At 42.6% G+C, this 576716-nt stretch overlaps 2 protein-coding genes, 1 long non-coding RNA gene and 1 pseudogene across 7 annotated transcripts; 3 read left to right on the top strand and 1 right to left on the bottom strand.

Annotated features, from left to right (window-relative positions):
- The first annotated feature begins 266523 nt into the window (after positions 1-266523).
- EGFLAM (EGF like, fibronectin type III and laminin G domains) lies at positions 266524-404544 on the top strand. The gene is given in 25 exon segments (XM_030567711.1): positions 266524-266840; positions 295320-295429; positions 300685-300768; positions 302370-302396; positions 305873-305990; positions 306500-306635; positions 325414-325580; positions 342429-342544; positions 342817-343159; positions 358861-358961; positions 360395-360495; positions 361612-361756; positions 363848-364037; positions 370981-371106; positions 371718-371961; positions 375722-375833; positions 379196-379312; positions 382203-382383; positions 388874-388952; positions 391240-391383; positions 393184-393244; positions 393246-393268; positions 403012-403115; positions 403491-403508; positions 403511-404544. Coding segments are annotated over 25 exon segments (3081 nt in total). The 5' UTR covers positions 266524-266740; the 3' UTR covers positions 403645-404544.
- Positions 404545-410691: 6147 nt separating this feature from the next.
- Positions 410692-465518, top strand: LOC115653276. The gene is made up of 10 exons (XR_004000895.1): positions 410692-410822; positions 422584-422841; positions 428479-428610; positions 428710-428808; positions 429871-429972; positions 433265-433326; positions 442802-443011; positions 446168-446241; positions 460083-460157; positions 463890-465518. It is a non-coding gene; the product is annotated as an uncharacterized LOC115653276 (long non-coding RNA).
- On the bottom strand, positions 417254-512510 carry LIFR (LIF receptor subunit alpha). 5 transcript variants are annotated; one of them, XM_030566269.1, is made up of 22 exons: positions 512331-512510; positions 504439-504537; positions 476771-476825; positions 469080-469236; positions 466034-466172; positions 462181-462332; positions 460050-460213; positions 455555-455729; positions 454911-455180; positions 449639-449768; positions 446780-446943; positions 445008-445153; positions 440748-440910; positions 440582-440652; positions 439946-440159; positions 436918-437097; positions 433206-433307; positions 431292-431459; positions 429846-430007; positions 428692-428785; positions 427228-427306; positions 417254-425356 (listed from the first exon to the last, which is right to left on the bottom strand). In XM_030566269.1, the coding sequence occupies exons 4-22, from the start codon at positions 469159-469161 to the stop codon at positions 424718-424720; spliced, it is 3294 nt and encodes a 1097-aa protein (XP_030422129.1). In that variant the 5' UTR covers positions 469162-469236; positions 476771-476825; positions 504439-504537; positions 512331-512510; the 3' UTR covers positions 417254-424717. The 5 variants fall into 5 exon arrangements, with proteins under 5 accessions (XP_030422129.1, XP_030422133.1, XP_030422131.1 ...); XM_030566273.1 differs by having other exon boundaries at positions 466034-466157; positions 512331-512509; XM_030566271.1 differs by lacking the exon at positions 476771-476825.
- On the top strand, positions 484346-486518 carry LOC115654051 (annotated as a pseudogene).
- Positions 512511-576716: the final 64206 nt, after the last annotated feature.

The raw sequence follows: 576716 nt of genomic DNA, 5'->3' as shown, positions 1-576716 counted from the left end.
CTTTAGCTCACTGTCAGCAATTAGAAAATGAAGAACACCCATTAAGAAAACCCCAGTGCAATGGTAAATTTTCTGCACAACATTTTCTACCATCTCCATTCTCTCAATGGACATGATAAAAAAATCACTCTAAAATATCAGTTTCTAGTACATACAGGGACAGGTCCATTTTATGATGTCATTTTTATTTTCCCAATTTAAAAAAAAGGTGTTGCTTGATCTGCTGAGCCACATTCTGCCCATGCTACTCTGGCTACACTGCTATTGTCAGTGCGCTGGCTTGGACAGGGTTAGTGTGGGTATGTCTATGCAAGCTGGGAATCACATCTCCCAGCTCAAATGTAGAGTACCCTATATGATGCAAGTCTAGGAGGCAGAATCTGTCCTTTTATGCTTTGAATATATAGCATGAAGACGACCTACAGGTGTATTTTTAGGCTGGTGCACAGGGAATTTGTTTCAAATCCTGCTCAACTTAATACGAACTCACCTTGCATCTCTACAAAAACTCTCCCTTCTCCAGCTAACATGCACACATTGTTTTCAGGCATGTTCAAGACAGAGGCAGCTTTTCACCAGGGCCAGCATTAGATGCGCTGGGGCCCAGGGCAGAAACTAAGGAGTACCCCCCACTCGCCTCCCTTACCTGCTCACACATTGGATTTCTGCAACATTTCTGAAGCCAAAGTCCAAGTCCCGCCACGAGGGGCCCTCTGTGCAGTGGGGCCCTAGGTAATTGCTCTGCTTGCTAAGCAGTTTGTTAGGCTACCCAACATGAGGAGAAAAGTGGCCTCTGGCCTAACTCGCTAACACTGAGTTAAAAACGGAGAAGGCACCTGGGAAAACCTTTAATTGAACACAGCAAGCACAGTAGCAAATATTTAAGAATGTCAGGTTTTTAATGAATTACTGCTAAAATGATGACATCTTAAAAGGAAAATACAACAGTTATGAGATCAAAAGTCTCATCTGTGAAAACTGGTTTCACACACTTATAAGGGTTCTATAGATGACAGCTTCTGATTGCCTGGAAAAGGAAACAAAAGTTTCTCCTGCCAACAGTGGTTGCTGTCTTGATAATAAACTGTATCAAAATTGAAGCTGAAATTAGATCACCATTATATCTATGTCTGCTCTCCATGTATCTGCTGCAGCTTGTGCTGATTAGAAAATGGAAAACACAAGGGATAAATCTGTCTGCCTTTGGATTAAATCACATTTATTTCAGCTTTCCCAGGAGATTTAATGTTAACTCAGCCTGATCATTTGTAAGAAACTTTAAATATAACACACACAACATTTTGCTTGCTGCAGCCAAACACATAGAATCATAGAGATGTAGGGCTGGAAGGGACCTTAGAAGTCATCAAGTCCAGCCCACCTGTGCTCTGGCAGGACCAAGTAACCTTGACCATCCCTGACAGGTGTTTGTCCCACTTGTTTTTAAAAACAACTTTCAGTAATGGGGATTCCACAACCTCTCTAGGAAGCCTATTCCAGAGTTTAACTATCTTTATACTTTGAAAGATTTTCCTAATAACTAACCTAAATCTCCCTCGCTGGAGATTAAGTTAATTACTAATTGTCCTATTTTCAATGGACATGGAAACAATTGATCACTGTCCTTTTTATAACAACCATAACATATTTGAAGACTGTTATCAGTTCCCCTCCTCAACTTTCTTTTATCTAGATTAAACATGCCCAGTTTTTTTAACCTTTCCTCACAGGTCAGGTTTTCCAAACCTTTTATCGTTTTTATCCTCCTCTGGAGTCTGTCTAATTTGTCCACATCTTTCCTGAAGTGTGGTGCCCAGAATTGGACACAGTACTCCAGATGATACCTCACAAGAGCTGATTAGAGTGGAACAATTACCTCCCGTGTCTTATATATGACATTCCTGTTAATACACTCTGTGAAGAAACATACCCTCACACTGGGTGGGAAGAGGCTAACAAGCACCCCCAGAGCTTCATCACATTGTTGAATCAAATTCAATTCGTGATACATTATAACCCCAGATCTGCTTCAGCAGTGTACCATCTAGCCGATTATTCCTCATTTTGTAGCTCTGCATTTGATTTTTCCTTCCTAAATGAGGCAGTAGTAAAACGAAGCTTTCTGAGGTACTTTGCACTTGTCTTTATTGAATTTTATCTTGTTGCATTCACATGACCACGTCTCCAATTTGTCAAGGTGATTTTGAATTCTAATCTTGTCCTCCAAAGTGCTTGCAATCCCTCCCAACTAACAACATATCTCAAGTAGTCAAAAGAGCTAACACAACACGAAGAACCATTAGGAAAGGGATTGATAATAAGATAGAAAATATATAAATCCATGGTATGCCCACACCTTGAATATTGTGTGCAGTTCTGGCCTCCCCATCTAAAAAGATATATACTTGGAAAAAGTGGAGAGAAAGGCAACAAATTGATTAATGGTATGGAAAAGCTTCCATGCGAGGAGAGATTTAAAAGCCTGGGACTTTTCAGCTTGGAAAAGAGATGACTAAGAAAGTATATGATAGAGGTCTGTAAAATCATGACTGGTGTGGAGAAAGTGAATAAGGAAATGTTATTTACCCCTTCACATAACACAAGAACCAGGGGTCACCCAATTAAATGAATAGGCAGCAAGTTTAAAACAAAAACAAGAACTTCACACAACACAGATTCAACCCGTGGAACTTGTTGCCAGAAGATGTTGTGAAAGCCAAAATTATAACTGGGTTCAAAAAAGAATTAGGTAAGTTCATGGAGGACAGGCCCATTAATGGCCACTAGCCAAGATGGTCAGAGACATAACCCTATGACTGGGTTTCCCTAGCCTTTGACTACCAGAAGCTGGGAGTGGACAACAGGGGATGGATCACTTGATGACTGCCTGTTCTGTTCATTTCCCCTGAAGTAATTGGCATTGGCTACTGTAAGAAGACAGGATATTGGTCTAGATGGATCATTGGTCTGGCCCAGTATGGCCATTCATCTTGTAGTAATTTTATCTAGACTGCATTGCCCTAGTTTGCTTATGAGAATGTTATGTGGAACTATGTCAAAAGCTTTACTGAAATCAAGATCTATCACATGCACCACTTCCCCTCTATCTATTAGGCCCTCCTGACAAAGAAGGAATTTAGGTTGGTTTGACATGATTTGTTCATGAGAAATTCATGCTGGCTATTCCTTATAACCCTACCCTCCTAGGTTCTTACAAACTGTTTAATAATTAGTTCCAGTATCTTTCCAGGTATCATAGTTAGGCTCACTGGTCTATAACTCCTTAGGTCCTCTTAGTTTCCCTTTTTAAAGATAGGTACTATGTTTGCTCTTCTTCAGCCCTCTGGGATCTCACCTATCCTCCATGAGTTCTTGAAGATAATTACTAACTGGAGATTGCTTCAGTTGGTTCCTGAAATACCCTAGTATGAAATACATTAGGCCCTGCTGACTTGAATACATCTAACTTATCTAAATATTCTTCGACATGGCGGCATGGAATAATCGTAGAGGTAATGATCTATTTTAAAATGATGGTTAGTCTGTAATGGTGACCTAGAAGAGTTTCTTGTGGCCAAGTCTTGAGTTTCACTTGCAGCAGTTAACTACAACACTAATTTTTGTTATAAAATATGCCCGGAAGCTGTTTTCCTTGCACTGCTTTAGGTGTATGGGGCCCAGCCCTGCTTCTATTGGATTCAACGGCAAAACTCCCAAGGACTTCAGAAGAAAGACTAATATGCATATAGTGAGGGCATTGTTTGTACTGGGGTAAACACCGAGGACCTGTTTCTGACTGCAAGAGCTGAAACTAATTGGTGGGGTGCTGAGAAACTGTGCTTCAGTCCAGATTCCCTGGAGGAATTTTGCATGACTCAATTAAAGTATGGCTGGAAATCTGGCTTCTTTTGGTTGTATGGCATAGGTCATTGGAAAAACTTACAGTTCTTTATTGCCTTCCCTGTGCAATGTCCTGAGACGGCTGCTTTTGAATTCTGTGTCAACTGCTCCTCAACGCCTCTTGGCTGATTATTCTCGAACATCTTGAGACCTTTGTTGGTGTGAGCAGAAGTTCTCTTCCTTGGTTCACCTCTGATGGATCTCAAGCAGCTTGTGTCTTGTGATAATTCTATTAAATCTGCTGTCTCTGCTCTAAGGATTCTGTTCTCAGTCCCCTACTATACATACTTCATCCTAGGAAATTTCTCTGTCACCATGGCAAAATGTCATGCTTATTTTAAAATTAGGTCTCATATTTTTTCTCTCTCTGCAGTGTGTCAAGGACTAGAGAATCTAGAAACTTACTGTTTATTACATCTCAGAATGACAAACACCATGAGGGATCTACAGGGATCTGCAACCACCTTCTCAATCCTATCTTTTGGGAATTATTTCTTACACAGCTTTAGTTTAGGAGTGCAGCTGTTGGACCTAGGTTCAACATTTGAATCACATCTCTCTCTTGTGGTGAAATCTGCCTTCAGTCATCTTAGAAATATTGTCACTGTATGTCCTTGAGCTGCATCTCTGTCTTTGTCTCTTCTGGTTTATGTTATTGTAAAGCCCTTTGTGTTAGCTTCTAGTCTACAAAATTTAACATGTTTCATCTTGTACAAATTACTGCTCCTGTGGTTCCTCTGACACCTTGTGAGTTAACACAGTCGTAGTGCATTGCTTACGGTCAGTTTCAGTATTCTGTCTGAGGTGCTTCCACTGACTTTTTAAAGCCCTTTGGAATCTGGGTATGAACTCCTTCTCTCTCCCTCTGATCTGATCACACCTTCCAGCCTCACAAGTGCTAGCTGAGAGCACTGGTAACAGCCTGCTTGTTCTGCCAGTTCATAAATTTACACAGACTGGGCAGCTGCTGCTTCAGACATTTAGCAACTTCTCCCTGAAAGTCCCTGTCCAAAGATGCCAGAGATGCTGCTGCTCTTTCACTCTTTAAATCAATACTGTAGGCTTTGCTCACACTGTGCTCTCAATTGTCAGCTTGGCATTGCAGGCTGAGCTATCGTAGTGGATAATATTTTGTGAAACACTTTATTGGCCATGATCCTATGAGAGGCTGAGCTCCCATTGACTTCAGTTGGGATCGAGGAGACTTAGCACTTCACAGGATTAAGCTGTATGTAACTTGTAGCCCAAATCTGCTCCCATTCAAATCAGTAGCAAATTTCCCATTGACTTAAAGAGGAACAGGACTAACCTGCTGTACTGGAGCCAGCTCAAGATCCGTGACTGTGATGTTTTGAGAAACACCCCTAATTTATGGGAAAACATTTAATTATTGGGCAGAGGTGAAAAGATAACGAAGTCTAGAAACTCGATTTCTTGTTGGAAAAACAGCTTTCTTTTAAAGATAATATGTCTGTCTTTTTGTGTGAGGGACCGTGATTGGGTATACCTGCGCTGCATTGGACAGGAAAGGGTTAACCCCATATTGTGGGCTGTGGAAGCCACATCCCCTCACTCCTGCCAGGCATGTTCCAACTGGAACCACAGTATAAAAGGGAGCAGCTCAGCTCAGTCTGGGCTGACCGCTGAGGTGGGAGGATGTGTGTTGTGGACTCCCACCTGGGAGCAGCCAGAGACCCAGACAGCAGAGGCCAGGTGCGCCATGACCTGGAGAGTACCTGGCTGCTTGTGGAAGCTCATGAGGGGAAGGAGTGATTGTGAGTTTCACTGATCATTGAGCCCAGAGATCCAGAGGACCTCTGGACTACAGCACAGGAAGATAGGGTAGGAAGTAGGGCGGGGAACTAGACATTGTTTTGGTTGTGGAACTGGGAACCCAGTCAACATGTTTCAGATGAGTCCCTGCTGACCCAGGGGCAGATACACTCACTGGTGATAGGTCCCTGGGCTGGGACCCAGTGGAGTAGGGAGGACCCAGGTCCCCTAACCCAGCCAGCAACTCACTTCTTGGGGGCAGCTCATCCCCTTGGGCTGTTAGGCCACACCATTGGCTCAGGCTGTTAGGCCACACTTCCCTGCCTGTAAGGGCAATCCCATTGACTCGGGACACTGGGCCTTATTGCCTTTTATTGAAGGGCAGTCCTATTGACTCTGACCATTAGGTCATACCGGTTTAAGCATTGGCCTGCTAAACCCAGCATTGTGAGTTCAATCCTTGAGGGGGCCATTTGGGGATTGATCCTGCTTTGAGCAGGGGGTTGCACTAGATGATCTCCTGAGGTCCCTTCCAACCCTAATAATCTATGATTCTATACTGCCCTGAGGAAAAGCATGGTTATTTGGACTTGGGTGCAAGGCTATAATGTCCCCTCCCTCCCCCAAGGGGTGACGGAGTATACCTGCCCCGTGACAGGGACACACTGCTGAAAACATTTCAGTGCGGAGCTGGAGTCTGAATTCAGTCTTCTTGGTCATCTGCCAGTAAGAGCTATAGTTCTCATACTATCACTGGGACAATCTCAACTTTCTTTGGCCTAAGTTCATTAGTTTTCACAGACAATTTTGAGAATTATATTTCTGCTTATGAAATACAAAAACTGATGTGAATTGAACATCACAGTTGTATACAGGAACCCCTGCAAGAGTTGAATTTCCATTGACAATGTAAATTGTACATAATATTCTATATTTGAGTCCAATCAGCAGCTGAAACTGCTATGTTTGTGTGATATAGCCAAGTAAATGTGGCTATTGAGACTTTAATTTATTTGCATTTCCTTCTTGTGCTTCTGCACATGTCCAAGGAGGACAAAGGATATAAACAGCTTCTTCATTCAAAAGCAGTACATGGGATGCAGACCTGCAAATGGGATTCTGCCATGGGGCACAGAAGTATTCTGCTAATGCAATAGGATGGGCACAAGGGATCTGATCAGAGGGAAAAAGGCATATGGCTGACGATAATCCAGAAAGCATCTTTGTTTCCATCTACAATAAGAGCATGATGGTTCTAACAGCACCTTGCTCTTGAACTTAGCGGGAGTAAACAGCACCTGGAAGTGCACTGAGCCAATCTGACATGCAGTATTGTGCCTTGTGATGTCAGAATTATTATTATGTATTTTATTATTTGTGTTGTGGAAATGCCTAGGACTCCCAGTCATGGACCAGAACTCCATTGTGGCAGGCACTGTACAAATACAGAACAGAGAGCCATGTTTGGCAGTATATCTGGTTTTATGTTGTTGTGTGTATGACAGTGGATTTACCGGTGACCTGCCAAGACTTGGCCTTAACATTAAAATATAGATATTGGCACTTCATTTCATGTTTCTAAGAGGGAAAAAGAAAGCAGCACTGCCAATCCCAAGCATTCAAAAATTACAAGTCAGGTCCTCTAAAATCATGATATTGTCTTAAAATATGCTGTGATTTAAAAATAATAATAAATGTGGAGTTCTTTTTATTTTCCTTCTGGTTTTTGAGCATTTAGGGTGCACTTAGCTCACATTCTCAAGCTTTTCTCTGCAATCATGAGGGCTAGAAACTTCTTTTTTTAAACAATGAACACTGAAATTCTTATGTATTCACATGCCTCTGGGAATTGGGGATTTAAGATAAATATTAAAAATCGCAAGTCTGGCAGTCTTACACTATATCAATCAATCAATCATCTGTCAATATGATGACATTGGAAAAGAGGGCAAAAGAAATGAGAGTTAAAAAATGAAGCCCTGACTGAGGCACTATAGAGTTGCACACCTGCATGTTGTTCAATTCCATACGTTTTGAATTGTATCCTTCCTTGTGTCCTCTGCATACAGAATTTTTTAAAATCTATATGACCTTGCTATTTAAACTGCCCCTCTTCCAAATTTATCAGAAGTCTGTTTCTCATTGTGTTGTAGCAGATGCAAGCTTTGAATTGTTAGAGCTACATTTTCAGCCTGGACTTTAAAAAGGGCTTAAGTTTTGCAGACACAAGTAACTGTGGGCTTAATTTTGTACTCAAGTTTGTTTACACCATTTAGAGGTTTAAGTCCTTGATTTGCATCCACAACTTAGAGTGCTTAGATATTATCAAAATCGCGCCTTTGATTTGCATCCACAGAAGTGGATGTTAGTGTCTGAAAATTTGACCCCTAATTAAATTCAGAAATAATTTGAAGTATATGTATGTGGTTTTTAAAAATCTCTCTCTCAGTCTCTCTCAATAAGAAATGTATAATGTTGTTACTCATCTAACTGAAAAAATAGAACAGATGTTGCTCAAAGTTTCAGATCATAGAGTTCATGTTCTGACTGTGTTCAAGCATGGAAAGTCTCAGTCCAAAAGGAGAATTCCTGAGACATTTTTGAGTGAGTGAGTGTAGACGGGGTCCGCCGGGGCTCGACCATCCCTGAGGGGGAGGGGAGCCACACTGGCCTCGCTGTCTTCCCTGCAATTACAATCTGCCGTGGCCTTTCGGCAGGTCAGAGCAGTGGCAAAGTCAAAAGGAGCCCAGCCGTTGGTTTGGGCGGGCGCCAAACACAGTAACAAGTAGCTCTGGCCCTTTGGAGCGGGGCAGAGCAGTGGTAGAGTCAAAAGGGGCCCAGCCCTTGGTTCGGGCGGGGCACCAAACAGATATAAACAGCTCTGACCCTTTGGAGCGGGGCAGAGCAGTGGCAAAGCCAGAGAGGGCCCAGCCCTTGGTTCGGGTGGGGCATCAAACACAGTTATAAACAGCTCTGGCCCTTTGGAGCAGGGCAGAGCAGTGGCAAAGCCAGAGGAGGCCCAGCCCTTGGTTCGGGCGAGGCACCAAACACAGTTATAAACAGTTCTGGCCTCTTCGGCTGGGAAGAGTGGGGGGTTCTGCCACCCAGTTACGGGTAGCAGGGGAAACGCAGGCCCACCCACTCCTCTGCATTCCAGCCCGGGGCCCTGGTAGCGGCCGTCACCGCTACTGGTGGTCAGTGGGGATCCTGACCAAAACACACTGACATCGGCAAGGTTAGCTCTACAGCCTGACTGGAGTCAGGCTCCCCCAGGCTACTTCCTAGCTCCCCCTCTACTCCTACCTGGTCCGGGGCCTCTGTTCCAGGGACGTCCAGGACCATTGGTTGCTCCCAATCTGGGCTGGGCGTCAGGTCCGGTAGGGTTTCAGGGAATGCGGGCCAAGCCTGGTCTGGGGGCTCCTCGGGGCCGTAGTAGGGGTGAGGCAATTCTGGCGGCTTCTTGTCGTAGTAGGGGCGAGGCAGCTCTGGCGGCTCCTCGTCGTAGCGGCCTCGAGAATGCTCCGGCGGCTCCTCGTTGTAGTAGGGGCGAGGCAGCTCTGGCAGCTTCTGGTCTCGGCCTCTGGCTCAGGCAGTCTCCCAGTTATGGGCGTCAGCAGACACGTCTGCTCCTGCCGGTGGCAGACCTGCAACTGAGGGCTGGGGTCTGGCTTTTATTTTTCCGGGTCGCCGCCTGACCCTCTGAGGGGCGGGACTTCCGCTCAGCTCCCCCGTCCCCATGGATGACTGACGGGGCTTGACCCTCCCTGAGGGGGAGGGGAGCCACACCGCCTCACTACAGTGAGAATAGGGTTTTATAATGGTGATTACATTTTTTCAACCCTTACTATAGCTTTAATTGCCACTAATGCTATAGTTAAGGCTACATGATTTATTCTTTCATGGAAAAAAATGTGTTGCCATGACAGTTATTCCAAATCTCCTTAAATGCAGCCTCTGGTTACAAAGTGACAGCTTTGTTTTCAATAATGATTTCAGAAGAGGCTGATGTGCCCCAGAATGCTACAGTATTTGACTAGATGAGTGTTATTTGTACTTCTCCTTATATTTTATTGTTTTCTTGCTCTAGGTCTGTCAGCAAAATCTGCTTTTGTCGTTATTTTGTTGTTTTGTTAGCTGAAAGGAAAGACAAGACAAGGGGAGGGAGATGGGTAAAGGCCAGAGAACAGGTGAGCAGAGGGAGAGGAGGAAGACCAAACAGGCAGGTGTGGAGCAAGACTGAGTTGAAGGGACTTGAGGCAGGAAGCAGTATAGGGGAGGGGGTGTTGGAGCAAACAGCCAATCAGCACAGGGCAGAGAATGTCCAGTCAAAACTATAGAATATATTGTCAGTGTTCATCAGTCCCAGCTTACGCTGCTTCTGCAGTTTCTTTCCCAAAGGCCACGTGGCTGGGAGGAGAAGGGATACAGAATGGATTAGTGACTTAAGAGGTGGTGTCCTTTGCAGAGTTCAGGATCTGTGAGGGCGTTGTGGGGAGGGGTGTCCCTGTTTGGGCCAGCTACTTAAGCTGTTTCTGCTACCTGGCCTGTTGTTTTGTTTTTGGTTAAGGCAACCTCAAATCTCATAGCTCAGTACTTAGAAACTGGTAGATGGATTAGATACAATAATAGATATTAGTTGGGGACAGTCACTGCTTGGTGTCTTGAGGAGAAATTGAACTATGACTTCAGATAAAGCAGGGTCTGGAGCAGGTAATGGCCTGAGTGTAAGGTGGGTAAAGGGATTGTGCTACCCTTCTCTAACCAGTATCAGAGGGGGCACTAGTTATGGCCAAGGGGCACAGGGAGAGGAGAACGACCCAAATAATAGAAAACCTGGTTACTGCAACAGGAAGATCTTGAAACAAAGCATAGTGGGGTGGCAGATCTTGGCTGAGATTCCAAAAGTACATTTTCCTAAGCTCTGGCTTCAAATAAGCTGCTTTCACTATGGATTTATCTGAAGGTTGCTCCTGTGACACATTGCCAAGGATCTGCTTTCACAAGAATTGTCAGGGAACCTCACAGAGCTACAGTGTTGTGCTCAAACGACTGAGCCACATTTGTTTACTTCACATTGGGCCAACCACTTCAGTCTGCCCTCTAAGTGACCTTTTGTTTGTAGACTAATGGGAGAAGTTATGTAATAGCTGTAGCAAGCGATAAACAGAATCCCAACTTCAAACAATAGCAAAATCTTCCTGACCTTCCAGACTATATATTTTGTTGATTTATATATAAGCACAACCAACTGTTGTAATACTTGACCATGATATGGAAATCTGATGGATGGGGTGGGAATCTCTTATGTCAATGCTCTTAGCACTGCTCTTGCTGATGGCAGAGTTTCAATGAAACTACATTCTAAACCACGGGAAGCAAAGATTGCTCCTGTTTAAAAGTGCCAAAAGCATCCTAGCTTGCTAAATAATAGGGGTAGGGAGGACTTTCAGGGGAAAAAAATTCTTTTATAATAAATGGCTAAAGTATTACTTCTGGCTTATTGAGGAGGCCCAGATCTATGACCCCTTTGTCTCCAGTGGCTAAATTGCACCAATAGGATGTAAAAGATCTGGTATAGTTATTTGACCCAAATTGGAAGAAAGTGTAAAATATTAGTGTAGATGAAGGGCTGAATTTTACGGGGAATCAGCTTCGGCAATGCTAAACATCACGGGCCTGATTCTTATTTACACTAAGACCCCTTTACAGTACTCTAGCAGTGTAAAGCATTCTTAAAATAGGTGTATCTGTAACTTTACACCTACTTTACACTTTACAGAGTGGAGTAAAAGGACCTTCTTGTTAATGAGACTCAGGTCCAGTGATTTAATCCTGTTTTTGATTAACAAACTACCACAGCAATAATTTTAATTTATGGAAAAGTACATAATTAATGAAGATTAATGTGCATTCTGTTTAATCTTCTTACATTTATAACTGAAGAACAAAAACATACAACAAATTAAATGTAATCCCCGATATTTGTGTCACTTAATAAATCATAAATGAGCTGAAGGAGCATTAGGTATTATTCACATGCCTGCTCTGAGGTGCCCACAAAAAGTAAATCACTTAAAGAAAACAAACATTTAAAGCAGGTGTTGAAATAATTGGTGTCAACTAGCTAAATCAACTGGAATTTCAGATGCTTGTAATGAGCACTAAAATGATCTAAAACCACTTTCTTCCGTACAACAAGGTAATGAAAACAAACAAGCTGACTACAATACACCACACATTGTTTAGGTCATCTTGAAAACATATTAAATACATACGTGGCTCCTAATGATGGTCTACATGAGTTATTTTACTTGTGATTAATCAAAAGTGTCATCTGCTTAAGTTTTACCAGTATAACTATATAACCAGTATCAGAGGGGTATCCGTGTTAGTCTGGATCTATAAAAGCAGCAAAGAATCCTGTGGCACCTTATAGACTAACAGACGTATTGGAGCATGAGCTTTTGTGGGTGAATACATGCATGACATGCATCCGACGAAGTGATAGGGTATTCATGCTCCAATACGTCTGTTAGTCTATAAGGTGCCACAGGGCTCTTTGCTGCTTATATAACCAGTATACCCAATGACCTGAAGAAGAGCTCTGTGTAACCTCAAAAGTTAGGAGAGTGGCTTTTTTTTTTGTTGCCAAAATAGTTATACTGGTAAAAGCCCTAGTGTAGATTCAGTTATGCCTGAATGGTTTATTTCAGTTCCCAAACTGGAATAATCTATTGTGACATACTATACCTTGGAGGAGCATCTTGTAATCCCCATATTGCTCATCTGTGTATAACTGTGATATTGTGTATAAAGCATGCCATGTGAGGTATCTGGGAAAGGTTATGATCTGCTGAAAGACATTATTCTATCTATATGATGTATATCATCAATGCATATGAAATTATAATAATTGTGTTGTATGGTTTTCACTAAAATATGCTCTGGGTTTGGGGGGGAGCCCAGATACTAGCTCTACAGAGACAATAAGGGAGGTAACAAACATCCAGGTGGGTTCTGCTGAACAGACATCACCAGCCATTGTTCAGCAAGGGAGCTACAATGCAATGACTCACTTGCATAAAGCCACACCAGGGGAATTGCTCAACCTTGCCTGGGGACTCAGCAATGCCCACCAGACGTGCCTTGACTTGTGTTTTCCAATCACATTGGCTAAGGGTGTAAAACAGAACACGGGCCCCATGCTTCACCTTTCTCTTGCCCCCACCTATGCTGCAAGCAACAAGGGCACTCAAAACACTGAAGACTCCAACAGAGGAGACTGGCCCAGGTTTAAGGGACAAAACTGTATATTAAAGACTGAAATATCCACTGGGGTGAGAAAAACTGCTTAATCTAGATGTTGCTCAGTCTAATAGGGTTGAGAGTTTCGATTGTGTGCTTATATTTTATTTTATTTTGGTAACTAACTCTGACTTTTTGCCTATCACTTATAATCACATAAAATCTATCTTTTGTAGTCAATACATTTGTTTTACTGTTTATCTTTATCAGTGAGTTTGCCTGAAGTGTGTGGTAAATCTGCTCAGGTTTGCAAAGGCTGGTGTATGTCCACTTTCCATTGATCAAGTGGTGAACCAATTAATAAATTTGCACTGCTTGTCTTCAGTAGTTCAGGATAGTATATTCCTGAGGTACAGTGCTGGGAGTAATGGGGATTTGGCTAGTGCCTTTCTCTGTGTGATTCATGAGTGGCTCTGGGAGCATTCCTGCAATCTAGCTGGGTGTGGAGTTTCACATGTGGTTGTGCTGAGTGATAACGGTGCCTGGAGCGCTTTGCTGCTTGTCACTAGCAAAGCATTGTGAGAGACAATGCAGGCTAGAGAGTTAATGGGACACAGTGGTCCCGCAGTCCCAGGCAGCACCCCGGGTCTTCCGCCACAGCTATACTAGTATAAGACACGATTGGTGTGCTCATGGCACCCCACTGATGCTTTGACAATTCTTGGAGGCTTCCCATCCCAAGAGAAGCCAATCATCACACTAGGAGGGTCTCTGGATGCCTCCACTTGCCCACTAGCAACCCTGCCTCTATTGGGGGTTGAGGTGAGATGGACCCTTAACGCCCAATCAGCATCACTGTCAAGCACATTGGCAGGGTGGCCCCATAGGGTAGTGCCCAAACCCTGGTTTGCGTTTGCCCCTCATGGGGATTAGACACCATGCCCCCATCTCATAAGGAGATGCCTTTGGTCTGATGTCCTCTCTCTTTAAATGTTTGAGCACTTCCCGTCCCAGTGCAAAGTCCCCCTTTTGTGCTGGTTTCAGTTTTGCTACTAGAACAACAATGTCTCCACAGCCGACAACTGTGTTTCCATCACTCCCTCTGTTTCTGACTATTTCCTTCTCTGCTGGGTCCAAATATAATATGCAGGATGCCCACTATGTTACCTTTTTATTTATAGTTTTTTATTATTTTTTACAAATACAACAAATACCAGATTCATCATGATGCACAAAGTAAATAAAGAGGGTTAGGACAAAGGCGGGGGAGGGGAATGTTAATCATAGATCTTTAAAAAGTCAGCCCAAATTACTTTGAATTTTTCAGGCACTCCTTTTTTGTGGAGCGCAGTCATTCATTAGCTGTGAGGTCAGCCATAGTGGAGAGTGACTTTTCCTTTTTTGCAGGATTTTTTAGCTGCACATTGGAACCATGCTGCTTTATTATCAGGTAATCTCTGGGTATAAGGACTAGAACTAAGAATGAAACTTGAGGGGGAGGACTCCAGCTTAGCTTCCAATATGAAATTAGTCCTTTGACCCACCTCATACCAGAAATTTGTGATACAGGGACATTCCCAAAACATATGAGCTAATGTAGCATCAAAAGAGTTACATTTCCAACAGCGGTCAACGTTTATGGAACCCATTATCATGAGTCTATGTGGGGACCAGGATATTTGAAAAAGTTTCTTCTAGTGACTAAGTCATAGGTTCAGGTTTATAGTTGCTTTTTGAACATTAGATATTCATTGAACTGTATTCCATTGGGTTAGAGGTAGCTGTTTATCCAAATCTCCGTTCCAAGCAACTCTCAAATTATTAATCTCTAGTTGAGTTTTTTGGGCCAGAAAATCATAAAAGGATACCACTGGTGGAGTAAATCCAGGAAGTTTCCTTCAAAATAATAAAATTTCCAGAGGTTCTGGAGCTCCCAGTGCATCTGGTCCAAATACATTAATAACTGGAGATACTTCCATGCTCTGGAGCAGAGCAAACCAAATTGTTGCTGAAGATCTACAAATGGTTTAAATTTATCATTGTCATTTAGCTGCGACATAGTCATAATTCCTCTCTTCATCCAATCCCTCACATCAAGGTTTTGCCACCAATTTTAAGAATGGGATTGTTCCATAGGACTGCCTCTACATGGTAGAACAGATGGAAGCAGAACTTTCTAGCCCTGTTTGACCAAGCTTGCCTCAGAGCTGTTATTGTGGGAGTGCTGGAGCTATAATAATTTGGTCTCGCAATGCCTGAAAGGGGGTCAGTGTACACCAATTCTTGTTTAACTGTACCAAAGGTGGGATCTGTGAGGTCACATCTAACAGCCACATTGATGACTGGCTTAACAACAAAGAGATCTGATAGTTTTCTAAGTTGGGAAAATGAAATCCTTCCAGAGACAGGGGGAGCTGTAATTTGTTCAGAGAGTCTAGCTTTCTTACCTGGGCCCCAAAGGAGTCATCTGAAAATATTACTGAATTTCTTAAAATAAGTTTGAGGAATAGAAATAGGGAGATCTCTCAAACATACAAAATTCTAGGAAGGACATTCACTTTCAGTATATTAATTTTGCCCCATATGTTACCTTTTTGGATCTGGAGCCTAAATCAGCAAGTTTCTGTATCGGGTACCTGCCAACTAAATGACTCTCACATAGGTCCAATCTGTGACTTCCAGGAGGGGGAGAATTCCAGTCTTCCCGTTGCGCAAAACCCAACACCTAGATTTGATGGCGAGGAAAGTGAAAAAACCCAACCAGCCATGGCCTGTCTAGTGGTATGGGGAAAAATTCCTTTCTAGCCCCAAAGTGGTGACTAACCTCACTTGCAGAGACCTAGATAATGGAAACCAGCTAGCAGGAAGTGGCCCTGAGCACCTGGCTCTTATCATGGCTCCAAATCAAATGCCAAATCCCACCAGACCTCAAGCCTTCTCTGGAAATCCTGGGCACTGGAAATCTTGTGGGACCCAGCCCATCCTGTCCTTTTTTGCCCTCTTCCATAGTGGGATCCACCAAAACACACCCTTCATTAAGCTCAGGGCCCTCTGATGCTGGTATAATTTCATCCACACTAGTTGGTTTTTTCCACTTAAAGTGGCAAAACTTCTAGTGTTGACACACCCTCAGTTTCTCCATGGCAATGGCACCAGCATAAGCATTGCTATCTGTGGTAGTGCTTCTGCAGCTGCATCCTGAATTTACAATTAAGCGGGTGAGATAGTGATTAAAGATGTTAGAAAACCACTCTCTTCTAGAGGCAACCCATCCCCAAGCCTTTGTGTGGAAACCTCTCTAAGATTATTAGAGTCCTAAGAAGGAGGGGGTTTATCGTGTCCATTTTTTTTTAGGGTGGATGTATGGGATAATCTTTAGGCTGCCTGATGTTCTCTCTTCACTCTTTCTAACCTACTTAAAAGAGCCTCCAGTTAGGGAGATCCTACCATGTGCAGCCCCTCTGTTTTAAAATTATTCTCTAGCGGACTGTCATTTCTCAGACTTTACACCACGTTATTTATCATTTACAAATGCCCAAGAGCCATACCCAATAAAGAGGCACAGCAGTATCCTCGATCGTCCCTTGGTTATGGGGTAGGTGTACATGAATGCATAAAGCTCCTCACGCAGCAAGAATTAGAATTCACATTGCATTGGTGCAGCTTTGGATACTAGTGGAAGTTCCTGAGAGCCAATAGCTGCAGAGATTAATTTGGACTGGATAGGGCCAAAAGCAATTCAGATATAAGGGTTCCATTGTTTGCTCAACTTGCTTCATTGTGGAGTGCAGCCTGTGCTTAATTTTTAGTTAATATGGCATGCACAGATAATAAGCCAAGTTAAATGTCTGCAACCAGCTTCTACTGCAATTTGCTAGAAGATTCTTTCTGTGGTTTAAACTTTGGCATATGAAAAACTCCAGTTATGTGCCCTGAGGCAAAAGTCTAAGAATTATACCAATGCATTGATTGATCTGGCTCTAGATCATTTATCTACAGAAGTATATTTCATAATTTAGGCTCAAAAGAGGGCTACAGAGCTCACTTGTTTTGAGTAAAATTTATAATCATTAATTTCTCATTAATTGCAAATGTCTAGATTCTACAGCATATGGAAAAACTAATAAGGAACTGTATTTTACAGGAGTCAATAATATGCAAGATGATGCTTTATTCACTCAGAAGAGGAGGACAACGGAAACTATCTGGGGTAAATTCTCTGCTGATTTAAGGTCCTGTTGACTTTGGTGGAACAGGAGCAGGGGCTTACATTCTGTGCAACATCACTGATTTTAGTGCAGAATCTGGTCAGTAATGTCAGCTAGCTTGATCTCTGCAGCCATTACTACAGCAACATTCCCACTGTCTTCAAAGGTTATTTTGCATGAGTGAGGACTGCAAGATCAGACCCTTTGTATGCATCCATCATGCAGTGTTCTGAATTCTGCACAGTCTGTTGAGAGAAAGCTATAGTTTAAAGGAAGGAACAGTTAGGAGCACTTATTTTAAAAATTTCATTAGCAAACAAAACACCCACCCATATGCATGTGCTGGTTTAATGCCTGAACAAAGAGAATTTTTTCACTACATAAGAGGATTGCTAACAGACAGCAAATGAAAATCATAAACATAAAGGATCTGATCCTCATTTACACTCAGACCACTTTATATTGCTCTGGCAGTGTAAATGGGACTTAAAGGAAGAGTACTGCAGTACTGTACATCAGAGTAGTGTGAGAATCAGACCCACAGCAAGTAACACCGCTGGATTTAAAGCTGCTCAAGGATTTAGAATTTGCTTCACTTGATTAAAAAAAGAATCTAATGAAATTGTAGCAAAAGCTTTAAATTGTTGAATGGAATTTGGGGTTGGAGTTTGAAGTTTCTTTAGTAAAAAGAAGCTTCCAGGGATAGACAGCTTAAGTTCTATAGCTGCAAAAGTATATGGAATGTAACTCTTTGTGAAAAAGTCCTGTCTCCAATATTTCAGAGCTAGTCAAATTATTGGCAGCCAAAGTTGTGTGGGAGGTGAAATCTAGAGTGAGTGAAGAAATAGAAAGTCTGGGCCAGATTTTTATCTCTGTGACACCAGTGTAAATCCAGATAAGTTCCCCTGAAGCAGATGGAGTTGTTCCAGATTTACAACATGTAATCTAGCTCAGAATCTGATCCTCTGGTTTAGGCAACTAGGTATTCTCTGAGTTAAGAATCTGGAAAATTATACAAATTCCCATCAGAGAATGGAGGAGTTTTCTAGTAATTACCACACCAGCCAGATCAGGAGAGAAAGGAAGAAGACAGACAGAAGGGAGACACAGGAAAAGAATAATCAAAGAATTCTAAGGACTGAGCTAGAACAAAGCAAGTTATGATGCAGCCTACATTGGGACAAACACACTCCCAAAGAGTACAGCCTAGAAGGGCCAGTGAAGCAACATTATACACCAAACTGGTATAAGATCAATAAGTGTGCTGCTCATGTTTTTACTGAATGGGGTATAGTGTGTTTATGTGTCCGAATAAATAAAAAGATATGAGCCTCCATTGATGTAAATCAGCGTGGCTTCATTGACTTTAATGCCGTTTTGTTGATTTACACCAGCTGACGATCTTCCCCCAAATTTTTAAGTATGGATATAAGACAAAGATTATTTGTTCTTGAAAAAGATTAGAAACTCTTGTGATCATCTACAAATTAATAGGCTAATCTCTCTCTCTCTCTCCCCTTCGCTCCTTCCCTCCCTCCTTACAGAACATCTAACATAACATATCTAAGTTTGACATTGCTCCTTAAATAAAAAAAATATTTAATAGGATATGAATATATTGTGCTGTATGTATTAAAATATACTGCATGCAAGAGCTAAAAATAGATCATGAACCGTGAGTTATATTTTGGCTAACTACATAGTAATGTATGAACTATTTACATAGTATTTTATTTCACTTTGCAGGGCAGGATGTGAGTAAAACAATACGTCCAGTAAAGTACATGCTATTTGAATTCATAAAGCAATTCTTCCCATGTGTGTAAGCAGCCACCTCCCTCTTGCTCACTAACTGATATTCTGTATCAGGGGGTAGCCATGTTAGTCTGGATCTGTAAAAGCAGCAAAGAATCCTGTGGTACCTTATAGACTAACAGACATTTTGGAGCATGAGCTTTCGTGGGTGACCATGCATCCGACGAAGTGGGTATTCACCCACGAAAGCTCATGCTCCAAAACGTCTGTTAGTCTATAAGGTGCCACAGGATTCTTTGCTGCTCTAAGTGATGTTCGGTGTATCTTTCCGCTCTCCTCCAAACAAAGAAGAGGGATAAAATGAGAGTTGCCAAGAGCAGATGATCTGGGGCCGATCCTCTGGGACCCCTATCACCTACTACAGCATGAATTTCTTAGAAGCCAGGCCTTGCCTGTCTCGCCACAACTCTTCAAGGGGGTTTTGAAGCATGGAATCTATAAAGATGAATGTTGATGGAGCCAGTTTTAATTCCCATTGATACTTTCTCAGGGCAAGATGTTACACAAATAGTTCTCTCTTGACTCCACCATAGTTTACACTGACTACTTCCATCGCTCCCCCGCCAAAGAAAACACCCCCCCCAACCTAACTGCATGTTGCTCACATAGAGAAGCTGCTGGGGGTCAGAGAAAAAGGAGCATTATGGTACTTCCACCCTTCCCCTTTTGCCCATTTGAGCAGGTTTCCCTGCTCCTTTCTTTCCTTTTGCTGCTCACATTGAAGGGAGAGGATCTGAATACAAATTGTAAATCCTGTGGATGCAGATTAATTTTTCTTTGCTCAGGATTTACCTGGGACACAAGGACTGTGACGACTGATAAAGGGACTGAAAACATGTCCCCCTCTGTGTTCTGTAGTGAAACGTACATTTTCACAGCAGTAATTCCCAACGAATCACAATTCTACAATGGTAACATGCTAATTACTATTTTTTAACATTATGTTTTTAATTGAATTCACATATAGTAAAGATATACTAGAGATGGTCAAAAATAAAAAGGAAACAAATTTTACTTTAAAGTATTTTGGAAAATTTTCCTCATTTTTTGAAGTAAGCAATTTTGTTGAAATTTCAGAATTTGAAGGAATGTCACCCATCCCCAGCAAATACTTACCTCATTACCTGTGAATTCACCACTTGTAGATTCAGGATACTGTGTGTCTTTGCCCCTCCATTCCCATCCTACAGTAGGTGTAAAATAACCTCTTTTTAGTCACTACATCTCATTATTTACAAATTACATATGCTAGATCAGTTCAATATATCTTTTGTAAGAGAGGTTCTCCTTGGAAAGCAATATCCTCAGTATGCCTGAGATATAAACATTCAGCTGGGCAAAATTTCAAAGGGTTTCCAAAACTGAATCCATGAAAATTTTGAGTGTGACATTTTATACATGCAAACCCCCTACATTTCCATGTGTGAACCCATTTATATCTCAGCAAGACAATAACACACAATATTTAGAGTGATAAAATATTGCAGGTGTATGTTAGAGGCCATCTATTCCATTATAATGGTTGCTCCCAGGAAAAGACAGACATAAGAGTTGAAATCTGAAAATAATTTTCTCTCTTTTTTAGTGTTGTTGAGTTATATGTGTTAGAAAATCTTAGTACAGTTTAGTGTTGCATGTTTACGTGACATAATCAGGGGTGGCAGGTTTGTAGAAATTTTGGTGGTGCAAAGAACTCCCCCACCTACTCTGCCCCCACCTGTCTAAGGCTCTGGGAGAGAGTTTGAGTGGGGGGAGGAGGTTTGGGGTGCAGGTCCTGGGCTGTGGCAGGGGATTGGGGTGTGGGGGGATGAGGGCTCTGGCTGGGGCTGGGAATGAGGGGTTTGGGGTGTTGGAGAGGCTCAGGGCTAGGGCAGAGGGCTGGGGTGCAGGGGGTGAGAGCTCTGGCTAGGGGTGTTGGTTCTGGAGTGGGGCAGGGCTGGGGATGAGTTTGGGGTGCAGGCAGGCTGCCCTGGGGCTGGGGCCAGAGAGGAGGACTCCCGTCAGCCCTCTCTCCGCCAGCAGCAGGCCCCCCTTCTCCCCTCCGGCAGCACATTCACCCTGCACCACTGTCACTGCATATGCTCCTAGAGCCCCTCTCAGGTCCAGGAAGCCCCCTTGCCTCCCCTGTGGTGGGTGCTGGGGTGGGAGCTGCCATCACATGTGCAACTCCTCCCCTGCTGCTGCCCCTCACTGGGGGTAGGGAATGGGGCTGGCCCTTGCCCAGTGCAGGTCAGGAGTGGTGACTGTGGGTGGGGGGGCCCCAGTGATGGTGGAGGGTCCCACTGGAAAAAGGAAGGGTCTGAGGCAGAAGGGCAGGGTAAAGGCAGTCTGCCCTGGGATTGGTGGATGGGGGGCACTAGGACCCTGCGGCAGCAGTTGATGCCTGGAGCCAGCAGAGCAGAGTCAGCCTGGCACTACAGGGGAGAGGCAGAGAGGCTTAGGGACCCAGGGGAGGTGCGCGGGGGCAGCAAATGGGGGCTGGGAGACACTCAGGAGAGGTGTGTGGAGAGGTGTGGCAGGAAGGGCTGGAGGAGAGAGACCCAGCCCCAAACATTGTTGGAGCCGGGCCCCCAGGCCCTGAATATTGCTGGAGCCAGGGCACTAGGGGCCCATACAACTCACCGCCCTTGCATATAATGGCAACTTCATGTGTCACTGTTACAATGTTAAAATTATGGTTGGAAAGATCCTTCAATCCTGCTTTAAACCAGCTGAGGATCTGGTTTGACAATTTCTGTTTGCATTTTTGAGTTTATGTATTCACATGAAGGATCTGAGGATCAGGGGCGGCTCCAGGCACCAGCACGCCAAGCACATGCCTGGGGCGGCAAGCCACGGGGGCGCTCTGCCGGTTGCCGCGAGGGTGGCAGGCAGGCTGCCTTTGGTGGCATGCCTGTGGAGGGTCTGCTGGTCCCATGGCTTCGGTGGACCTCCCACAGGTGTGCCGCCAAATCCGCGGGACCGGGGACCTCCCGCAGGCAAGCCGCCGAAGGCAGCCTGTCTGCTGTGCTCGCGGCAGCAAAATACCTAGAGCTGCCCCTGCTGAGGATTATAGTGGATCACAAACTGAATATGAGTCAACAATATGATGAAGTTGCAAATAATGCTAATATCATTCTGGAATGTATTAACAGGAGTGTTGTATGTAAGACATGGAAGGTAATTGTCCCTCTCTATGTGGCACTGGTCAGGTCTCATCTGGAGTCCTGTGTCCATTTCTGGGCATGATGCTTTAGGAAAGGTGTGGACAAATTGGAGAGAGTCCAGAGGAGAGCAACAACAATGATAAAAAGTTTAGACGATCTGACCTATGAGGAAGGGTTAAAAAAACTGAGCATGTTTAGTCTTGAGAAAAGAAGACTGAAAGGGACCAGATAACAATCTTTAAGTATGTTAAGGGCTGTTATAAAGAGGATGAGGCTCAGTTGTTCTATATGTCCATTGAAGGTAGGACAAGTAGTGATGGGCTTAATCTCTAACATGGGATATTAGAGAAAATTTTCTAACTATAAAGGTAGTTATAACTATAAAGGTAGTTATAAAGGTAGTTAAACTCTGGACTAGGCTTCCAAGGTCTATTGTGGAATCCCCATCACTGGAGGTTTTTAAGAACAGATTGAACAAATACCTATTGGGGATGGTCTAGGTTTACTTGATACTGCCTAGGGGACTGGACTTGATGACGTCTCAAGATCCCTCCCAGCCCTACATTTCTATGATTCTAGGCAAAAACTATTTTTTTCCATGCAAAGGAACCCTATTGAAATGTTATTGTCCTCAAAACTCTTCCATCATAACTACTGCGTGTAGAAATCAGGCAGAAGATCTTAATGCAGGCGCTGTTTAAAAACACATAATAGAGATAACATTTTTCAATATCCGAGGCATTTCAAGAGATGGCAAAACAGCCAGCAGCAGCCTACACATATGACAGACTTGGAGCTAAGACCAGAGCCCTCATTACACACAGTTAGGAATTTTGTTGAGGAGTCAGACATCACTGGTGGAGGAATATTATTCACCTCTTGGAATAACTATAGGGTTGATAGAGTGTGTGGCCAAGGCCTATTAGCAGGGAAGACAAAGTAGAAGAGAGAGGAGTAATCTTTTTCTTTATATGAGGTAGGCAGGGCCAATGCAACCATTTAGTTGACCGCTAGGGAGCTAGGATTTGGGGGGCACCATCTTCTTCGGCAGCAACCGTGGCGGCCGGATCTTCAGCCTCCCTGGTCGCCGCCGGCATTTAGGTGGAGTGAACTGGGGCAGGGGAGCGCGGGGAGGGCCGCCTGCAGCAAGTAACGGGGGGGCGGCATGCAGGAGAACTCTCCGCCCCACTCACCCCTGCCCTGCCTCCTCCCCGAGCATGCCGTGGCTACTTCACTTCTCCTGCCTCCCAGGCTTGTGGTGCCAATCAGCCACTAGGAGAGCGCCTCAGGGTGGAGGGGGGGGAGCTGCTTCAGGGGGCACCTCAGGGTGGGGATGCGGGGCGGGGGCGCAAGGTGGAAGTTTCACCTAGGGTGCAAAACATCCTTGCACCAACCCTGGAGCTAGGTGACATTCAACCATGAATACTGGGGCAATTTCTCAGCTGGTGTAAATCTGTGCAGCTCCACTGATGTCATCTCCATTGAAGTCAATGGAACGAAGTCTATTTACGCCATCCGATAACTCCCTCACTGAAGAAATTCAATGCTAGGAGGGCTGTTTTCAAAGAGGTAAGAAAATGAACAGCAGGACAAAATAACAAATTTGAGCAGACAAAGATGTTTTGTATCCCTTAGTATTTAAGGCCTTTCAGTAGGTTATGGAGTCAGTTGATCAGATTAATTCTGTAAAAGAGAACTATTGAAATAGTGAGACTGAGAGCCATCTTTAAAGCCATTCTGAAAGGCCTGGGAACTAGATATGGACAAACTGGGTAAGACATTTTGTTGAAGGGCTTAAATGTGAATGCTTTTTGGTTACCTATGTGTAGAGACTGAGGGAGCTAAATGAGGAGATTTGGGGCCTCTGAAGGCTCCTCAGGGCAGGCAAGGTAGCAGTTGCCAACCTGTTTGGAATCAGATTATTTTATAAGTGAGAGTGAATATCACATTCTAATGAGGAGAAGAAGTCATTATTCTTCTTTTGGCATCTCAGCTCCCCTGCTTGTCAGGCGTTGAGTACCTTCATCTCCATGGTGTGTGTGTGTGTGTATGTGTGTGTGTGTGTGTGTAACTGCTGTCCTAACATATTTGGATGGATTTGGTGGGAGAAGTCTTACCTTGCACTTTCCCAAAGAAATGACCAGCTGGCCACCTCTAACATCTTTTCCAAATGTGAGGAAAATAGCATCTTTGGGAAAACAGATTTGGTATAAGCTTGAATGGCAGACGAAATTCAATGTTGATAAATGCAAAATAATGCACACTGGAAAACATAATCCCAACTATACATATAAAATGATGGGATCTAAATTAGCTGTTACCACTCAAGAAAGAGATCTTGGAGTCATTGTGGATAATTCTCTGAAAACATCCACTCAATGTGTAGCAGCTGTCAAAAAAGTAAACAGAATGTTGGGAATAATTAAGAAAGAGATAATTAATAAGACAGAAAATATCATATTGCCTCTATATAAATCCATGGTCCGCCCACATCTTGAATACTGCGTGCAGATGTGGTCGCCCCATCTCAAACAAGATATATTGGAATTGGAAAAGGTTCAGAAAAGGGCAACAAAAATGATTAGAGGTATGGAACGACTGCCATATGAGGGAAGATTAATAAGACTGGGACTTTTCATCTTGGAAAAGAGACAACTAAGGGAGGATATGATACAGGTCTATAAAATCATGACTGGTGTGAAGAAAATAAAGAAATGTTATCTACTCCTTCTCATAACACAAGAACTAGGGGACACCAAATGAAATTAATAGGCAGCAGGTTAAAAACAAACAAAAGGAAGTATTTTTTCACACAACGCACAGTCAACCTGCCAGAGATATTGTGAAGGCAAAGACAATAACAGGGTTCAATAAAGAACTAGATAAGTTCATGGAGGATAGGTCTATCAATGGTTATTAGCCAGGATGAGCAGGGATGTTGTCCCTAGCCTCTTTTTGCCAGAAGCTGGGAATGGGCGACAGGGGATGTCTTGATGATCACTTGATGATTACCTGTTCTGTTCATTCCTTTTGGGACACCTGGCTTTGGCCATTGTTGGAAGACAGGATACTGGGCTAGATGGACCTTTGGTCTGACCCACTATGGCTGTTCTTATGTTATGTTCTAATTATCTCTATTTTAAATGCAGTTTATACTGAAGTTGTGAGAAACTTTCTGCTTTTAGAAGGGAGAAGTCATTGTGTCCTTTTACCCAGTTGAGGCTCTGTGGTTAGTTCCCTGTTCTTTTGTTTGTGAAGGAAAAGATGTGACAGCAATCTCAAGAGATTTAAATTTATTTAAAGAACTGCTGAGAGTACATGAGAAGAGTGGAGGTTTGGCTGTTTCTGGTAGATAGTTAATTATTTTTATGGACTTTTAGAAGCATGTCACTGAATGCTGATGCTGTGTGGCATCCTTTGGCATTTATTTCAGAGGGGAAGGCTGAGGGCAACGTCTTCAAAACTGGCCTTATGTTTTTCTATTTTTGATATCTTGGGTTCATTGCAACAATGAATATTTTAAGGAAACTCTTGTCTTAAGTAGAATTTCCCAAATTGAGGCCTAAGCCAGGGCTTGCCCACTTCAACATGATTGGACCATGTTATCTATATCAGGGTATATTTCACATCTGATTTGACCAGATACTCCACAGGAGGTGCTGCAAAGATAAGTGAGAAACTTCAACCACAAAGGTGAATAGAAAGGAAGGAGGCCTTGCCTTTTGGGTCAGCAAGCCATCTCAGTAGGACTGATGTTCCAGAGTCCCTGAAACTGATCACGTCTGAGGAAGGAATTCATGACATCACACCAGCTATTTAGCCTTAACCAGTTCCTTTTATCTGAGAACACTTGCCTGCAACCATTGCTTGGTCCTTGACTGCAGCTACCCCTCCCATTATGTGTCAGTTCCAAGACTATGGGAGCTGAAGAGTTTGAACCACTTTTTATTTTAAGTATCTTATTTTTCCTTTTTCTGTTTTTCCTTTTTGTTTTTTTCAAGTGGGAGACACCCCAGTTTTCTATTATTTTAGGGTGTGAATATGTGGTGGGATGAATGAATATGTATAGGAATTCCTGCAAAGAGCACAGAGACAGGTGACAAAGAAAAATCCCTTAAATTTAAGTGGTCCTAAAGTCTGCCTTAAATTCACTGAATCTGTGTGTTCCTAATTTTGTGAAAGGGACCAAAGAAACTAAGCTGTCAGCTATATATAGTGCTAAGTGAGAGAGCTGCTAAACATCCTCTTAAAAAAGTGTCTTTTAGAAGTTGGTAATTAGTGCTGGGGTGTGGAGGGATGTGTGGGGAGGGGTCATGAAACAAATTAGCCACCACACAAATAGTAAAATTTAAGGAGGAAACCTCAATTGGCCTGAAGATTGGGCTCTAGACATAAACAGTAATTTAGTTTAAATACCAAAATATTCATTCAGTGGGTAAACATTCATTTCACTGCGGTGGGTAAAAGTCCTATAATTGTAGCTTATAATTAAACAATTGGCCGCCTCTATGAAGTCCTGTTTTAGGATTTATAAGGATTGACTCTGCTGTTTTAATTTGATCTGGCTAAACTGCAATTTCAACATTGCTACTAACTTGTTCATTTGATCAGATTTTCACCTCAATTTGATAACTGTATTATTCAATTCTTAGTTTAGTGATGTTTATACTAGTGTAGCCTTAGTGATATCTTGAGTCATGTTTCTTTCAATAAGCAACTGGATCAGAACTACTGAGAATCTTTGGTGGGTATTAGCCAGCCCACCTGAGAGCCTAACGAGCTCCCTCTAAATTAACCTTTTGGTTCTCATAAAAACCACCAAAAAAAGTGTGGGTCAGCGCATGACACTCTTGCTCATGTCAAGTAATACTTTAGTCTCATAGTCAATTAGTTAGATACCTGTGAAAATGAAGTGGTGGATCAAAATCTGTCCTGGATTACTATAGCCACAAAGTTATCTCTTTGGATCAAACTAGCTATTAGCAATGTAACTCAGAGCAAACTGGCATCAGTTTGGCCTTACTCCACAATATTAAGGCTAATGGATAAGGAAATAAGATCAATGGGAAGAACACAATTCAGACTTATTTTCATCAGTCTGAAGAGTGTAAGATTTAAAAAGACTGATTAAAAAAACCAGAAGACTGATGAAATAATGAGATTGATGGAAAAATAACCAACCCCTTTTTACATTTGAAGTGGAAGGGAAAAGGTTACAATGGTTACCATAGCCACTGTTCTGATAAAGTAAAAGGCTCTGAACTTGATTTAGGCTTAGACTCTGGGCTATTGCTATTGCTATTGCTCAGGCTGCTGCACTTTCTCACGCACTGCTCTGGCTCTGCAGCTCTAGCTTCTTGGCTCTGCTCTGAGCTGCTGCAGCTGCTGCACTCTCCACAGCTCTGCTCAGGCCACACCACCTCACGTGAAGGATGGTTCCTGGTCTCTCAGCTCCCTCATTGGCTTGTCCTACCTGTCAAACCAGCTAACTTGGATTGCTGGCCTCTCTTGGTTGTCCCTAGGGCCCTGTCAGTCTCAGGATCCTTACTCCTCTTTGGCCCTTCCCCTTTCTCCATGCCCCCTTACATCAGGAATGGGAGGTCTGACATGAGGTGATAGATGTCTAGGGGTGAAGTATCAAGGGTTGATTTCTTCAGTCTTGGCTGGACTATTACATATTTGAAGGAAGAAAGGAAGGTTCCTTCTCTAAATGATGCATTGCCTATTTTGGTCAGGAGTGGCACCAGTTGCTCATTCCTCTCCTTTACAAATCAGGAAGGGCATGGGTTGTGTTCACAAATCTTGGGTTGTGACTTCTGGATATGCACTAGATCTGACATAAGCTCATCTGCCATGCCTTAGATGTCTCTATTTAATATCCAGAGAGGAGTTGGACTCCTGTCAGACTGCATCAGACAGGACTCTCAGATTCCAGTTTATGCAGGACATGTCAGAGGCAGACTGGCATTTTTAGCCATCAATTTTATGACTGTCTCAGCTATGGATTTCTGGTCTTAGTTATTGTATTTTGTAAGTGATCTATATGATCTGGGATTAACTTTAATACCAGCTAGAGTAATTATCAAAGCATGTGGCATGCTGATGACACACTTACAGCTTCACATAAACTGGTAAACATTCTGTTAACCATAAGCCAAGAAGTTTAAATCCCAGGCCAGCTGGAAACATACTTTCTGGATCTCCTTCCTGACATGTTTGCTTTGTTTTTAAATTTGAAAAATGAGTGGCTGGGAAAATATGGAAGCAGAAGATTTCATTTGAAGTTTCAGACATTGCATGATCACATCTTATATGTCTTTCTCTTTTCTAACCACCTGGTCAGGAGAACTTCTCAGTGCCCTCAGCTGCCCAGTTCTGCTCTCACTGAACTCAGTTGCAATGCTTGTTGACTTCAATGAGAGCAAGGTCAAGCCCATGGAGTTCAATGGCAGTTGAGGATGCTCAGCACTTCACATTCATTTTTTATTAATGTTCTCTGAAGTGTATTAAAGGTTCATCCTGAAAATCCTTGATTCTGATGGGCTTGCTTGTCTGACTAAGGACTACTCTTGTGAGTAAGAGTTTACAGGAACTGGGCTAATTTGTGTCATTGTAAGCCTCACCCTGTGCTGGGAGCAATGCAGAGTCTTGTGGTCTCAGAGAAAGTTGCAGGATGGGGGCAATCCCAGCCTGAGCTTCCCAGTGCACACTGGGAGTGAACAGGCTGTTTCCTGCTATAGGGTGGTGACTCCCGCTCTGCCAGTTGCACCCAGCCCTCTCTGTGGGTGTGGAACAGGAGGCCTAGCTTAGAAAGAGGATCATTATGCTTCTTGGAGAGAAATGCTGCAGAGTGGAGCCAGATTTGCACACCATGTATACTGTGAATGTGAAAAATGAAAGGAATAGGGCAACAAACGATGAAACATAAAGCACATGCCAGAGAACACTCAAACATGAGCACATTTAGGAAAAAGGGTTAAGTCAGTAATGAATCACCAGAAGTAGTTCTCTGTTTAGGGCCTGAGCCGAAGTCAAAGTCAAAGGGAGAATTCTTGCAGCACAAGTGCAGCATTAGATGAATGTAAGTAGCCCCACACAGCCTTTCCTCCTTGTAGAGGACCTGCTGGGAGCAGGGGCTGGGCGCCTGGTCAGGGATGTGTTTCTGATGCAGAGAGGATTCTTGAGCTGTGGGGTAGTTCTCAGGCAGCCCTTGCAAAGCTGTTCTCAATGAGAACAGGGCCAAGCCCAGGGCTGTTTTAATTTATGTTTAGGGTCCTGAAGCAGGCCAGAATCAGGGTGTTGTAAAACTACAATTGTCCACTCTGGGCTACATCACCTATGCTGTGCTTTTTAGGAGGCTCAGCATAGAATCTAACCCTTTGGCTTTGGCCACATTCAACCCAAGGAAGTTTGCTGCCATGCACTGAATGTTAGGAGAATGGCAATATGGAAGAAATCATTGAGTATCAATAGCATATAAATGACCCTTAAACCTCTCAGGTCTAGTCAGTTTGCCTAGAGGAAAGAAGTACAGTACTCTCAAAGAATAGAATACGGAACACAGGACTGAATCCTGAAGAAAACTTAAGCCATTTTCAGGGGGAAAAGCCTTTTCCTCAGAACTTGGAGGTGGAGGGAAATTACTAGACTGATAGGGATTAGGGGAAAATGAAAGAAGAATAGGACCCTGAGACTCAAATGTTGAATAAGAATATCACAGGCAACAGTGCTGAATGAAGCATGCAGCAGTAGAAGAATTTGGAATGAGAAGCTTTGGGACTGAGCAACAACCATTAAAATCCATCAGTGGTGCCATTTCTATAACCGTCACTGCAACACTCTGATCGATGGGGATCGAGTAAAGCAATGTGGCTGGAGTTATATCAGGGATGAATCTGGCCCTTTCAGTCAAAAAGGAATAACTTGGCTCAAAACAGAAATGGAAGCAAAATAAGCTGCTGAAAGTTTCTGAGAAACTGTGGTTAGAAGGGCAGGTTTTCATGGGAACAATTAAAAAAGTATTTTAAGAATTGATTGAAAAAATGTTCCTGGGTGGCTAGTGAACCACCTAACAAAGATCGTTACACTTTAATATTTTGAAAGGTGAATTCTTTATGCATTGGTTTGGAAACAAACTGTGCTTTATCCCACTAAGTTGCAGATATTTTAGATGGTCATTAAATACCTTTTTATTATTTACTTTTTGATTGGAAAAAAAACTTGGATAGCAGATATTTTTCTGTTCAGGCAAAGAAATGGCCAGAGACTCTTCTGCTAGTGACTATATTTAAAGATTCTTTTTTCCTGAGGCGGTGGTGATGCTGTGGTGTTGGTCCTCAGGGTGAGGCAGAGGCCAGGGGCAAGAGCACAGCAGGGCGTGTGTGTGTGTATGTGTGTGTGTGTGTGTGTGTCGGTCCCTGGGGTGAGGCAGGGGATGGAGGAGAGCACAGCAGGGTGTGGGGGGGTTGGTCCCTGGGGTGGGGCAGGGGATGGAGGAGAGCACAGCACAGCGGGTGGGGGGGGTCGGTCCTTGGGGTGGTGCAGGGGCTGATGGCAAGTACAGCAGGATGAGGGGTTGGTCCCTGGGGTGAGGCAGGGGATGGAGGCAAGCACAGCAGGGCAAGAGTGGGACAGTTGGTCCTCAAGTGAGGCAGAAGCTGGGGGCAAGAGCACAGTGGGGAGGGGTTGGTTCCCAGCGTGAGGCAGAGGGCAGGGACAAGAGCGCAGCGGGGGTGGGAAAGGTGTTGGTCCCCGGAGCAAGGAAGGGGCCAGGGCCAAGAGCACAGCGAGGCGACAGGAGGAGGAAGGGTGTTGGTCCCTGGAGTGAGGCAGGGGCCAGGGAAAATATAGCAGGGCAAGGGGGGGGCAGACAGGAGCCCACCCTGGGGCAGCACAGACACAGTACCTACCTCTCTTTGCCAGAGTTGGGTGCCTGGGTGCCAGTTCTTTCTCTCTCCAGCTGAGCTACAGTTCCTCCAGGCAACAGCAGCTGCTTTTCCTGCCCTCCCGGTGGGGAGGCTGATTGCAGTTACTCCTGTAACCAGACTTTTAGTGTCCAGTCTGTAGTGCTGACAGGACACCACCAGGTCCACTCTTTGACCAGAAAGTCCGGTTGAAAACTGAACACCTGGCAACTATAATGGGCCCCTTGTGAGTGTGGGCCCAGCGCGATGGCACCATTAGTGCCATAGTAAACCAGGTACTGGTGGGGGAAGGATCTGTTTCTGCTAGTATAAAATATGCATCAATATTACATTCTGCACTCCCATTTCCACCTTCCTATGGCTGAATGCCGAATAGACTACTATTCCTGTATTTCCTATCAAAACACATTGTGTATTCACTTTCACTGAATTCTTAATTTATTTGTTTTGAAATAGTGGCAAAGCAGTTGAATATTTTACTAGGCTGTAATTTCCACCTAGCAGCAGTTAACTTAGACATGGGAACCTGATCTTACACTTGCTAAGAATACTAGCTCTGTGAGGAATTCCTAGCTGGCTATTGTCCTCATGCTCAGCTAGTCTCCTCATGGGATTTAAAGGTATAAATAGAGAGAGACAACAGACGACACTGGCAGATTTCTCTTTCTGCCCTTCCAAGCTTCCCAAATGAATGACTCTCCTCACTTTGTTGCTATAGAAAGATTTGGATCCCTGTTTGGCAGCTCAAAAGACTAGTAAAACATGTCTTTTGGAGGGATTCAAATGAAGCCTCATCCTCTACCTCTCTGTGTAAGAGAATGGAGAAGCCTAAAGATACTGTAGGTTATGCCCTCAATGTCTCAAGGATTGTTGTGCCATCTTCCATGCGATTTCAGTACTCTCCAACCCTGTCACTGTTCCCTCTTCCATCTTGGGTCAGAGATTCCTATATGAACTCCCACCTTGAGTGATTTAAGACATTTTAATTACTTATGTACAAAAATCTAAGTCTACAACGTGCTCTGGTAGCCAAGGACTTGAAACTTCTACTCGTGAGTCTTTATTGGACTTTAACTGAGAGGCAATACTTAAGTTAATACTACAGGAGTGAAATTCTGGCCCCATAGAAATCAATAGAAGATCTGCTATCCACTTCAGTGGGGCCAGGTTTTCACCCTTGGAGCTTTATATGAACTAAAGAACTTCACGGTTGTTTCTTCCTGCACTGAGGCAGAGAACAGAATGGACCTCAGTGGATATGCAGAGCAATCTTGACTTTCCAGTTCTGTCACCAGCTCTAATAATAGTTGTTTACATGGATGCTCAGAAGGAGGTGTACAGAAGGGAGGGAGAAGATAAAACCGTGACCAGTAACTTCAGATAGAACTCATCTAGTTATTCCTGTTTTCTCTTTTCTTCTCTCTTCTGCTGCTTATTTGTGTCCAAAATTAATAGTTATGATAGTGGAGGATGGTTGTGGAGGATTTGGAGGATTTCCTTTAAAAGCACAACAAAGCTACTTCTTGTGATTGAATGAATCTTCCTTACCACATACAAGTACAAAAGATTTAGGGTATCAGCACTTGGTTATCACATTTGGCATGGGTTTAGACCAGTGGTTTTCAATCTTTCTCATACTGCGACACTCTTTTCTATACCACCAAGGAGCCCCACCATGTACCCCATCTCCCAGTATAGGAAGGGCAGGGTGGTTGCACCCCCCAAGACCTTTTTGCAAAACCCAGGTTGAAACCCCTGGTTTAGATTGTTAGCCCTAAATACCATGCAAACAGCATTATTGTGTTTCAGTGATATGCACTGTATAAAAAACTAAGATAGAGAGATAAAGTCAGTATACAAATGAACGTGGTGTTTAGTTTAATATGGGCAAGCTACATGGATAGTCTTGAACAAAGCTGTGTAAAGAATAAAATAAATACATGTATAAATGATTACAGCCACCAGAGAAACTGAAGTGGAAAAATCATATTTCTATTGGGTTTGCAATATTGTTAGTGAAACATTCTGTGGATTCATGTAATCCAGTTTAAGTTTTTGTCACAAAACCAAATCTGAGGGTCTATTTGAACCTAAAAGCAATAGGAAAGATAGTTCAGCTGGCCACAGTCGTTATGGCAAATATAGAGCTGAATTTCCACCAATTTACGGAGCCCCACCATTCAGTTCACAGTGCTGGAAACAGCAATGTAGCAGACTAGTGGCCCACTAGCCCTTTGCTGTGCATGAGAGCAGCTTTATTTATATTTATACAAATTCAGTTGCCATAATAAAAAGCCGGAGAAGCCACAATCCTTGTTAATACAATCTGTCCTTTGCCAACTGCTGCACTTGTCTGATAGTTACAGCTCTTCCTTTCAGGACTTTTCCTCTTAACTGCAACTGTGTGAACAGAAAAGCTTTTTGAAGTGCTCTTATTTACAGTCCTGGAAAAGAGAGTGCGATCAACACACAAGGTCACCAAATGCCTAGGGAAAACAGTAAGGATTATTTCCAGAGGCAACATAGTGGCATAGCTTCTTGCTCACTCACAAATTGCATGTGACACTGTACTTTAAAATGCATTCTCTGACCTAGCTGGAGCTGGTTATTAATTTCAGATATCTGTTCTTTAATGGGGGTTAATTATTCACATACACTCTGTAGACTGTAAATTATTTGTATTGTGACAGCATCTGAAGATCTCACTCACTAGCTGCTTTGAAAGAATAGAGAATTGGACCCCTAAATGTGATAGTAAGTGTATCTATTCCATAAAAGTGGCACTGACCCCTGAAGAGTGTAGTTAAAGAGACTGGGAGGAATAAATATATGTCTTTCCCAGCTGTGACAGTCCCACTGAAGCAAACATAGACAAAAATTAAGGGCCCAGACATTGCAATCTTCACTCATGTGCGGATTTTTATGCAAAAAATAATTCCATTGACCTCAAGTGGAGATAATGCGAGTAAGGATAACTTGATTACTCATGAAAGGGTTGCAGAATCAGGCCCTAAGACAATGGTTCTCAACCAGGGGTATGTGTATACCTGGGGGTATACAGAGGTCATCCTGGGGATACATCAACTCATCTAGATATTTGCCTAGTTTTACAACAGGCTACATAAAAAACACTAGCGAACTCAGTACAACCTAAAATGTCATACAGTGACTTGTTTTATTCTGCTCTATATACTATACACTGAAATGTAAGTACAATATTTATATTCCAATTGATTTATTTTATAATTATAAGGTAACATGAGAAAGTAAGCAGTTTTTCAGTAATAGTGTGCTGTGACACTTTTGTATTTTTATGTCTGATATTGTAAGCAATGTGAGGTGAAACCTGGGATTACACAAGACAAATCAGACTCCTGAAAGGGGTACAGTAGTCTGGAAAGGTTGAGAGCCACTGCCCTAAAATATCTATCGGTATTTGCAGTTCCTCATCTAGTAACACTTTCTAAAGGCCTGCCACCAGTTTAGAGGAACACAAACACACACACACTCTCTCTCTCTCTCTCTCTCTCTCTCTGTTCTTAGCCTAAGATTTTAATAAAATAATTTCACAGGTCTAAAAACTAGGTCCCAGCTCCTCAGTTGGTGTAAATTGAAATCATTCCATTGACTTAAGAGAGCTATCCTGATTTACACCACCCGAGGATACAGCTCCACAATGATAGCTGCTCTATTAAAATGTACAATAGGTTGGATAAGTAGAATATAAACTGTGAGCATTATATAAGCAGACACACAATTGGTGGTTTATATTTTTAATGAAATATCCCGATATTTTTATGGATAAAACATTAAAATAACGTTATATCAGGGAAATACAATATACAGTTATTTGGATATTATGATATTGAGTCAAATTTGTCCTGAATGTACACCTGTTGACTTCAATGAGGTGATACTACAAATACATTTGACTATCAAAAATGCCATACATATTACTCACTGGCATTATTGGCTGGGAAAGATACATGGAAAATACATTATTATTATATGCAATGTTCCATAGTCTGTTTGACACCTGGCTGCTGCAGCATAATCTCTTTAGGGGGGAAACCTGCAGTTCCTGCTCCATGGCAGGTGAACTTGATGGTTAGGATTTCAGTCAGTTTGTTGTTTCATTTATTTGCTGCCTGTAGAACTCAGTGTGAACAATATTGTGACAAAAACAATCTGCTACGGCTCTCCGAAACAGTGGTACCTAAATGAGAAGAGCCTACGTCGGTTGTCTTGTGCTGAATGATCCTTCCCGGTTTGCTGTGTTCATTCCTGTGGCTTAGTATCATTTAGTTTTATTTTTGGTCTTTCTAGGAGGAGATGTGATGGTTATTTGCAGATCAGGCCCAATCCTGCTTCCACTGAAATCTGTGAGAATGTTGGCCCTGATCCAACAAAGCACTTAGGTTCTGATCCTGCTCCCATAAAATTTAATAGCAGAAGTCCCACTGACTTCAATAAGTGCAGGATTAGCACTTAAGCATTGGGAATACTCAGATGCTTAAAGTTGTGTATGTGCTTTAGTGCATTTCTCTTTTTGGGCCTTAGTGACCAATAAAAGCAGGATTGAGAGCCTTAATTTCTTTTGGGACGATTGTTAAATTTTGATAATCAAATACTTTTTTCTGTCAAGACTAAAAATTAGAATTATGTAAAACATTTTTGGTGAGATCAATGACTATGCAAAAGAAGCCTGGCAACACCAGGCTTGATGTAGTTTTGTTTGAAAGGTTCAGGTTTCTTTTGACCAAACCCAGGCCCAGTTTCAAGTGGACATGGGGTTACATACGGTTTGGCATCCAAAAAAGGTGTAACTTGCCATATTGTATAATCTGGATGCAAAAAGAAACGAGACAGTTCATTCTGAACATAGGGTTTATCTGAACCTGAAGCTCCAAGTGAAATTTAGGCACTATGAGCTGGGATGAATAGAAACTGTAGGAAATGTTTGCGCAGGCCCCCCTGGTACAGTACAACCACCTATTTTCCCATGGCTTCTCTAACAACATTTTGTTTCTCTTGTTTCAGTGACATCAAGCTAAGCAAGAAGACACATTAATTTGTCAGTGACATTTTCTGTTATTTTGACTCTCTTCTTTTTCTTCAGATTCCCTAGAATAGGCATGTGCTACTTTTGTTTGTCAGAGCAGAAGAGCCCAATCTTGCATTTCACACCACACTTGAAATAAGCACTAATAGGACTTAGGCACCTAAATACCTTTGAGGATCTGAGCCTGATCCTCAATAAGATAATCCAGATAAGAGTCTGACCCAGAGCCCACTAAAGTGAGTCTGACCCAAAGCCCACTAAAGTCAGTGGAAAGTCTCCCACTGACTCCGCTGAGCTTTGGATCAGGCTCCAGCTCAGCAATAAGTTCTGTACAGTTGGTGATGGCTTTCTGGACATTTGTTCAGAAAAAAGTGCAGTATATCAAAGCTAGGATCTGATGCTGGTTTATTCTATCACACCCTCATTAAAAGGCTCCTTTTTAATATTCCTACAGGGTGAAATCCTGACACCATTGAAATCAGTGGGGGTAGGTCTACACAGCCAGTGACGGCAAGCCTCCCCGCCCCGCTCAACAGACTTAGGCTAGCAGCGCTAGCACTAGTGCTCTAAAAATAGCTGTGTAGATGGCACTTTGAAGTTCTGGCTTGGGCTGGAGTTTGGGCTTTGAAGCCCCCCTCAATCTGCAGACTTCAGAGCCCCAGCTGCAGCCTGAGCCACAACTTCAAAGTGTTATCTACACAGCTATTTTTAGAGTACTAAACTGCTCTCTTTGTTCGGGTACGTCTACACTGAAATTGGAGATGTGACTGCAGCTCAGGCCAGCATACCTGTACTAGCTTTAATCTAGTTAGCATGGCTAAAGGTAGTAGTGAAGAGGCATTGGCATGGACTTCAGTGCAGACTGTACAATCCTGGGTCCTGAATATGCCTTTAAGTTCCAAGCCTGCACTGGGGTCCATGCTGTAGCACTATCCCTCTTATTTTGAGCTATGCTAGCTAGATTTAAGCTAGCATGGGTATGCCTATGAGTTGCAATCACACCTCCGATTCCAGTGTAGATATACCCTGAGAGTCTGGTGTTTACAAGCTCATGCATAAAAATACATGTGCAACCAAATGCCTAATATGCATACAGTATTTCCCTGACTATGCTTGCAAATTGGGAATTTGCATGTACAACTACCCAATATTTGCATGTAATTATAATAACTATTGTAAAAATGAAGCATATAATTTCACCCACATTTTTTCATGTGTCCCTTGCCTTCTGACTGAGCTGGTGAAAATCAAGCCTTTAAAATCTGAGGCTCTCCAAGGTGCAGTTCTAAAGAGAGCTCAGCATTTTTTGCTGTTTGTCAAACCTTTTTCAGCAATTGTTTTACTTTGTATTCTGCCCACAGAAGTGTGTACTTGTGAAAAAGGCCAGCACAAACAAATATGTTTAATTCCTCATAAAAGGCTTAACAAAAATAACCCCCCACTGTTTTCATTATTCAATACAATTAAAGGAAAAAAAGCTGCAGGGCTGATTCCATCTTGTGCTTGGATAAAGACAAATCTGCAAATATGTTTTCCCTTTTCTGCAAAAAAGACGGATTCCACCATCTGTAAGTGGAATTTGATGTGGCCTAGTTGCATAAAGTAAGTAATACACCTCAGTCATCTAGTAGGGGTGGCAGAGTGAAAAAATGGAGTTTTGATTCCACTGCATTGCGTTGTGACCTTGGGTAAGGTGATGAACTTGTCCCTGGTGTCAAAACTGGACTCAGCTGTCTCACATTGTAAGCTGTCTGTCTTTGCTACTGTTGGAATTTCTGTGTATTCAGGTAGCAGTGTCATATGAAGCATCCATTCAAATGCATGGGATGTCAGGACATGCTAGGCATATCTAGTTGCATTGTATGAATGCATTTATTTGGATCTACAGTACCTTACACTTCAATAGGCAGCGACACTGGTAACATTGTTAACATTTCTGTGGCTGTAATTACGTCTGAAATAAAGCGCCATTAAGATGAATGAAGGAAATTCACATCTGTCTTGGTGAAATTGTTTTATTTTGTTTGCATCTCCAGCATGAAAATAGTATATTATTGTCTTTGTAAATAGCAAATAGAATGGGCTAGAAGCTTCATTTAATTAAAAAAATTGGATTTTAGAGAGTTCATCAAAATCGCTCATAAAATCAGAAATTTGTGATTTGTGCTGTTACAGATTATACATAGGAACATAATAGCTCCATTCTGGGTTGGACTACGGTCAATCTTGCCCATTATTCGATCTCCAAGAGTGGCCTGTACCAGAGCTTCGGGGGGGTGTCCAGAACAGGGAAATTATGGAGAGATCCACCCATCTTCCATTCCTGACTTCTGGTAGTCATGGCTAAAAGCCATTGATGGACCTATCCTACATGAACTTATTCAGTTCTTTTTTGAACCCAGTTATATTTTTGGCCATCACATCATCTCATGGCAATGAGTTCTACATGTTAGTTGTGCATTGTGTGAAAAAGTACTTCCTCTTGTTTGTATTAATCCTGCTACTTATTAATTTCATTGGGTGACCTGGGTTTTGCACTATGTGAAAAGGTAAATAATGCATCTCCATTCACTTTTTCCAATTAGGGTGACCAGATGTCCCAGTTTTATAGGGACAGTCCTGATTTTTGGGTCTTTCTCTTATATAGATTTCTATTACCCCTTACCCTGTCCTGATTTTTCACATTTGCTGTCTGGTCACCCATTTCCAATCCGTTCATGATTTTGTAGACTTCTATAATGTTCCCCTTTAGTTGTCTCTTTTCTAAGATGAATAGCCCTAATCTTTTTAATCTCTCCTCACATGTAAACCATTCCATCCCCTGGATCATCTTTGTTACCCTTCTCTGAACATTTTTCACTTCCACTATATTCTTTCTGAGGTGGAGTGACCAGAACTGCGCAGAGTATTCAGTGTGTGGGTACACCATGAATTCATATAGTGACATTATCTTTTTTGTCTTATTTTCTATCCCTTTCCTTATATTTCCTAACATACTTTACCCTTTTTTACCACCACTTGTCTTTAACTTCTGGATTAATGCCCAGGACATGGAGGTAGGGGCTCTACGTTTAGATCAGGTGTTTGTCCAGTCAGTTACAAAGCACAACACTTTGAAAGTCAGCACTTTGATGCTGACAATGGAAGATGGTTAATGCTGAACTTTTACGGGTATTTCTATGGGAAATAACGATATTCTGCTTACATAGGAGGCATTGATTTCCTAGCAGTCATTCTCTCATATGCAACACACTTCCAGCAATAAACCAATATTTTCAAACATTTTTAGCAATTTTTCATTTAGCAAAATCAAACTATATAAAAAATCCCAACATATTAAACTTGATTGTTCAGAAGGGGGAACAAAGGGGAGGAGCTAGTTAGAAGGAAATGTGAGGCAAACTTGATAACAGAGGGATATATAGCTCCTCATTTTATCAAATCACCCCCCCCCATGTTCCTTTCCTTTGTCTTTCCTTGTCCTTTGAGGGATCACAAGGTGAAAGTGAACCTAAAGGGGTTTCTCATCATAGAGACAGAATCCGAAAAGATAAAACAGCATAGTACATAAATGAACTGTGCTAATAAATTGTTCAAGCCCCCGCAACATCCATAATCACCCAGCAGGACACACAGTGTCTTTCAACTGAACATGATACCCCCCTGATTTAAACCAACACTTTGCACTGCTTCACTATTCAGACTGGCCACAGTGCTACATGACAACTAACAGCTGAAAGAATAAATCAAGGATACTGGCCCTTAGAAGCACTTACTTGACCTTACTTGACGTGACCTGTAATATCTCACTGGCTGGGGAGGGGAGTAGCCTTTCTCTAGGGAAAGTAATCACATCCTCCCTAATTTTTCTTTTCTGAATATGTGTGAGTGAGTTTGGGGGAAGGGGGTTGTCAGAGAGGAAATATTTCCCCTCTATTTCCCCCCCAGAGATTATTCTCAGGAAACCACAATATAAATCTTTATTCTGCAGGGAAGTATTTGTCATGTGAAAAATGTTAATAGTAATCCAGTATCACACTGAATGGGAGGGCTTGGGGGGTGGACGCTCAATGGTTATTTTTTGGCCTGGCCACTGTTGCACAGGGGAGTGGTTGAGGGAGTTGTAAATTTTTATGACTACATTTCCAAATATTGTCAAAGGGGCCTAGAGTTGTGCTTTCAAATCCATTTGTGCATCTAACTCAAAATATAATCAGAATCTTACACTACATGCTAATGTGTCTAAGAAAATGGGTCACATTTTCAAAAAATGCACATGGCCAACTCTTCATGCACAAACACCTGTATGTACAGGCATTAGAATCCATCACCTGCATGCACAGGTATTAGGCCATGTTCACACTGCACTTTTGTTATTAAAACTTTTGTTGCTCAGGGGTATGGACCCCGACGTCCAAATGATAAATGTTTTAACGGCGAAAAGTGCCACTGTGAACAACGCTTTGTCAGTGGGAGACACTTTCCTGGCAACGAAGCTACCTCCCCTTTTTGGGGGTGGTTTTGTTTTGTCCCCAGGATCTAGTGTGGGGATCTAGCTTTCCTAAATTGAAACACCCTCAGGGTCCCAAACTTTGATTACTCACGCTGGTCCAAAGGGGGCAACAATCTGATACATCATCTGACAGTGCGTCCATAATTCCTATGAGTAAAATATGTAGTCACCGATCAGATCTTAGCAAAAACCAGAAAGGACTTGTGGTTTCAAGCTTCTGATTTTCTTTCAGGGGGATAGATTCAGAAAGGAACATGAGCATTGTGATGCTCAGAGTCACTATGCCCAATTTTTAGGCTCCTAGAAAATCATTGGGATTCACAAACTCCCTATACAATGAATGGAGAAAGATAGCTGCCTAAGACTGTCATTCAAAAAAACAGGGCTCTGAGTGGGCAGCCACTTAAAATAGCCCACGGGAGATGCTGAGGAGATGAGGAGTGCTGAGCCTTGCCCACTCAGGGGGGAGGGAGGCACCTATCTCTGCTTGGGATTCACAATCATGAATTTTTCCCTGGAGTCAGGCACCTGTGTCATTTCCTGCAAGAAACAACACTTGCAGTCATAGCAGGAAGAGCTCCTGAGAGCTGGCAATCAGGGCAAGAAACGCAGTAGTCTGTGATGTCTCAAAACACCCCAGGCCAGTAAAAACAGGCCATGGGACAATTGGCGGGTTTCTCCTTCCCTAGATGTCCTGCACAGGGGACCTCATGGTCCAAGTGGAGTATCTTCCGCATATTTACATGCAGCAGTTGGGCCTCAGTTTCCCAGTCTGTCTCGCTTGCTGTACATGATAAGCCTGTTCTCCCCGTAATTCGAAATGGGGCCATTGTTTCTCTTTCCGGGGGTGGAGGGCTATCACTTCCTCATTTACTACCACTAATTGATCATATACATGGGAGAAGGTGGGGGCCACCTACCCACACAAAACTGGTATCTTGAGCAAGGATATCTGCATAGTCTTTATAGGTCTCAGCTTTGTGCAGAGGACTTGGGTGGGATATGCTCTTTGGCATGATGGTCCCTCACCAGGGCTGTCGAGTTCACTCACCTCTAACCATGCAGGTTCCATAGAGAAGTGACTTAGATCCTGAGATTATGTTTTTCTTGTTCTGCCTGGACCTCACCAAATTGTTCCCAGTACCTGCTTAGTATAACTGAGTAGGCCAGCATGGCTGCTAAGCCCACCCACATACTTGTTGAATGTTCCCCCACTTTCAATCATACTTGTTGTGTGTGGGGTAGGACTTTATGTCCCCATGGACACACTGGAGGAATATTGTTCCCCCTGTGTCCTTCCCTGGGTCTGTGAGCTGCTGGTGGATAAGGGTCTGATTACATCCTGAGTCCACCAGCTCTATTACTTTCTTTCTCTCCACCCATACCGGGACTATTAGCTTGGCAGGACTTTTCTTCTGGGGCCTAGAATGGTGCATACGTGCCCGAAGTTGAATTCTATATAGGTGTTGTCTCTACAGAAGGGGCCCATCTGCTCACAAAGGAAGCACTTCCTGTTGGATATCTTAAATGTCAGGGTTTGGCTTGGCAAGCTGTTGCCATGTTGGTCTGACCTCTTTGTGGCTTCACAATGAGTTCTACTAGATGGTACCAAAGGCCCTTATGGGTGGCAGAGTGTTCTGACAAGCTACTGTCCTTCCTTGCTGCTCTGGTGTGGGGATCTAGCTTCTTTTCTTCAGTCTGTGGAGCCTGGCTGGGCTTTGTACCTCCCATCAATGGCTCTTGGCAAGTCTCTCTATCCTTCTGTGACCAGCCTCTGGACATTCTGGTGGCGACAGGGGGTGGTAGGCAGCTAGGTAGTTTTCTAGAATATTCACAGCATTCTTCAGGGTCTCAGGCCAATGCCCATCCTCCTGCTGGTAAAATCTGGACAAATTGTTCTATGAGTATGAGCTCTGCCACCTATACCCCCAAACAGGGCTCTGGTTTCAGCCACCACCAGCAATGATCTTTTAACTTCTGGGCCATCATCCACAGATGTCTCCCCCTGGGTGTTATGCCTCCTCCCAGGACCATCACAGGTGGGTCTCCTTGGTGATGTCTGAATACAGCATGCAAAACCCCATGCTCTAAAGTGTCCCTAGCCTCTGTTTGCCAGAAGCTTGGAATGGGCAGAAAGGGATGGATCACTTGATGATTATCACTTGATGATTACCTGTTCTGTTCATTCCCTTTGAAACATGTGGCATTGGCCACTGTTAGAAGACAGGATACTGGGATAGATGGACCTTTGGTCTGACCAGTATGGTCATTCTGATGTTCTTATGCAATTGAGGATCACCTCTTTTACCTTCACTTAGTCTCAGGCCAATGTTGAGTCGAGTTCCCAGTAGGCAGTTTGAGCCGGTCCTAATAAATGGGGCACCTAGCATAGCCCAGTGTTCCGGGGCCCATCCTGTGGTGGATGCCACCCACTCAAAAGTAGTGAGAATGTCTCAGGATTGTTATCTTGGCCCATCTTGGCCAGATTTACCAAGATGGGCGTCCTACGGGGCAAGCAGGGTTAGTGTTCGCTCTCCCTCTCCGTCCCGGTCACCCCTTGAGGCTGGAGCACAGTCAGCATTTATTCTGTTGCGGCTCCTGGCTAATTCCCTTACTAGCTGTTGCTGTTATTGCTGCTGGGTGGCCTGCTGCTGCTGATTTTCAGTGACCTATTTTAACAGCCACTCTAGATACACTTCTCTTAAGGATCTTTTTTAACTCCAGAACCTCTCTTTTCTCTTTCACAGCAGGGCTGACTGAATACCTATATTCTCTACCACTTGTAAAAGGGTCCCTTGATGTTTTTTGCCCAGATGGTTGGAGAATCTGACCAAATTTGGTTATTTATGCTGGGTGTCTTCAGTGCAGGCCCCAGCTTCCTACTTTCTTACTTTTCCTTTCAAGGAGCCCTGCCCTTTGCAGGCTGTCTTAAGTCTCTCTGGCTTACCCTGGGAGTTCACTGCACTCTCCATTAGGTCAGGGAGAAGATCTCCTGGCTGGGAGTTACCTCTGAGTCTCCAGGAGTCCCTCCAGTTGACTGTAGTTTCCTCCCTTTTAAAGTCATCCTCCCTACCATACATGTTTGACTGGTCTGGAGAGGTCGGGCTAACCCTACACCCAGGGCATCTCTGGCACCTTCCTCATTTGAATGGGGGGGTCTATACACCCTGTCACATAGGGATTTTGTGAATACCAGTGGTGCCTAAATCTGGCATTTAGGCAACTAAAGTAGTAGTTAGGCACCTCAATTCCTCTGTGAATTTTCAGTCTTTTTGCTTTTTTATTAACTTTTTAGTTACATGTATCTTAAGGAATTCAGATTATACCCAAGAATATCTTCTTGGTTCTGGAGTGTAGAGATGGACTAGAATCTTAGGTGGCATAAATTGGCATGGCTTCATGGACTTCACTGAAGCTATGCTGATTTATACCAGCTGAGAATTTGGCTCAGTGCCTGACCACAAGAAAAAAGTTATCTGTCTTCTCTCACTTTTCAGGAAGTGCCATCTTGTGATATATGTAGGCTTTCTTCTTTTGCGCTCTCTAAATTACACAGCCCTTCAAATAAGGAAATACTAGAAATCATGAATACTGGAAATCATTTACCAGCTACTTCTTCACTGGGGGCTACCTTATAAGGACTAGCTGGAAAGCTCTCGATCATGGCACAATGAATAAACAACACTGATAAATGGCTTGTTAAAGTTGAACAAAGGTTGCTCAGACATCCTGGGATTGTCTGGCAAAAAAATACTTTGATGTTTATGTCTAGTAGATTGGAGGGAATGATACAGTACAGTTATCTCCTAAAAATAGTATTATTCTATCCCTAATTATATAGCCATGTGTCAGTGACAGTATGAGTTATGGACATGGCAGATCTGCCTATGGGCTTCTTGTCTCCATGGCAAATCTGCCAAGGGGTTCATTTTTCTAACATGCATTCAAGTTTTCAGAAATTTGACAAAGTTTTTTATGTAGGAATCAGTTTTATGAATCGGCATCTGTTGTTTAATTGTTCAGATTCTGCCAGTGGTTGACATTCTTTCCTCCATTTTTATAGATAATGGTCTGATCCTGCACCCCTTCTTCATGTAAGTAGTCTTGACTCGTGTGATTAGGTCCATATGAGTAAGGGTTTGCAGGTTTGTGCCTCAGAATCTCTTGCTACCTATTAGGAAATCTACTTTGATACATTTAGTTTACATGGAACTTGCGCAGTAATGATATGTAGATGATTTTTCCATGGAGCCTCCCCAATGAATTGTTTATAGTGCTCTTGCAGAGTGTAAATCATAACTCATTTGCTAGGTGTTTTTTTTTCCAGATTGAGCAAAATTATATTATTTAAAAATATTTTGTGCAAATAAATAAGTTTTCTTGAAACTGCAGTTCAGTGTTTCAAGACTTTGAGAGGCTTATTTATTTATTTGTTTGTTTAGAGTGGTCCAGTATTAGTAATATTTACTATTTTTCATCATGTGCTCTGAATTTTATTTTATTCTATTTTTCCTGACAGCCTTGAAATAATTAACTGCCAAATTATATAAATTTTACCTCATTATACTATGGGTAATTTAGACTCTAATGTTCACTCAAAGAACAGAAAAATTACATCATCATAGGTAAATATTAGAGTTACAGTTCAGAGCAATCCTCATGTTTTTTAGTTTTTACTTTATCAGTAGTATGAGCAGACTATAGGATATGAATGCCTCAATTTTTCAAAAAATCAGTGTCTCCTTTAATTACTTATCCCAGCTTCAAGGAAAATACCATACCATGTTTTATTTGTAAGTCCAGATTACTTTAAAATACTTACTAATACAATGAAATAAGACACAGGTCCACAAAGAGTGATACATTTTAAAGCAGATAGATCTGACAATACATGTGTTAAATGTGTGTTTATTTTTACATTGAAGGCTGAGACAGTTTAGGTTTAATCTCACACTGTTCACAACATAAAATGTATCCTCTACTGCAAAGATAACTGTGCAGCTGAGTTTGCAGTGATGAAATAATAAAATTAACAGGAGAATTGACAGTTGGAGAAAGGACTGTGGAAAAAGAATGACAAGGTATAATTCTCCAGAATTATAAGCAATTAGTCAATAAATATAGCCATACAAAGGGACAAAATCTAGAGCGAGAGTTCCTTTGGGCTGCAGTGAAGTGATCTTGACCTGTCAGTGGAAAAGATCTGCAGGAGGGATGTATATGAGGCATGCAGGGGTCAAATGAAAGCCTAGAACATTGTATCTTGATGGCAAATGAAGGTGATATTAGATCTGATACTGTGAAGTGCTAAGCTCTATGCACTCACACTACAATCAAGGGGTGCAGAAGGTGCTAGGCACCTGATAAGATCTAGGCCCATCATTACATAATTCATTAAGGCTAGAATTTTCAAAGTCTCCTGACTTAGGGACAGATTTTTTAGGGTGTTCAGGCACCTGAAGCTGCAAATAGGCACCTAATGGATTTTCAAATGGGCCTAGTTGCCTAACTCCCATGGATTTCAGATACCTTCAAAAATTTAATCCTTAGGGTTCCAACTGCCACTGAATATCAATAGTAAATTTAAAATCCCAGCCTATGTATTCATTTCTAAACACTGTGTTGTATTCACATTTTACTATTAATATTTAAGATTCACTTTGTATGTACAAGGATTGTTCAGTGTTGAATCCTAGCTGAGCATTGGTCCCTGAACAGTCATGTGGTGCTTTGTGGGGCCAAATGGAAAATTAATTGTATATAATAAGCACCTTTTACCTCCAGTAGGGAGGGGTGGACTCATGGTAATATTTCCTTTCACTTTGCCTTAATTTTGAGTCCACAAATGTAGAGTAGGAAGGGTGGGGATGAAATTCCATTCACACCTGAATCTTTTTTTGATCTGGCCAACAGATTTCACCTTGTGACTGTCCACTCCTTTATGTTCTGAAATTAATTTAATGAGACTTTCCCCTCAGTAATGTCAGATCCAGCTAACAGAATGTAACTTTAGTATGGTGACAGAACAGCAAAGATTTTTACCTCATTGTGTGACTTTCTGCTCATCCACCTACACAAGGAAACAACTGTAAAAATGAGAGTCAGTAAAATTGCTCCTAATTTCTGCACTTGACATACTGTATGTATCCAGTATACCATGGAAGCTTTTACTGGCAGGCTTTCGGCAAGCCCAGTCCTGAGGTAACTGAAGTGGATGGGAGTTTGCCACTTCAGGCACGAAAAAACTTCCCAAATCTGTAAGTTGAGTGCAATAAAATACAGCTTTTGCTACTACAAAGAGAGGGCCTTCTCAGCCTCTCATTACTGCAAGGAGGGGGCCTTTTCCTCATTGAAGGATCAATGCGCATGTAAAAGTATGGAGTCAAATCCACTCACCCTGTTCACAGAGAGAAAGACAAACAGAATTTGGCCTATAAGAAAATATATATGAAAAATACACTTGCTGTATAATGGCATCTCTTCCAAATCTGTCACGATGATGCTGTGTCCAATTTTCTTTATTTTGTTCATGAATAGTTGTGCCATCAGACTCTAATCTGACATAGACTCATAGACTCTAGGACTGGAAGGGACCTCGAGAGGTCATCGAGTCCAGTCCCCTGCCCTCATGGCAGGACCAAATACTGTCTAGACTATCCCTGATAGACATTTATCTAACCTACTCTTAAATATCTCCAGAGATGGAGATTCCACAACTTCCCTAGGCAATCTATTCCAGTGTTTAACTACCCTGACAGTTAGGAACTTTTTCCTAATGTCCAACCTAAATCTCCCTTGCTGCAGTTTAAGCCCATTGCTTCTTGTTCTATCATTGGAGGCTAAGGTGAACAAGTTTTCTCCCTCCTCCTGATGACACCCTTTTAGATACCTGAAAACTGCTATCAGGTCCCCTCTCAGTCTTCTCTTTTCCAAACTAAACAAACCCAATTCCTTCAGCCTTCCTTCATAAGTCATGTTCTCAAGACCTTTCATCATTCTTGTTGCTCTTCTCTGGACCCTCTCCAATTTCTCCACATCTTTCTTGAAATGCGGTGCCCAGAACTGGACACAATACTCCAGTTGAGGCCTAACCAGCGCAGAGTAAAGCGGAAGAATGACTTCTCATGTCTTGTTTACAACACACCTGTTAATGCATCACAGAATCATGTTTGCTTTTTTTGCAACAGTATCACACTGTTGACTCATATTAAGCCTGTGGTCTACTATGACCCCTAGATCTCTTTCTGCCATACTCCTTCCTAGACAGTCTCTTCCCATTCTGTATGTGTGAAACTGATTGTTCCTTCCTAGGTGGAGCACTTTGCATTTATCTTTATTGAACTTCATCCTGTTTACCTCAGACCATTTCTCCAATTTGTCCAGATCATTTTGAATTTTGACCCCATCCTCCAAAGCAGTTGCAATCTCTCCCAGTTTGGTATAGTCCGCAAACTTAATAAGCGTACTTTCTATGCCAACATCTAAATCGTTGATGAAGATATTGAATAGAACCGGTCCCAAAACAGACCCCTGCGGAACCCCACTTGTTATACCTTTCCAGCAGGATTGGGAGCCATTAACTCTCTGAGTACGGTTATCCAGCCAATTATGCACCCACCTTATAGTAGCCCCATCTAAATTGTACTTTCCTAGTTTATCTATAAGAATATCATGCGAGACCGTATCAAATGCCTACTAGAGTCTAGGTATATCACATCCACCGCTTCTCCCTTATCCACAAGGCTCGTTATCCTATCAAAGAACGCTATCAGATTAGTTTGACATGATTTGTTCTTTACAAATCCATGCTGGCTATTCCCTATCACCTTACCACCTTCCAAGTGTCTGCAGATGATTTCTTTGATTACCTGCTCCATTATCTTCCCTGGCACAGAAGTTAAACTAACTGATCTGTAGTTTCCTGGGTTGTTTTTATTTCCCTTTTTATAGATGGGCACTATATTTGCCCCCTTCCAGTCTTCTGGAATCTCCCCCGTCTCCCATGATTCCCCAAAGATAATAGCTAGAGGCTCAGATACCTCTTCTATTAACTCCTTGAGTATTCTAGGATGCATTTCATCAGGCCCTGGTCACTTGCAGGCATCTAACTTTTCTAAGTGATTTTTTACTTGATCTTTCCTTATTTTCTCTTCTAAACCTACCCTTTTCCCGTAAGCATTCACTATACTAGACATTCCTTCAGACTTCTCAGTGAAGACTGAAACAAAGAAGTCATTAAGCACCTCTGCCATTTCCAAGTCTCCCATTACTGTTTCCCCCTCCTCATTGAGTAGTGGGCCTACCCTGTCCTTAGTCTTCCTCTTGCTTCTAATGTATTGATAAAATGTCTTCTTGTTTCCCTTTATTCCCATAGCTAGTTTGAGTTCATTCTGTGCCTTTGCTTTTCTAATCTTGCCTCTGCATTCCTGTGTTATTTGCCTATATTCATCCTTCGTGATCTGACCTAGTTTCCATTTTTTATATGACGCCTTTTTATTTTGTAGGTCACACAAGATCTCAAGGGTAAGCCAAGGTGGTCTTTTGCCACATTTTCTATCTTTCCTAACCATCGGAATAACTTGCTTTTGGGCCCTTAATAGTGTCCCTTTGAAAAACTGCCAACTTTCCTCAGTTGTTTTTCCCCTCAGTCTTAATTCCCATGGGACCTTACCTATCAGCTCTCTGAGCTTACCAAAATCCGCCTTCCTGAAATCCATTGTCTCTATTCTGCTGTACTCCCTTCTACCCTTCCTTAGAATTGCAAATTCTATGATTTCATGATCACTTTCACCCAAGCTTCCTTCTACTTTCAAAATCTCAACAAGTTCCTCCCTATTCGTTAAAATCAAGTCTAGAACAGCTTCCCCCCTAGTAGCTTTTTCAACTTTCTGAAATAAAAAGTTGTCTGCTATGCAGTCCAGGAACTTATTGGATAGTCTGTGCCCCGCGGTGTTATTTTCCCAACATATATCTGGATAGTTGACACCATCGGCTCAGGATTAAACATCTAATTAGAATGAGGACATGGGGCTCTATCATGCCTCATGGTCCATGATCCTGTATATGCAGTGTCTGCCATCCCCATTAGGAAAGAGAATCAGCTGCCACCGTCCCACTGGCTCCTCTTTCCCTGGACCCCACAATGGGCTATCCAGCGGCTTGGGGATCTATATGGGGGAAGTGATGGCACTGGACAGGCCAGCAAGGAGCAGGCCATCTTGAGGGCAGGACACAGATTGTCCTTTGTGGAGGTCACTATGGTAAATAAAATAGCCTAGGGCTCTACTACCTTGCCAGTGGGGCTGCTCCATGGTGGTGAAGAGGGGAAGCCATGATCTGGGGAGATATGGATAGCATTATTCCAGTGGAGTCATGCTGCCAGGGAATGAGGGGATGGGATGCCAAGGGTCCAGAGCCAGTGTAGTGACTCAGGGACTTCATGCAGATGATGCTGGCCTCTTGCAGTTCCTATGCATTCCATTGCATTAGTTTTGGAGCTGGACCTATGGCTCACTGTGTAGAGAGGGAACACACCCTGTCAGTTTTCCTCTCTCTTAGCCACCTTTCATGGGCTTTTCCATAGGAGGAAGTAATCTGGCACATTGCTCTTTTTTATGCAAGGTCTTCATTACAAAACCAAAGAGCATCAATACATGTATAGTATCAGAGGGGTAGCCGTGTTGGTCTGGATCTGTAAAAGCAGTAAAGAATCCTGTGGCACCTTATAGACTAACAGACGTTTTGGAGCATGAGCTTTCGTGGGTGAATGCCCACTTCATCAGATGCATGTAGTGGAAATCTCCAGGGGCAGGTATATGTATGCAGGCAAACTAGAGATAATGAGGTAGTTCAATCAGGGAGGATGAGGCCCTTTTCTAGCAGTTGAGGTGTGAAAACCAAGGGAGGAGAAACTGGTTCTCTAATTGGCAAGCCATTCCCAGTCTTTGTTTAATCCTGAGCTGATGGTGTCAAATTTGCAGATGAACTGAAGCTCAGCAGTTTCTCTCTGAAGTCTGGTCCTGAAGTTTTTTTGCTGCAGGATAGCCACCTTAAGGTCTGCTATAGTGTGGCCAGGGAGGTTGAAGTGTTCTCCTACAGGTTTTTGTATATTGCCATTCCTAATATCTGATTTGTGTCTGTTTATCCTTTTCCATAGCGACTGTCCAGTTTGGTCGATGTACATAGCAGAGGGGCATTGCTGGGATATGATGGCGTATATTAAATTGGTGGACGTGCAGGTGAATTAACCGGTGATGGTGTGGCTGATCTGGTTAGGTCTTGTGATGGTGTCGCTGGTGTAGATATGTGGGCAGAATTGGCATGGAGGTTTGTTGCATGGATTGGTTCCTGAGCTAGAGTTCCTATGGTGCGGTGTGCAGTTACTGGTGAGAATATGTTTCAGGTTGGCAGGTTTCCTGTGGGCGAGGACTGGCCTGCCACCCAAGGCCTGTGAAAGTGCGGGATCATTGTCCAGGATGGGTTGTAGATCCCTGATGATGAGTTGGAGAGGTTTTAGCGGGGGACTGTATGTGATGGCCAGTGGAGTCTTGTTGGTTTCTTTCTTGGGTTTGTCTTGCAGTAGGAGGTTTCTGAGTACACGCCTGGCTCTGTTGATCTGTTTCCTTATTTTCTCGTGCGGGTATTGTAGTTTTGAGAATGCTTGGTGGAGATTTTGTAGATGTTGGTCTCTATCTGAGGGGTTAGAGCAGATGCGGTTGTACCTCAGTGCTTGGCTGTAGACAATGGATCGTGTGATGTGCTCGGGATGGAAGCTGGAGGCATGAAGGTAGGCATAGCGGTTGGTAGGTTTTTGGTATAGGGTGGTGTTAATGTGACCATCACTTATTTGCACCGTGGTGTCTAGGAAGTGGACTTCCCATTTAGATTGGTCCAGGCTGAGGTTGATGGTGGGGTGGAAGCTGTTGAAATTGTGGTGGAATTTTCCCAGAGTCTCCTTCCCATGGGTCCAGATGATGAAGATGTCATCAATGTAGTGTAGGTAGAGAAGGGGCGTGAGTGGACGAGAGCTGAGGAAGCGTTGTTCCAGGTCGACCGTAAAAATATTGGCATATTGTGGGGCCATGCGGGTGCCTATAGCGGTGCCACTGATCTGGAGATATATATTGTCATCAAATTTGAAATAGTTGTGTGTGAGGATAAAGGCACAGAGCTCAGCAGCCAGTTGTGCTTTGGCATCATCAGGGAGACTGTTCCTGACAGCTTATATTCCATCTGTGTGTGGGATCTTCGTCTAGAGAGCCTCTACATCCATGGTGGCTAGGATGGTGTTTTCTGGAAGGTCACCAATGCATTGTAGTTTCCTCAGGAAATCAGTGGTGTCACGGAGCTAGCTGAGAGTGCTGGTGGCATAGGGTCTGAGTAGGGAGTCCACATATCCAGGCAGTTCTTCAGTGAGAATGCCAATGCCCGAGATGATGGAGCGTCCAGGATTTCCAGGTTTGTGGATCTTGGGTAGTAGATAGAATAACCCTGGTGGGGGCTCTAAGGGTATGTTGATTTGTTCTGGTGTTAGTCTAGGGAGTGTCCTGAGTAGATGTTGCAGTTTCTTAGTGTATTCCTCAGTGGGATCTGAGGGAAGTGGCCTATAGAGTTTATATACAATACATATATAGCAGTTATATTACTAAATAGAATACAGATAACATGATGGAGGAGGAGGAGAAGGGATATTTAACTGGAAATGCTAAAATTTTCCTCTCCTACACAAGCTGTTGCATGAAAAGAATGTCAGCAACCAAACCCCCAAATTCTAGCATTAGATTTACAGTAAATTAGACAAGTTGGATGGGGTCTAATCCCTAAAATCTTTACTCTGGCAAAAACCTGTGACTGTAGTATCAGTCTCAAAGCCAACTATCATGATAGCCTAATCTTGCAGCAAAATTCACTTTATTATAATATTATTTGTTAGACATGGTCTTTGTGTTCCCTCTTGAAATAGCAGTAGAGAGTTCCTGACTTAGAAACTTAACTTGTCAAATATAAATGCTGTCATTATAATCATTATTTCAACACAGAAAAGTGCTGGTAATGTTGTTAAATTAGATCATGTATTTTTCAGGGCAAGATTATATAAAATGATTAAAGAGAATCACAAATTTAACTTAATATAAAACAATATTTTATTGAAAATTTTGAAACATTTGGCTGGATATTTGTAGCAACATTTTGTATAAATTTGAAGATGTTAACCACTGGATATTCTGGGAATTTGTTTTGAGATGTTTCAACCCAGTAGAATTAAGAAGTGTGTGAGAATATATCAGACTCTAGGACCCTGTGCTGAGATGTCTGACTCCTCCTGGCAGCCAGCTCAGTTGGATTTCATTAGCTCCAACCCAGGAATATAAAAGTGATTGTGTGTCTCTCTGAGTCAAAGGAACTACTAGGGTTTGAGATGGAAGGTAGGGTGACTAGAACAGAATCCAGTATTCCAGATCAAAGTATAGCACTAAATTATATAATGGAATTAGAAAGTTTTCAGTATTTTTTTGTTCCACTCCTTAGGCAGCATAACATTTTGTTTGCTTCTTTGACTGCTGCTGCTCGTTGACCAGAGCTCTCCACAGTGAGCTCTTGGCAATGACTCTCAAGGCCTTTCCCTCAGTGGTTACAGTTACTTTAGAACCTAGCAATTGTGTAGGAGTTCTTCACATTTTTCCTTCAAATATGCAGTACATTGCATTTATTACCATTGAATTTCTTCTGCCATCATGTTGCCCTGTTACACAGCTTCATTAGTTCCCTCTTAAGTACTCCGCAGTATTTGGGCTTGTTGATGCAGGGGGTTTATAACCTAGATTGATTTGACATGCATTATTTAACTCGCAGTACAAGCCTCAGGAATAGCAGGATGCTGTGCCTTCTTTTGATTTGCTTCATTGTTAACTGATAGCAATAGCTTGGTGCCTATGATGGGGAGAATCCAATAGTCCTTCGCTTCACTGCTCAGCAGCGTGCATTCTGGGATATTTTTTTGGCTCTGAATTGTGGGTTGCATAACAGAAGCCAGGCAAATTCAATTTTTTTAAAATCCCATATTTCCATTGTCTCAAAGCCATGCTTCCTTTCTGGGTGAGCTAGCAACATTTTTGCGTTGCTGTTGCCAGCTTGGATCCAACAATGGCTGTGCTGCTGTACTGGCAACCATGGCAACAAAGGTTGCATGGCAGAATTTCAGCACTCAGTGCTGGATGAATTCGGGTTTAGATTTTGCCTGCTGAACCACCAACCAGGTGATGTGGCAGCAGTAGCTCTACCAGCAGACTCAGCAGCAGTAGAGGAAGCAAGATGGGGATGAGGAAGAAAAGGAGGACTCTAAGCAACTGATACAAGAGGAGCAGCCCTTGGAGCAGCTTCATGCCATGCAATGCTGTTTCTAGGCTCCAGAAACCAGTGTGGATTGGTGGGAAAAGATTGTTCTGCAGACTTGGGATGACCATCAGTGGTGAGGGAATTTCAGGATGGTGAAGGTAACCTTTTTTGTGATATGTGCTGAACTAGCAGGGAGGTTGCCATTGCCATCTGGAAAGCGGCCACACCTGAATGCTGCCACTCCAGTATGGCTTGGAGAGATTAACTAGGGCCATTGTCATGCAGGTATGTGATGCCATGGAAAAGGTGGTGTTGTACCAGGTTGTAAAGCATGATGATGCTCAGGAGATTATTGATGGCATTGGCTTTGCACGCATGGGGTTCCCAGACAGTACTGGTGCAACTGATGGGATCCATATGTCTATTATTTGCCCTTCCTCCCCCACCAGGGATGGTCTAGATAATGCTTAGTCCTGCCTTGAGTGCAGGGGACTGGGCTAGACAACCTCTCAAGGTCCCTTCCAGTCCTATGATTCTGTAATCAGAAAGGGGTATTTCTCAATGGTATTCCAAGGACTGGTTGGCCACCATGGTACACTTAGAGACATAAATGCTGGAAGGATCCATGATGGTCCAGAACTCAGCTCTGTTTACCTTAATGGAGAAAGGACTGTTTGTCCCCAGGATCTCTAGAGACATTAATGGTGTGGAGATTATTCCAACCACTGCCTCAGTATAAAAGGCAACAGCCCAGCTCAGTCTAGGCTGACCGCTGAGGAGGAAGGATGCTCGGTGGAGGCTCCAGCCCAGGAGCTTCTTCAGCCCCTGACTGCAGGAACCAGAGACCTTGAGGCCCAGAGAGGAGACCAGTTGCCTGCAGCCAGCGGACAGGAGTCAGAGCCCCAACAAGCTACCTGTACTAGGGGAGCTCAGAGACGCTGACAATCAGTGGACCCCAGCTTGAGAACTCACGGTAGGAAGTGGCGAAGGGAGGTGGGGTGAGTGGTATCTCCCACCTGAAAAGAGTCAGCACATTGCAGGAGGATCCCTGCTGACTGGATGGTGACCACTCACTGTTGACAGAGCCCTGGGCTGGGACCTGGTGGAGAGGGAGGGCCCGGGTCCCCCTATCTCAGCCGCCACCCAACCTTAGATGGTGGCCCACCTTCCTGCAGCCACTAGGCTGCAAAGCCCCAAACTCAAGGGCTGCTGTACTGACTCTGGCCACTAGGCCACACAGCCCTGAACTCAGGGGCAGCCATCTAGACTCTAGAAATTAGGCCACATGGCTCTTTGTCTAATGTGGCAAACTCAGGACAATTAGCTACCAGGAGAGGGGTAGTAATTAGTCCCAGAGGGGTTAAAAGGCCTCTCCCTATCCATTGAGGGGAGATAGCCATGGAGAAATAAGGTTCAGCTGGAACAGGGGTTACCAGTGAACTAATTAGCTTCAGCTGGCCCCAATTGCTGGGGACCTTTTTAAACCCTCCCTGGCAGGGAAGCGGGGGGGAGGGGGGGGAGTGAGAGAAGTAGAGTAGCTGCCAGCGAGTAGGTGCAGCAGGACTCTGAAACTCTTCCTGCAAGAAAGATTGCACTCTCCCCAGAAGGAGAGAAAAACAGAGCAAGGAACTGACTGAGAAAGGATCAGCCAGACCCTGCGTGTTCGGGAAGGACTTTTGCTTTGCCCAAGCCTGTGGCTCCAAGGCAACAAGGGATTGAGCCAGCAGAGGAGAAGCAGGTACTTTGCCACACTAAGTGAAGCCATCTTAACCCTGACCACTGAGCCGTGCTGCCTTCAGCCTAAGGATCATCTGATAGATGATAGTCGCAGTGATATCACTATCTCACCTCACCCTGAAATAGGACAGGGTGTGCATGCTCGGCGACATGTGGTGGAGAATGTGGTCAGCAACTGGGCCCCGCAGAAAGGCTCCACAGGAGGGAGAGCATTAAAAGTAACCCTTCTTTGCCCACCTATTCATTGCTTCACTCAGAATAGAGACTGAGAAGATACTGAAATTGCTGTTGGAAAGCCAGCAGCAACAGGCCACCCAACAGCAAGAACAGCTGTTGCAGCAAATTGCAAGTCAGCAGCAATAGCTGATGAGGGAATTGGTGGCACAACACCAAATCCAACAAGAGTGTTTGATTCAACAGCTAGCCACGCTGATGCATCCACCAAGGACACCAAGCCCCGGCCCATCCGGGCCAGACTCCAAGGCTCTTCCCATAGGGCTCCCACTGTGGTTGTCAAAAATGGGACTCAGTAAGGATCCAGAGGCGTTCTTGATAATGTTTGAATGGGTAACCACTGCTACCAGATAGCCATCACCGCATTGGGCCACACTGTTAGCTCCTTACCTGACTGGCCCAGCACAGGCAGCTTATCAGGGATTGGACCCTCATGATGCCCTGGAATATGGGAAAGCAACGGCTGCCATTCTGGATCAGACAGGGATCAACCCTGACATACTGCCGCCATTTTCACCATGATAAATACCCGCCCCAGGAACCCAGTCACGAGTGGTAGCGCAACGCCTACAGGATAGCGCCTGGCATTGGTTGGAGCCAGAGAAACAACTGTGGGCTCAAGTAGCAGAGGCCAAGGTCCTCAAACAGTTCACCCAGAACCTCCCGGGTGGGGGAAAGGAATTTGTGCAGTGGCACTGACCGGCAACACTGGAGGAAGCAGTTGGACTAATGGAGGACTACCTGGCAGTGGATGGGGCAGAGGCCCGAACCTGGAGTTCCAGGAGCCTGAGAAGGAAAGATGGGCCAGCAAGGGGGAACCCCCATAGGACAGAGCCAAGGGAACACCTTGGGTGGGATGGATTGTGAGCAGTGCAGTCTTGTTTATGGGTGGTGGAATTGTGATAATCCTTATTTTACCTTGTTCATGTGCCTAGAGACTTTTGGAGAACTTTATGAATTATTTAAAATCGATGTGTTTCCTGTGTGAAATGCATTGAAGATGCTTTATAAATGAATGCTTAAGTTTGTATTATTAAACAATGTATTATATAGCAAACAGCAATAAACATTCAAAGTGGCACAGTGCAGTGAAGGGCTGAATGCAACAAGGGGAAGTGGGATTCAAGTCACAGGTGAGTATCTGCCTTACCTCCACTTTCTTTTGTGCTTGTGCTTTCTGGTGTTGAGTGGTGAGGCTCGAAGTAATTAGAGGCATTAGATGGCTCAGAAGAGCTGGACTCTCAAGTGCAGCTGTTCTTGCTGCCCTGACCTTGGGTCTATGACACAGGAATGTTCACTGGAAGCACTGCTGTAGGGGTACTGCAGGGAGGAGCTGCTGGTGTTCCCACTATCATGTATTTTCCAGGGATCGCAGAACGTGACTGTGTCCTGGTTTACAGCACCTGTCAAGGCCGATTCCCCACTCTGGCCCTTCGAGTGGAGAAGGTGGAAGCCCGCAAGGGTTCTAAAAATTAATATTGGCCACTCCAGGCTTGTATTAAACTCCCATGTTTACAGCTTCTCTCTGACCTTGGATGGGTAGATGCTGCCACCACCCAAGTGCAGAACCCCATTGAGAGCCCAGGAAGGCGCACTTGGGAATTCCTTCCAACGGGGTATCCTCAAGCCCCTTCACACCCCCAGGGAAGAACTGAGAAAGAAAGAAAAAAAGGAAATCAGCTGTTGCTACCAGCAAATTGAACATGTGCACAAACCTCTTAAGACACAAAAAATACAGTTCTGTTCTTAAAAAAAGGTACATTTAATTCATAAAAAAAGACAAAGAAAATACATCTGTGAACTAGCAAATACATTGCTAGATTTTAAAAGAGCCGCTACAAGAATTAAGCACCAAGAATAGCTTTCTTGAGGTCCAGCTTAAAGGTTACCAGGAAAACAAAGCATTCGGGGTTAGCACAGAGGAATTCCCAAACCATAAAGAAATAAAAAGAGATAAACCTAACCGCATCTTCCTAGACATTTCCTCATCTACTTACATATCTGGGGTTTTACAAGAGTAGTTTCTAGGTCTGATACCAAGGATTTTTTGTACCTGACCCAAGCTTCTTACAGCATAGCTGTTGCCCTGTCTGCTGCTTCCCGGGAGAACAACAGGCAGACAAAAGGGGAACCTTTGTTCAAGTTTAAAAAGTTCTAGTCTTTCCATTGGCTCTTTTGGCCTGGTGTCCACTCACTTCCTTTTATCTATGCATAGCAGTGAGACTTTTTAACCCTTTACAGGTAGAGCAATTAGAAAACAGCTATTAAGAGGGATTTTATAGCTACTGGCTGGCTGGGTGTCCATAAAAGGAAGCGACCCCCTCCCCCTTAGTTTATCACAGCACCGCATTGCCTGCTGTCCTATTAGCAGCCTGGGTTGCAGCAGAGCATTCTGGCTTTGTATTGCCTCCTTGAGTTGCCTCTGCCTCAGTCTTTTTCTTGATGACTCTAAATAACTTTGTCCCACCTCCCATTTTTGCCACCTCACTGTTGTGTTCTTATTCCATACCCATCACCATAATTTCTGAGCACTTTCTAAGCATGCATCTTGCACGGTGCACCCAATTCTCCAGATTATTAATATGTGTGTTAGAGACAGGTGCTAGTACAGAACTTTGGGGCATCTTACTGCTATCCCTTTGCCAACCTGGAAGTTTATCATTTGTTCTCGCTCCTTGTTCTCTGGCTCTTAGACAGCTTCTAATCCATGTCAGAGCTTTACCTCTCACCTCATGACTAGTTAGTTTTCTAAGAAGGAAGAACGGCGGGAAGAACCCCAGGAGATTTTGTGCCCCACCATCTTGCTCTCTGGTGTTCCCCACTTCCCCCTTTTTGTCCTTGGAGATTTAGCCTGTGCAGGGGTAGGAGCTGATGGTACCAATGTTGGGAGAAGGTGGTTGCTTCTTCTGCCTTGCTGCTCTCAGTGTCAACCTGCCCCCCCTACCCTCTTTGCTACTCCCTTGCTGTGGTGCAGTGAAGAGCAGGCCGAGTGGTGAGTAGGGAGGTAGCAGACAGAGCAGTGACTGTCTGGGAGGAGGAATGCATGGCTGCTGTTAACGGTTGCTCTGTGTCTAGCAGAGAGGTCCCTAAAGGATAGAGATCACAAATACAGACAAAGGTTTTAATTGCTTTTGGCTCCACATATGGGACAGATCAGAAGGGCTGTGGGACATCACAGGGCAATTATGGTTGTTTGGCAGATCAGATTAAAGGAAGAGTTTGTTGCTGAGTTGAAAGTGATTTGTGGAAGGTCTTTTTTTTGTGGGGTGGGGATGGGAATGTCTCTTTTAAGTATCCAAACAATAACCATATTCCTATGCACGACTCTTCTTTTAAAGAATTGCTGAGTATAGTTCCAGTGGCAGCAGCCCGCAAGAGTACAGGCTTTGAATCCTCAGTGTCACACCATACTCTGAATCGGAGTAGTCAGAATCTGAGGCTGATTAACTGGCAGAGTTGGTGGGAAGCAGCAGGAATGAAAGGATAAAAGAGAAATCAAAGGAGCAAAATGAAGTGGAAGTGCCCCAGACGAAAAGAGAACTGGGGAAAGAGAAGCTATGAAAATGCTAGATGAATATGTTCTGGCCCTATCCTAGAACAGAAGGAAAAGTGGATGATAACAAGAGACTAGAGAAAAGTCATTGTGCTGCTGGAAAGAACACTTATAAACTGTGGTATACCAGCTTGTGCAAGGTGCTCACAATGCTGGCTGCCCTGGAAGACCCATAAATAGAGAATGCATCTGTGGAAGGCTTATGGCTAAGGTGCTTCAGGGAGTGAACTGATTCATCCTCTGGGCAGTCTCTGCTGATGGAGGACCAGGTGCCCTCTCTAAACACAATCCCCAATGGAAAGCAATCGCACAAAGGAATAGCTAGATCTCCATTGGGGCACAGTTCAGTGAGCCCCTCTGGACTTCCCCACACCATCAGGAACAAATTAAGCCCTGTAGGTGGAACTATGTCAAGGAAGATTTGCTGTATCCAAAAGATGTTACATGACAAGCTTAGCACATAATATGCTCCATGGCCAGCCTCAAACAGTGCCTCTATTGCATAATGCTGCATTTTGCCAAAATTAGATGATATGAACCATTGTTGTTGGTATCCTTTTGTCAGTGTACTTGCCCCAATTCAATAATGAAACCAAAGATTGTCAGACAATAAAAGCTGGAGAATTTAAAGAGTATTTCTGGCAGTTTCTGCAGTCACTTTGTGGGTGTTAGGGGAATAAATATTATGTTTGTCAAGGGGCTCTTCAAATTCCAATTGTTAACCAAGTGAGTATTCAAAAGATACAAAACTTGGATACGTTCATATGTCATTTTAAATACAGGTTCATAAATCTCTGCTCATCCATCTCCGCTCCTCATGCAGATTCCCATTTATGTAAGACCTGTTGGATTGGGTTGGGTTTTTTTAACTATAATTCTTCCCAGTTACATCTGATTTGTGTGTAAAACTGTTCAGGGAATGATTTCTAGTGAAAAAAACACTCCTCAGCTGGCTTATAGTTTATGGTACAAGTAATAATTTTCATGAAATCTGAACCAATACATTTATGATCTGAATGTTATGTGGATTTTCCAATTACTTATATTCTAGCTTTTCATGGTGATAACTAAGGCTACAATTTAGTCATGGGTATTTTTAGTAAAGGTCACGGACAGGTCACGGGCAATAACCAAAAAGTCAATGCCAGCGACCTATCCGTGACTTTTACTAAAAATGCCCCTAATTATATCTTAGGTGCTGAAGGGAGGTGTGCTCCTGCGGACGCTGCTGCTCCTGGCATGGGGGGGGGGCAGCTGGGGCCCCGCCACTGCCACTCCGGGGGGGACAGTCGGGGCCCTGCCACTGCCGCTCTGGGTGGGGGGCAGCCCATGGCCCTGCTGCCACCACTCTGGGTGGGGGGCAGCCCATGGCCCCGCCACTGCTGCTTCTTTGGGCAGGGGATGGCTTGGGGCCCCACTGCTACTGCTCTGGGTGAGGAGTGGCCCTGGGCCCTGCCCTGGGATGCTGCTGCTGCTCTCGGACCACTGCTCCAGGACAGCACCCAGGACCAGTTGCTTGGGGCCGCTGGAGCAGTGGCTGGTGTGGCTGGCCCCAGGGCTGCCCCAGCTGCTCAGCTGGCTTGGGGTCAGCCACACCAGCTGCTGCAGCAGTGAAATTCATGATGGTGCCGGAAAGTCACGGAATCTGTGACTTCCGTGACCTCCGTGAAAGACTTACAGCCTTAGTGATAACTTTCTAAAGATCCCTTCAGTGGATTAAAGTACAGCATAGTAACAGTTGCCATAAATATAAACTCCTCTGCTGGGATATTTTCTTAGCCTGGATTTTACTTTGGACTTTTTATTTTAAAAGACATGGATATACACGTTTGGAAACGTGTCAGTGTCTCTGAACTCCCATGGGTGTCGAGGCCCAGTTTGGCTAAGGTGGGGATTTTTGACTGCCTGACACCACACACAATCAATGCTTGCTGCCATCTTAAGTGATGCTTTGCTTCTCAACCATCAAAATACAGTCATTGGAGTAGTACTCATTTACACCAGATCTGAATCTGTCCCATTGTGGCTGAAGATGAACTCTGATCATGAGCCCATATTAATGATGGCAGTGCCAGAAATACTCCCTTTGGGTTAGCTCCGAAGCCTGTTGTAGTCAATGAATAGAATCTCATGGACTTCATCAGGCTGTGGATCAGGCTCTTTTTTCCTTGTCAGGCTTTTAGAGGCTGACATAAAAACATCAGTAATAACACCTTGACCTTTCATACACAGCCTGCCTGTCAATAGGTTGGGCATTTTGAAGGTGCTCCACATGACGATTAGTAAAAGCAGCAAAGAATCCTGTGGCACCTTATAGACTAACAGACTTTTGGAGCACGAGCTTTCTTGGGTGAATACCCACTTCATCAGGTGCATGTAGTGGAAATTTCCAGGGGCAGGTGTATATATGCAGGCAAGCTAGAGATAATGAGGTAGTTCAATCAGGGAGGATGAGGCCCTGTTCTAGCAGTTGAGATGTGAAAACCAAGGGAGGAGAAACTGGTTCTCTAATTGGCAAGCCATTCCCAGTCTTTGTTTAATCCTGAGCTGATGGTGTCAAATTTGCAGATGAACTGAAGCTCAGCAGTTTCTCTCTGAAGTCTGGTCCTGAAGTTTTTTTGCTGCAGGATGGCCACCTTAAGGTCTGCTATAGTGTGGCCAAGGAGGTTGAAGTGTTCTCCTACAGGTTTTTGTATATTGCCATTCCTAATATCCGATTTGTGTCCGTTTATCCTTTTCCGTAGCGACTGTCCAGTTTGGCCGATGCACATAGCAGAGGGGCATTGCTGGCATATGATGGTGTATATTACATTGGTGGACATGCAGGTGAATGAACCGGTGATGATGTGGCTGATCGGTTAGGTCCTGTGATGGTGTCGCTGGTGTAGATATGTGGGCAGAGTTGGCATGGAGGTTTGTTGCATGGATTGGTTCCTGAGCTAGAGTTCCTATGGTGCGGTGTGCAGTTACTGGTGAGAATATGTTTCAGGTTGGCAGGTTGCCTGTGGGCGAGGACTGATCTGCCACCCAAGGCCTGTGAAAGTGTGAGATCATTGTCCTGGATGAGTTGTAGATCTCTGATGATGCGTTGGAGAGGTTTTAGCTGGGGACTGTATGTGATGGCCAGTAGACTCCTGTTGGTTTCTTTCTTGGGTTTGTCTTGAAGTAGGAGGCTTCTGGGTACACGTCTGGCTCTGTTGATCTGTTTCCTTATTTCCTCGTGTGGGTATTGTAGTTTTGAGAATGCTTGGCGGAGACTTTGTAGGTGTTGGTCTCTGTCTGAGGGTTTAGAGCAGATGCGATTGTACCTCAGTGCTTGGCTGTAGACAATGGATCGTGTGATGTGCTCAGGATGGAAGCTGGAGGCATGAAGGTAGGCATAGCGGTCGGTAGGTTTTTGGTATAGAGTGGTGTTAATATGACCATCACTTATTTGCACGGTGGTGTCTAGGAAGTGGACCTCCCATGCAGATTGGTCCAGGCTGAGGTTGATGGTGGGGTGGAAGCTGTTGAAATTGTGGTGGAATTTTTCCAGAGTCTCCTTCCCATGGGTCCAGATGATGAAGATGTCATCAATGTAGTGTAGGTAGAGAAGGGGCGTGAGTGGACGAGAGCTGAGGAAGCGTTGTTCCAGGTCGGCCATAAAAATATTGGCATATTGTGGGGCCATGCTGGTGCCCATAGCGGTGCCACTGATCTGGAGATATATATTGTCATCAAATTTGAAATAGTTGTGTGTGAGGATAAAGGCACAGAGCTCAGCAGCCAGTTGTGCTTTGGCATCATCAGGGATACTGTTCCTGACAGCTTGTATTCCATCTGTGTGTGGGATGTTCTTGTAGAGAGCCTCTACATCCATGATGGCTAGGATGGTGTTTTCTGGAAGGTCACCAATGCATTGTAGTTTCCTCAGGAAATCAGTGGTGTCACGGAGCTAGCTGGGAGTGCTGGTTGCATAGGGTCTGAGTAGAGAGTCCACATATCCAGACAGTCCTTCAGTGAGAGTGCCAATGCCCGAGATGATGGGGGGTCCAGGATTTCCGGGTTTGTGGATCTTAGGTAGTAGATAGAATAACCCTGGTCGGGGCTCTAAGGGTATATTGATTTGTTCTGGTGTTAGTGTAGAGAGTATCCTGAGTAGATGTTGCAGTTTCTTAGTGTATTCCTCAGTGGGATCTGAGGGAAGTGGCCTGTAGAATTTGGTGTTGGAGAGTTGTCTGGCAGCCTCCTTTTGGTAGTCAGACCTGTTCATGATGACAACAGCACCTCCTTTATCAGCCTCTTTGATGATAATGTCTGGGTGGTTTCTTAGGCTGTGGATGGCATTGCGTTCTGCACGACTTAGGTTATGTGGCAAGCGATGTTGTTTTTCCACAATCTGCCTGTGCACGTCGGCGGAAGCATTCAATGTAGAGGTCCAGACTGTCATTTCGACCCTCAGGAGGAGTCCATGTGGAGTTCTTCTTCTTGTGCTGTTGGTGGGAGGGTACCTGTGTATCAGTGTGCTGTTGAGTGTTGTCCTGAAAGTATTCTTTGAGTCGGAGATGGCGAAAGTAGGCTTCCAGATCGCCGCAGAACTGTATCATGTTGGTGGGGGTGGCAGGGCAGAAAGAGAGTCCCCGAGATAGGACAGACTTTTCTTCTGGGCTGAGTGTGTAGTTGAATAGATTGACGATATTGCTGGGTGGGTTGGGGGTACCATGGTTGTGGCCCCATGAGGCAGGTAGGAGTTTAGACAGCTTACAGTCCTTTTTCCTTTGTAGAGAGGTGAAGTGAGTAATGTAGATCTCCTGTCTTATTTTAGTGAAGTCCGTTTGTATGGAAGTTTGGAGAGCTCTTTTTTGATGTTTTCCTGTTTGCTGTATAGGATGCTGATCAGGTAGTTCCTCAGTTTCTTTGATAGAGTATGGCATAATCTCTCGCTGTGGTCTGTGTAGTATGTAGATAGCAGTGGATTTTTTACCTTTAGTCCATTTCGTATGATGTCCATCCATTTGCATTTGGAAAGGAAGATGATATCTGTCTGTATTTGTGCAAGTTTCTTCATGAGGTTGATGGATTTCCACTCCATACGGCTAAATGCAGTGCCTTGCATGGTGTTAAGTATGACGATTAGGTGTCAGAACATATCCTTCTCTCCTTCTAGGTTTTGTGTGTGTCGATTTAAATTCTAAGACATGTCTGCATATTAAGTTTCAACTGTCTTCCTCGGGACGATTTAAAGTTTTAAGATGGTGCCAATATGTGGGGCAGCACAAAGTCACTCATATTATGGAACACTGGCAGTCTGATCTTTGAAATGTGATATATTTTTCACAAAATTAATCTTAATGACTTATTCCAGATGTTCCTGGAAAATGTAGAAATTAAGATTTCTATTTTTTTTATTATGTAATGATACTTGCAAAACAAGTCCAGAGGGTTATAAAGATGAGTAATGCAATCATTTCAAGAATATAAAATTACCTAATACTTTGAAATATAATTTCATAACAAAGAAAAGATAAAGGGCCCGACGATCCACTTCATGACACCAGTTTTACATCAGTGAAACTCTGTTGTCTCCAGTGGAGTTTCACCAGTTGAAAACTGGCAAAAAAGACTAGAGAACCAGTGACTATGAAGATCTCTATTTACAGAACAGTCCTATTTATCCACAGAACAGGTATAGCAGAGCCACTCTACCACCAATATGCCTTAACCCTAGCAAATCATCTTCATGGTTGGCAGTAGTTCATTCTTCATGTTCTTCACTTCCTGCCATTTCTGAGAGGCTGACAACAAACAGGTAGGCTCAAAATGAATGGTAGACAGAAAACTATCTTCAGTCTTAACCTCTAATAATGTCTAGATTAGCATCTTTCCCTAACGGAAAGACAGCGGGAAAGAGTATTTTTATACTGACAGTATATGTATCTTTACAGCCCCATTATTTCGTGTCTATGCAATGTGAAATATTTATGGATGCAGTTCTTCCCAATGCAGAGAACCAACACAAAATCTATGAACCATTTCAGCTCTATTGTCTTTGCTTTGGTGCTGTTCCTCTGAACAGGGGTAAATTTCATCCATTGCAAGTATTGAAGTTTCAGGGACCCTCCTTTGCAAAATATACAGAATGCAGATTGAAGCTGGTTTGGGCCCTCTCTGTTTCACCCATGCTCAGATTTCTGGGACCACATCATTCCAGTGCTTTGCTCTCTGCATTAGCTCTGCATAAAATACACACTCCATTTCGAGATCCCTGTCCCAATTTTCAAAGCCCTGCCTGAAATTGATCCGAGCTACGTGGGTCCCTCTCTCTCTGTCTATGCCCATGAACTTCCAAAACAGCAATGGTCCACAGGAATGATTAAAATATTGGAATATTTATACCACAGGGTATAAAATGTTCATGGGAGCTGGGCCAAGTATTTGAAACACAATACCAGCTGAAATAATAATGTATCACTACATACACAGGAATATGTGTTTGTGTGTACACATACATTCTTATTTTAGCTGATATCTATCTATCTATCTATCTATCTATCTATCTATCTATCTATCTATCTATCTATCTATCTATCTATCTATCTAATATGCTGACTAGGAAAAAAGAAAAAATATCATTGGTGGCACTCAGATGCTACATTGATGGGATGTGATATAGGAACTGAGATGGAGGAAATAAAGGTAATAAATAGAAGGCAATGTGGATTTGTTACAAATGAATCATGGCACATTGAGTTATTTCTTTGCTGCTTTCTTGCTGTTTAGTAAAGTAAGGAAATGCTGTGCTAATGCTAGATTTTATTTTATCTTTTAACTTTTTATTAAGGCAAACATTAACATATTAATTGTATATTACTTATTCAGGATCACATTAATATTCAAAGAGCCTTGCTAAAGATTCTGGGTGGGTGGCTTGGAAAACCTTCTCCTCTGAGCACACTAAAAAGGGTGACCATATTTTGAAATGCCTGTCCTCTTTTTGGTGCTTGTCTTGTGCACATATTTGGTGTGACTGCTCTTCCATTACAAGGACAGTCCATATTTTACCATGCCCAATTCCACAGGAGGAGAAGTCACATTTTTCCAATAATGTGATATACAAAGTCTTACTGCTAACAATAAAAAAGAAATTAATTTGTCATTCTTTTTAAAATGTCAATCATTTCCTGGAGCATAAAGTAAACAGGGGACTCTCTAAGAAGTCGGCGTTTTGTCATAAGATGAATCTCTTCAATAATTTCTTCCCAAAACCATCTAATTCCTGGACACAGCCACCACATGTGCATGTATGTTCCCCTTTCCCCATAAACCTCCAACAAAGTTCCTCCCTAGTAGCAAAATTATGATGAATCTTAACTGGAGTCAAAGGATAGCAGCCTTCAACTACCTGAAGGGGGGTTCCAAAGAGGGTGGAGCTAAGCTGTTCTCAGTGGTAGCAGATGACAGAACAAGAAGCAATTGTCTCAAGTTGCAGTGGAGGAGGTCTAGGTTGGATTTAAGAAACACTCTTTCACTAGGAGGATGATGAAGCACTGGAATGGGTTACCTAGGGAGGTGGTGGCATCTCCTTCCTTGAAGGTTTTTAAGGCCCGGCTTGACAAAACCTTGGCTGGGATGATTTAGTTGGTGTTGGTCCTGCTTTGAGCAGGGGATTGGACTAGATGACCTCCTGAGGTCCCTTCCAACTCCAATATTCTATGATTCTATGATTAGAAATGCCATATATACAGTAAATTATACAATTGTTCTTTATGAGCTAAACAAATTGAAGATGTGTATCCTATTTCCATACAGAGAGCCACATGCAGATCAGTTTTTTGTCCAGATCCCTCTCCCATCTTTTCATCTGGGGTTCTTCTGTTATCAACATCTTTTTCAGTCAAAATTGTATGTATCTTTGAAATTAAACCTTTTTGTTCCAGCTTGCTGGTTCAACTCATCATATGTCATTAAAGGTCTAGATAGAGCCATGTTTGACATGTAAATATTGGAAATAAGGGATATTGATATTATTTACATTATTACATCTCTCTTGGTATGACTTCAAGTCAGGACCCGGGAACAGCTGTCCCAAATTGAGTAATCTCAGCTCTTACCCATAATGTCACTTTGATATTTCCTAGGGATAAATTTCTGATTATTAATGAAATTATGAACTCCATAATGAGGGATCAATTTCTGCAAAGCCACCTTGAGCACACCTGTGTATGGGGTAGGAGGCATCTACTCATAACACTGGCAGTGGTGGTCAAACTTGCAGAAAAATTTGAGGAAGCAGATTTCCCCTGTAAGGGGGTGCGTCCACATAACAGGCTAGAGCAGGGAAAGAAGGTTGGAGAAGTGGCAGGAGTAAAGCTTGCAGAGAAGAAAAGGGAGGAGACAACTCCTTGGTGGAGTTGAGAAATTGCCTTCTATTAATGGTGAGAAACTGGGACATACAGAAAGAGACTGCCCTTATGTGGGCTGTTGGCTGACTGAATTTTGTGGTTGGACTGGGACCTTGAGGAAGTAGCAGATAAAAATGCCAATCATCTCAGTGAAGGTGGGGAACAGATGGGAGATTGGCATAGTGGACACTGCATCAGGGTGTTTGCTTGCCAGGAAAGATGTGGTAATGCCACACTGAATCCTGCCCGTGGAGGGGCTGAGTCTGGAGTGATTCCATGGGGAGTGAAAACTCTGCCCCATTGGCTGAGATACCCCTGGAGGTCTGGGGAAAGTTCAGATAAAATGGGTTGGGGTTGTGGATAGGTTGCCCTATCCCGCGGTGTTAGGGACAGACTGTAACCCTTTGCCCTGTAAGAAGAAAGTAGGTATCTGAGGTCCATGGCAGAAGGGAACTGAGCCACTGGGGAAGATTGAGAAAGGGATCAAAGTAGGGGAAGAGAAAAGCCAGAGAAAACAGGATACAAGCCAGGGGGTGAAAGGGAAATGAACATTCCCCAGGAGAAAATGGAGAAAAGGAAGAACTGACTGAGCAGGCATTTGGGGAAAAAGGAAGCCTGAGAGTATCTGAAGGAGAAGGGCTGTCCCCAAAATGCTTGCAGCCAGGGCCTTGAGATGAGGAACCCAGCAATACAATTATAGGGCTATAAGAATGAGAGATGATAGATAAAAGGGACAATGGGTGATAGGATATGCTATGCCCCAAAATAAAGAGGGCAAGGGTGCAGAAATCAGATCACTAGATTGCCTCTGTTGCAAAGACTTGTGAATGGAGACAGTTGTGGGAACAACTCCTGCCCACAAAGTGTGGGTGGAAGATGGACAAAGCCTGCAAGGAGATTCTGGATAACCATTTATAAGGCAGGGAAGGCGCAGGTCAAGAGAAATGAGATCACAGAAAGGAAAAACCTCACTGTTAGATTAAAAGGGGGATGGGAAGGTATTGAGATCACGTAGATTTGTCTGCCTTCCAAACCAGAGTTATTTAACCAAACTCTCTTCATCTGGAGCTTTCATCTTTTTGAGGTATGATGCTTTATTTATAAGGATCTCCCTCAGTATGGCCTTTCCAGCTCCCCAGAGAACACTTTTATTGATCCCTTCCTCAACACTTTCTTGTATATATTTCTGAAATTTTTCTTCCAGCTCTTGACCTCTAACAGGGTCAGAGAACAACTCCCAGGCTCTTTGTTTTTCCATTGACTCCCAATCTTTGAATCGAATACATGCAGACCAAGTTATCACTCCCAGATTAGCTTTTTTGACTAAACTAGCCAAGGTCCTAGTAACAAAACTCATATCAGTCCCTGAATAAGATCCATAAGTAGCAGAATAGTGTGTATAGTAAATTAAAATACTCCTGTGGTATATTCCCTGACCTGTGGATCCTGCTGGACATTCACCATATCCTCATTTTCTAAGTGATTCAACACATTTGCACTTGCTCCTCCTGAATGCCCGCTGTGTACATTTGATTGATCAAAAGCAGGATTAAGCACCTTGTTAAAATTCTCTGAAGAATAAAATTCCCTTCCTAATTTTTTTTAGGAATTAGGAAGTTTTATTTTTTTTTTAAAAAGACACTTGCCCTTGATGGGAAGTATATACTTTGGCGAGGGTGAGATGTTTAAACTCTACCTTTCAAGGACCCCTTAATTACAATATCTGCCCACTGTATGTGGGTTGTGCTGAAACAATAAAAGGGAACTATTTAGCAGCATACTGCCACCCCTCTACTGTTAGATTGTCATGGAGAGACTTGGCAGCTGTGTGCAAGAAGAACTCAGGTGTTTATCATAATTTTAATGTTAGATTTTATTAAGGAATTTTGTATAATTGCACATCAAGTTTTCATAGGGAAATTGCAGAAGTGTGGATTAGATGGAACTAGTGTAAAATGGACTCAATTCTCCCCATAAAACTGAATTTTAAAAAAAACAGCACAGAAAGTAATTGTTCACTTATTGTCAAATTAGGATGATGTAGGGGCACATTGTGAAGACAATGCTATTCACTGCTTTCATTACTGGCTTGACAGAAGTGGTGGAGAGTAGGCTAGTGGTATAAGAAGAGCTATAAATACTTTGGTGAGTATGGTTTAAAAATACTCTGACATGATGTTGACACATTGGAGAAATGGACTAAAGTCACTTGAACAAAAAAGTATGGTTCACATAGAAAGGAATAAATATAGAATGAGAGAATTCTGTGTGGATATAGACATCAGAGAAATATCTGGGGAGTATAGTAGATGGTAAACTGACTATGGAGTCACTCAACTATGCAGCACTGATTGAAAAAAATGCCACTATTGTATTTGGTTGTATTAGCAAGAGTATCACACGCATAGAGCAAGAATAATTATTCTGTTCTACTCAATGCACCATTAACTGTGCTTTATTCAGTTCTGGGCACCACATTTTAAAAAGACCAAGACAAGTTGGAGAGAGTTCAAAGGAGAGCAGCAAAAATGATACATGTTTTGGAAAATAAGACCTATGTGGAAAATGTTAAGAGAAGCGAGAATGTTTAATGTAGAGATGATTGATGGAGACATGGGAACTGACTACAATACATCCAACGGGTGTCATGATGAGAGCTGGTATCACTTGTTCACATTAGTCACTGAGGACAGAAGTAGTAATGGACAATGCAGCAAGGAAAATGTAAGTTAAGTATGAAAGGTTTATAAGAAGAACAATGCGATGGAGTAAGCTGCCAAGGGAGGCTGTGGGATTGCTTGCAGGGAAGGGATTCACAGCTAAAATAGACACCCATCTAGTAGAGATTTAAAAACATTCCTTCTAAGATACAGGTGGATTATTTTGATGATCAATTAATAATCCCACCCCCACCAATGTCTTCCATATGCAATCTGGGGTCTAGTGGTGGCCAGCAGCACTGCAGTCCATTTCTGTGGGGGAAAGGAAATTCTATGCAAAAAACATTAATTTCTGCAAAATTTTGCATTGCACAGTGGTGCAGAATTCCCCAGGGATAGGATTGAGACCTAGATTGTAACATGATTATTATCTATATAGAGCTTTTCATCTTTAAAGTACTTAACATTGACTAATTGATCCTTGCATCTACCCAGTACAGCAGGTAAGGATTCTTATCCCCAGTTTAAGGATGAGGAAACTGTGACAGAGTTTAAGTGTTTTAAGGGATTAGAACTCTCAAATTTCTGGCTCCTTTGCTGTGTTGAGATTATTAGATTACACCTCTCCTTCTAAGCCATGATCACGTCAAGAAAGTAAAATATTTAGTAGGAAAGGAGTTGGGGCCAAATCCTTACCTGTTGTCAGTCAGCGTAGCAATAGCAGAAGGCTGGTTTTTTTCACTAGCTTAGGACCTTGCCCTTTTTGTGGAGCATTACAATTCAAAAATGTGTTTTTTCTCTCTTTACAAAGCTAGAAATTATCCTGTAACAGCACATCCACAGCCCCATATTTCTGTCAGTTTTTCCATTTTTAACTGATCCATAACGTGTACTGTCAAGTGAAATCTAGCATTCAGCATTTGAGCCCAGGCAGAGGATTTTCTGAAGGAAATTTGAAATGAGCCGTTTGATTTTGGAGATAGAAAAATGCAAATAATAAGAAAACAGTGAAGGTTTTAAAAGTGCTCTTCATGGACATATATAACTTCAAAACATTGCATTTTAAAATGCAAATTGTAAGGTCAATAGTCACTAGGGTGGATTAGGTACTTTGGAAATATTAAAATAAAAAGCAAAGGCAGGAGTTAAAACAAAATATTGGAAGCTGTTCAAGTGCATGTGCAGACATATTTAAATTACCTCCAAAGTTTTGAGTGTTTTTTTGGCCTGCTGTCGTTATAGATCTGTGCCAGCACTGGTGCAGTCTAAACACCATAAATTGTGTTCTGTTCAGCCTTATTCAAGTCACTTTACTACAGCTTTACCCAGCGACATCTGCTTTGTTGTGTTTCTAACCTCCAGATTCTGGGATATGTTACTTTATTAATCAGTCATAGTGAGTGTCTGGATGCCAAGAGGAGATTGTCAATGCCTGATTTAACTGAAACTTGATGCCTGAGCCCCCTTTTCACACGGACAATTTACAAGGCACAAAGAATTGTGAGTATAACTGATGTCAGTTAGATATTTGGGTACTTGATGGTGCCTATCAGGTATTAGCTATGAAATGATATCAGCTGTACCTGCAGATATCTGCTGATGAAAATTTACACCAGCAGTTTTGTTACTGCAAATAGCGGGTGCAAAAAATCAGGCCATGTGTGTATGTTGGTGACCAAAAATGGCTCTACAATAATCCGTGTGTCAGTGAAAGAAATTCATACACTAAAGACCACGCTGAAATCAATTAGGGTTTGCAACAGAAGATAGTGAAGGAATGAAGACTGACATTTCAAGAAAAAGTGTAGCATGTTTGTGTTCTCCATTGAATAAGTACATTGTAGTGCCCCTTTAGACTTTTAGAACTGGTCCTTTGCAGATTGATATAGGAGGATGTGTAGGGTAAAGGCCTGGTCCTGCTCACTGGAGCCATGCTAGGGGTAGAGGACACATGACAGGATGGCTCAATTTGGCATAGAAAGTAACACACTGCGGGACCCACCTTATTGTTCCTAAAAAAAAAAGCATGTTAGCAGCAGCCTTAATTTGCATTGTATGTCACAGCATATGGTCTAGGGGGGCTGCTTGCCTGGTTACACCCCACAGACAGCAAACCATGCCCACTTCCAGCAGCGGTGCACTGATTGTGTGGCAGGTAGCCCCTCGCCCCCCGTGTAAATTTGAGTGCTAGGAAAGAACCCTACTCTGCTGCCAGAAAGGTGTGCTATGGGTATGGCTGTACTTTCAGCTGGAGGTATAAATTCCAACTCAAGGAGAGGTGCCCAAGCTAGCATGCTAAAAATAGGCCATAGCATATTGTTTCAGCTTTATCTTGTTCTTGTTTTCTACCACAAATTTGGTGTTCCTTTAAGAAGTTTTTGGGCCAGATGCTGACCCTGGCACTTTGGCTGCTTTGCCTTGCTCTGTTAGCCACACCATATCAGGCTTGTGGAAGAGGTGATGGCTGAGAGAAAGGACATCCATCTACTCCAGTGATCCACAGATATGGGAATAGCTCTATAAGGCCATGAGGTGTCAGGCATAAGTTTGGACAGCCCTCGGTCTGCTTACACCTATGAGGAGAATGGGCCTGGTCCCTGGTCAGCTCGGGATGGGGTGGGGGCATAAAGGTGTCTTAAAACCACCTTCTTCCTCCCTGCCCCAGCTCCTGAGCTTTGCTGAGTGCTGCTAATCTGTAGCCGAAGACCTCTGGCCCTTATGTGTAAGTAACAACACTCACCTGAAGAGTCATGAACAAGATTAATAGCGTATGGAATAGCGAGACTAGTTCTCCCATCCAAAACTCCGAATACTGCACTGGATGCTGGATTAGGAGGCTCTTTCTCATTCCAACATCATTTGTTCTGAGCTGTTCTACTGCACTGGATGGGAGAAATCTTATCTCAAACATTGACACACTCGCCACGCAGGCACACAAGAAATCTTTTGTAGTTGGCTTAAATCGAGCAGTTAGGAAAAGCTGCAGCTCATTCGTTGGAAATAAAGTTATCCCTATAAAAGTGAAATTCTAATAATAACCATTTGTAATGGGGGTGTATGTGTTATTTTTCATTGTAGTCACTGGTTAGCAAAAAAGACTTCTGCCTCCCAAGAAACATTTTATTCATTTTCTTGTTACATTTTTGTCAGCAGCCCAGTTCAGCATGGAGATTTTGTACGGATGGTAATTAGTTTCAGCTGGTACTTACTGGCAGGCATATCCCAAAATCAATAAAAAAAACATAAATATAATAGCATTTTTAAATGATGCAGTGTTCCCTTTTTAGAGAAAGAAAACAAACACCCTCCCTGACAACACTAAGATATCAGATCAGTAAGTGAAGTGCTATAAAGAAAAGCAACCGGAAAATATTGCAAAGATAGTGTTTCCAACCTCAGCTAGCAAACTGCTAAGGATTCTATCATTTGCATGAATACCTTTTGATGGGTTTAAAAAAATCCTTGCACAATGGGGACTGTATGTAGCTGACAGCTTAAAGCTTTTGCAATGGGAACTAAGAAAAGTTCTGAATGTTAATAGAAGCTTTTACTGAAAGTGGATTTAAGCTTCTGAATGCTAGAAGTGTTATTTCTGGTGTTAGGTTAAAAAGATCATAATATGGTATTCATTAAACTGTACAGCCAAAAATAACATCTGTCTCTCATGAATAAGGGATAAGATCTCATTTTATCTCTCTTTTTATTTGAAAACAGTATTTTTGCTTGAAAATTACAATTTTGTCCCATTTAGAGGAATAACATTAAACATTACAGTAATTCCATCACACCATTTTAGCAAAACTGCAATCCGTTTAATAAAAATACACAAATAATTGCAGCACTTGGTTACAATAACTTTGGAAACCCCAATCATATTTCTATCTGTCTGGGGCTACCTTAATTCTTTGTTTCTTTTTTCATTAGAGAACCCAGGCACTACCACACACACTCAGGAAAGCACTGGATTGCTTCATCTCTGGTATGTTTGGTTACTGTGAAAATGCAATACACTCACCAGGATATAAAGCTGATACTAATGTTCAGGATGCTACTGTGAAGTCCTGCTAGTGCAATGTGCTGATTGATTGCTTCTTGAGTGGGGCTGAGCTCCGACTGTTTCCACTGACTATTCACATGGGACTAGTGACATGAATAAAGCTCATTCATAGGTGTAAATGTTTGCATGTCCAACAGCCCCAATCCTGCCGTGTGATCAATGTGGGTGGATCCTTGCATGCCACTGCTTGGTAATGAAATAACTGAAGTCAATGGGGCTCTGCACAGCCACACAGGTCCACCCTTTTGGAATAGCTTGCAGGATCAGGGCCTTTCACTGTAAGCTCTTCAGGGCAGGGGCTGTGTTTCTCTTTGGGTATGTCTACACTGTAGATGGGAGTATGCTTCCTAGCATGTGTAGACAGACACATGCTAGTTCTGCTCAAGCACTAAAAAATAGCAGTGTGGCCGTGACAGCAAGGGCAGTGGCTTGGGCTAGCTGCCTGAGTACAAACCTGCCTGACCTCCTGGACTCATACTGGGGTGGCTACCTAGAGCAGCTGCCTGTGCTTCTGCAGCCACACTACTGTTTTTAGCATGCTAGCTTAAGCAGAGCAAGTACATCTACCTACCTGTGCTGGGAAGCACACTCTCAGCTGCTTGCATAGACATATCCTTTGTGTCTTTCATAGGGCCTAATACATTGTAGCTGCAAAATAAACGAGGAATAATAATAAAAATGATGAATACTAAGAATCATCATTTCCATTATAGGTCTGTAGTTTCAGACTTCGCGGCAGGATCATGAAAATGTACTCTTTGTGTTTCAGCTCACAACATGTCTTACAATTGATTTGTGGAAATTAGTTAGGCTGTTTAGTTATTTATTTGACTTTTATAGAAACTAGAAGTTACAGATTTCCAGGGCCACAAAATTCCTTTTAACTAAAGTTTGCAGACTGCATAGCAAGTCCATAATGTAGACCTGTGAATTTGGCTTTTCTGGAAAAAATAGGTTGTTGAGGAACATGTTATTTTGATTCAGATTTTTAGTTCACAAACATTTTTATGTACTTTTTTTTAGTAAAATAGACTGTGTTGGAAGCAGCTGTTGCAACCTGTCATATCAAAGTGTGTGTGTGTTGAGGGGAATATTTCTGTAGTTTCTGATGGTTCTGTAACAACCATACAGTCAATGAAGAATTTTGTATTTAAAAATGCATGGCCCCAATCCTGCAAGTGGAACATTAGGGCTTTCTGGGTGGGAGCACTCTTCATCCTCCGCTGCTCAGGATCAGGTCCTAATGTGTTCTGAAGGTTGCAATTTGTTATGGTCTATATGAGATCAACACCTCATTGAAATATTTCCCTTCTTTCCTCTTTTGTGCTCTTTGCCTTGCTCCATTTCTCTCTTTTATCATTCAGGAAAATGTAATCATAGAACTATAGGGTTAGAGGGGACTAGTCTCGGGTCATCCTAGTCTAACCCCCTGCCAAGATGCATGATTTGTTGTGTCTAAACCATCCAAGACAGATGGCTATACAGCCTCCTTTTGAAAACCTCCAGTGAAGGAACTTCCACACCCTCCCCAGGCAGGCTTGGTTGGAAAGAGAAGTTATTCACCTGCACCTGGGGGTTTAAGAGCCAACTGGGACATCTGTGTGCAGAGCACCATGGGCTAGAGCCCTCTGGAAAACTGACCACTGGGGACTCCCTCAGCACTAGAGCTGGGCAAATCATTTATTACTTTTTTTAGTGCAGTGGCTAAACTGAAAAAAATAATAATTTCACATTAAACTGAAATGACAGTTTTTCAATTTTCCGTGCCAAATCAAAACCAAATAAAGTAAAAAATGGCTACTCAGCATCTTGTGTGAAAAGTCTAGGCATTTTAATATTAAGATGCTATGGTGCCTTATTAATATTTTGACCAGCTAGTAGGTATTAAAACTACAAGTGCCTTGTCTGCACTAGGATTTTAACAGTGTTAGCTAACATTAAAATACACCTGTTAGGGGGCTTATTCCTTCACCCTCTCACTTCCCTGGTCCTTCTCGCATGAACAGAAGGCAACAATTCCCAGAATCAGAAGGTGCAAACAATTCGATGTTTATTGGGATGAACTTCCAGCAAACATGGTTCCAGTTTCCTTCCTCAGTGTCCCCCTTCCCAGCTCTGATGCCACAGAGCTTTGTCTGTGTCCCTGTTCCCATTTCGCTCCTTAGCAAACATGATTCCAACCCCCCCATACTTCCTGATTGACTGCAGACTATACAGTAAAACTTGAGTTCTGCTTAGCTATATCTTAACCAATCATTTTACTGAAATTTAACTAATCAATCCTAACATATCATAACATGATTATCTAACCAATTATATCCCGCCACCTTAATTGGTTTACACCCAACAAAATTAATTATACAGCAGACAGAAACAATCATAGAACCAGACAGAGATCATGCAAATAAATAACACTGGTCTACAATTTTTGAGAAGTCGTCTGCTTCAGAGATAAAATGTGATATTTATTATATATTTTGATGTGCTGAATTCAAATATGACAATTAAAACAACTGATTGGCTACTTTTTCTAAGATATTTAAGTTTTTACATTTTATGTCTATGTTTATTGTGTAGATAGTAGAGTTTTAATCATAAATTGTAAACCTAGGTCTTTTCATGTGTTTATGGTTGCTTTACATGATAATATTTCACCTGTCCTGTTTATGTAACACTTTAAAAATCAGCAAAAGGGTTATATAAATAAAATTTATTATGAAACAAAAGGCAAAAAACTATTATGTACATAGTTTAGTCCTATTCAGTGTCTACTCGGTGCTTCTTGGCTTGTCTCTTGTATTCATTAAATGGAGCATCTCTTGTCACTGTCCAGCAATAGTCTGCAAGCATTGATGGGCTCCATTTGCCATGATAGCCTGCCAGGAGATTCCACTGCTGTAGTCTGGAGCCCAACAGCTCTGCCTTTCTCTTGGGTAGTTCCAAATCCCTGACAAGGTCATTCAGTTCACATTGTGTTATGAGGTGTGGTTCAGAGGAGGAGGATGGGAGAAAATGTGGGTCCTGTGACATTGATGGTTCAGGACCAGAAGTTTCATCCTCTTCCTCTTCTTCGTCTGAACAAGTGAGAATGATTCTGGTGCATCAGGAACCGGCAGGCCTTCTCCGTGGGGTACTGGGCGTATAGCTGATGGAATGTTTGTATAATGCACAGTCCACTTTTTCTTCTTTGACACACCTTTCCCAACTGGAGGCACCATGCAGAAGTAACAATTGCTGGTATGATCTGTTGGCTCTCTCCAAATCATTGGCACTGCAAAAGGCATAGATTTCCCTTTCCTGTTCAACCACGGCTAAGATTTGTTGCACAAGTGTTGCAGCATATGTGTGGGGCCCACCTCTTGTCTTGATCTCCAATTTTGCAGCCAAAATAAAGGTGATAGGCTTTCTTAACCATAGTGGTTATACTGTGCTTTTGTGATGCAAAAGTCACTTCACCACAAACATAGCAGAAGTTATCTGCACTGTTCACACAAGTACGAGGCATCTCTGCTCACTTTGGCTAAACAGAAATATGTCCCTTTGCAAAATCAAACACTGACAAATAAGAGAGCACGACACTGTATGCTTTCTAGAGCTGATATAGGGCAATTTGTTCAGCAGAATGATGTAAGCTTCGTTATGATTGCATCATCCATGACTTATAGGAATAACATGATGCAATTCTTATCATGTATGATGCAATACCAGCTTCAGATTGCATCATTCATTGTTTTGCCTAAAAAGCAAGTACTGTCCAAACCCAGTCATAGATTTATTCATAGATCCAGTCAAAGATGTATTTTAGTCATTTCTGGTTTAAATTGAGATCCCTTCCCTTTATAACTCACTTATCCTCCTCCATTTCCAAGTCAAGGGTCGTATATACTGACCCAATAGCATATCTTGAAAACTAGAGCCAATCAACAATTTTAAGCATCATTTTCATTCTCAGTGACCCAGAATTAGTAAAGTTGGACTACATTTATTTCAGAAGCATTTTGGCTGTAGAGCAGTGTAATAGAAAAGTGGAAACTATAATGACAAAACGATATAGAAGTAAGGATTTCACACCTACATCTATAAAGACATAAGGGTTTCCCAGCTGTGTCTATTGATAAGTGAGTTCTTACCAAACAGAAAACTATCAAACTAAATTTTCTATTCCATTTTCTAGGCTCTTCCTTTTATCTGGAAATGATAGATTGGATCACCTTTTTAACAGCCCAAAACTGCCTTATTTCAGTGTGACCAGTGCGGATGTGACAGTTTGCTTCCCAGCTTACGGCTTCTCCTGCTATTTAGCCAAAGGCCTTAGTCTAAGAACAAGGCCTTAGGCCACATCTACACTACCCGCCGGATAGGTGGGTAGTAATCTATCTATTGGGGATTGATTTATTGTGTCTCATTTAGACACAATAAATCGATCCCCAAATCGATGCCTGTACTCCACTTCAGCAGGAGGAGTAAGCAGAGTTGACGGTGGAGCTCATCGTGAGGACAGCCAGGTAAGTCGAACTAAGATACTTCAACTTCAGCTACGTGAATAGCTCTTAATTCACAAATACTTTTAACTAAAACTTAAAAAAAATTAACATGAGGTAGGAAAAAGTGACACAGAAATAAAGATGTTTACAAGCAAGGAGGCTGAATCTACCTTTTTAACTTGTCCTGTATTCCCCAGGTATCATGGCACACAGTGTATCCCATCACAATCTCTTATATGGCCCACCCATTAGCATAGTATCTGAGTGCTCCCAACCTTTAATGTAGTTACCTCACAACACCCGGGTAAGGTAGGGCAGTGGTATTAGCCCCATTTTACAGATGAGGAGCTGAGGCACAAAGTGTGTCTCTACTCTGCAGTTGGGAGCAAGCCTCCCAGTTGGGATCGTGCTAAAAATAGCAGTGTGAACATTGCAGCTCAGACTCTTAAGCTGGCCCCTCCTTAGGCTTGAGACCCTGAGCTGCAGCATTCACACTGCTATTTTTGAGTCCATCAAACCAAGCTGGGAGGTTTGATCCCAGCTGCAATATAGACATACCCAAAGAGACTAAGTGACTTGTCCAACCTCACACAGGAAGTCTGTGACTAAATAGAGGCTAGAATCCATGTCTCCAAGTGCTAGGCAAACACCCTAATGACTAGACCATCCTTCCTCTTCTACAAGTGAGAGGCAATGAGATGAACTAAGGAACAAATGTTAAGCTTTGCTTTGAATTTTCTCCTACTTGTCAGAGATTGTAACTAGCTTTAATGTTAGCCAAGGATAACATTGGTGTTGGATATGTATGTTAGGATACTTTAATATTATACTTGATATCACTATGCTGAATTAGAGTCCATACAGCTGACTGAGTGCTGCGACTTTTGGTTTGTTAGGTTCTTCATTTCAAAACTGAATTAATAAAGATGGGTCCATTTCAGTAGCTGATGTAGAACTGAAGTTACATAGAAAAAGTTTAGGAGAGGTAATCACTGAAATACTGTTGATGAAATGGAATAGAAGGTGATGGAATAGAAGGATGGGGAATTAAAATAAGGAATTAAAAATACACCCTATAATTAAATAATCATGAGTCAGGCCCTGAAAAATCATGAAATTTGCTCAGATTATTTTTTTTAGTCTGCATTATTTTTATTTGTCTTCCATTTTTTTGACCTTTTAAAATTCATGTTTTCAAGCTTTTCTCTGCAACCATGAGGTCTAGAAACTTACTCTTAAAAACAATAAAAAGTTCAGATTCTCAGGAAATCCCACAACTCCTGGTACTGGGGCTTTAGGCAAAACACCACATTTCTCAGGACTGGAAGTAGTTAAGATGGCCAGGCAGGCTGCCAATGAGCTCCACAGGCTGTAGCTAGAGGAGGAGCCAGGGAGCAGGGAATTGATTGGAAGCAGGTTCATCTGGAGGAGCCTGTATAAACCAGGAAGCTGGGAACAGAAGGTGTGGTAGGGTTGGAATGACTAGGGACCAGCAATAGCCAATCAGGAATTAGCAGGCTGAAATAAAAGAAGCTGCTTGGTGGTAGCAAGGTAATTCCTGGCTAGAGCTAAAGGAGTGAAGAGAGATGCTCCGTAGCTTACAGCCAAAGGAACCAGTCTGGGCCAGGGCTCATTGCTGTACCCAGTCAGTGGTAGCAGTTCAGAAGGATCCTTATTAATTCAGTTTCAGAAAGAGCATTTAGCCCTAGAAGAGCATGAAACCATTTTGTTTATAATGGGCCCTGAAGGGCAAGGAACTTCTTCTGTTTAAGTTTGTTGTATCCCAGAAGGGTTTGGACTGTGTGATCCTGGCCAGAGGGCTGAGCCAGTAATGACCTGCAGAGGCAGGCTGAGAGCTGAAGAGATTGGTGCACTGTGCTTGGTCTCTGGGGGCGCTCAAGTTGGTGAGTGCAACCCACCACAATGGGAAATGAAATTTTGAGTTTTAAACCAAGTGCCTACAAAAGTACAAAGCCAGCATATGATTGCACTGGGACAATGGCATCAAAGCTACAATTCTGGTAAGAAGCTAAATCCCATAGGAAGCAATCTTACACTACATATCACTGCAGATGTCTATAACAAAAATAAAGCACTTTTATTACAATGTGTATTCAAACACAGACTTGTTCAGTAGGTTAAATAATTGAATTATTCATATTAAGTCAAGTACACTTAGTACTTACTGTAATGGATATGCAGAAATATGTAGTGGCAACAAGAAATGTTACACATGTAGTTGGACAAAATTCAAGGCTCTTTTAGTTTTGTTAAAATTAAAACATAAAGAGAAAATCTCCCAAAAAATCCTAAATCCTGTTGAACTTGTAACCCGACAGCTTCTTCTCAGAGCTTTATGTATGTTTGTATTGCCAGTGTATTATTAATTGCCTGATACAGTAAGTACAATAGGTGCAGTGTTCACTAGAAAGGCAAAGGACTGGTTGGTTGTTGGGAACTGGCAACTGATTCAGATACAATAAGGCGGTGTTGTTCTTACCTTTATTTGGGTGTGACAATAACATGAGAGGTGGCTCTGGCAGTATTTCTATCCTGACTGGAATCAGGAAGTAGAGAGAACCTTACAAGATACCTGATTTTGTGAGCTGCAATGATTCATCCCAAACTTTCAGGGGCTTATCTGACCCCAAGTTTTAATGTTTTCCCATCCTTACACCAATTGTGTGGATTGCAAAGCAAATGTCTTTTCTGGAATTAATGTTGTTGAGAAATAGCTGTAATTGAAGGGACAGATGACATGACCATCATCACTGTAGCATAACTTCAAGGGGATAGAAATGTTCTGGGACTGTGAGATTATAGTAGGTCCAAGTAAATTTTTTGCAGTTTTTGATTATTTTTTCCCTTGGAACACTGCAGAGAATGGACTGCATACAGCTTTCTGGCTCTCAAATTATAGTGTTGCTGGCAGAAAAATATTTAAATCTTAAAAATATGTTTACTCTATAGTGTCTGTATCTTTACAGAGCTTTATTTGATCTTGGCAGGGCAAGCCTCTTTTGAGAACAATTGAAAACATCTTTTTAAAGCTGTGGTTATATATCTAAACAGCTCATGAAAACTAAATAGCTGCAAGCCCAATTAAGACAGTCAGACGATTATTGCACATAAAATCTCAGAGTTAGTACTGGATCTAGATTACCTAGGTTGCTAATGTTTTACACCATTCTGATATGATGAACAAAATCCATGATGGCTGCTTATAAGGCAACAAAGTGTTATTGATGCAATGTGCTTGTAATAGTGTGAGGCGCTTTAAGGCATTTTTGTAGCTTGGCACAACTTTGTTAAAGTAGTAAAGCATTCTGGGACTTGTAAGATTGGCAGTAATGCATACTGGGAAAGGGGCAGGGGTATAAAAGAGCTCTCTTTTCTCTTCATCTGGTTGTGGAGATCTCTGTGGGTGGGTCTCTCTTGGATGGGAATGGGAAGGAACCTGGGATGTGACCAAAGCTATCAGAGAGAACCAAGGGATACTGGGGAAGGAGAATCCCTGATTCAGGAATTTTATTTTGAGGCTTTAGATGCTTTGTATGGGGAGTTCTTTCTGCATGAAGATCGTGACCCTGGACATTGAAGCATAGCTTGTGGAAACCTAGGGCCAGACTACTCTGAGTTGAATAACAGAGCTGGGGCTTTAGTAAATTTCAAATATATGTAGGAAATTCAAACTGGTTATTGAATACTTAGACTATCATAACCAATTATTAAAACATATTCTAATTCAGTCTGTGATGCAACAAAATACTTCTGGGTTAGCCATATATCCCTGTCAAACATCTGATTTTAATAGGAAAATTTTAACCTTAGCTGACACAAAATACTCCTTCAATACTGGCATGTCTAATGAGAACCATGGGAGATCCTGGCTTCAGAACCTTGCCCAAAGAATACAAAACAAAAGAAGTGATACTCTGCAGTCACCTGTTGGAGTCCCTCCCTTAGCATCCCGTCACTGAGTGGAGAGTAGGTCTCAAGACATCAAGTTGTTGCATGAGGAAAGCTTGAGAGAGTTGGTTTCACTTTCAATGGAAAAGAGAAAGGTTAAAACACCTCTGAAAAGTGACAGCATTCATCAATATTGGGCATCCTTATGCTGTGCTGGCTGGGCTCTCTGATGCCCAAACAGATGGGGTTCTACCCAGGCCTTTCTTGACTATACCACTTTGATAAAGATGAATTGTTGCATACTGATGGGACTCAGTGTCTCCCAGATTTGGTCGTCTTTCTGGAATATGAGGGTGACTAATCTGCCCAACTTCATGTAATTTAGGTGTTTCCTTTGGGCTCCTAACCAGTCACCAACCTGGCTTTCTGTTAATGCTGAAAACTCTTGATCTGGACATGGCAGCAAATGCAGCTAGACACAGGGATGGATTTTAATAAAGTTGTGGCTTGCCACTTAAATTTGACACAAGGGAGGGTTGCTCCCCATTCTCAGACTCATTCATACCAGGCATTTTAAGTGGCTCCAATGCAGGGGTTATAGGGCTCCCACCATATAACCCATAATTCTGGCTAGACGATCTTTAGCTTACCTCTAGGATTCAGCTTGCTCTTCTGAATCTTTTTGTCCCTCTTCCCCACCAGGCTTCAAAGTTTTCTCCAATCCCATAAGTACAAGGTCCATCAGCAAAATCCCAAGTCACTTACTTCAGGGACATGTCCTTTTAATCCCACTGGTTTGAATGAATCTCTAGCAAGTACCACCACTAACTAAGAAGTTCTACTGCTATTTAACCTAGTCATGCAAGATGCTGCAAGGAAGGTGAAAGTCCCACCAGACCTCTGTCAATGAGACCAAAAAAAAAAATCCTTGCTGACTTCCAAACAGGCAATCCCACAGCACCTATCCTACAGATGCAGGTGGGGACATGGGGCTGCTGAAACGGTACAAAAAGGTTTAAATAACGAAAGGGGAGAACTAGAGGCCAATCAACTCTCAGCCTCCAACTGGCCAATGGGTGGTCAGAGCCTCTAGAGGAGGTGGGGCCACTCCTGCATTCCTCCAGTAAGTGCTCCTCCACTTTCTTTTGGGACAATCCCAATCGCTGGCAGTTCCATCAAGTTTCCCACCTGTTGCAGCAGGTGGGTGGCATTTCTGAATGTCTAGATTGATGGAGAGAGAGAAAGAGAAAGACATGCACACACAGGAATTTGAATTCCTGTCGAAGTCAATTAAAAAAGCCTGTATGGTTGAATATATCAGTTGCTTTGTAATTTTTTTCTTAAGAAGATCCAAACCTTGATGAATTGTAAAGTTGCTTTTGAACTTCCAAAGCTCAGAATCCATTAGACATTATTTATAGAAAATGTCACTGTGGTCCTAGTAATAAAATATAGATAAATGCTCAGATAATAGTAAGAAGGTACCAAATGTGGCTTTATGAACTGAACAGGCTAAGAAGATCTTAGAAGCACAGTTCTGTATTTTTCCAGTAGAAGAAAACAATTGTACAACGCATAGTTGGTCACCTTCAAACAAATTCTATATAACTCTTTTTAAAATGCTTGTAAATGGTGAGTGTAATACAACAGTGGAGTACGTATTAAAATTGAATTGATTGCATCTCCAGTTGGTGACTTTATGCTATAATTTGTATAGTTTCTTCCTATGAGTGCATCTTAGACAAGGTTCACTGTGTTGTACTTTAATTGCATGGTAATACTACTTGGTCCTGTAGCAAAGTACTGTCCCTTTAAGGCCACAAAAGATAGTTTGAGAGGCCACTTACCCAATTTCATGTTCCAGAATAACCAAAATGGCTTTCGGGTGAGAGGACTATGGTTCTGATGAATAGTTGGTGTCTGGAAGGGGAAATTATAGGAAAAAATCCAGGCCATGTTTCCTGTTGCCCAGACTATAAAAGAAACATTGCAGAGTGGATGGGACAAGGCCCCTCTCCCTTCCAGCTGGCACAGAGAAGTGTTTGGGATAATTAGACCTCCCTGGGATGGGTCGAAGGAATTCCCAGATGACTGGGGGTGAGTGACTCAAAGGAGGCTCCCAGCCCTGTCAGGGAGAGCTTGCTGAGAGGAGAACTCTGCTGGGACATAGTTTCAGAAGGAGAGATGTGGAAGACCTGAACTGAAGGGGTGAGTTTGCAAGTCAGGGAGGCCAGGATTAAAGGTTCAGAGGCCCTGAATCTAAAGGTGGAAGAAAGGGGAGGCTCTCCTGGAGGCCTGGACTATATCAAATACATTAAACTGCAAAAGAGTGGAGGAAATATTATTTTTTAAAGACTTTTGGGTGAGGGTGGATTCATTCCAGGAACCTGAAGGGAAACTGAGGCAGGGGACTGCCCTGCATGCCACACCACAAGGAGGCATGTTTGGAGATTGCATCCCTTGTTGGGGGGCGCATATCTTTTTCCTTCCAGTTCTTAAACAGTCAAAATTCTACTTGAATTCAGTTATGTATGCTCATGGTTAACCATTAACAGTTTAAAGAGCATGTTCTGAGTGGCTGATGGAGGTTTACAATGGCCATCATTTGTAAGCACAACTTGGAGTTTGTAGCTCCTGGAACTCTGGACTGAGCCTCTAGGGGGTCCTATCCTATGGACCACAAGAATAATGGGTATCAGAGCCCTCTGATGCCATTTCCTAGCATGTTGGCATCAGGGTGGGGACAGAATGCACTAGAAACTCCTGCTGAAGCCAATATGGAGGCTTCTGCATAGGATGGTCTGGACAAGCAGTTTGCTGGCCCAGTGATGAGCCTGGGCTGCTCAGCCCGTCAGTGGGAGGGGCAGCCTGACTCAGAGACAAAGACAAGTATTAGTTTTCAGTTTTAAGCTTTGAGTTGGAGCATAGAGAGAAGCAGAACAGCTCAGGGAGTCTCTGAACTGCACACATATACACAAAGGGAGTCTTTGAACTGCAGTGGGACTAGAGCATGGGTCAGGCAGTTCCAGCTCTGTAGAGACATGCATCCAGAGTGGCAGAGATCCAACCCAGTGCCAGCTACTGAGACCTCCACAGGAGCCCAGACCAGGGAGCCAGGAGAAGATGCTGCCCTACCCAGGGGCAAAGATGCTCTAAAAGGATCTCCCTTTTCATTTTTTTCTGTTTAATGCTCGCCATTGTTCAGAGTGCTGCAGCACTTGGTTTTGGACTGATCTCCAGCATACCATCTGCCTGGGAATGTGCCAGGCAGGGTGCTTGAGGTTGCGAAGAGTTGAGTGGTGGGAAATTTTGCTGAAGTTTTAGCACTTATTAGGTAACCCAAGCCCTTTCCTTCCTCAGATCCTATTATCCGGCCCCCAATAAAATCCCTCTTTGTTATACTATTGTTTTTGGCTGTGTCACTCCTTTGCTGGGGTTTGCGTTGAAGCACGTTATTGTTTCTTGTGCACTGGAGTTTATATGCCTTGCCAGCAGCGATAACATTATTCCTTCCCCAAAGAGACAGCACCCTTTGTGTTTCTGGCACAATGAGGAGTCACTTTGGGTGGCACCATCTGGCATGGGGGGGACGGGAGACAGGACCTAACTCACCACATGAAAAAGCGACACCCAGTCATAAGCACCAGGGCCACACCTTGCCGGATCTACAATTATTTATGTTTACACTACATTAGTACCTAGAAGTTCTACTCAAAATAAGGGTCCATTGTGTGGGACATCATAAAACTCTTGTTTAGTTTTATTTTACCTCAGGATTCTGACTGATGGAAATAAATACCTCTTTTACAAGACTGTCCTTATTTCCATTGCCATTCTACTCCCATTAAAGTCTACACTTCTGAATAAATAAAGACCGCATTGCAGGATGAGCACCTAAATTGTACTATTAATAATTGATGTATATTTTTATGTTGATAGAGTTAGAGTGGAGAACTGAAATAGCTCTTACTCTCTCTTTGTTTGTGCACGTGTCACTTGCACGCTCAGTGTTTTGCCCTTTGTTCCTAATGCACCCAGATATGTATATACAATACACACCTTTACAGGGTTAAAACTCATCTGTGCTCAGTTTGTGCATACAAATGCAATTGGCAAATGAATCATTTGCACACACTAATGACGTGCATTAAACTACATCCACAAATCTGAATGTACACAAACAAAATTGCATTTTGAAAATCTGCCCCCCCATCACTCCTATTCTTTGGTGTGTGTCTACATTGGACTGATGTTGAAGTGAAACCTCAAGACTTGCAAATGCAAGCTGGATCAGAGAACTGAGAGTAGGCAGGTGGATGAAGAAAGTGGTTGGTGGAAACGTGACTACAAGAACAAGACCGAGGAAAAGACTGGTCAGTGAGGGAGAAATAGAACTGAGGGACAGGTCCTTTGATGGAAAAAATGAAGGAGAGGAAGGCAGTAACAGAGAATGGGAGAGCAAGGAAGAAGAGAAGAGTGGCTAGACCTACAAGAGATGAAGAAGAGACAATGGAGATAGCCAGAGTTCAGAGTCCTGGGAGGATAGAGGATGACTCACAGAAGATTGCAAATGACAGGGAGAAGACAAGGAAACTTGCAGCCAGAAAGAACAGAAGGGGCAAGTCATACACCAGGAAAAGGCAGGTCTATATGATGACTCCCTCCTAAGAAGAATAGATAGGTGTGGAAGAAAATGCAGTCTTCACTCTTAGGTTGTTTGCAACATGTCAGAGACAGTTTATTCTCAAGCAATTGCAAGGGGGAGAATGCGCACGGACAGGGATTCCCCCTTCCTAGGCAGGTCTTTGCCAGATAAACAATTAGGGCAAGCATTTATACCTTTTGTTGCACACAATAATGATCAACAGCCACATCTTGTTTATATATATTCCTTCCTGATATCTTACTTTTCTCAATAATTCCTGCTACAGCCTGCATTCTATTCTTATCTAACACAGGGTCAAACAGCATCTCCTACAGTTTTCCAACTCGCTTCCCGCTCGCCCAGGCCCTGCCTTAAAGTCTCGCATTATTAGAGTTAGCTTGACTCTTACTCTATTCTGTTGAAAACTAAGATGTCTGCATCCAAATTCCCTTTTTCCACTTCCACACTAGTCTGTCACCAGAGCTGATCTGGAGAACAGATGGGTGTGCTGTCTGCTGGGAACTAGGAAACAGGATGTGGACCTGAGGCTGAAGAGGATCCTAATGGGAGCATGAAAGAATCCACTCTTTGTTCTTCGTGTGGGAACAGATGATATTACTAGATTCTCACTGGGACACATCAAGGAAGACTGTGCCAGGCTGAGGAAGATACTTAACAAAATGGAGGCTTAGGTAGATTGAAAAAAAATCACCTGTTCTTAGAGGAGGAGGGCAAAGGCAAAAGAAGATTGTGGTGATCAAAGGTTGACTCAAGCAGTGGTGGTATAAGGAGGGCTTTGGGATGTTCTGCCACTGGCAGGCATTCATGGACCGAGGACTGTTTTAACGGGATGGACCCTATCTGAGTAGGGAGGGAAAGGAACGTCCAGCATGATCTATTTGGCACAACTCAATAAAAGAGCTTTAAACTAGGAATTTGGGGGAGATGGCTTGGGGATGCTCATGTAATCTCCATGCCTGATTCTAATAGTGAGTGGGAGGAAAATCCATGTAAAAGAGGGCACAGCAATGGAGAAAGAAACAACAGAGGGTAGGGAAGTGATGAGGGAAACTGCAGGCCCATTCATTTCACCTCAATTGTACTAAAGGTCTTAGAACAAATTTTGAAAGAGAGAGAAGTGGAGGACATATAGGTAAATGGTGACTGGGATAAAATATAACCTGGTTTTACAAAAGGTAGATAATGCCAGACCAACCTGATCTTTCTTTGACAAGGTAACAGAATGTACAAAGAAAATGCATTAGATCTCATCTACCTGGATTTCAGAAAAGCATTTGATACAGTTCCACATGGTAAATTTAGTAGATAAATTGGAGAAGATGGGGATTAATACGAGAACCAAAAGGTGGATAAGGAGTTAGTAAAAGGGCAGACTACACTAGGTCATGCTGCAAAGTGAATGGTCAGGCTGGAGGGAGGTTACTAATAGAGTTCCCCAAGGATTGGTCTTGGGACCAATTTAATATTTTCATTAATGACCTTGCTACAAAAAGTGGGTGTGTGCTCTTCAGACTTTTGGATGACACACAGTTGGGAGGTATTGGTAATTCAGAGGGGGATTGGAATATAAAGCAAAAAGACTTGAATGACCTTGAAAACTGGAGTAACAGGAATGAGATGAAGTTTAATAATGCAAGGTCATGCGCTGAGGAACTAACAAGAAGAATTTTTGCTATAGGCTAAGAACATATCAGTTGGAGGCAACAGAGGATGAGAGACACCTGGGTGCATTAGCCAAACACAGGATGACTACGAGCTGCTACTGTGATGTGGCCATAAAAAAAAGGCTAATGCAATCCTATGATGCATCCTGTGAGGTATTTCTCACTCTCTCTCTCACGCACACACAGAGTTATTACCATTATACAAGAGTTTTGCGTTTGAATTTAATAACAGTTTGAGATTGATCATATTTGACTAAATTTCACTTGAGCCTGTTATTTGTCAGAGATTAGTATAACACTATTATAGAATACTGACAGAATAGATACATTACCCCCTTGATGTAAGGTAGAGTTGGTCTCTTATCTTTCTCCTCTAACTGATGGGATGCTGACAGTGCACTCCCCACCTAAATCCCAAACCCTGTGTCTTTCTATAGGGTATGAGACAAAGAAACCCATTTTTAGAGGGCAAAATACTTTCCCATGATTAATTTCACTGTGTCCTGTTTTGACATCTTCATTTCATCTCATTACTTATGGAATTCTTTGTATGATATCTTTACGTTACATGATCACTAATGTAAGGGGAATTTTAATCTGGTCATTATTACTGTTCCATCTCTTACAGAACCCATTTGCACTAACAATAACATTCTCAATCATCTTCTTCATTACCAAAAACATCTGCTATAACTAGTATCCCTTATCAATCAACAAGTTTTGTTTATGCTTTTAATAGTTTGAGGGTTTTTTCCCTGCCTGGATAATTGGATTGCCACAGACCTGAGGATGCTGAGGATAACTAGATACAGCCCAACACTCAATCAGATGAATTCCTAAATACAGGTCACTTACAATTTAAAAATCAATGCTGTGGATCTGAGAATTCAAACACACTCTTTGCTAATACCATAATGACACTGGGAGAATAGTGAATACATGAATGAAACTTCTATACAAAGAAAAAAGAGGACTAAAAGTGTTAATATTTTCTAACAGGTACTAACACAAGGCAGTGGTGAGACCTCATCTAGAATACTGTGCGTAGTTCTGGTGTCCCATGGTTAAGAAAGATGAATTCAAACAGGAACAGGGTACTAGGATGATCTGAGGAATGGAGAACTGATCTTACGAGAGGAGACTTGAGGAGTTTGGCTTGAATAGCCTAACAAACTGAAGGATGGGGGCGGGGAGAATATGATTACTCTCTATAAATACATCAAAGGGATAAACACTAAGGAGGAAGAGGAGTTAGATAAGTTAAGGGCCAATGCTGTCACAAGAAAAAAATGGATATAAACTGGTCATCAATAATCTTAGTCTTGAAATTAGATAAAGGTTTCTAAACATCAAAGGAGTGAAGTTCTGGAACAGATTTCCAAGGGGAGTAGTGGAGGCAAAAAACCTAACTTGTTTTAAGACTGAACTTGATAAGTTTATGAAGGGGATGGTATGATGAGATTGGGTCATACACCATTGTAGGCATCCACGACTGCTATTAGCAAATATTTCCAATAACTGGTGATGGGACACTAGAGGGGAAGGACTCTGAGTTACTACGAAGAATTCTTTCCCAGAGATTATGGGTCTATTACAGGTGTAGCTGGGTGAAATTTTATGGCTTGCAATATATTGGAGGTCAGACTCAGTGATCAGGATGGTCCCTTGTGGCCTTAAAGTCTGAGTTGCTGACACTATGTGTACATATGCAGTAATTGCATGGGTAAATTAGGAATGCGCACAATTCTAAATCTGGGACTCTCTTTAAATAGCTTTGAAGTCTAATAGAGTATTTCTAAATTTGTCTGTTAAATATATACAGTTTCAGTGTATTTTTGAAAGGGAAGAATTTAAAGAATATTGGTTGTATACAATCAATATTTTATCTTTATAAATAGAGGTGGGCCCAAGGCACAACACACACATTTGGATTGAGATTTTGAACACCACAGCATTCCGGTCTAAAGTTCTTGTTCCATCTGCTGAAGGGTAGGGTTCCACTGTGAGATTTGGATGTAGATTCAGGTTCTGACACCTCCCCACATCAATCAAGATTTTGGTTCAGGTTGATCTTTACTTACAAATCACAAATAAATAAAAATATAATTTAGAATTGAACTTTTCCTTTTCTGTAGCTCGGCTGAAAGAATGTCTCTCTTACTGAGATATGCCCCAGTGCAGCAAGACATTTAGGCACACGTCTAACTTAGACCACATGAGTAGTTTCACTTCAGTGGAACTTCTAAAGTGCTTCAAGATTGGCATGTGCTGATTCAGGGTGATAGGCCTCAGTCCCGCTGATAGCTGCATGTGGGTTATATGAGTTTGCAAATGCAGTGCTCTTTTCAGGGTTGGGGCAATAGTAATTAATGCAGGACAGACCCAAAAGACAAAACAAACAACATATAGTGGCCAAGGAAAACTTCCCATTCCCTTTAATAAAAGAAGTTTGAGATCCCAGGAGGGAAACAGGCGGGTTGATTGAAAGGCTGTCTAGGAACTTTATTGAACAAGGCCATGAGACAGGAACTCAAAAGAACAAACCTTTATTATGTGAGGAAAAAATCCTCACATTCTTACATTGTTTCCTCAGACAAACTTTAGAGTAAGGAATGAGTGAGAAGTGAGACCTCGATCCTGCAGTAAGAATTGTGCAGTGAACCCCTGAGCTGTTCTCAGCCCCACTGATTGTCAGGGGTTCTACCAGGGGTCTGCCCATGCTGTCCTCAGTGCAGATGTAGGGCCTGAGCAAAGCCCTCTGGATTAGGCTTAACATATGCAGTGAGATGGGGAGTGTCACTGTTCCTCAGTGGGCTATGGCTGAGGATCCCAAATTCAGAACTAACTTCTGAGAGATAAGACAGACTCACCCCAGACTGATGGTTATTCTACAATGTTCATGTCAATTGTTTTGTTAGCATTTGACTGATCTGGTCTTCAAAATATTATCCTGAGCACACACTTTATTCAACCACTCAAAATTTAGCTGTTTTGTTTTTAGAAAAGGATTCTGTTAGCAGTAGGGGTGAAATCTTGGGTCCCAGTGAAGTCAAAGGAAAAATTCCCCTAAACTTCAACAGGGGCAGGATTTCACTCTGGGCTTTTGCCTCTTCCAGCATAAAATGCCAAATTATGGCATAAAGTTTGACATTGGTTTTGCTAAAGTTATTTTTTTAACCTGGTTTGAAAACATACCTCTTCCTCAGGGTGGCGTTTCCATTTAGGCAACCTAGACAGTCGCCTAGGACACCTGGATTTGGGGGGACAGCAATTCAGCGGCGGGGGTCCTTCCGTGCTCTGGGTCTTCGGCGACAATTCTGCGGCGGGTCCTTCACTCTCTCTTGGACCCACCGCCGAGGTGCCCCAAAGACCAGGAGCTCGGAAGGACCCTCCCCCGCCGCAGAATTGCCGCCAATGACCGGGAGTGCGGAAGGAGCCCTGCCTAGGGCGCCAAAAACCCTGGCGCCGCTCCTGCTTTTCCTGTGTGAAGTTATGAGTTTCTGGTTTTGTTTTCTAGGCCCTGAATAATTATCTTTATGTATTGTGAGGTTTTCTTCTGTGCATTTTTTTCTTATTTCTGATGCAAAAAGCTACATAAATATGAGTGGATAGGTTTGGACTGAATGATCTCATGCTAGAATTTGTATAGTGATTTGAACATGTAAAGACTACATTAGTGTATATTATATTCCCAATTGACATGGATCTTGGTTCAAGGAAACAGCAACTATAATTTGCTGCACATACTTGGAACAGTACAAGATGGTGCAACATCAAGACTTTGATGCATCTGCTGTATGTAATCTAGCAACTTTTTATAGGTTTATATAATAGAATCAGGAACCAGAGGTAGAAAAATGAAACTCTTAATGAAGTTAAAAGGAACTCCACATAGAGGGTTAGCAGTTTTGGGCCCTCACTGAGCATTAAATAGAAGTAATAAAAGCCCAGCTAAGGGCTGCCTGGGCTTGGACAAACAACCTTAAAACGCATACACACAAACAATGGCCCCAATCCTTTGGAATGGCTGAAGAATGCTTAGTGAAAGCCTGGAGGGGATGTGCATGCAAAGGTTCCTGGTATAAATTATAGCAGCTGGGGATCAGCTGGAAATAGGAATACCCTATCATTTGCCTACACCATTGACTAGAAAGGTGGAAGTGTAGGAGTTTCAATGGTACCCTGTGCCTTTTGAATGGAGGGAATCCTCTGGCTGGATCTCAGCATTCTTTCTTGGTGATGTTGAATATACTGTGTCTGTTCTTTGGAGCATGTAAGTTTCACCCTATTATAGACCAATCCACGGTATTTTGAGACTGCACATGCCTCATGATTGACAATTAGCTTCTTGATATTTGTGAACAAGAGAGTTTCAGAATTTACAGAACCATAAGTTCCCTCAGCAATATAGTCTATAGTGTCTCTAAGGGGAATGCAGGCAAATCCAATGGAAATCATCAGTATGATTTTTTTTTTAAATTATATTAGTTAAATTGTAAGAAATTGGCTGAAATATTGTTTAACATAAACAGTCTTTGCAGTTTATTCTTTCAATGAAACAAATTTTGTCCAACCATTCCATCTGTTACAGCAACATAATGTACATTAGATTGATCCTTTCTATTCACTCTGATTTAAATACATTTTACAAGCTCTTCAATCCATTCCTCTTGATACGTTCAATTGTGATACTTCTGGGAAAAGACATTTCTCTGTTTAAAAATATCCAAAATACATGTTATAACATAGGTCAGCATTATGTCTGCATAGCACATTGCTTCAATAAGACAGAAAACTTAGAAAAAGAAAGGACTCAATCATACAATAGAAAGGTTACAATCCTGCTCTGAAAGGGTCAAGGCTCAATTGGCTTTACATCCCTTTAATTGTTGACTCTGATTTTGAAGAGTGGTTGTATTGACTTTTGGCCTTGCATCTTGTTGATTGCAGCTCCAGTCTTGGTATTTAGACAGATATGAAAAGCAGCAGGATCTTGGGCAGACATTTAAGACAGCCAGAAGGATGCTGACATTCTTGGAAACTGATGCAATCAAATCATTAGGCTAGATTGCAAGACCCAAAAGACCTAGTGATCTCTTCCCTCAGATTGTACATGTAATTGTCAGAAGCATAGAAACCAAATCTACATGCCCTGATGAATTTTCAGTCATAGATAGACTCAAACATAAAGCACTTAAATATTGAATTTTGGTTTAGACTTCCTCCTTTTTCTTGCAACTTGAAGAAAAATAACCACGACTTCCATTTTCCACCTGTAGTCGATCATTCACTAATGGTTTCATATACTCATATAGTTCCTTAATGTGCAGCTTCCATAACAGAGCTTCAGAATGCAAACAACTATGTGCAAACAAAACTGCTAAAATGGATCAAATACAAAACTGTGTCCAACATTTTGAGAAGAGAAATTAATTAATCGTTATTTGTGTTAGTCAAGATTATACTGGTAGAAACATTAAGAGAGTTCCTGAAGAATTTGAAATCTAGATAGATAAGAGAGAAAAAGGGATAGGGAGAAAAGGATATAACACTCAGAGTTATGGTTTGCAAACATGTTCTGATGTATTTGTGTTTTTTAAAATATTGTTGGAGAGGATTTTGTTTTTAAGACATCTAGTAGATGGTTTCTCTTAAGGCTAGAAGGCTTAAGATCACAGTGCTTTAAAAGAAACATTGAAACACCATTTTTGTAATCACATTGCTTAAAAGTAAGACCTTACTAAAATTTGTAGACTTAAGGTCAACATTTACACTAGATTTCTCCCCCCCCCTCCATGTTTTGGCTCATTGCTTCATCATTCTCTTCTGTTCCTTGCTAACAGTTAACTGAACCCTGATATGTAACATTCTTCTAGTACAATGTGTCTTTCTCCTCTACACTACAACCAAAACCAGTTCTGTTTTAGAAATCCCTGTAGAGTATCTTGTGGTTCATTCGCTTTATTCATCAGGTATGCCCAATGCAACACAATATGTTAGAACATGGTGAAAATCCTCGTTTAAGTAAAGGTTTTTCTTGCAGACTCTGTATTTCTTAATCCATATACATTCTCCCTGCGGTTTGTTGCCATTTATTTACACTTAGAAATGGGAGGTTCTGCATTTAATATTCCAGTTGAATCATTTTTATCCTTGTTACAATAGACATCACATAGCTGTCACGGTAACAAAGTATGCCTCTTGTCTAATGTTCTGCTTTTATTAAAGCGGTGTGTGTCTGTGTTAAAGGGAAAGAGGTTCCTCTTGGGGAGACAGCTGCACATCTATACAATACTGGTCAGCTGTGCTAAGGGTAGAATTAAGGACAGAAACGAACATCCAGAACAATAATATAGGAATGGAAAGGAGCCATACAATGTTTTAAATGGGTGAAACAGCAAAGAGAAGGTGCTGTTTGAAGCTTGATTACATAGGACAAGTAATCTACTGTCTCATCTACTAATCCATGCCACGATGTAGTTTTTTTTTTTGTTTAAGGAAGCACAAAGAATAGGCTAAACTGTTCAAACCAGCTGGCTAAAGTTAGTGTCTTAAATAAAGGTAGCTGGATTTTTTTTCCCAATACTCAGAACCTGCAGCTGTCATTGGTACCAACTTCAGCAGGTGTAAATCACTTCTGTTTTATTGAAGTCCATTCCAATATATGGAGGTGAAGGGAAAGGAGCTTGTGCAGCCAAAATCACCCTTTTTGTATTGATGATCAAGCACAAATATTTTGGGGATTTGCAACCCTTAACCCCAGAAAATGTAATACCTCAGATGGGAAAATTACTGATCTGCCTCTTCCTTCCCCTGCTCCCCTACACATTGGGGAAAATCTTATATCAACAGTTCAAGGATTATTCTGGGAAGAGGTATTCTTTCTATTTGTCAGATAAATAAGAATAATGTGGCTAATCTTGAATGCCATTGATATCAATGCAGTTAAATCGGCCTACACCAATTGTGGCTTGGTCCTTTGTATCTCTCTTCCAAAATGCTAAATTGTTTCATGATCTGGAAAAATTCTCCCCACATAGGTCTATCATCATTTTCACAAGTTAAGGGCTTGATCCCACAGTCCTTGCTCAGATGTAGCGTCATTGCTGTCAATAGCACTTTTGCATCCTTCAATCCTTGCGCAATATAAAGAAGTGCTTATTTAAAAAAAATAGTGCCATGGTTCAGGGCACCAGTGAAGCCATTCACCAATGGTTTCATTGCTAGAAGTTTGTATGTTCATGCTCTTGGTTGAGGCAGTGTAATCTAACCTCATTTTGGCAGCATAGTTTTGGACATGAACTGTATAACGGTTTGTAAAGCACAATGAGCTAGGTATGTGCAGATGGCACTTCAAAGATGGGACACACATGTTGAGGATTGACCAGACAAAACTGTTGTACATTTCTAACCTTTATTTTAAAAGCATTTCTACGCTCAGACTTAATTCTGTGCAATAAAATGGCACCTGTTAAGAGTTCATGAAGTTCATGAAAGGATTACAATAAAGTAGCAGTAAATCAGGAAGCATTAGTGTCTCAAAACAAATATATATGATTGAAAACCATAATTTTTATCAGTCACAACCACACCTTGTCTTTTTGTTGCCAATATTTGCAATATGCAACTACAGTGAGTATACCTGCAGCCAGAATGTGGCTCTCTGCAGTGCCTGTAGAAATCATTTCCACCTAATATTCAAAGTCAGCCACATCTTTGGGGGAGAAACAACAGCATTTTATCCAGAATTTTGGAGACTTTAAAGCCTGACTCTAGTGGGACAGACTGTTTTAACAAATAATGCTCTTTTAAATCTTAGAGATGAACACTCTATAAATTATACAATATTATAAAGGAACAATATTGTGTTACTCAATTCAGACAATTGCAGAAATAAATTGCTCTTCAATAATCCCAAACTAGAAAATGCAGCTGTTCTGTTCATACATGACTGTTTGAAATATTCCTGGACTAGCAGGCTGTTACATAAGTTAAGTGTTTAATTAGCCATTAAATGTAATACATGATTGCTGTTAAACCAACTTTAACTTTCTAATGGGCACCACCAAATCCTTCACTGTTTAATTTTTCTCAGGAAATAATTGTTCTGGGATTTATTTCTTGCTGAAGTATTTTCTGAATAAAAATAGCCTCCCTACAAAATATCCACATTTTCCCTTGTTTGTTTTTAGGAAGTACCTGTGGGAACCATACAACCAGGGCTTCTCACTATGTGCTCCACTTTGTCCATTTTCCTTAGGGCTGTGGTTGGAAAACTTTTGGCTACTGGTACTTACCCAAAGGCTGAAGCCTGTTACATCCTTGACTTGCTACATTAATTACATCCTTTATTTAAAAAAAAAACCAAACTTAAATAGCCCATATATTACATCTCATAGAGGTGATACTAATGTACCTTGGCCCATTTCTGTGTAATCAGGGTCTGAATGAATTCTCCCCTGACATCTAGTGATGAGCTTGGGGAGGGGGCAAATGTCAGGAAGAGACCACATTTGCATAAACACACCTACTCTGCCTAGGTACTCAGCAGACAGAGCTGGTGTTGGGTTACAAATCACTTGAATGCAGGGATAATGAATGTTGTTATCTTCATTGTGTAACCCTTCTGCCCCTCTGAGTTGGCAGCAACAAGGGCCAGGTTCAGCATCCAGGGGTTCTGTTTCAATAACACAATGCAAAACTGGCTCGAGCCCCTACTCAGTGACCTGGGACAATTACATACCACTCCCCCCAGGTGCCTTTAGGAGGCAATACTTCCCCACTTGCAAGCACGGAGTCTGAGTGTAGCAAATTCCTTTTAATAAAGGAGGGAAACAATGCAGCATCACGCTGGAGAACACCACAAACAGGATTATAACACAAACCGTAAGCAAAAAACCCACCTCCAAGTATGTTTGGCAATGTCCTTTCCCCCTTAGGGTCTTAAGTCCTATCACCCCAAAGTCCAACAACCTGAAAGTCTCTGGTCAGTGCCACCCCAGAGTTCAAAAGTTTATCTGCAGAGTTCCCCCCCCCCCAGCCTGGGTGGAAATGGGGGGGGGCACACACAGGGTGTTAAGGGGCACCTTACGTGGGCCAGGGCCAACTGCTCTGCCTCTCCATGGAGTTCTGCTGCAGCCTTCACCATGACCAGCTCCACTACACCAGCTGTGCCGCTTCTCCAGCTGACTCGTGAGCCACTCCAGCCATCCCAGCAAACCGCTCCACTCCGCTCACTGTTCCGTGGGCTGCTCCTATATGCTGCAAACTGCTCCGCTCAGTGATAGATCTTCAGGCTCCCCCACTAGTTAACACAGCACTCAGTGATCTCGGCTCAGTAGTAGTTATTTCTTTTAGTGATTTCAGCACATAGTAGGGGAGCCCCGGCACTGGTGCACCATTGGCCCAAAGTGAATTCAGCTTAGCAGCCTCTAGATGGACTCCTAATGGAATCAAAATTAGCTCTACTCTTCAGCGGTGGAGAGAGGAGGATGTGCAATTTGTGTTCCAGGCCCTCAAAAGGGGGCCTATACCATCAGGTGTACACACCAGTTCCCACCCCTCTCATTTCAATGGGATTTGGCACCCATGTCCCTTGTCTAGCAAGTGCTACTTAATATTGATATTGAGACATCTCTGTCATAAAGCAGTCTCATAGTTCCACATTCACATAATCAAGATGACAACACTTTATTCCTCCTGCCCCAATAACAAATAAATTGGGGATCCCAGAGCTGTCAAAATAACCATCCTAGGCTGCCGTGGGCTATGCTAGGTGGGGTGGGTGTGCCAATGCAAATACCTGAAATTCCTTTCCACACTCCCCATAATTCACCACCAGATGTCAGGGTAGTGCTCATCCTGACTCTGCTTACAATTGTATGTGTAAAGGGCAGCAGAACTGTGCTTAGCATCATAGGCGCTGACTTCTAATGGCGCCGGTGGGTGCTCAACCCCAATCTGCCCCCAGTCCTGCCCCAACTCCATCCCAGCCCTGCCCCCATTCCAGCCCCTTCCCCAAAGTTCCTGCCCCAATTCCACCTCCTCCCTATCCCTATTTGACTCCTTCCCCAAATCCCTGGCCCCGCCTCTTCCCTGCCTCCTCCCCTGAGTGCACCACGTTCCTGCTCCTCCCGCCTCCCTCCTGGCGCTTGTTATAGCTGTTTGGTGGTGGCAAGCGCCAGGAGGGAGGGAGGAGCAGGGATACGGTGAGCTCAGAGGAGGAGGAGAGGTGGGGGGGTGGAGCTTGGCTGACAGTGGGTGCAGAGCACCCACTAATTTTTCCCCATGGGTGCTTGAGCCCCAGAGCACCCACAGAGTCAGTGCCTATGCTTAGCATACCCTGATTGAGGGGATCACCCTCAATTGAACTGCACTTGCTAAACGGGGTAGGGATGCCAACTCTCAGAGAAAGGACAGAAGGTAAGGACACATGTTCCCACCTGGAAGTGCAGGCTCTACTTAAGACCCTCCTTCTGTGCAATGTTTAATCAGCTCTGTCTTTGCACTCAGTTGAGTCTTTGTTTTAAGTAATCATTAGAGCTGTAATCAGTGATAACCAGGTCTAGCTGCTGAACATTTAATCTGGTGTAGGAAAGTGTTGCAGTGAGAGAGCCTGCACTAGCAATGAGGTTATCTGCTACCACTGAAATCACTCAGAGCTAGGCTAAATGGTGGAACCTCCGAATGTGACATTGCAGAGTAGCAGGTGGCAGCAGCGACGCAGCTGTAGTGGCAGAGTGAAGGAGAGCAGCAGTGGCCAGTGATGCCAGAGTGAATGACTGCAGCAGTGCATGGTGATGGCAGAGTGAATGGTGGCAATTGTGAATCAGTTGTAGAGAATTCAGCAGAAACTGAGGCATTCTTGATGCTTCCCTCCATGGGTGAGAGGTGAATCCATATCCTAGAATATCAGGATTGGAAGGGACCTCAGGAGGTCATCTAGTCCAATCCCTGCTCAAAGCAGGACCAGTCCCCAACTAAATTATCCCAGCCAGGGCTTTGTCAAGCCTGACTGTAAAAACCTCTAAGGAAGGAGATTCCACCACCTCTGTAGGTGGAACCCATTCCAGTGCTTCACCACCCTCCTAGTGAAATAGTTTTTCCTAATATCCAACCTAAACCTCCCCCCACTGCAACTTGAGACCATTACTCCTTGTTCTGTCATCTGCCACCACTGAGAACAGTCTAGATCCATCCTCTTTGGAACCCCCTTTCAGGTAGTTGAAAGAAGCTATCAAATCCCCCCCCCATTCTTCTCTTCTGCAGAGTAAATATGAACTCAGTCTTTGCTAACCAAAGGCAGCCAACTGTGAGTGGGGTGCCGTGGAGGGAGAGGGGAGTGATGTGCTAAAGGGAAATTAATTCATTGGACTTTCCCACCTCAAGGTAAGAAAGTGAGGCACAGGACACTGCCCAATGCACTGTGGGGTCAGGTTGACTTATGATCACATGTTTTTTCAAACTAATGCTTCGTTCCCTTTCCATAAAAGTTCTTTTGTTATGCACAGACTCAGTGCTTGTGAGAGGGAAGTATTGCCTTTTAGAGGAATCCAGAGGTGGTGTTTAGTTTTCCCAGATTACTGGCTGGGGGCTTGAGCTGGTTTTGTATTGTTAAGAGGAGCCCCTAGATATTGAACGCAGCTCTTGTTGCAGCTGACTCCACCTGGCAGACTCATTAATTGCTCTCTCTTTAAGTGGTCTTGGTGCCACTAGATGGGACAGAAGACCACATCCAGAAGGTATGTGGGTTACATATGCACAAGGTTGTCAGCCTGCTCTGCTATATATGCAGACCAGAGAACCCATTTTCAAACCTCCCTTCTCCCCAGTGAGCCATGCTGAAATTGTGGTGACTGAAATGCACGTACACACAGTTTGTGTTAGGTGCACTCAAGGAACCAATTGTGTGGGTGTACTTTTTTCATGTGGCTTAGAGTTTCATTTTTGTCTGCGTATCTGTGGTTGGAAAATATGTGTGCATACAGCAGCTCTGTAGTTCAGAACCCACTGCACAGAATCATGTTCTTCCAGACACAGGATGAAGGGTCAAAGAACCCCAGGCTTAGTAGACCAGACATCCCTCTTCTCCCCCACCTAGTGCTTGTGCTTGTGTGAGAACTCTAAGTTACTGTAAATCCCAGAGCTAAAGGCTTAGAGGCTAGAGCTCTCTGCTCCCTCTGTAGGGGGGAAAAAAGAGAAAAGCCAGCACTGGATATCAGCCTTGTGTAAGATACAGCCTAAAGTAGGTGGGCCACCCTGAGTGTACAGGTGTTGAATTCTGGTTTGAGAATGGGACTCAAGCTCAACAAGGAGAGGGCAGAAGGCTCTGTCCTAGAGACCAGGAGCTCTATATCAGGCAACAGGACTCTGCCCAAGAGTCCTGTTTTGCTCTGGGTTCCTCACCTTGACATTCTGGAAACTGGGTAGAGTGATTCTGTAGGGGTGGACCAGTGGTGCACAGAGCTGACTTCCCTGTGAGGACTGGACCACTAGAGGTGGCTCCACAGAGCTGACTTCACCTTGAGGACCCAATTGGACAGTGTCAGAGCTGATGTTATGACCTTGGACCAGGCAGCTGCACGTTGGAGCAGGACCTGGTGATGTGGCCCTCTCTGGACTGGAGCAGACAGGCGAAGGAGAGCTTACGTCTGGTGTCCTCAATTACCATTAACTCTAACTAGACATCTGAGTGTAGATTCAGGTAGGTGAATATTGTTGTGTGATTAAGAATTCTGGACTTCAACAAGCCAGACAGCTGATACTTTAAACTGTGGAGTTGGACATACTCCTGACACTCTGGTGTGTTTCTCCATTTTCGCTCTTCCCCCTTGTAGTTCCATGATCCCAAGTACTCTTGAGAGCTTGTGAGTGAAGAATAACCACCTGCAATGGTGACCAGGCTTTATTTTAATTTCCCAGAGCCAGAGGTAGGAGTCTGGCTGGGCTAGGATGTGGGGGAGGATTCAAGCCATCATTCTAGTTATTTTAGAAACCATATTGGAGTTCTGCAGTTGGCCAGCAGCACAATATAAAAATAAGTGGCACTGGCCAGGGAGTGAATGTGTTCAGGACAGTGAGGGAATGGTACTGTGGTTCTCTTGACAAAACTAATACATTGATTAGTTCTTCTGAGAATAGCATTGAGGAAATGAGGAGAAGGGGGAGGCTGTGAACTGGATAATATCTTTGGTGTACCCAGTTGTTCTTTGGAAGGAGCTTTTAGCTGGGATTTCTAAGGAAACTGTGACCTTGGCCACTGGAATCATCTGACTACTGTGTCCATCTCTCCTGGTCCCCTTTTAATACAGACATGATTGATAGTTTTCTTATCAAATTCTGGAACACTTTCTCCTCTCTATGAGCCTTGTAAAGCTGTGTGTCCCCCTGCATTCCACTCTGCTCTCATTTGCCTCTGTACAAACATATTGAACTCTTTCCCCTGATTAAGAACATCAGTCTTTTGTTTCCCATTTCTGGAGAGTGAATGGATTATCCCAGCCAAAAATATGACTTTACTATTATAGTCCGGTAATTCTACATGCAACGAATCAAGGTCATATGTCCTAGATGAACCCCAAAATTCTTAACCACTGCTGAAATGTTCACAAATCACAAACAAGCCACCCATTACGTGATTCAAAGAGGAGTCAATGTTTAGCAAGATTTCAGTGCTGCTAACAAAGCTAACAAAACAGCCCTGGTTAGTCACACAGTCCCTGGTTCCTGTGTCTGCCATCAATGTGGCATCTTTGCTCTAGTTAAGAGGAAAGGATGAATAATGTTTCTAAGGCCCCTGTCAAAGAAAAAATAACATGGGGTGGATAACGTAGCATCCTTATCTATGCAAGAATCAGCGCCTGAGCTAAAACTACTACTTTCAGTTTGTCAGGGGCTATCATCAGATTCAGGACCCTTCACAACTACTAGATGGCAGCATGTTGGTAGCAATGGTATTTGCTACAAGTCTTTGCATTTTCCTTATTCTGCATCCTCCTATTCTGCTCAAAGGCTTTAAGAAGACCTCTCTTTACCTGCTTAAAGCCCTGCACTAGAGCTGGCTGAAAGGTGTGGCGGGGTTTGGCAAAAAATGCAGATGCACCACTGAAATGTGTTAATTTATGTCAGTTTTGCCAACTTGTTTCAGCCAAAATAAAATTAATTTCAACATTTTCGAAACAATGCTTCAATTTCAGTTCAAAGTGATTTTTTTGTTTAGAAATTTCCTTACATTTTATTAACAATCCAAACATTTAAAAAATGCTCAAAATTGGAATTTTTTTTATTTTTACCTTTTGACTTATCAAAACTTCCATAACATTTTGGTTTTGGTTCAACCTGAAACAAATTTCCCTCCCTAGTTTTTTGGGAATCGCCAGCAAAACCTCAAGAAACTGCTTTATTAGCACAGCTCTACCCTGCACCACTTCCTTAAACCTAGACAACTCAACCATTCTCTGCCTTTTTTGGAGTATACAGTACAATCAATTTAGCAGGGTGCGGGGAGGGGACGAGGACCCCAAAACTATATCTACTGTGACAGACCCAGACCAGTGGGGTACAGGAGTCTGGTAGAGGGCAAATATACCGGTCACTGGATAAGTAGTTTTCTGTTCCCTGAGTGACCAGAGCAGGGGCTGCACTAGAACAATCAGGAACCTGCTAGAACCAATTAAGGCAGACAGGCTGATTAGAACACCTGTAGCCAATCAAGGCAGGCTAATCAGGACACCTGGTTTTTAAAAAGAGCTCACTTCAGTTTGTCGTGGGCGTGTGAGGAGCTGGGAACAAGAAGCTGAGAGTGAGAGGGTGTGCTTCTGGAGGACTAAGGAGTACAAGTGTTATCAGACACCAGGAGGAAGGTCCTGTGGTGAGGATAAAGAAGGTGTTTGGAGGAGGCCATGGGGAAGTAGCCTAGAGAGTTGTAGCTGTCATGCAGCTGTTACAGGAGGCACTATAGATAGCTGCAATCCATAGGGCCTTGGGCTGGAAGCCGGAGTAGAGGGTGGGCCTGGGTTCCCCCCAAACCTCCCAACTCCTGATCAGATACAGGAGGAGTTGACCCAGACTGTGGGTTCCACCAGAGGGGAAGATCACTGAGGTGAGCAAATCCACCAATAAGTGCAGGACCCACCAAGGTAGAGGAGGAACTTTGTCACACTACTGATTCTAGCAGTGCTAAAGTCTAGGATGCACCAATTATGCATGATGGTGTATAGTTTCACATTTGGTTCCTGTGAGCTGGTATGCTAATATGACATGGCCCCCTCTGGCCAGATGGCACATTGCACAGAGCTCGCTTGGTCTGGTGGGGCAGTCAGCCAGCTTCTTTGCCTGAGTCCCTAGGTAGCCTCATTTTGGGCTATAAATGGTGTTTGTTTCAGTCTCGCTGGGATGTATAGATTTTCCCTTTCAGCAGGGTTAGCTCAGGGTTAGTTCTTAAGTCTTAGGTATCAGTATGGGAACCCAGTGAAGTGGTTAGACCTGGATGCCAGCTCAGGGCCCTTAGACCAGGCCAGTGGAATCAAGCCTCAGAAACTTATCCTACTCTGTTCTGAGCCCCTTCCTACTTCCTCTGGTTCTGTAGGCTTCTCCAGCCTGTGGATCTGGTCATCTCTTCTCTGTCAATTTCACACCAGTTTGCTGGCAGGACTTTCCTTCCCCAGCCTGCTTGCTCGTCTGGCAGCCACCCAGCCCCTCTACTTCTTAGCTCTCTTTTTCTCCCAGCTGCTGTGAGGCTGCTAATCAGCACTGTCTGGTGGTTGCTGTATTAATGCCAAGGTGCCGGGCCAGCCTGGGGTCTCTATTCCCTATTTCAGTTCGCTATAAGGGTTTGTCGCTTGGGATATCAAACAAAACTCTTTCCAGAGGAAAGGGTAGGATTTTTGGCCACAGGTTCCTTGAGACAATGTTCAAAATAGCATAGTACTATTTACACTTTACAGATGGGAAAACTGAAACACAGAGGCTTGGTCAAAGTTACACGGCACGTCTGTGGCAATGCCAAAAATATCGCTCAGATCTTCTGATCCAAAGTCCTGTGACATAATCATAGGCTCTTCTTCTGAGCTTTTTCCAGGCGAAATATTTAGGCACACGCTTAACTTCAAACATCTGAATAGTCCTGTTGGGAGTATTCACATGCTTGCTTGCATTTAAGCACATATGCGTTTTTGCTGGATTAGGTCAAAGCACTGTGCACTTTGCAGGATGGAGCCCTGGGCTCAGACTCCTATTTCATACAGTTAGTCAATGACACTTCTAAGAACAAATCACTATAATTTTGTGTCCAGATCCAGATATAATAGACACTGATTTGTGGAGTTTTGGTAAGAAAGATCTATGATTCTGGTATTAATAAATATATTAGTCTCCTGAGAAGGTAATAACTTTCTGAACTCTGATACTAAATCAAACTTTTTCACTTTCAAGTTTATTTAAAATGAGGTAGTCTGGCAAATCCTGGGGTGTGGATATCCTTGAATAGCCTTCTTCAGTAGTCCAACCGTTCTTTAAAACAAGCAATGAAGAATGTCAGAGACCTTAATTTTGCTCACTCTGGGATGTCTTAAAGATAGCACTTTTGAGCTTCTGACTCAGCAGAGGACCTACTACTGTATAGTATCTTTAGAGTGCGGTTGACCTTTGGCTTCCCAAACAACTGTATACTTAGCCACAAATGGAACCTCTAGTGGCAGAGCATCTACATTGGAGAGGGGAAGGTGGATACAGGATGTCCTAAGAATTAGTTTGTGGGAAAACTCCAGGGCTCCTAGGTTAGCCTTTGTTTAAAACCAAGCCTGGAAAAAGACACCTTTCTTATTTCTGAGGAGGTGGGGAAATGAGGACACCCCTCCCCGCTAACCCTCCATGCTCAGAAAAAATACAAATGCATGGTCATATATTTAAAGGCATATGTTAATTATTAACTTACTCTACTTTCTATAGTAAAGTTTTTATTTCTATTGGGATGCTGGCTAGGAGAAATCATAACACAGATCAATTTGTTTTATTTATATGTCCTTCAAGTCATCACAAGGGGTCTGGTCCCTGAAGCTAGCTGACATGTCAAATTCACTCGAACATCCCACAGCATTCTAAGAAATGTTGTCACAAGGTTAACTTAAGTTTTATTGCTTCACAGTGAAACAAGAGAGACTGAAATTGCAGTGAAACAAGCTGATACTGGATAGGCCCAGACTTACAATTTACTTTACATCAGCTGACACAGCCAGTTAAAAATCAAGCTGCTCTGTAACGCCATCTCTCTTGAAATAAGGTCAAGTGGGAGTATAACCCAATTGTTCCTTGGGTTATAGTTTTAATGTGGATTTTAGTATGTATTTTAGTTTTTTGCTTAACTGGTAAGGACTATGATCCTTGTCATGAAGAATATATTCCATTGACACCCAAAGGGCTGCAAAGAGACCTATGCTTAATTGATGCAGCTGAGACAAGCTGGGGTTATGCCATTTCAGTTGACATGTATATTATACACAAAATGGATATGTGAATGTATTTTATGAATGATATTGTAAATGCAGCCACAATGTTTACATGGTTGTGTCTAACACTGAAGTCTACAGTACAGGTGTAGTATTAAGCTACACAAAGCAGAGATAATGTACTGGAGATCAGCTTGAACTCTATAAGCAATTTATATTTTATTATTTAGTCATATGTTATAGGGCTAGCTCAAGTGAATTGCCGTTTATCTGTAATATATGAGGGAAAAAAGCACAGTATATCAAATCAAAACATGTTTACATTCAATAGTATACAGCATGTGCCAGATTAAGTTGTTAAGTAATTATGTTTACTTCTGTGACTCTGAATTTTACAGTGTGGTTGCCCCTGACCCCAACATATTTTTTTTGACGTAAATTAGGCTGTTAAACTTAACCGATTGAAATTGGTAACTGACTGTTTCATACCAAGAAATTCTAGCAACATAACCTTCCTGTGGGAAGAACATACACTAGACAACAGAGGTTTAAGTAAGAGACACCTGAAATGAAAGTAGATTTCCATGAATAGCCCGTTCAACCAGAGATTGCAATAAAATGCCAGCTGGCTTAATGGAGCAGGTTAGCTACTGATGCCTGATTCAATTTGTTTTCTGTAGACAAGCATTCTTGATCAGAGGTCAAAGCAAGAAACCTAAATACTCTACCTAAATTGAATTTCTATTTCTTAATTGAATTATTTTTATTCTAGAAGTAGTATAACACTAAGAAAATAGATATCTGGATTTTAATGTGTACCATTAATATAAACCACATAAAATATCTGGAGGAATAACTTAAAACAAAGTTCCTTTGGTTTTGTGTGTGTTTAAGCTTAAATTCCTGAGTAGGGTAACATGTTCTCTACAAATATTTATTTTGAGTTGATTGAAGGGTGACTTTAATTCTAGCATTTCCTAACCTTTAGTGATTGACTTTCCAACCTAATATTTTTATTTGGGGGGGGATGTGTGGAATTTCCTAGCTTTTTAAAAAAAAACAAAAAACCTCCATCACGTGTCACCATATTGACACTCACATGGTTCATGAGCAGGTTTGGAACCTTTAGATCCAACACACAGACCTCTTTCCCTTGAGTTAATAGAGTAACTGATAGCAATAATAGGTCCTCTGTGTGGACCTGCACTAGAAGTGGATGGGACACTTTGCCATTGGGTTCCATAGATATTTGCTGACAGCAGAAGAATAAAACTGGAACTTTTTGTTCCATTTTAGGCTCTGGAAGGGAGTTTGCTCTATAGGGTACAGATTCTTCTGCCCATTTTACCCAAGAATGACCTCTTATGTCCTGTTTCTGTCCCAGTCCTGTCTTCCCCACCCCATGTTTCTCATCCCAGTCCCATTCTATTCACCTAGCCAGTCCCAATCTCCACTCCTCATACTTCTCATGACAGTCTCAGTCTCCTTCTCAATCAAATCCAAACTCTTCATCTCAGTCCCAGTGTCTCCCCACACGAACTTGTACTTCCAGTTTCCCTCTCCCCTCTGCCAGCCTCCAGTCCCAGTCTTCCCACTCCCAACTGCCCTCACCAGGTTTCTTGTCCCAATCATCTAATCCTTAGTTTCTGCAAGTCCAGCTCTTGTTCCCTCTGTATTTGAATCAGGCGCCTTCTTCCTCCGTGCTATGTGAGCCCAATTGGGGTGGAGGGAGTCGTTGGCAGCACAGAGGAAACAGCCTGGAGGATATCCAGTGCAGATGGCATCTTCAAGACATTTAGCTTTTGAAATTTGTTTCCCTCAGAGCATATGCAAATTGCTATTTTTCAGAGGCTTATAAATTGACCAAGTTTTGGTGCTTTTCATAGGGATGGCAAAAGTCACATCCCTGACACAAAGGTTGGCCATCCCTCCTCCTTCCCCTCCCAAGAAAATTTCAAGTTCATGCTCCAAAGTGTGAAGGAGCTACAGTTTTTCAAAGGAAAACTCACCAGAATTTTTTAACATGGAAAAACAATGTATTTCCTGCTAGCCTTGTTCTCAAATTGCTGAACCAATTTGGCAGAAGTTTTCCAGAAAAAATTAGCCTGAGGATCACTTGATGATTACCTGTTCTGTTCATTCCCTCTGAAGCACCTGGCTTTGGCCACTGTCGGAAGACAGGATACTGGGCTAGATGGACCATTGGTCTGACCCAGGATGGCCATTCTTATGTTCTTATGAGACAGACACCTGGCATAGAAAGCTTCAACCCAAATAGTTAAAGTTTGGGGAAATTATAAGCAACTAAAAACAGGGTCTTGTAATGTGAAGTGTCAGGCAATCTTAATAATATATGGTGCTATCAGCCCTAACTTATAATATTTCACACATGTAGGGTGGTATCTTAAACCCACGGAAGGCAATGGGAGGCTTTCTTTTGATTTCAGAGATGCTTGGCTAAGGCCCACATATAGCACCCTTCATCAGAGGGCAAGTATACCTATCTCCATTTTATACAGGAGACGAGAAGTTACACAGAGTTAGAGAGAAGTTGAGGCCAAAATTTAGGCAGTTGAGGCAGCACCTCTGAGTGTTTATGTATGTATTCCTATGGCTAGAGCAACACAACACCTGACTAGGATCTTCAAAGCACCCTAGGAGAGGTAGGTGCCCAAATCCCATTGCAAGACACTCCATGCCAATGGGAGAGACTTCACCAGACACAATGCAGCTGTGCTGCAGCAGCGCTATATGTGTAGATGAGCCCATAGATAAAGCAGTCTAGAAACATGCAGAAGCTATTTCTAAAGCCATGCAGCGCGTTTCTGTTGAGGGCAAGTAGTCTTGCAAGTTTCACACATTCACCGTCTGAGAGCGGAGCCGGTCAGAGTTTGGGCATGGGGGGGAAGTTGTAAATATGGGGACCGGAGACAGCCCTCTGGACTCAGTGACTGACCAACATAAGAATGTGTCTGATTTGAAGGCAACATCCCAATACCTGTATTGCTTTGGATACAGGCTGCAGAGTCCCATATCTTGCTGTAAAACTGTTAGCTTGAGGAGAGAGTTGGCTATTAGATCAAAGTGGCTGACAGCGGTGTTGGCTCTGAAGATATTTGGCTGTCAGTTGAGAAGATTCTGGAGTGCTCAGAGGGGACTAATAAGTGCCATTCTCCTCAGGCTCTAGAGAATTCATGTCTCTCACACATGCACACATTTTTGACCTCATTACAGAGACTGAGAAATCATCACTCAGATCAGAGGGTAATGTGTGTCTATGTGTGAATCAGAGTACAAAGTGTTTGTGTCTTGATTAAAATCTTGCACTGAAATATATGTAAAAGCAGCAAAGTGGGGGAATCAGTATAAAGAACACCAAAAGATGTATTGCCTAATAGTTTTGTTTAAGAACCGTTGTAGCTATGTTGGTCTCGGGATATAAGAGAGACAAGGTGGGTGAGGTAATATCTGTTATTGGACCAACTTCTGTTGATGAAAGACAAGTTTTCAAACTTATAAAGAGCTCTTCTTCAGGGCTGGGACAGGTACTCAGAGTGTTAAGCTAAATACAAGGGCGGAACGGGTTGGGAGTCAATATGTGTTTGCAAGAACCATTCACCTCTCCATATCCTGGAACCTACAGGGCTACAATAACACTGCAAACAACAGTGGGAGATATCTTTGCTGCTTTTACTGCTCCAGACTAACATGACTACCCCTCTGATACTGCAAACAATGGGAGATATCAAATTTTCCTTCTGAAATGGAAGTGCCACAACCTGAAGGAAAAGGAAGCCAAACTTAACAGTAACATCAGTCATATGTTGCTAACTTCTCACTTCATCTTGAATGGTCTCTTGCAATGTGTTAACTCCTTATCTGTTCCACCCTTGTATTCAGCTGAGTACCTTTCCCAGCCCTGAAGAGGAACTCTGTGTAACTCACAAGCATGTCTCTCTTTTACCAACAGATGTTGGTCCAATAAAAAGATATTACCTCACTCACCTTGTTTGTTTAAGTTAAAAAATATTACTAATAGTATTTGCAAATGCGTTTGTATTACATGTTTTGTTCACTAAGACACTGACTGGGAGCTATAACCACCTACATCCTGGGATTTGCACATTATAGCTCTGAGGTTTTAACTGCAATCCTTTCAGGAAAAAGGGTATGGAACTCTGGTCTGTGGCTCAGCAGAGAGCTAAGGAGAGGTGCAGGAAAAAGAGGACTGCAATAGTTTTACTTAATATCCTCTCAGGACACCTCTACATCATGATCAACTTATTTGGGCTATTTCAGACCAAAGGAGAGGGACTCTCAACTCTTTGCCAGCAGGCCCCATTTTTTTATTCTTAGGGCAGTTGGCCTCAAATGTAGCAACATCTGTGGGGAGAGGTAATCTCTCAGGTAGGAAGACCCTAGCCCCAGCTATGGTTTTAGGTGCCTACTTTGAGAAACTCATATTTGTCCCAAATAACTTGCCCAAGGTCACACCATGTGTGGAAGTTCTGAGAATAGAAACCCAAGTCTCCTGGCTTACTAGCCCTGTCCTCTCCACTACCTCTCACCACACCCACTGTTCTGAAATCTCTGTTATAACAGGCACAGACCTTTCATGGGTTTGCCAGGTATGTAGTAGTAATTTAAGTAAGACATTTTACATTTTTTTTAATTTAATTTTTAAAACTCAAGGAAAGGCATTAAAATTGATGCAGAAAAATTAGAATACTTAAAATCACTTGAGACCAAATCAGCCTTCGTATATAGGCATGGATTCTAGTGGCATGAGAACTACCGACTTCAGTTGAGAGCAACCAGAGGCAGAACTTGGATCATGATCTCCACTTGATTACCAGAAGCTCTGAAGCTGCCCAGTCATGTTAGTCTGCAGTACGGATCTATCCATGTTTAAGGGTTGTGCATTTTAAAAAAACTGAATATAGTTCTTGTGCATATATAGAGCAGCCAATCTTCAAATGTTAAGAACTTTTCAAAGTTTACATCAAACCAAACAAGCTGAATCAACTTCACAGACTGAGAAGCTGGGCCGTTGTACCTTAGCAAGTCTCTTCTTAACTGGGTAAAGTTCGACATTTTCCCTTCTCCCCTTTTAAGAACAATGAGACAAATTATTTTGAATACAGGAAACTTTAAATTAAGGTAAAGCTTCCATGGCTGAATATGTAATCCACAAAAAGAGAGAATCCATAGTATGTAATGAAAAATCTAACAACCATAACCACAGTAACACCAATTGGCAGTTGTATAATCACTGCATACTTCAACTATTCTGCATTTCATAATGTAACTATATATATGAGTTTTCTGTGTGGCATCTAACAAAATATAAATAATGTAGGAATCCCTGTTATCCTGGTGTGCTTCTTAGCAGTTTTACACAGTACTCTAAAGAGCACTAGTGTTAGTTTCAGTGCTGGTTTCATCCCTTCCATGTGGTTGGTAGCATTGATACTGAATACTGGAATGTCTGACATGTTTGAAATTACTGTAGCTTTGTGAATGACCTAATTAACACTTGCTGAGTTGCAGGACAGACTGACCCTGATCTGCTTATGTGTCATTCCATATACTCATAGTAAGTAGGGTTATTTAAGAACTTTACTCAGGATTGTGGCATATCAACAGTTACAGGCTGTGTCAGTTACAGTAGTGGTAAGCTTAAAGTACATTTTTCATATGTAGTCTAACATTCCAAGCATCAGCTCTCGTAAACGATAGCTGCATTTTCACGTGGTTAGAACATAGTGTGCCAAATAATCTCCTGGTGTAAGTGGCCATACTCCATTTTCACTAGCTAAGAAACCATCCCACTGTCCCATTAATACAGTAGTACGTGTGTGTGCCACTAATTTTGAATAAAATTAGAATCTCTCTAGTGTAGGGGTTTTGTGTCATGTGTTTTGAATTTCAAAGTGGTGCTGTGAAGCTGGGGTGTTTGCTTCCAGCTTTGTTAGACTCAGCCCAGAACAATGCCAAAGATGTGAAGTATTAGTGAATTAATCTGGTTTATGTTAGTGTTTCTTGTTACTTCATAACGCAAAGTCTTTACTGTAGAATAATTATGTAAAATTAATTGAATCCAGACCCTGCCTTACTTATTTGTGAAATGAGCAATTCTTGGGGGTGGTTCCTTATTTTACAGTTCAGTGGCAGTCTCCAGGGATAGATTGTGCCCAAATTTAGGGGACACAAATCCTTTCCAAAGGTGAGGAAGAGGCTTTGTCTGTCCGCCTTCTCCATGTTAGCCAGGGAGCTGACTAGCCAAGAAGAAGGAACATTAGAAGGTACTCTGGGGGGGAATGGGCTTCTCCCCGAGCTGTGCAATTCTGCACCATGCAAAGTAGAGGAGTGGTTAAATGCTAGAATCAGGCCAAATTCACAACCATGAAAAACACACACTATAGACCGTGAAATCTGGTCTCCCCCTGTGAAATCGGGTCTTTTGTGTGCTTTTACCCTATACTATACAGATTTCACAGGGGGACACCAGCATTTCTCAAATTGGAGGTCCTGACCCAAAGGGGAGTTGCAGGGGAGGGGTCACAAGGTTATTTTAGGGGGGGATTGCAGTATTGCCACCCTTATTTTTGTGCTGCCTTCAGAGCTGGGCGACCAGAAAGCTGCGGCTGTTGGCTGGGCACCCAGGTCTCAAGGCAGTGCTCCACCAACAGCAGTGTAGAAGGGTGGCAATACCATACCATGCCACCTTTACTTCTGTGCTGTTGCCTTCAGAGGTGGGTGATTGGAGAGTGGTGGCTGTTGACCAAGGGCCCAGCTCTAAGGCAGCAGCACAGAAGTAAGGGTGGCAATACCATACCAGGCCATCCTTACTTCTGCGCTGCTGCTGCTAGTGGCTCTCCCTTCAGAACTGGGTGCCTGGCCAGCAACTGCTGCTCTCCAGTGGCCCAACTCTGAAGGCAGCACTGCCACCAGCAGCAGCGCAGAAGTAAGGGTAGCAGTACAGCGACCCCCCTACAATAACCTTGTGACACCCCCTCCACAGCTTTTTAGGGCAGAACCCCTACAATTACAACACCATGAAATTTCAGATTTAAATATCTGAAACCATGACACTTTGTGATTTTAAAAATCCTATGACTGTGAAATTGACCAAAATGGACCATGAATTTGGTAGGGCCCTATTAATGATTCTATTTTGTTTTTCCTACCCCAATTATACAATAATTAGGACAGATGAACAATTGTGTGACCATAAAAATGCTGGAAAGGAAAATAGGATACAGACTGGGCAATCTGGGGGAAGCCTGGGGTGCAGTGAGGAATACATTGGATCTCTCCTCTGGTCCTATGACAAATCTCAGAAATTGACTATACAGCTATATTATCATTCCACAGAGCCCCTCGGACTGCAGTCCTGAGGCAGCCACTGTGCTGTGTGTGTGCAGGGCAAAGCACTGTTAGTGATGTAGAAGCACAGGGCCTCTGTTGAAATGATTCTGCTCTTCTGAAGACCTGTAATCTGCTAGGTTAGGGGGGTTGACCCCTGGCCTGGTCTGAAGGTGACGAATAGAGCTGGCTGGGAATTTTATGTTGGAGTGATTTTCAGATTGGAAAAAACACCCTTTTCACAAAATCTAAATCATGGGAAAATTTCAATTATATATATAAAGCTTCTGTTGTGACAATCAAAATGACGGCTGCCTGCAAGGTTCTTGTTAACTGCACTTTCTGCTGCTGTCAAGCTGAAAATGTCCATGTAAGTTCTTCCAAAGTGGATTTTTTCCCCCCAGAAATCCCTTCTTATGAAAATTTTTATGTTTTTGACATTTCATCCTGATTCCAGATGACACTTTTTCAAAATTATGAAATTTTTTCAGGAAGGGATTTCCATTTTCTGGCCAGCTCTACTGAAAAGCTCCACTCCCTTCCAAGCAACAGGAAGGAGATCCTTGTGGTGGTTTTTTTTCTGCCAAAACTCACTGCTGGGATTTTCTTGTGGAGGGGATGATCCAAGCCCTAACTTTATATTATGCTCCTGCTTTCTGTCTCATGCCATGTTTGCAATTATTCTGAGCACTTTCAATGTGTACTTCGGAATTTTCTGCCTAGCTAAAAACTCTGCTTAACAAAGTGAACAAAATACAGTTGGCCCCAAAGTGGGCATAGATCACATGGTGGCTAAAGTTCTATGTTTAGAATGGGCAATACCATGTATACCAAAACATTTCTATGATTTAACGAGGGGAGGTAAATGCCCATCTTTAAATGCTACTCATTGTATTCATTTTCCCTTCATGTGTTTTATTGCAGACCTGGATATTCTTTTGAACAATATCCTGAAAAGAGAAGGTGGAAATGAAGGTGTTTAAAAAAAATAAAGCTTAAATCAGTTATAAGAGAAAATCAATTCAATTGAACTGCCAGGTAGCACGAATTCTTGCACTTTCTGCTTCCTAAAACAGGCCACTGTCAGTATGTAGCCTCACATTCTTTTCTATATAAAAAAACTTCTACTGTCTCTGTCATTTAAGACCTGTCTTCTTGTCAACAAGAACAATTAGATTAAGTATATTTAATTACTCCCCTTAATTTTCAAACTATAATGGGTATGAAAATAACATACTGAAATGTTCTGCTCATAAAACTGGCTACCTAGCTCCCTCTTGAGTCAAAATCCAAGTGCTCAAATCAAAGGGAAATTATTTCCTTATTGTTTCATTTTGGAGGACATTTGTTTTCTTTCATCTTTTTTGTTAATTTCAGTGGAGTTATTTTTTATTTACTCTGGTATAAATGAGATCAGAACCTCTCTCCTTTCCCCTACATCTTTTAGATTCTCAAGTGATGCTTTCCTGTACATAGAATCTATCTTAATTTCTGCTCTCTCCTGTATCTGTCTCCTTTTAACACTTAAATATCTTGAAGTCCATACTCCATTTTTACCTCCCTTCCTCACTGACATCAGTGGAAGTTTGTTTGAAAAGCAACTGAATAAAATCAGAGTAAGGCCATCAAGTGTGTTGGTTCCTTATTTATCATGACCTTAGGAAAGTGCTTTGGACATTTTTCCAACCCTCATTTTTGCACTAAAATGTTCATATGTTAGTCTTTCAGCTTCATAGCTGATTGTCACTCACTGTGTATGAATACCTGAGGGCAAAAGGTAAGTGTTTATTTAGTGTACACCTGTTTAACTTCTCTGGAGACGGAATCATGCAGAAGAGCAACTTAGAAGCTAATAGTTGTAATAAGGGTCTGACACACAGAAGTGCAAATCAGGATGCAGTCCCCTTCTCCTCACTTATGAGGGGTTGGGGATTCGTCTGAACTGAGAGTTGAAAAATACCCTTGGGTCTAGGCCAGCCTGGGTGGTAATAGCCACTCAACCCCTCTGGCAACCTGAGTCATGGGTAAGGCTTGGACAGGGCTCTGGGACCCTTACTTCTCACCCCCATGATCTGACTGGGCCATTCATAGGCTACAAAGATACCTCATTGTATCCGAACCCCCGAAGGAGGGTAGCTTATTTGTTTCTTCCTGACATAAACTATCATTTTCACCTGTTTCCTTTGCCTCTACCTTCCCTTCCCTTAGGTTTGTCTTGTTTCTTACTGCTAGATTTCCTGCTTTTGGATTTTGGCACTTTGAAGGCATCTTTACACGTGGCAAATTGGTGGCTACTATTATGGTTTTTTTGTCTTCCTCAGCACACCCAAGGAGGGTTGGTTAAGGAGGGAGTGCTGTAGTACTGATGGCTATTTTGTCACAGCTGGACAGGTGGCGTCCAGCACTTGAGTGGGTGAAATTTTTTGGACAAATAGTTTATTTGCTGAAAAACACAGTTCTAGCCAACCTGAAACTATTCGTGAATTCAACCCGATTAGCTTTGGCTGGAAAACGTCTTTTGGAGGCTAGAAAACTATGTATATTCATCCATTCCTTTAGCCTAGTGGTTAGGTTACTTGCTTGGGATGTAAGAGGCCTAGGTTTGAATCCTCACTGTAGAGCAGTCATTTGAACTGATCTCTCGTGCTAGCTAGGTGAGTATTCTAACCACCATATTATAGGCTATTCTAATTCTGGCATAGGGGAAACTTTCTCAATTCCTCCTGTTGAAATGGTTCCATTTCGTATGGATACACAAATATTCACTAGGCCGGAGAGAGAGAGAACAATTCTTTAGCCTGGTGATTAAGGCATTCACTGGGAGGTAGGAGTTGTGGTTTCAGATCCCTCCTGAATCTGCCAGGGAGAAGATCTTGAATTCAAGTCACTGCTGTAGAGTGTGGATTCAAACCTCTCTCTCCTCTAGCCCAGGTAGATACCCTAACCATTGGGCTAAAGGCTACATGTATGCAATATTTGCTGGCCTGAACAAGATTTTGCTGACAAGTTCTGAACAGTTTTGGAACTGAACTGATTTTATTTATTTTGAATTTGATGACAGAACTGAAAACCCAGCTGTATCCAGCATAGGTTAACTGAGGTAGCAAGGGGAATACAGTTGCTGCTGCAATTGAAAGCACCAGCTGGATGGTATCTGTTTGGACCCTGACCATGCACTGCACAGTGTCTAGGGCAGAAAGTGGCACCCCTTGTTTAAATTTGTCTCACCATTTCTGGATCAAAATCTTTTAGAACTTGTGTTATGTGAAAACTAGCAATATTTTGACTTTTTGTTCTGATTTGGGACAAAACAAATGTTGAAATATGGGAATTTTCTGTGGGTCAGATATTCTGATTTTTTTTTCCCCACTCCACTCTAGCATCCTCTCATTCCCATGTGACTAGCACTTTTACACTAGTGGGAAGAATAAATGTTTCAGAATATTTTATTGTGATCTTGGAAGTTTTTGCCTTTTTTTCTTTTTTTTTTTTTAAGTTAAGCTGTTGCGGGTGGGGGAAAGAAAATCAAACTGTGTGCTTCATGGCACAACAGAAACAATTATCGAGTGGCCATTCCCTCCTGCCCCTTCATCAAACTACAGTAGGGATGTGTCACAGAGCCCCCATTGGAAGAGGGCTAACATCAATGCAGCTTCCTGCTAGCCTTCCAGAAGTGCTCATGAGTAACACTATATGCTGATTGTAAGCAAGGAGGGAGCAGGGAGTTGGAAGGCACCTGTGGGGAGATAGGGTCCTCACCAGGATTATAAGAATGGGCTCAATCCCAGACTGGCAAGTCATTTGTTTTTCCTTTTTTAGTTATGTTTACTTTTTTTTGTTACAAAAATTTTTCCCCAAGGAAAAGACCTTACCGACTGGCTTTATTTTCCTTTTCTGCTGAGCCTTTTGTCCAGTTAATGTCTGTTCCTATACATTCTAGCTCAGGGGTTCTCAAGCTGGGGGTCGGAACCCCTCAGGGGATCGCGAGGTTATTATATGGGGGCGTCACGAGCTGTTAGCCTCCACCCCAGACCCCGCTTTGCCTCCAGCCTTTATAATAGTGTTAAATATATAAACAAGTGTTTTTAATTTATAAGGGGGGGTCATACTCAGAGGCTTGCTATGTGAAAGGGTCACCAGTACAATAGTTTGAGAACCACTGTACATATTATATGGTTATGGTGCCATTTTATGTGTTGTGTTTTTTTAATAGGCTTAGGCATTTCACTTCTTTGGTCCTCTTCTCTCTCTGTGTTCTACTTCTGCATTGTAAAGCTAATGACAGTATTTTGTGAGATTATACCAGTATAGTTGTTATATATAGTTACTAGTTTTCCAGCATAGAAGTAAATAGAATGAAAACTAGTCCCAGTAGATGTGAAATTGGCATGACTTTCTTTGTCAAATTTAATTGTTTTTGAAGGCTGACACAATGTAGTCCACAGTGCGCTGAATTCTTCAGTACTGCTGTGGCATTTCAGTAGCCGGTAGAAAATAAAGCAGGCTGGGTCAGTACATTTTACATTCCCAGGAACTGAGTTCTGATGGTGTCCATACCACTAATTAGCTTTTTGCTGTATTACCATGCTGTCAAGCAATCATTTTTTTAAAATGTATTTGAATATCATGTTAAACTTATGTATTTAAATACTCAAAGTCAGGCTATTACAAACTTGTATGCCTTCACACTTCCTGTATATATTATGTCTATATTTAACATCAACAGGAATATATTAATGAACACAGTTTAAAAGTGAAAGAGGAATATAAAATGTGTCATATGTTGCAGTGTAGCTGAGAGAGTGTTAAAATGGGATGTCTAGCTTTCTGATTTCCTCTCTGAAGCATTTAGAACTGGAACTCTAATGTAACATTAACATCATGTATTGTATTTTAACTTCCACAGGCCAACTCCTGGGACTTTCAGGGCCTGGTTGCAGATCTTGATGTGAAAGATGCACATCTCTTACTATGTATACTTATATGTGTAGTGCCAATCATAACGGAGCCCTGATCTCATTTATATGGGACTACTAAGTGGTGTTGTGATATGTATAACAAGGATCAGCAAATGTATACATAAAACTGCAAACTGAACGCAGATCAAATTTTTATGTATTTCTTAAATTATCTGAGTTGGTAAAAGAGCTAGGAGTATGTTACCAACTAAAAGTAGTTTGAAGGTGATTTCCGTTCATGTTCTTTGCTATCATTTTTAATTGGGATGAACTTGCTTCTCGTTCGTCTTATTTCCGTGTCTGTCTAAGTCATGCCCACTGTTTTCAGTTTTTTTCAGTTCCTCCACAAATCTGTTTCCCATAATTTACTTTCACTAAATCTTTGCTGCCAATTTATTTTTTTTTCTTTTCCAAGCATTTACTTTCAGTGCCAGATGTCTAAAAATAAAAAGTTGCATTTAATTATCTCATTTAACTCAGAGCTGTTGTTTCTTTGTTTTCTGGAAACAATTTGCTATCCATGATGACAATGGAGGCACCTCATCCATTGGTCCTGAATACCGGAATGCCCCAGACTCCCAGAATGAACTGAAAATTACAGCTCCTCAGAAGATATCTTCACCCTTCCTTATCCTCAGTCTCCTCTTGGGTCCAACCTCATGAGAGTCATTGTGACATCAGAGGAGGAAACTACCTCAAAGAGATGGGAATGTTCCACTCCTCAGTCCATAGGCAGGAGCTTTTACCCACTAGAACTAATTGCTCCACGGGTCAAGCAGGAACTAGCCTTCTCCTTGGAGGAGTTGGAGGCTCCAGACATTGCTTCACCCCCCAGGCAGGTAGGTGAGTTGGGACAATGACTTGAAGATCTGGGGTCCTTTCTCCATCCACCTCATAGACTTTAGGGTCAGAAGGGACCAATATGATCATCTAGTCTGACCACAGAATACTACCCATCCACTTCTATAACAAACCCCTAACCTATGTCTGAGTTACTGAAGTCTTCAAATTGTGGTTTGAAGACGTCAAGCTGCAGGGAATCCACCAGCAAGTGACCCATGCCCCACGCTGCAGAGGAAGGCGAAAAACCTCCAGGGCCTCTGCTAATCTGCCCCGGAGGAAAATTCCTTCCCAACCCCAAATATAGCGATCAGCTAAACCCTGAGCATGTGGACAAGATTCACCAGCCAGCACTCAGGAAAGAATTCTCTGCAGTAACTCAGATCCCATCCCATCTAACATCCCATCACAGACCACTGGGCATACTTACCTGCTGATAATCAAAGATCAATTGCCAAAATTAAGCTATCCCATCACACCATCCCTTCCATAAACTTATCAAGCTTAGTCTTAAAGCCAGATATGTCTTTTGCCCCCACTACTGCCCTTGGAAGGCTGTTCCAGAACTTTACTCCTCTAATGGTTAGAAACTTTCTTCTAATTTCAAGTCTAAACTTCCTAGTATCCAGTTTATTCCCATTTGTTCTTGTGTCTACATTGGTACTAAGCTTAAATAATTCCTCTCCCTCCCTAATATTAATCCCTCTGATATATTTATAAAGAGCAAGCATATCCCCCCCTCAACCTTCTTTTGGTTAGGCTAAACAAGCCAAGCTCTTTGAGTCTCCTTTCACAAGACAGGGTTTCCATTCCTCGGATCATCCTAGTAGCCTGTCTCTGAACCTGTTCCAGTTTGAATAAATCCTTCTTAAACATGGGAGACCAGAACTGCACACAGTATTCCAGATGAGGTCTCACCAGTGCCTTATATAACGGTACTAACACCTCCTTATCTTTGCTGGAAATACCTCGCCTGATGCATCCTAAAACTGCCTTAGCTTTTTTAACAGCCATATCACATTGGCGGCTCATAGTCATCCTGTGATCAACCAATACTCCAAGGTCCTTCTCCTCCTCTGTTGCTTCCAACTGATGTGTCCCCAATTTATAACTAAAATTCTTATTATTAATCCCTAACTGCATGACCTTGCACTTTTCACTATTAAATTTCATCCTATTACTAGTACTCCAGTTTACAAGGTCATCCAGATCTTCCTGTATGACATTCCAGTCCTTCTCTGTGTTAGCAATACCTCCAAGCTTTGTGTCCTCCGCAAACTTTATTAGCACATTCCCGCTTTTTGTGCCAAGGTCAGTAATAAAAAGGTCAAATAAGGTTGGTCCCAAAACTGATCCTTGAGGAACTCCACTAGTAACTTGCTTCCAGCCTGACAGTTCACCCTTCAGTACGACCTGTTGGAATCTCCCCTTTAACCAGTTCCTTATCCACCTTTCAGTTTTCATATTGATCCCCATCTTTTCCAATTTAACTAATAATTCCCCATGTGGAACCGTGTCAAATGCCGTACTGAAATCGAGGTAAATTAGATCTACTGCATTTCCTTTGTCTAAATAATCTGTCACCTTCTCAAAAAAGGAGATCAGGTTGGTTTGGCATGATCTACCTTTTGTAAAACCATGTTGTAATTTGTCCCAATTACCATTGACCTCAATGTCCTTAACTATTTTCTCCTTCAAAATTTTTTCCAAGACCTTACATACTACAGATGTCAAACTAACAGGCCTATAGTTACTCGGATCACTTTTTTTCCCTTTCTTAAAGATAGGAACTATGTTAGCAATTCTCCAGTCGCACGGTACAACCCCTGAGTTTACTGATTCATTAAAAATTCTTGCTAATGGGCTTGCAATTTCATGTGCCAGTTCCTTTAATATTCTTGGAAGAAGATTATCTGGGCCCTCTGATTTTTGTCCCATTAAGCTGTTCAAGTTTGGCTTCTACCTCAGATATGGTAATATCTACCTCCATATCCTCATTCCCATTTGTCATCCTTCCATTATCCCTAAGCTCGTCATTAGCCTTATTAAAGACTGAGGCAAAGTATTTATTTAGATATTGGGCCATGCCTAGGTTATCCTTAACCTCCATTCCATCCTCAGTGTTTAGCGGTCCCACTTCTTCTTCCTTTGTTTTCTTCTTATTTATATGGTTATAGAACCTTTTACTATTGGTTTTAATTCCCTTTGCAAGGTCCAACTCTGCATGGCTTTTAGCCTTTCTCACTTCATCCCTACATGTTCTGACCTCACTAAGGTAGCGTTCCTTGCTAATCCCACCCTTCTTCCACTCCTTGTAGGCTTTCTGCTTTTTCTTAATCACCTTTCTGAGATGCTTGCTCATCCAGCTTGGTCTACAACTCCTGCCTATGGTTTTTTTCCTCTTTCTTGGGATGCAGGCTTCTGATAGTTTCTGCGGCTTCGACTTAAAGTAATTCCAGGCCTCCTCCTCATTTAGATCCACAAGTTCTTCAGTTCAATCCACTTCCCTAATTTCCTTAATTCTTTAAAGTTAGCCCTTGAGAAGTCAAAAACCCTAGTCCCAGATCTATTTTTGTTTATCCTTCCATCTAATTTGAACTGAATTAGCTTATGATCCCTCGAACCAAGGTTGTCCCCTACAACCATTTCTTCTATGAGGTCCTCACTACTCACCAAAACCAAATCTAAAATGGCATCACCTCTTGCTGGTTCTTCAACTACTTGGTGAAGAAATCCATCAGCTATCACATCCAGAAAAATCTGAGCCCTATTATTGTTACTAGCACTTGACCTCCAGTCTATATCTGGGAAGTTAAAGTCTCCCATGATCACACAATTCCCATTAGTGTTTACTTCATTAAAAACATTAAAGAGGGCTCTATCCATATCCAAATCAGATGCCGGTGGTCTGTAGCACACCCCAAGCACTATCTCAGGGGAGGCTCTAGTAGCTTTCTTTCCCAGTGCGATTTTTGCCCAGACATACTGTCTTACCCATTCCATCACTTCTTATTTCTTTACAGTTAACCTCATCATTGATATACAATGCTACTCCACCACCTTTGCCTTTATTTCTGTCTTTCCTAAACAGCACACAGTCTTCAATACCTGTACTCCAGTCATGACTACTATTCCACCATGTTTCTGTTATCCCTATAATATCCGGTTTCACTTCCTGCACCAGTAGCTCTAGTTCCTCCATTTTGTTACCTAGGCTTCTCGCATTAGTGTACAGACATCTTAATTTTTGCCATTTGGCTTCACTGACATTCTGTACCCAGTTAGGCACAGACATTCTACCACCAGCATCACCTGTTAGACTGGTATCTGCACTACCCTTCCTCATTATATCAATTCTTCTGTCCACGGCTGTTTCTCCTCTTTGTTTTCTTCCCTCTCAAGGTTAAATTCCGGCATGGAGATCACCTGGACATCTCCCAACCATCTCCCCCAAATTCCTAGTTTAAAGCTCTCTTAATCTTTTGGGCAAGCCTCCATCCTAGAAGTCTATTTCCCTCCTTACTCAGGTGAAGTCCATCCTGAGAGAACAGTCTTCTGTCCATAAATGCTTCCCAGTGGCCGTACATCCCAAAGCCCTCCTTATAGCACCACTGCCTGAGCCATCTGTTGATCACCATAATCTTGTCACACCTTTGTTGCCCTTCTCTAGGAACTGGCAGAATCCCACTGAAGATCACTTGAGCCTTGATTTCCTTAAGCGTCTTCCCCAGTCTGGCATAGTCTCCCTTGATACGTTCCATCGAGAATCTAGCTGTATCATTCGTTCCCACATGAAGGACAATCAACAGATTCTTTCCCGCTCCCGTTAGGATCCTTTTCAGCCTCAGGTCCACAGCCCGTATCTTAGCACCTGGCAGACAGCACACCCTTCTGTTCTCTGGATCAGCTCTAGTTACAGGCCTGTCTATTCTTCTCAGTAAGGAGTCCCCAATCACGTAGACCTGCCTTTTCCTGGTGACAGTGTGATTCTCCAGTCTATCCCCTGCACCCACTGGCTGCAAGTCCTCTCGATTCCTATTCACCTTTGCAATCCTCCTGGGGCTCATATTTGGTGTTGCCTCCATTGACTCCTCCCCTCTTCCTGTAGGACTAACAGCTCTTCTCTTTTTCCTTGCCCTCGCTCCTTCAGCGACCACCTGCTGTGCCCCTTCTTCATTTTCCAACTCTGCAAACCTGTTCCTGAGTTCTATTCCTCCTTCACTGGCCTGTCTTTTCCTCTGCCTGGTTCTCTTGATCACATGCTTCCACTGTCCACTTTCCTCACCCAGCAATCTCTCCTCAGAATTCTTTGGTCCTGCTTCCGTCTGCAAGTCTGAGCTTATCCCTTCAGCGTCCTCATGTCTTTGCTCCATCATCTGCTCGAAGTCCCTTCTAAACTCGACCAGAGTTTCCACCTGCATCTCTAGTCCTCGGATCTTTTCTTCCATCAGCTCTATCAGGCGGCACTTCATGCAGACAAAACTCTTTTCCGGTACCCTCTCCAGGATCATGTACATGCCGCAGCTTCCACATCCAGTCATCCTCATTGTGTCTTTCACTGCTGCCTCTGTATCAGTCATAGCCTTCCCATCTAAAACCTGGTAGTCCAAGAAACACAACACAACACAAACCCCCAACAGGCACCAGAACACTGGCAGACCACAAAGATTCCTCCTTTTAACTAGCCTGTCGGTTCCTCTGCCTAGGTCTTAGTCTCCCCCACAATCTCCCCCTGTAAACTCTCTGAAACTCCCGTTTACAGCTCTGTTTGCTGGCTGCTGTGCCGCTGCAGCTGTCTATGCCGCTGCGTGACTGGCTGGCACCTAGATATGACTAGGTAAGGGACTCTCACAAGCTCAACCATTTATATTGGCCCTAATGGGGTCCGTGAGATCCCTGCACATGATATCCTAATTCCATCCATACTTACCAGCTCCATCAGAGTATGAGGGAGAAGTAACCAAACCAGATCTGCAACTATCTATGAATGTTTAATCTGTTTACCAGGTAAGGCAATTGCCCCATCTTTGTCATCTCAACCACAGGCAATATCAGAAGCTACTGCAGAGAGCATCAAATTACCTCCAGACTCCACTACAGAATGTCCAGGATACCTTCCATCAACTTTTTGACATGTTACAACCTTCTGGTCCAAGTAGAGTGGCCCTCCCAATAAACGAGGCCATCATGGAACCAGCTAGAGTAGTCTGGTACACTCTGGCCCCCTGAACCCCCTACACTGAAAAGGGCTGAGAGGCACTATTTTGTACCAGCCAAAGGAGTGGAGTACCTCTTCCTCACCCAGCTCCCTGATGGTACAAGCAGCCACTGAGGATCCATCTACACTCCAGTACAACATGTGTGGATGGCCCATGTCAGCTGACCTGTGCTTGTGTGAGCTTGGGCTGTAAGGCTATAAAATTGCAGTGTAGACACTGAGGCTTGGACTGGAGTCTGGGCTCTGGGTCCCTGTGATGGGGAAGGATCCCAGAGCCCTGGCTCCAGCCCGAGCCCAAATGTCTACACAGCAATTTTATGACCCTGCAGCGGGAGCCCAAATCAGCTGACATGGGCCAGCCAAGGGTGTTGTATTGAAGTATAGACATACCCTGAAGGGTCTACATTACAGCATCCCAAGGCTACACAGGTGGAAAAGGGCTCTGAGTGACTTGACCTTCTAGGGGGGAAGGTGTTTTCTTTACAAGTCTTCAACTCTATATGGCTAATATAATGCCCCACCTGTATTGGCAGCTGTGAAGTCAAAAAGCAGTGGGAGCAAGTGAAAGCTGGTTGCTCTGGAGCAGCATCATGATGTTTAAAATGTTGTGGTTTTTTTATGGGAAACCTGAAACAGCTGGTGGGGCAGGGTATCTTGAACTCAAACTGCCCCGGAATCCTTGAAGTGGGGTGAGATTGAACCTGGGGTGACTTTAGAGGGAAAAAGTAACGCCCCCCCCAAACATTGGGGTGAGCAGGCAGCAGTCTTCCCACACACACAAGTACTGCTGCAAGCAGGCCAAACAGACATTAGCAGAAATAGCTAGTGGAGTCTGGCAGGAGGCTGCCCATCATTGTGAGAAGGAGAGAGAGAGTCCAGTAGTGAATAAGGCAGTGTCCAGCACCAGAAAAGAAGGGATATATCGTTGGGGAGTCAGTGGACAGGGACCTCAGTAGCTGAGTTGCATCATCAGAGGGATGCCAGGAACGGAGCTGAAGGGAGAAAGTCCAGTTCAGAAGGGACGGGAAAGATTGAGATAGTAGGGATAGCCAAGGGCACAAAAGAGGAAAGACAGTGGTATAAGGAGAAAAGAGGAAAAGTTAAAGGAAGACAAGTTGAACAAGAGGAAAAATAAAAAGTCAAATCTAAAAAACGATTAGAAAAACATTGTTGAAAAAATGAGAAGTAATGCAAGAATGAAATGTAAAAGAAATAAGCTGTAACAAAAGATAAACTGTAATTAATGGGAAACAGACTTAAGAAATAAAGAGGAAGTGAGCTGTAGTGAAAGAAAGAAAATAGTAAGGACTGTAAAAACAACATCCGGATAGCACTTTAAGGTATACAAGGTGAAATGACAGGAATAGAGAAATTATCAGAGACCAAAGGCACTGTAAGCCTGCAAGAAACGGAGGGATAATTGTTCAGTCAAGAAACCAACACATCACATCAAAGAGTACATGTTTTTTATTTAAGCTGGAACTCAAAACAGTAAACAAAGATTGCTCAAGCTATAACTAAACATCCTAAGAATTTTTCCTCCAAACTCTAGGCTTACAGAGGCTGAAAAGGGAACATATAATGTTGAGGTTCATATTTTAGTGCATTGGATTAACTAATTCCAAATTCTGTTCCATAAATATAAATTGTTACCTATAAAGTGAGTTTAATTAAGATAATAGTTAAAATAGAGTAAGTGAAAGTAATAGTTTACAATGCAACTCAACGTAGTAGTTCCTGCTGAAACAACCAACTCTGATTTACTTGTGTTTATTCCCCACTTAATTGATTTTGACTTTATTCCAACTGATTGAGATAAAACATAATTTGGCTTCTAGATTGCCTCTGCCTCTCCTTATTGTTCTGATTCATTACCCCCTCCATCAGGCTTATTACACTAACCACACAGCCTTGCTAGCAAAATAGGATATCAACAATTACTCAAAGATCTTATCTGCCTCAAGAGAAAGGGCCCAATTCCAGACCCTCATTGAGGAAGGCAAACTAGTGGCCAAAACATCCCGTCAAGCTATAATGGATGCGGCTGACACTGCAGTTAGAAGGATAGTGCAAGAACAGTCATAAGGCATGAGTCTTGGCAGCATTCTTCAGGGTTCCCCAGAGAAGTTCAAAATACTACATAGGACTTGCCTTTCGACGAGTCTAATTTTTGATGAGTCTCTACACTTGTTGCAAGACTCTAGAACAACCCTCAGCTCCCTGGGCGCTTATACGCTGGTTCCAAAGAGAAAATACCATTTTAAAAAAAAGCATACAAGCAAAGACCATCTCCCCAACCATTTTGCAATGAGTGCTCATTCCAACCACCACAGAAATGCCAGAGGGTGCAGGGGCCTAGTTATACAGCTGCTACTACCACAAGTGCAACTACTTAACCCTATCCACCATTCAGGGGTTGTTTCTGATGGGATGATTGAGAACAACCTACCACTATTGATGCCATTCACTACCACCTCTCTCCCACAGCCTTTTTGGTGGCTGCTCACCCTCTTTGCCCACAACTGGAGGGCAATCACAACAGATAAGTGGGTATTATCCACTACCGCTACTCCATAGAGTTTCTGAGAACTATTCTTGGCCTTTTGGCAATTAAACATTTTTATTGGCAAATCAAAATTCCATATAGTTACACTGGCATCAATAATTCCCTCCATATAGGAGGGGATGTGGTTTGTGGCTCTTGACTTGAAAGACACTAATTTTCATGTGGACATTCATTCATCTTACACAGAAGGTTCCTCAGGTTTCAGATAGGACAAGAACACTACCAGTTCAGAGAACTCCCATTTGGGCTAGCAACAGTAGACAGGGTCTTCATGGACGATCTTGTTCTCAGTGGTGGCAGTCCAAATGAATGGTCATGGCTACACAGTCTTTCTGTATCTGGGTGATTGCGTACTAATGGCTTGTTCCAGTCAGGAGGTCCAGTCAGAGACTCTGTTCTGGCTCCATCTCTTGGAAGCCTTGGAAATCTATGTCAACAAAGAGAAGTCCACTTTCTCCCATAAGGACAACAGACTTCATAGGAACAACTCTAGATCTGACCTCAGCATGGGCTTACCTCCCATTGGAAAGATTCCAGGCCACGAACAATTGGATATGACAACCGCTTTCAGATCATGTCTGTCAAGGTCTGCCTTTCCTTACTAGGCCACCTTACATCATGTACTTACGTAAAACCATTCATCGGGCTTCGCCTATGTTGCCTGACTTTAGTCCATTTACTCACCAGACAGACCATAAACACCAGAGCAATAATTCCCACCAAAGTCACAGATTCTCTTGCCTGGTGGACAAACTTGGAACATGCACATGTGGGAGTTCCTTTCATCACAACCACCATTGTCACAGACACATCCATGATTGGATAGGGATTTCATCTGGGCAACCACACCATGCAAGGCACTTGGTCTTCTCAGGAGGCCAGGATGCATGTCAGCCTACTAGAGTGGAGAGCAGTTTGTCTAGCCTGAAAAGCATTCCTTCCACTTACTTGATCCAACCATGTCCAGGTAATGTCAGACAACAGGACAACTGTCTTTCACATAAACAAAGTGCAGTGAATTCTCTTCCTCCGTGTTTAGAAGCAGTGAATTTATGGAATTGGTGTATTAGAAACCCCACAATTCTCTTAGCTACATACCTGCCATGTTCACAGAATTCTCTAGTGGACAATCTCAACAGGCACTTCTCCACAGTCCATGAGTGAGAGAGGCACAATTCCATCCTGAACAAGATCTTCATATCGTGGGGAACCCTATCCTGGGATCTGTTCACATTGCAAATGAACAAGAAGTTCACCCTCTGCTGCTCCACGGCAGCTCTGGACCCTGGCTCCAGGGCTGTTGCCTTTCTGTTATCTTGGACAGACCATCTCAGATATGCCTTTCTTCCCATCCCTCTGTTACCACAAGTTCTGCAGAAGATTCAATATGACAAAACTCAAGTCATTCTCACAGCATGAAATTGGCCTAGACAATTATGGTTGCTGGACCTTCTGCAAATGTCAGCCCATCCTCCCATCAGCATCTAACCCTTCCCAGATCTACTAACTCAAGAGAATGGCAAGATCAGACATCCCAACACAGTCTTCCTTCACCTGGTATTTGGATGAGCATCAAATCTAGAACATTCATGCTCAGTAGACATTCAGTCTACTCTCATTCATAAAAGGAAAGACTCACCAGAAAATGCCATCTGGTTAAATGGAGATGTTTCTCTTCCTAGATGCAATGTAATCAGTCATCTCCAGAAGTCCCTGCCATATTAGACTCTCTCCTGTCCCTGAAAACTTCAGGACTTTCCATTAATTTCCATCCTACCAGCAACTGATGCCTTCTACCTTCCAATAGAAGGACACTCCATTTTTACTCACCCAACAATTATTTTCTTGAAGGACCTTCCCACTGGTGGCGAAACCTGCCCTACAATGGGACATCAACCATATACTATCAGTACTTCCCAGATCACCATTTGAATCACTAGCCACATATTCTGTGGCCTCTCATTCCATGAAACTTGTCTGTGTAGTGTCATCATGTTGGCCAAAAGGCTGAACTAGGATCACTCATGGCTGATCTTCCTTGCACACTTTTTCATAAAGACAAGGTTTCCTTCACCTGAAATTTTGTCCTGAAGGCAATTTCTGAATTTCACATGAATCAACCTATCCACTTACCAGTATTCTTCCCAAAACCTCACACTTCCAATAAGGAGAAGAGACTTCTCTCTCTGGAGGTCAGACAAGCTCTGGTATTCTGCCTGCAGAGGATGAAATTGATGAGAATCACCAAGGTTATTCATCACTATAGCAGTATGGTCACAAGGACAGGCATTATTTGCTTAGAGACTAAGTGGATCTCTGGCTGCATCATTCTGTGTTACCAACTGGGATGTATTTCACCCCTCAATGAGGTGAAAGCAACCTCAACAGTAACTTTTCAAGCTACCTGGAGCTCCAGCCACACATTCACAAAACATTATGATTAGTTCAAGCTTCTTCTGCAGATGCAACTGCTGGGACTGCAGTATAACAAGCATCTATACCAACTGCATCCTCCCCCTCCCCTTGCTGTTGAAATACAGCTTATCAATAACTCATGTGTGGAATACATATAGGGACCAGCACTGAAACAAGAAAGGGAGGTTACTGACCTGTAAGTGGAGGTTCTTTGAGATATGTGGTCTCTATCTGTATTCTGTTACCTGCCCTCCTTCCTCTGGGCTTTGGATTCTTCCAATTTGCAGTAAGAGAAGAACTGGGGAGGTATTGGTCTGCACCGCGCCTTATGTCCCTCTATTTGGAACACAAGGAGAACAATGTGCAGGCTTGAACCAATGGACATTAGTTGCTGGATCTCTGCTCTCAGCTGTATGCTGCACATACATACCCTGTGTGGAATGCAGATAGGGGCCACACATCTGGGAGAACTTCCAATTACGGGTCAGTAACCTCCATATACCATGACATCATATTAAAAAAAAAAACCTGGGACTGTCCCAGGTAAAACCTCTGTGTGTATGTGTGTATATATGTGTGTACACACACACACACACACACACACACACACACACACACACACACACACACACACACACGAGTCCCTCTACCCAGGCATTGTTAGCCCTAGTTTGCCACTAGCATCGATTCCAAGCTTCCCCCAGCAGCTCCCACTCAGTTAGTCTCTGATATCCAACACAGCAAACCCAGATGCCACAGCTGGCAAGTGTTGTGCTGCTCTGTCCTTGAGGATAGGGTGTTTATGGCTCTATGCAAATTAATTCATTAAATAAAATGTCACACACATGAAGCTGCACAGAACTTGGCAGCTCTGCATGACTTCTCCTTTTCAAAGCTTTTCTGGCTGGCTTGTTCCTGCACAGCAAGAGACCCTTCCCCCTCTGCACTGGCCCCACTGCTATCACTGCTGTAAAATGTAGATCTTTCCCTGCAAAAAACTCCTCAGGGAATACTGGGGCCCATGAAAGTGTATTGAGTAACAACAAAAATGTTGCTTTACTAACAGTGTAAGTGGGAATAGCATTAAGTGGGGAAATGTGGAGTGAGGTCACAGGAACAGAACCATCTTAATGGTTTTTTCCTCTAAAAATGGCATTGAGAGGGACTAGATGGCCCACAGCACCTATTAACTAAGTAAACACTTCAAATTCAAACATAGCTGGTAAGGCCAGAACACCATTACATGGCACTCCCAGATGGCTGTCTGGTGATCTATGACAAATGAAACTGTTTTGGTTTAGTTCCTATTTGTAATGTCCAAGAGATATAGCCTTAAAATTTCTGACCTTGGATTTTAGAGCAACCAAAGGAGAGCATGCCTGCAGCTAATCCATCCCAATGTATTCTGGGACAGGCCTTTAGGAAGGGCTAGGCTATGTATCAATGTAGTGCAGATATGGTTAATAAAGCTTGCAGTTATCCACCATCCTATCAAATCTTAGAGCTTTGCTTAAAGACCTCTCAGTCACCTAGGATATTAACATCTACATTAAACAAAACTACCATATGGGCTCTGCTGGTATCACACTCAGAAACCAAGCAGGGCCAGTCTTAGTAAATATTCAGTGGGACACCCCAACAAAATGTGAGGGTGCTGCAGTAAGTTGCAAAGGTGACTCAGTAGATCGCTTAGATTGGTTTAATGAGAAGAGCCAGTTGAGAAGTTTGGATCTGGGACAAAATTTCAGAGGCATTTCAGATCTGTAGGTTTGGCCTGGGTCTCTCTTTAAGAGCTAGACTGTAGAGGCAGAAAACCAAGGTGACCTGTGTTGAAGTAACATTTAGAAGAAGGGCATGTCATTTTAGCTAAATGAACTGCCAACATCGTATAAAGGAAATGCCTGATTATGCTGGATAGATGAAGTTTAAGAACTGCATCCAGAAAAGTCTTGATCGACACTCCAGTATTCATGTTTGGATTGCCTGGCTGTTGCAATTAAAACCCATTTCTCTTTACCTATTTGTAAAGAAAAAAGATTAGCATAACCTATCATTCGGGGTCTTCTAATTTGTCTCTCCAAATAGCCTGTATTGAGGATCAAATTGTGCTGGGCACTCTGACATTTCCATAGTAACTAATGTACCACAGTGGAAGAATAGAAAAGGGACAGGATGTTAACAAATAAGTGGCATAAACAGAATCTGTGATGCTTCAAATTCTTAGTGGCATGAATTTGGGGTGATTTCATTGCTCACAAACCTTGGATTGGTGAATGGATTGTACAAGCCATCCAAATAAGTGGTAAAAACACTTTTTACCATCACATACCAGACGTGACTGTAATAAACATAATTGATCAAGCACCTTTTGGCCATCTTGCCTATATGCTGCTTGCTAATTAGTCTCTGCTGGGACTATTGCTAATATGCCAAGTTTCTAAACTGCTTAAAAAGCTGCCACATAGAAGAAAAAACAAACAACCCCCACAATCTGCCATGTTTTCCTTCTAAATCCAGGTCCAGTGACTGGATTGAGATCTGATATCTTGTTGCTCATTAGAGCTAGATGTGGGAATTTTATGCTATTAGAAATCCAAGATGTGGTATTAAAACTTCTGTTTCTAGACCTAGTAGATAATGAACTATTGGATCTTAAACCTCTGACATTGTTATGTATGACAAAGCAACTAAGTAATATCAAGAGGCTTCAAAAATGTATTATAAATTTCTTGTTACTCCTTTTAGTCCTGGCTGAATTCTTAAAAGCTCTCTAAGTTTGTTTGGGAAGACCCACACAGCTTTCGCCTGGCCCTTCCACCAGCGAATAACAAGATTATTCCAAACACCGACTGGTTTAAAAAAACCTTTGTAGCATAGGCGGCCATCATGTATTTTGTATCTACATCAACTGTATAAAACATTCATCATCTGGGACTATTGCAGTCACATGACTAAAACAGATATGCACTTTGACAATAGCAGGAAGGAAATGTGTCACCAAGGATATCATCATTGACCTCTAACGTGGTTAGCTGGTGTTAGCAGCAAAGAACTGATGCTTTGGCCTTTGTAGTTCCTCCTGTGGAGAGAACAAATGCCTACCAGCTGGCAAAAGCTGTACTAGAAAGCCCTCTTATAAAAATAATCGCTATGACTGAGCAATATTGCCCTCAGTCTGTAGCACCGTAATCTTGGAACTATTTCATGCTTTGGCTCTGGAAGCAATAACAGTCACATATTGTCCCTCAATTAATTACATGAATATTACAATATTAACATTTTTCTTTTGTAAAATCTATCAGAATTTTGACAGCCTGCATGTGCTTTGAAATTTAGAAAAGTGTGTTTGAAACCTCCTTTCTGTGTAAAAGTGGACAAAAGAGATGACATTTTTTCCCAGACAAAACAATTGTTTTCTCTTGAACTAAAAGAGGAAAAGCTTCAGTTCTCGCTTATCATCTTTTCACCCCTGTCATCTGATGCTAGAGACTAAAATGACAAGATGCTGCAAATGTTAACCTTCTAGGGTAACAGCCTTTAACTTCAATTTCTTTTCAGACAACTGTTCATTGTTGAGACCATTTCAAGGTTAATTTTTCAGCATGATCGATAGAGGAATATTGGGACTGAAAACAAACAAAGAACTGTAAGCAAGTTTGAAAATCTGAGGATTTTTTTCCAGTAAAGTTTTTACAATAAAGCAGCATCAATGAAATTATGTAAATCTTTTGTGGAAAATGTGCATCTGTTGAAAAGCAATGGAGCTGAGATAGGAAAACTCCTTTCCAATATTATACCAAAATACACGTGCTTTAGAGCTTTGTGCTAACTTTTTGTTTGGCTGTTAGCTATGCTCATAATCTATGCTACCCTGCTAGCTTTACTTATGTGAGTGGCCCTAAAGAAACCATTGAGACTTCTTGTGTGAAGAAGGCGATCAGAAAAATGGCAAAAACTAGTAAATGGTGTGCCCAGTTTGACAATATTTAAAATATATTTAGAGCTACATACACAAACAAAGATAGCTATAGAAAACTGATTTCACAGTCATAGCAGGTTGGTTAGTAGGTTTATCTTGCCTTTCAGCATTTTGAGCTGAAACGTGACACCTGAGAGGCCAAGTTCCTATGCATTAATGCAATACTAATTGGACTACAAACTCTCATGTAGGCCTTGCATGCCCAGCAAATGACACTCGGCTGATCAAGATGACATGTTATCTCCTGGTCTCAGATTCCATATGTTAAACTAATGGAAGCCCTCTTTGGTGATGTGCTGACCCCCAGCCTTTCAATTCTTGAATGGCACACCTTTTGCCTGAACCAAATTTACCTTTCATTGCTAACAAGGGAATGATTTATGAAAGGAAAAATGTTTCTCTTTATTTCTATTCATCACAGTTCTAAGAACTACTATATACTGAAAATTATGGAATTTAAAAGCACAACTTTCTTTTCTGTGACCTAGTGTCACACTGTGATTTGGATCCAAAGGTTGCATGCACTGCAATGAACCACTTTGGGGTTCACTTTGATGACCCCTTTGCTGTCCCCATTGCCGGCAGACAGAGGCAAAGGGGACACCATTGCTCCAGTTCAGGTAAGTGATGTGTTCTAGTTATAAGCCGATGGTTTTATACATGAATGAAAAATATCCACAGAAAAAATACAGAATTTCCCTAAAATCAGTGGTGGAAATCTCTTGACCTTTCCTATCACTGACTGTAACTCTGAACTTTCAATAATTTATATTTAATTTTTATAGGTAGGACATTTGAAAGTAATTATAATGACTTAACTATATTTTACATTGAATCAAGGGGTCAGAAACAATTTTATATTCCACTGCAGTTTTCCTTCAATACTGGTAGATGTCTGGATATCTGGAGGCTTGGGGAGTTCATCAACAAAAACAACTGAAGTTGAATAGCTTTCTCTTCCACTTGCATTTATTTACATTTTGGTAGTACCTATAAGTCCCATTCAAGATCAGAGCTCCATTGTGCGAGGTGCTGTACAAATATTTGGAAAAGGATTCAGTCTCAGCCCCAAAGAGTTAATCATCTAACAGGGTAATATCAAATTTGAGTCTCTCTGCTCCCAATTTTACTACAGAACTTTTTGGAGATCTTGTCTTATCTTCTCTTCTGTTCTTCCTGTCTCGTACCATGAGAACAAGAGGACAAACAACGAAATGGAAAGGTGGCAAATTTCAAACTGATAGAAGAAAATATTTGCTCACACATTGCAAATTTAAACTGTGGCTCGTTGCCACAGAATGTCATGGAAGCAAAGAATTTAAGATTCAAAGTGAGATGCAGGATGGAATGATTTAAATCAAGATTTTAAAATCAAGATATAATCACTGATTTTTTAAAATTGATTTAATCAGGTTGAGGCTCTATAAAACTAATTTGAACGTTTGTGCTATTGCAACTTTTGATTTAGAATGTATAATAAACTAAGAATAAATGCCAGGTGTTTTTTAATGGCATAACTAGTAGGCTGTCTGTCTTTAGTTTTACAGAACTGCTTTACAGAGAAAACAAAATATGGAAAACTAAGTCCCTGATCCTGCAGACACTTAAGCAAATATGCAACTTTACTCACTTAAAGTTGAGCATGTGCATAAGTATTTGCAGCATCAAGGATTAAAGCTATATTTTTATTAAAAACTTCCTTCTTAGTGGCATAAATTCTTTGTCAACCAAAACAAAGTTGTATCAGTGTTTATAATGAAAAGCTATTTAGACTGCCAATACATCAGAGTTACTTTTGGACATACTGGCCAAAATTTTGCAAAAAGGAGTCAAAGTTTGGCTTCTAATCCCAAAAGGTGAGATTTTTCAAAAGCACCTACATGATTTCTGTGCATAAGTTCCATTGACTTCAGACTACAAATTCTGATCATGTGTAGCCTGGTTGAAGCATTTCAACTTTCTTGTCTTGTGGAAGTTCAGTATATCAGGAAGTGGTATTGGCTGCATATATAGCATGGGCTGTTTGTTATCAGTTTTGTCCAAGTTTGTGGTGGTTTCACAGTAAGGATGTTACTGCCCCGAAAACTTGTCTTTTTTTTTTTCAGCAAAATAGATGAACAATTTGAACTGTGAAACTTCTTAGTTTTTATTTAAACCATGTAAAATCTGAAATTCTACTAACCATTAGGGAGCTAAATTCCTAAAGTGGATGTTTTGTATCATTTCTTTCAAACTAAAATGGGATGAAAATAACTAGCAACACATAAAAATCTGATTTAAATTTAAAAAATTGTTTTTTATTTTAATCATTATTTGTATCCACCTTGATTGGACATTTATGTATAAAAAGACTATCCAGGGAAATAATAGTTAATGCTAACAAAAATATTATTGGAAGGGAGATAAAAAATTGTTTCAGATTTTAAAACAATTTATTAACTATCAGGAATTAGGATGAGGTTTGGATAGGGGGCAGATTATCCTAGATCACCCCAGATCTTCCTACTCTGGGGTTTCTTGCACCTTGCTCTGAAGCCTTTGGTGCCAGCCACTGCCAGACAGGACATTGGACTAGATATCTGAGCCTGTATGGCAATTCCTATGTTGCAGGATAACTGGAAGTGTTTAGACTCTTTAACTTCAATGTGTCATTAACATTTTGGAAGGTGGGAATCTATATTAATTAAGTACTAACAAAAACTACCCGAGAATTTCGTGCTGACTGAATTTTCATTCCCCTCCCAATTGCTTATCTTTTACTTTCTTGGCTCTTGGATGTCATCCTTTCACTATTAGTCTACTCATCCTATGGCTTGTCTACACTACTTCATAACTTGATGTAACCTATGTCACTCCAGGGTGTGAAAAAGACAACCTCCCCCCCAAGCGATGTAAATTACATCGACTTAAGTGATGTCTACACCAGCTCTATGTTGGCGGGAGACACTCTCCTGTCAACATAGCTTCCATCTCTCGTGGGGGCGGAGTAATTATGGCAACAGGTGAGCATTCTCTTGTTGACATAGTGTGTCCTCACCAGACGCGCTACAGCAGTGTGACTGCCCCTGTGTAGCTATGCCACTGTAGCGTTGTAGTGGAGACTTGCTCTGAGAGACTTATGGCCTAGACAGAATTTCTAAATGTAAAAACAAGCAAAGCAGCAAACAAATCTTTAAAAATGAGAATCTGAAGCCTCTTTTATGTGTCATAAATATATTATACTTGCATCCCAGCTCACTGAAGTCAATGGCAAAACTTTCATGCACTTTGATGGGTCCAGGATTTTACCCATTTTACTTGGGCCCTTCAAATATTTGTAGCTGGAGATCACATCCTCCCTTGTGCACTGCCTAACCAAGTCTTGCTCATTTCCATTTCATGGATGGTAGGTTTGATGTGATTCTGTTTTTTTTATTTTTTTTTAAGAAAAACAAGATACGATGGTCATAAATATTACAGCAGCCTGATAGCACATACATGCAGAAATGAAGGTGAGATAATCAGATAATTCAAGGCTCCTTCCCCTCTTAACTGGTGAGATTAAAAAATAGTCTGAATTGCAGAAGTGGCTTGTCCAAGGCAGGAAATACTGGAAGTTTTTTTCAGTGATTTGCATAAGTCTCATTGTGGACCACATCCTTGTGTCATGCCAAGCACCTTCGAGTCCTACTGATGCCAGTGGGATGGAGGATGCTCACTGTCTCACAACAGATGCTCAGCTCCTTACAGAATCAGCCCCAGTGTGAGACAAACTTAATAAATAAATAAATCAATTCAGAAGAAGAAAAGGGACATGACCAGGAAATAACAGTAACAGTCTATCAAATTTGCCTTCCACGTTCAGATACGACTAGATCTCTGCTGCTTTGCATTTAATAGTCTCTTTTGAACGGCAAAACATCTCGGTGACCAGTATATTAGAGCGGACCTGCACAATTTTCTGCTGAATTTTTTTTAACTGCATAAAAGGCTTTATAGAAACTAGAGCAATGTAAGGTTACTTTAGTTCCCCATCTCTTGGTTTTTCTCTCCCCCTTTCACTGACAGGGCAATGATTCTGGTTTGAAACCTTCTTGTGCCACACAGGTGTTTGTCCAGAAATCTGCCATCAAGTATTATAGCTAGTGGAAATATATACAGATGGCCAAATTCTGCCCTTGAATGTCCTTGTGCTTCAGAGAGAATCCAAGGGCAGAATTTGGACATATGAATATATTTCCTCCAGCCATAATACCTGGCAACACATGCTGGAGGGCAGCCTACATGGCATGAAAAAGTGTGTGAGCATTTAGCCTCTGATTGAAGGGAAAAACTGAGAAACAGGGAATTAGTTGCCATACACTGAGCCAGTTTATACACAACCTTCTCTGTAGTTAAATAAAACAGTCAACAGAAAATTGTATTGGGCCAGTTATATTCTGCCATGTTGGTCATCTAGAATATTTGCTTTGGAGAGGGAAGCTATTAAACACAAAGTGTATCAATATACTGTATAGTTTTGGTGTTTGATTCCAGTGCGATTTCACTCTTAATTGAAGCTCCTCAGTATGCACTTAGTCTATACATTGTAGATCCCAACATCTAGTCCCAATAGATTTTAAAGATGAATTTTGAGGATTTATCAGCTATTTGCCCCAACTGAATTCAATGGGAGTAGAACTGAGTCGTATGCAATAAAGTTTAAGGAAATATTAATAACTATATTTAGGAAATATCCTTAATACACTTAAGTGTAAAAAAAGCAGCGAAATGCCAAAAAATCATTCAATATATATTTTTCTAAACAACATTTGTCTGGAAAATGTAAATAGTTCACACCCACTCTCATCAATAACTATCTTTTTCAGGGTTTAGCCAATCAAACCCATTCCCTTTCTGGGAAGGACTGAGCATGCTCCCTCTTCTCACAGTGACTTCGTGTAACCAGACTGTGCATTCCCGCAGCATGCATGAGCATGCTTCAGCACAGGGCTATGGGGGCTTGACACTCTAACTGTAATGGTTGCTCCAGGCTGGAGCTATTATTGATCATTTTAAATGCCTGAAGGAGATAATATAGATCAAGTTTAGTTCTGTTCCTTATCCCCTCAGCTACCTTCACTTAAAAGTCACAGGTGCTGATGTAACCCATTGGTGAATGTGTTAAGAGTCTACCTTTGTACCGATCCACAGACGATATGAGTTATTACAGCCCCCGACCACAGAGACTTGGATCTTTAGCTCACGCTGCAGCAGTTTATGCATTTAACTCCAGACATTGTTTCAGTCCCCAGTGTGTCCAACAAGCTGCCACACTGACTCCTCCTTACTTGTCCTTTTGTGCAGATATGCATTACTGTAGGGCTGAAAATTTGGCTATTTTCGAAGCTGCCGAAGTGATTCAGATGAACAATTCCCATTGAAATTAATGGGAGCTGTGTGTCTAAATTCTGTACTCTGCTTTTACAGTCTGTGTTTGCACAATTAAACTGGTTTCGGCTCTTCTGACTGCTTTACCCGTACCTTATTGAGTCATTATGCCTAAAACAGTTGAAAAGTGTGTTTTACCGACCCTGTATGGACCATCGAGACTTCATTTTATGGAGAATAAAAAAGGGGCTTGGCAATTAGGATGGGAGTATCTATTTTATTCATAGATTTCGTGAATCTTTGGGTGCTTTTCTGTAACCCCCACCCCCCCATACTGTAGAAGAAAGGGGTTCGAAGCACAAAGAGGGTGAATCCCTATTTTTCCATGTATTTATATAACTGGGATTTTCATCTAACAACTTGCTCTTGTCAGGGCACTGGCCCCAGAAGTAAATTCAGACCCAGATTTAAAATTTGAAGGAAGTTTAAAAACTCTCAAAGCTTTTATGGAACAGTATAATAAGACAAAGTATTCACATCTTTTCAACATTTCCAGTGAAAATAGTTGTTTTCAAAAACACACATCCTCCTTTTCTGTCTTAAATTCAAACCTTGTAGCAATAACAACTTCAGAGTGAAACTGACTTTGATTTTCATTGTCCAAGCTGAGAAAAATGCAAAAAAAAGAAGCTGAATGCATTACCAATGACATGTAAATTGACTACTGAGTCTCTTTCACTTTTAATAACCAAGGTCCTAGTCCAACAGTGTTCATGACTTGTCTGCAATGTTCTTCCCTGTCCTGTGTTTTTTCTGCCAACCTTTTCAGGATTTTTTCAATTCCTGACTATTGTTAAAGGGGGAATTGCCATGGTTAGCCAGTCATAAAAGAGAAAGTGCTACGGAAAACTGGGATGGAAATCATGAATGTGATTTGGTACTGAAGGTTCTTTGAACCCACTAGTGTGCCTGGCAGCCCATAAGATGATTCAGTGCTGAGGGAATTATAGCTGTATCAACAAGTGGACTTATCTGTGCTTAAGGCCTGAGATACTGAATATATATTATGAGGTATTTGCTTTTTATAGGTTTTTCTGTTGCTTTTTTATATATGTATAAAAAAGCCTTTTAATAAGAATATTATGTGTTGCTCTAGTTAATACTACAGTTGGCGTGTTTACTAGAGCAAAAGGTCAGGCAACTGCTGGAAGAGAATCACATAACAGTGGCGATTGCCCAGGGGCAGCAGGAGGTGAATGTAATTTATGTGGTGTGTTTAATACTACTCATGTATGTATGTAATGCATAGATACAATGCATCTTTAAAAGACATCCCATTGCATAGTCTTTATAGAAAATTCTGAGAGTGAACAGGCAAACAATTTAGCCTGTTTCCTGTCTCCATGGAAACAGTCTCCCTACCCTCAAATGGAAAATCTTGAAAATAAAACTTGCTGGAGTATACCAAATATAAGAGAGGAAGTTACTTGTGTGGAAAGTTTCAAGTGTCTCTGAGCCACGAGGCACCAAATTTCTACCCATGTATTTGTAAGTCAGGTATTTTAATCACCCAACCTATCTACTTGAACAGGCGTGGAATTCTGTTTCCTGGGAGCGCTGATGCCATGTTGGGCACAAAGAAATGCTGGCCATGGACTTGCAACGTGTTCATTGCTGACTCTGGCCTTTTAATATTTGTGGCCAGGCTGATGGGTCAGGTATCTCACTGAAACTGTACATGCCTGCTAAAAATATTCTGACTTAAGAAGATTGAAAATAAAGACACATGGAAATGTCACCAGGAATACAACGTGGCAGGACTTGGGATTCTCAATCTGCATCTGAAGGAAAAATGTTTACTCAAGAAGCATTAGTCATTGTATATCGCTTTCTAACATTGGCTATGGATTGCAAGCACAGCTAGCTTTTCCCTTGAAACAACCTCTCTGACTGTTGTAATATAGAGAGACAGTGTCAATGGTGGTGAGTGAGAGAGGGGACAAAACATCCAATATTTGGCAAAAAACACTGCAGAAAAATGACTTTTGCTCAAAGCCCCTCAACCTCATATCTAAAAAGTTGAAACCACTGGCTTAAAGTAAAAGCGCTGTAAAAATGTCTTTCCAGTTGAATGGTATTTGCTGGTTTTTGGTGAAAGTTATAGAGAGATCTTAGTTGCCATTAAATAGATGTAACACAGTTGTGTAATCCTGTAAAATGTCATCATCTGAACATTCTTATTTCTTTTTTTCTCATCAGATTTCATGAAAAAGGACATCCAACCGTGGTAGTCAGGAAGAGAGCTTCTGCCTAAATGAGACTTGTTCACAGTCCCACTAATCCTTTTTCCGCTCAGATGAGTGCATGGTATGTTGTAACAGACTTTTACCAATCAAATGGGCCTTCTCTTTGGAGGAAATCCCTGAGGAAGCTGTCAAATATGCCACTCAAAAGAATAGCTTAAAAATATGGAAAGGGTGTGTTTACGTCCTTTAAACTGAATGTTGACTAACATTAATTGTTATTAGCAATGTTTAATTTATAAATGTAATATAACAGTCTAAATTCCCAAGTAAGTAAAGATCACAGATACTTGGCATTTAGACAAGAGCGCTCTGTGCAGAGGGGAAAGTGGACCGGTTCACTTTATTTTTTCTAAATGACTAGATCTATTCATAAATTCTTTGCTCAGTTTCACAGAAATCAAAACTGCAACCTGAATTGAATTCTCTGTTCTGCAGTATGTGTCTTCAGTAAATGGTGGTGGTGGTGGTGGTATTTATGATGACTAAGTACTTACATTGTGACACAACCCTCGTTTTGTTTCCTATAATGGAGTGTTTAACCATTTGACCATCTCAACATCTTCATTTCCAGGGTGGAGTGTATATTGATTTATTTGTGTGTGTGTGTGTGGCTGGCCAGGTCTCTGTTCTATACATTAGGATGGATCAAAATACAGTTTTATATACTCTACCTTTTTACTTTATTAGCATCTTTTTATTGTAGAAAACTGGGGCCAACTCTCGCCATTTGCACCAAGCAGCTTTGGTATGAGCATCAATCAGGAGGCCGCCATTATCAGCAACCACTGATCCCAGGTATTTAAATTATTAGGTTCTTCTAAGCTCTCTGCCTATAATATCCTTTATGGTGGGTCCTCCTTTCTCAGTTGTTGTAGCTTCAGTCATACCAACATTCACTCTAAGCCCGCCTGCTCAAAACTGTTATTACTCTGCAAACCAGCTTTGAATAGTGGCCTCACAGTCTTCTGCCCTAGATCATCAGCATATTCCAAAGTGGCTCCCTTTGTATATTCTCACTTATCACATCCAAGACAAACACAAAAGGGCTCTGCACTGATGCAGGCCATTTATTGGAAAGTCTCTGCTATAGTCCCATTTGGTTTTGACTTAGGTAGCCACTCCATCATACATATCCTGAATAAGAGTGACATTATCCTTCCAGCACACCTCTCCCTTGCAAACTCCACCATACTAATTATCTTGATACAGAATCATAGCCCTTCTCCGAGTGCACAAAGACCATGCCTGCTTGCCATCTCTTTTCTCTGAAGATCTCCATGAGGATTCATAGAACAAATATAACATCAGTTGTGCTTCTTCACAGCATAATTCCATACTGACCCTCCCAAATTTCAACTCTTCCATGCAATAGTTTTTCAATAATTTTTGTCCCATATTTTCAAAGCATGTGATATCATCTCAATCGAGAGATAATTAGCACTCAGTGTAATATTTCCTTTATGCTTAAAATGGGCACCACAGAGATTTTACACCATTCACCCAGCATTTTCTCTTTCTTAAGACTATTATTAATCAGGTATGTAAAATACTTGATGCTTTCCCTTTCCAATGACTTCAGCGCATCCACCAGTATTTCAACTGGCATAGATGCTTTCTCTTCCTCCTGCATACAGGAGGAAGTGCTTGTACAACCTCTTCCTCCTGTATGCAATCTATCATACTTCAGTTTGGTGTACATATTCTAAGTTTCTTCCTTGGGTTATCAGTCGTCAGACTTTACTGAGGGCTTGTCTACACTGAAAGTCCTGCAACTGTGCATCTGTGCCGCTGTAGCTCTTACTGAAGATGCTACCTATGCAGACGGGAGAGGTTCTTCCATTGGTGTAGGTACTCCACCATCCGAGAGGTGGTAGCTATGTCAACAGGAGATGCCCTCCCATTGACATAGCGCTATCTACACCAGGAGTTAGGTCAGTATAACTGCTTTGCTCAAGAATGTGGATTTCTATACCCTGGAGCAACGTAGTTATGTGTCTTAAGCTCGTAGTGTAGACCAGAGCTGGCTGGCTGATTCACTATTCATATTTCTACCTAAGCAAACTCATTCTCATCATTTTCTCTCTTTCCTTAGTGAGTTTGTAGGTGGAATTTTCTCCCTCATATCCTCTTTGTCAGTTATAGTTCATCACAGACCAAATTTTTAGCTGTTGCAACACTTCTTTTGGCCTCTTTTTTGCCTTCATATATGCCAGCTTACCATTTGCTCAAGCTGCTGGCCTGGCATTATTTAAAAAGTTACTTTTTCTTCTCAACAGATTCTTTATATTGAGGATTCCAATGCCTTTCTTATCCTTTTTGGCACTGGTTTAATCTCTCCTAGGACTTCAAGTGCCATTTCCAGTAACATTAACTTTAGTTTGTACCAGTTATCCTCCACCCATCGCTGTGTGTAGTCAGGATATCTAGGTAGTTTACTTATTTACCTATATTTTCATAATATTGTTTGTTATAACTTCTAACACCATCCAAACAAACGTCCAAGTCGGAAATATCCATGTAGACAACGTATTCTGAAAACACACAGTATGATGTTTCTATGATTTATTTTTATGTTTTTCTATATTGTACAGAATTTGAGATCTCTTATAAACTAAATTAGGGTGGCCACATCCACCCTAATTGAATTGGCCTCATTAGCACTGACCCCCCCAGCCCACACACACACACTTGGTAAGGCAACTCACATCTTTTCATGTTCTGTATATTTATACCTGCCTACTGAATTTTTCACTCCATGAATCTGATGAAGTGGGTTATAGCCCACGGAAGCTTATTTATGCCCAAATAAATTTGTTAGTCTCTAAGGTGCCGCAAGGACTCCTCGTTGCTTTTGCTTATAAATTGTGCTGCTATAAAACAATATTGGTGGTAATTCAGTTAGTGTGTGCTCACATGTAACATTGCCCCGGTGATACAGAGATATACTTCCTTCAAAGAAAAAACACGTTTATCATTTGAACTGTAGTAAAATTTCCAGAGCTTGACAGGAGCATGTTTGAAAAATCTATCTGTTCAGGCTAAAATTTAAATATTTGGTTTTACACTATATTTAGGACTGACTGGCAGTTAGCCAAGCCAGTTCTTATTGCATATCTGAAACACTGGGTGGAAGGTCATATCACTGTTGTTCAAGAAAGTGAATGTTGTTGTAAAATGCTATGTTTCTATTTTTTGGCATGTCATCCCATTTTGGGTTGTTAGGGAATCTGCAGAATAACACAACTGTATAATTATTTTGTTTCTGCAAAAATATGAACTCTGCTGTATTTGTAAACAATAGCAGTTCTACTGTTTGGGATATTTTGTAATCCTCAGAAAATGAAACATACTGTATATTGTTGGGACAAGTTATAACTCTTTGCAGTATTTCTCTACCCTAGTATAGTCTAATCATAGAATATCAGGGTTGAAAAGGATCTCAGGAGGTCATCTAGTACAACCCCCTGCTCAAAGCAGGACCAATCCCCAACTAAATCATCCTAGCCAGGGCTTTGTTAAGCCTGACCCTAAAAACCTCTAAGGAAGGACATTCCACCACCTCCCTAGGTAACCCATTCCAGTGCTTCACCACTCCACTAGTGAAAAAGTTTTTCCTAATATCCAACCTAAACCTCCCCTACTGCAACTTGAGACCATTACTCCTTGTTCTGTCATCTGCTACCACTGAGAACAGTCTAGATCCATCCTCTTTGGAACCCCCTTTCAGGTAATTGAAAGCAGCTATCAAATCCCCCCTCATTCTTCTCTACTGCAGACTAAACAATCCCAGTTCCTTCAGCCTCTTCTCATAAGTCATGTACTCCAGCCCCCTAATCATTTTTGTTGCCCTCTGCTGGACTCTTTCCAATTTTTCCACATCCTTCTCATAGTGTGGGCCCAAAACTGGACACAGCACTCCAGATGAAGCCTCACCAATGTCGAATAGAGGGGAATTATCACGTCCCTCGATCTGCTGGCAATGCCCCTACTTATACAGCCCCAAATGCCGTTAGCCTTCTTGGCAACAAGGGCACACTGTTGACTCACAGCCAGCTTCTCGTCCACTGTAACCCCTAGGTCCTTTTCTGCAGAACTGCTGCCTAGCCATTCGGTCCCTAATCTGTAGGAGTACATGGGATTCTTCTGTCCTAAGTGCAGGACTCTGCGCTTGTCCTTGTTGAACCTCATCAGATTTCTTTTGGCCCAATCCTCCAATTTGTCTAGGTCTCTCTGTACCCTATCCCTACCCTCCAGTGTATCTACCACTGCTCCCAGTTTAATCTGCAAACTTGCTAAGGGTGCAATCCATGCCATCCTCCAGATCATTGATGAAGATATTGAACAAAACCAGCCCCAGGACCGACCCTTGGGGCACTCTGCTTGATACCGGCTGCCAGCTAGACATGGAGCCACTGATCACTACCCGTTGAGCCCGACGATCTAGCCAGCTTTCTATCCACATTATACTCCATTCATCCAGCCCCTACTACTTTAACTTGCTGGCAAGCATACTCTGGAAGACCATATTAAAAGCTTTGCTAAAGTCAAGGAATAACACATCCACTGCTTTCCCCTCATCCACAGAGCCAGTTACCTTGTCATAGAAGGCAATTAGGTTAGTCAGGCAAGGCTTACTTAATTAATGCCTTTCAAGTGCTTTGAGATCCTCAGATGGAAGTAGGTATAGAAATACAAAGCATTCCTATGATTATAGCCATGGCATTCAGATAACTAAGCAGGAAACAAAATGCCTTAAGCCCCAACTGGAGGGTTTCCTAAGATGTCCTCTGGCATAGAAGTCTCTGCTCCTTTTCTCGTTATCAGGAATCAGGGCCTGCAGCAGAGCCAGTCTTCAGGCAAGCTAAAGAGTGCTGCTGGCCTTTAGTAGGCTGCCTGATTGGCTATACAGCCTGATTGGTTGGGAGAGTCAGCAGCGGACTCTTAAGCCCAGCAACTAGAGCAGTTCAGTGGCTGCTCAAAGCATTCACCTATGGCTGCGACGACTCCTGTGCCTGGTTGTTCCCAGCCTTGGACCCAGCCATGCTCCTGCCGTGCCTCACTTCAAGTAAACTGGTCCTGATCCTCGGCTCCAATTCCTGACTTCTGACTGCAGCTCTGACCTTGGCTCTGGCACCTGATGTCTGATTCTGGCTCTGACTCTGGGCTCTGTTGCCTGTCTCCTGCTCTAACTACTGGGCAAAACTGTCCATGTCCTGGGCACTGATGGTTTGAGCAGCCCAACACAAGCAATAGGAGAACTAGAGCTGATACTGCGAGTGTGGAGTCTACAAAGACTAATAAATGGAGATACTGGGAGCCCTACAGACTTTGCACCCTGCAGGTGCAAAATGCAGTCCTGCAAGTTCAAGGTGTATTGCCTTCGGCTCCAACCCCTGCTCCCCACGAGCCCAAGATCATGACCAACTTTGTGGATTCCTAAATCAGTGTTGACTCCTATTTTTGCCATATCTGCAGTTGTACCCCACTGACCAAATGCAAATGGGACTGATTATCAGTCTGCTTACTGGGGAGGCCGTGGCTTGGATGTTTCCCCTCCTGGAATTATCAAATGTGCTTTTGTGACAATTTGAGGACTTTGCTCAAGCTATGCCAGTTATCTCTGATGACCCATGTCAGGAGTGTATGGCTAAAGCTGCACGTCATATGTTGCTGCAGGGACACTGACCAGTTGCTAAATGTGGAGTGGAGTTTTAGTAGTAAAGATCAAGTGTGAATGAGGCCTCCCAGCATCATTGTTTCTATCTCAGCCTAAACAACGATACTAAAGATGAACTGGTATGGGTGGAATCCCCCTCTGACCTGGATGCTTTAGTTGACCTATGCATCAAGAGATCAACTATTGAATGCCACCAACAAAAAAGATGGTTCTCCTGACTCCTGCCAGTCCTGCTGGCTCTGCCTGCCCTCCCATCACCAGTGCCTTCTCAATCCATGCAAACCTATCCAGTCCAGACCCGCCTCTCCAGTGTTCAGAAGAATCAATGCTGGGTATTGGCCATATGCATATAATGCAAGGAACCAGGACACTTTGCATCAAGCTGTCCTGCCAAGGTCCAATCTGTATCCTAGTTAAAAAAAGCCAAGCCCCAGTGGGGGTCTGGGCTGGGTTGGCACCCTTCTCCTCTCCCTAGCAACTCAACCCAACCCTCATCCACCAGTATCCTGGTGATGGCCAGTCAGTATCCAACACATCTCCAGCACCCTGCGATGCCTGACATCAGTGTAGAGACACTAGTAGACTCAGGTGCCTCAGACAATTTAATGCAGCTGGAGTTCACCTGATCACACAATATCCTTTCTCTCTTTCACACCCCACTCCCCTTAGCACAAGGATTCCCCTAACTTAGTGGAGTCCACAGAGAGGTCACTCCTTTCATTGGGACTGGTCACCCACCAGATGGGGACTGAGAGGAAAATACCCGTTAAGGTCACTGAGAAATTCCCCAGTTTGTATTAATTTGTGTATGTTGTCCTTGGCTGAGACTGTTGGGTTACTGTCATTATTATTATTTATTATTATTATTATTATTTGCAATAGTGCCAAGGGACTCCTATCATAGAGCAACAAATGCTTAGCAGAAAAAACACTAGACTAAAACAAGTAATCCCACTTCTCAACACTGTAGTGGTTGCACTAATAGCAACTTTTGTAGTTACGCTGTGTAATCTCAAGTTTTAACACACTCATAACTTTCTGAGATTTTTACCTTTTGGGCTGAGATTTTTCTTGCTTGGTTTCTTCAAGCAAGTGAATTTCTTTTATATCAGAAAGTTTAAAAAAGTACCTCTGGCCATTTTGGAGTTATGCAAGCATAGGTGGAAAAGTGCTTTCCTACTGTAAAAATAATTCAGAACACCTTTTCTCTGCTCCAATCCAGATGAATCTTAAAACTTCAAATGTGGCCTGCAAATAGGCCTTTTGGGCAGAATGTGCTATGTTGTGGTTTGGAAAAAACAACTGTTTTTCAAGTAATAAAATTATTTACATCTGAAAATATGGAGCTGAGTAGGCACTGTAGAAAATACTATGAAAAGTTCCTTACAGAGGGTGTCAGCAATTGGCATGAGTTTGGGACATGCATTCTGAACATAGACAGGTGGTGCCAGGCCACTGAGTAGAGCATCTTGCCTGACCTAGATGGAATATTTTAGCACGGTTGTGAAGGAAGTATATGTCTTCATTCTGATATGGCTACCACAATTCACCTGGAATGAAGAATTGTCTAAGGTGATGCCCAGTCCACATCCCTACTGCAAACAGCTGTAGCAAATATTACCAAAATTATCAGAAAATATATTTATCATGTTCAATGTGCCTTTTGTGTTGTGGTTGTATCAAGTTGTTTTCTGGACAAGAAATGAGTATCCTAGCTAGGTTTAAATGGAAGAACACCAAATACAGAAGCAGCCCAACTAGCTCATTTAGCTCATGTACATTCTAGTACCTGTTTCATCTTCCTAGTTCTTGAGCATCCGGTTGGTTTAAGGTGGCGATTGACTTTTCCCTGCTGTGGGGTGTGTGGTTTTTTTTTTGGTACTTGTGCCCAGGAGATGAGCTGCCCAGATCCCATTCCAATATTCTTTGCAGTAGTTGCCCACAAAGTGGTGAGGTGACATAGTGAGCTGTAGCTGCCCAGGAGTGGTCAGAGAAATGGGCATTATTGCTGGATGTCCCTCTTCAAAATCCTGAGGGGTGTGTATGTATAGCCCATTTAGCTTGGATATACTCTGAGGTTTGAGCATGGATTTCTACCACCTAAGCTAAAAGAATAAATCCTATAGTGGCAGCATTAGCAGCTTTATAAACCTCTGTAAATAAACCACCAGAAAGAACTATGTTATGCACAATAAACTCATGTAATGGCCAGAATTTGTGTGTGCCCAGATCATTGACTTGCACAGTTTTACTTTTAATTTTCATCTTCTCTGAGTGATCAAATCTTTGAAAATAGACATTGTTCTGTACATACAGGTCACTGTGTGCCTATAGGATTCTCTGAAAATATGAACAAATAATTTTATTAAAATGTAATACTAACCAAATAGTACAAAATAATCAAGACCATCTACTGCCTTAATTTTGAACAACCTGGAATTATCAAAATGCATTTAAGAATTATACTGTAGTTAAATTAAGAGCTTGTAAATAGAGATTAGTAAATAATAATAAATAAAAAATAATAAATTAAATTTTTCTCAAGTTCATTCAGAATCAAAATTCCAGTTCAACCATGTTTGCAACCCTTTTGTGTTTTCCTTCTGTGATCATTCAAACACTATTATTATGACAATTCATTCAAAGTGAGTGAAGTCTTTGCTTTGGCTACTCAAATATTTGCCAGAAGAAAATGTCAAGCTGCAATTTGTGCTGTGTTGTTTAGTCAGATAAGGTGACCAATTAGCTAATGGAAGAAAAATTGCACACCTTATGTAACTAAACAACAAACCACACATTTTGAATTATGTATATTCCCAAATGATCTGCAGTTCAAAAACTTTCACCGAAGAAATTCTGAAACAATTTCTCAGATTCTAAACTGGTAAACATTTAAACATTTAGGAGACAGGAATTTCAGAACATTCACAAACAGAGAGAGACAATATTCAATGACTGACTTAATCATTGTACATTTACAAATCATTTTCTCATGAATACTGTTGGATAACCTGGCACTGAAATAAGACCTTTAAATATGAGCATTTTGATCCAGTTCCCCTCCCGCCCCCATAAAAAAGACATGGGGTGCAAATAACTTCAAACTATATGGCAAGAACAAAAATATAAAACATCTATTTACCTTAGAAGCACTTTCATTTCAAAAGAGGCACAAGCCACGCCTAGCTGTAGCCATTTATATATTTTCATGTACGTGTATTTTAACACAAATGGTACAATAAAAATTGCAACCAAGTTGTGACTGTTTGTTTGTAAAGAGTGCTGGAAAATCACATTTGTGAATGGCTTATCTGTTTCAGAATGTTCGCGCTCTTGTTTATTTGCTTTTGGTGAACTTCTGTGTGAATGGGTTTTGTTAATGCAAATTGTTTGGGGATGGCTTCTTTGTACAGATGAGCAGCCAAGGTCAGTCATGCACAAAGGAGCGGTGTTGTTCTCCTTTTTTAAAATTTTCCCATCTTCCAATTGGGGAGCTGAAACAAATGCCATGTGACTTAGGTAACCAATCAGACATAATGAATAGTAGAAGTGAAAGGCATGGAAACAACACATAAGCTGACATCTTTTCCATGAAACTGTTCACAGAACATTTTGTGAACAGAGCCGAAAAGTTAGTGAATAGATTTGTAAAAAGCAAAGTCTGCATCCAAATAATTCATTAGGAGAACTAAGAGCAAAACACAGCAAGTTATATATTTGCCATGAGTAATTTGACCAGCTTTGTTGCAGATATGTGCCAGCCAGAAAGATTAATAGATTTAGAGGCCGCAAGGAACAGTTAAGATCAAAGACTATGGTCAGAGTAGACCATAGAAGTGGAAACACTCTGTCTAGATTCTGTTTTTCCTGAGACCAACCTGTTCCACACAGTCCTCTATGGTGCTTCCCAAGCAGACTTATACAGGAGCATTGTATAGTGAGGCATGGGAGGCTGGGGGCATGGGCTGTGCTTCTTAGGGTCTACATGGTGGTGTATTTTGAAAAATCCTCAAGCAGTCATTTGAATTTCCTTGCTCCAAAGCCTATTGAAATCCATGGAAAGAGTCTCTCACATTGGGCTTCAACAGCCTTCAGATCAGGCCGTAAATGATTAATTTTAATTAAGCAACAAAGAGTCCTGTGGCACCTTATAGACTAACAGAAGTATTGGAGCATAAACTTTCGTGGGTGAATACCCACTTCGTCGGACGCACATTAAATTAAATTTTATTACACATTAAAAAAAAAATTCCAAAGAGTCAGGCCTGGAAAAATGACAGAATCTGGTCCTATAACTGTCATTCTTTTTATAAACTAAGTTACATGGCTATATAGCCCCTAATTATCTTGTAATCTGCAGTGCATACAAAAGCTGTGTGAATATTAATATTTACATACCATTGGGACATGCAGTCTGATTCCTCTGTGCTGTACTTCTGTGAGTGCTTTTCCTTCCAAGAAATGCCTGCTGAAGTCAGGAACAAAAACTCAAATGAGGAAATAAAGATAAAGTTTAGCCTCTCACAACATCCAAATGCATTACTGAAATGCCAGAGCTGTGCATGATATAAACTAGAGAAAAAACTGATTTGGGGAAGAGGGGGGCAGAAGGGGCAATGTGTAATAAAGCTCTTGGATTCATATGTGCATATTACTGCACTTCAGTTGTGCATCTCATATGTTCAGGTTTCGTTCTCAAATCTTAAAATATATTTAAGCAGATGAACAGCTTCATTAGATCACAGTGTAATTATATTCTGCTGCCCCAGAATTTTTAAGGCTGCATGGGGAATCTGAGCCTGATAGCTGTCTGTCTGGAATTTAGGCTGGTTGTGTGAGGTTTGATAGAGCTCCTTCATTGATCACATGCATCAGTGGATTTTGTTCCCTGATCTCTGCTTGTTTTCTGTTATGCTTATCACCATGGCTCTTGCAACCCTGCTGTTCATCATCATGCAGCTCTGCTCACCCTCCACACCAAATTCATGCCTTTCCACCATATGGCTAATTTCATCCCTTGTTACACCTGGGATTAATTTGACTCAATAAGTTTCTTACTGGCCCCAGAGTTGGACCATTCATAGAATCATAGAAATGTAGGGTAGAAGCGACCGCAAGAGATCAGGCCCATCGAGAGTAATTTGGGGCTCCAGCACGTCATCTTCACTAGGGCCCCCCTGCTCCCACTTCACTTTACTTATACAGATGCTACAGATGTGTTTTAGGAGCCCCTGTTATGTTCTTCTGTACCAGATGTGGCTTGACTATAGAGCTGGCTTATACATACCAGATGTGTTCATCGTAAGATCCTTTAATGCTCTGCCAGGTATGACTGAGGTTTGTTTAAATAAGGTATTTTAACCACAGTGCCACCTAGTGGATGACTGGTATAATACAGTTTAACATCCCATTACTGCTCCCCCTTTCTGTTCTACTTTCCTGCCATTTACAATATCGCACTTTCCTTGAGGTCCAGTGCATAACAATCTGTTAAGCAGTTCTTAATTGAACTGACTTTCTGATTATGCAACCCCTACACGCAACAACTTGGTCATCTGGTGGTCCATTAGTTGCAACGAAAGGCTCTGGTCAGTCTGGAATCTTTGATTTGTTGTCTTGTTTTTCACTTGCCATCTGTAGAGATGCTCTGTTCTTTGAGGAATAAACTGTAGATGGTGATGGTTTCTGTTGAACTCTCCACTGTTGGTCTCGATCACATATGATCTGGATGCTGAATTCTTTTTCTTTATGAGAGTTGAGTTGTCCCTCCTTTTTCTCCATCCAATTTGACATGAACACAATCACCAGGTTCTAAAACTGGCAGTTCTCTGAGTGTTGTCTGTGGTAAAAGTGTTCATAGGCTCTTCTTGCCTTTTTATCCAATTTGGCTACTCTCTTCATGTTTGGCCACATTTGACAGAGATTCTTGTCCAAAGTAGGAACAGTAGTTCTGAGTTGTTTGCTAAACTATATCCAGCAGCTGCTGTTGATAGAGCCCTGCATGGATACAGAAATGTGGATCCGCATCTGCCAGGATTAACCCGCGATCCGCTAGCCACCTTTTACCTGAAACCGCACCCGCAGTAGAAAGATGTTTCACAAGAGCTAGTGACGGGAGCGGGGGAGGGAGTTACGAGTGGGGGTCTTGAAGGGAAGAGGCACTGTGGGGGTGAGGACTGGGTGTAAGGGACAGCACGGGGGGTGGGGTCTCGAGGAGAAGGGGTGGCATGGGAGGGCTTAGGCAAGGGGGTGTTGCATCGCATGCTGCTCCTGGGGGCTTGCGAACGATGGCATGCAGCAGCAGTGTGTGTTGGAGCGCAGAGGGGGAGCAGCAGTGTGAGTTGGAGCACAGGGGATGCCATGGCCCCACCCACTCCAATCCCTGTGGCCGGAGGCGGGCCCTGCTGCCCAGAAGCTGGCGGGCTGGGACCGTGCCTGGGAGCACGACCAGTGCTGCCAGGTCAAGTCATGGTGGGGATGCTAGTACTGCCCGAGGGGCCCAAGCTGCTGAACAGGAAGCAGCACAGCGAGAGGGTACTGGACAGCCCTGACTCCAGCCTGCTGCCCAGCCCTAGCCACTGGCTGGTAGCTGCCAGCCCCCGAGCGCACTGCACCCCCCGGGCTGCCTGAGCTGTATACCGCAGGCCAGGTACCACTGGTGAGCAGAGCCCTGCGCAGTTGTGTCTGCATCCAACCCACTATCTGCCAAAATGTTCCATGGATATGAAGCAGATATCCATGGATTTGCAGGGCTCTAGCTGATCTGTAACTCAGAAGAGCAAGGAATAATCTTCCTGTGGTTGGATTTTCTTGGCTGTCTGTACAGTTCTTTCAGACTCTCCATTTGTTTGTGGGTATTGTGGGCTGCTAGTAATACAATCAAAATAAAATTTAATTTGGAATATCTTAAATTCTTCTGCAATGAATTGTGACCCATTGTCTGTCACTAGTTGTTCTGGAATACCAGTCTGACTAACATGCACTCTGTATGCATAGTTTTTGTCTTTATAAGCTGTTTTTGTGGTGAACTGGTCCATGCAGTTCCGAATAACTCCATGGCTAGTCAGAGCTGTGTCAGGTGACTTCAGCTCTGGGAGGGGTTGATGGTGATTGCAAGTCCCTTCTAAGATGACTGTGAAGTCAGCTCCTGAGTTAATTTTAAAGTTGATAGTCTTGCCAGGAATATTCAATTTCAGTCTCCAAGTAACTTCTGTGTCATCATAAGTGGTAGATCCCAGAGACAATGGCTCTTAATTGTCTGTAATATGAGTCAACTCCCTGACTGCTTTGGTGCGGCAAATAGCTTCAAAATGTCCATATTTCATGCATGTTCATTCATGCAGAATGTTGGAAATTATTAAGAAAGGGATAGAAAATAAGGGAGAAAATATCATATTGCATCTATATAAATCCATGTCACACTCACATCTTGAATACTGCATGCAGACGTGGTTGCCCCATCTCAAAAAAGATATATTGGAATTGGAAAAGGTTCAGAAACAGGCAACAAAAATGATTAGGGGCATGGAACAGCTTCAATATGATGAGAGATTAAGAAGACTGGGACTTTTCAGCTTTTAAAAGAGACGACTAAGGGAGGATATGATAGAGATCTGTAAAATCATGATTGGTGTGGAGAAAATAAATAAGGAAGTGTTACTTACTTCTTCTCGTAACACAAGAACTAGGGGTCACCAAATGAAATTAATAGGCAGCAGGTTTAAAACAAACAAAAGAAAGTATTTCTTCACACAATGCATAGTCAACCTATGGAACTTTTTGCCAGATAATATTGTGAAGGCCAATATTGTAACAGGGTTCAAAAAAGAACTAGATAAGTTCATGGAGGATAGGTACATCAATGAATATTAGCCAGGATAGACAGGGATAGTGTCTCTAGCCTCTGTTTTCTAGAAGCTGGGAACGGGCGAAAGGGGATGGATCACTTGATGATTACCTGTTCTGTTCATTCCCTCTGGTGCACCTGACATTGGTCACTGTCGGAAGACAGAATATTGGGCTAGATGGACCTGTGGTCTGACCCAATATGGCTGTTCTTATGTATTAAACCATGCACCACTGGCTGGTCATGCTTCATTTCTTGGATTATGACTTTTTCAACACCTTGTGTGTGTAGACTGGAATTTGTCCCTCTTAGCCTGGAAATTCTCTGTCCTTGTCTCATGGATTTTTTGATAATGACTTTTACCACTCAAGTGTCTGATCATATCAAAGCTAGTTTCAAGTTTTCCTCTGCTTTTGTTCTGTTGTTTGACTAATTCTAACTGCTTTGCTATCTGTATAGCTGTGACTAGAGTAAGTCTCTTCAACTGTAGCTGGTGTGAAAGATTTTTATCTAGCGCTTTCATGTTTTGCATTCCTACAATCACAGTTTTCAGCCAATGTATGCAGAGCTCTTATAAAACATTCAACATTTTCCCTGGTTATTGAATTATCTGGTGAAAACAAGATCTGGATAGGAAATTATGTAGGAGCTGGCTACACCTAGGAATCTCCAGCTGGCTGGCTACACTGGCTTTCAAGCCCCTCTGTACTACCAGGGCAATGCAAAGAAGCAAGTCTAGGGAAAAGACTCTGACTCAGTCTCCATTAATATTACATATGTCATCACAAACAAAAGTGTAATGACATATGTAATATTAATGGACACACTTCAACTCCCAGCCAGCCTGTGATTATGGTAACAGAGTGTCTCAGGTTTACATCCAGCCCAAACATGTCTTGATGTGTGACATGTTGTCTCTTGGGATTGGATGCTGCACTTGTGGGGGAGTGGCCTTGATCTCCTAAGCTGTTTTCACTTCTAATGTCTATGATGTTGAGGTAGATAATATTGTTGATCATCCATGGAGGTTGATTGAAAATAACCTTGGTTTCAGTATTTGGGCCTAAATTGTACTCACATAAGAGTCAATGCACACACAAGCAGTGAATTATATCCTTGTGAGATCAGAACAGCTTATTATGCATGCAGTTGGGGTACTTTGGTTTATATTTCTCTCTTTTCAACCTGCAAATATGTGGTTTCCACATGTGAGGTCCCTGTTTTAGAAACAGATTTATATTTATTAATAATTTTAAATATTTGTTTATTGTACATATTTTTGTTATGATGACATTATATAAGCAGCTCAATGGGAGCTACCCCTTTAAGATTAAGGTGGGGGCACAGTGAGTGAGTGACTGCAGGGTTAATGTGTGCGGAAGGTGTGCTGAGCTGCAAGAGGAGGCTGGACTGTAGCCAGCTCTCTCTGAGGGGATGTGGGTGGGCAAGAAACTCTTAAAGAAAAAGTGTGAATTCCCAGAATAAACAAAGATCTTGATTAAAAAAAAAGCTGAGTCATATGACGGTGTAATATGCGCAGGCACATTTTTGCAGGGACACCTTATATTCAGAGGTTTGCAAATTTGGCCCTAAATTTCTTATCTAATAATGCTTAAAATGTTGGTTGTTAGGAAGTAGATTTCTAGTCCAAGCATTTAAGAGATCGAGAGAGAAACTATATTCCTCTGTGACTGGTTAGGGGCACTCTTTCCTTGTCTTTATCGGAGCTCATTAGAAGTTGCTAAAAGCTGTGACTAAGGGTATGTCTGTGCTTCAAAAATCCAGGGCAGGGAGTCTGAGACCTGGTCAACTGACTCCTGGGGCTCACATTACTAGGCTAAAAATAGCACTATAAATGTTTGGGCTCGGCGGGAACCCGGGCTCTGAGACCCATTTCCCTTGCCGGGTTTCAAAGCCCGGGCTCCAGCCTGAGCCTGAATGTTTATACTGCTGGTTTTAGCCCTGTAGTGTGAGCCAGAGTCAATTGACCTGGATGCTGACACATGCTGCCACAGGCCATTTTTTGCAGTGTCAATGTACCCTGAGCCACTCGTTGGTCATTCATATTGTTCAGAATCAGATCTCCTTATAGGGACTTTATGGGTGAAGTATCCAGGTATCATAGTGATGAGTGCTGTACAAGAACCAGATAAAAAAGGATATGAGATATGAATAATTCCGTTGGCTTCTATGTCTGACAAGCCTTGAGTTCCATGCTGAATCAGTTGCACTAATTTTTCCCCTTTTATTTAGGCTCTTTTTCTTTGCCATAAGGCTGGTGGGAATTATTTTTGTTAAGGATGGGGAGGGAAGTTTTGTTTCTCTGGTAAGCTCACCTTTCTCTAGGTACTGCTGAATTATGCCTGCCAGAGCTGGCTTTACCCCTTCAGTTCACAAATATGCTTCTGAAAAGTAAATCTGCAGAACTGCTGCTTAGCCAGTCGGTCCCTAGTCTGTACCGGTGCATGGAATTCTTCTGTCCTTAGTGCAGGACTCTGCACTTGTCCTTGCTGAACCTCATCAGATTTCTTTTGGCCCAATCCTCCAATTTGTCTAGGTCACTCTGGACCCTATCCCTACCCTCCAGTATATCTACCACTCCTCCCAGTTTAGTGTCATCCGCAAACTTGCTGAGGATGCAGTCCACACCATCATCCAGATCATTAATGAAGATGTTGAACAAAACCAGCCCCAGGACCGATGCCTGGGACACTCCGCTTGATACCGGCTGCCAACTAAACATTGTTGATCACTATCCATTGAGTCTGATGATCTAGCCAGCTTTCTATCCACCTTATAGTCCATTACTTCTTTAACTTGTGGGCAAAAATACTGTGGGAGATGGTATCAAAAGCTTTGCTAAAGTCAAGGTATATCTCATCCACTGCTTTCCGCATATCCACAGCACCAGTTATCTTATCATAGAAGGCAATCAGGTTGGTCAGGCATGACTTGTCCTTGGTGAATCCATGTTGACTGTTCCTGATCACTTTCCTCTCCTCCAAGTATTTCCAAATGGATTCCTTGAGGACCTGCTCCATGATCTTTCCAGGGACTGAGGTCAGGTTGATCGGTCTGTAGTTCCCTGGGTTTTCCTTCTTCCCTTTTCTTAAAGATGGGCACTATATTTGCCTTTTTCCAATCATCCAGTACCTCCCCTGATCACCCTGAGTTTTCAAAGATAATGGCCGGTGGCTCTGCAATCACATCAGCTAACTCTCTCAGCAGCGTTGCATTTGGCCTCATGGTCTTGTGCACGTCCAGCTTTTCCAAATAGTCCTTAACCTGTTCTTCCATCACTGGTAGCAAGAAATATGGTCAAAATGTGGATTTAATACTTATTATCTTCTTATAATTTACTATAAATAGAGTAGCTCCCAATTTATGGGGTGTTCCATACACCAAAAGACATAGTTTAAAGGAAGGTCCCTACACCCATTCCTTAATCAAGGGACTGATCCCCTATTGGTGTTATTTCATCTTATGAATGTGACTATAAATGTAAAGTTAAGTTCTTATACTGTAATTCTTTTGTGCATGCTTGCTTTACTTTTATCATATAATAAAATTTTGAATTTCACCACTTGTGTCACTCAAGGTTCTTAGACTGATTTAAGTAAATTACTTATAATCAAATCAAGGACCAAACCTTGATTATATTATTTTTAATTTTGCATCTAAATATATTAATGGAAATATCTAAAACAAAGGTAACGTGGGGAGGGTAGTGGAGTTGTCAGTAGTGACTGGGGAAGGGTGAGGAAAATTGGTTTTGGGGAGCTGTTTATGCTACACAGTGTGTTTGACAGGACAGAGGAAAATCACCAAGCTTTGGTATCTAACTCTACATTCAGACACACACCTGCCAATCATTCAAATTAGTCTCACCTCCCCATCACACAAAATTCCAAATGACAGCACATATTTCCAATTTCTAAAGTAAAAGATTGAACTTGTCATCAGAGTTCTTTGCAGAGGGGGCCCAATTTGGTGCATTGAGGTAGGCAGAGCAAATTCATGCTACAGTGAAAATAAAAATTGAATTCCAGCATGTTTCAAAATGCTCACTCAGGTTTGTCAGAATGTAGTTTTAAAGAGAGAAAAGTGCTGACTCATGGACATTAAAAAGCTGTTGGTAGCAATAAACTTCTGCACTTAACTGGGCCTACGGTAGCTCCACTGTCAGTCACAAGAAACTTTTTCACTTTCACCATACACTGCACAGGCCAGAGGACAAATGAACAAATGAAACCTGTAGTCTTTATAAAATGATAGGTACTGGGCTAGATGAACACGCAGAGACACAATATTTCTCAATGGTTTTAATGATGTCCACGTATACCACCTTTATTGTGTGTTTATCCAAGAAGATGGATTGTTTTGGATTTTAGAACAGTCTTTGCTCTTAGAATTCACATGCTACATCCTGTAAAGGGTTCAGTTGCAAAATGGCATTTTACAGCCAGGCTTGGGAGTCAAGAATGGTGTGAACCCTCTGATCTTCCCATAGAATCATAGAAGATTAGGGCTGGTAGAGACCTCAGGAGGTCATCTAGTCCAACCCCTGCTGAGAGCAGGACCAACCCCAGTGAAATCATCTCAGCCAGGGCTTTGCCAAGCTGGGCCTTAAAAACCTCTAAGGACGGAGATTCCATCAGCTCCCTAGGTAACCCATTCCAGTGCTTCACCATCCTCCTAGTGAAATAATGTTTCCTAATATCCAAGCTAGACCTTCCCCCACAGCAACTTGAGACCATTGCTCCTTGTTCAGCCATCTGCTACCACTGAGAACAGCCTAGCTCCATCCTCTTTGGAACCCTCCTTCAGGTATTTGAAGGCTGCTATTGAATCCCCCCTCAGAGACTTATTTAGTCTCTTCTGCAGACTAAATAAGTCCAGTTCCCTCAGCCTCTCCTCATCAGTCATGTGCCCCAGTCCCCATATCATTTCTGTTGCCCTGTGCTGGACTTTCTCCAATTTGTCCACATCCTTTCTGTAGTGGGGGCCCCAAAACTGGACACAATACTCCAGATGTGGCCTCACCAGTGCCAAATAGAGGGGAATAATCACTTTCCTCAATCTGCTGGCAATGCTCCTACTAATGCAGCCCAATATGCTGTTGACCTTCTTGGCAACAAGGGCACACTGTTGACTCATATCCAGCTTCTCGTCCACTGTAATCTCCAGGTCCTTTTCTGCAGAACTGCAACTTAACCAGTTGGTCCCCAGCCTGTAGCGGTACATGGGAGTCTTCCTTCCTAAGTGCAGGACTCTGCACTTGTCCTTGTTGAACCTCATCCAATTTCTTTTGGCCCAATCCTCCAATTTATCTTAAGTGATGGGACCTCAAGCCATCTCAGAGTGGCAGGAAGGGCAGTTGGTGGAGCGAAGCGATGAGCAAGCACCCAAACAGCAGAGCAAGCAAGGTGCTTTCTTGCCCCTGCCTCAACCAGGCTGGGAGGTGAACTCTGAAGATGCACCTCTGAACTCTGGGTCTGCACTGACCAAGGATGACACCTGTGAATGGGGTGTGGTGAAGGGAGGGGCACATTAAAGGACCTTTTGGTTGCTGGACTTAAGAACCTGAGGCAAAAGGACACTGTCCAACTAACTCTGGGGTGGATGTCTTGTTGATGGGTTTATGCTTATGAATCCTACTTGTGGCATTTCCCCAACTTAATGCTGGGTTACTTACCTCCTTTTATTAAAAGTTTCTTTTCTACACTGGGACTCTGTGCTTGTGAGAGGGGAAGTATTGCATCTTAGAGGCACCCGAGGGTGGTGTGTAATGGTTTATGTAAATAGTTACATATTATGTTAGAGAAGGCAAGGTTAGCGAAATATGCCTTTCACTTGGAGCAGAAAATGGTGAGGTTTGTGATGCTTCTTAGTTCCTGTGGGAGGTATTCCACAGTCTTGGACTGTCCACTGGAGAAAGTTTTCTCTTGTACAGATGAGTTTTAATCTTACTTGTTGAGAGTTCTGTTGTGCCAGAGGAGATCAACCTTGGCCTTCATCCCAGAGCTTTAGTCTCTTTTAGATATTCTGGACCCACGACAAGTAGCACTTGGAAGATAAGGACCAACACATGGAACTTGATTAAAAATTCTGTGGGAATCCAGTGTAGGGAGTGGACAGGCTAGTGCTCATGGTAGCCTGTGTTGTTTGGGAAATGCACTTCAGCATTGTGTAATAATTGGAGTCTCCTAAGCCACCAAAGTTTTCATGCCCAGGAATATCGTATTGCTGTAGTCCAGCTGAGAAGTGAGGAAAGCATGGATAATTGAGGCCAGATCTTCATTCAAAGGGGTGGGATTGAATCTCCTAACCAATGGAAGGAGTTTGAAAGCATTATTTGGAGATGCTACTATGTGAGAGCTCAGTGTCAGCCAGGAATCCAAGAGTACTCCTGGACTAGAGACTGAGTTGACTAATTATGTGTGTGTACCTTCAACCAAGGGAGACTGCGAATTCCTCAAAATACTTTCCTGTGCCGATGAGCATCACCTCTGTCTCTCAGGTTCAGCTTCAGCCAGCTGCTGTTCATCATGAGCTTATCTCATCCAAGCACTGGGCCATCTTGGTGATAGTGGTGTGGTTGCCTGTGCTGAAGGACAGGTAGAGCTGTGTGACATTGGCATATTGCTGACAGTTGAGTCCATGCAGTCTGTGATCAGTTCCGATAGTGACTGCACGTAGATGTTGAAAAGGACCGGAGAGAGAATTGATCCTTGTGGGTCTCCACAAATGAGGACACTAGTGGTGGAGGCAAGGCCATCCTTAGGCATATGCAGCTGCGAAGGGTACCTGAAAATTTGGGGCACCACTGAGTCTTAGTGTCCACCCTCCTGGCTCTTCCTATCCCTATTCTGATCCTTCCTGCAGGCTCCCACCACAGCTGGCTGCTGCAGTTTGGTGACTCTTACTCCAGTGGAGATCTAGTAACTTAAGGGTATGGCTACACTTACAGCTGTACAGCGCTGGGAGTTACAGCTGTCTCCGTACAGCTGTGTAGCGAAAGCGCTGCAGTGTGGCCACACTGACAGCTAACAGCGCTGCAATGTGGCCACATTTGCAGCATTTGCAGCACTGTTGGGAGTGGTGCATTGTGGGCAGCCATCCCAGCGTTCAAGTGGCTGTAATGTGCTTTTCAAAAGAGGGGGGTGAGGTGGAGTGTGACAGGGAGTGTGGGGGAGACAGAGAGATTGGAGTTTTGGAGCTGACACTGTTGTCAGCTCCCTGCCTTGCAAGTTCTAAGGACTGGAAGATACACAGCACCAACCTTCAATCATTTTAAAAGTTTCGACCCCTTCCCCCACCCCTCTCTTATTCACTAAATGCAGATTATGCACTCCTAAATAGCCTTCAGACCACATAAGCAGCTGCTCAACACGGACTCCCCCCTCCCCCTTCACCGTGTGGCTTCTCTCCTCAAGCAAACAGCTGTGAACATTCCAAAGCAATTCTCCTGCCTGCCTCTGCTGACTCGAGCAAACAGGAGCTGTGTTTGTTTTTTAGATAAGCAGCTCCGAGGTGCCCGGAGTTCAGCCAGTCTTCTGGTTTGTTGTGAACAGGCATTCTGGGATACCTCCTAATACCCTGGAGGCCAATTACAGCGCTTTTGGTGGCCACACTTGATGACCAGCGCTGCATCACCAGCACTGCAATCGTTATACCCCAAGCAGACCAAGTGTACAGCCAGCGCTGCAGCCAGGGAGTTGCAGTGCTGGATGTGCCTTGCAGGTGTGGACAGTTACTAAGTTGCAGCGCTGTAAACCCATCCCCAGTGCTGCAACTCTCCAGTGTAGCCATGGCCTAAGAGTGAAAAAAAGCCTTCCAGCCTGCCAGACCTATTAGTACAACATTGAAACTGTTGAAGAGCCATTCAAGTGGTAATGAAGTCATTTAACAGGTTTTTGCTAACATCCAGGTATATACTGTTAGTTTCTGAATTTACTGACAAAGGGTATGGCTACATTTGGAATTTTAAAGAGCTGCCCCAGCAGCGCTGCGGGAGCGCTGCCGCGGCAGCACTTTGAAGTGTGAGTGTAGTCGGAGCGGCAGCGCTGGGAGAGAGCTCTCCCAGCACTGCATGTAAACCACATCCTCTACGGGTGTAGCGTGCAGCGCTGGGAGCCGTGCTCCCAGCGCGGCCGCCCTGATTACACTGACGCTTTACAACGCTGTATCTTGCAGCGCTCAGGGGGGTGTTTTTTCACACCCCTGAGCGGGAAAGTTGCAGCGCTGTAAAGTGTGAGTGTAGCCATGGCCAAAATCAGTTGTGCATTACTGTAATACAGGGGTAGGCAACCTATGGCATGCATGCCGAAGGCGGCACATGAGCTGATTTTCAGTGACACTCACACTGCCCGGGTCCTGGCTCTGCATTTTCATTTAATTTCAAATGAAGCTTCTTAAACATTTTAAAACCTTATTTATTTTACATACAACAATAGTTTAGTTATATATTATAGACTTATAGAAAGAGACAGTCTAAAAACATTAAAATGTATTACTGGCACGCAAAACCTTAAATCAGAGTGAATAAATGAAGACTCGGCACACCACTTCTGAAAGGTTGCCGACCCCTGCTGTAATACTTGCTCAGAACATGTTAGTCTACACTACAGGACCTTAGTTTAAAATTTACTTTAAAAATATTTTATTATTGAGTTGGTGAAGATTACAAAATCACATCTCTAAAAAATCCTTGCATAGATTTTTGGAGGCACAATCGTCTTTAGCCTTAAATGCTTGGATCTTCAGATATACAGTTTTTAAATAAATCCTTCAAAAGACCACTCTTATCTAAAATACTCATTTTCATTTTAATTACTACAGTAAAAAACACTTGCTTCCAAAGTCTTCCTGTCCTTTCCGTCCATCTCCTTCTCCCTTCATGCTCCCCTACCCCGCACACCATTGTAGAGTGCCCCTAAAGGGACAACACCCCTTTCCTTCCAGATAGCTGGACAAAGAGTTTCCCTTTCTTTACTTCTGACTATCTGATGAACTAGTTTTAAGAGAACCCGCCAGCAAAATCAGTACCTTAGTAAGATATAAAATCCTTTGTTATGCCTAAAATCTTTGGAAACATATTTTTTTTAAGTTGGTGACATTTCATAGACATGTCTATTGTTGTGGAGATCACACGAAGTAAAATAGTGTTCCCTTTTTCTAAAAGCAGTGAACATTGTTATGAACACACTAAATCTCTGTGACTGATTAATTTAAAATAATGTCTTTGTTTCAGTGAGTTAAATATGTAGTAATCTGGAATCATTACCTAGGCTTAAGAGTACATTTAAAATATAAAATTGAATTAGAAATATTGATTAAGAAAATGTAAAACAGAGAAGAGCTGCATCATGAATTCCATAATATTTAATGTTGTATTCAGCAAGACAGCTGACTTGCCCTCACTACAAAGTTTTGCAAATAAATTTCCGACAAACTTCAGGGCATATCAAAAAACTTGTGATGGCATTTTTTATTCCCAAATTTAGTGCTTTTAATTAGGTACCTTCCACATGTCCAGTCTTCACCATCTGGCATGCAGTGGAAAACATGATCCATTTTCTTTAGAAAGAAATTGCAGAAGTGTTTTTTTTCAAATGTCATTTACTTCATTTGGGTTCAGGGATTTGGCTGGAAGAGGGTGAGCAGGGTGGGGAAGGGAAGAGAGGAGGGAGACTGTGTGGGGGTCAGGTCCTAGGAAGAGGGGGGGTGAGGCCTGGGGCAGAGCAGGGGTGGAGTATAGGCAGGGCCACAGGCAGAAGAGATGGGCTGAGAAGCCAGCCTTTCCAAGGAGCAGCTTCACCCACTGCCCATGACAACAGATTAGAGTGGGTTGGCTCCCACACACCCAGTGAGCACTGCAGTCTCCTTGGGCAGGGGCCGTATTCACAGAGCTGAATGCGCCGGTGCTGTGCATTCTGTGTGAGGGAGAAGGTATGGGGGTCTCTGCGGGAAACTTTGACTTTTCTTGGTATCATTTGCTGCCTCATCTTGCTGTCAGGTAGAGGGGCACTGCTTTAATAATACTTCGTAGAGCCCCATAAATCTTAAGGATGATCTGTGTGGAGGTGCAGCTTCCCATCAGTATTTATTGGTGTCTCCCTCCAGGAAGGACTAAAACCATTTTAGCACATCCCCTGGACTCCTGTCACCCCTGATCAACCAGGTTGAATGCTGCAGCGAGGTTCAGGAGGATGAGAATCAATGTTTGTCCTCTGTCCATTGATGGGAGGAGATCATCCATCAGTCCTACTAAAGCGGTTTCAGTTCCATGTCCTGCTCTGAATTCAGACTGTGCTACATCTAGAGTATTAGCTTCAGTTAGATGAGCTTGTAGTTGGCTTTTGGTTAATTTCTCTAATGAGCTTGCTTGGAAATGGGAGGTTTGACACAGAGTGGTAGTTATCTACAACCAATATATCCAGGTTGGGGTTTCTCCAGTGTTGGCTTGACTATGGCATGTTTGAAGGAAGATGGAAAGATTCAAGTCCAGGTGTGGATTCTGAAAATCGTTCCAAAGTTCCATGGGCTTCAGTTCCAGGGATATAGACTGACTCCATCTTCAGCTGTGTCCAAAATTTCCTTTCATTAAACTACGTGAAATGCGTTAGCAGTTTCCATATCACAAAAACTGGTAGCCTTGCCAGAGAGGTGAAAGACTGAATTCTGTGCAGACCAAATTTTCACCTTCCCCATAGAGCTGGTCCCTCAGAAATGGTCGAGATGTATTTGTCAGAGCAGTGTGAGAGAACTGCTGTAGAATCTGTTGGGTATCTGTACAACTTCATCTGTTGGGTATCTGCACAACTGGGCCGCCAATCTGGCTCTCACAAATATGTTTCCAAATGGAAGAAAAACATTTAAATGACATTTCACCCCATGCTTCTTTCAGCTGTTTTCATCAAATGAGCACTGGTGTAGGACAACATCTTGATCCAAACTTTCCTTCTTCCCACCCTACTCCTATTCAAGTCCAGATCCAAGCTAGAACATGGCTTTTCATTTCTGCAGCTCCATAGATGCATATTTCCAACTGGAAAAAACAGTTGGCTTGATTACACTAATGCAACATTTTTTGGCCCTGGGTTACTCTGCATCTCATGCTGAATGAATTCATTCAGGTTCACAGGAAGAAAGGGCTGACCAGGCAGCAAAAACCTTGGGAGTTTGATTACTGCAGCTCTTTGGAAAGGCCCACAGGTGGTTGCAGTTCCAGTTCCAGTTAGGTTGCCTTTTCTCATGATAAAAATCACTTACTAAAACTACAATTTGTATGGTACAGCAAATACCATCCTGTGGCCAGTATACTAAAAAAGACCATTTTAAAAAAACTTTGGGTATTATTATGGCAAATTCTGTTTTCAGCCTCTACAAAAAACTTTTCCACTTAATTGATTTGATTTTTTTTCACAAAGGAGATATTCCAGCATTTTTAAAAGTGATTTAATTTAGGTGGATGAAACTGTACACCACTAGCAGCAAAACTATTGGTCAAGATTTTCAAAACTAGGTGCTAAATGTCAGCACCTAAATCCCTTACTTAGGTGCCTAAATAAGTGGCCTGATTTTAAAAGTGCAGTGTCTGGTTGCTTGCATTGACATCACTGGGAACTGCTGGATGCACAGCACTATTGGAAATTTGATCACTTAGTTACTGACCTAAGTACTGAAGGAATCTAAGTGTCCAGTTTTGAAAATTTTGGCCTTTATACTGGCTGCAAACTAGAGATGAGCTTGACCTAAATCTCAATATTGAACACCCTGGCTGTTAGCAGTATTCAAAATCTCAACCTTGATTCTAATTTTGCAAATGTCCCCTGTCTTTATAGCATGCTAATCCAAAATTCCAGAGCTAAACAATTCTAAAATGTAGTTTTCAAAATCTGGGTCAGAATTCTGCGGCTTGAAACCCTCTGTATTTCCTTCCCTTGATAAATTATATTCCTTGAAACAAAACTCAGTTGACCTAATGCTGACTGTTTCTGTATGCGCTAGCTGTTTAGAAAGGCTAACACCCAAATGATTACATTATCCTTTGAAGTCAACACTCTCCTAAAGATAAATGGCTGATGTTAACACCTCAGTTGGTGCTATTGCTTTAGTCTGTCTGGTTGAGGTCTCCACAGGGCCAAAGTGCATTGTTTTATAGGTTGGAGGTTATCTTCACATCTACAAGGGCAGAACACTTCATTTCCTTTTTTTTCCACTCCCTCCCCTCCCCCCAAAGGTTTGGATTCAGGAAAATGTAGGAAAACATGTGGCAAGGCCGTGAATCTCCAGAATTTCCACACCTGACCTGTCTACATGGATTACAAGATTTTTGATTCATGCAACCAAAATGGATTCAGGTGATTTATCAGTGTCAGACAGAAAATCAAACATGAAGGACCTCAAGAGGTTGTAGATAATTTGCCAGAGTCTGAACAGTTTGTTTGCCTCTTGTTCTGTTTTTAAAAAATTGAACAGTTATGGCCAGGGTTTTCAAAAGCACTCAATGTAGCCCCGACTCTGCTCCCACAGCTCAGAGAGAGGCCAATGCTGAGTAGTTAAAGTGCCAGTGGCTTGGCTACGCTACAGTTCTTACTATTGCTACCATCAAGGGAATTGCATCAATGGTAGCATGCTGGGATTTTTTTTTAAGGGTTAGTGTAGGATATATTCACAGACAACACTCTATCAGTGATTCACTATAATAATAATTTGCTGGATTCACCTAGCTCTTTTCATTCAGATCTCAAAATGATTTATAAATATGCATTCAGCTTCGCAACACTTCTGTAATGTAGGCAAGTTTCACTATAGCCACATTATAGATGGAGCATCTGAAGCAGAGAGAGGGCAATAGAAGTGTCAATTGGGACCCAGACTTGAGGTACTCCAAATCAGTCTGAAAACACTGCCATTAAACCTGTTCCTGGTAGGTCTAATGAGTAGGTTGAAATAGCAAAGGCCACTCTGCTCTATCTAAAGTTCTACCCTCACTCTTGGTATAACCAGTGGTGTTGCCACAGTGGGTGATATTAAGAGAAAATGTAGATCAAGATTTTCAAAAGTGCCTAGTGAATGTGAATGCCTCCACTTTTGGATGGGTAACTTGGGACACCTTAAAGGAGTGTGATTTTCAGAGAGCACCCAACTTCAGCAAATCAGGCCTCTTTAAGGAATCTCAGTTTGAGCACCTACCTTCACTAGTCACTTCTGAAAATCTTGGCTCATGTAGATAACCTTGTTGGATCCCTCAGGCCTTATTTTTGACTCTCATGCCTCACTCGCAGAACAGAAAACGGTCCTGAAGGGATGAAACTTATAGAAAAGCAAGATATTTGCAAGTTCACAAACCTTTAAGGGCCACTCTCACAAGGCCTTTCCAGCAAGCCCAGAAGGAATTTGACCACCCACGAACAGATTTTGTTCTAAAAGGACTTACAGATCACAACTGATGTTTGTCTCATGGGAGATAAGAGACATGCTTCGCTGTGAAGCACACTGACTATCAGAGGATATGATTGATTTCCACTGTGCGTAAAAGACTAGCTCACAAACTTAATTATATCTTGCCGCAAGATGGAGACAAACTGCACATGCCAAGATGATCCACCAAAGTAACTTACATCTGAAGCACAAAGGAGGCCTGTGCACAACAAGTTCATCTTTTTGTAACACAGGAGGAGTTTAAGGAGGCTTTGTGGGAAACAACAACAAAAAGACACAAATAATTAGGATATGCCTGGAATTCACGGATGTAATTTTGGGCAATTATCTAGATCTCTGGCCAGTTAGTTACATCAAAAGAATATCAAAATCCTTGCCTGGAAACATCAACAGATGCAAAGAGGACTATCTGAAAATGGGCAATGCATCCTGTTTTGAAACAACAGGACAAGGTAATTCTCATTATTCATCTGGAAATGTTTGAGGGAGTTTAGCTTGTGCAAAGCCTTCTGTGGTTTCTTGGTATTGCCAGCAGCCACTCAATTTGTCCGTGACTGTAGTGCATTGTGTCCTTGGCAATGGATGGGAAAAAATTACTTGTGACTCTTGTTAAAGCTCTTATAAAATGCTTTGTTAGAGAGAAAGAGAATAAGACATCTTAAAAAATTGCAAAGTTGCTTTTTCTAGTTTTGCATGTATGGTCAAACAGGCTTGTTCTCCCTTTCTATCTCCAAGGCTAGTTGTCTCTTTGCAGGGAGACCACGGAGGGAATCACACTGATGGCAGAAAGAAAAACAACCCTGGAGTGTAACACCCCTCAGGCACTGGAGTGCAAGAAATCCAGATCTAAATCTGAATTTTTCAGCCCAAATTTTTGTTAATGTGTGTTTTTATACACTATGTAATTAACCTATTGAACTCATTTCCACAAAATATCATTGAGACAAAATGCTTAGCAAGATTTATAAAAAGGATTTTATGGATGTGTAGTTGCATTAGACAGGAATATAATTTCTAGAAGGGATATAAACCCTTATACTTCAGGGAAGAGCCCACCATTAACTGGGTAAGCAAGAAAGTTCCCCATAGGCAGGTTATTCTGTAATAGTCAATTAAGGAATTTCTTGCACCTTCCACTGAAGCACGTGGTGCTAGCTCTGTTGGAGACCGGATCCTGGATTGGATGATTTCCTGAACCAAACAGGTATAGCAATACTCATGATCCGGTGTAAGAAAAATATATCACTGAAAACATTTACCATGTGCTGCACTGCTGTGTTTATTCATAGGCCATGGCAGGTGTTACAGTATCTTTGTTTTAATAATTCCTTCACACAATGTCTGGCTAATTGAAACCAGGAAAGAAATTGAGAAATCTTTAATTTGACACCTTCAAACAATAACAATGTCACAGAAAATAGTTTTTGCTTTTAAATGTTTTGAATGTCACTTTAAGATTTAACTGAATTTAAAGGGACTTAAGCACGTGCTCAAAATTAAACATACACTGAAGTGCTGTGCTGAATGATGGCCTAAGTAACTTTAAATGACCAACAGGGTCTAATTTTGAACTATCTCAAATTAATTTACTCAATTACTTTGGCAAATCCAAAAAGTGCCCAAGCTAGAGTTTAGCTTTCTCTTGCCTCTGAATTGCCTTTACTTCTTATTTTCCTCTATAACTCAATCTACTCTTGAGGCAGCACTGTGAGTTTGTAAACAAACAAACAAACAACCCCTCCCCCCAAATAAGAAAAATGAACCCTAAAATAGTTTTCCTTCTCTATTGAATCATCTTCTTAGAAGAATGTAACAGTAGAAAGGAGACACGTATCAGGAGGTAGCCATGTTAGTCTGTATCCACAAAACAACTCGGAGTCCGGTGGCACCTTAAAGGCTAACAGATTTATTTGGGCATAAGCTTTCTTGGGTAAAAAAAACTCATTTCTTCAGGTGCACCATCTCCTTGTTGTTTTTGTAGAAAGGAGAGGCAAGGTGGGCGAGGTAACTTTTTTTTTTTGACCAATTTCTGTTGTGAAAGTGACAAGCTTTCTAGCTACACAGCGCTCTTTTTCAGAAAGTTTCTCTCTTTCATCAACATAAGTTGGTTCAATAAAAGATATTACCTCACCCACTTTGTCTCTCTAATATCCTGGGACCAACACCGCTACAACAGCACTGCTTATAGCAATAGGAAGGAGGCAGTTTTCTCTAGAAGATTTTTCTTTAATGGAAAATGGCATCTCTGACATGAATGACTGATTTCAGAAAATAAATTCTGCAGCTAAATTTGATGTCTCATACAAGCTTAGATATCTCTTCATGCATCTAAATGTCAATAACTCGCCTTTCAATTTAACTGTCAGAAACAGTGTTAGGATAATGGTTGATTTGGGATCATGCCAATTCTTCTCAGCTTTCTACTGTCCTGTTAGAATGGCCTGTGGCTTGGAATTCATTAAGGCTGCAGGTTTTCTGACTGGATTCAGTTGTTTTTGAGGAACGAAGCTCAAAGAACTCCCCCTGTCATAGTAGAAGGGAGCAGTGCCACCTCTGTGGTATCTTCTTCAAGATCTTGTGGAGACCCCTCTGTGAATGCAGGAACCTGTGCCTGGGGAGACAGTGACCAATGGCAGGTCTGGAAGAATGTACACACTGTAGGGTTTCCATTCAAAGTTAATTCTGATGGAGCCTTGTGTGCTATTTCGTCTTGCTAAAGGGATTCAGAGGGCAGTGACAGGCCTGGGAGGCCCTGGAGTCAGATGGGGCCTGGAAGAGGTAGGAGGAAGTTGGGGGCACAACCAGAATTTTTCTAACGTGGAGGCCCAGATTACCTGCCGGTTAGCAGAGGTCATTTAGGCATATGGGCCTAAAAGTCTCTATTTGTACATATAAATAAAATTAAAGTACAAAATCAAGGTGTCAGGGTGTGAGTGCAAGATTGCCAATCACATTCTCTACCATGATAGGCCAACCACTATGTACTTTCAGTAGTGCTAATCTAGTAAGTCAGCTTTCTCCCACAGTTGATCATGCATAGCTCTTTATTCACTGGAAAGCACCAGAGAGATCCTTCAGCATAACAGTTTAACTAGCAGCATAGCCATAATTCTCAGTAGATGGGAGATATTAGGGTAACTTGTGGCATTTCAGTGTGCCAGTGTTTTGAGCACATTTGGTGGCATTTCTTCTACTGGACTATTTGCCCATTTGAGGTGCCACCTGTCTACTTCAGGAGCAACCACAGTGAGATGTGCTATATCTGCCTATTACATCTCCAGTGAGACAAAATGATTGTCACCAACTTGTTCACCATAGTAGAATTAGTTAATACTTCATGTTCCTAACTCCCATGAAATGGACTTTTTGAAAAAGTCAATTTGCAAATTAGTAACAACACCCTATAAAATATACTCTGTAATGGCATAACTAAATTAGCTCCATTATTGATTCATAAAAAGAGTCAGCCAGATGCTTAGGCAACAAGTACCAAAGATTTCTATATCCCTCACATAAATCTGCAAAACAATTGGTCGATTCAATGATCACAAAGTTGAGATATGGTGAAGGATTTATTGTTGATAGAAGTCTTCTGTACAGTAGTTGCTGTGATGTCTCTCTGTCTGCTTGCTTTGGAGTCCCCATAGGAATGTTCAGTTCTTCATATATGCTATCTAACTGCTTTGGTAAAGAGGGAGCTAAACAATGTATCATGGTTATCTCATAAATTTTTTAGTATATGGATGATGGGCTATATTACTATGGTCACCACTTTTATAAGACTATGATAAATTTTGTATGAAGTATGCCTTGTGAAGTATCACTTGAAAACTCATAATCTGCTGAACATTATTGCCCTGGTGTTAAATGTGTGTCAATATTCTATGTAAAGTTATACATTTCTACTGAATAATGTTGCTGTAATATGTTCCAGAGTTAGAAAGGCAGGCTTAAACCAGTTTTTCAGAGACAAAGACACACTAGCCACCAGACAGGTGATAGAGGGTGATCACCTACTTACGCAGCCATTGTCCAGTGGGGGGGAAGGTATAAAAAAGAAATTTACATTTCATCTCAGGGATGATTTAAACCTCACATCCACAACAGACTGCGTGTCACCATGACTCAGCAAGGATGTTTCTAGCACAAGAAATTGAGTTATAAAGGGGGAGGAAAACAGTAGACTTTATCTCTCCTCCTCCCATCTCTCTGCTGAGGACATCGACTCTCAAAGAACTGAACTAAGGGGGAGTGGTCCCAGGCTGGAAGGAGACCCAGCCTGTGAAATTTACAACAGCATACGATGAGACAAAACCTTTGCTTTTAAGTTCCTTTAGCTTGTTAAGTTAGGTTTTAGCTTGTATATTACTCTTTTATTTAGTCGACATTTATGCATCAATACTTGTAATCACTTAAAATCTATCTTTCTGTAGTTAATAAACTTACTCTATTGTTTTATCTTAACCAATATGTTGGGTTTAAAGTGTGTGGGAAACTCCGTTTTGGATAAATTAGGTGGTGCATATATCATTTTCCTTTGATGAAATGATGGACTTTCTATGAGCTTGCATTGTTCAGTAGTTTTCTGGACAGTACAAGATGCACATTTCTGGGGGAATAAGGCTGGGACTTGAAAGCTTGCGGGTGTTACCCTGTGTGCAATTCATGAGCAACTGGTCAGAGTGCTTATGTGTTTAGCTGGGAATGAATGTACATGTTGAAGGCTGTGTGAGCAGGCCAAGGGTGGCTGTTTTGACAGCAAAGCAGTGTAAAAGGCACCCCAGGTTAGAGAGTTAAGAGGACACTGCTGTTCAATGGTCCAGACTGTAACCTGAGTAATGTCGCAATGGTAAACTTCATTCACCAACTGATTAGTAGCAAAAATGTCCAGATTTGCTTTCTGTAGTTCTTTGGGCAAGGGCAGCACAACACTTGAAATGCTTTCCATGTCAACTATGAAAATTAATCATGGTATAGAACATTTGTGCTTTTAGTGCAGCCTCCTTTAGTGGCATGCTTTGTATTTCCTCTAGGGCATCAATAGCAGCTGAAAATAGTTCCACAAATACGACGACACAGTCATGGCACTCCATCCACAAAGTTTCTCACACAGGCTTGAGTCTTGAATGCACTCCAGCTGGAGTTACCTTTCTGATTATCTTGAATAAATATCTGATCACTGAACAGACTGGGAAAGGGGGAGGGGGAACCCTTGCAAGTTTCCTGCATTGTGCCAATAGTGCTGCAGATAATTGGAAGTGTTGCTGCACTAATGATGGCCAGATTTAAGACATTGTAGCAATGCATGTATGTAGCTTTGACTTTTGCTTAAACACTATGGCACGCTTATCGTGCTAGCTCCAGAGAGGAATTCCAAATTGAGGCCATGTTTTGCCAGCTCCTGATGAGTTACAGAATCTAAGTCAGAGATGGTTAAATCCTCAACACTGATGTAAGTTAGAAAATCCTCAGCTATGGAATCCTCAGAAACATAGCATATTGTAAGGACCCACAGGGCTAGAAGGCAGGTCTGTGGAGTGGGGGATAGCTGACAGTCCCATATCACTAGCAGGAGGTCACACAGAGCTTCCTCCATGGAGCATGTGGGGATTAGGTGCCACAGAATATACTGCCCAAAGGGTCTGAGGCCTTTTGATTGGCCATGCTCACTATTTATTCCTGGAGGGTCCCCCTAAAAGTTGTCTGAGAGAGAGCTTTGTGTAGCTCAAAAAGCTTGTCTCTCTCACCAACAGAAGTTGATCCAATAAAAGACATTGCTCACCCAAATTGTCTCTCTAATATCATGGGACCAACACGGCTACAACAACATGAGATATATTGGTTGTTTAGTCAATGAGCCCTTCAAAGACCTTGGCTTGCAAAATGTGTGCAACAATTTGTTGTTGAATTTGATGGCCTATAATGGCTATTATTTCATTGTGAATCTTCCAGATAATTTATGATGCATTTCTGGTGATAGATTGAAAGTTTTGCTTGACGTTCTTATCCGTGGAGCCAAGTGAAGATATAATGCAGCTTGGACCAGTCCTTTGTTGACAGTCATCTGTTCTAGATGAAATGATCCATACTCTTAATGACCTCTGAGAGGCAGCTGTTGATGTCTGCAAAACTCAGGTGTCTTGATAATGTGGACAAGACATTCCTGATTTGCTGAAACTGTCTTTTGTCTGACACTTGAAAGATTTTGAACATTGGTATTCTCATCAATGAATACTTTAAGTAAGTCATCAACCTTCTCTATGGAGTTTTTATGATACTGAGCATTCTTGTGGTGGCTGAAGACTTCTTTGGTGTCTTTACAGTTTGTAGAGAGATGCATAACAAGCTGCCTGAGTTTCTGCTCTTGTTTTGTAACAGTGGCAGGAGTAAACACCACACAGAATTTACAAAAACCCAGCTATGTGGCACTGTACGCCTTCCAGGGATATTGCAATAGCCATTTGCACTGAAAAGTGTTTCTCTTTGCCTGCAGAGCACAGGAAATTTGTAAGTGGATAGTGATATCCACCACTCAGTATAATAATTCGGTCACTTTTACTGGAATTGACTACCACAAAATAAACCAATATCAATTTTTCATATATGGTTGTCGTTCTTTCATTATTTTCATGAGTGAAGAGTAGGGTTGATTTCCACTTGGCCCTTCACTTGATTCTGCTGTTTGTGGCACTGGAGATCTAGCCTGTTTCTGCAAAGATGCTGGAATTGGTGGGAGAAATATCTGTTGCTTTCTTCATATTAGTTTTTGGCTTCTAAACTCAGTTATGTAATTCCTTCTAGCCATGTGTTGTGTAAGTGTGGAAACAACATTTTCATAAGTTCCAACATTTCTGTGTTTCCACGATGTAGATAATTACCACATTTTGTCTGAAGTGTATGTGCATGGTTTTTATTGGTTGGAAGAGATGTTTGCTTCTCACTGCTTAATGTACATGTAAATGAGAATGTACAACTGTGAATTTGTAGTAGCATCTATGGCCAATGGGGGAGTTGGGACCCAAAGTCCCTCCACTTCATTGAGCCTCTGAAGGAAATACAGAAGCACAGGGCCTCTGTGTGGATGGATCTGGCCTACGGAAGGTCTGTCCTTTGTACAATGTCAGCTACCATAGATGCTGGAACTGGAACAAAGTCGAAGATTATATCCTAGACAAACACACTGTCAACCTGTTTATCATCATTCTGATCTCCATTTTGAATCATGGATCTATAGCTCTTGCATCTTTTAACTGAGAAACTTTCTTAATGCTCTCCTATGTGACCAAAATTAAACAGACTCCAAAAAAAATAATTCAATTACTATATTAAGCTAACATGCAGGGAGGGGTGGGAGGAAGCTCTCATTTTAATCCTTTTTCATATATAGATATTCCACCCACAATGAAACCTGGGTTTCACCAATGGAGTCCTTTGCAGTACATATGTAAGCAGTTAGAAAAGAATGCTGGACTTCATTTCTATCCTGAATAGCCAAGGAACAGAACAGAATCTGCTTCTTACACTACTTCCTATAAAATTTTAACATGAGATTCCAAAATAAAGATAATAAATGGTGATATTCAAAGTTCTTTTATCCCCAAAGAATGAGGTATGCTACTATGGCTCGATATCTCTTGCTCCCCGCCAAATCACAGGAACATTCAGCACACAAATAATTTTGAATGTACCTTTCCTCTCAAGCTACCTCTCCCTCCGGTCACACTGAGAGCTCCATATCATGAGGTCACCCCAAAACGCAGCATTGGGTGATGATACTGGAATTGAGCTGAAGGATTTCAACCTAGTGACAATACTCCTTTGTATAGAGAGACATTTTGCAACATGTTTTATGATAGTTTTATACCCCAAACTGTATAAAATACAATTAACCTTAGGATAAAGAAGATCCTAATAACCTAAAAGTAGGATTCTAAGTTGAAAGACAGAAACCAGGTTCACTCAGTTTCCATTTCTTTTGTCCTTTTTTATCCATGTTATTTTGAAGGTCCAAAGCTAGAGCTGGTTAAAAGTTTTCAAACAAAAATATTTGTCAGAAAGTGTCTTTTTTTCAATAAAAATGTTCTTGAAAACATTTGATATTTCCAACTTTCCTGAAAATGTATTGCCTACTAGTGATTGGATTTTTCATCATTTTTTTTTAATTACCAACTTCAATTGGTCATTTTAAGTGAGGAAGATGTGAGTTTAAAAATAGAAAATTAAGAACTAAAAATGTCTACTTTGATATAATTTTAAAAGAAAATTCTGACTTTTTAAAAACCAAAACAAAACACATCCATAAAAAGGTTTTTTTAACTGATAATTTTGAAATGCAGAAATTGGTCTCTTTTTTTAAAAAAAAGAATTATTGGAACAAAACTACAATTTTCACTAACAAATTAAAAAAAAAACATTTTACAAAGCTTTGACCAGCTCTGTCAAAAAGTAAATTAATCTAGGGCTTGATCCAGCTCCCTTTCAAACAAATAGATGATTCTTCCTTCACTTCAGTGGGAGCTGGATCAGAATGCAGTCAAATATACTTTTCATAATGTTTTGTAGTGGTGCAAAGCAGCTATAAATTCTCTGTATCCAGCCCCTCTGGATTTCTCTTACATAAGGGAATCCCAGTGGCTCTGTGCCACCTTGTGTCCAAGCCCTGATGTGGAGGATGTTTCCAGGAAAAAAGAGGTCAGGCTGGGGTGACCTAGTGGTCCCCCGGCTGTTGGAATGGTGCCTGGATCTGTGTGTAGCTGGATTGAGTGTAAGAGTACTTTGATTACTTTAATTTACACCAAACCAGCCTGGCACCTGGCAGTCCCCAGGATTAGGGGAATGCAAAGATTTGTGTAAATTCACTTTTGCTCTTCTACTCTTTGAGAATTCAGGCCACTGCCAATAACTTTAGCATGAGGAAGATTAGGCCAGGCATTCTCTGGAATGGAGCAAAAATGTTTAATTATTAAAAACTTTAGACTGTGAAACCGAAAGCAGAGGTGAGACTGTGGAATTTACATCTGTACATTCTGTATTGATAAGTGGAATTTTAAAGACTTCTGTGCATATTGACTTTAATGAGGGTTACCTGCTTCAAGTGCTTTGTGTCAGCGATGTGCTGGACAGAGCCCTCACTAACATTCCAACACCAAATCATAAAAAGAGTTGGAAGTGATTTTCTTGCTTCTGAGAGAGTCCACACATGCTCTGTCAAATTTCTTCTGAAGAGCAAATTTTGCCTTTGAAATTCACCAGACTACAGCAAATAGGAGGTAGTTACTAAATAGGTATCTGTTATGACCTGCCTAAAAATCTACAAGATGCTCAGGCCCCTTACAAATTCTACACCAACTAGGGCTATCGATTAATTGCAGTTAACTCAAGTGATTAACTAAAAAAAAATAAATTGTGATTTAAAAAATTAATCACGATTAATCAGTTTTAATCTCACTGTTACATTTCAATTGGTATTCTATTGTTTGTTAAATATTTTGGATGTTTTCTACATTTTCATACATATTGTATTGTGTGGTAATTGAAATCAAAATGTATATTATTTTTATTACAAATATTTGCAGTATAAAAATGATAAAAGATAATATTTTTAATTCACCTCAGACAACTACTGTAGTGCAATCTTTGTCGTTAATGTCAACTTTCAAATTTAGATTTTTTTTGTTACATAACTGCAGTCAGAAACAAAACAATGTACCACTTCAGAGCCTGAAAGTCCACTGAGTCCTACTTCTTGTTCAGCCAATCGCTAAGACAAACAAGTTTGTTAACAATTACAGGAGATAATACTGACCTCTTCCAATTTACAGTGTCACCGGAAAGTGAGAACAGGCATTTGCATGGCATTTTTGTAGTTGGCATTGCAAGGTATTTACGTGCCAGATACGCTAAACATTTGTATGCCGCTTCATGCTTCGGCACCAGTCCAGAGGACATGTTTTCATGCTGATGACGCTCAATATAAAAAAATATGTTAATTAAATGTGTGACTGAACTCCTTTGGGGAGAATTGTATGTCCCCCTGCTCTGTTTTACCTGCATTCTGCCATATATCTCATGTTCCAGTAGTCTCGGATGAAGACCCAGCACGTTGTTCATTTTAAGAACACTTTTTCACTACAGATTTCACAAAACGCAAAGAAGGTACCAGTGTGAGCTTTCTAAAGATAGCTATAGTGCTCGACCCAAGGTTTAAGAATCTGAAGTGCCTTCCAAAACCTGAGAGGGATGAGTTGCGGAGCATGCTTTCAGAAGTCTTAAAAGAGCAACACTCCGATGTGGAAACTACAGTACTCAAACCAGCGAAAAAGAAAATTAACCTTCTGCTAGTGGCATCTGGCATGCATCGGTCCACACTGCTTTGGATGGTTATCAAGCAGATCCCATTGTCAGCATGGATGCATGCCCTCTTGAATGGTGGTTGAAGCATGAAGGGACATATGAATCTTTAATGCATCTGGCATATAAATATCTTCTGACACTGGCTACAACAGTGCCATGCAAACGCCTGCAAATATAAACAAAGTTGTTTGTTTGAGTGATTGGCTAAGCAAGAACTATAGGACTTAGTGTAGTAGCAGGCTCTAAAATTTTACATTGTTTTACTTTTGAATGCAGTTTTTTTGTACATAATTCTACATTTGTAAGTTCAGTTTTCATGATAAAGAGATGAAGGGGCATACAAATGTTTAGCATATCTGGCACGTAAGTACTTTGCAATACCAGCTACAAAAGTACTTGTATTAGGTGAATTGAAAAATATTATTTCTTTTGTTTTATATGGGGAAAATATTTGTAATAAAAAATAAATATAAAGTGAGCACTGTACTCTTGGTATTCTGTGTTGTAATTGAAATCAATATATTTGAAAATGTAGAAAACATGCAAAATATTTAAATAAATGGTATTCTAGTATGGCTTAACAGTGTGATTAATCGCAATTAATCTTTTAAATCTCTTGACAGCCCTAACACCAACCCAATTTGAATGACACGAGCTGAACGTTATGCTATGCCTGTCTATAATAGTCACATAACATTTCCAGCAAGTACACGTAATAGAAGTTTGTTTGCCAGCTGGTTTTGCTTCTTTCCTTTGTAGTAGTTACAAGAAAGCATTTTTATTTAACTGTGAAAAAACATCTAAATGGATTCCCTCATCCCTCAGCCCTCCTCTGGTTGAGCTCTCACACAAGGTGTACATGTTACAAGGGAAGGAGGCCATTTTTGCCAGAGCCTTTTGTTAAAATATTGGCAGCACATCACTGCTTTGTGCATGTCTAATATTTAGAGAGATGGTATTTATGTCATATCATTATATATTCAGAACCATTTTCCAGTATAAGATATTTCAAAAGATATTTAACAAATCACACATAAAGATGCAATTCAGTTTGATGTCAGTGTTTCCTGTTCATTTTATGTGAAGCTGCTTGGTTTATTTAGGGAATAATTAAATGAAAACTCACCCTTGGAACATCTGTTTATACTGATAGATATCTCAGGGATTAAGGCATTGCTGTCACTTTTGACCTATACAGGGACTCTGCTGCCACCCACTGTGTGGGTTAAGGAGGAAAAGCTCAAATGTGAACTCTGCAGGCGTGCTTTGTATGCCTCATCCATACACATTTCAAATGAATCACCATGACAAATAACATGATTTACTCAATAGGCTAGACATGATTTATTCAATGGACCAATTATATGCCTAGTTTCCTTTTGTAAAATCCCCTTTAAATTTCTTTGAGTACAAAGACATTGCTGAAGTGAAACTCCTCATTTTTAAAAGAAACAATTTTCAATCAGCTGAACTAATTTTTGGTAAAGATCTGGGCAGACAGAGGCTAGATTCATGCTAAATTTCAGCTTAGGCTCCTAAATAACTTTGAAATTTTTGAAACTTTTATATCATATTTCACAGTATTAATTTTGCATTGCTCTATGGACAGTTGATGCATGTTGCAATGTGTTATGTCACTGTCTCACAGAATTTTTGGAGGGCATGTTGCTACTGTCTGAGTTCCTTTACTTGTGGCACTCAGTGGGTTAATAATAACAATATCAAGTACTATCATAACAAATAGCCAGAGAGTTGACTGATTAATATTAGGTAACATACTGTAATGTTCAGTTAAATAACCATTGAAACTCTAGCATCTCATCTAATGTCTGGTTTTATTTGAGCTGAAAGGCTGCAGTTGAACCAATGAATAGGACTCAAGTCTTTGCTATTTAATCTTAATAAGCTGCATGATCTGTGCACAATTTTATTCTACCAGGAACATTTCATTTCTTCCAGAGAATTTCACTACTTATTTTTGGCTAAAAACCAACCAAACAAAAAGAAGATTGGAAATCTGGCCTCAGGTTTCATGGAAAGTTCACAAGAATGTTTTGTTTTCCGTCTATATTCTATTGCTCTTTAAAAACAAAGTACCCTCTTTAGAAAGCTCTTTGCCATAAGGCCACCAGTTTTAAACATGCACCTCTCTATTACATGCAAGACACCTGCCTCCCAAGAGCAGCCTTCTAGAAGAAGCACTATGTTAGGCAGCGTGAAAGGACATACCAGAGTGCAATGATCTATGTTCATTCTCACTGAGAGATTCAATTGAGTATTTGTCCTTGAGTTCCAACAGAGGACAATACATTCTTCCCCAATTTTTTTTTTAAACAGAAGTTTAATTTTGTTAGGACAAAGAAAACCAGTACAACTACCTGTTTCTTGGGTACAGATGGAGTTGGGGTGTTTTTTTTCAACTTAGTCAGGCTTCCAAATATAACTTTATCCAGGGAATTTTGTTTTACAAAAAATCAAATGTAATTCAATTTAAAATCTCTGTGGACATTTAAAGAAATTAGTCTGCAAAAGCCATATACATTGTGGCATGACTAACACAGTCCCTTTGTGATAATAGGACACTGAACCTTTTCTGAACTCGAGTTCAGTAGTTCCAATCCTGCTTGGACTTGTAAAACTGAAAGTCATTACCATCTCATAGTTGTTCCCATAACCACCAACTCATTTGGTATTAATTAAGACCCTTGTTGGAGGATCAGAGCAGAAGGGCAAAGGACTGAATAGGCCATGGAGACTAAAATATTTGTTCATCCACAAAGGTGGCTTCTCCATACTGAGGTTTAAAGATATTTGTACAGTGGTGGTAGTCTTGCCCCTTCTCCTGTAATGCGGGTATATAGAGAACTGCAATATCCAGGGCTAGGGCCTTCCTCATGACATCTTCCATGAACAGTAAATTCACTTAAATTATTAGCTTAGTAGTTAGTCATTAAAGTTTATAGCACAGTACAGATTATTTCTCTCTCCCCGTTTTGGGAGCCCCTCTCTGCTTCTGATACTATTCCCAGAGTCCTGGGATTCAGGAATTGCGTCTCCTGCCCACAATCCTCCTCCATCAGTGATGAACACTGATGCTGGCTCTCCTGAGGGGTACTCTTATTCCAGAGGAGGAGCCTACATCACCGTCCCAGGAGCTATCTCACCTCCACCTATCTGGCAGGAATGCCCTGGTCAACATGGCAGGCACCACAGCTACTGATGGAGCAGTTCTCAGACTTGAATGAATCAGAGGAGATGATAGCTCTGGTGTCTCTGCACAGCCAGTTAAGCCCCACAGACAATCTAGGGGTTATGCTTGCCATTCTGCTGGGGACGGACCTCCCCCCAGGGACAGCTTTTACCGATTTCCTTGGAATCCCCTGCAACCAATTGATCCCTGTTTCTGGCCTTGTTAAAGTCAGAGGGGTCCTTATGGCAGGTATTTGGGCTCCTCTCCCTCTCGTTAGCCAGTTCTCTCAATGTAAGAGGAGAAGGAGGTGGAACTGGAACCATAGATGCGGACAGGTGCTTCTTCATCATTCCTACACGTGCGGTCACTCCTTTTCACCTTCTTCACCAGATGACCACTGCCAGTACCAGAAGCTGTTACAGAGAGTTGCCAGTGACCTACAGATCCCATGAGAAGAGATCCAGGACCCTCAACATCAGCTCCTGGACATCTTGCAGCTGCAGGGACCTAGTAAGGTGTCCCTATCCATCCATGAGGCCATATTAAAACTGGTGAGAGCAGCATGGCACACTGCTGCATCCTGTGCCCCTACACTGAAAATGGCCAAGAGATGGTATTTTGTTCCTTCCAAAGGGGCTAAATTCTTATTCTCCCATCCTGTTCCCACTCGCTGGTAGCATGGGTGGCTACTGAAAGGGCTCGGTCACACTGTCTGTGGCAAATTGCCGGCACTATTATGATGGGTCTCGCACTTTCTCTTCTTTGGGGAGATTCAGGGCCCCTAAATATTCCATTTCTTGCCCCTAAATTGGAATATTAATTGCCCCACTAATGTCCTAGAGGAGGGGAGTGGAGAGGGAGGGACCTGGGCCCACCCTCTACTCCAGGTCCCAGCCCAGGGGCCCTGAGGAGAGTGGTGAACCACTTGAACTGACAGTTCCTTCCCCTGGGCTACTTCCGTCTCCTGCCCTTCAACTTGTGGGGGGCTTCCTGCCCTTCCTCTGCACAAGCCAGGTGCCCCTTACATAGGGTCTAGGACTTCTTAGCCCACTGCAGCACTTCTCCAAACTGTCCTCTGCTCCAACACCAATCCTTTCTGCTCCTACTTCCACTCTGTCTGATTGAAGCATGGATTTTTATCATGTGACTGACTGCAGGTGCTCCAATTGGCTTCAGGTGCTCTAATTGGCGTCAGGTGCTCTAGTTAATCTATAGCAAACTTTCTTCCCCTTACATGGAATAAGGCTCCCTTCTAACCCTCTCCTGCTGCCCTCTGGCCATGCTGTATCACATGTCAAAGGGCCACTCCAGCAGATTAAAGTTCTAAGAGTCTGGACCTGCTGGGGAGGAAGGTCTTTTCCTCTATAGGCTGCAATTTTCTGTTGCTAGCTACCAAGTGTTGTTAGAGAAATTAAATTTTAATACCTATTCCAGGCATGTGGACTTCATGGACAAGTTTCCTGTGGAAGACTGGGTCCGATTTCATTCTCTTTTACTGAAAGGGAAGCCAGTGGCCTAGGTAGTCATCCAGGCTGCAGTGGATGCAGCAGACATGGCTTCCAGAAATTTGGGCTAGTCATGAGAAGGGATTCCTTGCTGCAATGGTCAGGGTTTCCTCGGGAGGTCCAAAACACTGTCTACTGGGACCTCCCTTTTGATGAGTCGAATCTCTTCCGTAAAAAAACAGATGAGTCCCTTCACTCACTGAAAGACTCAAGATTGACTCTGTATTCCCCGGGAATTTATACTCTGGCCCCCAGGAGGAAACACCAGAGAATTCTACAGACCAAGGCCACCCCCTCTTCCTCTGCCTTATTACCAGTGCACGGCTGAGCCTCTGTGCAAATACCAAAAGATTCAGAGGCCTCGCTTCTTAGCCTCCTCCACTACCACAGCCTCTACTCACTCTCAACCACCAACCAAGAGCTACATTTGGCATATTGATTGAGACCCCACATGCCCCCACTGATGCCAGCCACACCATCCCCTGTCATCTGTAATCTTCGCCCACAACTGAAACAAGACCACTACAGACAACTGGGATCTAGACATTATCCACCAGGGATTCTTCATATAGTTTCTCTTCTTCCCACTTCACAAGCCCCCTTCTCAGTCCCCTTTCGGGGACCACTCTCATGAGGTAGTTCTTTGAGGGGTAATAGAATGCATCCCACCTCACAGCCACAGGAGAGGGTTCTGTTCCCTCTATTTTCTAATCTCCAAAAAAGACAGACGGTGGAGACCCATCCTAGACCTTTGGCAACTTAATACCTCTATTTGAAAGCTGAAGTTCTGGATGATTACGCTGGCATCTGTAATCCCCTCCATTTCAGAAGGGATGTGGTTTGCGGCTTTCTGTATGGCGGACACATATTTCCATGTGGACATTCACGCGTCACACAAGATGTTTCTGCATTTTATGATAGGTCAGGAACACTTCAAGTTTCAAGTCGTTCCCTTTGAGCTGGCTATGGCACCTAGAGTATTTACAAAGGTTTTCTTTGTGGTAGCATCCCAGATGACATCCTGGGCTATGCAGTATTCTCATAGCTGGATAATTGAGTCCCGGTAGGCCGATCTCGTCAGGAGTTCAGGATGGCGACAGGTTTCTCATGTAACTTTTTACAGTCTGAGGCATTTGCATAAATGACGAAAAGTCTGTTTTGTTGCCCACAAGGCCAATAAACTTTACAGGGGCAAAGTTGGACTCATTCTCTGCAAAAGTGCTCCTCCCACTAGAAATGTTTCATGTAATAAGCAGCCTGATTTCACACAATACCAACTGACCATGAACTGCAGTGCACAAGTTAGGCCACGTGGTTGCATGCACACATGTCTCCCTCAGAGAACTGATGGGCAGGATCTCCTGGGGCTAATATGAGGTGGCGTGGAGTCCAGGAGAGCTGGCTGTATTTTAAAGATGCCTTATTGAGGGCACAGGACAAAACCATCCCGATGTGCAGAAAGAATAGCAAATATGGCAGGTGACCAGCTTGGCTGAACAGAGAAATCTTCAGTGAGCTTAAACAAAAAAAGGAAGCTTAAAAGAAATGGAAACTTGGACAGATGACTAGGGAGGAGTATAAAAATATTGCTTGAGCAAGCAGGGTTATAATCAGGAAGGCCAAAGCACAAGTTCATAGGGACAGATACAGTGCATCCAAGGCTGCTGAGGGAGTTCGCTGATATGATTGCAAGCCATTGGCCATTATCTCTGAAAACTCTTGGAGAATGGGTGGGGGTCCCAGCCGATTGGAAAAAGGCAACTATATTGCTCATCTTTAAAAAAGGGAACAAGGAAAACCTGGGAAACTACAGACTGGTCAGCCTCACCTCAGTCCCCAGAAAAATCATGGAGCAGGTCTTCAAGGTATCCATTTTGAAGCACTTGGAGGAGAGGAAGGTGATCAGGAACAGTCAACATGGATTCATCAAGGGCAAGTCATGCCTGACCAACCTGATTGCCTTCTATGATGATATCTCTGGATATTGGGAAAGCGATGGACTTGATATACCTGGACTTTAGCAAAGCTTTTGATACAGGCTCCTGTGATATTCTTGCCAGCAAGTTAAAGAAGTATGGATTGGATGAATGAACTATAAGGTGAATAGAAAGCAGGCTAGATCATTGGGCTCAACAGGTAGTGATCAATGGCTCAATGTCTAGTTGGCAGCCGGTATCAAGTGGAGTGCCCCAGGGTTGGTCCTGGGACTGGTTTTGTTCAACATCTTCATTAATGATCTGGGTGATGGGATAGATTGCACCTTCAACAAGTTTGCGACTGACAGTAAGCTGGGGGGAGAGGTAGATACCCTGGAGGTACGGATAGGGTCAAGAGTGACCTAGACAAATTGGAGGATTGGGCCAAAAGAAATTGGATGAGGATCAACAAGGAAGTGCAGAGTCCTATACTTAGGAGGGAAGAATTCCATGCACTGCTACAGGCTGGGGACTGAGTCGCTAAGCAGCAGTTCTGCAGAAAAGGACCTGGGGATTACAGTGGACAAGAAGCTGGATATGAGTCAACAGTGTGCCCTTGTTGTCAAGAAGGGCACACTGTTGGGCTGCATTAGTAGGAGCATTGCCAGCAGATCAAGGGAAGTGATTATTCCCCTCTATATTCGGCACAGGTGAGGCCACATCTGGAGTATTGCATCCAGTTTTGGGTCCCCCACTACAGAAATGATGTGGACAAATTGGGGAGAGTCCAGCAGAGGGCAATGAAAATGATTAGGGGACTGGGGCACAAGACTTCTGAGGAGAGGCTGAAGAGAGACTGGGCTTATTTCATCTACAGAAAAGAAGAGTGAGGGAGGATTTGATAGCGGCCTTCAACTAACTGAAGGGGGGTTCCAAAGAGGGTGGAGCTAGGCTGTTCTCAGTGATGGCTGATGACAGAACAAGGAGCAATGGTCTCAAGTTGCAGTGGGGGAGGTCTAGGTTGGATATTGGGGAAAACAATTTCACTAGGAGGGTGGTGAAACACTGGAACGGTTACCTAGGGAGGTGGTGGAATCTCCCTCCATAGAGGTTTTTAAGGCCTGGCTTGACAAAGCCCTGGCTGGGATGATTTAGTTGGGGTTGGTCCTGCTTTGAGCAGGGGGTTGGACTAGATGACCTCCTGAGGTCTCTTCCAACCCTAATCTTCTGATTCCTTTTGCCAGACTCCACTTGGGATGCCTTCAGGCTTGATTCCACTCAGTCAGTTGGTGAAGGAAGGACCACATCAACAACCCTGGGGTGGTTGTTCTTGCCAGAATTGTCAACTCCCTAATTTGATGGTCAAACCCAGAAAAGGTCATGGTGGGAGTTCCCTTCAGCTTTCCCACCCCCGGGGCCATCATTGTGATGAACGCCTCCCTTCTGGATTGGGGTACTCACCTGGACAACCACACTGATCAGGAGCAAATGTCACTGCTAGTGAAAGTACAGATTAGATTTCTCAGAAGTAAGTAACCATTGAACATTAACTCAGCCAGCACATTACAATACAGTCTGTAATGACGTGACCACATACTATTTCTCAAGTTCAATATTTTGGTGTTATACAAGCCTTTTGTTCAACAATAGATCCACGTGTGAAACATCTTATGACACTGTGTACTACTGACTTGTGTATGCCAAATAGGCTCTATAAAAGTCATTTATATGAAAAATGCCCAGAAATGCCTACTTATTGATATACTTCAGATGATTACCACAGACTAATACTGAAAAGCACATGCATAAATGTGGGTTTTCAGTCAAGTGACAACATTAATTATTTCACTGATCAGAGGGATCAATCCTTTGAGAGTCTCTTCATGTGACTGCTACTTACTTGTCTGATTCTCCTCTCACAACAGTTTTTCACTATTGTAACTGTTGGTCTCAGTTACTCCATAGACCTCCATTCTCTGGATTCAAACCAGTGTGAAAAGAGAATCAAAATCAATCAAGGTCCTGCAGCTGTATGCATGCTGTGAACCGTGAGCTTGGCAGGGGCAAGGCTGCCCAGAGGGAGACAAAAGAGGTGGTTTGTCCCAGGCCCCAGTTTGAGTGCCCCCAAACCAAGTGGCATTGTGACTTGGTACACTGGGTCACAATGCCACTCACTGAAATTTGGCCCAGTTGCCCTTCCAAATCTGAGTGGTATGATGCTAAATTAAAGGGAGAGTGGTTCTGTTGTGTGGACTATGCAAAAAAATTCTGGGGTCTCCTTTGAATATCAGTGACTGCAAGAACAGCCCCGAACCTAAGGACTAAGAGGTGAAGTCAGTAACACTGATGTATTTGAGAAGGAGAATTTTCAGGTGAGCCTGGGAAGAGATCAGGGCAAAGAGAAACACCTAGAAAGAGCTGTGAAAATGCTGAGGTGTAGAAAAGGGGAAGGAAAATAACAGAGTGGTTTGGAATATCCAGATGGAAGGTTAGAGGTGCAGATTTAGGGCATAGGAATGGAGAGAAGTGAGATTATCTAGTGGCAAATTTATTGGAAATATTTTAGGCAAATAGCAATGAGTTGCAAACTCAGTGGGACCTTTTTATCTAACATCACCAGTAGAGTTAACAATTTGTTGCAGTTCTGCTAACAGTGTCAGTTTATTGACTAATACTGATTGTCTAAAAAGCTGTATAAGCCTTTTAGGTATTCTGTTAGCCCAATGATTGAATATGATCCTGGTGACCATTTACAGATATATTTCCAGTTCATCTCCTTTTTGGCTTTGTGTCACAAGGCTCAGTCATTGCCCCTTTATTTGTTGTACAATATAGCTAATTTCTGTGTTCAGTCATAGCTTTGCTTCAAGCCCCCAACAAGGAGCAGTATATTGTTATGCTGCCCCTTGAGCAGACCCCAAGAGAGATTTTGACTTTCAGATGTTTCCCCGAGAAAGACTCCTGTATCAGGGAAAGGAAAAGATTCCACTGAAGTTCAGTAGGTTCCTTGCCATACTGATCTAATTTACCTGGGAAGCACTTGGATACTGTGGTGATGTACTCTGCAAAGACCCTAAAATAGATGTAAGCCTCAAACCCAGCTCCAGGGCCTCTGAGTCCTGGCTAATTTTCAGGCAGCTCCCTGAGCATTTTAATTTTATAAAGAAAGGTGTTCCTGCGACGAAATGTCACTGCAAAGCATGCTCGCAGAGCCTGTAGCTGAAATCCTCTCCCTCCTGCCCTCGGACAGCAGCAGGAAAGGCCAAGACAGGGAGTGAGAGGAGAGTTCTCCAGGCCTATGTCACGTTCTTGCTGCTTGCAATGCGAGAACCAGCTTCCCATGTCTTTCTATCTCAACCACCCCTGTCAAGGGGACCAGAGGACTTAAAATTTAAGTTCACAAAACCTGGTGGTTAAGGTTTTAGGTGTGCTCAAGCCGTGCACTTTGTTAATGTTAGAAAAACTGCTTGGCTTTTGTAGCCGTGGAGACTATTTCTGATGCTCTTATTTCCTCCTGACTGGCTTAGTGTAATTCTTTGCCGCGGTTTTGCCTGTATCAGATTGCAGCTGGTCTAAAATGCGGTAGTAGGAATTATCCTGAGGGCCCATGGCAAAGAATACATTGGTCTAACTTTAAATCTTTAAATTGTCAGCTTCGTCTCAGATCAGATTACAATGCCACAAGGATGTAGCAGAAATGACCTGGTAAATTGAAATAAATTAATATGGACACAAAGTGATTATCCTCTGAGATCAATGATGATGTTTAGTTAATGCCCCATTTGGAGTCCTTAGGTTTAAGAGCATACTTGCCACAGTAAAACAAGGGAGGAAGAGAGAGACTGAACAGGAAGCAACCTTTGGGACCTACACAAAGAGAGCCAAATTGTGGATGAAGGGGCACAAAAAGGCAACACAAAGTGGTTCACAAATGAGAGTGTCAAAGGAGCAGAGAGAGGTGTACATGCACACACAGGATGGCACAAAGCAGCAAAGGAAACATGTTCAGTAGCAAGAAAAAATTGGGATCCAAAAAAGAAAAGACAAAATGGGGGCTCTGCCTCACAATCTGTGTAGGTAAAGTCCTATGCAGTCTCTGGGAAGATGGGAAAGAGGAGAGAACTCCTCCTGGAGGTGAGAGCAAACAGGCTGCCATCCTTCCCCTGGATACAGCTGTGGGGGCCTCCCTGAAAGAAGACATTTGCAGTAGGGTAAGCCTGTTCTGGAGTTGTCATGGTATAAATCCCCACTCTGAACCTTCAAGTCCAAAAGATAGGGTACCAGCATGAATTCCTCTAAGCTTAATTACCAGCTTAGATCCTGTAGTGCTGCCACCAACCAGGACTTGGAGAGCCTGGTACATTCTGGTTCCCCCAAAACCTTCCCTGGGGACCCTAAGATCCAGACCCCCTGGATCTTACACAAGGAAAGTAAACCCTTTCCCCCACCTTTGCCTCTCCCAGGCTTTCCCTCCCTGGGTTACCCTGGAAGATCACTGTGATTCAACTCCTTGAATCTTAAAGCAAAGAGAAATGCACCTTCCCCCCTCCTCTTTTCCCCTCCCCAAGAGGTAATACAGATTCAAGCTCCGTGAATCTAAAACAGAGGAAATTCCACCTTTCCCCCTCCGTTCTCTCTCCCTGTCTCCCACCAGTTCCCTTGAGCCTCAACAAGGGGGAAAAAATCCATCAGGTCTTAAAAAAGAAAAGTTTTTAATAAAAGAAAGAAAAAAGTAAAAGTTGTCTCTGTAATTTAGATGGTAAATGTTATAGGGTCTTTCAGCTTATAGACACTAGAGAGAAGCCCTCCCCCCAGCACAAATACAAATTAAAATCCTTCCAGCAAAATACACATTTGCAAATAAAGAAAACAATCAAAAAGACTAAACCGCCTTCTACTGGTACTTGCTGTTTGAATAGAAAATTAGAGAGCCTGTAAGTATGTGTGGTCACTCTCAGAACCCAGAGAGAACAACAGACAAAACAAACAACACAAAACAAAGACTTGTCTCCCCCGAGATTTGAAAGTATCTTGTCTTCTGATTGGTCCTCTGGTCAGGTGGTCCAGGTTCACTGCTTGTAACCCTTTACAGGTAAAAGAGACATTAACTCTTAACTATCTGTTTATGACAGGAGTAGAAAAGTGTATAGGTTAGGGTAAGCATCCAAATAGCTGGATGTTTCTCTAGATCCCAAACCTCTGGCAGCTTTGAATAGGGTATTTGCAGAATGCACATGTAGATTAGGGGGCTTATGCTGCTAGCAGCCCCAGGTTTCCTGGCTCTTTGGGGAATTGTCCCTGGCAGCATTTTAAATTGTGTATAAAGCCATTTTGTAGCTTTTGTTTGACAATGGGACTCTCTTCCCCTGAACTTTCCAACTACTGCCGCCTTGGCTAATCTTTATATTGCCATGAAAACCTTTCCTCCTTTAGCACTCCTATGGCAATTGAAACATTTTTAAGTTTCTTTGCATTGATATTGGTATTTCTTTTGAAGTCTTTCTCATTGGAACTAATTTTCTGATTCATATGAATACCATTTCTAGAATCAGCATCACCTTTAAGCTTAGTGGAGAAAGTTTTGAGATGCCTGCGTCAAGAGGCACCAGACACATATAAAAAAGGTGGTGTGACAGGGTGTACCAACCCCACGCTGAGCCAACAGGACCTGACCAATAACAGTGGGCCCAGGAAACCATGCCCAGTTGGAGGAGACTGATAAAAGGAGGCAGCCCAGCACAGTCGGGGGTGGCAGAGGAGGAGGAAGGATGTGTGCTGCAGCCTTCTGCAGAGGAACCTGTGACTCTCCAGGCTGTTGAGACTGTGGACCTGGACTATGCTGCAGCTGACCATGGAGACCGACTGGGATGCTGAGCCGCAGCTGCTAAGTTGATGCCTGAGATGGGCCTTATGGTAGGAAGTGACTCAGGTGATATATTAAAAGCCAATGCTTGAACCCTTAACAGGGAATTCTTCGGCTTCCCAGGGTCCTTGTTTGGAACCCAATGATGTAGGGTGGGCCTGGGTTCCTTTTCTAGGCGTGGCTACTGAAAGGGCCTGGCTAGAAACTGTGGGTAGGTCTACACTAGAGGATTATTCCGATTTTACATAAACCGTTTTTTTAAAAGATTGTATAAAGTCGAGTGCATGTGGCCCCACTAAGCACATTAATTCGGTGGTGTGCATCCATGTACCGAGGCTAGTGTCGATTTTCGGAACGTTGCACTGTGGGTAGCTATCCTGTAGCTATCCCATAGTTCCCGCAGTCTCCCCCGCCCTGTCATAAACAGATAGCTAAGGGTTAATGTCTCTTTCACCTATAAAAGGGTTAACAAACAATGACCTGAAACACCTGACCAGAGGACCAATCAGGAGACAAAATACTTTCAAAACTGGGTGGAGGGAAGTTTGAGTGTGAGTTCTTTGTTCTTTGTCTTGGTTCGGTGGCCCTCTCGGCTCTGAGAGTGATCTCTCTATCTCCAGGCTTTCTAATCTTCTGTTTCCAAGTTGTAAGTACAAGGATAGTAAGACAATAGGTTTATATTGTTTTTTTGTATTTACATGTGTGTAGTTGCTGGAATGTTTTAAATTGTATTCTTTTTGGATAAGGCTGTTTATTCATTTTTTCTTTTAAGCAATTGACCCTGTATATTGTCACCTTGATACAGAGACCATTTTTATGTCTTTTTCTTTCTTTTTATATAAAGTTTTGCTTTTGAAGACCTGCTTGTTTTTGTTTTTTTTTCTTGTTGAGGCTCGAGGGAATTGAGTCTGTACTTAACAGGAATAGAGAAGGGGGGGAAGGGTGGAATCCCTTTGTTTAGATTCACGGAGCTTGAATCTGTATATCTCTCCAGGAACCCAGGGAGGGAACACCTGGAGGGGAGGAGGGGGAAGGGAAATGGTTTATTCCCCTTTGTTGTGAGACTCAAGAAATCTGAGTCTTGGGGTCCCCCAGGGAAGGTTTTGGGGAGACCACAGTGAGCCAGACACTGAAATTTTCTGGCTGGTGGCAGCAATATCAGATCCAAGCTGGTAATTAAGTTTGGAGGTTTCATGCTAGCTTCTCATGTTCTGAACTCTAAGGTTCAGATCTGAGTAGGAAAGTTATGACACCCCCATTGGAATTCTAGGTTGAGATTCCAATGCAAAAACAGTATTGTGGGTGATTCTGGGTAAATGTCGTCACTCAATCCTTCCTCTGTGACAGCAACGGCAGACAATCATTTCGCGCCCTTTTTCCCTGGATTGCCCTGGCAGATGCCATAGCATGGCAACCATGCAGCCCGTTTAGCCTTTTGTCACTGTCACCGTATGTGTACTGAATGTTACTGACAGACACGGTACTGCAGTGCTACACAGCAGCATTCATTTGTCTTTGCAAGGTAGCAGAGATGGTTACCAGCTATAGCACCGTCTGCAATTGGAAACTGGCGATGATGTTTGTCAGTCATTTGCACTGTTTGCAACTGGAAATTGGCGATGACGGTTATCAGTCCTTTTGTACCATCTGCTGCTGTCATAGGTGCTCCTTTCTGGCCTCACTGAGGTCAGTCGGTGGCGCATGGACAAAAATGGGAATGACTCCCCAGGTCATTCCCTTCTTTATGTTTTGTCTAAAAATAGAGTCAGTCCTGCCTAGAATATGGGGCAAGTGTACTAGAGAACCAGAGAGCACAGCCGCTCCGGGTCAAAGCCCCAGAGATCCCACAGAAATTATGATTCCATTCTAGGGGGTGCCCCTGCAACAACCCCACCCATTGCTTCCCCCTTCCCCAACCTTCCTGGGCTACCGTGGCAGTGTCCCTGCCATTTGTGTGATGAAGTAATAAAGAATGCAGGAATAACACTGACTTTTTAGTGAGATAAAATGAGGGGGAGGCAGTCTCCTGCTGCTATGTTAGTCCAGGCAGTGCAGATTCTTCATTAGACATTAAAGGGCGGGGCTGATGGAGCTCTGCCCCCAGTTGCTATGATGAGGATGGTTTTCAATCCTTTGGCACCGTCTGCCGGGAATGACCAGGAGTCATTCCCATTGTTGCCCAGGTGCCTCCGGCCAACCTCACCGAGGCCAGCCAGGAGCATTCACGGGATGATGAGGATGGTTTTCCACCATTTTGCTCCGTCTGCCATCAGGAAAGGAAGGGGAGGGGATGCTGCTGTTCAGTGCTGCAGCACTGCGTCTACCAGCAGCATGCAGTAGACATATGATGACATTGAAAAAAGGTGAGAAATCATTTTTTCCCCTTTTCTTTCACGGGGGGGAAGGGAGGTAAATTGACGAGATATACCCTGAACCACCCGGGACAATGTTTTTGACCCTTCAGGCACTGGGAGCTCAGCCAAGAATGCAAATACTTTTCGGAGACTGCGGGGACTGTGGGATAGCTGGAATCCTCAGTCCCCCCTCCCTTCCTCCAGGAGCGTCCATTTGATTCTTTGGCTTTCTGTTACGCTTGTCATGCAGCACTGTGTTGAGTCCCTGCTGTGGCCTCTGTCTGGAGATTTTTTCAAATGCTTTGGCATTTCGTCTCCTGGAACGGAGCTCTGATAGAACAGATTTGTCTCCCCATAAAGAGATCAGATCCAGTATCTCCCATACAGTCCATACTGATCAGCGCTCCACACTGGGCAAACAGGAAATGAAATTCAAAAGTTCGTGGGGCTTTTCCTGTCTACCTGGCCAGTGCATCCGAGCATGGCTTTCCAGAGCGGTCACAATGGTGCACTGTGGGATACCGCCTGCAGGCCAATATCGTCGAATTGCAGCCACACTAACCCTAATCCGACATGGCAATACCGATTTGAGCGTTACTCCCCTCGTTGGGGAGGAGTACAGAAATCGGTTTTAAGAGCCCTTTATATTGATATAAAGGGCTTCATTGTGTGGACAGGTGCAGGGTTAAATCGATTTAACGCTGCTAAATTCGGTATAAACGCATAGTGTGGACCAGGCCTGAGCATTTGCTCTGCCTCACCCCAGGGCTTGCAGACTGTTTACTCTGCACAGCCCAGAAGGTCAGAGGCCCCAATTTTTATTGTTTGCCCCAGCCTGGAGGCTTGAGAGGCTAGAGACTGAGCATTTGCTGTGCCCTGCCTCAGGGGCTATGGATTAGTTACTCGGCCTTACTAGGGGCTCTGAGTCCCCCCTTCGCAATTGTTTGACCCAACAGGGAATCCTGACAATCAGGTGGCAGTGTGTACCAACCCTGCAGTGGGGCCAATGGGGGTGGCCCTGCTCAACATGCTGGGCCCCTTGTGACAGAGGGAGGGGGCCATAAAAATAATTGGCTGCTGATTTCAGGCTCAGTCTTGCAAAGTGCTGAGTGCACCTGAAAAGTGCAGAGCACTCTCCACTCCCATTGACTCTCATCAGTGGACTTAAATGGGGGTTGAGGGTGCTTGGCACCTCAGTGGAGGAGTTCAGTATGGGGAAGGTCTCACTTTATCATCCAGGTTCTAGTTGGGCCCTACTAAATTCAAGGCCATGAAAACCATGTCATGGACCGGGCAATCTGATCTCCCCCTATGAAATATGGTCTTTTGTGTGCTTTTATCTTATACTATACAGATTTCACACATAAGGCCGTTTCTCAAATTGGGGGTCCTCGCCCAAAAGGGAGCTGAAGTGGGGTCACCAGGTTATTTTAGGGTGGTTGTGGTATTGCCACCCTTACTTCTGCACTGTCTTCAGAGCTGAGTGGCTGGAGAGTGGCTGCTGTTGGCCAGGCACCCAGATCTGAAGGCGGCATCCCACCAGCAGCACTGCAGAAGGGTGGCAATACCATACCATTGCACTCGTACTTCTGCGCTGCTACCTTCAGAGCTGGGTGGCCAGAGAGTGGCGGCTGCTGACCAAGGGCCCAACTCTGCAGGCAGCAGTGCAGAAGTAAGTGTGGCAATACCATACCAGGCCATCCTTACTTCTGCGCTGCTGCTGGCAGTGGCTCTGCCTTCAGAGCTTGGCTCCCAGCCAGCAGCCACCGCTCTCCAGCTGACTAGCTCTGAAGGCAGCACTGCTGCCAGCAGCAGCACAGAAGTAATGGTAGTAGTACCACAACCCGCCCTACAATAACCTTGTGACCTCCCCCACGACTCTTTTTGGGTCAGGATCCTATAATTGCAACATCATGAAATTTATGATTTAAATAGCTGAAATCATGAAATTTATGATTTTTTTAAATCCCATTACCAAGAAATTGACCAAAATGGACCTTTGGTAGGCCCTACCAATGAGAGTTCAGGATGCTGAGCGTGTCCAGAAATTGCCCAGCACCATAAAAGATTGAGCTCACAGAGCAATGAGGACTACCAATAGTCAAGACCAATACCTGGGCCCCCTTATTTATGGTGAGATAGCAAATAAGTGGTGAAATATCAGACTTTGTTTATTCAATGCAAAATAACCCCCAAAGCTTCTTATGATTAAGACTAAGGCATCAGGACATGTGTGTTTGAATTTCATGTGACTAAGCTCCTTTTACCTCTCCATAAGCTCAGAGCTGCCAAGTGTCCTGATCACACTCTGTTATCTGAACCAAACAATGTAGAAAAGTATATCATTGTGTGAATGACTTTTTCCAGGGCCACATTTCATTCTCATTCATTTTGGGATTGAATCCCTTTTTTATTCAGCTGATATTTAAACATTAACATTCATTGCAAGTGTCAGCTGAATTTTCACACCCAACTCCTTTGCTGCACTCTGCCTACTCTTCCCTCCCCAAGCCTGACCTGCCCACACCTCATCTTGCGTTATGAACACTTTTAATAGCGCTCACAATGCTGCTTGCCTGCTGTTTAGCATATTACAGCTGGCATGGTGCAAACTAGTGGGCAGAATGTAAAAAAAGCCCTAAGACTCATGAGACCCTGGATACATATAGTAGGGCTGCTTCTCTAGCAAGACAGAACTCCTGTGTTCTCATCCCAGTTTACTCATCGACTCACTGAATGACCTTAGGCATTGACTTCATCAGCTGGTGACTCAGCCATGTCAGCTCCATAATGGCAGAAGAAGGGCCTCAGTGTCAAGCAGATACCCCCACCTCCCCACCCCATTCCATTCAGCTTTTTTCAGTGCTTATTGAACTTGTCTGTGAGTTTGCTTTGAAGAAACAATGGCATCCATTGTGTATCAGACTAGAACAGAGGGACAAGGTTCATCAGAACAGAGAAATAACTTAAAACATAGGCAACTGACAAAAAAGCAGCTAAGATTCAATCCAGCTCTGACCAGACTAATCTAAAAGATGTTCCTCCAAATGTTACTGAGTGGTGCTCTAATATTAATTGAAACAAGAGGCAGCTAGTCAAATAGTCCTGTTTTGTACAGGATCTTATGTATGAACGAGCCACAAGATGTAATAAAGATGCTAGGACCTGTAGTGTCTTGACCCCTTGGATTCTGTAGTAAATATCTACCAACTCCATGGTGTAGTTTTAGCTTGAATAGTATTCACAGTTTTGGAGAAGCTCCCAGTTGGCACTTTATTGGTTGTGTTCCTTTTTTATTCTTCTAAATCTCTTGAAATCACAGGTTTATCAAACGTAATGTATTATATTCACAATGGGATTGATAAAATCAGCAAGTATTAATCAATCAGTATGTAAGTGGTAAAATGCTACATTAATCTTTAAACTCTTCCTGTGGTAATAGAACACCTCCTGGCCAGTGTTAATAAGATCTGCTTGTGAACAGAGCTGGGAGTACCAAGAAATGAATGGTAGAGTTGGTCTGAGGCTACAATATCTGACCAGCCTCAGCCAACCTAGCCATGCTCAGTTTTATTCCCCCCAAAATGAAGCTTGCTACCCACAATTATGTCAATGAGGGGCAATATTCTCAAGGAGAAGGCAGGTGGATTTTAATAAATCCACCATAATGTTAACCACGTTGCTGCTTCTTTGACCTTATACTGTTCTGTTTGAAATGAATGGCAAAACTCCCATTGACTTCAACTGGAGGTTGATTGGGCCCCTGGAAAGCAAACATTTACCACACATGTTGATTAAAATTTTCAAAGTTGAGTAGGGGATTTATCCATACAGTTGCCACTGAAATTAATGGAGTTGTGTGGTGAAATATATTACACACTATAATAACCTCAAGTCCCAGTTGGCTTTTCCCAGTTTTGCAAAAAGAGAAAGTCTTATCTGCTTAACTGCCCCCAGAACCCTGACTTGAATTAAAATGTTCGGTTTAATCAGTGGGCAATAGGAGACACGTACATTTTCACCTATACCTTTTAAGTTTGCAACCGGTGAGGCTGTGCCTGTCTTTGAAGCACTTGAATTTCCTCCTACCTGTGCAAGGTGCTCACCACAGGCTGCCTCCCAATTCTGAGCAGATGCAAGCAAGAAGCAAAGGGTAGGTGAGTCACCAATAAAGAGTAATAAATGTAACATTGGTTAGATAAATAAAAATCGTCTTAACAGCCACCTCATAATAAAACTTATTAGAAGTAAATCTATAAAATAGACTTTTCAAAGCTGAATGAGAGCTGAATCAGGAGCCAATGAAGTAGGGGACAACATCCTTCCTCTACTATAATAGAGTTTGTCTTTTTGTTTTCTTTTTAATTATGTCATAAGCAAGTCCAAAGGAGGCACATCCATTATGACTTGAAACAGGGAGAATGTCTGTCTATTTTACGTCTCTGGCACTGGATCCCTGGATACTTCTATGCCTGAAAATTGAAGAAGATAACCTCATGTTAGACCCCCAAAAGGAGTCTCTCTGGTACATTCTGTGGTACACTGAGGCATGAGCAAACCAAGGTTAACATTTTAGCTGCCATTGCCTGGGCTCCCCAAAATAGCTCCTCACCCAGAAACATCCAGCTTTCTTAGTACTAAAGGGAAATCTATCAGAAACAATAAGGTTGAGTGGTAGCTAGTGACAATTGGGTAAGATATCATTCATACAGAATGGTGCTTTGTTTACTGCTTTCCAGAGCATCATTATTAATGGTGAACTTGAGATATCCTTACTAGTTGCTGTGGCAGTGATTATGATGTCCGCTGAAGCACAAGGTCCCTCTAGAAATAAAAATCATATGTCCATCCAAATATTTTCAAAAGTAAAGAGCAAGAGTAGATAAACAAAGAAAATCTGTTACAGGATATGTGCCTGGATTTTTGTTATATATGCATGTGTATGTGCCTATCTGTGCACATTTGTACATTTAATGTGCACATGCAGTTACCATAATTAACCCTTTGCATGTAGAGTTATCTGATATGTGCCTGTAATAATTTGTTTGTGCAATCCACTACCTTTAAATATCAGACGTTATATGCAAAAATTGTAAGTTGCTAGTTTTCCATGAGAATTCTGCTTCTTTGAAACTCCATAGAGAATCCCAGGTCTTTGCAAGTGCACTAGGACTGACCAGGGCGCTTACAGTGTTAGAGAAAATACAAAGAACTATTTATTCACTTAGCAATCTGAGAGTTCTTGTCGCCCACAGTGTCAGGCAAAAACTCGACACCTCTACTTAACTCAGGTTTCCTCTGAGATAAAGCTGTTCACTGAAGAGATCTTTTAAAAGCACAATCTGTATTTGTAATGCATAGTATGGAAAGATAGGAGGCATGTATGATAATCACAACAGCAATTCATAAGAGATTTTAACACTTGTTCAGTGTCAGTGTGTTAACTGTACTACCCCATTGCTATTCTACAGAAGCATTTTGCAGATATGATCATTACCATGGGTGCATTTTTTGCAGTGGAAAAAACATCCAATCTAGTGGATATTTTGATGTGACTTGCCCAGGGCATCTTTTTCAATAAGGATAAAAGCAGTGCCTGGCTGATGAACCAATGGAGAATTCAGAAAGAGAAATCATTAATGCCCAGTACATTGCAGTTTTGTGGACCCAGTGTTCTAAGAATAAAAAGTCACCCACAGTGATGCATGTGCACTTTGCAGGGATTAACCTATTCGTTTATAAATACCATCTTCATGACATCTACTGGACTCATGTGATGATTAGTCTACTGTGCATCTGTTAAAACTAATGATTCAAAGAATTTCCAAAGTTCAAACAGTTTCCTCATTTCCAAACACTTATGACAAGAGCATTTCTGGGAACAGGATGGGAATTTCTGGATTAAATTATGGAGAAAATTGGATTAGAGGGAAGTCTTTTTTCCTTCCTCAGAAGTGGAAATTGAACGTCATGGTGTGTGTTAATTCAGAAATAGGTAGTTAAGTGACTTAATTTCTATTTATTTTCAAATACACAAAATGAACTAGATCCTTAAGGAGTTACATTGTTTTACACCAGCTAAGGATCTGGCCCATTACATCCAATTATGTCTCAAAGCATATGTATATATTTTAAAAAATGGGGCAAATCATTCCTGGAATTTTTTCCTCAATAGCTAGCCATGTCCAAACCATGTTGGGATCAAAGTCAACGCCTTGAACTGCACCCAGAAGCAAACAAGGAACAAGTTTAGTGGCTGTAATTAATTTAATATGGATCTCACTGTCTAATACCACCTATTAGGTCTAACCAGACAGATAGAAAAGATATTTTGGCTGCTGCTAACATCTGAAATGTTAGGAGCAGTCAGTAAAATTAAAAGACCCCAAAATAGCAAGTCTCTTGTAATGTGTGGACAAACCCTCTCAATAATGGGCCAAAAGGACCCCATGATCCCTTCATTTCCCCATCCCTCTAGCATCTCCTTTTGCCTTGTGTGAATTAAAGTTCAGACATCTTGCTCTCATCAACATCTGTCTTGGGCAAGCACTGGGAAAGCTGCACCATCTGTGTCTGATGGAAAATGACACAGCTGCATGTCATCAACATACTGATGGCTCACTAACCTTCTCCACTTCATAGTTTGGTCTCCTTTTGAGTATAATGGTATAAAGTATGTAACAAGTGAATTTATCTCATAGCTGGAGTAGAGAACTGGAAGTCCAGCTTCTTGAGTTTCTGTGCCTAGCTCTGCCACTAACTTGTTACACAAGTTGTCACTTAACCTCTCAGTGTCTCATTTAACTCATCTGTAAAAACCCAGGAGAAGGTTGTTCTTTTTTGGCATTTTTGGATTCAATTTCTGCCTCTTTAAAACCTTCCTATTTAAGCAGCATCTAGCAGAATATTTGTTTTTTAAGAATAAATTAATATAACAGAGATTAGCTGAAACTCTGTTCATAAGAAAGGCTGCTTCAATATACTGTCTTAGTAGGGGAGACCATAAGATTTAGACTTTAAGAGGCATATTACATTTGCTTACTGACTGAACTGACCCTTTGATCTTACAGTCCACAAAGATAATAAATGGATGCACATCTTACAATATTTTCTTCCTTAGAAATGTAAATCATAGTTAAGGGAAATCCTACAAACATTTATTACTGGATGTGATACTTACTACCGTGAGTTGTTCCATTGACTTCAAAGGATGACTCATAGTAGCAGGCACTATGCCTGTTAATAAGTACTTACAAGATCATGCCCTAATGGCATAAGTGCAGCAAAATCTGGAATGAATGATGTAGTAAGGTTGCCACCAAACTCTAGTGGTTTCTATACAGGAAATATCTCAATCTTGTGCCTTCTTGGCATATTTGAAGGGTGTGTAATTTCCAGCCATGGCAGCACTGTACCACTGGCTCAGCATCACCTCCTTCCAATGCTGCCCTTTCCACCATCACAACCTTACCCTAGTTCCTCCTTCAAGAGCAAATCTGGATTCAGACAAAGATCTTGTAAAGAAGTCTATGAAACTGTTGTTAACATATCTAGGGCAGGTTCAGAGAATGATACCAGACTAACAATAGGCAGATGGGGTCATGTTCTAATGTACTGTAACCTCCCAATCTGTTCAGCCCATCTCAGGTGTAGACAACCATCTCTGCCTGTGGCACACAATAGTTTAGTCTTCTATGGGCTCTAATTTTGGTTGTTGGGTTTAGTGTGTGGATACTGTGACAAAATTCCTCCTCTACCTTGGAGGGTCCTGCACTTATTGGCAGATTTGCTCACCTCAGATTCATACTGCAGGTCAGGAAACAGCCCAGAGACCTTCCCCTCTGGTAAAAGCCACAGTCCAGGTCAATTCCTCCTGTGTTTGAGCAGGAGTTGGGAGTTTTGGGGGTAACCCAGGCCCACCCTCTACTCTGGGTTCCAGCCTATGGCCCTGTGGACTGCAGCTGTCTAGAATGCCTCCTGGTACAGTTGCACAACAGCTACAACTCCCTGGACTACTTCCCCATGGCCTCCTCCCAACACCTTCTTTGTCCTCACCACCGGACTTTCCTCCTGATGTCTGATAACACTTGTACTTCTCAGTCCTCCAGCTGTATGCCTACTCGCTCTCAGCTTCGTGCAGGCTTCTTGCTCCCAGTTCCTCACACACACTTCCTCTCCTCTGGCCTGGCTGGAGTGAGCCCTTTTATAGCATCAGAGGGGCTTTAGAGTCAGATGCTTAACAGCCTCACTTGACTCTTAGCAGGTTAATTTGAGTCAGGTGTTCTCATTAGCCTGGAACAGCCCCTGCTCTGGTCACTCAGGGAACAGAAAACTGCTTATCGAGTGGCCAGTATATCTCCCTTCTACTACTCTACAGTTCCCCCCAGTTCCTGCTCCTCCTGAATATTTTCTTGCGTTTTTGGTTGCACTTTTCCCCTCACCTTTTTATCTACACTCTCCCAATCCGTGGCCCCACGAAGTCGCGGGATCTCCTTCTCAGCCTCCTCTTGGCCCTGGCCAAACTGACCATCTACAACACCAGGGAGAGGAGGTTGGCCGATGGGATTTCCTGCGACTGTAGGGCCTATTTCCGTTCCTCCGTCTGCTCACGCATCCGGGCAGAGTTCCTCTGGGCGGCGTCCACTGGCTCCCTTGACGCCTTCGACGGAGCAGTGGGCGTTGTCCGGGGTTCTCTGCTTGGTGTCCCCGTCAGGTTCCCTTTGCTTAGCCCTCTGACCTCACTCCTGATCCTGTTTTTTCATTAGTTGTCCCCCGTAATTACTTGGTGTCCCAGACTTGTGGGTCCTCCCCTTAGGCTGGGGGGAGGTCCCTTAGAAGTGGTTGGGCTTTGCCCGCCCACCCCCGCTGGATGCCAATAGGACTACTCTGCAGTTCCCAACTGCCCTGGGTCTACACCGTACTTAATGATGTTGCTGGCCTGTGATATACTGGAAGTCAGACTGGATGATCTGATCATTTCTTCTGCCCTTAAACTTTATGACTTTATATACACAGAACAGGTGGTTGCCCTGGGGGGCAGTATTGTCATGTGCATAATTACAGAATGTATAGCTGTCTGTCTATATCCTATTGCCGACAACAAGCCAGTAGTCACTGTTTATCAAGTGAGTGACTATTGGTTGGGAAGTTGGCTGGGTATAGATTTTCCCGTTCCCCCGTAATACATATATTTATTTAGCACTCCACACCAAAGCTCTGTACAACAGAATACAAACAACTGCAGTCTCATGAAAACCTAATATAATATCTTACACACATACACAGAAGAGAAGGCCAAATTTAAACAAAGGAATGAAAAAGTTTTGAAGGGAAGATGGCAAATATAGGGCCAACAATGATTGCTCTAAAATCACATTTAAGAAAAAAATCCACATATATGCTTTGTAAAAATGGGGATATCTATGGGAATTGAGGACGCACAGTATATTTCAGGACTGACCCAGCAAAGAATCTGAGGATTTAGCTCATACAAGAATCTGAGGATTTAGTTCATACAGTTGTAACAGAGAACAGTGACATTTAACACTCTGGTTTAATTTAAAAACTGATTCAAATGAACACTTGTAACTTTGACTGCTGGTACTCCTGAGGATACCATCTCCCATTAAATGTTCCTGCAGGTGACTTTTGCCTGCCTTACCCAGAAAATGTGCACAAAATCAAGGGTGAGCTGAAGGGAAAGTGTTTTGCAGAAGCACTAAACAGTGTGGCCCCTCTCAGAACTCTTTGGTCACATGGAAAACTCTAGTGCAGAGGCAACAGTCTGTGAAATTCATCAGGGGGGCCAGATGCTGCTGCTGAAAGCCAAGGAGAGCCAGGGAACAACATGCAAGTGGCAGAGAAAAGAAAATGCATAAATAAGTCAACACATCTAGTACTTAACCTGTCAACTGCATGTTTTACTTGTAGATACCCAAGGCTAGTGCAAAGCAAATCAAGCATTAAAATTCATACACCAGCAAAAAGTTAGGCAACGAAGAGACATTTTTAAGACTCACACATTCTTTTCTTCAAAGTAGGCCATCCTGGCTCCTGAACATGAGGCATCCAAATCAGTTTCCTAAGATAATCCATTACAAATTATGACCAGCTTCCAAAAGCATGGTTGGAAGCTTGGCATGATCTGCTGCCTAGGTTTCACTTTTCTGTCCTGTTCATCTCAGACAAGTTCCAGGCATGACAGGTCAGGAGACTGTTGGGTTCACACTATAAATTTTTTAAATGATTTTTATTTTATTTTTAATTTCCACACAAATGCATGCCAGCAGCACAACTCATCAGCCATAGACATAGCTCTCAAAGCTATGCTGCCCTTCCATAGATCATGCTGCAAAACAAATTAAGGTCTAGTTACATAGAAAAGTGATTAGGATTAAGGCTGTGATTCTTTCAAGGAAGTCACGGATTCCGTAACTTTCCACAAGCTCTGTGATTTCTGCAGTGGCTGGTGCGGCTAACTTCAGGGCCCTACAGACAGCTGTAGTGGCCGCTACTGGACCAACCCAGGGCCAGCTACTCTGGAGGTCGCCGGAGCCAGTCGCATCAGCCGCTGCTTAGGAGGCCTGGGGCAGCTGGCTTTGGGAACCGCGGGTGTAGTGGACAATGTGGTGGCTTCAGGGACCGCCAGAGCAGTAGTCCTAGGGGTGTCCTGGGGGTGTCGCTGGAGCAGTAGCGGTCCCAGGGTAGCTGAAGCGGCATCCTGGGATGTCCCCAGGAGCAGAGGCTGGGGGGCAGTCAACCCCCAGCCTTTGCTTAGTCCCCACCGCAGCAGGCCCCCCCCAGAGCAATGGTGCCCCAGAGGTAGAGATTTAGTTAGGGGTATTTGGGGTAAAAGTCATGGACAGGTCACAGGCTCTGAATTTGTATTTATTGCCAGTGACCTGTCTATGACTTTTACCAAAAATACCTGTGACTAAATCTTAGCCTTAATTATGATCAATGAAATAGCCATGATTTCTCATAAATTTACAGTCCCCAAAAGGCAAAGAAACCCCATTCATGCTCTCCTGTCTCCAAATCATACCTTTTACAATTGGAAACAGCCTTCTTATAAAATTAGGCCACGCTTTATAAATGTATTGTGGTTTTAAGTCTTCATGGTGTAGTAGCTTTTCGATGTGGAAAGTACACATACTGGGCAATGCAAGAACAATTAGACATTTGTTGTTTGTAGAAGGGATTCACTTGTTAGTCCATCGATTTCTCTTTTTTTGTTTGTTTGCTGGGCGTTTTGAACCCATTTATTTCAAAACTTTTCCCATTTTTGTCCTTTCCACCAGGGATGGGTAAACAAGATCAGATAAAGTCAAAAATTGTTCCCCATGTCTCGGGCTGAAAGTATGTGGAATATTTTTGAATTTTAGAAAGTTAGGTTAAATGTTTCACTTGCTCTTGTGTTTAGGTTCTGGCCAGGATGAAAAACACAAATCCCAAAATACGAGGAGAAAAACTGTTGTCACAGTATTAGTGGCCTGACAGCAATCACCAGAAATTTCTCAACAAAGCCAAGATTTCCACCTGAATTTTGCATACCCAAGAGGATTGGATAGTTCTGATAATCATCAAACAGAACTGATATTCTGAAATTTGGACGCTGGTGACGGGCAGATTTTAAAAATTCTGCCCCTGTATTTCCTGAAAAATTGCATAAGCTGTATACACAAAGGGCTAAATTCATAACTGGTGTAAACTCTTGGCTTCTTGGGATAGATGAATGAATTTTGGCCACATGACTTTTGTTTCTCTTTCTGAGCTGTATTGAAGTCCTTTGATCCACACTTTTCTTCTGCATGGAAATAATATTGCACCTCTTTATGACATCATTTTGATGCACCAACCCATTCTTGTTTTCCCCCAATTAGTCTCTAGAGAGGCTGGAAGAGTGTTTTGGATCATTTGCTCACAATGTGATTTAATCCTGGATTAGGTAAAGTCAGATGTAAGGGGATACGGTACCAGTCCTGAAACCTGTGCATAGAATGTTAGACCTTACAACTGTCTCAGTTTGATCAGGACATCCGGATTTTGTAACATCATTTTATAACTGTTCCTCTGTCCCTAATTCCATCCTGTAGAGTTCAGAGACTATGTAACAAGAAGCCACCAAGTTACTATCCCTTGCCTCTATCTGCCAGTGTCACCTGCTGTTCTGGCATCATCATCCAAGCATGTCACACTATCAATCGGAATGTCAGTTTGATGTTTGAGATTCACAACTAGCACTCAGACTGGGGAGAGGGTTGACTTCTGGAGCCAGAGCTGAGTTTGGGAGCACATAAAAGCACTGGAGTCCCCTCGCTTTTTGGCAGGACTTCAAGGATTATCCCAATGAAGAGATCTTGACAGCATACTTGTAAACTCCACAGGCCCCGGGGGCTCAAGCACCATGATATTTATGCTGGGGTCTGGATTGCCAAAATAGTTTTACTGTTACGCAGACATAGGTCTCTTGGTAAGAACTAGCATTTCTGACACCTGTTAATTGGCATTTGAAAGAATCAGGACTATCTAAAGTCTGTACAGTAGCAGAGCATGACAATGCCTTGAAAGCCTATGTTTGGCATTTTTCTGTTCTCTGTTTAAACTTACCTCAGCTACATGAGCACCACAAATATTTGTAAAAGCCAATATCAGATGGAAGAATTACATGGTGTATTGTTGGCATTCCTGATATATTTAGTACAAGAAGCTTTCACAGCTCGCTGGGTCTTTATTACAGCCTCAGTCTCTGCAAAACGGAAAAAAATAAAGCTTTTAAATTAAATAGGAGCTAAGGCATTTACAGCAAAGCATTTAAACATGTGCTCTTCTTTAACGGGACTACATGTGTGCTTTAAAGTTAATCACTAGCTTAAGCGCTTTGGTGAATCAGGGCTTATGTCATGTGGAATTGTTGTATCTAAGCCGTGTGCTTTGTAATATTTCACCAGGCAAAACAAATAGGTTCTTTCCATTCCCCTGGTGTGGCATGGCTGAGTATGCTGCTCTGTGACAGTAGGAGAACATGATTTAAGCAGAAAGGGAAAGGGGAGAGAGAGAAAGTGGTAAAGAAAAGAGAATGAAAGATAAAGAACTTCTTTCTTTTTCCTCATCTCCCATTCTTTTATTCCCTTCTCAAAACTTTTTGTCCCCGTCTCCAGCCTCATGTCCTTTCCTTTCTTGTCCTCTTCCATTTTATCCCATCTTTCTTACCTTCTTGCCTGCCTGTCTCACAGAACACCATCTTGCCCTCTCCTGGACAGCTGTACATTTGCAGGCAAACACAGAGGGTTATACAGGGACTGTCTCTGCAGCAGGGACATAACTGGTGAGTGACTTCTCCTTTGGTACCTCCATTGCCTATCAGTAGGTGCACCCCTTGCACCATTAAAGATAAATGTCCTGTAGAAGCGACCTCTGCAGTACAGTAATGAGGATATTTAATCCTAACAACTTTATTGCCCATACATAGCTTTATTGTAATCACCTTTGGTTTTTCCTCTCTCTTCTGAAGGAGTACTCTCACAATTCCAGGGCTGTGAAGAGAAGTAAGTGGCCTTCAATTCATATCATGTCAGTCAATCAACAAAGCCACTTGACAGGGGACTGGGAGGTATGTATCTTCATATTCACAAGGGCTTGTAAACATTGGCACACATGGAACAACATATTAGATAGCTGGTTAGGCCCTTCCCAGTTTGGGCCTGACTCCCTCATGTTGCTGCTTGCCTGCTCTTCATCCTGACAGCAGCTGTTCTCGGCTTCCTCTTGCCCTCTCTCTATGTTATCACTGCTCTGTCTGCCACCAGCAGAGCAAAATTAACCAATTAATGTAGTCTACCATCCAGGGAGTGCTGTATTAAAGGAATGACATATAAGAATGCTTGTAAGAGACCTGTCTGCATTGCTTGGCTTCAGTTAGCTGACATGGGTCAGGGTTAATATCTCTGTCATATGACAGGGATCAATATCCATTGAATCCAGCAGCTACTGTTATAAACTCCCTGTATGCCTCCTCCATGCTACCATTGGCAAGATTCAGTCATAGCCCAAACACAGTAGCCTTAGTACCTTTAGAGGTGCCAGAAGAAACCTCTCTCTGACCAGTCAAACTGGAGACGTGCTAAGTTTCTCTCAGATGGTAGTTGCGCTTTTATTACCTCATAGTTACAGAGGATTAGTCAGGTCAGATCAGTCCTTCTAATCCTGCATCTTCCCTTCCATAGCACCTAGCGCAAATGTTACAGTAATACTCTTAATTCAGCCAAGTTCACTTTATGATCAGTAATATATAAAGCTACAAATATAACTGGGAAAACAGGAATCCGTATGTGCAACATGTACTAATATATAGAAGCTGGTGTAACCTTCACATTTGCATGCCCATTGTATTTTATGTAGGTTTATTTGTACTCTATTACCTTTTTTTAGGAAAGTAGGGGTGCAAAGGGAATAAAATACAAGGAGATAAGTGCAATTATTCCAATGATTACACCATTTCTTGTTCAGAAAATATATTATTTTATTATATTTGTATTTTAGTAGTGCAAAGATGGCTCATTGTGCAAGGTACAGTGCAAGTCCAGAAACAGACAAAAGCCCAGATTGTTAAAGGTATTTATGAACTGCTGCACTCAGTGTTGCAATGCCTAACTGATTTTGGAGCCTAAACCTCCTTTTCCAAAGGAATTTAGGCAGTTAGGAGCCTAAATCCCACTAACTGTCCCTTTTGAAAATGAGACTTGGGCTCTGAAATCAGTTAGGTTTGCATTATCTTCTATAAATATAAACAAACTTGTTTGCCTGAGCAATTGGCTGAACAAGAAGAGGACTGAGTGGACTTGTAGGCTCTGAAGTTTTAAATTGTTTTGTTTTTGAGTGCAGTTATGTAACAAAAAAAATCTGCATTTGTAAATTGTACTTTCCTGACAAAGATTGCACTACAGAACTTGTTTGAGGTGAATTGAAAAATACTATTTCTTTTATCATTTTTACAGTGCAAATATCTATAATCAAAAATAATATACACTTTGATTTCAATTACAATATATATGAAAATGTAGAAAAATGTAAAATATGTAATGAATTTCAATTGGTATTCTATTGTTTAACAGTGCAATAAATTGCAATTAATTTTTTGTAATTAATCACGTGAGTTAACTGTGATTAATCAACCACCCTAATTAAATTCAATATATTATATGCTGTTTCCACATTTTCAGTTTTCACTATATCACAGATTTTTATACTGAAAGCAAGTAACAATGTTATAGAACAGGGGTCAGCAACCTTTCAGAAGTAGTATGCTGAGTTTTCATTTATTCACACTAATTTAAGGTTTCCCGTGTCAGTAATACATTTTAACATTTTTAGAAGGTCTCTTTCTATAAGTCTATAATATATAACTAAACTATTTTTGTATATAAAGTAAATCAGGTTTTAAAAATGTTTAAGAAGCTTCATTTAAAATTAAATTAAAATACAGAGCCCCCAGGACTGGTGGCCAGGACCAGGACAGTGTGAGTGCCACTGAAAATCAGCCCCATGCCGCCTTTGGCATGCATGCCATAGGTTGCCTACCCCTGTTATAGAAGTTGTTGAGGTGATAGTTTGAGAAATTGTACTTTTGGCACCAGAGAAAATGGTTTCAGATTATGGTATGAGCACAGTAGCTAGGTATGTCTTCTAAAATGACCAGCAGTGAAATTAGATAATAAAGTTAACTATATCAACAATGAAATGACCATCATTAGGTTTCAGACTCAACCAATTGAAATGAATGGAGCAATTAACACCTCTCAGAACTATTTTTTCAGGCTATCTGCAGATTCAGGAAGACTTTCACTGCACCACTTTACATTGACTCACACTTTTAATTTTTTTCTCTGCAACCAGAAGGGCTAGATATTATATATTTCTTTTAAATGAAAGCTTGGATTTTGAGACACAATTCTGTGGCAAAGCATGAATTCCAGAGCTGAGAAGTAACAGAACACACAGGGTCCTGTTTATAACTTCCTTTTCTTCAGCCAAATTTATTCAGACTGAAGACCTTATTCTCCTCTCACATATTCCTATTTGAATCAGGAGCAACTCTATTGATTTCAGTCCAAGATTTTCAAAAAGTGCTTAGTGGCTTTGGGGATAGGCTGGATGGCTCAGTGTTTTTTGGATATGGGTACCTGGATTTAAGTTTAGTCAATCCTGAAGCAATTTTTGAGTTATCCATTCTCATAAAAATAAAATCTCAGTATAAAAAACACCTCAGCAAGAGTTCACCAAACTTTTTTTTAAAGGTCTGAGCAATTAAACGAGGACTTTAAAATGGATGTATCTCTCTACCAATTGAAAGAGTGCTATGGAAGCAATGTTCCAATTCAGGATTCCTTGCTGTCTGTATTTGCCTGTTTCTGAAAAGGGTTAGGAGATGCTACTCTAGCAGAAATTCAGACTTGAAGCTACATCAGCTCTGGATTTGCCTCTCTGACTCTTTGTATCCTAGCTGTGGGGTTTTTATTTTGTCATCTTTAGATTTTGCTTTTTCCTACATTTTCTTTTTATATGAACAATTCTCATCCACTCCTTCCCCGCACTCAATCAGGTTTCTATTCATTTTAGTAGCACTTGTCAGTTACCTCTGAAAGCATTTTCAGAGCAAATAAATCCTCAAACTATTAAAAATAATTCCCAATAAAATGGGGTTTAGAAAAGTGAATTTACACCAGAAATGGGAGGAATGTGTAGTGACAAGAAGTGACCCTTGTCACTACACAACTGATTTTCCGGCCTTGCCTATCACAGCTATCTTGTGGGCAAACTGCGCCCCCTGGTGCCTAATATATGCCAAGATTTTCAAAAGTGCTTAGTGGCTTTGGGGATAGGCTGGATGGCTCAGTGCTTTTTGAAAATCAGCCCCTTTTAAGGTGTCTCAAGTTAGGTACCCAAAAATTGGGTCACACAAAAGAATGAGGCACTTCTGAAAATCTTATCCATACTATCTAAAGGAAGCAGGGAGCACAGCTTTGAATTGTCCCTCGAATGTTTCCAATAACTTTGCAACATTGCAGCAAGCCTTTTTAATTCTAGGTTTCTGTCACTGAATGTTGTAAACCCATGTAGTTAAAAAATGACCTGGACATGAATTTTCGTGAGTTAATTTATTTTCAGTTTTGCTCTAGTATGAAATGGATGGAGCAGTTGTTATAAATATTTATCCCAAACTGAATAGTACCTAGAAGTAAATGATTTCAGCCAAATTAATCTAGGAAAGCCAGAAATTAATTTACAAAGGCCAAAGAAATTTTTACTAATGTTAGACCACCACTGTAGCAGATCATATTTTAAACTTATCCCAACACATTTATTTATTCCACTGCATATCCACAACATAGCACTTCATTTTCACAAAAGGAATACATTGAGTATATATCATAGTTGTGCCTAATAGAAGCCTCAGATTTGAGTACTCCTGAATGTTGTGAATACAAATTCTGAACCCAGATCTGAATTTCTCAAATGGCTCCTAACTTTACAATGGCCTGAACCAAAACTCTGAACTGGATTACATCAAATGTGGATCTAGATCTAAATTTTAATGCTCAGGCTTTGTATCACTAATTTCTAAATGTATTCTTTCTTAGTGATTCTACTGTATAGCTAAGCCTTATTGATTATCCAAATTATAAACAGGGGTTTACAAACATGTTACTGTGTGGACCATATCTTTACAGAGATTGTTTTGAAGGCCTTTTCCTCTGATTTGCAACCATGAGGGCCACCTTCCTTTCCATTTGTGATTGCAGAACTAAGGATGTGTGTGTTTTTAGCTGGCTTTTAGTGGTACTTAGTAGCTGGAAATAAGAAAAACCAGTGTCCCATGACTAGCTCTCCACAGACCTCTTGCAAGTGCTTCAAGCAAGAGTCTTGCTATACATCTTGAACTTAATTCAGGGTCAGACTAAAAAAAATCGGGTTTCTTTCAATGGTGCTGAAGGAACATGGGCAGGAATTCTTGATGCTGACTGCATGTGACATTCCCAGCGACTGCCCTTCATAAAGTCAGACTCAGCCATCCTTTCCTCGTGTAAGGCACTCTAGGATTTAACTGTACCTGATAATCAAGCCTAAGCACAATAATGCCTGACAAGCCTTTCCTGGCCCACTGTAAGAATGCTGGAGTCTGGGTTGCTATTTCTGTGAACTGTTTACTCTGCACATACTTCTGCAAATCCAATCCTGCTCTCAAATTGCTTCCCATAAACAACGCAGCATGGTTTTGATATATGGTGTCATGTTCTTAAGTCTCTTTTGCTAGCAGAAATATGACTGTATTATAGAATATTGTGTTTTATTCCCCCCCATGTGCAGTGCTTCATTAAGTGCCTGAATAGGTCTCTCGGTGATATCATTTGTGACTGAATGGTAAGAAGACAGACATGATGTGCTTAACTCTGGCACTGTTAACATCTGTGCTTATCTCTGTGTTTCTGCTGTCTGTGTGTAGGTGAGCACTCTTGACAAATGGAGACAGGGCAGCCTCAGTTAAGGGTTCCTGAATTCCTTTAACAGCCCATCAAAGCCAGATGTTAACATTCAAAGCATGGTGCAAGGCTTATTTTATAGACAATGCCTTTGCTTAATCTTACAGCATCATTATTTATTATTGAGCATCAACAGTGTGTTCAGTGCCATTCGAGCATACAGAAAAATATGATCCCTGCCTTAAGAGGCTTGCAAACTTATGTAGACAAATAGAACAGTTCAGACGCATGTAATACTTGGGGAGCTGGAAGCAACCTGAGGAGGTTTAACAATTTTACAGAGGCAAAGGCTTCCAAGAAGTGAACTGGATTTGTTGCTGACCATTTGTTTAGTTATTCCATTTCTGACAGACAAGGGAATGTGGGTCTTGAAGGGGATGCTCTGTTGTCACAGAGTATTCAAAAAATCTGGCTCCTTTGAGTAAATGCATATTTCTCCAACAATATTAATCACTTTTCTGGACTTCAGAAGCCTCTAGTCATATTACAAAACAGTAGGCTTGATCTTACATGGTGCAGGTGTTGAGTGTTGTGCATAAGGTGAAAAGTTCTGAGCAGAACATGGGGGACGGTGAACTCACTCATGGGTTAATGAAAGCACCACAGGGTGGCCACCAAGTTATTCCTGCCTAGCAGGAGTGAGGCCAAAGAAGGAAGCACAGGGTTTAGAATCTTATTCATCTAATGAAAATTGCACTTAACCTCATGTCCTTCCGAAACACCCATTCTTCATCATGCTTTCTTTTAAACTTATGCTTGTCATTCCTCCCTTCAATTCAGCGCTCAAAATAGTGATAATAAGGAGTAAGAAGTTCTTAAGTTGTGAGCAATAAAGAGTATTCAAAATGAGTATTGGTGCTCGAGGGAAAATAAAGCCCTAAGTAGTAGATGCTTTATAATGGGGTCAATGGATGTTCTTTGCACAGTAACTCTCATATATATGTCTGTAATTGTGTGTGTCAGAGACATTTTCTTTAGCGTTTGCAGAGGACGTAGAGTATTTCATTGGACAAATACAATCCTCTGTTTAATTGAATATCTATGTGATAGGCCATGTAGTTGTTTTTTTTCCCTTTTTTCCACTAGATGTCTCATGAGGCCAGCAATCAAAATTATTCTGTCCAAGTTTGCCTTTTTTCTCAAGTACACATAAAAGACTTATTTCCCATAATTTGTCTTTAAAATAAATTATTTTTACTAAATATATATGCATATATATTGGTTTGATATTTGAAATGGTATTTGCTCTGATAGGTTTAAAATTCTAAAGGGTGTTGATATTATGGAGTTCAGTGGAAATTTATTGTTGCAAGCTTGTCCTGATGAAGAATTTCTTGAAGTCTGAATTTGATCAAGTTGTAAAATGTGGACTGGAGCACAAGGTAATTAATCAAGAGCATCAGCTTTTAAAACCTTAAAAAAAACTGTAGGTGTGTTTGTTCTTTTATTTTGCTATTCTGAAACTACTTTTGCAAGAGAGAGATTTCCTACTTGTAAATTCTCAACCATGCCCACTCCAAAAAACCACATATGGTATAAGAGTTTATTTTTGCAGTGGAAGGAGGGAGTGTTGTGAGTGGGAAAGGTTCTTCTGTTTTTATCTAATGATTCATAATTAGATAGTCTAATGGTTCCTTCTGGCCATAAAATGTATGCGTCTGACCTCCTGTATGATACGCTTTAGAACTTCATCCAGTTATTCCCGTATTGAGCCCAATAACTTAGCTTGCCTAAAGCATATCTTCCAGAAAGGCAACCCATCTTGATTTGAAAACTTCAAGTGTATCCATCACTTAGTTTGTTCCAATGGCTAATCAGCTTCACTGTAAACAATTTGTGGCTTATTTCTAGTATGAATTTGTTCTGCATGAAAGATTTGCAACTAGTAATTTTGCCTCTCTCTAGTAGGTATCTTTTCAAGTATTCTCAAGATAGAGTTAGAGAGAATGGTAAAGTGAGCAAAGCAGGATTAGGAATGCACAGGAGCCTGGCACCAAAGCACAGGGACTACACATCTAAGTAGTTTTAGGCACTGCTGCAATCCACAAAACCATCGCTCATCTGCTGCCTCACCCTGGAGGTGCCTAAAATCACTCAGCATATAAATGTCCATTGTATAAGTTCCCTACATCTCTAAGTTTCTATCTCTGGGGATTTCACACTGCTGCCTTACACTAGGCATCCTGGTGCTTATTCTCCTATGCAAAACCCATGGCAATCCTCAAACCTGTGGAAGAGAGGTGGGGGAAAATGCTATCTTGCCTGGTAGGTGTGTGTGGAGGAGGTGTGGCTACAGGAGATGCTGGCATCAGTGGCTCCATTCTAATTTACTAGAGCACTCACCCAGGATGTGGGTTCAGTTTCCCTTGTTGCTTGATAGGGAGAAAGAATTTGAACAGGGGTCTCCCAACACCCAGAAGAGTGGCCTAACTGCTGAGTTACGGGATATTCTGATGTCGGGCTTCCTCAGTCTCTCCCACTGAAGCTGTTCCATTTAGGATGAATAATAAGAGTCATTGTAACAGGGGTACTGGACCACCAGGTTATACAGTCATTCTCTTTTTGGCCTAATGGCTATTTAAGGGATGGTTAGTTTTTTCTAACGTGATTTACTATCACTGTTAAAAAAAAATTGCACCTTTTTTCTAATTTGTATTTGTTTAGCTTCCGCTTACAACCGTTGGATTTCATTGTACCTTCTTCTGGTAGGCTAAGGAGCTTTCTACTATCAGAAATCTCTTCCCCAGGTAGGTACTTGTAGATAGTGATTGAGTCACCTCTTAACTGTCTCTTGAATAAACTAGATACATTGAGCTTCCTTAGTCTCTCACTAAAAAGGCACGTTATCCCTGAAGTGGGATTTAACTTCCAGTAGTAGTTGTTCCTTGTAGTGTTCCTTCCTGTGGGGATAACTGGATGAAGTTCTAAAGCTTATCATAGAGGAGGTCAGACAGTATCATACAGTAGTTGTGGGGAGGTCCCTCCAGGATGGGATGATACAACTGTGAATCTACATAAGTTCTGGTGATAGGAAATTTGATCGTTAGAAATATCAACACTTGTGTGTGAGGTGACTGTAACAGCTATTTTTTGACTCAGCTACCAGGTACAGAAGGTGAGACATCGGAGACATAATGATCACCGGAGTAATGTGAGGCGCAGAGTGCTGGACAGATCACTGATTAGTCAGGATGTCTCTTCAACTTCACATCGCTCCCTCTTGGCACAAATGCCCTAAGCGTGTGCGACCTGCTTTCAACATAGCCAAACTGAAGGATGCTCAATGTTTCAACAATTTCCAGAGGAGTCTTGATGACAAACTGACATCCCACAGACAGCTGATTGGTACTGCAACCGAAAAGTGGGACCAGTTCAAGCAGATAGTGACTGACACAGCAATAACATCTCTTGGACCAAAGAAAAGAACACATCAGGATTGGTTTGATGAGAACCAAGAAGAAATATGCTCAGCACTGGAAGTAAAGAGAAAAGCCTTTATCGAATGGCAGAATGACCCCTCCTCAGTCTCTAAGTGCGACCATTTCAAGTACTTTCAGAGCAAAACACAGAAAGACTTTTGTCAGATACAAGACAACTGGTGGGAGAGCAAAGCCAAAGAAATTGAGCCCTATGCTGAGACTCACAACTCAAAGATGTTCTTCAGTGCTATTAAGACTGTCTATGGACCTTCTAAACCAAGGACCATCCCATTGCTCTCATCAGACAACACAATGCTGATTAAAGATAAAGAAGGCATCAACGAAAGATTACGAGAACACTTTAGCAACCTTCTCAATTAACCATCAACCGTGAATAATAATGTCCTCAATGAAATTCCACAACAACCTGCTCTGACAGATCTTGACTTTCCGCCCACTACAGATAAGATTAAGAAAGCTGTTAGCCAGATGAGTTCAGGAAAAGCTCCTGGAAAAGATGGGATACCAGCAGAGATATACAAAGCAGCAAGTCCAGCAGCATTAGCAGCATTCCACAGCGTGATCATCAGCATCTGGGAGGATGAAAACATACCCCAGGACCTCCGCAACGCTACTATTGTCTATCTTTTCAAGAACAAAGGCAGCACAGCAGAATGTGGAAACTATAGAGGCATATCCCTCCTCTCCATTGGAGGGAAAATCATCGCCCGCATCATCTTGAACCACCTAATAGCCAGTATTTCTGAGGCAAATCTACCTGAAAGTCAGTGTGGTTTCCGACCTGGCCAGAGCACAGTCGACATGGTGTTTGCTGTCAGACAAATACAAGAGAAGTGCCTTGAACAGAATATGCACCTGTATGCTCTCTTCATAGATCTGACAAAGGTGTTTGATACCGTCAACAGGGAAGCCCTTTGGACCATTCTAACACAACTTGGCTGCCCAAGAAAATTTGTCCAGATTATATGCCTTTTTCATGACAGCATGACAGGCGAAGTATTGTCTGATGGAGCCACATCAGCCTCCTTCAACATCACCAATGGCATGAAACAAGAATGTGGTCTCGCACCTGTCCTATTTAACCTGTTTTTTGCATGCGTCCTTAACCATGCAATGAAAGATCTGGACCGAGGTATATACTTGTAATACCGGCACGATGGTTCACTTTTTGACCTCCGTCGCCTGAATGCAAAGACTAAGACAGTGCAGAAACTCCTTCTTGAGGCACTCTTTGCCGACGATTGTGCCTTCATGGTTCACACTGAAAATTATCTTCAACACATTGTCAACAAGTTTGCTGAGGCCTTGCAACCCTTTGGACTAACTATCAGCCTCGAAAAGACAGAAGTTCTTCATCAACCTGCATCTGGATCAAATGCTTCTGTCCCAAGTATCTCCATTGATGGCACTCAGCTTAAAGTAATGGAGAACTTTAAATACTTGGGTAGTGTCATATCCAGTGACAGATCGCTGGATAATGAGATCAACGCACGAATATCCAAAGCAAGCCAGGCACTTGGCTGTCTGCATATTTTAAACCACCACAACATCCGGATGTCAACAAAACTGCTTGTGTACAAAGATGTTGTTCTCTCATCTCTTTTGTACGAGTGCGAAACATGGACACTATATAGGCGTCACATCAAGCAGCTTGAAGCATTCCACATGCGCTGCCTCCGCAATATTATGAAGATCTGCTGGCAAGACAAAGTGCCCAATCTCAAGTTCCTCAAGATAGCCCAGATGGCAAGCATTGAAATGATGATCATGAAGTCACAGCTATGTTGGACTGGTCATGTCAGCCACATGGATGCCAACAGAATCCCCCGTCAACTTCTGTATGGTGAGCTCTCCCAGGGCATCTGGCATATAGGTCATCCACGGAAATGTTACAAGGACACCATCAAAGCCAATCTGCAGTACAGCAGTATCAAACCTAGGGACCTTAAGGATGCCGCCAGCGACAGAACACAGTGGCATGCAACAGTTAGAAATACCTGCATCGCCTTTGAGGAAGACTGTTGCTGGTGTCTACAAGAGGCACGCGAATGACGTCACAGAGCATCAGCAGTGCACAATCCACTGACTGCGAACTTCCCATGCACCATCTGCAGCAAAATGTGCACCTCTAGAATTAGCTTGTACAGTTCTCAGAGGGCACACCATGAGACCAACAATAGATTGTGAGGGAACATAACCCACCACCCCGTCTCTTTGGATATATCTTTGCAACTGTTTATATGGGATCTTGTCTTGCCACCAAAGCCTTTTGGGAGGTTGCTGTCACTGGTCGAATACTGTATCAGGGCCCTGATTGAAATAGTAATCGATCAGTCCCTGCTGCAGAGCCCTGCCATTGATATAAGCATCTGTGATTTTAACATATAATATTGTAACAATCATATGCTTTTAGCTTTATTAGTTTACAGGCCCATGCAAGCTAAATAAATGCAAAATAAAAGCCATGGTTTTAGTTCTCAAAGAAAACTTGTTTATCTGCATACTGTGGCACTGTGTGTGGAGAAACTAGATATGAGAAAGCGGGGTATGAAATACTGACAAAAGAGGAACTAGGAGGGGGACAAGTGGTCACTTGAGTGCCAGCTGCTTTAAGCAAACTATAGTATGATAATTATTGCTTGCTTACAGTAACTGCAAGTTGGAGTTACAGAATGACTAACTCACCCACTGCCAAAACGCATGTTAAGTGTGGAAATGGCTTGCTCAATTATAGAATGACCAGCTCACCCACTGCCAAAATGCGTGATAGATGTTGAAATAGCTTGCTCAATTATAATATTTTATACCAGATATGGTACACATGTTACGTGTTGAAATAGCTTGCTGATTTGCAATATTAATTTACCAGAAAAGGCAAATAACTTGTGTAATCAATATGATGTTTTGCGGTTTTAACCTTTATAAGCTTGGTAAAAATTGTAAAGGGCAGAACAGCCTACCCCTTGCATGGAGTTACGCTGTCTCTCTCTGTATGCATACTTGTAATCTTGTAGTCTTGTTATAACAATAAAGGTGCCTCAGGCTGTCTGATCCAAAATCAACTGAGCGGTGGTCTTTTCCCCCACAAGATGATCTGCACAAATTTGTCATCATCGTATCGATGGACTACCAAGACCAGGTACAAAGATGATGGATCTCAAGAGAAATCTAGACAACCATTTTGTGAGTTCTGTAAAGAAGCTGTGGCCATTGTGTGTGTTGGTACCAAAGATATAGAATGATGCAGCAAAGGGGGTCTGGAAAATAAATTTAGATTGCTAGGACCCTCCTGTGGTAATTTCTTGGACATGCTCTGGTTCTACTAGATCCAGAAGATGATATAAAGATGAATTTAAATGTTTTAGACCTGCAGATGCTTTTGGGAGAACAATGTGTCTTTCTGGTTTCACAAACTATTCCTCACAAGATCTTTGGCTCATTCTAAACCAATCAAAGAATTTCCTTTCTGAGGGATGTCTTCCCCACCTAAGTCTTTCACTGGAATCACGGACTCATTTCTAGAGAGTTTTTGGCAAATCCTAAAATCAGCACACACAAATTCTCCAGGCCAATCCGAGCCTTAAAGTAAAATAGACTTAATTTGACAGTTTCTTTCTTCCCTGTGTCGGGGGAGAACCTCAGTGCTCCTAGGCCCACCAAGTCTGCCATGAAGTCTCCTTCCTTCTGAGGGAAGCAGCACCTGTGGCACCTTATAGACTAAGAGACATATTGGAGCATGAGCTTTCGTGGATGCATGTCATGGAAATCTTCAGGGGCAGCTATATATATGCAAGGAAGAAGCAGACTAGAGATAACGAGGTTAGTTCAATCAGGGAGGATGAGGCTCTCTTCTTGCAGTTGAGGTGTGAAAACCAAGGGAGGAGAAACTGTTTTTGTAGTTGGCTAGCCATTCACAGTCTTTGTTTAATTCTGAGCTGATGGTGTCAAATTTCCAGATGAACTGAAGCTCAGCAGTTTCTCTTTGAAGTCTGATCCTCAAGTTTTTTTGCTGCAGGATAGCTACCTTTAAATCTGCTATTGTGTGTCCAGGGAGATTGAAGAGTTCCCCTACAGGTTTTTGTATAGTGCCATTCCTAATATCTGATTTGTGTCCATTCATCATTTTCCGTAGGGACTGTCCGGTTTGGCCTATGTACATAGCAGAGGGGCATTGCTGGCAAATGATGGCGTATATTGCGTTGGTGGACGTGCAGGTGAATGAACCGGTGATGATGTGGCTGATCTGGTTAGGTCCTGTGATGGCGTCGCTGGTGTAGATATGTGGGCAGAGTTGGCATCGAGGTTTGTTGCATGGATAGGGAAGGAAACTCCTTTTATGTACTCAACCTCCTTCCCAGCAGGAACTGCTGGAACTCAATGTAGTCTGACCTTCTTTAACTTCCTTCTGCTTCTACCACTGGTGTGTCTCAAAGGAGAGCTTACAACTGGTCTGAGGCCAAGAGATATTGGTGGCTGGGAAGACGAGGACAACCAAAGCCAGCTGAACTTGATCATCTGGAATACTTTGGCATATGATTAGGTATCCAAGAGACGAACAGAGATGGGCATAATTTGGAGCAGCCAATACATAGTCACTTCTGACAAGCTGCATTGGATATGGATGTGCCAGATAGTGCTGTCGAAGCAGATCAAATACTGTCCCTATAGGGGTTAAAAGCTGCAATAGAATTTGGGAATCTGAAGGAGGAGGAGAGCTCTGGAAAGGTGTGGAGATTCAGGTGGGAAGATGAGGCTGATGCTCTTGTATCTGGGGAGGGCTTTGGGTTGGCCAAGGTGTTTTGGTTGGTCCAGGCTGTGTTTTGTCTCACTTGAATGCATGTTCACATTGCAGAAATCCCCTTACTGGCATTCTCACCAGAGAGGTGATACATTGGATTGGCAGGGAGAATGAATTACATCCTCTTCCTAGAAGTGGTTCTCCAAGGTTAGGGTTGAGGCATATTTGCAGGGATAAGGGAGAATATTGCACTGATGCTGAGTTTCATGGGCACTCACTTCACTCTTCCTATAAAGAGAAAAATAAACTTATTTGAAACTGGTTATGGAAAGCAAACATGGCATATATGACAGGCATGTTTGTGTTGGGCTCCTTGTTGTCCATTTACTTTATCTTGATTTTCATTTGTTTTCCCACAGACCATAGGCATCTAGTTAAAGCTGTCCACAACTATGGAAAGAAAGAAGTATCCATAAGATCTAATAGCTGGGGAACAGAAAGAAGTCAAGCTAGACCAGGCCTTCTTCAAGAAATTCTACCTCATAGTTGTCCTCTCTAGCAAGTATCCTGTCACTCCACTCCTCCCATTTCAAATGTTTATGAGTTACTTGGAGAATTGAGAGAATCTTAGCACTGCAAAACTGTGGTCTGGGGAAATTCCATAATTTGAGGATAAAATGACTGCAAAACCATTTGTTGTGGACTGGACACTGAGTAGCATTGTGAGCTATTGAGGAGCATGTTTTCTTTTGCCTCCCTCTGAATTATCAGCTGTTAGCTACTGAAGAAGGCAGAATACTGGGATTGATTGACCATTTGTGTGATGGGACTACAGGTGATGCTGAGGTTTGACTGCAGGCTACTGTCCCACAGTAAAAATGATCGGGCATGTGCTGCAGAAAGACCTTAAAAGAAAACTCAGGAAAAACCTGATAGACTGAAATATGAAGACACTTGAGGGCCCCATGGAGGAGAACAGCACTTCAAGAAGATCCATTTGATTAGAGGACTGTTAGTTTTGTGTTTTCTAGACTTGATACCTTGGCTATTGCTAAGAAAGAAAGACATTTACTGAATCAGCAGTTCACATTTGAAGGAGCTATTGTGGTTGTTTCATATCCAGTAGTTAGATAACTAAACGCATATTCTGGGACAAGGATGCAGAAGTCCACCTTCTGGTGAAGATCAATATAGAGAATATCGCTGATACCAATGGTTTTTTTATCTCAAGGAAAGAATTTCTATTTTCTAATGTCCATTTTGCAACTGTTCTTGAGTAACCAATCACATTATGTTTTTGTAGAAATGGATTTAATTCTTTAGGAAATGACTCATACAATGTGGCAAAATATCAGACTACTGTTTACGGGTAGCTGGCTCCTATTTATCTATTGGAATTGGACTGATCCCGTTGATTCTTTGAACAGTGCCTGTGGTTTTATCGTTCACAAATGTTCTAAAGTTGATTTTGTCTTATATTTTCCATATCAGTTTTGAGTTGCTGGATTTATTTCCTTTTCAAATTACTTTTTCTTAAGAAGACTCTGCTGAAACTTAGTATGTTAACAAATGAGGTCAATTTATTAGCTCTTGAGATCCATTATGGATTAGCTGTGATACTGGGACAAATATCTTTAATGGGAAACTAGGCATGGAATATTTTTTATATTTCTCTTGACCACCTGTGGGTGTATCTGTTCTGTCTCCTCCTATGCTGGTATCCAGCCTATGTATTCTTAAGGTGGATTTTGAAGCTGAAAAATTCTAGTTTGAGGTCAATATTCTTCCCACTTATATCTTTCATTCTCTACTGGTCTCTCTGCAGTTTTGTCCATCTTTTCTCTACATTTTCAGGTGAAGACAATAAAGAATTATTTTTTCTGTCTTTTATTGTGAGAGAGTTGAAAGTCTACATCAATAAGAGTACTCTATTAATTATTTCAAAGTATTTTGGAAAGAGCTGGGGTTTTTTTGTCTGTGAAAGTAGATTTTATATTAGTAAATGCTCTTTTTTCCAAAACACCTCACAAAATGACACTTAACATTGCAATAGTACAAAGGCCAACCTCCCAAAAAAGGCCCCAAACAACTCCCTCAACTTTCTTTTCCTTTAGCCTTATGTTGGACTGCTTTTTTGTCTGGGTATCTGAATCAGATTAAAATAATTTGTCTAGTAGATCTATTGGGACTGATCTAGTGCTATTGAGATCCAGGGAAAGACTCCCATTGACTTTAAATGGGGATTAGATCAGGCCTGTAGCCAGTGCAAATACTTCAGCAAAACTGGGATTGAACTGCTGTATCTTGGCCTTTGAGAATAGAGAGTGCTGCTGTTTTTAACTTTCTATGCCACTTGCTTCAGAATCCCACCAAGTTAATCATTATGCACTAGTATTCTATTACAAAGGAAAGAGGAATGTATGCTGTACAGTACATTTGTTGTAGGTTTTTCCCCCCTTGACAGTACTCCCTTAATTTCTCTCTCCCTTTACTATGTATTATTTATCTTCGTAATTGTATTCTTTCAGTCGCGTAGCCTATTGGGATGCAGTTTGTATGACAAGTACTATCCAAAATAATGTCTTATAGCATGAAGTATTGTCTTTAAATATTAGGCCTATTGGCCATTGATTTCGTTTTTATTGCACTCCAAACTCAAAAGCCACTTTAACAGTAAATTCTCATATCCTTAATAGCAAATAAACAAAAAAGAAATGAATAATGTATTTTATTTATGTTGCTTCCTGCAAGTTCTGTCTAAACCCACTGGGCGATGATTTAATTTTCATTGCCTTGTATTGCTAGCAGTCACACATCTATAATCCACTACAAAGTAAGTAAGACATTTGTATTGCTGATTTCCTCCTCCCCCACCTCCCCAGCATTCTGCACTGATAGCAGATTCAAAATCACAGAGCTGCACACACATTTGCAAAGAGTCCATCTTATCATCCATGGTTTTTTTCCACCAATGGGTAATATTATATCCATAAACTAAAACGAATTGGCTAAATTTTCAACTGTGGCTGACTAACGTTAAGGCCTAAAAGCCATATTTAGACCTCTAATTAAATAGCCTCTGAAAATCAGGCCACTGATTTAAGCGACCAACTTTCTCCCCCATCTTTTGAAAATTTGGGCCTAAATGGCTTCTTCTGTGCAGACATGTAAGTATTGAAGGGAAGGGGGATGGCTCACCTATTGCACTTCTCTCCTCTTCTAATATATGGCAGGAAATCTTAGCTATTGAAAGCTGAATCTCATCCAAATGCTCAGATGCTTATCCATACATCTGAATATTATGAGGCTCTGTTCCTTCCGCCTCAATATTGTCTTCCCCAGCCAGCCTTCTTTTCCACAAACAGACCCCCATTCTCCACCCTCCACCACCCTGTTTTTGCTAATAAAAAGACATGGGTTTGATTTGTCCCACTGATTTTTTTCAAAATTGGTGGTACTGTTCTTAATCCATGAAGCCCTAAATATTTCCACGGAAAAGGCTTTATTATTTTGTTTTGCTTTTAAGGAATACAAAATAGAGAACACTGTAATGTTGGGGTAGCTGAATGCCTTTTGTGGTTTGCTTGTCAATAGGAATGCAGAGTTATGTGGGTAATAAAAAGGTTGAAGTGAGCAACCTTACCCCCCTAGAAGTAGCAGTGGCACTAGCGAGAGTCTCCTCTTGCCCCCTGTACAGTTCCATTAGTTGCATTAGTTCCACTTGGAGCATGTTTCTAAGTTTTTCTTCACAACCATGAGGGCTAGAAACATGTATATTAAATGACAGCTGAGATTCTGATGTAATCAGATGACTTCAGGAGCTGGGGCCCTAGACATGGAGGCATGGTGTCTATGCCTTAATTTGACTCTGAATTAAACATTATTGGAAGGTACTGTTGCATGAAGGGGGACTTCTGGGAAGAGATAGTGTCCACCTGACAAACAGGGGAAGAGCAGCTTTTAACCCCAAGTCGCCAGCCCAGTGAGTGGGGCTTTAAAATCAGTTCAGAGAGGGCAGGTGACCAAAGCCCACGGGTACTTATTAAGAAAAGTGACCTTGACAGAGGGGGGACAGGGGAAATGGAAAATTACAGTTGCGTCATAGGAGCAATAAGAAGGAATACAGATAGGGATTCTGTTCAGCATCTTAGATATCTATGCACAAATGCAAGGAGTATGGGGAATCAACAGGAAGAACTGGAAGTGTTAGTACATAAGCTAAATTATGACCTAATAGACATCAGAGAGACTTCCATCTCATGACTGGAAAATTAGTATAGAGGAGTATAACTTGTCCAGGAAGGACAGGGAGGTTAAAAAGAGAGAAGGTGTTGTGTTATACCTCAAGGATGTATTCACTTGTATTAAGGTCCAGAAGGAGGTGAGTGATGGATCAGTTGAAAGTCTCTGGGTGAAGATAAAAGGGGAAAAACAAGGGTGATGTCATGGTAGGAATCTACTAAAGACCACAAAATCAGGAAGAGGAAGGTGTATAAAGCATTTCTAGTAAAAATAACAGAAATACCAAAACACAAGGCCTAGTAATAATGAGCGGATTTAACTACCGCACAGCTGTTGGAAAAGTAATATGGCAAAATACAAAATCTTCAATGAGTATTGGGAATTGGAGAATATATTGGGCTATACTGAGGACAGCTTCTTGTTTCAGAAGGTGGAGAAAGTAAACAGGGGAACAGCCGTTTTAGACATGATTTTGACTAACAGGAAGCAGGGGCGGCTCCAGGTCCCAGCATGCCAAGCGCGTGCTTGGGGCAGCAAGCCGCAGGGGGCGCTCTGCCAGTGCTGCAAGGGAGGCAGGCAGGCTGCTCTCCGTGGCTTGCCTGCGGAGGGTCTGCTGGTCCCGCGGCTTCAGAGGACCTCCCGCAGGTGTGCCTGCGGGAGGTCCGCCGAAGCCGCAGGACCAGCGGACTGTCCACAGGCAAGCTGCGGAGGGCAGCCGGCCTCCCATGCTTGGGGTGGCAAAATTCCTAGAACTGTCCCTGACAGGAAGGATTGGTTGAAAATCTGAAGGTGGAAGGCAACTTGAAAGTGATCATGAAATGATAGATCTCATTATTCTGAGGAAAGGAAGGAGTGAGACCAGCAGTATATGGGAAATGGACTTCAAAAAAGCAGACTTTAACAGACTCAGAGATCTGGTTGGCAATGTCCCATGTTAAGAAAGGGAAAACAGAGTTCAGGAGAGCTGGCAGTTTCTCAAAGTGGCAATATTAAAGGCACAACAGCAAACTCTCCTGATGTGAAACAAAGATAGGAAGAATAGCAAGAAATCAATATGGCTGCATCAGGAGTCTTTAGTGACCTGAAATTCAAAAAGAAATCCTACAAAAAGTGAAAACATGACAATTGCTTAAAGCCTAGTACAAAAAAGCAGCGCAACCATGTAGGGACAAAATCAGAAATGCTAAGGCAAAAATGAGTTCCTACTAGTAAGAGACCTAGAAGGCAATAAGAAGAGGTTCTGAAATACATTAGTATCAAGAGAAGGATGAAGGAAAGACTAGGTCCACTGCTTAGCAGGAAAGGAGGCTAATAACAATGACATCAAGAAGGCTGACATGTTTAATGCCTATTTGGCTTCAGGCTTCACTAAAAATTGTGACCAGATACTTAACACAAGTAATGTTAACAACAAGGGGGAAGGAACTGCAGTCAGAATAGGGAAAGAATGGGTTAAAGAATATTTAGATAAGTTAGATGTATTCAAGTCAGCAAGCACTAGCTGAAGTAATCGCAGATCTGTTAGCAATTTTCTTTGAACACTCATGAAGAATGGATGAGATCCCACAGGACTGGAGAAGGGCAAACATAGTATCTATCCTTAAAAAGGGGAACAAAATGATCCCAGGGAATTATAGACCAATCATCCTAACTTCAATTCCAGGAAGGATACTGGAACAAATTATCAAACCATCAGTTTGTAAGCACTGGAGGATAATAGGCTGATAAGTAATAACCAACAGGGATTTGCCAAGAACAAATCATTACAAACCAATTTAGTTTCCTTCACTGACAGGTTGACTTGCCTAGTGAGAGGGGGAAAGCTGTGATATATCTTGATTTTAGTAAGGCTTTTGACACAGTCACACATGATAGTCTCATAAACTAGGGAAATGTGGTCCAGATGAAATTACTATAAAATGGATGCACAACTGATTAAAAACACCCTCAATGGTTCATTATATAGCCTTCATAATTGTTATTACGAATGGTATCTTAAACCACAGTGACCTGTGCCAAGGGTTCATGCTTCCTAAAGGCTATAGTATCAGAATTAGCAAGGTGAGAACGACTATTAGAAATATGATTATGTTTGGAAGACACACACAATGAACGATAGCAATGACCACAACATTCAAAAGCTGTCAATCATCTTTTTATTAACAATTTAATTAAGAAGATGAACAAAGCCACAATTACTGAGACATGCACAGAGATAAGGGTAAACATAAAACATCTAACATCAATTACTGCATACTCTCATCCCCAAAGGTACCATAGAGATGGGTGTATCTCTCAAAGGTGTTTTTTTTTGTGTAGAGGGTTTCTTGATAGGGTCTTGCTTCCTTATTCATGCTTATTCATGCCCCTTTTATTCTATTTTGTTACACCCACCCCCATAACTCTTATGCATATGCATGAGGGTTCCAACCTCTTTTTCTTTATCTGGATTTCCACACTGCATAAATGTTGTGGTGCCCTGCTTTTCATAGGCTATCCTGTTAGTTCCCCTTATCTTCATTAGCATTTCCAACAAGTCTCCATGATAACTTGTGGTCATTTCCCATGATGTTACAATTTGTCATTTTGCGGTAGTGACAGGCACATTGTGGCATATTTTCCCAAACAGCACCAATTAACACATCTTTTACAATAGTCTTGCAATTTTACTGGTAGTGGGTTACCCCTGGGTCAACTAGTCATGTCAACTTCTTTCAGGCATAAGCCCTGAGATGGCTAAGCTGAATTTGACAGGCCTGAGGCCTATAGAACTTGCTTTACTGCCTTATCTTAATTATGTACCTAATACATTCTTACCAATAATATATGCTTATCAATCCTATACCCCTATAATACTATCCTACATATTCCTACGCTTCTACCTACAACTTAAATCTATTCATCACACACTGATTACATATGATTACATACTGATTACATACACAACAACAGAGAACAATTAAATGATTATATAAAATGATTCACTATAGCTGTCAAACTGGGATGATGTATCTAGTGGAGTGCTACAGGGGTCCGTCCTGGGCCTGGTAATATTCAATATTTTAATTAATGGCTTGATTAAAAGGGTAGAGAGTATGCTTATAAAATTTTGCAGTTGACACCAAGCTGGAAGGTGTTGAACCACTTTGGAGGACAGGTATAGAATTCAAAATGACCATGATCAATTGTAGAATTGATCAGAAATCAACAAGATGAAATTCAGTAAAGAAAAGAGAAATGTAAGACAAAGGAAAGAAGGACAACGGCTTGGTCTGATATGCCTTGGAGTGCAAAGGAACACACTAGATCCTTCACCTAGGAGGAAAACTGACAGCATGCTTGTTTCAGCTGTCTATAAAGCAGCCTGGCTGTAAAACACTGCAAGGATTTTGGGTGAGCAATATGATAGCAAGATAGGATAATATCTTGTTAATTAAGCCTGGACTCTAGAATACATATTATGATTTTGTCTATACGTAACCATTTGTTTCCAATACTTCTACTTGCTATCACTTGAATCTCTTTGTTAAATAAACATATTCTTGATTTCAATATACCTTATCTAAATGCTGTGTGTTAAGTGGAGCAGTGATCTGAGGTGGAGCTGGTAAGCCAGGGTGTACTCTTTCTGTGAAAGCAGCAAATTTATGAATGCTACATGTGTCCAATAGAACAGAGACAGGATACTTTAGGGAGATGCTCAGAGGGTCAAGGGTAGGGGTATGCCAATCACTCACCAGAAGAGTGACAGCAGAGACTAGAGGGTAATGCTTGTGTTGCCCATAGCTGGTGGAGTTGGAGAGCTGACTCTCAGCAGGCACAGACAAGGCTTCCTCATGCTAAGGGCAGTCACAATCTTGGGTACCCTGGGAAGCATCACAGTGCTTCATTCCATACTGTCACCTGTGCAAGGAATAGCCTCCCAGTTCATGTGCCTCAGACCTCCAAATTCTTGTCATTCCTAAGGACACGTTTCTTCCACAAAGACTTTAAACACTGAATTACACTGACCACATGCGTTCTCCAATCTAATGTTATATAAGAGAAGAAAAGAGTGAAAGACTAACTCTGAAATCTTCTGGATCTTCCAGTGCACTTTGTCCTCTAAACTCCTGGGTGCAGGGGCTACCTTTAGATTTGTGTCTTGTACAGAGCTGTGCACATCACCAGTGTTGAAATTATTGCTAATTCTCTAAGGTTTGACAAACATGTTTTCCTTTAGTATTTTTATTAGGAATTAGGACTATAGTTACAGCTTTGCAGATCCAGTAGTAATATCAATCAACAGTGACACTATACATGACAAAAACTATTCTCCACCAAATAGTTCTGCACAGTACAATGCCTTCTCTCATAAAGCAGTGCATATAGACATGCAGAATACAAAGTACGACTGTTAAGGAGCTGTTTAGCAGAACAACACTATGTATTTTACCAACTTTAGGGGAAAGGGGGAGGGAGATGGGATATGGGAATTCAAACTGAAAACAAAATTTGGCTCTTAGATACAGAGTCCAAGTGTTACTGAAGCTGAGCGTAGGGTGCAAAGATTCATTACATGAGAGACGCCCCCTCACAAATGTATTACAGGAAATGATATTATAAAAAAGAATAAGCAGCCTTCAAGCTGAACATGTGACAATCACCAAGAGATCCAGGGCAGGACGTCCCTTAGGATTCTGGGATTCTTCTGAAGAGGGGAAACAATGTCCTGTAGAGGACTATCAAGATGATGGACGTACACTAAGCTCCCTGATAAAGTGGCTCTGGCAGTGTTGAGAGAATGAGGCAGTAATGCTTAGAAGTGACTTTTTCAGCCAGGGTGGTGTGAGCAGTGATATAGTTTCAAAATTCAAAAAGAGGCTGCCACAGAAATTTCCCTTCAAGCTTGTATACCAGAGGTGCGTGAGTCTGAGTAGAAATGTGATGGATTTGGAAATCTATTTATTTATTTTCTAATTTGATCAAAAAATGCTTTCTCATAACCTAAACCAAGGCACTAGGCAGGATCGTTTGCTGAACAAAATGGTTAAGCGGCAGTGTGCTGGAAACGTGTATACTCTATTCCTGAACATTTTACTGACTAATTTGACTGTAAGGCATAATTTTCAACGGATGTAGTGCTCATTGAGGGAGGGCCAGGGTGTCATCTCTCCTCCCACATGCTGAGTGGAACTGGTTGGGTGTTGGAGGAGTGCAGGCTATCTCCATTGAAATGATCACTGACTGAGGGCTTGCCTGTGAGCAGAGTTGCACTGGTTTAACTTCAAGTGTGATTTTTAAATTGATTTGGTTAAACGAGTGCAAAAGACTGTGTGGACTTATTTGATTATTTTAATTCAGTTAGGGAGTGTTTAAGCTAAACTGCAATAAGCCATCCTGAAACAAAACAGGAGCATCCACACAGCCATTTGCACAGGTTTAACTACTCCAGGGCAAGACTGTGGGAAGGCAAGGCCTGAGTCAGCTAAAATTCCTCTTGCAAGTCGTGCTCCTCTGAGCCCTTTAACCTGCCTCCATTGAGTCTCTGCCTGTAAAAGCTAGACTCTGCCCTATAGCCTGTGAGGGGCCATGTCTCCCATGTGTCTAAAATCCCTTGGAGACCTATGAAGAGGTTTAAGTAATAGTAATTTCAAGGTGTCACCCTTTATTTATTGGCTTTTTTTTCTGGTGCTCATCACCTTAGTAATGTAACGTCCCACAAACATCAATTAATTCATCTTCACAACACCCCAGTGAGGCCGGAAAGTGCTATAATCCCCATTTTACAGATGAGGAAACTGAGATACAGAAAGATTAAGTGACTTGCCTAAGGTCTGTGGCAGAGCCAGAAATAAAACCCACATCTCCTGAGTCCCAGTCTAATAATTTTACCATGCTGCCTTTCTCTGCTAGGGCCCAATCCAATTCCTACTGAAGTGAATGGGAGTCTTTCAACTAACTGCAACAGGACGTGGATCAGGCCCGTATACATTATCTTTTCTTTCTTTTTCTTTAAATGGTTAGAAATACATAGGACACACATTGGCAAACACATTGACAAGAGAGTAGATAGGCCAAGTTAATCCCTGATGTAATTCTATTGTCTATAACACAGGGCCGGCTTTAGGCCGATTCTCCCAATTCCCCGGATTTGGGCCCTGTGCTTAAGAGGGCCCCACTCCGGAGCCTAAGAGGGCACCGCGCCAGCACCTTTTTAATTTTTACTCACCCGGCGGTGCTCCGGGTCTTCGGCTGCATTTTGGTGGCGGGCCCTTCACTCGCTCTGGGTCTTTGGCGGCGGGTCCTTGAGTGCTGCCGAAGACCCAGAGCGAGTGAAGGACTCACTGCCGAAGTGCCACTGAAGACCCACAGCGCTGCTGGGTGAGTACGAATTGAGGCCCACACTTGGTAAAGCCAGCCCAATCTGTAAGACCATTATACCAGGGAGGAATTTAGAGGGTTTATTTTTAATGTAGCTTTAAAAATCCTTAGCTTGGAGGTAAAAATAAAACCAATCCCATTCCCTGGAAAAAATCTGAACAGGCTGTGAGAGAAAATATATGTTCAGAAATTGATTTCACATCTTTTTCTTAACTTTTTAAATTATCTAGATGATTATGCCACCCTCAGCTTTCTGGCCCTTTGCACTCAGTGGAAAAGTTTGTAACTAGGCTTCACTCTCTCTTCTCTATCTCACCTGCTGTATGTGGGAATTGGAGACTCTAGTATATAAAATGCAGTGTGATAACAAAAGAAACCACAATCAGTGGTGTGAGAGAGATGAGATTCATGCTATATGCGCATCCCAACCACAAAGGAGGGGGATGGGAGAGATGAGAGGAAGCAAATGTTACAATCGGCTGTGTCAGCAATTCGTGTTCCCAGGGTAATCTACAGGGTCATCACCTATGATGACCTGCTAACAAGAAAATACTTTTTTTTCTAACCATTTAAATCTGGTGACAAACTTTAAAATAATTGACTGTCACTGACAGATTCACATCCCAAGTTTAGAAAGAGAGGTGGGATCTTTAACATTCTTGCTCAGTGGAATTTGTTTTATAAGCTAAGTGATGCTAGAACATTGAACTGAATCACACTGATAAAATAAAACTGTAAAAGATCTGAGACTTAGGCCTTAGTCTTTCTTCCATTGAAGTCAACGACAAAATTCCCACTGACTTTAATGAGAGCAGGTACAACCTTTATTTCTGAGACAAATTTTCTAACTTAAAATTAAGGTTATAACACTGAGTAACAAACGTTAGAAAAATAATATATCAAAACAATAATGTTTCAAAAATAGAACTATTACAAAGTGTGGAAGTGATAAACCAAGGTAGCTGAACATTAAAATTCTTTAACAGAGTTCTAGACATACGGAGATGTTAAGTTTAACCAAGATTTTGTTTTGGAATTTTCTTGTTACTTTAAAGAAAACATAACTTAGACTTTTGAACGATTTACCCTGTTTGCATGGACTCCTGCAAATGTTGTACTGCAGTTTGTAACACTATGGACTACAGCTTGTAAAACTGTGCATTTAAAGTTTCTGAATTGTCCTCTAGCTCCAAACTCTCACTATTCCTACAGAAATGCCAATTTGAAACAAAGCATTTTGTTTTGAATTGATATTTCAACTTAATGTCATTAAAATGACATCCTAAATTGAAATGGCAATTCAAAACTGTGTTTCCATTCAAATCTCCATTTCAAAATGAAACATTTTGGTTAGTTGCAAAATGTTACTTTGGAAAATTGAAAAAAAATAATCAAAATTGAGCTTTCTTACAGAAAACTTCAATTTTGACACAACTACATTTTCTGATGAAAAAAATTTTCATCAGAGAATTTTGAGGAGCTTTGCTGGTGACCCACATATATGTTTTAGGAAGCCAGACATGGAGCTGAAGCAGATCAGTTTAAGGGGACTGAATTAACATGGAGAATTAATTATAGTCCACTCCAATACAAGATTGTTCCCTATTGAACATTTGCTACTTTTTAAGTGTTTTGGAGTAGGGTACAGATTCTCACTATATATTTGTACAATGCTCAGCACAAAATAGCTCTGATCATTATCATAATATAAATAATAACCAGTACTGTTTTGTTCAGTCTACTATGGTTTTAAATATACCAAGTGATGGGGCTTCCACCCTTTCGCAATGGAGGTTATTATAAAAGTATGACTACATTTGGAATTTCAAAGCGCTGCCCCGGCAGCGCTTTGAAGTGTGAGTGTAGTCAGAGTGGCAGCGCTGGGAGAGAGCTCTCCCAGCGCTGCATGTAAACCACATCCCTTACGGGTGTAGCATGCAGCGCTGGGAGCCGTGCTCCCAGCGCTGCTGTCCTGATTACACTGACGCTTTATAGCGCTGTATCTTGCAGCGCTCAGGGGGATGTTTTTTCACACCCCAGTTGCAGCGCTGTAAAGTGTGAGTGTAGCCAAGGCCTATAAGTGTTAGTGCTCTTAACATTTTTCAGATGTGTTTTATACCAAGATTAAGGGTTTCTGTTTCTCCACAGGATATTTCACACAGCTGCATTACTCAGTCTCAAGCAGTGATGTCTTATATGAATCAAACCTCACTTCTAGGTGATCACATTTCAGTGCTGAGTCTGACCTTCCACAAATTCCCATGAGTTGAAATAATTCATTCTTCATGCTAACAGAGTAGCCCCGAGCAGGAACTAGAGTACTGACTAGTTGTATAAGCTATGGGCTCGGTTCTGACATCTGACTCAGTGTATCTGCCTCATCCTGCTCTTATTTCATTGGTCATGGTTTTGAAACCATTCGTGGAGTAAGGGCAGCAGAATCTGTTCCAAATTAAATAAATAATTTAAAGGCTAGATTGTGCCAATTGCACATAGTCCAGCAGAGCAGAGCTGAAGCATCCCAGAGGGGGCAAACTACAGATGTTGTTTCTCTAAGGTTACATCTATGCTATGCACCACTGGCAGTGATGTGGAGCATACGTATAGCTACACACCACAGTGAAAAGCAGGCTGTGTCCACATTGCAGCATGTAGCGATACGAGTCAGTGGAAGGCTCTGGTGGAGGGGATGCAGCCTTTCCCTGCCGGAATCTTTCCCTGTGACAGTGGCAGGGCTCCACAGCAGATTGCTGCTGGAGTCTTTCCCTGTGGCAGGGGCAGGGCTCCAGCAGTGGGGGAGTCTTTTCCTGTGGTGAAGAAGGCTCTAGCAGGGGGGAGGCAGCAGGGAAATACTCCAGCATCTGAGAGCTGGCAGAGCCTTTCCCCCCTGCGTGAGTCTTTCCCTGCCACAGGGGAAGACTCCAGCAACAGGGAGCTGGCAGAGTGCCTTTCCCCCCTGGGGAAATTTGCCCTGCAGTGGAGAAAGGCTCTGGCCGTGGGGAGGCAGCAGGACACTACGCTGATAAAAATAGCAATGTAGATGGGGAGGCACTGCTTGGTGAGTGCAGAGCTTGTACGGTGTGTATTTACATGCACACCCACACCTTTCAGCTGTGTCTTTACTTGCCCAAGCCATGCCTCACCCTACACTGCTATCTGTACCTGTGCTTCAGGCGCTATGCGTGTATATACTCTTCATGTTCCAAAAGAAGCATGCAGTGTCGAAGCACCCAAAGATGCAGAATGCCTCTCGGAGCGCCTGCATGGACAGCCTCTATGTGCCTCCTACTACAGCCGTTTGTGGGCTTCAGCTCACTCCCTGCACCTGGACAGCCAGCTTCGCTGACTGTTCTTCTCTGGTTCTTGCTCGCATGCTCAGGGTCTCACTGAGGGGTAGTCAATAGACAGACTGTGGAGCAAATCTGGACTGCCAGACACTTCTGAATGGACCTTGAAATCTTTTTATTTACTTTATTTTAATTTTTATTTTTTTCTCTGGAGTCTGCATCTTGACTATACCTTAACCAAAAATAATTGACTACCTGTACGAGTGCCATATGTGGGGCTAGGAAGGAATTTCCCCAGGTCAGATTGGCAGTGACAGGTTTTTTGTTTTTTTTTCTTCCTCTGCAACATGGGGGACAGGTCAGTTGCTTGGATCATCTGTGTATATCTTACTTAATTCTCTGCCATTCCAGAGTCTTTTGGCATTGGTGCACCTCAGTCACTCCTATTCTCTGCCAGTGGCAAGTAATAGTCTAGTCTCCTTTGGTTGTAATACTTCAGTCTTATTTCAATCTGGGGTTTCGTGTGCAGGTACTTGGTGGTGTCGGTGGCTTGTGATAGACAGGGGGTCAGACTAGATGATGTGGTGATCTCTTCTGGCCTTAAACTCTATGACTAAAGAGTGATCCAAAAGCAAATAGCAGCCATCACAAGTGATTCTTCATGTTGGTATGACTGAGAGATCTAGAGCATTCAAGGTATGGTTTATGAATCCATTGCAACACTTTGACACCCTCATTCTTCTGTGTTAATTATCTTTATTGTTTCCATGTCAGGTTATTGGAAAAGTGCCTCCTTCTGAAACAGCAAAACAGTAGACCTTGCATGCTGACTTACTGATTAAGGGCTCTATTGTACCATTTAGTAATAAGAAGTGGTGCAGAAGTTCATCACCATAAGCTCCACAACAGGCAAAGGGAATGTATCTACTGTTCACCTTTACTCCTCACTCCATGGACTGACTATAGAGGAGGGTAGGAAGCTTAATGATCTCTGTTTTTAATGGGGATGGTGAGTCATAAGGATTTTTATTCTACTCCTCTCTTGTCCCCATTATTGCATTAAAAAGGCTTCTCATATGTCTACAACTAGACAGATCAATTTCTATACTAGTGAGATGGAACTGTATGCACCTGAGGATAAAGATATTATTGGCAGTTTATAGCACTTGACTTCAATAAGCAATTTAGAATCTGAAAGTTTCTCACCTTCTTGAGGATCACAGTATAATTGTGGCTAATTCTGGCTAATGAAATGTTTTATCAGCAGAAGCTGTGTGCAGAAAAGCACAATTCTAGAGTAATTTTTTCTAGTAAGAGACATTAAAGATTTGGTTTATCCTTTTGTATAAATTTCAGTGCATTTAAAATAGGGGTGAGCCAACTCTCAGATAGCCAGTGTATATATCTTGAGTCTGATTTTACACTGGTTACTCAGACAAACTTCTCGATGAAATCAATGGGTATTTTGCATGAGTAATGACTAAGGATGTCAAGGGTGGGCCCATTCTAAGTAGCTCCAGTGTGAGTCCTACCTCCAAATGTCATTTCTTGCATATGTGACAATGCAGAGCCAGCCAACGAGTGCTTTCCAGGGTTCCCATATAAGGCAGTGTGTCCTGCGACAATGAAAAAGAAAACCATGGTAACAACCACAAACTGCTCCTGCTCTGATGGGTTGTTGCTCCAATGGTCAAATATATGCTGGTGGTTTCTCTGCAGCTTGAGGTCTTCAAACCAATTTTGAGGATTTCAATAACTCGGTCCTGGGATAGGGGTTGTTATAAAATTGGATGGGTGGGGTTCTGTGGCCTGCCTTGTGCAGGAGGTCGGACTAGATGATCAGATTGGTCCCTTCTGACCTATGAGTCTATGAGTCTATGCCACGATTTTCAAAATAATCTGCCTTGTTTAAAACTGTATTTAATTATATATTTTCCATGATTAATGTAAGATTTTCAACAACAAAAAATTACTAGTTGTCTTAGTACTGGGCTAGATTGTCACCATTCTGATCTGCCTGTCCAAGGGTCTAAACAGCAACAGGATTCCCCCTTACTCTCCTGCTTGGCCCTGCTCAAATTGTGGCTAAAGTCTCAAAAGGTTGTAGAAAGGTCAGGTGCTATTTGCTTGATAGCCTTGTGAGAAAGTGGGTGGGAAGGGTCTGGAGAGTGAAAAGAGCTCTGGTTCCATGTCTCCTACTCACCAGCAAGCGTAGCTGGTTGGATGCATAGGGGAGGGAGTACGTTCAGTGTTGCCAAGCCCAAGTTTTCAAAAATCATGAGATTTCAAAAACAGTAAATTTGGGGTTCATTTCATTTGCCTTTTGGTGTTAGAGCCTTTAGGGTTTGTGATTTCAAGCTTTTCTTGGCAGCCATAAGGATCAGGAACTTACTATTTTTCTAAATAAAAGCTGAGATCCTCACATAATCACTTGAATCCAGGAGATGGAACTTTAAGAACAATCCCTAATAATGTGAGATGCGTAATAAAATTGTTAGAGTTGGCAACACTGAAAAAGATGCTTTGTGAAAATGAATTACTTCCTTCTTCCCCAGAGCTGGGTGGGAGCAGGGTTGGAATTACGACATTCTGAATAGTGGAATCATTCTCTTGTCTACTCCTGGGGCAAAGCCTTATTCAGGGCAGATTGTAAAGTTACAGTCTGCCCCTTAAAGATTTGTAGTAGCAAATGTCTTTGTTAGAGTAGAAAGGAAAATAGAAAACGGCCCAGAAAATGATCTCTTCCTGCACAGTATACTTGATGGTTGCAGTCTGGCATTCAGCCTTTCACAGTACTGAAACTCTTCATTCATTAATTGCCTTTCCTTTACCTCTGATCATAGCTTTCTCGCTCTCTCTTTCTCTCACCCTGCCTGATCTCATGTTGATTGAACATGCATGCACTTTTCATACATAAAGTAAGATGGAAAATTTTATCTGAAACAGAATCTTTGAGAAAGGGAAGAAATATTCATGAAAAAGTACTCCATGAGCTATATTCCCATCTTTGCGGGAATGTGTATTAATTCTATTCCTTAAGTCACTTACCTGAACATTGGAGATTTAGGGCTTGTCTTCATTAGGGGGTAAGTTGACTTAAGTTACTCTAGTCCACCTACATGAATAACATAGCTAGAGTTGATGTAGCTTAGGTCGACTTACCCTGATGTCTTCACTGTGATGCATCAACAGGAGACACTCTCCAGTCAACTTCCCTTATTCTTCTCCAAGAGCTGGAGTCTACCAGAGAGTGCTCTGCCGTCAATTTAGTGGATCTTCACTAGACCCGCTAAATCAACCCCTGCTGCACTGATTGCAGCAGCGTTGATCTCCCCGTAGTGAAGACAAGCCCTCAGTCACCTTAAATCCTTTCTTTACATTTCAGGGGATTCAGAGTCCTGTAGCTTTCCAACAAAACTTTAGCTCCCAGAAACTGGAGCCTACCATCACCATCCTCCCATTGTCTTCCCTGGCTTCCTCTCTTTCTCTGAATTTCTCTAGTTCAAAAATTGTTTTCAAAACTCTCCATAGTCTTGTTCCGTGCTCTCTGACCTTATATACACTTCACTCCTGCAGTCTTGGCTTCATCTCTTTCCCCCAGAGTTTTTCTCTTTCACTTGTGTTGTTCCATTCATCTGGAACTTCCTTCCTCCAGCTCTTGAGACCTTTCCTCTTTTCTAATCTCCCTTAAAAATCTTCCTGTTTGGGTTAGTCCACAGTTCACGCTAAACCCATCTCAGTACTACATCCTTCCATTCTCTTCTTCCCTTCTCCCCCTGTGAACAGCCTAAAAGGCTACTTCCTACTTGCTCCCTTTTCCCTATATCTTTATTTTTCTGATTGCAATTTGCTTGATTGTGCATTGCATCTGCAAATGACTGATTAAGCATACTTGCATGCTGAGTTGTGGTAAGTGCACATATATATCTTCTTCTGAAAATCTGCTCTTACTATATAATACATTAAATGTCACATCATTCAGGCCCTAGAAATTATGTATTCCACATTTTCATGAATGGTAAATGTGCCCATTTTTACAAGATCCCAGTAGTGCAGATATATGGTTTTTCAAGAGCTGGATTGTAGCTCTACATCCAGCCTAAGTAAAGTGCAGCAGGAGCTGTGATGTCCCAAGAGTAGGGCAGGAATCACACTGTGACTCTTAGTGTCATAGTCTAATTCAGGCCCTGCTTCCCTCGTGCTCCAGAGGCAGTAATCTGTGCCAGTTCTTTTGCTGGTGCAGGTGACTTTCTCCTTCGCGCTATCTCCAGGATGTGGTATATTGGAAAGCTCTGAACCAAGGCTTCACCTGCTCCCCGTCTTTGTCCATTCCCATTCCATGGTTGTGTTGCTACTCCTCCTCCAGCTGTTCTCCTCTCCTCTGAACACAGGGTTAGTGATGCAAATAGCCCATGCAGGACTGCGATGGGGGCTCTTTCCCCCATAATCCTTTGCATGGGTGAGTACTTGCATAGGCGGGAAGTTATATGGGTCTGGGGTGCCTGTATTCCACCAATTTTCAGGAACATGGACCCAGCTCCACCAATGTTTGGGCTTATATTTTCAGAGCAGTCCCGTCCACAGGATGGACTGGGGCAACCGCCCTGGGCCCTGTGCTTTGCAGGGCCCCACGCTTCAGGGAGACAGGGGGTGCAGAGCAGCATGAGGGGTTAGTGAGAGCCCTGGTGCCAGCGGCTGCGAGTACCCCTGCCCTGCCTCTTCCCACCCCTTCCCCACTCTACCCCTTGCCCCAACCTCCTGCCCCAGCTCTGCCCCCCCACCTCTTCCCACCCCTGCTCCACCCCTAACCACCCCCATTCCACTCTTTCCCTCAAGCCTCCACTCCATCTCTTTCTGGCTTTTGTCCTCTCTCCCAAGTGATTCTGGGAGCTGGCTGCTCACTGCTGCCGGCTCCAGGCCCCTGGCTCACCCTCCAGGCCACATCCCCTTGGAGCGTGGGGCCCCCCAAAGCATGAGACCTGGGGCAGTTTCCTTGATCTGTCCTATGGATGGGAGAGCTCTCCTTGGACCCATTCTGGGCGCCACCAAAAATTATGCACACCTGGCACCCATGGGCACATGGGCTCACACTTGTTCCCCAAGACTTTGCTTGATACATGACTTGTTTTTTACCAGTTCTCGAATTATGCTACTGTGTGTCATATTTAGGTTAAGAAAAGACACAGGCAGCGTCCAATCCCCATCCCCAAGAAAACTAAACCACTGATGTTCCAATGCCACTCTTCCACGCTGATTGGCTCATCCTGTACACAGCATTCAGCAGTGTTGTCAGGATATGGGGAACTGGGGTCACAGCTACCATAGTGGTTTGAGTTTTTGAGGAAAAACTGCTGACAATGACTCCAGATCTGTTGGAGGGAGGGAAAGTGAGCCAAGCAGCATGATCCTGTCCCCTCCCCATGCCTACAGAAGCATCTCTGCATGACCTCCATGTTTGTAGCTCCAGCAGCTTGAACATATTTGGGTGGGGAGAGGAGGGGAAGTGGTCAAGGTAGAATAGCTCTAAATTGCACCACTCCTGCAACAAATACACAGAGAATAAAGGCAGGAAATAACAGCAGCCATGTCAGCATGACTCCTTAGTTTCCCACTGCTCCCTGTTTTAGAGAATAGGGGCCAGGATCAAGTGCTGAGACACTAACCATGTCACTCCAGATGCTATTCTGACACTGCATCCCATATTCTTTATAGTTGTATGATTATGATATGATTATGATACAGTTTGTACAAGATGAGTCATGTAAGATGTCATTGGAAAAGTTATGATTTGCAGAATATGATTATTCTATTTGTATGCATGTATCATTTTTGTATCTGAAGTTATCAATATTGGCTATGGATCTGTATTTCAAATGTGTGTCCTCTGAGTAACACCCACAGCTAGCTTTCAGGTAGAATAGTGATGAAGCTAGTCAATGTTAATGGTTCATCAATGAAGACAACGGGCTGTGGAAAAGCTTAGGCTTCCTGTAAACGTTTCAGCCAGCCTGTAAGTAATGGCTGCTATGACTCAACAAGGGCATGTGACCAGACCACATGATACTGAACTCCATTTTGGTACCTATATTTTTCCACAAACGGGGCTGGGAACTCTTTTTGGAACAAAGGGTTCCCACCATATGTTAAAGCTATATAAGTTGGAGTGTGACAGCATCTCGTGGCCTCACTCCCCACACAAGGACACTCCTGGAAACATCTGAGAAACAAGGAGTGAACTGGGAGGAAGTGCTGATCCCAGTCTAAAAGGATTTCTAGCCTGTATATGGCGAGGTATTTCTAGCAAAGATAAGGAGGTGTTAGTACCGTTATATAAGGCACTGGTGAGACCTCACCTGGAATACTGTGTGCAGTTCTGGTCTCCCATGTTTAAGAAGGATGAATTCAAACTGGAACAGGTTCAGAGACGGGCTACTAGGATGATCCAAGGAATGGAAAACCCATCATATGAAAGGAGACTCAAGGAGCTTGGCTTGTTTAATCTAGCCAAAAGGAGGCTGAGGGGGGATATGCTTGCTCTTTATAAATATATCAGAGGGATTAATATTAGGGAGGGAGAGGAATAATTTAAGCTTAGTACCAATATAGACACAAGAACAAATGGGTATAAACTTGACACTAGGAAGTTTAGACTTGAAATTAGACGAAGGTTTCTAACCATTAGAGGAGTGAAGTTCTGGAACAGCCTTCCAACGGGAGTAGTGGGGGCAGAAGACATATCTGGCTTTAAGACTAAGCTTGATAAGTTTATGGAAGGGATGGTATGATGGGATAGCTTAATTTTGGCAATTGATCTTTGATTATCAGCAGATAAGTATGCCCAGTGGTCAGTGATGGGATGTTGGATGGGATGGGATCTGAGTTACTGTAGAGAATTCTTTCCTGGGTGTCTGGCTAGTGAGTCTTGCCCACATGCTCAGGGTTTAGCTGATAGCTATATTTGGGGTCGGGAAGGAATTTTCCTCCGGGGCAGATTGGCAGAGGCCCTGGAGCTTTTACACCTTCCTCTGCAGCATGGGGCACGGGTCACTTGCTGGTGGATTCTCTGCAGCTTGAGGTCTTCAAACCACAATTTGAAGACTTCAATAACTCGGACATAGGTTAGGGGCTTGTTATAGAAGTGGATGGGTAGGATTCTGAGGCCTGCTTTGTGCAGGAGGTCAGACTAGATGATCACATTGGTCCCTTCTGACCCTAAAGTCTATGAGTGTATCAGCCAGAGTCAGAAATTGCTAATTCATATGCAATCTATCTAGTATGTTAGGCTTAGTTTTCAGTTTTGTTTATTTGCTAGGTAATCTACTTTGATCTGTTTGCTATCCCTTATAATCACTTAAAATCTATCTTTTGTAATTAATAAACTTGTTTTTGCTTTATCTAAACCAGTGTGCCTTTGAGTGAAGTGTCTGGGGGGAAATCTCAGCTTGGTTAACACAGGCTTGTTGCATATCTTTCCCACACTGAGGGGAGAGCAAACTATTTATGAGCTTACATTGTACAGATCCCTGTGCAGTGCAAGACGGTATAATTTTGGGTTTCTACTCCAGCCGGGGGGGCAAGCCTGGGGAGCTGAGAAACTGGCTGACGACTGCTGTTTGTACTCATATAGCTCAGTTTAGGTGAGTGGTACCATCCGCTGTCGTGTTGGGAGATAACAGGACCTGGTGAGGCTGGCTGTGTCTCCAGCCAAGAGGGCCAGCCCAGCTGGGAGGTTAGCAAGTTAGAGTGGTTCCCATGGCTCCCAGACTGCACCCCGGGGATGACAACCCATCACAGGTACCATGGTGCCAGGCACTACAGGAGGGTTAGGGAGTAGTGCAGAGTGGCTGGTCTGAAGAGTCAAATGTCCCAGTCCCTTTCAGATGCCCTGATAGTCACAAGATTTCCTAGCGGCTCTTGGGCCTCATTCCCTGATAACTCATTGGGAAGCAAAACTCCCCCTGCACCAGTGGAATTATATCCTCTGAGTTTGTCAATCTGTTGATCTTTTGCTGGTTTCTCATCCAGAAGGGTCAAGCTGAACCTTAGTATCCAGAAAAACACAGAAGCTAAGGAACCCCCTGGGGTTGAATAAGGGGCAATGTGTAGCTTCATCAGTCTAGGAGGAAAGTAACTATTCCTCCCCATCCACACCCTTGCTCCATCAGGGAAAATAAGCAACTTCACCTCTTTCATGGAGAGCAGTTTATTCTCTATGTGTGACGGATCAGATACTGGGGATGGTCAGTAAGGGAGTGGGAGGAGCCATCTTTCCCCACTCTCTCCCTGCCAGTCTGCTCACAGGGGTGCATATTGGGTGGGCAGTCCCTGCTCTGCTCTCCAAGTCTGGATTCGCAGTCTGTGTGGGAGAAGAGCCCACTCCTCCTTACTGCCTTGTCCAGCTGAGTCAGGACAACAACAGTATAGCCCTCAGACACAGCAAACAATACATAAATAAAACAATACAATTCCCCTACAGCTTTGACAGATCTACCCCTTAGCATTCTGAGTTCCTAGAATGCCCTGACATATCTAATTGAAATGGTATGTTTACAATTGGCCACTAACCACTGTGCCTGATGTAGTAACTGTCTTGAGTATTTAAAAGCATGTGGTGCTTAATTGCTCATAACATTGCCATACACGGATGATCATTTAAAGAGAAAGCAAATCTCCTGAGCCTGTGCACCAGTGCATGGCAGCACATCTCAGATGATTCTCTCGTTCTAAATCAGTGCATCCCACAATTCTGAGGAAATAACATATACAAATGATAGTTAAAAAAAGAAAAGAGTTTGCTCTTTGTTTCTGAAAATCACGAACAAGGAATGAGTTGTAAACAGCAAGAAAACTGGTTACAGAATTTTATTATAATCCTCAGGTAAGTATGTCAGTCATTATAAACACAGTTTAGTGGTAACAACTCCATCAAACACTAAGGCCCCAGCCCCGCGAAGTAGATACAGGCATTCTTGCTACCACATCTACTTGGAGGATCAGGGCCCAATTACATAACAGCGTTCAGTATAACGCATATGTGTCTTTATGGAAAGATATAAATTCATTGGTGCTGATTCTGAACTCCTTTTCACTCAGTAATTTCACTGAAATTAATGCAGTTGTGCCAATTTAAAGTCAATATCAGAGATCAGAATCAAGCCCTTTCTCTTCAGTTTACTGGGGGGTGTGAAGGCTATAGTCTCATATTTTGGTCATAAACATAGATTTATGACCTAGTATTATTTAAACAATAAAGTCATATTAGGAAGCTGATTATGTGAATTACTTGGGTGGTACCAACCTGTTTGACTAATCTGGATTTTGAGTATCTAGCAGTCAATAGAAGAAGGAAACACTCTCAATTTGTTAGAAAAGGAGGTTAAGATAGTGGGGGTTGGAATAACTGGAATCCTACTGTATATAAAGATACAATATTGGATGGATCCAAGTGACTCTATCAGTATAAAATAGCAGGGTTTGCCTCTGCGACTGGTACAGGAATAGAAATAAATCAAATAAAAATGGTTCCCAGACAGCAACAGAACAGTGCATGGGGGGAAAGAACGTGAATATGCCAACAACAAAAAAGGGTTCAATAAGTTTCAAATTGGCCTCATCCAAGGGGCAGCATGATGTCTCACAGATGTGAGACACAGGATGCAAGCCTGTATCTGTTATTTTTGTTACCAGACTGCATCTGGAAAACTGTAAGGCTCTGACAAGCTTTTATGTGTTCAAGTTTTGTTCTGCACTTCTTCTTTTGGAAACCAATATCCATTTTCCAGAGACAGCCTAAAACAAAACAAAACATAGCTATCTTCTCTGTGCTGAGTAAAAAGTCAAAATAGTTTATTCCATACGATAAAATGCTATAATACCGTTAACTAGAAGGAGCAGATTTCTCATCATTTACTTTCATGATGGTGAGGTGGGAAAGGAAAAACTTTGAGTAAGGTTCACTCCATCTAGAAATCACAAATAATACATCAGTCTGCGAACCCATGTCCATGAACAGCCTTTTGATCTCTGCTTCTCATGTTACTAAAGACTGGTATGGTTGGCCAGAGCCCCAGTTGGTGTAAATTGGCATAGCTTCTTTGAAGCTAATGATGCTTCAGTGAGCTATGCTGATTTACACATGCTGAGGCTCTGACACAGTCTCTTATAAAGGTGACATACTCAGTGTCCAACGATTATGCACGCACAAACACTCTCATTGCTCCCCTGACAATTGGTCTATGGAGCAGCACTGATGATAATATCAGGAAAAGCTACGCATTCTGCTTTTGTGGCTGCAAAGCAAACTTGATACTGGCATTCACTGCCAGCATAGCCCTCAAATGAAGCAGTGAGCTACCGCCTACATAGCAATAGAGGGGTCAGATCACCTAGTGAGGTCACCGACAAAATTTTAAATGATTTTCAATAGGCACAGGATCTGACTCTGCTTGTGCAGAGGGTCTGTCAATCTTCCTCCTATAGAAAAAAAATGATCAGTTCTGTCATTTAGTAAGTAGAGTATTGGAACAATGGGTCACTTCATTCTAGCTATTTAGCTAAATGCTTTTATGTCCTTCATCAGTCTAGTGCCTGAGCACATAATGTAGATATTGGTCCTGATTCTGAACCAAGAAACAGTGGTGTAAATCCAGAATAGTTCCATTCCATTGGATGGAATTACTGTGCCTTTACACTGGTGTATCTTAGATCAGAATCTAGCCTGTTGTTTATAATGACTGGAGTTTAATCCATATTGCTTTATTTATTTTGCAACTAATATGAAAGGTCAGTGCTTTCTTTCTTCCTCTCTCTGCAATTTATACTATAGAACTAACCACTTAACACAGCATAAAAGTGATCCAGAACATTAGCAGACATAACACTGTTATGTAGTATTGTTAAACAAATAAAATAACTTCATTTTAAAAGAGTTAAGGCTGATAGTGTCTTTTAATAGAGTCCTCTCAAAATTACACTTGCTTTAATTTTTTTATAAAAATACAGTCTTAAAAAAATGTACAAATGAATAATTAGGGGATTCAGATGTTTCTCTAATGCCATGTATCCTTTATGGCTCATTATTATTATTACAGCTGACTTAAGATCAGTCTTAACTTTGCCTTCTTGTTTTGTTCTGCAATGGAAACATGTTCTTGAGTGTATACAGTTGATTTTATAAATTGCTTGTTCCATGTGTAGTAAAAAGTTTAAAAAGAATATAGTCCCAGGATACATTAAATTATACCAGAGGTGTATAAAGTTTTGCAATAGTGTTAGGTGTTGGTGGAGTAGAAGAATATTTTATAGACACAGTTGGAATGATTGATCCATTTGATATTGTGAAAAGAGTTGATTATAAGGTGTTGGCAGAACTTGTAGGTGTATGTTTTTAACTACTTTGTGCAGCTACTAGCAGGTCTGCCAGTCCTGCAGATTCGGCGGCAATTCTGCGGTAGATACACCGAAGCCACAGGACCGGCAGACCTCCCGCAGGCAAGCAACCGAATCTGTGGGACTTCCTGCAGGCATGCCGCCAAATCCATGAGACTGGGGACCTCCCGCAGGCATGCCACCAAAGGCAGCCTGCCTGCCATGCTTGGGGCACCAGAAAAGCTAGAGGCGCCCCTGTCCAAACATAGTATATATCTTTGTAAATTTTAAGATTAAATGGGCAGCTCTGCCACTTTTCAGCATGTGCACCTCGGTAGATTGAATGCACTAACCATTTGTCCACTATACAAGGAGTCAGACAACCTTAACTCATCTTTTTTGTTTCAGATTAAAAACATCATGTTTGATAACATCCTACTTCACCTGTACTTTGTGATAAGTGGCTAATTCTTTTGTAAAGGTTACATTTGAGAGCTCAGAGAGGAGGGGGAAGAAAGCATTATCATTCCTCCCATAGTCTACTTCATAACTGGCTGCATTATTCATGTCATTTTAACATTTTTATGAGAGGAAGATTCACAGACCTTCTCTTGGATTCCTTCCAAGTATAGGTCCGGATTCTGCACTCACTCAAGACAATGGGAGTTTTGCCAGTGACCTCACTGACAGCAGCCTTGTCCAAAAAATGCAAAATACCCTACTCCACATCATATTATTTAGCGTTGTCATCCAAGTGGAAAATCCTAAGAGTGTGCACAGTGCAGGGTGTGCTTAGCAAAGGCTGCCACTGATGGCAGCTGCCCTTTGCAGCTTTAGTTTTATTGTAACAGAAAAGTGTGCCAGCCACCTCTTCCACCTGGCAGGGTGGCACTGTAAATTACACCTAACAAATTCAAGGCATGACTCAAAGTCCCCTGAGGTCAGTGGGAGTCTTCCATTCACTTTCTTGGCTGTGGGTCAATAAGGTCTGTAGGACTATGTGCTCATAGTTATAAATGATATATCTTACCCATATGGGACCCCTAATCACAAATACTTATTCAGATAAGCTGTAACTTAGTCTGAGAGAGATCCCCACATTCAAATTATGGTCTGAATGCTCAGCTGCTTCTCTTGGCAGAGGGAAGTGTAAATCAGCAGACCCAGATAGAGGTGGTGGAAGGAGACGAGTGCAGGCTCATGGCAGCCCTCCCTATTTCCCTAATCATGGGACCGCCTCTCCACAGGTACTCCAGGCATTTGTGTGCTGTGAGTGAGAGGGCACAGGGTGCACATGGGAGAGTGATGCTGGGAGGACAGCTGCTCTCTGCAGGAATTCCAGGGGTAACATAACGTTGAGACTGTTAGCATTAATTTTACATGGGTTTCTCCGCTGCACAGTCAGTCCCATGTACAAGATGAGGTTTCACAGAAGTGGGCAGCAGGGAAGCAATGTTAATATGGCTGATTCAGAAACTGGAGAGTTAAGGTTGAGAATTTTCTGTTGAGGATGAGCTGAAGATCCTTGGGGTTTAGGAGCTGAACACATTGCCCCACATGCAGGGCTTAATTTGTAATGAAAGTGGTGCCAGGGCTCAAGCAAATTTTTTTTTACATTCATAACTGATGCAGCAAGTCCAGAAGTGCCCGGGCTATGAATTGTCAAGCCAAGAGGTGCCGGGGTGCTCATCCCTGGCAAGCCCTGGCACAAATTAAGCACTGCCCACACCTCATCCCCAATACTTCCTGTGTGGGACAGTCAGGCAGAAACAGATGTATTAAAACGTATGTAATTTCTCATCCCCTGCACAAGTGTACACCACACTGGAAAACATTTGGTGCTTTATCTCAAAGATCAAGTTAAAGGAACACAGTCAGATCCAAAATTTAGGTCACAGAACTTAAGACTGGTGGAAATGTTTCCAAGATATTTTTAAATTGCACCATGGAAACAGTTTTTTGAACAAAAATGTTCCTCTGCAGTGTTGCAACCCCCAGCACTGCAGCAGTGAGCTAGTGCATGAGAACCTGAAAGTGAATTTACTAGAAAGAAAAGTGAAACTGATTGCTTTATTTTCCTAGCCCTATCTCAGTAATAGGCTGCACAGGTAAAGTATTGGTTAGATGTTTTGTTTAAGAAACTTTTATCCTGTAGAATAGAAACCATGACTGCATCATAATATGAACATCCGCTAACCTAATGGTTTTGCAACATGTGTGGGCAGGTGGACTTTCCTAGTGAAAATTAAGGGATTAATCACCTCAGTTTACTCCATGAAATAAAAATAATACAACTTTTCTGGGCTGTTCTTTTTGAAAATGAAAAAGTTAAAGGTTTCACAATTTCTTCACCATGTAATCCTATCTCAGTCCTGTCAGTATCTTAATGGCCTATTGATTGGCTCTTGCTATCTCCTATTTTTCCTGTTGAAGTAAACATGAAAAACTACTTCTAAAGATCTTTTTTAAAGTTTTATGATTTTTCAAAAGCTTTTTAGAGGCTCATTGACCTAATAAAAAGCTGGAATTAATTCTAGAGAATTCTCTTTTTATTTCTGAGACAGTGAATTAATCTGTGACAGATGGAATTATAAGTCTATGTGAGGGAAAGGAGACAGAGCATGAGCAATATATTAGTGTGGTAATTAGTTGGAGACCCCTATCTTTTGCACTCATCCAAATAAGTATGCATGATCTTGAATGTCTTTTTGTTTTTTGGGTTTTTTTTGTGTTTAAAAGTCATGGTGATAAGGTGACCCATGATGGAATTGCATCCCAGGTGCTCCTGAAATCAGACACAGACTTGAATGTGAGGAACATCTGTAGGCCTGTTGTCCCCTCCAAGTTACATGGCTCCACTTGTGGAGTTCTCATTGCTCTTCTGTCCAGAGGAGAAAACTCGGCTTTTACTGTCCATCTCCACCTCTTCTGAACCTTACATCTCCTTACAAAAGACCCGGGGGTGGTGGGGCGAGAAGGGGGTTGGCCCTGAAAACCAGAAGAGTCCCTTAAATTCTAAGCAGATCTTGTGGCCCTATACCTCTCATTGTCTCCTGGATCCCACAATTCCCTCTGGCTTCCTAGAACTATAAATAGCCATTGCCCTACAGTCCCCTTCTGGTGGGGTGGAGGTGGTTCAGACCAGGGAATGGGAAAGAAGATAAGTTCATTTGGACTAGGTCAGCATGTATCTATCCCAAAAGATCTCACAGTTGTGCGGAAGGGAACGTAGAAATGGTGCTGCAGACAGCATTTGTCACCCCATCCTGCCCCCTGCCACTTCTGCCTCAGCCAGTCCCCAGCCATGGATTTCAACCCTCATGGATCTTTTGAATAGGAATTTTTGCTAGGTCATTGGGATAAAGGGGAAAATGAAGCTATGGAAGTGGTACTCTCCTTTGGAGCCCTCTCCCTTCTCCCCAGCACAGGTCAGTTAGGATCATGCCCCCATTACCTGCAGAAGTGGAGTGATGGTGGAGGACAGGGCTCAATTGCCGTGGAGCTCACTTCTAGTTTATGTCTTATGCTCCTAAAACCTCCTGGCTTCGGGGTTTCAGGCGGCTACCTGCAGAGTTCAGGAAGGGTTTCCTCCCCCTGATGTATTCTGGGGTTTTGTTTTTTTACTTCCTTCCTCTAAGCATCAGGGATGGCCATAGTTGGAGACGGGACTAGGGTGACCGGATGTCCCGATTTTATAGGGACAGTCCCAATTTTTGGGTCTTTTTCTTATATAGGCTCCTATTACCCCCCACACCTGTTCCGACTTTTCACACTTGCTGTCTGGTCACCCTAGGTGGAACATTGGTCAGGATGGGCCAGGGCTCTGAGGTGGCACCGAGCATTGTCTCTCTCTTGGCTGGCTGGTTCTTGCTCTCATGTACAGGATCTAAGTGATGGCCATCTGTAGGATCAGGAAGGAATTTCCCCCCCAAGTCAGATTGGCAGTGACATGGCAGGGAAGGGGTTGCCTTGCTCTGCAAAGTGTGGGTGCGGGACACTTGCCAGGATTATCTGGTCAAATCTCACTTAATCATTTCCCTGCATTGTGGATGCCTCAGGCACTGGTGCACCTCTCTTTCTCCTAGTCTCTACCCATGGCATATGAAAGTCTAGTTTCCTGTGTCCTGTAATACTTTGGCTTAATTTCGGTTTTGGGGTTTAGTGTGTGGGCCCTAGGTGGTGGCAGCAACCTGTGATATACAGGAGATCAGGCTAGATGATCTGGTGGTCCCTTCTGGCCTTAATCTCTATGACTCTCTAACAGGGCCATCCTATCTGTCATGAAAATTTATTCACACAAATTGGTGGAAAATAGCAGAAATGTTGAAATTGCAACAAAAATGGCCCCAATTTTTAATGTGGAAATCTCCACAGTCCCCGTTTTTGACCATCAATATTCACATAGTCATAACTAAACTCACTAAGTCCTGTCCCCGCATACCCTGAGCTCACTGTTAGATCTAGAGGGATTCTCTGTGGCCAATCTCTTTCCTTGTTCAAAAGTGCTGGTGTGGGAGCTGGAGGGAATGCCACCAGGAGATTATAGAGTAGGCTACAGGTATGTATCAGTCTGATATACTGACAGATGAGGGGAAAGGGAGAGCATGCATATTGCATGAAGCAGCAACACAATGAAAGAAGCAATTCTGAGTCATTTTTTCCCTAAGAGCAGCAGAAAGACTGAAATGGGAGAACAGGATGAGAGGAGCATAGTCTGAACTCCCCAAAGGTCTTTGAAGTCATTCTTTTTTTCTTCATAACATCATCAGAGAGAATGAAAAGAACAAAAGAGAAGGGAAGCCAGCACTGGGCAATATATAGTTTCTCCAGATTGTAAATACTGTGTATGTACTATCTGGATGCAGGTGAGTTTTGTAAGCTCCCAAAATAACACTTTTCTTACGTTTGTGAAAGTACTTATTTCCTCCCTCCGTTGCTTTAGTTCCATTTACCTGAGGGTGCTAAGGCTGGCAAAAACTGAGAAGCTGAAAACAAAAGCAAGATAGAATCATAGAAATGTAGGAGGGCAGAAATGTAATCCCTCAAGTGGTCATCTAGTCCAGCCCCGCCATGCTAAAGCTGGACAAACTATACCTAGACCAGCCCTGACAAGCATTGGTAAAACCTCTTCTTAAAAATTGCTAATGATGGGGAAGGGAGTCACAACCTCCCTTGGACGCCTGTTGCAGGATTTAACTATCATTATAGTTAGGAAGTTTTTCCTAATATCTAACACAAATCTCCCTCACTGCAGATTAAGCTGATTACCTCTTGTCCTACCTTCTGTGGACATGGAGAACAATTGATCACCATCCTTTTTATAACAGCCCTTAACATATTTGAAGACTGTTATCAGGTTTCCCCCTCTATCTTCTTTTCTCATGACTAAAAATGCTCAGTTATTTTCAACCTTTCCTCATGGGTCAGATTTTCTAACCATTTCTCATTTTTGTTGCTGTCTCCTGGACTTTCTCCATTTTGTGCACATCTTTCCTGAAGTGTGATGCCCAGAATTGGACACAGTACTCCAGCTGAAGCATCACCAGTGCATATGACACTCTTGTTGTTAAACCCCAGAATTATGGTAGCTTTTTTTGTAACTGCAACACTTTTTGGCTCAGATTCAATTTGTGATTCACTATACCCCCCAGACACTTTTTCTGCAGTACTATTGCCTAGTGCCCTATTCCCTATTTTGTAGTTGTGTGTTTGAGTTTTCCTAAGTATGGTACTTTGCACTTGTCTTTATTGAATTATGTCTTGTTAATTTCAGACCAATTCTCAGATTTGTCAAGGTCATTTTGTTTTCCAAGCCTGTCCTCCAAAGTGCTTGCAACTCCTCCCACCTTGGCCTCATTCTCAGATTTTATAAGCATACTCTCCACTCTATTATCCAAGACATTAATGAAAACATTTATTAGTATCAGACCCAAGTCAGACCCCTGTGGGACCTCACCAGCTACATCCTCCCAGTTTGGCAGCAAACCATTGACAATTTTGAGGACAGTCTTTCAACCAGTTATGCTCTTGCCTTATAATAGTACCATCTAGACTACATTAACCTACTTTGCTTATGAGACTGGCATGTGGGACTATGTCAAAAGCTTTACTAAAATAAAATTATATCACATCTGCTTCCCCCTTATTGTATAGGCCAGTAAGGAGATTAGGTTGGTTTGGCATGACTTGTTCTTGACAAATCCATGTTAGCTATTCCTTATAATCTTCCTCTTCCTCTCGGTGCTTCCAAATTGATTGTTTAATAATTTGTTCCAATATCTTTCCAGGTATTGAAGTTAGACTGGAAATCGATAATTCCCTGCGGCCTCTTTTTCTCCTTTGTAAAGATAGGTACTATATACTTAATACAAGCTCTTTGGGGCTGGGCTGCATTTTGGTTCTGTGTTCATACATCACCTAGTGATAGGGGTACTTGCCTATGGCTGGGCCCACAGATGCTTCTGCAGTAGAAATAATAATGTTAATGTAAGCAGAGGGTTGTAAGATGGAGCTCTTACATTTGAACATACAGGCACAACCTGTAGCACACTCTACATCTAGAACTGTTGGCTTGAATAAATTAAACATTTATTACTAAAGATTGTGTTCATTTTAGTTATGAAGAGTAACAGACACTAGGTCATAAACGTGTAAAAACTATTTTAAGAGGGAAATTAAATTGTTATTCAGTGTAGTAGTAGTGTAATAGTAATGTAATGCAACATAATTTTTAATAATAGACAACATATTATACTGTTAATGCTGGGCAAGATACAATCCTGTCGATATTGTGATTTATATCATGTTTGGGAGGCACTGTTTATAGTGTGTGGTGAAAAAACGCTGTGGTATATAGAGGGATAGTAAGAAAGGTGGGAGAGGTGAGAGCACTTATGAAATATAATGAGTGGGATAAAACTTGACAATGATTAGGCAGCTGATGTGCTATGACCACTGCTTATCATGCTGTTCATAATTGTCTCATTGTTATCCCGTGTGTCCTCCATCTGTTTGTTGTCTCTCACTGTAAGTTTTGGGAGCAGGAACTGTTTTTTTGTTATGTATATTTTTGTATGTACAATGCCTGGCACAACAGAGCTCTGATCCCTGATTAGAGCTTCAAGGTGATACTGCAATACAAATAATTCATAATGATAATTAGTAAGGAGCACAGTAAAATATAATAGGTGACAGAGGATGACACAAAGGAAACTGAGCTAGAGGAGGGTATAAGAATTCTGACCTGCCATAACTGTGGTCTGTACAAGCCTGGAGCATATCACCTTTGTGATTAAAGGGAAGGGGCAACTGGCAGCGTATTCTTTGTAAGAGTCTCTTTCCTTTGTAGTGACTTTCCTAATAGTCAGAAATAGCCTGAATGTGTTGGCTTTCTGGCTAGGCCACAAAACCCATGTGTTTGAATGAGCATTGGCAGAGGACAGAGACTGCTGAGGATCTGAATTCTATCAGGTGGGAAAAGGTAATGGGGGGTTTAAGCTCAGAGTCATGTGACAGATGAATAAATGATGTGTGGAAGGAAAGAGAAGCGCTGCTGCTTCGGATGGTTTTACATATTGTAACTCCTGTTATTGTATTTTTAAATGTATGTCAAGGGGACCTTTGGTGTGGAATTTTTTTTAAAGTGAAATATAAACAAATATCATGCAGGTTTTTGTTCAGATTAATGAATGGACCAACTCCTCTTCACATTTGTGGTCTGATTCAACACCTATCCACTCCTTGGAGATTCTGTTGACTTCAATGAGAGTAAGGGCTTGTCTACACCATGCAGCTTTTAGCGACAAAGTCTTGTCACTAAAAGTCAGCGAGTGTAAATGCTCTTTGTCAGTATTTTGTTGGCACTTTTGCCAACAAAATACTTCCAGCCTCATGAGTGGCATTAGCTTTGTTGGCAAGAGAGTGCTCCTGCCAACAAAGCCACGTTCACACTGCCACTTGCATCGGCAAAACTTTTGTCTTTTGTGGAGGGGCTTTTTTAAGTACCCATGAAAAACAAAAGTTTTGTCGACAACTTCTCAGTGTAGACATACCCTTAGATTAGTGCCTGGACATGCAGTTTTCCGGTCCTCACATGAAATATGTTTGGTAGCCTGTGACGATGGCAATGTATAGTCTTGTAGATACTGAGCTAAAGTATATTCAGTTGTATCAGCATAGGTAGTGCAACGATTAGCCAACCAAAACATAGAAACAAAAGTTTCTGTTTACTGAAGGCAATGTCAAAACTCCCACTGACCAGGCACAGGGTGAGGCCCAAATATAGAATTTGGTCTGTATATTGGGTGCAACATAGGTGCAAGTGTAAACAATTGCTGTATTTCACACACTCTTCCTCTCCTGATGTCATGAGTCCACTGTTGATTGCTCATAAGGCAAAATAATCTAGTGAAAATAGAAAAGACTTTCTTGTATCAGAGATTAAAAAAAAAGAGCCCATGAAGACTGCAAATCTTTTATGGTGACTGAACTGAAACAAGCTCAGAAGGGATAGTTCAGTAACATGATCACCACATTTGAAGTGTGTAGATTCTGTCAAAAGTTAGAGTCCTAATAGGATTGACTCAATCCTTTATCCTTTCATGGCAGTTTTCCTGAGTAAAATATTGCTTTCTGTGTGAGTTTTCACAATACCTTAAAAACTGAAGTCCTTTCTCCTCTACATGGAAAATAAAGCTCACGTGGCATTTTCTCTATGAGTTTATCCCTCAGACTAAATTTTTCTCTCCTTGCATTGTTATGTTGTGTGCCAGCTGTCCAGTTAGATGCCACCGTTCACTGGGAATGTAGCTACATGTGGGTGATGCTGTATGCATATTGTTGTAAACTGCATTGGGACCCTTTGTAATGAAAGGCATTTACACTAGATTGTAAGTTCTGTATTGTAATGTGTCATGCACATCTAGGACTAGAGCCTTGCAAATCCGTGGACATCTGCTTTATATCCACAGATATCTGCAGATCATTTTTGCAGATTGCAGATTGGATGCAGATACAAATTTTGTATCCACACATGGCTCTATCTTTGACACCATGCAAGTGAAAAATAAAACAATAATAAATATAGATAATTATCTTACCAAATAATTAACTAATTACTTGCTCTTGTAAACAATTAGGGGATTATTTAATTCTTGGTCAGTAATAGTTATCAGCATATGCATTCATAATCAAACATTATTTCTAATTAAACTGTAATTAGGCATAAATTCCAGTCATTATGTCTGATATTGCTGTAAAATTGAAAATGACAAATTAAAATACTGTCCGGTATTTTTAATGGAAAGCTACATTTGCTGGTTTTATACCTAAAATCTTCCATCTTATTGGTTCCTCTGCTTTCCATAAGCTTATGAATAGTCTGTGTATCAACACCAGCTCCCATTAAAGTAAATGAAAAGACCCTCAGATCCATGTAATTCTCTATATGGGATCAGTAGCATAGGATCATAGTCAATATCTGATTTGGTAAATAATATCAGGGCAGTAAATTAGGAAAGACTGTCCCAAGAGAAACGTTACCTAAAAGATCCATTTCTAAGGTAAAAGTTAAAGGTGAATCATTCTAGAAATTACCATTTGGGTTGTGATCTCAGTAGGATTTTTTTATTTATTTGTTTTGTTTTACAAGTTCCAATGCAGACTTTATAAAATGCCTGAACAGCAGGGAGAATAACATGAGGGCAGATCTGTCCAGTTTAGAAGGAGCTGGGAAAAGGGAGAACCACAAGGAAAATGACTGGCTGTCCTGGAGTCAAAAAGGAGAGACACAGGGGCATAGGACGGCCTGCAGTTGAGCTGTGCAGCTTGCAAGATCTGTAGTGTCTCTGTGTAGCATGCAAGATCTAGGAGAGTGCGTGTGCAGCTTCCAAGGTCTACCAGGGACTCTGAGGGGCTTGCAGTAAAAGAAAAGAGAGATTAGGAAATTCCCAGACAAAACTTTGCTACAACAGAGTTCAGGCTGAGCAGATGTAATACCGCATTTTAGCAGTCCCCTTAAAAGAAAATTGCAGTTTGGTTAAAATAACTCCCCCCACCAAAGACTTTTTTGAAAACGTTGAAAGGTTTCAACTGAATCCAAAATTGGGATTTTTTTTCTAAAGTATGAAAATACACAGATAAATTAATTTAAACTTCTTACCTCTGTCTTGTACCGTCATCCTAAGAACAACCAGAAACGTGTAGAAATCCTCATTTTATCAGTGATGCCAAGCATTAAGAATGATATTATTGGAATAGCAGATTGCCTCCAGGGATAGAAGCTTGGCACAGTGATTTAGCAAACCTGGCAACTAAAGAGTGGATAGCATTTTAGAGAAGAAGGACCTCAGATAAATTTGAAAAGATTTGGTCTAACTTTCTAAAAACTACTGATTTAATTCCAAGTGGATGGAAACTGAGATGTAGCTCTTCTTTCCCTTTCCTTTCCCTTTTGTTCTCTCTTTTTTATCTGTTCTCCCATTTAAACCCCCCCCACAAATTTAAAGAATTGATCTTACTATCTTCCTTTGCTCTTAATCTTACAGCGATTATACATGATGGTATAAGTTAAATTAGCCTTCACTTATGTTTATATTGCTAACTCACAGGACTTCTTCACTGGGATCTTCTAAGGCACTGGCATGCCTGTTTTCCTCCATGAATCACAATGGAAAAACCTGCTCAGCCCATTGGCCAGGCAGCTGTTCTTTCACAGTCTGCTCACTTAGCTGCCCAGAGAATAAGAGTGCCCCATTTTCACCATTTTTTTCAGCTGGATATCCTGTTGGCTGGAATTAAAAACAAATCACTTCATCGCACACTGCTTCCTAAATTATTTATGATCAAATCAGGTGTTAGAAATGGGAAACATTTTTAATAAGAATGAGTAAGGAGCTAGGTATCTGCTAAAACCACTTTATTTTATGACGAGACCAAGTCCAAACTGTTGAATTTTACAAAATAAATCCCAAATTAGGAGTTTTAAAAGGGGAGCTCAAAAGCTGAGACAATCACAGTTAGTGGCTGTGTTTGAAACTCTGGCTGCATATCTTCCATTTTTATAAATTGCTTCAGCAAATAACAGTGACACAATCTCAGGACTTGCAAAATGACTTTTTATGCTAATGGTTCATAGCCGTAATACAGTTATATAGAAAGTCATGCCAAACTCTGAGAAAATAAGTCAAATCTGCTAGACTGTGAGGGGGTGGACTAAGCCCAGAGGCCCCCAGAGAAGCAGTGGAGAGGCTCTCCAAGTGGGCTAAAGTGGCAGAAGGGGAAGCAGCCAATCAGAGAGGCTGCAGGGAGCAGCCAATCAGGGCCCAGAAGGGCCCTATAAAAAGAAGCTATGATGCCAGACATAGGTAATTCCTTGCTGGAGCTAGAGAAGTGAAGCTTGTGCTCCTAGCTGGCTAATGGGAACTGCAGGACATTGGTCAGCTCAGTGCTAGCAGGGACCAGGGAAGCAAGGAAGAGCTCCTAACTGGCTGCTGGGTCTCAGCTTAGAAGAGCCCTGAGCTACAGGTAAGGTGTCCCAGGGAACTGAAGGCAGTTTTGCTAAGGTGATGTGGCAGCACACAGTTGCTATTCTTAGGGTCCTTGTGCTAGAACCTAGAGGAGTGGGTGGGCCGGTGCTCCCTCCCCCACCCCGACTCATAGGCCACTGGGGAAGGGCCTATGATTGGACAGCAGTAAACCCTCAGAAGGGGACTGAACTGTCAGGAGGCCCAGCTGAAGACTGGGGCCAAAACAGACTAAGAAGGCAAAACCATTGCCTCTAGGGAGGAAGTCCCGGGGATACAGCCCAATAGCAGGACCTGGTCTTCTTTAAAGAACAAAGACACACCTGACCAGAAGGGGGCACTTGTGAGAGGTGGGTGCCACACCATTACATAGACATAAAACCTTTGGCTATGAAGGGGCTCAGGGAATCAAGGAATATGAGAGTTTGTTTCCTCTGCCTTCCTGGGTTTCCCAGCATGTCATTCCATGCACTACTATTGCCATAGTGATTTTGGCTAGTGGCCCTAGATCCCTAGGGAGAGAGCAAACATTGTCTGCTCAGAGGACAGGGATAAGGGAAAGAGCTCTGGGTCCCACACTGTGCTCTGCTCTCTCCTGGAGTGAGAGATTGTACAATCTGCATTTCTGGGAAAGGTGGGACTAGGCCTGCGCAAAACTAAAGGCACATCCCCTCAGCTAAACCCAGACTACAACATGTGAGTGCGGAGTGAGGAACTCTGGGGACAGGATTCTGGTTCTTTCCTGGGAATGGGTAAGGGGAAGGGGAAAGAACCTGGATACTTAATGCTGGACTCAGTCTAACTATTGCTGAAGACTTTATTTTAATAGGAGTTGGAATGGACTTTTGGTGCCTTGCCTTCTGTCTTGCCTTGGAGACTTTGGAGAGAAGGTCCCAATATGTACTGCTCAATATCCCACTCCCTTTTGGTTTAAAAAAAAAATTCTAGCCCTCATGGCTGCAGAGATAATCTTTCAATTGTGGCCCACTTGTAAATGATACAGTAATAGTTGCTAGAGTCTGCAAAAAGCCTGAAACAACTCTGAGGGGTGAACTCTCCTCTGCCTACTAGGGTATGTCTACCCACAGGGCTGGTGCAAGGATATTTTGCGCCCTAGGCGAAACTTCCATCTTGTGCCCCACCCCCCCAAAAAATCACATACATTATACACAATACACGGTCACAAAATTGTGACCCAGACCTTTTTTTTTAATCTGCCATGAGGCTGCATCAACTGTAAATGAAAAAAAAATGAAATTTTATTCCTATCAGTCCTTTTTCTTGTTCACTATTAAAAGTAAAGGATAGAGAATGCATGTCACTTACTATAATTAACTATTTGAATTTCATCAACTGTTTGACGTAAATATTGATTAAGAGATCAAGATGACTTTCTATTAAAATTAAACAATGTTGATTGTAATCAGAAATACACCTTTTTTAGTCACGTATACGTCCTTCCTTCATATCAAAATCTGACTGGGAGTGCTGCGGAACCCATTCTGCCTAACTAGCCATGCACCTCCAAATGATTAAAACCATCAAATGGTACAAACTAAATTTGAATGAAAAATTCCATTTTCTAACTAAATAGGTCACACACACTAAAATGGTTGCCAAGTGCTCTCTGTGGTGGTATGTTCATCTGCTCTAAATGCCTACTAACTTCCCTGTGAAAATAATCTTTGACTTTGATACAATGAAAGCAGGATGGAAAAGCTCCCCCCCCAGAAGACCTAAGACATGATGGCTGGATGACAGAAACAGACACCTGTCCCTCACAGGCACTACCTCATAACATGCCAATTGTGCTCAGGACAGAACATCACAGAGGAATATTATGCATTCAGTGGTCTCTACACTGGCCAAGCAACAGCACGACAACTAGCCTAACCAGTCCATCCAACTTTTTTGACTGCTTCTTGGGCACTGGTGAAGGGTAACGGTGCCAGACTGAGCCCGGTGATGGGTGCCATACAAGTCCACAAACTGAGGCAAGGTGCTGGGCCTAAAGTCCTGCTGAGACTGCTGTCCTGCACCAAGTGGAGCACAGCCTCCATGAGGAGAGAACTCAAATAAATATCACGCTCCTTCTGCATGATTCCCCCAAGCACTTCTTCAGGCAGCTGCTATGGGGGTCACTCACAGGCTTAGGCCTGCCTGTTGCAGGCAAAACACAGCAGCAGGGCTTAAAACTCAGACAGGGCTGCCCAGAGGATTCAGAGGGCCTTGGACAAAGCAAAATTGGGGGCCCCTTCCATAAAACATTTGCAATACTATAGTAACATGTATTAGGAAATGTAAAAAATAACTAGTGAAATACATTCAAAAATTAACTTGTAGTAATTTGAAAATACACTAAATACATTATTTAAAAACATTAAAAGCTGTAATGGTCTGTATACATTTGCAATTACATAATGGGCAGATGATGGGTGATTGTGATGGTTGGTACCAATGGGCTGTCGCTGCCTGGGGGTGGTGCTGTTGTTGCCCAGGGCTGGGTGGGGAGCTGGGCTCTGGGTTCAGGGGTGCCAAGCTCACAGAGGCTGGGCTCAGGGATGTAGGGAGATGGGGTCAGGGTGGTGTCCAGCTCAGAGGGGCTGGGCTCGGAGCTGGGGGTCAGGGCTGTGGGGAGGATGGGGTCAAGGCGGGTGCCTGGGGGCACTGGGGCAGCTCAGTTCTGCAGACTGCTGTTCTCTCGAGCCACCCACACACAAGGGGAGCAGGAGCAGGGACCAGCCAAGGACCAAGGGGGCAGGAGCACAGGCGCCTGAGGCCGAGCTGTGGGGAAGCACTTGCTTACCTTGGCCAGCACATGAGTGTCAGGGTCTTCTTTCTTCCTCCACTCCACCAGATCACCGCTGAGGCTCTTTTCTTCGCCTGCCCCTCACTGGGGCTGATGTGGAGGCTAGCCAGGGGGCAGCCCCCGCTTTCCTCCAGAAGCCCCTGTGTCGCTCCGTCGCAGGGCTCCTACCACGTGCGCTAAGCAGAGCTGCGCAGCTCTGCCCAGCCGCCGCTGCCCCCACCGCAATGAGAAAAATTGCATAGGCTGGAGCCCCTGCTCTGGGAGGGAGAGGGATTCTGATTTCTGAGCCTCTGCTAGCAGCCAAGGGATTCCCCTGGGTCAGCACACCACCGGCAGCCTGAACCTCTGGGCAGTCACAGCGGCGCCCGTAGCCGGGGGACTACCTGGGCTGCCGGCTGCCGTGGCGGCGCCCTGACCCGGGGGACCCCCTGGGCTGCCGGCTGCTGCCTGCCGCAGCGGCGCCCTGACCCGGGGGACACCCTGGGCTGCCGGCTGCCGCAGCGGTGCCCTGACCTGGGGGACCCCCTGGGATGCTGACTGCCGCGGCGGTGCCCTGACCCAGGGGGCCCCTGGCCTGCCGGCTGCCACGGCTGTGCACGCTGACCCAGGGTCAGTGCGCCTCCGCGGCAGCCCGCAGCCCGGGGTTTCCCTAGGCCAGGGGACCCCCTGGGCTGCGGGCTGCCGTAGCGGTGCCCTGACCCGGGGGACCCCCTGGGCTGCGGGCTGCCGCCGGCAGCTCAGACTCCCTCTCTGTCCCAGCAGCAGTGGCCGGTCAACCATTTAAAAAAAAATTGGGGGGCACTTTTTGGTGCCCCCAAATCTCGGTGCCCTAGGCAACCGCCTAGTTCACCTAAATGGTTGCACCGGCCCTGTCTACCCAGCAAAGACAAACCTGCAGCTGGCCCATACCAGCCAGCTCAGGATCACAGGGCTCAGATCCTGTGAGGTGGGAGAGTCCCAGGTCTCGGGCTCCAGCCTGATCCCAGAAGTCAACACAACAATAAAACAGCGCCACAAGCCTGAGTCAGCTGGCACAGGCCAGCAGCAGGTTTGTGTTTGTTGTGTAGGCATACTTCAGTCAGACTTGGGGTATCACCTTTAAAGCCCAACGATGACACTTTAGTATCAGCAATGATGATTTAGTTGCTGTATTTTAATGGATGAAATGGAGGAGGGCTGGTAATAAAATCCTCTGTACTGGGAATTAGAAGTTGCTACAGGGAAGAAATTCAGTGGAAAAAACAGAGAGACAAAGCTAAAACAGGGAGAGAAACATGGATGGAGAAGGAAGAAGAGGAAAAAGGGCAGATGTAGCAGTGGGTCTAAAAGGGAACAGATTTTCTCATCAAGTGATGAATGTGACAATTACACACTATAAATAATTAAAGCTTTTAGTTACTACATAAAGGCCATATGCTGCCCTTGAATTCTGTGCAAAGCCCTTCCTGACATCAGTGGTCATGGCTCTGTGCCTTATGGAGAGTGTATAGTCCCAAATTCATACCCTGGCCCATGGACCATAATTAAACATAGCATTTGGCCCTCGCCTCTGACTGAGTTTGACACCACTTCCTTAGGCCCTTGCCTCTCCCTGGATGTATTGGGATCCATCGGTCTCTGGTCAGGCTCAGGGGGCTGCCAAACCTACAGCCTCAGTGGTTCATGTGTGGGAGAGAGGAAGTAAAGGATCTGAAAAGAACCTTCAGGATGGGCCTCAACTGAATGGCTTTGCAAAGGACCCTGCATTTGCTTACAGCATTGCTCCGCCTCCCCATTCTCCCCAGGATTTAGATTCTCTCTCTGTATGCCTGATGAAATACATCCTAGGATACTCAAGGAGTGGACTGAGGAGATATCTGAGCCATTGGTGATTATCTTTGAAAAGTAATGAAGATGGGAGAGAGATTCCAGAGGACTGGAAAAGGGAAGATATAGTGCCAATCTATAAAAAGGGGACTAAGGACAACCCAGGGAATTACAGACCAGTCAGTTTAACTTCTGGAAAAATAATGGAGCAAATAATTAAGCAATCAGTTTGCAAACACCTAGAAGATAATTAGATAAGTAACAGCATGGATTTGTCAAGAAAAAATCATGTCAAACCACCCTAATAGCTTTCTTTGACAGGCTAACAAGCCTTGTGGATGGGGGTATGCAGTAGATGTAGTATATCTTGACTTTAGTAATTCTTTTTATACTGTCTCACATGACCTTCTTATAAACAAATTAGGAAACTATAAACTAGATGGATCTACTATAAGATGGGTGCATAACTGGTTGGAAAACCGTTCCCAGAGAGTAGTTATTAGTGGTTCACAGTCAACCTGGAAGGGCATAATGAGTGGGGTCCCACAGGGATCAATTCTAGGTCCAGTTCTGGTCAATATCTTAATCAATTATTTAGATAATGGCATAGAGAATACACTTATAAAGTTCAAGGATGATACCAAGGTGGGAGGGGTTGCAAGTGCTTTGGAAGATAGGATTAAAATTCAAAATGATCTGGACAAACTGGAGAAATGGTATGAAGTAAATGGGATGAAATTCAATAAGGACAAATGCAATGTACTGCACTTATGAATGAACAATCAGTTGCACACATACAACATGGAAAATGACTGCCTAGGAAGGAGAGTTGCAGAAAGGAATCCTGGGGGTTGTAGTGGATCACAAGCTAGATATAAGTCAACAATGTAACACTTGCCAAAAAAAAAAAAGCAAACATCAGTCTGAGATGTATTAGCGTAAGTGATGTAAGCAAGACACAAGTAATTTTTTTGCTCTACTCTGTGCTGATTAGGCCTCAACTGTTCTGGGAACCACATTTCAGGAAAGATGTGGACAAACTGGAGAAAGTCCAGAGAAGAGTAACAAAAATGGTCTAGAAAACATGACCTATGAGTGAAGCTTGAAAAATTTGGGTTTGTTTAGTCTAGAGAAGAGAAGAGTGAGAGGGAACATGATACTGGTTTTCAAGAACATAAAAGATTGTTACAAGGAATGAGAAAAATTGTTCTCCTAACCTCTGAGGACAGGACAAGAAGCAATGGGCTTAAATTGCAGCAAAGGTGCTTAAGGTTGGACATTAGGAAAAACTTCCTAACTGTCAGGGTGGTTAAACACTGGAATAAATTTCCTTGGGAGGTTATGGAATCTCCATCACTGGAGATTTTTAAGAGCAGGTTAGACAAACACGTGTTAAAGCTGATCAAGAGATAATACTTAGTCCTGTGAGTGCAGGGGACTGGGCTAGATGACCTCACAAGGTCCCTTCCAGTCCTATGATTCTATGCCCTCTCTCTGTGGTGGGCTCACTTAGAACCCCTCTGAACTCGCAGTTCATCTCTCTGTCTGTGACAAGTTCTCACGTTCTACCTTATCCCTGAGGGACTTCGGGTAACGTTCTCCCTGCTGTCTTGCCAAGAGGCTTTGATTCCTTCTCTGCTTTCTCCTCATGGTACTTAAAGACATGGGCTCCCTCTTATCAAGATGCTCAACATTTCCTTCTCCAACCTCTTTTTAAAGGGAATTCAGTTCCATCTCCCTGTCCTCTCCTTTGGAGAGGTCAGAAACTATCACTGCCCCATCTCTCCTCAAATGGCACAGGCTCCCTCTCCTTACTTCCTTGTACTACCCATAGTGGGCTGAAGCACAGCTCCTTCTCTCCTTGTTTCTCTTCACCAGGAGATTTTCTCCCCCACATAATGTGTAATTAGATTGTGGCATGCATTGCCCCAGCATGTCATTGGGATCAAGAATTTAACCAGATTCATCAAAGGAATGGATAATTTTATATGCATAAAATAATTTCAATATGCAAAAAATATCCAGAAGTTATAATTAATAACAATTTTGGAAGACATAGGAAACTTCATGCTACAGGCAAGGTTTAAAATTCTATCAGAGATTAGGATGAGACTTAATCTGGGAGGTGGAAGGCAAATTATCCCACAGCTGTCTAATGTGAGGTCTCTTACACCTTCCTTTGAAGGTTCTGGGGCTGGCCACGGTTGGAGACAGGACACCGGCCTAAATGGACTGTGGGTCTGATCCTGTAGGCAATTCCTATGTTGCTATGATAGGGTTGTTTGGGCTCCTTTGCCCTATTCCCCTCTTTTCTTCCCAGGACACTTGGGCTCCCTCCTCCTGCTCACCTCTAATCCCCATGAGAGTTTCTATATTAGTCTGAGTGGCTGGAGTGGATTCAGAATCCATCTGGGGGGGATTAAATCTCATTGAGCTTCTTAACTCTGCAACCACTAACCCATCGAATCCTCCTCCTGGCCCTGCCCCAGGATGGGGCTGCCACTGCAGCCACTTCCTCTCCCAAAGCCAAAGAAGAAAGAAGACAGCCCATTGACCTCTAGTGCCAAAGGAATTGGTACCTGGTGGGGTGGAGGGGGAATAGAGGAGAAGGCATTAAACACCCCAAACACCGGTACGCGGCCCAGCAGGATAATGTAGAGAAGGGTAAAGGACAGGGAGCTCAGCAGAGGGCAGTGGCAGGGAAGGCCCACTGAAGGGTGAGGGAAAGGCTGCTGGTGGAAGGACAGGTGGAAGGATGGGTCTTCCAGAGGGTTGGGAAGATGAGGGGTCACCCCACGGGGCCTGCCCAGAGGGCTATGGCACCATGCAGAAGGGGGGGGTGCCACAGACAGGTAGGTCATTGCCTGGGTCCCAGGTCTCTCTGGAGAGAGGGGTTTGTTTGGCTGCCCCGAGGAGAGAAGGGGACGGGGTCTCCGCAGGTGCCCTACAAAGGAATAGGGGTCCTGAAGCCCTGCAGAGCAGTGAGAGCAGGAGCGGACTGCGCCCTCCTGAGTGAGGAGGAGGGGACAGGCTAAGCGAGCCATAGCAGGGGTGGCTGTCCCCCCCTCCCTTGCGCGGGGAGGAAGGGACAGGCTGCGCGAGCCATAGCGGGGGTGGCAGGATGGGTGTCCCCGCTCCCTTGCGCGGGGAGGAGGGGAAAGGCTGCGCGGGCCATAGCGGGGGTGGCAGGGTGGGTGTCCCCGCTCCCTTGCGCGGGGAGGAGGGGAATGGCTGCGCGAGCCATAGCGGGGGTGGCAGAGTGGGTGTCCCCGCTCCCTTGCGCGGGGAGGAGGGGAATGGCTGCGCGAGCCATAGCGGGGGTGGCAGGGTGGGTGTCCCCGCTCTCTTGCGCGGGGAGGAGGGGAATGGCTGCGCGAGCCATAGCGGGGGTGGCAGGGTGGGTGTCCCCGCTCCCTTGCGCGGAGAGGAGGGGAAAGGCTGCGCGAGCCATAGCGGGGGTGGCAGGATGGGTGTCCCCGCTCCCTTGCGCGGGGAGGAGGGGAAAGGCTGCGCGAGCCATAGCGGGGGTGGCAGGGTGGGTGTCCCCGCTCCCTTGCGCGGGGAGGAGGGGAAAGGCTGCGCGAGCCATAGCGGGGGTGGCAGGGTGGGTGTCCCCGCTCCCTTGCGCGGGGAGGAGGGGAAAGGCTGCGCGAGCCATAGCGGGGGTGGCAGAGTGGGTGTCCCCGCTCCCTTGCGCGGGGAGGAGGGGAAAGGCTGCGCGAGCCATAGCGGGGGTGGCAGGATGGGTGTCCCCGCTCCCTTGCGCGGGGAGCAGGGGAATGGCTGCGCGAGCCATAGCGGGGGTGGCAGGGTGGGTGTCCCCGCTCCCTTGCGCGGGGAGGAGGGGAAAGGCTGCGCGAGCCATAGCGGGGGTGGCAGGATGGGTGTCCCTGCTCCCTTGCGCGGGGAGGAGGGGAAAGGCTGCGCGAGCCATAGCGGGGGTGGCAGGGTGGGTGTCCCTGCTCCCTTGCGCGGGGAGGAGGGGAAAGGCTGCGCGAGCCATAGCGGGGGTGGCAGGGTGGGTGTCCCCGCTCCCTTGCGCGGGGAGGAGGGGAAAGGCTGCGCGAGCCATAGCGGGGGTGGCAGGATGGGTGTCCCCGCTCCCTTGCGCGGGGAGCAGGGGAATGGCTGCGCGAGCCATAGCGGGGGTGGCAGGGTGGGTGTCCCCGCTCCCTTGCGCGGGGAGGAGGGGAAAGGCTGCGCGAGCCATAGCGGGGGTGGCAGGGTGGGTGTCCCCGCTCCCTTGCGCGGGGAGGAGGGGAAAGGCTGCGCGAGCCATAGCGGGGGTGGCAGGATGGGTGTCCCTGCTCCCTTGCGCGGGGAGGAGGGGAAAGGCTGCGCGAGCCATAGCGGGGGTGGCAGGGTGGGTGTCCCTGCTCCCTTGCGCGGGGAGGAGGGGAAAGGCTGCGCGAGCCATAGCGGGGGTGGCAGGATGGGTGTCCCTGCTCCCTTGCGCGGGGTGGGTTGCGCGCTCAGGGGAGGTGTCCCTGCCCGTCTGCGCTACAGGGGACTGTAATCCCATCAAAGGGCCGGTCCCAGCCTCCTCCCTCCTGCGCGTGTGACAAGCCCGGCTGCTCGCCGCCAGCCCCAGCCCCACTCGCTGTCTGGTTGCTGCGGACTCCGGACGGCGGCTGCTCCCCACAGCCCCAGCCGAGCCGCCGCGGAGCAGTTTTCGCCCTCCTTGGCCGCCTGGCGGTCAGCTGCCCCCTGCACGCTCAACTTCCCCAAACTTCCCTGTGGCGGGGTGGGCTGAAGGCTGGCGGCGATGGATTTACAGAGCCCAGCCCGCTGCTTCGCTCTGCTCTTGTTGGCCTCTTGCATTGGACACACGGCAGCTTCCAGGAGAAACATCCCCAGAAGGCAAGGTAAGAAACTCTCCCTTGGCAGGGACAAATAGGAAGGTTTCAACTAGGAGACTATCCCGGGCGGAAGCCCACTTCAAGACATTTCTGTGTATGGAGAGTGGGTGGGAAAGCAAACCTGTGCAGTCCCCCGGCACAGACAGCGTTAAATCCATATCACACATCTCCCCTGATGGTAAATCCTAGAGCTTTAGAATCCACTGTTTGTATTTCATTTCTTTTTTAGCCACAAAGAACTGTGCGAGTTGAGCCAGTTTCCATGTGATCTCAATTACTGGGCACTGGGAGGGAGAGATCCTCCAAAGGAAGACTAGAGCCCCTCCTTGTCTTTAAACGTCTATTATTTGATCCATATTGTCAAAAGGCTTTCCATTTCCTGTTGTTAAAAAAACCAGAAGGGTGTTTTTTCCTCCTCTGTTTAGCTATTCCTGATGTTCTTAGATTTTTGGTGCATATGTTTTGGTCATTTGCATCATCTCTTCTGGCTTTGATCTGTCTGGTTTTCGAATCAAACCATGGGTTTCTTTAACTGTATGTGATCCTGTCTTTTAACAGCAATTTTTAGCCTTTTTTAAAGAGCTAATTAAGAAGTATTTAACTTGGAGTTTCTATCTGATCAAATAACTCTTTCTAAAGAGAGGTAACTTTATAAAAAGGCAATATAAGTACAATGATTTTGTTCCTAACTTTTTTTCTTTCACACTTGAGATAAGTATTAAAGGAAAAAGTGAGGGCAAGGAAAGCAGTAATAAATATAAAACTGCTCTTAATTGGCTGCATCTGTTCTTAGTAAGTCTATTGTAAGGTTTTTAAATTGTTTTAAAAATATGTATTTGGAATAGTAGATATCTGTTTTGGGATTAATGATCTATTTGAACAGTGGACAAGATACCACTTTATTTCAGAGTTTACATTATGACTCTCAAAGTGCCTTTAGAAATAATATTTCTATAAGGAGGGAGACTCTGTTAGCATGAAAACAAAATAATGAGCCCCATCCTGTTCCCACTGAAGTCAATAGGAGTTTGTCCTTGTCATATGGCTGCTTAACGTTTTATTGTCTCGTGATGCATCTATTTGAAAATTAACTTGTGTCTCAGCTCAGTAAAGATGGACCTGCTTCACACTCTGCTTTCTATTATTGTGTGGCTGCTTCTCATCTTGAAGTGGAGTGGTATCTATTTACCATATAGTATTCCTGGGATACACATTGTTTCATTTCGTTCATTCTGAACATAGCACAAGTACATGCAAATATAGTATTACGTTGTCTCTTATTGTGCAGAAAGTCTTCAGCTCTCTCTGCATTATCCAGGTAAGTTACCAGAACTATCAAATGCCTCTTTGCATAAGTTTAACATGACAGCCCTTCTTATTTTAAATTTTTAAATGTGTCCTTTTTTGTAAATTGTAGTTGTGACTGAAATACTAAGTGAAATATTTCCTATGTAGCCCCCCAATACACTGTCCAAATTCTTTCAACATATATTTTACCAATATGTACTTTCCCCAATGTTTTATTTTCTGATCTTTGCTGATTGGCTAGGGATTTGTGTCTGTAAGGGGCCTCATTCTGATCTAGGGTGACCAGATGTTCCAATTTTATAGGGACAGTCTTGATATTTGGGGTTTTGTCTTATTTAGACGATTATTACCCCCCACGCCCTGTCCTAATTTTTCCAGACTTCCTATCTGGTCACTCTATTCAGATCTCATATGCATGAATGCACATTAGAAGAAACTCCACTGAAATCAGTGGATTTACAGGATCAGAATCTGTCCCATTCTCTCTTTTCCTTCTAATACAGCCTGCTTCTCCTGAATGATTCACCAAGGTTCCAGTTCAAGAACCAAGTCCTCCTGCCACTGAAATTACTGACAAAATTCTAGTGGCCTCCATTCAAAGGAGGATCTGGCCCATAATTTGTGGCATTGCAGTGAACATAGGTAACATCAGGTGAGGCTCCCAATCAATGGGAGGTTTACCTGGATAGTGACTGCAGGATTGGCCAGAGTATTTCCGATAGCAGAGTTACTCTCACAGCAGTGGAGTATGCAATGCACAGAGGACTGGCACATCAGTGAAAGAATATGAACAGGAGGAAGCAGATAGTCATTGCATCAATATGTAATTGCAAAGTTTTTGTAAAGCATGTTTTTGTACAGTTCATTGGACCATGACATGGGGAACTTTAAGTTACAGCAAAGACTCCATTAGTCCCGTAAAGGCCATACACTACCTTTGAGCTGCAGTTGAGCTTCCACTGACGTCAATGGGATTTTTGCATGTGGATCAAGGGCAGTATATGGTCCTTGGTATTTAAAAGTTAGAGGTCTAGATACTGACCAAATATTTATACCCCATGCAAATTACATTATTTTCAGTTCCCTGTTGCACTCAGTAGAAATGTAAAATACAAAGATGAGGCACAAGAAATGGTAAAGTCACTAGATTTGCCAATTTACTAATTGTATTTGCATTATTTATAAGATAGTAATGATTATAGGGAATACTGCTGGCTGAGACAAGGAGTCCTAAAACATTGAGCCATATTCTGTCCCTCTAAAGTCAGTGTAAATTTTCTCATTGACTTTGTTCGGATCGGGATTATTGGTCTAGTGAATCAGATTAATTGAAAAATTGACAAACTCTCTATGTATTCCTTGGCAGTACAAAATATTTGCAAGATTGCATCCTGTAGTTTTTATATATATTCCACAGCTTTCTTTTTTAGTTTTCACAGTTAATTTAAAATTAATAACATCTTTGTCACTTGCTGTTGTGAGAAATGCCAGTACAGTTGGAAACATAATACAGAAATACAACCTGAGCTTAAAGTCTTTATTGGACAGATGGTCTGACCTTACCTCTTAGGGATCTAGTCCCTTGATCCTTGGTTAGCACAATAGCTGCCACTAAAGATTGGAGTAAATTAGATGGACAGAGGTTGCATTCAAAAATTAAATGTGCAGTAATAATGCCACATATCCAAATGTGGCTATATTTGTGAAGGTATCACTTAGTGGTAGTCTCTTTGTGTCCCTCAGTCTTAGGTTAACAAACAAGAGAACAACTGACCTAAGGGAAGTGTATTGATATGCGTTCAACTAAAGTAGATTCAATCATAGAAAAAGAAAAACTTACAATAATTTCCTCTGCAATAATACACTAATATTGTGTACACAACTTTTTTACTGTTGCTTATATTATGTTAAGTATTCCTGTTTCACGTCCCAAATGATTTATTTTCTTACAAAAAGATGCCACTTATTTGTGGCAACAATTTTACAAAACCTGTGCAGGCATTTTAAAACCTGCATTGCCACAAGAGTTAGAGAAGAAAATCCCCTAGGGAGTTTGTCTGCAGAAGTATGTAATTTAAATCCCACCTACATGCTGCCAAAGACTATTGGAACTGTACGTTTCCAAGAAACCTTAGACTGAGTCCATGCTGTGAAATGTCATTTTCAATCCCCTGAGAACAGGTCTAGTTCTAGGTAACATGCGGCTCTGCTTCAGTCCTGCTGTTTATCATATGTTGGAAGGTTAAGAATGAAAGATAACTATCATTTACTCTTACATCAAAAAGTAGTGGGTGAGGAAGAGATAAGATAGTAAAAAGAGTTTTTTCTTTGCCCTTTTAATACCAATAGAAAATGGGACTTGTACAAGAATTGTATCTGAGATACAACCAAAAAGGTCACATTGCGAGAGAAGTGATAAAACCAGTTCATCTTCAATAATGAGATCTGACTGAGAGGTCTTGAGGGTCAAAAGAAGAAAGGTAGTCAAACTCTCTTCAGTTTTTCAAAGTTTTCATTCAGAGTCTGGTTGACAAAGATCAGTTTTGTAATCCCCAGAAAGCGGTAGAGAGAAATGTGTTTGTGAAGTTAAAAGTAAAATAAACAATAAAAATGCTACAACTACAGCTTACTAAATGAAATTTCAGGAATGAAAACCCTTGTGGGCAAATTCAAAACATCCCGATGAGTGCAAAACTTATTTGCACATTTGTTTACAGTAACATTATATATTTATTATGCAGGAGGAAATGGAATATCAGGCACATTTTAAAATAGATTAAAATGAAGCTAGAGCCAGCGTGTGACAATAAACTGCATAGCCTGGAGTTCCCAAAAGTCTTGCACTTTTATGTTATTTCAATGTCTCTCTAAAGACCAACATGGCTATAACAACCCCGCATAGGCTAAAGCTCTCTAAAGCTGTCACTAGTGTTTAACATTCAAACTGTTTTCTTGCTTTTTCTTTATGCATGGCCATAGATTTTTGCTCTGCATTCTACTTTTATTCCCACTCTCAGTGGTCTGGTTGCTAAAATAGCTTAATCATGCCTTACTCCATGGTATAGTAGTAATAATAATATAATGGAGCTTAATGGTACTCTAGTTGCATGGAGAGGAGAGCAGACCCCTTAGGTTGATGTTTGTGACATTAATATGCATAACAATATAATGTGTTGTTACTTTTTTGTATACCACAATATAAAATAGAAGTCAAAAGACTGTACTTTATAAGGCTATTGAATAGGGTGGAACACAGAAGATAAGATTTGTATTCATTTCTGATGCTTTGGGATCAATTTTGATTCTGAATACAAATAAATACAAATATTGGACTTGAATCTCCTGACTAACTCTAATTTTTCATTGGTGTATTCCGTTGGCTTTACCGCTATGAGTGACAAGATACACAGCTCCACAGCTTCTATGGACCAGATTTTCAAAAGTTTTTCACACTCACCGTCAGGGCCAGATTTTCAGAAGCTAGGTCCTAGGTAGGCACTAAAATAAGTGGACAGATTTTACGAAGACCTGAGTGTGGAATAACTGAATTCTTTAGAAAATATGACCACAACAGAAACTTCTGGGTTGTAAGAACTTTTGAAAATCTGGCTTTTTAGATGTCTAAATAGGATCTGAACTATTTTGAAAATTTGGCTCAATCTATGTAGAGAATGTTGTTTTCTTTGGAAAGGAAACGGCTTTCTGTTATATTTTTTTAAAATGTTTTGGACTCTACTAGACAACATTATAGCCTGAGAAGCCCCGGGCAGGCAGGAACCCTGAGCTACCTGTCTCTCCTGTGCCTCCTTCCCCCCTGCCCCCAGCCACTAGAAGAGCCCTGTGCCGGCAGGACTAGCTCCAGGCCGGAGCATCCCCAGCCCTGGGCCAGCTGGGCCCAAGCCAGCCCTAGCCCAGTGTTCCACAGCAGCAGCTCCAACTAGGGAAGAGAGAGCCTTCCCTGGCCTCTTATACACACCGCCTATGGAAGTCAATAACCCTACCCCACCCATCCAGCAATCACAACATTCCTCTTTTTAAAAAAAAAAAGAAAAGGGAAAAAGCTGCCAGTAGATCTCCTTCCCACCCACCCAAATGCTCTACAACGGTTCCACATGCATGGTTTTTCGGAGGACTCTCCCCTAGACTCTCAGGATTTAGGAGTCTGTCGAAGACATACAGGATTTTTGAAGGCATTTCCAGAAAATAATTGGTGTGAGGACTCCCTTCAGCCCCCTGGAATTTTAAGTTACCTTAATATGAACAGAATAGTCTGGCTCCCAACAGTGCTCTGAAGAGGAAGGATAGTTTTGGAGTTAAGGCATTAGCATGGGTCTTGGAAAATATTTGTTAACTTCCTGATGCTGCCACAGACTTCCTCTGTGACCTGAGGGAAATCACTTAATTTCTCTGTGCCTCGGTTTCCCACCTGAAAAACGAGGATAGCAATACTTTCTTATCCACTCTTTTTCTGTCTTGCCTCATTAGATTATAAACTCTTTGTAGGACAGCCTGTTTCTCAGTATATTATATATATATTATATAACATTATTATATTCTGCAGTGTCTAGCACAAGGCAACCCCAATCTCAGTTAGGTGCTTGTAGGCACTATCATAATACAGACAATAATGATGCTTGAAGTTCTCCTTGTCCTCCAAGGCTTCCCCGAGAGATGCTCTGCAGTTATAGCAGTGCCACTGTAGCATTTCAAGTGTAGACAAGAACTAAGATAAAATGCTAAGGGAGCTCAGAAGAATTATTTCCTGGATCGATCTTGCTTTAGGACTCAATCTTACAAACAGTTACACCTGTAAGTAACTTTACACATATGAGCAGCCCCGTTGATTTTTAATAAGACTATTCAAGTGAGTAAAATTGCTTGTGTAACTGTTTGCAGGATTGGATCCCAAAGCAAGACTGATTTGGCCTTTTCACATTTTCTATCATTGAATAATTGAAATACTAATGTAAAAAGACCATACATAAATTTACTCATATGAGCTCCATTTAAAATGAAAAGGGTTACTCATGTAACTAAATTACTTACATAAGTAAGTCTTTGCAGGAATGGGCCTCTCATTTGGTGTGTATGTATATATATTCAGCTAATGTTATAGAAAACGTTAGTTTAAACATTAAAGAATACGTGAGTCAATGCAGTTATGCTGAGCTGAAGCATTTGCCTAAAAGTATGTAAACATCAACCAGTGTTGTGTGATCATCTAATGAAAGTGTGGTCATAAGAGGGGCAGAGTTATGTTTGTGTGACCTTAATTCCAAATTCCCTGATTTGTTTGAAAAAAAATCCATCTGGGAAACTTATTCACATGAGGAATTCTGATTCCAGTAAGCAAGCCCATTGAAGTAAAATAAAATACTCATCTGAATAAGTGTCCAGGATTGGGTTCACCAAGTATAATTTTTTTCCTTTGATTTTTTTTGTAATGACACACACACTTTAAAAGGAAAAAACATATTTGGTTGGTTGTTCATTTTTAAAAAATAACACAGGTGCTTGTTTGACTGTCCAAACTAATGAAAAAAGCTGAATATTGTTTCTTTGAACTTTACAAAAAACATTCACCTCTGGGATAAAACATGCATGGGAAACTTCATTGCCAAAGGTAATTGCTTCAGAAAGGTATAAGCCACTGAAAATAAGGGCTTAGAATATAAGTGCCATTTCGACCATAAATAGAACAAAAACAGTTAATTATGCACTCTGTAGTAATTAATAAAATCACCAAAACTGATGTGTATTGTGTAGAATACATACAGCGAGTGTCCCCATCGTGGGAAATCCTTAGTACCATTGAGTTCAATGCAACACATCCATGAGTAAGTATCACTCATGAATAAAGGTTTGCAGATCATAGGTACTAAATGAAGGATTATCCTTCCTTGTGAGGAATCTGTTCAAGTAAGATACTGATCCAGGGAGCTCTATATCCAACAGCAGTATAGCGACTTATCAGTCAAAGGAGAAACTTTTTTTTCTGTTATCTGTGTAGTGTGATATTCAAAAGATGCAGGTATAGCTCAAAAGATACTCAATAGATACAGGTATACAGGAGATAGCTCATCCAAATATTACCAGAAGCCAACCTGTCTAGCTTTCAAACCTAGATAAGATCAACCATATTAAAACCAGAACAGACTTGTTTGTTCAAGCACCCAGCTACTCTCAACTTTCTGTGACTCTCACATATTATGGTGATAAGTGCCTTCCAAAACCCTAGGACAAAAAGATAGATAATCTCTTTTGGTTCATGATGCAATTATATCTGTTTTATCATTATTTGAGTTTGCTTTACAGTTAATATAACACCTTGTAAATCACTGTTCAGGTGACAATGAAAACTGAAGAAGGTTATTCTTATGAAAAAAGATTGAACTGTGCTCAATCTAACTAACAATGTCTAAGCTCTTAGTGGATATGGAGACTGGTGCATCATACCCAGAAAGATTCTCAGATCTGAAAAAATTCCAGGTCCAAATTAGCCCTCATGCCTCTCTTGATTTTTCAAAGTCATTTAAAATTACTGGCACCTGTGAGAATGATCATGCAATCAAATTCACATCTGTGAACATTTAGAACATCCCAGTTTGATATCTTTCTAAAATTAGTGGAAATGAACACACTGTAAATGTTCAGCATGCTGTTTTCAAATACCTAAGACACTTGGTTTCTTCTGACATGTCAGCGGTATTAGTACAAGTGTAACCCTTCTGCCAGATGGAGCTGGCAGCAGCCAGGGCTGGGTTCAATATCTAGGGGTTCCTTTTGAACAACACAACACAATACCGTCTCACGCCCCCACCTAGTAACCTGGGAAAATTACACACCATCCCTGGACATCTCTGAGAGGTGTTGAGGGGATACCTGGAAGGTGTTGGAGGGGGTACCTGAGGCCTCACTGTTGAGGTGGGGGCCGGTGTTGCTCCCTGCCATGAAAGCTCAGGACGTGGCACCAGCCCATCCATCAATGCCTGCAGGCCCCTCCCCAGGGCTGGGAGCCAGGCCCTGAGTGGGAAGGAACCGATCAGCTGGGGATGGACCAATTCAGGGTGCAAGGACAGCTCTTTCTGAGCTGCAATGTCTGCTCTGTAAAAATCCTGGACATTGCCTCTTATTTATAAAATCTGCCTGGACAGAAAATGGAGCATGAAAAAAGAGGAAATATCTGGGAAAACCCAGGCATACGGTAACCCTATTTATTATTATATTTTAAAAACCTTTTAAAGAGTTATTTGATCATGTGGTGGGGTGGGAGAGGAAGAGGAGAAGGATTTTTGAGAATTTTCCCAGAATTAACTTCTGGGCTTAGGCCAAGAATGATAAATTTTAATCTAAAAGGTCACTTTAGAAGAACAAAACACACAAACAAAACCAAAATACCATAATGATTGAAAATAGGGGTTTAGGACCAAAACTTATGTGACTTCAGAGGGAGCTCTCTGCAGAGATCAGTGGCTAGGATCTGATTTCATGTACCATATGCTGGGTAATAACAGGAGAGAACTCTATGTTTTTAAAAATAAACTGACTCTTTATTAAGAAAACAATTTGTATAGGTACTGCAAGTGCAGCATTTTAGCCATGTGCATGCAGACTGAATTTGTAGTGCCTTCTCCAAACCTTTTCTTCTTGCAACACTTGCTCCTCCCTCCAAGCTCCATGCAGGTTGCTACAGTCTCCAGCTTAAACATAGTGTCATGGTAGCAACACTATAACATCATGAACTGCAATGTCAAGAATTGCAACTCTCTCTCCATATGCTTCTCAGTGGATTAGGGTGACCAGATGTCCTGATTTTATAGGGACAGTCCAGATATTTGGGGCTTTGTGTTATAAATTGCCTGTTACCTCCCACCCCCTTCCTGATTTTTCAGAACATGGATGTGACATGACACCAATGGATTATAACGTTTAGCCATTTGCAACTTAGGGCTAGAGGGCAAAGCTGCTCCAGTGATAATGAAAGAAGGAACTTGGAGAATGGTAGGGGAAGACTCATCACTGCTGGTAAAAGACAGAACTAGTATATGAGATTGGATAGAGGAATGAAAGAAACCTTTGTAGGAGCTGAGGTTGAGAGAAGCATCACTGAGGAAGAAGAAGGAAATGCACTGCCTAAGGGCTCAGACAAATGCATTCATAAAATGCAAAGCTGGAGAACAGAATCCACAACCTGTTTATGTGATTCATGGTGGGAACAGTGGATGCAGCTAATATAAAGTTTTTGGGCCAATAGGTCCTAACTCTGTGGGCCCACTAGATGTGCCCTGGCCAGCCGACAATCCCCCAATCTGTATTCTCACAAAGATAGCCAGTGTGAAGTTTGCCTCTGTTCTGCCCAAATAGGTTCTTCACTGTCTAGACTCCCTCATGTCACAGAAACATGGCATTTCCCTGGTGTGTTGGACCAGAGTGTGGGGAAGCAGGTGGAGTGTGACCTTACTGACAGCAGAGGAGAGTGAAATTGATTCTTTTGCCCTGTTCTACACAGAGGAGCTGTAGTCTGAGAAGAAATTAGTTTTCTACCTTTTCAAAATGGATATCCTGCATGGCCTTCCATGTCCTTTGGCAATCAGTGGCCTTAGTTAAAATCTCAGTTGTGTTTGTGCCAATCCCCTCTTCTGTAATCAGTTTATGCTAAGTATGCAGTAGCATCTAACTGTGCCTCATTGTTAATGCTCAAAAGAGGTGGAATGGGTTTGTTAATGAAAGTAAATAGGTTAGATTCCTTCACTTCCGCCAGAAGCACTAGATACCTCAAATTTCTGTCACTTGCTTGATTTTCAAATTTCTCTAGTCTCCGCTCCTCATTCTCGCAGAATTCAGTTACACACACAGAGAAGAAGCTTAAGGCCTGAATTTTCAGAAGTGACTAGTGATTTTGGATGCTTCCGGTTTTGTGACACCTCAAAGAGGCCTGATTTGATCTTAGGCCTAAGACACCTCAAAAGGGGCAGGTACTCAACACATTTTGAAAATCAGGCCCCTTCAGCCTGTCTCTAGTTGGATACCAAAATTGAGACAATCAAAATCACTAGTCACTTTTGAAAATTTACATTTCTTACAGCACTTTTTCTGTTACATAGTTCTCTTCAGGTCCCCACATGCTGCCTTCTGTCCTTTCCATCTGCTGATCTAGATGGCACAACAAGACGGTGATAGCTCAGCTGTGCTCTCCACAGAGGTGATAATGATATGCTTTGTGTCAGTTTTGGTCCGAATGAAGACAAAGATGTTTTATGGTACACTGCCTGGGGGATGAGGCTAAAGCTGAGGCCTGTTCCCAAACTTGTGATCTAAAAAAGTCTGCATTTTCCTTAATGTCATTTCCTTTGGGGGACACTCAAATAGTTTGTTCAGTGTCCACTGGCAATGAGGTTCAAAAATATTGGGCTTAGAGTACTTAGAGGCTCTGAGAAGCCAAAATCTTATGGTTTTTCAAGAGAATTGGTACACACATTTGCTACTTGTCACACACTAGACTCCACTCCCTCTAAATGTTAACCTTTGAGAGTATGTGCATGAGAGAGAGAGAGAGTATAAAATATATCTGGACTTTGTGGTTTCTTTGCATGATAGCTTACTGTTCATTTAAAGCAGGTTAATGTCTAAATGCTCAATATGAAAGATATTTATTGTACTTAATTAAAATGTTTCCTAAAGAAGTGTAAATTGGGCCGAGAATACACTTAAATGTTAGGTTAACATAGCTGTGGTGCTCCAGGATGTGAAAAATTCACACCCCTGAGTGCCGTAGCAATGCAGACCTAATCCTTGGTGTAGAAATAGCTAGATTGATGGAAGAATGTTTCCGTCAACTTAGCTACCTTTGCTTGGGGAGGAGTAGTTTCTATGGTGATGGAACGCCTTCCCCCCCTTTCACTGTAGAAAACATCTACACTATGTAACTACAAAGGCAGAGCTATGGCACTGTTATTATGGTGCTGTCACACCATAGTGTAGACCTGGCATTCATATCTTGTCAGAGGAAGAGAAGGTTTTGTAAGAGAGGATGGAAAAACATTGAGAGGCAGCAAGGAGAACATTTTCCAAATACTGTGCAACAATTTAGCCAGATGATTCTCACTGAAGCTTCGTATAGCTAAATCCTGACAAATGTACCCCTGAATGATGACAATTGATGGGTAAAAGGTTTTCAAGGTTATTTATTTGGAGTTATAACAATTGCAATGGTACCACACTCTCTCTATTAGAAAGCTGTATTTTTGTCTTTGATTTCAGTAATAACTGTTCTCATGGGCTTTGTATTTGTCCTCACTGCCATGCCCCTGGCAGGAATACTCAGTCAATGTAGAAGTCTGACTTTTATACCTGTTCTTTCACTTAATTTCAGAATAGTTATCACACATTTCACACAGTGTGTTGCCAGGGAACCGTGCACAAGAATCACATGCACTTTAAGCACGAGGTGGCTGAAATCCCATGAGACTTCAGCTTTCTGTCTCTGATGGCATTATGAGACACACTCACTATGTCATGTATCTTATTGCTTAATTATTTTCACTACAAATTCCATCAGCTTGAAGTAAACAAACATTTATTTCTGCACCTTCGGCATCATCAGATATTTGCAATGTCTGGAATGTCTGTTTCCTGCCAGTAGTGACAAATATTATGGTGATGGGTGCCCTGGATGTATCTTAGCTAGAAGGAGGAAAAGATTGCTCTCTGAGTGACAACTCACCCTTATACCTATGTTTACTAGAGCTATTATAAAAGGATAATAGCAGGTAGTAAGTAGGTCACTTTCAGAGAGGACATTCCCTTTTACCAGTTAAGACATGACTGTTACAGCACATTTGTGACTACTACTTGTTTTCTACAGATGATATAACTCAGGGGTAGGCAACCTATGGCATGTGTGCCGAGGGTGGCACGTGAGCTGATTTTCAGTGGCACTCACACTGCCTGGGTCCTGGCCACCAGTCTGGGGGGCTCTGCATTTTCATTTAATTTTAAATGATGCTTCTTTAACATTTAAAAAACCTTTTTACTTTATTTACAACAATAGTTTAGTTATATATTATAGACTTATGGAAAAAGACCTTCTAACAACATTAAAATGTATTACTGGCATGCAAAACCTTAAATTAAGTGAATAAATGAAGACTCGACACACCACTTCTGAAAGGTTGTTGATCCCTGATATAACTTGTGTTACACAAAAATAAATGTTTGGCATGGTATGGTTGAAGTATTTCACTATGAAATACATAGGAGCTTGATTCTGGCATGATACTGAAGTCATGTTGCTTGAGGCAGTGAGAAGGCATTCTGCCTGAGCAGGAGCTCCAGACATTGTGCCTAAAGCATGTACAGTTGTGCCCAGAAGTGCTGTGGAGTGTCTGAAATGCATGCAGTGTCTGCTGCCTTCTGTGCCCCAACAGCTTTGTTATCTGCCCACTTCTGAGAGGCTAGTGCTGGCCCTGCATTATCTTCTCATTCTCTAAGTGCAAGGACTCCCATTGGGTTACATTGCTAGGCTTCAGTTCAGGAACGTGTCCCTTTGCAGGACACATGTGTAAGCATATATTTGACTTTAAGACATTCTTAAATCTTATTGATGTCTGGTGCTTAAAGTTAAGTATGTGTTTGATAGTGTTTTCCTGAACTGGGGCCTTAAACCGGTGCCACAAGGGGTGGGATGCCATGACAAAGTCAATACTGGAACATAGACTCATAGACTCATAGGTCAGAAGGGACCAATCTGATCATCTAGTCTGACCTCCTGCACAAGGCAGGCCACAGAACCCCACCCATCCAATTTTATAACAACCCCTAACCCAGGACAGAGTTATTGAAATCCTCAAAATTGGTTTGAAGACCTCAAGCTGCATTGTGTCCACTTATTTTTAATGAGACTCCTTTTATTGTATTCTAGCTTAAGTTCTAAACCACAGCTGTTTTATACCTTTTACGTAGGCTATAAATACCACAGTGATATATACCTTACTTGTACCTGAGATAGATATTCTGTGCATAACATATACTAAAAGAACCTAATATTACCACTGATGAGACCTTTTGGAATTCAGATACAATTGGATGGCTGATACCTCTAAATTAATTCCAATTAGAGTCCGTCTACACTGCACATGCCTTTTAGTAGCTTGTAGAGTACATACCCCTGTGGTGTGGATATAAATAACAGAACACACTCTCTATTCGCCAAGCCGTGCCTGCCTATCTACACTGCCGTTTCGAGCAGCGTAGTATCCCACTGCCTTCCCACTGTGGGAGCCTTTCCTTCTACAGGAAAAGACTTGCCCAGTGGGGAAAGGCTCTTGCATGGGGGAGGCTGTAGGGAAAGGCTGACAGCTCCTTGCTGCTGGAGCCTTTCCCCACTGAAGGGAAAGACTCTGGCAGCTGTCCACTGCTGGAGCCCTTTCCCCCTCTAGGGAAAGATTCCTGCTGCTCCCTGCTTCTGGAAAGACTCATGCAGTGGGGAAAAGGCTTCTGCAAGAGCCTTTCACTAATATTTGAAGGTGTGGGCACAACCAACTTTTCTCTGCAGCATGTACCTACACGTACACTAAACGCCACTGCCAGTGGTGTGTGGTGTAGATGTAGCCTGAGTTATTCTTCTTGTGTAAAATTCACCCATGTACACAGAGCATATGCAAGACCCTCTGCATCACTTAAATCCTGTGGTGGTAGGGTAGAGCACCCATGCAGAACCCTGCATGTTGGGGGCTCTCAGGGAATGAACTCTCTTATCTTCTCTTGTGTAGATCCTTTGATGCAAGGCGCAGAATGGCAGCAGCTGCTATTCCAGAATGTGATCTGGAATAGCCAGGAACAGAGAGACTGCACTGTATGTTCTGTGGCCTGCTCTAGACTGGGAGAGAAGGGGTAAATTCCGTCCTCTTCACTCCTGCTCAATTCCCCACAGAGTGCTTCTATTTCACCTTTTGTTGTTTTCATTAGTTAACCCACAGGCCCATCAGTGCATGTGCTGAAAAGAGAAGCTGTATAGTGCTTATCGTCATTTTCTGAATGCTTCAGATATAATAAAAATGGCAGCACAGGGGTCTCTTCAGTCACTGTTCTACTGTGGTCCTGACAGCTGTGGTTGGGAGATTCCTGCTTTCTTACTCAATGCTGCTGAGGAGTGGTAGTTGGACCAAGGTTCAAAAAGATGAAAAGATGCCACATTTGACCTTTGACCTTTGTTGGTTTGTTGTGCCATCTACATCCCACAGCACTCTTTATTTAACTTAGTTCAGTCTGTAGAAATCAAATAAATAACAGTCTGACTTTGTTTATTTTTGCCACAAATGATGGACTTTTTACAGTTCATACTGAAATCAGTTTGAGTATTTTCCATTGATTTCAATGATACTGTGATGAGGCCTCATATATCTTAATTTAGTACATCTACAGCTACTTTTATTATATGGATTTGTGTGCTAGTGACATCAGAAATGTATCGATTCTAAAAATATTATTTTAAAACTTAATTCTTTCCAGTAATCACCCATCACTACAGTAAAATCTCTGGGTCAGATTGTGACTGGTCCAAGGGGAGGGAGGGTGCTTTCCATCTGCCATCCCTTTAGCATCTGTGCAAGACACAACCACAGCCACGAGGCATGATTGCAGCTCAAGCAGATCTATCTGAGCTAATTTTAATCTCAGTAGCTCGGGTACCAGATTAGTGAAGCTATCGCAGTGCATGCCTCTATATGGGCTGGTGGTCTTATATAGCCCATGCTGAAACATGTATAAGTTTTTGTATGTGTAGAGGCTGGTAAGGGCAATGTGCTGGGAGAGAAGCTGAGCCCTGTTTTGGGGGCAGGGCTTCCCTGATTAGGGGTCCTATAAAGGTAGCCAGCCAGCCAGTCAGGCAGCAGCACAGACAGCTGCAGTGGCACAGGAGCCAGCAAACAGAGCTGTAAACAGGGGAGTTTGAGTAGGAGTTTGCAAGGGGAGTTTGGGGGAAGACTAAGAGAGGCAGGCAGAGGAACAGACAAGCTAGTGAAGGGAGTATGTGGTGTTCTGGCAGTGTTTTGGTGCTCATTGGGGGTTTGGTTTGCTGTGGGTGGTGGTGTTTTGGTTGGTTTGTGTTTCCTGGACTAACAGGATTTAGGTGAGAAGGCTGTGACAGATACAGAGGCAGCAGTGGTAGTGACCCAAGCAGTAGAAGAGACAATGAAGATAACTGGATGTGGAAGCTGTGGCATGTACATGATTCTGGAGGGGGTACCTGAAAAGAGTTTCGTCTGCATGAAGTGCCGCCTGATAGAGCTGATAGAAGAAAAGATCCGAGGATTAGAGATGCAGGTGGAAACTCTGGTTGAGTTTAGAAGGGCACTCGAGCAGATGATGGAGCAAAGACGTGATGAGGCTGAAGGGAAAAGCTCAGACTTTGCAGATGGAAGCAGGACAAAAGAACTCTGAGGAGAGACTGCTGAGTGAGGAAAGTGGACAGTGGAGGCATGTGACTAAGAGAACCAGGCAGAGGAAAAGACAGGCTAGTGAAGGAGAAACAGAGCTCAGGAACAGGTTTGTGGAGCTGGAAAATGAAGAAAGGGCACAGCAGGTGGTCACTGAAGGTGGGAGGGCAAGGAAGAAGAGAAGAGCAACTAGTCCTATAGGAAGAGGGAAAGAGCCAATGGAGATAACAACACCAAATATGAGCTGCAGGAGGATATGGGATAGGTTGCAGAGGATTGCAAGGGACAATAAGAATCGAGACGACTTGCAGCCAGAGGGAGCAGGGGATAGACCTGAGAATTGCACCATCACCAGGAAAAGGCAGGTCTACATGATTGGGGACTCCTTACTGAGACGAATAGACAGACCTGTAACTAGAGCTGATCCAGAGAACAGAAAAGTGTGCTGTCTGCTGGTGCTAAGATACGAGATGTGGACCTGAGGCTGAAGTGGATCCTAACGGGAGCAGGAAAGAATCCACTGATTGTCCTTCATGTGGGAACAAATGATACGGCTAGATTATCACTGGAACGTATCAAGGGAGACTGTGCCAGGCTGGGGAAGACACTTAAGGAAATAGAGGCTCAGGTGATCTTCAGTGGGATTCTGCCTGTTCCTAGAGAAGGGCAACAAAGGTCTGACAAGATGATGATGATCAACAGATGGCTCAGGCAGTGGTCCTATAAGGAAGGCTTTGGGATGTATGGCCACTGGGAGGCATTCATGGAGAGAAGTCTGTTCTCTCGGGATGGACTTCACCTGAGTAGGGAGGGAAATAGCTTTAAACTAGGAATTGAGGGGAGATGGTTGGGAGATATCCAGGTAATCTCCACGCCGGATTTTAACATTGAGAGGGAAGAAAATGAAGTAAGAAAGGATATAGCCGTGAATAGAAGAATGGACATAAGGAGGAAGGGTAGTGTAGATACTAGTCTAATAGGTGATACTGGCAGTAGAATGTCTGGGCCTAATCAGGTAAAGAATGTGAGTGAAGCCAAACAGCAAAAATTAAGATGTTTGTACACCAATGCGAGGAGTCTAAGTAACAGAATGGAGGAACTAGAGTTACTGGTGGAGGAAGTAAAAACAGATATTATAGGGATAATAGAAACATGGTGGAATAGTAGTCATGACTGGAGTACAGGTATTGAAGGCTATGTGCTGTTTAGGAAAGACAGAAATAAAGGCAAAGGTGATGGAGTAGCATTGTATATCAATGATGAGGTAGCCTGTAAAGAAATAAGAAGTGATGGAATGGATAAGACAGAATCTGTCTAGGCAAAAATCACATTGGGGAAGAAAGCAACTAGAGCCTCCCCTGCGATAGTGGAAGATGGGAGTGATCAGCAAGGAAAGCTACCTTATTGGGGTCAGAACATGTAGGGATAAAGTGAGAAAGGCCAAAAGCCATGTAGAGTTGGACCTTGCAAAGGGAACTAAAACCAATATTAAAAGGTTCTATAGCCATATAAATAAGACGAAAACAAAGAAATAAGTGAGAAACACTGAGGATCGAGTGGAGGTTAAGGATAATCTAGGCATGGCCCAATATCTAAACAAATACTTTGCCTCAGTCTTTAATGAGGCTAATGCGGAGCTTAGGGATAATGGTAGGATGACAAATGGGAAGGAGGATATGGAGGTAGATATTACCACATCTGAGGTAGAAGCCAAACTCAAACAGCTTAATGGGACTAAATCGGGGGGCCCAGATAATCTTCATCCAAGAATATTAAAGGAACTGGCATATGAAATTGCAAGCCCATTAGCAAGTATTTGTAATGAATCTGTAAACTCAGGAGTTGTACCTTATGACTGGAGAATTGCTAACATAGCTCCTATTTTTAAGAAAGGAAAAAAGGGTGATTGGGTAACTACAGGCCTGTTAGTTTGACATCTGTAGTATGCAAGGTCTTGGGAAATTTTTTGAAGGAGAAAGTAGTAAAGGACATTGAGGTCAATGGTAATTGGGACAAAATACAACATGGTTTTACAAAAGGTAGATCATGCCAAACCAACTTGATCTCCTTCTTTGAGAAGGTAACAGATTTCTTAAACAAAGGAAACACAGTGGATCTAATTTACCTCAATTTCAGTAAGTCATTTGATATGGTTCCACATGAGGAATTATTAGCTAAATTGGAAAAAATGGGGATCAATATGAAAACTGAAAGATGGATAAGGAACTGTTTAAAGGGGAGACTACAACGGGTCATAGTGAAAGGTGAAGTATCAGACTGAAGGGAGGTTACTAGTGGAGTTCCTCAGGGATCGGTTTTATGACCAATCTTATTTAATCTTTTTATTACTGACCTTGGCACAAAAAGTGGGAGTGCGCTAATAAAATTTGCAAATGACACAGAGCTGGGAGGTCTTGTCACTACAGGGAAGGACTGGGATATCATACAGGAAGATCTGGATGACCTTGTAAACTGGAGTAATAGTAATAGGATGAAATTTAATAGTGAAAAGTGCAAGGTCATACATTTAGGGATTAATAATAAGAATTTTTGTTATAAGCTGGGGCACATCAGTTGGACGTAACAGAGGAGGAGAAGGACCTTGGAGTATTAGCTGATCACAGGATGACTATGAGTAGCCAATGTGATATGACTGTGAAAAAAGCGATTGTGGTCTTGGAATGCATCAGGCAAAGTATTTCCTGTAGAGATAAGGAAGTGTTAGTACAGTTATGCAAGGCACTGGTGAGACCTCATCTGGAATACTGTGTGCAGTTCTGGTCTCCCATGTTTAAGAGGGATGAATTCAAACTGCAACAGGTACAGAGAAGGGCTGTTAGGATGATCCGAGGAATGGAAAACCTGTCACATGAAAGGAGACTCAAAGAGCTTGGCTTGTTTAGCCTAACCAAAAGAAGGCTGAGGGGAGATATGATTGCTCTCTATAAATATATCAGAGGGATAAATACCAGGGAGTGAGAGGAATTATTTAAGCTCAGTACCAGTGTGGACACAATAACAAATGGATATAAACTGGCCATCAGGAAGTCTAGACTTGAAATTAGATGAAAGTTTCTAACCATCAGAGGAGTGAAATTCTGGAACAGTCTTCCCAGGGGAGCAGTGGGAGCAAAAGACACATCTGGCTTCAAGACTAAGCTTGATAAGTTTATGGTGGGGATGGTATGATGGGATAGCCTAATTTTAGCAACTAATTGATCTTTGACTATTAGCAGTAAATATGCCCAATGACCTGTGATGGGATGTTAGATGGGGTGGGATCGGAGTTACTGCAGAGAATTCTTTCCTGGGTGTCTGGCTGATGAGTCTTGCCCACATGCTCAGGGTTTAGCTGATTGCCATATTTGGGGTCAAGAAGGAATTTTCGTCCAAGGCAGATTGGCAGAGGTCCTGGGGTTTTTCACCTTCCTCTGCAGCATGGCACGGGTCACTTGCTGGAGGGTTCTCAGGGACGTAGCAACAAAGAACGTGGCCCCCTCCGAACATATGTCCGGGGCCCCTTACAATGCAGAAACTGGAATGCTGTATTTATTTTATACAATATACAGGATTCATATTATGCATACATAGGCCTACAGTGTACATGTATTCCGTATTTACGCAAAGCGCTTCTTTCGAGCCTTGTTCTCTGCAAATTGGGTAATCAATGCGTCATAGTCCAGAGATCTGGCAATCTTGTTTTCGACTGAGATAACTGCAAGCGCAGAAAGCCTGTCATCTGTCATGGTTGAGCGCAGGATATTCTTGATCAGTTTCATTCTGCTGAAGCTCCTTTCAGCACCAGCGACAGTAACTGGTGTGGTCAGAAGAATTCTGATGCAAATGCAAAGATTCGGATATATCTCCTGAAGGCTGTTCTTGTATATGTATGTTAAAAAATTGTTTGCCGTGACAAGTCCTCTCTCTTTCTCGATGACATAAATAAAACGATTCAGTTCCATTATGAGTTCGTTGGCATCAATGTCTCCCATTTTTCTTTCAAAATTTTTGCTGTGATTCTCCAGTTCATTTTCTCTGTGACACTGCTTCAGGCTGTTAGCGTTGTACAGAAATCCAAACAACTTATACCACTCCATGAGTTGGTCAAATCTCGATGAAACAGAAGATAAGACCTGATCAGTGAGAACAAGAAAGAACTGCGATTTGAATTTTTCTTCGGCAGAAAGACGATTCGAATCATCAGCACATTCGTAATCAAACATTTTCTTCTTACATCACACCCTGGTTTCTGGAAACACCTGCTCGATACCCATATGCTCTGCTATTTCACGTGCATTTGTGACCACAGAGTTATATCCTGTATTTCGATAGTCTTCCAAAAACTTCATTGTAGCACCGACTTCTGCCTGCAGTACGTCAATTGACACATCTGGTGACTGAATTAATTTGCTGGTTTTGTTGACGTGAAATAGTATATCGTACCACATGTACACAGTCAGAACAAAAGGCCACGTAATAACATAGTCTAAAAGCGCACTGGCTTCTGTTGCTGTATTGCCCTCTTTCTTTTCGAGCGCATATTCTCGCAAAGATGACAAAGCATTGCACAATTCTTCAAGGTGATAACGCAATGGCTTCACAGCACCAATTCTTGACTCCCAACAAGTGTCCGATAACCCTTTAACAGATATTGGCATATGTTCTTGAAGTATATCCCAACATGAAGGTGAAGAAGAAAAGATAACGTATATTCTGTTAATCGGACCAAAAAAGTCAACGGCATATTTCGATGACTTTGCCGCATCTGAGATCACAAGATTCCAAGTGTGAGCTCCACATGGTACATACAAGGCATGGTTATTTATTTCTAGCATGCGGTCTTGAACTCCTTTATTCTTTCCTCTCATACTTGCGCCGTTATCATAAGCTTGGCCTCTCATGTCAGCAATGTCTATTCCTAAGTTGTTTGCCTTTTCAAGAAATGCTTCCAATAAGCCCTCGCCAGTTGTATCATGAACATTAAGAAAACCAACAAACACCTCACAAATATTGACACCATCTTCACCGTTGCATTCAACAAAGCGTAACACCACAGACATCTGTTCTTCATGTGACACGTCGGGAGTACAGTCCAAAATAACTGAATAATATTTTGCTTTTTTAAGCTGCACTATGTTGGCCTCTTGAATGTTACTGGCAACAAGTTGAATCAGCTCGTTTTGGATCTGTGGACTGAGGTACTGAACATGTGTCTCTGCCTTCTTAATCCTCTGTAAAAGTTCGCTGAGGACAGTATCATACTTTGCAAGCAATTCAAACAGTCCCAAAAAGTTGCCATTCGAAGGATCGCTGAGCTTTTCATTACTTCCTCAAAATGCCAAGTTTCTTTCGGACAAGAAAATAATGACATCAACCATGCGTTTGACAACATTTCTCCAGAAATCTCTTTCTTTCAGAAAAGCCTGCAATTCGAATTGGTCAATAGATGTACGGTTTACTATGCCTGACCGAAGGTCAAACCATTTCACCATACAGTCTTGATGACCTTTGCCTTTTTCATGCTGCTGAAGTCTTTTTGACAGTGCTTTCCAAGCAGATGTTCCACGACGTAGTGGTATGTCGCCAGTGCCAAATAATTTACAACAAAAACAAAAAATGGCATATTTCTGAACTGAGTACATTAACCATGAACGTCTTATTTTCCCGCCATTTGCCATGGTTCGATAGAAATGAGTACTTGTGAACCTCCGTCTTTCCTCGTTAAATGGAAATTCATAACTTTCATTCTGCTGTGGTGGGCCATGTGCAACAATGTCACACACTTGCCTGTCCGATATTATAGACAGCCAATCTCCTGGATCATCAGTCAGTGGTTCAGATTCAGATACTTCTTTCCCGGCAGCAGCTGGAATATCTGTCACAGTTTGTTTGGTAGAACAACTTGCTTCACCTTCGACCTCACTTGAAGCACTTCTGGATACTTCTGGATACGATTCGTCGCTGCTAGTGCTGTCCGTTTCATGTGCCTGTACCTGTATGTTGGATTGCAGCGCAAAATACGTTGACAACTTTGGAATTTTTTCAAGTTCCTTCTCGGCATCTTTTGCTGCCTTTCATTTACTATTTCCGCTCTTATAAATTCTCTTAGACATCACAAAGCACACTTCTGCGTTGGAAACGATAAAAAAAAAAACAACAAAATTAATAACATTTATCTGCCGACCGCCATTATGAACACAAATACACATTCTTTGAATGGGTCCAACTAAAATTCGAAACTAAACTAAACTAAAAGTCGACAGACAACTGATGTAGCCAATAGCATTATGATGTATCATAATGACTTCACGGTTTTGTCAGTAAAACCGACATGTATTGTGCAATATCGTCAATAAATGTCACTTACCTAGTTATACCTTACATTTTTTTGCCACTTTTAGGGGCCCCCTTCCTTGCGGGGCCCCCTCCGGTCAGAGGGTACGGAGGGCACTCGCTACACCTCTGCGGGTTCTCTGCACCTTGAAGTCTTTAAACCACAATTTGAGGACTTCAATAGCTCCAGACAGGTTAGGGTTTGATACAGGAGTGGGTGGATGAGATTTTGTAGCCTGCATTGTGCAGGAGGTCAGACTAGATGATCATAATGGTCCCTTCTGACCTTAAAGTCTGTGATTCTATGGTTCTATGTATAGCAGCGGCTTTACTGGTCTTGGACCAAAGTTAACGAGAGAACTTTAATCTCCAGTACATCTACTCAAGCTGCAGTTAGAGGGTAGAAGTAGCTGTAGTACCCACACACTGGAAATGCAAAGGGGTGAATTCACATTATCACAAGGGACTTCCTGAAGGAGAGGAAGCCTGGAGTTGTTCCATTTTATTCCCCAGGTTACTTAGTACATCAGAAACATATGACGGACAAGAAAACAGGTGCAAGTTTACAAAAACGCTTCCACTGGCTCTAACTAGTGTTAAAGCTGGTGGGAATCAAAAGGTAAAAAAGGCTTCTGTGGTTGGAATTGTTTTGTATCACCATTTTAATGTGACTTTAAACATGCTTTCTGCAAAGCAAATGGCAGTAAAATTATCTCTGGCTGAGGGAGCCATGTCTGTGCTGCAGCTCCCACTGGTCATGGTGGGAATGGTTTTCGGTAATTTTTCCCAGTGTTGTAATTACTTTGTGTCACGGAGTTCCCAGGTGATGCTCTGGAACTGCTCCCTACAAAGCCTGTCAGGACTCTGGTGAAGTTTCCTCTCTGTGTGCAGGCTGTCTCCAGGGCAAGAAGCTCACACGGCTTCCACCTTCCTGGTCTGACCTTGGAGCATTCAGCATCCTCTGCCCCTCCATGTGCTTCCCACAGTGAGTCCGCCCTGGTGAGGTCCTGGGGAAGGCAGAGGGTCCTGCACCCCCACTTCACAGTCAGATGTGACTCTTAGCCAGCCAGTAAAACAGAAGTTTATTAGATGACAGGAACATGGTCTAAAACAGAGCTTGTAGATACAGAGAACAGGACCCCTCAGATGGTTCCATCCTGGGCAGGGGGAGAGCGCAGGCCAGATGCAAGCCATGCCCACGTCTGCACTCACTCCTCATCCCCAGCCAGCTCCAAACTGAAACCCCCTCCAGCCCCTCCTTTCTGACCTTTGTCTCTTTTCTGGGCCAGGAGGTCACCTGATCTCTTTGTTCACCTTTAGCCATCCCCTTGCAGGGGGGAAGGGCCCCGGTTATTTGTTGCCAGGAGACAGAGTGTCGGCCATTTATGCACACTGAAGACTTAAGAAATGCATAGGGGAAACTGAGGCACCCACACAGTGTTCAGAGAAAACATTAAGAATAAGTGTAACTGTGCTCCTCATAAATCAACAAACTTTTTCTTGGGACCAAGATTAGTGCTTCTGCTTTGTGTTTCAGAAAAGCATTTTGAAGTGCACCAAACTTTCTGTGCCTGTCGTGGGTTGCAGAACCCAGTTCCAGGAGAAAAAAAAAAGAGTTCTGCTATATTTGTACAGAACAATTTTTATTTTTATTTTTGTAGCATGTAAAATACAGTCTTAGTCGCTCATGTCTTACTTATAATACTGCTATCTGCTGGGCTCCTGTGGTTTTATTCAAATCTTGCTTTATAGGCTATTTTGAGGTGAATAGATGAATCATTAATCTGACTGATCTATAGAACACATGGGGATATGGGATCTGTTTCTTGTTCCCTGGCTGACACTCTATCATCTGATCTAATTTTCAAGCATCTTGAGTCATCTATCATTTTGAAGATTAACATAGATTTTAGATAAAACACCTTGCTTTATGACCTGTTTATCCCAGAGCCATAGCTAGTTCCTTTAAAGTATTTTTCATATGGAAGCAGTGGCAGATTAGCCACAGGGCCAATGGGGCCCCTGACCAGGGGCCCCAGCCAATTGGGGAACCCCTCCCAAAATGAGCAGCCCCACGGACCAACATGCTCCACTCACCTGCCTGGTGCTTCTGCCAGGAAGTGGGGGAATCCCTTGTGTTCCGACCCTGCTGCAGGCAGGGGGGTGGGAGCCCCCACCTACTCTGATCCAAGGCCTCACAACCCCCTAATCCACCTCTGTATGGAAGAGTCCAGTCCTCTTTGGAAAAAAATTTCTTCTCATGAACTGATCTTAGAAGTTAGGTGCATGTGGGTCTATTCACATCTCTTTCACTACCTTGCAGAGTAGTGAACAAGTGCACTTAGGCTACTTGGGTTCAGAAGCGCCCCTCAGTTTATGTGATCAGTAGTCTTCTGCACATGCAGATCCAAGCCCAGGGCATATGGAAAGAGGAAGTATGGGACCAGTTGCATTCTTACACATTTCTCTGAAACTGTGGAAGCCATCTCTAAGATGCAGGCTTTGTGGCTGGGACAGCAGGGAGACCTGGGGGAGTGAGTAACAATCTACACACTACCAGGTATTCCTACTCCCTCCCTGCAAAACCTGCTTCTGTGGGAGACAGAGCAACACAAGTTAATTTTGAATGAGTCACCATTAATTTGTTCAAGTTTTCCTTCGGTGCTGCCCAGCTTGACACCCACATAAGGGCAGAATCAGGAGTCAATGTGTGCAGGGCAGAATGATGGGGAACCTGTACAAATTAACACTGACTGAGGGCAGGTCTACACTGAAAACGCTGCAGCTGTGCCACTGTAGCGCTTTAGTGAAGACACTACTATGCTAATGGGAGAGCTTCTCCCATCCTGGTAGTTAACCCACTCCGCAAGAGGCAGTAACTATGGTGACAGGAGAAGCTCTCCTGTTGACATAGTTCTGTCTACAATGGGGGTTAGGTCAGTATAAGTGCATTGGTCAGGGGGTGTGGGTTTTTCACACCCCTGTGAGACGTAGTTATAATGATATATATTTATAGTGTAGACCTGGCCTCAGTCAACAATAATTTGTCCATTTGTTCTGCAGTTTTGTTCGGGGGAGGGGAGAAGAATGCTTCTGTCAATGTAGCCACATCTACATCTGGGGTATAGGTCAGCGTAGTTGCAGTACTCAGGAGTGTGGATTTTTCACATCCCTGAGTGCATTAGCTATGTCAACTTAAGTTTTAAATGTAGACCAGTTCTGAGAGTGTTATTTGGCTCTCTCTGTCTTTTTCATCATCTGCAAATTGAAGTTACTAAAGTATAGGGGATCTGGATGAATAATTTGGAGTGGGTCTTTTATTAAACAGTTTTGCCTCTTTGTGTTTTCATTGTGTCTGCAATGGATTGTGACTTTTTTCAAATGTAATCCAAATTATTCACCAAATAATTTCTGCAATCAATTTTATTGATCTGCAGCACATCACTAATTAAGAATTAAAAATCATCTTTCCAGGGATATTCTTCTGAGTTGCTTCAATTCTTCCCAGCAAGAGCATCCATAACAAATAAGCACAGGAGGGGCAAAAATATTAAGTGAATTGGTTTATAAATTCTAAGAAATATTAATGGCATATTTTCCCCTCATTATTTACATAGCTTTGATACTTACGTACCTCACTGGGCTATTGTGATGTTTAGTTAAAGTTCGAGAAGCCCTTTCTAAATGTAAAGGGCTACCAAAGTAGTAGTAGTATTTCCAGTAGGTTTAGTTTTTCTGAGATTCTTGCTGTTTTGTTTCCAAGGGGGGTTGTAAGGTCTTCTTGTTCTTGTATATCAATACTTTAATATGTGTCAAGCTGATGATCCTGAATGCAGGACAGCAGAGGGAGCTGGTAAAATGGACTAGAAGGGTCAAATTTTCTGCTGCACTCAGCTACTGCTATGTTCAGCAAAAAGGGGGGCTGAACCTAGCAGCTTCCTGATTCTCCATTTGGCCCCAGAACCATGGGCTGCTCTAAACTGCACCAGCTGGCTACATTCTCCTAGAGACCATATGCCAGCTGGGGTAGCTAGAGCTTCCACTCATCTCTTTTGGGGACTGCAGGGAGAGAGGCTTAGAAGATGGCTCCAGCAGCTGTATATCATGCTAAGGGTGTACCCAGTGAGGGAATTGCAGGAAGTTTCCACTCCCTGTGTGCTGCTTGGGCACATATTGAGTTCCCAGGGGTGGGCGGGCACAGGCCCACCTGCATGTAAAGGCTCCTCCCCCAGCCTCAGGGGAGGAGCCATTGAACCCAGGGCTCCAGTAAAGTCAGAGAATAACAAATTATAAAATGGGCATGGGAGTGAGCGTCACAGGGTCAAAAGCAGGGAGCACACAGGTAGTGGAGTGGGGCTGAGAATCTGGCTCAAGGTTTCCATTTTCTAAATAAAGGCCTTATTGGGTAAACCTTTACTCCTTCCATTGTTTCTATGCACTTCAATGCAGTTGTTTTTGTGAGTAAGGGCTACCCATGTAAGGAAAGTTTTGCAAGATTGGACCCCAAGTTTTTCACTCTAGTTTTACTTTTTCAGTGCAGTACTCCCTTACTGTATACAAGAGAGCTTCACAGAGGGATTTTAGTGCTGCCCTGGGTTTCAAAATTTAGTCTCAAAAGGTTCAGAAGTACAATTCTTACAATGAGACAAAAAACAAATTCACCAGGTGCTTTCTTAAACCTTGTCTATTTGTATTATTATGGCTGTGTCTAGCTTTTATCCACCATAGCTGGTAGCAAATAAAAAAAGAAATGGACAAGACCACAAGGTAAATCGTGAAACTTACTTGATTATCATAAGAAGCAGTCTTGGCACCCCAACTACCTGTTCAATAAAAGAAAAATGTATAAAACCAAAAGCATCCTAGTAGTGGAATAATGCAGAGTAAATTCTTAAAATAGCCAAATGTCAGCAGTACTCTTGTTTTAGCTTCTCTTCTAAAATATTGTTGCTGATTAATCCTGGTGAGTATTTCTAAGGTGTTAAGTTTTATATTTTGCTTCAAATCAAATAAGTTGGTGGAAATTGACAAGTGTAAATCTGATTTAGGCTTGTCTCACATCTAAAAATGACCTTTAAAATAACTTGATTTCACATGGTATTTTGTTAGAACTAGTTGAAAAATCAGGTTTTCTCAGCCTTCCCTGTCATTTATGGTAGATAAGGTCACAAAAACATTACATATAATAAAACTGCTTCCATGAAGGAAATAAAAGTTGCCATAGAAAATTCTCACCAGCAAATTTTCATCACTTTTTTGTTATGCTTGTTTATGAAGAGTCTTTACCATGTGTTTTTGGTCTCAAGAGCATTGATAGTTGTCTGGCTACTTACGGAACTTTTGTTAAAAATCTTGGGCCGGATTCCACACTCCACAGTCAAACTTCCTAATGATTTCAAGGGAAAGGTTGTCTGTAAGGCTGTGGGTTTGGGGCCCTGAGTTGTAGTGTTCTATGTTAAGGCTTCATAGACAGTGGCTAAAATTCCTTCACTTTGGGTAGTAACATTTGCTCTCACTATCTTTTCTCCAGGTAAGTGGAGCTCATTGCACATGCCTGTGCACATGCATGCACACATACAAACACCCACATCTTTCGTTTTGCTTCCAGAGCTTAGACATCAGACCTGTACTTTGATTACAGTTACAAGAGGGGCTCACCCAATGCTTCATGGTCCTTGCAGTTTGACTCAGGATGATAGAGTTTCTTTTCAGTGCTTATTCAATTTACTGTAGGGGTTGACTTGTGATCCTTATAATTTTACCAGATAAAGTGCCTTTGTTGTTAAAGCTAATAACCTTCCTCAGTTAATTGCAAGCTTTTTTTTGGCAAGACCATCAAAGAAATGTTGTGTACAAAAATTATGAAACACATTAAAGAATCCTTTAACCCAACTGATGAAGAGTAATTAAGTATTTCCATAGATTTACTCTGGTTACAGAGAAGGTAAATTCTCACACATGCCCCTTTCTTCACATGGTCTGCAAGGGTTGCATGCATGTACCTAGGGGCATGGGCCCCAGGGAATTTTCCTCACATCTCTGTTTACACCACTAATGCTAAGTAGATTAACAGGTATGCTGCAGTAGTTGCAAATACATTGAAAAGAAAAGCAAATGTACTTTGATGGATTGATAGATAGACCCAAATTAATCCTGGGTCAGATTCTGCTCCACTTGTCATGCTGAGTAACACCACATGGACAGCATGTGGAGTAAGGAGCTACTTGACATCAGTGAGAGTGGTAGAATCTTGCCCTTTAATGATTGGGCCTGTCTGATTTCTGAAGGTTTTTAAAGAATAGGGCAGCATAGTGTATTCTTCTTCAAAGATGTGCCCCTCAGCTGATTATAAACAAGGGAATTTTGTTTCCTGAAACTTCTTACACAATATCATTTTGCTTTGAGGCAGATAGGCTGGGGCCTCCTCTAGATATACTGATGGATTCACTGAACTGTACAGCTTTCAGCATACAATGGAGAATGCCAAGGCAGCATGCAAGTACCATCACAGGATACACTGTAAGTAAACCTTCATTTTTGTTAGCATAGAATCCAAATGGACCATATAGTCCCATGCATTGCTCCCAAGGAAAGTGAAAACAGTAAAAGAAAGCAAGGAGAGTACTTTGGATCCCAGACTCAGTACCATACATTAGAGTTGTCTAGAAAGAGCTCTGTGAAAAAGCTGAGTTGGAACTGATAATATGGAGTCTTTAATTAACAAGCAGCTATGTTTTAGAAGGGAATTTTGTGTGGCTGCAAGAAGCACGTATTCACAATAGTTTACATTTCTCTTGTGACTTTTATCCAAGGATCTCAAAGCACTTTACAATTAATTAGGTAGGAGAACATTCCAGTAAGGTAGAGTAGGGCAGATAAATATTATGCTTTTTTTTTTTTTTTACAGATTAGTAAGCAGAGGCACAGAAAATGAAATTTATTCTAACTTCCTCAAGCCTGAGTATTTGGCCCACAGTGTCATTCAGCACTCCACCCCCATGGATTTTACTCTAGCCTGTGAACTAGAATAGCATCCACAATCCTTCCATGCTGATTGTGCTGGACTGTGGGGCCACTAGGTTTGCATAAATGTGGATCTGATGTTCGCCCTCTGGCTATCTCCAGGCTAACCTTCTTCACTAGTCCTGCATGGACTAGCGCGGAGACCAGTTCTATGGTGCATATGGGGTTCCACGGGCACCCGCTACACAGAGACACAGTTGGTCAGTCTCCCATGCAGCCCCAGTGTGAGCCTTAAATACCATGAAGGACTTTGTGTAAAACTTCCACTGAAATGGTGAATTTGCACTAGAGAATTTAAATGGCTTCACAAATCCGCGAAGTGATTCAGTGCCAAAGAAGGGACTAGAACCCAGCTATCCTGACTCCCAGTCCACTGCTCGAACAATAGACACTCTGAGTAAAATTCAGTAGAGAAGTATAAAAATAAGGAAAGGTGAAAAAATGGGCTTGCTCAGTCTTGAGAAAAGAAGGCTGAGAGGGAACCTGATAACAGTGTAACAATAACAATATGTTAAGGGCTGTCATAAAGAGGATAATGATAAATTGTTCTCTATAGCCACTGAAGGTAGATCAAAAAATAGTGGGCTTAATCTACAGCCAGAGAGATTGAGGTTTGATATTAGGAAAAACTTTCTTACAATAAGGATAGTTAAGTAATGGTATTGGTTAACAAGGGAGGGTGGGGAATCTCCATTGGAGGTGGTTAAGAACAGGTTGGACAAACACCTTTTAGGTATACTTGGTCCTGACTCATAGAATCATAGAATATCAGAGTTGGAAGGTCTCAGGAGGTCATCTAGTCCAACCCCCTGCTCAAAACAGGACCAGTTCCCAACTAAATCATCCCAGCTAGGGCTTTGTCAATCTTGACCTTAAAAACCTCTAAGGAAGTAGATTCCACCACTTCCCTAGATAACCCATTCCAGTGCTTCACCACCCTTCTAGTGAAAAAGTTTTTCCTAATATCAAACCTAAACCTCCTTCACTGGAATTTGAGACCTTTACTCCTTGTTTGGTCATCTGGTACCACTGAGAACAGTTTAGATCCATCCTCTTTGGAACCTCCTTTCAGGTAATTGAAAGCAGCTATTAAATTCCCCCTCATTCTTCTCTTCTGCAGACTAAATAATCCCAGTTCCTTCAGCCTCTCCTCATAAGTCATGTGCTCCAGCCCCCTAATCATTTTTGTTGCCCTCCGCTGGACTCTTTCCAATTTTTCCACATCCTTCTTGTAGTGTGGGGCCCAAAATTGGACACAGTACTCCAGATGGGGCCTCACCAATGCTGAATAGAGGGAAATGATCAAGTCCCTCGATCTACTGGCAATGCTCCTACCTATACAGCACAAAATGCCGTTAGAGTCCTGGCAACAAGGGCATACTGTTGACTCATATCCAGCTTCTCGTCCCTAGGTCCTTTTCTGCAGAACTGCTGCCTAGCCACTCGGTCCCTAGTCTATAGCAGTGCATGGGATTCTTCCATCCTAAGTCCAGGCCTCTGCACTTGTCCTTGTTGAACCTCATCAGATTTCTTTTGGCCCAATTCTCTAATTTGTCTAGGTCCCTCTGTATCCTATCCCTACCCTCCATCATATTTACCACTCCTCCCAGTGTAGTGTCATCTGCAAACTTGCTGAGGGTGCAATCCACTCCATCTTCCAGATTATTAATGAAGATATTGAACAAAACTGGCCCCAGGACTGACCCTTGGGGCACTCCACTTGATACCAGCTACCAACTAGACATGGAACCATTGATCACTACTCGTTGAGCCCAGTGATCTAGCCAGCTCTCTGTCCACTTCAAAGTCCATTCATCTAATCCATACTTCTTTAACTTGCTGGCAAGAATACTGTGGGACACCATATCAAAAGTTTTTCTAAAGTCAAGGAATAACACGTCTGCTGCTTTCCCCTCATCCACAGAGCCAGTTATCTCATCATAGAAGGCAATTAGGTTAGTCAGGCCTGACTTGCCCTTGGTGAATCCATGCTGACTGTTCCTGATCCCTTTCCTCTCCTCTAAGTGCTCAGCAGAGGGGGTTGGACTAGATGACTTCTCAAGGTCCCTTCCAGCCCTATTGTTCTAACAGCAGTTCTCAAACTTTTTTTTTTTCACAGACCACTTAAAAATTCCTGAGGGTCTCAGTGGACCACTTAATGATCTTTCCAAATGTTGTTTTTACTGTTAGCTAACTATAGTAAAGCTCTTTGGATAAAAGCACTATATAAAGAAAACCCTTAATAATTAACTTTTTTTTGTTCTAAAAGCACACAACTCATATTTTAATATTAGCAGCCTTTACTTTCTAATGCGATGGATGTGCCCTCTGTCCCCACTGTGGCAGCCCCTTAGCTGGGGCTGGGAAGGAAAGAGGTCTCTCCCCCACTTCAGGAGCCACAGAACTGAGGCTAGAAAGGAGGCCCATTTCTCTCTGGCAGCTGCAGCCCTAGAACAGGGGAAAGTCACCTCTTTCTCTGGCCACTGTAGCCCTGCATGTCCTAAATTCCCCCACTCCCTCTCCTCACTACACTGCCCCTTCCCACCTACCCCCTATTCCCACCAAGGCCACCACCTCAACTTACATGTGCATCTTCTCCAGGGTCCAGGCACCTAGTTAGTGGAGCCACGCCTGTGCAGCTCCACTAATTAGCTGGGTGGCCCTTCATTCTCTCATGTGAGGCCACCCAGGCATGCACCTTAGAGGGAACTGTCTATGGACCACCTGAATTGAGCTCGCGGACCACTGGTGGTCCATGGACCACGGTTTGAGAACTTCTATTCTAGGATTCTGTGCTGCTGTAAGTTGTTGATAAAAGAGGTGTCAGTAGGTCTCAGAAGCAAAGCAGTGTAACTTTGCGCCAGTCTGGCATTTGGTATTAGTTGTATGCAAAATAAATGCAACGTACACTGCTTTTGTATTCTGTAGAAACCAAATTTAACCCTTAAACTGAAGTCAATGGGACTTGTTTTTGCCAGGGGTGAACTTGGCCCTGAGAATGTCAGGGATAGTAGACAAGAGCTGGTCAAAAATGTTTTGTTTTTCCCTATGGAAAATGTTGATGGTAACCCCCCCCTCAAATCTAAATGCAAATTTTCATAGAAAAAAACAGTTTTCAAGGGACACGGACAATTTCAAGAAAGATGTCCATTTAATGAAAAACTCAGTTTTCCATTGGGAAAAAAGTTATAACAGAAAATGTTTGACCTTCTCTAGTTCTGATATAAGTTGTGATGGTGAGGGGCTGTTTCATCTTATACCTCCATGCTACTTGTTTTTCCTGCTATGCCCTATCTTTTCCTCCCTTGGTTGTGTAAGTTACACTTGTCTTGCACATCTGCTGAATTATTTGCATTATTATTGAATTATTTGTATTATAGTAGCTCCTAAAGGTTCATAATAATACAAATCATAAGTAATAATAACAATAATTGAGCTAGGCACTGTACTTAGTTTGGTACATCCTTGGATGTATAAACAGAGGAGAAGTGAATAGAAGTAGGGAGGTAGTTTTACCTCTACATACAGCATTGCAAGGCTGATACTATAATACCAGCATCCAGTTCTTGTGTCCACATTATACAAAATATATTGAAAACTTGGAGAGGGTGCAGAAAAGGGCCATGTGAAGGGAAAATACCTTGTACTAAAAAGTTCTTTAGTCTAGCAGAGAAAGGCATAACATAATTACTTGACATTGAAGCCAGGCAAATTCCAATTAGAAATAAGGCACAAATTGTTAACAGTGAAGGTGATTAAACACTGGAACAAACTACTAAAAGAAGAGCTATGTTTTCCATCTCTCGATGTCTCCAAACTGAGATTGGATGCCTTTCTGTGCTTTAATCAAAGTAAACACATGTTATTGGGCTCAATACAGGGTGAAATTCTCTAGCCTGTGTTATATAGGAGGTCAGACTTGGATGATCTAATGATCTCTTCAGGCCTTAAAATCCAAGAATGTATGAACAGACATAAGTCAGAGATGGTACAAGCTCTAAAGAGCTTGTAAGCTAAATAAATAGGCCAGACAAACAGTGGAAGAAAGGGGTCATCCCCATTTTATAGATGGGCAATACAGGCACAGAGAGATTAAGTGGATATCCAGTGGGTAAAAGTTACACTTCTTTGCAACTTCTACCAGTTTTATTACCAATTTACACAGTAGCCAGATCCTCAATTGACTTTAATGGGTTTATGCCAGTTGAGAATCTTGCCCATGATGTATAACTCACAGCGCAATTCGTGTCATTGCTGAATGAAGCCCAGAGACTTCCATGGGAATTCAAACTACTGTACTTGTTTCAGGCTGCATTTTACTGTACCAGGAAGGTCACTGAATTCCAACTAATACATGTACACTGAGGGTTTGTCTGTACTGGGATATGACATGTTAAAACACACATGTTAAAAACAAGGTTAAACGATCAGTTTAAACAAGGATTGTTGTGTCAGCTGAGTGTGGCTAAGCCTAGAGTCCACTCTGATACAGTGTTAAATATGACAGTTTATTTCTAGAACTATGTGCTAAGTTGTGTTTAACATTGTATCAGCTAACATGTTATAAATTATATCATTTCAATGTGTAGACAAGCCCTGGTGAGTCTGAAGAATATGTCAATGTATGCTAACTCTTTGTGTGTTTGTGGATGGGCAAGGGATGTATACGCAGCCACTGTCAGTGATGTGATAGTAATTTACTTATTATTTCTAAAGTATGTGTATCACTGCCTTAACTATATCTCTTCAAGGTATTTTACTCAGAGGTTGAAGCTGATAAACCAGTAAAACAGCTTTCACATGATGTCCCCCTTAGCTTGGATATGCTCAGCATGGTGAGTATCTGGTTTTATACATTGTCAGAATGATCAGAGCCTCTGGAATTTTGAGAGACTTAAGTTTGGCATTTTCTAATAATTGGTGGGACTTCTGTAGTAGGACCAAGGAATTCTGACTTCTTTGGCTGTGTGAATGACATACCGGCTTCAATTCCAAACCCACAGGGACTATTGGGCAAACAGGAAATCATAGCACACTGTTGTAATCTGATCAGAAGTCTGGGATATGATTTTTGTACCTCATTCTCCTGCTAGTTTTGAATTCACAACTGTTGGGACTTGCTGTGGGTTTTAATAGCAATTACCTATGGCATCTCTTTAAATATTACTTTTGATATCAAGTTCACTTTTTCACTTGGGAAAAGTTCATTTGTGCATACAAAAATGGAAGAGCAATCACATGCCTCAATTTGCTGTTCCATGTATTTAGGTGTCTAAACGCCCATCTGGGCAAAGCTGTGCCATCATGGTAAATGTCTGAGCAAAGAGAGTTGTTGAATTTTTGGCAAATTCCTGTGTGTACAAGTGAGACTCTGCCCACTGAAAAATTGAGATTAAAAGTTTAATTGCGAGCTTTCATAACTCCTATTAAAAAATGACAAATTTGCAAGTTCTTGCCTCCCAGGAGATTTTCTGGGATTGGAAGTTTTTTATTCTTTCCAAAAAATCTCATCTTTTCCTCATCACCTCCCATTTTCTTTCCATTTTCCCCTATTCTCTTCTTTTCCTTACCCTCTTCATCCCTTTTGTTTTCACCTTTATATGCTTCATTCTCCTTCTCCCCATTTCCCCCTCTCCTTCTAATCAGTGTCCTTCCTTCTTTCAGACCATGACCTCTTTACCCTTTCTTTCACGTGGCTGAATTAGGAATGTTCCCTAGGACTGCACCAGCTAGAAAGTGGCACTGAGATAAATTCAAATATTTGTGGGCAGAGTGGGGATTTCTTTCTCTTTTTGAAGTGCATTGTGGTGAAGTTGATGAACATTAGCAAACCTCTTCAAAAGGAAGGGATGAAGTGAAGAAGAGGGAAGAGTAGCTTCTCAGATTCCTATTGCCTTACACTCTTTCTTGGGCTACTCCTAATTCTCATGGCTTTTTCACAGCTATAGGATCATGGTAAAGGAAAGAGTCTCACTGTCATGATTAATTATTACTTTGTTATACACTATGTTTTGTCCCTTCTTTGTTCCTCACTTCTTTTTCCTAAAAGTACTTCAGTTGCCACCATAAGATATGACATCATAGGGTATATCTACACAGCAGCTGGGAGGTTTAATTCCCAGCTCAGGAACCTATACATGAGCTAGCGCTTGCAACTCAGGCTCACCACGTAAGTACCTACCCAAGGGGTCAGATGGGATTGCATGCGGGCAGCTAGCCCAAGCTGTTACTCATGTAGTCATGGTTACACTGCTATTTTTAGACACTAGCTCAAGCTGACCTAACACGTGTATATCTGCTTGAGCTGGGAATTATGTGTCCCATCTGCTGAGTATATTGGTAATATCTTGCTTTGCTGACCCATCACTTATGATTTGCCATCAACTTTTAAGTGTGTCATTTGTTAACAAGTCCCATTCTGCTTTTTCCCCCCTAGAGTCAACTTGATGGACAAGCGATTTTTGTAAGTACTGCACTTCCTGAAACTGTCACAGCTGTGATCCAAAATAAGACTGAACATTTAGAGCCTCCCTTTCCACTGATTCATATGCAGTTCACTAAAATGCTCCATAATCTACTAAAATAATACTACTTAGCACTTAAATGGGGCTTTTCATAGTCAAAGTGCCACAAACATTAACTAAAGCTCAGAGCAGGTAAGTAAGAAAGCGTTATTATCATCTCCGTTTTAGAGACGGATAATTTTCCACACTAATCATCAAAAACACTTAAGGGTGCCTTGCTGAGGTTAGAGGAGATCGACTGTAAAAGAATGAGACCCAGGCAGTGAAGGCCACAGGAGAGCTGAGCAGTCAGCCAGAGACGGAGGGCCAAGTAGTGAAACAAAAGGGAGAAGTTGGAAGGGGGATGTACCTGTGGGTAGGAGGGAAGAACAGAGCAGTAAGGAAGTATGAAAAGAGATGGGAAGAGTAGGTCTGAGCTGAGCTAAAAAGAGGGTAGGATACAGGAATAGGGGCGGCAGAGAGAGCCAACAAAAAGGAGGCAGGATTGGGAGATTAAAGACAATGTTGTATAGAAAATAACCCCCCTTTATGACTTTTGCTGCTGGTGAATTATTTCCAGTCTTGTATTCAGTCCAATGGACCGTTCTGCTTCCATAAACAATAACCCTAAATGGTTTAGTTTTAGAGATGGGCTAAAAAGGAGGTGTTCATGTATGGAAGGCTTTTGGTTTGAGACTGAATCAAGACCAGGGTATAGGCTTGGAGTCAACATTGACAGATTCTTGCAAGCTGTTTATGTGAGGTTTTCGCCAGAAATGGTGGAAATCATGTGAGATCAGTAGATTTTACGAGATTTCAACTATCTGTATTAATGGAAATTTTGCTAGATCTTGGGAGAATCACTCTGGTTAGGAGACTTTTAGGATGCATCTAAACCAGAAAAGGGAAAATGAGCTCCTAGTTTTGGATCTGATTCGATAACAAAACTGTAGGATTGGGTTTGAAGTGGAAGATTTTGAAGGGGTTTCAGATTTGAGGTTCCAGGATTGACCCATCTGTACATCTGATAACAATAATGACTTCAGTTGGGCCATTTCTTAAAGAATTAATGACTTGCTGGGATTCATCGGCTCCCAGCTGGTCATTAATCCCCAGGAAGTGTTATTGAGCTTGGACATTCTTGCTGAAATGCTTTCTGTTATACTCATACCAAAGTCAACAGAAATCTGCAAGAATACTGTGGTCAGGTTTGCATGATTTGTCTTTTAGCCAGTGGGCCTGATTCTCCTCTAAATTACAATGATATGATTCCATTGACTTCAGTGGAGCTCCCTCCTGACCTACACTGCTGTAAATGAGAGCAGAATCAGTCCCAGTCTGTAAGTATAAGCATTATCAAATTGGATAGTATGTATTATATCTGGCCATGGTATTGATTTACAACATAGAACATATAAATAACAGCACCCAGCAAACATGGAAATATAGTATAAAGGCACCTATTAAGACTCTTATCCGATTGAGTTTAGTGGGGTTGTTCACATGCTACACATTAAGCACACATGTAAGCCTGTGGACTTGGTCCTAAAAACAGAATAGGCAGGCTTTAGAGGTGGAAGGTTTCTAGGTCAAGTGCCTGAACTTGGGGAACAATGAATACCTATGAGATTGTGTACCCTGACAGGAGAAATACATTTTGTGATAGAGTCAAAGTTAGGCTTAGGTGATTTTGCAAAGCTCATGTTTGGCCAGATCTTCAACTGCTGTGAATTGGCAAAGCTCTATTGCCATCAACAGAGCTTCTCTCATTTATGTTAGTAAGACCCATAATGTTTTAATAAAACAGAAGGCCAAATTTTGCCCCATTGTGTGCTGTTTAAACTTTGGCATACCTTTTGCTGTAGTACCTGTAACACAGCCAATGGAATGCAATAGAGATTTCAGCCCACTATACGTCTAGTATCACAACACAGCACATCTTTTAAGATGCAGTAAGAGTACAAGAAGGTGGAACTTGTCCAGATCCATGTAGATATCTTAACTTGCTTTAAAAGCACTTCATATAATTGCATTGACTTTCTAACATTAGACTAAAACCCTGACTCACAACAACCTGTGTGTGGCAGGACCTCTGTCCAATCAATTGGACTGTGCATGAGCTTATGGTGTCTACTTCTCTGGAGCTCACTGCAGATTGGGACTGGAGATAGCAATAACAGGCAGTAGAACTATTGGACTAGTACAGTATTTACCCACAGGAATAAAGAAGGAGAGTTTATTAGAAAGACTGGCATCAGGAGGCTGGCAGATAATAAAGTATTAGGATCTTTCACTAGCTTGCTGCACCTGGAAATACTATTTCAAGTTGATCTTAGCTTTAGGGAAAAAGAGCTCTCTGAATTTTCCCATGCACTGTGAGTGATATTTTAAATATCTGGATGACTCTTTAGAAGTACATATATGTATGTGTGTGTATGTATAGATGATGTTTCATATAATAAAATCATCCAGTTCAATTATTGCCTCATGTAAATACTTTTGTTAATCTTTGGAACTACAGCTGAGTTGTCATTTATGGTTTCCAGTGAAACAATTGGATGGACCCATATCAAAACCCATATCCAAGAGCTCCCCAACTTCTAGGATTTTTGAGATCCAAACCCTGACCAGGATCTGAATATTGCACATGGACCCATCTTTATTAAGGTTTGGCTGAGCCAAAATATGAAATCTGAATAGTTCCAGCTGACTGATAATACATGTTCTGTAATAAACCAGACAGTAAGATAAATACTTGGCTGTGCTGGGATCACCATGCATCACACATAACAAATTATCACATGCAGAGCTCAGCAATGCCTTACATATGGCAGTTGACAGTTTTGCCTTTGGATTAACCTGTCCTGTGATGATGGCACAGAAACAAGTAAGTCCTTGGTCTTCCATAAAGGGAGGCACTCATTTCATGTCACAGTTGATAGCTATTAGCAGAGCAGTGTGGGAGGAAAATTTCAGGGGGCATCTACTTCCATTGTTTCCTGATCTGTGTACAAGGAGAGGTCATACATTTCTTCACTATCAGAAACAGCTACAGTCCCCTGGCAACAGATGATGAACTCCAGCATTTGGCTCAGGAGGGGAATGTATCTGACTTAAATGTCAGCAGCCAAAGTGTGTGATTGTGAGCTCCATAAAAACTTTCTTCAGACTTCGGAATTATGCTGAGAAATGGGTCTAGGTCAGTTCTGTAGATCCCTGTGGCGTAGAACTTCAGCTTCTCAGGAAACACGTGACCTTGTTTGTGTGTTTTGTTTGTGTACTGAATTGGCATTGTTGCAATTTTCCTAGGGGCATGCATGGAAAATATCATGTAAGAGGATTCTCCCATCTGAGCAGCACAGCACACAATGTCATTTTCAGTAACATGAAACAGATCTGTTACTATTTTGTATCTTCTTTTTCTTGTCTCTGACAGGATGTTGTTATTGGCAATTTAAAGCCAGGCACTCCACACCGCATTAGTGTAGGAGCTTATGGCTGGGCAGGAAAAGGACGGCCCAGCATGCCCAGAGACATCACAACCTTATCCCAAGGTAAAATCTGTGTAAATAGCTTTCCATTATGAAACCGCTGAGGCAGAGTTAATCCAAGACATTTCATTTTGCTGGCAGGTAAACACAGAGTGAGAACTACAATTTCTATTTTGCTCAAAGTCACTCGTGTCAGAGGGCAGGCTGTATTTGTAATGCCAAAATGGTCAGTAACATTATTAAAAGATTTAAAAGGATAAATGCCACCTCAGGTACCAGGTGTCTTGTGGACCCTTTATAAATGCCTGCAAGGGCATTTGAGGAAAGAAACCTCTTTCCTCTAGCATATTTCTTGCCACAGTGCAGCATGTGAATCCTAGCTAAATCTGATTTTTGTACAGTACTTAAGTTTAAATATTTTTAACACAATACTTTTACAAGTCTGATTGTTTTGTGGTAAGAAACCAAGCTGATTCTCAGTGCTGGGAGGGGTATGTGTGTGTGTTGAGTTTTGTGTCTATAAAATGTATCTGCTTTTCTAATACTGATTACATGCCATTCTTTTGGCTTAGATAAATGCATGCCCCCTGAACCACCCTATCAGCCTCAGGTCATAGTAGTTTCTGATTCAGAGGTTGCGCTATCGTGGAAACCTGGAGTCAATGAAGGAAGTTCCCCAATCCAGTACTACACCTTGGAGTTTCTCAGGTAAACTGGTCTATGGAATCTGAATTTCAGTATATGTGCACTACATGTATTTCAAAATTATATTATTAGTTTCAGTGCAGATGTTCCTCATTATTTATTCGTTCATTTTATATAGTGCATTTATCACTTTCTCTCTCTCTCTCTCTTTCTCTCTCGCTCTCTGTGTGAAATGTACCGTAAAAATTTAAAAGAAATAATCTCAATTGATATAAAGTCAGCAATGACTCCTACCCTTCACCTTAAAAAAAAATACCCACCCTCTGGGGAAAGTCTGAGTAAACAGGGTTTGAAACATGCTCTGGAAGTCATCAAACTCATGCCCAAGGGGAGAAGAGAATTTCAGAGTCAAGGACCTTCCCCTGAAAATGTCCTGCCCTCAGCCCTCAGAGGTAGAAATGCCCTGCCCCCAAGCCCTCGAGGTAGAAATGCTGGGACTGTCAACTCAATCGTCTCAGCTGATTTCAGTTGTCATGTAAGAATATAAGAAGAGGTGGTATCTTGAGTTTGCAGGTCTCAAATCACTATGTGCTCTCTACTTTATGGATCTCGTTTACTGTTACTGTCCTAGTTTTTATGGAAAGTTATTAGAAAACCTTCAAGGAGTTCTATCATGAATTATCTAAAACGTGCTATAGCACATAATAGAGCAGGCATGGCCAAACCGTGGCTTGCAAGCCACATGTGGCTCTTTAAGGGGTCAACTGTGGCTCGCTGAGTTCGGGGCTTCACTCCATGGAGGGCGGGGGTGTTGAGCTGGTGCTCGCTGCTCAAGCCCATGGTGGGGTACCGAGGTTTGGGGCTTGACCCCACAGCAGGGCGAGCTGGTGCTTGCGGCGTCAGCCCTGTTGGGGGGGAGCCAAGGCTCAGGGCTCCAGCCCCACAGGGATGAGCTGGTGCTTTTGGCTTCAACCCTGCAGGAGGAGGGGCACTGCTGCTTGGGGCTTCAGCCCTGCAAGTGGCACCTAAACTCCAGCTTCAGAGGCACATGCTTATTATAACAGGAAATTGTTTTACTCTAGTGCTGTGCAGACCTCCTGTGCTGTGATCTCCTTGCATGCTGCACACTACAGGCTGTGTTTACTGTTCATAAGTTGCAGTTGAATAGTTATAGATTTAAGTGTTAACCCTATGTTAATTTCGTGGATGACAATGACATCATCAAACTGTAAGAAATGCAAGTATGAAGAAGAAAACTGAAGTTTTCAGCCAGAATGGGAGGAAAATTTTGCATTCACTAGTAAAAGTGGCAGACCCCTATGCCTTATCTGCAACGCATCGCTCTCTCACTACAAAGCGAGCAACTTGAAATGTCACTATAAAATGAATCACGATAACTTTTCCTCTAAATATCCTCCTGGATCAGAATTAAGGGAAAATGAACTAATCACATTAAATTTACACCTCAACAGTTAACAGAAACTACTTTCGGCATTCAGTAAGGAAGCTGACACAACGACTGAACCTAGTTTTGTTATGGCATGGAATATCACTCGTGCAAAACATCTGTGATGGAGAATTTGTTAAGAAGAATATTGCAGAAGTGGTTGCAATTTTAGATCAAAGTAACACAAAACTTCAATGACTAATACAGCAAATTACAATTTCGCGCCATGCTACAGAGAGGCAGATCTCCCAGATCTGTGCTGATGCAAGCAAGATGCAAAATTATCTAAAGAATTCTCTGGCATTCAGACTAGCTGTCGACAAATCCACAGATATTCAAGATAAACCACAACTAGAGATATTTGTTTGCTATGTTTCCACGGATGTAATTGTAAAAGAAGAAATGTTGGACTTATTAGCACTAAAAGAAACAACTTGTGGTGTTGACATACATTTTGCACTTGATAAAGCATTGACAAATACCGATGTTCTACTGGATAAACTTGTCAGTTTTACAACAGATGCAACACCTGGAACAGTGGGGAGAAAAAGTAGGCCTTCTCAGACTTTTGAAAAGTGATCCTAAATTTCCAGAGTTTCTCCCTGCATCATCCGTCATGAACATCTCACAGGTAGATATTTCAGGTATGAAATTGTTACAAAAACAGTCCTGGAAATTGTCAATTTCATCCATTCAAATGAGAAGACTCATCAACAGTTCAAAAATGTCATTGAACAATTGGATCTTGAAGACAACCTAACGAGGTCTCTTTCAACTGTATTGTGAGGTGGTTATCAACCAACAATAACTTAAATAGGTTTGTGGAACTGATGGAGCCTATCAATGCTTTCCTTTGAAGAAAAGGAAAAGTCCTGTCCACAGCTGAAAGATGAGCAATGGATGCAGGATCTGATGTTTTTCACTGATATTATGCAGCATTTGCAAACTCTCAACTTGGGACTCCAAGGGAAGGATAAGATTATTTCTGATCTTACTCAGACAGTCTTCAGCTTCCAGAACAAGTTAAAGCTTCTGCAAAGAGACATAGCGTCAAGAGACTTCAACCACTTTTCCCACCTCAAGAGTAGGATAATCAAAGTAGAAGATCACAGAGGTAAATTACAAGGCCTGCTTAATGACTTCCAGTTCGGATTTGAAGATTTGAAGAAGCTGAGATCCTGCTTCCCTGTTTTTGTAAATCCATTCATGGTTGATGTGATCAGTGACGGCTGTCCAATTCCAAAAACTGTGGTTACAGAAACAAGTACTGTAGAAATGGAACTATTGGAACTGCAGGTAGAGAAGGCTCTAAAGGTTACGCATAAATCACAGTCTATAATTGAGTTACGGAAGCAAGTGCCAGGAATGAAGTATTTTCAACTCAAAAAGACTAGTGTGTGACTCATTTCAATTTTTGGCACAACATTTTCCTGTGAATCACTGTACTCTGTGATGAAGTTTGTAAAATCGAAATACTGTGCAGTCTTTACGAATTAACATCTGACTGAGCTCCTCCATACCATCTTAACAACATATCAACCAGATTTCCAAAGACTTATGACCAGGATAGAGACCCACAAGGCCTCTAGCTCTAGCAGTAATTAGCTGTGATACAGTAAGTAGGATGCTAATATTTTAAAAAATACATGCGTAAAGGTTGTTCGTGTCTTGCGGCTCTTGAACTTCTGAAGATTATCATATGAGGCTCAGAGGGTCAGTAAGTTTGGCCACCCCTGTAATAGAGCTAAATTTTGTAAAACTGGTCCCTGAGCTGCAGATATAAGAAGTATGTGAGTGGTACCTACAAACATATATGAGGCTACTTGTTTGTGTTTGCACATATTGTAAGAGCACTACATACTGGTATGTCTCTTCCTTTGGTTTGGTCCATTAAGTAAACATATGTTGATTAGTTTCACTGAAAGTTATTAGGCAACAAGACAGATTTACCTCTAGACTGTTGTGTGCTGTGAGGTCAATACATCTTTTTTTCATGCTTTAGCTCATCAGGGAAGCCACATCTAAAGATTTTTTTGTAAGAGCTTGGTGTTGTACATTAAAAAGAAAACTGCAAAAAACCCCAAACATTGATTGTCCTACAGCGCAGTTACAGTCCAGAAAACACAGATATAATGACAAAGATTTTCCCATGCCGAAGGTCCGCTTCTGAGTTGCTGTGACACTTTGTGTTCAAATCAGAGTGCCTGATGTTTAGTGGGTTTGAAGTGATACAATGATTACTGCATTTGGAGCTAGTACACTAGAGTGAAGGATGTCTAATAGGCATTATGTAAGACTAGCTGTGGTTTAGAATTATCAGGAGATTGTTCCACTGCCTATTTTCCCAATATAATAGTGATCTGAATCTTTCCCTCTCCCTCCCCTTCTTTGAACTCAGCATGAAATGTTAGAAAGGGATTTGGTTGAGTACTGACTCAGGCTATGTCTACACTACAGGATAATTTTGAATTAACATAAACCGGTTTTATAAAACAGATATTATAAAGTCGACTGTGCGTGGCCACACTAGGTACATTAATTTGGCGGTGTGCGTCCATAGTCCAAGGCTAGCATCAATTTCCGGAGCGTTGCACTGTGGGTAGCTATTCCATAGCTATCCCATAGTTCCCGCAGTCTCCTCTGGCCCTTGGAATTCTGGGTTGAGATCCCAGTGCCTGATGGGGCAAAAATCATTGTCGCGGGTGGTTCTGGGTACAGCCTCACCCCTCCCTTCCTGAAAGCAGCAGACAACCATTTCACGCCTTTTTTCCTGGGTGAACTGAAAGCAAACGCCATAGCACAGCAAGCATGGACCCTGCTCAGATCAATAGCGCAATCATGGACGTTGTAAACACCTCGCGCATTCTCGTGCAGTCTATGGTGAACCATGAACTGCAAAGGCAGGCGACGAGGAGGCAGCTACGGCAGCACGGCAACGACAGTGATGAGGACATGGACACTGATTTCTCCCTAACCACGAGCCCCTGCGCTTTGGAGCACCTGCTGGTAATGGGGGAGGTTCTACCCATTGAACGCCGATTTTGGGCCCGGGAAACAAGCACAGACTGGTGGGACCGCATAGTTTTGCAGGTGTGGGACGATTCGCAGTGGCTGCGAAACTTTCGCATGCGTAAGAGCACTTTCTTTGAACTTTGTGACTTGCTTTCCCCTGCCCTGAAATGCCATAATACCAAGATGAGAGCAGCCCTCACAGTGGAGAAGCGAGTGGCAATAGCCCTCTGGAAGCTTGCAACACCAGACAGCTACCGGTCAGTCGGGAATCAATTTGGAGTGGGAAAATCTACTGTGGGGGCTGCTGTGTTGCAAGTAGCCAAAGCAATCATTAAGCTGCTGCTACGAAAGGTTGTGACTCTGGGAAACGTACAGGTCATAGTGGATGGCTTTGCTGCAATGGGATTCCCTAACTGTGAGGACGGGGGCGATAGATGGAACCCATATCCCTTTCTTGGCACCGGAGCACCAGGGCACCCAGTACATAAACTGCAAGAGGTACTTTTCAATGGTGCTGCAAGCACTGGTGGATCACAAGGGACGTTTCACCAACATCCACGTGGGATGGCCAGGAAGGGTTCATGACACTCGCGTCTTCAGAAGCACTGTCCTGTTTAAACGGCTGCAGCAAGGGACTTACTTCCCAGACCAGAAAATAATAGTTGGGAATGTTGAAATGCCTGTTGTTATCCTGGGTGACCCAGCCTACCCCTTGATGGCATGGCTCATGAAGCCATACACAAGCAGCCTGGATAGTGGTCAGGAGCTGTTCAACTACAGGCTGAGCAAGTGCAGGATGGTGGTAGAATGTGCATTTGGCCGTTTAAAAGCCTGCTGGCGCACATTACTCACTCGCTCAGACCTCAGCCAAACCAATGTCCCCTTTGTTATTGCTGCTTGTTATGTGCTCCACAATCTCTGTGAAAGTAAGGGGGAAACCTTTATGGTGGGTTGGGAGGTTGAGGCAAATCACCTGACCGCTGATTATGCGCAGCCAGACACCAGGGCGATTAGAAGAGCTCACTAGGAAGCAGTGTGCATCAGAGAAGCCTTGAAAACGAGTTTCATCACGGGCCAGGGTAAGGTGTGACTGCTGTGTTTGTTTCCCCTTCATGAACCTCCCCTCCTTTATTGACTCCTCCTGTAAGCAACCCACCCTCCCCCTTTGATTACAGCTTGCTTAAGGAAATAAAGTCACTATCGTTTAAAAAGCATGTATTCTTTATTAAAAGTCATTCCCTGTAAGCAACCCACCCTCCCCCTTCATTTAAAAAGCATGTAATTATAAAAAGAGGAAGTTAATTAACAAGGTATCCCGGGAGTGGTTTGGGAGGAGGATAGGAGGGAAGGAAAAGGCCATTAAGCACATTTCAATGTAATGACAGCCTTTTGGTTGGACTGTCCACGGGGGTGGAGTGGGCTGGTGCACAAAGCCTTCCCCCACACGTTCTTACACGTCTGGGTGAGGAAGACATGGAACATGGTGAGTACTGAGGGTGGTTAAACATGGGCTGCAGCGGCACTCTATGACCCCGCTGCTCCTCCTGAAGATCTACCAGACGTCGGAGGATGTCAGTTTGATCACGCAGCAGCTCCAGCGTTGCATCCCGCCACCGCTGATCTTCCTGCCTACACCTCTCATCTCGAGCGTCTCTCCTATCCTCATGTTGGTCCCTCCTGTCCTCACATTGGTCCCTCCTGTCCTCACGTTCACTGGCATCTTTCCTGTACTTTGCTAACACGTCCTTCCACTCCCTCAGATGAGCTCTTTCATTGCGGGTTACTTCCATGATTTCTGAGAACATTTTATCTCGCGTCCTCTTCTTCCTCCGCCTCATCTGAGCTAGCCTTCTGGATGGAGTAGGAAGACTTGAAAAATGTGCAGCTGCGTGAGTGGGGGAAAATAGGGAGAGAAGGATTTAAAAAGATACATTTTACAGAACAATGGTTATACTCTTTCACAGTGAACAGCACTATTCACCTTATATAGCACATGTGATTTCACTACAAGGTCGCATTTGGAAACCTTTAATATTGAGTGCCTGTGGCTCTGGTGTTACAGATCAACACAGACGCAGGTCTGGGCATCACAATTCAGCTTGCATGCAGTCATGGTAAGGCAACAGCTTCTCCCTTTGCTGCTTCTTTCCTGTTAACAAGGAGCAGCAGACGCCAACCCCTCCCCTCCCCAATCCAATTCTCTAGAATTGCTTTCCCCCTCCCCCCACCACATGGCTGGTATCATGGAAGATCACTGCTAATCACCCACCTTTCTCCCCCGCCCACCGCGTGGCTGGTAGCTGGGAAGATTCCTGCTGGCCAAATGCTAAAAAGCTCAGCGCTATCCTTCCTCCCCTCCCCCATCTCTCTGTCCCCTTACTTAAATTCCTTAATTTCAACCAGGTTACCATGAACGATATCGTTCTGCTGAGGATAACACAGTGAGATAAAGAACGGATGTTTCTTGAATGCCAGCAACCACCGGGACCATACGCAGCTATGCTTTGTCATGCAATGATACCCGATTACTTGCTACATGCATGGCGTGGTAAAGTGTCCTACCATGGTGGACGGAACAAGGCTGCCTTGCCCAGAAACCTTCTGCAAAGGCTTTTGGAGTACCTCCAGAAGCGCTTCATGGAGATGTCCCTGGAGGATTTCCGCTCCATCCCCAGACATGTTAACAAACTTTTCCAATAACTTTACTGGCCGCGAATGCATCCCAAGCCCTCATGGCAAATCAATCATTAAAAAATGCTTGCTTTTAAACCATGTTTTATATTTACAAAGGTACACTCACCAGAGGTTGCTTCCATGGCTTCACTGTCTGGGCTAGTGGCTTGGGAGGGCTGGGAGGGTAATTCCGTCTGGGTCACAAAAAGCTCCTGGCTGCTGGGGAGAATGGAATGCTGTGTGCTATCTGCAAGCTCATCCTCCTCTTCCTCCTCCTCATCTTCCCCCTCCACTGAATCCTCATCCATGGTTGAGATTATAACCCCCACCTCGGAATCCACAGACAAGGGGGAGGTAGTGGTGGCGCAGCCCCCTAAAATTGCATGCAGCTCAGCGTAGAAGCGGCATGTTTTCGGCCCTGACCCGGACCTTCCGTTTGCTGCTTTGGTTTTCTGGTAGGCTTGTCTGAGCTCCTTCACTTTCACTCTGCACTGCACTGAGTCCCTGCTGTGGCCTGTCTCTATCATGGTCCTGGAAATTTTTTCAAGTTTTTTCATGTCGTCTTTTGGAACGCAGTTCTGTTAGCACTGAATCCTCTCCCCATATAGGGATAAGATCCAGTACCTCTCGTGCGGTCCATGCTGGTGCTCTTTTTCTATTCTCAGGAGACTGCATTGTTACCTGTGCTGATGAGCTCTGCGTGGTCACTTGTGCTGATGAGAGCTCCACGCTGGCCAAACAGGAAATGCAATGCAAAAGTTTGCGGGGCTTTTCCTGTATACCTGGCCAGTGCATTAGAGTTCAGATTCCTGTCCAGAGTGGCCAGTGGTGCATTGTGGGATACCGCCCGGAGGCCAATAACTTCGATTTGCGGCCACACTAACCCTAAATAGATATGTTAATATCGATTTTAGTGTTACTTCTCTCGTCTGGGAGGAGTACAGAAATCGATTTAAAGAACTCTTTAAATTGATATAAAGTGCATTGTAGTGTGGATGGGTACAGCGTTAAATCGATTTAACGCTGTTAAAATCGGTTTAACTGCGTAGTGTGGACCAGGCCTCATTGTGCTTCTCTCACCTTCATTCTTTGTCTTAAAAGAGTAGGCTGCAAGTTTATGTGCATCTGTGACAGGCTTGGGGGGACCCCGTCCAGTGTGGGGTGAGGGCACCGTTTTCCCTAGGGTGTAGGGGCGGGGTCTATGTAACCTGCGTTTATGCGTCCATAGAGTCAATATAATTACCCCTGCTAACAGGGCAATGAGGCCTAATACATTGACTTTGAGTATTCTCCCCTGTTAGCAGGGCAGTGAGGCCAAATGGCCAGAGTCAATAGAAAAATCAATAGATTTGCCCCACTCAGCCAGGCAGCAAGGCCTAAATCAATGGCTTTGCCCCTGTTATCAGGTCAGTAAGGCCTAATGGCCTAAGTCGATGACTTTGCCCCTGTTAGCAGGTCAGTAAGGCCCAATGGCCAAAGTCAATAGATTCGCTCCAGTCAGCATGGCAGTAAGGCCCACTGGCCACAGTCAATAAATGCACCCCAGTTAGCAGGGCAGTAAGGCCTAGTGGCCAAAGTCAATATGTTTGCTCCATCCTTGGAGTAGTAATCTCTCGTGGCCAAGTGGTCTCTGTCGGGGAAGAGGGTCACTGCATACAAAAAGGGGGGGTGGCCTGGGTAGGGGGGCCTAGGCCCTCCCTCTCCATCAGGCCCTAGCTCAGGGCCCTAGCCCAGGGCCCTGGTAGTGGCCAGAGGATGTTCCACTGAATCAGCGGAGGGTCTGATCGAAACATGCTGACTCAAAGTTCCAGTTCACTAACCGGACCACCGTCTAATTCCCCTGGGCTGCTTCCTACTGCAGTTCCCACTGCTATGGTCTGGGATCTCCGTTGTCTCCAGGTTCCCTGTCTGCACTCTCCCCAACAACTGGGACTGGAGCCTACAATGTGTGTCCTTCCTCTCCAGTGGTTCTCTCCCGCAACTGAGCTGCTCCCTTTTATACTGATGCATTTGGAGCATGTCCATAGAGCTGAGGGGGTGTTGCTTCCTTAGCCCACAATGTAAGGTTAACTCTTCCCGATCCAGTGTGGAGCAAATGCATCCTGTCACAGCATCTCTTTGTAATACCCATAGCCCACTAGCGAAAGTATAAACTGGGCATCCCAATCCCCACTTGACACGTTGAAAATGCATCCTTGAATAAATTTACTTAGCTGCAGAGTACATGCTTGCATTCTCTTCTGTAGGTCAAGAGATGTAAGTAATTGAAATTCAGTGTGTAGTTGTTTCCAGACTTTGGGAAAGAATTTGCTAACAGCACATTGTTTTGATAATATTGTTTAGTCAGAGGTTTTAAAATAAAACTCACAATGTATTTGGTCATTTAGAGGATTATACCCTCTTACATTTGGATGCTTCAGAATGTTTGTTTGGAGAAAGTTCAGTGAACCTTAAGCCTTAAATAGTGATTAGAGATAGACTTTTCACTGCACGTGCATTTTCTTTTGCTGCATACAGTTTTAAGGCTAAATTACACTGGTAGTAATCAGGAGTAATATCAGTGAAGTCAAGTGGGGTTATACCAGTGTAAAAACAACAACAACAACAAAAAAGTCTATTCTGAATCAATCTTCTTTGTCTTAAATAAATACTCTTCTAATCTGATACTCTGTTTTTGCAGAATCAGTAGCTGTACTTCTCTATGCATGTCTCTGGTTTTCTTGGATTATGAATCTCTTGTGCAGGTAAAACAAGCCTTCAGAAACGATGAAATTGTTTTAATCATTTCACTCCCCCAGGGCTAACTTTCTTACTCATATTCTAGAAAAGCAACATGGGGAGAGTCTGCCACAGACAGGAAACCATACTGTCTGCATTCCATCCAGGTGGGAATTTTGGGATTAAAATCTCGTGGAAATTCAACAAATTAATTGTTTGAGCATATCTGAGTCTTATTTAGAGCTAACTTGTGAAATACCTATCTACTTACTGTTAACAGTACAGTCCTTAAGGAATATGTAATCAAATAGTTAGTAGGCCTAAACAGGTGAGTGTCGTCTTTCTTGGATGCCTGCAGGAATAATTATTTTACATTTTCAAGTTGAGGAATATTTTGAGAAGTAGCATATCTGTGTGAGGTAAAATATCAGGCTTCAAATATGCCGGGTTTTTTTAAAGGGCTTGCCTATAGCTAACACACACACTTTTCAGCTCCAGCTGAATTTTCTGGAATACGGCACTTTCCCTGAACTACTCAAAGGCTCTAGTCCATTGGGTGCATAACTGAACTTCTAACTTTAGAGGAACTAGTTAATCAGAGTATGCATTTTTGGCTAACATCTTTAGTACTGTAAAAAAGCTATTTCAGCTGCATACATCTATTAATAAGTGAGCAGCTAATGAGTCTGCTGCTTTCATTCAGTCTTTTTGGAACTACTGATGCAGAGGACACTTGTTAATATGAATCTCCAGATATAGGGAAAATCTGGCCCCTTTTCCTGTGGCTGGTGGCAATGGAGGAGCCATCAACAGTGAACCAGGATGATTCAGCCATTTAAAGTAGGAACAGTTGTTGAGGGAGGGCCTATGCAGTAGGCATACACCTGTTGCTTGGTCAGAAGCTGAGCTGTACTGTATGTTAGCTGACAGCAGAGGGTAAGGGTCTGGCTGGGGTGTCAATAGCTGGGCCTTCCCCTGTTTTACCCTCAGACACCTGCAGTAGGGAGTAGGAAGACTACATGGTGCAAGAAACTAGAGGCTACAGCAACAGCTGCGAAAAGGCTCTGTCTGGTGGGTAGCTCCCTTCCCACTTCCCCCTGTGCATTTCCATAGCACCTGAGCAGGGTGCTGAGAAGAGGATTGGGACCAAAATGAACCCCTTTTGGTGTTCCATTCCCTTCAAATGGAACTCCTGATTTCTGTGAGTAATTCCATTGCAGTAATGAATTACAGTAAATCCTCATTTAAAGTTCTCCCAGTTAATGTTGTTTAGTTGTTACATTGATGATCGATTAGAGAACATGCTTGTTTAAAGTTGTGCACTGCTCCCTTTTAACGTTGTTTTGCAGCCACCTGCTTTGTCCACTGCTTGCAGGAAGAGCAGCCCGTTGGAGCTAGCTGGTGGGGGCTTGGAACCAGGGTGGGCTGGCAGCCCCCCATTTGCTCCCCGCTCCTCTAAGTTACCTGTGCGGCAGCCACCCAGCAGGCTATCAATTTCCTGGCAGTTCAGCTGTCCCTACCCCCACTGCCATGTGGTGTCCTGCCCTCTTCCTCAGAGCTGCTCCCAGAGACTCCTGCTTGCTGTGCAAGGGGTTGGGAAAGAGAGGGGATAATGTCAGTGTGTCCCCCTCCCCCACTCCTGCCCCCTGCTCCTTTACCCCATTTCCATGGAGGGGAGGGGACACTACAGGGCTCAGGATGGAGGGAGGCAGCTGCTGTCTCAACATTAATTCTTATGGGGAAATTGGATTTGCTTAACATTGTTTCGCTTAAAGTCCCATTTTTCAGGAACAGAACTACAATGTTAAGCAAGGAGTTGCTGTATCACTTAGCAGCCCAGATTATTTCAGTGGACACAACATGGTAAACTGTATCCCTGAACAGCTGTCTATTCTTCACTGTTGCAATGGGTGCAAAGAGGACATAATTTACAGCAAAGAAAAAAATTTTCATATGAGAGCTTATTCTAAATTCACCACAGAAAGCATCTCTCACATTTAAAACTCAGCTCAAGAAGAAATCGCCCATACTCCATACAGGTGTAAATCCTTTCCCTAGTGCGCAGTCCAAGCAATGGGGATTCACAGCGAGACTCTCTATGGGAAAATCCTCTCTCCTGGCTCCACTGCAGCCTAACAGTCACACTTCTGGCCGTGGCATCCCCGCATTGTGGGGTCAAATGGCTGGTGAATTTGCATAGTCCAGACACACAGAGAGCCCTCTGTGGTCACAAGAATAGAATAGAATTTCAGTTGAGGGGTCCTTGGGACAAGGAGAATGTTTGCATTGTTTGTACAGTATTTCATAAAGTATGGCATGCCACAAAAGAATAATTGGATGAGGAGGCATGGACAGATTTCTCAGTTGTTCTCCAGAGTCTCCACTTTCATCTTTTTTTTTTTTAAAGAATAATTCTAGCTGTTATGTACAGTGGAGTACAACTGGTCAGGAATTTCCTACTGAAAATATTTGATTTGTTTTTAATGGGAAATACAGTTTCCACACAATTGAATTGTACACAGTAATATTTTGATTTTTGACAAAAAAATATTTCTCTTGGGAAAATCAAAACAAAATATTTTATTTCGGGTCAGTTCAACCCAAATCAAAATATTTCAATTAAAGTGAACCAAGATATTTTGTGATGCAGTGCCTCATGGATGTTGTAGTTCAGGTGTTTCATGCCCCCATTCTCTTCTATGGTCCAGGCTCCTTGGTTGGATTACATCTCTCATGATTCCCTGTGGTTTCCTTTTACTGAGTTATTTGCTACAACATGGGAATCACATGACTGGGGTGCATCATGGGAGATGTCTGGCCAGGGAGCCCAGTCCATAGAGTACAAGAGGTATCTGATATACCACTCCTGTGAGGCACCTTCACACCAGAGGTGAATGCAGTATTGAATGAACTCAAAGCTAAATGTTGCAGTTTGCTTCAACAAACCAAAACTAAATGTTTATTTCAAATAGAAACAAAATGTTTTGGTACTTACAAATTGAAAATTTCCAATATTTCAACTTTTCTTCCTGATACCGGATGAAAACGAATGTTGAAATATTATAATTTCCTGTGGGAGAGGAATTCTGGTTTGTTTTCCTTAGCTATGTTGTAATGAAGACATTCACACCATAACCTGAGTGTAAGCAATGCTGGGATGACTGCTTGAGTTTGCAGAGAGTCTGAAACAATATCTCTGACGTATGAACTACCCCATTCGTTTCAGTGGGTGCTAACTCAAGTGCCCAGTGATGATACTTCTAATGTCAGTATTGTTAACTATGTCACTGCTCAGATCATGCAGGAAAAGAGAGGAAGTATCATATTATGAAGAGCTACATCTTTGGAAAGCGTGTGTGTGCATGTGTGTTTGTGTGTGGTGTGGTGGGAGAGGCACTGCTAGGGAAAGATAGGGATGTGGAAGATATATAAAGTAAGTAGGGTAGGCCTATAACAACATATGATTTGAGGGCATGATTGGTTTTATTTTCCTGAAGGGGACTCAACTTTCAAAAGTTTGGGAAATGCTGTCATAGTACAGTGGGGTCCTGACTGCAGTTCTGAGGCACAATTGCAATAGAATGAAGAAGCAGAATGTAAATAACAATAATAATGCCCCATAATGAGTTACCTTATATGTAGAGTATTTTTTCGTGGCAAATATGAATTCCCTATAATTTTCATATATTTACTGTGTATAGGAGCATTACAACTAATATTTTGCAGGTTTGAGCTTGTTACTTGGGCTAAGTAAAAACATGGCTTAAAAGGGCTGAGAGCTATAAAAGTTGGATTATTGGCAGATGCTTTATTCTACTAAATTATTCCCAGCTCATTTAAAAAGAAAGTTCAAGTGCTTATGAATTTGTAGTTCTTTACAGTTCAAAGGTTTCTTTTTTAAAATTTAATCAAACATTAGCTTATGTTATAAAGTAGCAACCCAAATGTTCTAGACACACATTGGGACAAAATTCAGCTCTTAGTGAAATCTGCCCAATCCCACTGATTTGGACCATCTAGCTTATTATATTTTAAAACACCTTTGTTTGACTTTGTTCTTAATGTTGGCCATTTCTGCACTCAGTTACGCCATGCTTCTCCATACACTGCTTTGGAGATGCACTGCTGTAACTTAAGAGCAGAAAATGGCCCTGGAATTCTTCTAGTTTCCTCATACACAGGTATATTGTATTGAGCTGTCTGATAAGGGTCAGATTTATGCACAGTATTGTAGCACAAAGGGCTATTCCTAGTGTTTCAAGGGAAAGGAAACATAGCTGCATGAAGTGATTGTAGAACTCATTACTTTCTCAGTGAGCCGCACTGATGTAAAAGTTGACATAAACTGAACTTTTATGTAAGACATTTCTAACCCCCAAAGAACAAGAAAACATTAAAGTTGACTCACTCAGTGAGCCGAGTTTATCATAAATGTTTCTCTATCCATCTGTTTGCCATTTTATCATGTTGTACTGATTTGTTAATACAGAGGACAGGCTGGAAAGTAAAGGTCAAGTGATAAATCTCTGTTTTTATCTGCATACGCTTAGTGGTTTGAAGACTCTTCCTCTGTTATTGTTTCTCTAAAAGAAAGGCCTGCAAAAGACAATTAGGAAAAGTCAACAGTAGCCTAGGATCTTTGGAGACTGAACATATCTCTGCAATCCACTCTCAGCAAGCTATGTCTCCACATGGTTTCTCCTTTTAGATGTATGTATTCCGGTGCATATGGTAGCCGTATCCATTATATTATATCCACAAGGCTATTTTTAATTGGCAGGAATTATTTGTATTATTATTAGATCAAATGAGACTTGTACTGTAAAACTGAGATTGCTATTGAGAAGTATATATAAAGAAAAAGCATCTGCACCCTTTAATTTGAAAAATGTTGCATGTTTTCATTTTGGGCATTTGGCCCAGGCATGGAAAGTAGAGTGGTGAACTGGTTACAGTTTGCAAAGCTGCCCCCTGCTGCTTGCTTAGGAAAGCCAAAAGAAATTTCCTCTGTCTAACATGATAAACTTGCTATTGAGATGGATTTAAAGCAATATTTTTAGCTGAATCATCACATCTTGTGCATTTCTGTGAAGGTGTTGTGTTTTTTTTAACTGATTTCTCCTTGTGGCACCCACTGAGACAATCAAATATTCACATTTCTAGCTCTTAGGTTATGCCCTAAGCAGGATGCAGGTAATAGTTGCAAACTCTTGTTTTATTAATGCACCCACTCTGCTAGCACAAAAGAAATAAAAACCTGGATGATTCAATAAATCTTGTATTGACTAATAAAACATACGTTAACATTCTGTTCCCTGCAGCTGTAAATAAACAAGAAATGCAAAATGCCTATTTTGTGCTATAATTTTCATTAGAAAACTGCTGGAGATATTTGTAGCTAGTCCTCTGAAAACAATAGTAGATTCAGGGAGCACTTGGATGCTATTTCCTGCAATAAATATCAGAAGGACATATTAGTAAAGGATACCAGGATAATTTTATCTTAGAGGTCATTTCTTTCCCTTTTTTTATTTTCAGCTACTTTAATCTGAGTTTCTTTGAGCTGGCTTCATGTTTAAATTTTGGGGGTTTTACATTTGTTTATTTCCTTCCATTATGTTTTCTCTTTGGTGGTGCAAGTTAACTCTTCTGAAGAGTGGGGACTGTGTCAAAATATCAGAATAGCTCCCCTAAGGTCAATTACAAAACAGGCAGATGCAATGCATACTTCCCTTTTAAAAAAAATCATTACATATGAATGTTAATACATCTAATTTCTTTGTAACTTTTGTTTGGGCCATATTCTCATGTGAATGATCCCACTGACTTCAGCTGGTCTGCTCATGCGAATAAGGCAAGCAGGATTCAGTTTTCTGCTTTCAGTATGATTAGGCTAAGATTTAGTCATGGATATTTTTCGTAAAAGTCATGGACAGGTCACAGGCCATAAATAAAAATTTATGGCCTGTGACCAGTGATCCCTGCAACTTTTTCACGCATATGCAGAATGAATTTAGTTATGTGCACCAATATGGAGGTGATGTGTGACACATCTCCTCCATATTGGTGCACATAACAAAACCAATGTGCTGGGGGTGGGGCCGAGGGGTTTAGAATATGAGAGAGGGCTCAGGATTGTTGTGTGTAGGGGGGAGCATTCTGGCGTGGGGCCGGGATTAGGGGCTCAGGGCTGGGGCAGAGAGTTGGTGTGCGGGGGGATGAGGACTCTGACTTAGGGGTGCAGGCTCTGGTGTGGGGCTGGGGATGAGGGGTTTGGAGTGCAGGTTGCCCAGGAGCTACGGTGAGGAAAGAGGTCTCCCCCAAGATCTCTCTCAAGATCTCTCTCCCTGCAGCAGCACCTGGGCTGGGCAGGGGAGAGGCGCCTCTCCTCTGGACACAGCAAGTCCGGGGCAGGTCCATGCTGGGCCCGGTGGGGAGAGACGCCTCTCCCCGCTACAACAAGTCCATGCCGGGGCTGGGTTGCGGCTGGGGCAGGTGCCTCTCTTCCGGCCACGGCAAGCCCGGGACAGGTCCATGCTGGGGAAGATGCATCTCTCCCCACCGCAGACCTGAAGCCCTGTGCACAGGGCTTTATAGGCAGCTGTGCAGTAGCACAGATTAGAGGGAACTTAGCTTGTGACCTGTCCATGGCTTTTACCAAAAATTTCCCTGACTAAATCTCTACATTTGGGGCCCTGCTGCTCCAGGGACCCCTGCTGGGAGATGCCCTGCTCCACTGCTGTGGATTGACTGCCCCTGGTTGCTGCTCCTAGAGTCTGCTCTTCAGACAGCCTCCAGGCACCCCTGGGGCTGCTGCTCCAGCTGCCCAGGGACCGCTGCTGCACAGGTGATCTGCAGGGCATCCCCAGGACTGCTGCTCCAACGCTCTCCATAGCTAGCCACACCAGCTACTCTTCTGGTGGTCCCCAGGGCCACCTGATAAGCAACCAGGGGAGCTGGCCCTGGGGAGCCACCAGGACCGCTAGGCAGGCACTCCTGGGGCTGCTCAAACAGCAGCGGGTGCGGCTGGCCCTGAGGTAGCCCCTAGGACCGCTGATTGCACAGTCCCCGGGACCAGCCACACTGGCTGCTGCTCATGTGGTCCCTGGAACCAGCTGTCCGGGGCCTCCTGAGCAGCAACCAGAGTGGCTGGCCCTGGGGACTGCTAGAACAGTTGGCCCCAGGTTGCTCCAGCCTTGGCAGGTGTAGCTGGCCATGGGGTGCCTGAGCATCTGGCCTCGGGGTTAGCTAATCGTGCAGCTTCTGAAATCAGCTGCACCAACCACTGCAGAAGTCACTGAGGTTGCAGAAAGTCATGGAATCCATGACTTCTGTGACCTACGTGAAAGAATCGCAGCCTTAAGTAGGATTCAAGATTTAACTAGGCATCTCCCAGGAGCAATGATGGGAATTGTATTACTTGTTACTGAATCCACATATCTAGAGCAGATTCTTCTCTCCCACCATGGTTACTCCAGATTTACACTGCTATATCTGAGAGAAGAATTTGACCCCCAGTTTTCCAATGGGAGATTTGTTAATGGACACTTAATCATACGGCAAAACAATCATTTTCAGTTTAGATTCTGATCTTGGTTACACCCGTGTGAGTAACTCCATTGACATCAATTTGCAAAATTTTACTAAAAAAGATCAGAATCTTGCCTGATGTGCCAAAGTGCCACTCTGTAGTTTAAAATGTAGCATTTGAAGGTCCTATTGAAATATCTACATTTGAAAATTGTGCTCATAAAATCCATACAAAAGGCTAGGAAAAGAAGGGGAAAAATATGTAGTGCACTTGAATTGAGAAACAGGCCTCTAAATGATCTCATAACAATTATGAAAAATTAGAAAAAAAATTCCACATACACTTACGTTTCTGATTCTACCACCTTTACTTATGCTGAGTAGCATTACTTCACATGAGTAGCCTTCTTGGCTTTAACAGAGCAACTTTCATCAATAAATGCTTTTCCACTGTGGTGTGCGGACTTGCTTCTATGTACTTTCTAGCCCCAGAAACAGCTTGAAGACTTTCTGGTAAAGCATTGTGTGCAATTTTATTTACAATGGTTATTTACAGCAAAGGGATCTGGGGGTCCTAGTGGATCGCAAGCTAAGTAGGAGTCAACAGTATAACACTATTGCAAAAAGCAAACATAATTCAGAGATGTATTAGCAGGAGTGTTGCAAGAAGACATGAGAAGTAATTCTTCTGCTCTGCTCCACGCTGATTAGGCCTCAACTGGAGTATTGTGTCCAGTTTTGGTTGCCACATTTCAGGAAAGATGTGGACAAACTGGAGAAAGTCCAGAAAAGAGCAACAAAAATGATTAAAGGTCTAGAAAACATGACCTATGAGGGAAGATTGAAAAAAATGGGTTTGTTTAATCTGGAGAAGAGAAGACTGAGAGGGGACATGGTAAGTACATAAAAGGCTGTTACAAGGAGGAGGGAGAAAAAATGTTCTCTTAACCTCTGACGATAGGACAAGAAGCAATTAGCTTAAATTGCAACTGAAACTGGACATTAAGGAAAACTTCCTGTCAGGGTAGTTAAGCACAGTTGCCTAAGAGGTTGTGGTATCTCCATCTTTGGAGATTTCTAAGAGCAGGTTAGACAAACACCTGTCAGGGGTGGTCCATTCTAGATAATACTTAGTTCCTTCATGAGTGCAGGGGACTGGACTAGATGACCTCTCAAGTTTCCTTCTAGTCCTATGATTCTTTTCCACCATCTTTACAGATGCTGCAGCCTCAACCCAACAGTAACATAGAGCTCTCAGCTCCAGAGACAAGGAGGAGAGAGGTCTTGAATGGCTTTGACTCTCTATAGGCCCTGGCTCTGCCTGGCCCACTTCCTCTGCCCTTTGTACTTCCTTCCTGTGCCTTTTTTGTACCTCTTTATTTTGTATACTTCTGGACAGTTTAAAGGCAATTAATGTGTACAGCTAACTTTACTTATTTATTATCTTGTTTTTAATCGTAGGCCAGACCTTGACAGCAACTGGACAGTAATAAAAGAGCAGATCCAGATGGAATCCATGGTTCTAAAAGGACTTATTCCAAACACCAAGTACCAGTTTGCAATCAGAGCAGCGAATTCCTATGGATCCAGCTTACCCAGCACTCCCAGCGACATTATCCGAACATTCAGTGAGTAGCACACCTTTTCTTAATTAAGGCTATCCTAAAAGTGCAGTTTTTAAAGGATCAGAGTTGTAAGGAGCTCTCATTGAACACCAAAGAACACAAGCACCCCGACCTGACTCCACGTGTGCTTCCTTCTGAGGTTTGCAGAATTCTGTGAAAGTTGAGCCACTAGTAAGATTCTGTGAGGCTCCAGGCAAAAGCAGTCTCATGCTGTTTCCAGGCTCCAGAGGTCATTGCCAGATATTTTTGGATCATGACTTACTGACTTTTGTGTCAACTTCATACAGAATTGATAAGTGAATGTCACAGGGAGAAGTAAGACAGACAAGTCTACTGCTCACCTTTCTTGCAGTTCTTTAAAATTGAATTGTATATATTGCATGCATAATTCAAACAACTCAAAAAGACCAAAGCAAATTTATACTGCCATGTGAGAAGGACTGAGGCACTTGCACTTTTAAGCACAGATACAGGACTATTAGTATGAACAAGTGAATATACATTTTGGATTGGAAACTGCATGGAGAAGTTGTATTTGAGGCAGAACTGCATTCAAACACTATTTAAATAACCACCCGCTACGCGGTCTTCCTATAATGTTGTTTGTGGGTTTTTTGAGGGGAGATTTTAATAACCCCATACTCCCAGCTGCCTTTAAGCACCTACAGTCTTCACAGTCATAAGGGAGGGCTGGGAACTTCCAAGAAGAATCAAGTTTAAAATACCTTTAAACAGCTTGTTATTAGAACTATAGAGGGACAGATGCTACTATCTTGTTACCAGTGGTGTTTCCCCCATGAGGTATTTAATTGAAATATCAGGTGATTGTCTTCTCTCCTGTGGGGGCTTGGGAGAAAAGAAGAGGGTATTTTGCTGGGAAGACTGAAGAGCAGCCAACTTCCAGCCCTGCTGATTTGGGGCCAGATTGTGACAAGCTGGGGTGCAGAGGAAGTGGGGGCAGGTGCAAGGAGCCTTCTCTCCCTGCCCCATCTTTGAATGCTTTGTGCAAGGTCCAGGAACAACTGCAGTCCCTACACTTTAGAGCATCTTATGCCCCTGAGAGAACAGACTGTCCCAAAGAGGAGCAGGTAGGAAGTGTAGCCTTGTCCTCCCCTGCGTTGTCCCATGGAGCAAGCCAGGCGCAGCACAAAGGAAGGGGCACCCTGCACACACCCCGTATGTGTAACTGGAAATTCAGGGAAGGATTATGCCTCCCTAAGGAGCAATCTCTCGCTGGGCTGACAGTGGGGTAATACGGCTCTGCAACTCCTGGCTGCAGCTGATAGTCCCAGTCTAGCCCTGGCAGTGGTGGATGTACACTGCGTGCTACGTTTACAAATAAAAAATCCTATTGTCACAGAGAAAGGAAATAAGATGCCAAAGCTTGTTTGGAATTTGGACCATAGAAGCTATATCGTACACGTACCAACCTCTTGGCTGGATTTTTGAAAGTTTATATGAATAAGTCTGGTTGGCTTGTTGGAAAACAAAGTTTTCACCACATTTAGGTCGTATATTTTAGTGTATTTATAAGTAGGTTTGGCAGAATTTAATTTTATATTTTTAAAATAATTTTGATGGATAATATCAATGTTTATTTTTAAGCATTTTTGTCAATGTTTATTGATTTAAATTTTTACCATTGTGGAAATTATGGAGGGGGTCCAAAATAGGGGTTCAGACAATTATTTAATGAAAGTAGATGTTGATTCAAAAAGTTAAAGCTTTTCCTGAGCGCACATTAAAATACTAATTGTCAACATCCCATGACTAAATATACACAGTAAATATCCTTCAGTCAAGTGCTACTAAGTTCTCAAATAGCATTTTTCCTACTTCGCTTCTCTGTAATTGGATGATCATCAGGGAAATATTTTTCATGTGTTTGTGTGTGTGGTGAAACAGATGTTTACCAACATTTGCCGATCCTTCCAAGCCTCTTTATAACATATAAGGGACAAATGCCTGACAAGAATGTCCTCAAAGTGTATTTGGCATCAGCACATACAATTGTTGCATTAATGAACTTTTAAAATCAGCCCTTAAAGATTGAAATCTCTTCTCGCATATGCACGGGAATGAAAATTGTCTGTAATTAAATGATTACAAAAGGCCAACTGATATTAGGGGGATATAGTTGTGTTTTTAGGTCAGGCTTGTATTTGGTGAGGCACAATAGCAGCAAACAGTTGTATGCTGTGTAAATGGAGACCTCAGCTTTAGAGGTTGGTTTGGTTCTTACAGATTATATTTTTAACCCACCATGGATTGATTTTCAAGCCCTTTAGCTTTATATCCTTACTTGTGAGTCCTTTTATTTTGTTGATAATGATCTCATTTCACTCTTAGTTTTGCTTTTCACTTCTTGGTCCTTTGCTTGCTGGTAAATTGGATCCCTTGAACTGTTTGTGCAGTGTTTATTTTCTGAGGCTGCTATGCTTTAAGTTAAACTTCTGAACTGAATGTTCATGGAAACCTAAGATACACTATGCTCCATGGGACCCCTGATTCTTAGATCCTGAAGGGTCAGTTTCCTCCGCTTCAGACCCAGGTGTGTGCTCATCTATTTCCTGTTTATCTTTCAACATGAATGTTTGCTTTCTTTTGTAAGAAAAGATAAAGTATTTAGCTCTGCTATTAAGGATAGGATTAACTTCCTACTGGGCTTATTAATGCAGTACTCAGCTAGCAGTTTAATTGGCAAACCTAGTAGAGGCTATTTGCCTTTACAAGTCTGAAAACTGGAAGTTGCCTGTTGTTTTGTAGAGAGTTAGAGCAATGGTTCTGTAGGGAATTGTTTGTATCAGAAAGGCTGGGGATAACTTAATACATCGTGGGTCAAATTAATCCCTGGTGTAACTCCAGTGGCTTCTGTGGAGTTATTGTGCCAGGGATTAATTTGTTTCAGTATGTTTGGAGGGATCTGAAAAACTGAAATTTTAAACGGATAGTGCATTGCACTGAGTGAGCTCACTTCATCCTGATTGGCACAGATGGTGGAAATTACATCCCATTTGCACCAGTCGGAGCAGCTATACATGATGGGCTGTTCACCCCTAGGGGAGTGCATGCAGTGTTCAGGAGTTCTGATAGGGGAGAGCAGCTTTCATATGTAGACAAGATCCCATAGGAGCCCCTCTGTCTAAAGTTCCCTTGCCCGCTGCAGCCATATCCCTTGTCTGGCCAGTGCTGGGGGATGCATTGGCCAACTCCAGGATCCCTGCAGAGTAGGATGTTGGTCACTGTGCACCACTGCAATTCCCCACGGGGGGTGTATGTGTGGAACTACAGGTGCTGCTCCCCCATCTTGAAATAATAATAACTGAATGCATGGCTTTCATCATATGCAGGGTTTACAGTTTTGTTCAGTGGTGTTCACCACCCCCACTATATTGCTCCAGTGCCCCTGGCCCACATAGGCTGAAAAAGCTGCTGACAAAGCCAACACATGTGAAAGCCTCCATTCGTTCTCTGTACCTATGTGCAACAATGGTAACATCCTCCAAGAGTCTGCTGGGTTGAGACTTTCAGAGATTAAAAAGGGCTCGTAGGCACCCAATTTCCATTTGAAGGTCAATGGGAGTTGGCTGCTTATCTGCCATTTGTGCCTTTGAAAATCTCTTCTATGTCCCCAGTGCCTATCAGCTCCAGTGTCCAATGCCTGGGCAAATAGTGACGTTCTGTTACCATCATTATGTATCGTCCCTTTTACTGTCACCAGGGGTTATCAGTGGGCTCTCTGATGCTGTGTGTGCCCATTTTGTGCAATATTCCTGTATCTAGACATCCCAGTTTACTGCTATTCAGAATAATAATAGTACCTAAACTTACAGTGTCCAAGACACTCATAGAGGTGTTAATCATTAGATATATTTAAACTTCTCAAGTTAAATAATTGTTTGTCTTTGCAATCATGCAAAAGGAGGGACCAAACAAGTTCAAAACCCTCCTTAGTTGTCCTGGAAGTTAAAGGCAGGCTTTTTAATGTGGACTAAGAATACAGCAATAAATTAACCCCAAACCACGTTGTGTAGGGAGTGAATTTAGACACTGAAAATATGTAGGTTTTCCCCCTGCTTCTGATGCTTACTTGACTACTGTTTACTCATGTTCTAGAGGTTACGACATTGCACTGGTGCTTGGGCCCCTAACTTGTCCCATCACTTCCATGTGATATTTCTTACCACTCCCCCACTGCCATTTTTTCCATGTGCAGAACAGTTGTGCCTGCACATATGATGCAACATGACCTATGATTTGTAATTGTGTAAAACAAGTCTAAATCTTTTTACAAAATGCATGTAAATTTTGTGATCTGTCATCTTACTTGTAATAGAGCCAAGATTTTAATTATTGCATAAATGTGTCTTTTACTGGAAACATTCACACTGTAGACTTAGGCACAACTCTCCTACTTACTGGTGCAATAATTTGAAAATTTACTAGTAAGTGTAAATACTGCAGTGCCTGCGTCCTGTAGAAAGAGTACACTAGCATTAGGACAACTGGCATGTTGTCTGATGCATTGTACAAGAAGCTACCACAATATTATTCAGATTCAACACATAAAAGCATGTTGTTCACGCCTAGAGCTGATTGAAATTTCTAAAACTTTGACAGTTTTCCTGCATGGAATCTTTTTGTAGAAAAATTGTTGCTGTTTTTTGACCAGCTTATAGAATGATTTATGTTTGTCCACAGTGCTGATGAAAATTTTTCTGAAAAATGTTGAACATTTTCAATCAGCTGTTCATTAGGAATTTAAACATGGCAGGAGCATGAATCCGTAGAGGAAGGAGTCTGAATTTATGTTGTTATCCTCATAAAATGCATACTTCTGAAAGCTTTCAGGGACGAGGGCATCTTGCCAGCGTACTCTGAAGGAAGAGAAACTGTTTTAAAGTGACAATGTCCTAATGTGCATAACATCATTTAGATCATCTAATGATCCTTTACTAAATGAGTGGGTACCAGTCCTGCTTAGTGATGACTGCATCTACAACGTGTATATGTTTTCTCCATCTTCCACTGTGGGCCATTGCCCAGAAAATATGCTCTGAATGCTAATTTGGGAATGTTGCACTTTCTGAATAACATTCCAGTCTGTTGAAATTGAGTAATGGAACTGACATGACATTAATCTGGAAAGAGTAGGGAAAACAACATTTACATTAGAAATCTGTACATGTAACTACAACAAGAAGATGTGAATGAATTAGCTGTCAGCACTGCCGAGTCCCTCGAAGGCTCAGTCACAAAGTCTGGTACAGTATATATAAGACTTCTGATTTTAAATTTTAACTGATAAAAAACAATAAAACATCCACAAAAAGAAAGAGAAGTTGATGTTTATCCAATAAACACCAGAGCAACACTGGAAATGATCACTTGTGTTGAAGGGCTTGTCTGCACAGAACAGTAATGCATACCACGGGGTATGATTTCTAAAGCACACTATTGTGTTGTACATTAATTGGTCTGTGCGTAGACCTTGATGGTGCACACTAAAGGCTTCCTGATGTACTTTAACATATTGCTGTTTGCATTAGCACAACATTAAACATGACAAAGATTGCTCATTACAGCAATATATACTGTCATGTATATAATATACATTACAATCATATACAAAAAGCGCTGAAAACTCCTGATTTTTGGACATCCTACATAAAATTAAAAAATTTCTAAAAATACCCCCTACCCCAATGAAATTAATAAACTCCAAAAAACAGAAGCCATCAATGTACATACACTGAACTTACAATACTTCATTACAGAGGTCTAACATGGCAGAAGATGCACAGGAGTCTAACAAAACCCTCTAGCAAGTTCCATTGGAAATCAGAGTAGAGATCTCCAGGTAGTGAAATACTCACCTCCCTCCAGTTCACATCTAGTCATAGTTAACCTGACCCAATCGGCTGAAATAAAATATCAGCAGAACTCTGATAGGATGGATTTATTTAAATCAAGTCAATCTGAATCACCAAGTGAAAGCCTCAATTTAAATCATCAGTTTTAATCAACTTTTTCAGTTATTTTCTGAACAAAGGTACATTATTCTTATTGGTTGATATAACCATTAAAATGTGTTGATTTACAACTAAACAGAGCTTTTACACTAGGTTTGGTACATCTTTTTGCTACCTAGGAGGAAACACAATGTACATTTATTTAAACAATGATATAGCTTAATATTTTCAGATTCTTATTGTCCATTTTTAGTATGTTAGAAAATGGTGAATGATATATTGCTTATTTACTAGATAATTAACTTTTTGCTCATGATTTGTGTCAAGCTGCATTAGCATGATAACTGGAATTTAATTAAATGAACAAAACCACAAATTATATTTATTTTTATTAAACAACACAACCTTAAATGTTTTGGATGCATAAACTTCAGTATTTTTCCATGAGCTGGAAAGTAAGTTTACATGGTGGTTGGTGTCATAAATATTTGTAAGTTGAAAACTGAGCTAATCAGAGGTTAGGTAGAGAGAAGCTATAAAATAAGAGAATGAAACCCCGCAGGTGAGCTCAGTTGTGGTGGGATACATGATGCAGTCTCTGGAGTCAGAGGCTTGGTCCTAGTGCCTGTCATGACTTTACCAGTCTCTTGCACCTAGTCACACAGCTACTGGGTCCCCACAGGATCAAGCCCTTAATACAGTACATGACCTATTATGCCATCTTTATAAAGCTTGACCAGTTATATTTGCCCCGTTTCTTTCTTTAAATAGAAAAGCAACCTTTAACTCAAAGTTTTTGATAGAGGCTTCTGGATTCAGCATATATATTTTCTAATTGAATGTTTTAAGATATTATAATAAATTTAGGCCTTAACATATTTTGTATTAAATTCAGATTTTGTTTTAAATGAGTTTATTTTTAAAAAGAAAAAGTTGCTATAATTTAAATAACAAAATAAAAAAGGCAGATTTAAATTAAAAAAATCTATATTTTTTCCCCCCAAAATACTGATTTTTATCCACTCTGAACTCCGAAGAAGATAGTGTTACTGCAAAAGTTATTTCATTGCCAGGCATGTCTGATACTGAAGCATCTTTTCTCTTTTAAGTTTTGCATCCTAGGAAGTCGTATTACTTCAAAGAGCAAATAGTAGTCTCATTCTCCCCCCTTCCTTTCCCTCCCTCTCAGGGAATAGTAGGTATCACAGCAAATATTTTGTATCTCACAACTTTTCTGAGGCTACCAACTCAAAATTTCTCAAGAATACCTGGGACTTTCTCTAAACTGTTGCACATACTCCATGCTTATGCCTGTTCCCCATACCCATGCTGTGTCCACATATGCTATGCTGGACCTGGGTACCCATATGCCCATGTCCATACTGCTGCTATACTGTTTCAGAGGCGGTATCCCAGGGTTCTATGCATCACACAGAGACACTCTAGGAACTGCTTTGCTGTGTGCTCTTGGTACTGTCTCAGGTCTTCACACATTTGCAGGTGCCAGTTTCTGATCATGTCTCTCGCCAGCTAAACTGGGTAGAAGACATGGTTGAAGCAATGGGATGATGATGTGGTTCTGTTCCTGGTGAGATGATCAGTGAGATGATGGATGGAATTTGGGCAGAACTTTGTGACATGTCAAAGATTGCTGACATTGAAAGTGAATGACGATTCATTCAGCTCCTATGGCACAGATATGGTGAATGCTGGTGTTGCCCAGAGGTGGACCATTCCTTCTGGTGCAGGAGAACCAGTACAGTATGGTGGGATCACATTGATTTGGAACCTGGGATGACAATCAGTGGCTTCAGAATGTCTGAAGGAGGAAATAGACCTTCACTGAGCTGTATGAGGATCTTGCACCACACCTCTGCTTTGCCAGAACTCTCTGTTCAGGGAAGCTGTACAGGTGCAGAAGCAGGTGGCTATAGCCCTGTGGAAGCTGTCAGCACCATACAGCTATTGATCCAATTACAAACCACTTCAGGGTTGGAAACTCCACTGATGAGATCATGGTTGTGCAGGACCCTCAAGTGTTTCCTGGCATTGGGCTGGAGTTCACTCAATGACCCCCCCTGCTCCTGAAATTTTCTGGTACTGGTATATGTTCCTGCTGCTCCGGGTGAATTTGTGGAGGACAGTGTGTTCTTACTACACATTGATTAGCACCTGGGTGTAGTGGGTGTGCCAGGGGCTGCTCTGGGAGCAGGAGCTGTATACACCGGTATGGATTAAAAGAGTGACCTTTTTAGATTGGGTAGGGTCAGGCAGAAAAGGGCTCAGTGCATAATGGGAATGGGGGTGTGGAGGACTATTGAAACTCAAGACCTTGTACATGCCCCTTTTCCCTATCCACACTGCACACTGGCATGAGTATAGGGCCATGCCACAGCCTGAAGCATGTACTTATCTATACCCCTCAGGCATGCCAGCTTTCTCACCCTCTACTCACCTTCAGACACATGCTTCTGGAGTTTAGGTGTGGACAGTACGGGATTATGATGGCATAACCACTTGCATGTACAGTTGCTAGTGTAGATGTAGCCTGAAATATCTCGATGAGATGGCATTTGTCCACATGACATTAATACAGTTAAATGCAGGTGGTTGAGTTACTAATACGTTTGGATTTCTTTTAACTGTAGTCTTCAGTTTGTATTTCCTAGGTTTGTAATGTTTGTTTTGGGGATAATTACAATATTTTTATGATGCTTCTTACCTGTAAAGTACTAACAGGTCCTTTAAGCCTTAATGCCAGTTTATCGTATTTTTTGGTCTGGGAATATAAAATTAAATAAACAATTTATATTATATAGTGACATGCATGCACGTGATGGGCCAGATCCTGAGCGTTACCCTAAATGCATTTGAACTTATGTTTCTGCTTTATTGGAGGCTAACATAGAAGGAGCACTCCACTCCTGCATATATTCCATGCATTCATGAAGCACCCTGTTCTTCTATCTCATTTTCCTACTGTGTCACAAGCTGCTCTGATTGTTATTTATTTTTTAGAATTCAGTAGTTCCTATACTGTGTAAGGCACTTTCCAAACCCCGAGGAAGACATGGACCCTGCCCTGAGAGAGTCACACCATATGCCTACTTACCATGAACTAAACAAGGCCTTGGACATTTAGATGTTTCTAGGCCTGCTTCTGACAGATGCTGAACTCTTTCCCAATCTGTCCTTCATCCTCCCAGCTCCCACAGAAATCAATAGTATCTCTGTGTTAGGCTGTCTGTGAGTTAAAAATTTTATTAAAGGAAATGTTTGAAATGAAATATACACAGGTTGAGAGGGAAGGTACTGTACATCTGGGGTCAGGCTTGGGTTATGTGGGGGTTACAGATACCATTTGCAAGGATAAAAAGATACATACATATTGCATAACTGGCATAGATCCAGATTGGGGTACAAAGGTTTTTTAAAGTGTCAGTGAATAAGTAGGCTTGGGTTCGCCACCCATGGAATGAATAAGGAGTCCAAGTCAGAATCGGTGGAGCGGATAGGTACATGGATGGGGTGCATCCCTTGGTCCCTCAGGGAAGGAAGTGGGTTATTTCCCTGGTCGGCTGTCTCAATTACTCAGGCTACGTCTTCACTACCCGCGGTATCGGCGGGTAGCAATCGATTGCTCGGGGATTGATATATCGCGTCTCATCTAGATGCGATATATCGATCCCCGAACGCGCTTATATCAATTCTGGAACTCCGCCAAGCCGAACGGAGTTGCAGAGTCGACATGGGAGCCGCGGACATCGATCCCACGCCGTGAGGATGGTGAGTAATTCGATCTTAGATACTTCGACTTCAGCTACGTTATTCACGTAGCTGAAGTTGTGTATCTGAGATCGATTTTCCCCCGTAGTGTAGACCAGCCCTCAGTGTGGTATTGGCGGTGTCCAGTGATGTGTTCGGTATAAATGTCTCTGGACCATCTGATGGTGTCAGACACCATGAGCTGTCTCATGAGCCGGGTATAGCATCGACTGACCCCACATGCTCTCAGAACTGGCTCGTTGCGGGGGTCCCATTAGCCCAAGGCTCCCACAATCAGGGTGTGTACCTGGACTTCTCGCTCTGGGCTCTCAGGGTCTCAGCCAGCGAGGCATACCACTTGTGCATGATCACCTTAGCAAAGCTGACCCAGTGTTCACTGAAATCAATGGAAAGTTTTCATTGACTTTAATGGGCATTGGATCAGGTGCTTATATCATCCTAGCAATGTCTGTACTCCAAATATATTAGTTACAGATGTCATTTAATGGCAGTGTTTCAACCAATGCAGGAACCTGTTGGAATTGCTTACTAAGAGAAGAATGTATTCTGAAGAGCTGCTAACAGTGTCACCTGATGTGACAGACCTCCCAGAATCATTGCAAATAGAACATCTGGCCTTGATTACCTGCAAAGAGCTTATTATTATATAATAATACAGTGTGGTTGATTTTATGTTACAATTATCTACATGCAGAGAGGGGACAAAGGGAGATGTTAACCATGGATTCTCCTTGAGTCCTAACTATATCTTGATTTTTGTATTGGAAAGAAATGATGTAATATTTTGCTTTAGTTAATTTTATTGTATATTTTTGTATCTGTGTTCTGGTACAGCACTTAGCACAGGGGGGGTCCTGGTCCATGACTGTGGCTCATAGTTGCTACAGTAATACAATAAATAAATAAAAATATTTCCTTAATGCCATGTAAAGGTACTTCGGATATTTTTCAATGTATTTATTTTTCCAGTATATTAAAACACACTTTTTAGAGATGACTCTGGGTGCATATATACTATCTCAAAACCAACATATTTCAAATGTAACAATTACAAAAATAATAAATTGTCTCACAGAATCAAATAAGCAAAGTAGCCCCACCTGCAACTCTCATGCCTTTGCCCCTGTGCTGCAGCCTGGGAAAACAGATGGAATTTTTGTTATGGCCTGGAGGTCAGCAGTCTTGAGCTTCATCATACCAGCAGGGGAAGTAATTCTACTCAGGACTTTTCACTGCAAATATTCTGCCATCTGCCTTTTAGGGCAAACATTTCAAAATTGTCCACTAATTCTGGGTGCATCACTTTTTCAGGGACCAGCCATCTCAAGCTGGCTACTTGCAAAATGAATTACACCAAGAATCAGCTGCCGCTTTTGAAAAAGGGTGGCACAGATATTTAAACCTGGAGTGTCCAAGTTTGAACTCATCTGAGCTCATACACAGGGAAAGAGGAGGCAATCTTTCAGGTAGTTAGGATTAATGGATTAGTATTATTGTTCCCATTATATAGATAGCAAAGTGTTGAGATCCAGTGATTTCTGTAAGAGAATCATTGACAGGAATAGAATTCAATCTCCTGATCATTAAACAAAATTGCCCTCCTTGTATTTTGATGTTAAAACTACGCGATTCTCTGAATTGAGTGAGTTTGCGGCACCTACATTTAACAAAGCTACTCTGAAGCACTTTGCAATCTAGTTCCTACATAATTCTGCTTGTATTGGTCAATATGCCCATGACTACTTAATTGGCAATAACAGTTTGTGCTGATTCCTATTTATTTTGAAAAGGTTTCTTTGGTATAACTTAATCCCTGATTATTTGGAGAGAGGCTGTTTTATGTCAATGACTCCCTGCAGGTTTTTCAATTAATTATGGGACAGGATTACAGGGCTGGTAGAGGGTCTTAGACGGGCTTCATCTCCTTGCACTGATGTAATGAAATATATAACATGTTTTTAGTCTCTGTAATCATTGTTTTGGTATTCACAAAGCACCGCTTGGTTTAATCATTCCTGGTTTGCCACCCATTATGTGATGAGCTCTTTGCTAGAGTTATGCAGTGCTCCCTAATACATCAGCCAGCACGTGGTTTCTCTTTAAAATACTCCTCTTAGCTTCTTTGTCTTCCAGTTATTTTTATATTTGTGTTGCCTCACATGTGGGTATCATGTCATATCATATGATCCATGTTGTGAACTGAAAACTCAGTGGGGTATAAGATAGTCTCATCTTGCTGTGTGAGAATTCCTCCTCTAAATCCAGACACAGCAAGATAAGGCTATACCTCCCAGTCTTTGTATTCGTGTTAACAACTGCATCATGCTTTACCTGAGTCATGCACAGATCAGCAGGTAGAGTAATAAGTTATGCGTGCTGGCTGCGACTATCTGGCCTTCTGCTGAACTTTTCCTTTCCATGTGGACCAAGCACCCCCCTAAAGTTTTCCTTACAATTTTTCGTTATTTCGAAAAACAAAAGTTTCTGTTCATTGTCAATTTTGGGTCAGATCCTGCAGTTGTCTCAGGATCCCATTGATCAGCAGGAATTTTTCCTAAGAATTCGGCCCTGTATGAATGGCAGAAGGGGGTTGGGAAAGGGTAATCTTAGCCAAATGAGAGATCTGTAAGTACTGGGGCCCTATCATTCTCCTGTCCCCATAATGCCAAACTTCTACATCAGGGGTCAGCAACCTTTCAGAAGTGGTGTGCCGAGTCTTCATTTATTCACTGTAATTTAAGGTTTCAAGTGCCGGTAATACATTTTAACATTTTTAGAAGGTCTCTTTCTCGAAGTCTATAATATATAACTAAACTATTATTGTATGTAAAGTAAATAAGGTTTTTAAAATGTTTAAGAAACTTCATTTAAAATTAAATTAAAATGGAGAGCCCTCTGGACCGGTGGCCAGGACCCGGGCAGTGTGAGTGCCGCTGAAAATCAGCTCGTGTGCAGCTTTCGGCATGCGTACCATAGGTTGCCTACCCCTATTCTACATTCTCTCATTAAGTAAAATGTCACACAAAACTAGCCAGAAGAAGGGCTTTGAAGCAACCTTTTTTCTTTTTTTGACAGTCATAATAAGCCATATGTCTTTGCTCTTCTTCCTAGGCTTTAAATGTGGTGCCTGCTCAATACATTAAAAAGCATTGTCAAGGCAAAATATTTCATCTCTTTTGTGCTTCACATTGACATGGAACATTCTGATCCAAAACCCAAAAAAGATACACACTCTGCCCTCAGAATTGGGCATCTTTTCTAAGTCAGTGACCCTGATTCTGTTCTCATTAAAACTGGTGTCACTCAGGAATATCCATTGTAGTCAGTTATATCAGTGCAAAATTAGCATGGAGTCAATACCATACCCAGTGAGTATGTATCTGGAGGCCGAAGAGGGCTCTAACATTTTTCCTGTATGTGGTAGTAGGAAGAAGTCTGCTTTCTTTCTTTTCATTTTATCACAAGGCAGCTTCTGCTATCCTCACTCAGCCAAAACTCCCATTAAAATCAGTAGAAGCTTTGCTTGAGAAAGGATGAAGTGTCACAGGATCTGCCTTTTCGTAAATATTTCTTATGTAGTCTGAGACCTTTGAATTAGAAAAGGTATGGTACATATGTTAGATATTTTGAATATAGTTTTGACCACATCCCAATGATTTGTACCATTGTTCCATGTTTCTCTCCGCCCCCTCCTCAGTTTTGTGATCTATAAACAAATGAGAGGAGTATTCACTGAACTGGGTTGACTTTGAAACAGCTACAGACACACTATATAAGTCCCTCTTTTAGAAAGGCAAGCTGCCCCTAGTGAAATTACAGATCTGACATAAAAGCAAAGATATTCCAGTGGACTGACATTGCCTATATCCAGGGTGAGCTGATGAGAATGCTGGCTAGCCATATGCTCCATTTCATTCAAACCACTCCCCAGTATAGTGCAGATTTCACTGATAATGTTGCTGCTGTGGCTGTTATTATTTCCTTAGTTTCTCTTGCACAGTGATTCTTTTGCAGACACTCATTATAGCTCATAAAACATTATTTGCCAATGGTATAGAGTGGGGAAGGAGGACATCCAGCCAGTGATTGCTCTTTGTATGAGGTAAAAGCAGGGTGCCTGCCTAACTATGGTTAAATTCTGCTCATCCTACTAACATGATTAACCCCACTGACTATTCATGTGAGTACTGGGAGTAGAAGCTTTCACCAATATTTTTATAACAGATATTATTCTGCTCCCACAGTGAAAGCAGGATTGGGCCCAATATATATTATCTCTCTCGTTAACTATAGTAATAATCTGTTTCTGAATACATACTGGGGGACAAATTCTACTCTCACTGACACCGTTGTCAGTCCAGAGTCAATACCAGTATTTCAGTAATTTACATGGTGTCCCCCAAAGCAGAATTTAATCTTTTAACAAAAACCATGAATATATTCTGAGTATGTGCATGACTAGTTAACCTTGAACTTTTACCAAACTATTAGGAGCTGAAAGTCATATAAACTCAGCAGAGCTACATTTCTAAGATGTAACTCATTTACACTAAATACTTCCAGTTAATATAGGGCTGATGTAATATCTTATTTATAGATAGATATAGATAAGATTGGATTAAAAACCTTGCACGTTTTCTACAATTATTTGGGCTGGAAACACAGATGCCTCATTATCTCTGCCAAAATTGCTCCCTATTTGTGTGGTGTGCTAATATAACAGCTTCCACCTATAAATAAAACTAGTACCTAGCATATTGTGGGCTGCCTTTGGATTGGTAAAGTAGCAGCATGAATATATATCTAATGAGTATATGTTGGATTTCATAACTGTCTGCAGCCAGAGTTTCTGGGTTGTTGGTGCAGCGGCAGAAAGAGACAAAATGCTCCAGTTGTGCTAATCATTGTCTGCAAAAAGCTCTGTGCTTGAACTGGCATTTCCCCCTCTGGACTTTAGGTCACTGAGATTCTTTTGCTGTTCCCACACTGCAAGCAGAGTTTGTTAGCCAGAACTAGACAAGTACAATCTATGTGATAATGCCGAATGCCTCAGCTCACACTGCGCCTACTGCATGTCCTTTCAGTCATGTTATCTTTGATCAATTCTATCACTTTGCTCAGTGGAGGAAGTTAAGGTCTCTCTGCTATAAAGTGGCTGGCTGGTTTTTTCATGTTGGCAGCTATTCCTGGTACCGTGCTCTCCTTCAGCAGGTGTTCTTTGGCTGGACAGGCTATGTAGCTGTACGCTATGCAATGTAAATTACTATCTCTAACTAGAGAGAGTACAGGTAGTTCTGGGTCCTAAAATAAGCAAGCACATGCATTTAACCCACACAGAGACTTGGCAAAGCATGGATCAGCAGTGGTAGCTTAAATGGCCAATTTAAGGACTTAGCCTTATGGGGTGTGCATGAAAATACATGTAAAAATGCCTTGGAACTGGTTGTTTTTGTGAGAAAATTATTTTGTGAAAAAAGCAAACCTATGAAAACACTACTAGTGCTTAGTTACTAAGGGCATGGCTACACTTGCAGATGTAGCGCGCTTTGAGTTAAACCAGCCTTCACAGAGCGCAGTAGGGAAAGCACTGTAGTCTGTCCACACTGATAGCTGCCAGTGCACTGGCATGGCCACATTAGCAGCTCTTGCAATGGCCACACAGACAGCAGTGCATTGTGGTAGCTATCCCAGCATGCAAGTGGCTGTAATGTGGGGGTGGAGTGTGACAGGGAGTGTGTTGTGTGTATGTGGGGGGAGAGAGAGTGGGTTTGGGGGTGCTAAGAGCATGTCAGTGTGCTCTCTTGTAAGTTCAGACAGCAGCAGACTTCTCCCCGCCCCCACCCCCCGCCTCTCTCTCACACACACAGCATTCCACAGTAATTGTTGCTTTGTCTTGGAGCAGATAAACATGCCGGCTGTCAAACGGAGCTTTCAAAGGGCATATCCAAAACAATGACAAGAGTGGCCACTTGACTTAAGGGAATTATGGGACATTTCCGGAGGCTGATCAGAGCTCAGTAATGCAACACCTCATTCACATTGATGCTGGGCCGCTCCAGTAGGGGTGCAGCAAATGTTATTCCACTCGCCGAGGTGGAGTACTCGCTATCGGTAGGAGCACTCTCGCTATGGAGTCAGAGTGCTCTACGTGCCTTGCCAGTGTGGACAGGTAGTGAGCTAGTGCGCACGGGGCTCCTTTAATGTGCTGTAACTTGCAAGTGTAGCCAGGCCCTAACTCCCTAGTATTTTAAACCACTCTCAAAAATAAGACTTGTTTGTAATGCCTAATGTCTATCCTGTTAAACTTTGTTAGTTAGGATTACCTATTGTCATTGTTTGTCTAGTGTCAGTGTTGGTCTTGAGACTATAAGAGTATATGCAAATAAAGAGAGTCTCTGCCCTGAGATTGCACCAGCTGAAATAATGGCCCTTAACCTGTTGTCTGTATAACTCTTCTGGTGGTGCACAGAGAGCAGGTTCCTGACATGGTGCTGGCTCACCTCATTTTCAGCTGCTAAATTGCACTTTAAAAAGCTAAAAAGACATTAAAGGTGGCATTTTTCAAAGTGCCCAAGTATGACCGTTGACATAAATGAGAGCAGACTAAGGCCAAAGCTGAGTGCTATTGAAAACCTCACCCTGAATATCTTCCTGCTTTTACTTTTCCAGGTAAGCAGTTGTTGTGGTTAACACAGGGATGATATTCGGTCACCAGTAGAGGAGGTAGTGGACCATGCACTCGCAAATGGGGGAGAATTTGTTTAGTGAGACACTAACGCTAGTAAAAATGGGGTCCACACTGAAACTCTGGTCTCAAAGAATGATGTACAGAGCACAAAGTGCAGTGGGACATCCAGAGGAGAGCGTCACTTGGTTTGCTTTATAATTAATTTTTGATGTATCAGCTCTACGGTATGCTTTCCATCTTGACACTGGCACATTTGCTGATTCTTTAAAATGAATGCCAACACCATCCTGTTCTCATTGTTCTGAATAGGTGAGTTAAGACCTGAACTTCTGTGCAGGAATTGATGGCTCTGTGTTGAAAAGAGAAAAAATATGTGAACTGAATATGCCAGCTTTGTCTTCACAGGTTCTGAGGAATTAGGAAGTGGAAGCTATGGGCATCGGTATATCACAGGCACCATAGTCGGTGACGATGATGGATTTGATATTGATGATTCAGACTATGACATTTATATTGAAGAGGTAAATTCAAAGGTTCCAGTTTGGCATTTCTATTTGTATTTATTTTCTAGTGGTATTTTAGATAAAGGGACTTGATCCTGTTGGCATATTTAGCCTTTAACCTTATGTGCACAGGTAAAATAAAAGTGGCTTGTTTGTGTCTTTCTCTTCCTTTAGGATGAATTTGTTTCTTCAAATATATTTCTTAGGGGAAGTAGCTTTAATTTCCATGGAACATGTTTAATTTTAGGTTGTGACTGTACTAAACTTCAGTTTCTTTTATCTTGCTTTAGCTCAAGCCACTTCCTGCTATCAAAGGAGGCAACAGGAAGTTTTTGGTTGAAACCAAGGTTGGTCCAGGGTCTAGTACAAGGCTCCTTTCCAGGCTAATTACAACCACCTCTGATCCTATTACTTCCCCTGCAACAACTATGCTCCTCATTCCTACAACCACTGCTAGCACCACTACAGCTAAGGCAACCAGAAGGAATGGCCAAGCCTCAGCAGTACGGCTATTTGATCTGTCCTGTGATGAAACCATCTGCTCTGCCGACAGCTTTTGTGTCAATGATTATGATCGGGGCGGTTCTCGGTGTCATTGTAACCTGGGCAAAGGAGGAGAGACTTGCACAGAAGGTAGGTTTTGTGCAGGGCCAGGACAATTATTCTCCAAGCACAACACAATTCCATCCTTAGCAACTTGATGGATGGATGAGATTCTTTTCCTAATTGGCTCCCACAATTTGCCTCTTATGATAACCAGTTTGGCAACTACTGATGCTTGCATGGTGGTGATGTTGTTCTGCAGTCTTTGACATTAACATCTCTGCTAATGTAAGCTGTGATGAATTGCTCTGCTGTAAATTTCTGTTCTATTCAGTTCAGTTTATCTGTGGGAAGAAACACAGTTTCATGGTAAACCAACGAAAAATACTATTATTTAAATGGGGTTTGTTCTTAACAGGGCCCGAAAGGTAACAGTTAGCATCTCAGTCAGCTCCTCTCTCCCAAACACCAACTATCTTGCCTCACTTGCTTGTCCTTCAGCAGGGTGGGAAGAGTGACTTCCATACACTACAGGGAAAGGCTTAATTGAGTGGTCTGTGCACAGTAGTTGTAGCCAGGAACGTCAGAATTCTAGCCCCAGCTCTCACACCATGTGGTTTTGAGAAAGTTACTTAACCTCCGTTGTTACCCACACACTCTAGGGCACTCCACCTTTACTCTTCCATGGGCTCAAGGCATGACCTGGTTAATTTAGGCACTCCCACCCTTTCCCAGTTCCTAGGGCTCAGGACCAACCGTACGCAATTCCTAGGGCTCAAGGCATAATCTTCTGCAGGTTTATGGGGCCGCTTACCAGTGAAAGAGCCTTACACAGTAATATCCTAACCTCTGTTTATTAACAGTTGCCAAAACAGAATACATATGCTAAGCACACAATGCTCACCACTCCCAATAAGGCAGACAAACCTTTCCTGGTGGCCAATCAGGATCAGGTCATCTGGGGTTCCTCCAGCTTCTGCATGATATAGTTGGCAGGATGTTGAGGTCTGGCAGCTCTGATCTTGGGCTGTGTCCTGGAGTTAAGTTCCAAAGAACTCCCTTTTATATAGGCCTTGGCTACACTTGGAGGTCTGCAGTGCTGGGAGTTACAACTGTCTTCATACAGCTGTGCAGGGATAGCGCTGGACTGTGGCCACACTGACAGCTACCAGCGCTGCAGTGTGGCCACATTTGCAGCATTTGCAGCACTGTTGGGAGTGGTGTGTTATGGGCAGCTATCCCACAGAGCACCTCGTCCCATTTGGCGCCATGGGTTGTGGGAAGGGGACGGAAGGGTGCGGGTCATTCTGCTTCCTGTCCCAACATCCCGTGATGCATCGCTTTGCATCCCAGCAGTCCCTGTTTTTCCATCCACGTTTGGCGCCATTGTGACTCTCCCAACGGTTTCTGTGCAGCGCGATTTCTGTGGGAAATGGAGCCCGAACTGCTGAGGACTTTGCTGATGAGTGTTGCCAGCACATCACATTTGGCAGTTGAGTTATTCCTTAAGCTCCAAAGTGATGAGGAGTCCGACGATGATTGTGAGTTGCCTGACGCGTACGACACAACATTGCTTGTGGCTTTCACGGAAATGCTCAGCACCATAGAACGCCGCTTTTGGGCTCGGGAAACAAGCACTGAATGGTGGGATCACATCGTCATGGAAGTCTGGGATGACGAGCAGTGGCTGTAGAACTTTCTGATAGAAAAGCCACTTTCATGGAACTGTGTGCTGAGCTCGCCCCCACCCTGCGGCGCAAGGACACGCGATTGAGAGCTGCCCTGCCGGTGGAGAAGCAGGTGGCTATTGCAATCTGGAAGCTGGCAACTCCAGACAGTTTGGAGTGGGAAAGTTGCTAGGGAACCAGTTTGGAGTGGGAAAGTCAACCATTGGAGTCGTTTTGATGCAAGTTTGCAGGGCCATTAATCGCATCCTGCTAAGAAGAACTGTGACTCTGGGGAATGTGCAGGACATTGTGGATGGCTTTGCACAAATGGGTTTCCCTAACTGTGGAGGAGCGATAGATGGGACGCATATTCCTATTCTGGCACCACCCCACCTAGCATCCGAGTACATTAATCGAAAGGGGTATTTCTCTATGGTTCTCCAGGTGCTCGTGGATCACTGTGGGCGTTTCATTGACATTAACAGAGGCTGGCCTGGAAAGGTGCATGATGCATGCATCTTTCGGAACACTGGCCTGTTCAGGAAGCTGCAGGCAGGGACTTTTTTCCCAGACCGGAAGATCACAGTAGGGGACGTCGAAATGCCCATTGTGATCCTTGGAGACCCCGCTTACCCCTTAATCCCTTGGCTCATGAAACCGTATACAGGGAAGCTTGACAGGAGCAAGGACTGGTTCAACTACAGGCTGAGCCGGTGCCGAATGACTGTGGAGTGTGCTTTTGGCCATTTAAAAGGGGGCTGGCGATCTCTGTATGGGAAGCTAGACTTGGGGGAAAGCAGCATCCCTGCGGTTATATCCGTGTGCTGTACCCTCCAAAATATTTGTGAAGGAAAGGGTGAAACATTCAGTCAGGCATGGACTTCTGAGGTTCAACGCCTGGAGGCTGAATTTGCACAGCCAGAGAGCGGGGCTACTGGAGAGGCCTAGCACAGGGCTTCAAGGATCAGGGATGCCTTGAGGGAGGAATTTGAGGCTGAAAACCAACAGTAATGTTTGGTGCCTTGCACGAGAGTAAAGTGCAGTGGTTACAATGTTAGTAGGAATCTGTTTTTCCTAAGCTGAGTTGCAGTGCCTGTTTCTTTCCTGGGCTAAGGTATCTTTGACTTTCTGCATTAATAAAAACTGTTTTCAAAGGCAAGAATTCATTTATTGAAAAGAAAATAACTTTACTGACAGACACACAACATTTTGGGAACCTAAACGGGCAGGGAGGTGGAGTGGGGAACTGCACAGTCACAGGTTTGAATATGTCCTGTCTGGAGTGCTGTGCAATGACTGCTGCACTTCAGGATGCCTATACTGCATGGTGATGGGGGTTGAGTGCAGAGGGTAAGGGTCATAGTTTTCAGGGCTGGTTGGTGAACGTACAGGTGTTGTAGGCAGCTGGTGGAGGTAAGAACCTGGATGCTGGGGAAGGGGGTTTGGAGCTGACATTGGGGCACAAGGGAAAGAGCTTTGGGACGAGGGAGGGGGGTGGCGTGGTAGTGCTCAGCCTGCATGGATAGAGTCCGCTTGGCGCGCCAGGATGCTTATCAGCTGCTTTGTGCTTTTCTTCCTGGCTGCTGCGTTTCTCTGGTGGATCCTGCTTTCCCTTTCCCTCCAGTCCTGCAGTTTTTTATTCTCTCTGGCAGAGTGATCCATAACTGTTTGCAGCAGGTCGTCTTTGCTTTTTTGAGACTTCTTCCGCAGGTTTTGCAGTCTTTGAGCTGCTGTTAACACGGGCAGCTGAGAACTCAAGGTTGCTTGTGGAAAGGAAAAAAAGGCAACAGTTAACAGAGGCAGCATTGTTTATATCTCAGACAGTTATTCCCAGACAGTGAAGGAGTTTACAGTCTTCACTTTAGCATAATTTTCCCATACCAAAGAGAGTGCACATAACCCACAGGAGCCCCGAAATGGTGAGTAAAGGGGACTGATTGCTTCAGGGCTGTGCTGGGGTTTCTGTGCGTTGGGGAAAGCAAACTGCTGCAGGGAGCACCTACAGTGAACACTCTCCCAACATTTTCCACAGGAATTAATCCTGGAAGCTATCTCGCTGCTGCGGATCACCTGGGAAGAGCGGGAGGGTCTTCTACAGCAATGTGGATTCCGCCCTGGCCCCTATGCAGCTTGCCTGTGTGCAGCAATGGTCCCCTCACCCCTCGCGGCACAGTTTCTGACACGTTAGCCTGACTGGGACAAGGACCACAAGGCTCTCCCTATAAACTTGTGGAAGCGCATTGCCCACGCTCTGGCTGAAACTCTTGAAGAGATTACCGAGGCCGATTACCGCGATGTGATAGACCACGTCAATGGGCTATTCCACATCTAGGCATGCATGCATGCAGCCCTAACCCTCCCTCCTCTCCTGAAACATTTCCATCCTGAAAATAAAAGCCGCTTACCAGGAACCCGCTCCTTTGCTTGTCCTTCACCAAGTACCGGCTGCTGCGACTGGCTGCCTTCCTCCTGGCTTGAGAAGAGCTCCTGGCTGCATGCCTCCTGGGACTCCAGGGTGTCTCCCCTCACGCCAGTACTCTCACTCTCGGTTTCCTCCTCCCCCTGCTTCTCCTCCACCTCCACCTCTCCCCCCTACTCTGAAGTGTCCGTCGTGGTCCTCGGATTGGTGGTGGGGTCACCCCCAAGTATCACGTCCAGCTCTTTGTAAAAACGGCAGGTCATGGGGGCAGCACCAGAGCGGCGATTTCCCTCACGGGCTTTGCAATAGGCACTCCGCAGCTCCTTCACTTTAATCCTGCACTGCACTGCGTCCCGGTCATGGCCCCTTTCCAGCATGGGCCTTGATATCTGCCCATAGGTATCGTAATTCCTGCAGCTGGAGCGCAGCAGTGACTGCATAGCTTCCTCCCCCCAAACACTGATGAGGTCCAGCAACTCGCCATTGCTCCATGCTGGGGCTCATTTGGCACATGGAGGCATGGTCACCTGGAAAGATTCACTGATTGCACTCCACACCTGGCTGAGCAAACGAAGGGGATTTTTTAAATTCCCAGGGCATTTAAAAGGCGGGTCACCTGAGGCCAGGGCAGTAGAGTGTGAACTGATGAGCAGAGTGGCTGAGCAGGCATTCTAGGATACCTCCGAATGCCTCTAGAGGCCAATAACAGCACTTTTGGTGGCCACACTGGCAGAGCAGCACTGCATCACCTGCGCTGCAGTCGTTATTCCCCAGGCAGAGGAGGAGTACAGCCAGCACTGCATCCAGGGAGATGCAGCGCTGTATGTGCCTTGCAAGTGTGGATGGTGAGTAAGTTGCAGCGCTGTAAAGCCACCACCAGCGCTGCAACTCTCCGGTGTAGCCAAGGACATAGTTAAACTTGAGTGCTGCTTATCTCTACCTTCACCAATCATTGTAAACTAAAATACTACAAAACAGTGGTTTTCACCAATTCTAGCCCATTACGAGACTATTCTTTAACCAATCAGACTCCACCACCGTAGTTGAATTAAATCTTGCAAAATTAGTTACACAACAGACAGAATTAATCAAAGAACCAGACAGAGACCATACAGATAAACAATAATGAGGAAGGGACCGTAAAGGCAAAATAATAAGGAAGTACTGTTTTCACAGTCACACCTGTTGATAAGTGATTCCTTGCCAGACAGAATGCCATCAAAGTGTTCTTTAAACATTTTAAGATCTGTGTCTTTATCTGGTGATGGTAGGTACTATTAGGACCTAAGTGCCTTCTTCACAGCTTAGTATTACATTGTTTTAATGTAATTTAGATGAAATGTGAGGATGTGACTTTTTCTGCTTTTTAGCTCATGGCGGCTGCTGTCCTAATGTGGCTGCAGAAAAAGGCCTCAGATCTCAGAGAATGGCTACATTGCAACTTCAAAGTGCTGCCGCGGGAGCGCTTTGAAGTGCGAGTGTGGTCACGGCGTCTCCCAGTGCTGCAGGTACTCCACCTCCCAGCGCTGGGGCACTGTTTACACTGGTGCTAGCGCTGTAACTTGCTGTGCTCGAGGGTTTTTTTTTTCACAACCCTGAGCGAGAAAGTTGCAGCGCTGTAAAGCGCCAGTGTAGCCAAGGCTTTAGACCATGTCTCATTTTCTCCTTCTGGAAAACAGTGATTGTAACAACCAGGTACACTCCTGCTCTTTAAACTGACACCAATCTGTATGATTGTGATGGGTTGGGTCACAGAAACCTTTTTGGGAATTGTCACCTGATGTGCCTAGACTACCTCCGAGCCCGTTTTCCCTGCCAGCTTGGGGCTTCAGTACCTTCCCTTTTTTGAGCCAGACACGCTTACCTGCTGCAAATGCAGATCCCAGTCTGAACCACGTCCCCCATAAGCTACCAGCTTAACTGAAAACAGCTTAAGAAGAGCTCCTATCTCCAGCACTCAGATACCCAGCTCTCAATGGGGTCCAAACCTCAAATAAATCCATTTTGCCCTGTATAAAACTTAAGGGCAAACTCATAAATTGTTTGCCCTCTATAACACTGATAAAGAGATATTCAGAGCTGTTTGCCTCACCCCAGTATTAAAACATACTCTGTGTTAATTAATAAGTAAAAAGTCATTTTATTAAATACAAAAAGTAGGATTTAAGTGGTTCCCAGTAATAACAGACAGAACAAAGTAAATTACCAAACAAAATAAAATAAAACCTGCAAGTCTAAGCCTAACACAATAGGAAACAATGCAGGTAAATCTCACCCTCAGCGATGTTCCAATAAGCTTCTTTGACAGACTAGCCTTGTGTGATAACATCCAACTGCTGAATCCAAGTACTACTAAGCTCCCTGGGTCTGGGTAGTGAGGATCACTGTTCCTAGTTCTGGGTCTCTCAGATGAACTCTACAGCAAGGGCGTCAGAGCCTTCCCAAACCCCCCTGAGGCCCCGCCACCTGAGGCCCCACCCCGGCCAAGCCAGAAGCCAGACGGGGGCTGGGGAGCCCACCCCCACACCGGGATGGGTTGGAGGGCCGAAAGCAGTCCCCTGTCTATGTCACCACCCTCTGTATCCCCCGCCCAGGGCAGGTGGAGGGACCCAGGCTCCCCAGAGCTGCCCACATGGCTCTCCCTGACATGGCTCCAGCCGGGTGGGGGCCTCAGAGCTTCATCCCAGCCATGGTAAGATTTGCATGGGTAGTTGTGGGGAGCCTTGGTGGACCCTCTACCTGCCCATGGTGCAGGGCGGTCTGAGCAGCCCCCGGCTTGTGTCCCCGCATGCTGGGCCCCCCATCCAGGGCAGGTGGAGGGTTTGCGGCTTTCCTGCCTGTGTGGCTCTTACCATGGTCAGGCTGTGGCTCCGAGGGCCCCCTTCAGCTGGACCCAGGTCGGGGAGTACAACGCAGGCAGCTATGCGGAGCCAGAGTGGAATCACGGACTCTCTACCTCCACCTGCCCTGGGCTGAGAGACTCAGGGGGCAGGGACATGGGACAGAGACTGCTCTCAGTCCCCACTCCCCCTGCACAGTGGACAAGTGGAGGGTCTGCATGGCTCCCTGGCTGGATTCCACACTGGCCTGGTTGGGGCCTCGGGGGTGGGGGAAGAGGTGGGGAAGATGACCAGATGACAGAACAAGGAGTAATGGTCTCAACTGGGGGAGGTTTAGGTTGGATATTAGGAAAAACTTTTTCACTAGGAGGGTGGTGAAGCACTAGAATGGTTACCATTTTCCGAGGCATTTCAGCAGATGCTTTTCTGCTGGCCATGGTCCTGGGTGGCTCGTCGTCCGGCGCCCGCCAGACGAAAAAGGTTGGGGACCACTGATCTAGTCCAACCCCCTGCTCAAAGCAGGACCAATTCCCAACTAAATCATCCCAGCCAGGGCTTTGGTGGTGAAATCTCTTTCCTTAGAGGTTTTTAAGGTCAGGCTTGACAAAGCCCTGGCTGGGATGATTTAGTTGGGAATTGGTCCTGCTTTGAGCAGGGGGTTGGACTAGATCAGTGGTCCCCAACCTTTTTCGTCTGGCGGGCGCCGGACGACGAGCCACCCAGGACCATGGCCAGCAGAAAAGCATCTGCTGAAATGCCTCGGAAAATCAGCGGTATTTCGGCAGCAACACCTCTTGATGACGTTGCTTTTCAGCAGCTTTTTCGGCGGCAAGGCCTCTTGACGTTGCCACTTTTTGGTGGCATTTTGGTGAATGCTTGTCTGCCGGCCAGTATGCGGGAGCAGATAGATGCCCCAGCAGGCACCGCGTTGGGGACCGCTGGACTAGATGACCTCCTGAAGTCCCTTTCAACCATGATATTCTATGATTCTCTAAGGGGGCAGGATCCACCCCCGCAAAAAGTGGACGTGACAGGCTAAGTACATCCACTTTCTATGGAAAACAGCAAACCCATGGATGCAGTCCCTTCAGCGTGTGCTCACCTCCTTTTGTAAGTCCCTTTAGCGGGGCAAAATCCTTCCTGTCTCTACTTATCCAGCTGGGATTCTGTTCCTGAAAATGAAATGGCTTCATTGGCTTGGAAAGCAGCTATCTAAACTCCTGAGGGGGACCAAGGCATCCATGTGCCAACTGGACATGATGTCCAGGGAGGTGTGCTGCCTGCTTGGAGCCTGCATCTTAGATACTATGGGAAGGTGAGGCTCATCTGTCCCTTTGACCACTACTCCAGGCTGCTCATCCACATGGGAACTAGTAATGCTGCCAGGCTTGGCTCTGAGCAGATCAGGAGTGACTGCAGCATGACGAGACAAAATCAGAAAGGCCAAGCCACCAAATGAGTTACACTAGCAAGGGACATAGAAGGCAATAAGAAGAGGTTCTTTAAATACATTAGGAACAAGAGCAAGATGAAGGAAAGTCTAGTTTCTCTACTTAGGGTATGTCTACATTACAGGATTATTCCAATGTTACAGAAAACGGTTTTTAAAAACATTGTATAAAGTCGAGTGCACGCGGCCACACTAAGCACATTAATTCAGTGGTGTGCATCCATGTACTGAGGGTAGTGTCAATTTCCGGAGCATTGCGCTGTGGGTAGCTATCCCATAGCTATCCCATAGTTCCCACAGTCTCCTCCGCCCATTAGAATTCTGGGTTGAGATCCCAATGCATGATGGGGCAAAAACAGTGTCGCGAGTGATTCCGGGTAAATGTCGTCACTCAATCCTTCCTCCGTGAAAGCAATGGCAGACAATCATTTCACGCCCGTTTTCCTGGATTGCCCTGGCAGATGCCATAACATGGCAACCATGCAGCCCATTTAGCCTTTTGTCACTGTCACCGTATGTGTACTGGATGCTGCTGACAGACGCGGTACTCCAGTGCTACACAGCAGCATTCATTTGCCTTTGCAAGGTAGCATAGATGGTTACCAACCCTATATCACCGTCTGCAATTGGAAATTGGTGATAATGGTTATCAATCCTTTTGTACCATCTGCTGCTGTAATGGGTGCTCCTGGCTGGCCTCGCTGGGGTTGGCCAGGGGCGCATGGACAAAACTGGGAATAACTCCCCAGGTCATTCCCTTCCTTATGTTTTGTCTAAAAATAGAGTCAGTCCTGCCTAGAATATGGGGCAAGTGTACTAGAGAACCAGAGAGCACAGCCACTCTGGGTCAGAGCCCCAGATATCCCACAGGAATGATGAGCTGCATGCCATTCTAGGGGGTGCCCCTGCAACAACCCCACCTGTCGCTTCCCTCCTTCCACACCCCTCCGGGGCTACCATGGCAGTTATCCCCCCATTTGTGCGATGAAGTAATAAAGAATGCAGGAATAAGAAACACTGACTTTTTAGTGAGAAAAAATGAGGGGGTGGCAGCCTCCCGCTGCTATGATAGTCCAGGCAGTACAGAATCTTCATTAGACATGAAAGGCGGGCAGGGAAGGCGCTCAGCCTCCAGTTGCTATGATGAGAATGGTTTTCAATCCTTCTGTACCGTCTGCTGGGAAAAACCGGGAGTCATTTCTATTTTTGCCCAGACGCCCCCGGCCAACCTCACTGATGCCAGCCAGGAGCAGTCAAGGGATGATAATGAGGACGGATATCAGTCATTTTGCACCGTCTGCCACCGGGGAGGGGAGGGGATGCTGCTGTTCAGTGCTGCAGCACCCCGCCTACCAGCAGCATGCAGTAGACATTGACATAGGGTGGGACATTGAAAAAAGGCGAGAAGCGATTTTTTTCCCTTTTCTTTCGGGGGGAGGGGGCAGGGGGTAAATTGGCGACATATACTCTGAAACACCCCGGAAAATGTTTTTGACCCTTCAGGCACTGGGAGCTCAGCCAAGAATGCAAATACTTTTCGGAGACTGCACGGACTGTGGGATAGCTGGAGTTCTCAGTCACCCCTCCCTCCCTCCATGAGCATCCATTTGATTCTTTGGCTTTCCGTTACGCTTGTCATGCAGCACCGTGCTGAGTCCCTGCTGTGGCCTCTGTCTATCATAGCCTGGAGATTTTTTTCAAATGCTTTGTCATTTCATCTTCTGTAACGGAGCTCTGATAGAACAGATTTGTCTCCCCATACAGTGATCAGATCCAGTATCTCCCGTACGGTCCATGCTGGAGCTCTTTCTGGATTTGGGATTTCATCGCCACCTGTGCTGATCAGAGCTCCACGCTGGGCAAACAGGAAATGAAATTCAAAAGTTAGAAGGGCTTTTCCTGTCTACCTGGCCAGTGTATCCAAGTTCAGATTGCTTTCCAGAGCGGTCACAATGGTGCACTGTGGGATACCGCCCGGAGGCGAATCCCTTCGAATTGCGGCCACACTAACCCTAATCCGACATGGCAATACCGATTTCAGAGCCACTCTCCTCGTCGGGGAGGAGTACAGAAATCGGTTTGAGAGCCCTTTATATCAATATAAAGGGCCTCGTTGTGTGGACAGGAGCAGGGTTAATTTGGTTAACGCTGCTAAATTCGGTTTAAACGCGTAGTGTAGACCAGGCCTTAGTGGGGGAGATCAGCCAATAATAGATGATATCAAAACAGCTGAGTTCTTTATTGCCTATTTTGCTTAAGTCTTCACTAAAATGGTTAATGGTGATCAGATACTCAACCCAGTTAATATTAATGAAAAATGCGAAGGAAGACAAGCCAAAAGAGGGAAAGAACAGGTTAAAGAATATTTCAATATGTTGGATTTATTCAGATCAGTAGGGCCTGATGAAATTCACCCTAGAGTGCTTAAGGAACTAGCTGAAGCAATCTCAGAACCGTTAGAATTCATGATGGACGAGTGAGGTCCCAGAGGACTTAAGAATGGCAAACATAATACTTATCCTTAAAAGAGGGAAGAAAGAGGATCGGGGGAACTACACACCAGTCAGTCTACCTTCGATTCCTGGAAGGATACTGGAACAAATCATTAAACAGTCAGTTTGTAAGCACTTAGAGGATAATAGGGTTATAAGAAATAGCTAACATGGATTTGTCAAGAACACATCATACCAAACCAATTTAATTAGCACTGAACCCCCACTTGGTCAGGCAACTCCCATCTTTTCATGTGCTGCATATTTATACCTGCTTACTGTATTTTTCACTCCATCCATCTGATGAAGTAGGTTATATCCCACAAAAACTTATGCCCAAATAAATTTGTTAGGGTATGTCTACACTACCCACGTTACAGCGCGGCCATGGCTGTGACATGGGCAGTATATCACTTTATCACTGGGGAAGAGCTCTCACGGCGATTAAAAAAAACAAACACCCCTAATGTGCGGTGGTGGCTTTATGCCAGGAGCATGGCTCCCAGTAATAAAGCATTGTCTATACTGGTGCTTTTCAGCTCTAAAACTTTTGTCGTTCGGCGGAATGTTTTTTCACACCCCTGAGCAACAGAAGTTTTAGTACTGAAAGTAGCATTGTAGACACAGCCTAAGTCTCTAAGGGCATGGTGACACTTGCAGATGTAGAGCGCTGTGAGTTAAACCCACCTTCGTAGAGGGCAGTAGGGAAAGCACTGTAGTCTGTCCACACTGACAGCTGCCAGTGCACTGGCGTGGCCACATTAGCAGCTTTTGCAATGGCCACAGAGAGCAGTGCATTGTGGGCAGCTATCCCAGCATGCAAGTGACTGCAATGTGCTTTTCAAATGAGGGTGGAGTGAGGTGGAGTGTGACAGGAAGTGTGTTGTGTGTATGTGGGGGGAGAGAGAGTGGATTTTTGGGGTGCTGAGAGTGTGTCAGCATGCTGTCTTGTAAGTTCAGACCCCCTCTCCCCCCACCTCTCTCTCATTCAAAGGAAACAGTAAATGCTTGCTTTTTTCTCGGAGCTGATAAGCGCCCGGCTTCTCCTAAATGGAGCTTTGAAAGGGCATTTCTGCATTCGTGCAGCCAATTTCACAACAATGACAAGAGTGGCCACTTGACTTAAGGGGACTATGGGATGTTTCCGGAGGCTGATCATAGCGTATTAATGCAACACCTCATTCACACTGCCAGTGGACGGAGAGTGAGCTAGGGCACCCGGGGCTGCTTTATTGTGCTGTAACTCACAAGTATAGCCAAGGCCTAAGGTGCCACAAAGACTCCTCGTTGTTCATTATGAATCAGTGGCCCTGCTGGTTGCAATCCTTGTTTCACCAGGGGAGAGCCATTAACTGCTGATGGCCCTTGATAGCTTTATAACAGCTTTTCACACATAGCTTCCCCACTAGGTGTCAAGTTCTAACAATGAATTCTCACAGCCACAATCAAAGGTTACAGTCCTAAATAGCATTCACAAACCAAATGAAATGTGTAAGTTGACTTAGACAAATCCCATATTCTGTCACAGTGATAACAGTATTTGCAAACCCAGAGGTAATTGTTTAACATTTGTTCATCTTTGGAAATGGGAATTGCTCTGTATTATTATGATTACTCTCACAAGTGTGGTCCCATCTGTTAAGGAGACTTACCTTTCCATTCTGTCACCACAACAGAACATTTGTGTGCATGGTTAAGATGAGATGCACACTGCATTTTCTTGTACAGGTGTCACATCAGAAGTCATGGCTCTATACATTGTATGATTTAGTTCATTATATGTATTTACTCTCCTTACTTCAATGAACAGTAGCAGTTCTTGGGGAAAGTTCAATCTGCAAAGCAACTATTGTGACAATAGCTGATGGAACAACTATAGATGTAATTTTATTTTATTTTATTCTATTTAGTTAGTTAGTTATTTTGCCATAATGCCCAAGCCTGTGAAGTTATGGAATTCTTATGGTGGTCACATAATTATATAAAGCTAGTAGAGCTGGATTTGTTAATCTGAGTCTAGAATCAATTCTCTTTAATGGAGTATTTATCCCCAGGTGTCCCAACCAGATCATGCACTAATACTGCACAGTAGTGATCTTCCCCTCATGAGCCATCATCACATGTTAAACAGTGCATTTATTAGGCTCATGCTACAGAGCTTTTTTATACTTAACAGTCCTCGTTAGAGGCACAATTGATCCAGTGAACCCTTTTTATGGTCAGTACCTCTTGGGGATGAGTTTTCATCAGATATATCATTTGTGCTATACCCTGACTCATTTTTATATAACAAACTTTTTGTTAGTAGTGTTATTGTAGCCATATCTGTCCCAGATATTGTAGCTGTATCTGTCCCAGAGAGGCAAGCTGGGTGAAGTAATATCTTTTATTGGACAAACTTCTGCTGGTGAGAGAGACATGCTTTCAAGCTTACACAGAGCTCTTCTTCAGGGGACGGGGAGGGGCTTAGGGCAGAATGGAGGTGGGTCCTGAGAGGAGTGTGGGCAGGGATGCAAGTGGAAGAGGTGGGACAGGGGGTTAGCCTCCCCCATGGGAAGCTTCACCTGCCACCTATGCCTATCAGACATCATCCTCAAGGGACACCTGCACAACATTTTCAAAAGACAAACCGGGGAGCTTAAATTCATAACTCTGCTAGACATTAAAAAACATGGATTGAATAGAGACAGTGGATTTATAGCATATAGCAACAATCTATAACACACTCATAATCCCCTCCTCCCACCCGCTGCTTTTCCAACACATACACTTTCCCCATTATGACTGGTGGGGTGCTAATGGACCATTCACCTTGAATGGTCCCTTGAAATAAGTGTTAACTATTTATGCTAAACCATCTGTTAAACCTCCTATTTAGTTGTGACACTACTGAGTACATTTCCCTGACCTGAAGAAGAGTGTAACCTCGAAAGCATGTCTCTCTCACCAATAGAAGTTGGTCCAATAAAAGATATTGCCTCATCCAGCTTGTCTCTCTAAAGAAGAGGTCCACAGATTGTGAGGGATGCCACCCTAGACGGGTGCAGAGGAACCTTCGGGGGTGTGGTAGGACTCAGGCCAGCCACCACGGCAGGCAGGGAGGGAGTGCCACCCAGCCCTGTGCAGCACCCAGGGACGGCTCCAGGCACCAGCGCAGCAAGCTGGGGCGGCAGGCTGCGGGGGGCAGCCTCCCAGTCGCTGCGAGGGTGGCAGGTAGGCGGCTTTTGGTGGCATGCCTGCAGGAGCTCCACTGGTCCCGCGGCTTCGGTGGCAATTCAGCAGTGGCTACACCGAAGGCATGGGACTGGCAGACCTCCCACAGGCATGCCGCTGAATCCACGTTACCAGCTGCCTGACTGCCGTGCTTGGGGCAGCAAAATACATAGGCCCCGCCTGCAGCTTCAGGTCCCAACTATGGCCCTGCACAGCTCTACACCCAGCCCCTGCCTCAGCCCCTGGTTGCATCTCTGTTCTCAGTCCCAGACCTGCCCCCAGCTGCAGCCCCAGCCTTGGCCTCCTTACCCAGTCCACGTCCTCCCATCCCTGACCTGGGAGCTGTGACCCCACTCCCAGCTCTGTGTGTGTGTGGGGGAGGCCTCGGACAGAGGTAATGGGGGGATGTGACATGAAAAGTTTGGGGACCAGTGCTCTAAAGCTCTGTTAGCATCAGTCTGAGCTTTATTTTGTTTCTTTGCAGTACAGCTGTAAAAGTAACTGTACTTGTGTACAAATGGAAAGGCAAAAAACACCCCAAACAAAAATAATAGAGAAATGTTAGAACCTCCATCCTTCCTACTTCATTAGGTTTATATCTGATTCAGAAATAATAGTCACATCCTGAGCTGTGGGTGAGGCGTCCTTGCTGCTCCTCAGGACCAGAGCGTGCAGAAGTGTCTTTAAGCCATCTTTGTGCTCTTCCCAATCATGGGGCTGTCCTGCACTGGGCTTACCTTCTGACATAAGCTCGAGATGCATGAAAGCTGATTTGCCAGCGGCCAACAGCCCTAAGAGACCATTATAGCAGCCAGTGATTGCCAGGGCATAGGCTGACCTGGCCATGCACTCTAAACTGGCCACAGAGAGAAGGTGGTAATGTGGAAGCTGTTATACCCACTCTAAGCCACCTAAGGTTTCTCTGGGTGGCTAAGTACATCAGCTTTATAGCAGCTTTGCACTACAAAGCTGACCTAATGCAGCCTGAATCTGACTCAATGTGTATTTCTCACATATGTTCTCTTCCCTAAGGAAAAAAATGCCTTGCTGTCTGTCTCTGTATTAAACAGTTTCCTAAATCAAGATGAATCATCAAGGACCAAATTCTGTTTTCAGTTACATCAGTGAAAACCTAGTGATGCCACTGATGAAACTGTTGAGCAGAATTTTCCCATGAGTATGCTGTTTCTGTGCAAGTTCAGCAGATCCTTTGGAATTAGCTCTGAAAGGTAGCAGGAGGAGAAAGCAGTAGGTTAACTGATTGTTGACTATTGCTGATTAATAGTTGTCTCTGGAGGAACTCAGGCCTGGTCTACAGTGGGTCGGTGGGGGGATCCATCTAAGATACATAGCTACAGCTACAAGAATAGCATAGCTGAAGTCGACGTATCTTAGATCAACTTAGAATTACTTACTTTGCATCCTCGCAGCATGGGATCGATGGCCGCGGCTCCTGTCGACTTTGCTTCCACCTCTCGCTGAGCTAGAGTTAAACAGTCAACAGGAGAGTGATCGGAGATCAATTTATTGCATCTACACTACACACGATAAATCGATCCCTGATAGATCAATCGCTACCCGCCGATCTGGCGGGCAGTGTAGACATACCCTCAGTCTTGTGTTTTTGCCTGATGTTAGCTAGTGCTAAATGTGCATATTGATTTTATATTTGAACACATTGCTAAACATGCTCTTATCTTTGCCTTTCAGATATTATTATCCAGTATCCTCAGTTCTCCGGCTACTCATACATCACCTTTGAACCGCTGAAAAATTCCTATCAGACATTCCAAATTACCCTTGAATTCAGGGTATGTTTAAGCAGTCCAAAACTCACAAAGCATTTTTAAATGGCATTCAGTTCCATTAGTGTAAAGAAGGAACAATAGAAGAGTGAGTAGCTTCAAAAGCCTATGCTGCAAGCTAGATATTGCAGTGAGTTAATCTGTAGCCTTCAGCTCTGGAAATCTAGGTTTGCATCCCACAAGAGAAAATAAATTTGATAGTCTCAGCCGAGATGTTTGTCCATACTCCTGGTACTCTGTTTCTTAAGGAAGGTCCTGGAAATAGCAGTGTTGAGGGATTACAGGTTAGCACTGACTTACTGTGACAGAGCTGTACAAGTGAACTTTAGACTGCATTATGTTTGGAATTTTTGTAAATGTCTATCTGTTCAGCAGTGGCATACATATAAACTAATTAAGTACTTCTGAACTTCCTGTTTCATAGATAAGTAGATGTCCCTCATGCTTTACAGCATAAACTGATCATCTGCAGAGACGAGGAAGTTATTTTTTCCTTCTTCCACCAGGCGTAATGTCATTATGATTATTTTCTTCCTCTGAAACACTAGATACTGGACTAGTTAGATCAGTGGTCTGATCTGATAGTGTAATTTCTGTGTTCACTTGAATTCATGCTGCTTATTAGAGGCAGAGCTGATAGCCTGGATTAAGGTTGCCCAACACTTTCCATGAATAAGTCAGCGTTTGTATACCTGCTCCTTTGCAATATGATAGTTAGTATACATAGAAGATGTGGCCTAAAATCTGAGCCATTTTCCAATAAAACCCTAATAGTGGATGCCCATCGAATATAAGATTGGAACTGAACCACTTCTAATTTTGACTCTGCAAGAAAAAATTCCATCCAACAATGGTGTTTCAAAACCAATATCACTACTCCCTGTTTGTCCCCCTCTCTGAGAAAACAGTTCCTGTTTCCTGCACTATTATTTCCATTAGTGCATTTACTGTGTAGCCAGGTTTCAGAGTGGTAGCCGTGTTAGTCTGTATCAGCAGAAACAACAAGGAGTCCTTGTGGCATCTTAGAGACTGACAAATTTATTTGGGCATAAGCTTTCTTGGGCTAGAACCCACTTCATCAGATGCATGGAGTGGAAAATACAGGAGCAGGTATAAATACATGAAAAGATAGGAGTTACCTTAGGCCACTCTCATTACCACTACAAAAGTTATTTTTCCTGCCTTGGTATCCTACTGTTTATTGAATTGTCTTGTTAGACTGACTTCACACTTGGTAAAGCAACTCCGATCTTTTCATGTATTTATACCTGCTTTTATATTTTCCACTCCATGCATCTGATGAAATGGGTTTTAGCCTACCAAAGCTTATGCCCAAATACATTTGTTAGTCTCTAAGGTGCCACAAGGATTCCTCGTTATTTTTACTTTATAGCCAGGAGGTGGAGACTGACTTTTGCATGTTGATACTGTGTTCGCAGGCTGAAGCAGAAGACGGTTTGCTGCTGTATTGTGGAGAGAATGAGCACGGTCGTGGTGATTTTATGTCACTGGCGATAATCCGACGCAACATCCAATTCAGGTAATGGATCTACTGCCCTTCCATGGATGAGCTCCTCACCCACTCCAGTCCTTGTGTGCAGTAAAAAGGGGCCCTTAAATGCTCTGCAACCAGCAAGCAGAGTATTCCCCCAGCTCAGCTGGGGAAGTCAGCCATAAGGCTGCCTCCTGAGGATTCCTTCACAAAGTGAACATTATTATTTCTTAGCAAGGTCAGAAATGTCTGCAGTCCACTAGCACTATGCTAGCACTGTAGCTAGGTGTGTACAATTAGTTTGCTTTATAAACAAAGGAATCCCAAGAAAGTTTTCAGAACAAAGGAGACGCAGCTAACCCAGGTGTCTAGTGGTAGCACAATGCATTACTGTTCAGGAATCAAGTTTGGGACTGGAACTCAGTACCACATCACTGATCTGGTAGGAGCTTGAGGAGCTTTAAAGGAAACGGAGAAGAAGAGTCTCACATTGCTCTGTGACTGTATAGGATCATCTTAAAGGATATCTGGATAAACTTCCATCTGGCATTTATTAACCGGAATGGTAATTGTTATGAAAATGGGGGGGGAAACAAAAGGGAATGATGTGTCCTAACCCTATTTCTGGCCTACCTCAACCTGACCCATATAGTGGAGACAAAGCAAAGAAAATAGCATGCTTTGTGCACATTCAGCTTTGCTGCTGTTGAGGCCTCCTTGTCAATCAGTACCAAACAATCTGAGTTTCTTACAGAATCCCGGTATTATTGCTTTAGCTCCAGCTTTCACCAGGGAGCTAGGAAAATTCCCAAGAGAAATTATTGTGATAGCAGCAACTCAAATTCTAATACGCTGCATCTTGAAACCATTTCAGAAAGTTGGCAGGCTTTGCAATATACTTTGTATTGCCAGAGGATGCAAAGTCTCCTACATGGAAGAAGGAAACATTAAAGAAAGTTTAAAATTTGAAAAGATATTTTATCTGCACTAAAACAGACCAGATATAGATCAGTTGTCTGAGTGTTTTTATATTGCTCTTTAATGTAAAAGGAGAAACAGAGAGGCTCTGAGAAGAGAAGGCACCCTTCTTAGTCAAAAAACAAGGTTAGGTTGTTTGTTTAATGAAAAATTGTCACTTTTGGGCCCATTGTCTGGCTCTTGCAGGTTCAATTGTGGGACTGGAGTTGCTGTCATTATGAGTGAAAGCAAAATCAAACTGGGCAACTGGCACAGTGTCACTGTGTTCAGAGATGGGCTGAATGGCTGGCTTCGGCTGGATAACGACACACCAGTCACAGGTAAATCTCAGGTAAGTAATCAGATTCCTAATGCTCAGCCCTGGCTCTCTGCAGACTGATGGCATTTCTTCCTAACAGGGAGTGCGTTATAATAGATCAGATTAAATTTGTGTGTCTTTATTAGGGATGGGACAGTTGCAGGAACCAGAATCAATTTTAACAGATTTATAATCACATAAATCAGACTGAATATTTAAAAAGGCTTGGTTTCCTCACTGCACTTTCCCATTGTCCAGCAATCCTCCAGCCACTCTCCCTAGCCCCAGATGTGTTCTCCTTTCCAATATCTAGCAGAGCGTACTCTTGCTCTCCCAAATTCCTTGCCTTGCCTCCCATATCTGCTCCCCTCTGCTGCCTAGTCCAGATAAAAAAATACCTCTCTCTCTCATGCATGCACACATTCCACCTCTCCCCACCTCACCCTCTGCGCCTGGTCTATGCTTAAAAGTTAGGTTGACATAGACACAGTGCTCAGTTGTGTGAAAAATTCCCACCCTGAGAACTGTAGTTTAGCCAACTAACCACCAGTGCTGATGCAACAAGGTTGATGGAAGAATTCTTCCATTAACATAGCTACTGCTGCTTGGAGAAGTGGATTACCTACAGTGACAGAATAACCCCTTCTGTCACTATAGGAAGCGTCTATGCTGCAGCACTACCATAGCACAGCTGCAGCACCCAAACTATGTAGCACCTGTAGTGCAGACAGGGCCCCAGAAACATATACAAATGTGCATATACAATGACACAGGGGCCTCAAAGACAAAAGATCTCAATAAGATTTTCATTAAATAAAATTTAAAATACAGATGGTGGAAAACTGTAGAAACACTGGTTCACTGTAAAAGGAAAAATACTAAAACATCTAAGAATGATCTGAAAAGAAAAAACAAAGAAAAATAAAATTAATAATAGACTATGAACAGTTGTCATGCAGTTAGAGACACAGTGCAAGAATCTGCCCTGAGTGAGGCCTCATTTAACTCCAATGATTTCATGTGGCACAGCCAAGATAAATATTATAAATGAAGATACCTTGACTTGATCCCCTGTGACCTGAAGAGAGAACAGAAGGAAAATAATTAGTGGACAATTGCCAATAACTCAGCTCCTGTTACTTCTACTACCCCTTGGACAACTACAATAAGCCCCCACCATTACCCCCTGAAAATGGAATGGTTTTGATTTGGCTCTAGAGGTTATATCACTAGATTTGGCTTTAGACATTTATTTACAGACTCTAAATATAGTATTTAAAACAAAAGGCACTGGCTACACTTAAAAGTTGTGCACTTTAAGTATGCTGGCATAGTTGAAGCAGTAAACCCCCCACCTAAGTGTAGCACAATTATACTGGTTATACAAGTGCTTATGCCAGTAAAATTTATTCTGATAGGGGAACCAAAATAAGATGTACTGGTGTAAAGCACCTTATCCTGGCACAACTGCATCTGCCCTAGGACTCTTACTGAGATAACTATGTCCTAAAAAAACCAAATAAATAAAAAAAATCACATGCTTTTCCAACATAGATATGCCAGTAAAACTTTACGTTGAGTCCTGGCCTAAAGAAAACAAAAGATGTAGAATAAAATTTAGCCTTGACATAAATAGGTGTAATTCCACTGAAATCTCTCCTTTTAACACTGGAGCTTAATTTATTATTATTATTTTATTTAATGCTCACACTTTGCTCAGTGCTGTCCAAGACACAAATGTTAAGTTATTCTGGACCCCACAGAGCCTACAAATGACAACACAAACATAGGAAAACAAAGTATACTGGGAAGTGCAAAGGAAGCACAAAGATGCCCTCATAATCAAATGATTTGTTAATTTTGTTTACATTAGTAGATCCATAACATCAAGATAAGAAATAGGCATAAAAGTAAATGTTTAGGGTGATAATTTTTTTGGGAGGAGGAATGGGTGGGAGAGAGTTACTAATGGACAACCTAGTTTTCCTCAAAAGGCCTCTTTTTCTTCATTGAGGGGAAAAAAGTGATCATGACTGCACAGCTTAATTATCTTGCCTTCATTAGTCTATCATAGAATATAATGTGTTATTTAAAATAGTTAAACAGCTCTGTTTTACCTTGTAGGGCCAATATAGTAAAATTACCTTCCGGACTCCTTTCTATCTTGGTGGTGCTCCTAGTGCATACTGGTTGGTCAGAGCAGCAGGAACCAACCGTGGCTTTCAGGGCTGCGTTCAGTCACTCATTGTCAATGGGAAGATAGTTGACATGAGACCCTGGCCACTAGGGAAGGCTTTAAGCGGTGCTGATGTAGGTAAGTGCAATGTTATGGGATCCTTTATCAATGTTAAACAAGAATAATAGGGTTATTTTCTACCAATTGAAAAATGAAACAATTGTGTTCAGAGTTTGGTTGGGGAGAGTGGGGGATGGGTCTGTATATTTTGTATAGTATTTCTCTAGACTCTGTAAAGGATTTTGATCTTGTATTTCAAACACTCAGTGAAGACAAGCTCTCAACAAAGCATGCTGACTGTTGGCCTGGGCACATTATTAGTAATTGCCCCAGGGAAAGTGGGAGCTCCCATGGATGAATTTCAGATCCATGACAGAATTTCTTGGTATGATAAAGGACTCTTCTTCCCAAATAAGGCCCCAGAGCCCAGCAGTTCTCAAACTGCGGTCAGCAGACCCCTGAGGGTCCGCAAGGGTACTCCAGGGGGTCCGCGAGTCATGTCTGGGGCCGCTGGCCCTCTGATCAACTCCTCCCCCTCCCTCCCAGTGCCTCCTGCACACCACAGAACAGCTGTTCAGTGGCGTGCAGGAGATGCTGGGTGGGAGGGGGAGGAGCAGGGATGGGGTACACTTGTTGGAGGGGGCAGAAAGAGGCGGGGAAGAGGAGGGGCAGGGATGGAATGGGGCCAGGGAAAGGTGGGGTGGGTGGAGTCTTGGGGAAAGGGGTGGAGTAGGGGAAGGGCCTGGGGCTGAGCAGTGGTTGAGCACCCCCGGGGAAAGTTACCAGAGATCACCCCGCAGTTCCAGTAAGAACTCTGATAGGATTCAGTCCTTCAGATTCCACCAAGGGGTTCTTCTGTCATCACAAATTCATAACATTTTTGCCCAGAACAAGAACCCTTATGCATAGGTTAGCCTTTCCTTTATGCAGACTGCAACTTTGATCTGCAGAGACCATGAATAGATTATCAGCCAGACAATGGTTCTCTCTTCAGGGCATAGCTGCAAAAGATTGAGTGCAGAGGTGGGAATCTGTATTCCCTTTCTTCCCCTTGTACTTTCTAGGGAAATCCCTATATCTTTATCCAGAAGTTCCTTCTTGTGTGGCACATTGTTTAAAATAGTCCTTTGATGCTTATAACACTTAAATAGGCCGTATCTTCCATCTAGAGAACTTACATACAATTCCCACAATAATACATCAATTTTGTCTTTATAATACAATGGACCCCAAAGCTATTTAAACCTAGTTCAGTAAAGTCTCCCAAAAATATTGCAGGAAATTGACATGTCTGTCACACTTACAATCTAAACAGAACAGGTGATTTGGCCAGGGTCACACAGTGAGTCAGTGGCAAAGGCAGGAATAGACCCCATACATCCTGACTGTCCTGTGTTTCAGCCACAAAGTCATCTTTCTTCTCTTTTTTTGTAGTTTTGCAGTCCAAATCCCAGTATGGCAGCGATCAGTATGAAATTTATTAACAACTGCTCTGTATTCTCTGGATAAAATGACCAGACTTCTGTGCCATTTAAGAAAGGAACAGATTGACCCAGAAACCGGACACTGAAAAAAATAGGGTTTTGGAAGCACAGAGGGTAATTTCATGATAGAGTGAGAATCTATGGAAAACGGCTTAAAACCTTTCTAAGGTTCCCTGACCCCTAATCTGTAGTGCCTCTTGGGTCTCAACTACAGTCATTTCCAGCCATGTGCCTTCCGCACACTGTTGCATTAACAATCAACATCAACTAAAATAAATGTTGAATTTTTCCCTGTGTGACCTGAAGCTGAAAGATAGAACCATACTGAGTGTTACATTGCTCCTCACAATTGCAAAGCTTGCTGTGTACCATGTACCATGGAAGCTTTGCAGACAGTACAGAAAATGACTTAAAACTGTACATAATATAAACTGGAATTAGCCATTCAAGTCTTTTAGCTTTTCTGGTAACTGACCTTCTATTCTGTTCTGCTTATATTGGGTATAAATCAGGGACCACAAAATGGAAAAAAAGAAGAGAGAGGCCTGTCCTGTGTATAAATCAGTCCTACTGGTGGGATTATGAATCCCACATAGAACTGTAAATCAAAGTGCTGGCAAAGGAGGAAGGGCTGACACCTTTAGCACTACATATTCCTGCTGAAGCTCCCTTCTTGCTCTTCTGCCACTGTGAGGGTCCCACACTCTGGGATTTGATGTAGACATGAGATGCAGGAGGGGAAGTTTGACTTTTCAGTGTACTCATCAATACTGAACTGAAAAATGGAATACCTTAGTGTCACGTGGGGGGGGGGGCCAGGGAGGAGGGTTTGTTTGGACAGCAACCCTAGGGTTAGAAGGGACCGCAAGGGTCATCTAGTCTAACCGCCGGGCAAGATGCAGGATTTGTGGATGGTCCTTAGAAACTGAGAATGCGCTGGCTGAAACAAAAGCTGTCTCTTCATCTTAATCACTGAATCCTGTGGCACCTTATAGACTAACAGACGTTTGGAGCATGAGCTTTCGTGGATGAATACATACATGCATTCGACGAAGTGGGTATTCACCCACGAAAGCTCATGCTCCAAAACGTCTGTTAGTCTATAAGGTACCACAGGATTCTTTGCTGCTTTTACAGATCCAGACTAACATGGCTACCCCTTTGATACTTAATCACTGAGAACATGTCAGCCTACCATTAATTTAAAAAAATGTATTGTCCTTTATCTCAAAGATATTTTTAAAATTTGTTGCTCATGAAAGTGCAAAACTAACAGAAATGACCACCACTACACTAGACTTAGTACAGATGGGTGTTGTGTTGTGTAGGTTTCTACTTACATCTCTGCCCATATCAGGGCCAGCTCCAGGCACTAGCGAAGGAAGCAGGTGCTTGGGGCATCCAATAGAAAGGGAGGCTGCACGCCCGGGTCTTCAGTGGCAATTTGGCGGTGGGTCCCTCAGTCCCTCTCTTCCTCTTTGAGCTGCTGCTGAAGTGCTGCCGATTGGCTGTTTGTTTGTTTTCTTCGCCACTTGGGGTGGCAAAAAAGCTGGAGCCAGCCTTGGCCCATGGGTCTCTGGTAACCTGCAACACCCTCCTAATACAGTACTGGTGCTCTCCTCCCAAGCAGGGATTTCAAGTAGCACTTTCCAGGGCCAGTCCCACAGATGTCAAAGCCTGACATTTGAATGTAGTCATCTGTTCATAACTGATGAGATCGCAGATTGATTAGTATATTGTTGAATTAGGGAAGGGACGGTACTGGCCATGATTAGTTTGGCTCTTTGTGTTGAGGCCTTAAATATTCCACGATGATAATGATGTGGAACAGTGAACAGATGGGTAGGAAGAGGTCATCAGTTGCTGACATCTGCTTTGAGAGGTCTGTTTATTGGATTTTTCTTTATGAAGCTTGGTAAGTGAATTCAGTTTATCTGGCCTTTCTTGCCTCGGTGTGCTGCTGGACTCCTCCTTTTCACCCCTTTGGATTTGATTTATCACAAGCTGCTGTTTATATTGTGGTAGAGCATAAGGGTCCCTATCGGGAACAGGCCCCATTGTGCAAGCACTGCCCCATATAGCTGACAATCTGGGTAGCTAGTGAGGGTTGATATAAATTGTTGCATAATTTGTCCCTCTTTAGCATCATGATGGTGATGAGTTAGATACTGCTGGCATAACTCAGGGCCCCCGGGTAATGCAAAGTCCCCTGGGAGCGGTGCCCAGAAGAGTCTGGCCAGGCAGCCAAAGGAGAAAGCAGTGGAACTTTCATTCCCTAGTGTGGACTTTGCAAGAGATGGCTCCTATGGAACTCCAGTCACAGTTTTAACGTTCTTCTGCCCCAGTGGGAGCCATGTGGGGAAGGAAGCAGTGTGTATGCCGTTTGGGACAGTCTTGTGTAGGGAAGACGCAATGCAGACTCTGCTCACTGTGTCCATGGGAGAATTTCCCTGTGGCACAACAGACCTTCATAAAGCCTGATGTTTTATTAGCAGTTTTCCCCAGGCCACAAACTCAGAGAGAGCTGATATGTAATTTGGAATTCCCCCTGGGTGGAATCCTTTGGGTGAAACACTTTGAAATCAATGTAAGCTTTACCATTGACTTTGATGGGGCCAGGATTTCATCCCATCTCAGAGGTATGTTCCTCTGAAAAACATCTGCGAGCAGGTGCACAGACCTCTAAGTCTTGGTCTGAGCTACAAACTTAGGTTGGTATAACTATGTTGCTCACACCCCTGAGTGACACCGTTGTATTGTCCTAATCCCCAGTGCAGACAGTGCTATGTTGACAGGAGGGCTTTTCCCATCGACATAGCTACCATCTGTCAAGGAGATGGCGTAATTATGCTTCTGGGAGAAGCTGCAGTGCTGTTAGTGTAGACAAGCCTTGAGAGTGAAGACTCTGGAAGCGCTACACTGTTACATCATATATATTTGCAGATGACTCCATAGTCTATCAGAAAACTCATATCCTTATGATTAAGAAACAAAAGTAGAATCTAACAGTTAGAGAACTCTACTGGAACCTGTGATGTCTGGGTTCAATCTGTGACTTTGCCATTCACTGGTTGCCTCAGTTTCCCCATCTATAAAATAGGCCTTTTACTATTCATCTCCATCATGGTGCTGCTATGATTATTAGTGATAAATGGAGAGAGAGCCTCAAAGTATAGGTTTCCTAGTGGTAGCCGTGTTAGTCTGTATCAGCAAAAAGAATGAAGAGTACTTATGGCACCTTAGAGACTGACAAATTTATTTGGGCATAAGCTAAAACCCACTTCACCAGATGCATGCAGTGGATAAATATAGCTTCCTCCTGTATTTTCCACTGCATGCATCCGATGAAGTGGGTTTTAGCCCACGAAAGCTTATGCCCAAATAAATTTGCTAGTCTCCGGATCAGCGGGCAGTGAGCGATCCAGTGGGGATCTATTTATTGCATCTAAATTGGCCCCTGAGCCCTCTCTCGTAGACTCCTGTACTCCAGGGCCACAAGAGGTGCAAGCAAAGTCAACGGGGGAGTGGCAGCAGTCAACTTACTGTGGTAAAGACACCACAGTAAGTTGATCTAAGTACGTTATTCACATAGCTGAAGTTGCAGAACTTAGATCGACACCTCCCTGCCTCCTACCAGTGTAGACCAGGGCTAAGGTGCCACAAGTACTACTCGTTCTTTTTTCAAAGTATAGGTGCTCTGTGTGTGCAAGTATTATTTAAACCCACAACAGTGGAGTATATTCAGATGACAGGCAGTACCGCAGGATTCCCACTCTTAGCCAGCCCTCCTTTACCATTGTTGACAGCTGTTTTTGAGAAATGAAGGGGAATAACTAGCATTGCAAGAACAGCTGTTCACACAGCTGGCTGGCTGGGGAGGCATTTTGTAAGGTAATTGCCTCTCTTCACCTGGAAGTGGAACTCATCCTGTCCCTGAGGAGATGTATCCACATGGGTTCTGTCTTTAACCTGTCCTCTGGTTGGGTCATACTTTGTGCTATGAATAGTGTAATCAGGCTATCACTTGGTACATTAAAAACTGGGCTTGAAGAAACACTTATAAATGTACAATAGGGAACAATTCTGCACTGTCAGGGAGACGGACAAAATGACCTCATAGACCTTTTTCCTTCTGTGATCCAAAGGTTATATTCCAGGTTGTATAGCACAGTGGTCTTGTTTGTGTAATAGGACAAAACAATTAATCAACTCTGGTTGAAATGACTGGCTGAATTGAAGTTTATCATGTGTTAAATCTCTACAGAAGTTCTTTTCCTGCTGTTCTTTACACACTGAATGAATGTGAGATAGGAAATCAAACTCTGAGTTTGAACTGCACTCATGCTAGGACCCCACTGAGGTTTTGCAGTGCCCTGTGCAGTAGATTAAATATTTCTGCCTGATGCTCCTCTCCCTTTTTAAAAAAAGGGTTCCTCTTGTCAACAGCAGGTTTGCCAAACTTTGCTCAGTCACCCCAAATAATACAACCACTCCCAGCTTGTCAGTTCAGACTCTGTTTCCTACTCACCCTTCTGCACGTTTCTTGTCTAAGTGATCCAATCTGTAATCTGAGGTAAATCACTTTGAAAATACTCACTTGGAGTTCCCTCTCTATATATACCTCACCTCCAGGAGTATGTTTGAAGGTACTCAAGTGTAAATTTGTTCTCCTTTACCATTTTGTAGCACTTTACCCCTTTAAAATACTGCAGAAACATAAGCAATGTGCTTACACTCACACACAGTGCATGTGTTGATCTGGGCCTTGTTAACTTATATTTACAATTTATTCTTGTAGACGAGGGGGGAAATGATTTAAAGAAACAATAATACAATTTAAAATAAAGAAAAATATCTGAGTTAACTGGTACTTTATACACTTTTAAGTATTAGACACTGACTGAGAAGGAAATTAAAAAAATCTCTCCTTCTGTGACAGTTTTGATATTGTTACCTCAGGGCACCTTTCTGTACTGTAGACATCATATGGCAGTGTGGTGGAAATGGTGATTAGAAAACCCATATGTTGGTAATATGGATCCCCTGCAGTGCAGACAGAACAGTTAACAGCTACATGTTGGTTAATAAGCTTAGATGCTCCTGCTTAACACATTCAGCGCTTACCATACTGTCCCCAAACTCTGAATGAACAAAGCAGCACTTAAGATAATTGAGGTTAAACAAATCGCCATGTTTGTAATGTAAACAATCAAGTGACACATGGAGATTCTGAAATACACATTCGTGAGAACAACAAAGATGCTACTGAGGGTAGGCAAAACCCAGTCATCTGGTGAATGGTTATACTGTAAAAAAAAATCTTGTGAGTTGTTATTTGGTTAGTTCTCATTTCTACCATTTTAAAATCAATGCTAAAATCAACCACTTAGCCTAAAATCTGCTTTGTAGTTTTGCAGATTGAGAGAATTCTGTTTACTTGAGAAAGCAAATTGCATTTGTTTGTAACAACAAGCAAGCAGCCGGCTAAATCCTCTTGGATTAACTGGTATGGTATGACATTCTGGCTCTGAGTTTAGGTGAATGCAGCAGTGGAATCTGCGATGAGGCTTCCTGTATTAACAGTGGTACCTGCACTGCCAGTCAAGCTGATGCATACGTGTGCCTTTGCCCTCTTGGATTTAAAGGTCGTCATTGTGAAGAAGGTGAGAGGACACCAGATGTGTTTTATTTCTGACTTACATGTTAGTCCTTGTTCAATACATTTTCTCAGTAGGATAAGACCACTTTGGATGTCATTGAACTATCAGAAAACAGCCTCGATTTGTTCCTTCTCCTGCAAAGCACTTGCATATGCTGGTAAGATGGTGATAGATGCCTTGTGGGCATGTCATGTTGTTTATTTTTATGGGCTAGAGTGCATCTTGCATGGATAAGCAGGTGAGACTCCACGTTCCCGTTGGCTGCTGCGTGTGGATAGGGGAACGGTTGCAGTCCTTGTGCATTTCAGAGCACAGGGACTGCTCCTTCTTCACACTGCCTGCTGGGCAAGCAATTCTAAGGGCTTGGGAGAAAACAGGGCCATGTTTCTGATGTTTATCTATGCCTGACCAATAGAGCTGGGCTGTCTGAGGAAGGAAGTTCAGCAGCATGTTTATCCTGTGTGCCTGAGAGTTGCAGAATGAATGGCAGGGCATCTAGTGTGACAGTAGATTTAAATGCATAATGAAGAAAGCCATCTGAAATTGGTTAGTGAGTTAGTCAGTTTCTTACCTTAGAGCCTAAGGTGACCTACTTATTTTTTCTGGACTTCCAGCATTTATCCTGGCCATACCTCAGTTCAATGAGTCATTGAGGTCATTTGCTACAACACCCTGGCCATTGGAACCACAGAACTACCTTTCTTTTATGGAGTTTGAGATGACATTTCGTCCAGATTCAGAGAATGGGGTCCTTTTGTACAGCTATGACACAGACAGCAAGGACTTCCTCTCTCTTAACATGGTGGCCAGCTATGTGGAGTTCAGGTTTGATTGTGGTTCAGGAACAGCCATTATCAGGTAAATGTTATTTGTAATAGTTTTTCAGACAATGCCACAAGGAAGATATAGGAAAGGAATAGCCATGTTGGAGAGGCTACTGGTTTGTGCAGTTACATATTCACTCTCCAACAAAATCCAGTGACGGGTACTTCTGGGGAAGGCATAGAAGCCATGTGTCTAATTGCAATGCTATAACACGGGAGTATTTTTCCTTTTACCCTTATCCGGTGGTCTGAAGCTAGCATGAGCATTGATAGCACTTATCATTTCATCCTACCCTGCAACTGCAGATGTTATTCTTATCCACATAGAGAAAATACTTTAAAAATATTAACCCCCTTGCCCCAATAATATTATCACAAGAAATTAAGGAATAATATATAATGAAACTGTAGATATTTTACAGTAATCTTTAGCAATAGCCTAATATGTAGCAATAATGTATGCAAAGATGTGAGTAATAGAGTATATTGCCTGTGGCCATTATATGTTGTATGCTTCCTGTGTTCATAGGAAATGTTAGTCATACTGGAGGCTGTGAAATATATTGATTTTCACTGTGGGAGGGCCTGAGTGCATACATTCAGATAACATCTTGCAGTCTCTATCTTCTATATGTAATCCATACTACAGATACATATTGAAAGAAATTATTATTTTTTTGCCCCAAATAGCATTTTTACTGCTTAAAAACACTTTGGGCCAAATTCTAACTCAGATAGATGGGTGCACATCCCATCAGAAGTTGTACATGTGTATATGACAGTGGAATTTGGCTTTTTACATTTAAAAAAAGAAAGGGAGAAATAAATTAATATTTGAATTTCAAATACATTGAGGAAAAATACAAGTTGTTATGATTGCTGAAAAAAGTAAAATTGGTGAACCTGATGGAAAGCTTACTTGAAAACAATCAAAGCTATCCCAAAGAGTGATATCATATAATACAGAGTACTAACAAAGAGTAATAACATACAACTAACTGTGTTAAAAGGTTTGCAGGTTACAAAGTGAAGCACTCAAAGTAGGAATTTAGGTTGTCCATGCTACCTTAGTTCTGTCACCTTGTGTGTATGCAGTTTTGATAGTCTTTGATTATATGATCACCTATTATTTTTTTCCCAAGGGATTCCTCCCTCATTCAGTGCACAGAATGGACAGGACATAGGGAATAGGCAGCTGTTCAATAAACATGATTACTTAAATGTGATTTATTCAGTGAGCAGTCCCTGCCTTATTACACACCATCCAAAGCCTGTAACAAATACAGAATTACTCATTTCATCACGGTGCTTTCTTGGGCACTCATCATTATAGTATCTGAGTGCCACACAAACAATGAATCTCTCTCCAGCTTAAAGTAGGAGAACATTAGTATCTCAATGATACAGATTCGCTATACAACTCTGATGGGGATCAGGAATCAAGTCCTGTGAAAAATATAGTATGTGAGCATGTAAGTAAAGACTGTATCATAAATGCACATGTGCAAGTGTTAGAGCATCTAAAAAAATGGTTTCAAGAATCTTTTATAATGGCAAGTGTTAGGCAACCTAAATGTAGGGATTGCTACCAGCTCCTCATGAAATACTTCAGTCTCGGATAGCACTGTTCCTCCATAGATCTCAAGATGAGGTAAGCAGCATTATACCTGTTTTATTGATGGTGAAATAGGCTCAGAGAGTTCATAGATGACTTGCCCAAAGTCACACATGCAGTCAGTGCCAAAGCTGGGGATATGACTCCTGTCTCCTGGCTACCTTGGCCATTGCACCATGCTGAAATGAGCTGCATGTAAATGTTATCATTATAATTAGGGATAGATGAGCTCGTTGTCACTTGGATGATGAGAGTTTAAAAGTTCATCTTGAAGGTGATTGAGTTTTGTGCTTTGCTTAGGCAACATGGTGAGCAAAGAAGCAGAATGCAGGCAGATAGCAAAAGAGGGTGTAAAAGGAGGAGACAAAAAAACTGAATAGAAGATTAGGTGCAGGCTACCACTGTGTCACCCTATCCTGTACCAGGATCCACTGTGCCCATGAGACTTCACATGGGCACAGATATTCACATTCCTGGATCTTAATGCAGGATCAGGAACCTAGAAATGAGGGGAAGTGAGTCCATCCCTAACACATAGACAAAGATTCAATATAACTGAAAAACAATTTTAAAGAATGACTCATCCTTGAGGAAAAAAGAGTTTAAATTATGTCCAAAAGGGGCCACAAACTTGTACTAGTTTTGCAAACCCTGTGAATCCAAAAAATAAACTTGCAGTTCTGAAAATCTCAAACTCTACAAGGTTCACTCATCTCTAATTAAAATTACAGTTTACAAAAGCAGGAGGGTTGGGATGATGATGACTTTTTCTGCAAAGGACAGAGAATACATATATTGCATCTTATTAAGTAGTCAGACTCATCTGGTTTCTTTATTACATATTGATTTATCCAAGGCATTAAACCTATTACCCACTGATTTATCCAAGGTGATTAAACCCTAATGGTCACTAAACAAGAAAAGGACAAAGGATGAATGACATTGCTTGGTGATGCTTTTTGGAGGGTTTGGTGTCAGAAGAACATTGGCAGAAGTGAGGTCCAAAGGCTTTGAGATTTGATTTGGATTTGAACTGCTTTAACCTAAACTAGTAAAAATGACATTTCAAAGTAAAGGGAATGTCTATAGGACTTCATTAATTGTAACATCTATGGGGATGTGGTTTCTATCCATTCTGCAGACTGTTTTTCTGTCCCAGATTAGTGCCGGGTTAATAAAGATTATCTGAACAGTTTTAAAATGTTTCCTGTGAGACTGGTGGTCACTTGGCATAATAAGAGGAGACTATGGTTCTTATTCAGAATATCATTACATAATTAGGATCATAATTTGTTTACGGCCCCTAATGTACAACATGCAGTTAAAAAAATAAATAAATAAAATAAAATAAAGGATTTCACTGTGATGGCCTGCATCAAAAGAGCTTATCCGAATTTAATGGATAAGCAAACACAAAATAACAGGTTTCAGAGTAGCAGCCGTGTTAGTCTGTATCTGTAAAAAGAACAAGAGTACTTGTGGCACCTGAAAACTAACAAATTTATTTGAGCATAAGCTTTCATGGGCTACAGCTCACTTCATCGGTTATGTTCCATTTTATGCAACTGATGAAGTGGGCTGTAGCCCACGAAAGCTTATGCTCAAATAATTTGTTAGTCTCTAAGCTGCCACAAGTACTCCTGTTCTTTTTACAAACACAAAATGTTTCTGTCTCATAAGGAGACAAAGGCTGTGGGAAACTTCTGCCTTAGGTAAATTTCTGTATCTCCAGTTTCTGTCATTGGGAGCTGGGGATGTATATCTGAGACTTTTTCCTCATATATTTAAACCTAAGTAACTGCAGAAATTGAATAGAAAGTTTAGCTCTCAGATAGTTAAATGTGCACTGGTTGCTTAAAGTGGTTTTTACAAATAAAACTAAAATGCTTTTAGTTTAGTAAGGGAACACTGACACATATTCCTTCACTGCCAGTGTTTAGAAATGGTGCCCTCTGTTAAGCCTTATATACATTGAGTTTTTGTGCAGTCATATTTTTCCCCTTTATTTTATTTAATGCTAATAGGTAAAGATACTCAGTAATTTGTTTCTATTGAAGGAAGGATCATGGACATTATCTTCAAAAGGCTAGTTGGTAAAGACAAATGTTTGAAAGTATCAAAAAGATGCAAGTGTAGACTTCCTATAGGTTTTTATGTTTGGGGTTTTTGGTTTAAACAGGAGTGAAGAACCTGTCATTCTGGGCCAGTGGCATGAACTCAGAGTGTCTCGCACTGCAAAGAATGCTATTTTGCAGGTTGATAAACAAAAGCCAGTAGAAGGAATGGCAGAGGTAAGATGCATATATTGTATATTCTCATATATAAAGCAATTTGTTCATAAAATGACCTAACTTCTCATCCAAACATTAACAAAAATGAGATCTTCAGATAAACCAGTCCCTGCTCTCCAAATCCTATAAGAGTTTATTGAAGCACATATATGGGGAAGCCTCTTCTTTAGCTTTGAGTTGGGAAGGAGAGGAGCCCAGGACATAACTGGGAGCATCTCTCTTCGTCCACTTGACCCAGGTATGTGTGCTTCGACCTACATTTCTTTCATACATGAGGTTCATTTCTTCCTGTTCTTCAATTTATTGGTCATAGCTGTACCTATTACAAAACACCAGCATGTGCATTTTTCAACCCCCTAGCACCTATAAGCACAGGTGTTAGAATTTACACTCTGAAAAGCTTTTTCTCCAAATAAGCTGAGACTCAGGAGGGTTGAAAAATGGCTTCTTATTTTCTTCATGCAGAAATATTTGACTTTTCACCAAAAATCTGAAATCCAAAAGTTTTCAGGAGCAGGGCGGCCCAGAGGTGGGGCAAGTGAGGCAATTTGCCCCAGACCCTGGGCCCCACAGGGGCCCCCATGAGAGTTTTTCGGGGCCCCTGGAGCGGGGTCCTTCACTCGCTCCGGGGGCCCCAGAAAACTCTCACAGGGCCCAGGCCCCCAGAGCTTCTTCCGCTCCGGGTCTTTGGTGGTAATTTGGTGGTCGTGGGGTCCTTCCATTCTGGGACCTGCTGCCAAAGTGCCTGTTCAGGAGAAAAGTCTTCAGGTTTTCAGGCAAACTAGTATTTTTATATGGAAAGCGGACACTTTTCATGCAAAATTTCATTTAATTGGAAATCCAGTTTTCCCTCAAAAACAGGTTCAGTGGAAATTTTTTTGACCAGTCTATTGGGTTTTAGTTAAATAATCAGGGTTAATTATTATTTATGAATTAAAGGTTGTTAGTTAAAAATTGGTACAGCGCAATACAGAAATAAAGGCTATGGTTACCAAACTGAGTTGGAGACTGGAAAAGTGACTTCAGCTTGATTTATCCCTTACTAATATCCAAAAACTCTCATCCTTATATACTTGTTCAAGACCGAAAATAATTCCTTTCCCATAACTGACTTATCTGAGGAGTTCCTTTTATGGTATTTCAGCTTACCTAATTAATGAGCTAACAATAGCTTAGTTTTTGTCCTTTTATGGTATTTTAGCTTATTTAATCAATTAGCTAAAGATATTTCTAACTACATCCTTATTATAGGAAACACCTGTGATAACAAGTAATTCCTAATTAGCTAAAAATATCTTTCAGTGAGTCACTATTGCATTGAATATTGAAGACTTTTGTAATAACAAGTATCCCTCATTAATCAATCAAAAGTTGTCTTTTCCTTGGTATTTTGACACATTCTCAACAGGTCAGGGTAAAAATATTACACAGTTTCCCTTATTTGGTCACACTATAAAGTTCAACCAAACATCCAAAGTCCTTAGAATCATAGACACAAAGCTCTAGAATTATAGATACAAAGCACTTTGGTTCATGCACAAAGGATCATAGCATTTTATATATAAATTAGGGCTGTCAAGCGATTAAAAAAATTAATGGCAATTAATCATGTGATTAATAAAATTAATTGTGCGATTAATTGCACTCTTAAACAATAATTAAAATACCATTTAAATATTTTTGGACATTTTCTACATTTTCAAATATATTGATTTCAATCACAATACAGAATACAAAGTGTACAGTCCTCACTTTATATTTATTTTTGATTACAAAGTATTTGCACTGTAAAAAACAAAAGAAATACTATTTTTCTATTTACCTAATACAAGTACTGTAGTGCAATCTCTTTATCATGAAAGTTGAACTTACAAATGTAGAACTTTGTAAAAAACACCTGCATTCAAAAATAAAACAATGTAAAATTTTCATGCAAAATTTGAGCCTGCAAGTCCACTCAATCCTAGTTCTTGTTCAGCCAATCACTCAGACAAACAAGTTTGTTTACATCTGCAAGAGATAATGCTGCCCACTTCTTGTTTACAATGTCACTGAATGTGAGAATAGGCGTTCACTTAGCACTGTTCTAGCTGGCATTGCAAGATATTTACATGGCTGTAAATGTAAAGAAACTTGTTTGTCTTAGCGATTGGCTGAACAAGAAGTAGAGCTGAGTGGACTTGCAGGCTCTGAAGTTTTACATTGTTTTATTTTTGAGTGCAGTTGTGTAACAAAAAAAATTCTACATTTGTAAATTGCACTTTCACAAAAAAGAGATTGCACTCCAGTACTTGTATGAGGCGAATTGAAAAACACTATTTCTTTTATCATTTTACAGTGCAAATATTTGTAATAAAAAATAATATACACTATATATACAATATATATGAAAATATAGATAACCATCAAAAATATTTAATACATTTCAATTGGTATTTTATTGTTTAACAGTGCAATTAAAATTGCGATGAATAGCGATTAATTTTTTGAGTTAATCACATGAGTTAACTCCGGTTAATTGACAGCCCTAATATAAATCTGGGACTACAAAGAATTATGGGTAATCTAGTTCATCTGCTATCAAGCTATCAACAATAATGAACAAAGGAGAAGAAGGTGGTTTCTAGTTTTTTCTCTCTAGCTGAGCATTGTGCCTGAGCTGTAAAGAGAGGTTAGCTTTGAAGCTGCCAACAAGGAGCTCCTGCAGAACTGGAATTACACAGTTAGCATGTCCTTAAATTTAGAGTCCTTCCAATTCATACAAAAAGGTTAACCAGAATTCCAGTGTAGTCTGAGTGACTGCTTCAGCTTCCAGCACCCAGTTCAGACATATGATATTTCTTCCTTTTACCTGTTTCCTTTATTACAACTTTGCTTTTTTCAAATACTGCAAGCATTTGACTCTTCTCTGTTTAGTGTTGATTTTAACTCTGAGGGCCTGGTTCTGATTTCACTGCTACCAGTATCACACCAGTGTGACTGCAGTGGAGTTATTCCCACTTCACACAGATATGATCAAGAGATCAGAATTAGAACTGGCTAAAAAAAGGAAAGAGAAGAAATTCAATATCATTTTAATGCTCTTCCTCCCCACCCCCTGCTCCCCTCAGTTTTTATCAAAATGTTGAAACATTTTACATTTTCCAGACAGCTCTAAATAGAATCAGGCCCAACCACTTAGTACAGGGTCCACATTGTCCCTTCCACGTTAGCACGAAGATGTAAGGATATGTTGCATACCATACAGAAATACTGTGTCACCCAGGGCTCTCACCCTTCTAAAAATATACAGCAAGCTAGCCTGAAGATGCAAGCATGGGTGCAGCTGATCTAACAAAAATGGATTCTGACTTTTGTGACAGGGAGCTTTTACGCAGATTAAGTGCAACACTGGCATATTTATCGGTGGAGTCCCTAATTACGATAACCTGAAGAAGAACTCTGGGATACTGAAGCCCTTCAGTGGAAGTATTCAGAAGGTACATGTTTTGAAATAAACTAACTCTGTGCATTCACTTCATATCTTCCATATCCCTGACACTTGAACATCGAGGGTGAAATCCTGGCCCTACTGAAGTTAATGGCAAAACTCCTGATAGGCCAGGATTTCATCCCTAGACCTTAGCAACCCTTCACAAGGTGCTTGCTTAAAAATATGTTTAATAATCAAGAACATCATTTTCTTCCTAATGCTATTGACATATTACTGGTAAGTGTTGTTGCTGTTTTTTTATTTACCTTCCATGGTGTACAGATCAGTGAACCACAGACATGCTGGGCCAAACTCAGAGGTTATGTGTGAAGTTGATGTCCAAATTAGATCTCTTTAGACTAATTAAAAAGAACAGGAGTACTTGTAGCACCTTAAAGACTAACAAAATTATTTGAGCATATGCTTTTGTGGGCTACAGCTCACTTCTTAGGATGCTGTAGCCCACGAAAGCTTATGCTCAAATAAATTTGTTAGTCTCTAAGGTGCCACAAGTACTCCTGTTCTTTTTGCGGATACAGACTAACACGGCTGCTACTCTGAAACCTTTAGACTCATTTACACCTATATGTAAATAAGTGAACATAAGGGGAGTCTAAAGAATGCTCAGTGATGGACAAGGTATAGACATATAAATGGTTTGTGTAACTTATATGCTAGAGAGCCAGAAGAAGGCTCAAGTCAAAGTATGGTGAAGACTAACATAACTTAGGCCACGTCCAGACTAGGAATTAAAATCGATTTTAGATACGCAACTTCAGCTACGAGAATAACGTAGCTGAAGTCGAATTTCTAAAATCGAGGTACTCACCAGTCTGGACGGCGCTGCATCGATGTCCGCGGCTCTCCGTGTCGATTCTGGAACTCCGTTCGGATTGATGGAGTTCCGGAATCGATGTAAGCGCGCTCGGGGATCGATACACCGCGTCCAGACGAGACGCGATATATCGATCCCCGAGCAATCGATTTTAACCCGCCGATGCCGCGGGTTAGTCTGGACGAGGGCTTAGTGTAATGTAACGTACACGCTCTTACAGCCTTCCATTAGTTGCTTTTCTTGCTATCTTCCTTGCTTGTGGCCTCTTAGTGCGTGAGCTACACCAACCTACTCACCCTTTCCTTGGTTAGTGGTCAAAATTCAGGAGTGATGTTTAATGGAGTCAGGGGTAAGCAGACTAAATTGGTATAATATACACAATGAGGGGCCAGAAGAAAATATAGGTTACTCTAGCACTGGCTTCCTCTAGAGTTTTTTAGAATAATGTAGTCACACCTCTGAATTTAGCCCAGAATCCTGAGAGTTAAATCTGAGTAATTCCATAGAGTTAAATAACAAATCAATGTAGCCCATAGTAAATGGATTAAAAACTGGTTAGTTGATTGATCCTCAAAAAGTGATTGTAAATGGGGATTTGTCATACAGTGGGGGTGTTTTTAGTGTCATTACTCTTCAATATCTTTATGGATATGGAAAAGGATACAAAATCATTGCTAGCAAAATTTGCAGTTGACACAAAAATTGATGGAGAGGTAAATAATGATGAGGACACATCATTAGAGAGTCCTATTTTGATTACTTGGTAAGATGAGCTTGTTAGAATAAGATGCATTTTCATTTAGCCAAACATAAGGCCATACATCTAGGGGCAAAGAATGTGGGTCACTCTTCCAAGATGGGGGACTTGGAATGCAGTGACACTGAAAAGGACTTAAAGGTAATGGGAAATAATTGACTGAGCACATGGGTGGTGGGTATCATAGGCTGGGAATATAGGCACAGCCTCCCCAAACAGCCTGATGTGGCTCCACCCACGCTCCACCCCTAGGCCTCTTCTTGCAGTTCCTACCTGGAAAAACTTACTTAGGGATGGTGGATTCTCCACCACTTGCAGTCAAGGCTGGATATCTTTCCAGAAGGTATGCTATAATTCAAACAGAAATTATGGGCTTGATGCAGAAGTTATTGGCGACATTCTACAGCCTGTGTTATGGAGGGGGTCAGATCAGATGATAATACTGGTCCCGTTTGGGGTTAAAATCTGTGACACTATTAATGTAAATGGACTTTTGCCATATTTACACTGATGTAACCAAGATCAGAATATGGCACCTTGTGTATAAATTCATTATATATTAAATGAGGTTGTACAAACCGCAATATTTTTTCTTAGAGAGCTCAAAATGCAGACACATTTTCGAAGAATCCTATAGTTTCACAGGTACCTTCAATTTAACTGCACCCAACATTTTAAGAAATAACAAATTGGACCTTTCACCCATTCCTAGTTGTGAGTTCTCCAGGCAAACATACTAGCAGTAGGCAGTGCTAGATACACTGCTCTGCATTACTTTCCTGTTATGTTCTCCAAGATATGTCTGTGACAGGTAGGACCCCTTGGGAAGGAAGACACCTGATGTGCTGAGATACCTCTGAGTCTACCTGTTCTGCCAGAAACGCCGCCAAAGGCCGCCTGACTGCCGTGCTTGGGGCTGCAAAAAACATAGAGCCGCTCCCGTGGTTCACAGCTGAGCTACAAAACAATGCACCAAAGTTCAAACAAAAGGCTGGTAAATGTCAGGCAGCTTTTATCTGACTGCGCCGTTAAATTGCTTTGTGTTCCAAGGAAAAACAAAAATAATCTTTTATTCCCCCACCTCAGGATAAACAAGTAATTGTTTTGAAAGGCTAAGCTCTGAAAATTCATTGATGACAATAAACAGATGTTAGATGAAGTCTTCAAAACAATGTTTTTCTCTGGAGCCATTCAGGGAAGTTCTGATGCTAAGTATTGAGTAATAAAGCAAAAAATGTGTTTCTGAAGGGGTGGCATCTGAATTTGGAGATTTCTGCATCATTTTCTCTTCTCTTTTAAACCAAGATTATATTGAATGACCGGACAATTGATGTGAAGCAGGATTTCGCTTCTGGAGTCAACGTGGAGAACGCTGTCCATCCCTGTGTGAATTCGCCATGTGCTAATGGGGGAAGCTGCATGCCCAAAAAGGACAGTTATGAATGTGATTGCCCTTTGGGCTTTGATGGGCAGCACTGCCAAAAAGGTAACAATGAGGTTTTTTTTCAAGCTTTAAATATAGAATTCTTCCAAAAATAAAGGAAAGTTTTAGTACATCTGTCCAAATAGAAACCATAGGGGCTTGCACTTCTTCTGCCTTACTGCACATTCCACCTACCCATAGCAGCATCCATTCTGTCATTTAGGAACATTATAATTGCTATCTCAGAACAGAGCAATGATCCAGAGATGGTACCATGGCCTCTGGTCACCCACAGTAGTCAATGCTGAATGCTTCAGAGAATGCCATAAAACAAAACTCCCTAATTATGCAGCACTATATGAAGGGGGAATTCAAGCCTCTCTCCTCCAGCTGGTGATTATCTTACACCCTGAATCATGAGGATTGATAGCTATTGTAATTTTATCCTCATTATGTTAACAACAAATGCTGTTCTTGTTCACATCAAGGTCTAAACCCTTTTTTAGCCTCTGACTACCCTGCAATTTCACGGTAGGCACAATTTCTACCTCAGCAAAACAATGGAGACCACCAAGGATTTCTTTCCAAAACAAAGAGTTTTGTTCTCCTCTACTACAATACTGTATTTCAAACCAGTAGGTTTATGAAAGAGAGTAAAGATTGCATAAACATGGAAAACATGCACACACTATTAATCCACTAGATGGGGCTGTTTCCCTTCTGTCAAGTATTATCTTGGGAGACTCACTAGGGAAATAATTGTGCTACACCAGCATGCTAACTTAGAAGGACGTTAAAATCCACTCTTTAGTTTATCACAAACAGTTTTTCAGATGAAAAGTATGTGTTTCAGTGAAGTCATGATGAAACAATAAGCTTTTCTTCTCAAAAAAAGAAATTTAGCACAACAAATACATTTTATTAAAAATTAAAAAATGCAAACTGCCCTACATTGATAATATTGTGATTTAACTAAAGATGGAGCATCATTAATTCCAGAGTCTTTGGTTTGTCATTTTATTGTCTAGGTATTTACAAGGTGGTAGTAGAGAAGCCTTATATGCACAGCTATGTGTACTGCAGTACCAAAACGTACAGCATGAGTTAAGGGCCAGTTAATGAATTAGAGATAGTCTTGTAAACTTCCTTCCAATGCCCTGAACATTGTTTCACAAACCTACTGGATTAACATGCAAATTTGTTTTAACCAAATTTCTGGAGTGACATTTTAAGAGCACCTCTCAGATCAAGAGGTGATTATGTTTAAAAAGCACCTTTTTCAATGAGACTTAGGCTCGTCTGTTTTTAACCAAGGTGGTATAAGTGCAAGTACATAAGACACATACTTTGATGTCTTAACTGGATGAGGAGTTAGTCGTTTTCTGCTGAAATCATTGTTGTATGTTTTCTGTCTAAGCTGTGATGAGTGATAATGGTAATTAATATTTGATAGTAAGAAGTACCAAAAAAGCTAGCCATTCTTTTTCCCTTTGTGTGAAATTCAACCTTGTGCTGAAATCTGCGCATGTCTGATACATCACTTAAGACCTTAAAATAATATTTGATGCATCCCTCTGCAGAGGGATGAATTTCACCCTTTTCACATTGTAAGTAGATAAAACTAAATTATTTCCTAAAGACAACAGAAATAGGATACTCTACCTTCTAAGCTTGTTGCTCTCATCATACCACCACTTTATCTAGAGATCACTCCACTCACTCACTCACGCCCATCACCCCAATCGGGGTATGGGCCGCCAACAACAGTTTTATTGTTGGCGTTTCTGCAGCAGGTTGATTTTTTACGGGGTGGAGTTGCTAGCCCCACGCCCAACCCTCCTTCTTTATTCTGACTTGGGACAGGCAGATGGCCCCAAAGGACCTCTCTGGTGGAGTTTTTATCTAGAGATACACTGCAAAAATGAAGCAGGGAAAGCTCAGTGAAGGGAAGACCTGCTTAAAACAAGACAGACTATTGAAATCAAGATTTTAAAACCACTGAAAAATAAAATCTGCATGTTCTTGTTTTGTTTTACACTGACTCGCTGCAGAGTGTGGGAATTACTGCTTTAACAGTAAGTACTGCAAATGGCGTGAAAACTGCTCTGTCTCTGCGTGTCTGTGCCTAGTCAGTCAAGGTGATACCTGGATTTACACTGCAGTCTGCATGTAAGCCAAAAATACCCTCCAAGGTTATACAGTAATTCTCCAGCACCTTTTCCTGTTAGTGTTTTTAAATGTGACTTCAGAACTCCTGGAGAGTGCCACGCTGACCGTGGTAGAGACAGAAGCGAAGTCCTGTATTCCAGAAAAAAAGGCTCAGCACCAGTTGACCGAGCGCTTTGTGAAATCCTGCACTGTTGCTCCCTGTGTGTGTTTCAACCTGACTCTGGAGGATTACTTAGGAGTCAGAGGGAAAGCCCAAATCAACAGACACTTAATTGTTGCAATGCCTCATATTACAGTGCCTAACTTTTAGGTGCCTACCTATCCGGTGGAATCCACAAACTCATAGGCTCTGTTCAGTGAATGGGGAAAAATAGGCACCTGAGGATGAGATCCAAAAAAGCTAGCATGCCAGGCAGAGAGATGTATAAACTAGCCAGTGGGAGATACTGAGGCAAGTGATTGTATCCTAAGCCCCACCCCTCTCAAGGAGTTAGGCACCTAAATCCAGGCTGAAGGGAAGTGCTTATCTCTGCTGGGGATCTAAAGCCAGGAACCCCTCTCCTGGAGTTAAGGCACCTAAGCTGTTTCTAGCCAGTATGGTGGCAGAGACACCTAACTCCACACAAGTCAGCCAGGGGCAAGACATACCCCTGCATAACCTTTAGCCCAATGGTTAAAGCACTCACCTGGGAGATGGAAGACTCCAGTTCAATTCCCCCCTCTCCCTGATGAGGAGAAGGGATTTGGATGTGGGTTTCTCAACCTCAGTCAGTATAACCACTAGGCTAGAAAGTCAGTCTCTCTCTCAGGCCCATTTTATTATTTATCCATAGTGGGACAGCTTCAACAAGAGAGATGGAGAGAGACCCACATCAGAGTATCCCAGAGTCCAGCAGTTAGGGCACCAAGGGGATTTAGGCACTTCCAGGGTTATGTAGCAGTTTAACAGGGATTTGGGGGGATTTCTGTGATGCCTAAATTTTGGACTTGGGTGTCTAACTCCCACTTTAGTTGCCTTAGTCCTTCTTGTAGCTCAGTGCTCACCATGCCCATTCAGGCTGGGGCCTCCCTGCTGTGACTGTTATCAAGGATTTCAGTGAGAGGAGTGGTTTGGGCACCTGCCTGCTGGGAAACCATTTAGATAGTGACACATTTTGGTTACTGTTAACCTAGATAGGATTCAGACTGACAATCCAGCTCAGTCAGATTCAATAGCAAAGGAAGAGCATACCAAAGACTCAGCACTAATAAAGACAAAGGGCTAGATTGTGTCTCTTTGGATATGTCTATGCTGCAGTTAGACATCTACTGCTGACCCATGCCAGCTGACTCAGGCTTGAGGGGCTCAGACTACAGGGCTGTTTAATTGCAATGTAGATATTTGGTCTTGGGCTACAGCCAAGCTCTGGGACTCTTCCAGCTCACAGAGTCCTAGAGCCCAGGCTCCAGCCTGAGCCCAAATATCTACCTCGTAATTAAACAGCCCCTGAGCCCAAGTCAGATGGCACAGGCCAGCCATGGGTTTTCAGTTGCAGCGTAGCCATCCCATGGGCTTTGCGCTGAATAGGGAAGTGAAACTGCTCAGGTGTGTTCCAGCAAGGGCAATACATGGTGCACAGATGGAGCTACTCCCATGAGCCTCTAGGTAGCAAGGACTCTGCCATCCCCAGTCTGTGTGCAGCAGGAGGAGGGTCCTTGAATCCTTGCACTATCTTGCTCACCCACACTAGGGTCAGAGACCATCTGGCCTACAGCTTTTCCATTCATGCAGTGAATGCCAGGCCCAATTATAATACAGTTTCTTTTGAAACCTGAGAAAGATTTCAGTCTTTCAGTAGCATTGCACAACACATGGTTTCCTCTTCAGACACATTGGACAGTTTTCCTAATTTCATTACCGATGCAAAAGCCATTTGTTACCTTCTGAAATTCCCAGTCTGCATTGATATCTAAATGCCTTATTGCTGCTGGTGGCTTTCAGCGTGCACAAATTATGACAACTTTGTATTAACAGTAGTGACTAGAAGCCCAAAGCAACAGTGCAACCCCATTGTGCTAGGCACTGTACAAACACAAGTGAGAGACAATCCCTGTACTGACAGGCTTCCCTGACAAGCTGTGGCAGAAGAGGCTGCAGCATTCAAACAGAAGATTGAAATCTAGGGCATGGAGGGATTAAGGCCCTATGGGATTAAGGCAAAGATTTATGCTCCTGCTTAATTTTAAATGGATTAGGACCTAAGGGACTTGATCAAGATCACATAGGAAGTCTGTGGCAGAGTTGGGAATTTAATCCAGGTTTCTTGTCTCCCATTCTAGTGACTTAACCACAAACCTCTACCTGACTAGTGCACATTTTCATGTTGCTGTGCTACAGAAATGGGAGGTTGGGGAGGGTTGTTATCATAGAGTAGCTTTTTCAGCCATCTAAAAGTTATTTCAATTAATAACATTTTAAATTTTAAAAATATTGTAATTGTTTCCATCAGTGAAATAAAAGAATTGAGCTTTTTACTGCTCATTCTGCCATACCCTTTCCACACTTGTCCTCTGAATGGAACATACACTTATAGCTAAGCATTTGAAAAGTTCATTAAAACCATCTAGAGAAGGAGGAATTAATACTAACTGCTAGCAGACGGATGAAATGAAATCAGCTATTTTATGAATCCATTAACTGTATTATTAAGGAAATGATCAATTGTGAGAGCACTGCAGCAAATTGCAGGCCATTCACACAAAAATTGCGGCCACAGTGGAGATTTGCTCTACTATTCTTCCCCACAAATGCTCTGTATGCTCAAGCTCAGTCACTCTTCTGCTGGCTTCAGTCTGTGTATATATTATCCAGAATATTGCAAAAGAAGCTCTTTTCCCCAAACAAGGGAAAATGACTAGTTCAAACCAACAACTATGTATATTGTTCACCTTCCCTTATTTATGGACTGCTAGATATTGCAATAATCACAGCCTAAAAAGAAATGGGACGTTACATAAATCTCAGGATAGAAATCTAGCTAGTGAAAACTGAGCAGAAAAGCATGGCTTGCTCTTATGGGAGCAGATGTGAATTAGCAGACAATGTCAGTCATTGGCCATTTTTGTTCTTAGGCTGGTGCGGGCAGATTTGATCTGTCTTCCAAGCCTACAGTGAAACTTCCAGAGAGGCCCCTAAAGCCTCTTGCCGCTTGAAAGGATAGAAGGTGGGAGAGCTAGTCTTGGGACCATTGAACCTATGGGCCACCTTCTCTGTTGCCTTCAATGAGACAGGCTAATTTACACCAGCTGGGTTTCTGGCCCACTGGCCCTGAGCAAAGGCTGCTGCCTGCAGTGCCTCCCAGAGCATTTGGAACCACACTTGCAAAAGCAGCCTACTGCTCTTCCCCTGCTGTTATCTGTACTGGGAGTGGCCAAGGAAGCATAGGTGCTGACTCCATGGGTGCTCCGGGGCTGGAGCACCCATGGAAAAAAATAATGGGTGCTCAGCACCCTGTGGATCAGCGACTCCCCCTCAACCCCCCAGCGCCTCCTGCCCACCGGCAGCCCTGCCAATCAGTTCCTCCACCACCCTCTCAGCACTTCCCACCCATCATGATCAGCTGTTCAGTGCCTTGGGAAGGGGTGGCGTTGGGGGCAGGGCCTGGGGCAGAGCAGAGAGTCAAGCACCCCGCGGGAACTGAGGAAGTTGGGCCTATGCACGGAAGGACACTGCTCAGGAGCAACTGAAAGGGGAAAGGTTGGAAGGGGAAAAGTGGGAGCTGTAACCCCACCACTCCTGCTGCTGCCCATCCCTCCCCCCGCAGGAGACTGGAGCCCACTCAGGAATAGTGATGGGCCAGAGACCACTTACAGCACACGCTCTGTTGAGAACACTAAATCAGGAACCCAATTTCGTTTCTTCAATAAAAGGCAAGAATTGAAAGGGAGGAGTGGTTGAGCCACAAATTTCTGCTGACTGGGTATCTGGGCTCAGAGGGGGAGTAGAGGAGGAGTCTGTTAACACTGGGTAAAAGAAACAGAAAATAAAAGTTAGCACCGTTTTACCTCTTTCTTAGTGTGTCCATTTTTCAGTTAGGAATGACTTTCCACAGTGGGAGGATAAACTGAATATGAAAAGAAAGCCAGAGGCAGAGAGAATGGGGCTGGAGGTGGCAGGAATGAGGGCGTGGACAAGATTTAGAGGCCTGGCTTGACTCTTTCCACACCCTTAGGTGCAAACCAGCTCTGCTATTTGCTCAGCAATGTATCTGGGCTGCCAGTTTGGCTTAATGTCAGTGAGTCGTGGCTGTAAATAGAGTAAAGAAACTAAAGAAGTGAAACAGTCAGTTCACTGTATTTCCTGCCAACTAGCTGAAAGTCTCTGATTTTTCCTTCATTTTTCCAGCTGTTACAGAAGCCATTGAAATCCCACAGTTCATTGGCCGTAGTTACCTCACATATGATAACCCGGATATCCTCAAAAGGTAATTCACCAACCCTGACCCTAAATGATTCTGCTTTTCTGTACCATTAAACTATAAAGAAGTTGTGTATGTAGGTTCTATTGTAGCATCAGTTTAGTCCTGCTAAGCCATGGCTGCCACATGGAAGATGTTTCTTAATTTTAGAAAAACAAACTTTTTATCATATGTCTATCCCCCCATCACTAGCATCTGAGCACCACTCAGTCTTTAATGGGTTTGTCCTCGTAACACCTCCATGAGGTAGAATAGTCCTTGTTTTACAGATGAAGACTTGAGAGACAGAGCATTAGGTTCACAAAAGGACTTAAGTGCCTAACTGCCCCTTCAGACACCTAAATCCCAGAATCCGGTCCAAATGAGATTCGCAAAATCCCCACTAAGATGTCCCTGAACCATGTAGTGTCTAAACTTGCTCAGTGTCCAAGTTTTTGCGGTAAAAGTTCCATAGGTACCGATATTTCTACTTCTGAATATGCACCCTGCCACCCCATGCCAGGTGTCCAAGCTCCAGAGCAGTACACAAAGTGGGAGAAGATAGTTAATGCTCTGCCTAACTTGCTTGCAGGGCATGCCTGGCTTAGTGTGCTCAGAGTTTGCCTACCAGATCAGGCCTGTATAGGCAAAACAAATGTGGAATCTCTATGATATACCATCACAAGGAAAGTCACCATATGATCTATTGCTATTATCATCCCTCCCTCCCCATCTCTGTGTTTGTATCATTCCTCATCAAGTCACTCCTGAACAGGGGCCGGAGCCTGTCAACACGTGGTACTGGTATCCAGGAGGAGCAGCCACTCCTGCTCCAGGCCATGGTGGTCACTGACAGCTTCAATCACTCTCACTTAGGCCAGTCCTGGGAGATAGGGTTGAAGCTGTCAGTGACCAGCATGGCCTGAATTGGGGACCAGGGGGTTTCTCCTCCTGGAGCTCTGGCCCAGGGTGTGATTTCAGGGGGTCAAGGAGAATTTGGACTCCTGGAAATGCTTGAATTTTTTGAAGGTTAAATGTAACGATCAGTCTATTTCAGGAGCATTTGTTGTGATTATTTCCTATGTTCACCCAGCTGAGCTCCCCTCCCCACGCCTCCATATGCTCCCAATCACCTGGCAATTCCCCCCACATACACACCCCTCCAATCACCTATCAGTACCCCATCTTTAAATGACCTGGCAACACACCTACCCAGCAGGTCCCCATCCCCTCAACAGCACTCTGTTCCGTGTTGCAGTGAGTCCCAGCCCCTAGTCCCATGTCCCGGGGGCTGTGGAGGGGCCTGATCCCTCGACCCCATCTGACATCCCAGACACAAAGAGGCAGGCAGGTAGAGATACTCTCCAAAGAGCAGCCACTTCATGGCCCCTGCCTGCAGTAAGAGGGCCCCGTGGCAGGGATTAGGTGGGGGTTTCCATGCCCCACCCCCAGCTCACCTGGGTCAGCGCTTCCAGACAAAGGCAGCCTGGTGCATGTGTGGCGGGGGGGGGGGCGGGATCAGCATGCAGCATCCCTACACACACCACTCGAGCTGCAGTGACTGGTAGCACCATGGGCCAATCCAAACCATGTCCTGTGCAAGCTGGCCCTGTGAGTATCCTGGGGGTGGTGGTTGGGGGTAGGGGGTGCCCACTTGGCACACCAGCTGCAGCCCATCCTCTGTGCTCAGATCTTTTCCCTGGGATTGGGGGCAGGGAGGGGGCAGGCAGGAAAGTGCACCCCTGGCTGTACTTAATAGCCCTCTGGGTCTGGCACTGGCTCCCTGCTTCCCAGAATCCTGGGAAAATCAGGACTATCTGGGATTATGGCTGGGTGGGGGGGGCAGGGGGAGATTCCCCCCATGCACTTTCCTGGATGGGCCTACTTGCAGCAGCAAGCACTTCCTGTAATGTTTATGGGATTGTAGTCTGTATGTTCTCTGGGACTGATCCCATTTATTATAGGCCAAATAAAATAGCACCCCACGTGGCAGTCACCTTGCTATACCCACAGCCCCTGGGCGTGTGCTAAATTGCAGGGCTGTGATAGGTCCTGCCAGTGCATTTCATAGAACCAAGGATTCCAGCACTGCAGTAGCATTCCTAGGAAATTTTGCCCTGAGAAGGGGAAGTTTAACTATGATCAGAGTAAAATATGTATTATGTATCAAATTATACCTTGCTGAGAGTTAGAGAACCCAACCTATACGTCCCTAAACAGCCTTGTGTTGAGGGGTACATTGAGGAAGTTCAAAGGGTAAAAAAACCCAGCTAATAACTTTCCTGTGTGATTATTTTTTCTCTCAATCAAACAGAGTGTCAGGATCACGATCAAACGTGTTCATGAGGTTTAAGACTACCCTGAAGGATGGTCTGCTGATGTGGAGGGGAGGCAGTCCCTGCGCCCCTAATAGTGATTTCATTTCTTTAGGTCTCCAAGAAGGAGCATTAGTATTCAGGTAATTGCTAACTGGTTTAATTATTTACACAGTGTACACAAATCACCACGCTTTACAGTAACAACATGGAGCAAGGACCCCCTGAGATTATAACTTCATGGTTTTGTGCACTGACAAGAGTCCAAGTTTGTTTGGTCCTTTGGGTAGGTGCCTGGGTGTTTGAAATGCACCCTGCTAGTTGGTTTTACATTTTTTCCCTTGTGTCAAGCACCAGATTGTTTTCAAATTCAATATTCTTACTGCCAAAAACAAAATCTAAAACCAGGCACCTCAGGCAACACAAACAAAGTCGTGTGTTCTCATGGAATTTTAATTTTAAATGCTCAGATAGCTTTTGTGGGGCTTAGCTCAGAGTGCTCTGGTGGGATATTGATTGGTGGAAGCCATGTCTTTCTGTGTTAGAATTTATTTTCCAGATTAAGTAAGGCAAACAATGAAGTAGAGCAGGTCCTCTATTAACATTATTATAGCTGTACACTCTGTTCACAATGGAAAAGCTTTTTAAAAAAATTAATTGATGCTAGTCTAATGCCAGCTACATTATCAACGTTTTGGCTTTATCTGGTTGTGGCTGAATCTCATAGATACAAATACTAAGTTTCCCATGCCAAAGCTTATCTTGTAATGATTGCTATAAAGGCATTTTCATGTGGTTTCCTGTGGTTAACCTTGCAAAAATCTTAGCTGTGTCAGTGTATGCAAAATGGGGAATTGAAACAGTTCACAGGTTTCATTAGGACAGCCAGTGCTTCCAAATAATTACATGTCTTTGGAGCAAGGACTGAACTGAGATCTCTCACATCCCAAATGAGTGTCCGACCCTCTGAGTCAGTCTTCCTCTTTCTTTGGCCTGATTAATAGTTCACTATTTATACAGAGCAAAACAGCTTCAACAGGAGCTAATGAAAGCAACCCACCTCAGACTGTGCAATAGTCTGTTGTATGCTGTGTAGTTGTAGCTCTGTTGGTCTCAGGATATGAGAGACAAGATGGGTCAGGCAATATCTTTTACTGGACCAGCTTCTACTGGTGAGAAAGCTGGTCTTTCTCACCAACAGAAGTTGGTCCAATAAAAGAACTCTCACCCACCTTGTCTCTCCAATAGCCTGCTGGCTAGCACACTCACTTGGGATGTGGAAGACCTGGGTCCGTGCCCAGAGCAGCCACGTGGTATTACTATATCAGCAGAAAAACTCCTCATGTCAGCACATGCTGCACCTACAGGGCTCTGTCATTGTAGCTGTATTGTCAGACCCTTCATACTGAGACGGAGACTTTGAAATTGAGGTGCTCCTGGTTCTTGGTCCTGTGCTCAGATCACTGGACCATGCCCCTTGCTAACATCATATGGCTCATGTTCCCCCTAATACAAATGATCCCTTTGTGAATTTCAGGTAATTTGTTTATTCACTCCTATAATGTGGCCTTATTAAGCCAAAGATATGTAAGTTACTGATCCTTTAGCCTCTGTTTCTATGAAAAAACTGCCATACAGGAGCCCGCAATGTATTGGTGATCTCATTTGCTGGCCTTGCAGAGCTGTGGAAACAGCACCCCCTGGCCTTTGGAGAGTAAAGAAGTGTCACATTTCACCCTGCAACCCCTTCCATCCAATAAAGGTGCAGCACTGATAGCCTTCAAAGGGAGTCCCAGCCCTTCCCTAAGGATGCTGTCTGCAAGGTGGAGCTCAGGTGGTCAAATCAAAGCTGGGGCCAAGGGATGAGGCTCCCTGGACAGCATGTTAGGGACTCCGGCTCCCATAAGGGAGGTAAACAACATCTATTGTTTTTAACATTTTAGCTACAATCTGGGCAGTGGCATTGCTTCCATAATGGTGAATGGCTCTTTCAATGATGGCAGGGTGGCACAGAGTAAAGGCAGTTCGGTAAGTCCATCTTCGTGTTATCAACAAAGTCTCAACTTATCTAGAACCATTTTGGAGATTGCACGAGAGAAGTGCCCTGACAAGAAACCTGAAAAAAGAAGAAACTGTAAGGGCCAGATCCTCAGGCAGTGCCAAAGCCTTGCAGCTCCATTGACACTTAGACACATTACATGTCTTCAGGTCGGAAGGCCTGGTGAAATATATGCTAGAATACTTAAGGAACTGGGCTGAAGAGATCTCTCTGAAGAACTCATGGAGATGAGAGAGATACCAGAGGACTGAAAAGGCATGGGCAGCAGGTATAATTAAAGACCAGGGGAGGCAGAGCCTTCCCTGGCGCTTGCTGCTCGCCACCAGGACCCCCAGTGCAGGTTTGGCAGGGGAGGTTTTGCTTTATTATGCCTCATGCAGGCAGGGCCACCCAGAGGATTCCGGGGGCCTGGGCCATCGGCGGCAGGCGGCTCCGGTGGACCTCCACAGGCGTGCCTGCGGAGGGTCCGCTGGTCCCGTGGCTCCGGTGGAGCATCCGCAGGCACACTTGCGGGAGGTCCACCGGAGCCACGGGACCAGCGGACCCTCCGCAACCATGCCTGTGGAGGTCCACCAGAGCCGTGGGACCAGCAATCAGCAGGGGACCCCTCCGCGCGGCAAAATGTCTAGAGCCGGCCCTGTTCGGCGGCAGGGGGCCCTTCCGTTCTGGGACCCGCCGCTGAAGTGCCCCGAGACCCGCGGCAGGGGTCCCCCGCCGGCGAATTACCGCCGAAGCGGGACCCGCCGCCAAAGTGCAGCCCGCTCTTCGGCGGTAATTCAGTGGCAGGGGGCCCCCGCCGCGGGTCTTCGGGGCACTTCGGTGGCGGGTCCCTGAACGGAAGGGCCCCCCGCCGCCGAATTACCACTGAAGACTGGGTTGCACTTCGGCGGCAGGTCCCGCTTCGGCGGTAATGCAATGGCGGGAGGTCCTTCCGCCCCGGAGCGGAAGGACTCCCCCGCCAGCGAAGACTGGGAGCGGAAGAAACTCCGGGGGCCCGCCCCGCAAGTATTTTCTGGGGCCCCTGAGCGAGTGAAGGACCCTGCTCCAGGGGCCCCAAAAAACTCTCGTGGGGGCCCCTGCGGAGCCCAGGGCCTGGGGGAAATTGCCCCTCTTGCCCCCCCCCCCGAGTGGCCCTGCATGCAGGTTCCAGAGCAGCCAAAGAGGCAGTATGCTATTCAGCTTACCAGGTTCATCAAATATTTTCCTGGACTCCAGAGAGAAGTTGAATAGCAGATGCGGCCTCCTCACTGCCCCCTGAACCTGCCATGGGGCATATCAAAAGCTCAGGTTCTTCTTCAGGAAGAGACCACTGTCATGCTGCAGCTTTCCTGGGCAGTCTGGGGAGGGGCAAAGAAGGAAGGGGAGGTGCAGTGTGGCTGCAGCTGGCCTGGGGCTCCTCCAGGCAAGTGGAGGGGGGCCTCAGGGCTCCTCCAGACAAATGGGGGGGCTCCTCCGGGCAGTGCTTCAGCTAGACCAGGGGCTCCTGTGGCCAAGGGAGGGAGTACTCAGGCCTCCAGCCAGCTTGAGGCTCCTCCAGCTGACAGGGGTGCTCAGGATGCCTCTGGGTAGGGGGGGCTCATTGCTCTGGCCACAGGGGGTCTCAGGCTGCAAGGAGGTGGGGGGCACAGATGGAGGGGGGAGCCAAGGGCTAGTCTCCCCGAAGGGGGATTCCACTTGCTACCCATGGGAAAAGGATAAATACAGTGCCTGTCTATAAAAAAGAAAAACAACAACCCAGGGAATAATAGGCATGTCTGCTTAACTTGGTACCTGGAAAGATAATGGAGTAAATGATGATCAATTTATAAGGATCTAGAAGAAAATGAGGTGATAAGCAACTGTTGATATGGATCTGTAAAGAACAAATCATGTCAAATCAACCTCATAACCTTCTTTGATGGTGTAACAAGCCTGGTGGATAGGGGGAAGCAGTAGATGTGATGTATCTTGGTTTTAGTAAGGCTTTTGATACTGTTACATGACCTGCTCATAAATAAACTTGAGAAATATAGCCTAGATGAACCTAAATAAGGTGAGTACACACAACTGACTGGAAAATCATTCCTAGAGAGTAGTTATCAATGGTTCACAATCAAGCTGAAAGGGCATATTGAGTGGTCAGGGATCTGTCCTGGGTCTGGTTCTATTCAATATTCGTATAAATGGTTTGGATAATGGCATAGAGAGTACACTTATAAAGTCTGTGGATGGTACCAAGCTGGGGGAAGTTGCTGGCTCTTTGGAGGACAGGATTAGAATTAAAAAATGATCATGACAAACAGGAGAAATGGTCTGAAATCAATAAAATGAAATTCAGTAAGGACACATGCAAAGTGCTACACTTGAGAAGGAATAATCAATTACACAAGTGCAAAATAGGAAATGATTGCTGAGTAAGGAATACTGCAGAAAAAGATCTGAGGGTAATAGTGGATCACAAACTAAATATAAGTTGACAATGTAATTGTTTTGCCAATAAAAGTGAAAATTATTTTGGGATGTATTAGCATGAGTGTTGTAAGCAAGACATGGGAAGTAACTCTTCCACTCTACTCTGCATTGGTAAGTTCTCAACTGGAGTACTGTGTCCAGTTCTGGGCGCCACATTTCTGGAAAGATGTGGACAAATTGGAGCAAGTCCAGAGGAGCGCAACAAAAATTATTAAAGATCTAGAAATGATGACCTATGAGGAAAGATTGGTAAAAAATGGGTTTGTTTAGTCTGGAGGAGAGAAGACTGAGGGGACACATGATAAGTCTGCGGGTACTTTAAAGATCATTATAAAGAGAAGGTGATAAATTGTTCTTCTTAACCACTGAGGACAGGACAAGAAGTAATGGGCTTAAATTGCAGCAAAGGTGGTTTAGGTTAGATATTAGTAAAAACTTCCTAATTGTAAGTGTAGTTAAGCAATGGAACAAATTACCTAGGGTAAGGGTGGAATAGCCATCATCGAGGCTTTTAGGAAACCTAAAAACAAACAGGTTACATAAACACCTGTCAGGGATAGTCTAGATAATATTTAGTCCTGCCTCAGTGCAGGCGACTGGATGAGATGATCCGTTGGATCCCTTCCAGCTCAACATTTCTATAATTCTATGGCATGGAGCTCTGGCACTAAATACTTAGCAACTTTGAACTCATGTGGCAGAAGAATTACAAACAAACATTGTCATACTCGAGATGATCTAGGCAAAAGATCACCCTCAAAGTCAGGCATAGCTCAAACCACTCTGCCATAGTAGTGCATGGTTCATTATAGGCGTGTACTTAAATCCATACCACTCACTTGAAAGCTGTTTCGTTTGATTCCATGTGTGTCTTATCTCAGATTGCCGTTTGAGTTGAGAGCGATATTTGAACTTTCCAGATAAATAAAATTCTAATTGTGGGTTAGTACCTGTGCTGTAGCATTACATCTATATCACTATTTTTCCAAAGTATTTAGAACAGCAGAAACAGTATGTCTTAGGCATTTTGGGAGGTACACTTAATGGGCGTTAAGTGCCCCATCCGCAAGATGGCAGCTTTGATTAGCTATCTTGAAATGAGAGGATGAAAATAGCACATTTCAGATGCTACCTATTTCAGTGAAAGCAGGAGTAGGGTTGCCAGGTGTCCAGGACACCTTATCATAAAGGGACCCTGGAGGCTCCGGTCAGCACTGCTGCTTAAGTCCAGTCAGCACAGCGGGGCTAAGGCAGGCTCCCTGCCTGCCCTGGCTCCACGCTACTCCCGGAAGCAGCCAGCATCTCTCTGTGGCCTCTCGGTGCAGGGGGTGGCCAGGGAGGCTCAGTGGGCTGCCCCTGCCCTGAGCACCAGCTCTGCAGCTCCCATTGGCCAGGCACAGCAGCCAAAGGAAGCTGTGGGAGCAGTGCCTGTGAGTGCAGGCAGCATGCAGAGCCCCCTGGCCCTTCCACCTAGGAGCTGAGCATGCTGGCCACTTCCAGGAGCTGGCTGAGGTAAGCACCACCTGGCTGGAGCCCGAACCCTCTCCTGTACCCCAACCCCCTGCCCCAGGTTGGAACCCCTTCCTGCACCCTAACTCCCTCTCAGAGCCCATACCCCTCACCCCCTCCAACCCAGCCATGAGCCCCCTCCCACACCAAAACTCTCCTGGAGCCTGCACCCCAACCCCCTGTCCCAGCCCTGAGTCCTCTCTCGGAGCCTAAACCCCATGCCCCCTCCCATACCTCAACCCCCAGCCCTGAGCCCCTTCCTGCACCACAAACCCCTCAGTCCCAGGCTCACCCCAGAGCCTGCACGCTCCCCGCAGCCGGAGCCCTCACCCCCTACCACATCCCAGCCCCCGCCCCAATCCGGTGAAAGTGAGTGAGAGTTGGGGAGAGCAAGCGACAGAGGGAAGGGGGATGGAGTGAATGGGGGCACAGCAGGAGCAGGGCCTCGTGGCAGGGAGTGGGGCAAAGGTGCTCAATTTTGTGCAATTAAAAAGTTGGCATCCTTAAACAGTAGCAGCTCATGAAATGGCATTTACAGCAATGTAATTATTATTAAACATTTATATCATGGAAGTGCCCAACTGCCCAGCTAGGAAGAGGATTCCTTTGAGTTTGCTGCTGTCCAGCCCCTAGTACGAGGCAGTCGCTAAAGGTCTTACAGTCAAGATGGAAAGGTGCTTTTTCTGTATTTATGTTTTAACTTTAGCCTGTTTTTTCCCATTTATTTTCACATACCCCCCCCCTTTTAAAAAACAAAAATTCTGCTACTTTCCTTCTTTTGGGGTTTAAACAACTGGAATGTTTAAAAACCCATCTGAAAACTTTGCCCCTGTCCATTTTCTGAAGAATGTTACCCGCTGCCTCTTACTTTTAGTCATTGTATAATGTCAAGTGATCAGGTTTTGTAGCTCCCCAGACCCCTCAGCAAGGGGACTGTACCCAAAGAGAAGAGACACCCCACTTGGAGCCCTCTCGGGGCCATGCCACAGTCCTGCACTGTTGACTTCCTAGCAGCAAAGGGGAAGCGGCGTTGCCCCCACTACCCCCGTCACCCTGGCAACCTTTCTCACTCAACCAATGGGAGGAAGGAAAACAGCAGCACTCTCCAGTAGCTAATCAGAGGGCAGAAAACAACCAGGCAGACTGCAAGCAGCCTCTGACCCAGGGCAGAGCCCCAGATGCCTGGGAAAGCAGGGTGGAGGCTATGAATAGCCTGGCTGTCCCACGTGGCACAGACCAGCTGCTGGGAGAGAAGATCTCCCTGCAGCCTGCCAGCACAGAGTTGCCAGACCCAGCAAATGCCCAGTCTGTAACCCAAGCCTGCAAAAAAGCCTCAGCGAGAGACAATCCACTCCTCCTCCCCCTAGCCTGTCGACAACAGGAGGAGACAGCCCATCTCTCTGCCACCACCTGCAGCCTGCTTGCACTGCAGCCAGCCCACACCAGATCTAAGATTTTAGATCCAGAGCCCTGGCCGGCTTACAATGAACCCATGGGTTACAAGCTTTAAAAACTGTCAGCACCATTCTAGGAGGGAATAGGCAGTAAGCCTCTCTCCAGCAATCCCCAGGGAGGACCTGCTTGTCTGCATCAGGTCCTGACAGCTCAACCAGAAAAGGAGCCTGAATGAGTATCCTGTATTATAGTTAGATATGTCATTAGGGTTCAATCTTTCCCCATTAAGGCATGTTGCAGCTGCACAATGACTTTCATCTACATGGATCAAGACCCTGCATTGCCAACTCCCAGTATCATAACCTTACCAGTATGAAGTGTGTATCCATATGCACCACCTGGGAACCTGAGACATGGGGACAGATGGCACAGAGGGGGATGGTCCATGACTCCACAGTGGCTCCCCACAGCTGCCTGCACAACTTTCCTGACCCGGGAGGGAAGCCTTGGGGGACAGGGACACAGGCCAGGGGCTCAGGCCCCCTGCACTGGGGCCAGGTAGAGGGTCTGCCATTGCTCCCCACAGCTGTCTGCCTGTCTCTTAACATGGCCGGGCTGCAGCTCTGAAGCCCTTCTTCCCCCAGCCAGAGACAGGTTGGGAAGAGCTGAGGGGCAACTGTGGGGAGCCTCGGGTTGCCAACCCTCCCAGTTTTGCTAGAGTCTCCTGGAATCAGGCCCTATCTCCCAGAGGCTCCTGCAGCCAAACCGGGAGATTTGGGGAGTTAACAGTCTGGCAGCAGAGTGGGGCTAAGGCAGGCTTCCCGCCTGCTGTTGTTCCACATCGCTCCCAGAAACGGCCAGCACTGTTCTTGTGGCCCCAAGCAGAGGCTGGGGGTCTTCACACGCTGCCCTGAACCCAAGCACCGACTCCTCAGCTCCCCTTGTGTGAGAACTGCAGCCAATGGGCGTTGTGGGGAGCGCCTGTGGGCAAGGGCAGCATGCGGATCTTTCTAGCTCCCCTTCCCCCCTACACACCTAGGAGCTGCTATCAGAGGGATGTGCCAGTCACTTTCTGGTGCCGGTGCCATCCCCCTCACCCCAACCCCCAGCCCAGAGCCCGCACCCAAATTCCCTCCCAGATCCTGACCCTTCACCACTTCCCACACCCAAACTCCCTCCCAGAGCCACACCACATCCAGGATCCCCTCTTGCACCCCAACTCCTTGCCCCAGCCTGGTGAAGGTGAGTGAGGGTGAGGGAGAGCGAGCGACAGAGGCAGGAGGACTGGAGTGAGCAGGGGGTAGGGGTCTCAAATAAGGAGCGGGGGTGAGGGGGGTTGGGTTTGTGCCATTAAACAGTTGGCAACTCTAGGGGAGCCTGGGTCCCTCCACCTGTTCTGGGTGTGGGGATCTGGGACACAGGCAGGGGGCTACCTTTCTTTCCACCTCAGGTGGGGCCCCCTGCCTCCCACACTTTTGTGAGAGCTCCAGCACCCTTGCCCTGGACTGAGGCTAGTGGGGGCTGTCCTGCATGCAGGGATTCCGGGTGGCTAGAACTGGTGCTCGTGCTGCCCACCCACCAGGACTAGGGGCTGTGCTGCCCGCCCACCCAGCTCTCCAGGGTTGGGGTGGGGTGTGCTCAGCTGCCTACCCGCCCCCCAGGCATTCCAGAGCTGGGGAGAGGGGAAGGAGAGGACGCTCTGGGATCTGATGGGAGGCAGGATGGGCAGGGGCTAGCTTGTAATAAACTAACTAAAGATATTAACTAGGAAAAAGAGTTTTTACAGATTAAAGCAAGCAAGTGTATATACAAAAGGTGCCAGAGCTGTAGCAATCTATCAGCACTGAATGGACTTACCCCTGGTCAACCTTGGGGATCTCTGCTGTTTTGTTTCTTTAACTCCAGGCCTTGTGAGAGTCCAAACAGAAAAGGGATGACAAATCTTGATGTCAACTATTTTTATTTCCCTCTTTCAGCACTTCAAACCCATAGGACAACTGCCCCCCACGCATGGAGACAGCCTTAACAAAGCTTTTGTCCCATGATGGTCCACTTAATTTTTGATACTCCTTTTGCATTTGGGGATTGGGGGGGGGGGGTACTCTTCCCATCTGAGCTCACAAAGTTCAGAGCAGGCATTGTTAGAATTATAAAACAAACATATTTTACCTGTACCATGGAATACAGATAAGTGAGATTAATGCATGTAGCAATTAACAAGCATTTCATAGGGTCTTATCACAATACATTTTGATAATACTCCTGGGGGAATTTTGGGCCAAATAATTAAAAACTCTGTACCTAATATTTTAAAACTCTCATATTTTATTTGTAAAAACACCACCATATAATCAGGCCAGTTTTAATTATTTTGGTAATTTATTTCAAAATACTTAGCAACTATGTCTGTAACAATAGAGATACAAAAAAATTCCCCCAGGAGTAGAGAATTAAGGAAACCTTTACAACAACCCAGTTCCTTTTCCCTTCCCTCTTATAGCCTGGGGGCACCCCCCCACACACACACCCTATCCCCACTCCCACCCGAACCCAGCTGCAGGACACTCTCCCAGCCCAGACACCCACCTGCACCCTCTGCCCCTACACCCTCCCCCAAATCCGCCATGCACCCCCTGCCCCCGAGCCAGAGGGAAAAACAGGCTGATGCTGGGTCCTGGGCTTGTACGGAGTTTCCTGCACACAGCCTTTTCCTTCAGGGCATTCTGGGAACCCTCCAGCTTTCTCCTTCCGCCCACTCCCCCGACCAGCAGTGTTGTCTATTTGCCAGGTTCAGTGTCCTGTAGTGATGGCCAGCAGCTCGGTAGCCCGTTTCTGTGGGCAGAACAGGAAATGCTGCACATAATGTTAATTTCTGCACACATTCTGCAAAGATCCCAGAATTCCCCAAGGAGAACTATAAGACAAGTATCTGTTTTGAGCAAAACTAACACAACAGGTGAGCTGTTTGTCAGTTCTGAGTTAATGCCTATGGCCTTGGCCACAGCTGGCACTTGGTTATATATTACAGGTATTGCTAATCAGCGTAAGCATTTAATGCTTTTACTGACTGTATGTTTCTCTGTAATCAGATCCTTACATAATATTTATAGTTACTGTTTTCAATTTGTTAGCTTGCTTGAGTTTCAGTTATTTGTGAATTCAAGTGTGGTAGCCACTGCCTTAATGTGGTTAGCCCCTTGTCTCACTGGAGGCCCCGCCAAGTAGCTTTATTCTTTAGCACACCAGGAGGAGGAGAGGAACGCCTACCATCAGCACTGAAGTGAGCTCAGTGACTGAAACTTGGACACTATCCAAAGACTGTGAGCTATCCCACTCCTACGTGTACATCATATACTAAGCTGGTGCTGAGAGGACGTTACAATTATGTAGACTATAACCCTCAGCAACAGAGATATGTGGCCTATCTGTGAATGTGGCAAAAATGCAATACATGCACATTGACACGATTAACAAAAACAGGATGCAAACAGATTCACAAGGCTCAAGCTGTAGATGGAGTAGATACATTCAATTATCTGGACTTTTACATATGCAACCAAAACAACTGTTCCAAAGTGATTGGAAGATTAGGAATGGCTCGCTCAGCCATGGCCTCGCATCTCAAAATGTACAAAGGTTCGACTGATGAAAAGAATTTTTTTCATAGTGACTTACAGATGTAAATCATGGGAAATTAATGCTGCTGACACAAGGAAATTAAAGCTTCTGAAAGATGTTAGAGCTTCTTGCATACCTGCTGGACTGAAAAGAAGATGGATGCTGATATTATCAATATTATTGTAAAGGAGCAGATCCTGCTGTCGAAAATCAGTTGGTGCAAACTTATGTACTTTGTCACATCAGGCTAGAGCTGGAAATAACCTTGAGAAAGATATCATAGTAGGGGGTGATCAGCAATGAGATGGATAGATTGTGTGCAGCAGATCACAGGGAGCTCAGCTGCTAGTGTGCAAAGCTAGCAGTGGCTCAAGGCGGCTTCCGAAAATTCTGCTGTGATGTCACCCATATTCCTTTCCTTTGTAACCCTCAGAATATTGTTTTCAATTTTCTTCTTTCATCCCCCCAACAACCCGTAGAAACTCATTCCTTCTCTCCTTTCTCCTCTTAATACTTTACTCACCCAAATGACACTGTGATGTTTCAGTTGAATAGAACCTCATGGAACCTTCCCCAAATCAAGATCAGGTGTTCACAATAAAAGCACCGTCAGTGACGATGGTCTAAGCTGTCCATGCTTGTGGAGGAGGAGTTGCTGCTGCTTGATTGTTTACAGTATGCAATGGAGGAATCAGTTGCTAGAGTAAACCCAAATTCTGGATTTCATTTTCCATTTCAGGGATGGGCAGTCTGGAAAGGTAACTGTGGATGATTATGGTGCTAGAACTGGTAAATCACCTGGCATGATGAGACAATTGAACATCAATGGAGATCTGTACATAGGTAAGTGACCAACATTGTAGACTGTACTGGCCCTCTGAGAACCCTGCATGCTAATGATTAAAGCATGTAACTAGATGCTGAGCTCTAAACTTCTTTTAACAGCTGACTCACTATGAGTTGTGATGGAAGGGATTAGCTTCCCAATTTACTCTATCAGGCTCATCACAATTGTATTTTTGAGTGCCTAAGAAATGATATTTAAAAAGAAGGAAGAACACCATTAAAAACCAGCTGCTGTATTAGAGCTGCTGCTTCCTTTTATGTTAGAATAGGAATCTAGTACTGTAGTGTGGTTTACCTTTTTTAAAGTGGAAATAAGGAAGCACATGTTCTTCTAGGAGTTACTCATTCTTGATCACACTCTGTCTCTCCTAGGTGGCATGAAGGAAATAGCATGCACACAAACCGACAGTACATGAGGGGTCTGGTGGGGTGTATCTCGCACTTCACCCTGTCAACAGACTACCATATTTCACTGGTTGAAGATGCCACAGACGGGAAGAATATTAACACCTGTGGGACAAAGTGACAAGAGAAGACTCTCCACGTGGAAGGACCATTGTGGGATGTGTATTCGCTGAGACCAAGATTACCGATAAGGCCAATGCTTTGAGTTGGTCATGGAGGAAAGAACCAAATTGAAGGGAAATCATACAACGGGAGACTGTTTCCCACTCTCCTCCTTTTCATGCTCTGTGACTAAACCAAACTGAGTATTTTGTGTAGGAAAGGTCACATTTAACCATTAAATGTTTAGTGAACACTGAAGATCATACATCAATGCAAATTACCAAGAACAGTGTGATGTAATGAGTGTTGTGATTCCATAGAGATTTTTTTACATATCCAACAGAACAGTATTGAAACATATTCTTTCCAGCTTACAATGACTATCATCCAACTAACATCTTTTCAGGATCTGTATCTATGCATTCAAATTTCTATCCCAGAATAAGCTGATCTTTTTCCATTCATTGCAGTGTTCAAGGTTATGTTCCATCCTGTGTAAATAACAAAAACCTATATCTCCTGGTTTCAAAACAATGTTGCTTGCTGAAGAGGATAAATTCTTAATATTAAAGTCTACTTTTTTATAGCCAGCAGCAAAATCAACAATCCAATTTTGTAGAAGTAATTTTGTACTTGTATATTTTTATAGCTGCAGCAAAAGAACTGATCAATTAGCATAATTTAAAATTTAGGTGTAAGACACTTAGCTCTTTGCACATTTTCCTAAAAATAACAAAACAAACTGTGTTTTTAATTTGTTATATAAGGAAGTTTAATGTCTGTATTATACGGTGTCAGTGAAGATATTTGTGAATTATAACCAGTTTTAAATCTGACTTTTTTTGTAAATTTTGACAGTTAAAAATTGTACATTCATGAAGCTTTCATGGCTTAAACAGATTAAAAAGGTATAAAATTCTCTTGCTACTGTGATATTTCACTATTAGTATTTATATATCTCATCTCACACAAAGATCAGACTGAGTGAGCAAGAGCACCTAGCGAGCGCAGCCAACAAATAGTTCATTTTCCGTGCATCAAATCAAAACATATTCAACAGTATTTGTCAAACTGATGTTTATAGTATCAGCAGAACAGACAGAAAACGCTGCAGGGAGAGGTTTGGAGATTTGTCATTTTTGTTTTGCTGTGTTCATATAAAGTAGAATAGTGAGCCATGAACAAACCAACAAAAATATGAGGCAACACATATAATGATGTGTCCCTTAAAGGCCACCATATCGTGGTAACTCAAGAACCCTAATGCTACTGCCAGAATCAGTCAGTATTGCAGTCACAGTTATAGAATACTAGTCAGCTACTGGAGTTCTGCCAAGGAAATGGTGCTGGATCTATCGACAGGAGAGGAAGACGGATGTAAATATTTCCAGAAGACAGTACACAGTAGAGTGCACTGACGGGAGCACACTGACTCAGGTGGATTTCCAGCCTGGGTACCTGAACTTTTAATATAGGGCTAGGGCCATTCAAAAACCTAGTGAACCAAAAGAGACAAGATAAAATAGAAAATTGTTCTGCTAAAATACTAGATTAGTTACATGAAGATATTTTGTAAGCCAATACACCCTTCAAGTAGTACTTCTTTAGAAGGTGATGTAGAAACAGGCATTTAAGCAGGTTTCTGCTGCATTTTATTGGGAACATGGAGATGTCAATTGGCTCTGAGCCTCCTATTCCTATACCTTAAATATATGGGATCATTTATTAAGAGTGACTCTGTGTAGTCTCTGTGAGGCACAGCTGTTTGGTAAGCACTACATGATGTTTTTATCGTATTTTCTTTTACTTTTTTTCATCTGGTTGCTTCCTCTCTCCTTTCAACTCTTTCACAAAACCTGGAGCCCTGTTCAAAGATCACCACCTGGCAGGAGATGACTATGTATTTTAAGAAAGTTTATTACAGAAAAGGCCACCTCAGGACAAGGAGGTACATTGGTGGAACAGGAGCTGGTCTTTGAAAAGTGTGGAGTTGGTTTTTAAGAAACTCCCATGTTTTTAGTGTGGGAGGCCAATAGATATACGCCACAAACTGACAAACACTCATAACTCAGATTGCCTCACTCGCTATGTGAGAACTCTTGAGTTGCCACTGAGCCTCACCCATCCAGCTGAGCAGATGAAGCATAATAAGTAACACTGCTGCACTGGCAGATGCTGTGCATACTGTAATACTTGGCTCCTTTAAAGCGGATTTCTTTTGGGCAGCTTTAATTTTAAAGATAGCCTCCCTCACCCCTTGAAGAACAGAGGTGAGAAATCAAAGGCCCCTTCACTGCAGTGAGAGCTACCTACCACCACTAAAGCTTCCAGCTTTTCGACTTGTCACACATTCTTGTTGGAATTCCAGCTGCAGTGGGGTAGCAGTGACATGTTCAGCTCCATGGTGACTGGGGGAGAAGCTGCGTGGTGCTCAACACTGCCCCCTATGCTTGCTTAAGGAGTGATACTGCCAGTCTAAAAGGAAGTGATGGCCTCCTTGGCTGGAAGTAAACTGAGAGGAACAAACAGACTTTAAGAGTAGAATAAAAAGGGAGGATTATTTGGGATCTAACTTTCACATCACAGGCTGGGAAAGAAGAAAAGGTACCTTCCAAAGCAGTCATTCTCCACAGGAAAACCTGACGCATGCTCTGTCAACTTGTTGCATTGACACAGCTGTGCCCAGTACTTGTGGTTGAGTTAGTTTAAAAAACAAATCAAAAACTATCCAGCACAGGTTACAAAACATGGTAGCTTTGTGTGGTGAGGGCAAGCTGTTAACACTCCCACTTAACAAGAAACTGTGACTGCTTCAAGGTTTTCCTCCACAAAAATTCTGGGCATACTAGCAGCTCAAATACTTTTTCTTCCTTCAAGTTTTAGGACTTGACAATGTAATCAGCTTGCTCCATAAATAGCCTGGTATAATCGGTACAGCAGGGAAAGATAAACAGCTTTTTCATGACTGCTTTCAACCGCCCTTGGTTCACAGTAACACATTTCACTTGAATCTGACATATAGGCAGACCCCGGACTTACAACACAATTGATTCCTGAAAATCACTTCTTAAGCTGAAAAGGGCGTAACTCGAATTTCCCATAGGAACAATGTTGACTTGAGTGTCGTAAAGTCGAAACTGACATCGTAAAGTCAAAACATGATGACAATTTATAAATGTCGTAAATACCGTTTGGTGTAACTCAAATGTTGTAAAGTGGAGGACTGCCTGTACACAGAATCATTGCAGAATATCATGTAATATTAACACATAATCATAAATTAAATGCTACACTTCATATCTTTGGGGCCAGTGAAGTGTGTCTTTTTGAGCTTTAACATGGGCATAATACTTCAAGCATCTCCAGATAGGGGGATCTGTCTACTTTCCAGCCCCTATATGCTATGCAAGGGGTGTAAAGGGTCAGAACACAGTCCAGAATTGGGCCTATAGCTTGATAAATGCAGAGCACGTGTCTTGGGCCTAGATTCAGAAAAAGATTTACGTGCCTAAGGCCAATGTTTAGGAATCACAGTGGTTCTTAGAATTACCACTCTGCTGCTACCTAACCTGACAGGTGCTTACATTTCCACCAGTGGGCACACTCAGCACCCCCGAAATTCTTGCCACTGCCCCACAGTTAATGAGCCACTTGGAGCCCTTGCTGACTCCTAAGCCATGGCAAGATTCTCAACATAGGCATTCGTCTGCCTGTCTCGCCAGAAGGGCCCAATCCTGTAGGAGATTCTACAGCACACTTAAAAGACATTTAAAAGAGGTGAAAATGTTTGTGGCTGTCTGGCAGGTGTGTTTAAGAACATAAGAATGGCCCTACTAGGTCAGAACAAGGGTCTATCCAGCCCAGTATCCTGTTGTCCGACAGTGGCCAATGCCAGGTGCCACAGAGGGAATGAACAGAACAGATAATCATCAAGTGATCCATCCCCTGTTGCTCATTCCCAGCTTCTGGCAAACAGAGGCTAGGGACACCATTCCTGCCCATCCTGGCTAATAGCCATTGACAGACCTATCCTGCGTGAATTTATCTAGTTTATTTACCTATCCAATAGCCTGGTGGGAGAGTCAGGCTTAAGTCTCTTCTCCAATAAATCTTTATTTAAACCAAGTGGAATATCTCCAACAGAGAGCCCCACCCCCAGAAAGAACCTGGTGGTCAGGGCACTCAACATAGTATGTGGGTTCAAGGCTCTCTTCCAAATCTGGCAGAGCACAGATTTGAAAACAGCTCTCCCACATCCAAGGTGAATGCTCTAACCCCCACATCCCCCCTCCGGATTGGGTTGACCAGACTTAGACACCTAGATCTGGTGGGGGGGAGCATGGCTGAGATTTCCAAGTAGAGGGTGACACCTATTTCCAGATGCCTAAGCCCCAGCACCCTAGGCATTAGGTGCCTGGGGATCTTGGCCCAAACCTCACTCCTCTCATCGTTCTAACATTCCACGTCTCTTGAACGGAATGCCCCACTGCAACCAGCAGACTGGCCTCCTGCAGCTTTGTGGCACTGACCCGGTCTTGCCTTAGTGGACGTTTCATACCAGTTCTTCTCTGCCCTATGCTAAGTACACAATAGTCCTTGACATGCACGAGTAGCCAAAAGCTAGACATAAAGTAGACTGGTGACATCAGGAACACAGGCAAAGGCAGGGTCTTGCTCCTCCATAGATTTGCTACTCACCTGCCCTCCCAAAAGGCAAAAATCATTTCCCTTCTTAACAGACCCTCCTGAGTACCTAGCACCAACTCAGTTTCTAGGAGACATCTATTTGGGAATTAGCTGAGTTCATAGTGGTTCAGGCCTGACACTCACAGAGCAACTCACGCATAAGCAACACAGAAGAACATCAAGAGAGAGAAAAACAGGCAGAAGAAAACAAAACACAGACAGGGGGTACCAACACATATTGTGAGTGTGCCTTTAGTGCATGGCGCTGGCACACAAAAATTAACATGGATTCAGAAAGCAAGGCACTTTATGGCAAGCAGCTGCTGGGACAACGTTGCTTTTATTTAATTAACTTGGCATGAGTGATTGTTTTTTAATTAAAAAGCACTCTGTGTTTGTAACAAATTTACATTTGGAAACAAACTACATCACGCCAGACATGCTGTCTACGTAAACAGGGCCCAGCTGTGGGCACCTCTGCTAGCTATATCAGTTACAAAAACAGACTGCATCACTTTTTCCCTTAGGATGCAAGTCTCCAGCATTGTATATATAGGGTTACCATATCTGAACATTCAAAAAAAAGGACACTCCACGGGGGGAGGAGGGGTTGGGGTTGGGAGGTTGTCATATAACCTGGTCCCAGATTTGGACCTTAGCGTCCAAAATATGGGGGTTAGCATGAAAACCTCCAAGCTTAGTTACCAGCTTGGACCTGGTACTGCTGCCACCACCCAAAAAATTAGAGTGTTTTGGGGCACTCTGGTCCCCCCGAAACCCTTCCCTGGGGACCCCAAGACCCAACCCTTGAGTCTTACAACCAAGGGAAATAAATCTTTTCCCTTCCCCCTCCAGGTGCTCCTGGAGAGTGCACAGAAGCAACCTCCGTGAATCTAAGCAGAGGGAGTCCACCCTCTGTAATTCCAGTCCTGGAAACAAAAGCACTTTCCTCTTCACCCAGAGGGAATGCAAAGTCAGACTAGTAAATCTAACACACCCAGACCTCCCCCTGATTTCTTCCTCCCACCAATCCCCTGGTGAGCTGCAGACCCAATTCCCTGAAGTTCCCCACTAAAGAAAAACTCCAACAGGTCTTAAAAAGAAAGCTTTATATAAAAAGAAAGAAAAATACATACAAATAGTCTCTCTGTATTAAGGTGACAAATACAGGGTCAATTGCTTAAAAGAATATTGAATAAACAGCCTTATTCAAAAAGAATACAATTCAAAGCACTCCAGCAACTATAAACATGTAAATACAAAAGAAAAACCTACTTTGTATTCACAACTTGGAAACAGAAGATTAGAAAGCAGGAAATAGAAAAAATCCTTCTCTAGCTGAGAGAGATTCAGGCAGAAGACAAAGAACAAAGGACACACACACAACAAACCCTCCACCCAGATTTGAAAAAGTCTTGTTTCCTGATTGGTCCTCTGGTCAGGTGGTTCAGAGTACTTCTTTCCAGGTGAAAGAGACGTTAACCCTTAGCTTTCTGTTTATGACAGAGGTGTATTTGCATCAGTATCTACCAACTAGCGTTGTATTAATGTGTTATTATACTATTATATATGCTGTGCGCTACATGTCATCTATATTGAGTATATATATAAGAAAAAGTGATATGGCCTCAAAAGTGAAATTTAATTACTTAAAGTTTACTGTACTTCTTTATATGTAGTGAGTCCTTTCCTTTCACCAGTTCTTCAGTTTTCTTTCTCCTCATGTGCCCACACATATGTCTCTGTAGATTGCATTTTTCTCAGCAGTGGCTGATTGCTCTTTAAGACTGCATGGAAGTCTTTACAAGAAGTTTGTCTGAAGTTGTACTGTACAAGTAGAATTCCTTCCAGTGACTCAACATTCAAATTGTTCCTTTCCTCTGTCCACTGACTTTGCATCAGTGAAACAATTTTCTCTACATTTGCATTGTGAGAAGGAATAGCAAAGAAGAACGGTGCAATCTTTAACAGTTCTGAATGACACTCAGTGGTTTTAGATTTCTCAGAATATTTGGTCCACTTCCGGTGTGCTAGCAAATGATTACTGAACTCTTCATCACTGTTGCAACTTTCCGTAAACTTCTTCAGGTGCTGACCTGATCAAAACACTTTACGTCATCAGTTTGCACTCCCTTATTGATCAGGTGCTTGATACAAGGTTCCACATCACTCCAATTCGGTATCTCACTCAGGGTAATCCACCTGAAAGAAGAGAAGTCTTCCAGGGGTCTAAGCCACTTCTCCAAATATTCTAAGCATCTGCTGTACATATTATCTGCGTTAGCACAGAATTTGTCATGCCCTTCCATGCGCTTATCAATTCCTTCCATGCGCTTTTGTGCCAGTAGTCACTTAACTTTCAGGGACATAAAGTTGTGAGTCTTGTGTTTAAGAAGGATAGTATGAACCGAGTTAAAACTTTTCAGCACTTCCATGACAGAATTGCCTTCCTTTTTGATTTCTTGGATGTAAGTTTGGAATACACTCATGAGTCTAATCCATGTGCCAGAGGTAAATCTCACTTAATTCATACTCGAAAAATGTCTTACACATTGTGAGTGATTTGTCCTGTGGCAGAAAGAATGACTTCAAGGCCGGAAACATCTGTGTTAGCCTTATAATGTCTGGAAATAATGACAGCCATAGTGTCTTGCTATGAGAAAGCAGCTTTCTGTAGTCAACATCAACAAACTCACAGAACTCTGTCAGCCGCTCAGTTCGGACAGTGTAGATATGAAAGTACTGGTAAATTTTAAAAGTAATGGTCTCAATGTCAACGTTCATTCTTTCTGCTGCATGGTGAACGCGGTTGTTCAAAATGTGTGCTAGGCAACCCACACCAATTAATGTTCTCTTCGGCAACAACTTCTTTAAGTTTGCAAACACATTCTTCCATCTTCATCACACTGGAGTCCTCCAAACATTGGATTGCAGTTGTCACCTGTAAATGCAATACACTTCTCAAACAAATCATTTTTTTCAAGTGTTTCTTTTACTTAATGAGCAATCGTGTTGGCAGTCTCATTAGGTGTGTTCTGGACCTCAATCAGTTTTGACTGCAAACTGCCATTCTTCCAGTCGAAATATTGAATAATTAGTGGAAATATTTTCACCAAACCATGATTGCTTCTATCTGTAGCTTACTGTGGAGTTGCTATGTCATTTTCTTCAAACGTTTTCAGAACAACATCAACAGAATGCGGTGCAAGTGCAGAGATAACAATTGCTTCTGTCTTGGTTCTAGCTCTTGAAAATTTCCGTGCTACTTCAGAATCAGGGAATGTGAGCTTCAACAAGACAGATGTGCCCTCCATTGACTTAAAGCTAGTATGATGCTTAATGGTGTGAAATGCAAAAGTACCCTCCACTGCAGTAACTGCATCCTCTGATTTGCTGCCTGATTTTACAAAATAATCTGTCAATTTTGTTGATGAGCTCTCTCCACAAACTGCTTTTTTATGCTTCTCTGAGTCCACATGAGTTTGTAAATCATTAGCACCTTTATTTTTCACAGGGACATAAGTACCAAGTTTATATACCAAGCACTCAACTTCCCATTCTTCTCTACCACTTCGACAACACAGGAATTTCATCTCTAGTTCTGCAGTGAATTTACACTTTCGTTTTGGCATTGTGTTTGAGGGTAGTAAGAAAGAGCTCTTGAGGAAACACTAACGTGCACGGTACAAACTCAGAAAGGAGACTGAAACTGTCGACGTTGCACTATCACCACTATGGAAAAATGATCATACTTGTCTGGAACCATAGGGCTAAGAGTCAACTTTCCCTGGTGCACCATTCACCACGCACCATTCACTTCACTGCAGAGTGTCACACTCACGCTGTGGCAGTTACCCTCTTTGGACAGGACTTTCACAAATGAGTAACCGCTCTTCATTGGCATCTCTGTTTGGCATAGCTCCCAAATGGCCTATCTTTTCATTGAGTTCAGCATCATGTAGCTCAGGCTGCTCTGCGAACACAGGAAACTGTCACTTTGTGAGGCCTGCTAGTCTTGCCCCAGAAAATAGAAGTGATTAAAAATAACCACTTATGCTGTGCCCAAGTTTGAGACATGGTTGGGCCCAGCTGCATCTTAGGAGTCTCTCCTTCAGCTTGAGATGTCTGTGTAATGCAGGGGAAACCCTCCACAGCTGAAGGTCTAAAGCAGTCATGGGTACTGTGTGGGATGGTCACAGAAAGGGTTAAACATCCTGAAAAATAAATAACCCTCAAGATATATGGGAAGATAATGTTTGCGGTTTTGTGTATTTATATGTATATGAGTTTGATTAACAATGTAATCAACGGTCCCTGTCTATGTTGTATTCTGTTAATGCAGAGAGCAAAAAAGCATCTTGGCATTTAAATGAATTGTAAACACATGGGATCTTGGTATTCATCTCACGTTGAAATATACTGTGAATAGTGGAGGAACAAGGAAATTGCCTTTTGTTAATTCATATAGCTAAGTATTGGTGATGGTCCTCCTTCAAAGTCATGCTAATTACCTTTTGAACTCCAACTTGTCAAAAGACATGAAAAGATCCTTGGGTTCTGATTCTGTCATCTTAGATCTGCTTAAGCTTCATTGGGGGAAGTTTGAGTTGCAAGACTGAGGTTCCAGTTATGCTGGTATGCCCTGAATATGATATTTGGGCATGGGACCATAACCCATGAACTATTTCTGAAAGAACTCTTTGCATCTACAAAGTTCACCATCTCTGCTATGAATCTGACCCTCAATGACTTGAACTCATGTCTGTACCATATTCTCTCTTGCTTTTGTTTTTTAATAAATTTTAGTTTTGTTAATAAGAATTGGCTGTAGTGTGTATTTGGGTAAGATCTGGAACATTCAATAGCCTAGGAGGTAATGTGTCCGATCCTTTGGAATCAGTAGAACCTTTTCTTTTATATAATGAAATAAGATTTTCAGAAATCATCATATTTGACTTAAGTACCTGGATGGAGGCCCGAGGCTGGATCACTTTAAGGGAACTGTGTTGTTGACTTCTGAGTAACCAGTAAGGTAATAAAGACGCTGTTTTATACTGGCTTGATAAATCTAAGTCTTGGAATACCCACCAGCTTTTGGGGGATTGTCTGCCCCATTCTTTGCAGTTCACCCTAATTGAGTAACCACAGCTGGTCACAGATGCATTACAAACATTTGCAACAGGTTTATTTGAGGCAACAGAGATGATCTTATCTGTCTGGTAACCAAGTGCTTGCACTCCTTACGTCTGTGGCACCTGAGACACTCTCAAAGCTTCCAATGTGTCTAAGGCCTTGTCTACACTACGCGTTTATACCGATTTTAGCAGCGTTAAACCGATTTAATGCTGCACCCATCCACACAACAAGGCCCTTTATATTGATATAAGGTCTCTTTAAACCGGTTTCTGTACTCCTCCTCGATGAGAGGAGTAGCGCTGAAATCGGTATTACCATATCGGATTAGGATTAGTGTATCGCAAATCAACGGTATTGGCCCCCCGGGCGGCATCCCACAGTGCACCATTGTGACCGCTCTGGAAAGCGATCTGAACTCGGATGCACTGGCCAGGTAGACAGGAAAAGCCCTGTGAACTTTTGAATTTCATTTCCTGTTTGCCCAGCGTGGAGCTCTGATCAGCACGGGTGGCGATGCAGTCCCAAATCCAAAAAGAGCTCCAGCATGGGCCCTACGGGAGATACTGGATCTGATCGCTGTATGGGGAGACAAATCTGTTCTATCAGAGCTCTATTACAGAAGACAAAATGCCAAAGCATTTAAAAAAAATCTCCAGACTATGATACAGAGTCCACAGCACAGTGCTGTGTGACAAGCGTAACGGAAAGCCAAAGAATCAAATGGATGCTCATGGAGGAAAAGGTCGGACTGAGGACTCCAGCTATCCCATAGTCCCTGCAGTCTCCGAAAAGCATTTGAATTCTTGGCTGAGCTCCCAATGCCTGTAGGGTCAAACACATTTTCCGGGGTGGTTCAAGGTATATCTCGTCAATTTACTTCCCCTCCCTCCCATGAAAGAAAAGGGAAAAAAATCGTTTCTTGACTTTTTTCAATGTCACCGTATGTCTGCTGCATGCTATTGGTAGACACGGTGCTGGGGAACTGAACAGTAGCGTCCTCTCCCCTCTCTTCCCCGGTGGCAGACGGTACAGTGCAGTAGGACTGGCAGCCGTCCTTGTCATCAGCCTGTGAGTGCTCCTGGCTGGCCTCAGGTGAGGTCAGCCATGGGCACCTCTGTAAATATAGGAATGACTTCCAGTTATTCCCGGCAGATGGTACAGAACAGCTGGTAACCGTCCTCATCATAGCAACTGGGGGCTGAACTCCATCAACCCTCCCCCCACCTTTCACGTGTAAAGAAAAGATTCTGTACTGCCTGGACTATCATAGCAGCGGGATGCTGGGCTCCTCTCCCCCCACCCCTTTAATGTCCTGCCTGGACTATCATAGCAGCTGAAGGCTGCCTCCCCCTCATTTTATCTCACTAAAAAGTCAGTGTTTCTTATTCCTGCATTCTTTATTACTTCATCACACAAATGGGGGGACCCTGCAACGGTAGCCCAGAAGGGAAGCAACGGCTGGGCTTGTTGCAGGGGCACCCCCTAGATTGTCTGCCGTTGCTTTCACGGAGGAAGGAATGAATGACAACATTTACCCAGAATCACCTGCGACACTGTTTTTGCACCATCATGCATTGGGGTCTCAACCCAGAATTCCAATGGGCGGGGGTGACTGCGGGAACTATGGGATAGCTACGGGATAGATACCCACATTGCAACGCTCCAGAAATGGACGCTAGCCTTGGGCCATGGATGCACACCACCGAATTAATGTGCTTAGTGTGGCCGCGTGCGCTCGACTTTATACAATCTGTTTTACAAAACCAGTTTATGTAAAATCGGAATAATCCCGTAGTGTAGACGTACCCTAAGTTAGCATGCCAAAGTCTTCATTTTGGACACTTGGACGAGCATGTGGGCTCTTAAATACTAGCTGGAGCCTACAGCTTTGGAACTCAGTACCCTAATTTCTTGAACTGGCAGGAAATATCTTAAGTCAACATTATTATTTTCTGAGAGAGTTTTGAGAACTACACTAGCAGATAGAGCCTCCCTAATTTTTACACATCATGTATCCATCTACTAATTACCCTTCCACCTGCTTTCTCTTCCTGTTTAGAAACTTCCCATAATGTCTGACTGTGACCTAGGCACACCTGTATTCACATGCTACTGCAGCATTTGTACAAAATAGGCCTAGTAAGGTATCATATGAAAGCTAACACCACTGGATAATGTCATTGTAAAATGCATGTGCTAATGCTAGATGTGAAGTTGTGAAATCCCTCTGTAATGTTACTAGTGTAAGTATAGAACATGGTAAAAACTAGACAGACTAGCCTAGGTCAAGGTGATAAACAGGTTCATCTTAGACAAAGGAATGTGGGTTTATCTCAGCTTAATTATTAGCAGTAAAAAGCCATCAAGCTAAACCAGCAGAGGTTATCCTGATTCTGAACTCCAGACAGAGAATTAACCTGGCTCCAGCCCCCGGACACAGGAGACTGAATCGGAGGGGGGGAGGAGGGGAGGGAGGTGCTTCTTGACCTTTAAGACAAAACAACTCCTTTAGAGATACAAGGAACAGAGAGACTCCATGTTTATCCTTCACCTTGGGAGACAAGGAAATCCAGCCATTTGATCTCTGTGAGGTGCCCTCGCCAGCAAAAGCCTGGAGACTGTGGGTGAAAGAAAACATCTTGAACAAAGACTATCTTGCTAGATTGTTTTAGACTTTTAGATGCATGTTTTCACTCTTATTTGCTTGCAGCCATCTCTACCTTTATCCCTTTTTACTTGGTGTCATTGATCATGTTCTTCTATCACTAGACTTGTTTTGCTTTCATTATAAGTCATCAGTGTTGTGTACATTCAGTAAAGTGTGCACTTCTGGACAGCGAAGAGGTTAGAGTGTTTTACTGTTTCTGTAAAAGCAGCAAGCCTAACACTTTCCCTGTTGAGGGTCCAGTGAGAGGGACTGGTCCCTGCACTAGGATGATTTTTAGGGTGAATCTGGGGCTGGACGGGCACTAAAGTCAGCCTGCAAGGAGCAACCAGGTTGGGGAAAGACAGGATGAGGCTTGTGGGCTGCTGGCAGTCTGTTGGGGTCAGAGCTCTGGCCCAAAGCTGCACAGCTATAAGATATCCAGGGTTTCCAGGCAAACAGTGGCTGAACCCCTTGCAAGTCTACGTGAACCCCAGAACATCACACTGACATATTCATGCCTTTGGCTTCAGTTAACATTTTTTTCCCCTAGGGGTCAGATGCAATAATCTCTCCCAGCAGTTAGGTTGGAAATCTGTCATAAAACTAATTGCCTATATGATTTAGTGTTTTCTAAGGCCTTGCAACTAATTTTAAACGAGTCTTGAAATGTCAGTGTGTGACAGGAGTTTCTTTAGGAGCTTGTTTCTAAACTTCATAATACAGTAGGCACAACGGAGCACCTCTCTAGCCCAGTGGAGCAGGAAACCAGAAATGTCAATTGAACTGATATAATCATAGAATATCAGGGTTGGAAGGGACCTCAGGAGATCATCTAATCTAACCCCCTGCTCAAAGCAGGACAAATCCCTGGTTTTGTTTTTTTTTAACCCTAGTTCTCTAAATGGCTCCCTCAAGGATTGAATTTACAACCCTGGGTTTAGCAGGCCAATGCTCAAACCACTGACCTATCCCCCCCAAGCCACATAACAAGGGAGCACATTGCCATGAGATCAGTAGCAGATTTATTAAACACTCCAGGCCAAATTCTGTCATCATTTACACTGGTGTAAAGCTGAAGTAATTCAGTTTACACCAAACAAAAACACTTGACACTCTCAGTTAAAAAAAATACATAAGCAAAGAATGTTCAAACCTATAATCGAGTAAGAAAATATATTTATTTAATTCTATGGCAATACTATGGCAAAACTGTTAAATACATGCATATTTTTAAACAGACATAAGCAATATGTCAAGAGTTACACAGCCAAGCAAACTAGCTCAAAATGTATGCAAAAAGTTGGAATATTAGCATTAGGTTAGTTATACATGTAGCTTACCATATTGTCATGTCTCCCAACATGACGTCACGCTTTTCTTTCCAAGCATGCATTTGTTTAGATGCTCATCCAGTAAAACTGTCTGCTAATACATTTTCTTGAATCAACATTTTGTTTACCTGGTGTGTTTTAACTTTATTTCGTAAAGTGCCTTGTGATTATTCTGTTTTAATTGTGAAGAAAATGTTTTAAATACATAGCAGATTTGGAAATGTATGCCAATTTCAGCAGAAAACCGTAGTGGTAAAATTTCTAAATTAGAAATAATATAAAGGGAAGAGTGTTAAATTGACTCTTTTTCACCTTCATTTATTCTCAGAACTAACTTTATACTTTACAATTTGAAATTAGTGGACAATGCTTTTATTAGTGTTATAAACAGATTCCATTGAAATACATGTAAAAAACATAAAACATTTCTAAACAAAATATTTAGGCTGTAAAAAAATATGGTATAAAACAGAGACCTAAAATATCTATTAAACCCATTCACAGTATGTGTTTTCAAACAACAGCATTTTAGTACAAGACAATTTCTTTCTCATCACCTGGAGGATTCTACCAGAACCTCTAATGTGTGCACCACCATAGGATAAAGTTAAGAATTGCAATTACATTGCATTCTGGTGGGATTTTAGGCAAGATCTGAATTGAAATAGTCAAAACTGAAAGTCGACCTGCTTTGCAAGCATTCTAGGAGCTCTATTAAATGTAGTACTACACATCCTCATTCACTTTTTACTATTATTAAAGAGATACTGCCAGATTAAAAATGTATTCTTAAAAATTCATTCTTACTTATGTTACAAACGCTTGAATAATCTAAAGCAAAAGAAAGCCCTTTGCTAATTTAATTTGATTTTTCACTAAACGGATTACTTTTTAAATTTTTGAGTTTGAACAATGAAAATAAATTAGCAACTTTCCTTTATAGTCCATTTCTAATCAATTACACTCTTCAGTTCTCATGCCTTAGTGAAATGCTGCAATATAAGTTGCAAATGTTTGTTTTAAAAAAAAAAATTGTTTCAATTAGAATTATTTAAATCATGAAAATATTTCTGTTGGTGTTAGCTTTTTTTCTTACTACACAGACCCTAACTCTGCCAAATTTTACCTAGCAGTATCTCCTTAAGTGGCATATGATAAAAAGGAGCCTGTGAAATAATTTAGGCTTAAAATTTAGTCTGCCAAGGTTTGAAACTCATGTGGATATTCATCTCCCTTCTGCAGAGAAATTATCTACCATTTTATGGGCAAAACTATTGTTACACCTGCTGGGACAATTTCTAAGGCTGCAAAACATCACTCCTGCTAGCCTAATTTGATACTTGTTTGCCTAACATGAAAAAGGAACCACAGACACTGGCTATGTTAGAAACACTGGGGAAAATCCAGTGTTAGACAAATGGAAATAAAAAAATGAAGAAAGGAACTATTTTCCAGCTGCTATGAGGACATTTAAAAAATAACAGACGGGCCCAAGCTTCAGGATGTGGAACTGGATCTTTAAACACACCAAAGTTTGGAGCTGTATCTGGGTTTGGATTTCAAAAACTCCGAAATCTGAATGTGTTTGGATTTGGGGTTTTTGTTCCTCTCTAAAGAGCTGAGAGATATAGAAACAAAAACTACAGCAGCCTAAAGAACAATTGCTGACAGCATCCATTTAAACATTAGTTGCACAAGTCAATATTTTACATGCAACAACATGAACCACAATGTAACCATGTTGTGGGAAGTGCAGGTAGTATTCCCCTTTCTAGCATTTTAGAAAATGTTCCACCTCTAATACATCATATGCCAGAGTAGGGCTCTCTGCTAAGATGTCCTGGGAATTTCAAGATGATTTATTCTACAATATGGAAGTACAATATAAGTACAAGTATATATTTGCATAAATAATTTAGGACCTTTAAAAAATTAGAAATGATATTAAAACCATCTGAACTAAAGCTCTCATTAAATTCCTCTCCTTTGGAACTGAGAATACTGTTTTATTTACACGAGAAGCTAGGACATGCTAGCTATTTATTATAGTAAAACACAGCACAGCTATCCATTTGAGTCTTCCAGTCTAATCAATATTCACGTTTTTCCTTTATATTTCCAATATACATTTGAATAATAGTCACATCTATTACTGTAGTGTATTTAATATGTAATAATTAAATTGATTTAAAATATTGCACTGGTGATCTTGTTACATTTCTCTCTGGAGTATCTTGTCCCCTCCCATGTTTACAATTTCCTTTGATTCTGCAATTACTCTCCCTCTCTGAGCAATTTCACATTCAACTGAACTTGGGTCAGAGGGACCACATTATACAAACCTGCATCAAATGGCTACAAGGCCCAAACTTGCCTTGCTTAGGTGAACTTAGTTCAGAGGCCTGTATTTTCCTCTTCAGAGTAACCCAGGTTTCTATTTCAGAGGGAAAGAAGTACCCTATCCCACTCCCCTGTGAAACTAACACCCTCATCCCCCATGTACAGCAAAGGATACATCTACACTTTGCCCTGGAGGTAAGATTCTCAGCTCAAGGAGACATTAGCCAGCAAAAGTATTTTGAGCTAGGAAATACACTGCTAGCTCAAAGTGCAGACACATTGTAAGAAAGGAATATGCTGAATCTGCCAATTGACTTCAATCTGAGCAACAATATTGCAAGCTGTTTCTGCCAGGTGTGGTGCTCATTACTGTATGTAGTCCCATTACTTCAATGGACTAGTTACCATAGTGAGGCCTACATGGCAGTGAATGTTTGCAGGATCAGGTCCTAAACCTGCATATGCAGAGAACTTGTGGCAGAGGAAAAAATTCACTATCTGTAACATTAGCTTACTACATTTGATGGTATATTAACCAGCTTTCTGAGGTATATCATATATAGGCTATTCAAATTTACAACCCTAATTAAAATGTCATATCAGTCCCCATGTATCAGTCAATACAACACAAATAATGAACACAGACTAGAGAGTACACACAAATAAATCAAATGCTACTGATGCTCAGTAATGGAGAGAATACAAAAATTCTTTTCACAAAACAAAATCCTACAAACCTGACATGGCTCAAAATGAAAAAGCAGCAGCATAAATTATTTGCTCCAGAATTAAATCGCCTGACATTTAAAAATCAAAACAAGAACACATTAACATCTCTTAGGTGCCTGAACAGCGTTAAAACTGAAAAACTAGCCGCGATCTAAAACAGAGTGATAGTGTGCATTGACAGAATCCCTTATTATTAAATTCAACTCCCTTTTGGAAGTAAAATTTATTCCTCCACTCCCCCACTTTAAAATACATCTCTACAGGTTTTTAATAAATCCAAAGGCTAAGATATAAAAAAGAGAAATGTGTTGCAAAATTTTCTATTATATGAGAGGCTTTTTCAGAAACAGGGAAAACAAGCCTACCTTAACAAAGGGATTTCATGGGGAAACTACACAGCATCAATTAAGGAGCCTAATTTCATTTGAAACATTTGGCTTTCTCCTTACAACTCCCATTAATGTTTATGGAAGTTAAACAGCACCATGCATAGAGCGTAACCTTGGTATGGAAGACCAGTTACGCCCCTACTTTTTTCTTTAAGATTCTTCAGTGATTAGTGTACATTTGCACAGGTTTGGAAAGAAATTCAATCACTGAACAATATTAGTCATTCAATCCTATTTTACCCTTTCAGACCCAAAGGTTGGCTGACATCTTCACTAATTTGTTATGCCTCTTCCTGGAGATTTTACTGGTGTTTGCACTAATTGAAAATGACAATCTTTACTTTAACATCAAGCATCTGAAGTAGCTTTCAAAGTACTCCACTGTATCTGGGAACTAGCACATAACTGAATTGTACTGCTAGCCAGGCCTAGATTGTTATGAAGACAGCTTGTAACAATTTAACACACTGTATAAGATATACGCACATACAACATATAGACACACATCTGTCTGTCTCACCTACTAGTCTCATCCCCATTACAGTGGCATAATGTGAAGGGGTATTCAAGCCCTTGCATTGAAAATAGGAATTCTTGGCCATAAACCCCAAGATCAGGAAGTGCCCCAGAAAGCCAGTGCAAGGGATGTAACTAACTCACATTTTTTAAAAGTAAAGTAGCACAGCTGGTGAAAGAAGAAATACCTGCACTTTACTTGAGTGTCTAGGTCACAATGCAGAATGCCCTTACCTTAAGAAAATAAAGTGCTCCCTCATCACTCAGAAATCAAATTTCAAATATTGTTGCCTTTACTGTCAATAAATGGTGAAACACACAGTATAACCTGAGAGCAGGTATAGTATACTGCATCTGTCATGGGCTTAACTGATCTTCTATTCTGGGCAAATCCAATTAAATATTTTGTTTCCAATTGTATAAGAGAAACAAAAATGGGACAGTTATCTAAGTACTGGAGATTACCAAATGCTATATCCAGGTAAATGAAGTAAAAGAAATGTAATATAATGGTACTCTGCATAGATAAAAACTTAAGATTTGTCTTTGCATAAATATTTATCTTAGCAAATAAAACTATACATTTCCCATGGAATCAAATTAATCTGCATTATATATCTGCAATGTACAGCTGAAATAATTTTGTTCAAAGTTTAATGAAAATAGTAAAGTCTATGCAGCGCAAAGTGTGGCGCTTGCTTGTAATGTTGAAACCTCTATTTGCAAAGGGCTTTTTGCCACTGTTAAAATCCATTTTGAAGATTAAGATATGAAGTTCAGGTCATGGAAGACCTTGGGGCATGTACTTGCATTTCTTAACAAAATTTGTGTGGCAGCGAGAAGAGTTTGAGTAAGGCCACCACCAGAGTTTCTTCCAATTTGTATTCCCAATTGTGGAGTTTCTCATTTAGCTACCGTGTCTAGGAAGTGAGTTACTTGTAGTTATGTATAGAAATCCCAAGAAAAAATTTAATTTAATTCTGAGCAGTTCAAAAGTCAACTGCATTATGACTTGGGATAAATAAAAATCTCCAAGGATCTACTGTCCTTTGACAGCCCATCCTTTGAAGTTACGTTCTTCACATCCTGAAAGAAAACCTGGTACCCTGCACACATCTGGGAAGTCAATGAGAATTCTGATAACAGACCAAGGTATGGAATTGCTTTTTTCTCCACATTTGCAGAGTGGTCCGAAGGACAGGATGTTCTCTGATTTCCTGATGGAGCAATGTGCCTTCACCATAAATCAGATTTGAAGAGGTTAATACCCTCTTTTGTCTTCTGCCTTTCAAGCCTCACCAAGCTGATCATCAGTATCCTTTTATGTCACATAAAAATCAATGCCTGATCCATCCAGTGTTTTCTGGTGGAAGAGAGGATAGGGAACACTTGGAGAAGGACATTCATTTTTATCCAAGAGACTCAGCCAAACATAGATCATGGTAAGTTATGCCACTTCTGAAGTATAAAGAAGAGTGGGTGCAGATACAGAATCTTAGTATTTATTGCTGTGATCAGGTTTAAGGTAATTTTCGTCTGATGGGTGGCCAGATCACAGTTCCACATGCAGTGGATGTGTTTGGTTTTGGAGACCTGTCTTCCTGATCTGCTCTGACTACATTAGAGCTGGGGTCTGATACCAAATTCAGCAGGACTGGTTGTCTCAGTGCTCGGTTTAGAAAGCTATTTCTGCAAATTAATTATTTGAGGAGCCACAAATTAATGCTTGAAATCAAGACCTAAAAAGGATTTAGCTAAGAGCTTAAGGGCACACTGTTTTACTTCAATGTGGTATCACATGACCCTCCATTTTTTTTCGTAACAATTGGAAACAGATTTAAGTTATAAAGCATTTAAAAAACAAAGTCAATGAAGTAATGGCTTGGTTCTTGTGATGCATCTGTCACAATCTAAATGTTTATACATTAAGTATTACAATTAGAGCTGTTTATAGCAGGTTTATGTGACACAGGTGTGAAAGCAGAAATACTCAAAGATGATGATTTTTAACATTTCTTTAAACCACACACAAACGCTAATCTTGCCATAGAGCATTACATCGGGTGACCAGTGCTGAGGAGTAGCTATTAAAACCCATTAGTGGCATTAGCTTACCTTGGATCCCCTTTGCCTGAAAGGAAATTCCATCTTATGTTTCCACCTAGGATTTGGAAAAAGTGCTCTGTTTGGTGGATAATGTTTCTGGGGTTTAACCACAGAGAGTCTTCCTGGCTGGTGGGGACTATTACAGATAAAGACCAACCTTTCTCACTGGTGGAGCAAATCTGCCTGGGCAGCTAGTGCTACTAAATGCAATCTATGGAACAGTCTCTAAATGCAACCAACAGCTGTTGAAGAATGAGACTAATCACTTGGGTGGCCTGTTCACGGCACTTTAGTTCTAGACTAATAATGGTCTAAACTAGTCTTTCTAGAAGAAAAAGATGCTTAACCTCTTTGAGGTAGCAGATCTGGAGCTGCAGCTTTAAAATACAAAACACATTAGTGCAATATGTTAGGAAATACTACCTCCTTAACCAAAAGAGACAAAATATAGTGTTTTAAGGTTAAAAAAATTAATGCTGAAGTTTAAACATTTTGCAGTTCTTGTGAGGTTTAAATCAGTGTTACACTCATTTTCCACATTTGTACCCCTGAGTCAGATATTGAATACACATTGTACAGTAGGTACAGAAACTAGTGTTCTGGTTATCAAACAACAAACATGAATAGCCATTGTTTAAAGTGTTAAATGATTATGATATTTTTCCCATGGGACTTTAACTATGCACAGATTAAAGTGCTAATTTCAATGTCTACGTAACAGATTTAATTAACTACCAATCTAAGCATGTAATTTCCAACTGTTAGACTGAAAGTTTACCTACCGCCATCACCCTCATCTAGACAGTCTGTAAACTGATTTGGATTTAGTTATTCTGAATATTCATTATAATCACCAGTTAACAACAGAAGTAGAACACCTTTCGAAGTAACAAGTTGTATGAGATCACATTGATCTCGAAACACAACTTGAAAGCAGACAGAGTTCTTTGACAAGGATTACGAGGAGATCTAACCTCAAAACCCCTATATCTTCGTAGTGTAATAATTGTGTTTCTATAACTTTGAATTTTTAGCCTGTATTAAAATGGAACATTAACACTTTAACTTAAATGTGGTAACATTCAGCTCACACAAAAAAAAACCAAAACCCTGCTGACTGTCTCCAAGGATAACCCATGCTGATATGACAACACTAGGAACAAGAACTTACTGAATGGCAGGTTCAGATTGAAATGACAATTACCATGATTGTTAATCATTTGGTTTGTTCTGAAAAAAATGTGTAAAGGACCACCCTGTGTTATTAGGGGTGGGAGAGTCTTCATAATCCTTTGGGGGGATCAAAAACTGTCGAGAATTAATGGAGCATGGACTTCCAAAAGATCCATTTTCATTGTTGCTTTGAATTGATACAGGAGAGTCTGGAGAGTCTAACTTCCAGACATTAGTGTTTGCTTGAGGTCTGTAGCCCGCAGTTTTATCTAAGTCCTCTTCTGTGGGTGCATGACTCTCCATTTTCATAGTATTAATTGGCAGTTGCATTTGTGGCTTATAGCCTGCTGTAGTGACAAAGTTAATTTCGGGCTCTTCCTCTGGATTAACTTGAGGCTGATACATTGATTGAATGTCAATATAAATGACTTGAGAAGATCCCACAGGTTCATCTATTGGTGGACTAGAGATCTCCTCGTCAATGATCGGTGGGCAGTATGACACCACCACGTGGCTTCCTGTTCCTGGGTCAGACCCATCTTCAGGAAGCTCACTATCTGCTACAGGGGATATAATTTCTGTGTCTTCTATTTTAAGGACTGTGGATCGTGTTTCCACCACTTCCACACTATTCGGGGTACAAGGGTTCATTTCCAATGTTTTAAGAGCTGTGTTCCCCTAAAAAAAGCCACAAGAAAAGCAGGAAAGTGAGGATAATGCAAATGAATTGGATATTAAGAAAACATAATACTATTTTAGTTGATATAGACAGTACAGTAACTCCTCACTTAAAGTCGTTCCGGTTAACACTGTTACATTGCTGATCTATTAGGGAACATGCTCATTTAAAGTTGCACAATGCAACGTTGCTTGGCAGCTGCCTGCTTTGTCTACTGCTTGCAGGAAGAGCAGCCCATTGGAGCTAGCTGGTGGGGGCTTGGAACCAGGGTGGGCTGGCAGCCCCCCATTAGCCCCCCGTTCTCCTAAGTTCCCTGTGTGGCAGCTGCCCAGCAGGCTATCAGTTGCTAGCAGTTCAGCTGTCCCTCTCCCCGCTGCCATGTGCTGCTCCTGCCCTCTGCCTTGGAGCTGCTCCCAGGAGCCAACTGCTTGCTGGGGGGGGTAGGGGATAATGTCAGGGTATTCCCATCCTGCCTTCTCCTGCACCCCACTTATCCTATTTCCAAAGCATAGGGGGCGGAGGGACACACAACAGGGCTCAGGACGGAGGGAGCTTGCTGATCTATTTAAAAAGGCAGTGTACTTAGAGTGGGGTCAGCGTACTTAAATGGGCAATGCGCATCTCTCTCTCTCTCACACACACAGTGTGTCTCTCTGTCTCTGTCTGCCATGCTGTCTCCCCTCCCTCCATTTGTGCTGCCTTGTAGTGTGAGGCCACATTAACAACAATGGGTTAACCCTTGAGGGCTCAGCCGATTGCTAGTTCATCATTTAGCAGTGAAGCATTCCCTGGGAAATACCCCACCCTCTGACTTCACCTCAACCAAGCTTCTCAATTATCACTGATGTGTATCAGTATTAAATTGTTTAAAACTTATACTCTGTGTGTGAGTGTGTGTGTGCATGTGCACGCTTGTGTGTGTGTGTGTGTGTGTATATATATATATATACACACACACACACACACACACACACACACGCACACACGTGCATACTATAGTCTTTTATCTGGTGAAAAAAATTTCCCTGGAACCTAACCCCCCCTATTTACATTAATTCTTATGGGGAAATTGGATTTGATTAACATTGTTTCGCATAAAGTCCCATTTTTCAGAAACATAACTACAACATTAAGTGAGAAGTTACTGTATATTGTACTGTAGTTTGCTTAGTTAAATTGAGAGACGTATCACCATCTATACATTGCAACAGAGCAATTGTTAACTGTTTAAAAAACTATTCAACGTATTCAACTATTCAGCTCCCCCGCTTCCCCATATATCTATTTGTATATTTGATGTTCAGTTCATTTTAAAATATTTTAGCAAGTTCAACTTCAAAAGTATTCATGAATTTTGCCAAAATATATTTCTAATATAAAGCCAGCCACTATTTGCCTTTTATCTTTCTTATGTAATCTACTCTGAAAGCATTAGTTTGACTTTCCATTTACTTCCAATTACAAACTGTGAGTAGTGGGCATGGAGGGGAGCTGGCGAGAATGCCATACCCTCACTTCGCACTGCTGCCAATGCAAGGAGGAAGGAAATTAACAGTTGGGGATAAGCTAGATCATATCATCACTTCTACTGACTTTTGGGACGTATCTTCTTGATGCAACTGTACATTTTAGATCAGTGCCTCTCGCTCCCCTCCTTAACAGTAATAGAATGTGTTCTCACCCCCCCCGCTACCCCTCACACCAGGAGCGGAGTTGCAGCCAGGACTGGTGCCTGGGCTGGAGAAGAGCTGGGGGAAGAGCAGGGCTGGGTGGTGCTCCCTCCCCACTTCCTTCCAGGGGCTGGCCCGGGCGCTACGGTTTGGGGACCACTGTTTTAGATGCTTAAAAATGTAATTAAAATGAAGGTTACCTCACATATATTCTTCTGAAATTGCAATGCCTTACTGTTTTCAGGATTTGGAATGTCAGGGTAGAACGTTTCTTTAATCCTTTATAGAGAAAAGTTAAGTAATTTTCAAAATTACAAGCAAAGGTTCAGCATGTCAAAATAAGAACACAAGAAAAACAGTCACGATGTTACTATCAGGTCGTAATCCTCAACACAGAGTATAAACTTTAACTGTTCAAATTTTTCACTTTACACAGTTGTGCTTTAGGCTGCATGTAAAGAAAAATGTACACATTCTTCTGATGCTTCCACTGGAGTTTCAGGTTTCTGAAAGCTTGAAGATGGACTGTAAATTGATCGTGGGCAGATCATAAATTAAATGTATGCCTAATTCTCCACATTTTAATTCGAGTTCTACTACACCTGACTTTGCACGCAGCCTCAGGCGGAGGAGAAGAGCACTGGACAATGAGCAGAAGATTTGGGTTCTTCTGGCTCTGTCACTGACTCACTGTGGGACATTGTGGCCAAATCGCTACTTCTCTGGGCCTCCCTTCCTTCCTTCCTATCCCTTCCAATTATAAATGGGAATACCACCCACCCTCACCCAAAAGTCTTGTGTAAAGCCCACTGAAATCCTCAGGTGTTTGGGGAAACATGACAGGGGGTACCAGGCCTTTTAAAGCTCCTTGCAGGAGCCGTGAAGGTGAGTCCTCCAGGCCTGCCTAGAAAGGCTTCAGGGAAGTAACCAATCAGAGCCCAACAGGCTCAGTTAAAAGGAGCCAAAGGGGCTTAGCAGGTCAGTCACTGGCTAGGACCAGAAGGGTGAGGAAGGGCTGGAAGGCTGCAAAACTCTTCAGGGAAAGAGGCCTGGGAGAGACCTGCTCAAGCAGGGATAAGGCAGAGAGAACCCAAGGACTGTAACCCTAAGGTAATAGGTGAAGGCGATGAGACCGAGTGTGTGACAGCCCAGGGAATGCAGCAGGAACTATTAAGGAAAGCAGTACACGGCTGCTGTTTGCAGGGTCTTTGGGTTGGGACCCAGAGTAGCAGGTGAGCCAGTGGAGAAGTGACCTAAACCCTGAAGAAGGTAAAAGATTCTTTACTAAAAGCCCAAGAAAGGGGGCTAAATTTAAAGGTGCCCAACAGGGACTGAAGAGAGAAGGCACCCTCAGGAAGAATGGGCTGAGTACAGCTTGAGCCAGGGAACTGAAAGACTTGTTTATGTTTGTTTTTGACTTGAGTACCCTAGAAGGAGTTTGTCCATTTTAGATTGTATGTGACTTGCCTGGAATGCCGAGCCACTGAAAACCTGCCTAGCGAGGTCGGCAGCCTACAGGGGGCGCCAGGAGAAAACTAAGATTGCAGCACCACAACCCAGCCAATAGGAGGCACTCATGAGAGGTGAGTGCACACCCTTACAGGACGGCAATAAATTACTCAACACAAACAAATAGAAGAATTTAACTGAAAATGAGTGTTTACCATTCCCTCTTTTGGTAGCAAAGGATGCTGGTCACCACTCCGAGCACAACAGCTACAGCCACTGGGATGAGAATGGCAATGATCAACCCCACAGCTGGGAAAAAATAATGAAAAACAGTAAGAGATATTCAAAGTGGCTCACAACCCTTTTGTAACATTCCCAGATATTATCGGCCGCTTTATAGATCAGTGGCAGCTCATTGCGCCCCATCTGTCTGCAACAGTGGCCTATACTACATCCTTCATTGCAAAAGACAAACCCTCCCATACTGTAGTTGGTCAATTGTGAAATAGTGTGTAGAAAAGGAAGAAGTTTCTGTTTGATCCCCTATTGGTACTAAGCTTCACATGTATGATGATAGGACAGATGGCAGATTTTATCCCAGACAGCATAATTGCTAGTGTTTATATTATTTTAGGTGGCTATTTAAAATTCTCAAACTATTTGTCTGTTCTGTGCAGTGATTTCTACAGGTTAATTACATGTTGCATAAGTGCATTGCCTTTTACCTAGTTTAGTCTTTTAAGATCACTGAGCATCTCCTTTTCTCCCCTAACAAAAGTGCCCGTTTAGCCTTCTGGGCAGAGTCATTTCATGCACTTCTTCTTTCCAAACTGAGTAAACCTCTTTTTTTCACCTCCATCCTCAGGTGCCTTTAGTCATTTTCAATCTTTTGAGCAGTATGAGTTGATGAAGTTTTTAAACAAGCATTAATTACTATGAGCTTCATAGTACCTGTAACAGTTTAATAGCTGTAAGGTTAATTTTTTCCCCTAATCTGTTACAACAGGCCTGGGATAGCTAAGCAGGAAAAGACATCAGATGAGTCCAAGGCCTTGGCTACACTGCCACTTTACAGCGCTGCAACTTTCACGCTCAGGGGTGTGAAAAAACACTCCCCTGAGCGCTGCAAGATACAGCGCTGTAAAGCCTCAGTGTAATCAGTGCCGCAGCGCTGGGAGCGCGGCTCCCAGCGCTGCAAGCTACACCCGTAGAGGATGTGGTTTACATGCAGCGCTGGGAGAGCTCTGTCCCAGCGCTGGCGCTCCGACCACACGCGGCAGCGCTTTGAAATTTCAAGTGTAGCCATACCCTAAGATAAAGATCATGGTACTCTCACTTAAGCACTGCCATCCTAGAATGTTCAACTTACAATTCTCCTTTGTCACCACATACAGGTCTTTCGATGGGCCTATTCCACCAACGGTATAAGCTCGTAAGTCCAGGCGGTAACTTGTTTTGCCTTGAAGATCAAGTATTCTCAAAGACTTTTTCGTTAGGTCAGTAATATTCTTAACTGTTAGCTCAGGAGACCCTGTTTTGTTTTGTGTTTAAAAAGATCGGAAATGTACACCACATTAGAATATGTTCACAAAACCCAAACTTCATATTAAACTGGAAAATGATCTTTTTAATGGAGCAAAATCCTGAGTACAGAATTATGCTGCAGAAAATCCACTACTGTGTAGTGTAACGGTGTTAATTAAGCAGCACAAAGGGTTTATCTTCAGCGCAGAAATAACTCTCATTATGTACACTTGAGTTACTCCTCTTAAGTTAGCCTAGCTCAAGTGAGAGCAGCCATGCTATGAAGTAGTACTCAAGCTGCTGTGTCCACACTGAGGCTGCACTATGACTTCTGATGACATAATTGCATTCTTAGCACTGCTGTAAGCTGAGCCATTCTATGAATTCTTTCTTAATGAACTGTGGGAAAACTTGTTTGCCCTGCCTGGCACATGGGGAGGAATTGTGAGAAGGCCTTGGAAGACAGCCTGCATCCATACTACAGAGTCATTGTGTTAGCAGATGTCTAGCTGTGCTAATCAAGTTTTAGCCTATACTTCCTGATGGACCATCCAGCATCACCATATTGGAATTAAAGTCTGCTCACAATCCTAACCTTGATTTGGGGGCAGAACTCGAATTTTAACTCAAATTAAGTTTGCAGTAAAGACAAGCCCAAAGAGGGAAGAGAAAGGATTATGGCAGACTAAACGTTAATAAAACTGCAAGCTGAAAATAAAGATGTCATGCACTGAACTCCACAATTTGCTACAGACTTCATATAATTACATTTCACAACATCTCTGGTAAGTGCAATTACATTTTATAAGGTTATTTCTTCTATTATTCACACACTACCACAATTATCAGTTTTGGAATGAACTGAATGAAAAGTATCACACTAACAGGGAAAGAAACTGGCCTTCTCTTTATCTACAGACCAGAGACAGCATGAGCAACGGCAATGCAACATTATCCCAACCACACTGCCAATGCACTTAAACCCAGTTCTGGCGGGTTCGCCATTTTCACACTCTCTTCTCATCAGTGTTTTCCTAAGGGACTGGATGTTCATTGTCATGGTGACTTGTGTGATGTGAGTGCCCTAGTCAACTAGAAATTCCACTCAGTTCATCTACTCTTGCTCACACGAGCAGTTAGTATTTTAAATGTCTTCACCAGTTCTGAAAGGCCAATTTAGGTGCTGAACAATGCCAACTGAACTGTAAATAAACAATTGTTTCTTAATGGACTATTCATTCGCTAGTACTGGGAGTTTACATGAAAATTGAGGACCATATGTTTTATTTACCTTCTTCCATAAAACTAGTCTTTGAAGAACCTTTCTCCCCTTTTGCAAAGTAAAGAATATATCCCTTTAAAAACCCCTGGCAGTCTTCAACAGGAATGTCTTCCCATTTTACTAATATTGAATCTGAAGAGGTTTCTTCTACAGTAAAATTTGGTGCTACCTTTGGAGCTGTGGAAAGAATTGGGAAAAAAAAAAAGTTAAACAACTATCCTTCCACTGTATGCTAAAAGTATGCTAGTATTACAGCATTATTATTAGGACTGACATGTTGATCACTACACTGAAAATTTTCTAGATCCATTTTTGTCCCTTTCAAACAAAATATTAATAAAGAGGTGACATTAGCCAGGTGTCACTACATCAGCCTCCCTGTTGGAATATTATCACCAATAATTTGTATTGCAAGGGCATCTACTAATCCCAGTCATAGACAAGGACCCTATTGTGCTAGGTGCTATATAACAGAACAAAAAGATGCTCCTGCTTGCAATATGAACACACATTAAAAATAAATCCAGCTAGTGCAAATGTTTAGAAAGATGTAACTTAATAAAAATTGTCTCATTTTCAAATGGCTGTAACTTTGCTTTATTTGAAGAAATTGTATTTAGTAACAACAGAGTCTGCATTCTTCCTTGAGAAAAGTATTAATGCTGTTTAAAAGTAGTCACAAATCTCCATTACAACACATGGGCTTTAGTGCAGGGATCACAGCAAGGCACATTCACGAAACAGGCCTTAGCTGGAGGTACAGATAACACCATGAGTGAAATTTTAGAAGCCAACTGTGTTATTACAAGATAAGAAATAATATATTTATTATATCACAATTTCTGTTTTGAAAAATATGACAAACTTAGTCCAAATGCTTTGTTGTTGTTGTTGTACAAGAGAGATGTAAATTGTTGAAAACAAGAGATTAGAGTAAATGTTTCATTTCATCTTCCATCATAGCTTTAAGCAACAAGCAATGATCCCCTACAAAGCAATACCCTGGCTCAGACTAAGTTATCAGAAAAAGTTTCCAATAAAATTATTCCAAGCACCCGGCAGAAGATACCTTAAAGTTCAAAATGAAACGGGTCCTATAGCTACACAATACGCATTTATCCTTAACAACTAGGAGAGTGAAGTATAAAGAGAGTTCAGACTTCCAGGAGCAGAGCAAAAGGAAGTGGAGGGGTGGTCCTTAAATGCAGGGCCGGTGCAACCATTTAGGCGACCGCTGGGAGTTGGGGGGGGAGCCATTTTCTTCGGCAGCCACCGCGGCAGTCGGATCTTCGGCTGCTCCGGTCGCCGCCGGCATGTAGATGGAGGGAGCTGGGGCAGGGGAGCGCGGAGAGGGCCGCCTGCAGCAAGTAAGGGGGGGGGTGGCATGCAGGGGAACTCCCTGCCCCAGCTCACCCCTGCCCCCCCTCCTTCCCGAGCATGCCATGGCTGCTTCACTTCTCCCACCTCCCAGGCTTGTGGCGCCTATCAGCTTAGATGCCGCAAGCCTGGGAGGCAAGAGAAGTAAAGCAGCCATGGAGTGCTCGCGGTGCTTGTGCGTGGAGCAGGGATGAGCTGGGGTGGGGGGGGGTGCCTCAAGGTGGAAGGGGGGGAGCTGCTGCGGGGGGGGGGCCCTCAGGGCAGAGGGGGGGAGCTGCTGCCGGGAGTGGGGGGGCATCAGGGTGGGGAACCAGCTAGGATACAGAGAGTGGAAGGTCACTGAATTAGTGAATAAGTGATACATCAAAATCTTTTATTAATGAACTCTAAAGGCTGGTGGCACTGAAAGAGATAAAGGAAATATTCAGCAGTAAGAAGATTCTGCTTTCAGACTTTTTAAAATTTATCTAGCGAAGACAAGTACAAGTTAGTCATATTTATTTTATCATGTATTTCTAAAGGATCTTAACAATAAAATGCACTTACGCAATTCTTTCATATATCCCGTTATATTCTGTAATAACTGATATCCATTGTGTTTGCAGCCATATAGAGAAAAATTGTATCTCACACCAGGTTGAAACAGAGCTGCAGAAGAATATCACTGGTAAGCAAAATATTTTTACATTTTAAGCTTTTACATGCATATTTTCATACAAAGACATTTAAAGTAACAGCCCAAATAATTAAACCAGCATCCTAAGCTGGGGATTCATGACCCTCTGCGGGCCACAAACAGGTTTCAGAGGGTCTGCCAACCCCACCACACTGCAGGGGCTGGAGCCCCACTGCCCTGGAGTCCTGCTGCCTGGGGCTGAAGCCACAGAACACTAAAGCCACAGGAAACAATTGTTTTTCTGCATATAAAAGCCTGAGCAACTGAGCTTCCCGGAGCCCCAGACAATTGTCCTGCTTGTTACCAGCCTTGGCTTTTATATGCAGAAAACAGTTGTTGGGACACAAGTGGGCCTTGGAAAGAAAAAGGTTGAGAACCTTGAATCAGACCATATGGTATTTACATATTAATATTTCCCCTATTTAATCCATACTGTATTTATACACAAAAGAGCCAGTAAATAATTTTGACCATTCAGAGCAACCTAGACAGTCTAAACAAATATCATTAGGAAAAGGTTGGAAGCAGCACAGATTGTTGCTTTCCATTATGAAACACACACTTGCAATGTTAACAGAAATGCTATTTTTCCTTCAAGGCTGTCATGTTTCTTCTTTCCCCTCCCCAGTTATGGTGGCTCATCAACTGATTTCTTCTTAGTTATTACAGCCACATCCATTACAGCACTGTTATTCAGGGTGACTATTCTCTTCAATAAGGAGCTCAAGGCTTGAATCGAGTTTGTATAAAACACACATTGTTGTTCTCTCTCTAAACAAGGGGAAGATCCCAGGGGAAGGAAAGCTAAATGAAAATGAGTTCAAAGAGCTGGCAGTTTTGCAAGGAGACCATATTAAAGGTACAACTGCAAACTATCCTGGTACAATGGAAAGATAGGAAAAATAGTAAAAGGCCTATATGGCTCCAACAGGAGCTCTTTATGAAACAGAGCTAAAAATCAAAATGGTATCCTACAAAAAGTGGAAAACATGGACAAATTGCTAACAAGAAGTACCAAAGAATAGTACAAGCATGTAGAATAAAATCAAAAAAGGCTAAGCACAAAATGAGTTACACCTGGCAAAGGACATAAAGGCAATAAGAAGAGGTTCTTTCAATAGGTTAGGAGCCTGAGAAAGACGAAGGAAAGTATAGGTCCTCCGCTTAGCGGGGAGGGAGAGCTAGTAACTGATGGCATCAAGAAAGCTGAGGTGTTTAATGCCTGTGTTCTGTCAGTCTTCAGTAAAAAGGCTCATGGTGACCAGATACTCAACATAATTAATATTAAACAACCCGGGGGAAGGAATGCCAGCCAAAATAGGGAAAGACTGAATATGTGTAAGTAACAAGGCGTAATGAAATTAAGGAACTACCCTGGAAAAAATCTCAGAATCATTAACAATTATCTTTGAGAATTCCTGAAGTACCCGTGAAGTCCCACAAGACTGGAGAAGGCAAACATAGTGCCTATCTTTAAAAAGGGGAACAAAGAGGACCTGGGGAATTACAGACCAGTTAGCCTAACTTGGATAGCTGGAACAAATTATTAAACAATCAATTTGTAAGCACCTGAAGGATAATGGGGGTAATGAACAGCCAGCATGGATTTGTCATGAACAAATCATGCTAAACCAACCTAATTTTCTTCTTTGACAGGGTTACTGGCCTAGTAGAGGGGGGAGGAGAAAGCAGTAGATGTGATATCTTGATTTTAGTAAATCTTTTGAAACAGTCTCATATGACATTCTCAGACGCAAGGGAAATGTGTTCTAGATGACATTACTATAATGTGGGTACACAAAGAGACCATACTCAAAGGCTAATCATCAATGGTTTCCTCTCAAACTGGAAGGGCATATCTAGTGGAGTCCCACAGGTGCCAGCTTTGTGTCTGTTACTATTCAATATTTTCAACAAATGTCTTGGATAATGGAGTGGAGAGTATGCTTATAAAATCTGAAGGTGACATCAACTTGGGAGGGATTTGCAAGCACTTTGGAATACAAGATTAGAATTCAAAATAATCTAGACACATTGGAGAATTTGTCTGAATTCAACAAGATGAAATTCAATAAAGACATGTGAAAAGTATCTAAGAAGGAAAAATCAAATGCACATCTACAAAACGGGGAAGAACTGCCTCGGTGGTACTACTGCTGAAAAGGATCTGGTGTTATAATGGATCACAAACTGAATATGAGTCAACAGTGTAACGTGAAAAAGGCTAATATCATTCTGGGGTTATTAACAGGTGTGTCATATGTCAGACACAGGAGACAATTATCCTGCTCTACTTGGCACTGGTGAAGCCTTAGCTGGAGTAATGTGTTCAATTTGTGGTACCATATTTCAGGAAAGAAGTAGACAAAGTGGAGAGAGTCCAGAGGAGAACAACAATTTAATCAATTATAAGATATGTAGAAAACCTGACCTATGAGGAAAGGTTAAAAAAACTGGGCATGTTTAGTCTTCAGAAAAGATGATTGAGGGGAACCTGATAAGAATCTTCACAATATATTGAAGAGTCTTATAAAGAGGATGAGGATCAATAGTTCCCCATTTCTACTGAAGGCAGAATAAGACATAGTGGCCTTAAATTGCAGCAAGAGAGATTTAGGTCAGATATTACGAAAAACTTTCTATCTATAAGAGTAGTTAATCTCTGGAATAGGCTTCTAATGGATCTTGTGGAATTCCATCACTGCAGGTTTTTAAAAACAGGTTAGACAAACACCTGTCAGGAATGGTCAAGATTACTTGGTCCTGCCACAGCGCAGGACTTTACTTCTCGAGGTCCCTTCCAGCCCTACATTTCTATTATTCCATCATTCTATAAGATGACAAAAGAGTCAGCCCTACCAAGTGCTGCATGCCCTCGACACTAAGTGAAGTTGCAGGAGGTCCTGAGTAGTAGTCTTTGTGCAATCAAATGCTCAGACCTTGAGCCAACAATTTGATGCATGTGGGTAGATCCCTATGAGTGCTGAGAGACTCCGTGCTGTCAACTGGGCTCCGGGCAGGTGCAGGGTTCTGACTACAAGGATCTCATTGTAGGGCTGAGGCTCTAGGTGACTGAGTCTTAAATGTTGGCTCTAGATGGGATCTTTATATTTAATTTTTTTATGTTCTAGTCTTTGTAATGCCCTCTTAGACAACAGGAAATATGCCTCTTTTCCTGTTTATTTCTCTTCTCTCCATTTGCTCCCCACTATTCCCACCACAGCTCTCACCTTCTCACTTTTCTCAAAAAACCAATGTATTCTTCCCCCGCCACCCTTGGTGTCCAGAGTGGTACATCTGAAATCTGGAAGATTTGCCCTGGATTTTAACAATTTTACAGAATGCTAAAGTTTGGGCTTCAGCTACTAGATGATCAGATTGGTCCCTTCTGACCTATGAGTCTATGAGATGGAGACAGCTGAGGAGAGTGAGAAGTTAACAGAAATATTAGCGCAAAGAAGGTATTTAAAAACAGTACCTTTTATCCTTTCTACTGATAATTTTCTGCATTCACTTGCAAAGCCAGTATACCATGCAAACTTTGAATTGGAAAGTCTAATTTAAACAATGATTTTCTCTTACCAGATTTGATCACAGCATCTATTGCATTTGAAGGAAACATTTCCCAGTCCACACTACACGGTTCAGATCCAGATGAAATACACCATTTTAATGTGTAGCCACAGGTCACGTTAGGGTCAGAATGCCAAGAAATGTAAATTCCATTTCCTGTTGCAATTGCCAGCTCTGTTTTGACATTGTCTATAATAAAGACAGTATATAAAAAAAATTAGAGTTCAGCCCTGTATCTTTACCTCAAAGGGCTTTCAGAAGCCTGAACTACAGTTCTTAGAAAACAGATGCCAAGAGAACACACATACAATGTGTTCATGCTAGGAAAGAGGATCACACAACTGGCTCTGTGAAATTGGAGTAAATTATACTATACTTTTTGAAGCACTATAAATCAAGCTTAGAAGTCTATAGTGAAGTCTGCAAGAGTAGTGCAGAAAGGAGTGAAAAAGTTCAGCAGATCCTCAGGTTTGGATACAAATCACCTTCTCTGGATAAGTTTCTATTGCAGGGGTTCTGGTTTAATTCAAATTGACACCAATTTGGTATAAGTCTCCAGCTACTAATTCCTTCCATCCATCCACCCCCAAAACACCAGCCTGTTGACTAGTTCCTACAGAGCCACCACCTATGGCTACCATTCAGGTGGGACCCGGTAAGTCTTAAAGATCCCCTGGAGCAACTAAAATACTTAGGTACCCATCACATCTTCAGAACCTCCTCAACTTTTCTTGAGTTTCTTTAAATGTTCTTAGCCTTGATCCCTGTTTGCTTGGATCATCATATTGTATTAAAACTGTCCAGTCTATGCAAGACTGAGTTTAAAGGGAAAGACAGATCTCAGTAATTAAAAAAAAACCCAAAGAGAAACACTAATTCCTCCCTGAGGTATTGTGAATATTAAAGGGCTATGTAAAGCTGAGTGTTCTAGGAGAACGTATGCTGTGTGCTAGCAGAACAATTTTTTGGAAGAAAATATCATTGCTGAATTGCCACTTAAGGGAATGTCAATTTCACCTCTTTTTGTATTCATTTATCTCCATTTGATGTGACTATAAGAGTAAATGTATAGACAGGGCAAGTTCTTAAACTGTTAAAAAAACAACCCTGAAACACACAGTTTCTAAGAAGTTGAACATTCAAGGAAATAATTACATGTTAGAGTGCATGTTTATATGACACTTGCATAGTATTTTATTTCTAGAATTTTGTTAATAGGAAATTAATTTATTGACAGTAGGCTCAATAGTATTCTCTCAGCAAAAAAACCACTGGATATTGAAGAGCTGCACGTGCAGCATGTTTTTGCTGCAATCTAGACTTCTGTTTCACTAGCAGCACAAATACTGCCATGATGGAGGCCAGAAAGGCACCCACATAGTAAGTTTGCTTCTCCCCCATTGTATCTTTTTAATTACGTTGAAAGCTCACATTAAGTAGGATATGACGCAGGCTTTTGCTTCCCTTTCAATTTTCTCATGAAACCTATCTCGAGCATCAGAAACGTTTCTCTCTTATTGATGTTATAAACATTTGCAGGCTGTACAGGATGCAGCCGGAAGTGACTGTATAGCCACATAATCCATGTCAGCGGGTGAGTCATGTTTCAAATAATTCCTATGTCAACTCAGAAGACAATTCAGAATGAGTATATGGTGGGTAACACCAAAGGGAAATTCAGTCTTCCAAATGTTACCTTTCCAGTACTGTGCTCTAATAATCACAGAGTTCCAGCCGTTACGCTCGGTCACAGGGTGCAGAGCGGAATTATCTAGAGAGCCCTACATTCTGCAGAGTCAGCTACTGTTGTTGCTCATGATATGGAGTTATTAAAGTGATGCCATTAATTTATCTATCCTGCCCAATTCCTTTTCCTTCACATATGCGGTGATAAATTAATAGGTAGTATCGCTATAGAGGAGCTGAAGGCTATTTAGCCTGAGGACAAAACTCGTTCTGGATAATGGGGGATCATGGTTACTGACATCCCAATTATAAATCTCAAACAAAACACATTTCTGCCTGAAGAGATGTAATTTTATTTTCAGAACTTCAGACAGAAAGCACACAGCTATGATGTCTATTACATGTTCACATGGGGTGTATGGGTCACATTATGTGCCTTAAAAGAGGTCACAGCTGAGGGGCTAGGAAGCACAGCTTCTGCAGAGCTGCTACTCCCTGCTCCAGCACAGTTGGGTAAGGGCTAGCAGTGCCCTCACTCTGTCTTCCCAATGTGCCAGCCAACTCAAATGAATGGAAGTGGATGGGGAAGTAATTGGCACCAGGTATAGGGCTGGCAAAGATTCCTTTTCCCCTGGAGCACGGGGGAACTGGGACCATGTTGTGACTTACGTGGCCTGCTCCTGTGCTTTGTGCTGCCCTTTCCCCAGCATTTGCACCAAAACCAATTTAGTCCAAAGCTTTTCCTTCGCATATTGGAGGGTAGTTCACTACCACGGAGGGCATTTTTAGATATCTTAAATGAGAGGCCTCAATAACCCAACTTACACCTTCAAGCCCCTGCTTTTGACACTATATCATGATCCAGGCACATTACTGGTTAGCTCCATTAGTATTCTCCCTTGATGTGATCAACTACACATGCATTTAATTGATGTTTGAGTCCCACAGAGTGGAAAAATGTTAAACAACTATGCAACATTGAGAAGCTTCCACGGCAAGAAAAATCTGTTTTGATCCTCTTACATGTAATCAAATTTATTTGAGTAAAAAAGACAGCAAAGAAATAAATAAAACCTCCTAAGAGTTGAAGATTTGTGCAAAAGATTTAGGCTCTCCCTTGTTATTCCTGGGAAGTCTCCAGAAAATTGCAACACAACAACCTAGCGTATAACTGCCACCTTCCTTCTACATGACAAATATAATTTGCTGGTGAGACACTGTACTTAAAACAAAGCAGTAGATTGAAAAAATCATTTGTTACTTGCACAGATCAGCTAAATTCTCTGAAAAACCCACCACCCAGCTGTTCCACAAGCTTTGAATGTTTTAAAGCCCTGAATCAAGTACTCACCACTTGGAAGATCCACACTAGTTATCTTAGAAGGGGGAGATGAGCCAGCACGATTTTTGGCTGTAACACTGATTAAACAATCATTTCCCCCAAGTTTTATTTCAGTGCTGTTCAAGGGTACAGGGACTTCATAAGCTTTTAGCATTCTCTCTCGCAAGTAACATGATACCTCATGGGATAGTATTATTCCATTTGCTTCAGAAAGAAGTAACGGCTATGCAACAAAACAAATCACATTAAAAAACAAAACTATTGTTAAAAATCAGGACACAGGATTACATGCATCTAATACTCAAAATTGGGATTACCAGGCAAAAAAGTCAGTAAAGCAAGAATGTTTTTAGGAGTTAACACATGAGCACTGAAAACAACTCTCAAAGAGACAAATTTAAGGAAGTTATTCTGTATGTGAAATCCTACTTAATTCCATATGCAGCTGTTTTTAGTAATACTTTTTTTTTTTTAAAAGCATAGTCCACATTTCTGGGATAATGATGTTTTCATTTAGGACACTACTTTTCTGAGTAAATGCACTATAAAATATTTAAGAACAACAATTAGATTTACTGGCTATAAACTCTTCACACATTGAAAGTACGTAAGAAAAGCAATGAACACACGCACACCGGTACATACCTTCCAAAAGACTGTTAGAGTTTCTCCGACAGGACTTCTCTGTCTCCAAATATCCGGTCCTCTTGCAGGAGCTAAGAAAGGAGATTTTACAAAACAAGATAACTTTGTTAAGCATGTGGCTTACAAGTTCAATAGTTTGACATAAAAGACAGTTCAATAAACTTACGGGCTTCCAAAGTTGTGAGCTTTTTTCCCTCACTCCATTTACTCCATCGCCAGAAATACTCAGAAGCTGAACAGCGTACTCTGAATGTGTATGTGCCATATGGATGTAATGCATCCACCCGAGCTCTGTAATTTGAGTTTTCTGCACCGGCCATTGAGACATTCTGCAGTTAAGAATTAATAGAATTCGATATGAAAATCTTTCTCCCATCCTGTATCATGCTAGTACCACTACCTGGAAAATGTTTTTTAAAAGTCGACTACAGTATTAAAGTTGTACAATCAGGCAACTGTGCGATTATTTAAGAAGAATGTGTTATACAAAGTCCAGTGGGATGTAGTCTCTATTAGCGGGGGCAATGGGGATGTACGCTAAAAAGCTTTCATGCCAGAATATATGGGGAAATGAATGTAAATGAAAGAAAATATATAGGGAAAATATATTACATAAAATCACCGTTCACCAGTGAAAGTTTTTCAGGGGCCTATCATAAGACGTTACCCCTAGTATAGAAATTAAAATACCAATAACTACTTTAAAACACATGTGGGTATATACTAAATTGTCAACATTAGATGCTGTAACCCATATGATAATGGGAATATTCCTATACCGTAAAGGAGAGTAATCACAATGCTAACAATACTCTCTGCTTTCCCAACTCTCTACCATTTGATTCCCAAAAGTGTTGCACACTCTGAACCACCAGGAAGGACTGGTGGTCCACTGATCATAATGTGAATATCCCTTTCTTTTGAGCCGGTTCCACGAGGCTATATATGACAGCTATTATCACTGAACACTCTTTCCACACATGTATTAAATCCTGGCTCCACAGAAATCAATGGTGAAATCCCCTCTGATTTCAATGGGACCAGGATTTCACCCAAGGTGCTCCTCTGCTCACAGTGATGAGCATGATAGGAGAATCTGGACAGACAAATAGCATTCTCTCTTTGTAAAACAGTGCCTGCACGAAGCACACCCAAGGAAAACTGCTTGACCAACATCCATATCATGCAAATAAAATATATACCAGTAACAATATTCCTACTAAGTACTCCTTTTTCCTTCCAAGGAAAGCAAACATAATCATAATCAGGTTTTAGTATAAACAGTCAATTGCAGCGTATTGAGTTTAAAGCAGTTAAAACAGTGCATAATAGTGACACATATATGCATAGTACTATAAATGTACAGTGACTCACTGTCACAGCTGCTGTGAGAAATCCTGACCCTGGGAACATTTCTTACCAAATCTACTTATAAATACACATCTATTCTGGCTGCCAACAACTGGTCTTCAAAGTGAATTTTAGTCTGAAATTAGCTATAATTGTTTTTCTAATCCAAATGACAAACAGAAGATGTCAAAAAGCCAGCAATTGAGCATATGGGCGGAAAAGCTTCTGCCACTGTCACCAAAATATCTTGTAATATTGATAACAATTTCACAGCTATTCCTTGATTACACTATGCCCTGTTCATTTATATTCTAGCGCAGCATTTCTCAAATGTGGCCACTGTGGTCGCATTCAGTCGCCAAGGGCTTTTTGTGCAGCCACAGCCTCCTGGGTAGTGATGAGGTAAGGGGGGCAAAGCAGAGGCCCCTCCCCTGGACCCACCAGCAGGGGCTGGTACCTGCCCCGGTTTGGATCCACAAACATTGTAGGAGCAGGTGATCAGTAGGAGTTCACCGTCTTCCTGGGGCTTCATCCATGTGAAGGTGGGCTCCTTCCCCCAGCCACAGGGTTTCATGCTCTGGACCCAGGCTCACCCCCACCATTGCCCTGGCCTCTGCTGCCTCCTCCAGCACCCCATCCAGATACCCAATCGCCACTGCACACCCCCCGCCTCCCTACCCACCTCCCCATCCAGGGCTTAATTTGTCCCCCAGCTTGTTGAGTAAGTTTGCTCTGAAAAGTAACATTAACAAATACACAAATATCGCTTTTCACAGAAGCAGATTTACTAACTAGAAAGTCTTAAAAAACTCACCAAAAAAGCAAAACATGCAAAGCACCTTTCTATTTCTATTTTTCTATTCTGTTTAGGTCCAGTAAAGAAGAGAGACAACTGTTGATTATTTTGTCTGCAAAAAAACTCTACAAAAGTACATTACAATGATTTGGATATGTATATATGCATATCTGTTTGTTTTTCCTAAAGTTAATTAAGTATTTTAGGAAAAAATTGTCAGATCGGCAACTAGCAAGAGTTGGTAGCCACACTCTGAACCCCTGCTCTAACGTCTGGAGAACAAGGTAACAAAGCTACATCTTTTGTCAAGTTTCAGCCTGTATTTCAATAGCAGACGCCAAGGACTAAACTTACTCATGTCTAAATGTCATTTCTTTCCGCTCTCCCCTCAAACCCTCAAGCAACCTGTATGGTTTTTACTTGTGGTACTTAACCTACTAATATTTTTTAGCACATTTTATAATTTTAATACAAAAGATTCAAAATCTCTCAAACCACAGAATGCAAATCAAGATTTTGGAGTGCACAGCTTAGTAGGGTGACAAGATGTCCCAATTTTATAGGGATAATCCTGATATTTGGGGCTTTTTCTTATATAGGCTCCTATTACCCCCCACACATCCCGATTTTTCATACTTGCTATATGGTCACCCTATAGCTCAGAAAGATCAGGTCGAGACAGCTTTGAAACACTAGCCCATCAAGCTATATTTAAACCCAGAGACTTCCCCAGTGTAGTTCATTTAAAAACAAAAACACAGACTTTGCAAAAAAGTGTTTTCCACTGACTACAGCAGGCTTTGGATCAGGTTTCAGGATATGCTAAAAGCTCTTTATCTAATAATTTCTGAGTTCTCAGGTGTTACACACTTACCGTAGATTTTTTTTGCAACAATAGCTTTAAGAGATGGTAATCTACAACCTTAAAAAGGGGCAGATTAAGAAAATGTCTGGCGCTGCCAGCACAACAGAGCAGCTTTGCAAGGGACCCTAAGAGTTTTTCTGGAGGCTGTAAAAATGTTAAATTAGGCTACACCTATACTTGAAGTTAGGGGGGTGATTCTCAGCTAGCATAAAGATGCTTGAGTTAATGGCCTAAAAATAGCAGTGTCAAGGGCTAACATGAGTGGCAGCTTGGGCTAGCTTCCAAGGAGTCCAAGCAGGAATGTTCTCAGGACAGCTAGCCTGAGTAGGGTGACCAAATGTCCCAATTTTGGGGTCTTTTTGCTTATATAGGTTCCTATTACGCCCCACCCCCTGTCCCAATTTTTCACATTTGCTGTCTGTTCACCATAAGCCTGAGCCATCACATGTGCTACCCCAGCTACCCTGCTATTTTTAGCAGGCTAGCTTGAGCAGGGCTTGTACAGGTATGTATATGAGCTCAGAATTGCACCTCCAACTCTAGTGGAGACCTAGCCTGAGAGGGACCTTTTATAATAGCTGCATAGGAAAAAAAAGTGGGGAGGGGGAGACAGAACTCAGGGTAACTGTACTGTGTGCATGGTCACTGAATCCCAATCAGCATCAAGTTCCAGGAAGTCTACCTCGCCTCTCCAACTTTCACTGAAATTTTGGGAACATCTAACAGGTGTTTTTAGTTTTCTCTAAATGACAGGTATAGGGATTTCAGTAGGGATATCCTACTAACACACTCAGCTCATCTTACTCAACGGGAAAATTCTTCCCTTCTCACAGTCTTTATATCATCCACAGATTGCAGTAGTGAGTTGCTGAAACTGCTGACAAACACATACTCAGCATTTACTGAAAGTAAGAAGATTCCACTTACACCAACTGTAAAAGTGACTTGGAAGACTTGAAGTTGTTTTAAGATTCCAAGGAAATTTTCAGAGTAGAAGAGTAGTGATAATGTGTGCATGAGTGCTAACTACCTCCCAAAACCACAACCACTATATTTTATCACCTAAGAGTGGCAATTTAATAAAGAAACATCTTCAGAAAAGCAATTTTGCAAACTTATGACAGAACTCAAATATTATGGCTAATTTTAATGCTTTGCAACTTCTCAAAACACTACTTAGTTTTGCCTGTTATGACCTACCACTGCACTGTGAAAAGAACTGGAAGTAAACATGACTAGAGCTTCTATGTAAGCTTAGGAGCTAGACTTTGGACATTTAACACAGGTAGTATTCAATAAATAGTCAGTATAACCTATCAGTTTCTCTTTTACTGGTACAAAACTGTAAAGAAACGAATTTCAATAAAACCATCGACATTTCAGCAGAGCAAAATTACATTAAAAATAATACTCACCAGCTGTCGTTCCGAATTACTGTTGCTAATTTCAATTTGACACAAAAGTCTGATTTTAATAAAGTTGCCGGGTATATACCAAGACAGATGGGCATTTGTTGAACTATTAGTGCTCACAGTGAATTTATCAGGAGTTTCCAGATGAACTGAAAATTAAATTTATAAAAAAAATCAACTTGGATTTCTTAAAGGTGATAAATAATAGCTTTATTATTATTTTAGTTCTGTAAGAAAAATCTTACTTTTAAAGTAGTCAAAAATAATCAATAGAACAGAACATTAATCAGATTGATAATTATTGTGACAGATGGGTGTTGTTTTAAAAATCAGTCTCTTGCTATGTAGGCACACCAGCAAGCAGTTTTTGTCCCTACTGGAAATTTGACTGACACTCATGGGAATAGTTTTATTTTAGTCAGAAGCTGTAACTGGCATAATGGGCCAAGGAGTTAAAAGTAAATGACAGCATAACCGTATTCCTGTTAACTGCTACTGATTTTAGTACAAAATAGCTTCACTTTCAAAGATCACAGTGACTGTTTCACAAGATCATATCAGTATTTGATCAATCAGGAAATCAACAAAAAACATCCACAATTAATAATTGGAAAGTGAGGCAAAAATATAAAACTCCTATCCTATAAAAGGTAGCAGGGCAGTGATATATAACACATCATTTCCCACCCAGCTCCTTTCATTTCTTCACCTCTTTTGTCCTCTTTCTATCTCTGAATATTGGCCACAGATCCTCTGTGCCTCCTGTTGAGAAGATTCTCAGCCACTTGACTTGACGTTTTTGGGAAATAAGAACACAATGTATATGCAAACACTGCACTCTGGTCACCTGACAGTTACAGGGATGTATGCGCTCTCTGTTTGAGAACTATCTGCACAGTAATAGTACCAATGAAGGACAGAAAGATCGCATGTAGTAGGAAGAGAACTGAAATGGCAGAGGGGAAATGGCAAAGAACAGCATCTGTACAACAATCCTACATTCTAAGTAGTTAAGAGAATTCTATTTCAACATTACATGATATTTTGCAACTTCATTGCCAATTCAAATTATAAAGTGGCCGGACATGGAAAAATGTATTAAAAATGCAAGTTCTATAATAAACATTTAAATGCAATTTTCTATTTATTATTTGCCATTACAGTTTTCAAGAGAAAAATATGAGCATTGAAGTTGTTAGGACACAAAATGCATGCATGTATTATGGAGGCACAGAAGGTAAGTGCCACATTTTATTGTTACTTTATAAAGACCTGATCCTGTTAAGACATATGCATGTGTTTAACATCATGCACCATGAGCAGACACACTGAAGTCACAGTGTCACTCTCAATGCAGAAAGTTATGGCTGCCACGGCCACACATAAGACTTTGCAGGACTGGGTCCTAATAATGTTGCAAATTTAGTTATTAGAATTTACTGGAATATTATGTGCCATGTAAATGATATATTTAGCTAATTACTAGTGCATGCATAAGATTCTTCTCCAAACATAGGGCTAAGGGTGCCAGCTGTATGGTTGCTGTGCAGAACTGTCATCTCATCACATCCTTACCCGCTTGTTGGCACACATAGTAGAGGGGAAAAAGGACCTTTACTTAATCCCAATTACTGAGAAACTAAACCAATGAAGAAAATAAACCAAAAACAATTACAAATGCAACATTCTATATTAGTGTCCAGTGAGTTATCATCTATTGCACTAACCCTCTATTTGATCACCCTTTTTGGTTTTGCACCCTTGTTAATGCTCACCTCTTTGATTTACATCAATTAAGAGCGATGATTCTGCCTGACCAAGAGGATTGGAAGCACCTAGTGTGAAATTGTAGATTTTCTGATTGGCATGCACTGGAAAGTCACAGTGATGTTTCTCATTCAATTCATCTACTTTGCATGTAACTTTTTCTCTAGATATTCTGTGAATTAAAAAAAGATTATTTTTAATTTCTGAGCAACCCATTTAACAGCACTGAATTAAGTTTCTTAGTACAGACTTCACTGGATGAAGATGTTACAAGGAATGAACGGCATGTCACTGTACCATTATTTAGTTAATGCAGTGTCATGATTTGCCTACTGTGACGTTGCACTCCAAATGTTTTATGGAAATATGCTTATGAATGTGACAATAATGTAACTGGAATGTACTTTATGCAAAAGATCTCTTGTAAGGTATCATTACAAAGCTTATAATCAATGAGTGTATTCATCCTATTTGTATGAATGTATCATTCTTGTATCTGAAACTAGGAGTATGAAGTATAGCTCTGAAGTCCTATTGTAATTATGCAAAATGTGGGCCATTAATGGGGGTTTGGAAGCTTGATGGCTCCCATTGACTAGGACAATGGGTTATAAATGGTCTGTTTACTTGCAAACTTTCCTGGGTGCATGTCGGCCAACCAGGGGGTAATGAAGAATGAGGTCTCACAGGACATGTGACCATGTCACACGATATTGGAATCCATCTTAAACCTGGTGTTTTCCATTTAGAGGGGGGGTGAGGACCCAGAGACACACAAGATTCCTACCTTGTGCCACAGCTATAAAAGGGGATGGAACAGAACAAAGGGCTGCCAGTCATGAGAACACTCCTAGTTTCCACCTAAGATGTCTGCTAACAAAGACTGTACCAGGGGAAAGGATTGGGCCCAGACTAGGAAGGAGTCTGGTCTGTGAAAGAAGCTTATTGGAACATCTCTAAGGGTGAGATTTTACCTGTAATCAGCAAAGAATCCTGTGGCACCTTATAGACTAACAGAAGTTTTGGAGCATGAGCTTTCGTGGGTGAATACCCACTTCATCAGATGCAGATCCAGACTAACACGGCTACCCCTCTGATACCTGTAATCAGTTTCTTAATGTATTGGCTTAGACTTGCGTGTTTTTTCTTTATTTTGCTTCGTAACTTACTTTGTTCTGTCTGGTATTACTTGAAACCACTTAACCCCTACTTTTTATACTTAATAAAATCACTTTTGTTTATTAATGAACCCAGAGTAAGTGATTAATACCTGGGGGAGCAAACATCTGTGCATCTCTCTCTATCAGTGTTATAGAGGGTAGACCATTTATGAGTTTACCCTGTATAAGCTTTATACAGAGTAGAACGGATTTGGGGTTTGGATTCTATTGGGAGCTGGGTGTCTGGGTGCTGGAGATAGGTGACCTGCTGATCAGTTTTTCGTTAAAGTCTGCAGCTTTGGGGGCATGGATCAGACCTGGGTCTGTGTTGCAGCAGGCCAGCATGTCTGGCTCAACAAGACAGGATTCTGGAGACCCAAGCTGGCAGGGAAAACGGGTTCAGAGATAATTCCAGCACGTCAGATGACAGTCCCAAGGGGGTCTCTGTGACCAAACCCGTCACACCTACCTCATGCTGCATTGCATATTACATACAATTTAATGCCACAATGTAGCTTGGATTGGCATTAGTCACAAAATCCATGGCTCCCAGCCCAAAGAGAATATCTTTCCTTCTCCCCAGCACAACCTACTTCATCCTTACTTTTATTTTTACTTCCACCCTTACCTCCTCAGAAGCCTGGGAAAATAGATAGATCCTGTAGTGAGCCCTGAGGTCAAAACTAGGCTTTAGAGCTCTGATTCAGGAAAGTATCTATATTCAGGACACCACTTAAGCATATGCCTATCTTTAATGGGATTTAAGTATTGCTTAAGTGCTTTCTAGAATCAGGAACTAGTTGACCCAGCAGAGGGAGTAGGTTCTAGTGTTAAGGTCTTTGCACTGAAGATGACCGATCACCAGCCCTCCCCATCTGAGCAGGGTCAGGCACTTTGTGTATCTCATCTGATCCCAGGTGCTCTGGGCCACACAAGGAGAGAAGCTGTCCATCAGATAGCCAACACACGCATTATTTAGGTTTTTATATGATAAAGCCAAAATCTTGAATTGCATCTGAAAACAAACTGAAAGCCAGTGCCGAACAGAGAGCATAAGTGTAATATGGTCTCTGTAAGCAACCAGCCATCCTCAACTACAGTAGCAGAAGTCTGAGTGGTTTTTAGGGGTAGCTCCATGTATTTGGGGAAGCAGTAGCCCACTGTGCACTCAGAACAAGGATGAGAACGCTTGGCTTGAGAGCCCTCAACAAATGTTAGGCAGCTGTGACTACTGGTTTTGGTGTTGACCAGTCCAATCTCATTGTTTTCTTCTGCACCCGCATCTGTTGGTCTTATCCATCTGTTGTCCATAGTCTTACACTTAAGATTGTAAGTTCTTCAGGACAAGGATCTTCTTTTTGTCATGTTTGTACAGTGCCTATCCCAATGGAGCCCTGAACTCAAGGTGCTATCATAATATAAGTAATACATAATATAACGATCACCATTAAATGTCATATAAAGAAATGTGTCCCCCAACCCTGACTATACTATCACAGTACTACTGCAATCATGTGATTCTGTCGTGAAGTAATTTAAAAATTAGTTCCAACTTCCTGTGTATTTTTATATTTATTTTAACCTCTAAGCAGTGGAAAGTTTAAATGACTCGAGTGGGCATGCAGCAGTCATTCAGTATCCAGGGACACCCATAATGTACCAATTTGTATTCTAACTTTTTAATCCTTTCTCGCTAAATGGCTTTACCTTTCAAATAAAATATATTTTGTTTGCCGTTTCGTGTACAGTGCTGTGGGTCTGCCTGGGTTCCAGCTACACGTTATAGTAATAAAGGTGCGTGTTTCACAGTTCAGATTTTGTGGAGTATCAGGAGCATCTGTAGCAAAGAAGACAGACAAAACAATCAGCCTGTATGTTCACAGAATAGGTCCTAACATAGAAGGTTAGACAATTGCTTGGAAAGCAATATTTTGTTTCCAGGATATATAGCATAAATATACAGTAACAATTATGCCCCAAACCTGCAAACAATTATGCGTGTGCTTAATTTTAAGCCCATTAACAGTCCCCATTGTCTAATGCTTGACTCAATGGGATTACTCCTGTATTTAAAGTTAACCAATGTATACGTGTTTGCAGCATCAGGGCACTGAACTATAAGCATTACACAATTTTACAAAACATGTTTCAAAGATCCCAAACTGCACAATTTAGTCTCCAAGCAACTTAGGAAGGTTATTAAGTTGTGTGCCATGTTTTGGCAAGTGCAGGCCTCACTGTTGCTTAGAATCTATTTAAACAAATCATTCAAACAATTGAACCCACATGCACTGTATGAAACATGAAATTCTTAGTATATGTACCACACTGTATTTTATATTTAAAGTTTTTGATTTTTTTACAAAGACCATAAGTCATCCTCCTCCAAGATGCTTTACAAGTCTCCATCCCCAATTTTCATTTGAGCTTGTCCCTAAATTCTAGACCCAGGACTGCAATGATCGTAATCCCTGGCACAGGAATGATGGCAGCTTTCTCCCTAGAGGACTCACTTCAGAATGACATGCCATACTACCCCTAGAAACCAGAAAAGGTAGAGCTGAATAACTGTGATGGAGATGAGCCTCTAAGGAGCGCCTCTCTCCAGCCGCTTGTGTGCATCTTTCCTCCTAGAAACCAGCCTCTTTCTGGCCACCCCTGGGAGGAGGGGGAGGGGCATGAGCTTCATGCCATGTTAGTTTGGCCTGAGTGGTAAGGATGTCTCAGTTAGGATTCTGAGTGATGTAAGTGAACACAATGACTATAGGTCTAATGTACCAGGGGAAGGGCACTTAGCTCACCAGAGCCACAGGTACTCAAGCTGACATCTCTAAAGCACATATAAACAGCCTGATATAGAGATGGTGCTCCCCTACTTTCTATCTGGCTTCTTACCTTTTCACTTTCCCCTCCCTACATCTCAATCTTGCTGGACTGGTGCATCCAAACAAGATGTCTCCACTCCCCTCATGGAGTATGCAACAGAGAGACAGAAGTTTGTAAAATGCTAGAGAGGAAGTAGCTTGAACACATTAGACCTTCAAGGATGGACACATCTGTAAACCCTTTGTGTACTGCACTGTCACTGACCCACAGCCAATATTTTGTGCATCCCTGACTTATATTTACACGTATAGTTATCCATTTTAAAAGTTCCATATGACTGGACAGTATATTAGAGGGATGCCAAAAAAAGGGGCGGGGATTCTTTTGGGGTTTTTTTTTTAATTACCAGTTTAAGATTCAAAATCAGTAACAGAATGTGCAGACTGAAGTACTAAACACACATCTTTAAAATCAGCCGTTTGCTTACTTGCTAGTCTCCAAGTTTAAGATGGTTTTTATTTCCCCACTGCCAGTGAAGTAATATACACCTAAAACTGACAAGGAGCTGCACTGTGCTTTGGAGGTGTTAGTGATGCCCTCTGCCAGGGCCGTCCTAAGGATTTATGGTGCCCTAGGTGGGATTATTAAACTGGTGCCCCTGTGCCTGTCTTGCTCTTAGCAACACAAACATAAGCTTACAATACTGGAAAACTTGCCACATGCATGTTATTAAAACCAGTTTAACGTAATTAAGCGCACTGTAATGCTGATGGACTAGCACTAAAGAAGCAGCACTATAGAAAAAATTCTGATTCTCAGAATGATGCAAATAATACAATTTTTTAAATTTGTAAACATTTTATTGGAAATTTCTATGCAGAGGTATTGAAACAAGGATTTTGGTTTTAATTAGAAGCAATCTTTCTGCCTTTTTTGACTGCAAAATCAGGAATAATGTCATCGTATGACAATGACAAAGTGATGTCTTGTTTGACTGCAAGAATAGCAAGACCAATCAAGCGTTCCTGACTCCTTGTAGAGCGGAGATTGTTTTTAACGAGCTTTAGTTTTGAGAAACTCCATTCTCCTGATGCTGCTGTTACAGGAATTGTCAGTAGAATATGAGTGGCAATGTACACATTAGGAAATATGTCAACAAGTTTGCTGGTATGAGTAAACTGTACAATGTCCATCACTGATTTCACATGTGGCAACATTGACGACAGTGTACTCAACTCTTCATACAGTTCAAGTCCATTTAAATCAAAACAATCGCTGTGCTTCAGGAGGCTCTCTAGGTCAGGGGTCCCCAACGCGGTACTCGTGGGTGCCATGGCACCCACATGGGCCTCTCAGTGTACCCACGTACTGGCAGGCAGACAAGCATCCGCCAAAATGCCACTGAAATTTGGCGGTGACGCCTCTGGATGATGCTGATAAGCAGGATCACCCAGAGGCATCGCCGCTGAAATGCCACCAAATTTCAGCGGCATTTCGGTGGATGTTCGTCCACCGCCACAGTCCTTCATCTGGTGACTGCCAGACGAAAAAGGTTGGGGACCACTGCTCTATGTTCTTGCAGTTTGTCATTAGTTGCTCTTGTTTTCCTATTTCGTTGAATTTAGTCCTGCTCAGCCCGTTACCAGCTGAGTGAATGGAACCCCAGGCCGACAGCGGGTTGAGTGGCTCAGCCGGGGTCTAAGCCACCGGCCTGCTCAGCCCACTGCCAGCCTGGGGTTCCTTGGGTGTCCCCAGGCCAGCAGTAGGTGCTGAGTGGACCTGGTGGCCGGGACCCCGGGTGGCAATGGGGCAGCAGCCAAAACCCCAGAGCAGTGGCGGGCTGAGCTGCTCAGCCTACCACCGCATGCCATCAAAAATCAGCTTGCGTGCCACCTTTGGCACGTGTGCCGTAGGTTGCCGACCCTTGCTCTATACATTAGTAAGGAGATGAGCATATTACAGTTATTGGAGGGCTCTATTTAGCAGTAACAGGGCTATAGCAAAGTCAGTCAACATTTTTTGTTCCTCTGATGAAAACTGGCCCACTCCCTTCCCCATATCAAACTTGTGACAAATAATTGTCAGCAACTTAATTTTTTGTTTTTGGCTAAGATATTGATTTTTTTTTTAAATATTGAAATTGAATTCAGGATTGTTAGCATTTTTGGCAAACAATCTAAATGGCAACACAGTACTTCTTTCATGGTTGGCTCACCCCCCTAGTCTGCTGGTCCAACAGCAGCAGTAGAGGAGGAGACAGGTGGAAAACTGCAGGACCTCAAAATCCACCTCTTGGGATGCAGAGTGGCAACAGCAGCAGCAAACTCTCAGGTCCGATCACATGCCAATGGGCACCACCGCCAGCCCAACGGACCATGGTGAAGTTAGCACAGCATCTGATCTCAGGAACAGGGCACCCATGGACCCACAGCAGCTCATCCTGCCCTGTGCAGCTCCCCCCGGATGAGATGGATCACTGCCAGCCCGGGGGAGAGATGTGCTTCCCAGCTAGGGTGACCAGATCCAGATGTCCTGATTTTATAGGGCCAGCCCCGATATTTGGGGCTTTGTCTTATATAGGTACCAATTACCCGCACCTAGAGTGACCAGACAGCAAATGTGAAAAATCGGGACGGGGGTGGTGGGTGAAGAGGAGCCTATATAAGAAAAAGACCCAAAAATCAGGACTGTTCTTATAAAATCAGGACATCTGGTCACCCTACAGATGAGTTCCTTTCCCCATCCCTTCCCAGAGACCCCAGCAGCTAATACGCTCCCTGCGACTGTGCTGCATTCAGCTCTCTCTAGGACCCAGCAGCCCTGCTCTTACATGCTCCACTATTTGCCATCTGCCCGGGCTCCCAGCAGAGCAGTGCTCCCAGACCTAGTGGTGCCCTAGGTGGCTGCCTGTGGCTAAGGACGGCCCTGCCCTCTGCCACTGTAGGGAAAGCACAGAACTCTGAAATTGTTATGGGAAAGAGGAACTAAACATTTGCAGTATTTTGTTTTAAGATGTAATTATGTTTGTAAGAGGTTTTTGAGGCTTGTGACCCTAGACAAGCAGCTAATGATTTGGTATCTTAAACAGATTAAAGTTTTTCCATTCATTTTTCAAAAGATAATATTTTTCGTGAGAAACTAATAATTTTAAACCTTGATTCTTTTACCATAACAAGGCATCCAAAAGCTACTGCACTGGGTAGGAAAGTTCAACATCCAATCTGGCCCTTTGAACACATCAATGTGTATTTTTGGTAGTTTAACACCAAATGAGATTCAGATAGAAATGCTAGTAATGTAAGGTGTAGCACTTACATTATCCATTATATTACATGCTCCGCTATTTGCCTTTTCAGAATCAAATAAGAAATTCTAGGGCTTGCAAAAGGAACAGGCGTAAGTGTAACTGGTGAAACAACGGTTAATCTTCAAGCAAATTGGCTGCCAACTGGTTTTTTTTTGGCACTTCGGTGGCACTCTGGCCATTTTTTTCTTTTTTGCGCTTCCGCGGGGCTTTGGCCACTTTTTTTTTTTTTTTTTGCTTGGGGCGGCCGGAGCCACCTTATGATCGCATTATTGCGGGGTGCGTTATAGCGAGATTTCCCTGTATTTTGGTTTACTCGCTTGGCTACTGGGAAGTTGAGGATGGAGACACTTATCCCCCTCTCATGGACAGTGAGGGGCTTTCTGTACTCCACTCTTATCCCGCTATCTTCCGGTGGGTAAGGGTGCTCTCAGCAGCTCTCTCTCTCTCCTCCCTATCTCTCCCCCCAACCCCACATAAGCTCATCACAACTCTGATAGATCGGGGCATCATCTGTTGCTCTCCCCCATGATCATGAATAGCAGTGACATGATGGCATTGAACTTCCAGGTTCTACTGGAGATTATCTATTTCTATTCTGTTTACACTGCATTCTTAACACTATGGCATTGGGGGAGAGTTAATTGGGTCATTAGGATAAAAAACAAACATCCCCCCATCCCCCAAATGTAACCTATCCTTGGAAACCAGGTAGGCCAAACTAAACCACTGTTTTAAAGCAAGAGGGCTGGAGCCATAATACCATTTAGTTTCCTTCTTATATTTTGATTTTCTCAAGGTGAATAAACCATAGTGAACCTCATTTCAGTAACAGTACAGTATACTTACATCCTACAAATAATACTGTTCCCTCCAGATCATCTGGCACCAGCGAGCACAATATATTTGTCCCACTAGGAATTGAAGCATTGACATTCTGCACTTTGATTGCACTGCTCCACTTGCTGAGGCGAAGGAGTGGATAACTTTCTGATCCATAGTTCATGAATTTTACACTTTTCCCTTCATTGTATAAACAACAAAATGTCACATTTGAGCCCACTAGTACCACTTTGTCTTGAGGAAAAACCATAGCGCTATTGGGCTTAGTATCTTTTTCTAGAAGGAAGAAAAATAATACATGATCAAATGATTCTTATAGCTCAGTAAAGTAAGATTACTTTCTTATATATGCAGCTGGTCAGTGCTAATTCAAACTAGGAGCACTCAGGCTATTCTGTTTTGCATAAAACCCCTCTTGTAAAATGTACAAAAATCTATTTTTAACAAGTTTCACCCACTCAAAACATTTGTTACTGCACATTACACATCTTTACATATTTACTAGTAATTGAAACAGTCCCACAAAATCTACAATGGTCTGTCAGTCCTCAGAATTAAAAGGTAATATTATTCATTCAATGTTTATTTTGAATTCGGCACAGTTTTAAAAGTAGCTAAATTCAGTGCAACATGCAAAAAAATAAACATACCAGGAACTGTTCTAACTGGGCTCCATTCACTCCATTCCTTCCTACCAGTAAAATACAGCTCATTAATGTAACATCTGATTTTCACATAGTATGAAGTACACTCCAAAGGTATGTCAGATGTCCAATTCCAAAAAAGAATAGAGTCTTTGCCTGTCAATTTTGAATCATAATTAATCTAAAAAGAAAAACAAATAAAGCTTTTTCAAAGACAGGCATTACAACCTAAGTTAGTATTAGAAAATGGGTTTTTCCACCTGTGAAAATTTTGTCCCCAACTCCTCCCCCCCCATAATAATGAAAAAAAATCATATTTGCTGAAGTTTTCCAAGGAAATTTCAATTTTCTTGGCAAAAGTTTCAACTAAAAAATGCCAAATAGGAAATGCTGGAATAGTCCCTCATGCCCTACTCTTCTCTACCTGGACCAATATCCCATGTACCAAGACTCCCTTTGTGCTATGCTGCCACAGTGCCTCATCGGAGATGCTGTCCATCTAGGGAACTCAACCCACAGAGAATAATAGTGTCAAGAGACACTGTGATGGCATTTCTGAATGCAAAGTTTTCAGGTTTTGGCCAAAACCAAAAGCACTTTGGTTTTCAAGTGTTTATTTAATGAAAAGTTGAAGTCTTTCATAGGAAGCAGACACTTTATGAAACACTTCATTTAGCCCCAACTCCTCCCCAATTTTCCACTGAAAAGCAGTTTTCACAGAAAATTTTCAACCAGTCCTATTAGTTAATCACCTAAGATTTGTAGAGAGAACTAACAGGTAAGCAGACATAGTCTTTCAATGCTGTTTATTGTAATGTAAAGTTGTATTCCAATGCTGGCCACAATTTTGACCAGCCTGCATTGATTTGCCAGCTCTGCTAGAAACTGTTTTCAAACGTGATTTTTTTTTTTTGTTTTTAAAGCATGAGTAGAAAGCAGCCATCCCATCCTGGACCCTTATCAAGGCCCTATCCTACCCCAAGACTGGAAAACATGTTGGCATCACAGGAAACATATTAAACCCAGATCTTGATAGAATGGTGCTAAGTTAATAGCTAATTACAGAAGTCAACTAAATTCTTCTCATTTGGGCTTCTAAATACTGACAAACTACACTATTAATTGTGCTGAAAATGTAATTAAATTTTACATATAACAATATCTCTGTACAACACACAGACATTTTAAAAGTTAATTAATTATGGCGTAGGATTTAGTCTGAAGCTGGAAAATGAATGCCTTTTAAAACATGCAGTTTACTACTACAAAAACAACTTAAATTTACTGTTCCTGGTCCAGTTCCAGCTTAGGCAATTAATTCAACCCCTGCATCCATTCAACTCTGTAAGATATCCTTTATTTCCTGTCCAAAATTGTTGGGTGGTTTTGCTGTGCACAACTAACAACTGCTATGTTCCAGCCAAGCGGTGACTACATTTTAATGATGGATGGATACACACACACACTGCAAGGTGCTCTGTAAATGTTAAAAACTGTTATCCAGAGTATTCAGATATAAAAAGCTTCATCACAAACATTTTAGCTCTGTACATTTTTTAGATATTCATTCTAGAACAAACTGTTTCTGTTTTGTGGGTGTCTACTCTGCCTTCATAGAGCCTGTAGCACATAACACAAAGTGGACACAAAAGTAATACATGAAGTGTTCTTATTAAGCATTGTTTTCTTTTAGAGGGAATTGGCACTGTTTAAAATGTGCAATATTGCATTAGGTTTACTGTGGTCTTCCTACATCAACAAACTGACTAAAGTTTTTCTAACTTCACTTTTCCAACTTCACTGACGGATGAAATAGAAATCTGTGATCAATATATTATTACTTAATTACCTTTTTTAAAGCCTTGAATTGGCTGTAATTCCTTCACCCCCACGGTACCCCCAGCTCACTTGTCTTCTAATACTGAAACAAAGACTCATTTGCAATCACTGATAGTGAAGAGTTCTTGTATGAAAAACCACAAGAAAGTTGGTGTTAATCTTTATTTGTTAGAATAAAACACCTGCTTTACTGTCTCACAGACTTTAAGGCCAGAAGGGACCATTGTGATCATCTAGTCTGACCTTTTGTACATCGTAGGCCACAGAACCTTATCCATCTACTCCTGTAACAGACACACAACCTCCGGCTGAGTTACTGAAGTCCTCAAATCATGATTTAAAGACTTCATGTCTTCCCCGAGCAAATAAAAAAATTATACTGATGTCATCCCCTTATCATTGTCCTCCTCAGCCCTCTCCCTTTAGTTTTGTCACTCCCTTCATTATATAATATTTGGAATTAGGTTGTGAGCTCTCTAGGTGAACCCTGGTCCAACTGAAGGCAACGGTAAAACTCCCATCGACTTCAATAGCAGCCAGAATTTCACTCCATGTCATGTTATCTGAGATGTGAAGCACCTACCACACTTCTGGATTCTCTGAAAATAATAATATAAATGAAATTTAAAATCAGATCACTATGTGAATTCAACTGGTTTGGTTGTCTTAAAAGAGCAACTCATGATCTGAATAAGTCCATGATTACACTCTACACTGACACACAAGAGGAGAATACAGGCAAGCATTTGACTCCTATTAATTACATCTAAAGAATCAAAATGTAGGACCAGATACTGCAAATACTTTCTACTCGTGCATACAGCACTGTTAAGAGCATGGGACTCCCTGTAGGACGACTACTCATGTGAACAAGAGTTTGCCACAACAGGCCCTTACGCATTAGCCCAAACTAAATATCGTGCAAATGTTTTAACAGTTATAGCATTTAGATACAAAGGCCAGGAAGGTCCCTGACAGGAGATGGACCTGGTGGTGTAATATGCCTTTTCTTATCTGTAATTGCAATGATCATCTACATATCCTAGTGCACATATTTTCTCAATTATTAAACTTACAGAACAAAGTCACATGTGTTGACAAAAGTTTGAAGAACTACCATCCTCCTTAGTTTATGACATTATACAATACATTTATAATACACACTATATTTACAGAGTAGTGCATTAGCTGCCAATGAAAGTAATCAGCCATTTGAAAAAACAGAAATCTTTCATAGAATACAATACAATATACTTAATACAGTTTTGAGGAACCTAGGAAATAGCACTGATGAAGAAAGCTCTTTATTACTCTGAAAGGAAAGTACAGGGGTTTTCACTTGATCTGAAATCTGCTTTTCGGAGACAACAAAAGGAGCACTAAAACTTGACTATTTAATAGCACTCTGAAGGAAGTCACCAACCAGGAACAGAAAACAATGAAAGATCAATTGCATAAGGAAAATGTACCTCTAAAGCAAAAACCCACAAAAAATAAGATCCACTGGGAAAATAACATCCATTGGGAGATTATACTTTTCTTTTTTAAAGTAACTCTTTCCCATAATGATGAACTAATTTCTTATGGGCACTTTCTAAAAACTCAAAGACTGCAATTGTCATTGTTATGATCCTACCACATTTTATATAAAATATTTTTAAAATGTAAAATTGAACTAAGCAGAATTTAAGTTTATGCAAGTTTATGAGATGAAAACTTTACAGCATGTCATGTAATGTATTTCGCTTTGGCTTGTTTATAGAAAATTTTACATTTATCTTTCAAAATAGACTGTCAAGCCATGCTCTCTGGGTTGCGGAGTAATGTAGGTCATCCTAAAGAAGATGTTAGGAAGAAAAGATTAATCCTGTAAATCAACAGTATGACTGGACAAACGGTTTGGGATGCAATCAGAACTGCCTGCTTTTGAGCCTGCTGAGTTGAACAAAATCTGGAGTTCAAGTTCTGTGGCTATTCTGATAAAATGAGAAAATCTCCCCTCCCAGTCGTCATCTCTAGTGACAAGAACCTTGAACTCATTCTACTAGCTACCCATCCCATCAGCACTGGGCAACCATAACCCATCGAGGTACTTAAAAAGCACTTCTCACCATGCTCTCTCACTGGTACGGACCTGGCAGGCTGACGTACTCAAAGTTATGCACCTTGGATTTAACTTGCATACCATCCCTGGGCCTAGAGTGGGAGAGGGCTTGTCCATGCAGCCTCAGCTCCAGGAGGTGGGCGGCTTTGCAGTGCGGCAGAACCAAATAGGCAGGGGAGGAGGAAGGTGGAGCCATTAATGGGCATAAGATACCTGCACAAGTCTTATGATAACAGGGAAGGGAAACAGTAAAATTCACTTGGTTCTAAATGGCACTGGCACTGCACAAGTGAACAAAAACTGCTGAAGCTGCCAGTGCCGTGTGGAGTAAGTGCAATATCCATGGCGCGCCTTTCTCCCTACCACTTTCCATTGTTTTAATGCTATGACGTACTCAAACACTAACAAAAATAAATGAACAATAGGAGTCCATAAGATCTGTGTCCATGTTTTCCTGAACTCTCCTGCTTTTGTGACCCTCCAAAATGTGTGCATGTTGGGAGAGGGGGGAAGAGAGGGGAATTGCATTTTCATAAAAAATCAAAAAAGAGAACTTACTAGTGTCACTGTCTCCATTGTTTCCTTATACAGAATCTGAATCTGCCAGCTGGCATCTAATTCATGCTGGAAGACTGAGCCACTATCGTTCCACTTCAGATATAATGTGTAAGTTGAAAAGTCAGCACTCAGATTAAGAATTTGCGGGGTGAGTGGAATAAGTGCTTGAAAAGAAACAAGGAGAAAAGCATACATTCAAAATCATTACCAGCAACAGCATTTACAGGTGTTTAATAGCTGCAGCTCTGAACTGGCCTACAGCCATAACAACATAAAGTTTGATCTAATTAATTAAGCTGGGTTGGGACTTGTCATTCCTCAAGCAGGAAACTTCCCAAGAAAACACAGATCCTCTGAAGTTGTGTTGGTGACTCAGCAGGCAGCATTTCTCCTGCTACATTAGCTGTGCCAAGAGCTGCTCTCCTTCAAGCTGCTCTAACACTAACTTCTTTCCCACTATTAGAGGGGTAGCCGTGTTAGTCTGGATCTGTAAAAGCAGCAAAGAATCTTGTGGCAGCTTATAGACTAACAGACGTTTTGGAGCATGAACTTTTGTGGGTGACATGCATCTGACGAAGCGGGTATTCACCCATGAAAGCTCATGCTCCAAAACGTCTGTTAGTCTACAAGGTGCCACAAGATTCTTTGCTTCTTTCCCACTGCTATCAACGAATGGCTAAGAAAATCTCTTCTTCATCCTAGCCCCTTTACCTATTTTATCTATACAAATAAAACTGTAAGAGTCTCAGGATCAGCACTTGTCTAAATCATAAATGGTTGTGAACGCAAAGTAACAATGCTTCCGTGTTTGTTAGGAAGTGCTGTGCTCTTGCAGGGGGTGTTCTTCACATGAGATAAAATAGAGGACCTTTTGTCACTCAGGTCTCATGGTGCTTTTTTGTGAAGTGTGACTATCCTGCACAATTCCAAGTTGAGAAAAATACATTCTAGTTCCTTCTTGCCCTCTGCTTTCACTAGAGCGGAGGTTCTCAAACTTCATTGCATCACGACCCCCTTTCGACAATAAAAATCATCACATGACCTCAGGAGGGGGGACCGAAGACTGAGCCAACCCAAGCCCCAGGTGCTGGGGGAGAGGGGGAAGGAGGCAAAGCCTTCAACCCCAATCAGGAGCCTGTAATCTGAGTCCCAACGCCCAGAGCTAAAACCCTCAGGTGTCAGCCCCGGGCGGTGGTGCTCAGGCTTCAGCTTCAGCCCCAGGCCCCAGCCCTAAGTCAGCCCTGGCGACCCCATTAACATCGGGTCACAACCCACTTTGGAGTCCCGACCCACAGTTTGAGAACTGCTGAACTAGAAGGTTTTTTCCTAGCTCCCAATCTAAAAATGGTTGTTTATAGTAGTCATTCCAGAGCCACAGTTCCAATGTGGGTACAATTCTAGGGTAGATGACAAGATTACATCTACATTCTGTACACTGCTATGAAATCCATTAGGAGGGAGGCAGCCCTGAAGCCAGTGCTGTGCAAGAGAAACAGCACTTTGTTCCAGGGTCTTATATCAGGAAGTTAGCTTCAGTCCTGTGGCTCTGCTCTCCAGCCACAAACCAACTCAGCTACTCCACTCCACAGCCAACCCAAATTGTTGGGCTTCCTCCCTTATTAAGTACCACACCTAGAACAGGTACAGCAAGGCAGAGCTAATTAAACAGGGTTGACCAGCCCCTGGCCTTATGGGACAGGCCACCTTGTTAGATTGTTTTGTTTCTGGTCTAAGCAGCTGTGAGAGAGACCAAGGAAGGTATCATTTCCCCTAAAATTTTGTGAAAGAGTGGAGATAAATGGTGTTCAAGCAGTGATGGTTCGAGGAAATATCTTGGAGGTGAGAATTACCACAGATTTTTTTTTTAAATATAGTTCTCCTACCTCATCCCCAAACAAATTAGCCTGAGGGAATAAGTTGTTTTCTATTATGGCATCAAATACCATACTTGGCTACCAAAATACGCATTTAGCAAAAGTGCCTGTGCATGGTGGAGCACGGGCGTGTTCTGCATCTCAACAAGAGAAGCTCCAAATGCTGCCAAAGAAAACTATAAAATCACCGTATCCATTTACAGAATGTTATAGTTAAAGGCTCATATAAAGCCATTATACATGAACTTGATACTTACAAACATTTTCCTCAGGCAATACAAATGTTTCAGTAGCTAAAGGAGTTCCAGAAGCATTTAGTGTGGTTATCTGTATGTTAGTGGAGCCCATTGCGACTGGAAGATCGGCCCTTTTTCCCTCAGTTTCAGTACACACTGGAGAGAAGGGCTCACTGAAACAATAACAAAGAAGAATTAGACAAAGTTCTACATGAATTAGGAAGTTAGAGAGCTCTTTACTAAATTAAACATTGCAAACCTTTAAAGGTCCAATTTATTCTCAGAACAAAACTGTGAGAGATCAGAGTCAAATTTCAGAAGTAGTAAGATTTGGCTAAGCATCCCGTGTTGTTTTAAGAAAGTCCTTTCTAGTGGCATAGCTTGTGCTAGTTGTCTAACACAGATGCACAGTTTGGATAGGTTCAGCATTTGGATACCAAGGTTGGGGAGGCAAAAGAAAAAGTTAAAAATTGTGACATTTTATTCAAAACACTATTCCAACCCCTTACTCGGCTCCAATCAGTGTTTTACCAAACACCACAAAATAGCTTTTATTTGCCTTGTGTTCTGGCCTTTTTTGTTTTTCTTACAACTTTTTGTGGTGGAGGATGCGGCTGCAGAAAGGATGTTCATCCCCATCAGGGGACAGAGCTGGTGCTTCCTTTTGGGGCTTAGCCTACAGGGGAATAAGGAGGTTAAGTACGGGTATGTCTACATCTACAATTTTGCAGCGCTGGTTGTTACAGCTGTATTAGTACAGCTGTATTGGGCCAGCGCTGCAGAGTGGTCACACTTACAGCAACCAGCGCTGCAAGTGGTGTTAGATGTGGCCACACTGCAGCGCTGTTGGGCGGCTTCAAGGGGGGTTAGGGGAACGCGAGAGCAAACTGCGGGGAAGCAGCTCTCCTTCCCCGCAGTTTGCTCCAGTGTTCCCCGAACAACCCCCCCACCCCAAGCAGGTCTCCTTCCCCGCGGTTTGTTCTCGCGTTCCCCGAACCCCCGTGCAAGCAGGTCTCCTTCCCAGCGGTTTGCTCCGGTGTTCCCCGAACCCCCGTGCAAGCAGGTCTCCTTCCCAGCGGTTTGCTCCGGTGTTTTTTGAACCCCCGTGCAAGCAGATCTCCTTCCCCGCGGTGTGCTGTCGCGTTCCCCGAACCCCCCTGCAAACCGCGGGGAAGGAGATCTGCTTGCACAGGGGTTAGGGGAACGCGAGAGCAAACTGCGGGGAAGGAGACCTGCTTCCCCGCGGTTTGCTCTCGCGTTCCCCGAACCCCCCTGCAAACCGCGGGGAAGGAGACCTGCTTGATTACCAGAGAGGCTTCCTCTGGTATGCTGGGATACCTGTTTATTCCACGGAGGTCAAGAAAAACGCTGGTGAGTGTTTACACCTGATGACCAGCGCTGGATCACCAGCGCTGGATCCTCTACACCCGAGTTTCAACAGGTGTATGGCCAGCGCTGCAAACAGGGAGTTGCAGCGCTGGTGATGCCCTGCAGATGTGTACACCTCCTAAGTTGCAGCGCTATAACTCCCTCACCAGCGCTGCAACTTTGTGGTGTAGACAAGGCCTAAGAGTGTAGGTGTGAGAGAGAGACAGTGAGTGAGTGAGTGAGTGAGTGAGTGTAGAATGGCCGGCACAATGAGGTTCTGGTCTGTGACGGACTCCTCAAAGGCTATGGAGGTCATGGCAGTCACAGATTCCATGACTTTAACAGACTTCTGTGACTTCCAGGGCTTCAGGAGGTGGGACTATGCATGCATCCCTGCCCTGCAACTGGAACTGGCTGGAACCAGGACCCTGGAGCCCCGACCTGGAGCAACTTCTGCTGGGAGCTGCAGCCCCATGGCATCCTGGCCTTGGTGGGGGCTGCAGCCCGGGCCATGTGCCCCAACCCCACAGCATCCTGGGCTTATCAGAGGCTGTGCAAACTAACCCCATGGCTTTTGCCAGGGGATGCAGCTGAGGTTACGCCTCACTTGTGGCTTCCCAGGGCCATGCGCCCCATATCCCATCCCTGGCTGCAGCCAGGGCTTGACAGGGGCTGCAGCCAGCACACCTCTGTCCTGCAGCGGCGGCCAGCACACCCCTGTCCTGCAGCGGCATCCAGCTCAGGAGCAGGGGCTGTGTGCCCCCCATGGCTGCATCCCACGCTGCGGTTGCTGAAGCTGGTGCTGTGTCCCCCACTATGGCAGGGGCTTTGGCCTGTCAGCCCTCCACCCCCATGCCATGAGACTCCATTCCTCCCCCCATGCCTAGCCCTGCCCCCCACTTATTTTTAGTAAAGTCACGGATAGGTCATGGGTTCCGTGAATTTTTGTGTATTGCCCGTGACCTGTCTGTGACTTTTACTAAAAATAACCGTGATAAAATCTTAGCCTTACACATAATTAATGATAGACTCAACGGATAGATAGGATGTGGCTTGAGTTCTCACTCTCCTTACCATTTCATATGTAATTGGAGAGGAGAAAGAGCTTGGAAAGTGCCCAGATCTTCCTCTCAGGGCTGGGGGGTGGGGAAAAGGAAAAAGTCACAACAATGTCCAACTTCCTGCCAATTAACTATTCCTCACTTAAATGGGACCCTGGCGCTTTCCCCTTTTGAAGTGGTTTGAATAAGAGGACTTGGGGAGGTTTTTGGACTTGCCCTCACAGACCCTGACTGATAAGTCTAATATACCCTATTGAATTTCAAGTGCTGAAGAGAACTAATCCTGTGCAGAGACATTTCCAAAAGGATCTTGGCCACTGAGAGTATGTGGAAAGCATCAGGTAAAGGTCTGGTGGATGGGATTAGCTGTGGCTGAGCTCCCGTTCAGTGGCTCCCAAGAATGTCTCCTCACCTTATTGCTTTCCGTGCCACTTGCCTACTCCACCATGCTAAGGGAAGGGGGAATAAACAGAGTCAGCAGCTCACTGGGTGATCTTGTTCAGGATGCAGAGCCTCAGAAAATTTGTTCCTCCAAACAAGATGGTGGTGAGGGGTTTCACTTCACTACTAACACACACAGGTACTCTTTACAAACTGGGATGGCAATTGAAAATGCAGACACACTAAATTGCCACTCTCTGCACCACTGGAGGCAGAGAACCTGGTGTGTGAGGTGGGGAAGGGGTGCAGCCAAGCCCTGCAACTGGATGAACAAGTGTGAGCTGTCTTCACTATTCACAAATATCAGAACCGAGGAAGAAATCAGGATCCAGAAAAGACTTAGAACCTCATGCCTAGTGCAGGATACAAAAAACTGGCAGATTTTCATCCTGGTGAATTACACATGGAATGCACGAAAGTTCTAGAGATGTGCCTGAAAATATTAAACTTTTTTAGTGTACCTTAAAAATCTAAACTATATTCCATTTCAAATAGGCTATTTCAATTTTGTTTTCTACTCCAAAAGAATTTATCTTCAATATATATAAAAACCATTAAGGGATTTTATTTAGATGTAATCTAAGTTTCCTAAAGGCATTTTCATGTCTGAATCGTAACACTTAAGGTCCCTGGTATTTCAGCACAGAACACATTTCAACCATTTCCTCTTGGACTGAACCAAACTATGAAGATATCTTTTGAGAACTGAAAACAAGGGCCATATGGACACTGAGAATTCAGAAGTAGGAGTGAGAACTCCCAGCCCAATGTGAGGGGGTAGCAGGGTGTTCTGGGCAGGAGAATCTTGGGAATCCAGAGGTCCTTTGGTGGGAAACTTAAAATTGCTCAATTTAGAACTGAAAACATTCAGAGCAGAAGACACCATCTAGATATAACTGACTGGTGAACAGATATACTCTGAGAAACACAGGATGTTACAAATTTCATGAATATGGATTGAAGAACAATGATACATACATAATTTGATAAGAAGAAACAATTACCTGTTTGTATAACAAATCTTGTAAGTCAGTCCAAGGTTTGCACTGGAGGTAGCATCCCAGGAACAGATCATTCTGTTTAAGTCATGTGTGATACATTTCAAATTCCCTGGTGCTTCTGGAAAACCTGACATTGCAACATCTACATAGTTACAGTGTAACAATTTAATGCTCTCAGACTGATGCTCAATCAGATACACACATCCTACAGATTACCTCAGGTTCATTTACAATATTTTAAAACTTCCATTACATAGTTGCAGGCCAAGATTTTCAAATGTGACCAACGATTTTGGGTGCACTATCTGAAACACCTTAAAAAGTACTCATCTTTGGAGGGTGGATTCTCAACATTTTCTGAAAAATACAGCTCCTCTAAGGTGTCTCAAGTTGGGTGCCCAAAAACTGAGGTGACTGTGTTTTGAAAATCTTGGCCACTGACTGGTTCTATATATTAGAGTCAATAGTATTACACTAAAGGAATAAGAGTATCAGAATCTGGCCCCATGTTATGAGAAGACTCCTCCTGGTTGGGTCCACACTATAGCCTCCATGAAGGGAGGTACACAGAAGATTTCTGCATCCAGAGACATAAACCTGTTAGTACTCCTTTTCACACACAAAGGTGAGGAGTTTGTTTTTGTTTAGTTTAGCACCTGGGTCAATTAAATTCCTATTATACAAAAAAGGACCCAATCTTAAGAGGTGCTGAGTAATATTAATTCCCCTCCATGCCTGAGGGGTGTCAATGAGAGCACAGATTGTTCAGCGTCTTGCAGGATCAGGTCCTAAGTGGTTCTCCCTCAGCATTTTGATTTGACAAGTGAATTCTGCTTGGGAACCCTTACAAAAGTTGTGTATATCAGATACGCTTGCTTTGAAACAAAGTTTTAAACCCCCAACTTTCTTGTGATATGTGCAGTGCAGCCTATTCATCTTTGACAAGGACAATTCAGCTGCTGCAATTCTCGTGAACTGAACTTGTTTGGCTTCTTGAGTTTTTAGTAACCCAAATACGTCAAATGTACTTACACAAGTTTTGGGCAGGGAAACTTGGGAGGAACAGGAACAGAATCTTCTTTACTACATTAAAGCTGAATGTAGAATACTTAAACAGCTGGGCCAGGGATTCTATTAAAGCCTATGGGTGTAGCTGTGGTCTTCTACAATGGATCCCATCCCACATGAGCAGGGTTTGAGTCCATGGAGTTGCATCTTGCATATATCCAGTGTCCAAACCTCCAAACTCCACTGGTCAACTTACAATACTCTCCTCTACAGTCCAGCCTAGACAACACTGCTCTATGATGTGTGGAGCTGTGGAACCTCCATGTGCAGGCTCTATGCACAGCAGAACTGCAGTGGGCCTGAGTCTCTGTTGCCCTGCACACTGTGGAATCATTTACACTAGTGAATTTAAATGGCCACCATTGTCGGGTAGGAGCACCCAACTTTGCAATGGTGTTAGAGGCTACACAAGATGCAGAAAATTGGAGCATTAGAGCAAGCATTTCTACTCTTAAGATCTTTCATGCCTACAAGGGCAACATTATTTGACCCTAAGTACTGTGAGGGAACATAACCCCCCGCCCCCCCACCTCCCATCTCGTTAGATAAGCATGGCCATTCTTTATAGTTAGAGCTTTGCAATTGTTTTGTTTTGTTTTTTTTTTTTTACAGACCCCTGTGTGCGGGCAGGACCGGCGCTAGGGGTTTGAGTGCCCTAGGCGGACGGCAATTTCGCCACCCCGCAGCTCCGGTGGAGCTGCCGCAGTGGTGCCTGCAGAGGGTCTGGCGCTCCGCGGCTCCGGTGGAGCTGCCGCAGTGGTGCCTGCAGGCACGAATGCGGCAGCTCCACCAGAGCCGCGGACCAGCGGACCCTCCGCAGGCAACACTGCGGCAGCTCCACTGGAGCCGCCTGCTGCCCCCTCCGGCAAAACGGTGCCCACCAATTATTCTGGCGCCCTAGGCGATTGCCTAGGCTGCCTAAATGGTAGTGCTGGCCCTGTGTGCGGGCCTCGGGTTTTAACTAAACAGATGCTAAATAAGAACATTTTTTTGGTTGGTTTCCAAGGCCTGCATATAGAGTTATCAGCATACTGAGCACTGAGTCACTGGCCGGATACTGTACCAGGGCCATGACTGAAATAGTAGTCTATCTGTCCCTGCTGCAGGACCTGCCATTGATATAAGCATCTGTAATTTTAACAACAATTATATGGTTGCTGTCACTGGTCAGGTACTGCACCAGGACCCTGACTGAAATAGTAATCCATCAGTCCCTGCTGCAGAGCTCTGCCATTGTCTATAAGCATCTGTGATTTTAACATATAGTATTGTAACAATGATATGCTTTTAGCTTTATTAGTTTACAGGCCCATGCAAGCTAAATAAATGCAAAATAAAAGCCATGGTTTTAGTTCTCAAAGAAACTTGTATTACTGTGGCACTGGGTGTGGAGAAACTAGATATGAGGAAAGCAGGGTATGGAACACCGACAAAAGAGGAACTGGGAGGAGGACAAGGGGTCACTCAACTGCCAATTCAGTTTTAAGCAAAATATAGTATAATAATTATTGCCTGCTTATGGTAACTGCAAGGTGGAGTTACAGAATGACCAGATCACCCACTGCCAAAACGCATGATAAAGTGTGGAAATAGCTTGCTCAATTATAGAATGACCAGTTCAATCACTGTCAAAACGCATGATATATGTTAAAATAGCTTGCTAATTTGCGATATTAATTTACCAGAAAAGGACAAATAATTTGTGTAATCAATATGATGTTTTGCAGTTTTAACCTTTATAAGCTTGGTGAAAATTGTAAGGGGCAGAGCAGCCTACCTTTTGCATGAGGTTACGCTGTCTCTCCCTGTATGCATACTTGTAATCTTGTTTTATTAATAAAGGTGCCTCCAGCTGTCTGAACCAAAATCAACTGGGTGGTGGTCTTTTCCACAACAGTACATAATAAATGCAACACGTTTATAGAGTAGACACATATCCTAAGAGCAAGCAATCTAGCAAACAGTATCAAACTACACTTACCTGTCTCCTGACTATATATTAAGCTCAGCAAATGTAAGAAAGCTATTGCTAGGAGACATCGGAGACTTGAATTATCCCACATTCTTTTATCATTTACTATTTAGGATGACAGTCTCAAGCAGGAATAAACTTCATCTTCCACACAAATTTGCCAGTTCTGAAATCAAAAACAAAACAAATCATCTCTTTAAAATCATTTACACCTCCTGCTATGCAGCAAATAGTACAAGTTTTTATAGATGTATGTTTGTACAAGACTGAAATGCCGGACAGATGCAGCAGTTACTTTAAAAGACCCTGATAAAAAGTAAATAAAGAGCATAAAATTTCTCCAAAAAGAAACATGGAACTGGAAGTGGACATTCCAATGGGAAATCACAAAAGTAGAGCTGGTCAGAAAATGTTACTGTTTCTACCCCTATGAAAAATTTCAACACAAATGATAAAAATATATATTTTTTTGAAGAACCAACTTTTTATTTAAAACAGTTGAAGTTTTCTGTGGAAAGTATACACATTCAGTGGAAAATTTAGTTTTACTGAAAATGCAATTTCCCATTGAAAAGCAGTTTTGGCCAAAAAAATGTTAAATTGAGCTACACGAAAGCCTTTTTCACAGAAAAGAACCACCACAAGAGAGAGACCTGACATATCAAGTAATTGACAACCTCCATTTTATCTATTTAGAGTATCGTAAAATTCTTGTAGGAAGGAATCTGATAAAACAGAAAATTCTTACATAGATAACATGAATATTTCTTGAATTGAACCAGACATGCACTGCTGCAGAACATGCTCACAGAGATCCCAACTTTATCCTCACCAGCAAGTGCAGCCCACATTGAAACATTTAAATACTAGGCCACCAAATTCTTACCACCAAAAGCACTAGTGGTTATTGGGGGGAGAGGTGGAATTGCATTTTTTTTTTTAAACTGAGAAAAGTATGTAACAGGTGAGTTACAAGAAAGCCAATGACAAGATGTGGTTCTCCAAACCATAGGCACAAGGTAATAATTCACTTTTCTTCATATCCTCCACTCACTTACGTACTTACTTGAATCTTTTGCATCAAGATTCAAACTCCTCATTCGCTCATGTTAACATCTCTTGCTCAGTATCTCCTCCTAGTATATCTTTCTCTCTCTGCCTATAAATGTCTCCCAAGTCTCTAGCCTAACCACATCTTTTAATTTCTCCACTTGTCTTCCTCAGTACTGCCCTCAGGCCTTTCTTTGCTTGCCAAGCAACCTTCCTCACCATGCTCAAACGCCTTCTTAGTACATATTTCTTTTATGAGGACTTTCAAAGATAACTTCAAGTACTGTGTGTACATCAAAAATTCAATTCCATGTATACTTTTCCTTCAGTGGATATTTTATGCTGGAAAAGATTTGTATGTAGATTATACTAGGACTGTCCTGTGCAATTTAGACTAAGCTGCAGGGGAGGGGTGGGGGGAAGAGAAGGAAGAAAGCATTCCCCTCCATTCACCCCTTTTAAAAACCACAAAACATCACTGTGCATACAGCTGGCATTCAAATTGTCTCAGTTTGCTGGCAGAAGTAAATAAACAGATGTCCTTTCTTAACCAGCGTTTCTTTGCAACTGTATGTCAACCTCCTAAAGGTCAAAACTACAGTATCTACATTTTTGGCTGTATAAGTGGACAATGTGTTATTTTAGGACGTGTGGGTTGAGGGCTTTACAAAGTGATCTTTTCAGTGTTCAGCAGCTTCTCTGGAACAAACTTTGTTTAACCTGTATTCGTGTTTAATAATTAGCCTCTGTCAATTTTTGCTCATAAGGAGGGAGAAGGGCAAAGTTTACCGCCCAACACCCACCCCATCTCTTCTGCACCGACACATTCTTTTTCTCCTCAATGCTGGAAAAGTTTGAAAACAGAAGACTGAACACACCTGTGAACAGCACAGTTGTAGTACAGTAAGTGGCCTTATTATACTGAAGAACCTTAAAAATTAAGACGAGAAAGACCTAAAGCACATAATCCAACCAGTCCATTTCCCTGCAAATCCAGAATAGTTCCCTACAATCCATTTACTAGTATTTTGTCCAGAATACTTTTAAAAGTTCCAAGGGACAGGATTTCAATGCTCATCTTAGGACAGTATTTCCCAAACCGCGGGTCCCAGGAAGGTTCTAAATGGGTTTCAGACCTAGGAGGGAGGGGAGACCTGGGAAGGTGTGAGGTTGGGGGTGGAGATTAAGCCCACCTCCCATTCATCCCACAGCAATAGCTCCTGTCTCCACAGGTCTGGGACAGATCCCTGCTCCAGGCACTACAACCAGGCACACAGGATCTCATTGCATGAGTGGCCAGGCCAAACCAGGGTAGCACTGGGACACCACCTGCCAGGTCGCAATACCACTCACCCAAATTTGGCCCAGACACCCCTCCGTCATGACAGAGGCCAGACCAAACCTGAGTGGTGTGGTGACTCTATGTGCCAGATCACAATGCCTGGAGCAGAGAGCTTGGGACAATTCCTTGGGACAGGAGCTGCCACTGAGAATGGGTAGGATCACTCTCCAAACATCCCTTCCCTCCACACTGGGTCAGGATTAGGTTGTGGTGCCAAGGTAGAGGTGCTGCTGCAGGTGGTCAGTGCCCCATAAGTGGCGCAAGGAAGAGTTGGCAGAGGATGGACACTGACCTATGATTCCCTCTTCCCCCCAAGTTTGGACACTGTGTGGGTTTAAAAAAAAATCAGTTGGTGGGTCACCTTAGTAAAAAGTTGGGGAATGCTTCCTTAGGATCCTATTCCACATCCAAGCACAGGTCACCATTAGGGAGGTTTTCAAGACATTTTTTTTCCTAATTTCATTTTATTAGTTCTAGTAATATCTCTATACACCAAACAATCTTCTGCTCCACTGGGCATTTACACCATTTGACTATGTATAGTTAAATGTCCCTCTCAACCTTGAAATCTAACCAACCTATATTTAAGCTCTTTTAAACAGATTCATCTCCACAACTCAATCCTGTTAGACCCCCAGTTATTGTAGTAGTTCTTTTCCTAATACCCTCCAATTTATCAATCTTTTTTTGTAGTGCAGTGACCAGAACTAAATGAAATACAGTAGACTCCTGTTTATCCAAACGGCCTCTGGGACAGCCAAAACTTTTGGATAACTAGGTGTTCAGATAAACAGAAGTGCTATTAACTAACATACAGCTACCTGGGGAACACACTGCATTCAGATAACTGGAAGTTTTAGATTACTGGAAAAGTGCTGTATAGAAAAGGACTATCAGCTCCTTTCTTAATTTTACAATGCCAAGGCTTGGGGGGAAAGATCCAGTGGGGAAAGGAAGTAGGAAGATTCCAATGGTGAGATTTTGATGAGGAAAAGACAAAGATGCCATCTAAGGATGTTACAATGCCACAAAATTAAGCCTCTCCAAACCCATAGGAGGTACATAAACAACACAGCCTTTTTATACAATGGTGAATTGTGGTACAGAAACAGTGACATATCCAAGGTCAGGCAAGTCAGTGTTGGTTAGAAACAGAATTGAGCATCAGAAAGGAGAGGAAGATGGCTCTGTGTTTAGAGCATTGAATTCTTTTTCTGTGTGGCCTTAGTTAAGTCATTTAGCCTCTCTGTGCCTCAGTTCTCCATCTCTAAAATGGGGATAATAGCACTGCTCTACCTCACAGAGTTGTGAGAACAAATGAAGTAAAGATTGTGAGGTGCCTGGATACTATGGTGATATATCATTAGCTTTAAGGATGAGATGGCTCATATTCATTTACCAGGATTCATTTTTGGTATAGTCAGGCCAAACTAACTGGGGCTCAAATCCATGTGTGCTCAACTCTAATATTAGCCTACGGGCTGCTCTGACACTAGGAACTTACATTAGCATAGCTGTTTCTCAGGGGATTTTCTGAAAAATCCACAACAAAGACATAGCTGTACCAGCCTATCCCCAATGTAGACAGCACTACATTGATAGAAGAGTTCTTCTGTTGTCATAGCTACCGCCTCTCAGGGAGGTGGCTTACCTACACCAATGGGAAACTGCCTCCCATTGGCATCAGTAGTGTCCGCACTGAAGTGCTAGAGCAATGCTTCAGCTGTGCTGCTGTACTGTTTCAAGTGTAGAAAAGACCTTAGTTAGGTATGCCCAAAGCTGAAAACATTTGTTTAGGCAATGACATCACTTTCCAGTCTACTATAGGCTCAGAACTTCAACTTCAAAGATCTCCAAGACAAATGGAAAATTTAAGCGGTTCTGGGAGGTCTATGCTGCATCACAGGATTTCATGTTTACTGTTTCTCAGTGCCTTCAGATCAGATTTGTTCATATTATTTTGCAAGTAGAAAGATATTTTAACTACTTCTGTGCAAACTCCATTTAGCACACAAGACCCATATTTTTTCAAGTATGCATGAAAAAAAACTGCATATGTACTTTTGGGAACAAAATGCCTGCGCTGCATTGATATGCATACCCAACTCACAGCTGCGTATATACAAACACTTGAGTTATCTGATCATTGGGCATTTGTTTATTTTATAAAAATAAAAATGAAAAAATAAAAAAAATGCAAAAACTTAAGTTTGGCCTTCAAAGTAGTTGACCTTTCCTTTCAAAAGCGGCAAAGAGTTCTGTGGCACCTTATAGACTAACAGACGTATTGGAGCATGAGCTTTCGTGGGTGAATACCCACTTCGTTGGATGCATGGCATAGTTTCCTTTCAGTTAGCAGCAATGAAACAGTAAAAAATGCAGCATGGGCCATCTTCAGACCTCACCAGAATGAGTGGGAGTTTTGCCACCGAAGTCAATGGGATCAAGATTTGGTCTTTTATACAACTATATAATATGAATCTATTTGTTTTACTATGGCAATGGCTACAGTTCTGACATAGCTCAGTACAGTACTATGGCAACAGTGTGTTTATGCCTTGGAGGAAATAGTCTTGTCCCTTATGTATTGTTGCTACAAGCAGGAGTAAGAATCTTATTTACTGAACTGCCCTGCTGTGCAAAGTTACAAAACAACGTTTTAGCAGAGGCACACTAGAAGTTCAAATAAAATGAGACAATCCTAAATCATTTCTCAAAACAGTTTGCTTTCATTTCTAAGTCAGTGAGACACTAAACCAATGAACAAACGAGACATGCACACATATGCAGAGTATTAAAAGCATATTTTATTAAATATAATCTGTTACATACAGAGTACTCATTGGCTCTTGCCTATTTTTCATTGAACTATAAAATGTACTACTAGAAGAGTCACATACTGTAACTAAATGTCATTAGTCAAGAAAAAAATCCCATTTTATAGGTTTATTTCTTCTCTCTAAAGTTACAAAATACATTAAGTAATTTTGAAACAGAAAGTTCTTTTGTCTTTTGATAAAAGCTGTCTCCAGTCTCCTAAAGCAAATTCATGTGAGAGTTAAAAAGTTCTTCATTATCAGAGTGGAATACAGTTGTTTTAAAGGAACCATATAGCAGTTGTATTCTTAAATCTTCATAGGACAATGCAAGCTTTAGCTTATGAGTTATATGATTCACTAGAACTCAGTATCTTATCAGTTTGTTAAATTAAAGCAAAATTTTGCCCGAGGCCTCTCTGAATGTGCCAGTAGTGACACTGGCTTTAAGTATAAGTGATCTTTACTGGCATACAGTAGATTCATTTTCAAGAGTTTTCAGAAACAGATATTCTACTTTTAAACTACTCTTAAACAACAGCATAAATGTGTATGCCCAAAGGAATACCCCTGCACTCTCTAAAATGAGGCCATTTCTAGGGTAGAAATGAAGCAGCCATTTTTGCAGTAAACAAATGTCCAAGTTGTGAAAAGAGCTAAGATCTTCTTTATTAATGGCTTTTATTCCATCTACCTAGACAGACTCTCACTGTAGCCTTCTCAAACGCTACATTAATGAAGATATCCTAAAGTGCATCCAGAGATTTTACATGTAAAGGTTCAGTTATTTGCCTGCATACCATAATTGATAGAAAAGGTAGAGCAATTCTGATAAACAGCATGGGTGAAGTTATTACACCTACATTAGGATGTGATCTTGAACCACTTAAGTCAATGGGAGCTGGTCCATACTAAACAGGGACCATCCTCAAGAGAGCCATTAATAGTTTAACAAACAGTTGACTAGAGAGGACTAACTTGTACAGACGTTTTTGATGCATTCAACACAGTCATCTGTAGGGAGTGCTTGGTAATACATCAGAGAGAGAAAGGAATGACTACAGTACACCTAGTAAAAATATTTATGAGAAATTTATATTACATTTTGTGATTGTGTATCCTGCTAAGAGGAAACAGGTTTTTGAATTTCATTTTCTCAGCTTGTCACAAGACCTTTAAACACATGCACTGATTATTTGTCAATATGACACAAACACACACATCTGGTTCCACTAAACAGTAACTTTCACATAAAATATTTTGGTTGACATCTATTCCCCCTTCCTTTCTGCTATGTTTTAATACAGTAACTCCTCACTTAAAGTCATCATGGTTAATGTCATTTCGTGGTTACGTTGCTGATCAATTGAGAACATGCTTATTTAAAGTTGCGCAATGCTCCCCTATAATGTCATTTGGCAGCCGCCTGCTTTGTCTATTGCTTGCAGTAAGAGTAGCCCGTTGGAGCTAGCTGGTGGGGGCTTGGAACCAGGGTGGACTGACAGCCCCCCATCAGCTCCTCGTTCCCCTAAGTTCCCTTTGCCGACAGTTGCCCAGCAGGCTATCAATTGCCGGCAGTTCAGCTGTCTCCCCACTGCCATGTGCTTCTCCTGCCCTCTGCCTTAGAGCTGCTATCCGGAGCCTCCTGCTTGCTGTGCGGGGGGGGGGGGAAGAAACGGGGGCCTAATGTCAGGGTGTCCCCTCTCCCATACCCTGCTTACCCCATTTCCAAAGAGCAGGGTGGGGACATGACAGGGATCAGGACTGAGAGAGCTTGCTGGCAGAAACTGCTGTCTCAACTTGCTGATCTATTTAAAAAGGCAGTGTACTTAGAGTGGGGTCAGAGTACTTAAACGGGCAACATGCATCTCTCACACACACACAATGTCTCTCTCTGTTTCTGTCTGCCATGCTATCTCCCCTCCCTCCATTCAAGCTGCCTTGCAGATTATGAGGCTACATTAACAATGTGTTAACCCTTGAGGGCTCAGCCGATTGCTAGTTCATCATTTAGCAGTAAGGCATTCCCTGGGAAATATCCCACCCTCTGACTTCACCTCAACCAAGCTTCACAATCATCATCACTGTGTACCAGTATTAAATTGTTTGTTTAAAACTTATACTGGGTGTGTGTAATATATACTTGTACCTCAATATGACGTTGTCCTTGGGAGCCAAAAAATCTTACTACGTTATAGGTGAAACTGTGTTATATTGAACTTACTTTGATCCACCGGAATGCACAGCCCCCCCCCCCCACTGCCCCCAAGCACTGCTTTACCAATTATATCGGGTGGCATTATATCGCGGTAGCGATGTATACATATTAGTCATTTATCTGGTGAAAAAAAATTTCCCTGGAACCTAACCCTTCCTATTTACATTAATTCTTATAGGGAAATTGGTTTCGCTTAACATCGTTTCACTTAAAGTCACATTTTTCAGGAATATATCTACCATGTTAAGCAGGGAGTTACTGTATTTGAACTTACTGATTAATTCCTGCATGTCCCGATGAGTTAGCATATGTACGTAATGATTCGCTTTCTGAAACAAAAACATTTATTTGATTAGGTAATTGAAGCATAAAACTCAAGTTTTGTTCAAATAGCAGCAGTTCAATGATGCTCCATTAAGAAAAAAAAATCAGATGTCAAGTTGCAAATCTCTCTCTATGACAATATACTTCAGAGTAAGTGTTTGGAAAAGACTTGGAAAACAAAGGCAACTCCCTGGCATATGTTCTGCTGGAGGTCAGACTAGATTATCATAATGGTCCCTTCTGGCCTTGAAATCTCTGTGTTAGAGTACAAAGCTTACATTTTTTAAATGTTTGGTTATCTGAACTAACTAAAATTGTGTCTTCCATAAGCAGATAATGAGGAATAGTGAAAATATACACACAAACCTTGGGAAAAGCTTTTTCTGATTACAGGAGGATGACTTAAGGCCATGAAACTGTTGAAGGATAGGTATCAAATGCTGTATGGGAAATCTGTTCTACAGTGACTTATGAAACCTGTGAAAGTTATTGGAGATTTTTTTCTTTCCCCTAAGTTTTAGGTGTCACCATCCAGACAGCCAACTGAAGGTGGAAAAGATTGCAGGGGAAAGTGATTAGATAGGGTGGCAGTGAAAAATCTAAAGGATAATGGAGATTCAGATAGTGTTTGATCCTGAGCAGTACTAAGCATCCATAACTCCCAATTCAGCCAAAAGGAATTGCAGGCATTGGGTATGGTCAGACTCTTGATGCCAGTAAAGATAGATTTGAGGCCTGGTAATGGGCAGGAGGGAATGAAACAAATGTTCTCTTTTTTATGTAAGTGGAGTTGCATGTTTTTGAAAATAAAGGAATTAATTAGTATCCTAAGGAATAGAACACTTTGAGCTTCAGAGAAAAGATGTATGTATCATAATACATATCCTAGTATTGCAGGATGCACACACAAAAAGCTTCCAAAAATTCCCCCTAATTACAAATCCATGCCAGAAGTACACATTTCTGGGAAACAAAAACACATTGCCAATACAGCTGACAGTAAAGATAATAGTAAGAGAAACAGAAGATTAACTTGCTTCCTTTAAGGATAGGCTTTGCTGACCTTCCCGCTTTCTGTCCTTGGCTTTCAAACTAATTGATGTGATACAGAATGAAAGTAAAATTAATTGTCATGCCAATGTTTTTCTTGGCTTTTCTTCAATGGACTACATTCTTTTCCAAAGAAACTCCCAAACTTAAGGCACAAATCTTCCTTTAGCCATCTAAAATATAGGCTTTCCTTCTGTGTCCTGTATTATGGCAGTATTCCAGAGTACACACAAAAAAACGTGGGACATAAAGGACTAAGTGAACAGTTTCTGAAGAAAAATGAATCCCCATTGGGAAATTTGGTTTCCACCAAGTTCCATGGAATCAATTCAGGGACTGGACTGTTAATCTTTTCTGAAGGCAGACAGAATAATACAATCAGAATTATTTCATTCTAACTTATGCATGCACATGTGCCTTAGTAATCTGCAAAGATGGAAATGGATTTCCTAGTAAAGGCAGGAAAGAGTACAGGACAGCTTGCTCAACTATTGTACTAAAATAAGTAGGAGTGCGCTCAGGCAGCTCGTTGAACACTTTGCAGCAAACGCTTCTTGTACATGCACATACCAAGCACAAGGAGTTTGGAAGGGATGAGAGAGGTTCCACAGCAGTTTCTTCCAGCTGCAGAGTTGCAGTATAAAGTCTTTCAGTGGTTGGAACTGCAGCACATATGCTGCAGTAGTCAGATTGCTCCTGTGACCAGGGATCTGAGAATGGAGCAGAATCAACTTATGTGAAGGACTGAGACTTTCATAAAACCATTTTGCAAGTTATTTGTCATGAATATTATTTACTGATGGACACACTTCAGATGAATGACAATCTAGTCTTGCCAGTAGAACCATTCTGCAGTGGGGATGCCCTTTATTTTGAGATGCACATTCTGCCAGGACAAGAATTCTATGGCAATTTCACAAGTGTTCATGATTGGCTTAAGTCTGCTTCCACTAAAGTCAACATTTGAACCATTACACACACAGGAAAACTGAAGTCCTGAGAGTGACTTACCCTAAGTCACTAAGTTTGTGAGAGCAAGGAAAAGAACTCTAATCTCTAATGATCAGAGTGGAAGTTCCATGTGTTTTTTCAGCTATGAAGTGTTTGATATTTTAGACCAGTGGTCCCCAAACTGTGGGGCACGCCCTCTTAGGTAAGCATGGAGGAACATTTTGGGTGTACACAGCAGGGCCCATGCCAGCCCCCACAGTGGGAGGGGAGTGAGTGGCACCCAGCCCAGCTCCATCCTCAGCCACAGTTCCACTCTGGCCCCAGCTCAGCTCTGCCCTAATTCCCTCTGTCCCCAGGCCAACTCCGCCTCTAGCCCCAAATCCTCCTCCATCCCCTGCTCCACCTTCAGCCCAAGCTCCTCTGCTGAGACAACTGTGCAGCAACGAATGCAGGGGTGAAGGAGGGGGAGAAGAGACGGCACAGACAGATTCCATAACTGGTAAGGGGGGGGATATGACAAGAGACGCTTGGGCACCACTGTTTCAGACTACATTTTCCTCTATTTCCAATTTCCCTTTCCTTCATGCTATTTCCTGCGTATCTGGATCAATTAAAACTGAATTATCACCTGATTAATATGGGAGATAGTTCTTAAGAGCAATTCTTTTCTATGTTGTTTGCAATATTGTTGTAGCTGTGTTGATGCCAGGATACAAGAGAGAAGGTGGGTGAAAGGAGGGCAAGGTAATCGGTTTTATTGGACCAACCTCTGTTGGTGAGAGAGAAACTTTTGAGCTCCACAGAGCTCTTCTTCAGGTCAAGTCTGACTATCTGGGAAAGGTAATTAAGAGTGTCAGTTAAATACAAGGTGAAATAGATAGTTAAGCATAAGAAGTTAACAAGTTGTAAGAAACCATTCAAAATGAACTGTGCAATTAATACCTCTGCAGTCATAAGACAAAGGAGGAGAGTTAGTAGGATACAGATTGCCTCTATTGAGTCCAGGGTTTTTAGTGTCTAGCAGAGTTATGAATAGGCTCATCTTTAAAAGAGGTCACACATGGAATGATCCTTTTGTGAAAGGTGTTCACCCACAGGTGATAGGGTGTTTGTGTTTACCACTTTTCTTTCACAGTTCATTCAAGAATGAATAGCACAAAGCATTTCACATAGGTGAGAGGGGTTTGGGGTCTTGTTGACTCATAGAAAATCCCCATTTTTGTTTCCCCTTCCACACTCTCTACCCATCCCAACCTTCACAAAGCAGGAGAAAGCATTTAACACATTGTGGTCAATAGAACAAACAAACATGGACTAAAACTTTTATTATGCCTATTTTCCTTCAGAAATAATTCCTGTCTGCAGGAAAAACAGGAACCAAAAGAGCTTACTCAAACTGTTGAATACAATCCTGAAGGCATCTGGGATGAAAACAAGATGATGGCATGAGATTCCCCTAATCCATGTGTGTGCAACAACAGGCCAGGAAACTTAGGTCCTGTCTACACTGGCAAGTTTTTGCACAGTAAAGCAGCTTTCTGCGCTGTAACGCCTGAGGTGTACACACTGCCAAGCCACTTAGTGCACAGAAACAGCACAGTTGTAGCGGTGTAAAAAAAACAAACAAACAAACAAACAAAACCCCAAACCACTCCAATGAGAGGCGTACAGCTTTCTGTGCTGGGGCTACTGCAATGCGGTGCCAATGTACACACCGTGGTCAATTACAGTGTCGAGATTGGCCTCTGGAAGGTGTCCCACAATTCCTGTCCTCAAGTGACCAATCATCATCCCCACCCTGTAAATTCTTTTGAAATTTCGAAAGTCCCTATCCTGTTTGCTTGGTGACATGTGCAGTGATCTCACTGCATCTTTCCAGGTGGCCATGCCTGCTCCATGCACCAGGTGATCCCCCACTTGGAGCAATCAGCATTTGGGGAGGGGAAGCTGTCCAGCCTCAGCTGTGCTCCAGCTGTGGGAATTATGATACCTACAGACAGATTTCATGATGCATGACAGAAAGGGGCCATGACCAGGACACACTGCAGTGCAAGGTCAAAGTGAAGGAGCTGCGGAATGTTTACCACAAGGTACAGGAGGCAAACCACTGCTCCGGTGCTGCGCCACGAGCTGCCAGTTCTACAAAGAGCTGGACGCGATACTTGGTGGCAACCCCATCTCCACCGCGAAGACCAACGTGGATAGTTCGGTGGCTCGCATACCAGTCAAAAGTGGACCGAGCCAGGATGAGGAAATCTTGGACAAGGATGTGGAAGGGGGGACCCAGAGGCAGAGGATGACTCGGAGGCATTCCTTCTCAGATCTGAACCTTAGAGTTCAGAAAATGAGATACTAGCACCTGAATCCTCTAAGCTTAATTACCAGCTTAGATCTGATAGCACTGCCACCACCCAAAAGTATAGTGTTTTGGGGCTCTCTGACCTCCCCAACCTTCCCTGGGGACCCCAAGAACCCAGATCCCCTGGGTTCTTAAAACAAGGAGAAATAAACCATTTCCTTCCCACTCCCTCCCCAGCTCCTTCCCGCCCTGGGAACACTAGGAGATCACCTGATTCAACTCCGTGAATCTAACACAAAGAGGAACTTTACCATTCCCTCCCTCAGGCAATACAGACTCAAGCTTCTTTGAACCTTAACTAAGAGAAAACACTCAAACAAGTCTTAAAGCAAAGCTTTTAATAAAAAAAAAGAAAAAAGTAACAGGTTTATCTCTGCACTTTAGATGGTAAAAAGTTACAGGGTCTTTCAACTTATAAACAATAGAAAGAAACTTTCTCCAGCAGAAACACAATTTAAGCTACATCCAGCAAGTACACATATGCAAATGAAAAAGAAAACAAATTAAAAGCCTATGACCGCCTTTTCTACTTACAATTCTGAACAGATAAGAGACTGTAGAAGGGAGACTGGCAGAAACCTGGTTATACCTCTAGCCCCGTCCAGGACTCAGAGAGAACAAAGCCAAACCCAAAACCCACAAACAAAGGCTTCCCTCCCACGAGATTTTTAACTATCTTGTCTCCTGATTGGTCCTCTGGTCAAGTGTTTGGGGTCCCTGGTTGTTAACCCTTTACAGGTAAGAGAGACATTAACCCTTAACTATCTGTTTATGATAGGAGGCCAGAGATGCATGCAGCCAGGAACTCTTTTCTACCCCGGAGGAGGCTAACCAGTCACAGCTATTGGATGTTGGCGAAGTGCAAACAGGAGAGGAGGCCCTGGTAACTGGATCTGATTTTGGGAATTTCTGAAGCAAGTTATTGCGGGCAGGAGGGTTGCAGAAAGCAGGCTTGTCTCCCACTGCATGCCTAGTCTGAGCAATGGAACAGGCTGCTGATTGACTCCCTCACTTCATGGGAATCTCCCTCAGAGATCTCCAGGAAACTCTCGTGGAGATACTGGGCAACCCGCTGCCGCAGGTTCTTCAGCAGAGCTGCTTTGTTTCTTGCCCCATTAACATTAAACTTTCCCGTGCCACTGTGCTGCCATGGGGGGGTGGGGTAGAGAGGAGGAGCACTGCTGCACACAGGCGAGACGCATAGGGGCCAGGGCGGAAGCTGCAGGCTTGGAGAAGATCCTTCATTGATATCTCGCTGCTGAGGGTGAGCAGGGTATCCTTCATAATGATCATATCCTGTGGAAAGTGTGGGGACAGGAATGACTATCAGGCCCCCCCTACAGTGCTGGCTCTTCTCAAGAGCCACGTGCCCAGTGTACAGCAGGGTCGGGAAGAGTGATTTACCTGGCCCCTGAAGCTACTCACCATTTTGGGGGTCTTGTGGCTCATGTGTGTTCGCCTGGGGTCAGCCAGTGACAGGTGTGTGAGTACTGACTGTGTTTTAAAGCACCGAATCAGTGTTCTCTGTGTTGCAAACAATACTGCTTCTGTAAAACACTGCATTGAAACTTCACAGAGATGAGCTTGGGAGCCCAGCCTCCCTCTGTTATCGGTGGCTGAAAGGCTGTACAGAATTAGAAAGTGGCCAAGAAGAACTATGGAGGATTTTCTGCATGAAGTTATGATGTGCTCCGCCACCGAGAAACGAGAATTGAAGGAATGGTGGAACAGTGAGAAGAGGGACCAAAAAGAGAATGCAGCATGCCAGAATGAAGCCACAGAGCGGATCTTAAAGGTTATGGAGTGCCAAGTAGACACGTTCCAGGCAGTACTAGCTCTTCAAACCAACCAGCTCTGTGCCCGTCCTCCCCTGCTGCCGCTGTCACAAAGCTCTTTCCCATGCACCCCGTAGACATCGCCAATACACCGTTATCAATCTCCTGGCTCCAGTCTATACTTGCGGCATTCCACTCTTCCCCACTCACAGTCCAGCACTGTGGACTCCCACTACCCATTGCATTCAACACCCATCCCTCTGCAGTTTGGCCCTGCTGAAGCACAGTACCCGCTACACTGTACTCCAAAGGAGAAGGTTAGGTATGATCCCTACACATACACAAATCTTTAGCCGTTCAGGGACCCCTCCTCCTCCTGGGACCTTCCATTCCCCCATCCCCGTCACTGCTAATCTTTTTTTTTCATTTGACTCTCTCCTCTGGTTGTTGGTTTTTAATAAAAGAACTGTGTTGGTTTGAAAGCAATCTTTATTCTATTATTTGAAAGCAAAAAGAGCCCTGCAAAGCAACATACAATTATGTTAAACCCACATATTGCATCATCTGCACCAATCACTCTCTAGCATTACAAGCACTGCACTCCCGAGCATAGCAACAAATATTAGTGGCTTTCAGCTTTATATTGTTGCCTCAAGGCATCCCTGATCCTTATGGCCCTGCACTGTGCCTCTCTAATAGCCCTAGTCTCTGGTTGTCACTGGTAGCCGATGAGTCTGAGACCCTCGGTGAGTTAGGGCCTGTCTACCCATTGTATGCGAAGGCTGGATCTGGCTGACTGAGGAAACCTGGTTCAATGGTCAGAAAGGAGGTGACAGCAAGCATTGTGGAACGCTCAAGAGCACGACAAGACACACAGGCGTCCTGGTCATCCACTGCGCCCTGCCCTATCTCCAGTCGTCTTGACTCTTGTCTTGCCACTGGATACAGATAGGAACTGGGACGAGAGAGTGAGGTTGATGTCATGCAGCTCTCCCTCACTTTAATTCAATTCACGTGCAAGTCTCGACATCATATCATATCACACCACATCAAGTCCTGTGGCGATGGGTGAGCAACGAAGCAGCAGGTGTGGATACAGTGGGAGCTGTAGCCATGGACCTGCACACAGGCGGCTCAGGTATAATGGTCGTTCCTCACTGACCGAAGCAGCAGTGGAGCTCGGTGTCTTCTTGAACGACTGAGCAGCCCTATTCAGGATTGCACTGCTCACCTCCGTAGAATGAGGAGGGGGCTAGAAAAGGTGCCCTAAACATTGCCTGCTTCACCTTACCCTGGCCAGCATACTGCGGTTGGCGGGGATCCCATAAAAGCAGTTGAACAAAAACAAAAAAAACTTAGAGAGTGACATTGATCACCACTGGCACATGGAATGTGCGCATGCTGCTGGACAACATCACGGCAGACAGACCGAAGAACAGCACTTGTCGCCAGAGAGCTTGAACGCTACAACATTGACATTGCAGCCGTCAGTGAAACTCACCTTGCTAATGAAGGACAGCTGTCCGAGTCAGGCAGAGGCTATACATTCTTCTGGAGTGGCCGCAGCAATGATGAGCATCGTGAATCTGGAGTTGGCTTCGCCATCAAGAATCATCTTGTTCAGAAACTTGCCAGTCCCCCCAAGGGTGTGAATGATCGTCTCATGACAATGCAGCTTCCGCTTCAAAAAGAAAAACAAGCTACTCTGATCAGCGCATACGCTCCCACAATGACCAACCCAGAGGATGTGAAGGATAAATTCTAAGAACTAGATGCTCTGCTATCATCAGTGCACCGCACAGACAAGTTGATCCTGCTTGGTGATTTTAATGCAAGAGTCGGATGCGATGCCACAGCCTGGGAAGGAGTCATCGGGAAAAATGGAGTGGGAAAAGGTAATAGCAATGGTCTGTTACTGCTGAAAACTTGTGCAGCAGATGACCTTCTGATCACCAATACGGTCTTCCGCCTCTCTACCCGTAACAGGACTTCATGGATGCATCCCTATTCCAAGCACTGGCATCTGATTGACTATATCATCATCAGGAGAAGGAACAGACAAGATGTCAGAGTTACAAAAGCTATGTGCGGCGCTGACTGTTCAACGGATCACAGGCTCATAGTATCTAAAATGAAGCTCCGTATCATGCCGAAGGGACAACCACAAGGCTGTAAGGCTCTCAAAAGGATCAACGTGTTGAAGCTGAAGAACAGCCGCATCACAGAAAATCCAGCGGAAGACTTAGAGGATGAGCTTGCTGATCTTTGTATTGAGGGTGATGCTGAGAAAGACTGGGAGCGATTCCGCAACACTGTCCATACAGCTGCATCGAAGGTATTGGGGCCCTCCACACGCAGGCGGCAAGACTGATTTGACAAAAATGATGCAGAAATCCAGGCCTTACTTGCTGAGAAGCACTGCCTGCATCGTGAATATCAGAATGATCCATCCTTAGCGGCAAAGACGACCATCTTTATCAACGCTCGCAGAACAGTACAGAACCGACTGCGCAAAATGCGGGACTTGTGGCTGAGCGCCAAAGCAGATGAAATACAGGTGTACGCGAACAGGAACGACTATAAGCAGTTCTATGAAGCCCTCAATACACTCTGTGGTCCACAGTCTTCTGGGAGCTTTCCCCTTCTGAACTCTGATGGCACTGTGCTCCTTACAGAAAAAAGACACAGATTCTCCAGAGATGGGCTGAACATTTTGAAGCAGTTCTCAACTGCCCCTCACTCATCAATGATGAGGCCATTGACAAGATGCCCCAGGCTGCAGTCAATGATTCCATGGATGCTTCACCAGAAGAGGACGAAGTGAAGAAAGCCATCGACCAGCTGTCAAGTGGCAAAGCCCCAGGGTCAGATGCCATACCAGCAGAGGTGTACAAAGTCGGTGGACCTGTGTTGCTACGGGAACCAACTGAGCTGTTTCAGTCCTTCTGGAATTCCTTCCACAGGAATTTAGAGATGCGTCCATTGTGCACCTCTATAAGAGGAAGGGCAATCGCCAGGTATGCGACAATCACTGTGGAATCTCGCTGCTCTCTACAGCGGGGAAAGTTCTTGCACGGGTTCTGTTGAACCGATTGATCACTCACCTGGAGCAGGGTTTACTGCCAGAATCACAGGGCAGCTTCCGCAAGGGACGTGGGACTATTGACATGATCTTCGCTGCACTTCAGCTACAGGAGAAATATCAAGAGCAGAATCGTGAACTCTACACAACTTTTGTGGACTTCATGAAAGCATTCGACTTTGTCAGTCACCAGGGCGTGTGGAGGATCATGTCAAAATTCGGCTGTCCAGACTGATTCATATGAATGGTACGTCAATTTCATCACAGTATGATGGCTCGTGTCCTGAATGACAGTGAAACATCTGAGGCCTTCCCAGTCACCAACGGCAACAAACAAGGGTGTGTTATAGCACCCACTGTGTTCAGCATGATATTCTCTGCCACTCTGACTGATGCCTTTCAACACTGCACTGAATGAGTAGGCCTGAAGTACAGAACCGATGGGAAACTATTCAATCTGAGGCGACTGTGTGCCATCACCAAGGTGAAGGAAACTGTACTTCGAGACTTTCTCTTTGCCGATGATTGTGCTCTGAATGCTAGTACAGAGCCAGAAATGCAAGCCAGTATGGACAAGTTTTCATCTGCATGCAACAACTTCGGTCTCACCATTAACATCAAGAAGACTGAGGTCATGCACCAGTCAGCTCCCCACGCTCCGTACTCAGAATCGACCATCACTGTAAATGGACAGAGACTTCAGGCAGTGGACCACTTCACGTACCTGGGCAGTACTCTTTCCCAAGCAGTGTCAATCGATGATGAAGTAAATTGCCGAATTGCTAAAGCCAGCTTCGCATTTGGCTGATTGCGCTCCAACGTCTGGGAACGTCGAGGGATCAGCCTACCAACAAAGCTGAAGGTCTACCGAGCAGTGGTGCTTCCAACTCTGCTGTACGCCTGTGAGATGTGGACTGTCTATCAGAGTCATGCATGAAGGCTCAATCACTTCCACATTTCCTGTCTGCAAAAGCTTCTAAAAATCAGATGGCAGGACAAAGTGCCAATAATGAAGTCCTTACCAGAGCCAGTCTGCCGTCAGTTCACGCACTGCTGATGAGAGGCCAGACCAGATGGGCCGGACATGTCGTGAGAATGTCAGACGAGCGCATTCCCAAACAACTCTTCTACGGAGAACTCACCCAGGTAAAGCGCTCCCATGGAAGACAAAAGAAGCAGTTCAAGGACACACTGAAGACCTCTCTGAAGTCCCTCGAGATCAACACCACCATATGGGAAACCCTCGCACTGAACCATCCAGACTGGCGCAGCCTCATTCACACAGGCAGTAATACCTCTGAGGCGAAGCGTATTGCTGAGGCTGAAAGAAAGCTGTGCAAGTCCAGAACTGCCCGCACGTCATCGACAGTGCCCTCACGTCTGCCCGACGCGTGACAGGACATTCCACGCCCCAATCGGACTGATCAGTCATCTTTGGATGCACTGAGTCTGGTCATCGAATCAATGAGTTGTTGAGGTCTTCATCGACAACAATGGACGAACATACATACATAGTCTCTGGCCGTTCAAACTCAGCCTCCAGGCGCTGAGCCTCTGCGGTCCAGCCCTGAGAGTAGCTTTTACCCTTCCCAACTATTATGGAGCGTACAGCACGCGGCTATAAGCATAGAAATATTGTTATTGGCCAGGTCCAGGGCAGCAATAGCGGGCTTTAAAATGGCCAAAAACACACAACAGCAATTCTTCACTTGCTCAGCCTGTTGTTGAACTACTCCTTGCTGCTGTCAAGTTGCTACATGTATGGCTTCATAAGCCCCTGCATTAAGGGGTAGACAGGGTCTCTGAGGATCACAATGGGCATTTCAACTTCCCCTACTGTGATCTTCTGGCCCGGGATGAAAGTCCAGGCTTGCAGCTTCCTGAACAGGCCAGTGTTCTGAAAGATGCATGTGTCATTTTAACCTCTGAGGGCAAGATTTTACAAAGCATGAAAAGGACTTTCAATGGGAGCTGAATCTTACTCTTGAATAAAAAATCTCAGCCTGTGCTGTCTAGACTTTTTCCATGCAAGCAGCTACAATTCAAGCACACTTGCAAGAACACAATTCACTGCTATACTTGCAAGAGCTTGACCAAGAAAAAAACAAAAAAACTAGTATAGACTGTTTGGGAATTTAATGCAGACTATCCCAGAGAGGTGAACCAGTGTTCATGCTATCACATGACATCAGGATCCTCACCCCATAACCTCAACCGGGCAGAACACAATGCCATCCACAGCCTCAGGAACAACTCTGACATCATAATAAAAAAGGCTGATGAAGGAGGTGCTGTAGTCATCATGAATAGGTCTGAATATGAACAAGAGGCTGCTAGGCAACTCTCCAACACCACATTCTACAGGCCTTTACCCTCTGATCCCACTGTGGGTTACCAAAAGAAACTACACCATTTGCTCAAGAAACTCCCTGAAACAGCACAAGAACAAACCTGCACAGATACACCCCTAGAATTCCAACCAGGGGTACTCTATCTGCTACTCAAGATCCATAAACCTGGAAATTCTGGACGACCCATCATCTCAAGCATTAGCACCCTGACAGCAGGATTGTCTGGCTATGCAGAGTCTCTCCTTAGGACCTACGCTACCAGCACTCCTAGCTATCTTTGAGACACCACTGACTTCCTGAGGAAACTACAATCCATTCCTGATCTTCCAGAAAACATCATCCTGGCCACAGCTGATGTAGAAGTCCTCTACACCAACATTCCACACAAAGAGGACTACAAGCTGTCAGGAACAGTATCCCCAATAATGTCATGGCAAATCTGGTGGCTGAATTTTGTGACTTTGTCCTCACCCATAACTATTTCACATCTGGGGACAACATATACCTTCAAATCAGTGGCACTGCTATGGGTACCCGCATGGCCCCACAGTATGCCAACATTTTTATGGCTGACTTAGAACAACACTTCCTCAGCTCTCATCCCCTAACACCCCTACTCTACTTGTGTTACCTTGATGATATCTTCATCTGGACCCATGGAAAGGAGCCCTTGAGGAATTCCACCATGATTTCAACAATTTCCATCCCACCATCAACCTCAGCCTGGACCAGTCCACACAAGAGATCCACTTCCTGGACACAACAGTGCTAATAAGCGATGGTCACATAAACACCACGCTATACCGGAAAGCTACTGACTGCTATACTTACCTACATGCCTCCAGCTTTCATGCAAACCACACCACACGATCCATTGTCTACAGCCAAGCTCTAAGATACAACCGCATTTGCTCCAACCCCTCACACAGAGACAAACACCTACAAGATCTCCATCAAGCATTCTTACAACTACAATACTCGTTTGCTGAAGTGAAGAAACAGATTGACAGAGCCAGAAGTGTACCCAGAAGTCACCTACTACAGGACAGGCCCAAAAAAGAAATTAACAGAATGCCACTAGCCGTCACCTTCAGCCCCCAACTAAAACCTCTCCAGCGCATCATCAAGGATCTACAACCTGTCCTGAAGGATGATCCCTCACTCTCGCAGATCTTGGGAGACAGACCAGTCCTCGCTTACAGACAGACCCCACCCCAACCTGAAGCAAATACTCACCAGCAACCACACACCACACACCAAAAATACTAACCCAGGAACTTATCCTTGCAACAAAACCCATTGCCAAATTGGTCCACATATCTATTCAGGGGACACCACATAGGACCTAATCACATCAGCCACTCTATCAGAGGCTCGTTCACCTGCACATTTACCAATGTGATTGATATATGCCATCATGTGCCAGCAATGCCTTTCTGCCATGTACATTGGCCAAACTGGATAGTCTCTACGCAAAAGAATAAATAGACATTGGTCTTTGTTGGGCCTGTCCTGTAGTAGGTGACTTCTGGGTACACTTCTGGCTCCGTCAATCTGTTTCTTCACTTCAGCAGACGAGTACTGTAGTTGTAAGAATGCTTGATGGAGATCTTGTATGTGTTTGTCTCTGTGTGAGGGGTTGGAGCAAATGCGGTTGTATCTTAGAGCTTGGCTATAGACAATGGATCGTGTGGTGTGGTTTGGATGAAAGCTGGAGGCATGTAGGTAAGTATAGCAGTCAGTAGCTTTCCGGTATAGGGTGGTGTTTATGTGACCATCGCTTATTAGCACTGTTTTTCTCTCCTGCTTATAATAGCTCACCTTAATTAATTACTCTCATTACAGTTTGTATGGCAACATACTTTTCGCATGTTCTCTGTGTATATATATCCTCCTACTGTATTTTCCACTGCATGCATCCCACGAAAGCTTATGCTCAAATAAATCTGTTAGCCTCTAAGGTGCCACAAGTACTCCTCATTCTTTTGCTGATACAGACTAACATGGCTGCTACTCTGAAACCTCTCCCATTGGGCGTATCATTTCCAGAACTGCAGATGGGCAACACCTACTCATCTACATGAAAACTGAGTTTAAGGGCCTGAAGATACTTTATCAATTAAATATATGGTATTCTTTTCATGCCTTACAGCTCAATATACATGATGGAAGCTATTATGACAGTTGAACAAGAAATCACTAGCATTAGTTCATGAAATTTTAACCTGTTTGAGCAAAACATTTCGACTCTTACTGTAAATGGCAAGTCAACAATATCATCTTAAGGTGAAGGACTATTATTTTATCTTTGCGAATCTGAAAAAGTTATGCTAATTTCTTGGAATTCAGTGAGCTCATATTCACACTTCCTTGAATTCTTGAACTATGCAGCATATTAATTGAACAAGTACACTGACCAAGGACACAAGTCCAGGATTACTTCAGGATATTTGAATACCCACTCCATATTTTCAGCACTTTGTTTCTGTGCTGTAAAGAAGTATAACCCATGCACAGAACATTGCAAAATTTTTGAGTAGATTTGTTTGAAAATATTATGTAAATTACACTAGACATAAAAGTTTTCCCACTGCCAATCTGCAACAGCATTTTATTAATATATCATAATAAATCATTACATATATCAAACACTCACAGACATGCCAACTATGGTCTGAAATCTCAGAAATACATTTCTGATAAGATAAGAACTCAATACAACGGTCATAAGAGCAGTTTTCAGAACAGAAAATTATTCACAGCAATATTATCCACTGTGCTTTACTAAATGTAGGCCTCAAAGCCCAATGTCAATGCACATACTCAATAGTGTGTGTACAGGGTCATAGGAGAGGGAAGAGAAATAAATCTTGCATTTCTGTTTTGGTAGGTTCTAACACAGCCCCTATCACAAGTATCCAAGTGCCCAGTTTAGTAGATGCCATGTAGAGCCTGCCACTGGATGATCAAGGTGTTAAAGGAGTACATAAGGAAGGTGTTAAAGGAGTACATAAGGAAGACAAGACAATAACAGAGAAGAAAACAATTCTTGGCATCAGTCTTCACTGCATAAGATGTGAAGGAGATTCCTACACCTGAGCCACTCTGGCAATTATAGGCCAGTAATTTCAGTACCAGGCAAAGAGTAAAAAAGAGAATTATCAGACACACAGATTAACACATATATTGGAGAAGACTCAACATGGATTTTGTAAAGGGTAATCATGCTTCACTAATCTATCAAAATTCAAAAAGCCTTTGACAAGGTGAACACCAAAGGCTCTTGAGCAAAGTGAACAGTCATGGGATAAGAGGGAAGGTCCTCTTATGGATCAGGAACTGGTTAAAAGATAGGGAACAAAGAGTAGGAATAAACGGTCAGTTTTTTACAATGGAAAGAGGTAAATACATGGTCCCCAAAGGATCTGCACTGGGACCTGTGCTGTTCAACATAATCATAAATGATCTGAAAAAAATGGGTGAATAGTGAAGTGGCAAAATTTAAAAATGATACTAAATTACTCAAGATAGTTAAGTCCAAAGCTGACTGCAAAGAGTTACAAAGGGAGTTCACTAAAGTAGGTGACTGGACAATAAAATGGCAGATGAAATTCAATGTTGATAAGTGCAAAGTAATTCACATTGTAAAAAATAATCCCAGCTATCCAGACAAAATGACGGAATCTAAATTAGCTGTTACTGTTCAGGAAAGATCTTAGAGTCATTGTGGATAGTTCTCTGAAAATATCTGCTCTATATGCAGCAGCAGACCAAAAAAAAAGCCAACAGAATGTTAGGAACTATTAGGAAAGAACATAAGAATGGCCCTACTGGGTCAGACCAAAAGTCCATCTAGCCCAGAATCCTGTCTTCCGACAGCAGCCAGTGCCAGGTGCTCCACAGGGAATGAACAGAACAGGTAATCATCAAGTGATCCATCCTCTGTCGCTCATTCCCATCTACTGGGAAATGGAGGCTAGGGACAACATTCCTGTCCATTCTGGCTAATAGACCTATCCTCGATGAATTTATCTAGTTCTTTTTTGAACCCTGTTATGATCTTGGCCTTCACAACATCCTCTGGGAAGGAGTTTCACAGGTTGACTGTGCATTGTGTGAAAAAATACCTCCTTTTGTTTTAAACTGGCTGCCTATTAATTTCATTTGGTGACCCTCAGTTCTTGTCTTCTCTTTGTTATGAGAAGTAGTAAACACCACTTCCTTATCTACTTTCTCTACACCAGTCACGATTTTATGGATCTCAATCGTATCGTCGCTTAGCCATCTCTTTTCCAAGCTGAAAAGTCCCAGTCTAATCTCTCCCCACACAGAAGCCTTTCCATATCCCAATCATTTTTGTTGCCTTTTTCTGAACCTTTTCCAGTTCCAATATATCTTGTTTTTAAGAGACGGGGCGACCAAATCTGCACACAGTATTCAAGATGTGGGCGTACCATGGATTTATATAGAGGCAACATGATATTTTCTGTCCTATTATCTATCCCTTTCTTAATTATTCCCAGCATTCTGTTTACTTTTTTGACTGCCACTGCACATTAAGTGGATGTTTTCAGAGAACTATCCAGAATGACTCCAAGATCTCCGTCTCTTTTAAACCCCATCATTTTATATGTATAGTTGGAATTATTCTTTCCCATGTGCATTACTTTGCATTTATCAACATTAAATTTAATCTCCCATTTTGTGCCTAGTCACCTAGTTTTGAGAGCTCCTTTTGTAGCTCTTATCAGTCTGCCTGGGTCTTAACCATCTTTAGTAATTTTTTATCATCTGCAAATTCATCTGCAAATTTTGTCATTTGTTTATCCCCTTTTCAAGATCATTTATTAATATGTTGCATAGGACTGGTCCCAGAACAGACCCCTGAGGGACCCCACTATTTACTTCTCTCCATTCTGAAAACTGACCATATATACCTACCCTTTGTTTCCTTCTTTTAACTAGTTACCAATCCATGAGAGCACCTTCCCTCTTATCCCGTGGCAGCTTACTTTGCGTAAGAGTCTTTGGTGAGGGGCCTTGTCAATGGCTTTCTGAAAATCAAAGTACACTATATCCACTGGATCCCTTTGGTCCACATGCTTGTTTACCCACTCAAAGAATTCTAGTAGATTGGTGAGGCATGATTTCCCCTTACTAGAATGATGTTAACTCTTCCTCAAAAAATTATGTTCATCTATATGTCTGACAATATTGTTCTTTATTATAGTTTCAATCAGTTTGACCGGTACTGAAGTCAAGCTTAGAGGCCTGTAATTGCTGGGATCACCTTTGGAGCCTTTTTAAAACATTTTCATCACGTTAGCTATCCTCCAGTCATCTGGTACAGAAGCTGATTTAAATGATAAGTTACAGACTACAGTTAGTAGTTCTGCAGTTTCATATCTGAGTTTCTTTAGAACTCTTGGGTGAATACCATCTGGTCCTGATGACTTATTGCAGTTTAATTTATCAATTTGTTCCAAAACCTCCTTTAATGATACCTCGATCTGGGACAGTTCCTCAGATCTGTCACCTAAAAAGAATGGCTCAGGTTTGGGTATCGCCCTCACATCCTCAGCCATGAAGACCGATGCAAAGAATTCATTTAGTTTCTCCAGAATGGCCTTATCGTCCTTGAGTACTCCCTTACCACCGTGATCATCCAATGGCCCCACTGGTTGTTTAGCAGGCTTCCTGCTTCTGATTTACTTTAAAAAAATTTGCTATTAATTTTGAGTCTTTGGCTAACTGTTCCTCAAATTCCTTTTTGGTCTTTCTAATTGTATTTTTATACTTCATTTGCCAGTGTTTATGCTCCTTTCTATTTTCCTCACTAGGATTTAACTTCCACTTTTTAAAGGATGCCTTTTTGCCTCTCACTGCTTCTTTTACTTTGTTGTTTAGCCACGGCGGCTCTTTTCTAACTATGTTTTTTAATTTGGGGTATACATTTAAGATGAGCCTCTATTATGATGTCTTTAAAAAATTTCCACACAGCTTGCAGAGATTTCACTTTTGGCAATGTACCCTTTAATTTCTGTTTAACTAACCACCTCATTTTTGTGTAGTTCCCCTTTCTGAAATTAAACGCTACAGTGTTGGGCCGCTGTAGTGTTTTTCCTGCCACAGTGATATTAAATGCAAATTGTATTACGGTCACTATTACTAAGCAGTCCAGCTACATTCACCTCTTGGACCAGATCCTGCCTCCCCAAACATCCAGGCGTGGCCCGGCCCAAGGCCCCTATCCAATGCCCTCTGCTTCGCTTTCCCTGACGCCCTCCCCTGGAACCCCTGCTCCTGACTGCCTCCTGCCACCCCATCCAACAATCCCCTCTCTCCTTCCTGACTGCCTCCCTGGGACTCCTACTCCCATTCAACCCCCTTGTTCCCAGCCCTCTGACCACCTCAACCCCTATCCACACCGCCGCCCCCTGACCACCACCCCTAACTCCCCTGTCCTCTATCCAACCCCCCTCCACTTCCTGCCCCCTTACCACGCTGCCTGCAGCACCAATGGTTGGCAGCACTACAGCCGCACCGCCCAGAGCACCGGGATAGGCAGTCATGCAACCTGGCTGGAGCCAGCCATGACACCACGCAGCACAAAGCACCGGGTTAGGCCGCGCCGTAGCTCTGCAGCTGTGCTGCCTGGCAGGAGCGCTTAGCCCCACCGCCTGGAGCATTGCACCAGCAGTGCAGCGAGCTGAGGCAGTGGGGATGGGATGGGGGATAGCCTCCCAGGCCAGGAGCTCAGGGGCTGGGCAGGATGGTCCCTCAGGCCAGATGTGGCCCACGGGCTGTAGTTTGCCCACCTCTGACTTAGGACTAAATCAAGAATTGTCTCTCCTCTGGTTGTTTCCAGGACCAGCTGCACCAAGAAGCAGTTATTTAAGGTGTCAAGAAACTTCATCTCTGCACCTCGTCCTGAGGTGACATGTATCCAGTCAATATGGGGATAATTTAAATCCCCCATCATTATTATTGAGTTTTTTATCTTAATAGCCTCTCTAACTCCCTGAGCATTTCACAGTCACTATCACTATCCTAGTCAGGTGGTCGGTAATATATCCCTACCGCTATATTCCTATTATTAGAGCACGGAATTTCTATCCATAGAGATTCTATGGTACAGTTTGATTCATTTATAATTCTTACTGCATTTGATTCTACACTTTCTTTCACATATAATGCCAATCCCCCACTAGCACGACTTTTTCTGTCCTTCCGATATATTTTGTACCATTTTATAATATGTATATTTTGAAAGGGAAAGACAATAAAGATAGATCATATAATAGTGCCTCTATGTACATCATTAGCATGCCCACACTTTGAATACTGTGTGCAGTTCCGGTCGCCTCATTCCAAAAACAATACATTACAATTGGAAAAGATACAGAGAAAGGCAACAAAGTGATTAGGAGTGCGGAATAGCTCCCATATGAGGAGAGAATAAAAATTGGAGATGTTAATCTTAGAAAAGAGATAATGCAGGATATGATCCAGGTCTATAAAATCACATTGAGAAAGTGAATAGGGAATTTATCCCGTCACATAACACAAGAATCAGGGTCACCCAATGAAATTAATAGACAGCAGGTTTAAAAACAAACATAAGGAAATCCTTCATCACAGAACTCTGAGTTAATCTGTAGAACTCGTTGCCATGGGATATTGGGAAGACAAAAATTATAAGTGGGTTAAAAAATATATGTATAATGTCACAGAGAATAGGTCCATCAATGGCTGTTAGCCAAGATGGTTAGGGAAGTCACACCAAGCTCTGAGTGTCCCTAAACCTTCAACTGCCAGAATCTGGGAGTGGATGACAGTGGATTGATCACTCAATAATTGCCCTGTTCTGTTCATTCCCAATGAAGCATGTGGCACTGGCCACTGTCAGAATACAGGATACTGGGGTAAAAGATCCATTGGTCTGACCCAGTATGGCCACTTAAATTAGCCTAGATAGAAAAAGGATGCTTGAATATAAAAAACCTTATTTAATTAAATACTCTCAATTTTTCTTACACCGTTTATAAGCAAAAATATCAAACTATTTTGTACTTCATGGCCTTTGCTCTTCTTGCCAAAACAGAACAGCCTACTTAGTTTTATGATGGGATAAAAGCAGTACGTTGTAGGCCCACTGACAGTTACTGTTGCAATTCCAGCTACTTATCTAATACAAAGGACAATGATCTGAAATTGGAATCATACACTAAAGAACCAACAACTTTCAATACTGTGGAGTGAAGTGTTTGCTAAAAAGAACACTTTAATATCAAAAAGCAATATTAAATATAATATTAAAATAAGCCTTCCGAAATGCAAACTGAATAACTGATCAGTGATGCTCCATAATTAAACATAAGATTATTGGAGAATTTGATTTTCTATTGTGACATAGACAGTCGTGTCTCACATGGAGATGCACAATCTGTAAATTATAGTAATAAAATAATAAATCATCAAGAAATAATTTTTCTACATATATTTTTCTTCATTAACTCATCTTTCCATCTGGAGCTTGAGTCTCCTCCAGTGTCCCCAACTACCAACTACCAGAAGTCATCTGGAATCATCACACTTCTTTGGTTCCCAAAGAATAATTATTTCCAAATCTCTGAACAAGACTAACATTGGCTACTGAGTAATGAAGCAGTAAACAAACTAGATCTCATATCAACTAGATCTCATGACTCCCAGACTAATCTCCAACGGAAAAAGGTGCGTCTATGATGACAATTTTATGGATCAGTTCAGACTGGGGGAGGAGTTATCAGTGAAGAGAAATTAGCAGGTAAGAAGTCTTTCTCCCTCATAAATCATCTGCTAGCCCAGTACTGAGGAAGCAGTGTATTACGTTGTGAGAGGTATTAATAATGACAGGAAGGAAGCCCCATGCTAAATAGAGATCGCAAACTTGGAATTGCTCCTTTCGAAAACAAAAAACAAACCCAAAATTTGAATTTCATACAAAGACCTCCACTTAAGAAAATCCTCCTCCCAAGGGAAGCATTAGAAGAGAAAAGCAAATCCAATTTGCAACTTGTTGTGGACATGTGAAATGAAGTCCACCTTGAGCCTCTAAAGACTGCTTCATCTTCAATAATACTGAGGCTCGAGTGGGACAGGAGAAGGCTGTTGTACTTGCAGTGAGCCAGGCCTAGAGAAACTCACCCTTTCTGGTGTAAGGACCTGAGATTAACTGCCATATAGCGACACTAGTCTTCTGAGCGCTCCCATCTCAAACTTCTGGGGTGAACTGAGGGCCTATGAATACCCCCTTGTTTTTTTCTTTTGGTAATTCAAAAAAAGTTTAATTTTAGAACAATAAACACACCCATGCATAGATTTAAAAAACCCCATCCAAGTATTAAAAATTACCAAATCAAATACAAAACTCAACATGCTCTTCCGAGGACCAGCTTTATGACACAACCATGGCCTGCAACATGGTTTGTTTCTCTTTCCTTTCCCCTCCTCCTGCCAGCAATAAAAATTTTAATATTAGAAATTCAGGTGTTGCTCACCTTTGATGACCCTATGGCCAACTAGAGAACTGGCAGGTTTATGACAGACTTCAGAAATTAAACCTGATAACAGAGGGGATGCGATTATTATTCACAGTGTTTTAAGCAATGGTGTTTGTTTAACTCAAATGAGGACTCAGGAAGTTTCCAGTCCACATCTGTGAAGTGACCCCACATAACAGAAGACAATATCTGACATTCTGATATTTAAATTTAAAGAACAAAACAAAAACTAATTTAAACTTTTCTGCACTTCTTTATTAATCATATGGCAGCCAAAATAACCCATCAATAAATTACTTGAAATGAAAAAATGTGTTTGACAATAATAAAAGAAAATCCGCTTTTCTGTCTCCGACATAGTAATCAATGGGGCTACTCATAATAGTAAAGTTAAGCAATTGCCTAGTATTTTCAATGTGGGAGTCTTAGTTCTGATGAAGGTTAAGCTCACATTTCTGGAATCATGGTATGTATTTCTATATTTAACTTGCTCACAGGCAAAACTAGTAGAATTAATATTTATTGTTTGTATTGCAGTGGGGGCCTCACTGTGCAGGGTGCTGTACAAAGGGAGAGTAAGAAAGAACATGCTCCAAATCATTGAAAACATTCTATGTTTAAATTATACATGACAAATTCCTGTTTTTCCTTTCACTCTATTCTTTTAAATTAACAGCAGAATGGATAAAAACTGATTTTTTAAAAAACATCTATTTTTGTATTTAAATACTTTAAAAAAAAATAAACGATTTGAAATTAAATTTGAAATTAGGACAACTTGTAAAGCCTAAATTTAGTATAATCTATTAAAATAATCTGAATTAAAAAGTAATATTCAACCAGTACATGTTTTCTACTGCCATTTTTAAATCAGACCACTAACCTGGTGGAAGTCACTCGCTGTGCATCTGGAATCAGAATTTGCTGAAGTGCAAGAACAGCTTTTGACCACAGAAGCCTCCTATGCATATGCAGAGAGAATATTTTCTTCATTTTCATTTATGCAACTATTTCAGTTCAGTGATTTACTGAGAAAATGATTAGCAGTTGAAAAAGAAGCAGGACGTACCATGGATTTATATAGAGGCAACATGATATTTTCATCTCATTATCTATCCCTTCCTTAATGATTCCCAACATTATGTTTGCTTTTTTGACTATCCACTTCCCATCTACAGATGAGAACCGGTTCAGAGAGGATGAGAGCTACCAGTTCTAAAATCGTCAAGGACACGGTGATTATAAATAATACTTCCTCTGTTTAATAAACCAATTTTAAATTAAAAACATGTTTTAATAAACTTGAGAAAAAAATACATATCTAACACATCGGGCAGTGTTATTTAAATTTTAAAATGCTGATTTTGCACATTTTAATTGAATTTCAATTTTCATTAAATAATCATTTATATCAAGATTTCCTGCTTGCCAATTTAAATCATGATTAAGAATAGAGATTTAAATCAGTCCACCCAGAATAGTAAATCTCATTCCTTGGCCAGCCCCATCTTCCCTCCTCCCTCATACACACACAGTGAGTGACAGTCACTTTGCAATGCTGTGGGAGAAAAAAAGTCCACAGTGGTTGATGACAATAGTGTATGGTGAGTTATCCATGCCTAGGATTTCAATAACTCAGTCCTGGATTAGGGGTTGTTATAAAAGTGGATGGGTAGGGTTCTGTGGCCTGCCTTGTGCAGGAGGTCAGACTAGATGATCATATTGGTCCCTTCTGACCTATGAGTCTATGAGTTACATCGTCCATAATCACCTGAACAAAATGGTTATCTAGTTAGATTAATTTACTGAGGTTGAAGAAACTGACACACTGTAAGCAGGTATCAAGAGCTGAAATACTACATGGTAAGTAACGTTTTAAGACATAGGAAATACTAACACAACAGTAATTCATCAGAAAGTATGGATCTGTAGTTTCAAGAATATCTTGTTCCCAGGATTACTAAGAAATCAATTTAATTCTTGTAAAATACTGTCATTCCTTAAAAATGTCTTAGACATTCACAGCTAAATGGATACTGCATAACCACTACCCACTATTCTGTGTATTATTTATTTAATATAAAACCCATAAATGGGTGTTTAGTCTATTTGTACAATATTCATACACAATTATTTGATTCTTTTAAGATACCCTGAACTCAATCCAGACATTACACAGTTACTTTAAACAAAGTATTTATTATAAGTAAAGCTATGATTTAGTCATGGCATTTTCAGTAAAAGTCACGGACAGGTCACGGGCAGTAAACAAAAAGTCACAGCCCACGACCTATGACTTGTACTATATAAATACCCTTAACTAAAACTTAGGTGCTCTGGGGCGGGGGACATCCTTCGGACACCGCTGCTGCTTGGGGGGGGGGGGGGGGAGGGCGTTCCAGCGTAGTACCACTGCTGCATAGTCCAGGGTGGGGAGGGGCATCTGAGGCCCCGCCGCTGTTCCTGGACCATTGCTCTGGGGCAGCACCTGGCACCAGCTGCCTGGGGCCAGCCAGTCAGTCACACCAGCCACTGCAGAAGTCCCGGAAAGTCATGGAATCCATGACTTCCGTGAAAGACTCACAGCCCTAATTATAAGCCATCTCTATAGAGATTTTTTTCTTCATTGCGTATTTCACAGAATTCAGACAGAGACATAGTGACACTCCACTCACAAGGCCAAGGATGATCTTATCTCACTTTTCTAAGTTCAGACATACGTAACACAATTAGTTTTAATTTCACAGTGTGACACTTTAACAAGATGCAATTGACTTTGTGTATGAAATGTTCATGTTCAGCAAAAAATGTTCTCGATGGCTCACTGGAAAGCAAGAGTCATAAAACCTACTTAACGTTTAAAACTCAGTAACACTGAAATAACAGGCTTTCAAGGTTATTAAAGTCAGTCAGTAAAGAGTGTTATTTCAGTTCTATAACCTTACATATTGAAGATCTTCCCCTAGGATCCTTGCATCCTTACACATGCAAGATTTATTTCAATTATTACATGAATACATAAGACTGCTGATAGTATGATATACAGCATGTGGTAGCAATATAACACATATCAGCAAACCAGGTTATCAAACCTTCTCAGTAGATTCACCATACAATATACATTTAGAGAACAACAGAGACAAACATAAATTGTTTTACTTGCAAACATTTGCTCTTTGCACTTCTGGTATGGATGTGGATTTCCCATCCATCAACATTTCCCCCTGTACCTGACACAGGACATTAAATATACTTTGTTTTCAAGTAACTCAGATTTATTTTTTATAGTAAGCAACCAACAAGAAAAAAAAAAACATTTTACCTTTGGGGCTTCCAAAAAAAGTAAGAATGTATTAAAAAAAAATCACTAGAAGATTTTCCATACCCAGTATTTTGGACTGCAAATTCAACTTCAAAGAAAATTAATTAGCATTGCCAGTAATTGGAACATGTTTACAGCAAGCCTGGAAACCACTATAAATGGTTTTCAAATGGAATAATCAAAGATCCTATGTGCCAGTTATTGAAAAGATGAAAGTGTCTAACCAGCCTTGGCATGCTGTTCTGCAAATATGCTACAGCTGATCTTATATAAATATTGTAAGTAACTCCACCCCTGCCACACACACAGAGTCATGCACCCTCGTCCCAATCTTGCAAATATAAGCATGCGAGTAACTTTGCTCAGATTAATAAATACGCGCTTACAAGTCTTTGCATTGTAGACCAGGGCCAATTTTGCATACTTCTAGGATGGAAGGCTCACACCTAAATTCTGTCAAGGCAAGATTGGGTGCTAAAGCATTAAGAGTACATTTTAAAGCCTGTAAGGGGTAAGGAAAAAGCTGTGTGGGTTTTTTTTAATATGTGAAGTTGTTGTAGAAATGCTGGTCCCAGGATATTTGAGACACAAGGTAATATCTCTTACTGGACCAACTTCAGTTGGTAAGAGACACTAGTTTACAAACAACACACTACAAACACACACCTGCGTATAAGTATGCATAAAAGGGGAAGGTGGCATTTTGTTTCATATAATCACTGAGAAACTGATCCTGCAAACACTGTGCTGAGTACCATGATTGCACTCCACTATTTTCAGGAGACCACTTGCAGCAGTAAATTTTACACTGTAAGTATTTGCAGGATAAATCTCTAATATAGCATGAAAAATTGAATAATCTCAATAAACATTAAATCAAAGGATAAGCTACAAAACCCCAAAACCTTATTTTTTGTACAAACTCAGCAGTCAAGTTTTCTATGTGGGTACTTCCACAGTGTGTGCTAACAAAGAAAAAACAAAAAAAGAAAAAAAAATTGTTGTTTCCACAGAATTCATAGAACAAAAGCAGCACACATTAACATTAATATAATACCATGATTAAATGGATATTTTCAACATAAAAATCACTTCTACTATTTTTTTTTTGTTAATAACTGTTACAAGTAGGGTCACCAGACAGCAAGTGTGAAAAATCGGGATGGGAGTGAGTGGTAATAGGCGCCTGTAAAGACAAAGCCCCAAATATCGGGACTGTCCCTATAAAATTGGGACATCTGATCACCCAAGTTACAAGAAGCATTTTTTTATTGTAACTGGAAGAATAGGGGAGGGGGGGAGAATCAGCTTACCTGACAGCACTTTGCATATAATATTTAGGTTCCAATAATGCAAATACTTAGTTGCATGCATATGTATTTTGCATGGTTAGGGCCTAAATCAGTTTTCCCTGCTTGAATGGGTTCTTCATACACAAACTGAAGGGAAAAAATGGAAAAATAGGAAAATGCATTTCTAAAACCACAGGGGAACTACAGCAGACATAGTACTTCCAAAAACAATTTTTTAAAAGTTCAAAGCTATTTTAAAGTTGACATCGTCCCTTTATTGACTCCCATTACAACAACTTACAGTAAATCAGAACTTACTCCATCCTTTTTCTCCCCAGTTGAAGAGTTGAGTGCTGGAAGACTAGGGACAAGAACCACACCTCAGGCAACTTGCCAATACCAGGCCCATTGTTTGTTTGTTTTTTGTTGGCTTTGACCAGGTTCTGGGCACTGCACCCAGCACAGAGCCAATTATGCTTCATGACATCATGGTCAGCTGGGATGGTGCCGTGTTGGCCCCTGAATCCAGTATGGGGACTGGTGGGAGCCAGCAGCAAGCTCCTAGAGCGAAGTTTGAAGTGTCTTTTTAACCAGTCCCAGAGTAGGCTGTAGATCAGGATCAACAGCAAATTCTCCATCCCTATTTGGAAGAGTGTTGGATTTTTCTCCTCTTTCCTCCCCTCCCCTGGAACATCCTGCTACCGAGCCAGCAGCACACCCACTGGAGCCAGAAGCTTCCCCAATTATCCTTTTTCTCCCCAGCTTCCACTATGTGTTTGAAGTCGTCAACAAAATAAGAATTAAAACCCTAAAATAATAGAATTTCTACTTCGCAAGTTTCCAAAGATGAACTACACAGAAAAGAAATACAGTAATACTATTAATGTGCATATAATATCAGTACTTAAATCTAGTCATGTTTTCAATCAGCAATTTTCTAATATAAGCCATTTACACTCAATATCCTTACCGGTCTGAAAACACACATACAACCCTTTCCCCAACAGCTGGTTTTATAAAACAAAGAACAAGCATAGCCCAAAGCTGTGTCAATTTTATTACATAAGGCCCCGGGTCTTAAAAATATGATATTCCTTATAGCAGTGGTCCCCAACCTTTTTGTCGGGTGGGCACCAGATGAAAGACCGTGGTGGCGGTGGAGCACCCGCTGAAATGCCGCCGAATTTCTGTGGCATTTCGGTGGCGATGCCTCTCGATGACATCACTTGCCGCCGACAAGTGATGTCATCAAGAGACGTCACCACCGAAACGCCACAGAAATTCGGCGGCATTTCGGCGGGTGCTCCACCGCTGGCCAGGATGCGGGCGCATTTAGATGCCCCTGCAGGCACTGCGTTGGGGACCCCTGCCTTATAGGAACAACATGGTACTGTGAGGTAACATAACTCAAGAGAATAAAAGGAAAATTTACAAATACTATCATAGAAGTTAGTGACAGAAATTGTTTAAATAATCACTGAGTCCATTCTCTTGCATAATCAAGCATATTCCCCAAAAAGTGGGCACGACAACAGAAGAACTACAAGAGCAGCCCAGTCTGGATACCATGCCTTACTGCGAGAGACTACAAGAAGCTCCACCTATTTAGTTCATCCATTAGAAGCTTAATGTGACTTGTTGATAATTTGCAAGTACTCACATGGAGAAAAGATTTCTGATAGTAGAGAGCTCTTTACCCTAGCAGAGAGAGGGCATAACAATCCAATGGCTGGAAATGAAGCTAGACAAATCTGGCTTTACAATAAGGTGCAATTTTGTAAACAGAGAAGGTGATTAACTCTTGGACCAGCTGACCTAGTGATATAGCAGATTCCTCATCACTTAAAGACTATAAATCAAGATTGGACGTCTTTCTAAAAGATATGCTCACCCAGAAGTGATAGGCTTGATGGAGAAATTACTGGGTGAAGTTCTGTAGGCTGTGTTGTGCTGAAGGTCAGATTAGATGATCCAACAGGTCCCTTCTTGCCTTAAAAAACAAACGAACAATCTGTTAAACTAGGAATAAAAGGGCCTACAGAAGGCAGCATGAAAGGAGCCAATCCAGCAAATCTTTGAACAAAGGTGTGTAGCACAGAGTCCCAAATTCGTTATAAAGCTGATGTCAAAGAGAAATGATCCTCTGATTTGACCTGTGAGACAGCATTTGGTCAAACAGATCTTCTCATGAACAGGTCCTATCATTTCACTGCAAAAAACAACAGACAATCATCTGTAATATGGATGATGTGAGAATATTGTTCTATATTGAGATCTCATGCAATATTAATAATTCATCTGCTTCAAGCAGATGAATTTATATGCCTAGGGCCTTACGTGCCAAGTATTCTCTATAGCTCTATTTTTTCCCCTGTGGCTAGGGGAAAGGGAGGACAAGTAGACACCTGATGACAGACAAAAGGTGCTGCTTCAAAACCTGCAAATAAACCCTGACTAGAAGTTTTCTTGGTGCCACTATTAAAGTCTCTCATGGACTAAAACATTAAGAGCTTCTCTCCTATGTTCTAGCTCTTGAGTGGTTCTAAAACCTCAAAGATTAAATGTCTATCTTTTTCATCACAAGCTCTGAAGCTGCTCCAAAACCAGAAATAATATGAAAAGATCAGTTTGGGCGATTTCCTCTGAAAAAAGGATGCTTGTAATTCCCATCCACCTTTGAGCAGCACAATTAGAAGAAGCCCAGATAATACTGGGCAACATAATTTTCTTCTAAATTTCATTAGACATAAGCAATACTTCTGCTCTGCTGTATTAAGAGCAATTATTATTCAAGCGTTATTTTATAAGTCCATATGCAGACATTTTAAAGCCACAGGGTAAAATCTGTTCTGACTTCCTGAATAGCACAAATCACAGAATTTCACCCAGTTACTACCCTTGTAGCGTGCCCAGTTACCCAAGCTTTAGCTAACATCACCAGATAATTTGTGAAGTGTTAACAAAAATGAGTTGTGTAGATTAAAGGCATACTGAAGTTCCTCAAACAAATGTTTACAATCCAGAAATTAACACGAACATTTATCATTTATGTAATACCGTAAGAACATACTACAGGTTCTAAAGGCGAATCTACACTAATATAGATGTAGATCACGCCTAGCATAGATGAAGGTTAGAATAGTTTATACCACTTCCCTAAAAGAAACAAGCTATACTGGCAAAAGCACTTTTCTTGCCAGCGTAAGTGCTTCTAGGGCATTTGCCATTAGAGAAATGCCATTTAAAAAAAACAAACAAAAGCTACACATACATACATTCCCCTAACCAATATTACTGTACTAGCACAAGTTTCTAGTGTAGACCTGCCCTAATACCAAACACACAATGTAGCCAAAACCCTCCTTTAGTTATCTAAAGAATGGCACCTTCAGACTCCCTATAGCTGGGAATGAAGCTCTGCATCATTTAGTGCTGATAAAGTATTAGCACCTGTTGTCGGGAAAACAGAATCCTGAATTTAAAGTGTGTCAGTCCTCTCTTAAGATGCAAAATGCACACAATTTCGCCAAGTGAGACATGCGTTATCCTGGTCCAAATCACTCCCAGCACCAAAATCACAAAACTTCTTTGGCGAAACACTTAGTTTTCATTTGAATGTGGTGGGGACTTTCTTTCGAGGAAATTTTTACAGCATAGAGAGAGGGAGGAGTAGGGCATGGCTACAGTGTTCTCCCTGCTCCCATGAGATGCATTTTATAAATGGAGCGTAATTTATGCCTCCCATCCCTCCTTGGCAAGAACCACATCCAAATCACAAGCAGATCCCAGCCTTTGTAGGAAGGGAGAGCTGTCTCTGCTGCACCATTCCCTCTTGACCTCACCTGGATAATAGTTCTGCAATGTGACTAGAAGAGGAGGGTTGTGGGACAGGCACTCTTCAGGAATCTTACATCCTCAAACCTATAGAGATTCTCTGACTTAAGTTCCTATTCACAGGAGTCATTTTAAATTAGACCAGCCCCCCGCTCCCTCCTTCCCATGCAGCAGAATCCTCCCTACTAAGGAGGATTCCAAAGGTAGTGGCTGATATGGGAGACTGAAATGAAGCAACCACAGAATCACTGCCAAAAACGTGAATTCTTGCATTTCCCCTGAAACACAGGCTGAATTTCATTGATCTGTAAGTTCAGGGGTCTGAATCTTCCATGTGCTCCATAGGGTGGGAGGACAATGATAAACAAGAGGTAACTTCACAAACAAATTTACAGGGTTCCTAGTCTTTATGGGGCCTAACAGGAAATCCCTCCTGGGGACAATATTGGATCAGGCAGTGAAAGCCTGAAATTTGACTGCTGGCCTACAAACAGGAAAGTAGAAGAGTAATTTCAACATTAAATAAACTGTAAGGTCTTTGTGTTTGCAGAGCGCCTCACAGAAGAGGTCCCTGAGCCAACTGGCTCCTTTAGTCACTATTGCAATACAAGCAGTAATAAAAACAACAGGAGCAGCAGCATTTCAAATGCAGCTCCATCATTTGGACTGGAATTTTTTCAGCTGCTGGACTGTGAGAGAGGCAACTAAAACCTTTTGGGCCACAAGGCAGACACTTTTTTATTCATTTTTGTCCTGTCGTTGCATCACTATCCATAGTTCAGAGTCATTCTACATAATGCACAGCAAAAATCAATGACCAAACAGGTAGCACATGCAAAAAGAGAGAAAAATCAATGCTCCCATATCAACGTATCAAATCAGAAGGCCTAGTTCTACCCAGGTACTACTTATTATTTAATATTTGTATTGCAGAAGTACTTAGGAGCCCCAGTTACGGACCAGGACTGCAGTAGGCACTGGACAAATACAGAACATAGAGATGGTCCACTCCCCACCTAGTTTTACCTATCTAGGTAAGTTAGATCACTGTAGTTCTGAGCAATGAGTTTTCAACCTCATTTGCATAATTGTATTCCTCTGTAGTCCACTGTACTTAAATACTTCATACTTCAAGACTCCAACGTGAGATTTCAGTATAAAACAACATGCCTAATTTATGTTAATTTAAAAGCTTTTGTATTGTTTTAAGAAGCTTCCTGTTCCCCCCCTACTTTTTCCTTCAACTAATGATAGCAATGGTTAACACACACAAGAAAGGATCATAGCTTATTTCAAGGCAGATTTTTTTTATTAATAGGAATGTCTATAAGAAGATTGTTGGAGGAAAACAAAGACAAATATGCCCCAACAGGCTTTAGAACTACACAGAAAGGAGTGGCTACATTTGCCATACAAATCAGCATTCCTATTCCAAATTTATACATAAATAAAAAGGTTCTCCAACTTCTGAGGGGATGTAATACAAATAATATAAATGGAAGGGGAAAAAAAACCACATAATCTACTGAGTCATATTTATGAAAACCTAATCCAGTTGCATTGACCTTGCAATACATTAATTCTACACCACAGAGCCTGTATAAAATGTGTGTTTTAAAAAATAAGACTACCATTTTATGAACCTGACCCACTACCAAAAAAAGCCTTTCTATTGAGCCATTGGTCTATTTTTAACTGGACATTTCACAAAGAACATTTACTATCTTGTTTTTATACAAATCCTATTAAATGGGCATGAAACAACATTACATTAGTCATTTCTGCAATAAAACAAGTTAATGCTCTAATAGGACTGTTACTGATAGAACTACAGAATCATACAATGTTCTAAAAGTGTATATGGAGATTTACATATTCAGATAGCCTTTACTGAGGCACAAAAATATCTTATAATACGTGTAAACCATGCACTGTCTGAAACCAGATCTGACCTCATTGCAGCAGTTCCCATTCTATAACAAATCCTTAAAAAAATATTCAGAACCCTTAATTTCTGGGTTAAAGTCACCGTAGCAGTGGCTTTATGACCATAAATATGCAAGTTTATCCATAAGTATCTACACATCTCTTGCAAAGAGAATCCCCACTCCATACCACAGCTGGCTGGTCATGGTTCCAGACCATTTAAAGAGGCTAGCAGAGTGGCTTTCTTATGCTCTGTCCCTGCCTGGAGGACCAAAGGATGAGTGGGAAAGTCTCTCCTTTTCCGTGTGAATCTGCAAAGGGATTGGGCACAATATTTTCTATAAGCCATACTGTCCAGTTCAGGTCACTATGTCTGATTAAAGATACCGTTAAAAACTGGTGATAATACAGTGGAGATTTATCAAAGGTGATCTATCAAAGACGATGAAAAGATTAATTAGTGATAAGGAGGGATTTACCAGAGACCTATGTAAACAACAAGAAACAAGCAGAGCAGCTAACTCAAAGGATCTGATCTCTGCACAAAAACTATACTCCCCCAACAGCAATATTTCTATCTAAATAATCAGAGTTAGCTGAATGTAGTCTGCCATGGTCTTCACCAAGCAGGCTGTTGACGACAATATTCAGACATAGTAAAATTTCATAGATCCACTCTTTACATTTACTGCTCTTTCCCCAGCCTCCACCATCTCTCTTGTTCTTGGTCTACACTAGGTCCTGATCCTGCAAACCCTTATACATATACTTAACTTTCCTACTGTGAGCAGTCCCATTGAAATCAAAGTAATAAAGATAAGCACAAGTGTATCCTGTTTGCAGGATAATGGCTTACACTGTAAGATTCTTGGGGCAGAAATTTTCTTTATCTTCTAGTAAAAAAACATGTATACTTATGGTCCTACACAGGACTGGCGCTAGGGGTTGAGCGCCCTAGGCGGACGGCAATTTCGCCGCCTCGCACGCTGGTCCCGCAGCTCCGGTGGAGCTGCCGCAGTGGTGCCTGCGGAGGGTCCGGTGCTCCGTGGCTCCGGTGGAGCTGCCGCAGTCATGCCTGCGGGCGGTCCTCGGAGCCACGCGAGCAGCCGACCGTCCGCAGGCACGACTGCAGCAGCTCCACCGGAGCCGTGGAGCACCGGACCCTCCGCAGACACCACTGCAGCAGCTCCACCGGAGTCACCTGCCAACCCCTCCAGCAAAACAGCACCCACCAATTATTCTGGCGCCCTAGGCGATTGCCTAGGCTGCCTAAATGGTAGCACCGGCCCTGGTCCTACATAAATTATAACAACATGTGAAATTGGTTCAATTAGAATTGTTACATCTTGATAGAAAATGGCTGAGAGGTGACAGGACTTAACATTTAAGTTACCTCTGATGTACTAAACCCGTTATGTCTGACGATATGTTCAAGGTCATTCAATAGGCCGCAACTAAGGGCTGTAAGGTTTGAGAGAACTATAACAAGAATTCAAATGAGGTATTATGAGGAAAAGTGAAGAGGAAGAATAGACTTCCAACTGGTATGACAGAAACAATCAAGATTACTTTACTTGAGCTTTGTAACGGTATGGACTTTAGCATGAGATATAAGGCAGTTTTGTCTTTGAAGTAACCAGCCTACCTTCAGGGGGCAATGAGGACCTGTCCAACTTGGTTACGGTCTATGAGACTATTTTTGCAATATTCTGGTACAAAAAAGTTTAAGTGTTTTTAAATTTGAAAATCTCTGTAAAAAAAGTGGGAATGATAATTCTTGGCATGAAGACTGACAGCTACTTCTGGCACTTGATCTAAGATAATTACTAGTACTTATCCATGGGTCCAATCCTACTTACATTAACTTCAGTAGGAGGATCAAGCCCTATATATCACTATAACTTGTAAATTCTTTCACACAGAAGGGAGACAGGAAGCATACATAATACAATATTGTTGGTTCTGAGTCAAATTTATATATACTTGAAGAATTTTAAGTGACAACACTATAAATTTCATCTCTTCTAAGCAACTTCAAATATTATAAAATGGATCATTTTTGTGTTGCATTTTAAAAAAGAAATATGTATGACAAACTGGAGAAACAGGCTGAAATAAATAAGATGAAATTCAATAAGGACAAATGGAAAGTATTACAATTAGGAAGAAAACAATTGCATAAATACAAAATGAGAGATGATTGCCTAGTAAGTAGTATTGTAGAAAAGGATCTGGGGGTTTTAGTGAATCATATACTACACATGAGTCAACAATGTAATGCTGTTGCAAAAAAAAAAAAATCAAACATAATTCTGGGATATATTAGCAGGAGTGTTGTAAACAGGACATGAGAAGTAATTGTTAAACTTTATTCAACACTGATAATGCCTCAGAAGGAGTATTGTGTCCAGTTCTGGGTACCACATTTCAGGAAAGATGTGGACAAATGGAAGAAAGTCCAGAGGAGAACAACAGAAATGATGAAATGCCTAGGAAACATGATCTACAAGGAAAGATTGAAAAAGTTTGTTTAGTCTTCAGAAGAGAAGATGGGGGAGGGGAACATAACAGTTTTCAAGTACATAAAAAATGTTATGAAGAGGAAGGTGATAAACTGTTCTCCTTAACTACTGAGGCCAGGACAAGAAGCAATGGGCTTCAACTGTAGCAAAGGAGATTTAGTTTAGACATTAGGAAAAACTTCTTAACTGTAAGGGTAGTTAAGCACTGGAACAAATTACCTAGGGTGGTTGTGTGATTTTTGTCATTGGAGGTTTTTAAGAACAGGTTAGACAAACATCTATCAGGGATGATCTCTAGATAATACTTAGTCCTGCCTCCATGCAGGGGACCGGACTAGATGACCTATCAAGGTCCCTTCCAGTCCTATACCTCCATGATCTACAAACACTGAGCACTTAAAATTAAAACAGGCACAAAATCCTTGCACAGATCTAGAACTAGATATATAGTCCTGTATTGATCAAAACCAGCATAGAATAAATAATCCAGCTTTTTAGAACCAGAGTCATATTGCATCTGCATGTCTAAGAATTTCCCATATGACTACTAATTGAACTAAATTATTCATACACATTCCAAATTTCCCTCAAAAACCTTATCTAACAAATAAAAACGGAGGATTGCATGCTACTTACTCAAGAGCAATTTTGTTTACATTTTGCTTTCAAGAATTTAATAAATACACAAAATCTATCAACTGCAGTCTTGAATAAGTAATAGCTGTTTACAAAACAAAACGCAATGCAACTCCCGCTCAGGTTGGAAGCAGAAGTATAAATAGATCCTAAGATACCATTAAGAGTTTATGGAGTTCCTAACAAGTCATTCCTTTACCATGCACAGCGGACATCTATTTACCCTCCAACACCAACCGACACAGGGGCTCAAAGATTTTTTTGGTAAAGTTATTTGATAACTATTTTTCATTCTAAAACAAAAAGCCGCTTAAACGACGGAGTTCCTCCAGCAGAATCACCCCCGGCTAGGGACTGAACAGCAACACAGAAACGCATTCCCACGTTTCCACCCACGCAGAACCGCATCAGCGAGCACCAGCGCCGAGTCCGCCCTTACCCGCGTGTAAACACAGCCACCTCCTAAGACTGGAGACGGCCAGGAGAGCAGCAGGAGAGGCGCCGGCTCCAGATCGGAGGGGTCCGATTCCAAGCCAAGCGACACCGGCAGTGACCTAACCGGGCTGCGAGCAGAGGCAGCAGCGCCGCTGACAGACGCGATTGCTCCCCGGAGAACGGGAGGGACGGCGTGTGGCAGGGGGTGGTACTGAGCCCGTTTCCCCGGGGGAGGCACCTCCCTGTCTGTGTCTCCCACCCCCCGCCACCTAGGGGGTAACGGGACGTTTCTCTGACCTGACCCAGGTCAGAGGGGCTCGGCGCTGCATGTGGGGCTCGGCTGCCGGCGGGGAGGGGGTCAACCTGGGGAAAGCTCCCCCCGAATCGGTCCTTCTCCCCAGCCCTGCAGGGCCCCTCCGCCGACACTTACCCGCTAGCGCCTCTCCCGCAGCCTGGTCCCGCGGGCGGCGAGCCCTGAGCAGCAGCTACGTGGGGCGCCCCATAGCGCACGGGGCCCAGCTCCGGCTGCAGCTGCCGGCTCGGCTCGGCTCTGCGCTGCGCTGCGCTGCGCAGCCGGGGCAGGAAGGCGGGGAGGGGATTGCGGGGGCCGGCGTCTCCACAGGGAGAAAGGGATGGAGGCGAGCAGAGCCTGCGCGCTGGAGCTGCGGGCGGGCCGCTGGCGTTCACACAGCAGGACCGGGGTCGGGCCCCGAGGCGGCGGCGGCTGCCGCTGCCCGGGCTCTGCCCACCCTGCGGGGGGAGGGGAAGGAGGCGGCGGCCTCGCAGCCCGGCTTGGGGGAGGAGGGGCTGGCCAGAGTTTGAATCTCAGCCGGCCCAAGACACCCAGCCACTGCTACTGCCCGGGGCTGGATTGTGCCGCAGAGCAGCAATGATACGCCAGGGTAACTGGGGCTTGGGGTCCCCCGCGAGCCCCCCTTCTGTCTGTCTGTCTGTCGCTCTCCGAGCACCGGGACAGAGGAGGGTGCGGGGATTTGGAGCCTGTGTCACAAAAAACAAAGCGGGGGGAATCATTGGGTTGTTCTGAACACTTTGATCACGACTTTCCCCTATCTCCGAGGCCCTGATTCTGCCATCAGAGAGAGAAATTACTGCTCAGTTTCCAATTAGCTGAGTGATCCACCCACCAACCACAAAGATTTCTAAAAGCACTGCACATAGTCAGTTTCACAGTTTTCCCGCTATGATCGTGGATTGCTGCACCCAGGCAGATCTGATTGGAGGATCAGGTCCTTGCCCAGGAAGCCTTTATAACAGGAAGGTGCATTCCCTTGTGTCCCTTTAACACATCATCTTTGTGCCCAAGTTTTACAGCGATAATGGTATAAACCACATTCCCATTTTAGACTACTGTGTATTTTGTATTAAATATGACAATTTAAATTCAAATATTCTGCAGATGAAAGGCTTGGCTTATCTTCCAGCCTGATGCTCCTGATCTGTAACAAACAACACACTTTTTTTTTTCATCCTGTCTTATCTTGCTTCCTCTCCCATCATAAGATAGCATGGCTGCCACAGTTAAAGCAAAACTTATTTGCATCTATTGCATTTTACCGTTAGGGCATTTATTTTACTTGTTGCATTATCTCTGGTTTCCTAAAAAAGGGTTTTCTGTCTTGAAGGGCTGAATTTTGGAACACATACTGAGCTTTCAACAACAAATTGCAAAAGTATGATCTAAATTCTGTCACTGACTTTTATAGAAGCCGGGTCAAACCCTTGGGTGTTAGCATTCTGCACAGCCAGTGAGAGGATTAAAATTCACTGGTAATAGGCTAGCTAACTTGTTTTATTGGCTATTACTTATAAAGTAACTTCTCTGTTGACTAAGTCAGAGAAAACTTGCCAGTGGGTTGTAAATGTCAAATGAAAGTGAGCAGCACAGGCAGGGGCTTTTTCCTTAATGAGAATTTCCTGGAGCCATTTAGTCTTGCCTTTAAAGACATGTTGAATTTATTTATGGCAGGAGAAAGAAACGGATGCCTTAATGGTGTGGGACTTTTCCTCTATGCATTGTTTCCCATTTCCGCAGTTGTATTTGGCAATCACTTTCCTCCAGCTAATGAAGAATAGAAGAGAAATAATGTGCTGAGAATATTTTGCATACTCTGTATTATGCATATTTGGAGTTTTGCCAAATAGATTATATGAACATTTTAAAAAATTGCCTGGTCTATTAGCTGATATCAGTACACGTGAAACCTGTGCAATGTAAGTACACGTTGTCTTGGAGGCCCTGTTAGATGTGACAGGCAAGTCTTTTTTTTATTAACTTTATAACCCCTTTTGAAAGTTATATTTATAATGCAAAGTTATATTTATCAACAAGACAGCTTTGGGGCCTGAGTGCCTGCTCTCATTGAAATTGCAAAACTCAATTGCAAAACTCACATTGACTGCAATGGGAGCAGGAGCAGGCCCTTTTATAGAAGGCATCATTCTTGCAAGAATAAGGTTTTAGGAACATTGGATAGTGGATATATTTTTGGTACATTCACAAGGCAACAGTTTTTGCCTAAGAAATCTCAGTGGAAGCATCTGTGTGTTGCCAAGCTGCTTCTCGAGCTATTCTTGGACTAGAGTAGCCTCTAAGGAATTCCATAATTAAAACTTTTAAGATATCTCTCCATCATTAGGGACCCAATCCTGCAAATCCCAGGGATGAGCCAGCAATATGTTATCATGGAGTCTCCACAAAATTTTCTGTTCTCCTTTGCCGTGATAAACTCTATGTACAATTTAAGAGGTGCACAAGTTTACAGAGAAGAGCAATGAAGAACTACACATCTGTATCCTCATTCAATTTAAATAAATTACATTAATAAATTGCATATTCTCATGAATGTAAAAAAAGAGAAAGGTAAATCACCTGGCGAATAAAAAATTAAATCTAATGCACGTGCTGGAAATGTTTATACTTTACTATGTTCTGTTCCTGAAAAACATACTAGGTGAAATTAAAGTTAGGGCAAAAGTCTCATTGGTTTAAGTGGAGCCAGGACTTCACCCACTGAGAATACTGAGGATACTGATAATTCAGCAGATGGATTGTATTCCCTGTGCTGCAGAAAACACTACATCTATCGTTAACACGGATGCTGCAAACTTTATTCAATTAATACTTATTGCAATGTTAAGCAGCTATTTGCATGATTAAATGCTCTACAAGGGAGCCTTTGTCTATTAAAATATTCTGCATGATGTACGCTAACTCAATATATTGCAGGACTGATCCCTATATTACACTGCTAGTGCAGTATCCAATGGGGATTACTCACATGATTAAAGTTAAGCATACGTTTAAATGCCATGCTGGATCAGATAGCTCAGCGACTTACAGTCCTATATGAAACCAATCCTGCAAGTCAGTGCAACAAGATACAGAAGAGGGCTTGAAAGAAACCAGTGCAACTAAATATAAATTTCTTAATAAAGGATAAAAGACAAAAAAATGGTAATAGTCTTACTGTGTAGTGGTGAGTGGAATTTAAATCTGATTTATGGATGTGAAATTAAACTGATTTACTTTAGTGTGCACAGCAGTGGAAAGAATTTGGGAACTTTAAGTAAAACATATACAACAAGAAGATTTATAAGTGTAACTATTTTGAATCCTTCCATTGGCTTTCTCATTTCACTACATTCAGTTCAAGCTTCTTGCCTTGAGGAATAAGACTATTCGCAACTCTGCCCTTCTTTGCTTATCTGTTCTTGTCTTCTATTGTGTTACTTCCACCTCCTTCATCCGGTCAGTGATATCAGCCTTGTCTGTCCAGCTTCTCTCACAAATATTTCCATGCCTCATCAGTCCTTGATTTCCCTCTTCCTTGAACTAATCTGTAAGGCTACTGCCCTCCCCTCGCACCCCTTCTTCAAATCTTTCCTCAAGACCAACCTCTGCTGCCATACATATAAGAAATCAGACAAGCAGGAGCAGATAGGGTGGGGGGAAGTGGGGAAGTGATGCTTTACTTTATGATATTTTAAAAGCTTGATTGAGTCCCTCTCACACCCTTTATATGTTACTTCTTAGGCCTCAATCCTGCACTGTATTGTGCTGGAATGTGTTGTACCCACCTACCGCTTCAATAACTTCAATGGGACATCACGCAGACACAGCAGTCCACCCAGGAGCAATAGTAGCAGGATACAGCCCTTAGACTGTAACCTCTTGGGAATTAGAGCCATGCCTTCATCTGTAAATGGATAGTGCGTGGCATAATGGGGCCCCAATTCTGGTTGGGGGCTCTGGGTGCTATAAATATTAAATAGTAATCATAATTCTTGAGAAGCTAGCCTTACTAATAGTGGGCCCGATGCTGCTTCCATTGAGGACAGTGGCAACAGTCACTTACTTATATGGAAGCAGCCTCAGGCCCAGAATGTATAACTTTTCAAATATCATTTTTGGGTTGGTCTTGCAAATGGCTTTGGTTAACTTAAATCCTCTTAAATCGGAATAAAGGGATTATATTTATTGTGTGAATGTACATTGTAACCATTTAAATATTGATGGAGAGAAAATGGAGAGAAAATAAAACCTCTAACATATTTAAAAGTAAAGTTGAGAAACATTTTCATACAGATATTTGTCTAGGGCAGGTTAAATTGAAAGCAGCTTTGTATCCCTTCCATAAGTTTTTAATAAACAGAGTTGTTTTTATTCTGTGTTGTGCCTTTATTTTTACAATAAAAAAGAGGAAAACATTTGTATTAGTATAACGTATGTAATCTTAACCTGAGTACCCACTTAATTACATATCTGAGTCCATCCTCAAACATCCTCCTGGTATATCTTACATCCTCACTTCTCTATCCTGAGCATACTTTAGGCTGTGATATGGCAATGTTCTCCTCACTGGCAGGCTTCTGCCCCTATATGGCTCCCCATCGAAGTCAAGGGCCTCAGAGGCGCAAAGTTTCTGAGTTCCTAGGAGGTACTCAACCCCCTCTCCACCCCAGTCCCTGCCCCACTCCACCCCTGACCCTAACCCCCACCTGTTCCACCTCTTTCCGCCCCATCCCGCCTCTTCCTGCCCCCACTCCCCCCCCCCAGTGTCCCCTGATCGGGGGGCGGGGCGGAAGGGAGGAGCTGATTGGCAGGGATGCTGAGCACCCACTTTTTTTTTCTTTTTTTTTTCTAATCTTTTTTTTTCCCTGTAGGTGATCCAGGCCCAGAGCACCCATGGAGTCGGCGCCTATGAAGGGCCTACCCACAGGGGGAAAGGGATAATTGTAGGATCAGGGCCTTTGGGCAAAGACCTGTTTTCTGTGTGTTTCTGTGATACACCTAGCACATTTACAGGCACTATTAAATAAAGATTTCTACCCCTGTACTCCTAACATTTAGAATGTGGAAAGAGGTGGATAGTCTGTTCTTATTTAAGGCCTGGATAACTTCATTTTCCAAAACATTTCCCAGTGTTTAAAATATTCAGGTACTTATATGACCCACATAATCATAGTTTCTGAGCACCTCACAATCTTCCATGTATTTATCCTCACAACATTGGACAGGTAGTGCACTGTTATTATCCCTATTATACAGATGGGGAACTGAGGTACAGAGAGGCTCAGGGCCAGATTTTTAAAAGGGATGTAGGCACCTAAGTCCCAAATCAATGGGAATTAGGTGCCTAAATATTTCTTGTCCCTTAGTGACTTGCCCAAGATCACACAGGAGGTCAACAGCTCCTACCCTTCCTATTGCTCTTGCAGGACGTGTACTGCCATTAGCTGGGTCCCCCTGCAGCTCAGCAGCATCCCAAAAAGATGCTCTAGGGAAAGTGAAAGCTGGTGACACAGCTTAGAGATGTCAAGTATCAGAGGGGTAGCCGCAGGGCCACCCAGAGGATTCAGGGGGCCTGGGACAAAGCAATTTTGGGAGCCCCTTCCATAAAAAAAAGTTGCAATACTATAGAATACTATATTCTTGTGGGGGCCCCTGCAGGGCTCGGGGCCTGGGGCAAATTGCCCCACTTGCCCCCCTTCTCCCCCAATCTGGGCAGCCCTGGGTAGCCGTGTTAGTCTGGATCTGTAAAAAGCAACAGAGAGTCCTGTGGCACCTTACAGACTAACAGATGTATTGGAGCATACGCTTTCATGGGTCAATATCCACTTTGTCAGACTTCTGATGAAGTAGGTATTCACCCATGAAAGCTTATACTCCAATACATCTGTTAGTCTGTAAGGTGCCACAGAATTCTTTGTTGCTTAGCTCAGAGATGGGAAATCTAGAGAGGCAGGGTTGTGGAGCATGGCTGGTCCTGCCCCCAATATCTGTGGACCCCAAATTCTCTGTTTTGCTATTATCCTCCATGTCATACACTCTTCCTTTGTCTCCTACCTTGTTTTTCTTTCCTCTTTCCCCCTTTGTTTTTGCCCACTTCCGTATCCCTCCATCTTTGTCCCTTTCTCTCTTATCAGGCTCAAGATGACAAAGAGGCTGCTCAGGGCTTCTCTCATGCTGCCCTAAGTACTACTAATGCTTCCACAGAACCTTCTCCCAGTAAGCTTGCTTCATGGCTGCAACAGCAGCAATCACTGACCAGACACACTACCGCATCCTTAATTGGATACTGCACCCAGCAGCAAAGACCCACTGAGTACCCTCTTGGAAGTCCAGGCCTTTTACAACTGCCACAGATGTCCTCCTCTGGTGGCAGTCCTGCAAAGAGGAGTACCTGCTATGGACACTCTTCTCTTTGACAACTAATGGGAAATACTGGACTGTATAAGAGTTAAAAAAGCCTTTGTGAATTTAAATGTCAAGGATTATTAATTGGTTAATATTTGTGCAATGATTTGAAAATATAAAACATTATAAGTGTTAAATATTATTAATTGGCATATAGCAGCTTGGTACAATGAACTCCAACAGCACTACTCCTCTTCGCATACAAATTCTGCTGCTAATGTTAAACCCAGTTGTCAAGCAAATTAAGTATGAGCCCCTAGCCCTGGACCTGATGCTACTCCAACTGAAGTCAATGTAAACTTTACTATTGACTTCAATGAGAGCAGCACTGAGCCCTTCTGTTTATAACCTATGTTCTCACTAAGTCTTTCCCATAAGATGAATTCAACAGAGATGACTATTTTAAGAGACATTTCATTAGAAAAACGGACACTTTATCTCTTTACCATGATGCCTCACCTCACTGCTTGTTTTTTCTTCATTTTTTTTTCCTAGGTGGAAAAATTTTTTAAAGCAGATTGATTAAGTTTAAAAGAGATGCTTTAATGTCTTATCAAAAACATGGTTAATTCACAAATACCGATTTACTAATTAATACTCAATTTTGGCCATTGGTAGTTCTGAAATTAACTAAACACTTCGCATTCACTATAATTTTAAATATCAGCATTATTTTACCTTATCTTGAGGAAATATGAACTCATGTATGTAAGCAGAATTTCAAAAGCAGATAGAAAACTGCAAGGGTGAAGGTTAGGGGGAGGGATAGCTCAGTGGTTTGAGCATTGGCCTGCTATACCTGAGCTCAGTCTTTGAGAGGGCCATTTAGGGGTCTGGGGCTTGGTCCTGCTTTGAGCAGGGGATTGGACTAGATGACCTCCTAAGGTCCCTTCCAACTTTGATATTCTATGATTCTATTAAGCAAGATAAATTGCATTAGGAGAGGGAAAGCAAGTTCTCTATAGATGCTAACGGGATAATATTGTACCATATCATATAGTCATGACTATTTCAGGTCCTGATCTTGCACTCTGTACTCAGAAAAACTTCAGTGAAAATGTTGCCTGACAGCAGGATCAGATTCTTATGGAGCCTGGCAGTTATAATGACATGAATGAATACACCAGTAGATACATATTAGTACAAATCATTAGATTTTTTACTTTGGCTGGGATCACAGAGCATTGAAAGAGACACAGAGCTAGCTGCCTAAACTACAGGAAAAGAGAGAGGGTTACTATGTCTGAATCATTCAGCTCCTAAAGATGAAGGCTACAAACAACTTCCAGTGAATATATCTGCTCACAATTTTAAATGAATTCACTTTACACACACTCCCAGATCTTTTCTCCATTTGCTTTCTCTGATTATTTGTTTAACAGGCACAAGTATTCACAGAAACGGAATTTTAAACTGATAATCACAACTATTTGTGCTGGAAGTGATCCAATCAGGAAATGGAAGTGATATCCTGTGACTTCTGTCCATTCATAACTAATTAACAACTCAAATCATAATTATTGACAGAGAAATTTGTGATAGATCTCAAATATCCCTTTATTTCAATGGACATCACTCCTTTTACTCCCAAAGTTACCACATGTTTGACATTCCCTCAATTTTATTGTTGAAAGTTATTTATATTGAAAATTAAAAATCATGAAACAGAGATTATAGAAAGGGTTATTTATACTAAAGGAATGAATCTCAGTGTTGTAACTTTCCTGGATGAATGTTTTGTGCCCTCCATTTTGGGTCTTTGTCACAAATAGCATCACATTTGGGCCTTGGGAGGTTGAGAGATATGAATCCATACAGTTAAAAGAGACATAAAAAGAGTCAGACAGTGAAGAAATTGTGATATTCCATGAGTAGAAAGGCTATATTTTTGTGATATGTTTTTATTTGTTGAATCATTTTTCAGCTCTGTTCTTCAGAAAGCCTGAGGAGCATATAGAATAAAAAGCACAACAGGATGTGCAGATTCCAAACTAGTAAGGAGCGATAAACAGATAGCCAGACAGCAGAGCTACCATAGACTAATGAGATTTGCTCTCCAGGCATTCTGATGAGAGAAAATGGTACCATTGATTCCTTCCTCCCCAAGGCTCTTTTTGTACTAGCTGCATAGTCCTTCCATGGATTACTAAAGGAAGTCACACAAATGAGTCGGCTCGCTGTGTCCAGGAGTATAACTCTATTTTAGGATGTTATATTCCAACATACATCCAATCTACCACCACTTCACAACAACTAAAAACAAACAAAAACACCCAAGGGAAGTTATGTTTTTGCTGTTTTGTAAAAGGATCTGGTCTAATTAACTGCATTCATGTTACCATTATCACTCTACAGATAGGCAAAATGTCAATTGACTTCAGAGTGAGCAGAATCGGGCTCTTAGGGTATGCCTACACCACCCGCCGGATTGGAGGGTAGCGATCAATCTATCAGGGATCGATTTATTGCGTGTAGTGTAGACATGATAAATCGATCCCTGATTGCTCTCTCATCATCTGCTGAACTCCAGCTCGGTGAGAGGCGGAAGCAAAGTCGATGGGGGAGCGGCGGCCACCAATCCCGTGCCATGAGGACGTGAAGTAAGTGATTCTAAGTTGATCTAAGATATGTTGACTTCAGCTACGCTATTCTCGTAGCTGAAGTTGCGTACCTTAGATTGATCCCTCCCAGTGTAGACCAGGCCTTAGTGTTAGATATCTAAGGCCAACTTTACCCTAATATAAGCACATACAGTTTCCACTAAAGACAATAGTACTTGTCTATGTGTATTTTAGAAAAAGCTTTGATCCCAAAAATATCTAAAGGTGAGAATATTAATTTGCATGTGGAAATCATAGTTACACAACTCTAGATGACTGCTTGATAGAGTAATTTAGCTCTAGACCTGAATCAAATGTTACTATTTATGGTTTATTACTACAGGTGAATAAAGCATCATGAGAAACATGCTTAACTCTAAGCTCATAAACAGGGTCCCAATAGATCATCTGAAAACAAAAGCCTTGAATTAATACAGCCTTGAATTAAAAAGTTTCTGACTTTGATCAAATAATACAAAATTGCCATATCTATGATTTATCTCTCAGGGCTTGTCCACATTTGAAATGGCACAGTGGCACAACTGCACCACTGCTAGGGTTGTCAACTCTGACTGAAGCTATTCTGGGACATTTTTCCCCCTATGTGATGTAATGTCATTTTCTTAAAATAACCTATTAAAAAATTGCCCAGATTGCTTATAATAGTCACTGGAGGATCAACGCTGATTCCGGGGGACTCCAGGCCAATCCTGGAGGGTTGGTAATCCAAAAACTGCAGCTGCACCACTGTAGTACCTCAGTGTAGACACTAGCTACACTGATGGGAGGAGGTTCCCTTGTCAGCATAAGTAATCCACTTCCCCAAGAGGTGGTAGGTAGGTAAACAAAAGAATTATTCCGTTGATTTAGCTCTGTCTACACTGTGGGTTAGGTCAGCTTAACTACATCGCTCGGGGTACGGATTTTTCACACCCTTGAGTGACATAGCTGGGTCGACCTAACTTTTTAGTTTAGGCCAGGCCTCAGTATGGTCAGAAGCCAAGGAGCAGAGGTTCCCTAATCCAGTGATTCCTGAATTTTTTTTTAGCATACAGGCATCCTTACCCCCAACTTTCTAATTTGAGATCTTAAATGGAATGTAAGTGTTTCACAGCCTTGTTCTGGCCCTCTGTATAGCAATGAATTTCACCTTATTTAACAATTGTCTCCATTCCCAGATCTTTTGAAGCTGCCTTGAAAGGCCTCAGGCTTGCCAGTGTATTGCTCAGTAAATTTAACTAATTTATGTGAGGTAAAATCCTGCCCACGCTGAAATAAATTGGAGTCTCTACAGACAAGATAACTATGAATTTAAGGCGGTGTTAAAAATTAGGGCAGATAAAGCTGCTTCTGAGTTAGTTTAACTTGCACAGCTGATAAATATGCATCTGATAACCCAGGCCTCCAGGAGCTTAATCATCTTACAGGATAGACTGTAGGTCTGAGAAATTATTTCTTCACTGTAACAAGTACAAGTAGGTTTTCTTCTTTTTTTGAGTTCATGTTTTTTCTTCACTCTCCATTCCCATTTTAATGGACTATTAACAAGATTAAACTGTAGAAACAGTTTTTCCTCTCTATGAAATTAAACCAAACAGTTCATGTGAAGGCAATTCATGTACCTCACCAGTGCAATGATGAGAACTATCTTCTTACTGTGTCCTGTATAAAGTGCACAGTCAAGTGTAAAGACAGCTGACTTTCAAAAGTGCTGAATACCCACAATTCCTATTTGCTTTAATGGGAGGTGCTGGCACTCAGCACCCGGAAAATTCAGGCCATTACTAGGCCCCTTTCTCCTATATGCTCCAGAATTAGGAAACGTCCATACATATGCTTGTGGTAAGGTGGTATATGACCAAATTCCACCCAAACACCACTTCCTTTGAATGTTTAATTACTTTAGACAGTATATCCCTCCTGTTATATAAGGGACGTGCAAGGTTCAGGGAGACTTGTGTGACTTTGTAAAGTTAGCATACATCTCTAAAGGGTGCTCTTGTCATGTGTTTAAAACATTAGAGCATGGCGATGGGTTCTAGAGACCTCTCTAAAGGGACATTTCCTTGGCCCTAGCTGCCTTGCACTGCTGAGGCAACACAAAGCAGCAGGACAGCTAGTCTAAGGGCCATTCTAGGATTCCACCAGCTATCAGCTCCCCCTCCCTGTAGGGGACAGGAAAGGGCTGCTGGAGATATGCCAGGAGCATTAGGGGTGGGACATATCTAGCACTAGCTGATCCTCAGATGATGCAGTAGTCCTTATGGATTGCTGCAGTTAGTATCATTTAGCAAAGCCCCAAAGGTGCTCTAAGTAATGTCAGGGGTCATTTTGGTTCCTATCTGACAAAAGACTTGGGAACAGAAATGTGGATTACAACCATTTTTACCCCTGCTCCTCTTTGTACTTGATGTAGCTGAGTATTTGGGTCAAAGGATGTAGCAGCTTAAAAGTCTCCTTAGAGGATGCAATCTTTGTGCAAATAACTCTCTTTAGAGCAAGGAATCGAATTTCTCACAATAGCGGTTCTCAAAGTGTGATATCTGGAGCACTTGCTGATGGCTTTGCAAGTGCTGGCTGTTCTCATTGTTTTTAACTATTACATCAAATTAAAATACAACTTCTAAATATGTTTTGGAGGAGATGAGCCACAAGACAAACTCTTTTAAGTTGTGATCCACAGTATGAAAAGGTGTGGGAACTTGCCTTTATTATATTTACTGCTTTGCATTATATTCAAAGTAATGCAAGAAACCTACAGGCTTGTGTATCCTTTAAGACAGGGGTCGGCAACCTTTCAGAAGTGGTGTGCCGAGTCTTCATTTATTCACTCTAATTTAAGGTTTCGCGTGCCGGTAATACATTTTAATGTTTTTTAGGTTTCTCACTATAAGTCTCTATATAATATAACTAAACTACTGTTGTAGGTAAAGTAAACAAGGTTTTCAAAATGTTTAAGAAGCTTCATTTAAAATTAAGTTAAAATGCTGATCTTAAGCTGCCGGCCTCCTCAGCCCGCTGCCGGCCTGGGGTTCCGTTCACATAGGCCGGCAGCGGGCTGAGCGGGGCCAGCAGCCAGAACCCCAGACCGGCAGCGGGCTGAGTGGGGCCGGCACCCCAGACCAGCAGTGGGCTGAGCTGCTCAGCCCGCTGCTGATCTTGGGTCCCCGTCCACTGGCTCCTGTCAGCCAGAGTCCTGACTGCCAGCCCCGCTCATCCTGCTGCCAGTCTGGGGTTCTGGCTGCTGGCTCCTTGCCAGTTGGGGTCCCAGCCACCGGCCCCACTCAGCCCAATGCCAGCCTGGGGTCCCGGCCCTGCCCATATACAGTGGATATCTATCTTCTCCCTGGTTCTGGCCCATTCTCCTCCTCTCTCGCTCTGCACTGAGCTGAGGGTGGGGATGCACTGAGCACAGGGCTGGGGGTTGAGATGCAGGGTCTGGCCAGGAGCTAGAATGAGGGAGGGGGCTTAGGGTTGGGCAGGAGGTATGGGTGTGGGGCACTTACCTGGGCAGCCCCCATTTGGTGCAAGGGGTGCAGGTGGGAATGTGGGGGTGGGAGGGGGAAGGAGCTCCCATTTGGTGCTCAGGGTGGGGGGTGGGGATGTGGGGGGTGCAGGAGTCAGGGCATGGGGTGTGAGGGGATGGGGATGCGTGGGGAGTGCAGGAGTCAGGGCAGGAGGTGTGGGGGTCTGGGTATGTGTGGAGGGTGCAGGAGTCAGTACAGAGGGCTGGGGGCATGTGAGGGGATGCAGGAAACAGGGCATGGTGTGTGGGGGGCTGGGTATGTGTGGAGCGTGCAGGAATCAGGGATGAGGTTGTGGGGAGGAGATGCAGGCGGCTGGGATGCAAGGGGATGCAGAGGTCAGGGCAGAGGGCTGGGGGGGAGGGCTGCAGGGTGGGCTGGGATCAGGGGGGCGCTCTCAGCCCCCTGCCCTGAGCAGCTCACGGCAGGGGGCTGGAGGGCTACGCCCTGCTCCTACCCCCCATCCCCAAGGCCCTGCGCCTGCCTCCCTTCCCCGCCTCCTTACCGGTCTGAGCAGCGAGGGCACTGGGGCTGCTGTTCTCCCCTCTCTCGCAAGGGCCATCAGTGGCAGGGAGGGAGAGGAGGTGGGGCTCGATGAAGCATGTTGGGGGAAGAGGCGGGGGAGGGGGAAGCTTGGCTGCTGGTGGACCCTGCCGTACAGCAGCAGTCGGCAGGACCAAGCTTCCTCCTGCCCCCTGCCACCACCAGAGAGAGCAGTGGGTAAGGGGCGGAGAAGAGCGGGCTGGGTCAGGCAGCATTTTTAATTGCACTCTGCTGCCTACCGGAGTCCAGCTCAGCCTGCTGCTGGGTTCGACAGCGGGCTGAGCGGGACCCCAGCAGGCAGCAGCGTGCTATTAAAAATCAGCTCACGTGCCATCTTTGGCACGCGTGCCATAGGTTGCCGACCCCTGCTTTAAGACATTAGCGTCAGCAAGTTAGCTTAAGGCCTATGCACTTTGAACAGATAAACTTTGCATTGATAAAGACAACTGACTTTCAAAAGTGGTGAGCACCCACAATTCCTGTTTGCTTCAATGGGAGGTGCTGGCACTCAGCACCTAGAAAATTCACCTAGGTAGATGGTGATGAGCTAAAGCATAAGATCCATGTATGGCTGAGACCTTATTTTTTGCCTTATAGTTTTTGCCTTTGGAGGTGCCAGAATGATGGTCACTGGTGATGAGGGGGAAGGTGATGGTGATGAGGAAGACAATGGCTAACATTTCAGATTATCCTGCTAGGGTTGGTGTGAGTATGTGGATGTGCAGATGTACCCTCTGTAGTATCTCTATCTATTTTACTAAGCTGGGGGGTTTGTGACTCTGCTAGATGTATTCATAAACTATCTTTGTAAATATAAAAGTGTTTCTATTGTGTGAATGTTGAACCTGTACACATTGGGGTTCCCACCTATGTAATAATTTGAATAATACTGGGCCTGATCTTGGGTCAACAACATAGCAACCCTCAAAGTGACAACTGGAGATTCTTAAATAATCAATATAATTAATACATAATCTAAAGATTGGACAACTGGAACCCAGGAAGAAGAAGAAACTCTTCAAAATAAATTTAGATACGTTTAATTAATTCATGAGTGAGCTATACCATGTTAAATAAACAATGCACATTATTTAATAATTTAAGGCCCTGATCTTGCCTTGAGAACTGTGCATGCACAGACAGTGACCAGGCAATTCCAATATAGGATCAGAGCCAAAGCCATATTAAAAAATAATCAGCAAAGATGTTTCTTGTCAGAGATATCAGGTTATTCTTAATCAGGTTATTCACCTCTTTTATCTAAGGCCCTATATTTCTAAGGATGCTTTACTATCTACCTCTGCTGAGGGGCATAATTTGATCACTGTAGAGCTCTCAGCATTCTGTGATTCTCAAAATTTTTAAAGAGGTGAAAGAGCATCTCTTAAAAACCCAAAAGCTTAAGTTGGCAAAAGTCAGGGTTTTGGAGATGTGACATTTGGAGAGACAGATCAGAGTAACACATGAGAAGATATGGAATCTTCAAACAAAGCCTGAAGGTTTTCTGATTAAATATTACATTGAAAACAGAGTTCCAGGTATCTGATTTATTGCAGCAAAAAGTCCTTGCACAAAAGTTCCAGCTTACTTCTTGTTTACTTGCTGCTGCAGAAAAGTTACTTAGGCTTTCCCAAAGGAATCATGTATTCCAATGATACAGCTTCCTTCAGTCAAATGCACAGAAACACACAGATAATCCCATTCTTTAAGTATAGTCTGGAAGAAATAATCTATCTTCAACATTTTTGGTTCTTGTACAATACAAAAAGCCATATCAACTTTTTCAAATAGTTTTGTGTTCTAAAAAGCATCAATATTCTTAGCTGTCAGGTTCATCCATGACATCGTCTACTTTTCATTTTACGAACAAGTGGGATGTAAAGTAACCCTGATTAGGTGTACACAGTAGGTCTGCAATTTTGCATTTTTATTGATGGGAAATACTCTCCTGAGACTGAGGTTCAGATCTGCAAGCTCTACTCATATGAGTAATATCACTGAGCTGAAACAATCCTGATCCTGCAGCCCAAAGTAGCTTTTTAGCTTCAATGGGAGTCGGACAGGGCCAGAGGTAGGCTACAGTATGGATGTTTATAAAGAAGGGTTTATGCACAGTGCAGAAAGCTCCAGGTGCTCTCTAGTTCCGTACTGATGGAAGCATTGTTTTATATTACTCATTCACTGGGCTACTGTACTAGTACTAAGGGCCTAATATAACACTCAGTGAAGTCAATGGAAGGACTCCCATTGCCTTCAATGAGCTTTGGATCAGGTCCTATGTACTTGACAACTTAAGTGCCATTCCAACATGGACTAATTAATCTTGACAAGCACCCCATGAAGGAGGTATTGTCTCCATTTAATAAATGGGGAATCTAACACAGAGAGAGCTTTTAGTCCCAGGCTACATAGGGAGTCAGTGTCAGAGGTCAGATTAGAGCTCAGAAGTTCTTGCTTCCTATTGCATGATCCAGTAGATCACACTGTATCTTGAAATATATCCTTAGCTAAATCCCTGAATTGTAACAGCAAATGTATTGAAAAAGGAGACCGAGATTTTTTTCCCCAGATAACACTGCTGAGACTATGCCGACAATTGCACAGCTGCATTTCCATTGTTTCCTCTGAATCCCTGAAACATATAGCACACTGCTCATTCACTGGGCCGCACACAGCACTACAGCATGGCAGAAGTTAATGCTTAAACTAAACTTTTAATCTGCTGTTGTGAAAGAATAGCATTTTGTTTAAAGTCTGTGTTTAGTTCTGCTAAGACAAATGGAAATTAAAGGTTTTGGCAGCCATTTTACGGTCACTGTATAGACTATGCACAAACTTTGTGGTCACTTTCGCCACTATAGTCAGGACCAATGACTCACCCTAAAATGTTTTTGTATTCTTAAAATATAATTTTGGTTTCAACTCCAGTACGGTATATATGGCCACATTTACTGTACAGCCTCTTCAGGTCTAGAGGATATTTGTAAAATGCTCTCTTTTCTGCCTGTGAAGCTAAGATTGAATTCAAGGTTTCCAATAAGCAACAGCTAGGGCTATAGTTCATTATTATTTTCAATTATTGTACTTTGAATCCAGTAGAAAATTGCTGGCTAAAAGTGTTTTAGTTACAAAATACCATCCACTGGATTCTTGTGCCCAATAACTATATATTCTCTATGGCTGTGTCTAATCACATTAAGGGAGAATCCTGAATAAACAAAGTCAATCAGTGGGGGCTGCTGACATGTGAAAATGGGCAAGGACACTTGACATAACCCTTCTTTTGAAAGAACAGAAGCAGGTTGGTTTAATAAAATAAAATAAATCAGACCCTGGCAACTAAGGCTTCAGATTTGGCTGTCCAGCGTAAAAAAAGTTTGTCCCAATTTTTGGCATGTGATCTCATTCCCTCAGGTAAATTAAAATGAAATACTATTTCAGCTGTGATTATCTAGTTTGGCAGCATCTAAATTAAGACTCTAGACCTGATTCTTCTTTTTCCAGGACCAACCAGGGGGACCAATTCCTATGCCTTCCTTAGTCTGCCTACCTCAGCCCTTTCCCTCCTCAACTGAGCACCCTCCATCTACTTATAAGGCCAAGCTTTGCCTCTTCTTGCCTGGAGGCAATTAGGTAATCAGCCACCTCCCCAGGTGCAGAGCATGACTAACTGGTGTTTTATCCCTTGCCTTGTAGATGATAGAACAATAGAGATTAACAAATTTATTTCAGCATGAGCTTTTGTGAGCTACAGCTCACTTCTTCTATGCATAAGAAGTGAGCTGTAGCTCATGAAAGCTCATGCTGAAATAAATTTGTTAGTCTCTAAGGTGCTACAAGTACTCCTATTCTTTTTGTGGATACAGACTAACACGGCTGCTACTCTGAAACTTGTAGATGATGGAGGTTAAGATCCATCACACGTCTAATGGTAATTTTTTTTTAATGTAAGGGCCAGGATTGTCTCTCAGTGCTGACACTGCGTCTATACTAGAAAATTGGGTTGGTTTAACTACATTGGTTAGGACGGGGAGAGCGTGTGCAAGGCAGTTAATGTATAAAATAGTGCAGTGATTACCAAATTTAATTAAAATGTTATTACATTATACTCATAGTAATGTGTAGGAGGTTTAAGAGCTGTAATTAATTTTGTGAATCTTTTCAAACCACAAATTGTGCCCATAATCTGTATGGGGAAGGGGAGTCATTGTGTTCATCTCCTATTCTCTACATGAGGGAGGGATTCCTTAGCACTGCCCCCAACTTCCCAGACCCTGAAGAACCCTTTCTATATGGTCTAGAGTGCATGCAGATGGAATGAGACTAAAAAACCCTTGAAGTAACCTGGTTTTGCTCAGGTATCCTTTTCCTTGTCCCTCAACAATAGGATTATTCTATTATGACTATGTGGAGAAATTTGCTTAGTCACTTCCCAGGATGTAAAAGTAAGTAAAGGACTTTCGTTTCCATGGCTTTTAGTTTGTCACTTTCCATGAGCAGTAAACAGTTATGACAAAAATATAAAGATATATATGCAAAAACTAATGCAAGTCAGACCTCCTATTATGAATACACTTAGCTCTCCACAAGATGAATATAATCACACCAACCTGATTCTCACCTTGTTGTACAACTGTGGTTTTAGAAGTAAGTTTACTGAAACAGATCACATCTATGTATGTGCTCCAGATATTTGTATTCTCTCTCTCAATTAATAATTAATTATTTTAAATGTCCTTACCACTAGAAATCAATATAACCTCTCTGTCAACTAAGACATTTAATTTACACCCTGCTTATCTCCATAGTATCTGAGCATCTAATTGTATGTATGTTATTTACATTGATACCAGCCTTTTTGTTTTTGTTTTCGGGGGTGTAAAGAAAAAACCTGCAATAAATGTTTTAAATATAGCTCTGGAAAAGTCAATTGAGCAGTTTTAATTGCCATAAAGCAATGGTTCTCCACCTTTCCAGACTATTGCACCCCTTTCAGGAATCTGATTTGTCTTGTGTACCCCCAAGTTTCACTTCACTTAAAAACTACTTACTTATGAAATCAGACATAAAAATACAAAAGCTTCACAGCACACTATTACTGACAAATTGCTTACTTTCTCATTTTGTCTGTATGAAATATTAGTTTGTTTCACTGACTTTGCTAGTGCTTTTTATGTAGCCTGTAGTAAAACTAGGCAAATATCTAAATGAGTTGATGTACTCCCAGGGTACATATACCCCTGGTTGAGAACCACTGCCATAGAGCACAGCCATTATCAGCCTTGGTGAATTGAGCAAAGGAGAGCTACAGATTAAGATTTGCATGTTTGGCTCAAATAAACTATTTATTGAAAGGACATAGGGCAGGAAGGTGAATTTGACAAGGCTGGAATACTAGCCAGTAAACAGGATATGCACTCTCACCAAGAGGTTAGATGTTATGAAGCGAGAGTCCTGAGAGAGAACACAGGAACAAGAGAAGTAGGTGGTAAGAAAAGGAAGTAAGTAGGCAATGACAATATTGTTCTGCTAAAAGAGTAAACAGGATTAGCCTGTAATGAGATTATCAACTCATGCTGTGAGGTGACACCCAAATAAAACAACAAGGGAACAGGAGGAAACTGGAGGACAGTATTGGGTTTATGACAGCATCATAGTCCACAAGTTTCATAACATGAGTAAAGACCTGTTTACATTACATTTCACTACAGTTGTAGCCATAGGACTGAATCATATTTAAACATGGTTCTTGATAGCAAGGGTTTCTCTGCCAAGCACACTGCAAGCTATAGCATGGGCCCCTTTGGGCGAATGAAGTGGCTTTTTCAAGTTGTGCCACCTGTGTAGTAAAACGACGTATGCCATATGTGGTGTCACATCCGTGTGATGAAACTGCATTTTTCACGCACCTCTGAATGCCTCTCTTGCCCAGTTTCCATTAGACTATGTCCGCTGAGATTTCTTCAAGCATTCCAAAACTCTGAGCATCTTCAAATACAGGTAGTTAAAACAGTTAAAATAAACAACCAACAACCTGCAAAAATTCCCTCTCACCAAATTACTGTAGCATGCAGCTCCAGGATGGCCTTGTTCAGTCCTGGAGTAACAGCAGATTTAAAGTTCCATGGCGAGATTCTCTAAGAAGCACAGCACAGAACTTGCAGTCCCATGGGAGGGTAGCTTTAAGCCTTTGTATTCTCCTAATACTGGACTTCTCCAGGGGCTGGAGGTCCCCAGAGTAACTGAATCAGCCCTGCAGGAACCTCTCTTAATTACAGCTGCCTCCATGGGCCACCACCTAGAATCTCCATGGGGCTGTGGGCCTGCAGCACACATCTTTCTAACCCCCACCCTGCTTGTGGTTCACCTCTACACCAAAACTTGTGAAAGGGTTCTCAGGAGGCAGCCGTATGGCTATCTTCAACTGTGGCTGTGCCAGGGGGATCCTCTCCTAGCCAAATACTAACCCCTTTATGTTAGTTACTCTGGCTCTTTTGCCAGACTAACCGGACTGGGAGTGAGGTTCTGATACCCAATACCTTGTTATTATTCATGGCTAGAAATGGGAGACTGGAAAAGAGAAGATTCCCAGCTACCCAATGGAATACAGAGCACTTGCCTCTGATCTTGGAAGGTCCCCCAGTACTGTACCTCAGAAGTATGACATATAAATCATCCACTGTAGGGTAATTTTTAGATTTTTATATGTTTTTATTATAACCTCTTTCCCTGTGGTCTGTATACTGGTCTGTGTGCCAATAACATTTTTTAAAACTCTTTAGCCACTTCTAAAATAGCGGGATTTGGGTTTTGTTTGTAATGTAGCTGTCATAAACAGATAAGTAAGAGTTAATAGAACAGAAGTACTCATATCTCTTTTGCCTGTAAAGGGTTAACAAAATCAGTGAGCCTGGCTGTCACCTGACCAGAGGACCCATCAGAGGACAGGATACTTTCAAATCTTGAGGGAGGGAAGTTTTTTGTGTGTGCTGTTAGATTTTGGTGATTGTTCTCTCTGGGTTCTGAGAGTGACCAGATGTGCAACCAGGTTTCTCTCTAATCTCCCTGATACAGGTTCTTATAGATTCAAAATAATAAGTACTAGGTGATAAGGCGAGTTAGGCTTATGTTTGTTTTCTTTATTTGCAAATATGTATTTGACTGAGAGGAGTTCAAATGTGTATTTGGCTGGAAGGATTTTAATTTGTACTTGAATACTTAGGCTGGGAGGGTATTCCCAGTGTCTATAGCTGAAAGACCCTGTAACATATTCCATCTTAAATTTATAAAGATAATTTTTACTGGTTTTTCTTTCTTTAATTAAAAACTTTTCTTGTTTAAGAACCTGATTGTTTTTTTATTCTGGTGAGACCCCAGGGGACTGGGTCTGGATCCACCAGAGAAGGGGGAGAGAAAGATTAATTTTCTCTTTCTGTGTTAGGATTACTTTCTCTCTCAGGGAGAGTCTGGGAGGGGGAGAGAGAAGAAGGGGGGAAGGTGGATTTTCCTCTCTGTTTAAGATTCAAGGAGTTTGAATCACAGTGATCTTCCAGGGTAACCCAGGGAGGGGAAGCCTGGGAGAGGCAACGGTGAGGGAAAGGGTTTACTTTCCTTGTGTTAAGATCCAGAGGGACTGGGTCTTGGGGGTCCCCGGGCAAGGTTTTGGGGGGACCAGAGTGTACCACGCACTGGAATTCCTGGTTGGTGGCAGTGCTACAAGTACTAAGCTGGTAATTGAGTTTAGAGGAATTCATGCTGGTACCCCATCTCTTGGACGCTAAGGTTCAGAGTGGGGAATTATACCATGACAGTTGCATTGTGAGGAACTCATAAATTCCAATAATGCAGGCCATACAGGTACCTTAAATAGACAGATAGCATCTACAAAACATATGCTGGCTGGCATAATGGTTTTATTGGTACTTGTTTGGGATGACCTGCTTAACTCATTTATGGTGCAAGATGAACATTCCAAGCTCATGCCAATAATAAAAATGTTATAGCACAAACATCTGTCATGGTTTCAGGGATTGCTGAACATCCATCCCCTCCCTGCTTTTTCTGAGTGCACTCCCACAGCTAATAGGCCTCATGTCTTTACCTTTTCTAGAATGGAATCATGTGATTTCTCCACTCTTAGATTGGGTTGGGGCTACAGTGCCTTGATCATGCTTACCCAGAAGGTCCAAGTAGGTTTGGGCAGGGGCGGCTCCAGGCCCCAGCATGCCAAGCGCGTGCTTGGGGCGGCAAGCTGCAGGGGGCGTTCTGCCGGTCACCGCGAGGGCAGCAGGCAGGCTGCCTTCGGCGGCTTGCCTGTGGAGGGTCCGCTGGTCCCGCGACTTCGGTGGACCTCCCACAGGCATGCCTGTGGAGGGTCCGCTGGTCGCAGAAGATCCACCGAAGCTGTATATCATTGCACACCCTCCTTGCCATCGGATTCACAGTTTCCTTGCTGTAACAGAGGATCAGCAAATATGAATGTGACAGTACTTAAATAAGACATTTTTAGAATGAAATATTTATCATACAAAGGCATTTTTTCCATTGCAGGACTGCGAATATTACAAGACTTCTTATTCTACCCAAAGTACATAAAGCAGAATTTTTTTATAATTGTGAACCACTTTTCACCTAAGAGTAAAGTATGTACTTGTACACCACGACTTCGTCTTAGCCTGCTTGGAATGAATCCTCAAAGTCATATTTTACATGCAGAGCAAATGAGCTCTTCTTTACCAGTCTTAGTATGTGCATGGGCAATGGTGGTGCAGAAGTGCCCGAGGCACTTTTCTTTGTGGAAGGAGAGCAATCTAAATGCAGAGGGTTCCCTCCCTCCATGGACCTAGACAGAGAATCTGGACCATCTGTCTATTCCACTGGATGCATATTTACTGGACTTCATTCTGAAGAAGCCTCTAATTTTTCTTTCTTTTCCTAAAAGTTCACTCTGTTTTATGATTACTGTTTAAAAGTGGGTTTCTGCTTTGCTTTTTTAACCTTCTCTGTCCATGACCTTTAAAACTATAATTAGTAAATAAAGGCTCAGCTGGTCTCAATCCAACTGGCTGGCAGCAAGAGTGGGAAAGAAGCCAAAGTAAGCTTGGATCATGTTTGTGTAAATAAATATCAGCAGCACCTTGTTATTCTGCTGTTTATCTTTGTTATTCCACTTCACCTTCCTGTGTATGGCTGTCAGTTGCCTCCTGTGGTGGGGTGGTTACCTGCTCCTGCCCTGAGGGGCTTAAAAAGCGGCCTGGAAGGGCTTGAAAGCTGTAGCTCTAAAAGCTGGGCTGATTGGGGAAGCAGCCGCTGCTGGGCCACACCCTAATCAGGCCACAGCTGGCCTGTATAAATGGCCAGGGAGGCCAGGCGCAAACAGTCTTCCTCTGCCTGTAGAGGGAAAAGGGCCTGGCTGCAGGGAGTTAGAGACAAGGTATCTCAAGTGGAGCAGGGCTGGGGAGAGGCAGAGGATCTCGGGAGCTCCTGCCTGGAAAGCCCCAGGCTGTGGCCTAGCATAAGGCCAAGAGGTACTGGGGGTTGCAGGGGGCAGCCCAACAGGTAGGCGAAGGCAGCAGGTCCAACTCCCTTTCACTATGATGAGTGGCTGATACTGCAGTCTGCCACAGTTAATGGGGGCTAGATGGAGACTAGGCAGTAGCCAAAAGTGGGGATAGTGGGTTGGGGGTTCCCCAGGGAAGGGAGACCCAGATCAGTGGGATATTGCCAGGGGGCAGCACTCCAGTTAAAGGGGCACCAGAGTCCAGGGAGGGCACTCCTGGCTGGCAGTGAGCTAATTCCTGAGGCCAACCAGCAGGAGGAGCCGCAGGGGTGAGTCTGCATGTCTACATCTCCCCAGTCAACACAATGTCAGTGTTGCTGCAGGAGTTATGTAAGGAAGAGAACTCAAAAATGAAACCAGTAGCACTAGATATTGCTCTGTGCTAGTGTGCAAAGGGGCTGTTAGTTCATGCATACCAGCTAACCTGAACAACCTACAAGTAGGATGGCAGCAGTAGAAGGGATGTAGGTGATCACTCTCCACATCCTGTGCTCAAGCAAGCAGCAGGGCAGGATCCTTCTTCCCTTGTATTCATGACAGCACTAGATAAACTGCCTGTTTACTAGCCAGTTCCATGTACTCCAAGGATGTGTAGACTGCCAGCTGGTGGTGGGATGTCCAGCCTCTTAGCACCAATGCAGACAGCAGTGTACTCTAGCCTGGCACATACTGTTCCTTTTGATTTGCAACAGCAGTGCAGTGCAATCAAGGACATGCCTCCTACGCCCACCCAATGGAATTCCATCCCTGAACAGAGATGGACAAAAGGGTGTCTTCAGGAGCCTGGGCAAAAATTCTTCCAGCAGCTGAATGAAGGATTAAGATAATTTCCCTGTCTCTGATGGAGTCCCTCTCGCCAGATATTACTACAGTAAACCACCCTTCACTAAGGCTCATATAAATGCTTCTGAGGAGCATATTGTTTGCATTTGGAATGGACTGCATTGCACAAATGGCAGGTGTTGCTTCTCTCCTTGGTTATGAGATTTGACTCAAGATAAAAAGGGAGGAAACTATGTAAGCCCATTTTGTTAAAAGTACTGGCAGCATAGTACCAGCCTACCAAATAAAGCCTTTCTGTTCTCCTTTTCAGCACCAGCCAGCGCAAAATTTGGCCTTTACTCATTACATATCATGAAACATTAGAGCAGGGGTTTGGAGCCAGGACTCCTGATTTCTAATCACTGCTGTGCAAATGACTCACTGCATGTCATTGGGCAGGTCTTTAAAGTTTACATTTTCAAGTGTGCCCTAATGGGTGCATCAGTTTTTGGGAGCCCAGGTTGAGATATCTTGGGCCTATTTTCAGAGTGTTGAGCACATGTAGCTCTTATTGATTTTAAAAGGACTTTTGCCTTGCTCCTCCACCACTGATTTCTGTCTCTCTCTCCTTTCTGTTTATAATTATTCCACTCCTGTCTCTTAGCAGCCACTTACAATCATACCTTAACTCTAGCCAAGAAAGCAAGCAAACATTTCCTTTTAGCACTCAATGCAAGTGGAGTTAATGGACTGTCTCCAGGGGGTGCTCCCTGAGTGGTACAGTCTGAGTATCTACACCAAGCTCCCATCAGCTAGCACTGCTATCAGGAATGGGAGGCCGAAACTACCATCAAAACAAGCGTCTCCTGTGTGATCAGCAGAACAATATGCTGCTAACTGATCAGCTAGTGCAGGAGTTGGCAACCTCTGGCACGTGGCTTGCAAGGGTAAGCACCCTGGTGGGCCAGACCAGTTTGTTTACCTACTGCATCCGCAGGTTCAGCCAATTGCGGCTCCCACTGGCTGAGGTTCGCTGCTCCAGGCCAATGGGGGCTGTGGGAAGCAGCGCGGGCCGAGGGACATGTTGTCCACGGCTTCCCGCTGCCCCCATTGGGCCGGAGCGGTGACCCGGCAAATTGGCCAGTGGGAGCCACGATTGGCTGAACCTGCAGATGCAGCAGGTAAACAAACTGGCCTGGCCCACCAGGGTGCTTACCGTGATGAGCCGTGTGCCAGAGGTTGCCGACCCCTGAGCTAGTGTAGAAGTATATGCTTTCCTGTCCTAAAATGTGCTATAAGGACTTGACGCACCAAATCTAGGTCTGAAGTGCTTCCTTTGAGCCATCCCTCTCCTTTACAATGAATATTAAAGGTTATCTCAAAACTAAGGAAATCTTTTTCTATATTTTAAGATATGCCTAAATCTATCTGTATGCATATGCTAGCTTCATATGCACATGCTATATTCCTCTAACATGACTAATGTTTTCTAGTGTTTTCTCATCATATTTTGAACTTAAGTTTTCAAAGGAACCCTAAGGCCTGAAACTAATAAATGATAAAAGCCACATTTAATTTTTTTACTCCCCAAATGCCCCTTATTTAACCCATCTAAAGTCACCCACCTAATTAAACATACATATTTTGCTTCCTTTATCAACAAGAAAACAAGTTCAGATGACCCCTCAGCAGATCTTACAGCTGCCTGAAAGGTGTCTAAATTACACTATTCATCAGAGGGGTAGCCGTGTTAGTCTGTATCCACAAAAACGAGGAGTCCAGTGACACCTTAAAGACTAATAGATTTATCTGGTCATAAGATTTCATGGGTAAAAAAAACCCCCACTTCTTCAGATGCCTGGAATGTATCTTCTCCATGCATCTGAAGAAGGGGGTTTTTTAGCCATGAAAGTTTATGCCCAAATAAGGTGCCACCGGACTCTTCCTTGTTTTTCTAAATTACACTAACTGCCAACAGCTCCAAGGGGCCAAAATGGCAGCTAGGGAGCAGTGAGATGTAGGGGAACCCCAGTGATGCCCCCTTTCCTTAGCTTATCCCCCTTAGATGGACAGGTTGTGGGAGCTACTATACTGATTCCATGTCACCAGATGACCCTGTTGTCACACAGGAGTGATCCTCTGATAGTTGGTTGCATTGACTCTACAGCCAGATTCTGCTCTCAGTGCTGTGCAAAAAGGTCACATCCCACCTCAAGATATAACCCTCCATCTCAATTGGACCAGCAGGAGAAGCAAGCACCAAAAGCTATGGCTCACTGAGAACTGTCTACAAGTCCTCAGATATTTAAATGAAGAGATTGTTAGCTTGAGCATCCCAGCTGATCAGAACCACTGTGGTGATACCATCTACAGCTACATTTTCCTCACCAGCTAGAATGTAGTTGAAATGTTCTTAACACTGAGGAGACATAAGTGATTAATTCCTTATTTGTGAAAACACTTGCTCACAGAGAACTAATTTCTCTGTTGCTGAGACCTATTGTACACTATACAAAATACATGATAAAAGATTATGATAATCCTAATTCTCTCTACTTCCATGGTATAATGGGGCAGTGAGATGCTGAGGCAATGTTATGTGTAACTCTATTACACTCCCCTTCTTCCTATACATCAGCTTAATTCTGCTGCTGCACAGGCAAAATTTGGTCTTTTCAGAAATCAGTAGAGTGGAACCTCACGGTTATTGTACGTAAAACCCTGATAAGCAGGTGTTAGTACTTTGACTTCAGAGGGAGTACCTACAGTTCCTTAGTAAACAAATATTTAATGCACACAGAAAACATGGTAAATAGTATGTAATACAGTAGTATTTAAAATACTATGAATAACTTTAAAACAAAATCTGATAGGCAGCAAATCTACTGGTGCTCTTTATACAGCCTTCCCCACTATGTTGATGTTACATATAGCCTCTAAATCTTCAGAAACAACTACTGAGCCTGTGTAGAACTGCCACACACCATTTCTGGGAGTTTCTAGGCTATTCTAGCTGAGTTGCTCAGCCCTGCTCTCTGCACATGTGCAGAGAAACAGAGGAGTCAAAACAAAATCCGTGTCTCCTCCCCACCGCCTCTCTCCTTTCCTTTTAGCTGTGGTATAAAACTAGTAGGTTACAATAGCAGCCAAAGATCTAAAAGCATTTATAAATTTGAATTATACATCACAACATGCTTGTGAGGTGGGAAATATTTTAACCATTCTGTCCCAAGACTGCTCACTTTACTCATATGAGCAGTCCCATTAAGGTCAAGGACTACTTGCATCCACAGCAGTTTTCAGAATTGGGAAAACTGAAGCAGAAAAAAGTTCAGGGCCAGATCATAAATAGTGATGAGCACCCGCAAATCCTACTGCTGTAAAGGGAAATTGAGAACACTCAGCACTGAAGAGGATCCAACCCCTCATTGACAGATTTTCAGAAGGGTTCCGCATACAGAAGCTCCCTTTGTCCCAGCCCTAATTGTAAGTGCTGAGCACTTTTGCCAGTCAAATCTAAAGAGTCAGATTTTTAAATATCATTAGGTGCCTAGAGATATACCTAGGGACCTAGTAGGATTTTCAGAAGCACCTGGGACCAGATCCTGTAGCATATTTAGGCATTTCATTCGCACTGAAATCCCATTCGGCACAATCTACATCTTTAGGTGTCCAAATACCTATAAAATTCTGATTCTGACTTCCCTAGTTAGTGGATATGTCAAGTAGAGAACTCAGTGGTTTTGACTTGCGGTGCTCTGGACAAACTGCCTCTCCCCACGGCACACCCCTCTCACGTTACATTGTTCTCCTATAATATCTGCAGACACTCTGGCACCAATGGGGCAATCTCTAGCAGTCTTCTTCAAGTCTAGTCCAGCTAAGAGTTTATAATGTGTGAAGGACTGTTATTTCCTGTTTTTAAGCAGCATGTTATCTGGCAGAATAAGAACTTTATTATTACAATGTTGTTATTCTCTGGCACAATGAAAATATCATTAAAGCTGAGAACATAACAATGTCTGGAAAATTAGGCCATTTATACTCACGCTAATTAGTTTAATTCCTTTGGAAACTACCTGTTGGGTTAGAATTAGAGAATCACCATATCTACCTCCAGGATGGAACATTCACAAAATTCAGACCCAGATCCAGATGCAAATTTCATAATGACCCCTATATTTACAACATTTTCAACCACCTCCAAATCTTAAACCCTCTAATGTTTGGGTGTTCAAAATCTAGAGCAAAATTTTGAATATCAGGCCTATCCCTATTGTTGTTTGTATAATAGCAGATTGGGCCCCCATTTTGCTAGGTGTTGTACAAACACACATTGAGGGATAGTCCCTGACAGATTAAGACTGGAGAAGAAACAATGGCACAGAGAGGTGAAGTGACTTGGCTACGGTCACAGCATTTCAGTGGCAGAGGCAGGAATAGAGAATCATTGGGGATGGAAGGAAACAGTTCTTGTTCCTTCCCTCACCCCGATTCCCACAACCACCTTACTCTAAGTCCCTGTAACTCTTAATTGGTGTGGGGAATGGAATTTAGCCTTTATTGTGTTATTCCATTGAATTTGCCATCCCAGCTGAAAACAGGTGAGTTCTAGTATCGCCTAGGGTCTGATTTCTTGTGTCTATCATGCCAGTTTCCTCACCTACTCTAGCTGGGAGGAGCTTGCGAGAGACCGCCCATGGCCTTCCTTTTAATGGATTTATCTTGGATACGAAATAAAGAGATCTTTATTTTGTTGGAAAAAATCACAACTGCTACGACAAAGGAAAGCAAACAGACAGTTCTCCTCAGCCCAGACAGCACAGTACTCCCAGCCTGAAAATGCTGTCTTAATTGAAATGACAGATATGTGGCCCAATTCTGGCCCTCCCCATGTTTTCCCCCCTTTACGCTCAAATCCTGGCTGTCCTGAGACATACAAACCCAGTAGGATTCCTTGTGCTGTAAGCACGAGAAAACCAAATGAAAGAGGGCATGTAGGAGCTGTGGGCCGGTCTGGGCAATATGTGCTAAAAAAGCCATAACACGCTGAACCAAAGATTCAGATGCAGGGAGCAGCAGTATTCTCCAGGCTGAAGGAATTTTCTCCCCACCAACCTGGCTAGGTTCCACATGCCTACTTTCTTAGCCACGCCATAAAATGCCACAGGGATCTGCAAAAGGTCAGATATGATATAATTTGGGAAGGCACCTTCAGGAACAGGGTACAACAGTTTTGCTCAGTAATCCCGCTGCTCACCATAGCCTGGAATCTGAGTTTCAGAAATACCCACAAAGAATTGCAACTGCAAACAGATTAATAAATTCATAGATCTATAAAGGAAGAAGGTTTTGTCAAATCATTTAGACAATACAACACAGGCAACAAAATTTCCTCCTGCACAGAGCCTCACTTATCTGCATTTGACTAAAGCGTATCTTCTAGAAAGGTTTCAGTTTGGATGTGAAGACTTGAGATACTGCAGCCACAATTGTTGCAAGTGCAAATGATTAGCACAATTAGACCTCTACCTATCTGATTGCACCTTCTAAAAACCAGGCCCTGAAATCAGGATGGTTAAACACAAAATTTAATTTAAAATAATAGGCTTGCACTCTAGTCAGCATTTTTATATGCTATCAAATACCAGTTCCTTTGTCTGTAAAAACACAGTTGAAGAAATAAAAAGTAAGAACAAGGGCCTGTGCATATAAGGAAAAATTCTGGTCCCATTGAAATCAGCTGCAAAATTCCCATTCACTGGGACCAGCATTTGATCAACAGGGGGAAATCCTGAGACCCACACCAAACCTGAGGACAGTAAATGAGCTTGGCACTAGGAGGCTGAGATGGGATCCTTCTCCCGAGCTGAAGAGCAGCAGTTGAACTCAACATGCCGGCTGCAGAAAAATTCAATTTCTGCTGTCTTCACTCTGACACAAAGGAACAGGAGAGGTCTGGCTGGTAGATATGCATAGTTACGGATCCACTGGCCCTGCCCCCAAACCTCCTGTATCCTGTGTCTACAAAGCACATCTGTGCTAGGGCATAAGGACCCTATAGTGCAGCACAAGGGACGTAGACCGACTCCCCGCATCCTGCCACACAGGTCCCTCCATGCTGGTGGATGTGCAGGGGGGATTCAAACTGCCTCATCATGCAAGTGTGAAATCCTCTTATGGTTTGTTTGGTTATTTAAACTTGTACTGGAAATTTCTGGAATCCCGAGGCATTTTGTTTTATAATTTAACCTTTTATTGTAGTGTATTGGGGTGTACAGTCCCCCGCAAAGAAACTAAGGAAGGGAAGGAGCAGTATTCGGTCAAGTGGGCCCCACTTTCTTTAGATGGAGGGATCTGTTCAAAAGGGGACTCTGACAATCAAGTAGGTGGAAGAGTGAAGGAGAGACTGTCTAAAGACAGGAAGTTGGGTTGCAGCTTCTGAGGGCAAAGCGATCCATTGCAGAAGGGTTTAGACAGAGCATAAGACCCCAATCAGAAGGGTAGGGACCTGACTCTTTTCCCTTCCCCACTCCCTGTGGAGAGAGGACAACTGAACATTGGGGAAGAGAGCTGGCAAATACTTATTTAACCAACTGAGCCGGTCAAGTTTTCTAAACCTTTTATCATTTTGTTGTGGCCCTTTGGAATCTCTCCAGTTTGTCCCCATCTTTCCTAGAGTGTGGCACCTCAAACTGGACACAGCCAAGGCCTCACCGGTGCCGACTACTCTGGGACACCTATTTCCCATGTCTTACATACGACATTCCCATTAGTACACCACAGGATGATATTAGCCTTTTTCACAACTACTTCACATTGTAAACTCATTCACTTTGTGATCCATTATACTCCTCAAATCCTTTCCAGCTGTATACCACCTTTTTAACCAGCTACTCCCCATTTTGTAGTTGTGCATTTGATTTTTTTCCTTCCTAAGTGTAGAACTTGCACTTGTCTTTAGTGAATTTCAGACTAATTCTCCAATTTTCAAGGTTGTTTTGAATTCTAATCCCACTTTCCACAGCTAGTAACCCCTCCCAATTTGTGTCATCCACAAATTGTATTAGCATACTGCTCCACTCCATGATCCAAGTCTTTAATGAAAACACTTGAATAGTACTGGAAACAGCACTGACCCCTGAGATCCTACTACATATGCCCCTGATAGCAAATCACTGTTAAATACTCTGTGAATATGGTCTTTCAATCAGTAGTGCACTCACCTTATAGAAATTAATCTAGACTACATTTTCCTAGTTTGCTCATGAGAGTCATGGAGACTGTATCAAAGCCTACTAGAATCAAGTATATCATGTCTACTGCTCCCCCTGCCCATCCACTCTTTGCCAGAAGCTGGGAATGGGCGACAGGGGATGGATTACTCGATAATTACCTGTTCTCTTCATTCCTTCTGGGCACCTGGCATTGGCCACTGTTGGAAGACAGGATACTGGGCTAGGATGACCTTTGGTCTGACCCAATGTGGCCATTCTCATGTTCTTAGGTCTCCTGTCAAAGAAGGAAATTAGGTTAGTTTGTCATGATTTGACAAAATACATGCTGGCTATTCCTTATAACCCCATTATCTTCTAGGTGCTTACAGATGGATTGTTGATAATTTCTCCGTATCTTTCCAGGTATTGAAGTTAGGCTGACTGGTCTGTAATTCCCTGGATCCTTTTGTTCCCTTTTTAAAGATAGGTACTATATTTGCCCTTCTCCTGTCCTCTGGGACCTCACCTGTCCTCCTTGAGTCCTGAAAAGATAACTGCTAACAGTTCTAGAGAATGCTTCAGCTAGTTTCTTAGCATCCTAGGATAAATTTCTATCAGGCCCTATCAAGCTGAATACATGAATCTATCTATCTGTTCTTCAACCTGTTCTTTTCCTAAATTTCTTGCATTTTTTTTCCCCTTTGTGGTTAATATTGTGTTGACTTTCTAGTCACCATTAACCTTTTTGGTGAAGACGGAAGCAAAATAGGCATTTAACAGCTCAGCCTTCTTGGTGATGGTACAAGCAATGCGAAAAGTGTGCCAAGAAATGTCTATCGGAAATAGGAATGGTTCCTCAAGCATCAATCAAGTCTGGATTCAGCACTTCCCATGGGCAAATTGGTACATAGCGTTAAAGATCACCCAGTATCCACTGGTCAAACTACACAGTCCTGATTCTGATCTCTCTGACTCTGGAGCAATAACAATGACTTCAGTAGATTTATACACTGCTACTGAGGTCAGAAACAGTATTTGGGACAATGATCCAACTAACAGGGCAACACAAGAAAAATGTTATACGCTGCATTGATGAAACACTTGTCTGTGCATTACCTTCAAGAGGACCTAACCATGTGAATGTTCAATTGTTTTCAAACATCCACTGTTTATCATTCTTTTCTGAGTATGAAGTAGACTTTTAATTCATTCAGTTTCACTTTAGATTCTCCCTGCCAGGGGTGGTTTGGGTGGCACAGTGGGAGAACATTTATTTGGTGTAAAAAATACGTTCATTCAGATTTTTCCTTTATGGAAACGTTTCTATTATTCTCAAATTTGATAAAAGCTTTTTTTTTAATCAAATCTGAATTTGGTGCCAAATTGGAGCTTGCAATATCACTTTTAAACATGTTATGCCAGACATAAACAGGAAACTTTTAGCGTGCTGAACCAATGATTAGTGTTTCAATATAATATAGGAGCCACTCTTTTTCTTTCCTAGGAGGATTCTCTGTTGCATAATCTGCAAAAGGTCAGTGACTTGGGAGCTGCCTAGGCCATCCAAAACAGAAGCATGTGAAAAATAGCATTTGCATGCAAACCCAAAGCCTCTTCCCCCTGAAATCAATGACCAAATTCACATTTATTTTGATGGGAGTGCAGTCCATGCCAATTTCTTAAATATTTATGCTTATTTCTCCTTTTGCTGCCAAAGATGCTTCCATTATAAAATTGCATAGGAACTCTCAGACCCACTGTCTGTCATTAATAATTCTTTCATGGCTGCCACTCAAAAGTATTAGATCTATCTAGAGTTTGGTATAAACCTATTGATTTCACCCCTTTTACATTTCACAGCACTTTTTCAGTCTGGAGAAAAATTAAACTGGCTCACTGGTTCCAAGCCATGTGGTTGTTCCAGTTATATGGATATAAATTTTAGTTAGCCACCCACATTTCTCCTTTAATTCTGCCCACCACCTTCTAAATGCGTGTTAAAAGCAGAACCTAAAATAAGGAGCTCTCTAATGTCCGAGCAGACAGGGCCAACTTAGGACAACAAAAGCACAGGGCAGAATTTGTTAACTAGTACTCACTGTCCCCAGATCAACACACTCAGGGAAGGAGAGGGAAGAAATAGGAGTGCGTGTTTCTGTAGCCATTTCTTCCGTTTACAAGGATATAGACAGAGGTTCTCAAACTGGGGTCGGGACCCCTCCGAGGGTTGTGAGGTTAGTTACAGGGTGGGGTCGCAGCTGTCAGGCTCCACCCCAAACCCCGCTTTGCCTCCAGCATTTATAATGATGTTAAATATATTAAAAGTGTTTTTAATGTATAAGGGGGGTCGCACTCAGAGGCTTGCTGTGTGAAAGGGGTCCCCAGTAAAAAGTCTGAGAACCCCCGATATAGAAATCACAGGAGCCTCAGAGATTTCTATGACCTTCATGTGCCAATCTTAAGCTCCAGGACAGCCAATAAGCAGCTTTGCAAGAAATAGAACAGCTCTGGCTGAAGCATCTCTGAGCAAACTGAAAGGAAAACTGAATGGTAAAAGAACTCATGCACCCAGCTTTCTAATTTACTCACAGGCAAGTTTAGACTTTACCCCAAGAGCCAGGTGGCTGCTTGCCTTCTGCAGGTAACTGGGAGCCTAAACTCTCACTGCCATCAAGGGGAGTTGATGGGGTTCCAGAACAGGACTTCTCTCTCATTTTAACTGTGGATGTATATGACTTTTTTTTTTCCAGTTTTACCACAGGCAAGACCCCATTGTTCTTGCCTTTGGCAATACTGTGCATCTGAACTCTTTGTGCAAGAGGTATAAATCTCTGTAAACACTTATCTACAATGAAAACAACATACTGGGTAATTATGTGGCAGAACTAATTTCTTATGTAAGGGAAGTAGTGCACCACTGAAAACAAATTCCACCATAAATCTCGAAGAGTGAAGGATTACTTAAAGTTAATAACTAACTGTAAAACAGTTCACTTGCAAATGTTTTTAACTGTTAGTTTTTAAAGCAGCCTGTTGTGGCACAAAAAAAGAAGTAGTTATGTTGTGCTCCTTTACTCTTGATTAACAGGTGTTGAAAAGATTCAATACACAAAGTCTATAGATGAGACATAAATACATGCATCAAGGACCTGATCCAAAGCCCACTGAAATCAATGGAACTGCCATTGACTTCAATGCGCTTTGGATCAGGCCCAGATTGTCTAGCATAGTTGCTAGAGCCAACCTCTTCACACTTGAGTGTTTCTAGTTAGGCACCGACGTAAGTGACCTGATTTTTCAAGCTTCAGTTTTAGCTTGAGGTGCTCAGGACCTCTGAAAACGCTGGTCACTTTTTTTAACATTTCTACCTACAGATGTAGGTGTCTAACTATAGGCTGCAAGTTTGAAAATGTTGGCCTGTGTTACTGAACCTGTCTATATGTTTAGAGAGGATTTCAAAGCTATCTGCCTGTGCCAAACTTACACACACATCAAATATTTGGTATATTCACATGGCTACATGCCTGATTTTTAACATATATTAGGTATGTGCTTGCAAAAACCAGGCATGAGCAAATGTATGTTCATGTGTCCAATCCTGAGTTTTTAGTGATCTTTTTGTAGCTTGATAATACTTGAAGCCACATAAAACTGGTGTGGGTTTTGACGCTGAATGAAAAAACTAAAAGCTGTGAATATGTTGCAGAGTTTGCTTTTGTCAAACATAATGAAAGTGAAAAGAACTTTCTTTTATTAATTATTTTCACATTTTTGATATGGTAAGACTGGATTTTTCTCTGCATTTGACCTCTGGTTTGACTATTTAACTTACCCTGGAATACTGCTTTTTTTTTTCTTTTCTTGCCAGAAGGTTAGGAATTAGATATTCACCATCTTTAATGCATGAACTTGCAGTCTGGATTCAGGAAAAACTCTCAAGAAGGTTACATTCTTGAAGTGAAATTAATGAGATTTTTTGCCTGCATAAGGCCACTGTGTAATCTCCCATTTACTGCAGTGTTTTCTCTCATATACAAATCCTCTACATCATGTTTGTTAGCAAGACAGCATGCATACAAATATTCTGGCAAGCAAATCTACCACATGACAGACACAGACATGGGTTTAAATATATAGAGAGACCCAAACCAGAACACTAGAGCTGAAATCCCCACTTTGGGGGGGATTTTAAGTGTGTGGTGTGTTTTATGGCTTGGGTCTCAATTTGTAATGGGCCAAACTAGAATGCTGAACTAGAACACCCTGAACTTTGGGGCCTTTGGATTCAGAGCTGACTCTGTATCTGAGCTAGCTTGGGTCTATCTCCAAATGTACATTAGTTATACGTAACTGCAGGTGGGTCCAAGTTACCAACACTGAAAGTATTCTGCAGTAAATGGAAGTCTACATAATTTTAAAGGTATTGAGGCATATAATGAGATTTTCTATATCATCCAGGTGCCTAACACCCACTGAACACAATGGCTGTCAGGTGCCCAGGTGCTTTTGAAAATCCCACTAGGTGCCTAAACACCTTTTAAAAAAATCTGGCCCTTTGGGCTTGGTTGTGATTTGGGGCCTAACAACGTCACTGTAAGAAAAGAAATGGCAACTCCAGTTTGTGCTGTTGTGAGTGGATCTTGCCAGTGGGCACCCACAGCTGTTCACACACATTATGCATGTGCGTACCATTGTGGGGGGCAGGGTAGTCAGGGGGGCCAAGAGGCAATGTGCCCCAAACAGAGTGGAGTTGTGACCCCACATACTGGGATGCTGATCTTGCAGGGGAATTACTGAGCAATCCAATCTAGATAATATTCTCAAATCAACTCATGCCAAGAATTAGTTCCTCCGTGTAGTTAAAATGATCTGGTAATAATCACATATTCCTTAGCCCATGATTGTGCTGCAGATTCCCATTCAGTTTGCACTAGCTCTGCTGGTCTCTCAGCCAACATCTACCTTCATACTGAGGTTTTCATTTGAAGAAGGATCCACCCTCTGACACCCATTTTTTTTTGTTTTGTTTTTTGCCAGATGCTTGCAATGCTGAGCTTTGTCCTTGAAACCCACCTGATGTAATCTGCCTACACTTGATCAGCCATGTGCTGAGCAAGAGATACTTAAGTCCTTAGTCTGGCAAAATTTTAATAACAGCTCAAGACAGTAAACGCGTATAGCTTTCAGAAACAGAGATGTTAGATCTGGTCACTGCAACTGCATGCTCCGGTTTCACTGTATGTTTTTGAGAACAATGAGATTTGAGGGTGTTCGGTCACTTAGGCTGAGAGTGAGACACATTATCAGTGACAAGCGCTATGACTAAAACCATAGCGTGCACCATCAGAGAAGAAACAAAGGTTAGAAGAATATATTCACAGATTGTTTGTTTTTCTTTAAGTTTTAATTTCTCTAAGAATTAGACTCTAGATATTAAGCATGTGCAGCTCTGTGACACTTGCTTTGGATGGTTCTTTTGAGCACAGAACCTCAGTACTCTTATCTCAACAGTATTAGAATGTTTAAACAGTATTATTTATTTGTATTACCATACCAATAAACATTACAACCGCAGGTGCCTTAATTTCAGGATCCCATCCTGAGCTTAAATAGTCAGAGAGGAGGCTGAACACACTGGTCTCACTCTGAAAATTTTACAAATGCACTGTATTTTTTGAAATGTTCAAGCAGTGCCACATGCCACCCCATATATCCCATCTGCACCTCATATTTACATCAGTCCTTTGGTCACATGATTCTGTGATACACATTACAGGGTAAATATGGGGACCTAGTAGGACCAACAGATTCTGCTGTGCATGAAAAGAGTAAGCTGCATGGAGACTGCAGCGAAGGTCTACATCACCTGTGGCTTTGCAGAGCACAACTTTACAGAAGCTGCCTGTTCCTATGTATGGAAGGGGAACTTTGGAGGCCGGGCAGGGCTGGCAGATCTGCAACTGTGTATGGTTCCACATGGGGTTACACATCAGCTATGGGAACTACTTCAACCTTCAAGATGTACCAATAATAGCAGCTGCTAAGTGGAGTACCTCTCCACCTCTACGGCCTCAGGGGTGGATCCCTTCTTTCTGTCCCCTAAGGCTGAGCTCTTAGCAGTGGATTTTAGCCTAACCAGCCTTTAAAACAATTCACCCTGCTTGCACTTGCACAAACATAGTACACAAACACCTGAAGACACGTGGGTTGGCAAAAGTCAAGTACTTCCTCCTAAGGATTATAGTAACTTCTCATCAGTCTCATCTCATGGCCTTCACTGATGGGGCATGTGCTGTCTTGTATGACACTGAATGCTGAACTTTCTATTACCTCAGCAAAAAAATCCCCAAACAAAATTATATCCTAGCTTCCTCGCTAGGAAATAAATTTAGAAAACTCATTTGTTCTGGGAATGACTTTCTTGCAAGATGACACTTAGCTATCCTGTTCCTTATCTTTAGTTTGCTTCAGTTCAGTTTCTTGGCGCTAACAGAAAAAATTCTATCTTAAAGTTCAGCTTCCAGTGGAAATACTGTGATGTAATGCTTCTAAGCAATTAAATCTATAACAATAATAGTAGCAGTGATCACAGGAACAATCTAGCACATATCTCCAATAGATTATGGAAGTTAGCACTGAGCTGATGGATTATATTTATTTCCATTGAGCTGTGAATTGTCTTGATCTACTTAGCTTTCCTACTTTCCTGCTTACATTTTGACTACCCCATTCTTATCACGATCCATTAATCATTACAATTGTTTGGTCTGTTTTAGCTTACCAAGATTATGACTAGGATCTGACCTAGATATATATATATATTGATGTGTTGGCAGTACAAAGTTAACAAGAAATTAATCAAATCTAGCATGGCATAACAAACATGAATGAAGAATCAGGTTATCTGGTAACTCAGTTGCTCTGGGTGCCGTAAATGGAGAGGGGTGTGATTTTATTTTATGTTATATATTTGCATTTCTACCAAGCAGAAGTGAAGAAGTTAAATTATCTGAATATATGACATTGGTGAGACCACCATTGGAATGCCCAGTCAGGTGCCCATGTTTTTAAATGGATATTGAAAAGATTTGAAAGAATTCAGAGATGAGCCATGGGAGATTCATTGCCTGGAAAGCCTGCCTTACAATGAGAGAGACTAAAGGAGCTTGATCTTCTTAGTTTATCAAGCAGAAGATTAAGAGCTGACATGATCATGTTATTTCAATACCTACATAAAGAGAAGAGTTCTGATACTGGAGGGGTCTTTAAGCCAGCAGACAAAGGCACCACAAGGTCTCATGGCTGAAAATTGCAGTTAGAAAAATTCAAACAGGAAATAAGATGCTATTTTAACAGTAAGAAATTAACCATGAAAACAGTATATCAAGAGATGCAGTAAATTCTGCCATTTGAAATCTTTAAAGTGGAATTGAATGTCTTTCTAAAATAGAGGTTGTTGGTCAGCCACAAGCTATTGGATTGATAGTGTTCACTTATCTAAAAAGGAAAAATCAATTTCTTCCACTGCAGAAATTACTAGGTGACATTCTGTGGCCTGTATTTGCAGAGGGTCAGACTAGATGATCATAATGGGCTCTCTGGCCTTAAAAATCTGTGACTCAAAACAGTTTCCCGGGCTAATTAATTAAACATCACACTGCTTTTACAAACTGGAAACTGATGCACAGAGAAACCAAGGACCATATTTTCAAATCCAGATGCCTAAATTGCCAGCAAAACTTATGCACAAACCTGTGTGTGTACACAAACACAAATAGGTATTACTATATACAAAAATATTATTTCACAAACAAATTTTGTGGGCTTGATTTAGGCACCAAGTAGTGTAAGTTTGGCCCTCCTTGAAAGCCACATGACCACAGCAGCCCATGAACATTGCCCTCATGCCTATGACTATATAGATAATGCAGCCCTGTGGGGATAGTTTAAATTATATTATACAGGAGGGAAATAGAGTGGTTTCATGGAAATTTTAAAACCTAAGTTTCCAGTGGAAGAACAAGGAACAGCCATATTCGACATCTGGATACTCAAACATGCTGGATATAAATCTTATTTTTTTCATGCCTTGAGCATCCAAATTCATAGAATCATAGAATATTAGGATTGGAAGAGACCTCAGGAGGTCATCTAGTCCAATCTCCTGCTCAAAGAAGGACGAACACCAACTAAATCATCCCAGGCAGGGCTTTGTCAAGCCGGGCCTTAAAAACCTCTAAGGATGGAGATTCCATCACCTCCCTAGGTAACCCATTCCAGTGCTTCACCACCCTCCTAGTGAAATCCCAGAATGTGAATACTGAAAATTGTGCTCCAAATGCATATTTCAGCATCAAATTTGGTCATAAACTGGGTCAGGGCCTGATAGCTCTTTGCCTTATCTTCTCTCAATGCTTGTTCTTTGTGTTGTCATTTCTTTTATGACATACACTCATGAACCTGGATAACTTCTGCCATTCAGTATCTCCAGCAATTTCCTCATAGCACACTCATTAGCCCGTGGTCCCCAATGCGGTGTCCGCGGGTGCCATGGTGCCAGGACTGGCGCTAGGGGTTTGGGTGCCCTAGGCGGACGGCAATTTCGCTGCCCCGCGTGCTGTTCCCGCAGCTCCGGTGGAGCTGCCGCAGTGATGCCTGCGGGAGGTCCACTGGAGCTGCGCGAGCAGCTGACCGTCCGCAGGCACGACTGCGGCAGCTCCACCGGAGCCGCGGAGCACCAGACCCTCCGCAGGCACCACTGCGGCAGCTCCACTGGAGCCGCCTGCCGCCCCCTCCGGCAAAACGGCATCCACCATTTATTCTGGCGCCCTAGGCGATTGCCTAGGCTGCCTAAATGGTAGCGCCGGCCCTGCATGGTGCCCACAGGGGCATCTAAATGTGTCCGCGTCCTGGCTGGCAGTGGAGCATCCGCTGAAATGCCCCCGAATTTCTGCGGCATTTTGGCAGTGTTGCGTCTCAATGATGCCGCTTGTTGGTGGAAAACGGCATCATCAAGAGGCATCACCACTGAAATGCCACAGAAATTCGGCGGCATTTTGGCGGATGCTCCACCGCCGCCACGGTCCTTCGTCTGGCGTCTGCCAGATGAAAAGGTTGGGGACCACTGCACTAGCTTTTCTGCCCAATAGCTAGAGCCCCCTCTATTGCTCAGCTTTCACTAGCACATCAGCTCCCCCTGCCCAAGCTCCTTCCCCGAGTGCTCCCAGTACCCACAAGCCCTACATCCTTCACCTAGCATCAAAACCAGCTGGAGTTCTTGCTCTTCCTTCAGTTCTACAGTCCTTTAGAGGCACAGAAATCTTTAGAGCGATAAGGCTATTGTCTGAGTCCCTGGCAGAAAAAGGTTGAGAAATATTCATCTATAGGGAAACTTCAGCATCTTTGCCGACAAAACTTTTTTTTTTTTTGTATTAATGGCTCACAGATTAGAGTCATGAGCATAACCAGATGTGTAAACTGTTGGTGAATCCTTTTCCACCAGAGCCACAAACGTATTCCTTATGTCTGTTGCACTGACTAACAGCTTCCCAGGTTCAGCCCATTGCATATGACAAGGAGGTGGTTTATAGCAGAGGTAATTAATAGCAGCAGGATCAGACTGGACTGAGTGTGAATGTTTAGAAGTATATTTGAAATAGTCTTTTTGTAAAGGGGCACCTGTGGGGTTTAGCAGTCAGATTTTGAACATGTTATGGACTTTGCCTGTTGTATTCTCTTCTTTTCAGATTCTTCACGGAGTCAGATGTAGTGTAGCAATTTTTTATCCACTTCTGGGATGAAATACTCAATGAAAGAGCATGTCAGCGATATCAGACTGGATCTCTCTGTGACAACACAGCAGCACTATCCCTTATATGTTCTGGCTAGTGCCCACAAAGCAGGAAGTTCTTTCAGTATGTGGATCCATGAGCAGGGGTGTAACGGGTGGTCACCCTGCTCAGGTCCAGAGGGGTTAAAAACAGCCCTGGGATGGGGCTGTGGCTGGAGAATGCAGCTTTTAGGTTGGGCTGATTAGAGAAAGTGGCTGCAGCTGGGGCCATGCCCCAAACAGACTCAGCTGGCCCTATAAAGTCAGAGAAGCCAGGCAGACAGGGAGTCTTCCTCTGCCTGTAGAGGGAGCAGGGTTGGGGAAAGGCCAAGGGTGCTGGTGAGCTCTGCCCTAGGAAAGCCCCAGGTTGAGAGTCTACGGTAAGGCCAAAGGGGCACTTGGGTTGCAGAGGGCAGCCCAGGGGTAGGCCAAGGCAGCAGGTCCAAACCCAACCTTCCCAGTGATGAGTAGGCTGATACTGCAGTCTGCCCCATGGCACGGGGGCTAGACAATGATTGGCAGTAGCCATATACTGATGCGAGGTGGGCATAGTGGGTGGGGGTTCGCCTGGGAGGGGAGACCGTGAGAGAAAGCAGGAGCAGCACCAGGGTTTTTGGCGCCCCAGGCGGGGGTCCTTCCACGTTACTGGTCGTTGGTGGCAATTCTGCGGTGGGGGGGTCCTTCCGCGCTCTCTCTTCAGGGCACTTCGGTGGCAGGTCCCGGAGTGAGTGAAGGACCCACCACAGAATTGCTGCCAAAGCCCCAGAGCACAGAAGGACCCCCCGCCACTGAATTGCCGCCAAGGGCAGCAAAATGCTGCCCCCCCAAATCCTGGTGCCCTAGGCGACTGCCTAGGTCACCTAAATGGAAGTGCCGGCCCTGAGAGGAAAGAGTTACTGCCAGAGGGCAGCACCCCAAGTAAAGGGGCACCGAGTCCAGGGAAGGACACAGGGCCAACAGCAAGAGACAAGTGGATCACCGTCCTGAAGAGGGAGTTCCGGAGGCTGGAAATTGAGCTAATTCCCTGAGACACCAGCAGGACGCGCCGCAGGGGTGAGTCCGCACGCTTACAAGGGATCAGCACCACTATGTTGCATGACGGACACGTAACAAAATCACCATACTTAGTGATGGACATTGGGGAGGGGGAAGGATTTGTTGTTCAATTTTTTGAAAAATTACCACGACCTCAACATTTTTACTTCAGATACATTTGTCTGTGTATGGACACGTTGCTGACCCTTGTCCATGAGAAATGAGATAGGCAGTAGGCCTTTTGTCCCCTATCCTATTCTGAAGGAAGCCATGACTCTGAAGGTGTGCCATAGCAAAGTGAGACCTCCTGGCAACAGTTATGCACACAGCTTGTCACACTGCTTTGGTGTCAGGATGGTACAACATTCTGCTGTAGGCAGAATACACTTGCTTTCACTGTGGCCACACCTCCTTTGTAACCCGTGAACCAGACTACCAGCAAACCATGCAAACAGCCAGGCACATGAGCTATAGCCTGCCAGAGTACTGGCAGAATCTCACCTCGCACAGTGCAGGTGTGGGATGAATATCACAGAAATAATGCCATTACTTCCCTTCATTACTCTTGCTAGGACCTGGACTAATTTCCTTTCCAGACACCAATGTTCTCCTTGATTTGCTGACTAGTAGAAGTTTCCATTGCTTTGGATGAGATGACACTGGTAAAAAAAATGAGAAGCTAGCTTGTTTCCTTATCTAAGCATCTAATTTAGGTTTGCTTTCCATGGGCTGCTTTGGTTTTCAGCTATGAACACCAGTGAAAATCATCTCCCTTCGTGCTATGTTTGTGGTTCTCCCAGGAGCAGCACTGCAGAAAGAACCCAACCTAGCAATGGGCAAGGACAACAAGCTCGAGTGATTACACCATAAAAAAATGTCAGTTGCAAAACGCAATTTAACTTTGATTCCACAATTACAGATAAATACAGAGGCAGAAAAATCAAAAGCAGAAACACACTGTACACTTTATTTAAAAAACTCCCCAAACTTCTATCAAATTACCCAGACCAATTCCAGACACTCACACAAACAACTAGCTGCTTCCTTTTGCTCTTAGTTCACATACAAAACATGTCTGGTCCAAAAGCAGACCAGAGAACTTGAGATTAAAACACATTCTGTTTTTAAAATGCAGACATGTCCATCTTACCTAAACATAGCAAGCACAGTCCTTTCCTAGTCACCAAGATGCACTGGTGCGGAGGGGCCCACATATAGTAGCCATTCTGTGGAGCAAGGCAGAAGCTTCAGAGATTGCATAGGACGTGACGTTTCAAAGAGTCTGGCACACTTTGCTCCTCTCGCTAAAAGGACCACTGTGGGCTTCTCCACTCTCCCTGCCTCTGCCTAAGACCCCACTACTGACTGTGCCACCCTTGAGATGGTGGGCTGCCAGCAGGTGCATTAGTAGGATCCCTTCCTCCTGAGTATTCAAGAGAGCAATACACTTCTGGTGTGGCCTGCTTCTGCTTGCATGCACAACAAGTGGGGGAGAAGGCTCCCAGAGCTCTCTGACCATAGTACAGCCGTGTAAGACAGGGCAGAGTTTTGCTTTTTAATATACGGGGAAATACAACCAGGTGGCATTTTTCTAATTTGACATACATCATAATAATCCTTTGCATTTTTGTAGCATCTCCTAGCTGAGGATCTCGAAGTACCCACAATACAGTATAAATTAATCCTCATCAGTAACTGAGGCACAAAAATATTACATCTGCATTTCACAGATGGGGAAACTGTGATTATTGACTTGCGCAGGGTCACCAGGGAGCCTATGGCAGAGTTAATAACAGAACCATGACCCCCTGACTCAGACCTGTAGGTTTCCCACAAGACCATCCTTGTTTTCATCTACTCTGAGACCTACAGATATTATACTGACATGGTCATGTGAGCATCTGTAAAACCCTCTCATCCACTCTGCACATAAATCTTTGACAAACAAGGGCACAGAAATTCTGCCTCTTTCAGCTTCTCTGCATCCTGTTTTGGACTTTCTGCCTTCTTTGTAACTGTCTGTGGTTTGCTAGACTTTCTCTCTGAGGTTTGACATCATCCAGACCAGGGTGGAAGAGAGGCAGGTCAGAAGTTCTAAACTGCTCCTCTCCTGCAGGTCTCATCACGAGTTCTGCAGAAGGGACAAGGTGACCAGCTGGAAGAGTGAAGAAGCAGGAACAGTCCGTAGGACCAAGGGCTGTCATCTTTGTAGGGACAGAGTAGCAGGATACGGTAGCTGCCTAGTAGTGCTTCCAAGGCCTCCAAGAGTAAAGCCTTACTCCCATAAACTGCCACATAATTCCCAGGTTGCTGCATACAGTAACTTAACCCTGGCACTGAAGTCAGAGGACCTTGTAACATAATTTAGGTCAAATATATCAGCTAGTAATCAGAGCTTGTATACAGTCAACTACATCTAGTATCATTTTATTGACAACATAACTCACAAGTTATTAAAAGATTGGGGCAAAAGTTGGACTTTCCTGTTCCACACAAATTTTCCATGATTGTCCTCTACACTAATTTAGTCTTGCACAACAATAGGAGGAAAAATATGCATTCCAAAGTATTGCATATTGGGCATCAGGGGAGTCCATCGGAACCTCCTGAATCGCTGAGTCACAGCTGAAACTTTCAGAATTAGCATTTGGAATTCCTACTGGATTTGCATTGCTTCACCCTGTACTTGGCTGTGCCAGCTTTTAACTTGCCTGGCACTTTACTCTCTGTTCTGATGCTGTTATGCTGAGGGTTGGACAAAACCTCATTGAGGCTGGTGGGCATAAAGCTGCTCTTCAGTTCAGAAATAAACAAGAACAGCTATCTGGTTCTTTTATGGAACCAGATAGCTGAAACAATGGGAGCTACCACCCAAAACACAGGCACACAGCAAGGCTTGAGTAGAAGCTGAACCATGTAGCCCAAGGAGTTTCCCGGGAAACTGACACAGCAAATGCTGGGGCTGGGACATTGAGTGGTGGAGCTGTGTGTGCCTGTATTTGTGAGAGAAGGCAGTAGCACAGACAAAGGATACAGAGAAGGAGGAAAAAAAGCCCCTGACACAGCCAGAGAAGCTGTGGTAGTGTGACCCTGAGGGGAAAAAACCAAGAGAGCTTTTGGGTAAAGTTTTGACTGAAAGTATCTTGGAATTAGAAGCACAAACTCTCTCCTGCTGTTTCATTCCTGTGTGTTCAGGGAAACAGAATTTGAGGTCCATTCTCTGTAAATAAATCGATTGCACCCAAGAAATAACCTGACTCCATCATTTAGGCCTAATGGAAGCACCTGCGAGACCCCCAAAACTGGCTAACCATTGATAAAAAAGGGGTAAAATATTTTTTGTTGATATTTAACTATTTTATCTGATTAACCCATTATCATTAGTTTGATTAACTACCTTGCACAACTTACTGGTCATAATGCTCATTTATTCCAGACCCTGTTACACAGCCAAAGTGGTCTTAGGCCTTGACTGCACCCAAAAGTTGCACCCCTTTAATGATACTGTTGTGAATGCAGTTATGCCACTATAGCTTATTCCTGTATGCAAAAAAGATAAGTTCTAGCAGTTCAGGGCAGCTTTATACCAGTATAACTGCATCCACTGCTAGGGGCTATACTGGTATAGCTATTCTGCTGTAAATGCTGGACGAGACGATGGTGTAGAGAGGAGGGGTTTATGTTCATTAGGAACTGGGGGAAACTTTTGGGATGGGGGAGCCTATACAGGAGACATGGCTCAACCTAAACCAAATTGGAACCAGACTGCTGGCACTAAACATTAAAAAGGTTGTAGAGCAGTTTTTAAAACTAGGAGATGGGAGAAAGCCGACTGCTGCAGAGGAGCAGGTGGATCGACACAGACTTCTCTAGGGGAGAGTCTGATGATAGGGAATCTCCAGGTTATAGTCAGGAACAGAGGACGGAAGAGGATAATGTAAGGGCCGGATCAGATGATAAACAGTCACATAAAAAAGAAACTGCACATCAGAAAAGGTGCAGACAAATAAACAGGGACAAGTTTTTTAAGTGCTTGTACACAAATGCTAGAAGTCTAAATAATAAGATGGTGAACTAGAGTGCCTTGTGATAAAGGAGTGATATTGATATAATAGGCATCACAGAAACCTGTGGACTGATAGGCAATCAATGGGACACAATCATTCCGGGGTAATCAGGGTACAAATGTATCAGAAGGGACAGAACAAGTCGTGCATGGGGAGGGAGTGGCACATATGTTGAAAAAAAAATGTAGATTCAAATGAAGTAAAAATCTTAAGCGAATCCACATGTTTCCATAAAATCGCTATGGATAGAAATGTCATGCTCTAATAAACATATAACATTAGGAGATCTATTATAGACCACCTGACCAGGACAGTAATAGTGATGATGAAATCTAAGGGAAATTAGAGAGGCTATGAAAATTAAGAACCCAACAATAGTGGGGGATTTCAATTATCCCCATATTGACTGGGAACATTTCCCTTCAGGACGAAATGCAGAGATAAAATTTCTCGATACTTTAAATGACTGCTTCATGAGCAGCTGGTATGGGAAACCCACAAGGGGAGAGTAAACTCTAGATTTAATCCTGAGCAGAGCGCAGGAGCTGGTCCAAGAGGTAACTATAGCAGGACCACTCGGAAATAGTGACCATAATACAATAGCATTCAACATCCCTGTGGGGGGAAGACACCTCAACAGCCCAACACTGTGCCATTTAATTTCAAAAGAGGGAACTAACAAAAATGAGAGGGTTAGTTAACAAAGTTAAAGGTACAGTGACTAAAGTGAAATCCCTGCAAGTTGCATGCGCCCTTTTAAAGACACCATAGAGGCCCAACTTCAATGTATACGCCAATTAAGAACACAGTAAAAGAACTAAACAGAGCCACCATGGCTTAACAACCTGTAAAAGAGCAGTGAGAGATAAAAAGACTTCCTTTAAAAAGTGGAAGTCAAATCCTAGTGAGGCAAATAGAAAGAGCCCAAACACTGCCAGCTTAAGTGCAAGAGCGTAATAGAAAAGCCAAAGAGAGTTTTGAGAATGCTAGCCAAAAACTCCAAGGTAATAACAAAATGTTTTTAAGTACATCAGAAGCAGAAAAGCCTGCTAAACAACCAGTGGGGCCCCTTGACGATCGGATACAAAAAGGGATGCTTAAAGACGAAGTCATTGCAGAGAAACTAAATGGATTCTTTGCTTCAGTCTTCACGGCTGAGGATGTTAGGGAGATTCCCAAACCTGAGCCAGCTTTTGTAGGTGACAAATCTGAGGAATTGTCACAGATTGAAGTGTCAATAGAGGAGGTTTTGGACACCCACTCCACTCACTCATGCCTGTCACCCCAGTCGGGGTATGGGCCGCCAACCACAGATCTCCAGAGTCCTCTATCCTGGAATTAACTGATAAACTCAACATTAACAAGTCACCGGGACCAGATAGCATTCACCCAAGAGTTCTGAAAGAACTCAAATGTGAAGTTGCGGAACTATTAACTAAGGTTTGTAACCTGTCCTTTAAATCGGCTTTGGTACCCAATGACTGGAAGTTAGCTAATATACGCCAATATTTAACAAGGGCTCTAGAGGTGACCCCTGGCAATTACAGACCAGTAAATCTAACGTCGATACCGCGCAAATTAGTCGAAACAATAGTAAGAATAAAATTGTCAGACACATAGAAAAACATAAACTGTTGAGCAATAATCAACATGGTTTCTGTAAAAGGAAATCGTCTTACTAATCTATTAGAGTTCTTTGAAGGGGTCAACAAACATGTGGACAAGGGGGATCCAGTGGACATAGTGTAACTTAGATTTCCAGAAAGCTTGACAAGGTCCCTCACCAAAGGCTCTTAAGTAAATTAAGCTGTCATGGGATTAAAGGGAAGGTCCTTTCATGGACTGAGAACTGGTTTAAAAGACAGGAACAAAGGGTAGGAATTAATGGTAAATACTCAGAATGGAGAGGGATAACTAGTGTGTGTTCCCCAAGGGTCAGTCCTAGGACCATTCTATTCAATTTATCATAAATGATCTGGGAGAAAGGGGTAAACAGTGAGGTGGCAAAGTCTGCAGATGATACTAAACTACTCAGGATAGTAAGACCAAAGCAGATTGTGAAGAACTTCAAAAAAGATCTCACAAAACTAAGTGATTGGGCAACAAAATGGCAAATGAATTTAATGTGGATAAAGTGTAAAGTAATGCACATTGAAAAAATAACCCCAACTATACGTACATATGATGGCGGCTAATTTAGCTACAATGAGTCAGGAAAAAGATCTTGGCATCATCGTGGATAGTTCTCTGAAGATGTCCACGCAGTGCGCAGAGGCAGTCAAAACAGCAAACAGGATGTTAGGAATCATTAAAAAGAGGGATAGAGAATAAGACTGAGACTATATTATTGCCCTTATATAAATCCATGGTACGCCCACATCTTCAATATGGTGTACAGATGTGGTCTCCTCATCTCAAAAAAGATATTCTAGCACTAGAAAAAGGTTCAGAAAAGGGCAACAAAAATGATTAGGGGTTTGGAGAGGGTCCCATATGAGGAAAGATTAAAGAGGCTAGGCCTCTTCAGCTTGGAAAAGAGGAGACTAAGGGGGGATATGACAGAGGTATATAGAATCATGAGTGATGTGGAGAAAGTGGATAAGGAAAAGTTATTTATTTATTCCCATAATACAAGAACTAGGGGTCACCAAATGAAATTAATAGGTAGCAGGTTTAAAACAATAAAGGAAGTTCTTCTTCACACAGCGCATAGTCAACTTGTGGAAACTCCTTACCTGAGGAGGTTGTGAAGGCTGGGACTATAACAATGTTTAAAAGGGAACTGGATAAATTCATGGTGGCTAAGTCATAAATGGCTATCAGCAAGAAAGGGTAAGGAATGGTGCCCCTACCCTCTGTTCATCAGAAGATGGAATTAGATGGCAGGAGAGAGATCACTTGATCATTGCCTGCTAGCTTCACTCCTCTGGGGCACCTAGCATTGGCCACTGTCAGCAGACAGATACTGGGCTTGATGGACCTTTGGTCTGACCCAGTATGGCCGTTCTTATGTTCAAAATGAAAATTAGCCCTTTACTTATCAATTAGCTTAAAGTCACATTCCACAGCCCACACTGGCTGGTGAGCATGCCCAGTGACAATAAACCCACTCTGAACCTTGGAGAAAGAGCACTCAACAGACAGACAGTATGGTAAGCCACTGGTCGGAAGTAGTTCAACACACCACTGCACAGCGTTTGTACCTTCATTAATCAGACATACAGGTAGCCAGATTGTTGGCAGTGTTGGAAGACACAGGAGCAAAAAACACTGAAATGGAATTATTTCCTGGCTTGTTCCTTCTGGTGCCAACTCCAGGAAGCATTTCCTGTTACATTCTATGCTCTGGTATGGAAAGTCCCCATTTCCCTCCAAACCCATCCTCCTCCTTTTCCTCCCTTCAAATTACTCTAACCCATCACATGCTGTGTTGCATTGCAAAGGGCTACTCCTCCAACACTTGTTTCTGATGGATGGCCTTGCTTCTCCTTGTACAGCTTCCCAGAATAGCCATGGAATTGTTGATTTCTGATGCTTCATACAATTATTGGTGGGGCTCATGCCACCAAGTGGTCAGACAGGAGATGTCAGTCCTCCTCTTCCTGGCACGATCTCATGGACAGCTGCTGTGGTCCAGCTGTGGTCTTGGTTTATGTCATCTCTTCCAGGTATATAGAAGAGTTCAGCAACAGGGTAGCCCTCTGGGTTGGGTGAGGGTCTCGAGATCTCTCCCGATGTTGAGGTCTCAAGGTCCTTGACCCCTCAATCCTCAGGGCTTTTCTCTCCCTAGACTCCTCATAACAGGGGTCAGCTTCAGCCTTTGGCACCCCCTAGGGGCTGGCAGGGGAACCAGGCCCCCCCTCTCCACGGGGTTCCAATCTGCGGCCCTGCACCCCAAAGTTGCTATACTGCTGCCTCACTGGCTCACCTTCCATCAGTCCCCTCTTTCCCAACAGGTAAAGACATTAAATAACTGTAAATCAAAGAATGGATTTTCAAGAGGTCTGAGACTCCCAAGTCTCTGCATTGCTATAGTCAAGGCCTCAGGCAGCAGGAGTGGCAGGGTGGGGCCACCTGGGCCTAAAGCAGCTGCTTAACCCCTTCTTTACAGGTGCAGGGTTTGTATACCTTTTGTGACATCTCCAGTAACCTCCCATTGCCTGTTTTGTCAACCTAATGCTACCACCTGGTTGATTAATTTTCCTCTGAATAGAGTTGTTCAGGAGCAAAAAAAAAAAAAAAGGCCCTGTCCACAAAACATTTACAATGAATGTGAAACTTGACAGGATGGAGAGGCCTTTATCACATTTACAGATGAGTTAAAAGAGCTACCTATGGAAACCCTGACTAAACCCAGTCCAGCTGTGTTACTGGAACATTCTCTCATATTGGATCTGTTGTTATGTTGACATCATTACAGATTTTTTTAAACAGATAATATATAGAATCTTTCATCTTAAAGGACTGCAATGTATTTTAGAAGCTGCTGTTTATACACATGCCAGAGCAGAGCCACATGGACAACTGGAATGTGAAGCCCGAATGATAAATCCTCTGAATGACCAGCACTGTTGGCCTCTCCAGGGAATTGGAATGTTGACCACAGAATGTGCATATAAGCCTATTTCTCCCTTCTCTGTGACTCCCTGATCCTATCCCAGGCTCTTGCACCCCTACCTGCCATAAGTCCCAGGACTCTCCTGTTTCCTTTGAGGTTTTCAGTGACCTCTGCACCAATCAGATGCTCTCTGGGGCTGAGTACCCATTCTTCTTCCTCCCTGATTTTCAAGGGGTATCAGGTTGCCACTCTCCAATCCTCTGTCGAGGAGGGGTGCCTGGTTTGCCTACTGCTTCTTACTCCCAACCTCAAGATCATTTTGAGGGGAGGTCAGTGGCCTACTCTCTCTTCCCATCTGGTAGCAGCATGACCAGAAAACACTGGCTTCCACTGAAGAATCCCAGTGTCCTTTTGTCATCCAAAGTCAGGTAAGTAGTTGATCAAACTGTCTCCTCATCTGTGTTTGCACAGAACCCTGCACAACTGGGCCCTGATCCCTAGTGGTGTTTTTGGGATTTAAATCCTAAATAATGATAACCCCACTGGGTGACTATATATTTTGGATGTTGTTTGTCTGTAGTTACCCCCATCCAGATGTGCAGAACAGGTCTGAGGGGCAGCAGTGAATTATGACTAGAGTTGGTCAACATTTTCGTCATCAAAATATTGTTTTCAACAAAAAGTGGCTTTGCAGCAAAAGAAAAACAAATTTTCCATGGCTGAAATTTTTCATTTTTTTTAAACCAAACCCTTAAAATTGTTACTGAAAACAGTAATCCTTATAAAGTCATAAGAATAAAGAAAAATTTAAAATTTCCCATGAAAAATTAACCTATCAACTCCAATTAACACCATGATCAATGAGTCACTGCACAACAAATCAGAGTCCCAGACAACGTGTCAGAACGAGTACAATTCCTCAACCTCGAGCGCTGGTCGACACTACAAACTTATGTCGATATAACTATGTTGCTCAGGGATGTGGAAAGTTCTGAACAACAATTATGACCCAATTCCTGGTGTGGACAGTGCTGTGTCAACTGGAGGGCTTCTCCATGGGCATAGCTACCGCCTCTTAGGGAGCCCCTACACTCTCGCACTGCTGTAGGTAGCCTCTTCAATAAGCGCTACTGTAACACAGCGGCACCAGTGCTGCTGTGCAACTGCAGTGCTGTAAGTGTAGACAAGCCCAGAGCTTCAGGTATGCACGTGAACTGGCCGAGACTGGGAACATTTCTCACTTGTCTTCCAATGTCTGATTCCTCCGCCCCCGCTCCATTTCAAAATACAAACTGCAACTAGGGTGCAACTAGGGAGCAGCTGTCTGAGGAGTGACACAATGCATCACATTGTGTAAGCAGGGATTGCGGCGAAACCAACTGAGGCTAGAGCAGAGATTGCTGGGATAATATCTGAAGCAGCAGGAGGAAAAACAAGCTAGTGAAATGGCCCGAGAAAAGAATGCAAAATAAACATTGTGGGTTAACTGGGCAGGCAGGGAAGTATTTTTTATGTGAGGTTCCAATATACAAAAAAAAAAATCTGCACCCAGTGGGTCCTCCCTCAAAAACACAACAATTCAATACCCTTACATTCTCATTTACCAAGAGCCCTGACTAACAAGACCCCATATCTCAAAAAGGGGTCAGATACGCAGCTACTTCTCTTCCTTAAATTTCTCTTATGGCTCTTCTGCAAATGACAAGAAGCATGCATCTTTCCTTTAAAAAGAAAAAACAGAAATGAGCTTCTTGTCAACAAATATACCACAGCTTGCATTAATTGACTTTGCTTTCCACGAAGACACAAGAGTTCAAACAAGCTGTGACCTCCTGTGATAGCAAATAACTTGGCTCAGTCTAAAACTCAAGAATTAGAAATAAACAAACTAGGGTTCTAACTGGAAATTCAGTGTGACCCTTCCCAGCAGTTATAATCTCTGGAATGCTGCACTTTGTGTATAAAGACTCACATTTGAACTCTCAAAACAGCATGTTTTGACATTGCTCTGTAAAACATAAAGGACACTATAAGTGCTTATTTTGTGCTTTTTAAGTGCTTTTGGTTACACAGCTTATTGCAGGGGGAGCGCCTTTTCAATTGTTACACTCACCGCATCTGAGTCTTCTGCAGCATTTCAGCGGCAGGTCCTTCAGTCGCTTACGGTCTTCGGTGGCATTTTGGTGACAGGTAATAAATCTTGCCACCAAAGAAAGAAATACCCGCTGCCAAAATGCCGCCGAAGACATGGATGTGCCAGGTGAGTGTAACAATTGAAAAGGCGCTCTCCCTGCCTGTCACCGCCGCCTAAGGAGGGGCGGGTGTCATAAACAGATAGCTAAGGGTTAATGTTATTTTACCTGTAAAGGGGTAACACCAGTAACCTGAAACACCTGACCAGAGGACCAATCAGGAAACAAGACTTTTTCAAATCTGGGTGGAGGGAAGTTTGTGTGTGAGTTCTTTGTCTTGTGTCTGTGCCCTCTCAGCTCTGAGAGTGATTTTTCTGTCTCCTGCCTTTCTAATCTTCTGTTTCCAAGTTGTAAGTACAAAGATAGTAAGACAATAGGTTTATATTGTTTTCTTTTGTATTTACATGTGTGTAGTTGCTGGAGTGTTTTGAACTGTATTCTTTTGGATAAGGCTGTTTATTCACTTTTTTTTTCTTAAGCAAGTCTTATATAGAGACTATTTTTAATGTATTTTTCTTTCTTTTTAAGACCTGTTGGAGTTTTTTCTTTAGTGGGGACTCCAGGGAATTGAGTCTGCAGCTCACCACGGAATTGGTAGGAGGAAGAAGTCAGGGGGGAAATCTCTTTGTTAGATTTACTAAGCCTGACTTTGCATATCCTCTAGGTAAGGGGGAAGAGAGATTAGCTCTCTCGGTACTTGTGTTTCCAGGACTGGAAGCAGGGAATCTCCTAGGGTAGTCCAGGGAGGGGAGCCTGGGAGGAAGTAACCAGGAAACAAGGGGAAGGGGTTATTTCCCTTTGTTGTAGGACTCAAGGCATCTGAGTCTGGGGGTCCTCCAGGGAAGGTTCAGGGAGACCACAGTGAGCTAGGCACTGTATAATTTCTGGCTGGTGGCAGCTTTCCAGGTCCAAGCTGGTAACTAAGCTTGAAGGTTTTCATGCTAACACCCATATTTTGGATACTAAGGTCCAGATCTAGGAAAAAATGTTATGACAGGGGGAAAGGTCGCTGTGCACGAAACAAAATATAGGGACAAAAGGCGTCCCAACCGTACTTCAGTCGGGACATGGGACAAACTGCTCAATATCGGGACAGCTGGTCACTCTATCTTTGTACTGAAGTTCTAAATATGTAGGAGTCTTGCTGCCAACATCAGAGGCAACTGTGAGGCAACTGTCATTTTATGTGTTAGTTCAGCTGTAGAATGGTATGGGGTGTCACACTGTGCTTTCTCGTAGAGAGTTTATAATTGTACTTACTTGGTTAAACTGAAATAAAAGTAATCTTGGCTGAAAAATGCATGTCTCTGCTCTTTGTGTACAAGAAAACAGAACCATGCTACATGTTATTACATGAAATCTGATATTATCAGCCTTATGGACATAATGCACCACTCTGAAACACATATGCTATTTTAAATAAAATGAGTGACATCAAAAGTTGGCAATAACGACATGCTAAAATTACATGCTCTGAAAGTGTTTACATTCAACATTTGAGTAAAACTCTATTGATCAAATGTTCACACAAAGCAAACACAAAATGTGTGGGAGTGTGGCATGACCAAAGGAAATTCATTACAAAATTGGAAATTCACAACATTTTTAGCATTATTCTCCAACCCTGTTTGCAAAGCAGCAAGCAAATTCTAGACTGCGCTGCCTCACCAGGTTTCAGAGCTCAGGTCCCAGCCTGAGCGTGAATATCTACACTACTATTTCTAGTCCTGTAGCATGAGCCCAGTGGACCCAGCCTCTGAGACTCCCTGTTACAGGTATTTAGGGTTTTTTTTGTTTTTATTTTTGTAGTGTAGTGTAAAGAGGCAGACTCACCCCTGCAGCGCCCCTGCTGGTGTCTTCGGGGAATTAGCTCGGTTTCCAGCCCGAAGCACCTTCTGCAGGCCGGTGTTCTGCCTGTCTTCTGGCCGAGTGTCCCTCCCTGGACCCGATGCCCTTTTACATCGAGTGCTGCCCCAAGCAGTCACCCCTTTCTCTGAGGGTTTCCCCTTCCCAGGGGACCCCCCACCCTCTATCCCCACTTTGGCCTCAGTAGATGGCTACTGCCCAGTCTCCATCTAGTCCCCATTCACTGGGGCAGACTGCAGTATCAGCCACTCATCATAGGCAACGGGGTTTGGACTATCTGCTTTTACTCACCCTCCGGCTGCCCCTCTGCAAGCCCAATACCTAGGAGATCTAGAACTAGGCCCTACAGCCTAGGGAGTTGCTGGCCTAGGGCTTCCCCACTTCTAAGGCCTTTCCCCAGCCCTGCCTTCCTCTAGGTCCCCTGGGTGAGTTCCCAAGCAGCCAGGCCCATAACCTTCTCCAGTCAGAGAAAGACTGTTGTCTTCTGGCTTCCCTGGACCTCCTACAAGGCTCTTTTGCTCCATTTGGGGCGTGGCCCCAGCTGCAGCCACTTCCCCAATCAAAGCAGCCTAAAAGCTGCTTTCTCCAGCCACAGCCCCCTCTCAGGGCTATTTTAACCCCTTCTGGGCAGGAGCAGGGGTCCACCCTGCTACATGTAGCTCTACCCACAGATTCTTAACTAATTCCACATCCTACTAGCAAATATTGGTTCTTAAATCTTTCAACTTTTAAATAGATTTCATTCATAGATTGATACTATAGGGCTTGACCTTGCAAACCTTTAATCATGAGAGGGTTCCCAATGATTTCAGTGTGACTGCATGTGTGAATTCACACAAATAAAGGTTTGCAGAATTGGCCCCAGAGCAACAAGCCACACCAACCTGTGTATCCTCCAGCTTCCATCTCCAACCCACCCAACTGAAAATAATAATAGAGCCTTGCAGACATTAATGAATTAACCCTTACAACAGCCTGCTTCCTTTTTCTTCCCAGATGTCAAATCCCTCTCTATGTCTCATAAGCCTGTGTCCTCTGACTTTACTTTGTTGAGGCCCTTATCAGTACAGAACAAAACAGCCCTGCCTTAATTAATTATTGGTCAGATTATGCAGACAGGATTTCACAGATCCTTCACTTGTACCATGACCTGCTCCAGCCACTAATACTGATTCTAGAAGCTTCTTCCTTTTAACCAGACTTGCTTAAAATGGAAGTCATGCTGATACAAGTTTGGTGTCGATAATCTGCCTTACTGGTATCGGACTTCTCTCTTAGCTAGCGAATTGCCAGTTTCAGTGTCAACTCTATTGCAGGTTGCAATAGGACAGATAATTTCTGCATACACTGTATTTCTTTTCCATGTTTTCCATCTCTTCATTTTATATAAACCTAGTGTATATTTTCATGTACAGCATAATTCCAGTTATCTAAATTCCTTTTATCGGAAAATCTTAGTTATCTGAACCACAGGACTATAGGGGAGACATACTAAGTTAATTAATCAGCACTTCTGTTCTGAATGCCTATTATCTGAAATTTTTGGATGTACTGCATGCCATTCAGCTAAACAGGAGTGTATTGTAAACGTGGTAGCTAAGCATCTCCTTGTCTTATTTCCTTCACATAAAGTTACCATGTTCTTCTAGAAACACTTTTTCTTTTTAAATAGTTCTCTTCCAGTCAGGTTCAATGGCTTCCACATTAAAAATGAGAAAAATATTGAAAATCAGCTTTAAATATTCGGTAATAAATTACTCCTTTATTATACAGAACCATTAGGGTGTCTCCAAGGTATTGCAAATAAAATAATTTATGGTAAATGAGATTATTATTGCTGGGAAAAGGACCACTTAATGCCAGTTTTTATGGGCAAAACCAAACCAGAGCAAGTCAGTGGGGGAGCTCAGAAATATAGAAGCAAATACTTAAAAGCTTCAATGACACAAGGTGGTAAATGGAAAATATATGCTGAGACTGCAGAGTTCAATATTTTGTAGAGATTGGGAATTTAGTCTATTTGTTCTTATCTCAGGGAGATAGCATGTCCAGAACATGAAGATAATAGGCCTGATTCATGACTGTTACTCCAGATTTATGCTATGCTACTGACAGGAGTTATGCCAGTGTGAAAGTGGAATAACATAGTGCTGAGTCAGGCACACGTAGGGTGTAACTGAAACAAACATGTTCAGTGCTAGGAGGATTTGAATTCCTACCTGGAAACTCAGTCAATAGGTCATCTCTGGTGTAACTACACTGCACTACATAGTTGCACGAGGGGAAAATTTGGCCCAATGTGCTGATGTATCAATAATATATCACTGCCTTATTTTGCAAAAAATTGTATTACTGAAAAATGAGATGCCAAGACCAGCTATACTGCTGCATTAACCACAAACTGTTAAACAATTAAAAGAGTAATTCAGGAAATACAAAATACAAGGGCATAAGACATATGGGAGCCTATTTATTATCATTTGTGTTTTCAAAGTAAAGCTGTCACTCTTATTTAAGTTCCATATTTCTAGTCCTTCATTTACTTCTGTTGCCAAATGACATCAACAACAGTTCCTTAGTCAAGAAGAATGGCGATGGACGCATCTTAAAATCAGACATGCCCCTTCATCAATCTGAAATAGCACGGGCCAAATACCTATAAGGTGAACAGTACCCTCAGCTCCAGATTTGGCCTTCAGGGCCTGAATGCACTGCCCAAACCATATGGATTGGTTCTTCTGGATGGCTGATGTCCAAATTCTAGACTTTTACTAAATTAATCTGGATCCTAAATCACAGGTTCAAATAATCATCAGATTATCAAGTGTGAAAATCTGTCAGCTAATTAATGGTCTGATTGATCTCAACAGGAACTGTATCTGTAAATCATTTTGAAAATCTAATTAGATGCCTAAATACAGTTCTTCAGTACTTAACTTGAGGCACTCACATTTAAAGTTTTTGAGATAAGGCCCCATTCTCACAAGTTATAAGGTGTCCAACTCCCATTGAATCAGTTTAGGCAGCTAAATTCTTTGAGATTCGGGGTCTAAATGACCTGTCCAAGGTCACAATGTAGGTCAGAGCCAGAATTAGTGCTCACTTCGATCCCCTTGAATTTGTGCATGTGTTAAGGCATGCCAGTCCTATGGTTTTTAAGACAGACACTCTTCTTTTCTATGGTTCGATGCCCTGATGGTACTGAGACAAAACTGGATATGGTTTTCTCCAGTATCACAGAACGGGATGCCATTTTGCCGCCCTCACTGGCATGACCTCGCATGGACCAGGCATGGAAGGCATGCGGACAGGGCAGCACACTCTTCAAAATAGCATCCTCTGTGGGCATGACCCTTGCACATGCTGTCTGCATGACATAATGCTAGTGGGGTTGTGTCCAAGCCATTCCAGGAAGCACCAGAATGTCCATTATTCTGGGGATGCTGGAGGGGTATGTATGTGTTTGTGTGTAAGAGAGGAGAGAGAGAGCAAGAGAGGAGTGCACATGCACGATGAGGAAAAAAATAACCATTTTCTTTTTCTTAAACATTTTCACTTTACATTTGTACATCGATGAGCAGGACTAGCCTGGAATCACTAGCACATAACATGCTATAAATGATTAAATGAACAAGCAGTAAGTTATTGATAAATTAAAAAGAAACAGATTTATTCTGAAGACTTCTCACTTGGCTTCCCTGCTGATGTGTTTCAGGTAAAGAGCTCTGCTAAGAGCACTGGGAACACCCATCCTATTAATAAACAATGAGGAATTGCTGTCTGTTGTTGATTATACAGTGAAGAAGCAAATCAAGACAGCAGCTAAAGAGAAAACATTCCACTTAACAGAGAAACAAGAAGCAAAACATGATCGGACAGGCTGAATAAACTATGAATAAATTGCCATTCTGGTCCAGGTGAACAAACTAAAGGGCCCAATCCTGCTGATAATAGAATCAGTGTGAGTTTTGCAATTGACTTCAGAAATAGCAGGTGTTGAAGGTGCAAGCTAGATTCAGTAGGTACTCTGAACTCATGTACATCTGTGCTAGCTCAGTAATTTTGCCTAAACTTTCCTGATCAGCAAAAGTGTTATTGCACTGTGTGTCCAAAGTCTGAATCATGCAGTAATTCATAAAAACATAAAGGAGGAAGATTGGGCACTACTTAAGCAGAAAAGTATTTTAATTGTAAGCACCCTGAGAGCTACGATTTTAGTTGAGAGCGTATGGGAATTGAGCTGCACGATTCTAACATTAATTCATGGGAAATCCCTATGCATCACATTGATGATGCACCCCAGCAAGAACAGGTTTATATGTATGAATAAGATACCAGGGAAGAGAGAAAAAAAAGAGAGAGAATTCCCTGGGATTATAAACTCTGACCTAATCTCTCAATTTACTTCTCAGATTTTTCTACAGCCTGTACCGTATGATTGTCCATGATCTTTGACCTGCATGTTAATAAGCACCATTCACAGCACAGCAGAACAATATGCACAGTGTATGCTGAACTAGGAAGTGAGGCAGAAATATTTCCATTATATCCCCTTTATAGTGCATGTTGGAGTCATCTTTGCCCTTTCCCCCGCACCCATCAACCTTATGAGCTTTTAGGTTCAACTCCCCTGCCTCCTATGAATGCTCACTGGAATGCTTGGGCAAAGCAAACCCCTGAGTAGTCTTTGTTTGACCCTCAGATCTGTTATAACATAAAGCATTTTGGTGGTTTGCTTGGTAACAGAGTGCCACTGGAAGTAAAGAACACCCCAGGGTCAGTTTTTTCGGTAGCAACAAGTGGGTTCACTGAGTGTTGTAAAGCCCTCAGACAAGATTGTGAATTCACTGAAAGGGGCTTTAAAGAAAGATTTTGAGGGATAATATTTTACCCAGCATCAATGTTTATTGTTTCTTCCACATCAGTTATCTTCTCTTCATCATGACTGTTATATTGAAAATCTATTCCGTGCTTTCTGGGAGTGAAGTAACCACTGGGACGATAAGAACAAACAAAAACATTTTTAGCAAATTTGCCAATGAGCCAGAATTTTCAGCAATTTTTTCAGTTCACAGTTTTGAGTGAATTCACACTCTGTCAGGACTGGAATGTGAGCAGTTTTACCTAATGGTTAGAGCTACACAGGATCTGGGAGCCAGCACCATAAATAAAGCTGGAGTCAGGAACCAGGAATCAAGCCAAGGGTCAGGGTCAGAACCAGGGGTCAATAACCAGAGCCAGGGGTGAAAGCCAAGGCTATGGCAAGGGGGCAGGGCTGGGAACAAGAGCAAGGTTAGGTACAAGGCAGGCACAGGAGCAATCACAGCTGCATTGAGCAGCCAGTGCCAGTCTTAAATGAAGACCTCCTGGCTCCTTTTAGCCAATGGGGGCCTGCCGATCAGGCAATTCTGCTGCAGCCCCGCTGGGTTTATCAACCTGCCTGAAAGCTGAACTGACTAACCCCAGGTTCAGCTGAGGGAACTCAAGCTCATGGTTCCTGACACCTCTTGTGTTCTCCATCTGCAAAGATTTGAGCAATCAACTTTTATTAGTACAAATTTGTGCAGAAGTGTGTAAATTTTAAGCTTTTACTCTGGAATGCTCAAAGTAAGCAAATTGCTTTCTTGTGAGCACTCGTGGTAGAAATCTGATTCTAAGAGCTATGCTCATTCAATCAAAGAACAGAAACAATATCATGTGACTTACTAACCACGGACAACTAGCAGCTGTTTGAATTTAACCTACAAGCTAGAGAGAGTTCAAAACCTTGTGACTGGTTTTTAACAATTTTTAATTCAGTGATGACTAAATTTGAGGAAACCACAATCTTGTTATGGACAATCCCCAAACAAAAGAGAGGCAAAAATACATGCTGAATAGATCTAATTTACTTTAAACTCTGATTAGAGACTCTAAACAGGAATGTAGTAGGAACTGGTCTCAGTGTAGCAAGAGTGGCAAAATTAGTTGGAGGCTCTCCTTCATTTTTATTTATTTAACAGACATAAGCCAATAACAAACAGTCTTGTCTTTTCCTGAAGAAATTTTAACAAGATATTAATTAAAGAGAGAGAGATAGAGACTAGCAGAAAATGGACAGTTTAAGCAGATATATGCCAGAGATCTAAAACAATTGTGATATAGGCCTTTAAAATGTAAAAATATCTCATCACATCAAATTGGGCCAAATTGCTCTAGTGCAAATCAGGGCTTACTCTGTCTGTACTAAGGATTTCCATCTCTGCAGCTTCATCATGGGTTGGCTTTGATGGCAGGAACTGGGGAAGAAACTGCATTGTAAACAAGGCCCATGCAGCCTACTTAATATCTGAACTTGGTCCATGACTCAATTAACTTTGCAGCAGCATAAAATAGACTTTATGTAAACTATTTAGACCATTTTTAATCTACAGAGAGAGAAGAATTTCTGAACAATAAGGAAAACCAGTCACTACTGCTCACCATGTAACAGCCAGAGCACAATCTCCCAGGCTGCTAAGTACTGCCTGCAAAGTGTGAAGCACTTTTAACTCAGCAGAAGTCAATGAGGCACTCAGGGCTAGATCCGCAAAGGGGACTTAAACTTAGGGCTTGTCTACATCACAAAGTTGCAGCGCTGGTGAGGGGGTTACAGCGCTGCAACTTAGGTGGTGTACACATCTGCAGGGCATCACCAGCGCTGCAACTCCCTGTTTGCAGCGCTGGCCGTACTCCCGTTTTGTCTCAGGTGTAGAGGATCCAGCGCTGGTGATCCAGCGCTGGTAATCAAGTGTAGACACTTACCAGCGCTTTTCTTGACCTCCGTGGAATAAGCAGGTATCCCAGCATACCTGAGGAAGCCTCTCTGGTAATCAAGCAGGTCTCCTTCCCTGCGGTTTGCTCTCGCGTTCCCCGAACCCCCGTGCAAGCAGGTCTCCTTCCCTGCGGTTTGCAGGGGGGTTCGGGGAATGCGAGAGCAAACCGTGGCGAAGCTGGTCTCCTTCCCCGGTTTGCTTCGCGTTCCCCGAACCCCCCTTGAAGCCGCCCAACAGCGCTGCAGTGTGGCCACATCTAACACCACTTGCAGCGCTGGTTGCTGTAAGTGTGGCCACTCTGCAGCGCTGGCCCTATACAGCTGTACTAATACAGCTGTAACAACCAGCGCTGCAAAATTGTAGATGTAGACATACCCTCAGCATGACAATGCCTAACTTTTGTTCCCCTGCTGTCTGGGAGGCACCAGTCTCAACTTGGGATTCTCAGCCATGAACCCTCTGCTGAAGTTAGGTGCTTAAGCAAGATCAGCCCTTTCTTGCAAAAAAATAACAGTGATGTGGTGTCTCCTTGCATAACCCAGAGGTTAGGGTACTCCCCTGGATGTGGCAGAGTCAAGTTCAAGTCCCTGCTCCAATTAATATGTAAGTATATCACCGTCTCCTGAAGAAGCTGTTCCACTTTTTATGAAAGGCCCTTAGCTCAGTGGCCAGGGCACTAAGCTGGGAGGCTGGAGAGCTAGTTTCAGTTGAATGCACCTCACTGGCAGACTGGGGATTTGAACCTGGTTGTCCCACAGCCTGGAAGGGTGCGCTAACTACTGGGCTACAGGACATAAGGGAATCACTTTGATGCATTTTGTGCAAGGCCCAATCCAGTAGGTATGCACTAAGGTGGCCTCTAAGCATGCCTAACGGATTGGGCTCCATGGGCTAGATGGGTGGGGGAATACCTAGTTTGTGAATTCCACATGGGCTTAGTCTGAGCTAGGCACTGGGCATCAGGAGTCAGGACTTAGGTGGCTGTGTACATGCTCAGCTGGCAGAAATGTAGCAGAAATGTAGGCACCTACATGGTTATGTGGCAGCTGAGTGAGAGATTGGTAGGGTGACCAGGTGTCCAGTTTTCAACCAGAACACCTGGTCGAAAAGGGACCCTGGTGGCTCCATCAGCACCGCTGACCAGGCCATTAAACATCCAGTTGGCAGTGCTGCAGGGCTAAGGCAGGCTAGTGCCTACCTGTCCTGGTACCACTCTGCATCCCTAAAGTGACCAGCAGGTCTGGCTCTTAGGCGGGGGGGAAGGGGCACATGGCGCTCAGCGCACTGCCCCTGCCCCGAGCACCTGCTCCATACTCGGGAACTGGCCGACTGGAGCTGAGGCGGGAAGTGGTGCCTGTGGGCGAGAGCAGTGCCTGGAGCCTCCTGCCCGCCACTGCCTAGAACCCGCACCTACTGGCTGCTTTCGGGGCACAGCACAGTCAGGAGCCTGCCTTAGCCCTGCTGCGCCACTGCCCGGGAGCTACCTGACTAAGCCTGTGCCCCGAGCCCCAACTTCCTGCCACAGCCCTGAGCCCCACCTACAGCCTGAACCCCTCATCCCCAACCCCACTCTACAACCCTCATCCCCTCCTGCACCCCAACAACTTGCCTCAATCAGCAACCCCCCACTCTTAAACCCTTGGCCCCACCCCCCAGCCCAAAGCCTGCTCCTGTACCCCAGACCCCTGGCCTCACCCCAGAGCCAGCACCCCCCGATGGAGCCTGCACCCCAACTCTCTGACCCAGCCCAGAGTCCCCTCCCACACCTAGTACCCCTGTCTGGCCCCACTCCAGAGCCCACTCCCCCCAGTTAGAGTCCTCACCCCTCCTGCATCCCCAATGACTTGCATCAATCAGAAGCCCCCCCTCCCCCACACCCTTAATCCCTCAGCCCCACTCCCAGGCCTGGAGCCCTTCTGTACCCCTGGCCCCACCCCAGAGGCCCCCCCAGTTAGGGGAGAGCGAGCCACTGAGAGAGAGGAAATGTAGTGGGAGGGGGACAGGGCCTTGGGGAAGGGGCAGGGGTAGGACCTCGGGGCTAGGGTGTTCAGTTTTATGCCATTAGGAAGTTGGCAACCCTAGGAATTGGAGGAAGTACCTTTTGGATTGAAGTGCCTAAATCCCTTTGTAAATCTAGCCCTTGTTGTTTTGCAGGACTAGGCCACTGGAGAAGACCACTCCCATCTACTGAACTCAAATTCACACCCTTTCCTAGAGGCCAGCTGCACTATCACTGCTTTGTTGTTTTCCTGTCTCTCTCAGAACTATACTTTTATTACAGGTTGACAGTCTTAGGTAACTGCTTTACATTTGAGAATGCATAACTATAAAGAGAGGCTAGAAATAGGAGATTTAGCAATGCCATTTTCTTTATATTTTCCAACTAAAATGCATAATGGTACTTTTATAAGGAGGCTGGTGCTGTAAGAGGAGCTGGGCCCAGCCAGATGTGACTGATCAGCTCTCTCCCAGACTGATCAGCTATGAAGCCGGTGATTTTAAAAGCCAGCAAGTGGCTCCATTTTGGTTAAGAGCTGCCAAGAAGTCCAGGAGTAAAGGGGAGTTGCAGGGAGAAGACCTACAGGAAGTGGTTTGACTCCAGTGGCAGGAGAACTTCCAGGCAAACAACTTCTAGGGGGATTGTAAAAGCACTGCCAGGAAGCAGGAAGCCCCTGGGGGAGGGATAAAAAGCAGTTTGTGGATGATTCGAAGGCAGATAGCCTGTAGATAAGAAGCCTGTAGGAACAGATAGCCCTTGCAGAAGATGCAGCATTAGGGAGAAGAAATGATTGATGTGGAATTTGTGTTCCCATTTTTATGAACAAGAAATACAGCTGAATCTCTGAGCAAAAGGGTCTGAACCAGATTCTGGATGGGTATCAGTCTTCCTGGGCTGGGGAAACAGGCCAGCAGCCTACAGGGAGTGATGAATAGTGAAGAACAAATAAGGGCAAGCGACAGGAATATAGGTGTAGGTAGCTACTGGGTAGCCAATACATCTCAATCTAATATGTATCTGAAACGCCTTTCCCTCCCCTAATTTTATTCTCAGCTGATCTTAAATGGAGACTTCTAAGAGTGCCAACTATTTAGACTTGGGTATGTAAAGAGAAAGCCAACTGATAAGAATAACCTAATACGTACAAAAGATTAAGTAGAGTACTCCCAAACAGTGAGCTGCTAATAATCTGTAGGTTACCTGGTGATAATATAAAAAGTGAAGACCAAAGTACATTAAATCCTTGACAGATTTAAAGAAGCAAGATACAAATTTAGCTAAGAAACTCCCCCCCCACACACCTCAATCACTGACACAGGTTTTACTATCACCTTATTTTAGGTTACTGTTTGCTCTGTTCTCCCATTAAATTATTGGTGAAGTTGGTAATGACTATAAAGTTGCCCAATACTTTCCATTATATACACCCCTGTTTTCTATCACCAAACTTCAGCCGTTCAAGATGAATTTTTAAGTTTCAGCAAAAATGGTTCATCCCTTTCAGAGAAAGAGCTTAGAGCAGGGATCGGCAACCTTTCAGAAGTGTTGTGCCA

This window comes from Gopherus evgoodei, chromosome 6 (assembly GCF_007399415.2).
Source record: "Gopherus evgoodei ecotype Sinaloan lineage chromosome 6, rGopEvg1_v1.p, whole genome shotgun sequence".
Lineage (NCBI taxonomy): Eukaryota > Metazoa > Chordata > Testudines > Testudinidae > Gopherus > Gopherus evgoodei.
The sequence above is the reverse complement of the archived record's forward strand: the minus strand, read 5'-3'. Positions and strand labels throughout refer to the sequence as shown.

Coding starts and splice junctions, on each gene's coding strand:
- LIFR (XM_030566269.1), bottom strand. CDS start 469,161: ATGTGGGATAATTCAAGTCTCCGATGTCTCCTAGCAATAGCTTTCTTA. Junction 455,181..455,554: donor CCCAGTTAGAACAGTTCCTG/GTATGTTTATTT, acceptor TCTTCCTTCTAG/AAAAAGATACTAAGCCCAAT. Junction 446,944..449,638: donor AAATATATTTTATTTGAAAG/GTAAAGCCATTT, acceptor TTTAATTCACAG/AATATCTAGAGAAAAAGTTA.